Source organism: Jatropha curcas, chromosome 2 (assembly GCF_041381405.1).
Source record: "Jatropha curcas cultivar XTBG-Jc1 chromosome 2, XTBG_Jcur_1.0, whole genome shotgun sequence".
Taxonomy (NCBI): Eukaryota; Viridiplantae; Streptophyta; class Magnoliopsida; order Malpighiales; family Euphorbiaceae; genus Jatropha; species Jatropha curcas.
In genome coordinates this window covers 32,530,572-33,065,576 of record NC_143152.1, presented here as the reverse complement: position 1 = coordinate 33,065,576, position 535,005 = coordinate 32,530,572, and the positions used below count along the sequence as shown (strand labels likewise).

General features: G+C 33.9%; 100 protein-coding genes, 4 long non-coding RNA genes, 7 other non-coding genes and 4 pseudogenes across 176 annotated transcripts in view; 59 read left to right on the top strand and 56 right to left on the bottom strand.

Moving 5' to 3' along the window:
- The window catches only part of CRB (chloroplast RNA binding protein), a 3,930-nt gene extending 3,726 nt beyond the window's left edge, over nt 1-204 (bottom strand). The window contains exon 1 of the mRNA XM_089717789.1: nt 21-204. Coding sequence (XP_089573915.1) covers nt 21-125 — 105 coding nt within the window. The 5' untranslated portion in view covers nt 126-204. The remainder of the gene's footprint in view (nt 1-20) is intronic.
- Nucleotides 205-606: 402 nt separating this feature from the next.
- LOC105647402 (golgi apparatus membrane protein-like protein ECHIDNA protein) lies at nt 607-3,020 on the top strand. The gene is made up of 6 exons (XM_012233467.4): nt 607-766; nt 1,157-1,213; nt 1,295-1,498; nt 1,627-1,686; nt 1,967-2,093; nt 2,701-3,020. Exons 1-6 carry the CDS (start codon nt 752-754, stop codon nt 2,787-2,789), a joined length of 552 nt encoding a protein of 183 aa, XP_012088857.1. The 5' UTR covers nt 607-751; the 3' UTR covers nt 2,790-3,020.
- A 764-nt stretch (nt 3,021-3,784) lies between these two features.
- Nucleotides 3,785-8,561, top strand: ZIP4 (Clathrin adaptor complexes medium subunit family protein). Of its 2 annotated transcripts, XM_012233469.4 has the most exons (9): nt 3,785-3,942; nt 4,071-4,170; nt 4,368-4,478; nt 4,575-4,664; nt 4,887-5,134; nt 6,055-6,264; nt 6,430-6,637; nt 6,782-7,015; nt 8,146-8,561. In XM_012233469.4, the coding sequence occupies exons 1-9, from the start codon at nt 3,908-3,910 to the stop codon at nt 8,188-8,190; spliced, it is 1,281 nt and encodes a 426-aa protein (XP_012088859.1). In that variant the 5' UTR covers nt 3,785-3,907; the 3' UTR covers nt 8,191-8,561. The 2 variants fall into 2 exon arrangements, with proteins under 2 accessions (XP_012088859.1, XP_089574499.1); XM_089718373.1 differs by lacking the exon at nt 8,146-8,561 and having other exon boundaries at nt 6,782-7,141.
- PPD1 (Photosystem II reaction center PsbP family protein) lies at nt 7,258-8,333 on the bottom strand. 2 transcript variants are annotated; one of them, XM_012233468.4, is made up of 3 exons: nt 8,175-8,333; nt 7,645-8,088; nt 7,258-7,555 (listed from the first exon to the last, which is right to left on the bottom strand). In XM_012233468.4, exons 1-3 carry the CDS (start codon nt 8,331-8,333, stop codon nt 7,334-7,336), a joined length of 825 nt encoding a protein of 274 aa, XP_012088858.1. In that variant the 3' UTR covers nt 7,258-7,333. The 2 variants fall into 2 exon arrangements, with proteins under 2 accessions (XP_012088858.1, XP_089574500.1); XM_089718374.1 differs by having other exon boundaries at nt 7,645-8,072; nt 8,175-8,315.
- Nucleotides 8,562-12,302: 3,741 nt separating the features above from the next.
- On the top strand, nt 12,303-16,233 carry A/N-INVA (Plant neutral invertase family protein). Its single transcript, XM_089718242.1, has 6 exons — nt 12,303-13,392; nt 13,918-14,077; nt 14,191-14,402; nt 14,688-15,181; nt 15,265-15,313; nt 15,622-16,233. The coding sequence occupies exons 1-6, from the start codon at nt 12,598-12,600 to the stop codon at nt 15,946-15,948; spliced, it is 2,037 nt and encodes a 678-aa protein (XP_089574368.1). The 5' UTR covers nt 12,303-12,597; the 3' UTR covers nt 15,949-16,233.
- Nucleotides 16,234-16,376: 143 nt separating this feature from the next.
- PGN (Tetratricopeptide repeat (TPR)-like superfamily protein) lies at nt 16,377-19,208 on the top strand. Its single transcript, XM_012233471.4, has 2 exons — nt 16,377-17,212; nt 17,362-19,208. The coding sequence occupies exons 1-2, from the start codon at nt 16,601-16,603 to the stop codon at nt 18,565-18,567; spliced, it is 1,818 nt and encodes a 605-aa protein (XP_012088861.1). The 5' UTR covers nt 16,377-16,600; the 3' UTR covers nt 18,568-19,208.
- Nucleotides 18,869-21,889, bottom strand: LOC105647408 (pentatricopeptide repeat-containing protein At3g62890). Its single transcript, XM_012233473.4, has one exon. It carries the CDS (start codon nt 21,746-21,748, stop codon nt 19,301-19,303), a length of 2,448 nt encoding a protein of 815 aa, XP_012088863.2. The 5' UTR covers nt 21,749-21,889; the 3' UTR covers nt 18,869-19,300.
- A 25-nt stretch (nt 21,890-21,914) lies between these two features.
- On the top strand, nt 21,915-24,653 carry LOC105647409 (agenet domain-containing protein). The gene is made up of 3 exons (XM_012233474.4): nt 21,915-22,569; nt 23,283-23,738; nt 24,362-24,653. Exons 1-3 carry the CDS (start codon nt 22,039-22,041, stop codon nt 24,374-24,376), a joined length of 1,002 nt encoding a protein of 333 aa, XP_012088864.1. The 5' UTR covers nt 21,915-22,038; the 3' UTR covers nt 24,377-24,653.
- Nucleotides 24,654-25,599: 946 nt separating this feature from the next.
- On the bottom strand, nt 25,600-26,269 carry LOC105647410 (plant/protein (Protein of unknown function, DUF538)). The gene has a single exon (XM_012233475.4). It carries the CDS (start codon nt 26,197-26,199, stop codon nt 25,711-25,713), a length of 489 nt encoding a protein of 162 aa, XP_012088865.1. The 5' UTR covers nt 26,200-26,269; the 3' UTR covers nt 25,600-25,710.
- A 1,928-nt stretch (nt 26,270-28,197) lies between these two features.
- On the bottom strand, nt 28,198-36,103 carry LOC105647411 (Metallopeptidase M24 family protein). 3 transcript variants are annotated; one of them, XR_001047528.4, is made up of 15 exons: nt 35,578-36,090; nt 35,153-35,227; nt 34,568-34,831; nt 34,137-34,229; nt 33,515-33,721; nt 33,077-33,180; nt 32,828-32,894; nt 32,621-32,728; nt 31,780-31,872; nt 31,014-31,104; nt 30,760-30,830; nt 30,088-30,143; nt 29,370-29,430; nt 28,822-29,000; nt 28,198-28,517 (listed from the first exon to the last, which is right to left on the bottom strand). XR_001047528.4 is itself a non-coding variant. In XM_012233476.4 (14 exons), exons 1-14 carry the CDS (start codon nt 35,626-35,628, stop codon nt 28,887-28,889), a joined length of 1,455 nt encoding a protein of 484 aa, XP_012088866.1. In that variant the 5' UTR covers nt 35,629-36,089; the 3' UTR covers nt 28,519-28,886. The 3 variants fall into 3 exon arrangements, 1 of the variants encoding a protein (XP_012088866.1); XM_012233476.4 differs by lacking the exon at nt 28,198-28,517 and having other exon boundaries at nt 28,519-29,000; nt 35,578-36,089; XR_002285965.3 differs by lacking the exon at nt 28,198-28,517 and having other exon boundaries at nt 28,922-29,000; nt 30,765-30,830; nt 35,578-36,103.
- Nucleotides 36,104-36,530: 427 nt separating this feature from the next.
- LOC105647412 (rhodanese-like domain protein) lies at nt 36,531-39,953 on the bottom strand. The gene is made up of 9 exons (XM_012233477.4): nt 39,525-39,953; nt 39,271-39,432; nt 39,037-39,142; nt 38,734-38,932; nt 38,526-38,607; nt 38,336-38,418; nt 38,045-38,177; nt 37,629-37,794; nt 36,531-37,450 (listed from the first exon to the last, which is right to left on the bottom strand). The coding sequence occupies exons 1-9, from the start codon at nt 39,690-39,692 to the stop codon at nt 36,711-36,713; spliced, it is 1,839 nt and encodes a 612-aa protein (XP_012088867.1). The 5' UTR covers nt 39,693-39,953; the 3' UTR covers nt 36,531-36,710.
- Nucleotides 39,954-40,208: 255 nt separating this feature from the next.
- Nucleotides 40,209-45,170, bottom strand: LOC105647413 (importin subunit alpha-4). 2 transcript variants are annotated; one of them, XM_012233478.4, is made up of 10 exons: nt 44,695-45,170; nt 43,914-44,013; nt 43,722-43,813; nt 43,494-43,625; nt 42,926-43,111; nt 42,621-42,784; nt 42,341-42,419; nt 41,914-42,042; nt 41,210-41,337; nt 40,209-40,881 (listed from the first exon to the last, which is right to left on the bottom strand). In XM_012233478.4, the coding sequence occupies exons 1-10, from the start codon at nt 44,911-44,913 to the stop codon at nt 40,503-40,505; spliced, it is 1,608 nt and encodes a 535-aa protein (XP_012088868.1). In that variant the 5' UTR covers nt 44,914-45,170; the 3' UTR covers nt 40,209-40,502. The 2 variants fall into 2 exon arrangements, with proteins under 2 accessions (XP_012088868.1, XP_012088870.1); XM_012233480.4 differs by having other exon boundaries at nt 43,914-44,010.
- A 3,143-nt stretch (nt 45,171-48,313) lies between these two features.
- Nucleotides 48,314-49,024, top strand: LOC149498670 (uncharacterized). The gene has a single exon (XM_089718160.1). It carries the CDS (start codon nt 48,375-48,377, stop codon nt 48,669-48,671), a length of 297 nt encoding a protein of 98 aa, XP_089574286.1. The 5' UTR covers nt 48,314-48,374; the 3' UTR covers nt 48,672-49,024.
- LOC105647807 (tRNAse Z TRZ4, mitochondrial-like) lies at nt 48,984-51,683 on the bottom strand (annotated as a pseudogene). The gene is made up of 4 exons (XR_016319655.1): nt 51,353-51,683; nt 51,144-51,232; nt 49,387-51,058; nt 48,984-49,292 (listed from the first exon to the last, which is right to left on the bottom strand). The product of XR_016319655.1 is annotated as a tRNAse Z TRZ4, mitochondrial-like (transcript).
- A 188-nt stretch (nt 51,684-51,871) lies between these two features.
- LOC105647808 (putative glycerol-3-phosphate acyltransferase 3) lies at nt 51,872-55,539 on the top strand. Of its 2 annotated transcripts, XM_020684736.3 has the most exons (3): nt 53,127-54,279; nt 54,452-54,944; nt 55,185-55,539. In XM_020684736.3, the coding sequence occupies exons 1-3, from the start codon at nt 53,572-53,574 to the stop codon at nt 55,310-55,312; spliced, it is 1,329 nt and encodes a 442-aa protein (XP_020540395.1). In that variant the 5' UTR covers nt 53,127-53,571; the 3' UTR covers nt 55,313-55,539. The 2 variants fall into 2 exon arrangements, with proteins under 2 accessions (XP_012089426.1, XP_020540395.1); XM_012234036.4 differs by having other exon boundaries at nt 51,872-54,279; nt 54,452-55,539.
- A 3,340-nt stretch (nt 55,540-58,879) lies between these two features.
- CRT1A (calreticulin 1a) lies at nt 58,880-62,381 on the bottom strand. Its single transcript, XM_012233481.3, has 14 exons — nt 62,214-62,381; nt 61,254-61,361; nt 60,947-61,139; nt 60,573-60,831; nt 60,431-60,487; nt 60,304-60,351; nt 60,145-60,231; nt 60,005-60,062; nt 59,860-59,927; nt 59,684-59,779; nt 59,554-59,601; nt 59,423-59,449; nt 59,234-59,329; nt 58,880-59,146 (listed from the first exon to the last, which is right to left on the bottom strand). The coding sequence occupies exons 1-14, from the start codon at nt 62,299-62,301 to the stop codon at nt 59,135-59,137; spliced, it is 1,245 nt and encodes a 414-aa protein (XP_012088871.1). The 5' UTR covers nt 62,302-62,381; the 3' UTR covers nt 58,880-59,134.
- A 1,476-nt stretch (nt 62,382-63,857) lies between these two features.
- On the bottom strand, nt 63,858-68,686 carry LOC105647416 (pyrophosphate-energized vacuolar membrane proton pump 1). Its single transcript, XM_012233483.4, has 8 exons — nt 68,046-68,686; nt 66,419-66,993; nt 65,659-66,038; nt 65,479-65,565; nt 65,053-65,383; nt 64,500-64,910; nt 64,327-64,386; nt 63,858-64,229 (listed from the first exon to the last, which is right to left on the bottom strand). Exons 1-8 carry the CDS (start codon nt 68,266-68,268, stop codon nt 64,023-64,025), a joined length of 2,274 nt encoding a protein of 757 aa, XP_012088873.1. The 5' UTR covers nt 68,269-68,686; the 3' UTR covers nt 63,858-64,022.
- Nucleotides 68,687-69,499: 813 nt separating this feature from the next.
- On the bottom strand, nt 69,500-71,733 carry LOC105647417 (Pseudouridine synthase family protein). The gene is made up of 2 exons (XM_012233485.4): nt 71,331-71,733; nt 69,500-70,698 (listed from the first exon to the last, which is right to left on the bottom strand). The coding sequence occupies exons 1-2, from the start codon at nt 71,731-71,733 to the stop codon at nt 70,031-70,033; spliced, it is 1,071 nt and encodes a 356-aa protein (XP_012088875.1). The 3' UTR covers nt 69,500-70,030.
- A 152-nt stretch (nt 71,734-71,885) lies between these two features.
- On the top strand, nt 71,886-74,978 carry LOC105647418 (Peptide chain release factor 2). The gene is made up of 7 exons (XM_012233486.4): nt 71,886-72,475; nt 72,708-72,920; nt 73,307-73,408; nt 73,613-73,750; nt 73,979-74,283; nt 74,386-74,539; nt 74,631-74,978. Exons 1-7 carry the CDS (start codon nt 71,945-71,947, stop codon nt 74,763-74,765), a joined length of 1,578 nt encoding a protein of 525 aa, XP_012088876.1. The 5' UTR covers nt 71,886-71,944; the 3' UTR covers nt 74,766-74,978.
- A 463-nt stretch (nt 74,979-75,441) lies between these two features.
- LOC105647419 (antigenic heat-stable protein) lies at nt 75,442-77,314 on the top strand. 2 transcript variants are annotated; one of them, XM_012233487.4, is made up of 4 exons: nt 75,442-75,589; nt 75,723-75,897; nt 76,047-76,162; nt 76,700-77,314. In XM_012233487.4, exons 2-4 carry the CDS (start codon nt 75,781-75,783, stop codon nt 77,082-77,084), a joined length of 618 nt encoding a protein of 205 aa, XP_012088877.1. In that variant the 5' UTR covers nt 75,442-75,589; nt 75,723-75,780; the 3' UTR covers nt 77,085-77,314. The 2 variants fall into 2 exon arrangements, with proteins under 2 accessions (XP_012088877.1, XP_020540249.1); XM_020684590.3 differs by lacking the exon at nt 75,442-75,589 and having other exon boundaries at nt 75,717-75,847.
- A 2,393-nt stretch (nt 77,315-79,707) lies between these two features.
- LOC149498669 (uncharacterized) lies at nt 79,708-82,248 on the bottom strand. The gene is made up of 6 exons (XM_089718130.1): nt 81,991-82,248; nt 81,308-81,520; nt 81,038-81,211; nt 80,744-80,850; nt 80,382-80,662; nt 79,708-80,285 (listed from the first exon to the last, which is right to left on the bottom strand). Exons 1-6 carry the CDS (start codon nt 82,198-82,200, stop codon nt 79,879-79,881), a joined length of 1,392 nt encoding a protein of 463 aa, XP_089574256.1. The 5' UTR covers nt 82,201-82,248; the 3' UTR covers nt 79,708-79,878.
- Nucleotides 82,249-83,770: 1,522 nt separating this feature from the next.
- LOC105647811 (uncharacterized) lies at nt 83,771-86,830 on the bottom strand. The gene is made up of 6 exons (XM_012234038.4): nt 86,448-86,830; nt 85,648-85,860; nt 85,352-85,525; nt 85,068-85,174; nt 84,693-84,973; nt 83,771-84,599 (listed from the first exon to the last, which is right to left on the bottom strand). The coding sequence occupies exons 1-6, from the start codon at nt 86,655-86,657 to the stop codon at nt 84,058-84,060; spliced, it is 1,527 nt and encodes a 508-aa protein (XP_012089428.2). The 5' UTR covers nt 86,658-86,830; the 3' UTR covers nt 83,771-84,057.
- Nucleotides 86,831-93,398: 6,568 nt separating this feature from the next.
- Nucleotides 93,399-101,998, bottom strand: LON1 (lon protease 1). The gene is made up of 20 exons (XM_012233488.4): nt 101,546-101,998; nt 100,624-100,689; nt 100,052-100,243; nt 99,842-99,907; nt 99,691-99,732; nt 99,441-99,563; nt 98,754-98,852; nt 98,526-98,591; nt 98,354-98,440; nt 98,225-98,264; nt 97,821-97,992; nt 97,148-97,272; nt 96,814-96,944; nt 96,609-96,713; nt 96,323-96,436; nt 95,851-96,018; nt 95,649-95,750; nt 95,110-95,328; nt 94,328-94,846; nt 93,399-93,973 (listed from the first exon to the last, which is right to left on the bottom strand). Exons 1-20 carry the CDS (start codon nt 101,855-101,857, stop codon nt 93,788-93,790), a joined length of 2,934 nt encoding a protein of 977 aa, XP_012088878.1. The 5' UTR covers nt 101,858-101,998; the 3' UTR covers nt 93,399-93,787.
- A 202-nt stretch (nt 101,999-102,200) lies between these two features.
- LOC105647422 (Pentatricopeptide repeat (PPR-like) superfamily protein) lies at nt 102,201-106,014 on the top strand. The gene is made up of 2 exons (XM_012233490.4): nt 102,201-102,443; nt 103,284-106,014. Exon 2 carries the CDS (start codon nt 103,567-103,569, stop codon nt 105,361-105,363), a length of 1,797 nt encoding a protein of 598 aa, XP_012088880.1. The 5' UTR covers nt 102,201-102,443; nt 103,284-103,566; the 3' UTR covers nt 105,364-106,014.
- Nucleotides 106,015-106,436: 422 nt separating this feature from the next.
- On the top strand, nt 106,437-108,641 carry LOC105647421 (uncharacterized). The gene is made up of 2 exons (XM_012233489.4): nt 106,437-106,738; nt 107,717-108,641. Exons 1-2 carry the CDS (start codon nt 106,651-106,653, stop codon nt 108,484-108,486), a joined length of 858 nt encoding a protein of 285 aa, XP_012088879.1. The 5' UTR covers nt 106,437-106,650; the 3' UTR covers nt 108,487-108,641.
- A 3,893-nt stretch (nt 108,642-112,534) lies between these two features.
- On the top strand, nt 112,535-113,833 carry NAS4 (nicotianamine synthase 4). Its single transcript, XM_012233492.4, has one exon. The coding sequence runs from the start codon at nt 112,669-112,671 to the stop codon at nt 113,653-113,655; it is 987 nt and encodes a 328-aa protein (XP_012088882.1). The 5' UTR covers nt 112,535-112,668; the 3' UTR covers nt 113,656-113,833.
- Nucleotides 113,834-116,051: 2,218 nt separating this feature from the next.
- LOC105647812 (homeobox protein knotted-1-like 1) lies at nt 116,052-121,138 on the bottom strand. The gene is made up of 5 exons (XM_012234039.4): nt 120,274-121,138; nt 119,932-120,045; nt 119,449-119,593; nt 116,869-117,119; nt 116,052-116,430 (listed from the first exon to the last, which is right to left on the bottom strand). Exons 1-5 carry the CDS (start codon nt 120,550-120,552, stop codon nt 116,230-116,232), a joined length of 990 nt encoding a protein of 329 aa, XP_012089429.1. The 5' UTR covers nt 120,553-121,138; the 3' UTR covers nt 116,052-116,229.
- Nucleotides 121,139-126,117: 4,979 nt separating this feature from the next.
- Nucleotides 126,118-134,649, bottom strand: LOC149498668 (protein SEMI-ROLLED LEAF 2). Of its 5 annotated transcripts, XM_089717853.1 has the most exons (21): nt 134,467-134,648; nt 134,268-134,322; nt 133,512-133,652; nt 133,148-133,222; nt 132,960-133,075; nt 132,667-132,781; nt 131,969-132,097; nt 131,810-131,857; nt 130,613-130,803; nt 130,284-130,480; nt 129,876-130,159; nt 129,633-129,782; nt 129,001-129,408; nt 128,768-128,917; nt 128,214-128,292; nt 128,002-128,126; nt 127,556-127,747; nt 127,319-127,459; nt 127,005-127,142; nt 126,695-126,901; nt 126,118-126,424 (listed from the first exon to the last, which is right to left on the bottom strand). In XM_089717853.1, exons 3-21 carry the CDS (start codon nt 133,641-133,643, stop codon nt 126,308-126,310), a joined length of 2,994 nt encoding a protein of 997 aa, XP_089573979.1. In that variant the 5' UTR covers nt 133,644-133,652; nt 134,268-134,322; nt 134,467-134,648; the 3' UTR covers nt 126,118-126,307. The 5 variants fall into 5 exon arrangements, with proteins under 5 accessions (XP_089573979.1, XP_089573982.1, XP_089573978.1 ...); XM_089717856.1 differs by having other exon boundaries at nt 127,556-127,693; nt 134,268-134,649; XM_089717852.1 differs by having other exon boundaries at nt 134,268-134,648.
- Nucleotides 134,650-135,269: 620 nt separating this feature from the next.
- Nucleotides 135,270-140,408, bottom strand: TPR5 (Tetratricopeptide repeat (TPR)-like superfamily protein). 9 transcript variants are annotated; one of them, XM_089718472.1, is made up of 15 exons: nt 140,243-140,407; nt 139,920-140,009; nt 139,252-139,416; nt 139,041-139,165; nt 138,716-138,837; nt 138,526-138,608; nt 138,285-138,443; nt 137,761-137,904; nt 137,547-137,567; nt 137,269-137,451; nt 136,829-136,923; nt 136,636-136,733; nt 136,229-136,335; nt 136,026-136,065; nt 135,270-135,647 (listed from the first exon to the last, which is right to left on the bottom strand). In XM_089718472.1, exons 1-13 carry the CDS (start codon nt 140,405-140,407, stop codon nt 136,232-136,234), a joined length of 1,554 nt encoding a protein of 517 aa, XP_089574598.1. In that variant the 3' UTR covers nt 135,270-135,647; nt 136,026-136,065; nt 136,229-136,231. The 9 variants fall into 9 exon arrangements, with proteins under 9 accessions (XP_089574598.1, XP_089574597.1, XP_089574602.1 ...); XM_089718471.1 differs by lacking the exon at nt 136,026-136,065; XM_089718476.1 differs by lacking the exons at nt 135,270-135,647; nt 136,026-136,065 and having other exon boundaries at nt 136,067-136,335; nt 139,920-139,979; nt 140,243-140,408.
- Nucleotides 140,409-141,086: 678 nt separating this feature from the next.
- Nucleotides 141,087-145,478, bottom strand: LOC149498666 (HIT zinc finger and PAPA-1-like domain-containing protein). 6 transcript variants are annotated; one of them, XM_089718097.1, is made up of 8 exons: nt 144,957-145,478; nt 144,070-144,217; nt 143,601-143,984; nt 142,454-143,141; nt 142,258-142,358; nt 142,053-142,142; nt 141,805-141,932; nt 141,087-141,408 (listed from the first exon to the last, which is right to left on the bottom strand). In XM_089718097.1, exons 2-8 carry the CDS (start codon nt 144,211-144,213, stop codon nt 141,264-141,266), a joined length of 1,680 nt encoding a protein of 559 aa, XP_089574223.1. In that variant the 5' UTR covers nt 144,214-144,217; nt 144,957-145,478; the 3' UTR covers nt 141,087-141,263. The 6 variants fall into 6 exon arrangements, with proteins under 6 accessions (XP_089574223.1, XP_089574224.1, XP_089574221.1 ...); XM_089718098.1 differs by having other exon boundaries at nt 144,070-144,214; XM_089718095.1 differs by having other exon boundaries at nt 145,065-145,478.
- Nucleotides 145,479-147,429: 1,951 nt separating this feature from the next.
- Nucleotides 147,430-148,306, top strand: LOC105647813 (tetraspanin-8). The gene is made up of 2 exons (XM_012234040.1): nt 147,430-147,867; nt 148,037-148,306. The coding sequence occupies exons 1-2, from the start codon at nt 147,430-147,432 to the stop codon at nt 148,304-148,306; spliced, it is 708 nt and encodes a 235-aa protein (XP_012089430.1).
- A 783-nt stretch (nt 148,307-149,089) lies between these two features.
- On the bottom strand, nt 149,090-152,668 carry LOC105647428 (uncharacterized). The gene is made up of 8 exons (XM_012233510.4): nt 152,300-152,668; nt 150,987-151,514; nt 150,831-150,896; nt 150,577-150,743; nt 150,284-150,489; nt 149,787-150,202; nt 149,602-149,706; nt 149,090-149,499 (listed from the first exon to the last, which is right to left on the bottom strand). Exons 1-8 carry the CDS (start codon nt 152,429-152,431, stop codon nt 149,233-149,235), a joined length of 1,887 nt encoding a protein of 628 aa, XP_012088900.1. The 5' UTR covers nt 152,432-152,668; the 3' UTR covers nt 149,090-149,232.
- Nucleotides 152,669-154,867: 2,199 nt separating this feature from the next.
- Nucleotides 154,868-160,361, bottom strand: IREG3 (iron-regulated protein 3). 2 transcript variants are annotated; one of them, XM_012233513.3, is made up of 14 exons: nt 159,853-160,361; nt 158,937-159,147; nt 158,765-158,828; nt 158,008-158,132; nt 157,837-157,926; nt 157,575-157,751; nt 157,377-157,451; nt 157,081-157,182; nt 156,887-157,004; nt 156,666-156,812; nt 156,099-156,205; nt 155,896-156,009; nt 155,318-155,619; nt 154,868-155,126 (listed from the first exon to the last, which is right to left on the bottom strand). In XM_012233513.3, the coding sequence occupies exons 1-13, from the start codon at nt 160,005-160,007 to the stop codon at nt 155,326-155,328; spliced, it is 1,779 nt and encodes a 592-aa protein (XP_012088903.1). In that variant the 5' UTR covers nt 160,008-160,361; the 3' UTR covers nt 154,868-155,126; nt 155,318-155,325. The 2 variants fall into 2 exon arrangements, with proteins under 2 accessions (XP_012088903.1, XP_012088902.1); XM_012233512.3 differs by having other exon boundaries at nt 154,868-155,619.
- Nucleotides 160,362-161,341: 980 nt separating this feature from the next.
- On the bottom strand, nt 161,342-163,422 carry LOC105647815 (putative pectinesterase 29). Its single transcript, XM_012234042.4, has 5 exons — nt 163,182-163,422; nt 162,931-163,090; nt 162,451-162,666; nt 161,933-162,177; nt 161,342-161,684 (listed from the first exon to the last, which is right to left on the bottom strand). The coding sequence occupies exons 1-5, from the start codon at nt 163,388-163,390 to the stop codon at nt 161,477-161,479; spliced, it is 1,038 nt and encodes a 345-aa protein (XP_012089432.3). The 5' UTR covers nt 163,391-163,422; the 3' UTR covers nt 161,342-161,476.
- Nucleotides 163,423-164,440: 1,018 nt separating this feature from the next.
- LOC105647430 (pentatricopeptide repeat-containing protein At5g66520) lies at nt 164,441-166,643 on the top strand. Its single transcript, XM_012233514.4, has one exon. The coding sequence runs from the start codon at nt 164,509-164,511 to the stop codon at nt 166,510-166,512; it is 2,004 nt and encodes a 667-aa protein (XP_012088904.1). The 5' UTR covers nt 164,441-164,508; the 3' UTR covers nt 166,513-166,643.
- Nucleotides 166,644-166,790: 147 nt separating this feature from the next.
- Nucleotides 166,791-170,046, bottom strand: LOC105647816 (uncharacterized). Of its 6 annotated transcripts, none has more exons than XM_089718482.1 (5): nt 169,425-170,046; nt 169,171-169,297; nt 168,744-168,880; nt 168,619-168,669; nt 166,791-167,374 (listed from the first exon to the last, which is right to left on the bottom strand). In XM_089718482.1, the coding sequence occupies exon 5, from the start codon at nt 167,345-167,347 to the stop codon at nt 166,946-166,948; it is 402 nt and encodes a 133-aa protein (XP_089574608.1). In that variant the 5' UTR covers nt 167,348-167,374; nt 168,619-168,669; nt 168,744-168,880; nt 169,171-169,297; nt 169,425-170,046; the 3' UTR covers nt 166,791-166,945. The 6 variants fall into 6 exon arrangements, with proteins under 6 accessions (XP_089574608.1, XP_089574611.1, XP_089574609.1 ...); XM_089718485.1 differs by having other exon boundaries at nt 169,237-169,297; XM_089718483.1 differs by lacking the exon at nt 169,425-170,046 and having other exon boundaries at nt 168,619-168,694; nt 169,171-169,414.
- A 125-nt stretch (nt 170,047-170,171) lies between these two features.
- Nucleotides 170,172-184,182, top strand: LOC105647432 (haloacid dehalogenase-like hydrolase family protein). Of its 3 annotated transcripts, XM_012233515.4 has the most exons (28): nt 170,172-170,691; nt 170,806-170,906; nt 170,988-171,044; nt 171,124-171,218; nt 171,781-171,880; nt 172,502-172,560; nt 172,802-172,926; nt 173,230-173,356; nt 173,891-173,978; nt 174,376-174,454; nt 174,644-174,704; nt 174,844-174,919; nt 175,502-175,612; nt 176,253-176,348; nt 177,326-177,448; nt 178,342-178,539; nt 178,796-178,900; nt 179,075-179,139; nt 179,907-180,000; nt 180,226-180,383; nt 180,603-180,652; nt 180,759-180,880; nt 181,027-181,134; nt 181,492-181,584; nt 182,220-182,256; nt 182,591-182,838; nt 182,967-183,116; nt 183,778-184,182. In XM_012233515.4, exons 1-28 carry the CDS (start codon nt 170,313-170,315, stop codon nt 183,940-183,942), a joined length of 3,270 nt encoding a protein of 1,089 aa, XP_012088905.1. In that variant the 5' UTR covers nt 170,172-170,312; the 3' UTR covers nt 183,943-184,182. The 3 variants fall into 3 exon arrangements, 2 of the variants coding, with proteins under 2 accessions (XP_012088905.1, XP_012088907.1); XR_016319768.1 differs by lacking the exons at nt 182,967-183,116; nt 183,778-184,182 and having other exon boundaries at nt 182,220-182,364; nt 182,591-182,728; XM_012233517.4 differs by lacking the exons at nt 182,967-183,116; nt 183,778-184,182 and having other exon boundaries at nt 182,220-182,321; nt 182,591-182,728.
- A 5,187-nt stretch (nt 184,183-189,369) lies between these two features.
- LOC105647433 (transcription factor bHLH149) lies at nt 189,370-190,485 on the top strand. Its single transcript, XM_089718480.1, has 2 exons — nt 189,370-189,510; nt 189,652-190,485. The coding sequence occupies exon 2, from the start codon at nt 189,714-189,716 to the stop codon at nt 190,323-190,325; it is 612 nt and encodes a 203-aa protein (XP_089574606.1). The 5' UTR covers nt 189,370-189,510; nt 189,652-189,713; the 3' UTR covers nt 190,326-190,485.
- Nucleotides 190,486-195,537: 5,052 nt separating this feature from the next.
- Nucleotides 195,538-195,655, top strand: LOC119371128 (U5 spliceosomal RNA). The gene has a single exon (XR_005178701.1). It is a non-coding gene; the product is annotated as a U5 spliceosomal RNA (small nuclear RNA).
- An 813-nt stretch (nt 195,656-196,468) lies between these two features.
- Nucleotides 196,469-198,780, top strand: LOC105647434 (uncharacterized). Of its 3 annotated transcripts, none has more exons than XM_012233520.4 (4): nt 196,469-196,623; nt 196,954-197,774; nt 197,976-198,038; nt 198,481-198,780. In XM_012233520.4, the coding sequence occupies exons 2-3, from the start codon at nt 197,264-197,266 to the stop codon at nt 197,996-197,998; spliced, it is 534 nt and encodes a 177-aa protein (XP_012088910.1). In that variant the 5' UTR covers nt 196,469-196,623; nt 196,954-197,263; the 3' UTR covers nt 197,999-198,038; nt 198,481-198,780. The 3 variants fall into 3 exon arrangements, with proteins under 3 accessions (XP_012088910.1, XP_012088911.1, XP_012088913.1); XM_012233521.4 differs by having other exon boundaries at nt 196,470-196,623; nt 197,006-197,774; XM_012233523.4 differs by having other exon boundaries at nt 196,490-196,623; nt 197,217-197,774.
- Nucleotides 198,781-199,060: 280 nt separating this feature from the next.
- On the bottom strand, nt 199,061-200,574 carry LOC105647435 (uncharacterized). The gene is made up of 3 exons (XM_012233524.4): nt 200,356-200,574; nt 199,856-200,004; nt 199,061-199,377 (listed from the first exon to the last, which is right to left on the bottom strand). Exons 1-3 carry the CDS (start codon nt 200,459-200,461, stop codon nt 199,297-199,299), a joined length of 336 nt encoding a protein of 111 aa, XP_012088914.1. The 5' UTR covers nt 200,462-200,574; the 3' UTR covers nt 199,061-199,296.
- A 2,260-nt stretch (nt 200,575-202,834) lies between these two features.
- Nucleotides 202,835-204,715, top strand: LOC110010898 (uncharacterized). The gene is made up of 2 exons (XR_016319680.1): nt 202,835-203,902; nt 204,248-204,715. It is a non-coding gene; the product is annotated as an uncharacterized LOC110010898 (long non-coding RNA).
- Nucleotides 204,716-206,885: 2,170 nt separating this feature from the next.
- On the bottom strand, nt 206,886-211,314 carry LOC105647817 (histidine kinase CKI1). Of its 3 annotated transcripts, XM_020684779.3 has the most exons (8): nt 210,808-211,249; nt 210,470-210,691; nt 209,715-210,371; nt 209,253-209,628; nt 208,574-209,148; nt 208,163-208,472; nt 207,330-208,087; nt 206,886-207,246 (listed from the first exon to the last, which is right to left on the bottom strand). In XM_020684779.3, the coding sequence occupies exons 1-8, from the start codon at nt 210,883-210,885 to the stop codon at nt 207,040-207,042; spliced, it is 3,183 nt and encodes a 1,060-aa protein (XP_020540438.1). In that variant the 5' UTR covers nt 210,886-211,249; the 3' UTR covers nt 206,886-207,039. The 3 variants fall into 3 exon arrangements, with proteins under 3 accessions (XP_020540438.1, XP_012089434.1, XP_089574656.1); XM_012234044.4 differs by having other exon boundaries at nt 207,330-208,472; nt 210,808-211,314; XM_089718530.1 differs by lacking the exon at nt 210,808-211,249 and having other exon boundaries at nt 207,330-208,472; nt 210,466-210,644.
- Nucleotides 211,315-211,481: 167 nt separating this feature from the next.
- LOC105647436 (uncharacterized) lies at nt 211,482-212,436 on the bottom strand. Its single transcript, XM_012233525.3, has 4 exons — nt 212,177-212,436; nt 211,954-212,066; nt 211,750-211,868; nt 211,482-211,650 (listed from the first exon to the last, which is right to left on the bottom strand). Exons 1-4 carry the CDS (start codon nt 212,352-212,354, stop codon nt 211,554-211,556), a joined length of 507 nt encoding a protein of 168 aa, XP_012088915.1. The 5' UTR covers nt 212,355-212,436; the 3' UTR covers nt 211,482-211,553.
- Nucleotides 212,437-213,681: 1,245 nt separating this feature from the next.
- On the top strand, nt 213,682-215,550 carry LOC105647437 (small COPII coat GTPase SAR1A). The gene is made up of 3 exons (XM_012233526.4): nt 213,682-213,958; nt 214,196-214,327; nt 215,108-215,550. The coding sequence occupies exons 1-3, from the start codon at nt 213,830-213,832 to the stop codon at nt 215,426-215,428; spliced, it is 582 nt and encodes a 193-aa protein (XP_012088916.1). The 5' UTR covers nt 213,682-213,829; the 3' UTR covers nt 215,429-215,550.
- Nucleotides 214,687-214,808, top strand: LOC119371130 (small nucleolar RNA snoR83). Its single transcript, XR_005178703.1, has one exon. It is a non-coding gene; the product is annotated as a small nucleolar RNA snoR83 (small nucleolar RNA).
- Nucleotides 215,551-215,686: 136 nt separating the features above from the next.
- Nucleotides 215,687-216,798, top strand: LOC105647438 (uncharacterized). The gene is made up of 3 exons (XM_037640687.2): nt 215,687-216,271; nt 216,362-216,587; nt 216,661-216,798. Exons 1-3 carry the CDS (start codon nt 216,236-216,238, stop codon nt 216,762-216,764), a joined length of 366 nt encoding a protein of 121 aa, XP_037496615.1. The 5' UTR covers nt 215,687-216,235; the 3' UTR covers nt 216,765-216,798.
- Nucleotides 216,463-218,653, bottom strand: LOC105647440 (Tetratricopeptide repeat (TPR)-like superfamily protein). Its single transcript, XM_012233528.4, has one exon. It carries the CDS (start codon nt 218,571-218,573, stop codon nt 217,116-217,118), a length of 1,458 nt encoding a protein of 485 aa, XP_012088918.1. The 5' UTR covers nt 218,574-218,653; the 3' UTR covers nt 216,463-217,115.
- Nucleotides 218,654-219,066: 413 nt separating this feature from the next.
- Nucleotides 219,067-222,718, bottom strand: LOC105647441 (C2H2 and C2HC zinc fingers superfamily protein). Its single transcript, XM_012233529.4, has 10 exons — nt 222,561-222,718; nt 222,346-222,426; nt 222,214-222,241; nt 222,008-222,090; nt 220,709-220,741; nt 220,526-220,604; nt 220,391-220,443; nt 219,828-219,888; nt 219,636-219,718; nt 219,067-219,442 (listed from the first exon to the last, which is right to left on the bottom strand). Exons 1-10 carry the CDS (start codon nt 222,573-222,575, stop codon nt 219,350-219,352), a joined length of 609 nt encoding a protein of 202 aa, XP_012088919.1. The 5' UTR covers nt 222,576-222,718; the 3' UTR covers nt 219,067-219,349.
- Nucleotides 222,719-222,770: 52 nt separating this feature from the next.
- Nucleotides 222,771-222,842, top strand: TRNAP-CGG (transfer RNA proline (anticodon CGG)). Its single transcript has one exon. It is a non-coding gene; the product is annotated as a tRNA-Pro (tRNA).
- A 1,398-nt stretch (nt 222,843-224,240) lies between these two features.
- On the top strand, nt 224,241-229,346 carry LOC105647442 (putative protein disulfide-isomerase A6). The gene is made up of 11 exons (XM_012233530.4): nt 224,241-224,457; nt 225,250-225,334; nt 225,577-225,674; nt 225,875-225,930; nt 226,609-226,726; nt 227,456-227,483; nt 227,583-227,674; nt 227,790-227,946; nt 228,039-228,166; nt 228,436-228,535; nt 229,003-229,346. Exons 1-11 carry the CDS (start codon nt 224,297-224,299, stop codon nt 229,066-229,068), a joined length of 1,089 nt encoding a protein of 362 aa, XP_012088920.1. The 5' UTR covers nt 224,241-224,296; the 3' UTR covers nt 229,069-229,346.
- A 2,590-nt stretch (nt 229,347-231,936) lies between these two features.
- Nucleotides 231,937-233,530, bottom strand: LOC105647443 (stress response NST1-like protein (DUF1645)). The gene has a single exon (XM_012233532.4). The coding sequence runs from the start codon at nt 233,435-233,437 to the stop codon at nt 232,241-232,243; it is 1,197 nt and encodes a 398-aa protein (XP_012088922.1). The 5' UTR covers nt 233,438-233,530; the 3' UTR covers nt 231,937-232,240.
- A 1,770-nt stretch (nt 233,531-235,300) lies between these two features.
- LOC149498665 (uncharacterized) lies at nt 235,301-236,695 on the top strand. Its single transcript, XM_089717364.1, has 2 exons — nt 235,301-235,830; nt 235,999-236,695. Exons 1-2 carry the CDS (start codon nt 235,301-235,303, stop codon nt 236,693-236,695), a joined length of 1,227 nt encoding a protein of 408 aa, XP_089573490.1.
- A 1,797-nt stretch (nt 236,696-238,492) lies between these two features.
- Nucleotides 238,493-239,329, top strand: LOC149498664 (uncharacterized). The gene has a single exon (XM_089717363.1). It carries the CDS (start codon nt 238,493-238,495, stop codon nt 239,327-239,329), a length of 837 nt encoding a protein of 278 aa, XP_089573489.1.
- A 2,411-nt stretch (nt 239,330-241,740) lies between these two features.
- On the bottom strand, nt 241,741-247,005 carry TRM8 (GPI-anchored adhesin-like protein). 2 transcript variants are annotated; one of them, XM_012233535.4, is made up of 7 exons: nt 246,482-247,005; nt 246,295-246,372; nt 245,658-245,768; nt 245,463-245,521; nt 243,629-245,371; nt 242,961-243,096; nt 241,741-242,470 (listed from the first exon to the last, which is right to left on the bottom strand). In XM_012233535.4, the coding sequence occupies exons 3-7, from the start codon at nt 245,758-245,760 to the stop codon at nt 241,815-241,817; spliced, it is 2,697 nt and encodes an 898-aa protein (XP_012088925.1). In that variant the 5' UTR covers nt 245,761-245,768; nt 246,295-246,372; nt 246,482-247,005; the 3' UTR covers nt 241,741-241,814. The 2 variants fall into 2 exon arrangements, with proteins under 2 accessions (XP_012088925.1, XP_012088923.1); XM_012233533.4 differs by having other exon boundaries at nt 246,295-247,005.
- A 1,218-nt stretch (nt 247,006-248,223) lies between these two features.
- On the bottom strand, nt 248,224-253,318 carry RECQI1 (RECQ helicase l1). Of its 2 annotated transcripts, XM_020684580.3 has the most exons (11): nt 253,113-253,318; nt 252,551-252,909; nt 251,965-252,225; nt 251,157-251,320; nt 250,903-250,999; nt 250,767-250,810; nt 250,128-250,242; nt 249,695-250,048; nt 249,054-249,278; nt 248,817-248,923; nt 248,224-248,670 (listed from the first exon to the last, which is right to left on the bottom strand). In XM_020684580.3, exons 1-11 carry the CDS (start codon nt 253,225-253,227, stop codon nt 248,667-248,669), a joined length of 1,845 nt encoding a protein of 614 aa, XP_020540239.1. In that variant the 5' UTR covers nt 253,228-253,318; the 3' UTR covers nt 248,224-248,666. The 2 variants fall into 2 exon arrangements, with proteins under 2 accessions (XP_020540239.1, XP_089574031.1); XM_089717905.1 differs by having other exon boundaries at nt 248,224-248,923.
- A 2,310-nt stretch (nt 253,319-255,628) lies between these two features.
- On the bottom strand, nt 255,629-263,151 carry LOC105647446 (Polynucleotidyl transferase, ribonuclease H-like superfamily protein). 3 transcript variants are annotated; one of them, XM_012233538.4, is made up of 11 exons: nt 262,796-263,151; nt 261,286-261,456; nt 259,693-260,374; nt 259,472-259,556; nt 258,806-258,893; nt 257,601-257,785; nt 257,310-257,442; nt 256,928-257,064; nt 256,727-256,801; nt 255,997-256,116; nt 255,629-255,919 (listed from the first exon to the last, which is right to left on the bottom strand). In XM_012233538.4, exons 2-11 carry the CDS (start codon nt 261,431-261,433, stop codon nt 255,854-255,856), a joined length of 1,719 nt encoding a protein of 572 aa, XP_012088928.1. In that variant the 5' UTR covers nt 261,434-261,456; nt 262,796-263,151; the 3' UTR covers nt 255,629-255,853. The 3 variants fall into 3 exon arrangements, with proteins under 3 accessions (XP_012088928.1, XP_012088929.1, XP_012088930.1); XM_012233539.4 differs by lacking the exon at nt 262,796-263,151 and adding an exon at nt 261,888-262,039; XM_012233540.4 differs by lacking the exon at nt 262,796-263,151 and adding an exon at nt 261,561-261,823.
- A 1,958-nt stretch (nt 263,152-265,109) lies between these two features.
- Nucleotides 265,110-270,156, bottom strand: LOC105647448 (Ppx-GppA phosphatase). Of its 8 annotated transcripts, XM_012233544.4 has the most exons (9): nt 268,978-270,156; nt 268,400-268,573; nt 268,120-268,161; nt 267,945-268,025; nt 267,731-267,850; nt 266,720-266,809; nt 266,434-266,626; nt 266,080-266,226; nt 265,110-265,705 (listed from the first exon to the last, which is right to left on the bottom strand). In XM_012233544.4, the coding sequence occupies exons 1-7, from the start codon at nt 270,046-270,048 to the stop codon at nt 266,564-266,566; spliced, it is 1,641 nt and encodes a 546-aa protein (XP_012088934.1). In that variant the 5' UTR covers nt 270,049-270,156; the 3' UTR covers nt 265,110-265,705; nt 266,080-266,226; nt 266,434-266,563. The 8 variants fall into 8 exon arrangements, with proteins under 8 accessions (XP_012088934.1, XP_012088932.1, XP_012088933.1 ...); XM_012233542.4 differs by having other exon boundaries at nt 266,434-266,809; XM_012233543.4 differs by having other exon boundaries at nt 265,110-265,670; nt 266,434-266,809.
- A 2,488-nt stretch (nt 270,157-272,644) lies between these two features.
- CBP60G (Cam-binding protein 60-like G) lies at nt 272,645-275,604 on the top strand. Its single transcript, XM_012233548.4, has 8 exons — nt 272,645-272,991; nt 273,075-273,150; nt 273,279-273,331; nt 273,456-273,952; nt 274,051-274,211; nt 274,300-274,503; nt 274,587-274,752; nt 274,866-275,604. The coding sequence occupies exons 1-8, from the start codon at nt 272,900-272,902 to the stop codon at nt 275,345-275,347; spliced, it is 1,731 nt and encodes a 576-aa protein (XP_012088938.1). The 5' UTR covers nt 272,645-272,899; the 3' UTR covers nt 275,348-275,604.
- Nucleotides 275,605-276,598: 994 nt separating this feature from the next.
- LOC105647450 (Chaperone DnaJ-domain superfamily protein) lies at nt 276,599-278,196 on the top strand. Its single transcript, XM_012233549.4, has 5 exons — nt 276,599-276,929; nt 277,078-277,165; nt 277,276-277,346; nt 277,627-277,683; nt 277,794-278,196. Exons 1-5 carry the CDS (start codon nt 276,819-276,821, stop codon nt 277,947-277,949), a joined length of 483 nt encoding a protein of 160 aa, XP_012088939.1. The 5' UTR covers nt 276,599-276,818; the 3' UTR covers nt 277,950-278,196.
- Nucleotides 278,197-282,748: 4,552 nt separating this feature from the next.
- On the top strand, nt 282,749-287,943 carry LOC105647451 (importin subunit alpha-2). Its single transcript, XM_012233550.4, has 11 exons — nt 282,749-283,093; nt 284,647-284,743; nt 284,844-284,935; nt 285,019-285,150; nt 285,335-285,520; nt 285,719-285,882; nt 285,995-286,073; nt 286,788-286,916; nt 287,018-287,145; nt 287,240-287,617; nt 287,740-287,943. Exons 1-10 carry the CDS (start codon nt 282,890-282,892, stop codon nt 287,613-287,615), a joined length of 1,587 nt encoding a protein of 528 aa, XP_012088940.1. The 5' UTR covers nt 282,749-282,889; the 3' UTR covers nt 287,616-287,617; nt 287,740-287,943.
- Nucleotides 287,944-289,585: 1,642 nt separating this feature from the next.
- LOC105647452 (GATA transcription factor 15) lies at nt 289,586-290,851 on the top strand. Its single transcript, XM_012233551.4, has 3 exons — nt 289,586-289,754; nt 289,887-289,991; nt 290,270-290,851. The coding sequence occupies exons 1-3, from the start codon at nt 289,722-289,724 to the stop codon at nt 290,609-290,611; spliced, it is 480 nt and encodes a 159-aa protein (XP_012088941.1). The 5' UTR covers nt 289,586-289,721; the 3' UTR covers nt 290,612-290,851.
- A 1,760-nt stretch (nt 290,852-292,611) lies between these two features.
- Nucleotides 292,612-296,899, top strand: DPD1 (Polynucleotidyl transferase, ribonuclease H-like superfamily protein). Of its 2 annotated transcripts, none has more exons than XM_012233554.4 (4): nt 292,612-293,115; nt 294,192-294,859; nt 296,155-296,360; nt 296,467-296,899. In XM_012233554.4, exons 2-4 carry the CDS (start codon nt 294,264-294,266, stop codon nt 296,679-296,681), a joined length of 1,017 nt encoding a protein of 338 aa, XP_012088944.1. In that variant the 5' UTR covers nt 292,612-293,115; nt 294,192-294,263; the 3' UTR covers nt 296,682-296,899. The 2 variants fall into 2 exon arrangements, with proteins under 2 accessions (XP_012088944.1, XP_012088942.1); XM_012233552.4 differs by having other exon boundaries at nt 292,613-292,929.
- A 166-nt stretch (nt 296,900-297,065) lies between these two features.
- Nucleotides 297,066-297,139, top strand: TRNAT-AGU (transfer RNA threonine (anticodon AGU)). The gene has a single exon. It is a non-coding gene; the product is annotated as a tRNA-Thr (tRNA).
- Nucleotides 297,140-297,573: 434 nt separating this feature from the next.
- LOC105647454 (syntaxin-43) lies at nt 297,574-301,969 on the bottom strand. Of its 2 annotated transcripts, none has more exons than XR_002285968.3 (8): nt 301,515-301,969; nt 299,971-300,247; nt 299,241-299,330; nt 298,771-298,848; nt 298,527-298,604; nt 298,362-298,427; nt 298,189-298,283; nt 297,574-298,092 (listed from the first exon to the last, which is right to left on the bottom strand). XR_002285968.3 is itself a non-coding variant. In XM_012233555.4 (8 exons), the coding sequence occupies exons 1-8, from the start codon at nt 301,709-301,711 to the stop codon at nt 297,988-297,990; spliced, it is 972 nt and encodes a 323-aa protein (XP_012088945.1). In that variant the 5' UTR covers nt 301,712-301,965; the 3' UTR covers nt 297,574-297,987. The 2 variants fall into 2 exon arrangements, 1 of the variants encoding a protein (XP_012088945.1); XM_012233555.4 differs by having other exon boundaries at nt 298,189-298,269; nt 301,515-301,965.
- A 1,459-nt stretch (nt 301,970-303,428) lies between these two features.
- Nucleotides 303,429-308,184, top strand: LOC105647455 (protein DEHYDRATION-INDUCED 19 homolog 3). Its single transcript, XM_089718092.1, has 5 exons — nt 303,429-303,824; nt 304,766-304,908; nt 305,679-305,758; nt 306,290-306,544; nt 307,824-308,184. Exons 1-5 carry the CDS (start codon nt 303,749-303,751, stop codon nt 307,930-307,932), a joined length of 663 nt encoding a protein of 220 aa, XP_089574218.1. The 5' UTR covers nt 303,429-303,748; the 3' UTR covers nt 307,933-308,184.
- A 996-nt stretch (nt 308,185-309,180) lies between these two features.
- On the bottom strand, nt 309,181-312,862 carry LOC105647456 (RING/U-box protein). 3 transcript variants are annotated; one of them, XM_020684577.3, is made up of 4 exons: nt 312,780-312,862; nt 310,884-312,305; nt 309,819-310,800; nt 309,181-309,612 (listed from the first exon to the last, which is right to left on the bottom strand). In XM_020684577.3, the coding sequence occupies exons 2-4, from the start codon at nt 312,039-312,041 to the stop codon at nt 309,359-309,361; spliced, it is 2,394 nt and encodes a 797-aa protein (XP_020540236.1). In that variant the 5' UTR covers nt 312,042-312,305; nt 312,780-312,862; the 3' UTR covers nt 309,181-309,358. The 3 variants fall into 3 exon arrangements, with proteins under 3 accessions (XP_020540236.1, XP_020540235.1, XP_089574447.1); XM_020684576.2 differs by lacking the exon at nt 312,780-312,862 and adding an exon at nt 312,473-312,773; XM_089718321.1 differs by lacking the exon at nt 312,780-312,862 and having other exon boundaries at nt 310,884-312,773.
- Nucleotides 312,863-324,136: 11,274 nt separating this feature from the next.
- On the top strand, nt 324,137-330,337 carry LOC105647457 (kinesin-like protein KIN-14G). The gene is made up of 19 exons (XM_089718361.1): nt 324,137-324,578; nt 325,016-325,182; nt 325,336-325,479; nt 325,595-325,849; nt 325,936-326,007; nt 326,174-326,242; nt 326,390-326,452; nt 326,576-326,767; nt 326,851-326,932; nt 327,011-327,106; nt 327,210-327,386; nt 327,482-327,588; nt 327,693-327,873; nt 327,968-328,127; nt 328,228-328,481; nt 328,562-328,725; nt 328,928-329,107; nt 329,291-329,820; nt 329,914-330,337. Exons 1-19 carry the CDS (start codon nt 324,461-324,463, stop codon nt 330,035-330,037), a joined length of 3,135 nt encoding a protein of 1,044 aa, XP_089574487.1. The 5' UTR covers nt 324,137-324,460; the 3' UTR covers nt 330,038-330,337.
- Nucleotides 330,338-333,157: 2,820 nt separating this feature from the next.
- Nucleotides 333,158-336,980, top strand: LOC105647458 (Protein phosphatase 2C family protein). Of its 2 annotated transcripts, none has more exons than XM_012233559.4 (8): nt 333,158-333,391; nt 334,294-334,494; nt 334,853-335,024; nt 335,114-335,331; nt 335,455-335,562; nt 335,641-335,766; nt 335,849-336,081; nt 336,349-336,980. In XM_012233559.4, the coding sequence occupies exons 1-8, from the start codon at nt 333,356-333,358 to the stop codon at nt 336,566-336,568; spliced, it is 1,314 nt and encodes a 437-aa protein (XP_012088949.1). In that variant the 5' UTR covers nt 333,158-333,355; the 3' UTR covers nt 336,569-336,980. The 2 variants fall into 2 exon arrangements, with proteins under 2 accessions (XP_012088949.1, XP_012088950.1); XM_012233560.4 differs by having other exon boundaries at nt 333,160-333,391; nt 334,241-334,494.
- Nucleotides 336,981-338,088: 1,108 nt separating this feature from the next.
- On the bottom strand, nt 338,089-339,465 carry LOC119371116 (uncharacterized). The gene is made up of 2 exons (XR_005178683.2): nt 339,222-339,465; nt 338,089-338,240 (listed from the first exon to the last, which is right to left on the bottom strand). It is a non-coding gene; the product is annotated as an uncharacterized LOC119371116 (long non-coding RNA).
- Nucleotides 338,118-339,225, bottom strand: LOC149498663 (wall-associated receptor kinase-like 20 pseudogene; annotated as a pseudogene).
- A 1,782-nt stretch (nt 339,466-341,247) lies between the features above and the next one.
- On the bottom strand, nt 341,248-348,024 carry EIF3A (eukaryotic translation initiation factor 3A). The gene is made up of 14 exons (XM_012233563.4): nt 347,830-348,024; nt 347,501-347,565; nt 346,771-347,252; nt 346,361-346,576; nt 344,961-345,329; nt 344,805-344,834; nt 344,219-344,446; nt 343,966-344,127; nt 343,517-343,738; nt 343,222-343,431; nt 342,936-343,142; nt 342,696-342,776; nt 342,410-342,611; nt 341,248-342,078 (listed from the first exon to the last, which is right to left on the bottom strand). The coding sequence occupies exons 2-14, from the start codon at nt 347,544-347,546 to the stop codon at nt 341,507-341,509; spliced, it is 3,027 nt and encodes a 1,008-aa protein (XP_012088953.1). The 5' UTR covers nt 347,547-347,565; nt 347,830-348,024; the 3' UTR covers nt 341,248-341,506.
- A 772-nt stretch (nt 348,025-348,796) lies between these two features.
- LOC110010896 (hypothetical protein) lies at nt 348,797-350,036 on the top strand. Its single transcript, XM_089718340.1, has 2 exons — nt 348,797-349,404; nt 349,483-350,036. The coding sequence occupies exons 1-2, from the start codon at nt 349,099-349,101 to the stop codon at nt 349,963-349,965; spliced, it is 789 nt and encodes a 262-aa protein (XP_089574466.1). The 5' UTR covers nt 348,797-349,098; the 3' UTR covers nt 349,966-350,036.
- A 28-nt stretch (nt 350,037-350,064) lies between these two features.
- TPR3 (TOPLESS-related 3) lies at nt 350,065-359,414 on the bottom strand. Of its 2 annotated transcripts, none has more exons than XM_089718339.1 (25): nt 359,012-359,414; nt 358,120-358,299; nt 357,914-358,027; nt 357,522-357,680; nt 356,679-356,853; nt 356,455-356,584; nt 356,145-356,260; nt 355,865-356,000; nt 355,663-355,772; nt 355,386-355,455; nt 355,240-355,313; nt 355,059-355,154; nt 354,901-354,993; nt 354,294-354,421; nt 353,870-354,107; nt 353,617-353,784; nt 353,441-353,527; nt 352,799-352,951; nt 352,604-352,714; nt 352,284-352,463; nt 352,068-352,196; nt 351,880-351,975; nt 351,007-351,189; nt 350,751-350,926; nt 350,065-350,533 (listed from the first exon to the last, which is right to left on the bottom strand). In XM_089718339.1, exons 1-25 carry the CDS (start codon nt 359,089-359,091, stop codon nt 350,320-350,322), a joined length of 3,396 nt encoding a protein of 1,131 aa, XP_089574465.1. In that variant the 5' UTR covers nt 359,092-359,414; the 3' UTR covers nt 350,065-350,319. The 2 variants fall into 2 exon arrangements, with proteins under 2 accessions (XP_089574465.1, XP_089574464.1); XM_089718338.1 differs by having other exon boundaries at nt 350,065-350,536; nt 359,012-359,412.
- Nucleotides 359,415-369,426: 10,012 nt separating this feature from the next.
- Nucleotides 369,427-373,106, top strand: LOC105647464 (Protein phosphatase 2C family protein). Of its 2 annotated transcripts, none has more exons than XM_012233567.4 (6): nt 369,427-369,747; nt 370,944-371,265; nt 371,490-371,798; nt 372,056-372,173; nt 372,264-372,487; nt 372,648-373,106. In XM_012233567.4, exons 2-6 carry the CDS (start codon nt 371,023-371,025, stop codon nt 372,861-372,863), a joined length of 1,110 nt encoding a protein of 369 aa, XP_012088957.1. In that variant the 5' UTR covers nt 369,427-369,747; nt 370,944-371,022; the 3' UTR covers nt 372,864-373,106. The 2 variants fall into 2 exon arrangements, with proteins under 2 accessions (XP_012088957.1, XP_012088958.1); XM_012233568.4 differs by having other exon boundaries at nt 369,427-369,797.
- Nucleotides 373,107-373,692: 586 nt separating this feature from the next.
- Nucleotides 373,693-375,162, top strand: LOC149498662 (protein ROH1A pseudogene; annotated as a pseudogene).
- A 112-nt stretch (nt 375,163-375,274) lies between these two features.
- Nucleotides 375,275-377,381, top strand: LOC105647466 (uncharacterized). 2 transcript variants are annotated; one of them, XM_012233569.4, is made up of 2 exons: nt 375,275-375,420; nt 376,840-377,381. In XM_012233569.4, exon 2 carries the CDS (start codon nt 376,857-376,859, stop codon nt 377,202-377,204), a length of 348 nt encoding a protein of 115 aa, XP_012088959.3. In that variant the 5' UTR covers nt 375,275-375,420; nt 376,840-376,856; the 3' UTR covers nt 377,205-377,381. The 2 variants fall into 2 exon arrangements, with proteins under 2 accessions (XP_012088959.3, XP_020540356.2); XM_020684697.3 differs by having other exon boundaries at nt 375,276-375,420; nt 376,847-377,381.
- On the bottom strand, nt 377,313-384,570 carry LOC105647467 (phospholipase D zeta 1). Of its 2 annotated transcripts, XM_012233571.4 has the most exons (20): nt 384,237-384,569; nt 384,041-384,142; nt 383,565-383,683; nt 383,318-383,456; nt 382,672-382,839; nt 382,295-382,468; nt 381,931-382,173; nt 381,726-381,842; nt 380,967-381,106; nt 380,691-380,840; nt 380,381-380,537; nt 379,804-380,304; nt 379,374-379,484; nt 379,022-379,168; nt 378,748-378,945; nt 378,512-378,613; nt 378,293-378,424; nt 378,030-378,095; nt 377,852-377,913; nt 377,313-377,766 (listed from the first exon to the last, which is right to left on the bottom strand). In XM_012233571.4, the coding sequence occupies exons 1-20, from the start codon at nt 384,444-384,446 to the stop codon at nt 377,517-377,519; spliced, it is 3,288 nt and encodes a 1,095-aa protein (XP_012088961.3). In that variant the 5' UTR covers nt 384,447-384,569; the 3' UTR covers nt 377,313-377,516. The 2 variants fall into 2 exon arrangements, 1 of the variants encoding a protein (XP_012088961.3); XR_002285950.3 differs by lacking the exon at nt 377,313-377,766 and having other exon boundaries at nt 378,191-378,424; nt 384,237-384,570.
- An 858-nt stretch (nt 384,571-385,428) lies between these two features.
- Nucleotides 385,429-388,273, bottom strand: LOC105647468 (Tetratricopeptide repeat (TPR)-like superfamily protein). 2 transcript variants are annotated; one of them, XM_012233572.4, is made up of 8 exons: nt 387,886-388,273; nt 387,716-387,782; nt 387,568-387,607; nt 387,210-387,342; nt 386,838-386,909; nt 386,571-386,651; nt 385,867-385,928; nt 385,429-385,780 (listed from the first exon to the last, which is right to left on the bottom strand). In XM_012233572.4, exons 1-8 carry the CDS (start codon nt 388,171-388,173, stop codon nt 385,714-385,716), a joined length of 810 nt encoding a protein of 269 aa, XP_012088962.1. In that variant the 5' UTR covers nt 388,174-388,273; the 3' UTR covers nt 385,429-385,713. The 2 variants fall into 2 exon arrangements, with proteins under 2 accessions (XP_012088962.1, XP_012088963.1); XM_012233573.4 differs by lacking the exon at nt 386,838-386,909.
- Nucleotides 388,274-391,233: 2,960 nt separating this feature from the next.
- On the top strand, nt 391,234-392,667 carry LOC105647819 (F-box protein PP2-B15). The gene is made up of 3 exons (XM_020684644.3): nt 391,234-391,578; nt 391,772-391,890; nt 392,005-392,667. Exons 1-3 carry the CDS (start codon nt 391,312-391,314, stop codon nt 392,492-392,494), a joined length of 876 nt encoding a protein of 291 aa, XP_020540303.2. The 5' UTR covers nt 391,234-391,311; the 3' UTR covers nt 392,495-392,667.
- Nucleotides 392,668-392,949: 282 nt separating this feature from the next.
- On the top strand, nt 392,950-395,278 carry LOC119371115 (F-box protein PP2-B15). Its single transcript, XM_037640682.2, has 3 exons — nt 392,950-393,247; nt 394,014-394,132; nt 394,231-395,278. The coding sequence occupies exons 1-3, from the start codon at nt 392,993-392,995 to the stop codon at nt 394,712-394,714; spliced, it is 858 nt and encodes a 285-aa protein (XP_037496610.1). The 5' UTR covers nt 392,950-392,992; the 3' UTR covers nt 394,715-395,278.
- Nucleotides 394,918-395,013, top strand: LOC119371129 (small nucleolar RNA snoR69Y). Its single transcript, XR_005178702.1, has one exon. It is a non-coding gene; the product is annotated as a small nucleolar RNA snoR69Y (small nucleolar RNA).
- Nucleotides 395,162-395,244, top strand: LOC119371131 (small nucleolar RNA snoR53Y). Its single transcript, XR_005178704.1, has one exon. It is a non-coding gene; the product is annotated as a small nucleolar RNA snoR53Y (small nucleolar RNA).
- A 1,313-nt stretch (nt 395,279-396,591) lies between the features above and the next one.
- LOC105647469 (enolase (DUF1399)) lies at nt 396,592-400,332 on the top strand. Its single transcript, XM_012233575.4, has 8 exons — nt 396,592-397,136; nt 397,223-397,337; nt 397,609-397,992; nt 398,194-398,463; nt 398,631-399,151; nt 399,260-399,384; nt 399,484-399,647; nt 399,751-400,332. The coding sequence occupies exons 1-8, from the start codon at nt 396,952-396,954 to the stop codon at nt 400,276-400,278; spliced, it is 2,292 nt and encodes a 763-aa protein (XP_012088965.1). The 5' UTR covers nt 396,592-396,951; the 3' UTR covers nt 400,279-400,332.
- A 2,046-nt stretch (nt 400,333-402,378) lies between these two features.
- Nucleotides 402,379-406,548, top strand: LOC105647470 (F-box family protein). 2 transcript variants are annotated; one of them, XM_012233577.3, is made up of 7 exons: nt 402,381-403,369; nt 403,727-403,852; nt 403,942-404,046; nt 404,139-404,538; nt 404,652-404,781; nt 404,857-405,151; nt 406,211-406,548. In XM_012233577.3, the coding sequence occupies exons 1-7, from the start codon at nt 402,740-402,742 to the stop codon at nt 406,454-406,456; spliced, it is 1,932 nt and encodes a 643-aa protein (XP_012088967.1). In that variant the 5' UTR covers nt 402,381-402,739; the 3' UTR covers nt 406,457-406,548. The 2 variants fall into 2 exon arrangements, with proteins under 2 accessions (XP_012088969.1, XP_012088967.1); XM_012233579.3 differs by lacking the exon at nt 403,942-404,046 and having other exon boundaries at nt 402,379-403,369.
- A 325-nt stretch (nt 406,549-406,873) lies between these two features.
- LOC105647471 (Plant invertase/pectin methylesterase inhibitor superfamily) lies at nt 406,874-409,065 on the top strand. Its single transcript, XM_012233580.4, has 2 exons — nt 406,874-408,152; nt 408,240-409,065. Exons 1-2 carry the CDS (start codon nt 407,207-407,209, stop codon nt 408,908-408,910), a joined length of 1,617 nt encoding a protein of 538 aa, XP_012088970.1. The 5' UTR covers nt 406,874-407,206; the 3' UTR covers nt 408,911-409,065.
- Nucleotides 409,066-410,080: 1,015 nt separating this feature from the next.
- Nucleotides 410,081-412,125, top strand: LOC105647820 (putative pectinesterase/pectinesterase inhibitor 41). The gene has a single exon (XM_089718322.1). The coding sequence runs from the start codon at nt 410,202-410,204 to the stop codon at nt 411,291-411,293; it is 1,092 nt and encodes a 363-aa protein (XP_089574448.1). The 5' UTR covers nt 410,081-410,201; the 3' UTR covers nt 411,294-412,125.
- Nucleotides 411,432-412,037, top strand: LOC149498661 (putative pectinesterase/pectinesterase inhibitor 41 pseudogene; annotated as a pseudogene).
- A 1,922-nt stretch (nt 412,126-414,047) lies between the features above and the next one.
- On the top strand, nt 414,048-415,982 carry LOC105647822 (pectinesterase). The gene is made up of 2 exons (XM_012234048.3): nt 414,048-415,002; nt 415,291-415,982. The coding sequence occupies exons 1-2, from the start codon at nt 414,048-414,050 to the stop codon at nt 415,980-415,982; spliced, it is 1,647 nt and encodes a 548-aa protein (XP_012089438.1).
- A 7,464-nt stretch (nt 415,983-423,446) lies between these two features.
- LOC149498660 (uncharacterized) lies at nt 423,447-427,531 on the bottom strand. The gene is made up of 2 exons (XR_016319756.1): nt 427,240-427,531; nt 423,447-423,729 (listed from the first exon to the last, which is right to left on the bottom strand). It is a non-coding gene; the product is annotated as an uncharacterized LOC149498660 (long non-coding RNA).
- A 1,909-nt stretch (nt 427,532-429,440) lies between these two features.
- Nucleotides 429,441-431,963, top strand: LOC149498659 (putative pectinesterase/pectinesterase inhibitor 20). Its single transcript, XM_089718456.1, has 2 exons — nt 429,441-429,928; nt 431,194-431,963. The coding sequence occupies exons 1-2, from the start codon at nt 429,565-429,567 to the stop codon at nt 431,883-431,885; spliced, it is 1,056 nt and encodes a 351-aa protein (XP_089574582.1). The 5' UTR covers nt 429,441-429,564; the 3' UTR covers nt 431,886-431,963.
- A 6,420-nt stretch (nt 431,964-438,383) lies between these two features.
- On the top strand, nt 438,384-440,808 carry LOC149498658 (putative pectinesterase/pectinesterase inhibitor 20). Its single transcript, XM_089717442.1, has 2 exons — nt 438,384-438,843; nt 440,037-440,808. The coding sequence occupies exons 1-2, from the start codon at nt 438,480-438,482 to the stop codon at nt 440,726-440,728; spliced, it is 1,056 nt and encodes a 351-aa protein (XP_089573568.1). The 5' UTR covers nt 438,384-438,479; the 3' UTR covers nt 440,729-440,808.
- Nucleotides 440,809-441,135: 327 nt separating this feature from the next.
- On the top strand, nt 441,136-443,505 carry LOC149498657 (putative pectinesterase/pectinesterase inhibitor 21). The gene is made up of 2 exons (XM_089717459.1): nt 441,136-442,433; nt 442,525-443,505. Exons 1-2 carry the CDS (start codon nt 441,386-441,388, stop codon nt 443,220-443,222), a joined length of 1,746 nt encoding a protein of 581 aa, XP_089573585.1. The 5' UTR covers nt 441,136-441,385; the 3' UTR covers nt 443,223-443,505.
- Nucleotides 443,506-444,372: 867 nt separating this feature from the next.
- Nucleotides 444,373-447,261, top strand: LOC149498656 (uncharacterized). 2 transcript variants are annotated; one of them, XM_089718502.1, is made up of 6 exons: nt 444,373-444,692; nt 445,220-445,289; nt 445,385-445,447; nt 446,609-446,653; nt 446,727-446,783; nt 446,893-447,261. In XM_089718502.1, exons 1-6 carry the CDS (start codon nt 444,484-444,486, stop codon nt 446,983-446,985), a joined length of 537 nt encoding a protein of 178 aa, XP_089574628.1. In that variant the 5' UTR covers nt 444,373-444,483; the 3' UTR covers nt 446,986-447,261. The 2 variants fall into 2 exon arrangements, 1 of the variants encoding a protein (XP_089574628.1); XR_016319772.1 differs by having other exon boundaries at nt 444,375-444,692; nt 446,530-446,653; nt 446,893-446,975.
- A 2,140-nt stretch (nt 447,262-449,401) lies between these two features.
- LOC149498655 (uncharacterized) lies at nt 449,402-450,366 on the bottom strand. Its single transcript, XM_089717362.1, has 2 exons — nt 450,356-450,366; nt 449,402-450,269 (listed from the first exon to the last, which is right to left on the bottom strand). Exons 1-2 carry the CDS (start codon nt 450,364-450,366, stop codon nt 449,402-449,404), a joined length of 879 nt encoding a protein of 292 aa, XP_089573488.1.
- Nucleotides 450,367-450,606: 240 nt separating this feature from the next.
- Nucleotides 450,607-451,800, top strand: LOC149498654 (uncharacterized). The gene is made up of 3 exons (XR_016319709.1): nt 450,607-450,687; nt 451,216-451,285; nt 451,381-451,800. It is a non-coding gene; the product is annotated as an uncharacterized LOC149498654 (long non-coding RNA).
- An 8,083-nt stretch (nt 451,801-459,883) lies between these two features.
- Nucleotides 459,884-462,779, top strand: LOC105647476 (uncharacterized). 2 transcript variants are annotated; one of them, XR_016319769.1, is made up of 6 exons: nt 459,884-460,198; nt 460,727-460,796; nt 460,892-460,954; nt 462,018-462,159; nt 462,245-462,301; nt 462,411-462,493. XR_016319769.1 is itself a non-coding variant. In XM_089718487.1 (6 exons), the coding sequence occupies exons 1-6, from the start codon at nt 459,990-459,992 to the stop codon at nt 462,501-462,503; spliced, it is 537 nt and encodes a 178-aa protein (XP_089574613.1). In that variant the 5' UTR covers nt 459,886-459,989; the 3' UTR covers nt 462,504-462,779. The 2 variants fall into 2 exon arrangements, 1 of the variants encoding a protein (XP_089574613.1); XM_089718487.1 differs by having other exon boundaries at nt 459,886-460,198; nt 462,115-462,159; nt 462,411-462,779.
- Nucleotides 462,780-465,608: 2,829 nt separating this feature from the next.
- On the bottom strand, nt 465,609-468,054 carry LOC149498653 (putative pectinesterase/pectinesterase inhibitor 20). The gene is made up of 2 exons (XM_089717313.1): nt 467,574-468,054; nt 465,609-466,380 (listed from the first exon to the last, which is right to left on the bottom strand). Exons 1-2 carry the CDS (start codon nt 467,935-467,937, stop codon nt 465,689-465,691), a joined length of 1,056 nt encoding a protein of 351 aa, XP_089573439.1. The 5' UTR covers nt 467,938-468,054; the 3' UTR covers nt 465,609-465,688.
- Nucleotides 468,055-475,409: 7,355 nt separating this feature from the next.
- Nucleotides 475,410-476,052, bottom strand: LOC105647478 (putative invertase inhibitor). The gene has a single exon (XM_012233586.4). The coding sequence runs from the start codon at nt 476,003-476,005 to the stop codon at nt 475,505-475,507; it is 501 nt and encodes a 166-aa protein (XP_012088976.1). The 5' UTR covers nt 476,006-476,052; the 3' UTR covers nt 475,410-475,504.
- Nucleotides 476,053-477,911: 1,859 nt separating this feature from the next.
- LOC105647824 (pectinesterase inhibitor) lies at nt 477,912-478,436 on the bottom strand. The gene has a single exon (XM_012234050.4). It carries the CDS (start codon nt 478,434-478,436, stop codon nt 477,912-477,914), a length of 525 nt encoding a protein of 174 aa, XP_012089440.1.
- Nucleotides 478,437-485,402: 6,966 nt separating this feature from the next.
- LOC105647825 (putative invertase inhibitor) lies at nt 485,403-486,110 on the bottom strand. The gene has a single exon (XM_012234052.4). It carries the CDS (start codon nt 486,050-486,052, stop codon nt 485,531-485,533), a length of 522 nt encoding a protein of 173 aa, XP_012089442.1. The 5' UTR covers nt 486,053-486,110; the 3' UTR covers nt 485,403-485,530.
- Nucleotides 486,111-486,865: 755 nt separating this feature from the next.
- Nucleotides 486,866-488,338, top strand: LOC105647479 (epoxide hydrolase 2). Its single transcript, XM_012233587.4, has 3 exons — nt 486,866-487,470; nt 487,589-487,830; nt 487,919-488,338. The coding sequence occupies exons 1-3, from the start codon at nt 486,964-486,966 to the stop codon at nt 488,163-488,165; spliced, it is 996 nt and encodes a 331-aa protein (XP_012088977.1). The 5' UTR covers nt 486,866-486,963; the 3' UTR covers nt 488,166-488,338.
- Nucleotides 488,339-488,986: 648 nt separating this feature from the next.
- On the bottom strand, nt 488,987-490,913 carry LOC105647480 (large ribosomal subunit protein eL18y). The gene is made up of 5 exons (XM_012233588.4): nt 490,756-490,913; nt 490,555-490,644; nt 490,337-490,465; nt 490,055-490,237; nt 488,987-489,341 (listed from the first exon to the last, which is right to left on the bottom strand). The coding sequence occupies exons 1-5, from the start codon at nt 490,756-490,758 to the stop codon at nt 489,183-489,185; spliced, it is 564 nt and encodes a 187-aa protein (XP_012088978.1). The 5' UTR covers nt 490,759-490,913; the 3' UTR covers nt 488,987-489,182.
- On the bottom strand, nt 489,754-489,836 carry LOC119369131 (small nucleolar RNA SNORD25). Its single transcript, XR_005176818.1, has one exon. It is a non-coding gene; the product is annotated as a small nucleolar RNA SNORD25 (small nucleolar RNA).
- A 606-nt stretch (nt 490,914-491,519) lies between the features above and the next one.
- On the bottom strand, nt 491,520-494,788 carry LOC105647481 (pseudouridine synthase and archaeosine transglycosylase (PUA) domain-containing protein). Its single transcript, XM_012233589.4, has 8 exons — nt 494,610-494,788; nt 494,411-494,492; nt 494,264-494,331; nt 494,074-494,171; nt 493,212-493,348; nt 492,986-493,053; nt 492,206-492,269; nt 491,520-491,883 (listed from the first exon to the last, which is right to left on the bottom strand). Exons 1-8 carry the CDS (start codon nt 494,618-494,620, stop codon nt 491,866-491,868), a joined length of 546 nt encoding a protein of 181 aa, XP_012088979.1. The 5' UTR covers nt 494,621-494,788; the 3' UTR covers nt 491,520-491,865.
- Nucleotides 494,789-497,084: 2,296 nt separating this feature from the next.
- On the top strand, nt 497,085-498,833 carry LOC105647482 (bidirectional sugar transporter SWEET16). The gene is made up of 6 exons (XM_012233590.4): nt 497,085-497,236; nt 497,348-497,384; nt 497,555-497,765; nt 497,854-498,015; nt 498,186-498,305; nt 498,390-498,833. Exons 1-6 carry the CDS (start codon nt 497,203-497,205, stop codon nt 498,741-498,743), a joined length of 918 nt encoding a protein of 305 aa, XP_012088980.1. The 5' UTR covers nt 497,085-497,202; the 3' UTR covers nt 498,744-498,833.
- A 3,022-nt stretch (nt 498,834-501,855) lies between these two features.
- LOC105647483 (uncharacterized protein At5g01610) lies at nt 501,856-502,599 on the top strand. Its single transcript, XM_012233591.3, has one exon. The coding sequence runs from the start codon at nt 501,985-501,987 to the stop codon at nt 502,507-502,509; it is 525 nt and encodes a 174-aa protein (XP_012088981.1). The 5' UTR covers nt 501,856-501,984; the 3' UTR covers nt 502,510-502,599.
- A 1,651-nt stretch (nt 502,600-504,250) lies between these two features.
- On the top strand, nt 504,251-507,717 carry TOPP8 (Calcineurin-like metallo-phosphoesterase superfamily protein). Its single transcript, XM_012233592.4, has 4 exons — nt 504,251-504,950; nt 505,766-506,325; nt 506,909-507,094; nt 507,228-507,717. The coding sequence occupies exons 1-4, from the start codon at nt 504,755-504,757 to the stop codon at nt 507,240-507,242; spliced, it is 957 nt and encodes a 318-aa protein (XP_012088982.1). The 5' UTR covers nt 504,251-504,754; the 3' UTR covers nt 507,243-507,717.
- Nucleotides 507,718-507,908: 191 nt separating this feature from the next.
- On the bottom strand, nt 507,909-511,292 carry LOC105647486 (folate receptor family protein). 3 transcript variants are annotated; one of them, XM_012233594.4, is made up of 5 exons: nt 511,125-511,292; nt 509,908-510,266; nt 509,242-509,576; nt 508,295-508,457; nt 507,909-508,142 (listed from the first exon to the last, which is right to left on the bottom strand). In XM_012233594.4, exons 1-4 carry the CDS (start codon nt 511,192-511,194, stop codon nt 508,334-508,336), a joined length of 888 nt encoding a protein of 295 aa, XP_012088984.1. In that variant the 5' UTR covers nt 511,195-511,292; the 3' UTR covers nt 507,909-508,142; nt 508,295-508,333. The 3 variants fall into 3 exon arrangements, with proteins under 3 accessions (XP_012088984.1, XP_012088983.1, XP_089573919.1); XM_012233593.4 differs by having other exon boundaries at nt 508,295-508,460; nt 511,125-511,288; XM_089717793.1 differs by having other exon boundaries at nt 507,909-508,460; nt 511,125-511,289.
- Nucleotides 511,293-512,812: 1,520 nt separating this feature from the next.
- On the bottom strand, nt 512,813-514,867 carry LOC105647487 (Dormancy/auxin associated family protein). Of its 3 annotated transcripts, XM_089718351.1 has the most exons (4): nt 514,669-514,862; nt 514,112-514,279; nt 514,058-514,060; nt 512,813-513,176 (listed from the first exon to the last, which is right to left on the bottom strand). In XM_089718351.1, the coding sequence occupies exons 1-4, from the start codon at nt 514,850-514,852 to the stop codon at nt 513,073-513,075; spliced, it is 459 nt and encodes a 152-aa protein (XP_089574477.1). In that variant the 5' UTR covers nt 514,853-514,862; the 3' UTR covers nt 512,813-513,072. The 3 variants fall into 3 exon arrangements, with proteins under 3 accessions (XP_089574477.1, XP_012088985.1, XP_012088987.1); XM_012233595.3 differs by lacking the exon at nt 514,058-514,060 and having other exon boundaries at nt 512,813-513,183; nt 514,121-514,279; nt 514,669-514,867; XM_012233597.4 differs by lacking the exon at nt 514,058-514,060 and having other exon boundaries at nt 512,813-513,183; nt 514,137-514,279; nt 514,669-514,861.
- A 1,763-nt stretch (nt 514,868-516,630) lies between these two features.
- Nucleotides 516,631-517,991, bottom strand: LOC105647488 (uncharacterized). Its single transcript, XM_037642068.2, is given in 2 exon segments — nt 516,631-517,177; nt 517,849-517,991. Coding segments are annotated over 2 exon segments (369 nt in total). The 5' UTR covers nt 517,854-517,991; the 3' UTR covers nt 516,631-516,813.
- Nucleotides 517,992-523,052: 5,061 nt separating this feature from the next.
- On the bottom strand, nt 523,053-524,732 carry LOC105647826 (acetylajmalan esterase 2). The gene is made up of 5 exons (XM_012234053.3): nt 524,351-524,732; nt 524,052-524,264; nt 523,796-523,947; nt 523,425-523,698; nt 523,053-523,335 (listed from the first exon to the last, which is right to left on the bottom strand). The coding sequence occupies exons 1-5, from the start codon at nt 524,595-524,597 to the stop codon at nt 523,118-523,120; spliced, it is 1,104 nt and encodes a 367-aa protein (XP_012089443.1). The 5' UTR covers nt 524,598-524,732; the 3' UTR covers nt 523,053-523,117.
- A 119-nt stretch (nt 524,733-524,851) lies between these two features.
- LOC105647827 (acetylajmalan esterase 2) lies at nt 524,852-527,084 on the bottom strand. Its single transcript, XM_012234054.4, has 5 exons — nt 526,656-527,084; nt 525,825-526,019; nt 525,594-525,742; nt 525,235-525,508; nt 524,852-525,156 (listed from the first exon to the last, which is right to left on the bottom strand). The coding sequence occupies exons 1-5, from the start codon at nt 526,927-526,929 to the stop codon at nt 524,939-524,941; spliced, it is 1,110 nt and encodes a 369-aa protein (XP_012089444.1). The 5' UTR covers nt 526,930-527,084; the 3' UTR covers nt 524,852-524,938.
- Nucleotides 527,085-528,940: 1,856 nt separating this feature from the next.
- LOC105647489 (large ribosomal subunit protein eL22z) lies at nt 528,941-530,432 on the bottom strand. The gene is made up of 2 exons (XM_012233599.4): nt 530,081-530,432; nt 528,941-529,242 (listed from the first exon to the last, which is right to left on the bottom strand). Exons 1-2 carry the CDS (start codon nt 530,308-530,310, stop codon nt 529,098-529,100), a joined length of 375 nt encoding a protein of 124 aa, XP_012088989.1. The 5' UTR covers nt 530,311-530,432; the 3' UTR covers nt 528,941-529,097.
- An 839-nt stretch (nt 530,433-531,271) lies between these two features.
- Nucleotides 531,272-533,288, bottom strand: LOC105647490 (Hypoxia-responsive family protein). The gene is made up of 3 exons (XM_012233600.4): nt 533,087-533,288; nt 532,858-532,948; nt 531,272-531,603 (listed from the first exon to the last, which is right to left on the bottom strand). The coding sequence occupies exons 1-3, from the start codon at nt 533,154-533,156 to the stop codon at nt 531,477-531,479; spliced, it is 288 nt and encodes a 95-aa protein (XP_012088990.1). The 5' UTR covers nt 533,157-533,288; the 3' UTR covers nt 531,272-531,476.
- Nucleotides 533,289-535,005: the final 1,717 nt, after the last annotated feature.

The window sequence follows — 535,005 nt, the reverse complement described above, 5'->3', positions numbered from 1 at the left end:
AGCAAAATAGAAAGACAAACCTGGATTTGACTGTGAAGTCTGGTGCCGTTGAAGTCAGAAAAAGAAGAAGGAAGGAGAGAGAAAGAAGGCTGAGTCTGTTGCTGGACTGCCACCAACCTAGCCATGAGGATGCTTTTTTGCTATCCTCTTTGCTTTTGCGGTTTGTTAAAACAGAAATTTGAAAGATTATGGCTCTGCCCATCTCTCCTTTTTCTTGGCTCCCTCTCAATTTCCAACAATTATGGATAAGACAATGACCCCACTCCCCACCTCACTTTGGTTACATCCACAGCCTCTCATTCATCAACTACATTATGACCTCTTCTTCGTGTGGGCTACGTGAGAATGAGAGCCACTGCAATTTGTGGAAGCTCCCAAACTACATTGTAGAGTTGCAATGAAGATGGCCCAATCTTAGACAAGCTTAACCCAATTTCAAAATGGCCGAGGCCCATTTCTCATTGAACCAATGGCCCATTTATAGCTAAAACTAAAGAACTCTCCAAACTAGTGCAAACAATTGTTATTTCATAAAACAAAGGGGCTTTTTCATAAATATGAAAAGTCACAACATAGGATATACGAAGAATATAAAGGAGAAAACGTCTCTGCTTCTTTCTGTCCGCCAATAGCAACAGAATTGCGGGAATAAGGAGAAAAACAGAAGGAATTAGTTAGCTCATCCACATATATCACAGAAAAAGAGCCTTAAAGCTTTGATAGATTATTAAAATCTTCTTACAAGGCTAAAATGGATCTCAACCAGGTGAGAGGACTCGGCGAATTCATCTGTGTATTGAATTTCAATTGCTATGCCATTTGGTATATTTATTTGGACATATTAGATTTTGTTCAACAACGTTAAATCTATATAAGAGTGCATAACGTCATTTTTATTGGAACTGTTTCTTGTTCGAAGAATTTGAAATCTTTTCTGTTTGATTCACTGGAAATTCGAGAAAAAAAATAAGGAAAGAGAGAAGAAAGTTCCCATTATCAAGAATTGGTTGGAGATTTCCAAAGCATGGATAATATGTTAAAGTTTTTGTCTTTATTGGCCTGGTGGTGATCAAATTAAATCTAATCATTCGTGCTTGATTTTTTGAGGAGCCATATTTTGGTCAGCTAATACTCACAATTTAATAATTTCTGACAGTATCCTGGAGAGAATTATGCCAATCCAAGGACATGCTTCTTTCATGTTCTATTCAAGGTAATGCATACCCTATTGTCTTCATAAATTTACCTTTGCAAGCATAATTTAGGATTGATTCTGGGGTTCTTGTTTTGGCAGGCTTCATCTTTGGCATTTTACATACTCTCTGCCCTGTTTATTGATAATTTTGTTATCATTTTTGTGGTGACTGTTCTCCTTTCTGCTCTTGATTTTTGGGTAGTCAAGAATGTGAGTGGTCGTATCTTAGTTGGTCTTAGGTGGTGGAATGAAATAAATGATCTGGGTGAGAGCGTTTGGAAATTTGAATCCCTTGATCAAGAGGTTAGTTTAACACCACAAATTTGTCCTCCCTTCATCTGACAAGGATTGGTTTGAAGTTTGTATTCTTTTGGATTTTGCTCTTGGACTTGTATTATCTCTCACTTGTTTTGGTTGTGTTTTTGCACTAGTCATTGTCTCGACTGAACAAGAAAGATTCATGGTTATTCTGGTGGACTCTTTACCTAACGGTAAGGGAGTGGAATTTCATCATAGCATGTTAATGACTTAATCATACTGCTGGCATATAATACTTTTAGAAAAGTTGGATGTAAAATAATCTTGAGGAAATAGAGAAATGTAAATGGAAACATATGGTGAATGTGAAGTTATGGATGTAATCGTACATTGGTAGTCCTTACTCCTACTTAATTGTGGTTTTGTATACTCTTTAGTGTCTGGAATTTTGGTAAGTGAGCTTTTATGTCCATTAGTTTCTATATTTGATGTTGTTGTCTATTAACCTTACAGGCTGTTGCATGGTTTATACTTGGAATTTTCTCCCTCATAAGGTTTCAAGCGGATTACTGCCTCATTATTGGAGTTTGTTTGACTCTCAGTGTTGCAAACATCATTGGCTTTACTAAATGCCGCAAAGGTGAGAAAGCAGTTAATTTTGATTATTTGTTTGGGTATGGCCTTTAGGATTGCTTGGGTATGGATGAAGTAGGATATGTGCCATTGACTTTTTAGTCAGGACTTTGTTGGTTATGTGGTTGAATATTAAGCTTAGGCACTAAGCAAAGCGAAAAATACTCCTTAGGCCATTTGATGCTGCCTCACCTTCCATGTTATCTCACATTGACCAGTTTAATTGTTCTTACAAGGATCACACTTATGCTCAGGCGGCTTTTTCTTCTAAGTTTCTATGATATCAGTAAATTTTATTATTTGCAAAGTTCTGCCAGACAATTGCATGTTGCCCAAATAATTAGACTAGACAGAAGGTAAAACCAATTTGAAAGGGTGAGAAACTATTGTGAAATGCCATGAAACGATTGGATAAGCAATGTCCTTCAAATCAATCATTGCGATAATAGTCTGTGCTTGTTCCTGACTTCTTGGCATGGTAATGTGGAGTTATTATTGTTGTTGATTCTGCAGCTTGAGATTCTTCTAATTCCATTCCATGTTCCTTTTTTTTTTTTTTTTTTTTTTTTTTTCTTTAAAGTTGGTATTAACAATGTAGAAAACTTTCCATGTAGATGCCAAGAAGCAGATTCAACAGTTTGCATCCCAGACTATTGCATCTCAAGTCTCATCCACTCTTCAGTCAGCATTCAGTGTTGTGTGAAACCATTAGAGAAGAAGGGCATAAGGGTGCAAGATGTGCAGTTTTTGTAGGTAACATTGATAGATTGGAGGCAGCACTGTACAAATTTACAGCGTCGAGCCGGTTGATTCTTTAAACTTCTGTAGGAATTGGATACACAATAGATGCTTTTGTATGATCTTGGAGACATTTAATTGCTTGTAATTGTTTATGAGAAAAAGTTAATAGCAGAAGAATAATTTTCCCTTTTCATTATCATATACCTCAACTTCAATGTTAGTATCTCTCTCTGCACAACATCTTTAAGTGTTTCCTTTTTCTGAAAGCTCCTTACAAGAATGTAGGGTTCTGGGAGCAGTTCTTGGTATATGCAAGAATCAAGATTCCAGAATGGGAAACTGTATTAGAATAATTTTTTTAAAATGAAACCTTATTTATTTATTTATTTTTCTCTTTATTTTTCATTGGATATATTAATGGTGAATAATTCTTTAACTGACACAGCAGAATTTGAAGTATAAAATATTCATTTATAATTATAAATAATAAATTTTAGTTTAATTGTATTATATGCTATCAACATTAAATTCTTATGAAATACTATGAAAAATTAAAATTTAAGATAAAATTTATATTGAAATTCATTTGTACCATCTAGGCTTAAATGGATCAGCTATTTATATAAAAAAATATATATATTTAAAAAATAAAATAATGTCAAAACTGTAAATTTAGAAGATTATATATGTTTATCTAAGCTATATTTGTTAAATAGTTTTTGAATAATATTATAAATTTCATTTTAATTGATTATATTATAATATTTTTTATTTTATATAATAATAAATATTTTTGAAATTATTTTTCTAAAAATTTACTTTTTGTAGAAAATTAATTTTGGTAACAATATTGAATTTCGGCAACCAAATCCTCTCAGAAGTTTGTTTTTTTTTTTTTTTAAGAGAATTAGCCTAACTTACTGTTACGCTGTCGTTTCGCTGTTCTTTAACGTAGCTTTTTTAATTTCCTAAAAATATAACCATTTTCATTTTCAAGTTTCAACAACAAAGAGCTTTCATCTTGTACAGTCTGCTTCTCTTCTCCATCCCACACGCAGAGCTCGAGAGAGTTAAAGCGAGATGCTGCAGTGTATATTTCTCCTCTCAGATTCTGGGTAAGTTTCCTCTTCTTCCCTATCAATTTGAAATGAAAGAAAAATTAAAAACTCTTCTGAGGCAAAGACTATATTTCCGTCTGATCTGGTTAAACTGAAATAACTGGGTATTTGCGAAATTCTGACAGGGAGGTAATGCTCGAGAAGCAGCTAACTGGGCATCGCGTGGATAGATCGATTTGTGATTGGTTTTGGAATCAAGTGATTTCTCAAGGTGATTCCTTTAAGGTAACTATACCTTTTGGATTATGTTTTTATCTTCACTTTGTCAGCTTCTGGGTCTCATTATAATTTCACTTCTGTTTAAACTTTTGCTTGATATTTTAGTTTTCTATAAGCAACTCAAGTTGCTCTTGTTTTTTTTTTTTTTTTTTTTTTTTTTAATCTGTTGGATTTTACATTCGGTTTGATTTTTCTATCAATAGCAACAACCGGTTATTGCTTCACCTACGCATTATCTGTTCCAAATTATTCGAGAGGGAATCACTTTTTTAGCTTGTACCCAAGTTGAAATGCCACCTTTGATGGCCATTGAGGTAGTTTATTCTTGCGTTTATGTTCTTGTCATTTTCAGTGTGTTATATATTTGTACGTTGAAAAGCCTGAAATTATTGACTTGACTTGATTTTTAGTTCCTATGCAGAGTGGCCGATGTCCTCTCAGGTTACCTTGAAGGGTTGAATGAAGATTTGATAAAGGATAACTTTGTAATTGTGTACGAGGTACTTTCCTACTTAAGTATTTTCTTTGCTTATTCTAGGTTCATGCTGAGAGTTACCGGAGAATCATAATTCTTCATAAGATGGTAATACCATATTTGAGGCTGTGGATAAAATTGCATCTTTAGTTTTTGTTCATACATCTGATATAGAGATTATATGAAGGTTAAGCTCAGATTTCTGTCTTTCCCAACTTCAACTGGCATTTTTAATTGAAATTTACAGCTCTTGGATGAGATGATAGACAATGGCTTCCCTCTGACCACAGAACCTAACATCCTGAGAGAGATGATAGCTCCACCAAATATCGTTAGCAAAATGCTGAGTGTTGTGACTGGTAACAGCTCAAATGTGAGTGACACTCTTCCAGGTGCGACAGCATCTTGTGTTCCATGGAGAACAACCGACACAAAATATGCAAACAATGAAGTTTATGTTGATCTTATTGAAGAAATGGATGCAATTATAAACAGGTCTAAATCTATATTCTCAAAGTCACTTCATACTTCAATTGGTTATTTTTATTTCTCCATCAGCATCATTATACTTCAATTTGATTATTTGAAATCTTCGAATTGGTGCGATGTGACATTAGAGATAGTTACCAATACAAAGAATGTTTTCTGATACTCCTGATGGGGGGGGGGGGGGGGGGGGGGGGCATTATTTGCGATAGTAACCTTGGAAACTCTTTGTGATTGCACTTCTACATTCTCACTTTCAAATCATGGAAACTATTCAAAGAACAATTTGTCTAGTGGATGGTTGACCTGACCCCTCTGAGTTTTGATAGAGATGAAGGACAGCTAGAATGGGGCTAGGACACACAAGCCAAGACTGAGAATTCAAATGGAATTATGGAATAATGTTTCATTAAAGATATCCAGAAATGAATCCTAAAAGCATGAATGATCAAACCTAATCAAACACCTGCCAATCTTCAAACAGAATGCTGGAAGTCTAGTGGGATAGGAAAAAGTAGGGAATGCTAGCAGATACCAGAGATTTGATATCATGGATGAACTCTAAATCGCATGTCACATGAAAGATTCTACCACATACAGTTTCCATTGCGGTAGGGAGTTAGCAGATAGAAAAATGACAATGTATCTTATTTGTGATTGATACTGCTAAACCTGAAAAATGAATGAAATATATGTTCCTCAAACCTAGAGCCAGCATCCTTTTTATTCCTTAGTACTCGTTAATTATGTTAACGTGTGGCATTGGCGATTGCAGTTGACACAGGAGTTCCAAATGTGGATTTATATAGTGATTTTCATTGAGCAGAAAATTGTCTATAGTATTTGGAGCTCTACATTTTATATTTTTATGCTGCATGTTTTTGTCTTTGAAAGGCTAAGCAACCTTATGTTCTGCATGCATTGTTCAGGGATGGGATCTTGGTGAAATGTGAAATATGTGGTGAAGTTCAAGTGAACTCCCATATCACAGGTGTTCCTGATCTGACTCTTTCATTTACAAACCCATCTATACTGGATGATGTGAGATTCCATCCCTGCATTCGGTTTCGACCTTGGGAGTCACATCAGATTCTGTCATTTGTGCCTCCTGATGGACTGTTTAAGCTCATGAATTACAGGTTTGTTGATTTTGCACTAGTTTAGGTTGCTGCTAAAGGTTGTAATTTCTGTTGTGATAATTGTGTTATTGCGATTGTAGAAAGCTTAAGAGTACTTTCAGTGCCTCTGCTTTCTAGTCCAGCATGTGCTATATATTTATCTAGATCATTTGGCTTATAATACAGGGTTAAAAAATTGAAAAGCATACCAATATATGTGAAGCCACAAGTTACATCTGACGCTGGGACAGGCCGCATCAATCTTATGGTTGGAATAAAAAATGACCCTGGAAAGATGATCGACTCAATAACTGTGCAATTTCAACTGCCTCCTTGCGTAGTATCTGCTGATCTGACTTCAAATCACGGAGTAGTGAATATCCTATCTAACAAGGTACTCATCAAGCATATCTTCATAGTTAGCAGCTAATTAAAATCCTGATATCAAGGATGATCCCTATATATATATATATATATATATTTTTTTTTTTTTTCCTGCAAGAGTTTGATTATAGTTTTTGCTAACATGTCCTTGCAGATGTGCTCTTGGTCGATTGATCGAATACCAAAAGATAGGACCCCATCATTGTTTGGAACTTTAGCGCTTGAGGCAGGATTAGAGCGTCTTCATGTATTCCCAATATTTCAAGTTGGTTTTAGGATTCAGGGTGTTGCTCTCTCTGGCCTGCAAATAGATAAACTGGATCTGAAGGTTGTACCTAATCGTTTTTATAAAGGTTTTCGAGCTCAGACCAGAGCTGGACGCTATGAGGTTAGATCATAGTCCAATTTTTGTATCAATATAAATTTCCAAATTGTCTTGTTTTTTTTCTCAGAACATAGATGTTGGTTGAGTGCTGCAAAAGTTTCATCAATGCATATTTTCAGATTTCCATTCTGGACTTTGTTTACATTTTTTTGAAAGATAATTGGAATTGCAAAATAAAACATAATGGATATAGTCAAAACGATCAAATGTTTGATAGAATTGCAAAGCCAAAAAAAAAAAAAAAAAAAAGGAATGGGAAATCATAAAAATACAGAATCCTAAATTACAAAATGTGAAATGAATCTATTAGACCTCAACAAATCAACCAGCTACTTTGTTGACTCTGAATGAATCCATAACTTGACGAAGGTCATTTTCCTCTTCCACAAACACATTCTCTGGTGTTTGTAATCTCAGTTCATAAAGCCTATTATTTTCAACTCCAAGAACTGATAGGTACCTTCTATTCCATTCCAAACGAACAACTCTATCTTGTGGCATAACGGCCATCTCATTATTATTTGCATAAGACTTTATATTCACCTGACAAAAAAGGAATACCATTTCTATGATTTGAATCCATTCATTTCATGATACTTTTATATTATAGGCAATTACAATAAAAAGCTTACCTCAACTTGATAATAGAGCTTGCCATCATCAGCTACTTTAGAAGAAGTGGAGAGTATGTTTGATTCCCGCCTTACACCAAGTCTAGTAGACATGAACTCTGTCAAATACTGTTTAAGCACTTTCTTTCCAGCTTCTTGAGGAGGACCCAAGTCCTCAACACTTTTATACTTCGAAGATGAAGGAGATGACATCTCCACTGATAGATTTTCATCTAGAACAAATGGATCCCTAAAAAATATATCTGCTCCTGCACCTCTAACCTGAATCCAATTTTGTGGGTATTTGAAAGAATACCCATCAAATGTGTCTATATATTCTCTAAACCCAACTGAGGATTGAGCCAATGCGGGATCTTGGAAACCTAAACCAATTTCTGTAATTATATAACTGGAAAATATCAAACCCATTGTTGTTCTTCTACTTGCAACTGCAAAAGCTTTAGTCTGATTATGTAGGATCAAAAATTTTTTAGTGAGAAGCCATAGAAATTGTTTAATCAGGTACATTTACTAGATAATGGAGGAATTACCGGTTGGTTTTTATGAGACGTGGAGAAGCAGCGAGTGTAATCGGTGGAGAAGGGAACTGAGCAGCTGAGCCAACTCGGGAGAACGGAAGGACGAGTTGGAGAGGTGAGTTGAACCGGAAGAGGAAGTGAGTCTAGAAGTTTAGCCATTTCAGAGAGCATAAAGAAAATAAGCCAAAATGAGAATCGGGAAGAAGATAGAATAAAAGATTATAGAAGAGAGGACCAGATGGGCCTTGTTAGAGTTGGGTTGATTGGGCTTTTCTGGATATTACTATTAGGCCCAATATTAATGTATAAACATTTTCATGGGCTAAAATGATGATCCAGCTTGGGATTATAATACTCTATGCATATATGTTATACTAGTAATGTGGGATGATCCTTTAATTTTTTTTGCCTTATCTTCCTAGCTAGGTTTTGTCGAGCAAACGCTTTTAATGGAAATTTTCTTTATTTATAAAAATTAAATACTCGACTTTTTATTTAAAAGAATTTATATTTTTTTCATTCAAACCAATCCTTTGGCATGACTTTTTAGGTTCTAATATTATGATTTTGCAAAAGCCATATCACAAAAACCAAATTAGGATATGAGATTTGGGCATGAACCCTATTTTCAATATAGGAAATAAATTCCGTCTATTGTCTCAAATTAAAATGTGAATATTTACTCGCTCTAAAACGATAACCAACATAAAAAAAACAGATGAAAGAAATCGTCTATTTAGTGTCTTAGAATCTAGATCAACGCCCTAAGAGATTATTTTTAATTACAAGTTAAGAATGTAATAATTAACCTCGTCTATTGACTATTGGTGAAGGAGCATCTTCATTCCACCAAAAGCTCATGTGCTTATTTTGCATACTTGGCCAAGGTTGAGCTGCTTACGCCATTTTCAAAAATGGCTTGGACCTGGATAAACTTAAAAAGGTACCATTGGCTTTAAATTTTTTGGTAACCTTTTTTTTTTTTTTGGGAAAAACGATGTGTCGTCATCTAGACGTGAGCCAAAAGGCTGACTAAAAAGTGCAATTCATCAATTCTGCCACGTCGCTGAAATTTAATGGCTGAAACTTAGGCTATGTTCCTAGGTGGTGGATTCATAGACTAAAAGTAGTGGATACCAATTCCCTGACACGTCACCTGTACTTATCTATCCTCTTCTGGAAAAAGAAAAACATTTAAAGTAAAATGATTGATATAGAATAATTAAATAATAACTATCACATATTATTTATTTAAGGGAAAATTATTATGTAGTCCCTCCATTTTTATATAATTATCCAACTAATCTCAAATTTTACGCAAATATCTAACTAATCCCTCAGGTTTAACTCCGTCTAATTAAAAGGTCCTTCCGTTCGAAAAGTTGGTTTTTTTCCGTTAATTATAGACTAAAAGACTAAAACACTCCTCCCTAGCTGACGTGGACCATAAGAAAAAATTATTATCTAGTCCCTCAGGTTTTACATAATTATCTAACTAATCCCAAGTTTTGCACAAATATCTAACTAGTCCCTCAGGTTTAACTCCGTCTAATTGAAAGGTTCTTCCGTCCGAAAAGTTAGTTTTTTTCCGTTAATTGAAGACTAAAAGACTAAAACACCCCTCCCTAGCTGACGTGGACCAGTATGAAGCGATAAGGGAGGGAATTGTATAAACTAAAAGACGAAATAATAATTTTTCCTATAATTTTATGCACATGTAGAATTGTATAGACTAAGCTTAATTACACGAGTAGGAAAATTAGCCTTCACTAAATTTAAAAATGAAAATTGAAGAGTTTCATATAAAGTCGATGGAGACATAATCATTTTTCTCTCTTAAATGTACGGTTTAGTTTTAGATTATGAATATTTGCAAATCGAAAACCATTAAATATAATTATGTCTCTAAAAATATTACTATCTTCATTCTATAATCGTCACATTTAGAATTTCATGTCTTTTAAAAAAATTATTAAATTTGTATAAATTATAATAAATTATTGAAAAAATTTTGACAATATTACCCTTAATTTAATATTAATCTTTAAGAAAATCATTAAATTGAAGTAATAATTATTAATTATACACAAAGGGTAAATATGAAAAAAATATTTATTACTCCTTAAAACCGCAAATGTAACAAGTATTTTAGGCCAAATTAGACAAATATTTTAGAACAAACTATTTTCTTAAATCTGACAAGTATTATGGAACAAAGACAGTATTAAAAAAAGGATAAAAAAATTAATTTGATGTTCTAATTAAATATTATTAAATTTAAGTGAATCATAAAAGTAAATACCTCTTCAAAAAAGTAAATACCTCATTTTTCTTTTTACCCCAAATTATCATCATAGTTTCTTTTTTAGAAAAAAAGTAATAAACATAATTTTCTATTTTATTCATATTTAATATGCAAATTTTATCAAGAAACATTACTATTATCATTGATAAAATCTAAAAAAAAAAAATAAAGTATTCCATCTATTCATAAATACTTTTAATGTTTTTATGGTAATTAAGTAAGTAAATTTATTCTTATAAATTATAACAAAATATTAATTAATTTTATTACGTAACCTTAAGTAAGAGAGGAGATGTTATATGATTTTAGAAAATTATAAAAATAATTATTAAATTTAATATAAATAAGGATAAAATTGAAAAAAAAATAATTACTCATTAATATTCTAAAAAAAAAAAGATATTTGCGGAGAAAACATCGGCTCTAAAATAATAGTTATTTATAGATAAAAAAAGTAATTATTATTGCCACCTATATTATTATAATTTCATAACTTTGAATATGAATATTAATATTTAATGCAAGGTTATCTGTGCAAATGATAAACTAGGTATATCATTATGGCATGAAAGGAACAAAAGGGAAACAAACTAGGTATATCATTATCACTTCATACTGGTTCACGTCAGCTAGGGAGGAATGTTTTAGTCTTTTAGTCTTCAATTAACGGAAAAAAACTAACTTTTCAGACGGAAGGACCTTTCAATTAGACGGAGTTAAACCTGAGGGACTAGTTAGATATTTGCGCAAAACTTGGGATTAGTTAGCTAATTATGTAAAACCTGAGGGACTAGATACTAATTTTCCCTTATGGTCCACGTCAGTTAGGGAGGGGTGTTTTAGTCTTTTAGTCTATAATTAACGGAAAAAAACTAACTTTTCGGACGGAAGGACCTTTTAATTAGACGGAGTTAAACCTGAGGGACTAGTTAGATATTTGCGCAAAACTTGGGATTAGTTGGATAATTATGTAAAAAAGGAGGGACTAAATAATAATTTTTCCTTTATTTAATAATTTATGATATTTATTAACCGATATAATAAAAATCATTATTGATTAATATAGTTATAATCTTATAAAAAAAATAGAATTATAATTTCACACAGAACTAAATTTATATAAAATTTCTCATCCTTTTAATATTTGAGTCACCTGTATTAAATATTTAGCAAAAAAAAAAAATCTAATTATAAAAAAATAGCTAAAACTAAATATAATATCGAGTGATTTTATTTTATTTTATTTGTAACAAATCTTTTTGACATTGATATTGATTTAAATATTAACACGTTTACATATCACTTTATAAAATTATCTGAAATTTAATGTTATATTTGAAAAGTTACAATGAAAGTAATAGAAATGTAATTGAAACACAATGTAACGTAACTAAATGCTCTTGGTGTAAATTTCATACTAAAAGTACTTTTAATATATTTTATTACGGCTCACCAAACATAGCATTAGAGAGAAAAAATGATAATTAATGAAGTCATTTTAGAAGTTCTATAAAAAAAGAAAACTATTTAAAGAACATTTAAAAAAGTATTTGAAACAATGAAATGTTAATTTAAGATTTGAGAAATATATTTTTATAAATAAAAAATTAATTTAGAATGAATATGGTGATCCAATACAAATTTAGTTAGGTTAGGAAAAAACTAACTTTTGTCCCAAGCTTGGATTTTGTTTACCTTCAAAATTTTCTAACCAATGGGGAAAAAAAGAAAAAATAAAAATTGGTTTTTAGGGGCATTACTGTCATTACATAAATCTTAAAATAAACTGTCATTAACAATTATCTTATGGCCAACTGCCCAAGAAAGAAAATGGTCTTGCCCCTTTGCCTTTCTCACCGCCTCTATATAAAAGGGCACATCTCCTTTTCAATTTGAATCCTTATTTATTTTCATTTTCAGACACCATTTTCGCTCAAATTCCCCTTGTTGCAGATCGTCAATCTCCTCTCTTCTCTTATTTTTCTATGTAAGTTCTCGTTATTCCAAAGATCCAATATTTGTTCATAAGAATCCCTCAATTCATTCGATTTGTACATAGAGAAATTTCAGAACTTTTTCTTTATATCCATTTGTTTTTTTGCAAATTTTTGCTCTTTTCTTCTTGATCATATGACTACACTCGGTTTCCTTACCAATTCCACCATGAAACCGTCTTGTAGATTCCTTTTGACCCGAAAAAGCCCGGGTATTTTCAGGTATGTGAAATACCAACATACTTTAACCGCCAATTTATCAAGGAATCATTTGAATTTAGACCATAATAAACGATTTTCCACGTACCCTTCTCGAATTTTAGGATTTCGAAGCATAACCAATAATACCCAGAGATATTTTTGTATACCCGATAACAATTTTACCCAGTCCAGGCTTATATCAGGATCCGCATGTGGTCCTTGTGCAAGAAGAAGAACCAATAGAGGCATTTCTGTTATTACAAGTGTTGCATCAGAAGTGAAAAAATATTCAACTTCTGTCGAGACTAGAGTGAATGATAAGAATTTTGAAAGAATTTATGTGCAAAGTGGGATTGGTGTTAAGCCTGTGGTAGTTGAGAAGATTGATATAGACGAGAATGTTGTAGGAGAGGAAGCGTCTAGGATAGGAATTGTTGTTCCTGATGATGATGTAAATGTATTGGAGGATGTTAAAGGAGTTGAGATTGTTAGTCCTAGGAGGGAGGAGTCAGATATTGAAAAAGAGGCATGGAAGTTGTTAAATGATGCGGTTGTTACGTATTGTGGGAGTCCTGTAGGGACGGTGGCTGCCAATGATCCAGGGGATAAGCAGCCATTGAATTATGATCAGGTTTTCATACGTGATTTTGTGCCTTCAGCTCTTGCATTCTTGCTTAGAGGAGAAGGAGAGATTGTGAGGAATTTCCTGCTTCACACCTTGCAATTGCAGGTGATATTTCACATTCCTCTAATTTTTTTATTCTGTCCTTTGTTTTCTATTTTGTTTATCTGTTTTTGTATGTATATGTGTTCTACTCTGGATATTATTGAGCTATCATCCTGATTTCTATGTGACTCTCTAGTTAATAATGAAGACAGCTTTTGATTTTACATTCTCATACATAATAAGAAAACATGCAAGTATTCCTTCTTGCAGAATAAGGTTAGTTGTAGCAAGTTCTTTAAATTTTTTTATGTAAACTAGTATTCAAGTGATATCCATCAATACCAAATTGGTGATTCACATCAATTGATTTGGTTAAATGCGATCATTGTTGTGGGGGGCTCTAATTTCTCATAAGAGGAGCCACGGTGATATAAACGTTTATAGTTGAATATCAGTTATGTCATGCGGCTGTTGATGATATCCATGTTGTAGAGCGTGATATTTGTATTCATAGTCATGGGCTTGATACTTCCTATATATAATCATGGTATTCTGCAACTGAAAAATGTGTTGTTGCTTCTATCTTAGAGTTGGGAGAAAACAGTTGATTGCTATAGTCCTGGTCAGGGCTTGATGCCTGCTAGTTTTAAAGTTAGGACCGTGCCTCTTGATGACAATAAATTTGAAGAAGTTCTGGATCCAGATTTTGGTGAATCAGCTATTGGTCGTGTTGCACCTGTGGATTCTGGTTTGTTTATTGCAGCTCTAAGACTCCTGCCAAGAAAGATAGCTATTGTTCTTCCAAAATTATTGTTATTTCATTGCATCCGAATTTGCATGCTTAATCTCTTTTGATGGCAGGGTTGTGGTGGATTATCTTATTGAGGGCATATGGGAAAATAACTGGTGACTACTCATTGCAAGAGAGGGTGGATGTTCAGACGGGCATAAAACTGATATTGAACTTGTGCTTGACTGATGGATTTGATATGTTTCCTTCTCTTTTAGTCACTGATGGATCTTGCATGATAGATCGACGGATGGGTATTCATGGTCACCCCCTTGAGATCCAAGTAAGTTGATCAGTCGCTTTCTATGCTTTCTTATATGTAATGTTTTAGCAGCATGGGGATCTTTGGCTTGTCGAACATTTAAACATCTCTTTCTCAAAAAGCCTACTTTTTTCTTCCTTTTTTTTTTTTTTTTTAAATTTATGAATATTCTCTCTATGATGTGGAGTCTGGTTTATGATCTTTCCTAGTCGCCCTTATTCTGATTTTCAAATTTTAGTTTAAGTATGTGCTTGGTCGCATCATTCACTCACTTTACTCTGCTTGGTCACAAATCTGTTCCTGCAGGCCTTATTTTACTCTGCCTTGCGGTGCTCTCGTGAGATGCTGACGGTAAATGATGGATCCCGGAATTTGGTGAGGGCTATCAACAACAGGCTCAGTGCACTGTCATTCCATATTAGAGAATATTATTGGGTGGATATCAAAAAGATCAATGAGATTTACCGGTATAAAACTGAAGAGTATTCCATGGATGCTACCAACAAGTTCAATATCTATCCTGAACAAATTCCTTCTTGGCTTATGGATTGGATACCAGAGGAAGGTGGATATCTTATAGGGAATCTACAGCCAGCTCATATGGATTTTAGGTTTTTCACTCTTGGAAATCTTTGGTCTGTTATTTCATCTTTGGGCACCCCAAAACAGAATAAAGCTATTCTAAACTTGATTGAAGCCAAATGGGATGATCTTGTTGGACGCATGCCTATGAAAATATGTTATCCTGCTCTGGAACATGAAGATTGGCGTATAATCACTGGTAGTGATCCAAAGAACACGTGAGTTTTTATGCTTTATTCTGTGCAGTTTGGTTTACAGTTTCATCAGTTCTGACGTTCCTCTGTTTGTTGGACTTTTGCAGCCCATGGTCATATCATAATGGTGGATCCTGGCCAACTCTTCTTTGGCAGGTAACTAAAACATTCACTTCTCTCCCAAAGTTTTTTGTAACATAAAGATCATATAATCTGTAAACGTTCCAACTCTCACCCATTACCCATTGCCCACTTGGAAAATGCTGTCTTAACCTTCTACTGCATTATTATAAATGCACAACTAATTTACATTAGGGATTTAGAGTAGAACTAACATTTGTGAAGATGGTTTAAAGATTTTCCTCTTTATGATAGTTTACGCCTTACATGTGTCATGTTCTTCTGCCCATGACTCTTTAATTTTCTGCTGTTATCTAAATTTTCATTATATGAAATGGTTTCAGTTCACATTGGCATGCATCAAGATGGGTAGATTTGAACTAGCGCAGAAGGCAGTTGCTTTGGCTGAAGAAAGGCTCTCAGTTGACCGTTGGCCTGAGTATTATGACACACGTACAGGAAAGTTTATTGGAAAGCAATCCCGACTTCATCAAACATGGACTATTGCTGGGTTCTTGACCTCCAAAGTTCTCTTAGAGAATCCAGAGAAAGCATCATTGTTATTATGGGAGGAGGACTATGAACTTCTTGAAATCTGTGTTTGTGCACTGAGCAAGACTGGTCGCAAGAAATGCTCTCGAGGAGCTGCTAAGTCGCAAATTCTTGTGTAGGGCGATAGCCATTCTGTCAGAATCAAGAGTTTGTTTGTGATACACAGCTCCAAGTCTGGGAGAGGATAGGACTTATCAGCCTCTAGAACTGTAACGTATACTAACAAATGGTTACATCTGTAAAAAGTTTTTGTTTTACTCAATTTAATTAGCTAAGTTAATCGGTCCTGGAATTTTGAAGGACTAGTTTTTGGGGAACTTTACAAGTAGAGTTATGGTTTCTCCATCATCATTGTATGTACATTGCCAAATTCTTTATATATTGATACATCTAAGGTTCAGTTATCGTTTTGGACAGGGAGGCAGGAGGAATATTTTCCCCTGTCAAACATAGAGAAAGTTTTCCGTCCTAATTTTTTTGAAATTAACATAGTGGCCTGTCTAGTCTTAAGAAAAAATAAATAATAATAATAATAAAAAGTTAATGGCCTGTCCATTTGCCTCTTCTCCAACAATTTAAAATTGATCCAACTTACCTTCTGCAGAGTGGGTTTATTCAGGGTCTTCAAGCAAACCGATTGCAGAATTTACAATGTGTATTTATATGAAAATCGCTCCATCTCCATATCTTCTACTGCGAAATTTTCAAGCGGTAAATCTCGACCAAAGTATGGAAACACTAATTAGAGTAGCATGACCTTGTACATTAAACATGAGCTCAAGGAGACTATTAACCACCACAGGTTACCATCCGTTTCCGCCTATGATAAAACACCATCTATCATGGGCTGAAAACACTCCCATTAAATCAAAAACACCCTACATACCAAAAGCTCCTTCCTTTTTGGCCACTGACCTTATCAAATCCTACTTTGAGAAGGGGTTAGTTAGAGAAGCACGTAACTTGTTCGATGAAATGTCTGAGAGAGATGTGGTTGCATGGACGGCCATGATTGCTGGGTACGCGTCCTGCGATGAGCACGTCTATGCGTGGAGTATGTTCTGCAATATGGTAAAGAATGCATTGAACCCAAATGCATTTACAATATCAAGTGTGTTAAAGGCTTGTAAAGGCATGGAGAATCTTTCCTGTGGAGCTTTGGTGCATGGGTTTGCTATTAAGCATGGCCAACAAGGTTCTATTTATGTGGATAATGCACTAATGGATATGTATGCTACTTGCTGCGTTAGCATGAGGGACGCTTGGATGGTCTTTCATGCTATTGAAGAGAAGAATCCTGTGACATGGACTACCATGATTGCTTGTTACACTCATAGAGGTGATGGCCATTGTGGGCTCCAAATCTTCCGTCAAATGTTACTGGTAGGTGCATAAAGAACTATTGAATTCATGGCTTTTAATGGTTTTGCTCCCCTTTTTGCTGGTTCAAGAGATAGAAAAGGATTTCAATTTTCAAGAACTGTTTATTATCAATCTCTTAACTAACAACTTTTATTACATTTTCAAAACAGGAGGAAAAAGAATGTAATCCATATAGCTTCTCGATTGCTATTAGAGCTTGCGCATCGGTTGGCTCTCAGCATTATGGCAAACAAATGCATGCAGCAGCTATTAAACATGGTTGTGAATGCAGTCTTCCTGTTATGAATTCTATACTTGACATGTATTGTAGGTGTGGTTGTTTATCCGAGGCAAATCAGTATTTCCATGAGATGACTCAAAAGGATCTGATTACATGGAACACTTTAATATCAGGATATGAAAAATCAGATTCTATTAAGTCCCTTTTTATATTTTCACAAATGGAGTCAAATGGTTTTACTCCAAATTGCTTCACTTTAACTAGTGTAATAGCGGCTTGTGCTAATCTAGCAGTTTTGAGTTGTGGACAACAGGTTCATGGAGGCATTATTCGTAGAGGACTTGACAGGAACTTAGCATTGGCTAATGCGTTGATCGATATGTATGCCAAGTGTGGTAGCATAACAGATTCACATAAAACTTTCAGTGAATTATCACAAAAAAGTTTAGTTTCCTGGACTTCTATGATGATTGGATATGGTTCTCATGGATATGGAAGAGAAGCTGTTAAGTTGTTTGATGAGATGGTCGAGATGGGTATTGAACCTGATCAGATAGTGTTTATGGCAGTTTTAAGTGCTTGTAGTCATGCTGGACTAGTAGACCAAGGTTTGAGGTACTTCAATTCAATGGTGGACGATTATAAAATCAAACCAGATAATGAGATATATGGGTGTGCTGTGGATTTGCTAGGCAGAGCTGGGAGAGTTGAGGAGGCATATCGCCTGATACAGAGTATGCCATTCATACCTGATGAATCTGTTTGGTGCACACTTCTCAGTGCTTGTAAAGCCCATAGCCTTCCAAATTTGGCCAAGTTAGCAGCTCAGAAAGTATTGAATTTGAGGCCAAAATTAGTTGGGACTTACGTGGCGTTGTCAAATTTACATGCAGTTGAAGGCAAATGGGCAGAATGTGCAAGAATGAGGAAGTTGTTGAAGGGTATGGGAAGCAAAAAAGAGGCTGGAAGGAGTTGGATTGAGGTAAGAAATGAGGTTTATAGTTTTGTTGTTGAAGACGAAGTGGGTTCTCATACAAAGTTGGTATATGAAGTTTTGGAATTTCTTATTAGGCATATGAATGAAGCAGGTTATGCACATGATATAGATTTACTTGACCTAGAAGATGGTAATTGAACTGAAGTTTCAGAAAAGTGGACAAAATGAATATGAGGTCTCCCAGAGAATCAACTGCCTGTTGTTTGCATTTAATTGCTAAATAGAAGAAAAGGAAAATTTGATATTTGAAGAATGGTAAATTTTTTGCAGACAATTGACAAGCTCATCTTGTTAATCTAGGAAGAAGAAGAAGAAGACAAGGCAACTTAAGCAACTGGCATTGTTTGTGAATAACACATTCTTTTCTAGGAATACACGAATTTGGATTGATGATACATTTTGTTTTCATGTGTCCACAAATGAAAAAAGCATCAAGAGCTTAAGTAATACAGATCTCTATAAAATGTCAAGTAATACAGATCTCTATAAAATCTCACTTTGTAGTCTGACATGTACAACAGCTTCCTTCTGTGTGGCTGTATATCCGCAAATTTTCTAGCAGCCAGAGCCACAAGGATAGACCTGTTTTTCATTGTAAAGGGAATATGGCAATCTGATTTAGTACACTGTAAAAGCATATAAATATGTACGAGTCATAGCATGATGGCCACTAGAGTTTATCTATCAATCATTGCCATCTGTAGAGTGTCACCACCATTGGTTAGGTCTTATCCTCAGGTTGCCTCCTTGAAATTAATAGAAAAACTTTTTCTTTCCCAGTTCTCAAAGGTGCATTGCTCACTTTTCTAGGCAGGCAGCATACAGAAAAACAGCTGCATTTCCACTTGCTTCTGTCTTCTCTGCTATTCTATTACCAATAATCCATACATGAGCAAGAACCCTGCTTGAAATGGTGGAAGCGATGGCGATCCCTCACCACGATTTCACGGTCAAAAGCTCTAGAAATTAGCTTTGCTGCTATGTGACAATCATTGCATATTCGTAAATTCTTAATTATCCTTATTGGCGTTGGTGGTTTAATGGTTATAAGCCCAAAGGCAATTGCGAGCTTCTCGCTATGTCTAAACAAAGTAGTTTCCTTCTCTTCCTCATCGATGTCAAGGGAAACCACATGTGTTGCTGGTGCATAACCTTCCATCTTTAATTTCTTGGCCATTTGATCTAGCATATTTTCAATATCTTTAATCTGAGGGTGTGTCTTATCTCCTGCGAGAAATTCATGAACTGTTCCATTTGCTTCAATCATGCTGCACCCAGGGGTCTTCACCACCCCATGTTGTGTCATCATCCCCCTAATCTCAAGAACACTATCCCAGTTACCTTTTGAAGCATATATATTAGATAGTAATACATGGAATCCTTCATGGGCAGGCTGAAGTTCTATGAGCTTCCTTCCGATTCTTTCCCCCATTTCATTATCACCATATTTCTTACAAGCCCCAAGCAAGGCTCCCCAAGTAGAAACATCTGGTGCCATTGGCATATTCTCAATGAGTTCCTCTGCTTCTTTTAGTAGACCTGCACGGCCTAGAAGATCAACCATGCATCCATAATGTTTAACATTGGGTTCAATCCCATGCTCTTGAATCATGGAATTAAAATGGCGGTGCCCTTCATCCACTAAGCCCATGTGTCTACATGCTCCAAGAACTGCCATGAAGGTTATCTCATTAGGCACCACACCACATTCTTTCATTTCTGAATATGTATCAAGTGACTTGTCAACTAAACCATTCATTGCCAGACCAAGAATGACAGCATTCCAAGTGGAAATCCCTTTTTCCTCCATCCCATCGAAAACCTCCAAAGCATTTTCAACACAACCAAATTTCATGTACATGTCTATAAGAGTTGTGCCAAGCATGACATTAATTTTCAGATCATTCTTCCTTACATAAGCATGGATCCATTTACCTTGATCAAGGGCAGCCAAATGAGTGCAAGCTGAGATTAGACTTACCAAAGTTGTTTCATCAGGCTTGATTCCATCAAGCTGCATTTCTTGGAACAACATCAAACTCTCCGCAAATCTGCCATGTTGAGCATAACCTGATATCATTGCAGTCCATGAGACAATATCCTTCTCAGGCATGGAGTCAAATAAAGCTTTTGCCTTTTCAACTTCCCCACATTTTAAGTACCCAGAGATCATAGAATTCCAAGAAATCTGGTCCAAGCAGCAACCCCTGTCGAATAACTTTTGTGCAGCCTCTACTTCTCTGCAAGTTGAATACATGTGAATCAAAGCATTTTGAAGATTAACATAACATTCAATTCCAATTTTAACGGCCAAACTGTGGATCAATTTCCCTGTCCTAACCACCAGCAAGCGAGCACATGCTGAAAGAACGCTAACCACTACAACTTCATCCAACAAGATTCCATCAGCTTTCATTTGCTTAAACATGATTAAAGCATCCTCATGCATTTCATTCTGCTCATAGCAAGAAATCAATGCGCTCCATGATACCAAATCTCTTTTAGGCATTTCGCTGAACAGCCTATAAGCATCTGCAACGTTACCTTTCTTACCAAACAACACAATCATTGAATTTGAAGCAATGACATTCCTTTCCGGCATCCTATAGTATATACACTTAGCCTCCTCCACATCTCCTATCGAAACATACCCTGCCAAGATCGAGTTCCAAGAAACCAAGTCCAAAATAGGACTTTCGTCAAATACTTCACGTGCATCACTCAAGTTCTCGCAAACTGCGTACATATTTATCAAAGTATTCTTTACATACACATCAGAATTAAAACCCATTTTCAAAACATGACAGTGAATCAATTTCCCTTCAAACTCCGCTTGTCTAACAGAGCAAGACTGAACTAAAATCGGATACGTGTAATTATCAGATTCAACAAACTCTTGCAACATCAATTTATATATACACAGACAATAATGTGGGGAATTTCTTTGAAGACAAGCTCTCATCATGGTATTATAAATGAACCCATTTGGGCTTTCAATGCGAGTGAAGATTTGACGAGAACGGTTGAAGTCAATGAAGGGTGAATCGGTAGAGAACTTGAGAAGTCTACTTGCAGCAAACGTGTCTTTCAGGAATCCAGTGATAATCATTTGAGAAAGAATTTGATTGAAGTGCTTGGGGATTTGACATTGGTGCAACAAGGTCTCCAATATTGGAATAGTTAAAGTTGGTTTCAAGGTGGGTCTGAAACCGGAGGTTGCTAAATTCATCGATAGAATAAACAGTTGATAACCAGAGACTGAACTGCTGCGTCTCGAACTCGAATTAATGAAGAAGAAGTAAAACCTGTCAGACGACATTGCAAAATGGGCCGGCTGTGGCTCATGGGCTATAGTTTATAATGTGGGCCCACTGGGTGGAAAAAAAAAAAAATAGTAACCTCTTTTTCCGCCAATTGTCGTTCTCCTCCCTCTACTGTGGCACTGTCTCTTTCGTCTTCCTATTCAATAATTTCCCCTGCAACTGAAAACACCCCCCCCCCCACCCCCCAAACACACGCACTCTCTCTCTCTCTCTCTCTCTCTCTCTCCCTCTCTCTCTCATCAAAGTTCCGTCTAGACTTTTCCTCTCATAAACCCGAACCCTAGCGATGGCCTCCAAAGCCAACAACTCCACTCCTAAAACCCCACAAGAACCCCACTTGAAGGCCGGCTCCCGCGTCGAGATCAGCTCCGACGACGACGGCTTCCGTGGCTCCTGGTACGAGGGCACAGTCGTCCGCCGTGCTTCCTCTAAGAACGGTAACAAATACTTAGTCCAGTACGAGAAACTCTTCAGTGATGAATCCGGCAAGAAACCTTTGAGGGAGACTCTTGATTGTGTGCAGTTGAGGCCTGCAGCGCCTAGAGAAAAAAAGAGGAAGTTTAAGTTCGGCGAGAAGGTGGACGCGTACCATAATGACGGGTGGTGGGAAGGTTCCATAACCAGCGAGAGAGAAGATGGTAGGTTTGCGGTGTTTTTTAGGGGTACGAGGGAGCAGATTGTGTTTGAAGAGGAGGATTTGAGGTTGCATAGAGAGTGGGTTGATGGGGAATGGGAACCACCATTGAAAGAGGTCCAAGAGGAGAACGAAAAGGAGGAGGAACTGTTAGAGGAGAAACAGGTGGCGAATGAAAATGCGGTCAGTCTCAGTAATAGCTCGTTGATTAATTTGTTAACTTTCTGTTTCTACTATTGGATCATTAAGCATATATTCTTTTAAAGGGGTTGAACGCTGACAAAGAAAAAGAAAATGTTGGGAGGGATATTATTGTTTAAGTAATTGTAAACATCTTGAAGTAATTCTAGAGAACTCTTCAATGATGTATTGGGAAAAATTTTCGGTGGAGATTCTCGGTAACCATTTCTGATAAACTTCTACTATTTTTAATCAAGTACATCAACTAATCATAGAGGATAGGAAGCTCAAATTTGCATTTCAAGTGGAACAAGCAAATAGTAAAATTATATGCTAGTATAATGAAAAGGGATATTTTGGGATCTATGATTCTGCATTGTTTTGCATCAATATCTTCTTATCTGCATTTGATGATGATTATCGTTTCATCATTCCTTGTTTTTTTAAATTGGAAAATAACTTGTGATGCATTGTGTTAACGTGATTATCCAGTGCTTGACTCAATTTCCTTTGCCATATGCAATAACTGATCACTTCATTATATTTTGTGTGATTATTTACTGAGATGCCAAAATAGAATAGAAAGATTTTGGAAGAAGATATCTACATGGTTTTCAATTCTCTCCTATTCCATATCTTTTGTTTTTTTTTTTTTTTTTTTTTTTTGGTTATGATGCACAATTTACGTTGTCAGCTTGTTGAATCTTGGATTGCAGAAATCGCTGATTGCAACTGATGTGAGGCCTATTGAAGTAGTGTTAGAGGAGAAGTTCAACAAGGGAATGTTAGTTGAGGTTAGCAGTGATGAAGAAGGTTTTGAAGGTGCTTGGTATGCTGCAACTATTGTTGAAACGGTGGGGAATAATAAGTATCTTATTGAGTACCAGAGCTTGAGAAAAGAAGATGATAGCGATTTTCTGCAAGAGGAGATTGATGCTTCGCACATAAGGCCCTATCCACCAGAAACCATACTTATTGATCGCTTTAAATTACTAGATGAAGTTGATGCTTCATACAATGATGGTTGGTGGGTGGGTGTCATTGCCAAGGTTCATGCTGACATGAAGTATGTCGTCTACTTTAGGGACAGTGGGGAGGAAATGGTGTTTCGACACTCTGACTTAAGGTTACATCAGGATTGGATTGGTGGCCAGTGGATCATGCCTTCATCGGTATGACATGGATACTTGAAAAATTTTTGATGATGATTATGATTTTTTTTTTTAGTCCTGTGTTATCTGTATGTTTCCCCAAATTTGAGCATAGACATTTTGGAGCCAAGTCATTTTGATTGTTTTGCTGAAAATAACAAATACTGGAGTTAAGTCAATTCCTGGGAAGTCTGAATTTTATTCAACTTTTAGGTTTTGCAACAATTCAAAGTGCAAATCTGTTGGGAAGTGGAAAGTGGGAAGTGACGCATTCAAAATACATGCATCTCTGTGCATGTGTTGTGTGACTGTGAGTGAGAGGAACATGAAAATATGCTACGTCATATAGGGTAGATAATAAAGTGTACTGCTTGATCGACAGCCATATTTATGAGAATAACATGGTTCATCTATGAATTAAGGGGCAGTTGGTTGATTGGTTAGGTTATGCACATGGTCAGGAGTCGTAGACCTACATATGAGAATGACCTTGTTCATGCATTTTTAGTGATGGACTAATCAATCATGTAATTTCATGATGTAAACCAACAATTCTTTCTAAAGTTTGTTTTTGATATAGGCATAGTACAAACAAAATTATACTAGTATTTGATATGTGCTTATAATGTGAGTTTTTTTCCCAGGGTGTGAGGAAGTGACTGCTGGAGGAACTGCAATTGGGTTTTGCTACTGTTATAATGTTTTTATCTGGCTTCATACTGTATTCTATGGTAGAAGTGGAAGCCAAATTTTCCTATCTCCTTTACCTGAGAAGTTGCACATCCTTGTTACTCTGCTAATCTAGCAATAGACATGTCTAGTTTGCTTTAGGCATGGAGCTTTCTGTAATGCAGCATTGAACTGCTTCATTGTACAATCTCGTTGAAGTGAACATGAAATCTTTTGCCATGGGAAAGAATTATCTGTGTATGCTCATTCGTTCTTGTTGTGTTGCTTGTGACATGTATTAGCTTTGGGAAGTCTTGAACTTGTAGTAGTTCTTGCGATTGATAGGTTTTGAGTCTGTTAACACTTTAATATTTGTGATTTTAAAATACAAGTCAATCAAAAATCTGAAGGTTTAAAGAGAAAATTTTCATCAAAACACCATTTTCTTCTTCCTCATCCTCTCTTAAATTTGCTTTTTAGGTAAAGTCATTAATGTCATTTCATTGTAATTTAATGTTTGATAAGGCAAAAAATGGACCGTAATTTAATGTTTGATAGGATAAAAAATGGACGGAAGGAGATGGTCTAGTCTTTGATGAACAGAAAACATAAAGATAAGAGTAGGTTCTTTCTTTCTAGATAGGTAGTTGTGGTGTCCCAGTGTATTTAAAAATAAAAGAAAAAGGTAAAAATTAATTTTGACAAAACATGGGATACGATTATAATTTTACCAAATTTTTGTAAATGAACTAAAATTCTTCTAATCATATTATATGTACTAGTAGCAGGTTATGGCCTGTCAAAAATTAGAATTATTGTTATTGCTTTAAATTAGTTTTGTTTACCTTCAAAAAAAGAGTAAATGTTCCTTGCTTTCATTTCCATTTTGAACTTGCGTGTCCTCAACACAGGATAAGTATGCTTTGATTGCTAAGCAAACTTGGTTAGTGACAAAGAAGCATCATCATCTCCATTAAATTTCCAACCACCTTCTTCAACTTAATAAATTCATTGCATCTTACCTATTATAGAAGGTTGTGGGTCAAAAACACTTGTTAGTTTCTGAGTCCTAAATGTTTTTACCACACTCTGTAAAAGCCAGAAGGAAATCAATTTCATTTAAATTGATGAATGAATGATAAATACTTTCTCTCCACTATTTAGATTTCCCAGATTAGCTATCTTGTGTATAAAGTCATTAAACAAGAAACTATTTTTATAAAATTAGAAGTCATTTTATTACCAGTAAACGCCAGCTTAATACATTAAATATCATGGAGATAGCAAGAAAATGAAACTTGATAACAACTGAATAAGAACTCACTCACACATCCTTCACTTCAACAGCTGCCTTGACTTCCTTCACTTCTTCCTTAACATCTTTCTTTGGTTCTTCAACCTCAAAAGCTGAAACTGGAAAAGTCCTATAGAGCCCTGCAGGAGTTTGGAAAGTGATTTTCCCGGTAGGTGGATCATCCAAATAAATGTCACTAAGTGTGACCCAAAGCAAGAGCTCTTTGGTCTTAACCCCTGTTAATTTTTTAATCTTCCCTTTCTCCACCACTGCTGTGACCTCAGGTGCATAAGTTGTGAGCCTACCGATTTTCTCAAATTTGTGGGTTATGCTCTTCTTCTGCTTCAGCCACACAAAACCTGTCTCTCTTACAATCCCACATTCTAAAATGTCATGTAAGGGCAAAAGTCCATTAGGAAGACCAACTTCTGCGAGCAGAAGCTTTGTCTTGTCTTGGCAGATTTCATCTCCATGGTAGACCTCAGCTTTGGCCTTGATCTCTTCTGTAACAAGAGACATTTTCTTGAAACTTGGTTTTCTTTTCTTGCTTACTTGTGAGTAGAAATGTAGGATGGTGTCGTGAAAGGAAAGGTGTAGCATTTATATAGAATGTCAACCCCTGTTTTGCCCTTGTCAAATCACCAAATTGCCAAAATATCACATGGGTTGATTTGAAAAAGTTGCAAACTTTTCGGAAAAAAAAAAAAAAAATCAAAACAAAGTGTAATTTAGGTGAACAAGAAGGGTAGAAGGACAGTAGAAAAACATGTATTAATATGGGACAGTTGAATATTTATGGCAAAATTAAAGGGAAACAGGGAGGTTGGAAGCGGTGGCCAATGAGAAAGAAGAACGTGCAGTGCAGTTGAGAGAGGCAACCAATTTATGGGGAGGTTGACGTACATGATGAACCAAGGGAATGGCAGAGACTCCTACTGTAATGTGGGAATTGCAAATCTCACCTAAAAAAGAAACTGAGATGGTTGAATTTTATATTAATCAATTGCTCAAGTAAATGTGTCTCGTCAAAGTAATGCTTTGAATCTACCAAATTCTTTTGGTAAAAAGAAAATAGTAAAATTTCCTACTAGAATACTTATAATTTATCAAAGATTTTTTTAACCCATTGATAATAAATATGAAAGTTAAAAATCTTCTACTTAATCTATATATTTTAATTATTTTTTTAATTTTTATAAAAAGATTAAATATTGTTATAAAGTGGACAGAATGAGTAATGATTTTTTTTTATTTAACTAAAAAATAATATTATACTCATTTAAAAGTTTTTCTTTTAAATATGTAATTTCGATTAGATTCTGATTTAATGTTTATGGATTTCAGCTTTCATGGCAAGAGCAAAGGTTTTAAATGCAATGGTCCTATATCTGTTATGTTGTCTTTTTTTAATGAATTTTGCAGTTAATTAAATTATAAACCATCTTGCGCAAGCAGAAAATAAATTTGACCAATAGTGATCATATTTTGCGTGTAAGCATATAGCTTTCATATGTATAAGTCAATGGAATCCTAAGATACCTTATTTTTGAATTTGGCTTGCTTATAATTCTAAGAGTAGTGTAAATTATTACGAATAGTAAAATTATGCATATATCTTTTTATTTTTTTTGCTAAACCATCATATGAGACAATCCTCTCAACTCAATTTTCTCTATTCATAACATCAGGGTTCAAAATACTAGATATTATTGAGGGATCCAGCATCCCATCCCACTGGACTAACTGATAGTTGTATCTTTTTTTTTTTAGAGGAATTGGAATTTTGCATACTTCTTAATTATATGTAAGCTTGGAAAACTAAAATAATTAATAATGTCCTATGATGGATGTACGTCATTGTCGAAAACTCCAATTAATTGTAGTCACAAAATTTTAGAGGTGCATATTCTAATTAATTCATCAAAACCAAAAAATAAAAAGTATTTTTATTCCCAAAATAATAGTTTCATATCAAATTGCTATCCACATGATTCAATAACAATATTAATTAGTATATTTATGAGAAATTAATATATTAATATTTATGTTTGTATTATTATTATAAAGTAGTACAATAAAATCATCTACCCATTGGGCGGGCTTTCAATTGGTTAATGAAAAAGCACAAGCAAAGCAACAATGACATAATTCTACCAACTACTTTCACAGGTCCTGGCACTGACATATTGTTCTTGTATTGATAAAGGCTCATTGCCACTTGGTTTCAACTTTCAACTGGGATTCTCCAACCTAACCAATTAAGATTAAATCCTAACTAAAACCATTAAACTCCAACTATAGTGAAAAATGTAAATGTCCAACAATTCAAAGTATTATTCTCGATTACACTTTTTCATTCTCAAATACTCGTCGCATTTCATATTTCACGTCTCTTAAGAAAATCATTCAATTTGTCTAAATTACCATAAATTATTGAATGAATTGACTATACTACTCTTAATATATTATTTGAGTGAAATCATTCAATCACAACTGGTCGTATGCAAAGAGTAAAAATGGAAAAAATAACTTGTTATTTGTTAAATCCATATATATGACAAGTATATGAAAATATCGTATTTTCTCAAATGAGACAAAGTATTCGAAAACGGAGAGAGTGCAACATAAGTAGAAGCTTCTCAAAGTATTTAGAACTAGTTTGGTTTAGCTCACCCTTTACTTGAGTGTCATCGCATCCAATTCAACAAATCTTGACAGAAACGTGTTGCAATGAAAATTTTGAAAGATTTGATCACTTGTTACCTTCTCCACAGAATTCCAGATGGGTGGGTGGGAAATTAAAACATCATAATACAAGCTAAGAGTAAACAGTCACTCTGCGAGGAAATGTACCATCAGTGCAGAAGAAAAAAGCTTCATACTGCAATTTTAGCTATGTTAATATATTACAATACGCATCAAATATCAAAATTATGACCCAGCTCAGCTCAGGCCTAAGAAGGGGCAAATGCCCCAAACCCAAGAATAATATTGCAGTTATTTATCGTGCATTATGTTATGAAAAGAATGAAAGAACAAAAACGCGAAGATGGCAGATGGCACATTTCTAATGTGAATTTAGATAATCCGAAGCTTAGCTCTATGCTTCCAGTGTAAAATAATGTGCTTGAAGGAGAGTACCTCCGTAGTGAAATCCATAGCCAATAAGCCACTGTTCAGCCTCTTTCGACATTTTAAGGGGATAGTCAACTGGAAGCAACATGCACAATACTCGGGCTCTCCATTCCACTCCCATGACTGTAATTGTTTAGCAAGGACTCGATGTGCTTTACTTCTTTAGGCATCGAGCCAGTTAGTACCTAGTTTCATACAAGAAGGATTGTTAAGTATTTACTGCTACAATACCATTGCTCATGATGTTATTGTACCAAATATGTAAAGAACATTAATACATGAAAAAGATGGTCTCTTATTTTAGTTTTTCATATCATACAGTTTAAGTTCTACCAAAATGACATTCATTTTCTGAAGAAAAACATCTAATACTAGGGAAGAACAAAGAGATGGAAGATAGTCAATGCTTATAACTTATCAATAACCATTATATGTGTTATATGTGCTACTTCAAGTTGAAGCATGACTATACTAAGAAAAAGTAAATTAGAAGAATCACATCCCTTCTAGGAGTCAGAATGCAGTAATCACTAAAAACAGATTTTGGTTTCTACCTCATAACCCGTTTCTGTAATTAGGACCTCATCCTCGATCCTTATTCCAATGCCTCGGAACCTGAAATAAGTATCCCTGAATTATGACTGAATATCACGAGAATAATAAACATTCAATGATCATATAGAGAGATATAACTGGTGTCCTTAAATCTAAATCCGATTTACAAAAGGAGTAAAGAATCAAAAAAGGCTCTAGGGATATCACCCAACTAGGAATCTTATCAGCTTGCACATTCATAAAAAGGGCAACAGATATTAAAGAGTAATTTTTGGAAAATTCAACAATGGTATAAAATCACCAATATTCTGCCAAAAAGCAACATGTATCTTAACCACGTGCTGAGTTGAAAAGTGAAAAGTTAGCGTAACAGGCTTATCCTGTTTGTCCTTGGCACAGGATTTCCCTTATGGATGTCTTTACTTTGTAATTTATAGAGTTGCAATGAATCAGTCCAAGCTTCATTTTTTCTACTGTAAAGTTATTAATCAATTAAAATCAGGTTCAGCATTTCACTTGCCAATACAGAGTTTTATGTGTTTTGGTATTGTTAACTTTCTTCAGTTTTGATAACTTCTATGGAACCAATTTCTCGTAGGAAGTTTGCTTGAAGCTTAAAAGTAGTAGAAAGCAACTAGCTTACAAATGGCTGAAGGTGTCCAAGTGGCTATTGTATTCAACTTAAAGCAATACTTTGTCATGAGAAAGGATATGTACCTTTCTGGACCATCAAACATAGATGGAATATATACACCTGGCTCAATTGTTATCACCTGCTCATGGACAGAAAATGTACATTAAACTACATAACCTACATAAAAGCTTCAATTTAACATTTTTTTTTCCCAGAAACACAAAGGCCTTGTATTTAATAAAACTCCTCAAATATCCTTAGTAGTTTCATTGTAAAATAATAGCTTATGATTTTAATATATCCTATCCACATAGAACCTACATCAGCAAAATTTGTTAATTCTAGAAATCCCAGAATAATATTTTTATAATTACAAATTTTACCATATATAACTAAACAATTCTTCCTGAGTAATATGAATGCTTGATTTCATTCTTTTTCCCCGAAAAGTACAACAGGACATGGGAAAACCAAGTGCCAGTGTACCAAATTCTCTTATTTGAGGTTCTCCTCTACCTAAATATGCATGACATATGAAAATATGTATTACTCAAGCAATTGGAGCAAAAATGCAACTAAAATGAACCTTCAAACCAAATTACAGCAGGATAGTTCATGCTCCCTGTCAACATTAATGCATTTATATACAAATAATATCCAAGGTATCAAGCAAGGAAAATTTTGATAGATATTAAAGATGAACTCAAAGGTAGTTGAAAAGGCTAAAACATTGTTCAATCTAAGAGAGAACTTACAACACCTGGCTTCAGAGGACGATCATAGCTGACAGTAGCACTATCATGGACATCCATTCCTAGATAGTGACCTATACAACAGACAAAGGAACAAAAAGGCAATCAAAGTCAAAACCAATTTGAAGGGTTTATATGAGCTTCATTATCAAGCTAAAATGTTCACATGCATCAGCGATAACCTTGAGAAATAGCAAAAATGGGAAAATGCCAACAAGATGTGTAAGCAAGAAGAAGCTGAAAAAAAGAAAAAAAACCTATAGAAGTTGGGTTTAGTAGATGGTAGGAATTGCTTCCACTATCTCTCAAAATTCCAATCTCCTTAAGTCCTTTACGCAACATTTCAACCTATCCAGTATATAGTGATACAGCAGTATTAGAATTAAATATTGCTTACTCAAGCAAGTACTATGAGCAGATTGAGCAGAAAATAAGGTTTACCAACGAATATACAAAACAAAAAGAGTAGACACTAGGAGAGAAGCGGAAAAGATAAAGTTATAGCTGACAAATCTACACATTCTCAAATACAAGGGTAGCTAATGGTCAACCTCGCTAATTCTGAGTGCACTCTGATGGTTTTGGGTATGCTTTGAACTGAAACCCCCCCCCCCCCCCCCCCAAAAAAAAAAAAAGCCAGCTCAATCCTCTACCAAAAAAATCAAGATCATAGGTTGATAGCTATTCAGAAACCGATTTACCTTCTGAATAAATTAAAAAAAAAAAATAACACAATAGATCAAATGGCCATGAAGTTGTGAGCAGAATACGTATAAACATACTAGTTCCGGAACAATGCTAGAAAACTAACATGGACAATGGAACAGCAAACGTGGTCCTGACTTAAAAATAGATCGGACATGAAAGCTTGCAAAGGACTTACTACTACTAGGAAGGAGTTTACCTTACAACTGCTTTCATAGACTTAGCCCAATGGAATTCATAAACAAAAAAATTATATTTCTGGCATGGTGGTTCTATAAATACATTGATCAAAAGGATACATCGATTCTGAATACATACTGAATAGTTGTGTATTTGCCGAATGCTAGCACCAGGTCTGCAAAAGTGAATGCATAATTTATTCGTTTGAAGTATAAGATCATAGAGCTCTTCCTGAAAACAAAGATTTAGGTCATAAATATTGTATATTAAGATGGTTGCGCTAATGACAAAAAACGAGAATATTAACAGCTAGAAATTTAAAACTGCTGTAGGCAGACTTCAAGTAGGTACAGCAAAAAAAGAGGGTTGGAGGCTGGTGGGTCATCATGTTGGGCTCTACTTAGCTACAACACAAGCACAAAAACAAAAATATGCACCTAGACATAAGGAAACAAAAAGGACAAATATTATTATGCTTGCAAGCAAATATACAAATGTGCTGCTTAATAGTATCCCTTCAAAGGACAAGTGTTTGGACCACCAACAAACCCCTAAAGACATTACCATCTTTATTGCTTTTTAGCCATATGTATGCACCCATGTGCATCAATTTTTACTGTAGTTTAAATAAAAGTACAAGTTACAAGTTTGAGATCAAGTGTACTTTCCAGCCACAAATATAAATTAATAGTAGACTGAATACATAAATTTACTCAACTATTTAGGAAGTCTGTTACACCTTTTGATCTTAAACTTTTGTTTTTTGGACTTATTGGACACCCCTAAATTCTTCCCTTTGAACTTATACACAAATTTCCAGCTTATCAATGAATTATAGAATAAATAATAATGCATAAATTAAAATGAAGAGATATAAAATTATATTTTAAAATAATTTGACAAAAGATATTTAAATGAAACAAATTTACTAATAGCATATATGCTCCTTAGCTTTTTCCCAAATATATCAAGAGCATACCTGTGTTGAAGAAAAACTGCCACAGGGTGGCCAGGTACGAGAAAGATCACTGACATAACCATGCAACTCACATCCAACATCCATCAAAACAAGATCACCATCTCTAATCTGCAAAATAGAAGTATTGGATTATTTTCGACATGGATCATAATATCAATTAGATTTGTTATTGATGCTAAATATCAGTTTTTGAGAGAAAAAGCTTGCCTTCTGATCATTTCGGGAATAATGCACAATACTACCATTAGACCCACCACCGACCACAGGATTGAATCTGGAGAAACAGTCACCATATTAGAAAAACAATTGCAAAACAGATATGAACTACATTTAAAAGGCAGAATTCAATTACAAATTGTCCTTATTTCACTCTACATCTCTTAACAATATTTACAATATAGAAACATATAGTAAAGGTTCACTTCAGATCAGATCATAAGAAATGAAGAAGCTTACGCCATTCTCTGGGCACCTCTAATCTTGCTTTCATATTCAACCTTTGCTTCTAGCTTACCTTCATAGGGAAATGTCTTAGAATGTAACATCGTCTGCAAAAGAGCCTATCCAATACCGAAAAGAGTTACCAAGTGTAGCATCATGAAGGCAATTATCCCATTGACATCAACAAAAAGGAGAAAGGCTCAATTTTATATAGGACACAAAAGCTGTTTCAGTTCCATGAGTGAATATTACTACTGTGCAAGAGCATTACGATTCTTCTGTGTCCATTTATTTCCTTTTCATCCATCATCATATTTCTTTAGTTATTACAAATAAAAATACTATAACTTAAAAGGAGTCTAATAGGCTATTGAATAAAAAAATGTCAACAATCCAGTGGAAGTTTATTTATGAAATTCAATTGAACTGGAGACAATGTAAAATTGGAAGTACCTGACAAGCAATTGATGCAGACTCTCTCATCAATTTAACCTCTGCAGATGATTTAATCCATCGCAACTCATGGGTGAAACTGGAGAGGTCTTCCACTTTGCCGATGACAGATGCCGTTTGGAAGGCCTCCAATTCTGTATATGTTTGTGTGGCTGTCTCCATGTTGTGAAACAACTTGGAGCATCTCCTTATCATATTTGGAAGAACCTGCATGTATTAGTCAAAAAGTGACCATGAAGAAAGGACGTATAAAAAATAGAAACGAAAATGGTTGACATATCAACTAGATATTTGGCAGCATAAAGGCTGTCAATTAATATCAGTTATGGAAAGACATTTTAAAACATATTGGTTTAAATGCTACATTTATACAATTGACATGATATCCTCAAACGTCAAACTGATAACAAGCTGACTACATATCCCAGCTTATCCTTTGTCCCCCACTCAGAAAAGAATATCTTTCAGAGTGCAAATTAACATGATAGATGGAGAAAACATTTCTATAAGCAAAAAGCAACAACCACAATCTAAGATAAATGTCATATTGATGCATTGGTCTAGCTTTCAACATTTATCAATTGATGCATTTATCTAGCATTCAACATTCATCAAAACTCACATCATGTATTTTTCTCATTGGATATGCTTTCTCAGCCTTGAATATTTCTAATGCTTCATCAACTCCAGCACTTGGCCCTTGCCATATGATGTCCTGAAAACAAGATGAAAAATAAATTTAGCAACCATTCAAGTAGCTGATTATCTTTTCCCCTCGTGCCAACCCCAGTATTTAATGACATCACCCAGCTTATAATGCACATATTTTGACATAACAATCTTTTCAAATACCTTATAAACAATTTTATGATTTTATCTAACTAGCAAAAACATAATAAGAAACTATTTGGCCTGTGTTTGGTGATTTAATTAAATACTCTAAATAATGAATCTAATATGCAAAAACTAACAGCGATTGAACCCATTTCTGAGGAATTTTCATTAAACTTTACAGGCAATCTAAAAAGTTCTATCATACAAGAAAGGGCATACATGCTGTGTTGGCTCTGGCATGAACATGCATAAACCACACTCATGACCCAAAACTGCCACACCACCAGGTTGCTGGCAGCCAGTGATATATAAGTAATTAGCATCTGGTCGATAAGTATAAGGCACAACACTCGTCATCATCTTTATAGGGGCAGCTGCAATGATGGCCAAACTCTTATCAGGAAGAAGCTCCAACAACCTTTTTCGTCTTGAGATGTACTCCTCACTAGTAATACCAGGTGTAATCTGCCCTTCTTCTAGCAACTGCAAAGGCAAACAAAAATAATTTCATTAAGCAAACACAAAGGAAATAAAGCGTGATATATAGTGGGAAGCACTAACACTCAAAAGTCCATATAAATTCTAGTTAATGTAATTGTATATGTGCAATTGCATCACTTCCTCATTCTTTCTTCCAAAATAAGTGATTGCAAGTTTGAATACTTGATTTGGTAACTGATGCACCCAAACCCCAAAAAAAATAAAAAATAAAAAATAATAGCATGCAACTAGATCATGTTTCTGCAATGCCCATCCATGACAATGGCACTATGCCTTGTGTACATGTGAAATAAGCGGCATCACCTGAGGATGAGTTGCTGAAGTTGGCTGGCCAATGTCAACGACCTTGCTTGTAGAATAGCCACAACAACCAGTACCCTGAAAACAAAATCAACAAGCAAAGTTCAAGCTAGATCCAATAAGAATTACTGCAAATAATAAAAATAGTCATTTGCATCACCAGCTAGCTATAATAAATGGAACTAACAATGAGCTATATATTACTTTTCATCTAGAATAGAATATGAAACATGTTAGCAAATCAATAGCTACGAAGTTTAAATTAAAGTAACAATATTTAAGAATAATTAGAAGTTAAATTCACAAGTAGTATAACAATTTATGCCTTACTTGAGGCACGGAAACGCAAAAATCGCCAGAAAAGATAAATCACGACTGAGGGAGAGGGAAAGAGAGATTAGAAGCTTGTTTGATAGAAAGTAAATTACTTGTTTGAACGACTGTGTTCTATGTAGCAACTTGCGGAAAAGAACCTGCATTTTTGCTGCTTCTCACGAACTCTATTTCTGATATTTTCTCTGTATTTGCTGAAGCCGGAAAGTGAACGCTTTATACTTTATATTCAGTTTGAAGTGAAGCAAAATCCTGGTATCAACTCTCTTCTTCTCAATTCTAGGTAATTCTCAAATTCTCATCTTAGGGTTTAAGGTCTCTGTAGATTCTGAATTTTTCTCTGAGAGAATCTCCTGATTTTGTTACACTGACGAACGAAACGTCGTTTTCTCCTCTAACAGTAACCCGCATGTGCGAACGTCCGCCTGCAAAATTAAACGACACTCGTGTAGCAGAGCTACATAAATTTTACAATGACACGTCACACTGTATTGGTTCGTTTGAGCAATAATATTCGTTAACCGCTGTAACTGACGTCGAACGACAGCGTGAAATCTTTCACGCGTTTGGTAGTTGCACTAAAAGTCTTGCTCTTTAACACTCTGTTTGGATGGGGTGAGAGAAGGATAATTAATGGAAGGGAAGGGTAGGGGAGGGTAAGGAGTGGAAAGGGTATGGAGAACTATAATAAAATAATATTGATGCTTAAAAAGGAATGAATTAATGGAAAAGTAAAAAGAGATAATGCATATTCCGTGTTTGGAAAGAGAAGAGAGGGATAAAAAATTAAAAGTAGTACAAAAATACTTAGTTACCTCTCTCTCTCCTTGCTTACCACCCAAATTCGATATAACAAAATTTGAAAATTGAGAGGTAAATAAAGATAAAACTTACCCTTATTTATCATCTCTTTCTTGATAAGAATAAATATCTTAAATACCTCTCATTCCCCTTATGTACCTCTCGTTCACCTCCAACTAAACAGAGTGTAAAAAAAACCATTCAGCCAAAGTAGAAGCGTATTAAAACTAAAATTTAAAAAAAAAAAAAAAAAAAAAGAAAAAGTTTGCTCGTATTATGTATGAGCACCTCTATTACATCCTAGCACAACACATGCTCAGCCAACAAGTCCAAGTCTCTTGGTTATGGCTCAAGTCAGTTTACAGTTCCAATCATCATGATAGAATACATTTATCAGTTTACAATCAAACCAAAATTTCCAATTGCATCAAAGAAAACGTTGAAGAAAGCCTCTTATCCGATCAACATAAGGAGGACGAGTAGGAACTATGTGACCACAATCATGCTCGATAATAACCGATGAACCTTCATCAAACAAGGAAGCCAGGTCTCTGCTTGCTTGGTTCGCAATCTGCCTGTCCTTGCCCAAAGCACTGCCAAATATATGAAGTGAAGGGCAGTTGATTGATCCAGGCTTGACTTCTGAAAGTTTTAGAGCAAATCCAGAGCATAAAATCACAAATCTGAAATTTATTTCACCCTTCAGTCTCTGTTCTAGTGCACAGACTGAAGCAGCCATGGCTGCACCCTGTGAAAATCCTAGGATCCCATCAAAAGGCCCTTCCTGAGTGAATACAGTCCTCAAATATGATATTGATATATTGAAACCTTCAGTTTGTTGCTGGTACTGGAGAGGATCAAATGGACCATCTGCCACTGTCCAGTCAGCTTCACTCCATCCTTTGAAATCAGGTGAGACCAACCATGCAAACTTCTTCTTGCAATTTCCTTTTGGAGGAAGAATTTCTTGTGATGCATTATCATGAACTGGTTCTGTGACGCAAGGTTGGTAAATGAAAGACAGTTCATGGGGTGCATCAATGAAAACAAGCTCTGCAATATTTTTAAGTTTCTTGGCCAACGACGCAGATCTCCCTTTAAAACCAGAGGCATTCTGCCGGAACCCGTGCAAGCATAAGATTCTTAGTTTTCTTGGGAGACCATTTCCTGTGTCATTAAATGAAAACTAATGGCATTACAAGCAAGAAGCCTGTGGCAGAAAAATAGATGTAAATAAATGATAAAAATGATGCAGTTGTTTACAATTAACATGGAGAATTAGCATTATTACTTTTTAACATATTTGTAAATCTGAAAGTTAACTTATCCTAAATACAGACCTTACCCTGTCCCTGATGCTGTTGATGCAAGAGTGCAGTATTTGAGGAAATGCATTTGAGTTCATTCTCTAGCATTGTTTCTTGCAGTTTGCCATTTTCAATTGAGGGAGTTAAGCTGACGATCTTACCATGTTTCTGACATAGCTCACAAGCATAGACAGCTTTCTTTGTCTGTTCATTGACAATATAAAATTTATGAAACAAGAACCAGAAATATGGAATCCAACACATATACAGAAGCCAAAAGTTGAAAATCATTTAGAGATTAGGCAAAGATGAGGGTTGCAAGTTCAGAAACTTGATTATTGTTAGATTAATTCACTGTACATATATGAAGCTACCATATTATCATTGCATCTGATAGTCAACTTTCAACATCCAAAAGTAAAAGGATAGTAATTAACTAATAGCCAATGCATACCTGACAACTATCACAGACCAAAACAAGCATTCTGCAATAAAAGCATCTACAACGTGAAGAATAGTCATCAAAGGACACGCCACAAAGAAGGCAGGTACCCAAGATATTCACATCCGAGCTTCCAACAGAAATCCTATAATCACAATATGAAAAGATAGAAATTAGGGCATAGAAAATTCTTATATCATCAATGAAAGCTTTATGGGTTCTCTTTTTGCCCTGCCAAAAAAAAAAGAAGACTGAGACCTAATTAGCTATTAGAGAAATTAGAGAGAGGCCAAGAAATCATACCGGTGATCAAACACAAAATTCTTTCCTTTGAAAAAGCCACCATCAGGCAATTGTTCCAAATAACGTTGTATTCCACCAAATAACTGCAACAGAGCCCAAATTACCAGTCATCAAGTACTAATCTTACATCCACAAAGCCACATTATCAAACTACGATGTTACTAAATTCCACCTAATCTAAGAAGCTCACCTGAAATACATTTTCAAATCCTGCACCTTTTGACCTAATATAGGCGGATGCCATCTCACATCTGATTCCTCCAGTGCAATACCTACAAAACCACCCATCATAATAAATGAAGATCAAAATGGAACCATACATCTAAAATTTCAAGGAAGAAATTACATAAGCTTCAGGAAAACACTTAAATATGATCAATTTTCAAGTAAGAACTCACATGAGCACCTGTTTTCCTCTTAATTGTTCAGAATTATCATCAATCCAGGAGGGCAGATCACTATACTGCCTGATTCCGGGATCTAGAGTTTCCACAGTAGGCATTTCAAATTTCCCAATCCTTGTCTCATATAAATTTCTTGCATCTAACAGAACAAGTCCTCCATTGGCAGCAGAACCCTCTTTCTCAATACATTGCTCTGCACAGCATACACAGGATCAACCGACACAATTTACAATCATGTTCATTCTAAAAAGAACAGAACTAAAAAGGGTTTGAGGGGGAAAAAAAACAACTTCTTACGAGCACTCTGAAGAACAGAATGGAACTCAAGCGCAGATAGATGCCTTCCAGCATTTATAACATCTGGTGGTTTCAACAAAGGATGTGAGCTAAAAGTAACTAATTCCTGGAAACAAAGAGACATAAAACTATTAGCATGACAAGCAAAAGCCACAACATAGTCGAATCAGAAATCCAATCAATTGGTACAAACTGAACAAATTAGTTAAAAAGTAAAACAAGTAGACCGTAGACCTCGACAATCCGAATGGAGAGAGAAGTGAAACCGCACTCACGAGCAACCTTATCGTTCAAAGGATAATGAGAAGACGCGAGCTTAAAGTCTGTCCCTTCAAAGAAACTAATCGACTTTACGGCCGCTATATGCTTCTCCAGCGATAACAACGTGCCACCAACCTACAACAAACCCAAAAAGAAAAGAAACGGAATATCAAGATTGATGTTTGAGAAAGAGGGAAGTTGGTCGAGTTTAGGCTTAGATTAAATACGGTAACATTGACGCCGTGAGAGGAGAGGCGGACGCGGCCCAGAAGGGAGAGGGAGCTGCAGTTGGACTGGTAAAAAGTGAGGAGGGAATCGAGATCGGGAATTAGAGTGAATTTGTAATAGAGAAGCACGCCGTATTGATGTCCATCTTGTTTCTCGTTGTCTGCCATTGCAGTGATTTGAGCTATCGAGTGAAAGTTATAAAACAGCGAGACCAAAGTCCGTTGTCTGTCGAAAGGGCAAATAGAAAAAGGTTAAAGAAAAGATTCCCCCCGGGGCGAAAATGTTTCCGCCAAACAGAAAAACAACGGTTTAGTCCATCAATCGGGCTGGGCCTTCTCTTGCTGACTGGGTAACTTGGCCCATTCAGTCAAGCATGGTTCACTCTATTTAGCCATATCAAAGAAAATGGTGCTTTAATGTGACCAAATGTTCATCTCCCAGAATCAAAAATCGCCATTTTTACGTTTTTAAGAGCCCCCAAGGAAACAGGAAAGTGCTCGTTGTGCATTTCCGATTTAACTAAAAAAATAAAAAAAGGTCAGAGAGAAAGGAAATACGAAAATGCATTAACCCATATTAATATTTCCATTTCTATACTTATAAGCTTGAGCCCCAGATGATACATCAGAACACAAATATATCTGTATAGAAGGCTCATTATCTGAGAGAATACACAGTACTAATTTGAGCAAATGCTAATTTTCACATCACTAACTTCTCTTGAAGACAATAACAAGGACCAATTTTCCTATTAAATTTCGGAATACAAATCGAGTTGAAAACTGCAAGCTGAAGCCTTTTGACACTTGTTTTTTTAACAAACTCCACAAAAGAATAAAGGCCTGTGTGCCAGATTAAAAACCCTGACCCTTGGCAGCAAATAAAATATGTTTTTAAAAATTCCAGCCAAACACAACACCTCACCTAAAAGGCTTGATAAACCAAAAAAAAAAAAAAAAACCTTACAGCCCTCGACATCAACCAAATTTGAAGCCACCTGGAGGAGCATTAGGCTGGTTTGATCCAAAAGGAAATCCCTGCTGATTTCCATCCCCACCATCTTGGACAGTCTGTTCCTCTTCTTCCTCAGCCCAGTACCTCTCCAAAATCTTCACAGCCTTCTCGTAAATTTCATGGTTGTCATGGGTCTGCAGATTCTCAATTTTATCCAATCCATCGCATTCGTCAATCATTTGTGCATACAGATTAATTCCTCCATTGAGTCCCATTTCCTTATCAGCCTCACCCACCTTTAGAATGTTTTCCAGCCCTTCCAGGCAAACTGTCACAATCCTGGGGTCTGGACATATTAGAAGGTCGCAGAGTGGTTTAATGCAACCTTGGTTCACTAGAAATCTGCAACAAAATTAAGAAGTGCCAATGTAAGGTTTAGTCTACATGCATCAATCTGGGGATAAGGTAGTAGCTTGCTTCAGCCAATCCTATGCATTGAGCTGAACTGCAACCCTCAATTGTCAACTTCAAATTGATTTACAAGTAACCATTCCCATCACCACACAATCTATCAGTTTCAAATAGTCAAACGCCCCAACTACATGGTATAAGTGCATTAGTTCTGTTTCCCTACCGCGTTGTATAAAATCCAAGAGGTTAGAAATTGGACAAAGATGCAACACACTCTGGGCAAGAGAAATCGAACAGTAACAAGGGAAAGAAAATATACTGAATTTGTTCGTGAGATCCTCCAGAGGTCGCATTAGAGATAGCCCACGCAGCCTCCTTCTTAATGTCAAACTCAGCATGCTGAAGAAGGTGTACAAGAGAGAGTATAATGTTCGCCTCAATAACAGCCTGTTTCACAAAGTTATAACAAAAATTATCAAGTGTCTTCCAAGAAAGAAAAGCCATCTTTCACATAGCTATAGGTCCATTATCAACTAAAATATTTTTTATAGGAATCTTAGATATTTTCCCTGACTCAGCCTTTCTGAAAGTCAAGGTTTCTCATGGAAAATATTATTTTCAGCAAATTAGAATTTGTCACAATTGCTGTTTGTGGCCATTAACAATTTTTTCTCCATTGATATATCTCTTGGATGGCAGAAAAAACAAAAAATTATAGGCAATGAGAGAGTATAAATATTCAGAAAAATAAATAAAATAAAAGTGAAGTTCAACCTCTTCCAAGTAATGCAAAGGAAGGGGGTCCAACTCTGTAAGAATATTATCTATATTACCATACAAACTAGGATGAGGGGCTTTTGGCTTTTTAGTCCATTATATTATAATAAAAAGGTTCCATTTGAAACAAACTTTCCAAATTAAAGCTACGAGAGTATATACTTTTCAATACTAGAAATATAATCGGAATTTTCAAGTTATTCAAGTTTTTCATGTAACACAAAAATTAGAGCTTACAACCCATACCTGTATCTGAGTTCTATTTCCAGCTGTAATATTTGAGATTGTCCAGCAAGCTTCTTTCTTGATACTTTTTTTGTGATTTTGCATTAGGAGTTGGTACAGACATGGAAGGGCTTGATTGTCAATTACAAACTGGAAAAACATATCTAGTGGGTTACTCAACTGTTGTGGAATGGAAACAAACAGAAAAATTTTACATGAAATATATACACACATGCACATGCACATGAACGATAGAAATATATTAAATAACAACTTGTATTAGTTTAGCCATTCAAATAAATTTCACACACCAGTACTTTTATTCAAAAAATAAGATAATTTATTAATTCATTATCCCAAACTCATTTAAAAGAGTGTCAACCTCACAATAAAGAGAGGAACCTCATCAAACCACGCAAAACACCACACATACAAGTATGAGAAATACCTGAGTTTGAACATCATCACCCGTAACAATGTTTCCAACTGTTCGGAGGGCGGGTATCAAAACTGTAGGTGATGGATGACTGGCAGCAATAAACACATTTAAGTTAGTATACATATTTGGACAACTGTAAAACCAGAGTAGCACGTGCAAACAGTTGGTGAAGGAAAAAAATGTTATCATACCATCAGAAATGGTACAATGCTCTAACTGGAAAGCTACAGGGAACAAATAAACACAAGTGAAAGTTAAAATCCACAATGGAGGTGTGTATGAAACTTACAGTAGAAGTTCCACTAATCGTGGACATACATCAGCCTCAATCACAGCCTGTATTTTGTCATTTGGACCATCTGAAAGATAAGAGAGGGCCCAACAAGCATCTGTTAGAACTTCTTCATCATTCAAGTGGATTAGTTGCCTGAGAATAGGCAATGCAGGTTTCACCTGACATAAACAGCATCAAAATATCATGACCACAAACAAAATATACAGTGCTAATTATGAAAATTAGCATTTAAACATATCACATCTGGAAGGTTATTTTATGAAGCTATCAAATATCTAAAATCATCTTCCAGTTCTCACCTGATCAAATGGTGTTGGTGGCTTGCCACGGCAGAAGTTGGATAAAGTCCAGGTAGCATTCCGCAGCATTGATAGCTTTGACTTTTCATTTAACTGAGCCAGTAATGGGATCAAAGCACCATAACCAAGAACAAGATCCCTGCAACTTGGAGAATCACCTGCAACATTGCCCAAAGCCCACACCGCCTGATCAAGATACAACAAGGTTAGGGTCAAAATATATTAGTAGCCACAGATATTTCAACAGCATATGCTTGAACGAGGCTATGCAAAGAATGGAAAACTGAAATTGGCGAAGATGAAAAGATATTTGAAAAAAAAAAAAAAAAAAAAAGAATAAAGAAAAGAAAACAAACCAACAGATAATTTAACTAAGAATTTAAAATATTCTGGAGAGAGGAGAATAAATCATTTCACTAGGATGATGCAAGAGACCTATGCTTCCATATCAAGCTACCCACATGAGATATTATTGTTTTTAAGATTATCTTGATTCTTAAGAACCAAATACTGGGTTAGTAATGCCTGTAAGTTAAAAAAGTTCACAAATGAGCAGCCAAATGCCAACCTGCTCTCTGACATCATCACTTGCAGAACCAAGAAGCTGTACAAACATGGGAACTGCACCGTGCTCAATGACAACTCGTGTATGCTCTGATGTCCCAGATGCAACATTGGTCAAAGCCCATGCAGCCTCAAACTGCATACAAAGGCAAAGTTAATTCTAGCAAGATTTGTATTCCTCAAGCAAGTTATTTACCAGAAGAATGAAAAAATTAGTTAAAGCAGTTCATACTTGTAATTGGGGCAGATCATGTCTTCCAAGGAACTCCACAAACCGCGGGACGACGCCTGCTTTAATTACTTCATCAATTGGAGGACTGCGTTCTGCTCAATCATGCAGCAAAGAGATCAAACATGTCAACATCAAATAGGCAACTCTTACTTGTAAAGAATACCTTTTAACTGTAAAAATTGTGTAACATACCAATTGATAATAACTTTCTAAACTGAGTAGTTGCATCCAATTGCAAACCAGGATCATTAGACCACACCCCTTGAACCATAACAGGAATGCTCTCCAACTGCTATACGAGGCAACACATGTAGGAGCCAGACGTTAAATGTTTCATTATCTTGCAAAAATGCACCAAAAGGAAAATGCTAAAATTGCAGCAGCCATAAGATGAAAATCAAAAGGGATAATTTTTCAGCACATGAATAGCATCGGACAAATTATAATACATGACAAGAAAGTCAATATCTCCAATCTCCATAATAGGTGTTCCAAGAACAGAACCAAAAGTGGAGAGGGTGAGAGAAATATACAACAACTAATTTCCTATATTTTTGGCAAAAGATACTCCAGTGTCAATTAAAGTAATGACCAAAACTCTACTTCCTTAAACAAATCTGATCGATCAAAAATCATTACCCAAATATATAACCATAAAAAATTTTTAAACACGGACCTCCATTACTAATCAAAAAGCCCTTCTCTATTTGATCTTTCATCACTAATTCATAAGATGTGCAAAAACAAATTGATATAGAAAATCCCAAATAAAACATTTAACTTCAATTAGTTTAAATCCAGTTCTGATTCAAGCATTTCAAGCGAATTCCTACTTTCACTCGCCACATTTTCTCAGCAATCAAACAAATTACATGCATAGTCGGAAAGAATTTGACCAACCCAAACGAGATCCAGAAAATTAAGAAGAAAAAGAAAACGCCAATAAATTACTTTTAAAAAAAAAACTATGTACCCGCTTTTCAACGGCAGCTGCATTTTGAGAAGCATCGACCAAATTCTGGGACTGAAGCAAAAGTCCCTCTCTTCGCTTCTTCAAAAGATTATCTTCTCTCTTATTCTTTCTGATCTCAACGAGATTGTCCTCTCTTCTCCTTCTCGCTTCGTCCGCATCTACACCTGTCTTGTACGCTTTCTTTCTCACCTCGGTTCTGGTGCTTGGCCTCAGCGACATTTTTATTCCCTTTTCTTCTAGATTTCTCTCTTCGAGGAATAATGCGCTGTATGTGTTTGAGAAAATGTCAGACCCACGCAGGACTTTGAAATTGTGTGTTGTTGCTGCTGTTTTTGTGTGTTGACGATAATAGTTTGAGTTTGGGAAGTGGCGTGTTGCCGTGTTGGTTGGTTTTTGGCTTCTGTTTTTCTTGGCATCTAAGTTCACCGGTTTTAGTTAGCCTTTCATTTGGGAGATCCTCTTGGCACCTCCGAAAAATAAAACTCATTAAATATATTTTTTTTCCTTTCGTTTGAAGAAATAAAAAATTTAGTTTATTACTTGCTTTAATTGTAAATAAATGATGACAAGGGGTTACAAATTCAAGATTTGGCCAAACAGTTGTATATATATTAGTTTTGTCCAGCGTTTTACAATATATAAAAAAACATTTTATAAAATAATAAAATAAAAGATTTCATAACTAAATAATTTGTTAAGAAAAAATATATATAACTGTTATAAGAATTAAATTATTGTTTTAATACATCGATTATAGTTTTGATATTTCATTTTTTTATTTTTATTAAAGTGTGTCTTTTATTGTCTCCAACTTAATATAATAATCCATACTCATAAAAAATATTTAAATTAGATTTGTACATATCATTAGCTTTCTTGATTTCAATAATAAACTAATTATGTCAATTATCATAATTATACACATAACTATTATTAATAAATAGATAAGTAAAATTATTAATTATGATTTCAAAAATCATCGTTCACTTTCTTTATTTTTTTAATTTTTTAATTACTACATCTGTTTCATAATTATTACATTTAGAATTTCCCATCTTTTAAAAAAATTATTCAATTTCTCAAAATTACAATAAATTATCTAATAAATTGATTATATTATCCTTAATTTAATACTAATTTTTTAATAAAATTATTAAATTAAAGTAATAATTATTGATTATATATAAATGTTAAACACATAAAAAAATATTTATTACTTTTTAAAACCTTTAATGTGACAAATTTTTTTAAAACAAAATATTTTAAAGTATTATGAATGTCACGCCCCGACTCTAATCACCAGAGGAATTGTCCGCTTTGGTGTAGTCCACGGACGCCCTACACTGCAGTGTAGTCCCCGCACGCCCTACACTTCACGGTTTTGTCCCGCAGGTGAAATGAGAAACTTCCTAGGAGGTAACCCACCCATCCTGAGATTTCTATTAAGCGAGCACGCTTAACTCTGGAGTTCTTCCAACTCTCCAGCCATTTCATCAAAAGACGCCTCTAATGATTAGTTTCCCCATTTTCGATATATGATTCGATTCATTCCTGTGTCCCGCATTCCACTACCCTAACTAGCCTGCCATCATAAGATCGTTTTGCCGGGTCGGGACGTAACAGGATGAAACAATTGTGATAAATATTTTACCAATTTATTTTGAAAGCATTGTTCAATCCTTTAGAAGATACCACTATTACTTTTAATGTTAACTATTTCAATAATTTAACATTTAAATTCAATATTTTGTGTTTTTTTATATATATACTTTAAATAGAAATTACTGTCTAACCCTTGCCACCACCTCCTAAGTTTCTTCTCCATCTTTATGATAGTAAGTAGCAACCTACGCATTTCAATTTGAAAAATGCAGCAACTGTCAGCTAACTTCATAAAGCATTAATGGCTCTCATTGTTCGACAATAACAAGACGAATGTAATTCAATCTGTAAATAAAACTCTCCCACTGAATTTGATTAGGGTTTAACTGCTCTTCACTGAGGCCTACAAATTTCACATCCACCGGGATTGGTTCGTCATCAAAAACAAATTCAATAATTTCATCAATTTCAGCATCCAATTCCCGAAAATTCTCAAATGCATGCCTGTCCAAGGTGCATAATTCATACGTTTCCACTTCCTCTATCGGCTTGTAATAAACCGGTATAGGGCGATTATTTGCACCATTCCTCTCAATTACAGCACCTCTCTTCTGATTTGCAGCACCACCGTTCCTCCGATTTGAAGCAGCACCGTTCCTCTGATTTGCTGCAGCACCGTTCATCTGATTTGGAGCAGCACCATTCATCTGATTTGGAGCAGCACCATTCATCTGATCTGCACCAAAACAAACAATTCTGCCCTAAAATTAAAGTTTCTATTGAGAAAATCCTTAACCTAACGATCAAGAAACAGAGACGAACAAGATATAGTATCCTTCCCGCCCTTCTTCAATTTCTCCCTCTAAAATCCTGAACTACACCGTTTTGGTTGGTTTAAGACTGTAAAGAAAAGAAAAGAAAAAGTTTACTTTTGAAACAGTAGAAGTCCCTGTTTGTTACTGACTGTTACACCAACCAGATACGAGAAATAGGATGATAGCATTTATTTTGAATGAGCTCTTCATCTTCTTCTTCTGTCACAAATATGTTATTGTTGCTTTTAAGCGAAAGACGCATGATTGATTGATATAATCCCATTCATTCAGTATTTGTTGCAACACCTCCTCTCAAAATCACCTGCTTCTCGCCATTTTTCATTACCACTTCCACATGAAGTTCCATTCCATCACAATAAAATCATTTTCTAATAATTTCGGAATAAATTTATAATTTATATTATATTATTAGTTCACACTGTAAAAATACCTTATATCTTTCAAAACATCAAAAGTACTTTGGTGGGAAAACTAACTATTGCAGAATTGAAAAGTTTGGCCAGCTGTTAGTAACCAGACGTAAACGAACAATAGGCCATGTTCTTATGTTCCCTCCCTCCCTTTGAAACTCAGTTACGAGATTTGTCAGGATTATAATTCCTAATTAAACGTATTCAGAAAAAAAAAATCACTTGTCAAAAAATTTGACCAATTCATTTAAAAAAAAAAAAAATTCCCGGCCATCACTTATTTTTCTCGAGAAAATATTTTATTGAAGACAATTTATTTTCCGCAAAAACAAACAGAGATTTGTAATTGGAATGTTCAGTAATAGCCTGTCTCTTTCTATAACCAACCGCTGAAAAAAATAAGAAAAAGTGAATAAATATCTAATATAGCCACGACAAATATATAACTGGCAATGACAAGACTCCAACAAAATTGAATTTTTTGTAATTTTGTTAAGATCTCATAATTTTCCCTCCAAGGCCCAATCCAAAAATTCAAATCAACAAATCATAATTTTTGTCATTCAAAAGCCTATCCACGGACACATCACAGGTATGCGATTTCAATCACAGCCGTCCAATATCACCACATTATGATCCAACGCCAACAAATCGTCAACGTCCATTAATACTGGGCCCTATGAGCAACAATCTCAAATAGACACGCGTCCACTCTATCGCTGCTCTTTCCATCATCATCGCCCTTTTTCTTGTATAAAATCCCGTTCTCACTACTACTTACTAGAATCATTGAGACAAGAGGAGATTCTAACTTTCTAAGCAGAGAGCGAGAATGGCGGGGAGGTGGTCCACATCAGGATTCAGGTGGCTGGGGCTAGACTTAGCTTACTCTTCCCTCCGGTCTTCGATCTTCCGGTGGCCGGCGCAATTAATGTCGTCCTCGTACTTATCGCCGAGGTGGACTCCGATAGGAGTACTAAATTGGGACCCGCAGAGGTTCTTAAGGTGGCCGGAGCTGAATTTCTCAATAATCGACGATGTCATGTGGAGCTTGATTACTGCGTTTGAGTCTGTGGCTCTAGTATCGATGCTCTGCTTCTTCTTTCTCTTTTGTGGCTGCACCGTCTAATCTAAGCATACTGCGCGGCTTAGTAGCAGAAGATGTCGTGACCGGAATCTGACATCGCAGGGAAAGTTGGAGCGGAGATAACGAGGGATTGGTAACAGGAGAAGTGGACTTGATGGCAGAGGTAGATAAGCACTAGACTTCTTGTTGATTCTTGCGATTTTTACTTTGTTTGTTAAGTTTTGTATTTTAGATGTAGACTGCGTTGACCAATAGATGATGGCCACGTCAAATTTTGTAACAATACTAATATCATATCGTATTGTATGGGTTTTCTGGTGGTGTTCTTGAAGGATGTAAGACACATGTTTTCCATTATGCAGTTGCATCAATAACATCATCTGAATTTTCAATTATCATGTCCTTTCTAAAAAGCAATTCAAGATATAGAAGAATTCTAGGGAGTAGTGGCAAATCAGTAATATTGATGCTCATGAGATCAAAAGCTATGCATGTTTTCTTCAAGCCTATCTCATTCAATGCAGGAATTTTTGGGTATCTATGACTAAGGTGGGTTAGAATGACGTAATGTGCACCAGCAGAATCACCCACTTCTATGGCTTCCTTGGTTGTGCTGTGGTTTTTTGCTATAGTCTCTCCCATCATGCAATTCTCAAAATTCGCCTGCAAATCATTAACTTACAATTATAATTCTGATACATTGACCTGAAATTTTTCATGTTTACGTTTGTAAATTATGGGACTGAGGAATACTTGCCTTGTGTATGAGAATCGTCACTCCACGAGAAGCTTCTAGCAAATTCCGGGCATGGTCTGGTGTCACCAGAGTACACAACCTTCCACCCTGGTATTGTCTCTCCGATGGCATTGATTCTCTCTGCAGTACAACACCATATGCATCCAAACAATTCACAACAGGAAAACTAACCAGTCTCTCAAGCCCTGCTTCCTGAATAACTTCTTTCAATCTCTTTAGTAATGGAGGTACTTCACTCTCAACTGGAATACTAGGTTTCATTCACTTTGAACAGGGCTGCAAAAAGCTTTCCCTGGCAAATGAAGTCGTCGACTGTGTACTCTCTATATTCCTTTTGCTATATCTTCGGTATTTGTTGGAGTCTTGAAACAAACTGACCCTATTTGATTCAATATCACCTTCTAGAGCATTCCATGAAGTAACTGTAGTGTTTCTGCAATCAAGAAACTCCATATCTAAATATTTAAGTATTTGATATGCATCTAGAAAATGTTCAAGTGGCCTTGGCCCTATGACAAGTAACGCCTGATGGGCCTCTTCCTTCAATAAATCACGCCGTAAAGCAAGTATTCTTGCTATACCTGCGCGATGATCAGCATGGATATGAGAAATCCAAATGCATCTTAGATTTTTCACAGCATTGTTAGCATCCTCCTTGCCATATCTGTCAAGGTATACTAGCCGTTTTGTAAATATAATATAGAAATTATTATATACATGTAGCATGCGTTATGTAATGGTTTTACTTCTTCTCAATCGCGCCAAAGTTCCTTCCCCATAATCAAAGAGCAAACTTCCTTTAGAGAAAAGATTAATATAGATGGAACTAACATTTCGACATTTGGAATGCTGGGAAGAACCAGTGCCCAACAGAACAATTTTCAGATCATCACTTCGCATATTTTCTAGAAAACAAGGGAGAATTTCCATCCAACAATTGCTTTCCAAATCTAATTGTATTATCTTGCATAATAGTTGCACATTCTTTCATTTCTCCAGATCTGTGCCAGAATTTGCTGATGTGTTGAGCAGCATCCACAATCTCTGAAATCTCTAAGAGTAACTCTTCAATGAATTTTGAGGGAGCCGCCACACTTAGAACGTTGGATTTGTCCAATCCAAGATGAGTATGAGGTCGCAAAGTGAATTATTCAACATATTAGACAAGAAAATCTCATAATTCAACATATGGGATCTATTAAAAATGTCATAAACCAAGATGGCCAAATTCTGTGGCCTAAAAAATTAATGTTCCTAAGAAGTAGGTACAGAACTGATATTTCAGACATTAAACAAAAAGTTTTCAGAAAAAAGAATCATTTTATTACACAGAGATGGTAAAAGATTATCATACTAAGTGAGACAAATAAAAGGAAGATTTTTTCTACCTTCAGGAGATTTTCAGCAGATATGCTTTCACAGAGTTGTGTGGCTCAAAAGCAAACATAATCTTTTCATTTGCCACCAAATAATTTCAGCAAAATCATTATTCATACAAAAACGCACTTTTAAGATTGCATGACAAACCTCACTTGTAGCTATGGAGCCTGATGCTTTATCATTATGTTGCTGAAGAGTTCAAAATGCAGGAGCTGGGAAGAACGTGGGACACAAATAATTTTGTGCTCTCATTCTTGCACTGGATTTTAGAATCGGAATTTCCACATGCTTCCTATAGACAACATGAATACTGATATGGAATAGCTAACACCAAGTCCCAAAATAAAAAAATTTTATAATTGAAATTCAAGGATTACCTCTCCTGCATTGAAGATGAATCTTTGCTTGTCAAGAAGAGTAGAACTGAAGGCAACGTATCATGCGTATCCTTTCCAGTTACTAAAATCTATAGTAAAAATATCACAGCAGCCAATGCAAACAAACTCAGTAACCATTTAAATACAACTGAGTGATTGATTATCAACAACAAATAAAGAAGTCATATATCCAAACAGTATAAATAAACCTGAACATAGGCAGTGGTATTGTTAATGTTATCATCACGATCATTGAATTGAAAATTTTTTTTGGGCTCGCCACTTTTGTCCCATCCTTTTGCCCTTACTTCACTGTACTTGTAACTTTTAGGTTTTTCTACCACTGTAGAGCCAGTTTTCTTCCCCGGCTATGTTCTTTTGGCGGGAGAGGAGGAGGAGAAGCATGGTTTATGCTCTGTAGTCCTTTTATGCAAAGAGGAGAGACTGGATACAGTGGGCAGGGCAAGAAAAGGCTTTATTTTTGTAAAAGGGAAAAATGCTGATTTATTATAGAAGCCCAGTGTCAAAGGCCCAAAAGTAAAATTCAGCAAGAGCTGTAAACAAGCGGTCTTAGATCGAATTCTCGAAGCTCTTCGGTTCTCTCTAGTTGTTGCTAGGGATTTTGATAGCCAAATCATTGGACATGAGATGACAACAAAAGGCTGTCATTTTGTATTAGGTAATCTATTCAACAACTTCCCTTTTTTGAGTCTTTTTTTTTTGTTTCTACTGGAATGGATTGGAAGCATTCATGATGATTTAATTTATGCCTTGTGTTTATTTCTTTTTGACTGAATGTTTTCTGGTTTAGTTTGATTGCTTTGAAGCTTTGTTCTGCATACTGAAACTGAATGAGTAGTAGGCTAATTGTTTTCCCTGATCTTTTCTCTGTTAATTTTCTGTAAGCTTTATCAAACTAACACATTTATTAGCGTTTGTTCTTAACCTTTGCCTCACCTTTTCCTTTGAATTGACCACTCCTATAAAATATCCTAGGACTCGTATAGTTAGATTTAATAAACTTTGTGCTAAAAGTAAATCACAAGAATGTTGATCCAATTTTTGGTTTAACAGTACTTTTTTTCTTTTCTTTTCTTTTCTTTTTTTCCTTTTCAAATCATTATCTCTACCATATCAAATCTGAAAGAAACATGTATTTGTAGGGTAAACTTAACATTTAAGTTGCATAATCCTTTTTCTGAGAGAATAATTCCCATCATATGCTATTGCTACCCCCACCATGATGTGTATCATGCCTTTGAGTGGGGTTTTTGCCTTCTATAATTCCATTCTTTTTTTATTAAGGCCAAATATTATTAATTAATATGTAAGAAAACAAATAAACAAAATTTCTCCCATTTAGATGAATTAACATATTTTTAAATTCAGGAAAAATCAAAATAATGTGTCTTAAATTCATTGGTACTGCCATTGGCATTTTGTTGTGGGCGGGGCTTGCTTCTGGCAACATTGCCTAAGTTTTGCTGTAAATGCAAAATAAATATGTTAATGAAAAAAACAGTAAAGTGTTTTCTAATTTCAGTTGCTAAACTCTTAAATTAATTAGGGATTAGTTCCTTTCATGTACAGTAAGTCAAAGCTTGCGGTTTGGTGAATTCATACTTGTTTGGTAGACTTGTATTCTAATTTCCAAATGACCTTTCCTACTGCTTATTAATGAACAATTCAACATAGACTTAAGGAGTCTGTAAGTCAGTTATTACCACTCCAAGTGAATGCGAGTGGTTAAGTGAATTGGCCAAACTTGACCTGTTCAAGAGTACGACTAGTGATCCAAACTTGTTCCTAGTTTCCTTCGGAAGTACTAATCTGCCCCTTTAGCTATTGAATTTTGACCAAGTAGTTACAGTCTTGAGAAACCTAATAACTATTTGTTGATTTCAAAATTATGATCTCAATCGAAAGCAATTTGACATAAAATTGATGTCTCGAAGAAAGTCTCTTTTTTTTTTAAAAAAAAAAAAAAAAAGAAAGAAAAAGAGAACAAATTGGACGTTTGCTTATGAAATATTCACTTTCTCCTCTAATGTTATGTACATGTATGTATAGATTTTAAGAAAGGTAGTATTATGGTGGGCGTTTAATGATGTGGTGGGCGTTTAACCACTCCCCTCAACTTAAATATTCAAAACTTTATCCCCTTTAATTTAAATTATTGGCTTCCCCTCTTTATTATCACCATTTTGATCATACATATTTTTATAATAAATGAAGTTATGGAAATAAACAAAATTTAGAAGTAGCTACATACATGTGGAATCAATATATGGATTTTGTTTTAAGTGAAAGCACCATAAGCTAGTGTCATTTCTGTTATTTTTCATGTTGCTATGTCTTGTCTTATTTTCTTGTAACTATTAACTTGCCTTTATAAATCCCACCAATTTGGGAAAAATGGTGGCAAGATATGGCTAGCAATTTATTCAACTCAAAAGCTCTTTTCTGTTTTTTCAAAATCCTAATCACTAAAGCATGCAACAAGATTTATCTCCTAAGAAAGGCTAGCAATTCTTGTGCAACCCATTTAGAAATTGAGAAGTACCCTTTTCTTGCCTCAAGAGAAGAATTACTTCTAAATAAAACTTTGTTGTTTCATATGGAGGGAACACTACTAAAATCATCTTCTACGTTTCCTTACTTTATGCTTGTAGCCTTTGAAGGAGGTGGTCCTTTGAGAGCTCTTATTCTTTTGCTTTTATACCCTTTTCTTTGTTTGGTTAATGACGAAATCGGATTAAAGATTATGGTGTTTGTAAGTTTTGTTGGAATCAAAGTGGAAAGTTTTAGAATTGGAAGAACTGTCCTGCCGAAGTTCTTCTTAGAGGATGTTGGTAACGAGGGTTTTGATTTGGTGATGGCATGTGGGAGAAAGATGGGAGTTAGTGATATGCCTAGAGTAATGATTGATGGATTTTTGAGATATTATTTGGGAATTGAAGAGGTTTTTGGAAGAGAATTGAAAGTAGTTTGTGGATATTTTGTTGGGTTAATGGAAGCAAAGAAGGCAAGTAAAGCTTTTTTGGAGACTTTGGAGAAGCCAAAAATAGCAAGTGATGTTATTGGTTTTGCTTGCCAAAATAAGTCACTTGATCAGCACTTCTTCGCTCATTGTCAGGTTGGTTATTTAGACCTTAACAGTCAGAACACAATCAAGGGTGAATTTTTTTTTTTTTAATTATTGTTTTTATTTTTTAATATATAATGTCACTATATTAAATTTTATTTTATTGTGTAGTACAACTTCTGACAACTATAATTTTCAATGATTTAATTTGTTTTTCTATCAGGCAATTTACCTTGTAAGTGAAGCAGAGAAGAGGACTTGGCATATCCTACCAAGGCAAAAGTACACAAAACCATTGATTTTCCATGATGGAAGATTGGCTTTTAGGCCAACACCACTAGCCACTTTAGCCATGTTCATGTGGATTCCATTTGGGTTCATTCTCTGCCTTATTAGAGCTTTTCTTGGCCTATTATTACCTTACAAATTATCTATCCCCATCTTATATCTCACTGGCATGGGAGGAACCCTCTTTATACCAAAATCTTTTATTTCTCAACTCAACAACAAAGAAAAATCAAAAGGCATCCTCTATGTTTGCAACCATAATACACTATTTGATCCAATTTATGCTTCAATTGCTATAATGAAACCTCTCACTGCTGTCACATACAGCTTAAGCAAGGTGTCTGAATTTCTTGCACCGATCAAGACGGTCCGGTTAACCAGAAATAGAGAAAACGACTCCAAATTAATTAAAGAATTACTCAGCAAAGGTGATGTTTTAATTTGTCCAGAAGGAACTACTTGTAGAGAACCTTATTTACTGAGATTTAGTCCTTTGTTTGCTGAGACGAGTAATTATATAGTTACAGCAGCAATTAATTTTGAAGTTAGTATGTTCTATGCAAACACAGCCGGTGGCTTAAAGTGCTTAGACCCAATATTGCTATTGATGAATCCATATATTACTTCTAACATTAAAATTCTTGAGTTATTAACCTGTCAATTTGTAGGGAAATCAAAGTTTGAGGTGGCCAATTATGTACAGGCACAGATTGGTAAAGCCTTGAACTATGAATGCACCAGCTTGACAAGGAAAGATAAGTACATGTTTTTGGCAGGCAATGAAGGCATAATCTAATGCTTTGGTCGTGCAAGAAACGGATAAGCATTTATCTTCTGTTCTAGAGAGAGCCAAAACAATCATTGAAATCAATTAATCAAAGCATTTATGGTAGTTGGTTGAGATAATTTCTACTCTTGATTTAGAATTGTCTAATGTGCATGATTGATGTTACATTACTCTTAAGAGTTTGTGTTTAAATTTTGCTTATTGAATTAATAGAATTGTTCCTTTTATTATTATTATTATTATTTTTTTGTGGTGTTTATCCCTTGTTGGAGACCGTTAAAGGGATATGTGAAGCTAGGGATGTTGATTGATTGTCAAATAAGAATGAAATCCATTACGTGATGCAAGGATATAATTTTAACGTGAGCTTACAATTTTACTAGGGTAGGGTTTATGTCGTGTACAATTTTGACAATTACTATCTAATTAAGGCCAAATATTATTAATTACTAATATTTAAAAAGAAAATAAAATAACAAAGAATATGTCTTTAAAAGTGAACAAAATTTCTCCAGTATTTTATGAATTAAAATATTTTCAAAGAACAAAAAAATCGAAATAATGTAGCTAGATTCATTGCCATCTGCCATTCATAAGATGCAAATATGAAATAAGTGAATATCCTAGAACTCTGTATTCTTAATTATTATGAACTCTATTTTTTTTTTATTTGATTTGTGTAGGACTACTTATGTAATTATATACATGTGGCTTCATTAATAATATATACACTTTCGTATTCATTTTATCCTTCCTTTATTTCTCTCTCTACTTTTATATTATTTTATAACTCATTATCAACACGATTCGTTCTACCATTATAGTTTTTTTACATACTATTTGAAGTTTTCACTCCATTGATCAAATCACAAATCGCTTAAAGATTTCTCGATCAAATTGCTTAAAGAGATGATAACTTATAGTTGCGATAATCAAAGTTAAGGTTGATGTCTTTTAATTGGTTTATATCCAGAAAATAATTTATTTCTATATATATTTTTAATTATTTCAATATTATTCGTAATACCAATTATTTAAAATTGGAGTATGATGAAATTGGATATTTTACGTCTTCGTATATTGATGTGATGGTTGGCAATTAATTACTATATTGCAATTGCTTTGAATAATCACGAGATTTTTAATAGGCCATTGACATGAGTGCAATTATTGGTTGTTTAGTCAACTTATTTAGTTTGTTCACGGGTACGTTAATAATTTACTAGTGCTGTATATGTAAACTTGAAAGCAAAGTCAGTAGAAAATAGCAATTTATTTTCTTTTTCTATACTTTATTTGTTACAACGTCAAACTTTTTAATAAGTTAATAATTAAATAATGTGATTTTCATGAAGTTTGATCTTATATAAACAAATTGCCAATGTTAAAGTAATAATTTTGCAGATTAAAAAATAAAGTAAAATTAAGTGAAGAATACTGTAGGCCTTTGTCTAGGTGTGAATGAGTGGTGTTAAATAAGTGGGTTGCTTTCTTTTGGGTTTTGATTATTTTGAGCAGAAAGAAACTTAATTAGTAGTAGTGTTAAATAAGTGGGCTAGCTATATGTGGGCTGGGCTTATAAGGGCCCAAGAAAAAGATGGATTTCACCGATTTGCATTTTTTTATTTGAAATGGAAGAGATAATTAAGAGAAAGATGCTGTAAAATGGTGGTGGATCTTAAACGAAGAAGAAGAAAGACCAATTGGCTGTCCCTCCCTCATCCTTTTAAAATCCTAAACGACACCATTCGGTATAAGCTACTGATGATTTTTTAATTCAAAAATATTTTTCATAAATATATATATATATATATATAGGGAAGAATATTTTAAAGAAAAAAAATATCAAGATTAATTAGTATTTAATTATTTTATTTAATAAGAGTCATTTTTTTATTTCCACGATTTTTTTTATTATCAGTTGTTAATATTTAAGAAGAAAATACTATAATATAATAACAAAGAACAAATGTTCTTATATTTTTTAAGTTGGGAAAAATCAAAATTAGGGGTCTTAAATTCATTAATATTGTTGTTGCCGTTAGTAGGGGAGAAATTAAACTTAAATTTTCCTGCAAGTGCAAAAGAAACATCATAATGAAAAAGAGGAAATAGTTCCTTTCATGTGCTAGCAGTTACTCATGCTGTTCATGGAAAAAGATTAGATTTTTCTTTCTGCTTATGAAAGATTGTAAATATTTATTATTTTCTTGAAAAAAAAAAATCTTTAATTGGAAATGGAAGAGATAAGTAAGAGAAAGGTGTTGTAAAATGGTGGTAGATCTTAAAATGGTTTTACCTGGTGTTAGATATTATACATTAGCTATTGTAAAAATAGTGAGTTCATTATAAAAAAAATGTCAATTTATAGTATATAGTCCAATTATATAAATTAAAATTATTATCATTTCTAAAATGATAATACAATTTCCTTACATATTTATCTATTAATTCATTATTAAATTATTTTATTTAAATTTTTGTGTAAAATAATGTAATTTTTAAACATAATTGTAGACTTGCAGTGCCTTAGTAAAAGACTTTAAACTAGTTAATATAAATTAAGGATAATATAAGTTAATTAAAGATAAAGATAAGGATAATATAAATTAATTAAGGATATAATTGTCAAAAATATTCTAATCAAAAAATGGAAACAGCACATTTGATGGATTAACGTGTCTTATCTACTGACAGCTATTTTATATGTTAAGGATATAATTTAAAAAAATAGAGTCTTAACCCCCAAAATATTTTCACCCGACAAAGTCTCTATCTTCTTCAACAAACACCGTTGAAGGGAGGAAGAACTTTAATTATAATATGAACCCACATCTAAAGAATGAAGAAAGACAAAGTCTATGTAATTTTTCGTGGAATTGAAACTGGGGTTTTTGCTCATATTTAGGCAAGCCTACATATCAGATGACAGGCCATCTTCTGTAACTAACATGTTTAACCACTCTCTTTTGCTGGTTTTTTTTGCTGATGAAAGTATTAATAAACCCATTAGAGATCTAAACTTTGAGAAAATGGACTTTAAACTTTGAGAAAATGGACTTAATATAGTCTAAAAAAAAAAGTAAAAAACAAATTCAAAAACTTTGTTGAGATCCAATAATATATCAAAAATAATATAAATTTAATTAACTGACCTTCTTTCTAACTCGGTTGCCATAGTAGCATCAGTTGCAGTACAGATCCAAAAAAAAGCTAGCTGCTTTTGCGGTTTCTGATCTGGCTCTTTCATTCTACAGTTGGGTATTATAGATATGGAATTGGAACTTGATAAAAGTATTAATAGTAGGGTTGCTTTGTGTGGAAAGAGCCTCCTGGTGCAAAAAAAGGGTTGCAAATTTCTTCATGGCCGTGTAAATCTGACTTAAATTCAAAGATTTCCAAACAATTCCAAAGGTCATCATCTTGATCAAGATTCAAATGAGCAAACGAAGACGGTGGGTTATATTATTCATGATATTAGAAAAGGTAGCTTCACTGGTACTGCATCCTCTAATTAAGTCAACCACAATATATATATATCTAGAGAGAGAGAGAGAGAGAACATGTAAGCAACCATATAAAATCCAAACTATTTAATAATGTGTAGATAAAAAATATCCTCTTCGTTCTAAGGCTCGGATTGGTCTTAAATGGGTCTCAAAACAATCAGCCACGCAGTTTTGCATGCAGTCTTCCAACTCTATTTTCTTGCCTAACATAAAAATCCTACAGGCTAAGAATAAAAAAGGAAAAAGAAAAATATTTAGGAGGTCTAAAAGATGTCCACTCTCATCTCCTCCTGACAGATTCGCTTGCAAAAGTGCATCCTCTCTAGAGCTCATCCTGCAAACACAAACAAAAACAGTCCATAAGCGCACTAGTGTAGAAAGTTTATTTCTATTATGATGTTGATAAAGGAAGAACACCTACATGTACGTCATCCTTGGTGTCAGCACTGTCGTCTTCTTTTACTTCACTGTCTTCTTCTCCTTCGGTATCTTCAGACTCATCCTCATCTTCATCAGCCTGAAAAAGACCACAAATTCAGTTATGGCCAGATCGAGTAAATGTGAAAAGACAGAAAAAAACAAGGCTTTAGCAAGTAATTTGGAGGCCTACATCAGTATCAGCTGGGTCTTCCTTTTCCTGAAAGAGTCAAAAACTTTGGAGTGAGTTTTTTAGTTATACAACCCTCTGACTACTTCCACCCAAGAAATGAAATTTCTAGCACGTCAGAAAAAAAAAGGTACCTCTTCTTCTCTCTTCTTCTCGGCCTCTTCAAAAGCTGCCTTCTCAGCCTGCAAAATACACATACTCGGTCAATATCTTGTAGAAAATCTCTTCTGAAAATTGAACTTAGTCAAGAAAAAAGAAACATACATCCTTCTGCTTTCCCCAAGTATCTTCAGCAAGCTTCTTTGCATACTCAGGGTCATCGCAAAGCAAGACATTTTTAAACAATGTTCCAGATTTCACCTGACACATAAATAATCTTGGTTTGTTAGATTCCAAGCTGTGAATACAATCTAATGGAGTAAATATGATAAGACAATTACCTGCCACAATTCAATACCAACATATTTCAAGTTAGGGTAGACATATAGATGTGGGTCATCCTTGAAATCTGAAAAACGTTTGTTTGATTGTTAATATATTCCTAAAACTCAAGGACAAAAACGAACAAACTGAACCAGAACAAACCTGGGTTGTCAATCATTGGTGCCTTCCACTTGCCCTTGTAGTTGGGGTTCTTTATTTTCTGCACAGATTATGGTTCATTAAAACCATGGCTCCAAATCAATTGCCATCACAGGGTTCAAAATGATCATGAATTCACAAACCTTGGCCTTCCATGGACCCTTGTACTCAGGATTAGCAATGGTTGGAGGAGTCCATTCACCATCTTCCTCATCATCCCAATCCTCAGGCTACAATTAACAACTTCTATAAGCAATTTTTTTCCTCAAGAATAATTATGACATTGGAACATCAATATGTACCTTCTTTGCATCAGGATCTGGAATCTCCTTTGGTATGTCATCGTAGCCCTAAAAGAAATTTATAGCAAATGTTGGCCTCAGATAACACATTACAACCTTAGCACGAGAAAGTGAGGCGCATAATTACCTCAGGTTTCTTATCCTCAGGGTCAGGAATAAACTCCTTGTCATCCCAATCTTCAGGCTACAATCAAGTTATAAAAGATGAATTACCACAAAAACCTAAATACCAACAAGAAGTGATAATGATGAAGATGCTAAATATTTACTTTTTTTGCCTCTGGATCCTTGATTTTCTTTGGCGGAAGAAGATCCCAGTCAGAGTACAAACTGCCAGTCTGCTTCTCTACGTTATCAACAAGGATGCTATACGTAGCATCTGGACGGATGATGAATGTGTAAACATGACTAAGTTGGTCAGTTTCACATGGAACTTCCTTCTTGATCAAGTGGTTTGACCCATTGTAATTAAGGATAGCATGAACTTTCTTGGTGCTGTAGCCACAGATATCTGGTCCGAACATAATACTACAGCCAACCATAAAGACCAAATCAGTACACCATTAGATTTATCAGACAAAGTCAAACAATAAGTTACAGCAAGTTGCAGAACGCTTAAATCATATAGGCAACTGGTGCTAACCTGTATGGGGTATCACCACCGAACTTCTTCTGGTCAACCTCGCCACTGAGCAACTTCATGTAGCCACCACCACAGTCGAGTTTCTGTTCATGCTTGACTGAAAATTGAAATACTAGTGTCTTATCTTTGTTATTGACCTCAGGGAATTCAGCTGAAATAGCATAGAACCTGTAATCTTCACTTGTCTGGATTCCTGTATCAAGAGGTCAAAACCATCATCCATCCACCCACTCATAACAGCCTTTGAATACTACAGAATAGCATTTCCTTAATTTAGTAACTCAATTAGGATCGGCCAGAATAATACCTTTCTCATTAGCGTCTCCATACCACTTGCCAGAAGTGTAGTTCCACTGACCAGCTGTGTTTTCATCTTTCTTCCAATCAGATACAACCCACCTCTTTTCCCATCCATCTTTAAGTTCGTGCATCATGACAAAAAGGAAATTGGAAATGAGAAAATGTTACAGTCAGGCACAGAATTACCAGCTAAAATGTTAGCAGCAACTCTTTTAATGTACCGAGTATATAAAATTTACAAATGAAAAGCAAAATGGTAATAGGCACAGCTTTAAATAGTTACGATCAATGCTGCCTTTGGTTCCAGAAGTGGTAAACCTGCCTTTTGAGCAAGCCAGGGAATCGACAAATGATGTCAACTTTTGACCACTGTACAATCTTATTCATGATAATGAAACCACGTGCAGATATCCATTTTTACAAAATTTTGACATGCAATCATCATAATCAAATAAGATACAGGAACTGTTATCGACTATACAAAGCTCATTGATGCAGATCTAAACAAATGTTTCACCAGTCGAATACTCGCACATGCAATCACATAATTTTTCCAGGAAACAATCAGAAATCGCAAATTCGACAGAAATCAATCATGTTCCAAAACTCAGAATCCAGTCAAATATCATTTCGAAACGCAAAACCAGACAATACATCAACAGAATACAAAGAGGAATCTACATAATCAGATAATTAGCAGATCTAGGAGAATGTCCATATTTCTAGCCTTAATTCTGCGATTAAACAAAGCTCAGATACAGAACTACTAGATCCACTGATCCACACATTAAACTCACCAAACACTGATCCTCCACGCATCTAATCAAATTCAAGTAGTAAAAACCGTAATCGACATTACCAAATGAGAACAGTGAACGCATTTGACAGTGATCAAAAAGTGTGTATATATACCCACTCACAAATGCGTAAAATAAATGTACAAAATGAGAAGAAAAATAAGAAATACCATCGAAACGTTCCTCGAAGAAAACTTCTGCAGAGGCAATCGCTAGAACTGATAGGATAATCAGCGAGAGAGATTTAGGGTTCGCCATGGCGAGAGAGAAAGGGAGATAAAAATGAAATTGGAGCTGTATGGACTGAGAGTGACGGGGGAATTTATAGGGGGTTTTCTGTATCGATGTTAACGGTTGGTTAATCGAGTATTTCACTACAGGTAAATGTCCTAGCTGGATAGTTACGATGACTTGGACTAATAATAGACTGACATGTAAGACTACGGTGTCATTTCTTTGACATGGCAAAAAAACATTGGTAAATTACACGATTCGTAGAGAGCAAATGAAAAATGTGACACGTAAGAATTAGCAACTGGATTTAGATTTTCCTTCTATGCTTTTTCAATTTTTGAAAAAAGGGTTAGCAACTGACAAATGGCGCTTATTGAGTGGTATTTGGTTGGTGTAGACCCCACTGCAGGTTGCTTTTTTTTTTTTTTTTTTTGGCTTAAAGAGGTAAAATTATCGTATTAGAATTGGATTTGTATCAGTTTTCAAAAAAGAATTGGATTTGTATCATAAAGGAGTTGATCCACTAATACCTAAAAAAAATCAAATCATTAAATTTATGATGTATAAAACTTTTTTTAAAAAAAATCTCCAGCCAAAAATAGCTAAATTAAAAGAAAAGTCAAATTATTAAATTAGTAATTTATTCACATTATATGCCTCCGTCCCAGATGGTTTGACAAAATACGCATATTAAAAATTTAATCAATAAAAATTATTTTATCTTTTTTCCCTTAATTAATTAAGATATTAATAAAAAATTTTTCATTTAATAAATAATCATAAAAATTATTGTGAAAAAATATATTTAAATTTTAAAACTTTACAAACATATATATTGAGATATCTAAAAAATAAATAAAAAGCAAACCATCACAAAATGAGCTGACTTTTATTGGTAATAGGACAGGTAAATGCTTAAAAAAGGCTACTAAAAACCACAAAAAGTGGTGATTTATGTAGGCCATTGTTTTGTACATAGCAGGGGCCGGCTATTATTTTATTTTTTGATTTCAATGCTTACATTGGAAGACACTCAATGAGTTAATAATCAACAACCAAATACTAATTATTTAGTAATTTATAAAAAAACTACAAACTATTTATGATTATCTATTTATTTTAAAAATATTGGTCATTTAAGAAACTGTATTATCCTAATAAGTTTTTAAAACTCCAACATTATTCTTATTTTTAACTAACTCTTTAACCTTGTACCTTAATTTAATTTGATTACCATACCGTTTTACTTTGTATTTAATTTAATTACCGCACTCTATTTGAGAGAGCTAAGTAGCCAAAAAATGCAACCTCTTAATTTGGATCTTTCCATTCATTACACAATATGAAATTAATATTATATAAATTAGTTCTTTTTATCATTGTCAACTAAGTATGGTACGATCGATATTCTCAGGTGGGAGGTCTTGAATTGAAATATTCTCAAAATAAGAATTTTCACTAATACATTGGATCAAAGAGATGATTATCCCGGCCCATTAAGCCTCTTGATGAATAAAGAAATGAGAGCAAGGTAAGGACGGTTCATCATAATTCTTCAAGAAAGTAGGAAACAAGAAATATACACATGAAAACTACAAATTTATTCATGGTAAGGTAAAATTGGCAGTAGCAAAGCCTGATCGTTTATCATTTACATGTCGAAACTGTAACAGTAAGAGCTCGGAATTACAGGATAGTGCTTTACTAGTAGACATAATTTGGCCGATTTACTCGGTGGATACCATTTAGAGCAATTTGAATAACAGACCTCCATGAGCAGCAAAAAATGGAGCAAACACCAAGGACTCAACTGCCATGAGCTTGATCAAAATATTAAGTGACGGACCAGAAGTGTCCTTTAGTGGGTCTCCGATCGTGTCGCCAATCACAGCAGCTTTGTGAGGATCAGAACCTTTAGGACCAAGTGATTTAGCATGCTCAGAAGCACCAGCCTATACCACATTGTAGTGAAAAATTGCAACTCTAAAGAGATTGATATATGCTTCTTATTGTTCTTTAGCAGATTAAAAAAAAAGCTTGGAAAATTACCTCAATGTATTTCTTGGCGTTATCCCATGCCCCTCCAGTGTTAGAAGCTGATATGGCAACCTAATAAACAGGAAACAACCACAGGCATGAACTAAGAGATTTCGCATGGAATTCAAACAAGTTAGTAGTGAACCAGCATGATTTCTGTTGGGGGGAAGTAAACAATAATATACCTGGACACCAGAAACAAGTGAACCAGCAAGAACACCGGAAAGAGTTTCGACTCCGAAGAAGGTTCCAGCTACAAGTGGTGTAAGCATAACCAAAGCACCAGGTGGGATCATCTCCCTAAGTGAGGCATCTGTTGAAATTTTTACACAATTGGCATAGTCTGGTTTAGCTCTACCTTCCATAAGTCCTGGAATGGTATTGAATTGCCGACGAACCTCTTCAACCATTTTGAGAGCTGCACTTCCCACACTCTTCATTGTCATGGCAGAAAACCAGTATGGAAGCATGGCACCAACAATCAGCCCAATGAAGACCTTGGGGGTTAAGACATCAACAGTTTTGATGCCTGCTCTGCTAACGAAGGCACCAAACAAAGCGAGGGAAACAAGAGCTGCTGATCCAATAGCAAAACCCTGAATCAGGAACATAATGTCAGCTTTTCTACAAGTGATGTTGCAATTGTGATGACTACATGCGGGAGCTTGAAACTAAAATTTTGACATCAGTAGTTCCACAATTAATTTAGTGAGATATAAATGTAAGTGGAAATCCTACCTTGCCGATTGCAGCAGTGGTGTTTCCAGCAGCATCAAGAGCATCTGTTCTTTCACGTATTTTGTGGCTCATTCCAGCCATTTCAGCAATACCACCAGCATTGTCACTTATGGGTCCATAAGCATCAATTGCAAGACCAGTCGCGATAGTACTGAGCATTCCCAAAGCAGCCATGGCAATACCGTACATGGCAGCCATGCTAAAACTAACATAGATTGCAATTGCAATGGCAAATATGGGAATGATGACGGATTTGTATCCCAGAGCTAACCCAAAAATCACATTTGTTGCAGCACCAGTCCTGCAAGAATCTGCTACATCCTGCACTGGACTGCAAATTTTGAAAAGGATAATTTATCAGCACCACCATGAAATAGTGTTGAAAAGAATACTTGTTAGGTAATGAACTAATGACGAAAAGTTCACCTGTAAGCATTGCTAGTATAGTACTCAGTTGTATACCCAATAACAAGTCCAGCCCACAAGCCAATTGCAACACAAAAGAAAAGGTGCCTGCAGTAACATATAATTTATCAACACAAAGAAAACCTAAAAGTAGGAAAATTTCTAAGTAAAAAAGATTCAGGATAGCGAAAGGTATCATACCAGTTCTTTACAACCTTGTTAGTTCCAAAATCAAAGAGAGTGAACTCCGATGGTAAAGCTAAGAAGCTGACCACACCAATCCCAGCAGTCATCAAAACAGTTGAGATGAGAAGCTGTCTCTTCAATGAGGGTTCAATTTCACTTACATCCTTAATCTCAAACAAATCAGTTGCAAAAAGTGTAGTTATCAAGCAAACAATGATTCCCATTGAACTTATAATCAATGGATAAGACATGGCTGCGTAGTCATGGCTGATTCCGAACGACGAAATTGATGCGACAAAAAGTGCTGCACAAGATGACTCAGCATAAGACCCAAAAAGGTCAGAACCCATCCCAGCAATGTCTCCTACATTGTCACCCACATTATCAGCAATAACCTGCATAAGCACAGTAAATTTAAAGCAACTTATAAATCTTTAATGGCATAGAAATAAGCAGCATCTAACATTAGCAGTTTAGAACTATAACATTGTGAACATTACAGGACTTGGAAAAGCTAAGATAAAAAAGCAGAGAATAGGATCACTGATGAGTTGTAGAAATGCAAAATATTTGCAGGGGCAGGAAGGGAGGCATTATCTCCTAATCTCTTGCTGTAAATTTTGTTCAATTAAAATCCTCACATCAGTTTTGAAGAAAATGTATGATTTTAAAATTTAGCCTACATGCACATGCCACAGAAAAGGATATCTAAACAAACACAAAAATTAGGCAACCAATATCAGTTAAAAACAGTAAAAGGATTCAAGCAAATTACAGCTGGGTTTCTAGGATCATCTTCTGGGATATTTCGCTCAACTTTACCAACAAGGTCAGCACCAACATCAGCTGCTTTTGTGTATATACCTCCTCCAACTCTTCCAAAGAGTGCCATTGATGAGCCTCCAAGACCATAACCAGTAATAGACTCATAAAGTCCCTCCCAATCATCTCCATAGTAGAGTTTGAACAAGGTGATGGAGACAAAGAGCACTAAAAGCCCATTGGCAGCAAGAAGGAAACCCATCACTGCCCCAGACCGGAAAGCAGTGATGAAGGCTTTTCCAACACCCTTCCTTGCTTGTAGAGTTGTCCTGGCATTTGCATAAGTTGCAATCTTCATGCCTAGAAAACCTGAGAGAACAGAAGTGAGAGCACCAAGCAAGAAAGCAACTGTGCTGAACATGGCATTGGCCAAAGCTGGTTTACAAAGATTCCCCCTGTTGTAAGTGCAAGGCTCACTTTGGATACTAAAGCCCTTAACTGAACCAAGGAAGAGAAAGATGATTGCACCAAAAACGCCCACGAAGATACTGAGGTACTTGTACTCAGTGAAAAGGAATGAGGTTGCCCCTGGGAAAATGAAATTAAAAATTAAAAATTGAAATTCAACTTTTTTACACTAATTGAATTTCATTTTTGGCAATTATGATGCATAAGAGTATAAATAAGAATAACAGAAACGGATTAATAATGTGTATTATGGTCCTAAATTGACACAGCAGAAACAAGGGGAACGTGTATAATGTACACAACTGCACTGTAGGGAAGGTAAATGATCATCTTTACATTTCATAGAGAGGAGACTGAAATGTATCATAGAGAGGAGACTGAAATGTCTTGGAAGAATCATAATCGACAAATACAACTGCCAAACTACTCTTTCTCAGTTCAACTGCAAGTTAGAATTGCATAACTTCAAAGAAAGATTTTATTTTGAATTACTTTTCGATGTTTTCTGCTATTATTTTGTTAGGGGTAAGGTGGTTCCATGATCTTGCATTATAATTTCAATTAGATCAAGAGGAAGAAAACCACGGAAGTGAAGATGAAACTGGTTCTTAGTGTGCCACTAAAATAAAATAATTTCAATTGTTTTTCTGCTTCCTAATGCGAAGAAAAGGCCTGTTTTTAACAATTTGGATCACAAATTTGAGATGAAAGATAAATGTTGACTATAAATAAGATATATTAACTCATTGCCAGTAAAACAGAAGGGAAATATATAAAAACTATGACATAAGAATTTGTTAGAGAGGAAACAAACAAATATGTATATAAATATACAAAGAAAAAGAATTGGAAATTTAATCTAAAACCACAAAAAGGAAAAATACTACCCAAGCCAAGAATGAGAAGCTTACATCAGCAAGAATAAACCCAGAAAAAAACAGACAGGAGAAATGTTTTTCATTATTTTTCACCTTTGATAATCTTTAATATTTTGGCCTGACATACTGGAACTCATACTCCAAAATTAAAAAGCAATCATAATGCTGTGTAAATAAACAACAGTTGCTTAATGAGCCATAGCCAAATTATCCATTTTGCAAACAAACTAAGAGGCATTCAGAAACTCATATACACACATGGAGATAGGGAGAGAGAGAAAGAGAGAGACTCACCAACAGAAATAGCATTCTGGATTTCAGCACACTTGAGAGAAGCATCGAGATTATCAATTCCTTCTTCTTCCTCTCCAATCAACCTCTCACTATAACCATTAAGAGAGTCACCAGAAACCTTCACCTGTGACACCAAAAACCATTGAAGCAAAGCATACCCAATACCAACCAAGGAAGCTACAAGTATCAAAATCTGCGTAATACCCTCACTCAATACTCCCATTTCCTTAAAAAAAAAACAAAAACGCAGACACTGGATTTCTTGAACAGTCCTGAAGCTAATATAGCTAAAAGCAACAAATGGATTTTCAGTATCAGTACGGCCTATAAAAAATAGAGACTCAGAAGTTGCATTATCCAGAAACCTCTAAAAGCTTTGCATGGCTATGGGAACTCGCGAACTGGTTGGTTTGATTGATAGCTGGGGACAAAAGATCTTTTTGGGCCTTTCGATTTCGTTTAACCAGTGGGTTTGAATAGCAGTTATGAGTTATTTCACTGTCACTGTCTCTATGCTATGTGCTTCCCTATAATAAGTTGTGCTTTGTCTCCTTGTAGATAAAGATGGTGGGTCACAGGGCATAAGGATAGAACGGATAAGGATTGGGATATTTCTTTGCCTTGATTGATTGCTTGATCCTATTGTAACGAACAAAAAATGGAAGAATGGTTTGACAGTCTTAAATTTATTGGGGATAAGATAATGCAATGATCTAAGATATACTGATTACTCTGAATAATACTATTTTTACAATAATTTTTAAAGTTACCAGGAAAAAATTTCTCTCCGTTTGAATAGGGAGTTCAAATCAGAATAATTCAATGGCCAAATCCAAAATGATTCAGTTCATCACTTTTTCTCCCAAAGTAATAATTTTTTAGTTTTAGATCTTGTTAGCAATTAAGATAATGCAATGATATTTTCTACTTCTGAAAAATATGTCATTTCTCCTTCTTCATGTAAAGCTTTATTAATAGAGTTATTCTTATTCTAAATAGTTAGTAATTATGCATGTCGAACTATTAATACAATAATGTTCTTTTATCGTTTCGCGTGGTTTAAGGCTGTTGTATAGAAAGTCTTTGGTCTATTATAGATTGAACAAAAAGTTTGTCTTTTGCCTTTTGGCCTGATCTCCCATCAGCATGTAAAAGAAACGGACTCAGTTTTTTTCTTTGAAAAATAAAAGAAAAGGCTAGAAGGTGGCTTTTCTATAATTCAAAGTGGCATTGACATGTCCGCAGCAGAACTATAGATTTCTATGGAAGAACGTCATCCTTCTCAATACGGTTCACCAAAACCATCCAAACCGATCTGAAGTCATAATTTTTTTAAAATTCATTATTCAAGGACAGGATGGAACTCAAAGAAATTTTACACGAAATCGTAGCATACAAATTCTTGTAATCAAAGAAATAGAGATTTCTTGTCTCCAAATATATTAGGTAAAGACTTGATCCTCAAAACCACCTCTCACTTGCAAATATTAAAAATTACACAAAAAAGTATTCACCTGTTTACCTTTTCATTTTACATAAACTAATACTGCAGTTATTGATTTAAAAATGCCATCAAGATAAAGCTGCCACCGCATTCTTTCCCTTTACACGCTTGGATATCTGGCATATATAGCTCAAATGCCAAACCTACTGCTAATTACAACATATTTCCACTCTATCCTATCAGATTCTGACTTTCTGATATTGGTAATTCACCACCTTCCAGCCCCATACGGTTCAGCCATGCACATTACAGTTCCATCGTTAAAGCAATTTGCTGCTGTTAACCCCAACAAAGAATCGGTATTTGAGTGTCTTCAGTCTCTATATATAATGGAGAAAAGCCTAGTCAATATCCTGTCAGTGCATAAATGCCTCGCTAGTCCATCGAAGTATTAAAACATAGCAATACATCCTCTAATTGCATCGCCCGCTGACATTCCAATGCCACAGCTTCCAGAATGATAGAGGATAACAATTTAAAGTTACAATGGCTCCAATACATCTGTAGCCCATAAAGGAAGAGGTGCCCTTAACATGACAGGCAGACCAGTAACTGGATGTTCAAAGGACATGCTCTCTGCATGTAGTTCATGAGCATCAAATCTTCTACCTTTCCACTCATATACACCCTCATATTTCACATCCCCTCTAATAGAAATTCCAAGATACTGGCAATGCAATCGAATTTGATGTGTTCTTCCACTCCGAGGAAATGCTCTCACCAAAATCTCATCCTTCTTTGCAGCAGCATCTATCTCAGCTTTTTCTTCAACAACTATAACATTTTCACCTTTCTTAAATTCAGGTAACTCTTTGAAGCTCCTTTGTCCATTTACTGATAATACTTCAAACGAAGTTTCCATGTCCCTAATTATGGACCCCCCAGGTAGTGTCCGACCTACATCTGATACAGCATATATACGCCAGGCTCCAAACTTTGACCGACCATGACCAGATTTAACTGTGATCTTTTCCCATGTCGGAGCTGAACCAGTGCAGAAAGCAATATACGTTTTCTTAACCTTGTGACCTGTAAATGCCTTTACAAGCTTTGAAGCCACTTTGTGTGACTTGGTTATAACTGTTACCCCACTTGTATCACGATCAAGTCGATTAGCAAGATGGAGCTCTGGCAGGGTATCACTGGCCCCTGAAATTGAAATGTTGAAACTCAGTTTAACATTTGAGACAGATCTATGATTCAATTAGCAAGATTCTTAACTGTTTTAAAAAAAAAAAAAAGGCAAAGTACCTTAACTTTTCCAACTCATCAAATAAGATTTAATATCCAGAGTTTCTCTATTATATAATCAGATTATAACAATTAAATTAGAACCAAATTGATAACCCTGGCTACAGATTGGCTCCAACCATATGACATTGTCAAATAAAACCACTCTCTTTACACATGTATTTGAATCTGAGCCATAACATTGTCTTTCATAGTCATGCAAAAGAGAATCACGAATACAACTTCCCATGCTCAAAATAAAGTACAACAATTCAACTGTGCTAATATTTTAAACTTAGTCATAAAAATCAAAATACATTTTAAGTTATCAGAAAGAAGGGCAGAATTAGTTGGACAAATTCCATTTTTATCATAAAATCTTTGAGTCTGATAATTAATTAATAAAACTTAAACCTTTGAAAGCTATATTGCATTACAGGAAAATCCTAACCAAAGTATCAAACAAGCTTCTATTCACAATATCTTTATATCCAATCCCATTTGTTTCTAAAGAAAATGGAAAGGAAAATGCAAAAACAGAAAGCCGTTACCTTCGGTTAGATTAGTTGAGGTGGACGAGTCACAAATAACAAGAGGGACCGACTCTAGCAAAGCCTCGCAATAAACTCCCTGAGGTTTATTGACAGCAACCAGCCACTGATCTTCATATATTACATTATTTTTGGACAAAGCAAAAAGGTTCGATCTTGAAGAAGCAGACATCGCCCTGGCTAGCTCTATCTCCTTTGAGATGGAAGGAAAAGGAGGGGACAGTGGTGTAGGATAATTTTCAACGTTTAAAGGGGCATTTTGAGAAGTAGGCCGATTTACGGAAACAGTTAGGTCAGACATGGATGAGTAGCCAAAAGAGCGAGCAAAGATGGTCTTATGCCGAATGAAGATGGGTTTGGGGGCGAAGAAGAGACGTGGACAGAGAGATGATATGAAGGACATTTGTGTGCGTTCTGTTCCATGTGCCTAATGACTATCGCCTATTGGGCTTAAAAGTTAGTAAAAAACCAAGAAGACGATGTCGTTTTATGCATACAACAATATTCCTCCACTTCGAATGAGCCCTTTAACCTAGTTCACTGCTAGAACCCAGAAGCTCAAAACCCCTTTGAAAAATCACACTGATCAGATTAGAAAGGAATAGGGGAGAAAAATGCCATCTTTGATACTCAAAAGATTATGTAATAGATCCTTGCTCCTTTCCCGAAACCTTTTTACTAAAACGCAACTTGTTCCGTCCTTGTTCTCTTCTCTGTCTCGGCCAGAGGTGAAGTCTCTACACTCCGCAGATATTCACAATTCTCCATCTTTGGATCAAAATTACAAATCTCTGGTTTCTGGGTTATCTTCGTTTTTGCTTAAAACTATAGATAGACCATCTGGGCCTCATTGTAATGAGTCAAAGCATTACCGGATTGGGGTTCTGCAAAGAAATATTTCTGGGTTTGCTTCGTTTATATTTCAAAGAGTTAGAGTTCCATATGAGTCTAATAAGGATTCGGTCCATTCAAGGCCTTCTTGCTTCTTTAGTACACAGGCAGCAGTCGAGTCAACCTCTGATGGGCTAACTGTTGATAGAATTGTTGCTTATAATTGGACAATTCTTGACGAGAGTGAAAGCGATTGGAAGAGTCATGCTTCTGCTATTGCTCAATCCATTCAAGTGATCAAGAAACGTTTGCAGGTATAGTCATTGGTTAACGTTATATATTCGAACAGAATATGAGATATGAGGTATTATTTAGCTATTTTATACAGAATACTGTAACATCCAGTGAATAAAGTTTTAAATTTGTCTGTTACGAGTATATAGAGTATGATCCTTTTTTAATTTTTTGGTTGTATGTGGTTTGTTATTATCATTTTAAAAATTTTTTTTTTCATGTGAATTGTTATTTTGCTATCTATGGTGGCAGTGGAAGCAATTAATGGTTAGGTTGGATCATTTATCAGCAGAGTTGAGTGAGCAAGACCTATGGGATGATCCTGTACATGCTGGTAAGATAAGCCGTGAACATGGTTCTTTGATGGCTAAAATGAAAGAGGTCATTGCATTTGAACGGGAATTGCTTGAGCATGTTGACATGATAAAACTAGCTCGTGAAGAGGATGATGCTGAACTGGAATCGGTGGGCTCTCACTTCTTATTCTAGGCATGTATTCGTTCTGCTTCATATTTATGCTTTTTGACTTCTTTTGACTTGATCATGCATATTCTAATTGTTGCAACTGTGTTTAAATTCACTTCAGTCTAAGCCAATTTTTGTGATGTATGAAATGGAATAGTAAGTATTATTGATCTGAAATAATGTGCAGTTCTGCATTAGAGAACTGCCTTGGAGTAGTCAAACAAATCTTTGAGTTAAAACGAAGTAACAATGAACTAAAAAATTGGAAAAAACCTATAATTACTCGACTTTTTTCCTGCCCTGAACTTGCAACTATTTACCAAATGCCTTTTCACTATTCCTCTTTGCCTGTATTTATTCGTTTAAAATTTCCTGTTTTACTACAGGAATCATTGAAAGCTTTACTTCAGATGAGAAGAAATTCAAAAGAGAAAGAGCTTGAAGCTTTGTTAGCTGGCGAGCAGGATTCTTGCTCTTGTTACATAGAGGTTAATGTTACATTTTGCTGTTGCCTTCACCATAAACTTTCCTGCTTTATGATATCTTTGCTTATTTTCCAATGTCTAGCAAAAATTACAAGGAATTTGTATTGTTTGGCCACTAACTAACTCTTCATTCTTTGTCAACATATATGATGGTTGTGTAACATCTCATCAATTTATTGAACCTCGATATTTTTTATACATATACAGGTTCAAGCTGGAGCCGGTGGTACTGAGAGCATGGACTGGGCGAAAATGGTCATACAAATGTATAAGTTGTGGGCTCAACGGTGTGGTTATAAAGTAACTGTAGTGGATGAAATGCCTGGTGAGATTGCAGGAATCAAGGTTCAGTCTTTTCCACTCTCCTCTGTTATGGAAATACATGATCACATAAATGTTCTGTATTAGTTGCTCTTTTTTTAACCAAAGGAATCTACCTACTGTTTATTGTTCCACACTGTCGTATGCCAAGCTGTAAAAATTTAGCTCTATCATGTGTGCCCTTAAGCTTCCTTTTTCCGGATTTGTAAGAACAATCATTAGGTTTCTAACGCAGTTGGTTTTTCTTTTCAGCGTGCAACGATCAAGGTAGACGGTGACTATGCGTTTGGATATGCCAAAGCAGAAGTTGGGGTTCACAGGTTGGTACGTATTTCGCCTTTTGACAGTGGAAAGCGCCGGCATACTTCATTTGCTGCTGTTGCAGTAATTCCGATACTGGGTGATGGATCCACTCGTGTACAAATTAATGAGTCTGATCTCCGTATTGAGCGATTTCGTGCTGGGGGACCTGGTGGCCAGCATGCTAACACAACTGAAAGTGCTGTGAGAATAGTTCATATCCCAACGGGAGTTACTGCTACTTGTCAAAATGAAAGGTACGAAATTTTCCCTTTTTGCTAAACATAAATTTGGGAGGCATAACCTTTTATTTCATTTTTTTTTTTTTTAAATTCCAAATGATTTTCATATAACAACAGATCACAGCATATGAATAAGGCTTCAGCAATGGCAGTGCTCCAATCTCGGTTGGATCAGCTTGAGATGGCTCGCCAGGCTCAAATGAATGCACAGCATACACAATCACTCACAGAAATAAGTTGGGGCAATCAAATTCGCACTTACGTGCTACATGTATGGCGCTGTTACAATTCCATTGATTTCCTCAAGTACGATCAACAATCTAAGCTAAACAACTTCCCATTACATTTTGTTTTTGATGCAGCCTTATCGCATGGTTAAAGACCTTCGAACCAATTATGAGGTCTCAGACCCTGACTCAGTGCTTGAGGGAGAGATAGATGGCTTCATCTTGAGCTACTTATCAGCTTCTCTTGACAAAGATGAAGACTACCAATAAGCTCTTAGATTTCAAAATATTTTTACGCATTCTATATACTCAGAAAATCTTATCTGTATGTATATCGGCAGCTGGAAGAGCTCGCCTAAACTTAGGTATCACATTGAAATTTTGTCCATTTAGTGGAAGGAACGTTCAAAACAAAAAATAATTTTCTACATCGATTTTATTGGCATATTCTATGCAAGCTGAGGTAACTAATTCCTTGTATTATGAACTCTTGCCTCTAATGTTGGTCGATATATATAATGTATGAATGATAAAATTTACCTACAGTTCAAAAGATTGTCAAGACAATTTAAATTTTTTAGGATCTTGATTTACAGTAAATTTTTTTTTTTTCTGTCAAAGACTAATATATGATAAACGAAAATTAAAAAAAAAAAAAAAAAAAAAAAAAAAAAGGTAAAACCAACAAAACAAAATTAAAAGATTAGGTTGAAAATCGTGAGTTTTATATAATTTTTTTATCCATCTAAATCAAAACACAACATTTAAATTCAAGCTTGCGCAGGATGCTTTAATTATATAAGGAGTGAAGTGTTCTATGTTAAATGATACCTTTTTTTTGGTTGTCTTTGTGAAACGACAGCCACTTAATAGGATCTTTTCTTATCCTACTCGTTTTGAAAGACAACTGTCTGCCGATGAACGACAGGTCGCATTTTTTCCTGTCGTCTGCACGAATTTTGAGTTTACGGTTTATCTTGGTCGTTATGCCGAGTCAAGTCTTCATATAGTGTTAGAAAATTGCTCTTCAAAAAAGGTGTCGTTTGTGATTCAAAGAGGTCGCAATTCGCAGAGACAACCATAAGTGATTACCGGTAACTAACTCCCTCCTTTCTTTCTTTCTATTCTGCGATTGTTTTGTTTAGGTTCTGTGTCTTTTTCCTTTACCATTAAAGACCTAACTTTTTTTGATTAATTTTGAGCGTTAAAAATCGCTTCTTTTTGCAGGTAACAAAATTTGATAATTGATTTTTGAATTTCGATTCGAACAAGAGAAGAGATTACAATGGAATCATCGTCATCTTCTTCAATCATAACTCCAGAAGACGTTCTGGAATCACTCATGAATGATGGTACTATTGACGCTCTTAGATTGAAGATAATTAATCAGCTTAAAGCTAATGTATCCCTCTCTCTATTGCTCGTTTTTCGTTTTCTTTCTCAATTTTTATGAGGGTGTTTTTTGTTCTAGGGAAAAGCTGTCCATTTTTACTTGGTAAAACTTTAGTCTGATGCATGTGAAAATAATGGCTAATTTTGTTTATGTTGCAGGAAGAGCTCAAGAATACCACCATTAGAATGGCTGAACAAAGTAAGGTCTTAAATACACCTGGAGCTGAGAAGCAGACCAAAAGAGAGTTATTTGATGCACTTCGACAGGAACTTGAGTAGGTGTTGCTATTTTGTGGAAACTTCTTGTTTTATTTGCTAGAGGGTTTTAATATATTAGATGGTTGTTGTTCAATTAGTTTGTTTGCAACATGGTGGACGAATGATTCCTAAGTAATGCAATATTTATTATGAAATGCAGTAGTTTATATGAGAATTTACATGTAAATGAGCGCAAACAAGAATAGTTAGACTTCCCATAAATATCAGCATAATCTTTGGCTAAATATCTCCCAGGTGGACAAAGCATTGAAGTAGGCATTCCTCTCTCATATATGCATATAATACACTAGGAAATGTGGATTTATGTTTATCGGACCTTTATTGCTGTTTTACATGCTTAAGCTGGATTCTTTGTTGTTTTCCTTAATATTCCCGTAGAACTTCTTCTCCTTTACAAATTTGAAATAACTGTGTGGTTTTTCATATGCCGATATTATTGGATTCTTTTCCCAAAAGCATATCAGACGGGTAGCATCAGTGTTATGCTTTTATCTACAGGAGCATTTTGCAATTTGGTTGTTGTCTTCTTGCAGAACTCCAGTACTTGAGAAGGCCTCTAGATCAGTGTGGGAGTTGATCCTAGACAGCAATGGACTGGGGAAAGAAATAAGTGAAACAGTTGAAAGAGTGTTTTGTAGGTTGAGTGGCCAGGAACCTCCATTGTTTCCACCGGAAAATGCTGAAGCCCAGTCAAATAAAGAAACTGAGAACAAGGGAGGAGATGGAAAAGAAGAGGAAGGTGAAAGTCAGAAGGAGAAATCAAACTCAAATTTAAAGAAAAGGAGTTATAGCGAGATGAAAACGGAAGGAGCAGGAAATGAAGTTGCAAACCAGATAGCAAATGAAGTTGTGGGAAAACCCGTTGAACCTCTACCTAAACAAGAAAGCTCTTGTAAATCCCCTCCACCAACTTCCTAGAGTTGAGCCTGTGAGTTAAACTAGCTATATATGTGTAGCACAAGCAACTTTGAAGCCGGTGATCCTTCACTATTTTTGTTTGTCATGAGATTTTCTTGTCTTTCTAGGAATTGTTAGGAGTTCTTACAACTGAATGTAGTCACTGATGTTTGAAGTTATTTTAAGTGCTGGATCTTTCTGTTTACACATTCACATGTATGTTCATACGTTAATTTATTTTTTGTAGTTTTGTATTGCTTGAATAATCTGTAGGTAAAGTCCTTTAGCTATATGATGTAGTAATAGAGTTTGATCCACTGCTGTGGAGTCTGACCTAGGAAATCTTAAATAAAGTTTCATTGTAAAAGTGAATATGCATAGATGTTTATACATGTGTTGAGTTCAAGTAAGTTTAACGTGGGTTAAGCTCCATGGTTCTTCAGCTCTCCTCTCTCTCTCTCTCTCTCTCGTTTTTTTTTTTCTCCGAATGCCTCTTATCTTTGCGGGATTATTAGCGGTGAAGGAGAGCTATGAATTATTCACTATCATTTTCTTTTATTTAGCACAATTTATGATGCTGTGAAGTTGTTCTGTTCCTCTTAAATCTACTCTGATAGGTAAAATTATCAGACAGTAGAAACTCGAGACTGCTATGCCGTCTTTTATCTCTACTTGGAGAGTGATCAAGGTCTTCGGCTTGCCCATAATTGAGTATTTAAACGAAATAATTCACTAATGAGGTAATGAGAAAACCAAAACTGACAATCTTTTTGTTATGCAAGAAAAAAAAAATCCTTGGGGCTTGCTGAGTTGCGTTAGAATGAATATTATTGAATATTATATGCAGTCATCTCTGGCATATTTCCTTTAACTATTGATAAGATTATTGGTACTGGATAGAGCCAAAATATTCCATCCTTGGATCGTTTACAACATTAGTGTCGTTCCAAGAAACTTGATGATGCTGTTGCTGCTGGTAGACTTGAAATTGTTCATTAATACGCATTTCATGTTCATAAAATACATCGAATCCCCAAAAAAAAAAACAACTTTTGTCCTGATCGTTTTCCTGATTTACAAACTCGTATAATGGGTTCTGAAAACTCACCATTTTTATCGCTACACAAAAAGGTCCGACTAGACCCTGCTAGTTCTCGAGCCATAATAGTTTTTTAGCAAAACCCACTTCAAGATTTCCCTTAAACCCTCTCTAAAACAGAAACAAACTCTGAATATTTGTTGACCCTTTGGAATAGGATGCGAAAACCAGTGAAACAGAGCATAACAGAATGCAGAGCACAAACAGGGAAGTAAAAAAAAAAAAAAAAGTTAAAAAACATTGATAGAGAAAGAAGTAATAACGGAGCCAATAGTAATACTTCTTTAATTGTTTTTTTATAATTGGCTTGAAATACAGGATCATCTATAGCAAAATATAAATTTATAGAAAATGGGAATGAGATTAAATAGCGGAAAAAAGGATAATTTGATTTCATCTTGTTGGTCTGTTTCTTTGTCAGTTCTATAGTAGTTTGTATTCATCCCAACTTCTTAGGGATAGTTAGATTTTTTTTTTTTTCCTTTTATTATTTGCCTTCACTCCTTGTATGGGTGGATGTTGCTCTATACACAAAGGCAATGAAAAAAATTATTTAATTTTTTATTATTTTCATATCAAATTTAGTCTCCTTTTGCATTTCTTTAAATTGGTGTTCATATGACACTTAAGTATGACTGACATCTGGAGTCTTACTATATGTCATGTCAGTACTATCACACAAGTACACATGAAAAAAAATATATTTAATTTTTATTATTTTCAAAAATTATTTTAAATATTTAAATATTTAATATAAAAAATTATTCAATTTCCTATACTTAAAAATTTTAAAAATTAAAAATTATTATTATTATTTAATCTTAAAAAATAAAAAATATTCTTTTTTATATTTATTATATGAATTTAATCAATAATAAATATGAAACCTTTAGTTCAAATCAAATACAGAGTAATTATTATGGGATATTAATTTTATAATCTCAAAATTTTAATTAAATTTAAATATACAAAAATTATTATTTATAATTAAAATTCTTAAATTTTAAAAACACAAATTTTATAAAATATAAAAGCCGAAAAATTGATTTAAGATTTTGGATAAAAATTGCAAAAATCAAATTAAATGGAAGTCGAAACTCTTATGGTAGAAAAAATTAGATTTTTTTTTTATTTTGAAAATTGTTAGTTATTAAATTTTCTATTAGAATAAAAAAAATTTATACTTATAAGACTTTCAAATAATAATTTAAGTTTTTTATTTTAAATTTTTAAGTACATAAAATTAATAATTTCGTGATTTTGATTTAATACGAACCAAAAGTAGGCAAAGCTGTTTTTTAGCCCTTGCTAACCGTTTCTGCTTGAGAAATAATATTTTTGAATTCACCAAACCTGAATTATAAGTACAAAGACAAATGAATATCATTAAATGTTTGCTTCACTACCAAATCCTAACATCTATATTTCCATTGCATATCAAAAAGCAATTAAACATCTTCAAACCTAAAACTCTTTATTGAAAGATTTCCTACTCCTTGATTTTCATTTGCAATTTGCGCCTACACGATCTCATTCACTAACTAGGGTTATAAAAAAAAAAAAAAAAAAACAGCTAAATTTAGGGAAGAAAAACAGAAAATGTATGATGCTAATGCTAACATATACAGTAATATTTGGCATAGTTCCTTTAACTATCGATAAGATTGTTGGTATTTGATACGGCCAAAATTTTCCATTCTTGGATCGTTTACAACGTTAGTGTAAGGCAGGTTGTTCCAAGAAACTTGCTGCTGCTGATATGACTTGAATTTGTTCATTACTACCCATTTCATATTCATAAAATGTCTGCTGTGAACCATTCTCTTCTTCTTGCAGCTGCTGTGGGAGATTGACCAATTCATTTAGCGACTCGACTCTAGCCATATGATATTGCTCCTCATAAAAACCTTCTACTTGTCTGTCACTGAATAATTGATATCCAATGCTGGTTAACATATTTTTATTTTGACCATAATTTGATGGGTTGGCATAATTTTGGTAAGAAATTGCAGGATTAATCACTTGATGAGAGAATTGAATAGTAGGAGATGATAAGGTCATTCTTGGATCGTCAAATACTATTTTGTTGCTATTTTGCTCATCTGAATGCGAAAAATCTATAACTATGTTACAACAGAAACGACAAGAGTTAGTAAGTGTAAATTAGAAGTTAAAAGCTAAATTCATTTGGAGGAAAAAGAATAGCAATCAATTAGTACCTGAAATTGGTGATGGTGTTGCTTGAAAGGATGTTTGGGTAGCTACCAAAGGAGAAGGAATAACAGAAAAATTAAACGGCAATCTGAGATTGATATCAGGCCTATGATCTCCATGGTAATCAAAAGAAAAATCCGAAAATCTGCTAATAACTGGGTCAAAATAAGGAGATTGAAGACTTGGAAATGGTTTATGGCATAACTCGTATAATCTCTGATCACATTTTAAAAGCTTCTCATAGTGTTTGTCAAATGATCCTGGAGGAAACTGAAGGTAATGCCTCCTGTGGAATATTACAAAGAGATTGAGCTTATTAGAATGAATATATTAGTAGAAATAGTACAAGAATAGGATGCATATAAACCTGTAAGTAGAAACTTGGCCTCCAGTGAAATCATCTGCTTTTTTCCAGTCACTGTGTTTTCTTGCCTGTGGATCTTTTTCCACATGGAGCTTAGGGACCCGGTTCAACTGCACAAAGAAAATCATCACATATGTTTGGTGGGAAAATCCAGTGAAGGAAAATTGAATCTGTTTGGTGACAAGGTTGGAATATGCTTCCCAAAAAAATCATTCTTTTAGATAAAATATACACATATATATATGTGTGTGTGTGTGTGTGTGTGTGTCAAATAAAAGAACAGGAAAAGTAACGAACCTCAAGTTCAAGAATTCCTGGCTGATTTTCTTGAATGATAGCTCTCATTGCTATTATATCATTCCAGTGAATTTCAATCTTGTTTTTCAAGCCTCTTTCCAAGATTTCCCATAATAACATCCTTCTAGCATAGTAACATTTAGCTACCAAATGATCTTCATAATAAGATTCTATCTGCAAAAATTTAAATTTCCTATAACAACAGATAACGGAAATAAAAAAAAAAAAAAGAAAGAAAGAAAGGCTTGGCCTTCACATTTTTCTGTATACCTTCCAATTGCCAATTTTGAGCAATTTAGCTTTGAACTTACCAGCCTTCAACTTCTCTGAAGACCCCAAATCATCAACCTTAGGTTGATGATAACCCTTCACTGCATATTTACAGTGGTTTAGTTTTTTCTCCGCTAAATCTAAAAGACTTGGTGTAACGCTTAGCTTTAAACCTAATGGACGTAAATTCAAAAGTGTATCAGCCATCTCAACCTGCAAAACAAGTGATGATAAGAATATTATCAAAACAATTTAAAAGAAAGAAAAAATCATGTATTGGTTTAATGTCTTAAAACATGGATTACCCTCGTAACATGTAATCCGCAAATCATTTGTTATATAATACTTCTCGAATCTTAAATTTTTAAATCTTCTAATTTTAGAAATTAGTCAATTAGCATGTTTAATATGTTTTTAAATTTACTAAATAGTTAAACAATAATCCTATTTAATAAAATAAGCTTCCAATTATATTATTTCTAGTAAAAGGAGAGCAACTGATAAACAATAAATGAATGTTGTGTGTTTCAAACACTTGCAAACAATAAAAATCTATTATATAATAATAATCACATTTACATAAAACCCAAAACCATATTCATGCAATCACTAGAACTCTATCGATCACAAAAAATAAAAATTTATATTATTTTTTCAAATCAAGATTTGAGAAATCATTAAACCTGTTTGTTGTTCTGTTTTGGTGTTTCTTTAATTCTCTTATCAGCAGCTTCATTAGTGCATTGAATCCCAAAGAAAGAACTTTTGTCCTGATCGTTTCCCCGATTTGCAAACTCATATAATGTGTTTAGAAATTCCCCTGTTACACTGAACTCACCATTCTTATCGCTACACAAAAAGGTCCGACTAGACCCTGCTAGTTCTCGAGCCATAATAGGTTTTTTTAGCAAACCCAGTTCAAGATTTCTCTTAAACTCTCTTTAAAATAGAAACAAACACTGAATATATGTTGACCCTTTGGAATAGGATGCGAAAAACTGAGGTAGCTAAAACCAGGGAAAGAGAGCATAACAGAAAGCAGTAAAAAGTTTTATGAAAGAGAGAGAGAGAGAGAAATGTTTATGAATAGAGAATTAATGATGGAGCCAATGATTGGTTTTCTAGTTGTTAGCGAAGGACTCTGATGACATCAGAATCCTCTGCTCAAGTGTGTTTTTTAACTTTTTTTTTTATTATTATTTTATATTATTAAAAAGTACAAAACAGTAATTTTTTTAAAATCCTTTTTTGTTTGGTGTTATTGAAAAACTTACTTCACGAGAATACATAACTGCACTTGTGAACTAAACTAATGAAATTTTGTGAACCAAACGAACGAAATTAAGAAATTTTTTAAATTATTCCAATTTTATCTATTTTTTTAAGTATATGGTCAAAATTAGAAATATCGTTATTTTATTGGTTTGGTTCATAAATAAAGTCATGGAGCCAGTCTATATAAATTTTTTTGAGATTGTTATATGAGACTGCCTATACATGAGGTGTAGGCAAACAAAATTTTCATAAAAAAGAAAGTCATAGAAAATGAAAATGAGAGTAAATAGTGGAAAGAGGATAATATGATTTTATCTTGTTGTCTATTTCTTTGGCAGTTCAATAATAGTTTGTGTTCAACCCAACTTCTCAGGGTTTGTTAGATTTTTTATTCTCAATAGATTTTTACCCTTGCTAAAAGCCTAAAAGCCTAAAAGTTACTCATTTTTAGGCATTCAATTGTTGTTTTATGTACTTCTTCTAGAAGATTATTTATTTATTTTTTTTGTGTTTTTTCACTTTATTTTTGTTTTATATATATATATATATATATATATATATATATATATATATATATACCTTAAATAAAGCTTCAATTTTTATGTAAAGATGTTTAATATACATGTGTTTTCAGTTACTCAAGTAAGTTTAACGATATAGGTCGAGCTCCATGGATTCTTCAGCTGTCCTCATTTTCTTTTTTTTTTCATCTATAAACTAATAATAATCTCTTGTCTCTATGATGGTTCTATACACCAAACCAATTAAAAAAAGATTTTTTAAAAAATAATTAACGTTATCTTTAAATTGTTTTTTTTTTTTTTAACTTAGAGCTGGTGAGCTGGGTTGGCAACTATGCTTAGAATAATGATAAAATGACTACGGTTGAGGTGGAAAACAAGCTACTCTCAATCCTAATGACGGCTACTAGAAGCTTATGCTATGGAGTGCAATCTAATGATTATTATTTGTTTAAGGCAGCTACAATGACGCGTTTAGTGGTTATTACACATGACAATGATGACAAAGTCTTCTGATATTCATTATATTATTAAACAAATTTAACAAATTAAGCTCTTGGCGAATGGATGGGTCCATACATTAAGACAGTGGTAAGGATGAGAACTGCTAGCTTTCTTCCGGAGAAATAATATTTTTGAATCCACCAAACCTGATTAGAAATACAAAGACGAAAGAATATCATTGAATGTATTTAGCTCAGTATCAAATCCTAACGTCTAATTTTCATTTCATATCAAAAGCAACTAAAAATCTTCAAAACCAAAAATTTTTCTCTATATTAAAAGATTTCCTACTCTTTGATTGCCATTTGCAATTGGTCGGTACACCGTCTCATTCACTAACCAGGGTTAGCAAAAAAAAAAAAAAAAAGGAGCTGAATTTAGGGAAGAAAAGGAGAAAATGTAAGATGCTAATGCTAACATATACAGTCATCTTTGAAATAGTTCCTGTAACTATCGATAGGGTTGTTGGTATTGGATAGTACCAAAATTTTCCATTCTTGGATCGTTTACAACATTAGTGTAAGGCAGGTCATTCCAAGAAATTTGATGATGCTGATGCTGCTGATCATAGACTTGAAATTGTTCACTAATACCCATTTCATGTTCATAAAATGCTTGTTGTGAACCATTTTCACTTGCAAGATTCTCTTCTTGTTGCAGCTGCTGTGGGAGATTGACCAATTCATTTAGCGACTCGACTCTAGCCATATGATATTGCTCATCATAACAACCTTCCACTTGTCTGTCACTGAATAAATAATCTTCAATCCTGGTGAACATATTAGTAGTTTGACCATAATTTGATGGGTTGCCATAGTTTTGGTAAGAAATTGCAGGATTCGTCACTGGAGGAGAGAATTGAATAGTAGGAGATGATAAGGTCTCTGCTGCTGCTGCTGCTGCTGCATTTTGACCATCCCATAATTCCATTCTTGAACCGTCAAATACTATTTTGTTGCTATTTTGCTCATCTGAATGCGAAAAATCCATAACTATGTTACAACAGAAACAACAGGAGTTAATAAGTGTAAATTAAAAGTTAAAAACAAATACACTTGAGGGAAAAAATAGAAATGAAGTAGTACCTGAAATTGGTGAATGTGTTTCTTGAAAAGATGTTTGGGTAGCTACCAAAGGAGAGGGAATGCTAGAAAAATTAAACGGCAATCCAAGATTGATACCAGGCCTATGATCTCCATGGTAATGAAAAGAAAAATCTGAAAATCTGCAAATAATTGGCTCGAAGTAAGGAGATTGAAGGCTTGGAAATGGTTTATGGCATAACTGGTATAATCTCTGATCACATTGTAAAAGCTTCTCATAGTGTTTGTCAAATGATCCTGGAGGAAACTGAAGGTAATGCCTCCTGTGGAATATTACAAAAAGATTGAACTTATTAATGTGAATGTGTAAGTGGAAATAGTACAAGAATAGCATGCATTACAAAACGTAATATAAACCTGTAAGTAGAAGCTTGGCCTCCAGTGAAATCGGATGCTGGTTGCCACTTACTGTGTTTTCTTGGCTGTGGATCTTGTTCCACAAAGAAGCTAGGAGCCTGGTTCAACTGCAAGAAGAAAATCACCACATATATATATATTTGTTGTGTTATTATAGTGGCAAAATCCAGTAAAGAAAAATTGAATCTGTTAGGTGATAAGGTTGGAATATGCTTCCCAAAAATCATTCTTACATATATATATATATATATATATCAAATAAAAGGAAAGGAAAAGTAAAAAACCTCAAGTTCAAGAATTCCTGGCTGATTTTCTTGAATAAAAGCTCTCATTGCTGTTATATCATTCCATTGGATTTCAATCTTGTTTTTCAAGCCACTTTCCAAGACTTCCCATACTAACTTCCTTTTAGCATAGTAACATTTAGCTACCAAATCACTTTCATTTTTGGCTTCTCTCTGCACAAATTTATTCAAAGATTTTTTTAATAAGAAAGAAAATTTCCTATTAAATAACAGATAATAATACTCACAAAAAAAAGAAAAAAAGAACGGCTCGGCCTTCATATTTTTCTGTATACCTTCCAAGTGCCAATCTTGAGCACTTTGGCTGAGAAGTTAGCAGCCTTCAACTTCTCTGAAGACCCCAAATCATCAACCTTAGGTTGATGATTTGCCTTCACTGCATATTTGCAGTTGTTTAGTTTTTTCTCCGCTAAATCTAAAAGATTTGGTGTAACACTTAGTTTTAAACCAAATGGACGTAAATTCAAAAGTGTACCAGCCACCGCAGCCTGCAAAACAAAAACCATTTAAAAGAAAGAAAAATCATGTTTTGGTTTAAGGTCCAAATAATAATTATAGAGATGATATTATGATAGAAAAGGAAAAGGCAGCCTCAAGTCAATATCAAAAACAAAGAAAAAGAATAGAAAGGAGTCATTGTAATTAGATAAACATACACCCACCATGAAAAAAGAAAAGCAACTGATAAAACAGTACAATAAAAGAACGTAGTTTGTTTTAAACGCTTAAAAGAAATAAAAATATTTTCTCATATATAATAATAATTAATCACATTACATAAAACCCATATTTAAAAACTTATCCTTGAACGAGGAAAGTGCATAAAGATTGACAAGAACAATAAAATCAAGAAAGCCCAGTGAGCTAAGATTAGCTATCATGGCCCTTAATCCATGCACATGCCAAAGAAAAAAAAAAAAAAAAAAAAAAAAAAAAAAGAAACTTCCGATTGGCAAGTATACCAACAAATAGAAAACCATATTCATGCAATCACTAGAACTCTTCCGATCACAAAAAATGAAAATAAATATTATTTTTTCAAATCAAGATTTGAGAAACAGAGAAATCATTAAACCTGTTCCTCGTTCTTTTTTGGTGTTTCTTTAATTCTCTTATCTGCTGCTTCATCAGTGCATTGAATCCCTAAAACAGAACTTTTATCCTGATCGTTTTCCGGATTTACAAACCTAAGTAATGGGTTTTGAAATTCCCCTGTTACACTAAAACCACCATTTTTATCACTACGCAAAAAGGCCCGACTAGACCCTGCTAGTTCTCGAGCCATAACCTTTTTTAAGAAAACCCACTCCAAGATTTCTCTTGAACTCTCTTTAAAACAGAAACAAACACTAATATATCTTGACCCTTTGGAATAGGATGCGAAAAACAGGGAAGAGAAAACCAGGGAAAACAGAGGATAACGGAAAGCAGAGCACAAGCAGAGAAATAAAAAATGGTTAGAAGAAAATTGAGAGAGAGAGTTTTTATGAATAGGGAATTAATGATTAAGCCAATGATAGATTTATAGTTGTTCGCGAAGGACTCTTGGTGACATCAGAACCCTCTGCCCACGTGTGTTTAACCTTTTTTCTTCTTTAAGAAAAAAATGATTTTATAATATATAAAAAAATTATAGAAAATGAAAATGAGAGTAAACAGTGAAAAAAAGGATAATTTAGTTTTATCTTCTTGGTATTTTTCATGTCTTCTGTTCCTTTGGCAGTTAAATACTAGTTTGTGTTCAACCCAACTTCTTAGGGTTTGTTAGATTTTTACTATAAGAGAATAGATTTTCACCCTTGCTAAAGGTTACCCATTGTTAGGTATTTCCGTGTTTTTTTAATGTATTTTTAGAAGATTTAAAAAAAATTCATTAGAATGTTTAACAGATGAGACAACGCTACCGACTAGAAAATCAATTAGACCACTTCACATCTTTTTACAAAATTTGTTTTGTGTTTAATTTTGAATTGTTGACTTTATAGTAAAATTTGCTTATGTAGCTCATTTTCTCCCCTTGTTTATATATGTATGCATGTATGTATGAAAAAGAAAAAAAGAAAAAGTAAGGAGTTTTTAGGTCAAATGATGGGAATTTCCTTTAGTCCAAAGGTATTGAGCAGCCAATGAGCTGAACTATCTATTTAATTAAGTAATAGCTTATTGTAGTTTAAGTAGACATTAATTAAATATGTCCTCCAAATTTAGAAAATAAATTAAGCTCGAGTAGTAACAACGTTGTCAACTAGGTAATTTACCAAATTATAAGATTTTTTTTTATTTACCCTTCCATAATTCATATATATCATCATTTTACAAATATATAAAACAGTAGAGGGTTGTATTGGACTTTTGACCACAATCCCATTCTTAAATGAAATGCCTCACATTTATAAAATGTGTTGCTAACATCTAATATTATACTTCCTTCGTCCATAAATAAGTGTCAAATTTATATTTTTTTCATTTAAAATCATTTAATTTGTCCAATTTATAATAAATTATATTGAATAAATATCGTTATAACAGTCAATGTTCACTTGCAAACAGTAACAATGAAAAAGAAAATTTATTATTTCTTAAATTTATAAATATTACACTTATTATGGACACGTTACTTTCACAAATGTGACAATTGTTAATAGATGGGAAAAACAAGTATTACTGCGGATGAGTATAGACTTAAAAGAATATATGAAATTGTAAATTTAAATTTTACAAGTTAAATTTTATAAAATATATATATATTTTTTATACTTCCACGAGGCGACCAGGCCCGTGTTTATTTTTATGATCCATAGTAAATTTGAGTAATCTCTGCTTGTCCTTTGAAGTAAAGAAATTAGCATGGCAGGAGTTTACAATTTAAATATTTTTTGCATTAAATTGCCCATTAAAAAGTAAAGTGCTTCCAGCTTATTAATCATGAATAATTTACTCGTTACATTATTAATCAAATTTAAATTTTGAGGTGATCTAAATTATTATGAAACTAATATAAATGAATTTTGAAATAAATAAATAATAGTATATAAAAATTAGACCGTGAGTCCCTAATAGGTAATACCATCTTATTAAAAAAATAAATTTGGAATAAAAGGTCAACATTTCATATATAAATATTTTATTTGTTAATTAATTAATTTATATAAGGATTGGAAGTTTTGAGTTGTTAGAGCTTTCTTGAACATGTAATTATCAATAAATTATTGGTATAATGAGTAATTATTTTATATAATAAATAAAAGAAAATCAATCCATTATAAAAATACATAGAAAATTAGTTAAGTAAATGGAAATTTGATTAAGAAAGGGAACTAACAGAAAAATAAAAATTAGTTAGAGACCTAAAAACGGGAAAGAGAGGAGATCTCGTGTTTAATGATGCAGAACAATGTGGCAAAAGAGCATGACGTAGAACGAGTTTGCGATCCACGTGGCAATCTTTGATTTGCAAGCAGCCATCCTTACACGCATAGCAGCCCTTTGGTGTGGCATTTAAGAGCCGTCACGAATCACAATGCATACCTCCGCATTATCACTGATCCAGTTGCCGCGTCAGATTTAATTCAACCTGTATTTGGGTCCCGCCTGTTCAGATTTTTCTAACTAAAATTATCCGACAATGAAATGAACTTCGCGTGCAATGCAATATATTATGCCACCAAATAAATAATTATTTACTAATAATTATGATAAACCATCTCAAAATGATATATATATATATATATATATATATATATATATCTCTCTCTAGCAATAAATAAATCAAATTTGATTAAATAGATTGATTTTTTTGTCAAATTTGATCGAGTGAGTCGATTTCAATAATTTTGACTAAAACGAGTTTTAAGAGAATCGGCGTGTCCTTACAATCAATTTTAATTTACGAATTGAATTAGTCTAACTAACTAGAGTTTTCCATAATATTACTTAGATAAATATATTTGGAACAATTGGTGTATTTTTATAATTTATAATTTTCATTTTTCATTACTAAAAAGATTTTATATCTTGAACGAGAAAATTATTTTTTTATGATTTTTCTTTTTTTATTTATGTCGTAGGAATAAGGTTAAGTCTAGTATTGTTTGCGCTGCAATATTAGGCCTATAAGGAAAAAAAGCATCGAGCAGAAATTTATCCGAAGTACTTCAACGAAAATTTTTTAGTTCACAAAGATTGAACATTTAACCTCTTATTTAAAATATTTGAATTTTTTTTCAGTTATATCAATCCAATGGTCTTTATGATTTTTTTTTTCATTGTAAAAATTTATTTTTTTTATTTGGAGATGTCAAATAAAAAGAAATTCATAATCAATTTTTATTTTGTACTTAAAAAATAAAAATAAAAACCAAATTTCCTAAAAAAAAAATTGTACTACACCAAACACACGTGAGACGTTTAAGTTTCCTTTTGCTTTTCTTTTTGGCAAGTCCAAATGCCAAATTTTCTAATTAAAATATCGAATAGGTTCAATTTAATACTTATAATCCATATCTTATAAATATTAAATTCAAATGCTTAATCCATATGACATAAAAATTACCTTCAAAATGCCATTCAGATGTGATTTGATTGACTTTTTTATTTATAGGATGGCTCGAGTTCGAGTTATCTTAAATGTAAGAACTTTTATCAATTTGACGAGATAAAAAGAAAATTACCCTTATATAGCTTGTAATATTTTTTTGGCTTATTAAACTTCTTAATGAATAAAAAAAAAAAAGCTCCATTAATTTCAAAAATATATGCACATCTCTTTGTCACTATGTAAAAGTACTACGACGTCGTGAAGAAAATAAGATATACTAAAGTACTAATAAATGAAAAAAACATATAAATTGATTTTTTTTTTCACAAATGCATTATAGAGAGGAACACTATACAAAATCTTATTAACTAAAAACCACAATTCAAAAAAAAAAAAAAAATTCTTGATGAATAATTAATAATTGTAATCACGACCGTTGCATGATTAACGTTGGGGCTTAACTGCACACGTCCAATTACAAATGAAGGTTATATGAATTCAAAGATAATTAGGCACACCAAGGCATAACTCATTGGTAAGTGCATATGCGATCCAGCAATAGATTTGGGTTCAAATCCTTCTTTCCCCAATACCCAAAAAAAAAAAAAAAAGATAATTACACTTTGGTTAGTGGGTGATAAAATTAATGTAATAATAATTATTTTACTATTTTTAAAAATATTTCAAAAAAAATTTATTTTTTTAATTTTAAATAATTAATTAAAGAGTAATTTAATTGATCACCTTAAAAAGTAACTAATAATATTGTCATTCCATGATGATGATGTTATCATATTCATAGGTCATGTTTTTGAAGGCATCGTTCCTAAAAGAACATTGTGTATAGTTGAATGGATAAAATTGAACTACACTAAAACTTTATTTCCTTTTTTTTTTTTTTTTTTTTTTTTTTTGTTTTGGAAATGGATATGATGAATAAGACATAACCATTACTTGACAAAGAAATTTGGATTTAAAAAAGTTGAAAGCCCTTCTCCAATTATATATTAAAGTGTGTGTGGAATTTGCTTTACATTGAAAAAGACATTAAAATAATTCTTCTTCTCTTCAAAATATGCCCACATGGTCAAGAATACCTAATTAAGGCTTCAAAATCTGAAAATTTTATTTTTCTCCTCTTGAAAGAAAATTCAAAATAATGTTTGATTCAAATTTAATTCAGTTATGCGTGCGTGTATATATTAAATTAATTGTAGAGGAAGTATAGATTATATTAAAAATAGATTTAAACTCCAATTTCTTGAAACTGTATATAGTTAATTGAGAAAATATTTACTCATACTCGATATAGGATCACTCATACCACGATGGAAAAAAGATTAATTAAAGGGGATAAATAGAAAGAAAATATATATATATATATATATATATATATATATATATATATAAAAGATAATGTTCACATGATACAACCAAATCTATTTATCTCCATTGTTTGACTGTAATTGCCCCTATGACCTAATCATAGTTTGATGAATGATAGTGATGGTTACAAGTTACAACTTAGGAAATAGTTAGTCATGACTTGAAATTCCCTGTAAAGTTTCTCTTTATTTTCTTGGTGGAATTATGAGCCAACAATGGTCCCTCCAAATCTTTCTCACTCAACCCTTATCCAATTCCTTTTAGTGTTGAGGTCACTCAAATTTTGGATATATTGGGAATTTTATTTTTGCATTATAAATCACATGGGTTTTTTCCACTATTAATAAATAATTAATTTAAATAAATGTTAAGATTGATCTAATTATGAAATCTTGGTGGGGTCTTTAAAATTCTTACTCTTGAAGGTGCATGCATTGTATCTTTTTGGATCCTATTAAACTTCATGCTTAACTATAAGTATACACAATTCAGATTTTGGCTTTATCTATGTTTTTAGTGAGGGAGGCTTGAAATCTTACCAAATCTCCTTTCTCATTAATCATCCGCTTAATGATAATGATTTCTTTTTTGGTAGGTTTTTATCAACTATCAAGAGCCTGATCTATTTCATATTAGAGGGCAAGGAGTATTAGTCGGATTCACCGTGGATTGTAAAAATGGATACGAAGTCTTTTTGTTGAAGAAAAAAGTGTTAATGCAAATGATTAGTGGTAATAATTACAAGTAATAAATAGGCAGAGATTTTCAATTTAGAAAGAGGGTTCAAAGAACCAATACTGTTCTGTATTTTCTTAAACACGCATGAAAGTTGAGATTCCTTAAGCTTTAAGCACAAATGTCATTGTTGGTGCAAAACAGGGTTAGTCATTGTTCATGTGCTGCATAACATTATAAGGATATATGTACTTGGAATTGCAATTGCAAAAGCTAGAATGTGGTATTTTAATCTCCGTTTGTCACATCTCAACGTTCTTGTTGCCACATAGCTAGAGAAAGAGAATATCATTGCCTTTACATAAAATAAACTAGTTCTTTACTCTTTTTTTTTTTAAAGAAAATTGGCAATTTATGACTAAATAAATAGTAATTTTGGAACTATAAGAACAATATTTCAAGAATTTACTATTTTTCTAATTTCTGATCCAGCAATTAGCAATAATAATGCTAAACTAACAATATGTTAGGTCAAGAAACCATTAAATCATAAATAGAAATGGTGGGTCTCCCATTATGAATTGCAATACTTGAGGAGGGACTTAAAAGAAAACTTTTTGAGAGTGAAAGCTGAAAGAGAGGAGAATTTCTTCAAAATGGCACCAACCCACTCCCAACAGTTCAATGAAAGCTACAATTCTTAGGGCATTTGGAGTCTTAAGTGTCAGCCTGTGACGAAAGAATCAGATCCTCAACCAGAAAGTGTAGCTGTCATGTGGCACTCATGGCTTTAGGGCCTCACATGCTATTGCGAAGATTTAAAAAATGGATTTGGGTTTGGATTTTGAGCTTGACATTGTACATATCAAACGCAAAATTGGAAATCCCCCTTCACAAATTTGTTCTTTTTTCTCTGCAAAAATGATTGCAGTGGACCCTCTTAAGCTTTTCCTCCTTATGGTAGCCATGCGCCCAAAATCTACACCCATATCATTTACTCTAGATTTTCATACTCGAAACGTTTTTTTATTGCAAAAATTACTGTCAATTTGCTTTCATCCTTCGGTTTATTCTGGCCAATTTGATTAATTCAGTGAATAAATGTTGGATAAAGAAAAATAGATTTTCGATGATAAGTTAAATTTTTCGGTTGAAAATTAAATTAACTAAATTAATCAATTCTAAAATTTAATTAAACAGATAATAATAAATAAAAATATTTCAATTTTTATTTTAATTAAACAGTGATTAATAATTTTAACCGATTGTTCATCCCTATCAGCATGTTATATATTCTAGCTTTTATCAAACACTAGTTCATAAAAAGTTTCTTTCTTTACTGCAAATCTAATAAAATTTAAGCACACATTTAAAAAACAGCAATGAACTCAATTCAGCACAGAATATTACTCCCCACATCAGATCCACTAGGCCTGAAAGAATTACTTTTATAGTGTTGCAAAATTGCTTGCAACTCCTGAAGTTTGTGCCTCAATGCTACATCATCAGTTTTTGAAATACAACCTGAGCCTGCCAGCAAGACGAAGTACTCTTTGTATCTATCAAAACATTATTACCTAAAGAAAAATCAAAAAATAAATTACAGTTATCACAAATGGGTGGTTTCAGTTTTACATCGACAAAAACATGTAACAAACAATGGCAAATAATTTTCCACCCATATCATGAAAAAATCACAGCTCTACTTCCTTCTTCTGAGACCATCTGCATGAAAAATATTATCCTCATGGTAGAGAAGCAGGTTTAATTCCAAGTAAAAAATAAAACTGTTTCAAGAATTGACTGCCTAAGAGGGTTTATTTTTCACCATTCTGGTCATATCCAAAAGCCAGTTCAAATATCTGGCTATAATCATCAACAAAGTGGACATCAAGGCCTTCTTTTACATTAAATGCAAGCTCATCAAAGTCCCTTCTGTTAGCTGATGGGAATATGATGGTTTTCACTTCGCTCCTCCTTGCAGCGATTGTTTTCTCCTTAACCTGATAATTTAATGAGAAATAAAATGATAAGATTATATGTATAATGGGTGAACTAAAAAGCAGCTAAAATGGTAGAGACGTGCCATTTCGATAATAATTGATTGAAGAAATAACTAAGAAGTTTATACAATAGACCACAGGATTTTACAGGGTATGCTAACAAGTCATGCCGTTAATATTCCCAACAAAGAAACAGAAAAGTAAGGATAAGACCATTTTACATGAGGCAAGCATAGGTAACAACATCAAGTAGCATTGAGTATTAAAATTTCATGCAACTGAGAGAAGACTTTTATGATTTGATAAAAAGAAAGCTAGCAGCATTGAGAACATTGAGGAGTTAGTCAAACATACCCCACCAATGGGAAGAATTTTCCCTGTTAATGTAACTTCCCCAGTCATTGCTAGATCTTTCCTGACAGGCTTCTTCATGGCAAGGGACAGCAAGGAAGTGATCATGGTGCAACCAGCACTGGGCCCATCCTTTGGGGTGGCCCCTGCAGGAACATGGAGATGAAGCTTGGAATTAGCAAAGAAGGAGTTGTCTGGTTCTTTTTCATTCAATATTGATCGTGCAACTGTGTGGGCAATTTGGGCACTTTCTTTCATAACATCTCCAAGTTGACCAGTAACATGAAGAGACCCTTTTCCCTCTCCTTCCTCAATCTGAGTGGTTTCTATATACAAGGTGGAACCACCCATTGCAGTCCATGCAAGACCCATCACAACTCCAACTGGAGTCCGTCCATAGATGCGCTCGGCATGGAAAACAGGTTTGCCAACAAAATCAGGTAGGTTAGCTGTGTCAACCAACACCTTCTCAACTGCCTTGGTTACTTCACTTTCCTCAATTTTCTCAGTTTCAGTTGCTTCCTGTCATCATTAAAATCAACAAAAACATGTGAAAACGCTAATCTGGAATTCATATGGCAAACCCTAACTAGGTTGGGATTAAGGCTTAGTTGTTATTGTATTTTCCTTCCTCTCTTTATTTTCTGAAACAGATTGTAAAAGAAAATATCTTAATATGTCCAAAGTAGAGCCCAAAATTCTATACTTCTATTACAGTGTTTACATGTTTCCACTTTAGCAATCGCTTTAGTGCTGATAGTAACTGATAGTAAATGTAGTATTACCTTTGGGTTGGCAAGTTGATCTTCAGAACCCTGCATTTGGTCAGATGGCTGATCTATCACCAGAGTATCAACTTCAACTGAAGTTTCCTTGTTTTTTCCATCACTGCAACTTTCTATTGATTTAGACGAGATTTGACCACATTCTGCTTTTGCTTCTTCTAGTTCTCCAGAAACAGCAGATTCACTTAATTCTCCTTGACGTACAAGTTTGAGTGCAATCTGACACATAACACAAACTTTTGAGCAGCAAGGCTAGACAAATGTCATTATTCAAGAACGTTGCAAAATATATGCACAACTACCAAGTTAGCAAATAGGGTATGTAGATATGAGTTCTAAGCTAGCAAATAGGAAAGAAATATAATTTGAACCCAAAATATGCAAGATTTGACGCATTCAATTTTTCCTTTAAAAAAATCAAGGGCAGGGAGATGTAAGCAAGCACAGAACTACTTTAGCCACTGGCTGAATGGCTGATTGTGAATTTCTTTTTCCATTTTTTTTATAAAGTACCAAATTCTATTGAGTATTATGCAAACCTTGCGATAGATCTTTTCTATTTGCTTTTGAAGATTCCTAACCCCAGCTTCTCTGCAATAATTCTCTATCAGGGCAAGAAGAGCAGCATCAGTCACTTCAACCTGAAAATTAGTTAGTTGAATAAGTTCTATCAGTAAAATAGAGCTAACAAATATTTTCTGCACTAGGGTAACAAAAGTACACACACACGAAGATATAAACCTGTTCAGGCTTGATGCCGCATGCTTCACGTGTAGACTTCTCCAGATAATCTCTGGCAATGCGCATTTTCTCATCAGTAATATAACCAGCAATAGCAATTACCTCCATTCTGTCCAAGAGAGGGTTAGGTATCATGTCCACAACATTTGCTGTGCACACAAACAGAACCTGGAATAAGGTGTGCTCAAGGGATTACTACCAAGTTACAAGCTTATATAAGGACATACAATACAAACTACATTTTTGGACTATATAATTCCTATTAACAGATAAATAAATTGAACTCACAAAATACCACGACTTCTTCATTCATCTACAATAAAATTAACAAGGACACTTCAAATTCAAAAAATGCCAATGCTTGGGCATGGCATAATGTGGACCAGTGCATAATGTACTAAACACAGAAACACCCAATATAAGGAATGCTGCAGCATAAAGGCCATTGTCTCAAATCAATATTTTCACTAACCTTTGAAAGGTCAATTGGAACATCAAGGTAGTGGTCCAGAAAATTAGCATTTTGCTCTGGATCAAGAAGCTCCAGCAGAGCACTGGCTGGATCACCTGCATGTCCTCTTCCCAACTGCCATCATAAGCAGCAGATTTTAAAATCAAATTCATTCAAAATTCATCATCATGAAAAGAACTGGCTAGAAAATTAGAAATGATATAATATCATCATTCCGAACCACCAAAGTCCATATGAAAACCATTACTAGGAGAGAAGGGAAAAATGACACTAAATTTGAATGTACCTTGTCAATCTCATCGATTAGAACAAGAGGATTAGCAGTCCCTACACTTTTAAGACATTGCACCATCTTTCCTGGCATTGCACCAATATAGGTTCGACGGTGCCCCTGAATGTTATCTTGCGTCAGACAAGATGTGTATGCATCATAATACTATTAAATGGCCAAAGAATGCATCCATTTTTTTAACAAAAAGGATTATAACTACCTTGATTTCAGCAACATCAGATAACCCTCCTACAGAGAATCGAAAGAACTTCCGATTCAAAGCACGTGCAATTGAACGACCAATGCTAGTTTTGCCCACTCCAGGTGGGCCAGAGAGACAGATGATTTTTCCTGAGATGTATTAGCAGGAAAGGAGAAATCACATTGTTGATGCTCTAACTAGAAGATGTATCAGAGATGAATGGCATAGAAGTATATAGGCATTAAGAAAACAATAAAATTACTGAAATTCTTCTTCAGCCTTAGTACATACACACACACACACACAAAAAAAAAAAAAAAAAAAAAAAAGAAAGGAATGAATGCAAACCAACCTTGTGATATTCCTCTGAGTTTTCCAACAGCTATGAACTCCAGTATCCTTTCCTTCACATCGGTTAACCCATAATGGTCTTCATCAAGAATTTTTTGTGCCCGAAGGACATCAAAATTCTCATCACTGCATTTGAAATTATGGGAACAAATAAGACAATCACAATGCTATACTCTTAAAATATTTCCAAAACCACACTCAAAGGCTCACACTTCCTCAAAGAAGTGGGATGTGTAGAAAAAGGAATATAAAATTCATTTGCTTCAATATGAGGCATAATAGATGAAAAGTATGCAATACAAATATATAATGGACATTACTGAAAGCAGTCCAGAGTCAGTAGCTACAAAATAAACATCGCCATTATAATTAAGAATATAGTGGTTAGAAACTCAATGAAGTTTCCATTTTACACATGTAATGTGGGTGTGTGTATATATACACACCAGTAAAACTCTATTGTCAAATAAATTGTTATAGAAACCAAATTAAAATTCTGTAAGAACAGAGTGTTCCCTTTGCAATTTGTAAGGCACATAAGCACCTAAACCAGCTTGTATGCTATAAAAGCACCAATATAGGTATTCTCTAGCTTATGCAACATCAAACTTACAAAAACTCAGAATTACTTCCCTGAAGAAATTTATGAATATCGAGCAAAAGGAGAAACGAACCTGTAATTACCCCAGGGCAATGCAGTCAACCAATCCAGATAATTACGAGTAACATTAAATTCACTGGAACTGGCCTCTAATAGCTGCAGTTTTGTAAGCTCTTCTTCAATTACTTGCAAAACATGAGCTGGAATTTTCTCCTTGTTTGGGTCGAGCCTTTCTCTAAACTTTGCTGCAGCCAAAAAAAAAAAAAAAAAAAAAAATCAAATTGATATCAAAATTAAATGACCATGCGGAATAATGTTTTTGTCCATCTTTAAGGTACAAACAATAACCATCTTTTACAAAGCTAGCTTCCTCAAGCTTTAGCCTGTAATAGAATATCACGATTCCACTTTGAAATGACAAAGAACCCACCCATAATAATCTAATTGCAAGAAAAGATAATTCAAAGCAAAACTAACCAGAGAGTGCAGTTTTGTCATCTGTTTCCAATCCCAGTTCCTGCATGATGACAAGGTATATTGCAGTTATGTTGAATGCAAATGACAAATAAAAGAGCATATAAACAAGAAAACAAGCAGACCAAGTACCTTCTTTATGGCCTTAAGCTGTTCATTCAACAAATAACGACGCTGCTCACCACTTATTTTTTCTTCAATTGCTTTTGCAATTGATTCCTAATGTGATCCCAGAAAGTTAATTAGTGTGAATCAGAACACTGATGATGATGACACATAACATGAATTTTATTCTATGGCATACCTGAATCTTACTGATTTCCACTTCTTTCTTTACCAACTCCAGCGTAAGTTTCAAACGTTTATACACCTGAGGTATAAATATATTATTTAGAAAAAAATCAGAGACAGAAATATAGCATTCTCAAACTAAAAGTTTTTAAGTGGATTCATAAAAAAAATGACAAAATGTTTCAAAGTATATCAAAATTGAGCTCTTTGAGTTCATCACAAAGACATGTGTGCCACTTACATCCAACTCCTCAAGCACTTCCTGGCACTGCAATTTGTTTGCACCAGATATTGCAGCTCCAAAATCAGCCAACCTTGGAAAATTGAAGTCACCTATATGCTGCAGTCATTGCGAGTAAAAAAGGAATTCCTATGAGAAAACAATAGACCTATTGACTAATCAATCAATCTGCAGTAATTAAATATATCAACATATGGATGAAATTCTAGCACTGGCTACAGGACTAGCTGTGTTACTAGTATCACTTAAACATTGAAACACATAATAAACTACCAAAATGATTAGATTATTATCAACCAAGCATGTGGATAAAGGTATGACACACTTATGCTATCTCTTTTTTTTTTTTTTTGTCTGCTTATTCCTTCTCAATAACTCAAATTTAAGTTAAACTATATGAACAAAATTGGATAACCATAGTTTTGAATCCTACGAAGCAGAACAAAAACCAGAAATACAGAATGACAATTGGGGACTTGAGAACCAGCCATGGGACCCTTGCATAATAAGATTGTTGAATATGACTACAATAAATCCAATGAGGAAGATAATAGAATGAAAGCAGCTCTCCACTTAAAAATCACACAAAAGAAAACGAAATAGAGTTAAACAAACAATAAGCTTTTCAAAAGATCTAGTGAAAACCGTAATAGAGAAAATTCTTAAAAGTTTTGAAAGGTAATACACCTGAGTATATGTTTGAACATGATCTCTCCAAAGAGAACTAATCTTTAGAACTTCTCTCAGGGTTGAAATAACCTCAAATGACGTTGCCTTTATGACGTCGTCATCCTTATTATATGGTTTTTCCTGCAAAATGAGAAAAAAGAACCCAAAGTGGAGAAGGCACAGAAGTCATTTTTTCCACGTATAGAACATTTAATTCTACATGAGAATCAGCCATAAAAATTAGAAGTAAATAATAAATATATCATACCTTGAGATGATCAACTTTGACAGTAAGAGGATGCTCACTAACCTGTGCATAAGCCATCAAAACTTGAACAAAGAAAGCTTTGCAGCTAAAAGATTAAGAAAGACAAACATCACGTGATCATAATTTTTCTTAGAAAAATGATTATTCTTACCATCTCTGTTATTCGAAGACGTCTATGACCAATAAGGATGACCTGGTCTCCTTGGATGCTTGTAATCTGGCATAGCAAACGATACAATAAATGGCATTAACATCTCCATGCTTTTTCTTGTCATTTCTTTATTTATAAAGAAGCTTTCTCCTGAGGCAGAAGTATAAAAGAACAAAACACAACTAAGAACTTATGGAAAAAAATCAGCACCTGGGCAAGTGTCCCAACTTCATGAAGACGATTAAACAAATCCTTTCCCTTAAGATCATAAATGTTTTTCTCTGATTCAGAACCAGTTGCCACACTGGGATCAGTTCCTGGCTCATCTTTAACAAGAAAGGCACCAGCATATGGGGCTTGCCTTTTTCGGCTTTCTTGTAAAGCTGCCAACACTTTAGGATCCTACAATTAAAATAACAATAAAGAATACAACAGTCACCTGCTTGTATGCTGGCTTAAAGTTTGAGTGACCAATCATCATTAAAAGTTTAGCATGTAATGGAATCATATCAGCTGAAATATAATGTGAAAAGCAAATAAATGAGCCCTTTTTCATTTAACATTGGAACTGATAAAGGTTCATTGAACAGTTTCATCAACCTACTTCACAATTTTACTATGTTGCCATAATTTTATAAGAAGTTGCATGGCTAAAAATACAGCCAAAAGAAGAAAAAGAAAAAAAAAATAGCAAATTTATCAGACCCTGAACTCCTATGGTACAGCATATGCCAACTCCAGCGAACTTTAAAATCAATGAAATAAGATAGAACCTGCTATACCTTGACAAAAATCGGCATGTAGAAACCTGGAAACAGAGGTCTATGAGGCAAGGGTAATGCCAACACCTGCCCACAAATCATGATAGATTAATTCAGTTATAAGAAACTAACAGAAAGAAGTTCAAATTTTTCAGATAACCATTTGAGCCACTCAGCAGAAATCTGGTAGAAATTTGAAATAATAGAAAGTTAAATAAATATGGTTAACAAAATTTTTGATCAGCAATATCTGCAAGAGTTTTAAATGCATTAGAAGATTGTGGCATAAGATGTATCTACATGTGAATGCTGTGCCTTTCTTTTTTCCAAAGAATACATATAAGGACAACTACTTGACCATGTAGACATGTGCGGCAGCGACAGTCAAAAAATATTTTACACCAATACTTTGCATTGATAAGCTTCTTTCTTTAAGAATGCTAGTACAGGTTCTATAATCCAAATGGGAAGCAATTTCACATGAATTAAATTAATTCTATCACGACAAAGATATCCTCGTAGTAACTCAAAACAATTAGATAATATTTGCAGAGATGCCAAAAAGATATTGACTTTGGCAAGTTGATGCATGATTATGAACCAGACAGCGGTTGAGAAGCAAATTTTAATCAAATTCCTAGGACAGTCATTAACAGAGAAAAGTTAAATATACAAGTAACTTTTTCTGGTTACTCTCTTTGTATTCCAAAAAAAAATTCAAGAATTATTTGCAAAAAGATAAAACTTTTATATTAACTTAGGCTTGCATTAAGCAACAGAGTGCACCAGTAACTGAAAAAAAAAGCTAAACACCTAAACCGAACCCAGAATGCTCCATCTCGCTCCTCCTTCCTAATCCTCAAGTTTCTCAATAAACAAAAAATACAAAAAAAAAAAAAAAAAAATTACAAAAATACAAAAAGAAAAAAGTTATTGCACCAACCGTTAGGTAATCCTCAGGCCTAGGGCTCGTTGGCACAATTGCGTTGCTGGCGTCAAAACTTTCGGCCTCAGACTCTCCACTCTTAAGCTCCACCTCCACCACCTCGCCACTGCCATCATTAGAAGAATCCGAGCAAAAAAAAGCCCTTTGATAAAAGCTAGAGTTTCTGGATTTCCTCCGAGTCAATCCGGTGATGGAACTCAGGGCTTTGACCAACGGACTCGCCGATGACTCGGTGGTGACTCGGAGACAGGGGGAGGCCACGTGAGTGTGGATTTGGCGCGCGGAAGAGGAAGAAAGGAGCTTCAACATTGTATGTTGGTAATTTGGGAAATTGAAGGGAGAATTTGGGAACTGAAGTGTTTTGGTAAGATTAGTGTAGAAGCGCCATTGAAGGAGAATGTTGGAGAAGGGATTTGTTTTGTACTTGTAGGGTTAAGCCCTTCATAAACCCTTTCGAGCTCGAGCTGATTTAAGGTCTTTTATTTACTACCAGTTAAAAAAGATTGTAACTTTAAAAACTATTTATATAAATATATGGAAAACGGCCTGATTTAAATTAAGGGTGATTTTGGCCCACGAAATTGCATTAACTTTAGGCGGTTTATCCTTATGTTCACTGCCTCTTTGGCGGTCTGAACAGTGGACTCTCCGACCCCGAGTCATTCCCTTTCAAAGAGAAGAACTTTCGGCACAGAATCAGCAATTATATCTCATAGCCGCTGATTAACAATTAAAATCCCAAAAATTTCAGCAAATAATCATTACCCAATTTTAATAAACTTACTGTTTGTTCTCAATTCCGATACCTGAAGCCATGTGGATTTCGACTTCCAGAGGATGTGTGTTCTCATTGTCATTTTCATCGCTGGAATGGTCGCTCTCCTCGATATTATAGGTATGCACATCTGTATCTCTATCCATTTTTATTTTACTCGTTTTGGGGTTTTTTCCCGCTTTTAATCATCTTGCTTATAACCACTAATTTAGAAATTCTGAGATCAGATTAAAAACTACACCTTTGAAGTTCCTAGTAGTTATTTTCCAATTGCTGGAGTTATCGGATCTTTGGGCATGAAAAATTTGAATTATTCGTCAACTAAAGCTTCTTTCTTGGATTTGGATAGTTTTGATTCTTAATGTAATTTTGGGTTGTCTGAGTATCATGTAATGACTACTAGTACTTCCCATATTTAACTTCGATTTTGTAGTCGATGTTTGTAATAATCAATAATCAAGTTAGACACATGTTCTGGGAAAAATCTGAATGGCTGTAGGAATTTTTTTTTTTTAGGTATGATTTGTGATCTTCTGCATGTTATGGGGATTATTTTCTTATTACAAACTAAGGATCTAATTTTTGCAGCGATTAACCCATTAACCTCCCCTTTTCATTTTCTTGCTTGAATTAGAAACAGTTCATCAAATTTACTGACTACAATGTTTAAAAATGCTAAGAAAATTTATTTATAGTTGAACCTCTTGTTTCTGTTGTTATATTGTGAACCTTTGTTTTGTTTGCTCACAAGAAACTCCAATGCTTAGATGTGAATTTTGAAAACAATTATATCTAATCTAAAATCTCATCCACTATGGACATTATCTAGCTTGAGTTTTGATGAGTATATAACTAAAAGATCTTGTTCTATACCTGTGAACTTTAGTAGAAAATCAGGATACGATAGTTTATTTGGTTTGCCCACTCTGTGGATTATTTTAATTTGTTTTCCCCATTTAGGTGACAGGCTGGATTTGGATGGTTAGCAAACTGTTTAAAGATTTTTAGGCCTAAAGATTATACATTGTCCAGATCTTGGAGAGGAAAAGGGAGGATAATGAAGGTTGAATTATAGGGATTCTTCCAAGCTTGGGTGAGAAGAAGATGAACAAGTGCTTAATTTGTGTACCATGTATTATGTTTAATGTAGTTGCATTGCTATAGATTCATTGGTTAGATCACCACTATCATTACTCTGATTGCTTCAAAATCTTTTGTTTCCATTTGTGAGAGAAACTATAGTATGTACGTTAAACTCGATATCGTCCAGGGCAAATTTGCGCGCCTGATCATTTTCCCAAGAAACAAACAAGCCCTTAAGCAATTCAGTTCATCATGTACAAATATCCCCACCATTGCTGACCTTGTAGCAAAGCAACACTGGTCAGAGCTCAGAACTCGTCTGAAAAACACTAGCCCCATCACACTTCTCCACCAACTGCTCAGTTCAGAAGTTGACCCAGAGCTAACTCTTAGGTACTTAACTTGGTCCAAAAAGGAGCTTAAACTTTCACACTCTTTAGAACTCACTTTTAGAATATTGCACTCACTTGCATATACCAAAAAGTACTCAAATATTAGGTCTTTCCTGGATAATTTTGTTAAGAATGAGAATTATCCAGTTTCTTCAATTTTTCATGCAATTTCAGTGGGTGGGGACTCATTTTGCGCCAATTCAATAATTGTTGATATGTTGTTGTTGGCATATGTGAAAAATTTGAAAACCCATTTTGGATTTGAGACATTTAAGAGAGCTGGTGATTATGGGTTTAAGTTGTCAGTTATTTCCTGTAATCCACTGTTGAGTGCTTTGGTTAAGGACCGGGAAATTGGGGATATGGAGTTTGTGTATAACGAGATGATAAAAAGAAGGATTCATCCTAGTTTGATTAGTTTTAATATTGTGATTAATGGGTTGTGTAAAGCAGGGAAATTGAATAAAGCCACTGATATTATCGAGGATATGAAAGTGTGGGGGGTGTCAGCAAATGTAGTTACTTATAATACTCTCATTGATGGGTATTGCAAGATGGGTAAGATTGGGAAGATGTATAAATCCGATGCTGTTTTGAAGGAGATGGTTTCAAATGGGATTTGCCCGAATGAGGTTACTTATAATATTTTGATCAATGGATTTTGCAAGGATGGCAATGTATCAGCTGCAATGAAGATATTTGCAGAAATGCAAAGGCAGGGGTTAAAACCAACTGTGGTTACATACAATTCATTGATTAATGGGTTATGTACTGATGGGAATATTGATGAGGCTATTGCCTTGTGGGATCGGATGGTTGCTTCCGGCTTGAAGCCAAATGCCATTACTCAAAATTCACTAATAAATGGTTTTTGCAAGAATAAGATGGTGAAGAAAGCGGTTGAGTCATTCAATGATATGCCAAAACTAGGAATTGCTCCTAACGTTGTGACATACAATACAATAATTGATGCTTGTTGTAAGGCTGGGAGGATGGAGGATGCATTTGCGCTACGTGATGTAATGTTGGACAGGGGGGTTCCCCCAAATGTTTGTACATATAACTGCTTAATAGCTGGTTTATGCAAAAAGGAAGATGTAGAAGCAGCCAGGAATCTTGTGGATGAAATGGTTGGTAAGGATTTAAAAGCTGATCTTGTTACCTACAATATATTGATAGATTCATTATGCAATAAAGGGGAATCGAGAAAGGCAATGAGACTCTTGGATGAGGTGTCCCGAAAAGGATTAAACCCTAGTCATGTGACGTATAATACTTTGATGGATGGCTATTGTAAGGAAGGAAATCTTCGGGCAGCATTGAATTTGAAGACAATAATGGAGAAAGGAGTTAGATTACCAAATATTGTCACATATAATGTGCTGATAAAGGGGTTCTGTAAGAAAGGTAAGTTTGAATATGCAAATGACCTTCTTAATGAGATGCTGGAGAAGGGTTTGGTCCCAAATCGAACAACCTTTGAGATTGTTAGGGAGGAAATGATGGAGAAAGGCTTTGTTCCAGACATAGAAGGGCATATATATAATCTTTCAGTCAGCTCTTAAACTTCTAAAGTCGTCGGTCACAATGACCATCTTCTTCATTGTTTGATACAGAAAGCTGGCATTAAGGGGTCCTGCATTTGCCTTTTATCTGACAGCTTCATTCGTCTAGATGTAACTAATGCATGTGAATCTTCTTGGATCCTGCTGCTGTAATATGGCATCTCTTGCAATTTCTTCTCTGCAGCCATCTTGTCTTCAGTTTCTACTGAAGGCAGAGAACAATTTTTTAGATTGTTTATTGAGCTATACAAGATCAGGATGGACATGATACTGGTATGAGTATCAAGAAAAGACTGGTGATTCTGCAATTCAAATCCAAGCAAAGAAATAGCTAAATTGGTGGGATTGACAATGGAAATGACCGAGTTGAGGATTGAAAACAAAAATATCTGTGATATTATTCACATGAATTATTACAAGAAGTTTTCAGTAATTTGCGTATTGGCAAAAAAAAAAAAAAAAAAAAAAAAAATGGTGAAACTTGCAGGTTTTGGGTTAGCCATATCGACTTTAAATACCTGCAGACGCCTACAGCACTTATTACCTTTGGATTAGCTTATTTTATTATATTATGGCTACTTGATTTTGACATTGATAGACTGTTCTTCAAAAAATATTTTTCTTATTGCTAACAGGTTATTTTCCAGGCTATTACCGACTTCAATTCTTATTTCCAGATGTTTCATGCTTCAATTTTCTGCTTTTAATTGTAACTAGGATGTAGATTTGACTTTGCTGTGATTAATGAATTATTATTGTGTGTACAATATTATTTTCTAAAGTCAATTTAATTTTAAATTTTGTGTTCACATTTGTTTAAAAAAATTGGAAATATCAACAAAGAATTTTTTTTTTTCATGCAATCCTCTACGGTAGTAATGAAAAGTAATGAATTTGTTAATGCATTCTATAATTTTTCTTTTTAAATCACAATCATAATGAAATATTAATTATTTCAAATTCCATTAAATATTAATATAAGACCATATTGTAAAAAAATAAATAATTAATTAAATTATATATTTTCTTAATTATGGAAAGAAATGAAAGTAAGCATTACAGCAGTTCAAGGCGGGTCAACCCTGTCTGTTGGCGGTTGCGGTCTAAACAGTGGACTCGCCGAGTCATTCCCTCGGTTCAAAGAAAAGAAATTTCTTCCGCTTTGAAATTACATGACTGTTAAATCTGACAGTTTATATGTTATAACCACCAATTAACACCACAAAATCTCAAAAATTTCAGCAAACAATCATTGGAATTCGTTCTCAGTTCAGATACTAAAGCCCTATGGATTTCGATTTCGATTTCGATTTCCAAAAAAAGAGGGTTCTAATTGTCATCTTCATCGTTGGAATCATTGGTCTCGGTATTACAGGTATGTGCATCATGTAATTGCTCTTTTAAATTTTTTTCCCACTTTTAGTCACTTTGCTAGAAGCTCTTAATTTAGAAATTTTGAGATCAGCTTAAAAACTACAACTTTGAAATTGCTGGAGTTGTCGGATCTTTGCGCATGAAAATTTTGAATTATTTTGTTCAACTAAAGCTTCTTGCTTGGATTTGGATAGATTTGATATTTAGGCCATTTTGGATTGGTTGAGTATAATGCAAGAACTACTAGTAGTTCCCTTGTTTAACTTCGATTTTGTAGTTGATGATTGTAAGAATCAATAGTCAAGTTAGATACTTGTTTTGCAGAACAATCAACAATGCGAAGGGCCTTAGGTATTCTTTTTTTGTAGGTATCATTTGTGATCTTGTGTATGAAGTAATTATTTCTAATATGGATGTAGATTACAAACTAAGGATCTAAGTTTTGCAGGGATTAACCCTTTATCCCTCACTTTCTCAGCAGCTGAAATTAAATTTGTAGAATTAGAGAAAGTTATTAAATTTACTGACTTTCAATGTTCAAAAATACAGAGCAATTTTTTTTTGTAGTTGAGGTTCTCGTTTCTGTTGTTATATTGTGAGCCTTTGTTTTGTTTGCTTACAAGAAACTCCGATGCTTAGATCTGAATTTTGAAAACGATGATCTAAAATCTCATCTACTCTTGACATCACCTGGAGGACCTTGTTCTGTACCTGTGAATTTTAGTAGAAAATCAGGATACGACAGTTTATTTGGTATGCTCACTCTATAGATTTACTCTTGAATGAGTAATGAATGCTTACAAGCTCATTGGTGGCAAAAGTACATTCCACAATCCACATATGGTTCTTTCTATCTTTGTAACCCCAGTTAAAATAAATTTTTTTCTTTATCTGCCGAGCAACTGAGCCTGAAAAGGCTGTGCCTTGATTTTGTTTTGCATGGCTGATTCCTTATATCTCTACCTATTGGTTTTTATAGCTGATAAATGTCGGCAACTGGTTGGGGAAGATTATTCATCCCAGAGTGGAAAGTTTACCATCTTTAACTGCTTTGACATGAGCACTGGAACCCTGGCATGCACAGTGAAGGAAGGTGTGAAGCTTTATTTCTACAACTTGAGGACGGCTCATGTTGAGAGGGCTAGGAATCTTGCAATTGAGCGTTCATTAATTGATGCAATGGGACAGGGACTATCTGCAACTGATGCAGCAAAACAAGCACAGAAAGAAGGGGCAAAGGCTGCTAAATTGGCAAAGCGTCAAGGAAAACGTATTATAGGTCCCATTATTTCTTCAGGCTGGGACTTTTTCGAAGCTCTTTATTATGGTGGTACCATGACAGAAGGATTCCTAAGGGGCAGCGGAACATTAGTTGGTGCCTATGCTGGAGGGTATCTCGGCGAGGCAAGTCTTGGACGCTTTGGCTATCTTGTTGGAAGTCATCTGGGTAGTTGGGTTGGAGGTAGGATAGGACTAATGGTGTATGACGTGGTTAATGGAGTGGAATACCTGCTTCAAATTTACCAAGGTGGAGCTAGCGAAGTTCGTGAGAAATTTGAAAACTCTGAAGTTTCTGAAGACTTCAATGTCTACGAAACACCTGCATATACAAGCTCCAAGGTGTCCGACGACTCCAATGTGTATGAATCTCCTGCAGACAGAAGCTCCGAGGTTCCTGAAGACACTAATATTTATGAATCAACTACTTACGAAAACTCTGAATCATATGAAAATTCTGAATTTAGGTGAAAATTTGTAGTCTTTATAGTGTTATGATATTACCCAAAGCAGATGTAATGTAACTTATGTAACATATAATTAGCAACTCAGGAAGGAAATGTGCAGGAACAACAGATTGTTGGATTGTTTAATTATAAATTTATGTTTAGATTTATTTTATGTTATTAGAGAGTTCCTGATGGAGTTGGTCTGATCAAGGCAGTCAGCATTTGGGCCCTTTTGCTATTGAGAGGTTTAGCAATTGGGCTCGGAGAGGAGGAAGGTCTACTCTTTTGGGTTCAAATTTGAAAATTACAGCCCAACTTGATGAAAACTGATCTGGTTTGAGGCTTTTCACTCTTTACATAAAAAAGACCATCCAGATTGCACCATTGACTATTAGTCTTCTGCTTGGGGGCATTAATATCGAATAATAAATATTTTAAGATTGTTTCTTTGAATTTCTAGAGAAAATCGAATCTTCAACTTGATGATGGTGTTTGCAAGGACTGGAGTACAGTAAAAGAGGTCTAATCATCAAAAGAAGCCAAAAGAAATAGTGGTTTCTCGAATGTAGCACATGGAGTCGTGTGGTTGGCACACACCCTTTAGCCAAATGGCTACACCTAATTTGACTTCACTCACAACCAACCAACATGCCATTGCTCCACTATATCACTTGCTCTTTTAGAATAATTTACTTATCAAATATCACTATATCGACAATATGATTGTAGATTACTTAAAAGATAGTACAGGTGACTAAGGCTGCTATTATATTAGCCAATACCCTTTTTTTGAAAATATAACATATTTTATCTTTTTATTATAAAACATATTTTAGTTAGATTCTAAACAAATTGAATGGAAATCAATTGCTTTTTTGTTTTTTTATTTCTCATAGACCAAACCCTAAAGTGTAGTCAAGCCACTTTTTGAAAAGGATGCTCCAATTTCAACGTCGAGTAGTCGCGTAGGTCCTCTCCTGCTGAAAGTGGCCAAATTGCCAACGAAATATCGAGCTTGGTTGCTAATGCCCACTTGAATTTTGCCATCATGTCTACATTTTTCCAAATCAATCAATTGCCCATTTTGGACTCAATTGCAAATCAAAATTTAATTTGGAGGAATTGGCAGATTATAAACAAGAATAAAATAAAATAGAAAGAGATAGAGGAGATTTTGATAATTGCAAGAGAGAGAAGAGTTAAAAATGGAGGTCAAAAGTAGGATCTGTAATTGAGAGCCATGAGTTAATAATTCTCCCAAAAAGAGATGGCTAAAGGAAGAAAGATATGAGAAAAGGAAAGTAAAGAAGGAATCACCACTATCTTATCTTAGTAATTAAAATATTTGAACAAGAAAAAAGAGAAAATTCCTATGCCATGAAATGTCAACATAATAGACATCGAAAAATTGGCCATCCAATTTATGTAAGGCCAGATACTGTCTGTGTGCATTGTCCAAGAATCAAGACTTCATTTTTATTTTTTCTTTTGAAAAAAGGAAATAAATATATATATATATATTCATTTATATAGTGCCCAAAGTGATAGAAATGATGTCAAAACATCTTTTTCTGTTGCATGGTTTAACTCATTTTATATGCATCTATCAAGAAATTCTGAGGTTGGTGGGTCCCAAAAATCAAAGTTCAACACCCAACCCCTTGTTTATCGGGGTGGCCAAAGTGGAGATATTTCAGTTTAAGTTTGTGTTTTATAAAAACTTAAATAGTTTTTAGTGTTTTAATTATAATATTTAAAAAGTTATTTAGTAACATAATGTTTAAATTAACTTATAGTATTGTGGTAAAAATTTAACTTTTAACATGTCGTGAAAGTTACTAAAATAGTTAATAAATAAATGCTACTAAAACAGCTAATAGCTATCAAAATAGCAGGATTTAGCCATACAAAATAAGTTTGGTTCAGCCTTACGTTTAGCCATTAAATGTTATTTTCAAAGATGTTGGGATACCACTTGCCAATCTAATGATCATATATAATTCTAGAAAATACATAAAACAAGTGTATTTCGACCCCTCCATTTGTTTATTTGGAAGAAAGGTTCAAAACATTGATTTGAGATGTAGGATAGATAGTATTGATTTGAGATGTAGGGTAGATAATGTTTTTTGGTCATTTCATAAGTTTATTCATAAATGATTATAATATTTTTAACAACTAAAATTATAAATTCTACAATAATTACTAGCTAGGTAAAATGATTTATATGTTTTTAATGTATAATTAATTAATTAACTCACAAGAAAAGGAATTTCCCAAATTAAATACATATGATGTGTTGTTTTATAATAGAATATTCTAGTGATATTTGGACAAGGGAAGTTACCATATTTTTATATTCCAAGGTGAAATTTTACTTTGGGTGGAGCCAACTATTTGTCTCTCGTATAATAGGATAAGACACTTGATTTTCATAATAAATTAAAAAGATAATGCGAATTAAAAGGCGTTGATTGTTAACATCGATTACAAAAAACAGGCGAATTAGCAGCCGCCAAATCAGTCACTAATTTACATATAAGCGGCCATTGATTCATTTTTATTACCGTTTTGATCGTTAATCATTTATCAATTATGAGATTTACTTCATCATCGTTTAATTATAATTTTTTTTTTGGATATTATAGTGATGCTCATGAGCTAACTATGCATTTACTTGTTTGTTCTTACAAGTAATCATCCAAACTATATAGAGTAGTGTGAAACCATAAATTGAAAGAATCAATAATGTGAAAACATTAGGAAAAAGAATCTTATTATATTATTATCATTGTCAACTTCACTTATTCATCAAGATTTGTTTTGTTGTATTTTTCATTTTAATATATTTTATTTTAAAAGTGTTATTTTTCTTTCAAAAGAGGAATAAGGTAATCCTAAAAGCCCATTCTTGTATTTTAATTTTTCTATTGTTTTTTTTTTTTCTAACTTTTATGATCGAAATAATATAATAAATTATACAGCAAAAAAAAAAAAAGTGTAATTCAAACTTGAAATTTTTATAATTCTCATAACTTTAATTTTAACTATTAAACTAAGATATCATTCTCTTTTTATGATTTACATTATAAATAAATATGGGTTGGAATTCTTAATTCTTACCTTTAAAAATGTATAAATACAATAGTAATCATTTTAGCATATTGAGACAACTTTTTGTCTAATCAAAATTATCAAACTAATATTAAAGATTATGCATATATTAATAAATTAATTGATGAATTAGTGAAGTTACTGTTTTAATCTACCATATAAACATCAAAAGTTCTAAAAAGATAAAAAAAACAGAGAAGAAAAGATATGATCATTTTTTCTTACTTAGAGCCCGCAATTAAGTACTCCCTGAATATTTTTTGTTCACTCTAAAAAAATACGGAAGCTGATCCGTGGAGATTTTGCATTAAAAGAGATTTGAACTCACAAATTCATAGATTCCTTAACTCTTTTAAGTGCTTTTTATCTCTGAACTACGTGATACGTTTTCAGAGTGATAAGGATTTTAATGCGTTAATTAGACATATATTTGAATTTGAACACATTTGTAAGTAATTGTGATGTGAAACATAAATGCATGCCTCGGCATTGGAACCACAGGGTTTGATCACATCTCCCAAGAAAAACAATCTTCCACTTTTACCGTGGTCCAATGAAAACCCTACCTTCTACTTCACTCTGCTCAGATTATCTCCCTACGCAACAAATACAAGCCACTGCTACTAAATGTATATTAGGCAAAAATCTTAATTACAATTCAAACAGCAGGTTCTAAATTTGAATGTAATTCTATTACTTACTAATAGAAATTGCTGAAGAAATCCTTCAGGAAAATTGTTTATTTTAGTTAGAAGGTTTTAAATTTAAATTCTAACTAGCGATCAACTAAAATTAAAAAAAATTATAAAGTCAGAAAAATTATAAGTGTCTAATCGTATCTTTATTAATTAAAAATAATTTATTTTATTTTGCTATCGTGCAGGGATTAATAATTAAGGCCAATTCTAGTGTTAGAATGGGTCCCACAAGTGCCCATAAATAATGACCTCATTGGAGGACTCCTCCCTATCTAGTTCTCAAGCAAGAAGATAACCTAATTCTTTCTTTTGTTTTGAAAGGTTCTTTCCATTCTATAAGAGCAGTCTTAAAAAAGAAAAGGAAAAAGACACAAACCCCTCATAGTGTCGACATGGGTTGCCAAGAAGAGGTGTTGATAGAGAAAGTCTGCAATTTGTATTATGAAATCTCAAGCCTTGAGAGCCTGAAACCTTCCAAAAATGTCGACATGCTGTTCACACAGCTTGTTCTCACGTGCATACCACCAATCTCTATTGACGTTACAAAACTTCCTAACAAAATCCAAGAAATAAGGTCTAAACTCATTAGACTCTGTGGCCAAGCTGAAGGTTTTTTGGAAAATCATTTCTCAGCTATCTTAGCTTCTTATGAAAACCCACTTGACCATCTCAATATGTTCCCTTACTATTCAAACTACCTTAAACTTAGTAACCTTGAATTCACCATCCTTAACCAACATTACTCTACTGTCCCTAGCCAAATAGCTTTTGTGGGTTCTGGTCCTCTCCCTTTAACTTCAATAGTTTTAGCCTCCAATCACTTTCCTAATACCTCCTTCCATAACTATGATATTGACCCATCAGCCAATTCCAAAGCTGTTCAATTGGTCTCATCTCATCCTGACTTGTCTAAGAGAATGTTTTTTCACACAACTGATATAATGGATGTTTCTACTGAAGAACTCAAATCTTTCGATGTCGTTTTCTTGGCTGCTTTAGTTGGTATGGACAAAGAAGAGAAAGTTAGAGTTCTTGATCATTTGGCCAAAAATATGGCTCGTGGTGCTATGTTACTGCTAAGGAGCGCTAATGGAGCTAGGGCTTTTCTTTATCCTGTTGTTGATCCTTGTGATCTTCAAGGTTTCGAGGTTCTTTCTGTGTTTCATCCAACTGATGAAGTTATAAATTCTGTTATTATCGCTCGTAAACTTGATTATGGCTATAATGACCACCAAATAAAGCCTCTCCATGATCTTCAACAACAAGGTCTTGTTTCCAATTTAATATTGCCTACGAAATGCTCTGAGATCGAAGCTTTTAATCCACTTAACCATGGAAATATGGTTGAAGAATTGACTATTGAGGAGAAACTCTCTTAAAAAAAAGAAATTCTTACATCTTTCTCTATCTATCTTTCTTGATTAATATTTGTTATCTATTGTATTAGCTCTGTATTATCTATTGTAATCTCCTCTTCTATCTGTTTGTGTCGTTTTAGTGCTCCATATTGAAGTTTTGATGAATAAAGATTCCTATTTCATCTTGTGTGCTTCGAAACCACACATTTCTTTACTTTTGCCATTTTGATTACTTAGAAAAATAATCTCCATTTCTACAATTTTTGTTTTCAAAAATTTATAATATTACTGTATGATTATGATTTCAATTAATAATAACATTTCAATTCTTCGTGTCCAGTCTTTATAAAACTCATCATCATAAATTATATTTTTGTGCATAGAAATTATACTTTTATGTCATTGATTATAATATATATATACGTTCTGACCTAAAATAATCTGATTAAATTAATTATGACGTGTTCTATTTGATATATGCGACAAATATAATCAATATCACTAAAATATTTAACTTTTGTGTATAGAATTTATTTGATATATGCGACAAATACAATCAATATCACTAAAATATTTTAACTTTTGTGTATAGAATTTATGCTTCTATATTATTATTATAATGGATATATTTACCTTATGATCTAAATAATCTGATTAAATTAATTACAGCGTATTCTATTTGATATGTGCGACAAATATAATCATTTAATAACTAAAAATTTATTAGTATATTGATGGAGGAGGTCAATAACAATGTGCCACGTGGATGCCAATAGAGTGTTGGATTGGATATGAAATGTAAGAGTAGCATGAGCCAGCCTTCCACATTAGCTTGCGTATGCTTAACAAGAAACAATATATAGTATACCTTGCACGGGTATTCTATTGACTTCTATATAACTTCATTTCGTTAACAAAAAAACAATCAAAATTCTGATTTATGATGACATATATATGCATGGGTATATTATTATTATTATTTTCTATATTTTGATTATGTCACTTAATTAGGTTTTTTTTTTTTTTTTTTTTTTTAAATTTAAAAGTTTGATTGATGTTTCCTTTCTAAATAAATGAAAGAAAACCATAAATTTTATTTGTATTATTATTACCTAAAATATTTTAATACGTGAAAATGTAACTCTTAATATTTCAATTTGTATTATATAATAAAAAAATTGAATATTGATTGAAAAAAAATATATAATACTTTCTCTGTTTGAGATTTAACAAAGCCTAACATTATGTGAACATTTTAAAAATAAACATTATTTAATAATTAGACTTAAAAAAATAATGTTATTTTTTTTACAAGAAAAATAATTTTATAGTATATTTTTGAGTATATTACTATGATCATATAATAATAAAAGTAAGTTATTTTAAGAAACATAATTGTTTTGTAGTATCATAATATTATTTTATGTTCATAGTAAAATCACTTAGAAATTTATCAAAAAAAATATTTGTATTTGTATTTTTATTATTATTTTATAAGGTGATAATCATGAATAATTTTGTGTTTTCAGAAAAAAAAAATTATGAATACTTTCAGATAAAAGAATAAAGCTATCAATATCATATCGTATAATTAAAAAAAGAATACTTTTCTCTCGTCATGACTTTTTGATATTCTCTCCATTGAGGAAATTCATCGAACAGGTTCTGATCGTTGCGGGGATGAAAACGGGATAGGTCCCGCGCCCCTTGCGGCGTCTTTGTTTTTTGCTTAGAAACGGCTTGCGAGACGCGAGTCGCTAGATGGTAGAGAGTTCGCTTCTGTCGGATCCCTAGAGAGCCGAGAGATTTCGTGATAATCTTCTCACGCTCATAGGAGTATTAGCTTATAGCTATAATTACAGATTAATTTATTATTATAATAATTAATCTACAAATTAACAGGAAGATTTTGGAGCCATAAAAGACATTTGATCGGATATAAATGCTCCTCTTCTATTTTTCCTTTTCTGTAGTTCATTCACGATAGAAATGTTTCCGTTTGACAGGGAAACGTTTCCCTTGTTGGATAATAATAATAAAAAAAATTTCCCGTTTGAAACAAGTCTTCGTTGAATAAATTTTTATGATCATTATTTATATATTAATATACATTATAATTTTTAGTATTGTAACTTTATACGATATATATGTCTTGTATTCATTATTTATTAAAAAATAAATATTTAAAATGAATAATTTTCTTCAATTCTCACAAATAAAACAATGATTCGTTAAGAGTACTTTATTCCATGATAAATTGATCGAAGCAGTAGACTAAAAATCAACTATATATATATTATATATATATTCTTTTTTTATTAAATTGATCATTGTTAATTTTGTAAATCAATTTCTAAATCTTCAAATTGAACAAGTGAAATTATGCAAACACACTCTTAGTTCTAGAACATGCATGATTATATATCAAATGATTATATATAATTAACTTGAAATGTTCAACTTTACATGTATGTAAGTTCATAATCAGCTCAAAAAAAAAAAAAAAAAAAAAAAAAAAGTAACTATGCTTTAATAAATGTGAGTAGTAGAAATTAAAAGATGGTTTAGAGCAAAAGCTTCTGACAAATCAAATAGTCAGTCACCACTAACTCTACCCCCAGTATCAAAGTAGGAAGGACCTCCAATCATGCTGCTGCTAACACTAACACCTTCCATGAGAGCAAATCTCATATCTTCAGATGGTTTCCAATGCCTCTTCCGCTGGTTGATGAACCAGTTGTTGATTTGCTTTTGATCTAGTCCTGTTATCTCTGATAACTTCACCTTCTCATCTTCCTGCAACATGAACAAGTTTGTTTTTTTAATGTTTAGACATCAAAATGTCTCAATCCAACATGACCTAGGAATTAAGATCATTTTACTGATATTAGAAGTACTGATAAAACTCATGTTCCAATCCAAATTGGAAAGAACAAACTGATTCTTTTAGCAAGCTAGTTCTCGCAATTCGGACTTAATGGTAATGAAGTCTTCAAGCAAAATAATGTACTTCAATATCTTCATTTTCGGTTAATTACTAATTAACAGTTCTGGTTCAGTAGTTATGCACTTGTTCGAACAAGTAGCATCAACCCTATCTCAGTTCATCAACCTTGCTCATGGATATAGTCCTAATATAGGCGATCCATCAATCATGAAAGAACACAAATGGACTAATAAAAAATTGAATATAAAAATGGCAATAAGTGGAAGTGCATTGTAATTAGTAATCACCGTAGGATATGGCCACCGATAATGATTATTCCACCAATCCAAAAGAATCGTCCTAGCATCCTTAGGTAGTTTGCCTTTCTTTCTTTTCTTTAGAAACTCCTTTCTCAAATTGCTTAGGTAACCACTGTACTTGCGCATGAGCATTCCTTTAACATCCTGATCATTAGGACGGCCACCAGAAGATTCCTGACTTTCTGATGCTTCAATCTCACCACAGCTTAACTCCTCCTCAGAAGTTCCAGCTGCTTCATCTGCAAGAAAACGTTTAAGAGAAAAAAAAGTAAAAAATGAATTATGAGGCAGCACATAGATACTTCCACAAAGAAAATTGAATTCTTGACCTGTAAACAGATTGATATTTTCCATTTCCTGTTGAATCTGTTGAATTGAAGGAAATGAACTAACTAGGAAATAACCATTTATAACAGAACATTACAAGCATCATTCCAATGTTTGCCAACCATTCATATACCCGACTCCAACTAGTTTAGGATTAAGGCTAAGTTGTTGTTTCAAGGGATATACATTAGTGACTTTTTAAAAAGATTCAGGTTTCTCAATATTGTCAGGTCATCCTTTTATATTTTGTTTGTAAATGCACAAAATTCAGTATCAAACAGCTTGAAGAAGAATGCTTGCTATAACTTGCCAATGTGGTTCAGAATATCCAGCGCATTAATATATGATAATTACATAACCCAATTAATGGCCAAGCACAAAATGAAAAATACCTATGATTTTTAATTGTATACGACAAAACATGCATTCTATTTTCTAAAGTTCCTGCAATATAGGATCATCTTCTCCTTAGTTTAACTAGAGATTCTGAAATTAGCCAACTTCTACTCATCCTCGTCTCAAAAGGAAAAATTTTCACCAGAACATATATATATATGTGTGTGTGTGTGTGTGTGTGTGTGTGTGTGAGATCCTGTAATCTGAGTTTTAAGATCTTAACAAGTTCTTTCTTAAACTTGATCGTTAACTCCAAGCTTAGTACATAGGTAAAATTTAAGTTGAGAACAAGCGGAGGCATGAAAGCTGATAATTTTCAGATACCAAGAAGTCAAGTTAACTTGAAGAATTCAATATTATTGGAGAAATTTTAACCTTCCATTCTCAAAAAAAATGCAATATCCTTCTTCCATTGATAAGGTTCTGATTTGGTAAAGCTTCTTATGAGAACACTAATGCTGAAACTAAAAATATTTTCCAGGGCAACTAAAGTTTTTTCAAAACGTTGTTTTGCAATCTGTAATAAAACTACACTGGCGAAACTTTATATTATTAATCCAGTGTAGCATAAATTTAACCAAGTACAGCCCCTGCAAATATTTAGTACTTCCACACCAAAACTAGCTAAAACAAATACTTGGTAGTTCTGCCGTTAAAAATATTTCCCTTCTCATTTATTACTTGTACCTTTTCTGTAACGTACACTAAACATTTCTTTTTCACTTCCACATCATTCGCCTTCATCTACTAGCATGAGTGAAAAAAAGTTACAAATTGAATGCTAATACCGCCCTAACCATACTAGTGTTTTCAGCCAGAAGAATTGCAAGGAGTTATAAAGTAGTTAGGAACTTGATTAAAAGCAAAGGGGCAAATATAATATCCAAATCTAATGGTCAAATATTATTTTCAATTAACTACTCTTGACATGAATCTTCACTGATATTATCATTTCAAATCTAGTAAGAAGCAACTAAAATGCATATTGAAAGTGATATGACATGTGGAGTTATAAGGATTACTGCCTTTAAACTATATCCTAAATGCGTCAATTATTAAACAAAGAATCAAGCGGGAGTCGAAGTCTCGGAGATTTATTGCAATATATCTAATGATTCTAACACAATGCATTCCATGGCCATATACCGTTTGATGTAAATACTAATTACTTTTTAAATTCTAAGTATGATATATGATATTATTCAGAAGTAATATTTATGTGGAAGTAATTACATAGAGTTTACTAAGTTAACCTCAAAAATGCCCAAATAAGTTTTGAGTTCAACCAACGTTGAGAAAATGGAAATTTTATTTGAAATCAGTTGAAAGTTAATTACACGCTTATTCTAAAAGGAAAAACACTCCTATAGAGCTATCTAATTAGACTTTCAAATAACACCACATAAATTCCCGAAGCATATATAAGAGACTCTCCATGAACCAGAAGGTATCATATATACATTCGTCAACATTTATAAAATAAATTTGGGTTTGCATAATATTTTTGAATCAATTTGAACATGTCAACATTGGTAGAGCAATGTATAGTGACTAACAATAATGTAGAAGTTTGAAAATTATGAAAGGCAATGGTAATTGGATAAGTACAAGATATGGCGTTTAATGATTATTCAAGAGAATTCCAAATTTTCAACTCAAACATTAGAAATACTGTTCTTTTAACATGCACAGTGGCAGGAGATAATTGAGCCCCTTTACTCTCCATCAATCAAGCTGTTTCAATGCGTATAGAATATAATAATATGATCTTATTCAAAAAGTGCTACTACAGGTGCAAGTTAAACATGGAAATCAATTAGAAAATGCACAGTGCAATAACTTTACCAGAGCCATAATCAAAGGGTTTTGTCAGCGTTCCTTTACAAAGATTACTCAGTTGTGATTCTATGCTGCTCAAGAATGTAGTCGCCTCATTGAACGGCTTGGACAGCTCCTCTTTGTATCTATGGAGTATCTCACAGTATGATTCCTTCAAAAACAACAATCACATATAGTTTTCTTTAACCCATCACTGTTCCAAGAATATTACTATATATAGCTTAGACCTATTAGAACATATATATATATATATATATATATATATATATATATATATATATATATATATATATATATATATAAGCAAATTCCAGAATCTTGAAATGTAGATGAGAATGAAATGTCGATGAGAATAAGGGTTGCAAGATTCAAAGTAGATTGGTCATTTTCTCTTGCACATGTAATAATTTTCCCGAGAACCAAATGGAAAGCGAAAATTAAAAACTCGAAAAAAAAAAAAAAACTTTAGGTTTCAAAAAACACACGCACCATGAACTCATCAAGTTCTGGATCAGCTCCCATTTCACTGCTGCAATTCTTGATTGAATAACTGTCCCTGCCTATTTCTTCAAGAAGAGACGCCATTTCTGGTGGTGCACCAACCTTTCATGCCAAGCCACACAAAAACCCAAAAAATAAAATAAAAAATAAAAAAACTCAGATTTAAAACACTGTATTACTCCTGTAGGTTATTTTTTTCCTTTTTTCTTCTTTTGATAATATTTTGCATTATTTTTCAGTACCCTTCAATAGAAAAAGCAGTTCAAAAATGCTATATATGTATACATATATAAGCAGAAAGAAAGAAAGAAAGAAAGAAAGAGCGAGAACCTTTTGGCATTCTATGAAAGCAGAAACTAGGTAAGGATAACGAGGGTGATTGGCGATCTGATTCTTAATTAGATCAATCATATCTGATTCAAAAACTTGTCTATGGCCATGATTATCACCACCTTCTCCAATTAGAAGTAAATTACCCACCGAGCTATGGAATTGATGATTAGTGCTATTACTAGTAGTAGAAGCAGTGAAATTTGCAGTATAGTTTTCAACTGTAACAATATTATCTGAACAAGAGATTGTAGGATCAAGCCTATAAAAATCCTCCATGGATTTCGGCACATGCACAGATGTCTATATTTAAATTGAAATAAAAATATTAATTAGGGAAACTTATCTTCTTCTTCTAATAAGACAAGAAATATAATATATTTAATAGATAGAACTAGAAGGAAGAGAAGCACAATCAATATAGCTTGTAAACAGTAAAAAGGAAGAATAAAACGCCATTAGAGAATAGTGGAAGCCGAAGAGGAAAGAAGATGCAGAATAAAACCCGTGTGAAAGAACGAACCCATTACACGAATTCCAAGTTGAAGAATCCTAGTTACAGATAAACAACAAGAAACAGAGAGAGAGAGAGAGAGACAGAGAGAGAGAGTTGTATATGTAAAGGCGTAGTCTTTGTTTGAAGTAAACCCCCTGAACTTGAGCTAGGAAAAAGACCAGACTTTACTTTCTTTTCCAAGAAGAGATCAGATAAAGTGGGTACAGAGAAAGAGAGACTGTGAACTGAAGAGGTAACAGAAAAAACAAAATGACTGATCAAAATGAAAAAAGTTTACAACTTTACAGAGGGAGAGAGAGAGAGAGAGAGAAACAATTGCACGTTCTTACACGGTGGGTAACAGTACAATCACATAATGGCCATGGCTAGCCCCCGTATTTATAGACTACGTGTCTCTCTTTATGGTCGTCGTTTTAACTGTGACTTGACACTCTGCCACGTTTCGGTTTCTCATTGGTTATCATATTCAGAATTGTCCCTGCTTTCAGATTAACCAAACCAAATTCTTTAAAATGTAATCAAATCAAATGTAGTTTGAAGCCAAAGTCCGAAAAAACAAAATTAATTTTTAATTTCATTCTTTAAGCATATTTGACTTTATTTATTTATCGATTTTTTATTTAAAAATATATTAGTATTTGATTTTTAAGATTTATTTTATCATACTTCATAGAAATTAAAATAAATTAAATTAAATTAAGTAAAAAAAACATGAAAATTATTACATTTACCATTATTTTACCTTTATATATCTAAATATAACGTGTTTTTAATTTACTGAACTAAATCTAATTTTAAGCGCTGCAAGAAAGCAATTCTGAAGAGATTTTCTTCGTTTACTGGATCGAATATTTAATTTCTCATTTAAGAGATTTCAGTCTTTTTTTATTGAGATAAATTGATTAATATATTTACGTATCCATAAATAATTTTGCAACAGTGCAAAGCCCAGGTGAATAGTTCGCTATTGGTGTTCGAACAGTGAATGTCAGTGTCACCATCTACCATGAAATGAAAGTTTCTTTCTTTCTTTTTTTTTTTTTTCTGGTGTAAGAAATGAAAGTATATTAATGGAGATTATAATTATAATTATTAAAATTAAAATGGCAACTATTTTAGATAATAAATTGAATTGAATTGAATTAGAGCTCTTATTTTTCTGCACAGCTCCGGTGTTCCTCTCGGCTATACTTAGAGATGGCCATATTACGGTTCCGGAAATCGGAACCGTCGGTTCCAACCGGTCCAGAACCGTAATTGGAACCGATGAGAACTGGAACCGAACTGAACCGGAACCGGAATCAGAGAATTCCAGTTCGGTTCTGGTTTCAAGTTTTCTGGAACTAGAACCGGCGGTTCCAGAGAACCGGTCGGAACCGGACTGGAACCGCCGGTTCTAGCCAAACTGTCAGGTTTTTTTTTTTTTTTTAATTTTGTTGTGAAATCTCTTAATTATGTTCAAGTCTTTAAAAAAATAAATTTAATTGAAGTATTTTTTAATTTTTTAGATGTATCTTTTAATTTTTTATGTTCAAATATTTTTTTTTTAAACCGGTCTTCAAAATTTAAAATTATGTTCAAACAAAAAATAAATTCAGTTGAAAATTTTTTTAAAAAAAAATAATTATGTTCAAGTCTTTAAAAAAAATAAATTTAATTGAATTATTTTTTAATTTTTTAGGTGTATCTTTTAATTTTTTATGTTCAAATATATATATTTTTTAAAGCCGGTCTTCAGAATTTAAAATTTAAAATTATGCGATTCGCCGAAAAATCAATCGGAACCGTCGGTTTGGTCACCGTACCAGAACCGGAACTGGAACCGTTCGGTTCCAAACCGAAATCGAAACCGAAACTTTTCAGTTCGGTTCCGGTTCCAGTTTTTTTGGAACCGGAACCGTGGCCACCCCTAGCTATACTAATTGATTAATATATTCATTCTATTTATAAACAGTTCGAACTTTATGCAGTAAATTCGAATCAGATTGAATGAATTATATTGCAAATTTTACTTATTCCCGATGGTAAGAATCAATATTATAAATTTAAAGATTTTATTTTTAATATATTAAATATGGGATATTGTTCGTAAATTTTTATATATAATTCTAAAATATTATAATAAATTTGAGTGTATATTTCTATTTTTCTAAATCTAAATTTTGGGTATATTGCTAGTTAGTATCTTACATTTACTAAAATGTCCCTGACACTTCAAATGGTTTGGTCGGTCGCAGACCTTTTTTTTTTTTTTTGCGCCTTTTCTTAATTCTTAGCTACTTTCCATTATTAGTTTTCTTTTTCCAGTTGGTGTTTTGTTAGTTTTCTGTTTGCAGACAATTGAGGCTCTTTACTCTTTCTCCAATTCTGGTTTTGTCAGTTCTATTTAAGATAAGAAATGATGGGTCTTTTTCATGCTAGCTTTAACTAATATTTTCAAAATCAGACCGGAAACCTAATCAATTTATCATCAATCACTTGATAAAAGATTAATCAAAATCTTACAAATTCATTTATTATATTAAAATTTTATGAAAATTGAAGTTTTAAGGTAATAGTTGCGAAAGAAATATAATTAATTTAAACTATAGCACATGGTGCAGCCGGGAAGCCACGTTGATTTATTGGAGACCTAATGGACGGAAAGAACATCGTAGATTATATTATAAGGGTCATCTTTTTATTTTTACTCACCAAATTGGTGAGAATTCTAAGATCGAGAAGTTCATATAAGTCAAAAGATCAACCAAACCATATATGAATGACCTTTAAAATCGAAAGATTTCGAAACTAAAGTTTCTCACTTCCACATAAGTGAAAAGACTAGTTAAACAATATTCAAACGGCCTTAAAATCGAAAGATCTCGAAATTAAGACTTCTCACTTTTAAATAAATAAAAAGACCGATCAAATTACATCCGGACTTCTTATTGATACATTATTTGGTGGAAAACTCCATGTTTGTGAAATTATTTACAACTTTTTATTGTCTATTTGAAAAGTTAGGATCTAATTAAGCTGGGCAGTTATTAGTTGATAAAAGAATAAATGTAGTAATTTTAAGTTCCACGTGGCAGTAGCAATAGATTGCTGAGAAGACCTAATTTAAGCCAACACACAATTATAATTATTGCAATCTGTAAAGTAGGAAAGATTGTGAAGTAAAAATCTCTGACTCCATCGAAGTGGCTTTCTTTTTCATTGACTAGTTGCAAAGGCTTTTGATTTACATTTGAATGCTTGATTAAGCTTTTGTTTCAATTATTGTTATTAATCTTTTAAATTAATCAACTCTAATTAATTCATAGGTTAAAACCTAAATGTATTCTCAAAATCAAAGATTCCAGGCAGCTCTTATTTTAAAAAAAAATAAAAATAAAAAGATTCTGACCTGAGTGGTGGTTAAAGCACTAGCAGTTTGTTCAAAAAAGGAATTATAGTTCCCCATTTTTTTTTTGGATCTGAATTATTTGTCTTAGAGAATCTTATTCATAGGATCAAACAAAATTGGTTTAATCCAATGGAGTCAAGACACCTTAGTGTAAATAAGGAAAAGGGTTAATGAACCTGAATTATAAAATTGGGAGTCACAATTTCTATTTTTCAATGGAAAAACTAAATTAAATTATGTGTGGGTTTAAATTAAAATTACCTCACTATCGTACTTAAAACAATCTTGTAATAGTACAACCTCAATTAATCAAGAAGTCTCAAATCAAACTAAAACAGCTGATAAAAGTGTAATTTAATTGAGTGAGAGTTCTCGAATTTTAATTATTTCTACCATAAAGTTACCACCAAAAGAGATATCGAATTTAAATTCTCTCTATCATAAAATTATAATCAATTTAATAAATATTATTTAAAAGAGAAAATTATTTATACTGTATAACTCATAATATTATTATGATCGGTTCTGCTGCGACCTAAAAAAAAGGCAAACTAAAAGGGGAAAAGGCAACTAAGCAAACTCACTACAAATAAGATTCTCAAAAGGCAGCTTTTTATCAGAAGTGAAAACTACTTGTCAACTTCCAAAACACACTTGAGAAGCTGTCTGTATGAAATGTGTGTATGCCCTTTAACTTCAACCGTTCAATTATCTCATGTCTTTAAATCCAAGACCAATAAAAGTATATATTTAAATTTATTATGTAATATTATGAAAGGATCAAAATAAAGAGTCTAATAATGAATAATAAAAAAAAAAATATTTAGTACGTAATTTTCAGTTGATATATTGGTTTTTGTTGGCGCCGTCGTACTCGTTAATTATATGGACTCCCACGTAATAATCATAAATGAGTCTCTTTTGTTCATAAGTTACTTGCAGATGTTAGATTAGAAATGAGAATCTTTACGACAAGCAGATATGTTTTGATTAGTCTTCTAATAATTTCAGAGCTTGAGTGATTTTTTTTGAGAGTTTTTACCAAAAATTTAAGACATGGAATCATATAAAGCAGGGAATGAACAGAAGAAAGGAACATGGAAGAAGGAAGGGATAGGGGTGTGCCCCACCACACGTTGAAAGAGGTAGAAAGGAAAAGCAGTGGTTGGGCATGTGAATGATAAGGTACACTTTGAAGTTTGATCCAAAATACTAAAAACCAATGGAGACACGAAGAGGAAGAAGAAGAAGAAGAAAATAGTATTAGTATAGCAAGTAACTGAGACAATTCGTCAATAACCCCAAATACCAAACGTTGACCGTCTTTATGTTGTATGGGTCCCTCAAAAAATTAATTTTTTTTAAAATTAAAAAAAAAAAGGAAGAAAGAGAGAGAGAGAGAGAAGAACCCTAAACTATACTATTTTGATTTGACTATACTCTGCCTTGTGGGGTTTGCCTTTGCCTTTTTCTTTTGCACCACGACCCATGACTAAGCCATAAGTTTGATGAAGATCAAGCTACTCATACTTAATAAGCAAAAACACCAGAATTTTTTTCATATTATTTAAAAAAAAAAAAAAAAAAAAAAAGTAATGTTGTCTGAAAACAAGTGCAAGTTCAAAGGATTATTTCCACTTATTTTTCTTAAAAAAATACCCCCATTTTTTTCCATTTGGCAATACAATTTACACGTTCAATAATCAAAACACGTAAGTTCACTTGAACCCTTCTAGAAAGATCTGGAGTTATCTACATTGAAAATGGTATTTTAACTTAATTAGCTGAATTTTTTTGACAACGTAAAAGAAATGGAATTTGCAAGTTGCCAGTGGGCAAGTACCTAACCTGGAGGTTCTCAACTTAACTATGACTAAACATTAGAACCCAAAAAATTAGCATAATCTACTTAAAACATCAAGAAAAGACTGACAGATATCAGAATAATTTCATCCTATTCTGCATCAATTACAATCCAGAGTAAAAAGAGAGCATGTTAGATACAATAAATCAGTTAACTGGGCATGGAAGCCCTCAAATCATCGGAAGAGTGCCCTACAAATTCTACTTGCTACCTAAACTCTTTACAATATTGATAACTGAGCTTGCATGTTGCTCTTCTTCTTTTAACATCCAGCTGCTTTAAGAAAGTTATCAAAGGGACTAGCAGGTGGCAGCCTCATAGCCAAGGATGGGTCTATTGGCTTCAAAGCTCCTTCCATGGCACCACCATCGTGCGATACCTAAAAGATTATACAAAAAAACAGGCGTAAAACTTCTGAAATATTGTCCGCTTGATCAATTTTTACCATCCAATGAAATCAGAATTTGCATTTCTATAAGATATAATAGGGATGCCTGTGTAACTACAGCCATTTTGCTTGTTATGTAACGTCCCAGTACTTTCACAACAAGTTTACTGGAAGTAGAATAAACGAGTAACATTTTGGCATAATGGCTCTCCATGAATTGAGCTACATGTATAAGGTGATTGGTAAATTGAAAATACTAACCTTCTCTAGCGCAGGGCAGCCATGAGCAGGAAATGCTGGTAAAAATTTGCTAGCTCCTGTGCTGTAATGATTTTCTTGGACCAACCAATTGGAAAGCTTTTTCCTTGTGCCTTTTCCAAGATCTTCACACTGTTTTGCCATGGTGTCATATGGTAGAGGCGATGTAGAGACAGCTGTTCCAGCCACTTGGCCAGCTACCTCAAGGGCCTGAAAACAAGAGAAGTGTGTTATATACTTGTCAAACATGCATGGACAGATGCCACTCCACAAGTGAGCAAGGGAGATAAGGTGCTGCTAAGGATGAGATTACTGATTCCAAAAGCTGCCCGATGCTAATAATATGAGAAACAGAAGGTGATGAAGGTATTTTGGGAATGAAGCGGGACATGTCCGCTACAGATGTTTCACTTGTTGCATCATCCTCGATCAATGATGCTGCAGGAATATCCTGTAAAAGAATATGGCAAAATTCTAATGTCATCAGTATTTTGTTACCCAAACATGTGCATGAAGCTGTATTTTTGTTCTATTCTCATTTCTCACGGTATTGAAAACCCAGAAATAAGCAAACATCCTTTCTAAACCCAAAATAATGCAGGGCCATGATTATTGATAAGACCATACCTCATCAAAGGAAAGTGACTCCTTAGAATGGGAAACCATCTGGTTATGGCCCAGATCAAGTAGCATGTGTGGACCAAAGACAAATGCATCATCAGGTGTGAATGGTTCCGACAATTGTTGCACCAAGTCATCCACCTCCACCTAAGAAGCACAAGCAGACGTGAGAGAGAGAGAGAGAGAGAGAGAGAGAGAGGAAAAGAAAGGGAGTAGGAGAATAATATTAATAAATTTTTGTACCTCGGTAGCCGTAGATAGGCTCTGAATTAATATGTCCATTATGACCTTGTCACATTCATATGCTTTGTTGCGCAACTCAAGGAGCAATGATGCGGCTAGTTGATTATCAACAGCAGATCCATATTCTCTCACATCTGCCTGAGGTTTTGAATGTACTTGAAGGTCATCACTAATGCAAAGATAAGGATCAACCTGAATTGGAAGAAGATATGCTAATAACTAAATTGAACTGCTTTTACAAAAGTTAGTGCTCATCAATGAAATTAAACTGCTTTCTGGTACCTGCTGTTTTATTCATTGTCTAATAGGCCATAGATTTGCCCATAGGTAATGACTAAATACATTTTTACAAATAAAGAAAGCTTTATATTATCAAAGGTAGCAACCTTATCCTATCGTCATTTAAGAAGCCTTGCAATAGGCAAGAAAAGGAAATGCATACTCACATCATATGGAACTAACGACTTGAGTAAATCATTCAACTCAGGAATTTGATATATTTTAGCAGCAAACATCAACATGCCTGTTGATAATATAAAAATTGATCTCTGGCATGCTGGAGGTAACATCCCTGACAATACATGATAAATAAGTCAGTTTTGTATTTTCTTCTCTTGAAAAAGAAAAAAAAAAAGCTGTTTCATTAAATTACCCATACCGTTGTTAGGGTCCAAGGATAAACTTCTAAGAGAGAGGGAAAGCTGAAAGAAGCGGACCGCAAGGCTGTCACTTGGGTTCTGCAACATTACAAGTTTGATGGATGGTGATTAGCATCAATAATAAACAAGGCCACACAAGCAAGCATATGAGAATTTGAAGCATAATCAGGCACCACATGAGCATCAAACATTTCTCATGTGTTCCTACAGGTTTGGAGATATGTTTCCAAAGAGACCATTTGAAAAGTGAAGGGTACTTAGAACCAACTACCCTGAATATAAGAGAAGAAAAAGAGGAAGTTGTGCCACCTTATTTACTACTACACATCATGGATTCACCAAGCAAAGTGGATAATACCAGTAAACAAGGGGTCACAGAAGGGAAAAAAAAAGGAGACCAACCCTATCATGGAACATCCAAGGATGTTTTTATTCAATGAAAATATAACAATCTTCACTTTGAGGCCACAATGTGAAAATAAAGTACAATAGAAAAGCAATGAGGAAAAAAAACCGCAAAAAAGAACAATATATATATATTTGAAAATCCCACCTTCAATCGTGAAGCAACAAGTGTCAGCATGAAAGAATGAGCTATAGCTTCAATATTAGAGGGCAAGTTATCTGGAAGATTAGCTTGTAGCCAGAAAGCAGACAGCAATTGAGCTATTTGATCCTCACTTAATTTCATAACATAAGGCTCCTGTATGAATCATTAACCAGATCTATGGTTAGCAACTTGCTAAACTAGACTACGAGTAAACAGCCTCAAATAAATTTCCTTACTGCATCTGCCAAGTTTGTTGTCCCAGAGGTCCGGTCAATAATAGAACTTATTTTGTAAAAATTAGGAGAATTCTTTCTAGGACGGCCCTGTTTCCAGTCTTCTTCTACAAAGTCTCTTTCCTTGAAATCATCGAGAACATTATTTTTATTCTTTTCTCTGGCACCATCCTTCTCTTTCCGAAGCTTTTCAAGTAATGCTGCAATAGATGAAAATGCAGATGCAGTATTGGAATGCCATCTTCTTGGTTCACAAATATAACCAGATTGCAAAGACACGACTCCATGGCAGGGATTGTTAGAGCTCGGTATGAGAAGCACTGAAAATATCTGGTGGGCTCCAACTCGCACCTCAACATCAGGATGCAGCATTGCCTTCAAAACTTGGACGAGAAGAGCTTCTGGAAAACCCTAAATTGAAATACTTCGCAAGTTTAGTAAGGTGTATCCAAAACAAAACTTTTGGATAGCATTCCAGGTTTAATTGTCAAGAAATTATAATGTGCTCAGAGTTTACAATTAACACAAGACACAATTTTCAAGGATGTCAGACCATAGAAGGAAAACTAGCATGAGGCATTAGTTGCTAAAGATAAATATGCATAGAGATCAAAGGTACATCAAACTCCACATACCTGCTGTGAATGAGAAGTGACTGATGTTAATGAGATCATATGAGCAAGAATAATCAATGATCTGATGGTTGCCCGAGCCACGACTCCAGAATATGGAAGATTCTCCAATGTTATGGCCATCATGTCAAACAGTGGCCGAGCATCCATAATCTGATAAAACCAGTGCAAATTCAGGTAAACTAAATGCAGGTATGGTAGAAAGATACAGTTGCTTTTCATTTACAATGATCACTTCCAACTTACCCCTTTAGCAATTTCAAATAAGCAATCTTCAATGGAATTTTGGAGCAAGACATTCATATTTGACTCTTGTTGTCCCTCAGATTCAACTGTGGCCTGAAGACTTTTCCTCAAATGTCTGCATAAGTCACTGACAAATCCAATTTCGGTCAGCACGGCTTCTGATCTAATTTGCGTAGCTAATGCTGCAGCAACTTGTACGACATAAGATTTGAGTCGTGGATCATGCATAACATTTTTGTGGTCTAAATGGCGTATAACAGCAGCTAAAACCAACTGCTGATGGCCTGAAAATGAATCGAACATCAGCAAATGCACCATTGAGAAATATTTTCATACTAAGCACAAAGGCAAATGATGCACATGAGCAAGGGAAGGTGAACAGACCAAAGAAAACAACAATCAGAATACCTGAACTCTCCAGTAAGTAGCACATATCAGACAAAACTGCCATGGACAATCCTTGCCGAGGAACCCAGTGCCGTCCAGAATCAAAGTATACAAACATTGGATCCAGTACTTGGCGCATTGTTGTGCTCTCTTTTGCCAGTTCAACCATTCTTTGAATGCAAATCCGAGCCCATACATTAGGCATGTCAATCTCTTCCCTATAACAAAAAAATAAAATAAAGTAAAATAAAAGGCATGTGGAAAATGTCAAAAGAATGAAAGAAAATCTTTCATTATTTTCCACATGCAAGTTACAATCTAGCATATAGTGCAAGAAGTTCTAGCAGTACCTAGTCAAAAGAGAAGGATCTTTCTTTTCTGGGCGTGGTCTGATGCTTGTGCAGCTTGAGATAGGATCACAACTCACAAGTGCACCTCTGCCTTCAGATCTAACTACTTCATCCACCCAATTATGATGTGGTTCACCCCTTTCATCATTATGCACATCTGGCTCATAGTTATCTAAGGTGACTTGCATAATCTGCAGTTTGGATAGATTTACAACTCAATGGGCGGAAAAAAACAATATATAAATGAGAAAAAGGGCAGTGCTCCGGTTCTACCTTGATAAAGTGGTTAACTTATGAGCAGCTCAAATCAGTCAATAACCGCAACATGTTTCTTATAATTTATATGTTAATTAGAAGTCTTCATGTTGTAATGCAATGCCTAATGGAGAGCAATGCAGCACTACATTTCTTTCTATTTGCATTAGTCCAGGATTACTTTTTCTTGGTCTCAAACTCTCAATAGGCTGTATGAAAGCACTACTGACTTGCTATATAGCTACAATTCACATTAATGACTGCAACCATTAATCAACATCAGAGTTGAGCATTAGCAGCACAACCCAATGGAGAAATGATAAGATAATTTACTTCTACTTTCACATACTCAAGGGCTTAATATAATATTGCATGTTCACCTGACTGCACCTTTAAATATGATATATTTTGCACCAAAATGGATGTATAACAAGTGGAAAACATTTTAGATTTCTGTTAATTAAAAGGGATGTAGAAGGCCATCGGTGAGTGCCAATCATGCTAAAGCTAGGCTCAGTTGGGGGGAATCTCAATATTATCTTATTCTTAAACACCTTAACATGTACTGATGACTTTCAACTAATAAACTGAGCTGTAGTGCTCAGAGATTGAGAAATTTTTATTACATAGAAACTGTTGCAAAGGACATCCAACAAGATGGATCTTATTTCCAGTAAATTTTTGGGAATAGTTTCTTGCGTCCATAACAGTGTCTTTCAGTTCAGAAGAGTAGTTAATATTAAACTTTACACAAAAATATGACTTACTATTTATATTTTCACCTGTTCTATCACCCCAACTGAATAGAATGTAAAGAAAGAAGGAAATGGATCAGTTCTAACTAACAAGACATATAATTCCCCCCCAACAAGTTATGGAAACTAATAAGATGCGCATTTAAATATAAAGTAATATCAAGGAAATTTACTCAAAGGTGCTAACCTCGTCGAAAGCAGCAAAAATGTATGAGAACTGTGCCATAAACCACACCTAGGAAACAATCATAAAGCACATAGTGAAAAATGATTATCAGAAAAAAAGAAGTCAAAATATTTGATTAAATTGTGTTTCTTCCACACATTCAAAAAACAAATGAATTACCATTGCTGAAAGGCACTGCAGGCTAGACGCTCTCAACCGATTCTTTTGATGTTCATCCCCATGCTCACGTGCCAGCTTACATACTTTGTGAACAAATTTTTCAATGTTGTGTGTGTAAGTTCCATCTGTCTGTTATGGAAATATAATACTATCAAATTATAGTTTGGAACTTTCTAGAACCTGTATTGCCAATTTATCCACTAGTAAAAGGAAGAAACAAACACCCCAACCAGCCGCAATCAGTAATTCCCAAATATACAAAGGACTGCAAATGCCCATACTATACGAATTTCACAGTGCACATCACTATAACAATCTGTAATGTTTGACCATGGCATGAGAACTCAGGTCAGGACTCTGAAAATCATATGCCTGATCCATACACTCAACCATTTTTATATCTTAGTTTTACACAGTGCCAAGAAAAAATAGAAAATGATGGATAAGCATATGCAAAAATTCCTTTGCAAAGAATGAAACCACATAAAGTGTTTCAGGTATCAAAGGCAGGAAGTCTACATGTTTTCTATGTGACATCTGAATTATATAAGTTTTGGTTTTTCTCTACAGTTTTCTTGTACTTTCCTTTCCATTATTTCTGAATGCATAGAATATCGGGCCCATCATATTTAACTCATGGTTCATCAGTTTTTGTTTCCACTCTTTCAGAATAACCAGAAAGATAAGTCACAACTTACCTGACTAAAGATGAACCTCGTTAAGGTTTGGCATCCAAGAATCAGCAAAGCGTCTTGCCTAGGTTTGTCCAACAGTTCACTAACCACATTCAACAAACTAATAGCAAAGTATACCCTGCAAAATAGGATAGAATAGTCAAAATTACCAAAAATCTTGGAAAAGTGAATGTCTGAAATAAGCTATAGCATTAAGGAAAACAATATGCAAGAGAACCAGTTAGCAGAACTCCATATGCCATGCAAAAATAAAACAATTTTTGAAATAAAAAAGAAGAGAAGAAACTTCCGCTTACATCTGCTCCTTACACATGCAGAGCAACTTATCATAAGTCTCTGTGACAATATTAATGAACTTGATGTGCTCACTTCGAAGTTCCTTGTAGCACCTTTCTTCAAGATATTTTGCAATCTATTAAAAACAAACATTTCGGATGAGACCCCAACAGAGGACATGTGATTTTCAAGTAAGTAGAGTCACTACCTTTGGGATTCGAAAAGGGTTTTTTGCAGCATATTCACATAGCTTAACAATTTTTCTTTCATTTGGCGGTCCATCCTGCGTAAATTATGAAACATTGAGCTCACACCGGTCACTGACAAAAGCAGTGGAGGAGGGAAAGAAAAAGCTCATTCTAGGTACAAAAAGAATGACCGACCATCACATATTCAAATATGAACACTAAACATTTAGATAAACCCAGGCAGAGCATAAGTTGTAATATTAAAAAGATAAATATATAAAGGAATTTCACAGTCCAATTGTAAACCCCAAAGACTATTTACCAGCATCTAAAAACCAAAGAGAGGAAAAGAAGAAGAAAATTTCCAGATGGTCCAATACTCACAGACTTGGGGAAAATCTCGGCCAGCAGTTTTTTATATCGCTTGACTGGTTGTCGAGATCTGGATCTCAATGCAGGGCAGCACACACACATGCTTTCGCAAGCAGGAAATATCTTCCTGGAAATGAGACCCATTCTCGCACACTGTCATGAACAAAGAAGACGAGCGTAAATTCAGCTTGATTTTGAACTTAAATCTCAAATCAAGAAGCTGTAAGCCTAAAACAAGGAAACTAAATATCTTGAAAGAAAATGTTAAAAATGCAACACGAAGTGCTATGAAAATAGTTTTGCGTCAGGAGAAAGAGAGAAAAATTAACTCAGAAGGGAAATACAATTAAGAAAAACAAGTAGTAGGAATTTAGAATACCCAGAAACCAAAACGGTAATTTTTCTAGAAGTAAAAGGAAGCGCATGCACAGTTTTTTCTTTTGGAAGGCCAAAGAAAAGCAAACAACTCATATTCCAGTGTAGACTTCCAGAAAATTTGCATTAAAAACACTATCAAAAACAGAAACCCAAAAGTTCGCTACAGGAAGACAGAAAAGAAAGAGCCATCTAGAAAAAACAGAAATGGACACTATGACTAACTGTAGTAAGTAACAAGAATGTTCTTGTAGGCAAAAACACAAACACCCAAAGCTCTCAAAACTCCATTATTCTAACAAAAAATACCAACCCATAAAATAAAAGACTAAAACAAACCCATAAGAGATATGAGAATGAAGAATATACAGTGAAGCTGGGAATAGCACATACCTTAAGCCACAGTTGCTACAGTGCGGAGACAGATCTAGGGAGCAAAGAATCAATACTGAAAGTGAAAGAAAACAAATGCAAGAAACCAGAAGTGATCAAGAGAGAGAAAGAAAGGCGCGTGGACTTAAAGAAATTAAAGCGACCATTTTAGAGAAATAGAGAGAGAGAGACATCACGTGATGTGTGTCAGTTCTTTTACCATAACCATTAACCCATTACAGCATTACTAAATAGAGAGGGAGATGAGAGAGAGAGAGAGAGAGAGAGAGCGAGAGACGAGAGGTTTGGGTATTGGCGTCAGTACTCAGTACTCAGCAGCGAGAAAGCTTTTTTGTTCTTGTTTGAAAAGAAGGTAACAGACTAACAGGTTATCCAGGCATGGAAGGCATTTGAACTTTCAAGGCTCATACAAAATAAAATAATAATAAAATGTGTGGTCGTGACCACATTGACCATTGCTTTAATGCTTTTTGGTACAAAGACCAACCTTTATTTTGAATTTATCATCAATAATTATAATCAACAATTATTCTTGAAAATAAATTAATTACTTTTTTTTAGAAAATATGTGAATACTTACTAGAATGATTTTTTTTTATTTAGGATATTTTTTCTTAAAACTATAAATATAAAAAGTTTATGATTAATTAGCTGTATATTTTAAGATTTAATTAATAGTAACAAGGATAGATATATCCATTGATATATATATATATATATATATTAATCTCTTTTTAAAAAAGTGAAATAAGATTATAATTTGGGAAAAATGAAACATAAATTATTTTATTATGTAGACTAGACAAAAAATTATTACTGGAACGTTGAAAATTTCTGCCTTGATAGTAACACCAAATAAATGAGCTGCCTTAAGCTTCACTCTGATCTACAACTCAGGATAATGATGAACGTAGCTACTAAGGGACCTCTTATGAAAAAAACAAAACCTTCTGTCTCGATTTTAATATAAAATGATGTTATGGGTTGCGAAAACAACAATCAAAGCCATTAATGGATCAGTAATTCATTGAAAAAATCCAATACATTTACGCCACATGAGAAGGGAGAGAGAGAGAGATTAAGAATAAGCCAAATATTGTTAAACATGATTAATGTTGGCCACATGATGAAGGATAAATACAAGTGCGGAAAGTAAGTATCGTGAAACCTTTAAATCTCAGGACACCATCTTTAACCATTTGGTTAATGATTGGTAAATGTGGGGAAAAGATGCCTCGTCATGGTTATAATATTGTTACAGATTTACATTGCTCAGAACAAAAACCAAATGCAAGTTGGTGGTGATGGAGGTAGTTGAGTGGATTAAGCTTTTCAACTTCATCATGGTTCCATTATAACAAAGCCTAGCGCTAGTTCCCCCTGAAGAAAGAACAACTTGTTACTAAGATCAATCATTATCATTATTATCAGGAAAGTACAACTTGCAAAATGGCTTCAGTCATAATCCATCACTCGTCATAATCCATCACTCACTTGTCCATTTTTAGCAACAAGCATCAACTGTTTAAGTACTAGGCACCATAAATATAAATGCATAGAAGACCAGTGCATTTTGCAATTCTTTTATCATCATTCACAAAATTGTGGTGTCGATTCTCACCAACCATTTGGTACCAATTCCATATCATTCAGGTTCGTTTCTTTATCTATCGTTTTCAAACTTGACACGTCCCACATATAGGATAACATTCAATTCAAGTATTTTATGATTAAGGATTTAGCTTTCAAAGAACATACTTGATGTAAATCATGAAGCAAGTAGAATAAGTGATGGAACCTGAAGTAAAAGAACATCATTAATATCTTAAGAACTGGTTTCATCGATCTAAACAAGCAGACTGAAAGAAATTAAGAGATCCGAATATGTTGCATGAACAATTTATAATGAAAACAACACAGGGAAAAAGAAAATATGGTACAAAATATTCCCACATATACACCTGTCACCACTTGGGGCAGTATTTAGATCGCAGGTCATCAAGAATCTCTGCATGCTCAATTGGTGTTGCTTCACCACAAAACACTTCGTCCCATATCTTCGCGAGATCTGCTCAGAATGTAATCAAGTGAGTATGCTCCTAGTTCCATATTCATTGTGGAACTTGAAAAGCAAAAACATACAGTATGTACTCACTCCTGAGAGGTACATGGCAGGTGCATGGACAGACATATGAATAAGTAATGTATAGTGCATGTGTGCAGAATGGAGGGTCACATGAATGCAATCACGAATATACTTCCATCTAAGCCATCAAATTATTATGTAAATACTAAATAAGCAATGTCTATTAGAAAACTGTACAGTGGATTAGGAAAATAGTTTTGTGCCAGCAGATGTTAGACATACCAGCCTTATCTGCAGCTGAAAGGCACATGATGAGCATGTCGAATCTTGGGACTTTGGCTAAATTTTCTAGATACTTGACAGCCAAATTTGTATCATCACTGCCGTCAGATTATAACAGAAGAATTAGGCACTTCAACAAGCTTAAACAGAAAGCCACTTATCCCAATATCAACAGGAGGAAAAATTTACTTACATGAAAAAGGTGGCGACACACTTTATTATGTCAATTAGCATAGAGGCAGACAATGCATTTTTCAATATCTGTGGTAATGCACTCGGAGACATGGCCTGATGATGAAGCAAAGCAAAGTAATGTGAGTGAAATATATTAACCAACTTGTGTCAGGAAAATAGCATAAGAATCCTAGATAACAAAGCACAATTAGCAAAGACATGATTTTAATCATCTATGCCTCTGGAGACTATGCAAACAGAAAGGCATAGTTAAAACAATGATCATTACTGTGCTTGTTGACCACAAGATCTCCAATCACAAAAAGAGGTCAGTTTTTGTTTTGGTAATTGTCTTTTGCGCAACGGCATTAACAAAAAAGGATATGTAGAGCATAATCATGTTATAATTGGGTTATCTAAAACATGAATCCCTTCAAACCTCAATCACAACAACTGTACCTTCAAGAGGCGAGTCTGCAATACACGGTCACCTGAAAAGCCTCGCCAAGAAACTTCAAATTGATAAGCAGAAGTTGGAGGGGTGATGTTTTTGGCAGCTTCAGCCATGGCACGAGAAGCTGCTCGAGAAGCAAGCTCTTGTACAGAAGCTTTCAGGTCTTGCTTTCTCATTCTGTTATATCTCTGCAAAAGGTTAGTTAAACTGAGTCCTGGATAAATAACTAGGTTTAATGCTGACATACTCTACCCTTAGTTCTTCTCCCAAGTTTTGGCCCTACCAATAGTAATTTACTCTTGATCTGAAAAGAAAATAAGTGCAAAGGCAAAAAAGAAAAAGAAAAAGCAGCGATTAAAGGTGAAAAATCCTAGAAATGCAGAACAGCACAACCATTTCCAACCTTTTGCTTTAACAGCACTTGGGAAACTCAAAATCCTAAGACAAAGGTTTGCATCACTGTCGAAACAAATATAAACAAGCATCCCATGCTGCACCTGGAAACTATCTGCATTAGAACTTGGCATAGCATCAGTGTAAGAATAATTTGCTTGACCTTCGATGCTGCTTCCCACTCTCAATATTTTGTTTTCCATTTCCTCCACTGATGTAGATTTCTCAGGAACCTCTACAGCACCCTGCTGCCAGCAGAATTCAAAAGTTAACAGTTATTTGATGCAATATGAAGGTTTTAAATGTATTCTCATCAATGTGCATGAAATGCAATCACTACCCTCCATAATAAATATATATATTAAATTTAGAAAAATTTGTTAATGCACCAACATGCCGCAGCAAGCACACACAAAAATTGAAAGATGGAGTTTCTGAAAACTTTCAAGCTCGCGTTAGAGAGAAAGAGGTACATTATGGGAACTCCGACTTCAAATCTCATATATCACCCACAAAATCATAATTGAAAACAATGCACATTGTTTTCTTTAGCCTTCACTTGTAAGTTGAATCCACGCCTAGCAGCCAGTTAACAAACTGAAACAGGGGAATATCTTATTATTGTTACCTCATTCTTGCCTTTTTGACTTGTGGATACACTAGTCCTTTGAGTAATGCTTGGAACAGAATTGACCTCATATCCATTAACTTTTGTCTCTGACCTTCCTCCTTTCTGTGTTCCCTGCACAGAGCTTCTTGCTACTCCTGATGCCTTCTGGAGAATTTCCTGGAAGAATTGACAGCAATCACTTAGAAGAAATAAATTAAAGACACCAAAAACATGGGCAATGTAAAGGGAAAAGACTTGCCTTGTCATACAACATTTTGACCTCAGCATACTGTTTCTTGACTTCCTGGTTGTTAGGTTCCAACCTCAAGGCAAACTCAGAATCTGCAGTTAGCTACAATTATTATATCAGAAAGATCAAAATCATGAATTATATGCTGAAATAATACCTAGATTAACAAACAGCAAGATATGATTTGGCATTAACATACCCTCCAATGACTTTTTAAATCTTCCCAATTCCTTTCTAGCTGTTGCTCGGCGTGAGTATGCTTTTATGTAGCGGTCATCCAGATTCAAGGCCTCTGTACAGTCATCCTCGGCTTCTTGAAATCTGACATTTTTTTTTTTTTTTTTGAAATTCAGTTCGAAGTAAGGAGCTTATGATATGACAAGATACATATTAGGACAATCAGACTTTCTGGGTATGATTTATAGCAGTTGAAAGTTAACAATTTTCACAAGCAATAAGAAGCATTTCTTATACATACGTCAACTTTTCAAATGGTGCACACGTGTCCAGTGTGGAAAACTTACTTTCTGATTTTAAGATATGCCATCGCCCTATTTGCATAAGCTACTGCTGTCGGGGACAAGGCTATGCTTCTTGAATAGCATTCAATAGCTTCCTTATACTTTTTCTGCTTAAAATACTCATTACCCTGTAAGAGGAAGATTGCACTCATATCATCACCAAGAATTAAGAGTTGTGTGCAAATAATCGAATTACTTGCCTTAAAGTTCCTACCAATTCTTTCTCTGAAGTAGCATCCACTGCACTTTCTTCAGCGATGAAACTACTTGGTATACGTTCAATAGCATCAAAGTTTCTTAAATAATCGTGTTGTCCTGAACTACCTCTTGAAGAATCAATCGCTGAAGTTTTTCCTGTAGACCTTCTACTCTCACTATTCTGAGGAGGCAACAATTCAAATATGTCAATCAAACTATCACACGTCATATACTTCCTTTACAAATTTACACATAAAGCATATATGCAAACACACACAATATATGCATGTCACAGTTTCGCATGAAAATAAGACTATGAAAGCATTTAATGACTAATATCACGTCTTAAATTCCTATAATGGCAAAAAGGCTGGAAACATCCTTGTCGGTTAACATTATGGTTAGGCATGTCTTGTAGTAAGTACTCACACCTCCTAATAGGGAGTTCAATGTTAAAACTTAATATAGAGTTTAGCAAACTAAGCCCCGTGAAATTAGGGAAAAAAAAAAATAATCAGTACATTTAGAAGTCCACATTATGAGAGAGAAAATTAAAACAAAGGTTCTAGAAAGGAATTCCACTCAAATGTTCAGCTTCAATATTTTCTCCAAGCAATTTGCTTCATAATTATTCACAGAGTGGAAAGCACCAATATTTTTGAGGTTTAAAAAAAATGGAGTTACCTTATCAGAAGAGTGTGGCTTCATCTTTTTGTCTTTGTCCTTAAGCGAGAGTTCCCAATCCTGCAAGTCATTCAAAAACCCCTGGAAATCCTGGAAAAGGAGTAAGAAAGAACAATACGTAACAGCAATTAAACGGATGGAAACACTCATCATAGAAACTACTAAACCAATAAAACCCTAAATCAAACATGCAAATGCAAGTGAAGCCTTAAAAGATTAAGCATTTATCTTGAGATAAGAACCATTCCTTTCGTATTTCGCCCTTTGATCACCAACTAAACAAAGCTTCAAAAACTGAAATAGAAGTAACAAAATTAACGTACCAGAGCTTGATCACGCCCATGCTTGGTCGGAACCCTAGCCATAGGCAGGAAGGAGTGTAAAGTCCACAGCTGCAGATGTAGGCGTCGTTTTAAGATGTTTCTCGCACATAAACTGAAATCTGTGAGAGAGGGGATTATATAGCTTTTGACGATTGAGAATGGCATATGGATTCACAGTCATTAAGAATGGTCTAGTACACCAGTGTAGCAACTACACGCCATGTCGTTTAGTATGGATATAGCCGGACCCACAAAAATGACCGAACGACGGAATCACCCTTACGCAGTTTTTTTTTATAAAAAAAAAAAAAAAAAAAAAAAAATCAACTGACCAATAGTTCAAACAAACGACATCGACCTTTTTAAATGATAGCCAACCTTTTGGCTTTATAAACAATATGAACGACAGAATCACGGGACCAAGCATAATTGCTTCTTTTCAACATGTCGTTCTAAATGCAAGTATTTGGGCTTCTATAAAGGCAACCCTAAGCCCGACACGTCGAAAATAATATTTGATTTGACAACATAAAAATATTCTAATTCATTGTTCCCAATAAAAAATAGCTACGGACATAAAAATATTTCTTCAATCCGAATCCGAAATGGTAAAGTAAATTTGGTCTCTAAGATGCGTTTTGTTGGAATCTAAATTTTAAGATTAATTTCTAATCTAAGTTCAAACCTATCAAACAGTACAATTTATTTCACACGCTTGAACCAAAAAGCCAATGGCTAGATTTAAATTTTAAACGTAACTAGATTGTAAATGAACAAGGCTGCTCAAGAGTTAGCATCAGCATCAAGCTCAAGCTCAGCTTGTTTACCATCAAGCTCATTAAAATTTCAATAAAATCTATTTCCTATATTCCATTAGATGGAGCAAATGTTGATAGTATTCAATCCTATTTTTATATAAAAACAATCCAAGCACTCTCTTATTACAGAATATAATACAGTATGGTACAAGATTGTCTGCATCTATCAAGTCATGTACTGAAGCAGTTTAGCACTATCTTTCTTAACAGGCAGAAACAGCCCGCATCTTTTCCCGTATCGCCTTGTAACATTGCAGGCTACACAGTGGCAGCTTTGACTTCGAATCGCGATACTTGTATGGATTAGTACAGGATGGAGCAGCACATTTTTCTCGGGGAGGAGGGTAGCTGAAAGTTAAACACGGAAGACAAAACCATCAGCATAAACACTAGCAAACGAGTACACAAGCCTAGATAGTTTATAAATGGAGAATACGTCGAAGGGTCTAGTGCCAGCAACACTACTAATAGTTAATCAAACAATTCAGTCTGCATGTGCTTATCATGTGCGCAAGATCAAGTGAATGATGCTAAATCTAATGGTTGAAAATTTATTTACTCTGAATATATGTACAGATATAGTATAGGTAAGAAGGCTAATACAAGAAACTTTAGGAATGCATATTAAACAAGCTAGTTGGTCAACCCCTGTGAAGCGAAACTTGGGCAAAACTGTTGTATTCACAAATTAACTGAAAAGCAGCAAATAGAGAGAATATGAAACAAGAGAACAAAAATTTATACCTGCAAGGCTTGGGGTCAAATATACTAGGCAGGCCCATCTCATTAGGGAATGTTACCACTGTTCCTGAAGGACCCATGACCCATCTAACATGGTCCGATGTAAGCATCAGAGCATTTGCAGCTTTTTCCTGCATATATGGTTAAAATGCTTCATGATTTGTACATCAGGACATTCAATATCTTAAGGTGCCCAATGGAAACGGAAAATAGTGACACAAGGAAAATGCCCATCGTGCATTATATACTACCTGCGCTAATTCTTCTTGCCGTTTCTTCATTTTATCTTCTCGCTTCTTCCTACTGGAATCTTGGCCCAAAATTTTTCTGATTGCCTCAGCCTAAGATTGTCTCAAAAGTTAAGCAATAATGTCTCTCCCACAAGTGTCAAATTCATAAGGTAAGGAAAGAATATGCACAGACATACAAACAAACAGAAGCACAAAACAGATATACCTCTGATTCCCTAGCTGCCTTCTCCACTTGCATCCTACGCCTCTGAAGAGCCTCAGCTCTTTTCAGTTGCTGCTCCACTTCAGTAAGTTTCTCCTTTTGCTCTGGCACCAAGACAGTTGAGAATTTACATGCATATTAATTTCAGTACACATTCAATAGAGGAGTCAAAAAAACAAAAACAAAAGCAACTACTCACTTTTGGGAGGAGCTGGAGGCAAACCATTCGGGAACTCAATAAAACTAGCACCAAAACTTGAAGAGACATCTTTGCCAGTTTGAAGTGCACGCTGACGTGTGGTAACTGTCATTTCCTTCTTAGAGTTTCCCATTATATCAACTAATTCTTTTCTTATTTTCTTCCTCTTTGTTGTAGGCTCGCCATCTGAACCCAGTTCTTCCTCTTCCAAATAGTCAGTATCATCAGATGCTATCCCTGATTTAGACTTCTTACTCTCCTTGCCAAATCTTAATGAGCTCTGATCTCCAACATCTGCATCATATAGACCGTCAATATTTCTTTTCAACACCCTTGATATCTTCCGTTGTTTCCTACTTCTTCCTTGCTCTTCGTCTTCATTTTCTGCGCCATAATCAGTAGTGATCTTAGATGTTTTGACTTTTTCGAGGTACCGAATCTCATCATCGTCCTCACCCTCATCATCAATAACTCCATCTAACAAGCGTTTCTTTGGGACCCGTTTGCTCTTACGAACAGGTTCATAGTTATCTGTTTGTTTTGGAGAGAGATTTTCATCAGGCATCCTAACCCTTGAGACATCTGTTTTCCCAACACTTAAACCACTTCTAGAGAAATCTTTCCATGGAACTCCTCGCAAACCACTCCCCTTATCTGAAGCAAAAGAAGGATTGTCATCCACATTCTCCTGCAACAAGAATGAAATGAGCTACTAGTGTTGCCTGAATAATGTTCAGAAATTAGAAGGAAGTGCAACAGATCATAGTTAAGTGGATGATAAAGGAAGCAAACACGATTAAAAGATAAAAAAAGAAAAAGAAATTTCCAGCAGATGCATTAGATAAACATACGAATTTCAAACAATTTAGAAACTCTTATACTGTTATTGTTTTATCCAGTTTGAACATATAAAATAACAAGGAACAAGAAGTAAACATTGCAATCCTTTAATTCCTCATACATAAACATATCGAGATATACAGACTTAAAATTCTGAAGTATTCATTAATTGGCATGAGTAGTCACTGCAAACTATTTCTTCTTTAAAATTTATTCACAGCCTACTTTGCCACCCTGTGAAAGCGACAGTCAAAATATAATCCAGAAAATTAGGTCATAGATTTAGCACATTTTGAACAGTAAGTACCTCAATCGACTTCTGTTGGAAATCTTGGAAGCGAGAAGACCTGGTAGACGAAGACCCAACAGCAGAAGCACCATCAGATGCAGACTTGGCATTTATGGTTCGTGTGATGCCACCAACTTTAAGCTTGACCTTTTTCACTTTATTCTCATTTCCGACTCCATCTGAAACAGCTTTACACTGCCCCAAGTTGCTTGAGTTTTTCCAGTTAGCTGGGGCAAGAACACCTTCACTGCATCTTCTAGAATCCACTCCGCTGTGCCTCTGCTCATTGCTTCCTCGAAAAGAGCCATTGTTGGAGGCCTCATCAGATTCTGCAAATACTCCATCTTCAGGCTTCATTGTATTCTGGGCAGATTCAGAGTCCATAATTAGCAGATGAAGCTCCTGAGATGCATAGAATCAAACAAACTTCTTTCTTTTGAATAAATGAACCATAATCATTACTGTAAGTAGTTAACATTTTGCTTACGCTGTCTGAGGGTGATGTGGATGACAAGGATGAAATGTCTTGGTAATCAGAAGGTGGCTGTGACTCATTCCGAGGACGACGGAACGTTGAACTTCTCCTCTTCCGCACAGCACTGCTTGCATCACTAAACCCAAAACCCTCCATACTGCTAAAGAAGTTGAAGCAGATGAATAGTGATAGTGTTAATAACAAAAGCAAAAGTACAGACGAAGTAATTGCTCGTCGATTCTTAACGCAGCATCATTTAGTAATTCATGTCTCTTTGCACGGAAGCCAGGAAAAATAAAAACACGAAAAGAGCCAAAAGATCAATTGAGCAAGCATCAGTACAATACAGTGAACATAACTTCTAGTTTATTCCAGATTCGTTGTTCAACAATAACAGAAAAAAAAATAGCATATTCTCTATTTGATAATTTAAAAAAATGACAGAGAAAAAAAAAAAAAGAAAAAGAAAAAGACTAGATGATTTACTGACATCTATTTCCTAGGACTGAAAGTCAGCATAAACACAAATTCCTCAGGATATTATATATTTCTACTCTCCATTCTTCCTAGATTTGGATTTCCAATAAACAAATTTGGCATGAAAACCACAATCCCAGTTCATTGCAAGACTATTAAAAAAAAAAAACCACTTACAAAATCTAATAGTAATAATACTAAATGATCGAAAAATCCAAAATTCATAACACTCCAAATTGTTGCATAAAAACGGCTATCAAGACCGAATTTAAACATTAGAAATCGAAAGTATAGACTGAATCCAAAGAACATCAACCCGCATAAAACAACTGGGAACTAGATCCATATGTACGAAAATCAACCGAAAAGTAATTCCTATCAGCAAATTTGACGCCAAGCCAGAAATAGAGAAATCAAAATACCTAGATGAGAAATCCTCTCAAAAAACAGAATCCAAATGAAATACCTATATAACAAGTTCTAAAAGAAACCAAAACGAAATCAAATGGGAATAAAGAAGGGCAATTTACTTGTCTGGGTCGTAATGAAAAAAGCGTCAAATTCCTAAGTCGACCTCTACAAACAATAACCAATAAATATATACAGTGTCAGCATAAGAGGCAGAGTGATAGGGTTTAGGTTAATGGATACAGGTAAGATAATTAGCCAGGTGGCGGAGAGTGATTGGAAAGGGAAAGGAGGAGGAGGAGGAGGAGAAGGAGGAGGAGATGGTGGGTCTTTGATGAATTGATGAAATATGTTAGAGGTAGAGAAGACGAATGGTGGAAAGGATCTATTACAAGATTGAATTTCAACATCATCTTTGTAGACTCCACATCTAAAACCCACTAGTTCCCTGTACTCTTTGTTGGGTCACCACCCTCGCACCCTATCTCTCCTCTTCTGCTGTTGGGTGATGCAGCTTCTTCTGGTTTGGGTTAATTGTACCTCCCAAAGTAACGTCCAAAACGCAGGAAAGTAAGCAATTTGGTTACCCAACCATGTGGCCTGGTCCATGTCTGGTTCGGTACAGTATAAAATATTAATGAAAAATGTTAAAATTTTGTAGCATGTGTGTAACAGTTACAGTCTTCCGGTTTTTATTGTTCATCTTCCCGCCAGGAATCCGTCGCCTTTAATCCGATCCGATCCAATTGACCACTGTAAACGCTCTCGTCAAACGACAAGCGTGCTAATGCAAGGGAAAAGAGTTCTAAGTGGTCAAACGACAAGGAATGGATGAACATACTTGACTTAAACCGACCAAATTGAACCACCTTGGTTTGGTTTAATTCAGTTTTTAACACATGCAGTTTGATTTTGATTTGTGCAGAAAAGATCAAAACTTTTTTGTTCCGTTTTGACTTTCATGAAACCACAAAATAAGCCCAAAATTGTCAAAAAAAAAAAAAAAAAAAAGCTAAAACCGATTGAACCAACTAAATCGAATTAAATTCAATTTTAATTAAAAAAAAAAAAATCATTTGCTTAGTTTGCTCTGGTTCTAACCAACCTGATGCTCATCCTTACAAGCAACATAGGATAGATGCTCCTAGCATTGAATGACATGTGAGTTAATGGATTCAATTTATTTCGTTGTTAGATATAAGACTGTGGATAAATCAAGCCACTCATAAATTATATTTAAAATTCAATTCAAAAATATATTTTATTTGAATTTATTTGATAAAACTAACCAATTAGGTTCAAGTTTATTTATCGAACCTATTAATTAATAAGTAGAATTTAAATATTAGTATAAATTTCGTTAAGTGACTCGCGAACTAGTTTGATTAAATCACCTTGTCAATGAGCTGAATCCCAGCTTATAAGCAAATCATAACATATATGTTTTTATTGTACTTTAAAGTTTCTAAACTTGAGCTCAATTCTTTTCCACGAGCCAAGTTCGAATTGGCTTTTAAAGGTAGAAGAATCATGTACAGTAACTTCTATAAATGTATAAAATGCAGTTAGTGAATTAAACTGCAGTACAGGAACCACTGAACAGGATGAGTCCCGACTTTCAACCGCACAAACTGTCAGAAATATACGTTTGCCATTTATTCGTAAGGCACGGTCTGTCGTCGCGTGACAATTCATAGATTGTATGAAATTTCACGTTACATGAGTTTCTGCCTATTTAGTATAAACTAGGTGTAGACTATTTTCGAACGTCTATATTTTCAATTCAATATAGGATAAACATGATTTATTGCAAGAATACATAAGGTATGTAAATATCTCCTCCAATCAGCAATTGCATGAATGTAATATTTTTTATTTTTTATTTTTTATTTTTTACTCAAAGAAGGAAACTATTAAGTGTGTTAGTCATTTCTCTATCGGCTCGGGCTACCGTTTATGTGTTGACGTCCCAATTTAAGACACCCCATAAGGTGCATTGATAGAAGACGCTGCCCCTTCCTACAGGATTATAGCGGTCCTCATATGTAACGGGATGCTGTCGTGGATGATCGAATATGAATAATCAAGCAGAATGATCAACGTCTTTACCATCAGGCCACCACTTTAGGCGATGAATATAGTAGATTTATGGATCACTTTCTCTTTATTATTTTAATGAATTATATCACATATATCCTCAATTGAATTTTAATTACGAGATTCCCCTTCCTAGATCAAATCCCATAATTAATTTTTCCACGTTCTTACTATAAATTACACTCACCCTAATTATATATATCTCACCAGTCTTACTTATTCTCATATATCTCAACCAGTCCTCGAATTTTCACATATCTTAACCAATCTTCAAAACCCTAATTTCCATTTTCCTTTAAAGATCAGATCACCATGGAGAGGCTAGCCAATCTGAGAGGCATAATCTCAAGCGGCTGCAATATTTTCCTTGTGGTCTTCAACTTTTTGACAATGGCAGTAGCAGGCTTCATTTTGTGGGCTGGTTTTGCCCTAGCTAGTGGCAATACCTACTGTGTTCAGTCGATATCGACGCCCATGATTTCCATAGGATTTATTTTGCTAGTTGTTTCAATTCTAGGCTTAATCGGTTCTTGCTGTCGGATTAACACTCTTCTTGCCGTTTACTTGGTCATACTGTTTCTTGTTACTGTTTCACTTGTCGTTTTTACTGTATTTGCTATTGTCGTAGCCAGTAAAGGAAGTACAAGTAAAGATGGCAAGCTTAGTCTTGATAACTACTCCAACTGGCTTCAAAAGAAAGTGCAGAGCAATAAAAACTGGTTCAAAATCAAAGCTTGTTTGCAAGAATCTGAATTATGCTTAGTCCTTTCCAAGAAGTCTAATATGACTGAATATCAACTCTTTCATTCCAAATTATCTTCCATTCAGGTAAGTGCAACATTTGTCTACCGAGGTAACGACTGAGATTCTCAGGATTTACCCATGAACCAAACTAATGAAAAATACATTTTTCAAAAACGATATATGAGTCGACATATAGATCGAGTTTAGTCAAGTTTTATCCGCCTTTAATTCATTTTAAATTACTTTTGTGTAGGATGGATGTTGCAATCCATCGAAAGAGTGTGGATTCACTTATGTTCGTCCAACAATGTGGAACACCATAGATGGGAATTTTAGCAACCCAGATTGCAAAAAATGGAGCAATAATCCAAAAGAGCTATGCTATAATTGCGAGTCATGCAAGGTTGGATTCCTCAAAGACACAAGGATTAGCTGGTTAACCATTGTAAAAAGCAATGCTTTCTTCATCACTTTCCTTTTTGTTCTCTTTGTTGCTGGCTTTATTGCGTTTAAGAGGAATTAATTATGGCTATTAGTATTAACTTCGATAAATAACTATGATGTCTTTTAACTTTTGTTTTGGCTCGCTATCAAATTCTTTTGTTCAAAATGTTAGCATTTTACTGTTGAGTCGACACCTTTTGTGGATGCAATATATTAAAATTACTATTCATGTAATTAGATGGCAGCCCATAAAATGAATTATTATATTATATAAATGTTAACAAGGCCCAATGGGCTACCCAATAAGAAAGTGAACGTGGCACATGAAGCAAACAGGGAAACGAAGGTCGGGAGAGAGATGGTAAGGTGACGGGGAGGGTTACGTGGATGACGCGAACTGCGTCAGGAGAGAGGTCAAATCTGAAGAGATGGGGTGACAAATGGAAAATCTACAAATTATCAATCAACAATCAAACAGTAAGTGACGTGTTTGATTGATCAGACCACTGATGTTGACGCATTTCACCTCTCTCTTTATTTAGACAGTATCGCGCGAGAAGCGCGGGTGCTCCCTTTTCATCGCTACACGTATGGCCCACGTCAACGTTATCGCACTCAAAAATCTTAGCACTCTCCTGGGTCCCACTCCCTTAGTTTTTGTAATACAATTTTCTTTTGATAATAGTTCTTTAAAAAATTAATAAAAAATAATCTTGATTGCTGTATTCTCTAATCAAGAATAATTTTATAAGAACCAGAAAAAATATTTCTATAATTTTACCCCTCGTATATGAAAATTTTAAAAAATAAACAATATATTAAAATTTCATATTGGTCGAACCAGTAAAATGAACAGGTTAGATAGCGAAGTGAATTATATTAGCAGACCAACCTTAATTATTTATTGGTACTGAAATATCACAGCTGAAGGTTTTACCATAATATAAAATATAAAATAAAATTTAATTTGGATGTACAAGGGAAAATTAACATTACCATATTTAATTAGATTTGTCCAACATGGCCACTGTTAGGTCCTCCCAATGTTAGGACTACTCCTTGAAGATCATTTCTCTGCTTTGGTTCTTTGGCTAATGTTGGACCACCTGTTGTTACTGGATATGTTCTACTCATTTGAGTTTCCCGGAAACCCTGACCGGCCGGAAATGTCGATGACTGCCTTGAAGGCTTTAAGGTTTCAATGTGAGAAAATGGTAGACTATTGATAACTTGGTTTGCTGGAGTTGACCCTCTTGAGGGAACTTCAGGTGCCTAATAACATAAAACTTACTAATATGTTATTGCTAAGTAACTTGAAATGAAGATGCTTAAAAATGAAAGAAAACGTAAAAGTATTGAATAAAGGAAGCTTACAGGTGCAAACAAGACTCCTCGGAAGATTTTCCCATTAACAGTTGCAGTCATCAGAAGACCTGAGTCAAATGCTCCATCAACTCTGCCGCGGACCTCGGCACCAATCTTTTAAATTAAAAGCCAAATAAAAGAAAATGTTAAGCAAGAATAATGAAGAACATACACAATTGACAATCCAAACTTACCAGGTTTTGAATAGGGCCTGCAGCAATATCTTTCGGTTTTTCTTCGATAGCTGGGAAACGAAGTCCTTGTTTACCTCTACTATGAACAACATGAACACATTGTTCAGGTCTTTTGTGATGTCTTAATATTTGGAGATTGTATGGAGTGCTTGTTTGGAGTGTATTTCCAATTAATTCTTTTTGGTAATTAGTAGCATCATTAGGTTGGCAATTTCTTGGAATTTGATTTAATTTGAACAAATTAAATCCTTGAGCAGGTGTAATGGAATCTGCCGCTTTTCTAACTGGAGTCTGCTCTTGATCGGATTGCGATGGAGAAGAATGTTGAGAGAGTGAAAGAGAATGTTCTTCCTGTTCCGATTCAACCTCCCATGACTTTGAATTAGCGGTTCTTTTCCTTTTTGTATATGGAATATCTGAAATGCAAGACATAATGTTAAGAATATTTACCCTTATATATGCTAATGAAAGACGCAATCATATCATTTTAAACCAACCAGAAGTGAACCAAAAAGCTTTTTTCAATTCTGATTCCAGTCCATGAACTCCTTTCCTGACTGAGTTATTTTCAGCTCCTCCAGGAGCCTGATTCCAATGTTTTCCGAAAATTTTGTACTCGGAAATATTGTGACGACCATTAGGATGTGTTGCTCCAAGCTGCAAGATCAACAACTCGTTCAGAGGACGTTCATCCTCTCCGCATCTGCATACATGCATACAAAAACTAAGAAAATAACTTTCACTTTCAATAATTTCGTCACAATTAGTATTAGTGAAGCCAAAAGGTTACCCTCCATAGATAGCAATATCCGAGTCCGTAACAACAGCAGTATGAGAAAATCGCCCTTGAGGTTGCTGGCCACATATATCGAGTCGAGTCCACGAACAAGCAACCACATCGAGAACCCAAACATCATTGTAATAATGTTTATCTCCAACTCCACCAATGACATAAACCTGCAGAATGCATAAAAGCACATCTATGATTATGTGCTATCTTATCCAAAAACCAATTTGAAAAAGAAACACTCAAATATTACTTGCCTTGTTCCCGATATTTACAGCAGAATGACCTGCTCTGGCACGCGGCGAACATCCTTGAACGATAAGCTGTCAGGAAAAACAAAACATCAAATGTTAAGACAATTTACCATGTAAAAAAAAAAAACATCACTTGATGACTGCAAATAAGTTCAATACCTTTGTCCAAGTCATCGTATCAGTATCGAGTACATCAACATCGCCATAATACCGGTCATCGCAATCACCACCATACACAAAAAGTTCATTACCTATTGCAACAGCACTATGACTATCCCTGGGAACAGGAATATCTCCCTTAACTGCCGGACACCTCCATCGCATAGTCTTAAGGTCTAAAACATGCAAATCATTTAAATAATTTGCTTCACCTTCTCCACTACCCCCAAATATCATTATCATATCATCACCAATAAGCGTGGCAGTGTGACTCTCGCGAGGACTTGGAGGAGTTCCTTTACATTCAGGGTGAAACCATTCTTTCGTAACAAGATCTAATACATGAAGATCATTTACTTTCTTAGAGCCATTAGTACCTCCAAATACGAACATTTGACGCCCCACAACAACAGCACTATGGCTATCTCTCGGGCCCGGTCCTTGCCCAGTAGTTGCAAGAGTATCCCAAGACATAGTATCAAGATTTAGAGTTAGGACATCACCGAAATGCAAACCCCCGAAACATCCCTGAAATCAGAAAACAGAGTTAGTATATTTTGACCATGGAGGTAAAGAATGAAAACTGCTAGACAACACGTTACAAATGAGATAGTTCAAGAACCTTTTCTTTTGGTACTGTCTTCCATTTTATTTTTCCCTTTCAAGAATTAGGAAACATGATAGAATTGGCATAACCAAAATTAGAAGCAAGTTTTTCTATAATTATTATACTAAAGAGAAAAATCCGATAAGTGAAATTCATCATCTTGTCTTCGATTGAATGTTGCAAAGACAAAGAAAACAAAAAGTAAATAATCATTATGAGGAAACTATTTTCTTTTTTATTTTCTTGTTCCTGCAATTTACTATATGGAAGCATAAATATAACAATAAAATAAATAGCACAACAAATGGAAAGAAAAGGAAAGAGGCTAAGAGAGATAACCCAAAGCATGAAAAATTGCTACTATATCAAGAAAGCAGAAAGAAAATTAGCCTCCTTCCTTCCAACAAGAACTCTTCAAAAAAGTACAGAAATTATATAACCAACACCATACAGAACAATAAAAAATAGGAAAAACCTAAGATTCTTGAAGAAAGTTTAGGTTTCCTTTGCCAAATATATTACTAGACAAAGAATAAAGGGCCAAATTCTAATTATAACATGAAACAAAACTAGAGAGAAAAAAAATAAAAAAAACATCTCATGACTTAACAATAAAGAATAAAAAATAAGGTAACCAAAAAGCCAAGTTTATCAAGGTTTGCACTTCAGACCCAAAAAAATAAAGAAAGTAAATAACAAAACATACCCCAAAGACATAAACAAATCCATGAGAGTAGCAAGCAGAGTGCCCCCATCTTTGAGAAGGATTAAATCCAAGCAACTTAGGATAGAGCCACATTGCGTTTTTTGTTGCAGTTTCATCTCCAAGAGACCCCATTATAATTAATTCTCTCTCTGTCTTTCTTTCTTTCTCTGTCTGTTTGAGTGTCTGGAAGCTGGAAGTTTAGTCTACTTGTTAAACAGTATTTAGCCTTGACAAGGATAAAGAAAAGGGTGGAGGAAAAAATAGAGTAGAGAGGGTCAAAAATAGAGTAATATATCAACTATCAGTGTCAATAGACATGAAAATATGGGCGCTTTCAAGTCTCAATCACTGTGGCAACCAACATCAACAGGAGGTTGAAGTGAAAACAGCAATTTAATTGATAATATTATTTATCTTTAATTCTTTCTTGCACCTTTTAAAAGATATTCTTCATCAAAGAAAAATAAAAGAAAATTCTTTGCTGTTAGAGAATATATAAAACAATTCATGTAAAATCATAAGAACTTGACTGTTGATTGAGAAACAAAGACAGAAAGAGAGCTTTTTTTATTTTTCTTTTTTCTTTTTTTGCATTCTTTTTAATTCTAAATTTGTTTTTACAAATATAATTGTTTGGTCACTTTTCATACTTGTCTAACTGAAAATGATGGAGAGTGGGGGCATTGGGTTGTGGGAAATGATGGGAAGGTGTTTGATGAGTGTCATTTGTAAGGATTTTTTGACAGCATTATAAGTTTATTAGGAGAAGGACAGGAAGAAAGCAAGAAAAGAGCTTTTGTTTCCCTTTTCTTTTCTGCTAAACTCACATGTTGGGTTTTAATTAATTTCTTTCTTTCTTTCTTTCTTTCCTTGCTAGAATGATAATATTGGGATTGATGAAAGGAAAGTTTTCCTCTCCATACACTTTCTTTTTTTCTTTTTCTTTATTTATTTATATCCATTCACCCACCTCCCAATTTTCAAGGTGGGTTATTGATGTGGATCTAGAAAGAAATGTCTCTTCTCTAGGCTCTTTGGGAAAAGGGTGGGGCTTTGTGTTGTGCAAATTCTTTTCTAGTTTTGGAAAATGGAATGGTTTTTGTTTCTCTCAAAAGGTTTAGGTTTCTGAAAGTTCAAAAGCATATAATTAATTACTTAGTTAATTAGTAGAATACATAAGAGTTTGGCATTTTCTTTTTCTTTTTTTTAAAATTTTTCTACCTTTGTCTATACATAACATAACAAGCTTAGTTATTATGAGTTTGATATGATATATAGTATAGTGTATGCCATGAAACTTGTGCTTTAAAAAAAAAAAATGATATGACAAGTCTGTTGGGTCATGCACATGGAGACCATTTTTCCTACTGCTATGACTCCTTTTTCCATTTTCTTTTATTTCCCTTTTCTCCCTTCAAAATTACCAAAATTAAAGTTGTTCAATAATTGAGACTGTCATTTCCTTCAACAATTAAATTAAACCTGTCATATATAATTTCACCCCTTAGCTACTCAAAATTACTTATTAAAAAATAATTAAAAAAAGAAAATTGATTGGTCCTCTATGGTGAGAAGAAAGAAGCTGCAAAACAAAAACATAGTATTGGACGCACGAAACGAGGGAAGACGTAAAATACACGCGAAGAACACGGGAGATTTTTACTTTCTCGCCCTTGATAGATTCACGTGAGGGACTTGCCCTTTCTTTTCTTTGTAACTTGAAATCAAACCTTTTTTTTTTTTTCCTTCTATTCAATTATTCACTTCATTGCTTCCTTTATTTTTAATTTCTTGTAAAGGGAAAAAAATAAAAAAGACAAGACATCTGTCTTATCGAGGATGTGTTAATGTTGGTGTTTCAAACTTTTTGTACTAAACAGTAGTAAATTAATCCATTGTCATTTGATTAATTTGAATCAAATCGATTTAATCAATCATTTTTAACTATTTTTTAATGATTTTTTCAATATTTCTTTACGAAAATTGAAACTGAATTCGATTTACTAAAAATACACCAAATTAAATTAGTTATACCAGTTTAACCACGAATGCTCAATCCTCAATATACTCGAAAATAAGTCATTCTTTACCTTTTTTTATTATTATTATTATTATTTTTTATAACCTTGCATGTACAAGAATAAGAATTTCATCGAATGCATAAGAAGAGATTACACGTACAAAAGTAAAAACCAAGGAAATTAAGGCTTATTTTTATATTTTTTTTTCTTTTTCAAATTCAAGATAGAAACAGTTAATAAAAATTTGCATTTCTTGGAATATGAATGGCTCAACGTGACGGGTACGTGCAGTTGATTGATATCATATCATAACTTATAACTATTCCATTACACAAACCCACATATACTGTTCGAGATTCCCTAATAAAGAGAGAATAACCAAAAAAAGATTTTATCCTTGTAAATTCAAACTAATGGAGTGTTAAATGTGCAAATTACGAATATTTATGTTTCTTTTGCAAAATAAGGATCCGAAAACCACTTATAGGGAAAGACCATCATGAAACTCGAAGCCAGATTAAAGATTTGATTACCCACATACTAAAACTTCAACCAAAAAAATGGATTCCTTCCAAAGAATTGAATAAATCAAACGATTTACATGATTTACATAGCGTTATGGGGAATAAAACTTTGTTTCAACATTGTCACTATACATGGTGCAATATGATGTGACTGATTTTCACACCAAAGCCGTGCAATTATAGAAACAGCTACCAGTAAGTTACTAGAGAAGATGTTACCTCAGGCTTCCTGCACCAGCAGACGCTAGAACATGTGTTCTGATATTGGCATACCTTTGTCTTCTGTTATAGTTAAAATGCCTTTTACTATAGCAACTCAGAAACAGTTCAGAAAAGAAAAGCATTCTGTAACCATTTTTCTACCCAGAACGAATCAAGGATGATAATCAGATAGCGAAAAATCAAACCATGCCTTCGACATAATTTAGATTTTTTATGTCTGGAAAACATCTGGAAAACATGCATATACTTACATTAAGAATCATAATCTAGACTCGTAGGAAAAGAGATTTCTTTGTGCATCTGTTGGATTCAACAACCATTGGCAGAACATCCATGCTGCACCAACCACTGATAAAAGCGATAGTATAGCCAAAAATCCAAAATGTGAAGCATCATTAGCAACTATTGCCACTCCCAACATTACTGACTCCGCCAAACTTGCAATAGAAACCTCTGTTGCCCCTATAAGATTTGCTTTAGATGATGGGATTCCGGTTTGGAGAATCTGTGCCCCCACAACATCATATGACATGTGTCCCAATCTTGACAAAACCTATACATATCGAGTTTGGTCAAATCACCTCTGATGTCTCAAAATAATTGCAAGCAAGTGGGAGAGAAGAGTAACAGCTTGCATGCACCTACATATGATATATCTTGATACTGATATGAGATGTCTGATATAATTCCCAGAAGTATACACACCAGAGTAGTAATGGTTTTGGAGTTTATTTATCATGTTTCAAACTAAAAATTTATTTTCCAAATTATAAACTAAAAATTGATTTCGTAGTATATGTATGTAATGAGGAAAAAAAATGATTCTTACAATCAATCCCAAGAAAAAGAGAGGAGGGCTGTTCTGTGAAAGAGCTCCACTCCAATATACAGCAACAGCTAGGGTGAGAAGTGAAGCCTGAAATACCAAACCAGCAGCTCCAGCCTGCTCAAAGAGAAAAGAAATCTAAGAACCAGAACTATAACTCAGAAAATTTAACAGATCTGTAGCAACTATGTGAAGCATAAAGTAACCTTCAAAATGCCCAGCTGCCTGACCAAGGTTGCAGATAGGAATGTTGCCACAACGCCCATTGAAGCACATAATCCACTAAAACCCCCAATCATAGATGGATTTACTCCTGTTAGCAAAGGGAAGCACAGAATCCACATAATTTATATTAGCAAAGGGAATTAAATGAAGAATGTCAAAAGGTTTACCAAATTAAAGCTTATAAAAAGTAAATCCTCATCAATGGAACTTCAAAATGAAATGAAAGATGAGATCATCTTAGAACCAAATAAAAAATTGTCATCAGCTGACATATCAAAACAGGGCAATAATCAACCACACAGAGATACCTCGAGAAAAGACATACGGATATTCAATATACCAACAGCATAAGCATGTATGGTTACAGAAAGAAGAATATTGGTGATAACTTTAAGAAATCAAGTTTTGAGCAGATTTCTAAATGTGAGTTGACATTGCTTCAACCTTGAAGTCAGATACAGAAGTAAAGAACCCTGGATCTGAAATTCTTTTAACACTTGAGATCTATAAAAAGTGAATGACAATTGGGAAAAGGTTCTGAAAAGTACCACGTTGTGTTAGAAATGCTGTCATCAAACTGCCCGGAGCAAGAACAACATTAAAGTATAGAAGAACATAAGAAAGGCTTGCAGGAAGAGCTGGCTGTTGCATGTATTCCTTCCACCCAAGCTTGATGGTTTCCAGTCCTCTATCCACTGCTTAAAGGAAAAGATAAATATAGCCAGAATTTTTGAACCATTTTAGAATAATAATATCCCGTAACTTTTACCTATGCTGTCAGCATCAGCAGTAGCTCCTTCAGTTGACTGTTTGCAACATGTCTGGAAAGATCTAGTGTGGTCAAGCACCCCAGTAGACAGCTTGTTGGTCAATATTGTTAGCGCAATCTGATAAAAAGGTGTTGATAGTTACAAACAATGCAGAACCCATTATTTAGCAAGAAGATACTAAAAGAGTAATTACCATAACTGGTAATGACCATATCATTAGACCAGCAGCAATCTTCAAGCAGGTCACTGGATCATATTTGGAGAGAAGAATGCCAAACAAGGATGCTCCAGCTATCTGTAATTAGTGGTTACATGACAAGTGAAAATGATTTTACCAACAGCCTAATATATGAGGGTAAATAAGAATGAATATAAAATGCTAAGTTCACACCAATTTAACGATAGAATGCTCCCCAGTAGTTGGAAATGAAGAATCACGCATGGTATTTCTTATATAATCCATAAGTAATCTTTTGAAATTGTGAATACCTCACACAGAAGATCAATTCGACTAAGAACAGCATTAGCTTGTGCAAGTGCAATTGGCCTATTCATTCCAGCTAACTGTACACACGAGAACATTACATTAGAGCGTATATTGTGATAAACTTCCCCAAAGAAGGAGAACAAAGAAAAGGATAAACACCAAATATATAAAGTATCAATGGAAGCACAACAAGCCAGTACCAGCACAACCCAATCCCGCTCCATAGCCACCCCCAATGCTACCCCACATAGCCTCTCGATAGCCCCTGTAAAAACAAGTGCAAGAAACCATGGCCGGAGAAGAATGGATGATGCAGAAGTAGGAGAAACAGTATGTGCATGAATGATCATAGTTGCAGAAAACAACTGAGCAGCCACCTGAAAGAAGCAGATGAATGAAGAGCAAAATCAGAAGAGAATAGTCCTTATCCAACTATTTAATTTATAAAATAACAGAAGGTACCTGGACTACATTTAAACCAATTGAAGAAGGTATTCTGGGATGATAATCCATAAGTTTGCCAACCAAAGGACCACCAACAATTATTGCAAGCTGTTCAAGACAGAATTTGTCAATAAATACCTTCCACCTCTAAATGTATTGATTCAACTTAACTATTGGACAAACCACAACCTTGGTGAAGAAACCCATGACTGCCACTGGTAGAAGGCTTGGATGAATCAATGCAATTGCAGAAGGCCAAGCGAAATTCCATAGTTGTTCTACTAAATTCCCAGCCAGGAAGGTAGCATAAAGTGCTGACATACAAGTGATAAAGGTGATTTGATATCAGTTCAAGAAAATATTTAATCCTCTAACTGGTAAAGAACTGATTTTGAGGAAAGGTCAAAACCTATGTAATCACTAAAGTAAACTAGTTGGAACACTTACTGAGCCAGAAAACTACAAGTTCAAGCAAATTAAGTATCTACCACCGGTAGAGATTTTCTAACTAAAATGGATGTCAGACATCAAAAGAAATAACTTTATTATGCAACATACAACATTACCATTGGAGATGCTAGCCAAACATACCAAAGATGTCAAAGATATTGCTTAAGTTTTGAGAAAGGAGAATTTATGAATCCCTCTCACTGAAATTGACTCAATGAAGCTGATTAAAACTCATGATCAGGAGAACGAGATGTTTCTTAAACACACAAACATATTAACTTGATTTTCAATCGCAGAGACTTGGCATTTTTTACCTCTAATTACCAAAAGAGGACTTAAGTTCAGAATTTCAAAATGCACTACTTGCACATTATGGAAACTTCAGGATCCTAAATGATTAAGCTGCATATTTATATCATATGCTTGATTATAAGAAGAGATTTCTGTTTCAAACTAATAAAAGAGAGTAAGTAGACTTAAGTAGAAGACCCTTTACCATATAATCCAACTGGATGAGCTGGAGTTGCTGCAAGAGCATTTTGCTCCTCCTCTGATAAAACCTAAAAGCAAACATCAGAACGACAAAAGGATAATAAGTCGTTATGACATACAGGCACTAAGTTGAGATGACATTCAAATCAACAATAATAAATCAGAAAGGAACATACAGGCAATGAAGTCAAAAGACTATCCACAAAAGTCACTTCAGCTAGTAAACTCAGAGGTTCAGCCTCAAGGATATCAGAATTAATATGAATAATAGGGGTTGAACATTCATGCTCAACTATTGATACATTTGGAACCTCATCATCGGTGAGAACATGGCTGCACTCTAAGTCAGAGTTTGTAAATGAGCACCTTGAATTTAAATTGCTGAACCTACAACAACCGCAAAGCAAAAGGATAGTTAATTGCTACCGTAATTATCTAAGTTACCAGAAAATTCTTGACATTTGATTTTACCGCCCATATATGTATTCATTTAACTCCCACTTTATGAATTGACTCTATGCATCATTGAGAATGCAGTTTCCGCAAATGTGAATAGGATTCAAAATTTATTCACATCTATTCTTGCTAACGAGAAAATAGAAACAACAGCAGAGAAAACGAAAAATAAATCAGAATTAGATATAAGGCTTTATGTCATTATGGCCTTAAAAACAGAAACAAAAGCATTAGTTGATGGAAACGATTAAAGAATACTCCTTTGATTGCCAGAGAGTAGAGAGCAAAGAAAAAGGAAAATTGAATCCACTTGAAGGAAAGAATAACGTCAAAATAAGATAAGACTAGGCCCCACGATAAAGTTGATAAACTTCAAAGAAGCAAAGTTGCTATATTTTTCCACTTCAAAAAGTAACAGAGAGCCCCAACTTGATTCATCCACAAAAATAAGTAAATATTCAAATTTTTAGCTTAGATTGTCCTTGCATTTTCTCAGCAAGCAAAAAGACAATAAGCTTTTTATCCTGTCAATTCCAAGACTTAATAAACTAAGCTAATTACGCTGCAACCAATAAGTAGAGCTCCCAAAGACCATTAATTTACTCAAAAGTCCAAATTCCTTAACAAGCAAAATACCTGAACGAAGATGAAACAGAACTAAGGTTCAACCATCGGCGAGTAGCGATGCGATAGCGGATTCTGGAAGCATGCGGTGCCGATAAAGAAGCTTGCCGTATCGAGAAGAGATAAGAATTAAAAGAGAGAGTGTGTGAAACTGAGACCATAGCCATACTAATTTCAACTGCTTTAACTTTAACAACTTCAAGTACCCCAACTTGAAGAAGAAGGACGAATTGGTACAAAATTCCTGATTATTCATGCAGCCTCCGAGAAAGGATAGTAAAGAAAAACAACACTAAAGTGTCCTTTGGCCTAATTTCTGTGGGTACATTTCATTACAAATGGTGTCAGAGTTTTAGACGATTGTATTATGAGCAAGAAAACGTTTTTTCTTTCTGGGTCAGTTTATTTTCAGATGGGTGTAGGGGTATTACGAGCAAGAGAGGCTCATCAATGCGGTGGTGTTGTGTTATGGAGTCCGCCAGTGGGCGGACAATCCAAGTAGGAGTCTTGCAACCTGTGTGTGGCTATAAGTTTTGATGAGTCATTATTCATTAGGTTTTTTATTTTTGTAGAAAGAAATATTTGGACCAATCAGATTTTGCCATGCTGCTTTGTGAATTTCCACAAATAATTTCTAAAATTCAACCTACACACCAAACAATTTAGAAACTTCCTTATAAATGACACCTATAATCTAACCCGTTGTTTTCAAAATTATGATTTTTTAAGGGAAAGAAAAACAAATAGATGACACCTATAAATCTAACCCAATGTTTGAAAACCATGATTTTTTAAAGGAATGAAAATATGTGTAGAAAATAGAAATTAGGATAAAATTTACTTAAGACCAATGAATCAAATTGATAAAAATATATAATTTAAAAATTATTGTCACTTTATTCTTTTTCTAGAAGAATAGTCATAAATATACTCTTCATGGATTTGACTTTCTTTATTTTAAAATATGTAAGAAAATATAATTTATAATTTGCCTTAGAAAATTTTAGATAGTGTTTTGCTTGGGCTTTAAATCGATATAACTACTTTTAATTAGAAAATTATAATTCTTCCAATTAATTAAATTTTATATCAACATGTGAAAGCTTCTTTTTAAATTCTAGTTTCATCCTTCTTTTTTCATAAATAAAAAGATAAAGCTATTATTCATTATAATGAATAGCATATATATATTGAGAAAATAAAATACAATTAATAAAATATTAGAAAATAACAAGATAGACCTAAAATAACATAGATTGGTAGATCTCCCCTTTACATCTGATTTAAAATTTATAATGTCAAAATAAAAAAAAAAAATTGTAAATAGATATTCACCCTAAAAATATTACAAATAAAAATTGGAGCCTCTCTCTCCAAATAGTGTGAGTTTATTATTTTGAAAATTTATATCCTTATGATAACTTTAAATCCCTTACCTCAGAAAAACACATATACTTATTGAATTTGATTTATATTTTGCAAATAGTTTATTCTCATTTGCTCCTTTTTTTTAAAAAAAATGAAATTAAAATTACATTCGAAACAAATGACTTTTATTAAAATAGTACAGCAAATCTTAGTAAAAAAGAATAAGATACAACAAGACATTCTGTTTTTCCCCCTTTTTTTTTCTTCTTTAGGGGAAATAATCATCGGATTTGAGGTTGTTCTTGAATCCATCTACTTGAGGTTGTTGTTGAATCCATCTATCTCCATTTATGAAGTGATTAATATTAGTTAATTTCTTCAAATCGCGAGTTGATAGTGTTTTCTCCCATTTGACTCGTCGAGATTTATTTGCTCCCGGTCCAAAACAAGAAACTTCCGAGTACTTAATACCATTCCTTAATTATAAACAAAAAATTCGATTGTTAAAATTATGAAATTAACTATTAGTAGGCATTAAGATTTAAGAACATATCAAAGATATGTCAATCAATTGTAGTTTTTTTGATATATGTCAATCAATTGTAGTTTAGTAAGTCTTTTAGAAGTGGGAGATAGTGTCGAGTTCGAGTCTTTTTTATTATAATAGTTTTCACAAATTTCATGAGTAAAAAAAAAAAAAAAAGGAAAGGTGCGGAAATCTTACTCTCGACCAATAAAAAACCATGCTTCCCAACCCTCAGGCTTGACAACATCGGACAGGTAACTTGTCCTGAACACCACTGTTGAATATTGACCATATGCTCTTCCTAGATAAACAGGGCCAGTCCCATATATATAACATGACAGGAATGAAAAACCATCTTCATCGTTTGGGCTTCTCCTCCCTTGAGCTGTAATATAACCTGCTGTTCCATTTAAAATTCCAGTTTTTGCATTTATAACACATCTCTGCACCAAAAAAAAAAAAAAAAAAAAAAAAAAAAATCAACATAAAACTGGAGGACTTTTTTGTTGATTAAGGCAGTTATTTTGGTTTCCGAGAAACACACTCGCTGAAAGGATAAAAAACCTTTATGTTCTACTAGTTATTTTTATTGGTTCTTTACGGAGAAAAAGCAACGAATTCGTTGGCTAACAGCTTAAATTGTGTGGCAGGTACGCGAAAATGGTTCAACAATTTCTTCTGGTTATATGAAAAAAGAAAGATCTATATTTAATTACCTGGTATACTGATTGGCCTCTCCCCCAAATGAAATCTATTGCACCTTCAATATAGCAAAACTTAAAATAGTGACGGCCCTTGAAATCTGTTAAAGTGTCTTGCACTCCATAAAATCCACATCCATAGAAACTTGCCTTATCGGAATATATGGTTGCTGCCGGTGCCCATAAAATACTTCTTCCGGCTGCCCTTGGTATGACCAAATTATAAGTGTTCTAAGAAATAACAAAAAAATAACAATAATATATCAGCATTTGAAGGCTTCTAATATGAATATTTAGTAACCCCATCTTTATTTAAACAAATCTTTGACTTACATTTTTTTTTTTTCCAAAAAGAACAAATATAAACATTCACTAAATTTATTAATAACTTTTACGATGAATAAGGCTCGAACCCGAAACCCTTCCACCCGTTACATCCATTACAAAACGGGAAAAATTCAATAAAATCATATTTGATTGAAAAGGTTAATTCACCTTGAACGAAATATTAACCGCAACAAAATTATCTGCATTCAAAATAAATGTAGAGCTTCGGGTAGAGCTACCACAATCTCCATATTGAATCCGAGTTGTTTTCCTGCTCTCTCCTTGAAGAATAATAAACTGTTTATCTACAGGGACTTCAACTTTTTCACTAAATACATAAAAAAATATATATATTGAGCTTTAATTATTAAATTATTTTTTGGAAACTAATGAAAAAATGGGTTTCAGAATGTACTTACATGTAAATACCTGGTTTTACATGGATGAGAGTCCATTGATTGTTTTTTGAAGGCACAGAGTCAATGGCTTTTTGAATGCCAGTGAAGTGTCCTCTGCCTTTTTGATCAACTATGATAGTTTTTGCAATTGTTGCTTCTTCTTGTTCGTAGTGACTGGTTCTGGTATAGTTTGCTTTGGATATACCAAGAAAGAGGAAGAAGAACACCATTACAAAGTAGAGGTTGAAATGAAGAAGAGACATTTTTTATTTTATTTGGAAAATCATATGATGATAAAATACTTGTTGTTTATAGCTTCTTTTGTCCATTTTAAAGAATCATTTTGTTATGATGTCATAATTAATTTATTATTTTTTTTAGGTAAGTATTGAATGTAAGAAAATATTTTGCAAAAATATCTAGGATAAATAAAGAGAAATCTTCTGTTTAGATTAATTTTTGTAAGAAAATTAGTCTATACCCATCTTTTAACTTCCATAATAAACATTTTGGTGATTTTTTTTCTTTCATTCATCAATAATTTGGTGATATGGAGAATCTATATGTATTTGGTAGAATTAAATTTATCTCTTTAATAATCCATATGTCAAATAATCCAAATGTCAAATGAGTTACGTGATAAAACACGTGTTGCAAGAAAATAACGTCCGGATATAGGTAAGAAATTTTCGGATTTTGATAGTTTTATGTAATGAAATTGCAATTAATTTGTATTTAATACAAATAAGAGTTGAATAATTATATCAAATATGGGTAGGAATTAATTTTAGAGAATATAAGTTCGATTTTTCAAAAAATCACACTTGCTGAGAGTTTTAAAAAAATATTTATACTCTAGAGTCGGAATTTCCAGCTTGCTGTTCAGTTTCTTTCTATGATTTTTTTTTTACTAAATCGGTAAATTAGTAAATTTTAACAACGGGAATGGTTAAAAAATAACCGTTTCTAAAAAGTAACCGTTTATATTAATTTTAATATATTATTTTTAAGAGTATTAGCAAAGCTTTTAAGTAAGATCAATTCTCGTTTAACTTTTAATGTTTGATGATAAAATTCATAAGTTACAATCTCTATTTTTAGAAATTAATTAATTTTGTTGCTTTTCAATTAATTAGTTATTTTATTAAAATTTTGTTGTTAAATAAATTTTTTTTTTTTTTTTTTTTTTTTTTTTGCAAATTTTACTTTTGAGTTCTCTGTGTCTACTTAGTGTACGCAAGAACTTATCTAGTTTAGTGCTGAAGCTTGGCCCACCATATCTACAAAAGAAGATGTAATGTTAAGCTTTTCATGTACCTTGCTCAAATTCTTGATAGAGTAAAGAAATATGCATACAGCAATGGCAGCCAGAAATCCTCCATATCATCATTCACCAACACCAACAGAGCACATACCCACTTCGAAAATCTCCCAAAAAACAATCCTAAACCTCCTTGATACTAAATGCAAGTCTTCACTTCAATATATTTCCCAACTCCATGCTTTGATATTAAGAAGTGGCCATTTTCAAGACCATTATGTATCTGGTACCATGGTGAAATGCTATGCCAATCCCCATTTCAGTAACCTGGATTTTGCTTTCAGGGTATTTGATTATATCCCAAATCCCAATGTTTTTGTGTATAATATTATCATTAAGCGTTGCTTAGACAATAATGAACCTTTTAAGGCAATATATTTTTACTACAAAATGGTGGCTACCTCAAATTCAAGGCCTAATAAATTCACTTACCCTACTCTATTGAAGGCTTGTGGGATTACAAAAGCAGCTAAAGAAGGGTTGCAAGTACACGCTTATTTGATTAAACAAGGGCTTCATGGAGATGGGCATATCAGAAGCGCTGGGATTCAAATGTATGCTAGTTTTGGTCACATGGAGGCAGCTCAGCGAATGCTAGAAGAAGATGGTGAAACTGATGTTATTTGTTTCAATGCAATGATTGATGGGTATTTGAAGAGTGGAGATTTGGATAAAGCTAAAGAATTGTTTGAGAAAATGGAAGATAAAAATGTTGGTTCTTGGAATGTAATGGTGACTGGTTTGGCTAGGTGCGGAATGATTAAAGAAGCAAGGGAATTGTTTGATAAAATAACTGAAAGGGATGATATTTCTTGGAGCGCTATTATTGATGGTTATGTCGAAGGAGGGTATTATAAGGAAGCATTGGAAGTATTTAATGTAATGCAAAGAGAAGAAATTAGGCCAAAGAAATTCGTTTTATCAAGTGTTTTAGCTGCATGTGCTAATGTGGGAGCTCTTTATCAAGGAAGATGGATTCATGCTTATGTGAAGAAGAATCCTACTTTTTTGGATGCAGTCTTAGGTACTGCATTGGTAGACATGTATGCAAAATGTGGGCGGCTCGACATGGCTTGGGATGTATTTGAGACAATGAAAGATAAAAAGGTGTTCACTTGGAATGCTATGATTTGTGGGTTAGCAATGCACGGTAGAGCAGAAGATGCAATTGAGCTGTTCTCTAGGATGCAAAAGGAGAAGTTTAGGCCAAATGGGATTACCTTTGTCGGTATATTGAATGCTTGTGCACATAAAGGAATGGTGGATGAGGGTTTAAAAATGTTGGATTGTATGGAGAAAGTGTATGATATTAAACCTGAGATGGAGCATTATGGGTGTATAGTTGATCTCTTAGGAAGAGCAGGGCTTTTGGCAGAGGCAGAAGAGCTTATACATTCAATGCCAATGGAACCAAGTGCTGCTGTTTGGGGAGCACTATTAGGTGGTTGTAGAAAACATGGAAATGCAGAATTAGGTGAAAGAGTAGGGAAGATTTTGATCCAATTAGAGCCGCAAAATAGCGGTCGATATGCATTATTATCGAATATCTATGCAAAGGCTGGAAGATGGTATGATGTTGAAAATTTGAGGAAACTAATGAAAGAAAGAGGAGTTAAGACCACTCCTGGAACTAGCATGATTGATTTGAGTGGTGTTGTTCATGAATTCAAAATGGGGGAAGCTTCGCATCCACAGATGAAGGAAATATACCTGACGTTGAAAAAAATGATTGACAGGCTAGCATTGGAAGGCTATTCACCAGATATCTCTCAAGTTTTGTTTGACATTGAAGAGGAACAGAAGGAAACAGCACTACAGTACCATAGTGAAAAGCTTGCAATTGCTTTCGGACTGATTAACACAAAGCCAGGTACAACTATCCGTATTATGAATAGTTTAAGGATTTGTGAGGATTGTCATTCTGCTATCAAGCTTATCTCTCAAGTGTATAATAGAGAGATTATTCTGAGGGACCGTGCGCGTTACCATCATTTCAGGAATGGAACATGTTCATGCCAGGATTTTTGGTGAACTAATTTGCGAATTAATAATTGTAAATTCTAAACCTTGTTTTCAAAAGCTTTACTACTATCTATTAGCAATTGACTAATTGTTAGCAGAAATGTAAACAATGACCAATATATTTGACTGTTCATTTAAAACATTCCCCTATCATCCAAATAGCAATAGCATTACAATTCCTTTTATTTTACCTGTCATTCTTGTATTTATACACACCAAGTATACAATAGTCATGGCTTTTAGTTAACTATATTGTTTAGCTTAAGCGCAAAGAAGCCATACAACCATGACAAAAGTATCATCAAATAACAAGAGGAACATAACTACATAAGTTCTAGTTCAATACCATAAAATTTCCTAACAGTGTGGAATACACTTCTAAGTTGCACTTAACGACCAATTTTTCACGCTACATATTTACACTGCTGCTGATCAGAATCAATTAACAAACCTTCTTTGGATTGCAATCATTCGAATAAACATGATGAGTCTCTATTGATGATCCAGATGGGTTCCTATAATTCCCATAGTTGCTGTTTGGTTCATTATCATCACTAGTAGTGTTGCTATTGTCGTTATTGTTAGTCTTAGGATCAACTGTCGGCAGTGAACCTGTCACTGGATTTCTGTCTGTATTTGATTTTCCATGTTCATCATTTGGCTTAATATCATTATCAACAGCAGTAGCAGCGTTGTTAACCGCACCTGGCTCATTGGACTGGACCTGATTATCAGTTCTTTCATTTTTGACTTGCTCTAAATCTAGCCTTCTAGCTTCAACTTGAAGATGCAACAATAATGCCAATCCAAGAATAAGTAGAATTGTAATCACCTTCATTATCATCCTGTACTTTTCAACCAATAACTAGTTCTGCATGCAAGCACTTAAAGTTATAAGATTAAAAAAGCAATTTATGAATGCACTTGAAATTGAATTGACTAAGTAATGCTTCTCTACATACCTTAACCTTATCTTCCTCGTTTAAAGCAAAAAACTGATAATGAACATTACTCCAAGGAACCAAATTTATACAGGAACTTTTTATCTTAATCATGATTAGAGAGTGGGATAGGTAGGACTAAAAAAGGCGGAAATAAAAACACAATGATGTAGTGGAGTAATCACATTTTTTTAACGTTATTGGAAGGCCATTTATAGGCGTGCTTCAAAGTGGCCACCATATAGAGTAATTATCGATAAAGATGAAAATTAAATGAAAAAGAATAACAGAAAATATGTGAAAATTTTAGTTCTTTCTTTTAATTTGTTTTTCGTATTATTATTAGTGATATTTTAAGTAATTACATGAATTAGATTAAATTAAATTAGTTTCTGGTTCAGATAAAGTCATATTCATTGCCACTAGAAGATTAAAGCAAAATCTTTCTACATGCTGACCAGTCTCTAAATAAAATCATGACTAATAATAAGGATAGAAGACTCACTTACCAAATCGATGATCAAGTTTACTCTTATCTATTTTATTTTTTCTTTTCGATTTTTTGAAGCTTGATTATGTTGTCACTATATGGTTCAACAAGCGTCATCCAAAATATACAGTTTACTGCACTATGTCCTAGTTAGTTATAGCATGGTTATTGGTAGGTGGATGATAAAACTATTAGGTCATTTTTAGCAAGTGTTCTTGATAATTATCTTCATTTTGAAATCAGAAAAAATAAAGATAGGCTTGCTTGCTTCTTTACATACTAAATAAGATGAAGTGTAATAAATTAGCCATAACATAAAGGTGATTTGGTTGCCACGCTGATGCAAAATGGGTAAACATGGAGGGGATAAATAGACTTGGCACTTGCTAGGGTAGACAAAGTTGGGCTTCCAAACTGTATCAAGAGACTCTGGACCAACTTATCTTGTTTTGACATTACACAATTCAGCTATCTAGCCCCCTCTTGGTTGTAAGCCAATCTATTCAATCTCGTTGTACATTAAGCTTAGGATTTGGATCCAATCCATTACTAAAATTATCTTAATACAAAAAACGGTGATCACCAAGTGGATAAAGTACCAGACTATTCTAGGCTATGACTCTGTGCTTTTGTCCTAAACAAAAGAAAACCAACAGCAGTTCAAAAAAGTGAAAAGAAGAAAACCTGCACATTTCTTGGCCAAAGAGCACATCAGAAACAGGGTTCCAGATCTTCCTGCCCAATGTTCAAAGAAGAAAACCTTTATAATAAGAGGCGATATATTAAGAAAAAGGAAAGAAAGAACTTACTCATATGTGCAATGCGTGAGGCAGGTGGATGGAGTTCAATCCAGCTCAACTCAAGCTTGTAATGTTCCCTGCCTCTCTCTCTCCACGTCTCAATGTTATTTTTGGTGTCTGTTGTCCAATATAGCCCTCAAAGAAAGCTGTTTGCCGGCAATCATTAATGTATATAGTTACATAGTTCGTGCAGCCATCTTATGTTAATTATAGCATACTATTCTTTGGTAGATTTATGACATATCAAGTAAAAGAAAATCCACCTACTGGTCTAAAATTATTATCTCAAATGCACATTATCAAACAGAACTAGATGGAATTTCAATATTGAGTTTTGGATATAGTTTTCAGAAAAAAAAATGCAGTTCGCATATGAGAATATAATTAAAAACTTTCACAAATATATAGTTAGCAACCACGATAATGGTATTCTTACACTGGGAATTGACACAGATTATGCAGAGCTTAAAGGGAATATATCGGATTTCCGAGAAGAAATCACCTTGCCTTTAACCTGTTATCATCTCGGCTTCGGTTCATCATACAAACACTTGTGCAAAGATCTGAAATTTTTTTTATAGGATCGAGAATGATAATAAGAAGTTGTGGAGAAATTACAGCACAAATGAAAGAGAGAGAGAGAGAGAGAGAGAGAGAGAGAGAGAGAGATAATTTTCAGTTTTCACATACCCAAGTTGCGCGGCTTCATCAATAGACATTGCCAAGTCACCATGTGGCACGTAAGCAATAAGGAACACGCGGAACAACCTAATCTCGTAACATGTCTTCTTGGAAGCCATCTGGTTTACCACGTCGCATTTCCTTTATCCACGCCAGCAAGATAATGCCACGTAGGAGCAACTAAGCCACGTGAGCAACAATGGCCCACGTGGGAGAAAATTACCGAGTCAATCAAGGACACATCGCGGCAGCTAATGACACGTCAGAAACTTACTAACAGTTCATCCAATAGAAGACATCATCGTATGGTTGACACGTCGACAGGATTGCCACGTCATCAAAAGGAGACCACGTTATCTTGAGAATAGCTGTCAGTAGCCATACACAAAGACGAACCTCCGCTAGCGGCTCCCACCGCCGTCGTGGCCACAGCCTCAGGCAACTCCTGTTACGCTAATCTTCCCGTCCTCGATTGACTGAAACAACAGTAGGTCACATCCTTAAGACAAACCATGTTTCCTAATCGAAACATGATGTTGTCGATGAATTTTCTCTCTGGTCCGAGACAGGGAGTCGCAAAGAGAAGAGGCCGTTGAACAGTTAATGCAAACCCAATTTGATTAATGCAAACACATTCCTCAGCCACTTAAATTCCGGAATTTTGAAAAAAAAAAAACAAAAAGGAGTGGATAAAGTAGCAATTTATTCAATCCCTTGAGTCCTAACCAACCCATTTCTCAGCCACTAAAATGTCTAATAAAACTACGTACAATGCAAAAAGACAAATGAACCAACCCCCAACACAGATTCATTTGTGAAATTCAAGGAGAAAATTGTCCTTATATTGACTGCATATAGCCAGAAACCTGCCCGCCTCTCTGTTTAACCACCAACGCCATGAAAATGCACATGGCAATGAAACTGCTTACGCCACCCTCTTACTTATCACGCCCCACCTCTCTATCCTTCTTCTTCTTCACATCCAATCCAAAGGGACCCAAACCCATATCAACTTCGGTTCAACTCTTCCACTGGAGACCAAAAGGCGTAGCCTTTAATGCAAGGATGCTGGTAAAAGCATGTGTCAAGGTGGAGCAACAGGAGAGTGTACCTGAAGTAGAAGGGACGAGCTGGGGAAAGGTCTCTGCTGTGCTGTTTGACATGGATGGTGTCTTATGCAACAGTGAAGAGCCTTCTAGAATGGCTGCTGTGGATGTCTTCGCTGAGATGGGAGTGGAAGTCACAGCAGAGGATTTTGTGCCATTCATGGGCACAGGTAAATGTTTCCTCTACTCCAAATCTCTATTTCGATTAAATACTCTACTGATTTCATTAGCTATTGAATTTGATGCAAGGTATTTTTTCTGCTCCAATTTGATTAATGTATCAGGTGAGGCAAACTTCTTAGGAGGTGTGGCTAATGTTAAGGGAGTTAAGGGATTCAACACTGAAGAAGCAAAAAAGAGGTTCTTTGAGATATATCTAGAAAAGGTGATTATTCTAAAATGTTATCCAAATTTGTTTGGCGGCATTCATTCAGCGTAACGCCTAATATCTTTTTCCTTCTCGCAGTATGCAAAACCAAATTCGGGAATTGGATTCCCAGGTGCCCTTGAACTTATTACTCAGGTAATATAAGTCATTGGTTCATAATTCACTTAATCAATGAGACTCGACAATGTTAATAATATAATGGGGCCGTAAACAGTGCAAAGAGAAAGGACTGAAAGTTGCTGTTGCATCTAGTGCTGATCGTATCAAAGTTGATGCAAACTTAGCTGCTGCCGGTTTGCCATTGTCGATGTAAGTTCATCTAATCATGGTTTAGGCTTCTCCAGTTTCAAACCAAATAAATTTTGATAGATTTAATTCCTCTCTAGAGTTAAATTTTTGTTTGGTATGAAGCGGAAACTTTTTGGGTTTTATTTCAGTTATGCATCACCATTATAAATTACAGGGAGAAGCTTCCTCTAAATATTTATTATATTTTGAAATATTATTTTAATGCTTTTGCATTAGATTCAGTGACATAAAATATTGTGACTTTTAATTATTGCAAAAATTTCCAAACCTCAAAGGATGGTGTAAGTTGGGCACACACATGCCTATGTCTATAATTTATAATGATTGTAGCTGTACATGCATTGGTTGAATGTTGGTAAGAGTTGGAATATAATCAAGTCAAAAAGACTTGCAAGTATTGGACTTGGTGATTTTCCATGGGTATGGTCTGCATCAGATTTGTTAAGACACGGCGGTTTAAAATTTTAGTTGACTCCAAATATTTGAGGCACGCCCATCTCTCTCAGCACACTATCACAGGAGTATATCAATTTACATTAATTTTTTAATGCCCTTTTATCAGGTTTGATGCTATTGTATCAGCAGATGCTTTTGAAAATTTGAAACCAGCTCCTGACATTTTCTTGGCTGCATCAAAGATCTTAAATGTGCCGACTAGTGAGGTATAGTATTTGTTTTATGCTGTTCTTATCTGTTATAGGTTGTTAGAACTTTTGACCAAAATAGTTAATTAATTGCAAACTATTAAAATTATGAAATCAGCTCATAAAGTTGAGGGGCCCGGAGGGCTAAAAGTTGCCAATTTGCTGTTGCTATAAGGGCTGCTCGCCCTTATATTGCTTGTCATTGTTATTGCTGCCATGGATTACGATTTTTTCCCTCTCAGAAAGATATATGAATTTATAGATAATTGCAGCAAAGTATATGATTCATCGACTTCTATTAGATACATTATTTTGTGAAGAGTGAAATGTGAAATAATTCGTGTCATTGTCATTGCTTTTTGAATGTAGTACAAAAATATCCAAAGAGAATTGTTAGCATTAGTGCCATGGACTTCTTCTTGATGTTGTTGGTGTATGGTCATTTTACTTTATTTTGCCTTTGGAAGAGCATCCCTATCAATTCGTGGTCATACAGCTAGTGAATTTTGTCAGCAGAATTTCAGCTTTCGTTCTTTTTTTTTTTTTTTAAATTTCACAGAATTTATCTACAGTCAGCCAACTTTTTCCCATGCTTGATTCTTTTCACATTAATTATAATATTTTGCAAATTTTTTCCAGTGTATTGTTATTGAAGATGCACTAGCTGGAGTACAAGCTGCAAAAGCTGCAGAGATGAGGTGAATATACTGAATTACTAATAACATCTTTCTTCAGTTTTATTAGGATATCGCTAGTGACTAATTCTTTTAAACTGAACATGTTTATAAAAATGGTTTAAAAGAATGTCTCAAGTCTCAGCTCAAGGATAGAATATTAGATTTATTAATTTTCCCTCGTGGTAGTCTGCTGCATTTTTCATGCATGTCATGCTTTTGATTTCAATTGAATGCTAACCTATAGAATTCTTCACTTCTTCAGATGCATAGCTGTGAAAACTACATTGTCAGAAGAGACTCTAAGGAATGCTGCTCCATCCCTTATCAGGGATGATATTGGAAATGTTTCACTTGAGGATATTCTCAGTGGTGGATCTAATGGCTATAGTATGTAGTTCTGAAGTTGTCTCCTTGTACCATCAATAATGTGGAATAATGGAGTAATTTTTTTTTGTCAAATTTTAAGAATTCCAAAACATTTTTTGTAATGGATTTCCTCTGTATTGAAAACTTTTTCTCATCAAAACTAAGGCGATCCCTTGTACACCATCGATGAAGTTTATATTTTAGACTTTCTTAAGATGGCAAACAAGCTTACATCTTCATTGTGCTCCAAGCAGTTTTTGCCTTGGTTAGTAGTTAAGACTGTTTGTGTTCTAGGACATCTCTGATAAAGATACACTGTTGCAGATGAGATGATGCAGAGGCCTCAGGTTCTGCATAGTTCTGAACAAACTTTGGCCTCAATGCTCGAAGAAAAAAAAGATAATGGATCACTTCTTAACAACCCCAATGACAAAGTTTTTTCAGCTGGGGGGTAAGATAGGTTCCTTTTCTTAATAATTTTAATTGGCCCACAATTACTAATGAACATTTTGGAATCCAAAAATCTACAATTTATTCTAGAGTTTCTCTCTGTTATTGAGATGCTGCAGAAATGAGATAAAACTCGAGAAAAGATTGAAATATTTAGACAAGCTTCTGCTCCTTCCCACTTTTTTACCATATTTTGGGTTCTGTCAACCACAATCGATGAATCTTACAATAGTTTGAGAACTTATAATAAATGGATTAAGTAAAATCCTTTATATGTCTTATTGAAACTCTCAGATTTGGTTTTTCTCAGGACACGATAAATCTGGTACAGTACTGACCTTCTCCAAAATGATGAAAAGTGTTTCCTTATTATGCTAGCATACTATTGTCTAGCGACTATTTTCTTTGCCTCAAGAAGTATAGAAAACTGAATCTAATTTATGTAAAATAGACAATCTTGAGTGTTTTATTTTGACAAATAAAAGATAAAACCATGGTATAACTACTTCAGTTTCCAGAAATAATTTTTGGACAGGTTGCAGGCTTCTCGACGCAATATATTGAGGTATGGGAGTTTGGGGGTTGCCCTTTCTTGTCTGTATTTCACCATCACAAACTGGAAGGTAATTTTCTTAATAGGAAAGTGTAGTGGGTGCTTGCATATCAGTTGGATTAATATTTTTGCCATTATTTTCTCTCTCTGTCCAAAGATAATAGTCCAGGTTGACTTTTGCACAAAGACTAAGAAAAATCTTTTGAATGGAGTATATTTTGTTAATTTACTAGTTTTACCCTTTAGTCAAAAGGTGGCATAGAAATCAATATGAGTTATATGGAGGGTATTGTTGACAAAAAAAATTTCCGTTTGTTTTCCTTTTTGTTAGAGAGAACAAAATGTATAGTTAATTTGAGACATACCAATTTGGTAACATGGACTATTTTCTTGGGGCAGGAGTATGAAATTACTATCTCGTCTATTATTTCACATCTCCTTGTACGCGTATGTTTGTGTATTTATAGGCTATGCAATATGCTTCCCCTCAAGCTATATGGAATATGCTGTTTGGAGTTACTAGGCCAGATTTTGCGCAGAATGGGGGTATGGATATATGTCAGGCAACACATGTTGTCTGGCCATTCGCTTTTGTATTTTGCAGTTTGATTTTCTTAATATGTGCAATTCAAATTTTTTGAATTGCCCTTTTTAAGTCTATGGCCAATTAGATTCTATTTAATGAGTCGTGAATTTGTGATTATTAACGAACTCACTGGCATTTATTGTTCATAGGTAAGTCGCAGTACTCAAGAGTCGAACAGTTTGTAAAATATATATCTGATCTGGAAACCAGGTAACCAAGAATTTGTCCTTCTGACCACTGTTTATACATTTATAATCTTATTCATTTCGACTGTATTGCATTTATTAAGTGTTTTTCATGGTACTTTATTTTTTATCTGTTCTGGGTTTATCATCTTTTGTTGTCTCAGCGGAACTGCTCGCATTGTGCCAGAATTTCCAACTAAACTCGATTGGTTGAATACTGCTCCACTTCAATTTCACAGGGCAAGTTTTACTCAACGCAAAGTTCTGTTATGAAATCATAAGTAATCATTAAAATATGTTACTTATTGTCTATTTTCAGCCTTGTTAGTTGTGTCTTCAGCTTAAGTTTGGAAAAAACAGTCAATTTTTTTTTGAATTTCTTTAACTGCATTCTTCCACATTAATATGAGCCATCACAGCCTTACTGGACTCAAAAGTCCCTCCTTCGGTCGTACACATATAAAAGAAAAGGATGATACTGAAAAATTTCTGAAAAAAGTAATAATTAGAATAAACTGTTATAAGCCTCCAAGCTACAGAATATCAGTCTTACATCACCATAAAGTAGCTATTCTCAAGGCTTGGAAGTCTTCTCTTGCAATCTTCTGATGGCTTTGAATATCATGGCTTTAGATTGTTGTTGTGATAACTCGTATTACTCAAATTATACTTGGGAGTTTGGAATTTGTTCTTTTGCATATCTTTCTGATCCTAAAGTAATAGAAATTTCTTATGTGGTTTCAGAAAGTTTTCCTCATTGATGAAGTTTCTATATACCAGACTATGCTTTTAGTTTTGAACCATTTAAATTTCTTTATGCAGGAACTGAGAGGCAAAGTGGTTGTTCTGGACTTTTGGACCTACTGTTGCATAAACTGTATGCATGTGTTGCCAGATCTAGAATATCTGGAGAAAAAGTACAAAGATGCACCAGTAAACCCCTCTTCTTCCTTTTCGACTATCACAGTTCTGTTGGTCATTTCTTCCAGTCTTGGAAATCAGAAAACTCTCCTAAGTAAACTTAAAAATGATAATCTTCAGCGAGTTAAAACTTGAAAATGCTAAAAAGCCCTTAACTCACCAACTTCCAATAGTTTATAATATAGTTAGGTACTTGACCAAGAATCTCTTGTACTACTTTATGCATGCATTTTATTCAATCATTTCAACCTTCTGCTCTGGAGAGGTATTTGATGGAGAAGTTAATCTCCTGTCTAGTTATTTCATTCCATTAGTTTCTGTGTTCTTAACAAGAGTGACAGTGACTATGTTTCTATATCTGGTTGCCACAATATAATAAAGGCCAGCTAAATACATTGAATAGTTGTATTATGACATGTATACCATTCTAGAAATTAAAACCATATATGTTCCAATAACAGCTGTGACACTTAAAAGCATGAGCATAGTACCCTTTAAATAATTAATACAAAAAAGGACCGCAATTAGTGTTCAAGTTTCATGCTGATGCTTTGCCTACTCTTTCTTGTTTTTGGTATTTATTTTGACTGAGTACTGTGCATTGTGATTCCAAATGATTTTTTTTCCCTTTTATGTGGTAATATTATCACAGTTCACAGTGGTGGGGGTACATTCAGCAAAGTTTGACAATGAGAAAGATTTAGAAGCAATCCGAAATGCAGTTTTGCGCTATAACATCTCTCATCCAGTAAGTAAAATTTTTAAAAATACAAGCGTAATCTTGATCTATCATAGCATATATGGGTGTTATAAAAATAGATTTTTTAGATACTCAATGTGCATGGTTGAGGAAAAAGGAAAAAGGCTCAATCTTTTACTCAGTCAACATATAGAACCAGAGTTGAAGTGATATATATATATATTGGAAACTATCACTGGTGCATTTGAGTTTTCATGGTAATATAAGCTTAAATAAAACAATCAGCAGCTATAGACTTCTGTTGCTGTATTGATGTATCTATCTGCTTGCTGAATTTGAATTAGCTTGCTGAATTTCTGTACTCTGTCAAGCATACAAGTCTTGCTGTAAGGTTAGTGAGCCAAACAAGAATAGCCTGAAGTTATACTAATTGCAGCTTGTGTTAGGAACTGTATGCTATAATTGTAAATAATGTGTGAACTGTGAATAAGTTTTGTATTCGGGTTGATCCATGTAATCTATTACTGGAGCCCATTTAACATAAAAAGTTTTTATATGGAGAATATTGAAGTCAATCATGAATAATCATACTTCAGATATCTTTTTCCCTCTCCCTCAGTTCTAACTCTCTCTGTTTCGCTCTCTTTCCTCCATTTTCTCTCTATTTCTGACCTAACAAACATTGCTGTTACTGATTGCAAGCAATTCTGCAAGTCCTAACAACTTGTATTAGTCTCGATAAATCAAAAGAAAAAAAATTATAAACAATAACCAAGATTAGGAAAAAAGTCCTATTCTGTCAGATATTTTATCCCTTGATTCAAAATCTTGAACTAGTATGCCAAGAGCAGCTAATCTCCATCTGTTTTGAGATTTTAAGATACTTCAGTCATGCTTAACATATGTTCAAAGTAAACCTTTTTGTGCTTCTCTGCTAGTTGTTATGCATTTTAAATTGCTTCTTCTATTAAATAATCAAATATTTTCAAACTGTTTATTCTTAATCCAGCCTCTTATCAGTGTAGGTTGTCAATGATGGAGATATGTATTTGTGGCGTGAGCTAGGTATTAATTCATGGCCAACATTTGCCATTGTTGGACCCAATGGTAAGGTTCTTGCACAAATATCAGGAGAAGGCCATAGAAAGGTACCCATGAGCAGCTCTATTTTGTTTTACAATTCATGTAATTCTTGGCTAAAGCGCAAGTATGGGCATATCTGTCTAGTAAATTTCATATATGCATGCACCCATATGGTTATAGTTTATCCATCTTCACAGGTGACAGACCTGCATATGGAAATTAAGTATTATAAATTTCAGCTTTTCTAAAATGATTTGTGCTCTACAGTTGAAGTGTTATCAAGTGATTTATGAAGACTGAAATCTTTTACATTCAAGTCTTGTCTCTACTGCTTGACAACATTGATTTTCAAGAGATTTTAATTGTTAGCCTACTGTTACAGATTACTGTTAAACTGATCAAAATAACATAAGACAATGTGGAGGAAATCAGTTGAAAGGTTCAATCTACAAGAGCTCAAACCGCAAAATCAACATAATTCAAATGAAATGTCATGCAATGACACAATTGGACAGAACTGTCAACACTGAAACTGAAGAAACTGGCAATAATCTATACCATATTGGCTTGTCTGGCCAATGTTTTTGAATTTGCAATTATGAATCTCTTGCCTTGAACGCAGCTTTTGAAGAAAACTAGAACTACCAGTAAATTAGTCGAATGAGATGACTTTTACAATTTATTGCTGCCACTATTTCAGTCTGCCTAGCATTTTTAGTGGATTGCATTTTAGAAAATCACTCAATTTGAGATTATCAATTAATATGTGAAGTATGTAACATAAAAAGGGAATGGTGCAATCTAATTCTTTCCTCTGCAAGTTTTTGTTTATCTTACTGGATGGTGATTTTATGATAAATAGCATACTTTAAGCTGATCCGTGTTTGTGTTATTTCTGCATATATTATACACTTATTGTATTGTAATTACTTATTATTACTTCGCCTTCTCATTTTAGGATCTCGATGATTTGGTGGAGGCAGCTCTTCTGTTTTATGGTGGGAAGAAGCTCCTAGATAGCATGTCAATTCCCCTGAGTTTGGAGAAAGATAACGATCCTCGTTTATTTACCTCTCCTTTGAAGTTTCCTGGAAAGCTGGCAATTGATGTGCTTAACAAGCGACTGTTCATTTCAGATAGTAACCATAACCGCATAGTACATCTCTTTCTCTCTCACACGCACGCATGCAAAAACACATGTACCAAAAAAAGCGAAGAAGAAAACATTTACTAGGTTGTATTTATGCACTAGCTGCTAGTAAAAAACGCATCTATTCATTGAACATAATTTGCAGCAAGAAATTCACAGAAAATAGTATTTTAAGTCTCCCAACTTCACAATTTATAAAGATCACAGGAATGTGGATCATCCTCAATGGGCATTTAACCATCTTGTTGCTTGTCAAGTTCAGGTGGTCACTGATGTAGATGGGAACTTTATTATCCAAGTTGGGAGCACTGGAGAGGAAGGTTTACATGATGGTCCCTTTGATGAAGCAACTTTTAATCGCCCTCAGGTGAGTATTAATTACTAATTAATTTCCCCTGAAATATGTCATATGCCAAGAATTTGTTTCCTACTTCTAATTTAAACCCCCTTAAATGAATTCTGAGGAGTGCCATATCTTGTTTCAAACTTCAAATTCACTTTCAATGCATTTTGGTATCATTGCGGTTACATGTTTGTCCAGGGCCTCGCTTATAATGCGAAGAAAAATCTCCTTTATGTTGCAGATACTGAAAACCATGCTTTGAGGTATGCTGAGACTTCAGAACCATCCTTTAAATGTTTTCCTTGTGTTTTTATTCCAAGATAGTTTCAGATGCTTTCATTTATCTCTTACATAATTTCAAATCCTCTGTTTATGGCCACGCATCATGTTTTATTACAATGTGAAACAAACATATGAAAGTTGTAAGTCAAGATTAATTCTGATGAAGGGGGAATTTATGCTGCAGAATGTCTGACACTCCAAATATTCATCTGAATGTTCTGGATATCTCATTTGATAGAAATATATAGGTTCATTTGATAATAAAACAGTGGTGTGGATGTTCATTTCTCGATAATTTATCAGTATATACCTCCTGTATGCATTAGGATCAGTTTAAGTAGTGCAGCCAATGCGTCCTTATCAAAATTAGTTTCCATGAGAAGCTGTTCGATAAAATAATAACTACATAGTAACAATAAATAATTACAAATTAATGGAAGATGTATGCCAGTTGGTGCATCTTGAACTATGAAGCATGTTTATGGATGATAATTGACAATTCTTTTCGCAAAGCCACTTGTTTCTAAATTGGATGGAAAATTTGAGATGCAGATGGTCCAAGAACAAAGAAGCAGAGCACAAAAGAGGAAACTGAAAACTATAGAATGAATAACTATGTGGTAGTCAAATGTAATTGCTCATATCATTTTTAACCATTCCTCAACACCAGAATTTTACACATAATTAAATTGATAGCCTCATCTTGTAGTCAATCAATTTATAGTAATTTGACTTTTTCCTGTTACAGAGAGATTGATTTTGTCAATGAAATGGTGCGCACTCTTGCTGGAAATGGAACCAAAGGTTCTGACTATGAAGGGGGACGAAAAGGAACCAACCAGGCAAGATATTTTATGCATGACATCGGGATGCACTTTAAAAATGCATCCTTAATTTTCTATGTGAAAATTCTGGGTCTTCTTTTGATATTCTTCATAAAATTGGGAAAACTGACATTGAAGTGAAAGTGATTCAGGATTCCCCAAAAATTTTTATCATCTTTGCAATGATTATATCTCATGTATTAACCTATTTAAATTCTAAGATCTACATCCTTTGTCCTTCAGGTTCTCAACTCTCCATGGGATGTCTGCTTCGAGCCAGTCAATGAAAAAGTTTATATTGCAATGGCTGGACAGCATCAGATATGGGAGCACAATACTCTGGATGGAGTTACGAGAGCTTTCAGTGGTGATGGTTATGAAAGAAACTTGAATGGATCAAGGTATGACACTAAACAGGTTTAACTTTACCTTTATTGTTTCTGTGCACTTTCATATTGCACTATCTTCTGTGTTATTTGAGCAGGTATCACCACAGTTTATTTCTTTTGCAATTTTGTTACTTCTGTAGTTCTGTTCTTAAAGGTTGTTAAGCAATCTATTAACTGGAGACATTTTTTCATATGACATTAATAAATTTTCTTGTTTCATTATTGAAATAGCTCCACAAGTACATCATTTGCACAACCTTCTGGAATTTCACCATCTCCTGGTAACATTTTGAATTTTTTGACAGACTTTTGTTAATGACATTTATAAACCATTATTTAAATTTTCCACTATTATAATGAAAGTTTTACTTTAATGCCTATTCATAGATTTGAAGGAGCTATATGTTGTTGATAGTGAAAGTAGCTCCATTAGAGCACTTGATCTCAAAACAGGAGGATCAAGACTACTAGCTGGAGGTGATCCAATTTTCCCTGATAACTTGTTCAAGGTAATTCATTTGCATACTAATACTATTTCATCATGACTGATATTTAAAATTTCTAACAATTATACAACTAACATCGGAGATTCTCAAGTGTATTGCTTAGCAGAATCTAACCTTTTGCGCCAATAATTTTCAATTTAATATGGCAGTTTGGAGACCATGATGGAATAGGGTCTGAAGTACTTCTTCAACACCCACTGGGTGTATTATGTGCAAAAGATGGTCAAATATATATAGCTGATAGCTATAATCACAAGGTAATATTGAAGATACGAGATTTTTTATCTTCTATAACAAGATGCATGCATTAAATATTTTTCAGTTTTTTGGTGGCACCCCTACTACTAAATATTTTGGTCTTGAATACTGGCATACCATAAGCAGCTCCATGTCTATTGTAATGCTGATGGTTCATGGCATGCTATTGATTCTTTCTGCCTTCATATCCAGATTGAATTATATCATTCAATGCAACAAGTGCATAGATACTCTATGGTCCAAGAAATTTCCTTTTGGTGCAAATTTAATATTCTGTATGTCTATTGATATGATTTTGTTTTCAAATAAAGACTTGAGCATTATTGGTTGCCTGAATTTGTCCTTTCAATTTTCAGATCAAGAAGCTAGATCCAGCTACTAAAAGAGTTACTACGATAGCAGGAACTGGAAGAGCTGGTTTCAAGGATGGAAAACCACTGGCTGCTCAGGTTAGGAAATGTCTCATAAAATGCTATGCTCTTTGGATAGTAATAATACTGAAATTATGGCTTATATCCTTTTCTAGCAAGCTGAAAGGCAGTGAAAGGGTATTGAGCTACGAATGCTTATACACAGCAACTATAGGGCTTATGCCCCTTTGTATTGTCACATGAGCCAGTTATCTACCCTTAAAAGCATTAAACCATTCCTCAGCATAAAAAGAATTTTCCTACTTTTAGAAAGACAAACAGACCCAAATTATCCAACAAAATTTGCGATTTACTTCAATGGTGATATATTTGATGTTAGCATGTGATATGCTTGTTTGTTCTATGCAACACATAGCATTGTTATAGTGCATGTAGTTAAGTTTGCGAAATATTAGACTGTTGTGGTACACTGAAGGACAACGTTTGGAATTGAAATACTTGAACCAGAAAAAAGTGTAAAGTAAAAGTACTTGAAATGAATGACATGGTTTTAAAACACTAACACCAAAAGAACCACATATATTTCCAGATGCTTCTGCTTCTCTCAGACTTGAATTTTAAATGAAAATATTTGACAAGTCATTCCAGTGTTCATTACTGCTTTCACCCAGTTGTCTAAAATATCAAATCTAATGCTCTTTTATGTTTTGCAGCTTTCAGAGCCATCTGGAATCATTGAGGCTGAGAATGGTGATTCTCTTTCCTATCATATGCAAGAAATGATATAAATTTGAAATGTCCAGAAAGTCCCAAAGGTTATTAATTGACAGAGTGTAGCTATCTTACCTTCTTAATCAAGTAGGTCCATTTGAATTGTTGTCGTCAAATACAGGACTTGCTTTTTGATGTGGGTTATGCTTATAATAAATTTAATCAACATCTGCTATCTCCCGATGCATCACTAGACTAAATTTGATGATATTACATAATGCTTTTTCATGAACTTGGATCCAAGTTCTGTTCTTTAGCTTTTGCTTCTACAAATAATAAGCATACGTTGAAAGCTTTTCTTGGTTAATTGCAGGAAGACTCATCATAGCTGATACAAACAACAGTGTTATCAGGTATATAGACTTCAACAAAGAAGAAGCTGAACTTCTTACTTTAGAACTGAAAGGAGTTCAGCCTCCTGCACCAAAATCCAGATCCTTGAAACGTCTCAGGAGACGATCATCAGCTGACACACGGACAATTAAAATTGATGGTGGTTCATCTAGGGAGGGAGACCTTTGTCTCAAAATATCATTACCTGAAGAGTACCATTTCTCAAAGGTATCGCAGGGTCCAATCTTTTGTATGCTTAATCCATTCTCCTAATGTCACATAATTAGTAATCTGATCCTTTTTCATTTACTAATCATTTCATATTAATTATTTTCTCCCTGGTGATTTGAAAGCAGGAGGCACGCAGTAAATTTATAGTCGAGACTGAGCCTGAAAATGCTGTATTAGTTGATCCCTCAGATGGATATCTTAGTCCAGAAGGAACTGCAGTCCTTCATTTTAGGAGATCCTCTTCCTCAGCTTCAACAGGGAGAATAAATTGCAAGGTAAGTGTTAGAACTTGCTGTATTTAGGGTAGTTTTATTTAGCTATTTTTTATCATGTGTAGCTAACGAGGTGGAATCAGTTCCTTTATTAGAGGGTGTAGTGGGTAGTTTATAAATCTTTAGCTATGTATCCAGTTGTTTAAAAGGCTGTGCATTAATGAAAGATGTAAGTAAATTTTAAAACAAAGCTTTGAGTTCCTAAACTCAAAGATCATAAATTTCTCTCAAACAAACTCCAAGAAATCGTAGGGTTCTCTCTTAATGGACTACCTTATACATTCTGAATGAACTGTCCTCTCATCTGGTCAACATTTTATAACTTGTAATATATTCATTATTTAACCAGGGTTTTTTTTTTTTCACATTCTGTATTGACTAATGAAATATTTTTAACTGTCAGTTTTGGATTTAATCGATACTTGTATATTAAATGCATCTCTTAAATATATATCATCCTTTTGTCAACAATGATAAAATTGTCTTGCCAAAAAACATCTTCTTAGTTCACTCTCGATTAATTTTAATTATCAATTTTAGATTGAAAAACAAACATTAATATTTACCATAGAGAAACCTTTGAACAGTTGATGATGAGAGAAGTCCATAGCGAACAATTTTGAATTATTAAGAGGTAAACAATCGATTTGCTTGCTCTTTGCAGGTCTATTACTGTAAAGAAGATGAAGTCTGTTTATATGAATCGCTTCTGTTTGAAGTGCCTTTCCAACCAGAAGTTCCAGATGCTACCCCATCGAAAATCACACTTGCTTATGCTGTGAAGCCCAAAGCTTCAGCAAGTAGCTTGCAGCTACCAGTTAGCCGCTGACAGGAATATGCCACATTAATACGTTGTAAGATTCTCTACTTTTTTACTCTCTATGCCATGAAAATATAAGCTCAATTGGACGGAGCGGATAGTTGCAGCAACATCATCCAAAGAGAATATGCACTGCACACTGTATATTAGGTACTCTATTGCATAGATAAATTACATTTAAAGCAAGCATATGGCTTAGTTGGAGAATCCTATGATAATTTTAAGTTGCTTACATATTTACAATCAGAATTATCTCAACTTCTGACCTCCAGCATTAGATAATTTTTGTCTTCATATACATCTATCATCAATGTATTTAATTCAAGGAGACAGGTAACAGTCAACTGCTATATTACTTTGTTTCATAAAACACTGCAAATCTTACATCAAGCAGATAAATAACGTGTGAAGAAAATATTAAAATTATTTATTCATAGTCTCTCCAGGCATTGACATATTTTAAGAATCTGCATTTGCTTGACTGAAACAAGAAAATTAACGTATTGATTTAGGGAGACAAAGAAAAGGTCAAAATTGAAAATTCTAGTTTTGTGCAGCTTTAATTCTGTGGATCAAATCCAAGAATTGCAGTATTTTAAGGCACGCTTTTAACCATTTTCCTTCTCAATTTAGTTGTTAAATTTGTCTCTGAACTTATATTTTTTTCCCCGACACCTCCCAAGGAAAATCCCAAATTGGATCCTAAATTGACGGGTTAGTATTAACTTATCGATGCAGTTGAATTCAACGAACCTAAAGGCGCAAGGGTCATATATTCCGCGGAACGGCGTTCTTGAGGCTTAGCCTCTGAGCATAGATAAAGATTGTATTTTAGGGCTTATTTGGTGATTTTGGCTTGATGATATTAGAGTTATCTTTAATTTGAAATAAATAATTCATATAGTCGACTCCAAGTATAATCATGAGATTGCAATTAGTTTAATATGTGAAATTAGTATTGTTGGTTAGTGTTAGGGCACTTTCAATAGGTGCTGTGCTGGGCTGGCATTTAGTTAAGCAATATAATAGTAGCATTAACAATTAAATTAATTATTATGATAATATAATAATAATAATGTTTGAGATAAGCAAAGGGATTGATTGCATATCAAGGCACGCCACTCGTGTGCTGAATCGGCCTAATGATGCTGGATGGCGGTGCTCTCAATTATTTCACAAAAAAAAAAAAATTAGAAGAAGCAAGCCAAGGGGACAGATTTAGCCCCCTACATACCTAGCAATCTAATTTTTTATTATCAAGTGACTTTAGCCTCTTTCAAGCTTTTAGACCCATTATTATACAACAATTTCACAGCGTAAATTGCGTTTGGTTCCACCAAATCTCATCTTTTTATCTTTACAAAAATAATTATTGATGTAGGACTATACTGTTCCTATCCATTCCATTACGGTTGTCCATCACAAAAATAATTATTAATGTAGCAAAAAATGACAAATATTCAGGAATATGGATGTTTTTTCTAAACTCGAGTTTCACTCGTTTACTAATTTATAATTTGTCCTTAGTAAATAATTGTCCCTTCAAAAGCTTGAGCTTGACTCGTTCATTAAATAAATTCAATAAATAGATTTGAACTTATCCTTGAAAAACGTCTACAAGCGGCTTGACTTATTTATAAACCTGCAATTCATCAAATGAAGCCAGAGGTTTCAAGCCCCACGTTGAATCAAATCTATGATATTATCCTCTTAGCTTGCAAATTCAACTCTCACAATTGAATTCAAACAATGTTATAGTTAATAGGTTTTGATAGAGTCAACAACCTCCTTCGCCCGTGACAAATGAAACAAAACTTATTAATAAAAATTAAATTAAAATAGCAATGAAACAAGAAAATTATTAATTTTAATAAATTACAAATGTATATTATTTAATCGAAAAAACCCATGATAGGGAGCAAAGCCATTAGAAGTTGCTTGTCTTAAATATAAAATCACAGGAGGATTTCATAAAATCTTTTGTAGACAGCTGTTAAGGTTTCAATTAAATATCATTTTCAGTTCTTAGAGACCACCAAATGCTCCCATTGGAAGTAGTTAAGAGAAAGGATAAGTAGGAATCTTTAGTCACACAAAGTCCAATATTATTGGGTTTCATTCACTTATATTAGCTCAATAATTGAGTTTTTATCTTTTATTGTAATAACTTTGAAAAAGGACATTCATTTAGTATGTAGGAACAAAATAACCATAAACTACCACATTTAGGTAGTTGCTAACTATATAAGAGATTCATGAATATATGTCCGGTAACAGTTTTTTAAGTAACTTTTAACTTTCTGATCGATCGAAGTGCTAAACACTATTTTTTTATAATATTCGGTAACATAGCATTTGAACTATAATGTTTTATGGAAAAACTATTAAAACAGTTAACAGCTATTAAAACAGCTAATAACTATCAAAATAGTCAATTTTATTGAACAAAACTCTAGAGTTGGTGATATTTTCGATGGTGATATTTTCGATGTACACCACAAATAATATGAATTCAAATATCAAATATTGCCAAGAAATCATTTCATAAAATAATATGAATTCAAATATCAAATATTGCCAAGAAATCATTTCATAAGTAACTATTTACAGACAGTCAATATAAAAGAATAATAGAAAGATGTACATTATTGTTTGATTTACATGAAACAACTTAAAATGCACTCATTAGAACATAATTTTGCAATATATATATATATATATATATATATATATAGAGAGAGAGAGAGAGAGAGAGAGTCAAAGGTAAATTCCAGTCTTGGATGGGAAAACTTAAAAAAATATGAAAACCAACAAAGAAGCACACAGTCAAATAAATGTCTTTTAGTATAACTGACACAAATCCTAAGATTATTGAGTTTTATTTTAGTTGACAAGATAACTTAAGAGTTTGGTGAGAGACCATTACCTTGGTCTAAGGGAAATACACAGGATCCAATACTTATTGCATAAAATTTGATATTTATGACATTGAAGCTTGTCTCACTCAAGGAGGCAAACTTTCTGGTATGTCAATTGCTAATGGGGCTCAATCTGATTCTCTTCAGATTTCTTTGTTTTTTATAATAAATTTCACATTACCATTATAATACCTTCCTTTGTGATTTATTGGGTATGGGATGGATTCTAGCCTTACGATTTGTGTAAACAAGGAAATTGGGGAAGGGACTTTCAACCTTTGAGATTCTCCGACTCCATTATAATACCTTCCTTCTTTAAATGTAATTTTAGCTATTGGAAACAAACTAATTAAGCATAGTTTGGTCTAATGTTGTAATGAAATTAAGAGCAAATGAAGTTAAATTATAAGCAACGTGGATCAAACGTGGCCATGCTATAAGGTCTCAAATAAAAGGCCAAGAAGCTAATGAAAGGCCATGAAAACAGCAAATGCCTTCTCTTTTTTTTTTTTTTTTTTTCTTCTCTCTTTTTCTCTGTGTGCATCACCCACTAATCATTGCTGAGAATAAAAACAAATTCCTTTAGCCCCACATTGGAAAACCCAACAAGTGGAAGCCAAACACTTCCCTTTGTTATCCAATCTCACATTTCCACATCATCCTCCAATTTAACAATTATTAAAAAATAATAATATGATAACCACAGCAAGGCCATGTACATAGTATATCATACCGTATACCGGCCTTGCAAGAAAAGATAAGGAGACATACGCTTTTATAAATAAATAAATAAATACTCCTTTATAACAAAGTTTATATTCCATCCTAAAAGAAATTTTCTAATGGAGTAGGTCTTTTTTTTTTTTTTTTTTTAAAGAAGAAAAACTAAACAAAATTTTAAGGTGCCAGACAACATATTCCACTTATCTTGGATCTCAGATTAGAAATTTTAAGGTTTCAATGTAGATTTATTTGAATTTACTCTGTCCAACATCAATAGCTAATTTTTGAGATATGATTCTCTTAAAATCATAATAATTATTATCGATTCTCTCAGTTGTAACCCGACATAGGTGTGGACACTACAAAGCTTGACCCCAATATGAGGTTTTTATGAACTCAAACTCTCCAACCTTAACTTTCCTTTGTATAGTTTTAAATTTACTGTTTAGTATCTTTTACCTAATTCTCTTATTTTAATCCAAACTTATTATCTATCTTAATATAGAATATTTATCTTATAAACATATTGCAACATTCAAACCCTAACATTTACTCTTATATTGTATTGCATTTTAATTCTTCTATTTATTTATTTTTTTTTAAATGGAGCAGAAAATTTGACTTTCTTCGACTGAACACATGCAAAATGAGCCTTATGTTGGATTCAATGAACCAAAACTGAAAAGGTTTCACCTGCCAAAGATTGACGTACAAAGTAAAAAAACATTAAAAGTACCAAAGACTTACTACTTTGTTGAATTATTTAGATTGCACTAAAACAAGGTTTATCCATTTGGTTGACCTAATTAGTTGTAGTTTTATTTTTTATTTTTTTATTTTTTCTTCTTCTTCTTTATCTTTGTAAGCAAGTTAAGGTGATTGACACAGCACGCCATGTGGAAGTTTTGTCTTTATAGATTATGTATATATATAAGAATAATTAAAATTTAGGTGGTTTAATATGATGTTTAGATGGCTTCTAATGTTGGTTGCTTGGAGATTCAAAATCCATATCCCTTCTTTCATTTCTTTTATCACTCTAAATCTGTTTTATTTCCCTTAAGGTTGAAAATATTTGAGAAGTTATTATATATAAAAAATTACAATTTATTTTAATTGGCTAATTAATTATCCCTTATGATTCCACTTTTGTGTATGATAATTAATTAAGAAGCATCTAATTAATAATTAAGTGTTCCATTTGAAAAACCATGCTTGAGACAAGCATAATTGCCTATGTGTCCACTAAAACAGCAGCCACTATGTCCTAATGGCCTCATGCATGATGAAATCACTATGTAGTTCAGTTCAAGTGTAGGTTTCATTATCTAAATAAAACTTGATTAATTAATTTAAACATTTTTCAAGCCTTCTAGACTCCACCTAAAATTTACTTCAACTAATTTTCTCTTTTCAATGCCATTCGACTCTTAGTAAAGCCAATGTTTTTTTTTATTATTATTTACATTCTAAATTTATTTAAAATAATTAATTAACTATTTTAAATAAAATTTTTATATAATTGACTAACTGTTAATACAATACACAAAGCAAATAAAATTCATTATTACTAAATAAAATGTACCATATCAATAATAATATTATTAATAATAGAACATTGTTTCAAAAAAAAATATATAGAATATTAGAATATATTAATAGAGAACCTGAAAGCACGAAGACTAGTACTATTCAATAAATGTGATTAAGGAAACGCCGCGTGGTTTCCCGTGTACTGCTTTTAAAGTCTGCCCCCACTCCCTCTTTTTCCTCTCATTTCTCCCACGCTTCTTCTTCTCTCTCTCTCTCTTCCTCTTCCTCTATAAAAACCTTCCACCACCACGCGGCCGCCATCGACGCTGCGCCACCACTGATTAGTTGTTTTCAATTTTCCATAACTTCCATAGCCACCGCTTTAATCTCATTTCCTTCCAAGGTAAATTGCTCTGAGTTTCATTAATAACAAATTATTGATTCTTAATTAGTAGAGTTAAATTAATTAAGAAGATTCAGGAATTTTGAGTTTGTATAGCTTTATTCTCTTCTGCTACGTATCAATTTATTCTTACTGTTTCAGGGGCAAAAAAAAAAAAAAAAGAAAAAACAACGAGCAGAGAGTATATTCAAGAGAATTATATTATGGCATCCTTGATCTCAAGCCTCGAATCAAATTCAGACACGTCGCAAGAATTCAAGCAAAGGAAGAAGCGAAGAAAACTCACTCACGAAACGCAGAATCAAAGCCAAAACGGGGAGACGAACAATCGAAACATCAGCAAAACTAGGTGGAAAACTCAAGCAGAACAGCAGATCTATTCCTCCAAGCTTCTAGAAGCTCTTCGGCGATCTCGACGGACCTCCTCAATTTCTTCCAGAGGCAGAGAAATTCGCGAAACTGCTGATAAAGTCCTTGCGGGGGCTGCAAAAGGCAAGACGCGGTGGAGTCGTGCGATTCTGGCGGGAAGGCTTAGGTTGAGGAAAGTTAAAAAGGTTAGGAAAGTGAAGGTAACAGGAGAGAGACGGTTGAGGAAGAAGGAGGTTGCTAGAGAGAACAAGAGATTACCTATTTTGGAGGATAGACTGCGAGTTTTGAGCCGTCTGGTTCCCGGTTGTCGAAAGACATCGTTTACCAGTCTTTTAGAGGAAGCTACTGATTACATCGCGGCTTTGGAGATGCAGGTCAAAGCTATGACAACTCTCACAGAGATTCTCGCCGCCGGCGGTGACGCGCAGGTTAACTCCGCAAGCTGAGTGAATAGCCCAATCACAACTTGTTAGTTATGCCAGGTGTTATTAAAATTTTTTATTTTGTTTCTTGTATTTTTCTCTCTTTTATAATTTTTTTCTTCATTATTAATTCATGTACTTTATTATATACGTAACTCGCATCTTTGGAGCATTCGGACCTCAACTTTTTTTTCTCCCCTTTTTACCGGTTTTTATTACCAACAATTTGCATTTTAAGCAACGATACAAACTAATTTTAAATTGTGATAAATTTGTTTATATTTATAAATAAAAATAAAACACTACAAAATAAGAAGCTTGAAGTTTTGTGGAAAAATATTTATGAATTTTCTATATATTATCAAGATTTCAAGTTTTGTTCGCTTAGTTTTAAATCTTTCATAACTATAATTTGCAACGCCATTTAATATGTTTTTCAACAACTCATTCGAAGTATATTCAAGCTCAATCTCAAATTTATTAATTTAAATCTTAAGGGCAATTGATCTATATCCAACAGCCAGCTTGTAATAAACCTTCTATGGTGTTATTAGATATTGAATAGTCTATATAAACAATAGTATTATTCAGAATTTAAACAAAGCAACCATATTATTTATATTAATAATATTGTTGATTACAAATGAATATTATATCAATAAATTAAAAATATATATATAAAATTGCTCGAAATGGTGAAAAATTAAAATTTTTTGAGAAGCAAGGATTATAAGTTGCAAGAAAGTTAAAATTGGATACAAGCTAATGAACTAAATAAAATATGCAAATAACATCAGAATTTAAATTTGATTTAATGAAAATTTGGATAAATTAACATTAATAGGCAATGATTTTTGGATATTTGTGAGATATGAATGAGGGTAGGGATGGAATGATAAATAACCCCACAAAACCCAGAAAGTTAGTGTATAGTCCAAAAATGGTCTAGTCTGTAGTGACCAACAAAGCCTCGTGTCATGTGCCTTAATGGCCCTACACTTTCAACCGCACCGACCTCTCTCTTCCTTAGCCCTCCTTCCTTCCTTGCCTTAGCCCACGCCCTCGAATGCCTTGCATGTGATTCTCAACTCTAAACTACAATCAAACAATTAAAATCCCTCACATGCTCTTTTGTGACTTTGCTTTATAATTAATAATGACAATTGAAAATATATTAATAATTTTTTAATTTTTTGACTCCTCCAATTTTAATTTGTGTCGGTGAGATTTAAATATTACTATTCATTTTTTAAAAAATTTCATCTCTTTTGATAAGAGTTTGTTCGGTAAAATTGACTGTATTGGTAGCTGTTAATTATTTTAATAGTATTTAGTTATTAGCTGTTTGACTAATTTTTTATAAACCGAAATTAACTTTCTACAAAATGCTATTTCAACCTTTAAAAATTAATTCAAATACTATGTTGCTGAACAATATAAAAAATAGAGTTCAAACTCAAATTGATTAAATATCATTTCATCTCACATGTATGGGGTTTTGTAAATAAAACTTTAACAAATAATATATATAGATTAAATTTACTTGATAATACAACCAAACCAAGCATGCCTTTTTAGGAATTGAAATTGCAATTGATGATGTTGTAAAAGGACCAAAACATTATGGTTCTAAACAAGCATTAGACCAAACCCCACAAAGGTGGGGAGAGTGGGTGGCTATTGAGGCATTTCATTTTCTCATTGAAGAGCTAACACGTGTGCTAGAATGAAAATCCAATTGTCAATTTATGAGTGGAGACATGTGGGATGCCAAATGGCATCACTATCAAAAGGGCATTTGGAGCCAAATTAGTGATGATGAATGTTGAATTTATGGACCACATGATTTGTTGTGTATTTTTCCTATGCTACTATTGTCTAACCATTCAAACTTTTTATTTGTGTGCTCTAATTCAACTATGCATATGCCCACAAATCTCACATGCATCCATGTGCTTGCATTTAAGAAGCTAATTCTTCTTGTTCTTCTATTCTTTTGTCTTTCTTCAATTTTACAATCCATATCTACTCAACAAATTATTTCCTCAATTTGCAAAATGCAAATGACTCCCAAATCTCACTACTCATGTCCATCCTCTTCTACCACAAGGGGGAAAAAAAAAAAAAAGTCAAAGTCATAAATTCAAATCTAAAATTGTTAAACTATTTATTTATTTGTTAAAAAAAGAAAAAGATAAACTTAAAGTTTATTTATATATTTTTCTCTGTTCCTAAATACTTATCACAATTCAGAAAGTATTATATTTCTAAATACTTGTCGCATTTGTCTATTTTCAAGCACTGAAGTGTAATTTTAAATTAAATATTTGAGTATAATAATTATAAATCACAAAGCATTAATATTTAATTATTAAGGGGAAAAATGTTCTGCATCAATTAATGGAGGTAGTAACCTAGAACTTTTAGTCTATTGATAGTTGGTAGTATATATATATATATATAGATCATAGAGCATGCCTCCATGGGAGGTAATTGGAGATATTCCTAAAAATTAGTGGCTCTTATAAGTTATAACAAACAAAAAGAATTTCATCTAGAAGCAACTAATATGGAAAACATTTTAAGTAAAGTGTCAAAAGAAACACATGCAATTGAATATAAAAGGGGGAAAAAAAATGTCAATTTGCATTTCCATGTTTACATGCATGAAAGGAAATCCCTAAGGATTTTTGTGTTTGACTAAAAATGGAGAAGCACATTTACATAATATACAGCAGCATATATTGGTGGTTTGCGATTTTTATTTACCATTTAGCGATTTGATTAATTAAGATTAAAATATTATCTTTATTTACCATTTAACAGTTGGTAACTACTAGCATCACTAAAACATTTAATTGTCAAAAACAAGAAGGAGAAGTTATTAATATATCAAGAGTTAGAATGGTCATTTTATTTGTCATTTAACGGAAATAATATTGATTTTGGAAGGATGGAAGTAATTATGTGACGGACTATTAATTTAGAGAAGTGTGTATTGATTTTAGAATATAGAAGAAGGTATGTGTTATTTTTACTGTAACTTTGGGAGATAATTTTTTTTTTAAAATTATTATTCCCAATTGGATTGATGTAACAAATGTTACATAAGAAGGGAGGAGGCTAAAAATGCAAATGATATTTCAGATTTGTTTTTTGCTTGTAAAAATTTAACATGTGCAGAGGTGTCACTTTCTGAGTGGCAATCTATTTCCGACATTTTTTAAGCCACGTGGCATCTAAATCACCACAATAGCAATCAAATTGACAACTCTTCTTTGATTCTTCTATTCAGAAGAATTTCCATATTCTTTTGTATTTGGCACTATTCTTTTTCCCCTACATATATATATATATATACATTTCTAATTTGATTTTTTCCAATTAAGGTAATCTCTTCCTTTTCTTTTTTCTTTTTTTCCCCATTATTTCTTCTATTTTGTATTGAGATATGGTATTTTGGATAAATTTTATTTTGTTCCTTTTTTTAAAGCAATTATTTTCATTCTCATCAAGAGATGTTAATTAATTTTTGTTTGTAATATTGGCAAAGGTAAATTCCAATAACCGTTACTTAAATTTTTTTTTTCTTTGAAAAATTAATTTTATATTTTCTTTGAAATTTCTGACAAGAGCAATAACTTTCATACACATATATATCTTTTATAAATACCATCAATGTGCATGACTTTCAAATTGTGCCCCGCCAAAACATTGCATGTGCCCAAAATGGTTAAAAGCTAAAATTCAAGATTTGACTATATTATTCTCATTTTTCAATTTAAAATATAAAACTCATAAAGAATGGTTTAAAGTATAATTAGAAGTTCAATCTATGTAAATCAATGAAATATGGTCTGATTTATCTTGTCAGTAATACGAAAAACAAAAAAAATCGAATTTAAATTTTCTCTATTATAAAATTTTTTACAAATTTGATAAGTCACAGAAAAATGATACTTCTATTATAGGTCTATTGAGTCTTAAAAAAAAAAAAAAAAATTCTTTTTGCAATCTTATCATTAACAAAAATGGATTAAGAAAGGAAACGAGAGGAAGGAAATGGATAAAGAAAGGAAGAAAACGACAAAAGAAAGGAATCGGTAGTGAGCTGGCAGGGGAGAACCACCACCAAACACACATTGTGGGTAGATTAAGACCAGTATGAGGAAAAGGACAAAAATGTCAAACACGTTTTGGCAGTTAGTTAGCTACCTTTGTTTAATTTTGTCGTGCTATAAATTGAAAATTGAAAATTCTAATTTTTATAAATAAAACCTCCAACATCTCATTTGTTGCCCTACTGCTTTCTGTCCCCACTTCCTAACATTTGCTCATTGCACGTGCCCACACGCTGCTTCTCATTAAGGGCCCCCCACCCCCTTAAACCCCTATCCTCGCATTACCTAATAATATTCACATAAAGTTCTCTCATGCTTCGCATCTGTCTCTAACTACCCTTCGTCAAACTTTATAAAAATGTGAAAATAAATTTTTATATTTACATAATTAACTGTTTTATCTTTATATTTTAAAAATCGTACTATTTTATTATTGTAGTTTGTTTCTGTTAAATGAAATTATCTTTACGGCATTATTTGATATTTTAGCCGTTAACAAATCTAAACTACAAAAATGATACCATTTGAAATGATAAATGGAAAGATAATTTTATTTAATGGATCCAAACTATATTTATTATTCTTAATTACATTGGTGAGTGCACGCAGTAAGTGTAATTAAGAAATTTGATTATAAGACTTTCATTTAAAATTATTTACCGGTTTTTAACAATATTATAAATTATAAAGCTGGGCTATGATCATGGCCCACGAAGCCACAGGGCTACAAATTTTGAAGCCCATTAAGAAGGATAGATTAGTAGCTTACCAAAGCAAAGATCCTTTGTCTTCGTTTCCCATTCCATTCAACCAGCCATTAAAGAATCATATTCGTAGAAGAAATACAAACAATTGCAGTTTAGTTTTTTTTTTTTTTTTAATTATACTTATTATCAGGTTAAAACTGTAAGTTATTTAGAGATTTTGGCAGTCAATTTTCAATTTTAATTGCCAATCTGAAAATTCTCAAATGGGAAGGGGTGAGTTATACAAAAGCAAGCCAACTAAGAAAGCGCAAAGGGGAGAGCAAAACAATCCCACATCGCTTACACAGATGTAAAGAGATGGGACATTGCCTTATAAAAACGTAAGCCCAGGAACTTGAAAAATCACGCAGCCGCGCGGTGAGCTCAAAGCGAACTATTCTTTCGCCTTTTACTAAAGAATACCGTGTGCTCGCCGCAGATAGCGGCATACGCCAATTTTTGGAGGGCTCTCTTCCTTTGGAGGAGTGCCCACTCAAGTCTAGTTTTTGAAGATGAATTTTTTTATGTTCTTAAAATTTTTAGCTGGCGGAGTATATGGCATCAAATTCTTTTCTTACAAAATATAATGTTTATTTTAGCTCATCGACACTAGTAATTATCAATTTAAAAGTTTAAATTAACCGCTTGTCATTATTAGTTAACCACAGATAAACGACCAATAGAAATGATAATATTATCAAAAATCAAAATCTAAATTTTAAGGGTAAAAAAAAATCTTCAAAGGATGATATTAATATCTTCATAATGTTTTGTAAAGTGATTAAATTTAAAATGATCTTTGCGCCTTAAATTTTACCTTTTAACTTTATTGTGCTTTAAATTTTATTTTTTCTGCTTTTGATCTTTAAAATAATTCGATTTTTTAATTTATTGAGGTATAATATTATCACGAAAAGTGAAGTTTATATTATAAAATTAAAGGGTAAAATTTAGAATCACAAACTCATTTCTAAAATTTAAAAATGACTTTTTTTTTGTAAAGTTAAAGGTTAAATAATATATTTGGCATCACGATGTTAGAATAAACTAATAAAAATATGTCTCGTTTTTATTGTGAATCAAATTGTATAATTATTGAGTTGTAATTGTAAATTAATTTAAAAGTCGCATACTATCACATATGATCAACATTTATATATATATATATATATATATATATATATATATATATATATAGTGTCAACGACATTTGGATACTGTGATTGTTATTTTAACTTATCTTTGGACAGCTAATGTAGTTAGAAAATTTACTATTTCACAATATTTTTTTAGGCAAAATGTTCTAAACGACATAGCGTTTTTATTGCCTCAAAACCGAAAACGGTGCGATTCGGGAGGGCTCTCTTACTTTTCTCGTTTTGGCTTGGAACTTGGCCTCTCTTTCCAGATTGGAGGCCTCTCTGCATACGAAATTCTCCGCAACAATTTGAAATGGTATGTTCTGGTTTCCACAACTTACATTTTGTGATTTCATTTTTTCTCTTTCTGTTTGGTTGGTGAGAAATAATGATAGGAAATCTTTTTTTAAATCACATTTTCATGCTCCATCGATTCATCTTAAAAATTAAAATAAAAATCTCACCTTGTGTATTTGATTAGATTCATCCACGTGGATCGTTTTTCTTGCATTTTCTTGGAAACCAAAGAAAATTTTGTTTAGGCAGAACAAAGTTTCTCTATTTATAGAAGGGTTATCTTTGCATTATTTTTAGATTTCATCTTTTTAATGTAATTTTCTTTCCTTTGATTCATGTTTAATATCAGGAAGGTGAAATGGGTACATAAATTATTACTTTCTTTGTTGGTGTTCTTGTAGTAAGAACGGTTGCCCTTTTCACCTTTTATTATCAGATGGACAATGCAATTATTTTAGCATTCTTTAGCTACGATTATGGTCTATAAAGAGGGAAAGTTATAGCTACTTGTATTAATTCGGGTTTCATTGCTTGAATTCCACGAGTTATGACAACGGATTCCCGTGATTCTTTTGCCTGGAGGATTTTTATAGTTTTGCTGTAATTGTAAAGGTTTAGCTGCTTGACAATAAAAGGCAAAGGATAGAGATTGAGCATGCATGGATCATTTGGGAATAAGAAGTAATAGCTTAGTTGATTTGGAAATAGGTGGGAGTTCTAGTGCAAATGATGAGGTAAGAGGACTGGGTTCAAGTGGTCAAAAACCCAAGACTGATAGGTTAAAAAGTGGATCTCTGAGTTCCGCTCGGAAGATGAGGAGTGATGATGAAATAAGTTTAAGTGAAGGTGAATTGAGCTCTAGTGGAAATTTGGAGATATTGGTTGGTGAGAGAGGGGAAAAGGCAAAAACTAGTGTGGAGAATGGAACAGTGAAGGACAAAAGGAAGAAGAGGAGTGCTAAGCCACCATTGCCTCCTAGGGGTCCTTCACTGGATGCAGCAGATAGGAAGTTACTTAGAGAAATGTCTGAGCTTGCAAGGTTGAGGCGTACAAGGACTCAACACATAAAAGCATTGAAGAAAAAGAGGGCAGAGAAAGCATCATCTCCAAGCAGCAACATTTTCCCAATGGTTGTCACCATAGTCTTCTTTGGCGTGATAATTTTCCAAGGTAACATTGTCTTTCATTGACTATTGGATTTACAATAAAGGAAAGTTTAAAGTGAATAAAACTAAAGATGCTAAGAACCATGATAAATTTGAAAATGTCTCGATTTGCTATGCTTGTGTTGATGAATTAGAAGTCCTACTTATTTTCATTCAGACTTTTAAAATATGATCTAAATGTCTACTCTTATTGTTTAATTTTCAGGTCTCTTGGGCTCTCGTGTATGATGCCTTTGGATATGCTGATGTTTCAAATTGCACTGGGGAGGTACTATTGGTCTTTCGTATTTTTTTCTGCCCTTTTTCTTTATTTTTCAACATTTGTTAAGGACTGTTGAAAAACTTCCTTCTCGCCATTCTGCTGTATTTTGAGTTTTGTTTCTTGTGTAGGATTTATTTCTTTTTTGTTTTTTATGTGTTTATTTTAGCTTTATTGCAATATTTTGGCATATGATACTGAATATGAGCAACTGCTTCAAGTAAAACAGCGATTATTTTCTTGGGTGAAGATTACCCTCTTTGTTCTTTTATGGAAATGGAAAATCAAGTTGCAATAGCTCACCCTGGGATATTTTCTAAAACTATTGCATTAGTTGTATGGAATAAGTAAGCTGAATTTCTCAGCATAATCTCCCTGCGTCTAAATTTTATTAGTAATTGGTTGGAAGGGGATCCATAACTTACTATTTAACAACATTTTTTTAATGCAGGAGTTTGTGTTAGTTTACTTGAGATGCAGATCCGGAGTTATGAAATGATGGCAATTTCATCGCGTGGCTCGACTTGACGGGGCTCTGGTGTGCATGAGTACCGTTCTGCTGCTTCTAAAAATTCTATGATTATCACTGGCATGAACTTTTTTGGATGGAGATATTTTATGTAACTCTTTGGCAACTGAATTCTAGTGTCAAAATTTTCTTGGACTAGGTCTCTATCAGTGCGATTGGCACATTGTGTTTCGATGATCTTGATTAGTTGGAATGTAGCATTTGTTGAGTTTGGCGACTGAATGAGGGAGTTTTTTTCTGTGATGCTTTTATGTGCAAATTCCTATAAAATACTTTCTGACAGTGAATTGTGTGCAAGTTCCTCGCAAAGTTGTAACTAGCAGGATTTCTTTTACTTCGCGTTTGTCTTTTGCCATCATACTGTGTTTGCAATAAAAAAAAAAGGACACTGAATTTTTTATCATGCCAAAAAACAGAGCTTGTTTAACCCATTTGCAGGATATTGTAGTATTTGATAATTATAGATTTTGATTTTTTTTATTATTGAAAAATGGAAAGGAGATTATCACCAAATAACTCATCATGCATTGCTAAAAAAAATATAATCCTTTCTAACTGTCCAAAATTTGACAGAAGCGACAAAGCATAACTCATGCCATGGTATCTAATCTTTAGAAACCACAAAACCACTTAGCAATGTCTATCAGTTATGCATAGGTGCAAACAGAAATCTTGTGATCCTTGAAGGTGTAACAAACCCAAATCTTGTCATCCTTGAAGGCGTGACAAACCCGAAAATTATTTCACTTTCATAAGGTCAGCTCTAGGCCTCCAAAGCCCTACCCTGTACTTTTGGGAATAGCTCAGTATCAGCTTCCTCTGCAAAACCAAAATCAATGTTAAAGAGTGCTCTTTTGGTTGAGATTTAACTGATTTCAGCACAAAAATAGATGTCCGTATTGTTAAAAAATAAAATGCCTCAAATTTTGACCTAAAACGCATTCCAATTTAGAATGCTCGACACAGAACACGAAGTTTTTGAAGATTATTCATTAAAACAAATTTACCAAGTCTATAGGTGCAATAACCACTGGAAGTCCGGAATTTAATAAGGCTATTAACCCATAACAACAAAATATCAGTTGCAGCAAGAAACCAGACCTTAAGCTCTATAAAACACTAAATCGACATAGTGTTAATAGCCATGTCCCTTGCAAAGGACTTCAAAGTCATCCCAAAACATGATTAACTTCAAATCAACTGAAAAAAATTTGATAGAGCATAACGTTATGGAATGGAATCAGCAAGCTAAGCTTAGGCACATTATCTATATTCTAAAAGAATTGGGGACAATTACATGTTGACAAGGAATGCCTAGCTTCTTGAGCTTCAGGGTCCGCGTAACAAGAAGTTTATGGAAATCGCCAATCTCAGATTCTAGCTTTGCTACATGGGCTTCAACTCCTTTCCCTATTCCATTAAGGAACTCTGGAATTCCAACCTTCACTGCAATAACAAAATGCCTTCTCAATCGCATTCTAAAATTGTAATTGATTCAAAACAGCCAAAATTCTAACTTAATTGCTAGAGCTAAAGTGAGAAAGAGGCAAACTAACCAAATATTTCCAGAATACCCACCTAGCGACGAGTAAGTAAAAAAATATAAGATTCAATAAACCCTTCAATGAGGAAAGTAAACCGAAAACCTAATCCCAATGTACAAGCTATTTGTCGCCAAGTTTACAATTTTAGTAACAATCAAACCTTTAAACGAAACGATCTACAAAACCCATCAGCTATTTCAATTTCCTACGAAAATACCAAACAAAACGCAGTACAAAGCCAAGAAATTGTTACCAACGTAAGCTGGAGATTTGGAGAAGAATCTGTTAAACCCAGGTATTGAATTTGCTGGTGGGATTGAAACAGCACTTGCGTTTTTTATTGTTTGCCTAAATGCCATATTCGAGTCGAATCTCTAGGATCGCAGGACAGAGGCTGCTCATAAACACTTCTTGTTCTTGGGCTGTGCTTAGTTGAAAGCGGCTTCGGCGTTTAGCAGAAGATGGTTTTTGTTTTCGACGAAAGCAAATATTTAAAACAGTCTTTCACTGGGACTCCAAAACGCAGCGTTTCAGTCTTTTTTTTTTTCTAAAAAAAAGAATAAAAAGTCAAAATAGTTAAAAACGAAATATTCACCACACACACACACACACACACATATATATATATATATATATATATATTACCACTTCATTTCGGCTTCTTTTGGCAAACAAAAATTAAAGCCAATGATCATTACTTGGATTCGGCTTAGGAAAGATTGCTATAAACTGAATATTGATGCGTCTTTCAACAAATTTTCAGCATCCTGGGGTGCTATCCTCCGAAACAGCTATGGTAATTTTGTTGTTGCCGCTTGTTTCCCGATTGATGCTGGGACAGCTTATGATGCCGAGCTTAAAGCTTTGATTTGGGGGCTTTCTTGGAGTATTGATAAAGGTTTTTATCCCATCCAGGTGGAAATGGATTGTCTGGAACTAGTTACTCATGTTAATCGGACACAGTGGATTAGAGCAGGTCCTTCGGTTTTGCAGCGTGTTGCTGATTTGTTGCATCTTCACTCTTCTTCCATTCATCACATATGTCGTGAAGGAAATCAAGCTACACATCTTTTAGCCACTCATCATAGACTTCACCATACTTCTCTTTCTTTTACCTCTTTTAATTCTTTGACTCATTTGATTAAAGAAATTGTACTTTTAGAAGCCACAGGGACTCAATATTTGAGATATAAATAAAATAAAAAATATCTTTTGCTTAAAAAAAAAAAATAATAATAATAATAAAAAGATAACCATTCCAACATCTCTGAATTTGTTTATCCAACCATTATCTCTTAATTTTTCATTAAAATTTTTAAAATAAATTGTGATTATCCAAATTATGAAGTATTTATAATAGTAATTGATTATATTGTTATTTATAATGGTTGGCAGCTTCCACTGTAATCATGAGAAAATGATTTTATTTTATTGTGATGAAGTGGTAATGGACTGATTTTGAGATATACCAATCTTGCGTGTTTGGTTTGGAAGCAACAACAACATTTTTGTGACAGAAGAAGAAGAGCTCATTCAAAATCAATGCTTTCTTACTATTTCTCATATCTGCAGCCTTAGAAGTAACGATCTAGACTACCGCGATGGAGCATCAGATCAATGAAGCTGCTGCAACTGAGGAGAATGGTGTTGCTGCAAATCAGGGAAATGGAGGTTCTCCAAATCAAAATCAGAATATTCTTCCAGTTTATTACACGGGGAAGTCTGGTGATGGCAGATTGAGCCAATTAATTGAATATCAGTATAGTGTTGGCAGTATAGACAAAAGTGCAATGAAAGATTTGAGCCAATTTGAACATGAAGTCTTTCGAATTGCTCTAGAAGATGTTCCTGTGCTGGTAACTAACGAACATATAGGTGTGATGGAGCCAAGATATATGGGTGCCAATGGACAGCAATTATCGGCTGAAGAAATGGAGTGGTCGGATTTTATCAACCAAGTGATTTATGTTGATCTTGCTGCTGCATGAAGATCACTATTATCTTAACTGCAACCTTTTTGCTGCTCCTATAATTAGGATATGATAAATAATAATATAATTATATAGTTATTGATTAACCAGTTGTAATCTGTTCTATCTAAATAAACTATATAATTTATTGGGTTTCTTTAATTTCTTGTCAACTTTGAACTATCAACTATTTCTTGTCAGCTTGAACCACAAACAGATCGTTTTTGCAATATTGCAACTTCTGAAAATGAAAGTTTCAAGCAAGAATACGAAACTCATTGTTATATAACTGAATGTACACAAATAAAGAACAATGATTACTACAACAGCTTGGATAACATTCAAAAGTTTATCAACTTGCAAAAGGTTTAGTTAAATGGATATCGATTCCAGCATCAATACTGTTGCTTGCTTCCTCAGGCATTGCATGTGCCGCTGTTAATGCAATAACTGGAATATGAACATCATAATGTTTTTCCTCTCTCATTTTAAATAATTAATTGCTCTTTTAAAAAATCATCGCTTTTTATTATAGATTTTATATCTTTTTTTTTCTAGCAAAAATATTTATATTGGCTTAATGTATGAGTAAGACATAAACTATGAGTAGGTTAGTGTAATGACATAAAATTATTATTGTTGCTGGGTGAATGAATATAACAGTGACATATTTGTGAAGAGGAAGGTCATAAAAAACGAATGCTATCTTCCTATATTTGGTTGGATAACAAGCAACAATTACTCTTGCCTTAGGACGAAGTTGGTAGAATTAATTATTTGAAATCTGAAACTTCCTTTTGTCATTGTGCAAATCAGATGGACGGTGCTGCAAATCAGAGGAATGGTGCTCCAAACCAAAATAATAGTGGTGGTGGTGGTGCAAATCGGAGGAATGAGGTGGTACAAAGAACGGTGGTGGTGCCGTTGTATGTTACATATGATTCGTATGGTGCTTCAAATTACCATATTATGGTTTATCATGCACGGCATGAAACCAGAATAGACAGAACTACAATTTGGAATTTTGCCCATTTGGAAATGCAACTTGCTCTAATTATTATTAGATTTTTTGGTAATGTTCATCCGTCTTTTGATATTATTTATATTGGTGTCAACGGAGAGGTTTTAAATCCTAATCAAATGACGTGGCCGGAATTTATAACCAGATTGAGCTATATCACCATTGAAGAACATCTTTAAAATTGATTAGTATAATCATCAGACTGCAGAATATACAGGATCTGTTTCTTTACTTTCTTGCAAATTTGAATTGTTTCTTCTACTATGGCTGCATGAGTTATATTTCTCTTAGTTAATAATTTATTTTATTTTGTTCCTTTTTTTGAAATAATAGTTAATAATAAAAAATTTGTGGAAATAAACAAAAATATGGTTGTCTTATAAATCAAAAAAAAAAAAAAAATACTAATTAGTCTTCAGTTTGTGTCTTTAAAATATTTTTCTCTATGCATCTGAGATGAATTATAGGCAAAAGAATTTTCTCAAGGGAGATGTTTAACATTTGAATGGTGCAAATTAGTGAATTGGAGGAGGGATCTTTACCGTGCAGCCACCCACTTATTTAACACTACCAGTTTAGCTTCTAAAAGCAAAATCATCGTGAACGTTGGGTTGTGTGCTTCCACTGCCGTGAGAATATGGTTTTACTGTGATGGAAATGATGACCAACAATGGCAACAAGGACGTGATTTTGAGATATATGTATTGATCATGCGTCTTTGGTTTCGAAGCAACAGAAGAGAAGGAGAAGAAGAAGAAGAGGTCATTCAAAATCAATCCTATCCTAGCTATTTCTCATATCTGTCAGAAGTAATCTTTTCTTTATCTCTGACTCTGATTGTTTACTTCTTTTATTTTCAAGGTTTTATTATTATTATTATTATTATTATTACATATGAAGGCAATGGGTTATTTTCGAATTCAAAGAAGGAGAGAAGAAACGGTGTCGTTTAATATTCTAACAGAATAAGGCGGGCAATTGAAGGATAGCCTTTCTTCTTCACAACATCCACCCCATTTTACAAAACACCTTTCCCTTAGTTATTCTTCTCCTTATCTCTCCCATTTCCAAGTAAAGGATTTGCTAGAATTAATAGTCAACTTTAATTTTTACAGTTGAAATCTGAAATTTCTGTTTGTTATGGTGCAAATCAGATGGAGGGCGATGGTGAGGATCAGACGGATGTGGTGCTGCAAGTCACGCAAATTGCGGATATTACATATGCCAGGGTTGCTGCAAATACGTATATTCCGGTTTATCATACGGTGAACAAACGTGTATTAGACAGACGTGCATTCGAAAATTTAAACCAATTGGAAGATACAGTTGACCGAATAATTGGTGAATTTTTAGGGGATTCTCAGGACTTTGTTAGGGTTTACGTGGATGTCAATGGAGATACATTGAATCCTACTCAACTGGGGTGGCCGGATTTTATCATTAGCTTGAATTGCATTATAATTCAACAATATCATCTTCCCCAATAGATTGTTTCTGTAATTTCTTGTCAAATTTGAACTGTTTCAACTCATATATATGGTTTGTGTGTTGTCGTTTTGGAGTTATAGCCATTGACAACAATTGAAGGAATCCTTTACTGAAATAAACTCTGCAGTTTTTAATTACTCGTTTTAGAGCTTAATTAATTAATTGTGATCATTTTTATTATGATTTTGGCTATTTAACAATTTTCCATATAGCAATTCATAACGATCTCAAACAAGAACAAAAGAGTTGTAGAAAGAACCATTAAATAATTTTATTAATTAAAATCTCTCATCATCCCTAAAAACAATAGATTTCTGTTCAAATCAGTTCAATTTTGGTATCGATTTATAAGCAAGTAACCGTTGATCAGAGTTTGAGCGGTTTGAGTCCCGTTTAAAATTAAAATTTGGTTCCAAGGATCCAACTAGGCCCTCGTAGTGTTTAACAAAATCAAGGAAGTTAATAATGACAAAATCAAGAGTATGAATTATACTGTGTGTGCTTCTGCTTCCAAATGATTTTGTTGTGGTAATGGAAAATGACAAGAAGAACCTGATTTTGGCAGTAGCAAATGAATGAAAGGTATCATGCATCTTTGGTTTGGAAGCAACAATAACATATTTATGACAGAAGAAGAAGAAGAAGAAGAAGAAGAAGAAGGAGAAGAGCTCATTCAAAATGAATGCTATAATCCTATATGTGGGGTGCTCCTGAAGTCTCAGAAGTAAGGATCTAGACTAGACTAGACTAGACTAGCACGATGGAGCATCAGGTAAATGAAGGTGCTGCAAACGAGTGGAATGATGGTGCTGCAAACGAGTGGAATGATGGTGCTGCAAATGAGGAGAATGAAGCTGCTGCAAATCCGTGGAATGGAGGTTCTTCAAGTCAGGGTAGTGGAGGTGCCCCTCCAAATCGGCATATTCCGGTTTACTATACATTGCCGGAGGGGAAGTTTAGTGTAGGTCAGGTAGACAGAAGTGAAATGGGAAATTTGAGCAAACTTGAAGATGAACTCATTGGAATTGTTATAAATGATGTGCCTTTGCTGATACCTACCAAATACATAGGTGTGAGAGAGACGAGATATATAGGTGCCAAGGAAGAGCAATTATCAACTGAAGATATGGAGTGGGCAGATTTTATCAACCAGTTGAATTATGTTAATTTTGTTGGAGCTTGAAGATCAGTAAAGCTTTTAGAACTTAATTGCATCTTCCAGTAGCAGCAACTGTTAATTAGAATTTGATAAACAACATATTACTATATATAAAATAAAATAGATTATGAACTATATAATTTAATTATGTAACTAGTTGTTATTTGTTCTATCTAAAAAAACTTTTTTGTCAAATTGAAATATTAACCATTTCTTGACTGATAAACAACATTGGGATTTAGAGTTTTTGCATTGAAACTTTTGAAAATAAAAGTTCCAAGCACAAGAATGTACAAGTTCAGCTTAATGCAAGAAGTGAAACATTAATCTACTTTCAATTATCAATTATCTTTTACTTTTCCAAGTTACCTATTTACATTACAATATAAATGATTTTGTTGTGGCAACGAAAAATGGCAAGAAGAAGGTGATTTTGACAGGTGTAGAATGAGAAGATATGGATATAATGTGTGTTTGGTTTGGAAGCAAAAATAACATATTTGTGATTAGAAGAAAGAGTTCATTGAAAAAGAATGCATGCTGTTATCCTATAACTAACAAGTGCTCTTGCAGAATTAGAAGTAACAATCTAGACTAAGGAGGGAAATGGAGAATCAGATGAATGAAGCTGCTGGAAATGAAGGTGCCGTGAATCAGGCGAATGGAGGTGCTCCAAGTCAGCATATTCCCGTTTATTTGACACTGCCAGTTCCTGTTTATTCGACGCTGCCGGCGGGGGATTTGACAGTGCCGGAGGGGGAGGGAAGTGTTGTCTAGGCAATATAGAGAGGAGTGCAATAGGAAATTTGGGAAATTGTAGCCAACTGCAAGATGAAGTCATCGAACGGTTTCGTTTTAACTGTATAGCGATAGACACCTTATTTATAGGTGCCAATGGAGAGAAATTATCGGCTGAAGAGATTGGGTGGACGGATTTTACCAACAAATTGACTTATATTAATTTTATTCCCTCTTAATTAGAATATAATAAATAATATAAATAAAGTATTAACTATATAATTTTTAATTATATAGTTACTTACTAAACATTTGCAATCTGTTCTATCTAAATAGACTATATACTTTATTGGGTTCTTCTAGTTTCTTGCCAAATAGAACAATTAACTATTTCTTGTCAGCTTGACTGACAAAACATCAGGATTTACTGAGTTTTTGCAATGGCAGAAGAATACAGAAGTTCAACTCAATGCAAAGAGTGAAACATTAAAAACTCGTCCTTAGATAACTGAATGTACACAAATAAAGAACAATTTCGTTTTTTATAATCTTTTTCACTGGTTATTTATCAATAGATTGGATAACATCCAAAAGTTTATCAACTTGCAAAGGTTTAGTTAAATGGAAATCCATTCCAGCATCAATGCTCTTGCTTGCTTCCTCAGGCATTGCATGTGCTGTTAATGCAATAACTGGAATATGAACATCGTACTGTTTTTCCTCCATCCTTATCAGTCTTGTTGCTTCATATCCATTCATTACTGGCATCTGCATAACCAAACAAGACGAGCAATTACATAAACTGCAAATGATATTTTGAGTTACAAGTTTAACAAGTTTTATTTAGTTACCTCGCAGTCCATAAATATGTAATCATAAGGGGAACATTTTGAATCTCCTTCCTTCTTTTGATCGCTCAAAGCTCTGCAGACTTGATTTAAAGCCTCTTCTCCATTTGTGCATACTTCAACATTTGCTCCGAGTTTTCGAAGACTAGTAGTAATTAATCGGCGCAACAGCTCAACATCTTCAACAACTAGAACTTTCTTTCCATTCAAAGGTTTTTCTTTCTGTTTTGTATCAGGTTTATGTATCATTACGTGCTGTAGAGTGGTAGGATGTGACGTAGCAGAAATGTCGAACTCAATCATTGACGAATTTGAATCATTCGATAAATTCAAATCTACAGAACTGCGAACTTCTTGAATTGTTGACCCCATTGCTGGCCTTGTGAAGTTGCATTGGGATGCACCTTTGCGTTCAGGAAGCAGTGATAGCACTTGAATTAAACGCGAACCATGGAATGGTTTATATATCACATAATCACCTTCAAGATTTCGCTTATCCTGTTGCTCTTCATATATTGATTGTCTGATCATTTGATCATCTAACCAAACAAATTTACATGATGATTTTGGAATGTCCCTTCTGAAAGTAGCCAGAGTATAGTCAAATTCAGAGAAGTTACCAGCAGCATTATCCATCACAAATAAAATGATACCAGAAGAACTTTTGGAGTTGGTCTTTTTATATTGTGGCAAAATATGGTCAGTTCCATCTTTCATGCTCTGAGGCTTACTGCTTGCTCCTCCCGTATCTGGATTACTTGCTGCAGATGCCCTCAAGTTGTCAGATAAACTAGACTCATATTTTCCCGAGCTGAAATAAGTAATGTCTAACTTACGCTTAACTTTCTCCAGCTCCGCACGAAAATGTCTTCCACTTTTAATAATTGTCACCTTTATGTTCAAGCTCTCAATATACTTTTTCAAAACTTTCCTTCTTTCTTCACCTGCTATAAACATTACAATATGCGATCCTTCTGGTTTAGGTGAAATAAAAGTGAAGTGTTGATGAAATGCAGAAGGGCGACTTTCCTCAGTCTCGACAGATACAGGTTCAGGTATGGAGAGAAAAACATTGAACCTGAAGCAAGTTCCTCTTTCTCCAAACTCTTTCTCAACAATACTTAATTCTCCTTTCATCACACGTACCTGAAACACAAGATTTGATAAATCGGTGAGAAATGGAGCTTGAATCAGGCTGAAATAATTAATATTATTAAATAGAGTAAAATGACATTAAGGAGTTTCACCAAAGATTGAACAATGCCAAGTCCCAAGCCACAGCCTTCTTGTCCAATAGTAGTTTCCTTCACTTGAACATAGTCTTCGAAGATAGACTTTTGCTTATCTCTAGGAACTCCCTTGCCAGTGTCATCCACCTCAAATTCAATTTCCATTTCATTCGGATTTTCTTCAACGGTTTGGAGGGCATCAAGATCAGTAAAAGCATCGTCATTTCGGTGACAAAAGCGTGACAAAAACTTCAAAGCAGTTGTGCGATTGGAAGCAATGATTTCTTTCTTGAAATTGTTTTTCTTGACCACAGCACGGACCGAGATATGACCTTCTGATGTAAATTTTATGGCATTACTAAGTAAATTGCATAAGATCTGTTTAAGTTTTATTCTATCGCCTCTGACAAGAGGTAACTTAAGAATTGAGCCGTCACAAGGATCTAGCACAATGTCTACACCTTTCTTCATACCTAAAAGATAGTACATATCAACTACATCTTCCAGTAGTTGAGCCAAGTTGAAGTCTTCTCTTTCAAGTGATGCTTTCCCGGCTTCAATTTTACTCATATCCAGGATTGAGTTCAATATGCCTGAACCATTTTTTTAAATTAACAAAAAAAAAAAAAAAAAGACAAATAAACATATTCAATGAATATTCCTTGGACAAAGACAAAGTTAGACCTAGCTAACCAACCTAGGAGGTCATCCGTGCACCTTTTCAGTTGCACCAGATTTGCTGCTAACTCAGAGGCAGGCTTAGCATTTTCTTGACAGAGTTCTATCAAACCTGTAATGGCTGCCAATGAGCCACGCACATCATGGTTTGCACCAGCATAAGCCTTGGTTTTGTTCATACTCTTGCGCTCTGCTTGTTGAGTTGCTTCTGTTTGCTTAATTAGGGCAGCACATAAATACATCTCTCTTTTTGTTGCTCTTGCAGTTAAGAATATGTAGATGCAAAGTGACACAACTATAAAAACAAACAGTATAACAAGCAGAATGATTGATAACTTGCTGTTTCTATGGACAAGACTTGCCAATTCATTTTTGGGATATGCTAGTACATATACCTGCAGAAAAAGAAAAGTTAAGGACTAAAAGGATCATAAAAACCAATGCAAAACCTTCATTTTTATTCTACTAATGCGTAACATACTGATTTTACTCCTGCAATGTCAGTAGTAGAGCAGTAAAACATGTACTTGTTTCCCACGAGCTTCCCAGGAAGAGGTCCAGATTTTTTGTCATTAGAGCTGCAATATAAATCAATTTGATCTACAGGACCACCATTTCTGTTTAATACTTGCACCGTAGCTGAGGAGTTATGGACATCTATTTGGGTGTCTTCAGGATTTGTTTGCACAATCGCCTGGCCTTCTGCCGTCGCCAAGTAAAAATACCCTCCATGAAGGTCTAATGCTGCAAAATGATCAATGACTGCATCTCGCGGAAACCCCAGAGATATAACACCTCTTCCATCCATAGCAACAGCGTTAAGAAGTAAACTATCTTGATCTTCGTTCCACCCTGTACCAACTGAGGAGAAACCACTTTTGTTATTCAAGACATTTGGAATCCAACTCGTATGTGCTGCCATCAAAGATTTAGAGGAAACAGCATCTCCATATAACTTTCCGGTGTCGCGATTCACTGGATTAGCATACCGGGATGAAGAATATGAAGTGTTTGAATACACTGCAATTATTTTTTGCTTGTCTTTATAATATGAGAACATCAGACCATCATTTCCAACGTATGAAACTTGTGACATTCGTGGAATTGTTGCAAGAGATAAAAATAATATAGGCGCAACCTGGACATGAAGAACACCGACATAATCATTAATCCATGTATTGTCAGCTTCTAACATTTTAGATAATTACTATTTCTATAACTGGAAAACTTACCAACCTTTGTTTCAATTTCAAAGAATGATAGCTGAGTTCCATTTAGATATGCACTTACAGATCGTGCTACATTCCATGCTGATGAATTCAAAAAGCATAATAGTCCTGCAGTCTTCTCTACAACCGTAAAAGATTTGTTGCGAACTTTATATGATTCCAATATCACATGATTTTTGGTTTGTTTAATCATCAAACACAATTCTGAGATTATACAACATGACAGAGCCTGACAAATAGTGAAATCAAGAATGTAACTGCATGCAGCTATTACCTTTAAATAAAACTAAAAGGAAAAAATTAACCAAAAATTGAATATAGCAGTAAGGTTATGAAGGAAGCTACAAGAATGATGCAGAAGTAGACTGGCCTCAGAACTGCTTTTAGCTGCTGTAAAGTCCTGAGATTGAACTTCAATTCCATGGCTAAAACTTTGTGCTCTAGAAATGAATATTAATGGAAAACAAAAAATTAGTTAAAATTTATTGCAATTTGATTGATCATCCTGCAAATAATAGTTGCAGATAAAGAATGCATATATATATATATATATATATAAAGATAATGCAGAGTGCAAGAGTGGCAATGCAGGTGAGTAACAGGATGAAAAACAATACAACTTCTTGATGTTAATGAAAAGAAGCATATAATTTATGAGGTAATGTAGGAGTATTGGATACTTGCCTGAGTTGTAGCGATGAAATGATGAATGAGGAAATGGCAGCCATCAAATAACCTTAACACAGTGGATGATATTTCGATTGTTTTAGTTCAAGTCAAAGAGAAAGATCAGGAGTTCTAAACGGACAATATCTCCATTCGTTATAATCCAGATAACTAGTATATATATTCGTTTTATTTTTTAAAAAATAGACAATATCCCATGTAAATTATTATTATTATTTTATTTTTCCAAGAAATTAAGAATTAGAATTTCACTTCCCACAAGTAAAAAAACAAAATTTACACTTAAAATGAGTACTATTACATATTTAGTAGTAAACAAAAAAAAAGGTAAATAGATAAAATTAATTATTATTATTATACACATTAAAATGAAATTTATGTACATAATTACATATACATAAAGCCTATTTGCTTGCACCAGTTGATTTTGGTTTCTTCACAATCAATACAGGACACTTGACATTCTGTGCGCAGTGGCTGCTCACACTTCCAAGAAGAGCCCTAAAATGCCCAAAATTCAAAATATTAGTCGATTTATCGATGCGAAGAATTAAATCAATAAAATAAAATTAAACTGAGAGCTTCTTGATTAACACCAACCTCTTGATTAGACCGTAACCGTGGCTGCCCATCACAAGCACGTCGACGCAGAGTTTCTCTGCCTCCCGGCATATCACTTCCCTTGGATCACCATTCTCTACTCTCGTCTCCACCTTAACCTGCCCACACCACATACTCTAAAATTACCTCTTTACCCACATGATCTAAATAATCAAAAATTGAAAAAAAGAAAAAGAAAATTACACTGAGAGCTTCTTGTTCTTTGCACATCTTCTTGGCCTTCTCTACAATACACTCCGCCACGTCGCGACTGTACTTCTCCATCGTCGATATTATATCAGAAGAAAACAAATATCCTGAAAAAATGAAATTACAAAATCAGAATGGTTTTTCTTTTTTTTTTTTTCAAAAAAAAAAAAGAAAAAGAAAACCTTGACCTGGCAATGGAGTTGCATTTCGGTATTACCTGTTCCATCAAGAGCAGTGTAAACAGTTGTGGGAGGCCTAGCATAGAGAAGGATAATGGTATCTTCGGAATTATGAGAAACAACATTCTTCAAACACCATGAGAGAGCATATATGCTCTCTTCGCTCTGATCCACAGCCACCAGGATTTTCCGAGCTTTTGCCGCCGCGTCGGCCATTAACGATATCGTTGAAGGAAAAAAGTAGTAAGATTTTTGTGATTGACAGTATCGTCGCGTGTTTGAAGAGTGGGAAAGTGAAGGTGTATTTATAGGGGTAGTTTTGGGATGTTAATAAAAATTATAAATCTGTTGGCGGTAAGTGGATTTTGCAGAGACAATGGGTTTTGCTTCAACTGTTTCCGGGTTTGGACTTTGGAAAAAGCCCAAAAAATCCGACTGATGACGTGTTAAGCTTAGATAGATTAGCATCCACTTAATCTTAATTTCCTTAAAAAAGTATCTAATAATCCTCTTTAAGGTTAAGTTTATTAAGGTTCTTTGTCATCTATTTAAATTTTATATTATATTATGATTCCTAATCAAAAATTGACAAAAGTTAAAGGCAAAATAAATGATTCTTCGCACACAACTTCATCTTATACGAATTTATTAAAAATGATTAATATATTTTTTTAATTTAAATTTTTAATGGTAATTGAGTCCAAAACAAGTTTACATGAAATCAATTATATATAATAAAAACAAAATTTAAGTTATTTTGGAGCGTATTTGCTCTTCTCAACGTAACTTCCACATTATTGAATATTGATTGTTGCTAGTAAAGAAGAAAAGGACAAAAATTATTTATAATATAAACAAAAATAAAGATTTATTTGTCTGCAAGGTGGCTGACACAAAGCACAAAGCATCCTTATTTTAAACGGATTGATGGATAAGGTTATCACTATAAAATTGGATTGGGCATTTTTCCATATTGTGTTAGAGAGGCTAAGCACAAAGCACAACAAGATTTTATCTTTATCACAGCATGACTTGTCTATCCTTTTCTAGTGAGTTTCTTATGGGCCTAGGCCTCATGGATTGGCGGAAAAAGCGCAAGTTGAGTCCCTGTCTAGAGGGCTGGGCCTGGGAACCAGCAACTCGAAGCAACGGTGACGTGTTGAATCTTTTTAAATTTTAAGCATTGTTTTCATCGCCTCCGCCTTGCTTACTTTTGCTCGAACGCTACCGTTTTGTTTTGAAAGCGCCAGCTATAAGGAATCAACCAATTAATTACCTTCCCACCAAACCCCCACCCGAAAATACACATAAGCTGATCGACACCGTCCACTCTTCGATCGACGGCCGTTATCCACCCAATGACGCCAACAACCCCAATCGTCAATCTCTGATTGGTCAAAACAATTCAAACCCGATAACCCGATCCACTTATAGCGAATCTCAACCACGTTAGCCAATCAAGCTTTGCCAACTCACACTCACAGCATCTCCTGTACACAAATCTCACTCCGCATATATATACAAATTAATTACATAACCATAAAAAATCTCTCTGTCTCTCTCTAGATTTTTGCTTTATAGTTTCTACTTTTTACTTTTTCCCTCTCTATATCTATTTTTTTTTGAGCAATCGAGTAATAATTTTCTGGTTTTTGTTGGCTTCTAGTTCTGTTTTTCTTCTTAGTTAGATCATGTTTTTGATTGATTGGTTCTATGGAGTTCTTGCTTCACTTGGGTTGTGGCAAAAGGAAGCCAAGATCTTGTTTTTAGGGCTCGATAATGCCGGTAAAACGACGCTGCTTCATATGTTGAAGGATGAGGTACTTAATTTTTGTTTCAGGATTCTTTTTTATGGTTAACTTATTCTAGTTCTTAACAGTTAAAGAATATTGAGTATTTTCAGTTATAATTTTGTATTTTAAGAGTTGGGGATTGATTGAAAATGGTGTTCATTAATAGCAGCAATTTAGTGTATCTTAAGATAATATAATTCTATCTGAAGAAAGCACAACGTATCAAAGTATAATCCTTTTCTGTTTGTTATGGGTATTTGTCAGAGATTAGTGCAACACCAGCCTACACAGTATCCAACATCCGAGGAGTTGAGTATTGGGAAAATCAAGTTCAAGGCTTTTGATTTAGGAGGTCATCAGATTGCTCGTAGGGTTTGGAAAGACTACTATGCCAAGGTTTATATCTCTCAATTGACATGTGGATTTTGCATAAATGGGTAAATTTGTAGTTTTAACTGTTTCAGAACTCATTTTTGGCATGCCATTTCTCCATTTGAAGCATAGCGTGTACAATTTGATAATTTCTCCAACCAATTTAGCGAGTTGAATGGTGATTATATTTTTATAATTTGGGTTGGGGATTTTGGAAAGAGTTAGAAAACTGGGTCAAATAATTACCATGTGAAAATATTGCTGATATTTGCTTCCGCCTCGTACAGCCAAATGAAGTTTTTTTCCCCATTAATGGCATGTTTTGACATCACACTTGGAGTGCCCAACTGTTTGCAATTTTAAATTACATGGTGGCCTCCATAATCCCAGATGATCTTCTTTTGTGATCATCTGATTCATGGGAGGCAAATAATAATAATATGGGAGTCCGCTGATAGCACTTTCAATCTCTTGAAGTGTTTTGATAGTAGCTTACCTTACATGGATGTTTCCTTGCCATTTTTATTTGGGTATCTTGAACTTTTAAAAGCCCTAGGTTTAATATAACCTGCAGGCCTCTTCAGTTTTTGTAGCCATTGGTCATGTTTACTAGGAAGATGGCATACTGGCCTTTGATTGTGACATGTATCATATTTTTCCAAGAGAAACTATTAGTCATGTTGGTATAGCCATGAACATAATGTTTGCAGATGACATCATAACTTTGTTTGATCCTTTATTTTCAGAAGTTTTCTGCTGATATCGTACTCTGAATTTTTCTAACGTAACTCCTTTCAATTGAAGGTGGATGCGGTTGTTTACCTGGTAGATGCTTATGACAAGGAGAGATTTGCCGAATCAAAAAAAGAACTGGATGCTCTCCTCTCTGACGAAGGTTTGGCCAATGTTCCATTCCTTGTTTTGGGCAACAAAATTGATATACCATATGCTGCCTCAGAAGATGAGTTGCGTTACCATCTGGGCCTCACAAACTTCACCACTGGCAAGGGTAATGTGAACTTGGGAGACTCAAATGTTCGTCCCCTGGAGGTATTCATGTGTAGTATTGTCCGGAAGATGGGCTATGGTGAAGGTTTCAAGTGGATGTCTCAGTATATCAAGTAGTGAGGTATAGGAAATTGAGAACTATTTAGTTGATAATCACAATTGTATGTCATATTGATGAATTGGTTCTGAACATTTGTTATAGAATCACTGTTAAAAGAATTTCAGTTGTTTTGACTTCATATCTTAGTAAAGTTATATACTTGGGCCCCTTCATGCCAATGATTGTTCCTAAAAGATGCCTAATGAAAACGATATTCTTGTTTAAAGATTGTATCTTTTGATCTCTGTGAGTGACCAATTTGCATCACAACCCTTCTTCCGGGGGATGATAATGAAATGGTAATGGGAAAATTGAAGTTATTGCACTTTGGATGAACAACTGAAATTCATCCCGAAAAGAATGAGAATGGCAGTATATGGACAAATATATTAATATCCCCGTACAGGAAATGTGATTATTTCACCAGTTGTGAACGTCAACAAATCTGATAGACACTCGAACCTGATGTGTAGGTGGCCTGCTTACCTACATACTTCTTTTTTATCCATTTGTCACCAGGCTGCTCGGTGCAGACCAAACTGCCAACTTACTCTTCCTATATATTGTTGCTAAACTTAATCAATCAAAAATATAACAAGGGCAAGAAAGAAAACATAATAGACATATTGTAATGGGAATCCCAGCTTTAACGAAACAGAAATTCATCTTCATCTTCACTTTAATTTACATGGCCAAATTGCACTGTCACTCAGGTCATCAAATACCCATATTAATTCATTTAGTTCCCTAGTTTTTTTAGTGTTGACAATATTGTTTGAATTTAATTGTGATTAGCAGGATATGCAGAGGATGCGCCGGGTCAAATGGCTGAAGAGGCATTGTCCTGTTTCAATGATAAGGTTATTATGATTTTGTGAAAGATGAAAAAGCCTTAATTACTTATTTGATAATTTTTCTTCATGTGTTTTTGTTTGGCTATGTTTATGCAGATTTATAGTGGCTGCAGTGAGGCCTATAGATTAACAGAAAGTGGGAATGTTAACGTTCCACCAGAAGCAACTGACCTTTTCTGTAATGGACCCTGCTTAACTGAGACACAAGCAATCCTTTCTTGTATTAACAATATTTTGTCTGATTTCCTATTCTACAATAGAGCTACTGTAAGAGATATCAGATATGTCCTTAACGCAGGCTGCAGCTATAGCAGTCTTAGAGGTATCTCTTTTCTTCTCCATCTTGATTTTTCACTAATTCCCTTTTAACAGTTAAAATATTTTGTGCTGTATAGGAGACTTCAATGTGACAAGATACATAGAAGGTGAAACAAGCAGTGCATACAGATTGGCCTACTTCCTTGGCTTCCTTGCTTTCACTTGTGTTACTTTCTTGTAACTTTTTCAATTCACTTGGCGGTTCACATTCTCATTGGTCAGGCTGATATTTTTCAAATCCAAACCCATGAACAGGGTTTAGCTCTTGTTTCCACAAAACTCGATGAGCCACTTACTAATTGTTTCTGATATGTTGATTATAAGTGACTGATGGGTTTCATAATTTATCCACCTTATAAACAAGAGTACACGTATCTTCCTCAATATATAGTCAATCAATAGTATCTGGCTTCTTTAATCTACCAAAATCATGAGGAAAACAAAGATTAAGATGGATAGGAGAGGCTAATATCATGCATGGAGCTATGCACGGAGGTGAACGAAGGGAATAAGTTAATAAAATCAGCAAATATCAGTATCTAATTGCACTCTGCCCTGGCTCTTTCTTGACGCTCCTCTCCTTCATCAATGCTCTCACCTTCTCCACTTTGTCCCATCTCTCTTCTGCTGCATACATATTTGATAACAACACATAATTACCAGAATTCCATGGTTCTAGATTAATAAGCTCTTCTACTGCAAGTTGTGCAAGCTCCATATGACCATGAGTACGACAAGCACTAAGCAAAGAACCCCATAAAGAAGCATTTGGCTTCTCAGGCATGCTTCTAATCAAATTATAGGCCTCCCTGACCCATCCACAGCGCCCAAGGAGATCAACCATGCATCCATAATGCTCAAGTTTTGGCTCAATTTGATGATTTAAAGTCATTGAAGCAAACAAATCCATCCCTTTTTCTACTAACCTTGCATGTGCACAACAAGATAAAACCCCTATATAGGTTGCATCATTAGGGCTGATGCCTGTGGTTATCATGTCCTCAAACAAGTCTACCCCAAGTTCACCCTTGCCATTATAAGCCATAGCTGAGATCATTGCATTCCATGAAATCGCACTCTTTTGAGGCATGTCATTAAACACTCTTCTAGCAGTCTCCAAACTACCACATTTACTGTAAAAATCCACCAATGCATTGCCTACAGACACAAATTTTCGGTGAAGCCCACTTGACTCAGCATAAGACTGAATCCATTGACCCACATCAATAGCTCCTAAACGAGCACAAATAGGTAAAATTACCACCACTGTTACCTCATCTGGCTTAAAACCCTGATCCTGCATTTCATGAAAAAGTCCCAAAGCTTCTCTATCTCGTCCACTCTGCGCCAAGCATGAAATCATGGTATTCCAGGAAACAATGCTCCGCTCGCTCATCTGCCTAAACAAATGCAGACCCATATCAACATCTCCTCTTTTGCAGTAACCACTAATCATCAAATTCCAAATAATCACATCTATATCAGGCATTTTGTCAAACACGTACTCCGCATCCTCCATTATCCCACAAGACGTATACAACTCCACAACCCCAACTCGTATAGAGCTAAAACACTCAAAACCAGCAACTATAACATCCTTATGAACGCATTGGCCAAGTTTAAGGTCTAGAAGATTGGAACAAGCCTTGAGCAAAGGCGCAAAAGTATACTCATCAGGCCAAATGCCTCGATATCTCATTGCTGAAAACAAACTCAGCGACTCTTCAAAGGGTCCACACACAGAGTATCCTTTGATCATTGCATTAAAGAGGAATATATTGGGATTTTGGAACTGTGAAAAAACACGATCTGCATAGGCCATTTTGTTTTGAGACCCACAAACGGAAACGAAATGGGCAAGGACATGGTTGAGTTGGTGAAAACCCTGGCGAAGGAAATGGCCGTGGATTTGTTTGAGCTGGGTTCGGGTATTGTGGCCGTGAAGAAGGGTCAAGATCTTGCGCTCAATCTCTCTGCAAGTTCTGCTCATTTGACAAAGCAGTAAAGTTGGCTTTGGAGAAGTAGTTGGTTTTTTTTTTTTTTGTTTTTTTGTTTTTTGGGTTTTGGCGGGAGTTCATTACTTGGCGTGATAAAACCCAGTGGATGCAGTTAAGGGAGAATTACTGTTTAATCCCTATTAATTGAATAAAATTTACAAATCAGGACCTCTGTATTCACAAATCAATTAAATAGCGTCCTTGGTTTATTGTCCTGTAACTACTAACTTAATAGAGCTTCTATTAAAATTTCCGCTGAACTGTTACAAATTATTAATTTTACCCTTAACAACATTATTCGTGAATAATGCTCGCAAAAAAAGATAATTCATCCCAAGAAATATTGAGTTGTATAAAAGAGAATAATTTAGTAATGTGCTTTTTATCCATTCAAATGTTCCTCGTGTAAATAGGATTCAATCCCAATTCAATAACCTTCACCAGCTCTAAGGTTTAAAAGCATTGCTTGCAAGAACTTCCAGAAGATGCTTTTAGAATCAGGATACCTGAATTACTTTCAAGTATAATACCTCAAAAGGGAATTTAAGTACATGTATATTAGTTACAATCAATGTGAGTGACCTTGCGACTTTCTTCACCATTAATCTTGAACATTTGAACAACATAAAATTTTACTCTTCCTAAAAGGGTGACAGCAAAAATTCAAGTTGTGCTCCTGGAGGACTGTTAAATGTTGAAACGCTGCAGACATCGAATATTACATGGCGAAGCACATTTTGCTGTAGGAAAAGAGGGCCAAACATTAGGGTTACTTTTTGGATGAACGAAAACCGCCGAATCCCATCATGGCAGCAACATCAGGATCAACATTGGCTTCCTCCTCTTCTGCTGCCTTCTCTTCCTGTACCAAGATATGGATCAATAAAAGACCATTATTTACCACAGTAAACAAAGCAGTGTGTGTTTATAGGATGAATAACTATTAGGGAAAGAGATATTAACATCATAAAAGGTGAAGTCAACATTTCAGACAAACAAGCTCTACCTTAGTATTCTGCAAACAAAAGATAGGACATTCCTTCAATAGTACTAACCTTTTTCTCTTTTTTTCTTTCTCGACGTTGACGCTTCCTTTCCTCCTCTTCTTGTTGCTGTTTTAAGATCCTTTCATCAAGATCTGAAAGAAATGCTCAGAGAGCATAAATATATATTACACGATGTTTAAGATCGTTTCATCAAGATCTGAGACACAAGTACTATACTTTTCTCTCTGGATCAAGTTTTACCTTGCTCTGTGAAGCTGCCAGGGCTTTTCCTTTTCTTGAGTACTTCAAATCGCTGTTGCACCTGTATGTATTTAAGAAGGGAATAATGCTTAACATGCATCAATCCAACAATAAATATGACATGGTCATAAATTAATTATTGAGATGAATCAAAGTGACTTGGGGATTGTCATCTTATAATACATCCGCAAGATGGATTTTGTAAGCCTCTATCTTCCACAAAGTATATATTTTGGCTTTGCATAACACAATATACAAAAGCCTATCATTAATTATTTAAAATGAAACATACCAAAAGATACCCTCTAATTATAAGTGTGTTTTTATCCCATGAACTTCTACTAGTTTCCTCCAATTTTCTTCATAGTTGCATTTTTTTCCCTTTTTCAACTTGCTTCACAGAGTTTGTTAGCCTCTATGTTTTATGCATAATTATTTTTCTTGTGTATATAAACAAGTACAACTAGGCAATTCTGAATCAGTAGGAGGACACCAAAGATTTCATAATACTAGTCAATTAATTTTCATTAAAACAAGAATGGATAACCACTAAAAATATGTACCTGTTCCAGAGATGCTCGCTCTACACGCATGGACATTCCCAAAGCTCTTTGATCTGACAGACAACATGAGATATACCTAAATAAATATCATACAAAAAGATAAATCTCACAGTAGATTTGTGGATAACCACGCACGTTTCTTTCCATTGATATGATCTAAGTAATTGGCAGAATCCTTCACTACACATTCACATACTGAACAGTAGTATCCAGCCTGCAAAAGAAAGGAATAAGAAACAATTCACCAAGATATAAATATAGAGGTGCTGGCTTAAAGAATTCACCAAGAAAGGAGCACATAGTAAGGTAATCAAATACCTGCTGGCTTAAAGGTGCTATAGGAGTGACAACCTGCAAAAGGATAATAAAAAAGAGTATATAGAGTTCAAAATAGTAAAGACTTGAGCTCCATGATAGTCAATGCTAGAGATATCTCGACTTTAAATCTTAACGGGCATTCAATACAAGCATATCAGAATGGAAAATGGAAATGTTTGCTAAGGCATTGTCTTAAAGGACAAAAAGGTTTTGTTGTACGCTATAGTGCGACAATGGAAACTAGATCAGCCAGAACTCCAGATGGTGTCAAAATAGAATAGATCATATAGCTGGGCCAAAGTCCAGAAACCAGATGCAGGCTCATTGTATTCTTGCATGCCAATATAATGCACATAAAAAGCCATGTAACTTAATATAGGTCTTTTAAACAGCAAAGCAACATGATTGGTTATTTCAAATAACAAATTCTATGCTAATTTCTATCATTGACCCATATGAACTATTTAAAATATGTTTCGTTCATATTAGTGATCATTACTTCTGCGGTCTTATACCAACCAGTCATCTTCCAAAAAGGTGGGACTCTCACTACTATCCTCTATATAACATTTTAATGCGAGTTAAAAGACACTATTATGTTCTAATAATTTTTCACAATTTCCTAAGACTCTCCTTGTGGAAACTCAGTTATTCCTTCCTGTAAAATTAAGTTTAGTATTGTCAGTGCCCACTGGCATAAGATCATAAGATAGCATTTACATTATTGACAAATTAAAAATTAGATGACTCTACACCATTTTCCTGCTTGCCCTCCTCTAGCCAAAAACGGTTGACTGTTTAACATTGCTAATGAACAGCTCAACACAACAAATCAGTAAACTGTATAACTAAAAAATTAGATCAGACTCGGTCGCTATCAAAGGCAGTTCCCCAAATGATATATCAGAAACATCAAGAAACAGTCTTACCATAGAAATTTCCAGTTCACATTTAGGGTAAATGATTCATCACACTTGGAAACCAATTGAAGAAAACTACTTCAGATCTATCTTTCACACAATGCAAGCCACAACACCATGAGTAATAGACATCAACCAGTAACACAATAACCATTCACAAGCTTTATTTACTTACACACTTAAACAAAACAACGAATAAAATAAAGAAAAAGTGATTTCCCCAAAATAACTGAAATCAATCGTGTCAATAGAACTATCACCATCCCAACAATCAACAACATGAATAGCAATAAGTGCAATGCCCAAATCAAAGACACCCATTTTACCAGAATTCAAGTAGAACTACTAGCTGAAAAGCAAATAATCAAAAACAACTAACCTGAGTTTTTCCCAATCGAGATTCAAGGTCTACTTCATAATCCCGATGCTTCAAGGGCTTCCTCTGCACTGGAGGAGCTTTAGCTGCCCAAAAGCATATTGTTAAATCCTAATTCTGCAGACCCATCACTCTAAGATAGCATTACTTCACCTATATTAATTATTTCAAACAAACATCAAAAGAATGTTCAAAATGATTTAACTTACATTTGGATTTGAACCGCCCCTCAGCTTCCTAAATAAAAGCACAAAAAAAGGAGCAATTAGAAAGGTTAATTAATTACCAAAAGTTCGACAGACAGACAAAAAAAAAACGTTGAAGTTCTGAAACAATCAAACCTGCTTTTCACGCTCACGAGCGCGTTCTAAGTATTCTTCTCGGTCGAACTTCCTTCTAAATGTGTTATCAACGCCAACAGCCTACGCATAATTCCCAAAAAAGAATCAGAAACATACAATCACATGAACCAAGCTGCAGTGGATTAGAAAAATCGGAGAGAAAAAACAGCCCATACCAAAAAGAAAAAAATTGGAATTAAAAATTTGTTACTTACATTGTTATGAGCCATTTATCCAAAAATCTTGACCTGGAAACAGAATCAGAGAACTCCGAAAGATGTATATATCAAAGTAAGAAATGAACTTGAAACAGGGAATATTTAAACCCTAAGTCTGATTTGAGTACAACTTCAAAGAAAACTTTGGTGGACATAAATTAGGATTTAATCCCATTTCTTAAGCTTAACCAAATTTGAATGCGAACAGGGCGTTTGGTCTAGTGGTATGATTCTCGCTTCGGGTGCGAGAGGTCGCGAGTTCGATTCTCGCAACGCCCCGTTTAACGTTTTCGAATAGATTAGAAACTTAGTAACATTAGATAGCTCTTTTTTTTAAATGACTAATTCATTATTCATTTTTTTATAAATTATCTCACTTTTGACCAAAAAAATAAGGTAAATTTAAATTAAGTTTTTCCAAAATTTAGCATTCCCAAACGTTACAAAAGAATAAATGTTATTTACATAACTAAATATGAAAAGTAAACTAAATTTTTATTTTTATACTTCTCTCAGTTGAGTCAAATCAAATATCATCTTAATTGTTTAATTGTAAAAAAATAATTTTTTTTCCTTCTTAAAATATTCAAATGACTTATAATCCAGGATAGAACCAATACTTTACTTCTATTATTTAATTGAGTATAATTAATATAAAAATAAATGATTCATATAGTCGATCCAACTAATTTTATATTAAAATTTAATTATTTATATAATTATTAATGAATTTTTATTTGTCAAAATAAATAAATATATAAATAATAGAATTTCCATTAATTGAGATGGAATCATAAAAGCAATTAATTACTTTTTTTAAGAGAAAAGGATTTTGTGATTATTATTAAAAATAAAACAATGTTTAATTGTTTACTTTCATAATATTGGAAAAAAAAATAAACTACTATTATCATTTGGCACATCTTTGTTTTTAAATTAATAGTCTCTATATTTATAACTAAAACTCACCGTGACATTCCGACCCGGCAAAGCGATCCTAGGATGGCAGGCTAGCTAGGGTAGTGGAATGCGGGACACAGGAATGAATCGAATTATATATCAAAAAGAGGAAACTAATCATTAGAGGTGCCTTTTGGTGGAATGGCTGGAGAGTTGGAAGAATTCAAGAATTAAGCGTGCTCGCTTAACAGAAATCTCATGATGGGTGACCTCCTGAAAAGTTTTCCATTTCACCCGCGGGACAAAACCGTGCGGGTAGGGCGTCCGTGGACTACACCAAAGCGGACAATTCCTCTGGTGATTAGAGTTGGGGCGTGACATTCACTATTAAATTTTTATATATTTTCTCTTAACCAACTAAAAATAAGTTAAAAAATAATAAATATAATTAAATTACTTTTTATGTTTTTCTAAAGGAATTACTTTTTATTTATTAGTTTTGTTCTTTCTTGTTCATCTCTAAGGTTGAAAAAGTAAATAAGTTAACAAAAGAACTATATAATTGAAATGCTGTAAAATATAAGGATTGTTAAAATTAATTTTTGAAAGTAAAAATTTTTGACTGATAATTTATACCAAAAGATAAGAGTAATATTTTAAAACTTTTAACGGAAAATACTGAATTTTTTTTAAAAAAAAAAATACATACTCTGATAAAATATTCATTTATTCTGTTATTCATATTCCCTCCCTCTGTATATATAAACATCAGGATCACACCTTCAGTCTTCACAAAACAAAACAGGGGAGAAAGTCCAGCAGAGAGATAAAAAATGTCGGGCTCCAAATTTATTTTAGTAATTTCCGCAACCGTAGCTTTACTGGTATTTGCTTCATCGGTTTTTGCAGACGACGTCGTTGTCCTCACCGAGGACAACTTTGAGAAGGAGGTCGGCCAAGATCGCGGCGCGCTTGTCGAGTTCTACGCCCCCTGGTACTAGCATTTCTCTCTGTGTGTGGACGAAACGCAAAAAAATGAAATAAAATCATAATACGTGAAATTATTAACAATATCTCAATCCCATACGCGCATTATCTCAATGAATATAAGATATTGAAATTGCGCAAATGTACTGGAGTTGAATGGTACTTCGTGATCGATGAGCTAAGTGGATATCTCGATTTATATCAATATTTCTTTTGTGTTTGAATCGATCCTGATAATTCTAGTAATATATATTTGGTTAAATGTTTTACTGTTTGACGATTACGTGATCACCGTTGTATTGAAGTGTTTGGAGTCGTAGAAAGTTATATTCGGATTGGTCTATCTAAATAGTGTTTAGAATAATGTAATATCGTTATTGATTTCTAGTGGAGGCAGCTAATAATGCAATGTTGAAGTGCATATATCATAGTGTTTCCATGTTGAAAATAATTAATGCAGTTTCCAAAATTATGATATGTACAGTAGAGATCATGTAATTTTTGAAACTAGATGGCGGTACCGATTTCTGAGATTATTTAGCATTTCCGGGATGGCTTTATTGGTTATAACATGATCGGAACTGGAATAATGTATGTACATCAGGGAGGGACAGTTTATTTTGATTTGTTCTACTAGCCCCGGATGCCAAATGATTTTATAATTTTTGAAGCTAGAAGATGTAGCATTAATTTCTTAAAATGTTCCCATTTTTTGTTTTTGCGTTCTATGATCTTTGATGGGTTGCTTTTGTCAGTGATATGATCAGACCTGGAATGATGCTTTTGTTCTATGCAACAGGTGTGGGCATTGTAAAAAGCTTGCTCCAGAGTATGAACGGCTTGCCTCAAGTTTTAAGAAGACAAAATCTGTTTTGATCGGAAAGGTTAGCTGTCTACCCCCTGCTTTCGTGCTTCCCGTATTGGTTATCCTGTATTGTTGTTTTTTCAAATTTTAGGCATTTTTTTAACTTATATTATATGAGGCTCTCACATACAATGACTAATTCTCCAATCATATTGAGTTTTGGATGCTATCATTCCAAATCAATATGGATACGATGATGCTCTTTTCCTGGTCATTCATACAAATAATTTTTCTGCTTTTATCTGATATTTCTTGGTGTAGGTGGACTGTGATGAACATACAAGTATCTGCAGCAAATATGGTGTTGCTGGATACCCCGCAATTAAATGGTTTCCCAAAGGGTCCTTGGAACCCAAAAAGTGAGTGTGTTACTCAAACTCGTGTATCTTTTAAATTTCTTCTTCACAGTATAACGTCATTTAAGAAAGGACCACTCTGGACACTTTGCCTACCATACTGAAAAAGAGATTCTCATTCTCTGAATTTCGCAATGTTTTTCCCCAATCTTGTAATGAAAAAATTATGACCTGTCCTGGTGTACTGAAATGACATTTTATAGGTACGAAGGTGCACGCACTGCAGAAGAACTTACTGAGTTTGTGAATTTTGAAGGAGGTACTTTTTTTTTTCCTTTTCTGGAAGATAGGAGGTACTATTGTATACATGTAAACTTATAAAATATCTTATATGATGAAGAAACTAGTAGTGGTCATGGACTAATATTTTCTCTGTTATTCTATCTCCTCAAGCAGTACTGAGAATTCATTCACTAGAATTGTAGGAAAGTCACCTCAGTTATTTTGTATAGATTGACCCATGCTTTTACTTGCTTGTCTACTTTTCTTTGCCAACTACTGAAAATGAGAATGCCTCGTGATTTTCTGTTGCTCATGGTCAATTTAATTGCTGAGAATACATGGGATGATGATTTAAAACTGGGATTTGTTTTTAAATTAATGGATGGACTATTCTTGTAAAATTTCAACCTGTTGCTTGTGGTGCTCAAGTAGAACTTCATTGCATGGGGAAGAAAATATTAAAAAAGGTCTATCATTCTTATGTTTATCAAAGTTGGTGCGACTGGGTTGAGGTTTTGATATAGCAAGCATGAAGTTTCAGGAACTTTACTCAAATGATGCATTTTCACATCATGCTTTTCCTTTTTGATTACAATTGAGAGTTCTTCTAGTGTTTGTGATGGTTTAATTCTTAAGGTTGGTACATTGCTTTTAAAGTAGGTTCTTATAAGCTTCAGTTTGCATTCTAAAAAACATATTTTCCCTTTATATGTAGGAACCAATGTGAAGATGGCTGCAATTCCATCTAATGTTGTGGTACTAACACAGCGTAATTTTAATCAGGTCGTGCTGGACGAAACAAAAGATGTTTTAGTTGAGTTCTATGCACCATGGTTAGTATTGTGACTGTCATCCTTGATTTTGTTTGCACGTCTTTTTAGGGTTACAATTTAGCAGAGGTGAACCAAATAATGGATTGTTTGAGTTCAAGCTTGATGTTGACTTAATTATGTGAACTTCACGCACCTAGGCTTTCTCTCCTAAAATATATAAGTCACAAAGCGGATGTGAGCAAATTTGTCACAGATGTAGCAGGTGAAATACTAATACATGGACGACTCACTCCTCCAATTGCTGCTAACCAAGTTTACCTCAAAAGTGCCGAGGGGTAAAATTAGTGGTTCATAGCATTTGTCTCTTTGAATTCTTAAAAAACCCTCCTACTTTAAACAGTTTAAGAGTCATATGGCCTTTATAAGTAACCATTGCACACCAGGTCTAGTGAAGATGCTTGCAGCGAGCCAGCTCATGAACCTATGAATCAAATCCTTTGTTCAGGCTGGCCTTGGCTGGAGTATTAAGTAATTTCAACTTTATGACTTGCACTCGGATTGTTTGATTGTTGGATTGGGAATGCAAGAGTTTTAAGCCGATCTAAACCTCCGCAGTCCACAAACACATGCCTCACGAGTAGAATTATATATTTGCAACCTGCTGTATCCAAATCATTGAACTTCAGTTTCAATCAGTGTAGTTGTGAGATGGGGCTCCTCAACTACCCAATACGTTTGCAACTAAGCTTCTTTCTTTTTTTTTTTTTTTTTTTTTTCTAATAATGGCAGGTGCGGCCATTGCAAACAACTCGCTCTGGTAAGCGTATTATCTTCTCTTCTCTTTTTATTGTTGATGCAAGCCTTCTTTGCTTGAAGAAGACTAGTGCTAAGGTTGTCATCTGCTTATGTTTTGTAGACATATGAAAACGTTGCAACGGCATTTAAATTGGAGGAAGGTGTAGTTATTGCTAATCTTGATGCTGATAGATACAGAGATTTGGCTGAAAAGTGAGTCCAATGTTAATAAATTTTCAGCTTTATTCATAATGCCTTTGTTCTATCAAAGTTTATGTCTTGAATATCGTGCTGTAAAGGCCATAATCTAATGGAATTGAAATTGCAGGTATGGAGTAAATAGTTATCCAACTCTGAAATTCTTTCCAAAGAGCAACAAAGGTGGTGAAGATTATGGTGGCGGACGGGATTTGGATGACTTTGTGACTTTCATCAATGACAAATGTGGTACTAATCGTTATGGGCAAGGGAAGCTTACTTCAAAAGTTAGTGAGATACATTTATAGATATAGTGTGATTTCTTTTCAAGGATCATCTTTTCACATATAAATGCACAATATAAATATTATTGACATAGGCTGGAATAGTTGCTGCTTTGGAGAACTTGGTTAAAGAGTTTATCAGTGTCAGCAATGACGAGAAGAAAGCAGCAGTCCTTGCCCGAATGGAAGAAGAAGTAGGAAAGCTTGAGGGTGCCAATGCAAGGTTAATATTCTAGTTTTATACTTCACTGTCAAAATTTTTATAAAAAATAATTGCATTAATGCTCGTAGAGCATTATATTCATTTGTTGACGTTGAGGAGCTACCTTACGTATTCATCTTATTAAAGCAACATTGAGCATCCTTCACGATGCACAAACTTTTTGAGTGATGAATATAATGGACCCTTCTTTTTAATACAGTTTTTAGTAACTTTTGTACTTTCCTTTTCTTCACTGTTCGGGTATGTTTAATTTTTTGGTTACTCTTTAGATATGGCAAGATCTACTTGAAAGGTGCCAAGAACTGTGTGGAGAAAGGTGCGGACTATCCCAAGAAGGAAATTCAAAGGCTTGAACGTATGCTTGAAAAGGTGATAAATCTTATCTCAATATCTTTGTCTCCTTTGGTTAGTATGCATTTGTTGTTCTTAATCATATTGGCCTGTGCACCGAAGCTATCTTAAACAACTGGGGTTTTGAGATTCTTTCGATTGCGATCTATTTTATGAGTTGATCCCTACATTAAGATAATAAAATGCTTTTACATATTTAGACCAACTTGATTTGGCCTATAAAATCACCTTTAGCTAATTATAACTAAATTCTTATGATCTCTAATAGTATGTAATTTGTCATGAAGTTGATTTAGGGAGAATTGGTGATGCACTTGATTTTGATGTACTGTTATGAGAATCATTGTTGAAGCCACTTTATTTTAGATTGATTGTAAAATTCGGTTCTGAAGAACTTGCAATTTGTAGTTTTTCACTTGCAGTACTTAGAAAAACGTGTGGGCTAAGTCTGAATAGTTCTCCTTGTTTTATTTTTGTGTACACAGTCAATCAGTGAAGTAAAGGCAGATGAATTCACTCTGAAGAAGAATATCTTGTCATCCTTTGCTTGATCCATGATAGGAGATTAGAAGACACAAGTGAAATCACATCCTTATTTTGCTTGGAATTGTGGGAGCTTTTCCCGGAAAAGTGCTGTTGTGGTGGACTCATGACTCACTTTTCAGGTTTTAGCAGCTCAAGGTTTTCTCTCTCTTTTTTTTTTTTTTTTTTCTGAGGACTATCTCAAGTTAATTTTAGTAGGGAAAAAAGAGGATAAATTATGTTACAACCATTTATATTTAGCTGTGCTAAAATTTGATTCATTAGTATTAGGTTGGTTTTTGTTGTTTCTTGAATCTTGATTAACGATTTATCGTCGTCTTCCTTTTAATTGTTACTGTAAGCTTATACTCTGACCCACCCCACGAGTATTAATTACATATATGTCCTGGACTGTGCCACGTGGCCTGTTGCACAATGTGGGGCAAAGTTGACACCACCCCAGAAGGAACTTAGGATGGTAAACATAACTGTTGAAAAATATTTATTTTTCCTAAAACACTTGTTTAGACGTCGGAAGCAGTTTGTTTAGATGAAATAAATTTTAACAAGAAAGTATTTTTGATGCGAGCAGTGAGAGTATGAGAGAGAGGAGACAAAGAGCGAGTCATGTGACATTTCATAATTGGGGCTCTGCACGTTGTGAAAAGAAAAAGCGTAGCCGTAGAATTTATGTTGCAGTAAGGGAAAAGGGATTCTCTTACCGTCTGAAACTCTCACATGGACCGTGTAATACCTAACATCGTTCAATGAAAAAGACAAACGGATGCTCTCATTTTTCCTTCCATCCTCCACACAATATCTCAATCCATAGGCCATAGGATATATACTATATACCAATAAGCATATAACAAGTGTATCTATCTACATATGTGTGATAAAGTAATGGTTTTGTAAATGAAGTCAGCTGCTCGTAAATTGTCCGATACTCTGATTTCAAAAAGACTCCTTCGATAACGTTAATGAGCCATTTTGAAATATAAAAATAGGAGATTAATTATTTTTAGAATATAAAAATACTTCAGAAACATTTTTAGTATATAAATAATAATATTATTATTATTTTAAGTGTTGAGGAATGATGCAATTCTTTACCAAAACTTGTTTGAAAATTAGTGTATGGTTTCACTTTTCACTTTGCTCGCTAAAATAGTCAAATTAATACTAAAAAGTATTCTATATGAGATATTAAAATTGATCATAGATTTTTATTGTTAAAAGGAAAGAATTGAGAAAAGTGAAAGAATGCAGAAAACAGGTAGATAGCGACTGAACAATATCTGTGGAACTTTGAAAGAGACTTATTTGGTCCGACCCATTAGTTATACATCAGAATTATTCTTACCATTACATATTCATAGCCCATCGACTAAAAATGGACCTCAGGTAGAGACGAAGAGAGCCCCTAATTTGAGTATTACTAAAAATATTAAAAGTATATATCACCGGACTTGATGGAGTTTTTTTTAGACCTTATTGGGTAAAATTAACTAGTTTAAAAATTATTAACTATACGAGCTGTCAGCCGTTTTACTAAATGGTTAAAACATCAATCCTATGTTCAGCAAAACAACTTTTTAAGTAGCTTTTAACATGCTATATTTTAGAGTGTTCAGTAATATAATGTTTGAACAAGATTTTAGAAATTACGATAGCATTTTATCAAAAACTAATCAAATAGCTAGAAGCTATCAAAACAATTAATTTTGCCGAACAGAACAGAGTACTACTAAGGCTGATTAGAAACCAAATTACAAGGCTCAATAAGAGCAAAAATTACAATAACAATAATTATATGATAAATGGTGGTAAGAAGGAGAATTGAACACATGAGTTTGAATCCTCATATTTCTCTATTTCAAAATTCATTTCTTGTGCCCACATAGCCAGAAAAAAAAGGCCTGAAAAACCTCTCCTAGTTTCGAAGCCAACTTGATTTCACAAAAAAGTTTGTATTTCTCGTTTGTTTTTGGAGAATAAAGTTGGTTTTACTTTAAGTATATGAGAAAAAGGTCCATGGATAAACTCAAAAAGGTTCAACTTGATAAAGGCAGGGCAAGATAGTTGAAGTCCCCCCTCCCTTTTCTTTTAGCAAGTGCTAATTTTTGTTCCTTTCTGTTTTGGTTTTTGCTCAGTGAAATCATGGAGCGAAGTCACTGAATCACAAAAAATCAAAAGCAAAAGAAGGCCCAGAGAGAGAAGAATCCAAAAGGAGGTGGCAACAATTTGCTCGGAAGTTTTAGAATGACAACAATTATATCAAGATCAAGTCTGTCTCATCATCCCCAACTCCTTTAAGTCATTGTCTCATTATCTTCTTTATGTCAATGTCTAGGAGACATAAAAAACCCTAATTATTAAAATTTTAGACTTTGCAAGGTCCCCATTTGCAAAAATTTCGTTTACACACCTAAACAATTCCCATTGGTGGACATGCATTTTGCTAATCCTAAATTAAGATAATGAAATAGACAAGCAGATTCTTTCTGGCCCCCAAAACACTGCTGAAGCAATTAAGCAAACAGGTGGTGAGCAAATATCCTAACCACCATTTCATGTGATGCGTGCTTCAAAATGCAATATTACAAAGCTTGGTCCAGCAAGATACAACCAAAATCACATTTAAGTATCTCATGTAATTGTGGGTCAGTGACGGTATTTTTAGGGTATACTCGTGGAAACTGCTGGGTAATATGGGTCCTCCACTACCTAACAGAACAGGGTTATGTCTTTCTTGTATTATTGGTTCAATAAACCAATTAAGTCACTATTTCATTAAATCATGAAATTTTTGTAAACAGGTTTAGGGTTTTCATAATGACAGTTTTGTTTCAACTAAATCAGATTAAGGACCAAGTATTCAACCAGTCAGAGCCAAATTAACACAATAAAGAGTCCAATTAGGGCACTATATAACAAATAATGCAAGTTGTTTACTCAACCAGAAGTAATAGATTGAGCTTTTTTCTCATGGCTTACAGTTAAACAACCCTATGAGTACAAAATACATGGTGGATTAGGGACAGCTTAGCTTAGCTTACTCTTTTTAACAACAAAAAAAGAGAACACCCAACAATAAATACAGAGAGAAATTATCTTAAAAATACACTAAAAAATAAAATTAATAATAATAATAATAATAATTAAAGATCTATACAATTTCTTTAACTGGATCATAGATTTTTACCTTGAAGAAACTGGATTCAAGGCTCTAGCAAATCCATTCATGGCTCCATACCCTTTTGAACTAAACCCTAAGCATCCAAGAAGCCCTTGTCTATAAGGCAAGAAAGTCTTCTTCCTCATTTCCTCTGCCTGGGCTTTACTTGCTTTATAGTGCAATTCATGAGGTGATGTTGGTACCCTTCTTTTCCCTACTCCATTAACTGGCTTCTTCCCTTGACCATTCCCCTTGACTTTTTGGCTCTCCATTGTCAAAGTTGATGCATTGCTTGTTGTAACTTTCTCTTTTGAAGCAGGAACTTGCATGGTTGGTGTGTTGATGGGTTTCTTTTCTTTTGCTGGTGAAAAAGAAATATTAGACCAAAACTTATTATTACTTCTTCCTTCACTTTTGCTTCTGTAAAGAAAATCTTTCAAAAAAACCCATCTTTTTGAGTTCCTTCCAGCTGATGATGATCTAGAAGAAGATGCAGATACTGAAGGAGTTGTATTTTCTTCAATCTTGATACCTTCATTATTTTCTAAAGAAACCGAACTTCCTTCATTAATGGAGTCATAGATCTGGTTTGCTTTCTTGTTTTCTTCATTGTCATTACCGAACTCAAAAGGACAATTACTTCTTAACGGAGACATAGATCTGGTTCTTCTACGCAAAGATTTATCCCGCAATCTCAGATCTCTACCTCTTTTACTAATTTCTATCTCTTCTTCTTCCTCTTCCTCTTCCTCTTCATTTTCAAGATCCAACAATGGAGCCAACACTTGAGGTCTCTCCAGATGAGAAGATAGCTTCATAGGACGGATCTGTCCATTCAAGAACAACTCATCGGCAGAACTCATGGACCCTGTTTGACCTGAACCAGCTGACCCGAGTCTAGCAGAGAATTCAAACTCATACCCAATAGGCACAGAGCCACCATTATCAGGCGATGAAACAGCTGATACAGAATAAGAAGCAGTGGTAGTAATGGCGAAGTGCATTGGACTAGCAGGACAACTATAAAAGAAACCGCCATTAATGGGTCCACGGCCAGGACTAGAAGGAGCACTAACATAAGGAGTAGAACAAGTGCTGTCAAAATCTTCAGAAAAGAGTTGAGCTTGTTGGGCAGAGAGAGAATGGCCATTGTTGGGATTTTCAAGGTCTGGTTTAGGGTCTGGCGGGGAGGTTTGGCCATTTTTGTTGTTGAGCTCCATAATGTGAGAGAGAGAGAGAGAGAGAGAGAGAAGTGGAAGAAGAAGGAGGTGTCAATGACAATGGCGTTTGCGTGTAAATACTAAAAACTGAATATTACTCTAAGTTACATTTATATCGTCTTTTCTGCCATTGTCTTTTCATCCTCCGTACTATAAATTATTAATTATTATGACAAAATAACACTAATTAAAATTAATAATCTTCAATTAACTCCCTAATTACCTTACTTGGTTTTCTTACAAACAACTCCTCTAATTACCATAATACTTTTTTTTTTTTTGGCTAACTATGAAATTTTTTTTAACTTAAATTTATTTTTTTGAAAACTAAAAGAAATTAGTATAATCATTACCAAAAAAAAAAAATTAAAGTATTAATTCCTTTTTTATATGTACTCAACTACTAGGGGGTATTTTGGTAAAGTCTCCAATTGATAATTTTCCTACTCTTTCTGATTATGACATTGACTTGTACATTTGGAAAGGAAAGATTAATTTTGACAAACTGCATACATCTAACTATCAATATACCTACCAGATGACAATAAGAAGGACTTAGCACTCTCTTTCCCTTTTTTTTTTTTTTTTTTTTTTTTAATGAACTAGATTTCGTTATTGTTTAAAATAAATCTTGAGTAGGGATAAGGGTTGGATCAATTTGATTCAATCGAATCAAATCAATAAATTAAATTTTTTTATGAAAAACTCAACCGATTTAGTTTCCATGTAGTTTATTTTGAGTTAAATCGATTTGATTTTTAAAGTATTTTTTTAAGTTGGTATAATAAATAAAATTTAATTTTTTATTAATGTAAATATTAAAAATCGAACTAAATTGATTAGTTAAATTAGTTTGGTTTACTGTATTATGCTACAAATTTTCACTTTTTTTTTTTTTTTGATATTGGAAGAGGAGATTTGAACTTGAATCTATTGTCAAGTCGTATGTGTATCTACAACTAGGCTATACTTTGATGTGCCAAAAATTTAATCATTTGATAATACTTAATGTGATGACATATCTCCATGAAAAAATAAATATCGTAATTTTTAAAAAAATTATAAATAAATCCATAGATATTATTAAATTTTGAACTCATAAATTTGTTAATGGCATCATAGGCATGTTTCATGCATTAACCAATGTGATTTAATAAAAACAAAAGCATAATAAGGATTATAGATTGAATAAATTTGATGGAACAACAAGATTGAGCATTGAAGAGAAGAAGAAAATGGCAGCAAAAGAAGGAGCTGCGATTGTGATTTGCTGCGATTGGGACAGTGGATTCATCGTTCATCTTTGCATTTTCTGGCGAATCCAACGTTTCCAACAATTCCATCGAACACTGTTCTTGATTTGCTTTGTTGTTTAGTATTTCGTTTAGTGTTTCGTGCTTGCTTTCTATGTTCAGTGATGTAAGCATCGCATTGAAAAATACTGTGGCCATGCATGTAAGCTGTTTGATGAAATGTCTCAAAGAAGTGAAGCTGATTGCAGTGTTAGGTTTAGAAGCAGAACCGTAGTTTGGCTTTCGCAATCTTAAGTTTGTCGTGTTTCTTCCTTGATTTATAATCTGGCTGTGTTTCAAAAAGATCAAAATGAATACAGGAAAGAACAAGGATTGCTGTTTAAGGGTACTGCTGCAATTTTCCAGATTGGGGTTATTGGATTCTTGATTCACAACAGGATGTAATGGGTATTTTTGAGTAACCAATCATATGTGATGACAAACTTTTCTTGCGCTATGCATGTTGATTTTCTTGCAATTGCATGAGCGCAGCTGTGTCAATTTGTTTCTTTCTTGTGAATGATGAAGACCTCATTGAAGATGCTCTACAGGTGAAAGTTCGGGAGGAATCATGAATATCCTTTGTTGGAACTGTCGAGGACTTGGTCACACTCGAGCGGTTAATGCACTAAATGATCTTATTCGATGCAATAAGCCAACGGTCATTTTTTTGTCTGAAACTTTAGTTGCTTTGAATAAAATTGAGCAGCTCCGTTGTAAGCTTCATTATGATCATTGTTTTGCTATAGACGCGGTGGGACGCAGTGGTGGCTTAGCCGTTTTGTGGAATTCTCATATTAATTTAGAAATTATGCGTTATTCTTCACATTTTATTGATATGAAAATTACGGAAGCTGCAGGTTTTACTTGGCGACTCATTGGTTTTTATGGCATGCCGGAAAGACATCGTAGGCAACTTTCATGGAACGTCCTCCGATCTTTAGCTAGGCTGGCAACCCTTCCTTGGTTAATTTGTGGCAATTTTAACGATCTAATGTTCGCTGAAGAAAAGAAGGGGCGTAATCCTCATCCTCCATGTTTACTACAGGGTTTCTCGGATACTGTGGCTGACTGTGGGCTGATTGACTTGGGAATGTCGGGGTACCCTTTTACTTGGGCTCACGGCAGAGGTCAAAACCGGGTAGAGGAAAGACTGGACAGAGCTTTGGGGAATATCACTTGGCAGAATCATTTTGCTAATTATCAGGTCTAGAACTTAGTCTCAAGTAAGTCTGATCACTCTCCTCTTCTCATTCTCACTTCCCCCAGAGTTAGAAATTTGAGGCCCCAACGTTTTCGATTCGAGAATTTTTGGCTAGAGGAATCTGATGTGGATGTTGTGGTTAGAGAGAGTTGGACCAGCTATGATGGTGTTGATGTAACGGGGAGGATAAAGGTTTGTGGACAATGTCTACAGAGCTGGAGTAGGAGACTAAAGCTTCGGTTTAGGCAGGATGCAAAGCAGCTGACAGTGCAACTTGAGAATCTTCGGATTAATGGTAATATTGAACAATTTGAAGGTGTGCAGCGTAAGCTTGATGATGTTCTGTACCGCGAAGAGGTCTTCTGGTCCCAAAGAGCGAAATCCCATTGGCTGCAATCAGGGGATATGAACTCTCGGTACTTCCATGCAACTGCTAAAAAACGGAAGAAATCAAAGCAAATATTTCGGCTGAAGGATACTAATGGCGAGTGGATAAGTGATAGCAATTTGTTGACAGGTATGGTGAGCGACTACTTTGTTAATCTATTTAAGGCAGGGAATGCTGACTTAAGCCCTGTTGTGGGTTTATTCTCTCCTATGGTTTCGGATAATGATAATCTCATGCTACTTAGAGACATTTCAGTGGACGAGGTTAAATTGGTTGTGAAACAGATGCATGCGGATAAAAGCCCTGGGATAGATGGACTAAATCCTAGATTCTACCAGAGGTTTTGGGATATTGTGGGCCATGATGTAGTTTAAGGTTGTCGAGACTGGTTTAATGCAGGTGTCTTTCCGGATAATCTCAACGATACCTTAATTGTGCTGATTCCAAAAACAGAAGACCCAGAGGCAGTGAAGGACTTTCGACCTATTTCACTCTGCAACGTAGTTTACAAAGTCTTTGCTAAGATCCTGGCAAACAGGCTGAAGACCATCCTGCCTAATCTCATCTCACTATCTCAGTCAGCTTTTGTCCCGGGCCGATTGATTTCAGATAATGTGTTAGTTGCTTTTGAGTTAATCCACTCTATGAAAACACGAATGATCGATCGTCGAGGAGCTTCCGCACTGAAAGTTGATATTTCTAAAGCCTATGACAGAATTAACTGGTGCTATCTACGGGCTGTTCTGCAGGGTTTGGGTTTTCACCAGCGTTGGGTGGACTTGATCATGATGTGTGTTTCCTCTGTTAAATATTGGGTTGGAGTAAACGGGGATGATATTGGCCCAATTATTCCGGAACGTGGGTTGAGACAAGGTTGTCCATTATCTCCCTATTTATTTATACTTTGTGCTGAAGGACTATCAAAGCTGTTTAATAAGTCTGAAAATGATGGTCGCCTCAAAGGCTGTAGAGTCTCGAGAGCTGCACCCTGGTTATCTCACTTGTTGTTTGCAGATGATAGTTTGTTCTTTTTCGAGGCATCACAGGTTCAAGCTCTAGAGATAAAAAATATCTTAGTCACTTATGAAGCAGCTTCGGGTCAAACGGTAAATTGGCAAAAATCTGGCATTTTTTTTAGCTCTAACACTTCTGCAGTGGATAAGGATGCTGTGACAGGGGTCTTTGGTGTACTTGCTCCTTTGAATCACGGAAGGTATCTGGGCTTGCCCTCGTTAGTTGGTCGGGAAAAGAGGCGTATCTTTTCTTTTTTGAAGGATCGAGTGAGGAAGTTGGTTAGTGGTTGGAACCAAAAACTTTTATCAAAAGCGGGTAAAGAGGTGCTAATAAAGTCTATAGCACAAGCTATCCCTTCATTCTGTATGAGTGCTTTCCTTATACCAGTATCCCTCTTACTAGAGCTCCAGAGGTTAATGAACTCTTATTGGTGGGAAGGAAAGATGAGATGGTTGAGTTGGGAAAGGCTATGTGTAGCAAGGGAAGAAGGAGGTTTGGGTTTTAGACATTTGTGCAGTTTCAATCTAGCCATGTTAGGAAAACACTATTGGAGGCACTTACACAATACAAATTCTCTCCTTTATCGTTCTTTCAAATCTAAATATTTCCCAAGTGGGACCTTTCTTGGAGCAGGCGTTGGCCGTAATCCAAGCTTTGTCTGGAGAGGGATTTGTGCAGCTAAGGATGCCATCTGTTCAGGGTTTCGGTGGAGAATCGGAGATGGTCAGTTAGTAAATGTCTGGACCGAGCCGTGGCTACTCTGGGATAACCAGTTTCGAGTTAACTTGCCTATTCTCTCTGGTTTTGAGCATATAAAGGTTTCGGACCTTATTTTGACACAAGGGGAACGTGCTTGGAATTTGCCTCTGATACACGACCTTTTTAATCCTTCAATTGCTGAACTTATCACTTCTATTCCTTTAGCTACAACTATTCAGGAAGACACCCTCATATGGCACTGGACAGACTCAGGGATATATTCTGTGAAATCGGGATACAAAGTAGTAGCATCTCAATATGTGGATGTTGAAGATGATTTACGGTCAGGCTTTTGGAAAGCTCTGTGGTCTTTGAAAATTCCGCCGAAAGTGAGGCATTTCCTCTGGAGGTGTTGCTGAGACATTTTGCCAGTTAAAACAACTCTAGAAAGAAGGGGAATGGAACTTGACACAGGATGCGATTACTGTGGTGCTACCGAAACGTTAGCTCATGCTCTTGTTGAGTGTCCAAAAGCAAGACTTTGTTGGCAGTTTTTTGGTGTTCAACCTAATATTGGCAACTTTCCAAATTTCTTACAGATGCTCGAACATTTAAACAAGGCGTGGGAGAGCGCATTTTTTGACAGTTTTATTATGGGCTTGTGGAGTGTTTGGCTGAGCCGTAATGAGCTAAAATGGAACCATGTGGAAGAAGGACCTTATCATGTGGTTACTCGTGCTAGAAGTATGCTTGCATCTTGGAAGAAAGCCCAGCTGAAGTTGTCAGGTTCGGATACAGGCATAGGTGCTTCTGCAGGTAGTCAATGGCTTCCGCCACCTACTGGCACTTTTAAAATAAACTTTGATGTTACTCTTCTCCCCTCTGTTGGCCATGGAGCTATCGGTGCTGTAATCTCAAACTGCCATGGCGGGTTCGTATCAGCAGCAATGTCTTCTCTGCATGGTTGTTCTTCCCCAGCAGTAGCAGAAGCTCAAGCGTTAAGAAAGGTATTATCCTGGGTGCTATCAGGTCATCCTAATCTGACGATCCAAATTGAAACCGATTGCCTGCAAGTTTATCATGCTATGAAGAGTTCTGCCCACGACTGGTCTGAGTTTGGAGTTGTTATCTCTGAATGTAAACTTCTCTTAGTCCAATTGCCTAGTGTTACCTTGGCTTGGATTAGAAGACAAGCAAATGATATAGCTCATGTGTTGGCTAAATCAGTTCCTAGCGAGGCTTGTTTTCAAATTTGGGATAGTATTCCCGCTTGTATTGCTCATTTCTTTCATTAATAATATGAATCATAATTCAAATGCCAAAAAAAAAAAAAAAAAAGCATAATAAGGATTAAAATGTATTTTCTTTAGTCAATTGATATTAAAAATTAAATAATTAATATAACCCATTGGGGTAGGGTTCAATGGTTACCCACAATTTAAGGGCACATTGTACATATAATAAGTCATAAAAAGAATTAAAAAGGTGTTAGCCTTGAGAGAAGATTAGGGATCCCATTCCCATGTGGGGAAATGGGAGAAAGGGTTTTATGCCATTTATCAATATTTATGGAAGATCGATAATAAAAAGTAAGAGTGTAGTAAACTTCACAAAATAAATAAAATTTAATAATAGTCGAATTAATAAAATAAAAAAAGAAAAAGAAAAAGAAAAGCAAGCATTTACAAACTAGAGACTACATGCTAAAGTCCCTAGTCCTACAATGGGTAGGGCTTCCCTCCTGGTGATGTCACTCCCATGAAGAGTTGAAGACCATCTGGAGGTCACATGCCCTTATCTCTATGCTGTCTTCCACATCAAGGGCATATCTTATTTGCTCATCAGCCGTCAGATTTGCCTCGAGATTCATAAGTAGATTGATTAATCAGAAAACAAAAGAGAGAGTCCCTAATCTGATGATCAAGATGGAGCTTTGGATTTGGATGGACTCTAAAATTATTGGGTCATATAACACTAAATACCTTAAATCATTGACATGTTGCAATTCTGATGTTACAGATCATTTTTTTGTACTCAAATATTCCCGTTACAACGTTCACAAAAATAAATTAAAAATAATATGATATTTTTTTTAAAAGAATTCAAAAAGCATTCGAAAATTTTTTTTATGAACTGTTGTTTTTCAAGAAAATAACCATATTTATAGAAATAAATTTCATGAACTAATTAATAAATATATCAAACAAGCTAGATGAAATTATAATTATAAAAAGATTTGAGGGATTAAATAATTATTTATCCATGTATTATTGAAAAATGAAGACGAGAAGTATAAAAACAATAATAAAAGGCGTAGGTATGCTTTTGGAACAAAAAGGAGTATCTGAATATAGGATCCTAACTTTAGGCTGAGGTTCTGCATAAATAAACTCCACTCTAATTAATAATTAATCATTAATTATCTTCTTAAACAATTCATTAATCAGAATAAAGATAACATAATAATCTGTTGACATTGCAGAAATATGGTGTCTCTTTTCAGTTGTCTCTCTATCCAAGAAAGAAGAATATTGGTATCCATACACAAAAATAGCTTCAGCCAATCCATTTTTGACATCTGTGTTTCCTCACGTTGAATTTTACCCCTGCCATTTTTCTTCATTTTATAATACTTAAGAGTTACAGGGTGGTCTTCCATAAAATCAATTGTTTTTATAAGTGTTAGCTGTTGTAATAACCTTTTAGATATTTTATTTGAATAGATTTTTATAAAATGTTAAATTATAGGAATTAATTTTTTATAAAATGTTACTATAACTAAATTAGTTCAAACACACTAATTTAATGAATACATTAAAAAATAGTGCAGTCAAAAATAATAAAAACAATTTAAAAGGCTTATATATATATATATATATATATATATATATACCGAGCTAAACCATTGAATAAGTAATCTCAAATAATGGAGACAAATTGAAACCCTGCAATTGGGTTGTTAATGTCTTAATTGTTGTTTGTTAAGCTAAGTAAATGGTTCCATCTGACTTGACTGACATTTGAGAGGAAAGGAAAAAGAGAAGAAAAATTAGGGTTTTTGCAATTGGAAATGAACCAAATGATTTATTATTAAAGGTGATTCAGTTAATGGTAGCATGTGAGATGTGTTGAAAATTTGAGACACACCTTGTGGAGACCTATCTGAAAGGCATATAACCCCAAAAATGAATGTTTTGCGTACCCTAAAAGGAATTCTAAACCTCAAGTTTCATAGCTCCATCCAAAGTAAGTAGGCCAATGATGTGATAAATGATAATAAATGAAATCTTAGGGCAAGTTTCTTTGATTTTGTTTTTTTCTTCAATGGCTATTTATAGATTATTAGGGCATGACTATTAAAAATCAAGAATGGATGAACTCAGCCTAGTTGATTGTCAACCTTCTAATGAATTAAATATTAATAGAATCATTTTTCCATTCTTTATTTTCTATTGTTCAATTGGTCATTGTAGATAATAGCAGGTGGAGATTTATGATGGATGAGAGAGAATAATAGCTAATGCTAAACTGTTTGAATAGAAGTCAAACCAATTTAGATATGGAAATCTAGAGGGCACTAATATTTTATGAAGTGGGGGGCACCCTTAAACTAATTGGGATTAAAGATATGATCTTTAATGGAAAATGACAAGTGGGTCATACGTGATTATATCAATTATATACTCTCCTACACCAAAACAAAAGATTATGAGGTTAAAAACTTCCATAAATACACTAGATTTTAATTTCAATAGAAGAGAAGCCTTTCTTAGAAGGACTTTACAAGAAAAGTAAATCAGAAACTAGTTCATCAACCAAAGAAGTTAGTATTTCCCTCTCAATTTCTACACCTTCTTCAAATGCTTCGATGTTAAAGTCAAGCCATTTCCCATTTTGAGTGCTCATGTCTCTGTCTACAAGCTCATCTACCATTAAGTCTCCCATTCCTTTCCAACCTAAGATCTCTCTATGTATTTCTTCTGCCAACCACCACCCTTTTCTTTGAAACAATGTACACAATTTAGCCAATGAGTTGCAGCTCCCAACAAAAGTCTGCTTGCATATGAGATCCAAACGTTCACTAACACAATCGAACAAAATCTTTCGCTCAAGCTTGGAGTACTCTTCTTCATTTCTTTTCGTTCTATTTCTTTGATTTTCCAACAGAAAGAAAACATTCGGAGTAATGACATTTGGAGTTTGATCCAATGCGAAATCTTTCAACTTTAACTCTGTATTGTTAAGTACATCCCTCACATAATCTAGTTCCCAGTCATTTGATTCATTAAATTCAGTTGTAGTGAATGTTCCAATTATGTGCTTTCTCCCCATTTCTACTGTAGATATTGAGGAGGCTGCGTCTGATAATTCTGTCTCTCCTTCAACTTCTAAGGATTTGTTTGTTGAAAAACCATAGAGCATGTTGTCAGATTGAACTGGTGAACAAAAAAGCACATTAGTTTGTTACTATTAATGCATATTTTCATCCACAAAAAGGACAATCATGAAAAAAAAAAAAAAAAAAAAAAAAAAAAAGAGGAACAAGATCATAATATGTAATCAAGAAATTTCCAGGCTTACATGAGTTCTATAAAGGTTGTGTTGATTACAAAATATCTCACATCATATTAATAATTAACACAAATCCTAAACGTGCAAAGAATCCCAAACCAATCCAAATAATTCTGAGAGAAGAGCTTGTATACTTATTTTTTATAATGCACTGTCTTCTAAGAAAAACAAAACATAACTGCCATATGCTTGCCAAATTTCCTTATCAATTCTAGGCTGCTGATTAGTTCTTAGCTTGATATATTTGATTAAATATGGAAATATAATGCATGTGGTAATATGATTTCTGAATCACAATTATATTTAGCAAAACAGAAAAAAAAAATGTCAGTGGAATTATGCGCATGCTATTACCATTGGGAGTCGAGCAACTTCCACTCTCAAATGAAGGTTCAAGAATTGAAACTGGAGTTAGATATGGACACTCAGGGTCTTTTTCAGCTTTGCTAAAATTGCTGCTACAATTAAGCTCTTCCATTTCTTCAGATTCCTGATATGGGTAAAAAGAAATTAGTATTGGCCAAAATTGATGTCAATATAAATATATCCGTAAGTACAACTTGCTGAAACACCTTTAATCCATAACGTTAGAGAACAAGTGAAGGTTACCCAAGAAGCAGATAGTTAACACAAAACTAGAACTGAATGCTAATTTCAACAAAGAAAGGTTGTGATAGTATAGCAAAAGGCAGAAGCTAAAAGCCAAACAGACAGGATGGATAACAACACTGCAGAACCATTAACAGAAAGAATATTGCGACTGCTTCTGAGCTCACTGGTTATGAATGATGGCTCCATTTCTGGCATCTAGCGGGGAAAAAAATCAGTCACTAGAAGTTTAAGTTTCACTGTTGTAAGAGTGTATACTACTATTATTTTTCTCATTTGGAAACATTTAAGTTCTAGTTTAGGCCTTGAACATAGAAAAAAAACCCAAACATATTGAAATACCAAAGGAATAATATGGATTAGAGAAATAAAGAAAAATGCTGCTTCAAATTATAAGCGTATAGTAGACACACCTGCAAGTTTTGATTCTTGATAAGCTTCGGATCCTCCACTGGAAAGCAATCAGAGTTATCTACCTCGTCTGAGTTGTCATTTTCTTCTACAAGTTGAAACCTCCTGTCCTCTGCTGCAGGAATGGTGTTAACCACGTCGAATGTGGAAATAGAATTCTGTAAACTGGATGTAGAACTATCAGCAGTCTCTTCCCTAGCCAAATTACAATTGGATGACTTGACTTTATTTGTTAACTCTTGCAGCTTTTGTTCCAAAAGAGCACCCAAAGCATCACCAGGGATTATATTTAACCCAGGAAAAGAAGACGTGGACCTTGTCAAGTAAGTATAATTATTAATAACACAAGAATCATCGGCACAGCTGTTAGTTTTTCCCGTCATAGAGACCTGGGGATTGGGTGTGGTCCTCTTCACAGGAGATGTGAATGTAAATGAAACAACATCAATGCTATTTTTCCTGTTATCTACAGATGTCTTTGTGCTTCCATCTACTGCAAGATTACATTTTATGTACCTGTCATCTCCATTAAATGATGCATTATCAGAAACACTTCTGCCAATTTGGAGATCATCATTAACAGACTGTTTCTTCCAAGATATACTATTTGGTTTCTCCTTGTCAGAATCTATAGCCACAGAGCGCATCTTTCTGGACATAGTTTCAGGCTTTAAAACAACTTTATTCACAGTCCTGCTTTGCGCTACAGAACCATTCATGGGCTGAGTTTTGCTGCCGGGCTGGTTAGAGAACGATTTCTTCAAAGTTGAAGTCTCTTTACCAGATAGAGAATTTTGCTTCTGGCTATTCTGCCTAAGCACATTAGCAGATCTGCTTTCCGACTTTCTCTTGGTCTTCTGCGTGCTAGGCAGGCTCTTAATTGACTGATTAGACCTGATCTCTTTCTGCTTCTTTATGTTGTTATTACTTGATATGACACTCTCCCTTCTCTGAACATTGGACTTCACTTCTACTGCAAGTGAAGTTGACTTTCCTTTATTCCTTAAATTGTTTGAAGCACCTTTTTCAGCAAACGTTGAAGCATTGCGCGACTGTGCATCTTCTGAACCACTCCGTCTCCTATCACTATGCTGTCCTTTCATATGTTTGGCAGCAGACAATTCATTTGATCTTTGAGGCCTAGATACATTATGTGCTACTTCCATTTTCTGTTTCAAATCCCGAATTCTCAATGGAACTGAGGATGATGCAATTGATGGCACTTTACTATTCATAGTTACCTTAGGACTTGCATCAATTATCTTTGCAGCTGCCTCTATTATGTAAGCAGCATTCTTTGTTGGGATGAATCCAGGATTCCTGATCGGAGACAACAGCTTATGGTGCGTAACTGGAATTGGTTTAGCTGATTTTGGAGGCAATATTTCAGTTTGAAATCTCTCAATTGGCCGATTTTGCACCTTTTGTGACCTTGGTTCCAAAGAATTCCAAGAATACCCTCCCTGGTTACTGGAAATGCTGAGGTAGTCCATGGGGTTATACTCACTCCATAAATTAGGAGTACTCCTATCATGTTGAGATGCTCCAAGTGAAGAGGAAACAAAAAATGGGGTAGAGGATGCCTCCTCAACACTTGTTGTTGGCAAAGAATCCAAGCCCATAAGCCTGGCAACCACCCCAGGTGCTCTAGTTCCATAACCTTCATCACTGGTTACTGATGATGCGTAACTGAAGTCACTACTCCCTCTGTTACTTGAATTTGGTCTTCTATCATCCACCTCTATCTGAATATACAGCAAAATTTCAACATTTTGTTAAGGTTAAAAGTTAAGAAATATCAAAATTAGTATATTACAATAAAAGAGAAACTCTCACCTCATGAAGCTGTGATTTAGTAATATATCCAACATTTTCTTTTCCTTGCTTTGATCCTTCTACAATCACAATGTGGGGGGAAGTTGAATAATTGATTGACACTAGCCCATTTAAGAAATTGCGCCAAGAAGAAGCAATATAAAATCTAGAAATAACATATGCATATCCAAAATCTAGAAGGAAAAAAGATCGTACCAGCTACTTCAAAATTGTTCGAGAACAGCTTCTTACGAGACTTCCCATTCCAATCAAAAAAGTGGAAAAAGCCTCCCTTTGAACGCTTTCTCTCACCCTCCATTATCTCATCTACAAACAAAAACAACTTAACAGTGTCAATAGAAAACTTAAACGCTCAAAAGCCGGGTTAGACCACTGATTACTAAATTCATAAGCACATAAATATATTCCAGCACGAGAATGAGATACACAATTCGCATAAACCTTAACTCGTCGACATCTTATCATTTCACAAAATTAGATAACTAAATAAATATCAAACAAAATCAATTTGGACAATTTATCCTAATTTATGGACTTGAAAATTGTCAACGAAGTTCAAATCAAATAGTGGGATTAACGATTAGAAGAAACTGTGGCATGTTTTAACTCTCAAATCGCAAGCACGCCTGATATCAGCCATATTGCTCATTCAGCTAGGTAAATCAAATCGTTATAAACAATATTACCAAAATTTCAAGGACAATGGAGAAAAACGAATAATTTCTTGAAATGAGATTTAAAATGAGAAAAGGGAAAATAGAGGGAAAGAAAAAAAAAAAAAAAAAAAAACACACACACACACACACACAAACCACATCAATCGACAGCTTACCTGAGATTCTTCGAGTGCAGAACACAAAAGTTCGTCCTTTTCTTTTTGCACAAACATAAAATCAACGAAATCCCATTTCTATGGAGCCAGCAAGCAGAATGGGAGTATCCAAAAACAACTTAGATCAAATGGGTAATCTTAAAATGAATAAAAGATTAAGACTTTAAGCTATTTCAATCAATCTCACCAGATACTCAATGTACACATAGCCCATTCTTCTACAAGAAGATAAAGGAAAAGAAGAGAAGAAATCAATGCCAGTCCAAAGACATAAAATTAGGGTTGAAAAGAAAAGGCCAAAAAATAAAAATTTTAAAATGAACCCAAAAAGAGCCAAGAAATGCAGATACTGAGAGATATACAGAGATTTTGGGTACACAAGAAATAGTCCAAAAGGAATGCAGTAAGAGGAAGGATCCGCCAGTTTAAAGATATTAAAATGTGTCAGAAAATGGATGGAAGAAGAGAGATGGTGTTTGTCTGTGTGGCGTGAGCAATAAATTTTTGTAGAAGATGACACCGCTAAGATTTTAAGGCCAGAGTGACCTGAGCTTGAGGCACCTCTCTTGTCTTGTGAAATGTGAAACTGTAATTGTGAATTATTATCACCAACTACTATGAAAGTCCATTTTCACTCGTATCAGTATAGTTTGACAATCTTGCAGCGTAGTCTTTCTGCATATGCGTTTGGACATGTTTTGCCACTTGGTGAGTTCCACTCTTAATGAAGGGCTCAAAGGAGTAATTGGAAGTAGGTTTTTTTTTGTTTTCTTTCAATTAGTGCCTTTATTTTTTCCGAATTATTGGAATTAGGTTTTTTTTTTTTTTTTATCATGTTCCATTAAGCTTATATTCTTAAGTTCAATTGTTTCTCACTGCTCAATAATTAATGAACCATCAAATTTTTTTTTTTTTTTCTATTTTTAGAGAATGAAACATCAAAGATTAAAAGTTGGGGCAAGTTTTAAGTGATTACTAGAAAGTGATGCAATAAGACTAAATTGAAATTTAATCCAAATTTATATTTCTTATCTTTATGAATCCTTTTGCTTTTTAATGAATTTTATAATTGTCGTGATGAATTGTACTACTTTTAATGGACCATGGACCATATAATTTTAACCTGTTAAGTTTTATCTAACTCATCAAATTTTTTACAAATCAAATCGACACTCAAAGCTTAAGGAATAGCGGAACTAGATGATAGCAAGTGGGTGCTACTGTCCCTCATGAATTTTTTTTTTTTTTAAATCACTATATTAGTGTGATTTTTTCACTTTTACCCCATAGATTTTGAAAAATTTTTTTATTATCCCCTTAACTTTGAATCCAAGGTCTGCCATAGGACTCGATACACAATTTCGTCTACTTTTAAGATTCTGTCATCATCAAATCAAGAATATCCAAACTCAAATAATCTCAATCCGGACTTCTATATTCCCACTACCAGAAAGCCCAAACCAACAAATTTTCCGTTAGCTTTTAAGTAGAGAAAAGAAACATCTGCCTTTATTGAAATCTCAAGTTAAAGAAAATGGGTTGGTTTGATTAAGAAAGATTTGGATTTAAGCAAAGGTTCACACAGTTTTCAAATTGATATATTAACACATGACTTTATTATTGGGTAGTTAACATGTCAAAACCTGTTAATTAAATATATTATTAAGAAGGAAAACATGAAATTGAATCACAAGAACTGGATGGTAGTTGCATGTGCTCTATCAAAATATTCCTCCGAAGTCTTTTTGGGTTTGTAGATCTTAGATCTTAAATTAATTGTTGACCACAAGCCGGCAATTCAGATTAGAACGGTTGGCAAGTGATAATTAGATTGGCCTAAGTTCAATAATTAACATGCAATTTGCCACATCAATTAAGAAAGAATTTTAAGGAAACAGACAAATCAACTAAATTAGGAGCAAGTAAAGCTGCCAATTGTAACGAGATGCTTTTGGTTAGCCATCTGAGTGAAAATGAAAGATAAAAAGTAAGGAGTCATTTGCCTCAAACAAAAGCCAATGGTCATCAATAGCTCACTATCAACTATTTTAATGAAATTTTCAAGAGTAATCCAATTAAATTACTAATTCGGACAGATATAATATATGGAAAATTGACTGGTGGCATGATTTTTTTAAATTTTTTCAACACCTCTTGGCTTTACCATACTCACCTCGTCCCAAATTCTTCCATCCATCCACAGGAGCACGTGAGATCAGTTATAAATAATGCAAATTTGCAGGAAAGTCCAAATTAACAAGGAGTTCGGTCTGTAGTACCTTTAACTGACAATGACCATGTAGGCTCTGGTTACTGTATTGAGCAGAACTCAGATGAAACAAGATATATGCAATCCTCATCCTTTGAAAACATCATCTAGGTTGAAAGCATTCACCGCATAAGATGTCATCGAGCCCCACGCATGTGCACATTCACACAAAAGAAGAACAATGTGGCCACATACAGTAATGAAATGGAGCATTTTCTCAGTAACAAACGAGAAACAGGATGCATATACTCACATGGATGTCTTGAGACAGTTATCACATGGATTAGAACCATATTTGCAGTCTTTACGGTCAACAGACTCTCCAAAGTGTTCAAGTAAGGCTTGTCTTCGACATTCAGCCTAGAGATTTTTAAACAGACAGTAAAAGGGAAAAAAAGTCAGGTTACTAGTAGAGACTTTCTAAAAAAAGTTGGATATTTCCTTTGTAGTCAATGTAATATTAAGTAACTAATACTATCAGATTACTCGCCTTGAGTTCACAGTAGTGTTTCATCTTCTGAGCTTGGGTCATTGCTGTCTTAAAGCTCTCCCTTTTACGTCCTTGTCCATTCCTCAACATACAGACAACCCGACTGAAGTCCTTCTTCTGGTATAGAACAATGCATACAGCAGGGAGATTATCTCTTCCAGCCCTTCCAGATTCTTGATAGTAGCTTTCAATTGATTTGGACAAGGTATTGTGGATAACAAAGCGCTGAGTGTTTGAGAAAAGAAACTTTTAAGCTTTGTAATGCAAAGCGTTTTGTTTTTCAGAATATTAAAGAAAGGAAAGAAGTTGTATCAAAGATGCAAAACAATTTCTTGAAAAAGGGGAATAATAGCAGTAGGCTAGAGAAATTACTATGCTGTTGCTTCATGGAAATTTCTGTTTGCCTTTATATTGCTTCTCTTTCATCAGATCTCTACATGTTTTCTTTTTCCAGTATGGGTTAAGTGAGTGCATATCTAGTAAGTAACTTTATCATTTTAAAAAACGCCCCAAATCAAATTAACAGAAACATTTTTGCTTGTAGGATGAATTATGAATCTTCTCCTAGAGTGCCCAGCCTAATTATAAAAATTAGTACAAAAAAATTTAAGAAACAAAGCAAATGAGTTCAATGAACTTACAACATCTGGTTTATCAATTCCCATCCCAAAAGCAATGGTAGCACATACAATGTGGACTTCACCCATATGCCATTTCCTCTGAACTTCGACTCTTTGACGAGCGGCCAGTCCAGCATGGTAATATACCGTCTTAATCTTACATTTTTCATTCAAAAAATTTGAAACTTCAACACATTCGGTTTTTGAAAGGCAGTACACAATTCCACATTGATTCATGAAATGATCCTTTAGAAGCTGCCCGAGCTGCTTTAGTGTTTCTTTGGTCTTTCCAATCACCTCATACTTTAAATTGGGTCTATCAAAGCTTGTCTCAAGTACAAGAGCATTTGGAATTCTTAAAGCTTTTAAGATATCCTGCAAAAGAATCAGAAGAGGACATATTTTTTTATTCCAAGAAGGATAAAAAAAGAACAAAGCATTGCAAACAAATTACCTCACGAACTGACTGGGTTGCTGTGGCAGTCAAAGCCACCAATGGAACATCTGGGAAATTCTGCTTAAGCCATCCCAGTCCCCTATAATCTGGACGAAAATCATGCCCCCATTGGCTGGGAAACATCATTTGTATTAGTACAAATTGATAAGTAGCAGAAGTTACATTTGGATATCAACATTTTAAAAGACTAATTTGTTTCTAAAAGAAAATGAAAAATATCAGTTTTGAAACTAAATTTGTAACTTAGAACTGTAACTTGAGGGTCCTGCATCAGTATATATTCCCCACATGCATTATTTATTGGACTGTTAATTTTGTTTTCGCTCGAAGTTAACTGCACCAATGAAATTGGATAAATGCAGCCTAATGAACCAATAGCTGATATCCACAAAATATGTATTAACTTTAAAAATTCTGAAAATATTACCTAGAAAGACAATTCTAAGAAAATCAAGTTCCCAGCTTGAGATTGGACATATATGGATAATAAAATGATATAGTCTAGAAATAAAACCACAGAGTCGAATGCTATACATACTAGAGTCTTGAGAGAGAATAGAATGACTGATGTATAGTTAACTTGGAAAAGCTATCAATATGCACAGAGTAAAACACACCAAAAGAGAAAAAGTATACCTCACACAATGTGCTTCATCAACAACAAAACCAGCTAGTTGTCCCTGTGATACACAAAGCAATGTTAATAACCAATAAACTTATTGCTAGAAAAACATTTTTTGAACGTGGCTGAATCAGGACCCATAAAAGGTACCTTCCAATGCAGGCATTTTAATATTTCATGAAATGCCAAGTTTCCAACGATCCTTTCGGGAGTCACATATAAGAGCTTACATGATGGTTTGTCCTTCCTGGGTAAAAAAGAAGTATAGAGTGAATTTGAAAAATCGATCCATATGAAACAATGAAGCCAGAAGCCCAGATAATATATGTTAAAATCAGCAACTGTTTTGAAACAAGAATCCTATTGATGGATTGTCGTAATCTCAGCACAGGGAAGAACCTTGCCTTAGCTCTTGAAGGACAGCAGCAGCTTGAGAAGCAGTTTGCTGAGAATTCAAAAAAGTTGCTGGTATTCCATATTTGAGGTTCAAGGTGATAATTTGATCCTGAATGAGAGAAAGTAAAGGAGACACAACCACTGTAACACCTGGTTTTAGAGTTGCTGGAAGCTGCACAATATGGATAGCAATATAAGAATTAATTACTGGTAGTATCTAAGGTTTGAGATATGAAGGAAAATTCAAAATATTAATATTGCTTCGAGAGTTTCCATTAATCCTAATCCCAATAACAAAAAACTTAACGAATTTCAGCCAAATTATTTGTTGGCAATATGAATTCTGTTTAGCTTTATTATTCATCATCGCCATCAGGTGTTTAGGGTGTCAACTTGCACAACTGATTCATATAATAACTCCTCCTAGTTCTGTTATTTCTGCTATAGAATGTAATGCAACTTGACTATGCTAGTTGAAACTTCATCAATTTGAAGCAAAGTAAATTTTACCCTCATAAGGTCAGAATTAACATTGTATATCAGCAAGAATTTATTGCACCCTCATACGTGTAAAATTTACAACTCAGAAAACATTTTGGTATTAAATATGTTTTTTGCAATCTACAAGAAGAGAATTGAATCACAATTAATCAACATAAGTGACATAAAAACATCACTGGGGCAGGACATATCACAAATGATTAATTTTATTAGGGGAACTAAGTAACTGGGAAAAAGACAAGACCAATTTGCCTCAGACAACCAAATTAAATGGTATGTTCCGATAATAATAATAATAATAAAAAGAGACATCACCTGGTAACATAAACTTTTACCACCTCCAGTAGGCATTAGAACAAAACAATCTTGCTTTGCCACATACGCTTTACAAGCCTGATGCTGCAATGGACGAAATGCCATGTTACCAAATATTACAACATTTGCCAACTCAAAGTCATCCAAGGCCTGCAATTCTTCATAACTGAGAATCCGCCGTCCATCTTTTTGTATTTGATGGTGTTGCTTTTTTTGGGAAATTGATGAGACTGAACCTTGAGTGACACTACTCTTGCAATCCTTCAACAAAATCAACAATAGTTAACATAATGTAGACGAACTCATGATACTGCAAACATATGGCTCATACAAACAAGAGAGTTTGTGATTCCCCTACCATATGCCATCATAATCACTAATTTAATTGGCAAGAACAAATGATTATTTCATTATAAGACAACCATAACAAGCAGTGAACAGAATTTCCATAAAACTCCCAAGAAAATAGTAGCAAATCTCCAACACTTCTCAAATCCCGTAGAAAAGAGATGACATCAATATCCTCTTTTACAGAAAATTTATAAAAGAGATGACATCAATATCCTATTTTACAGAAAATTCTTACCATAGATCTTGACAAGCGTCTACCTGAGGTGGTAGACATAGAATCCTTTCCCTTTGTAATACTGAAGTCTGGATCCTCATTATCACTAGACGAATCCAACTCCATCCAAGTCTGCTGCTTATGAGGTTCAGGTGAATTATCAATAACATTGATGTATTCCCTTGCAGCATCATTGTTATCACCCTTAATATTATTAATAGAATTTTTCTCAAACATGTCACTTAAAGCTCCACAAGCTTCTGATTCTATAGCTTGCAAATCATCATCCCAGTCCTCACTATCTTGCATACATTCAGCTAGTGCCGCAAGAAAGTCATCACCACAGCACTCCACAGTGACAAAATCTTTGCCATCATCGCCTTCCAGAAAGGGAAAATATTAACTCAATTATGCAGAAAAAGCTGAGCTTTCAAAATGTCTCTCAAATTATTCATAAATCCAACCTTACAACTTTAACTAAAAAATAAATCGAAATTTTTATTCATTTAATTTTTTTCTCAACTAAATATAGTTGTTTCAAAGAAATTTAGGGTTTGAGGGGCGGAGATTGAGAAAAAGGTACCATAGAGAGAAATCAAACGATCCAAGCATTTCTGTGCCGATTCTACGTCGAAGCCGCAATCGAGAGCCAAGCTTAGTAATCGAGCTTTCTCCAATTCGAGGTCGTGACGCCCCATTTTTCTCTTGCGATGAGTCGAGTGGTAAGGGAACGAACAAACGATTGAAATGGAGAGAGGTACGAAATCTCCCGCGCTATTTTTCAAGACGAATGATACTATTGGCCTTGCTACTGGAAAAATATATGTACGTATGGGGATGCAAAGTGGTAAAACGACGTCGTTGGTTCTGGCGCTTAAACAGTTCATTCAACTATCACTAAAATCAATCGAAAAATTAATTCCGAAATCCCTAATTTTTTCGTCTTAATTTCATGCCCTTCCTTCCAACAAGTAAACTTTTTTCTTCAAAATTAAGAGAAAAAAGATAAATAAGTCTCCAAATTATCTCAAAATTAACATTTGATTTTCATTATTTTCAAAAAACTTACTATCACGTATCTAATTTTTGGATTGAAGTATGTTCTTAATAAATTTTCGTATGCATTTCTTCTATAAATATTTATATTCCCACCATTTTTAACTATTTTTTTCACCATTATTTGAATTTTTCTAGGAATTTATTTTCATTCACCGAAAAACATTTAGGGATGTGACAGTGATTTTTTTTTTTTTTTTTTAAAGTGAGATTTAAGTGATACTTTTAATATAATTTAGGGACCTATTTATATTATTTAGATAGAAAGACATGAAATTGTGATGGAAGCAAAAATTAGAAACCTCAGAATTAGTAATTAAAAATAGTTAAACCTATATGTTAATTTCGATATAATTTAAAACCTCAAATTCACAATAAATAAATAAAAGAAAATGAAAAACAAAAGAAGAATCCATTTATACTCATTTCAACAGTTCAACAATGTCGAATTCACAAAACATGATTGAATTGAATGGAAAACAAATTAAGGAAAAGGGATTGCAAACTTAAACATTGCGATTCACTCTCAAATCAATGAACAAAACCAACGTCGATCCCATGCATGAACCTGCATGGAAAATAAAATTCCAACAAAGAAAAGAGAGAGAGAGAGAATTAATTAATAATTTTCATAAGCCATACACAACCTCAGAGCAGGTAGTTTTTATCCAACGAAATCCTTTCTTGAAAGAAGATTTAACTGCTTCTTCAACCCCATAAAGTTTATATTTAGCAACTCTCCTTTTCCTCTTCGTCTCCGGGGCATTCCACCATGAGGAGATGGTAATTAATTGTGAATTAGAGTTCTTAGTAGTGCTAATACTAACACTATTATTAGTATTAGTATTAATATCATGGACATTTTTAGTGTTGGTGTTTTTTGGAGGAGAAGCCCTGATAGCTTTTTGCTTGGAACGATCAATGGATGAACGAGATCGGCGGCCGACGTAGAGTTTGCTCGGCGCCGGTTTGATTTCGGCATTGACCATCTCGATCACCATGATCTTGAATCCTTCACCAAGCTTGTTTGGCTATCTTTGTCTCTCTGCAACTCTGGTTTGATTTGAAAAAGGCTGGTGTTTGTAGCTTTTATTCAGGGAAAGGATAGGTTTTGTTGCTGTTTGTCAAGATTAGTCGTGACAGATATTCTTTGACTATAATATTCTTTTTTTATCTTTGATGTTATTGTTATATCTGCTTTCCGGTGTAATGTGTTATTAAGCACAAAATTACTATCACTAAATGTGTAACATTTTTTTTTCTCTAGATCGAATATGTCCCCAGTCCACTGAATTGGTTCTAATCCTACTCATATTGCATCAAACTCTTAAGAGAAAAAACTCTAGTGGAGATTCTTTCATTCAATCCAACACTCAAACCTCTTTTTTTTTTTTTTTTAGGCAAAAACTACTCTTTGCATTAAAAATAAAAAGATAATAAACAATATGAAATCGTCTCCCACGCTTAAAAGCGAGCATAAATATAGAATGCTCTAGTTAGAGAATGAGCACCTGCATTGGCTTACCTCATAATCCATCTAACCGCCACATTTGACCTAAATGCTAACATAACATAGGGAAAACATTTGTGACCATCACTCAATCTCTTGCTTAGCATGTATAATATATTTATTTAAAAAATGCATTTATTTCAAAATTAAGTATCCAAAAATATTAATTTTGGCATTTAAATTTTAGAATGCTAAAACTAGTTTAATCCAACCAAAAAAAAAAAAAAAAAGCAATTGCCTTTCAATACATATTAAGAAAAATTAATAATCATTTGGTGCTAGATCTTATTATTTTAGCTAATAGTCTTTACTCCTGTAAAAGTATTCTTTGAATTTTCTTAACGGTTAATAATTAAATATAGTTTTTCAAGAGCTTAAAAGTTAATGGCATATTTTCTCAACTTTTCAAAATGTTTCCAAGAGGTTTCAATATGTGAAATGTTTTCAACATGAAAATCTTCTTTAGAAATTTCTTTATTTTTTAGAGCAAATTCATTTATCAATCGAGTTAATTCCTTGATACTCCGTATATATAAATTAGAAAAGATCCTAATAATAGCATTAGCAATTGTAAACCTGCTTTAGTTAAGGATATAACTGTAGAAGTTTGCTTTGCTAAAAATTACTTATTTTCTATATCAATATTCAGAGAGTTTGTTACCAGTTTTAACTAGTAACTTTAAATGTGTTTTAACCTAAACACCATATATACAAACAAAGCTTGATGGTATACGGTCAATGCTTGCTGTTCTCACTTCTCACCTTCTGATGCCCTTTAAATTTAGGGGCCTTTTTGGGTTTTTTGGGATATCAATGTGAGAAACCTATACATAAAAGAAAAGAAAAGAATTAAGTATACTATAAATAATATGATAGTTTAGATTCAGGAGTTAGGACTTACAATATGGGATTTCCACTCAATTTTTTGACAACCCTCTGAGGCACCAGACTGAGGATGATTATTTCGGATGTGGTGGAATATGTGAATAAGTACAGCAGCATCAAGAGCTGCATACTCCAGCTGAACAAACATATTTGAAAGTATTAATACTAGGATGCAAGTATCAAAGAGTTCAATAGTAACAGATGGTTTTTACTCAAAAATGCCGAAGATGGGGACACATACGTAAACCAACTACGAGATTAGATGCACACACCTTAAACTTAATCTAGAACAAAAAGAATGTAGCAAATCTGATTTTCAAATTGGTGATATTGTTGGTCTTATACAAGTAAAACTCACTTTCTTTTTTCCAGAAAATACCAAAACAAGATTTGACAAACAAGCAATTATCTCATTAGATGCCCCAATCTAGCTTGAAGGAAAGTTCATGATATAAATATTAAGATGTATTCTGTTTATATTTTTATTAGCGAATGACTAGATAGTCATAGCAAAAACAAGCAAAAGAGCATGGATGCATATTGGAAAGTGCATATAAAAGACGTAGCTTTTTTTTTTTTTTTTTTTTTTTTATATATCACAATCAACCATCTCAATGACTTGCTTGTTCACAAAGCTCATTGCTTTCGGATTTGGTATAAAACATGCAGCTTATATCAAGAACTTGGAAGACTTCCATAAAACAACCTTGATTTTCTTCGCCCAAAGGCTTTGTAATAAATATTACCTGGTTCCGACTCAAAGGCCTCTGTTCCCAATTGCTATTCCGTCTTGTTTTATTCAAACCCGCTCCTAATATTTTCTGATATGGTAGAATGTAAAATAATGTATAAGAGCATGACAGAGAATCATACAGACAAGAGCTTCAATGCAATAGGGAATATGTGATGGACAGGAACTATTGGCAGTACTGCAATGTTTTGAATACCTTTGCAAGCCCAGAAAGACCACCTCGGGGTTCTCTGAACACATTTTGAATGTCCAATAACATTTCATAATGCTTGAAGCACTTCAATCCTTCATATGAATGAGTTAATTGCTTTGTATCACACTGAAAGTTATAGCCTACAAAATCACAAAGGGCATCAACACCCTCAGTGGAATAGCACTATTTCCCATTGTTTGCTGAATTAATAGTATACTTCATCATCAACAAAAATTCAAAACATAGTTTTTTGATAATGAAAAATCCCCTCTACCATCAATGATCCATTAGCCACTATAAATTGGGTGCAAGGGGTTTTAATATCCAACAGTTCATTATAACCTACAAAAAGCAAAGTAAACCAATATGTTTAGATATGCCATACCAAGTTTTAAAATTCTAGGAGACTGCAAAATCCGAGTTAGGCAGTTGTCTAAAATATCAGGTACATCTTCAAATAACTTTATCAAGTCAAAGATGAACACGATCTGATCAGAAGCAATTTGCATTATAGAAACCTGAAACATATGATATTCATTTTCATTATACAAACAAAGACCAAAAATACAAACAGGACATTAAAAGAATAAGTATTATTTTATACATAATTTTGTGAAAGGCCAAGTGAACGAAGCAAAAAAATAAAAAATAAAAAATACAAGCAGTCTGTCATTACCTTGCTTGTTTTGCAGCCCTTTTCATAGTTGGGCTTCCATTCACAATCGAGGCCCACAACCTTACTACTCTCAATGCGGCATGTTGCATCACACAAACTATCCACTTCATCAACCCAAACAATATCTTCAACCAGTAACTCATTGAGTTGCAGATATCTATCATTTGAGAAACTTGCCTCAAGTTCTAAACATCAAATATTGCAGCAGTGTAAGTGTCCTCTCATGACAAGTTGCAACATCAATAGCCACACAAAACCAATCATGATTATGCAATCTTACAGTTACACCATCAATCTACCAGTAATATTAAACTAGTTAGAAGCACAATAGAATTGATTAGCCAACTACAACACTTTCTAGTATGACACGTTTAGCCACATGTGGGCCAAAAGTAAACTAAAGCAATTGACCCACACCATGGTACCATAATTGTGGCATTAGGGCTTATAAAACCATTTATTACAGCAATTGGCCCAACTACATGTATAAAACTTGGCCTTTGTTTGTCTAAAGGGCATTTCCCCACGGGGGTCAACCCAGCTTTCTGTGCACTGTAGTCCACTTTCCAACACATAGAACAAGAGTTCACACTTTGTATTCATCTAAATTCCAGAAATCTTTGAAATAAAAATTTAATTTATGTCCACTAATATTGACCCACAAAATGGATACCTGATGACTGTGAATGCACTCGAACTACAGTGAGCTATTCCACTCACCACCAGCAAGACCCTTGCATATACATGGATGCACATTTTTGCACCTTTTTCCTTGGTCAATTCATTGTACAATCCCATTTATGAGTTAGATAAAGAAGAATCGGTCGGGGAAAAAAAAAAAAAAAAAAAAGAAGAAGAAGAAAGAAAACACTGGTTGCATATTTCATAGACCAATATAATACTTACTTAGCCTTCTTCAATATGTTTAACATAAAAGCTGCACTGGCAGTTGACATCTAAAAGTTTAATTAAACTGTACAAGTTTGTTTTGTGTCCCATTTTGGGATCAGAGATGTTCAACCAGTGCAAATTTTTCCTTGACATCTGCAAAAATTATATGAATCTAGCAATAATACAAAGGTAATTTGGCCCACTTTATTAGTTATAGATTCCTTCACAAGCATGATAGACTCAAAATAGCTGCATGATGATGTCCATGAAAGAATACATACAAAACATGCATATTAAAAGTGCAAATGGTCTACCTTTTCCTTTCAGAAAACCTTCAAGGGAATAACGATCACAGAGCTCATCAACTTTCTCAGAGTAACCAGCCTCCATTGCCAAGTAAACCTTAAAAGTAAAATTTTTAAAACAATTTAGTGAATATATCAAAATAATAGAAACCAACAGCAAATCAGAAAAATATGCCTTGCAATTATTTGTCCAAATGGTATTAAAAACAACTGAATCCCACAAAACATACAACTCTGTGTCATAGCTCATATGCTTATTCTACCCCTTTTCCATCTTGCTGAGCGACTTCCTACCCTTTTTCTATCTTGCTGAGCGACTTCATACTTCATTTCATACTATCATACAGAATACTCCTTAATTTTATTGGAGTGTGAGAATTACTCTAAGAGAACAAAGCTGTACTCAACATTTAAGACATGGAAAATCATAAACTGGGAACTGACAACTCAATAAATCATCAGAAAAGATAAAGGATGGAAAATTTTTTCTCAACAAGGAATCTGATCAGTGTATAAAATGACAAAAAAGTTTATCATGTGAGCATCAACAAAGAGGAAAAGACACCTTAATTGAAGTAGCAAAACCATAAAAAATGCACAACGAAGCCACCAGTTCCAGTTTATCAAATATCATACACATAATAAAGTACAACAATTTTACAAGCATCTGCTTACCAAATATTCAACAAGTTGCCTATTACCATGTGTCTTTATCTCTGCAATATCCCACAATGCCTTTTCTGCTAATTTCTTCAACGAGCTGCAAGTCAGTGTAATGTTTCTCGTTAGCTTACTGGCTTTAGAAGGAGATGAATCAAGTGGAAAAGAACCTGATGAAATAGAGTCTGAAAGGAAAACGCCATGGACTATGGGAAATAAAAGTCAATCCGAAATACCTTTCTTTGCATTTATGGTATACATCAGGAAATTCTTCCTTCAGGTTGTTTTTCTTTATAGTATCATAAGCATGCTTTAGCATGTTCCTATCAACATACTCCTGAACAAGTGCACATAACATTGGCTTCCCCATAAATGTTGCCCATTTTTCAGCTGCTTTAAATTGTTTATTCTGCATCATTTTAAGGAGGAAAGACTGTCCAGACTGGCGAATGGAGAAATGTTCTAACAGAGTGACAGCCATCATATATGACTGAGATTCTACCAACTTAAAAATATAATCTTCGACAAATGTTCTTGCTGTGTCAAACCTATTATCATTTCGCGCCTTTAATTGGCATACTGCTTCCTCAATGTTTGTCAACTTGACATCAAAAACTTCAAGTATCTTGACAATTATCTTCTCATCATGCTCAACTAAGCCTCCCACAATATCTATAACTAAATGGGCTGCTAGGCCTTTAGCTTGCAAGGAATCTCTTGAGGTGGGTGATAGCTTTAGAAAACGACGAAGAGAAGATACAATCAAGTGACTGAAGCCTTCAGAATGTAACCCAAAAATGGGCAGGACATGCAGGCAATGAATAATGAAAGTTGCAGGTCCTGGTTGGGCAGAATTATGAAGCGCCTGATGAACTTGTTGCTGAAGAGCTCTGAACTTTTTTGTTGCCTTACATGATCCTGTGAAATGTGACCATGAAGAATAAGGCACAATAAATTATTCAATACAAAAGCAAAAGAGCAAAACTGAACCAAAAGGGAATGGTTAAAAAAGAGACCCATGATAGAGCCTGCCAAGATGATTATGTCTTTTGTCAAACCATTGAGTCCATTTCAAACATAACATAATAGTCCTCTAAAAAAAATTCAAGTTTCAAATAGTTGTATACATTTGAGTTGGATTTAGCAGCCCAGCCAGAATTCATCTTGAAGGTTGATTTAACTCTGACAAGGAAGATTTTCTCAAAGAAAAAAAATGAAAAGGAAGTTAGGTTTAACTGAAACAATCGAGTGCTTGGAACATCAAAAGAAGAGAGGCTTAGGTACAACAAGGGAACAGGACTTGAACATGCATCTCAAGTCTTCTAGCATTTGTTAGACAGTAAATTACAAATATATAGTATGCAAATATAAAATACAAGCATGCCAATTTCCTACAAGCTGTCTGAGAATTAACCATTGAAGTGTGAATTTTTTCTTTTAAAAAACCAGCTGGCAAAAAGAGCAGGAATATAGTGTAACAGCAATAAGGGTATGAACTGTAACAAGGTTTAACAGGCATAGCAAACTGTCTCACTAAAGATTCTAAATATCTGTCACGAAGCAGCCCGTAACACAATGGGGGGGCCAAAAAGCAATGTTTAATAGTGATTGTTTGAAATCCAGACACAAACGCAGACATGGACGAGCACAAACAACAAAGAAATAAAGAATGAAATCCCCTATGATGAATGTAAAGATGTGTCTCTATGTATGACATATTATAATATTCCATTTCAAAACAACTAACAGGAACCATAAACTAGCTGTTTTTGAAGGGAAAACTTCCATACTATAACATAATCAACTCATCAACGACCAAAAGGTCTTACCATGGATATAGCATTCTTTCAGGAGGTATAAGAATACTACAGGAGAAACATAAGTCAAGTCAGAAAAGGCATGCACACAGATCTCCAATGTTTGATGAGTTTTTTCCTTTTTGTTTTGCAGCTCTAGAACTCCCTCCTCCAAGCCCATGCCAAAAGTAAATAGCAGCAATCCTAACCAACAACAGAAACTGGTGTAAGATGATCAAAAACAATAAAAAAATTGACTTATGTAAAGATAGCAATAGCATGTCATGAATCAGAGCATGATGACTTACCTGAAGAGCTCTCATTCACTAAATAACGTAGTTGCAACAAAGAACAAACAACTTAACCACAGGTTTTTCATTCATAGGCGAGTAATGGATCCAATACTAATTTAAGTAGTCAATGTCTTAATAACAATCAGTTAATAAGTTAAATTTCACAATGAGAAAGGCATGATAAAGAAAAACTAAAATAGGGCTCCAAAAGACTAGATACTCTTTTTCCCACTTCAACCCTCTTCTATAGCCTTTAAGCAACCCAAACCCTGTATTTCCCTCCCTTCCCTTGAACCACAAATGTGTCAGTTACATACGTTTGAAATTTAATGAAATACTTACAGAAATGAATAAAATAAGCTCATACTATTTTCCATCATTCGAAATTTAATGAAATACTCTACTTCTACGCTCTGCTTTCTTGCTCTTTTCTCTAGGCAACTAGATAAACAGCACAAAACAATCATTATCCGTCCTTAACAATACCATTTTATCCCTGTATTTACCACAATATATGCATTGCCCCTGCAGTTTTAGATGCCATAGTTTTGTCTCTATCTTTTCCGCTAGCTAATTACTATTCTGTCCCTGTGTTTTCTCAAAATTAACTAATATGTCCCTGTAGTTATTAACTATTTCCTTCTTATATCTTGCTAAAATTATCAAATCTGTCCCTGTATTTATACTAAAAAGTAACATGAGTATATATAAATACAACGGAGTCAAGATATAAGCACGAAATTATGCATTTCTACAAATACAAAGACAAAATATAAAATAGTAATTTCTCTAAAATAAGTCTATCACCATAAAGAAGAGTGGCGCACATGTTACACAGGAAAAATCAAATAACAATAACCGCTGAAGTAAGTAAATAGAACGAAAGATATAACTCTAAGAAAACGAGAGAAAGCAAGAAAAAAAAAAGTTCAGTTCCAACACAACGTGAAAAATCGCATTAAGAGTTTGTTTGATTGCTGACAAGATACGAGAAGTTAAAAGGTAAACAAAACAGTAAAAGAAATGCAGAGAGTGGATTAGAGAACACAAACATTTTAATAAATTTCTTCCAGAAACTCCGTGTTCTTCATTTTCTCAGAAACCAAACAAAAACAGTAAAAAAAAAATGCAGAGAGTGGACGATTTGACAACACAAACATTAATAAACTTCTTCCAGCAACTCCGTTTTCATCATTTTCTCAAAAACCAAACAAACACTGTGCACAGTAAATGAGAGCGCAAAAACTCACCGAAGCTGAACGCTATGATATTCTTCACCTATCTTCTTCTTCTCCAACCAACCTCTCTCTCGTGCAATTTTGGATCTGTTTATATATACTGACGGCCAAAATATAACCAAAAAGTAAAGATTAAACAAAAGAATGGCAGTAATACCGTGCTTGCCATCCTAGTGGATTTGACCTCCTCGTGTGGTAAAAAGAGCAAATTTGTTATTTTTGGAAGAAAAGACGTTTATACCATAAAAGGATAGTACGGTTTGGGATGGACATTATGTCTCTTTAAGGAAATTCACGGATCTGGACGAGGTAGAGCAGCAGGGGGATAAGAAAGCCCCTATCTCATGAATAAAATATATTTGATTGAGTGAAAATTAATAATTATAATATTTAGTGGATAAGGATATTAGTTAGATGTGAAATATTAAAAACAATTTAGTAGCACTGTCCCATGATGCATTATATTTAAATATTAACTCTGCAGTTTAGGAGCCACAGCCCATTTTGTTGGCTATCTTAAGGCAGACTCTATTGTAGTGGCCGAAAATCACAATGCTATAATCTTACAGAAAGAGGACTGTGTCTTCAATCAGTGTTTGGGGGTCAATATGCTCTATGTAAATGTCTTAAAAATTGAAACGTCAATACTTAACCGATAGGCCAAGTAGATGGGGCAGTGACTATACACTTAATAGTCTCTTTTTCGGTTATATATATATATATATATATATATATATATATATATAAACAAAATAAATTTTCTATGAACAGAGGAAATGCTAAAAATCTTATGGCAAAAAAGAGCATGTTTAATATGTGAAACATCAATTTGTTATGAGTTTAGATTCTGTTTGAATTAAAGTCGAAAGTATTTATGGGTACCAAAAAAACTATTTAAAAAAAATTTTAAACATGACTTTTTAAGTGAAAAATTAATTTAATTTGAATCATAATTATGGTCAGAGTGTATTTCAGTTAAAATCACCAAATTGAATCATTTCGATTTAGTCTTTAATACATACATTTCAATTTTGGGTTCTCATAGGAAAAATTTTTTTTAATTCGGTTCAATTTTTATGACAACAACAAAGAAAAAGTACAAAACCATCGAACAAACAAATAAAAATGGACCAAATGGATCAGTATTATTTGATTTTGATTTTTATATATTATTCAATGTGTTCGTTTTTCATTTTGAAAAATCTATATTATCTGATTTGATTTATATGAACCTACATCATCCATTAATTTTAAAGTTTTGAGTATAAAATATCAACTTAGCTCAAGAATTAAAAGATTATGATGTTAATTATTAATGATTGCTGTGATAAATTTTTATTCACACGCGAATGTTATTAATTTATACTTTTTCATTGATTTGAACATTGATCGAGTAAAAGAACCGGGTGGATTAGTTATTGATTTAATCGGTGAATTAGTGATTCACTTTGTGGATTATAAAATATTAATAATATATATTAATTAAATATAATAAAAAATAATTTAAAATATAAAAAATGGGTCTGCATCAATTGGATTTGGTAAATTAACCGGTTCACCCCCGGGTATGCTAATTCAATCTAATTCTCTATCCTAGATGGTCCAAAAGTAAATCTGGACCAATTCATCAGTTTTTGAAATTGACCAATTGGATTACTATACTATTTGTTTAGTTTTCTTTTTACTAATTTTTAATTTATTCTCTCTTAGTATCATCGAAAGTGTAAATTAGGAGGCCCAAAGGTCGAAGCCAGATTTGAAAGCTCAGTTTCACAATTCACCGTGATGAACTAGTGACGGGAGAAGAAAAAAGGTCAGGACAACTTATTTTTATTTTTCCTTATAAAAAAAACCCTTCCTGACAGCTATGGGCGTGTCATCCGCTATGTCCTCACTTTTCATAATACTAATAATTAAATAAGAAGGGGATAACGGTCCACATAAGATGAAAAAGATATTTCCTGATTAAAAGAAATAAAGAAAAGATTATTTTATTTGTTTAATTGGATATCATTCAATATTATTTTTAAAAAAATTTAACATTTATTTTAATTTAAAATTTTTTTATTTGCTACAAATATAAATTTCTCATATTTGAATAGTAAAAATTCTATAACAAAGATCAAATTGTTTTTTTCACAATAGCACCTAAAAGAATAGGTCTAAAGATCATAAATTTCTTATTGCAATTATCATTGCCATTATCATCTCCAAGAAAGAGAAAGACAGACACTTCTTTGACCCTATCATCTATCCATAAAACACAAAAGCAGAAAATGATCCAGTGTTTCTCGCATGGCTTATTATCCATGAAAGCAACTTGTCATAGAAACTATAGAGTTTTTTTTTTTTTATTGAATCACAACAAAAGGCAGAAACCTGATTGCCACTTTCTTTCTTATTACATTGTTCACAACAGCACAGAAACTGCAATAAAATCTTTATTTAATATTAAAACACCAACATAGACCTAGCCATTTGCCTGGTCTCTTGCCTTTGTATCTCATGAAGCGAAAGAATCAATGATAAGGTTCCATCAACTTGCTGCTTTTTCTTATAAAAAATAATCATCAACCAGGAATAGCATCAACCTCAGCAAAACTAATGCACTTGCCCAATTTTAAGCTCAGCTTTGCCTCAGCATCAGTATCTGGCATTGGCACATAGAAACTAGGCCACGTATCTCACAAAAAAAAAAAAAAAAAAAAAAATTGTTCTCTTCTATACTATTCTCCAATTAATGCCACTAGCATCGGCTAGACTGCGCTCTGCATGGCTAAGAATAATACCGGATGACGGAAACACCAGTCAATCTGAATAACAGGGAATGGAGAGTGATCCAAAGGTTTCTCAGTCGCATTTCTCACTTTGGCAGTACATAATTTCCCTGAGGACATTACGTTCATGATGTTACAATCACACCTGAAGCCGGAAAGTAAGAAAAGGCATCAAAATGAAGACAAATTAAAGAGCTGCTCCAAGTATCAGGCCAGGAAACATGTATCCATTTGTGCCAAGTTAAAAATATCAAAGAAGGTTTGTGTTTCAATAAGCCATGTATTAAGAATAACTAAAGTAAAGCTCCTTTGGGCTTTTCCTTATTTTTGGGTTTCAATATTCTAAATTATCTAATTTGCATTTGTGAAATGGTCATTCACCTCCTATACATAAGCTCAACTACCTCCCTCCCTCTAGATAAATTAGCAACAAGGATACTAAATTACTAGTGACACCAATCATATGATTTAGCAATGAAGCATATGGGTGTAAAGGTGAAAAGAGAAACCAAGTTTTACCTGACTAGTTGAAGCCAAAATGCTGGAACTATTTACTAGGGTCCATATCCAGCCAATGATTATACACGGGAAATTCTCATCTACTTATTTCTTCTGTATTTTGCTTGAAGCAACCAAGGGAATGATTTGTTCAGCAACATAACGACACTGCCACGAGAGAGAGAGAGAGAGAGAGAGAGGGCAAGACAGAGACAGAGGGAGGAAGATGGAGGAACGTAATCATTATTTTTCCATCAAGAAAAGAACAAGATGAGATATATATGCACATACAATCTTGATGAAAATGATAGAGACCAGAGCAACAAATAATATGGATATGCAATAAAATGTTTAACAAGAATGAGATAGACATACCAGGTATACTTTATTTCTGGTTCGTTCTCAAGGCAACCAACATGGGGTCAATTACTGAGGTCCAGTGTATGAGTTATGGAAGTTTCCATGGCAAACTAAGAGAGACTGATATCTGTTTGTGCAAGTATTTTCATCTCTTTGATGTTTCTAAAGAGCAAGGTAGCACCTCGACTGACAACAGCCGCTGAAATATCTGATGACATTCAAAGGAGCAAGAATTTACAATAGTAACGATATTGATTTGATAAAAAAGGAAATAATATTGGCAGTGGACTGAAAATTTTACAATCTTGAACTGTGCCAACTCTTTTTGCAGTTTTCTCTCCATGTCCCTTCCCACAGGTGAAGCAGTTCTATCACTCGCTTCCCTGAACATCTTCTCAGAAAAAACATTTAAGTCAACACTACACAAAAGTTCTTGCCCAAAGAAGCACACAAGAATTAATATGGCTGACATATGGCACCAGAATGAAATTTCAATATGAAAAGGGAATAAGTAATATGGCACTTTTTGACATTACATTCAACTAATAACTACAATACCAAAGCAAAGCATAGAAGCCATGCGAGTTCTACCAAGCAATACAAAAAGTTTCTTTGCCTTTAATATCTGTCATATCAACACAATAATTTCATATAGTTAAATTGATTCCTGGACATTCTTCAATGATATCATAATGAATTCATACTGTTGTTCACATGCTCTCTCATGCCAGAACACAGAAATTGAGTTGATCATACAAACTCAGTTACAAAAGCAAAAATGAATCAAATATTTATGGCACTTCAAAGATGCATCTTACACATTTTTTAATGCACAAGAAGTTCTGCACTACACCATGCCATAAAAATTCTAATCAGTGAGATGGTGTATGATAGTTTCTTTGAAAAGCATCATCAATAATATTCTGCAATGAACTATTCATATTTCAAGCAATTGCATCAAAACTTGATAACTGGGACAAATAGGTGTTCCCTGCAGGCATGCTGGGGGCATAATTTTTTTTTTTCCTCCACAAAATTCACTAAAATTGTGAAAATGGATAAAATTGGCCTATGTCAGAGCTGCCAAATACAAATTATCCACATTCTAACCAGAGCTTCATACAGTGCATGGATCGATCTCAGCTATATTCAACAAATATCCTCCTTGCACACATGTTCTAAGAAATGTTTGAAATCCAAAATGTGAAAAAAAAAATACAAAGGAAGAAATTAATAAATATGAATACTTCAGAGATGCATCTTAGGCATTATTTGCATACAAGCATCTTGACATTTCCTTTACAGCGCATACCAGTTTGAATCCTCCATCAGAACATAAAAATTCCATATCTTGTAAGTCCAGACAATCATTTTCTTGTAACATGACAGATATCCGTATGATGACACACAGAATTCTGAATCTCTTCTTTAACTGAAATGAACATAGAAATGCAGGTTATAGCATTCTTTTCTTTCCCCAGACAAACAAACAAAAACAGCGCGTGAAAACATAGAGCATAAGACACCTCTTCAGAAATCTCAGCAATAGTGGAATGATCAGACTTCGGAAATTTCTTCCTATGATGCCTCGTAAGTAACGCTATTAACTATAAAATGCCCAAACAATTATCAGCATGGAGCACATCTTCAGAATATTCATGTTGAAGAAAACATGTGACAATCAATATGTTTACAATGTACCTTGACTTCTTCATCACTATATCCTTGAAGGTAATCACCGCTCTGCACAAAGGTAGAGCTTTTCAGGAATAAAAATCAAAGATGGAGAGATAACAACAATACAATATGTTCAAAAGATCCATTTCCTTCATGCGTCAGCGTTCACAGAAATTTCTCCCCATGACCAGAATTCAAAATATATCCTACTTCTTCCATAGACACAGATAGCTAGATACATCACATATGCGCAACATTATTACAAACATCGGCCTTATGATCCTAAAAAGAACAGAGAACATACCGTAATAATTCGGTAAGTCTGCTTATGGTAACCCTTTTTACCGGTGAAAAGCCCTATATTGTGAAGTAAACAGGCAGCTTGAAGACATTCAAGATCTTTTTCAGCCAAGTGGGTATCAATTTTATCATGATTATCAGCAATCTCTACCCATTTTGTCAAGCCCTCAAAAACCTCCTGCGGCAATCACCAAGTCATTGGATGGCTCTAAGTAATACTTCTTATTTATTTGCAAAGAAGAACCACAGCACAGGTTATTGTTTCACATCCAGGTAAAATGCTCAAAATGGAAATCAAATTCTAATCATTAATAACAATGATACTGCATTAATTAACAACCATCATAATGCTTGTGCTTATCTTTCACAAAAAGTTTTTAAAAAAATGCCTTGTTTCATCCAACAACTTTTTGGAGTAAAACGCCAAAAGATCTGCTTCTATTCTTCAAACTTAAGCTATCATAACGTAAATTTGAGAGAATGCACAATCAAAACACAAGCATTTCATATATGCACAAGGAAATAGCTAATGTCAAAAAATAAAGAAAATAAACATAGCTAGGAAGTGCATGTTAGTGTTACTTTTGCAATTACAGAACATCGCGCAGCAGATTTAATTGTGCTCTTATCACCGAACCTTGTTGCAAGCCTTACAACAGAATGCCACCTCACATTAGCATTCAGATCATAACCCTCAAACACTTGAGTCAAAGTTTCAGCAATAACACCTTCTCCTAATGCATACTCGGAAACCTCCAGTTCGTCAATTCCAAGCACCTCAAATATCTCCTCCAATAACACTGCACCAGCAAGAATAAACTCTGATCTTCTCTTGAAAAACTCATCTCTCCTACTCTTCTCTCTCTCTCCTTCTTTGCACAACCTGTCAACAACACACCTCAATTCTCCTCTAGTAAACTTCCAATCCCTTTTACAATCCCTAAACAAAATCTCATTACCAGCAACCAAATCTTCTCCATAACTATAAAACACAGCCTTCTCGATTGCCCTGATAGTGCCTGAAGTCCCGACAACCACTTCAAAACCACACTCCTTAACTGCCTCAACTAACCCAGATTCCTTTATAACTAACCTAACAAACTCTCTCATATCCGAATTTATACCATCGGTATGGAACTTCTGAGTCAAACCGACATGTCCTAACTTGAGAGAGACTCTCAAGATAGCATTCCCTTTCTCTCCTATAACAAACTCGGTAGACCCACCTCCAATATCCACAACCAACACTCTTTTGTCAAACACAGGTAAAAATTGAAGTACACCCAAGTAAACAAACCTTGCCTCCTCTTCACCGGACAAAACGACAACATCTAAGCCAGTATTTTCATGTATTGCTTTTTGAAATTCAATTGCATTATCTGCTTCGCGCAGTGCTGCAGTGGCGACACAGCGGGTCCGATGGGGAGACACGTTGTTGTACTTGAGAATTTTACTGAATTGTTGGAGACACTCGAGAGAACGAAAATGGGATTCTATGGAGATAGAAGTGGAACTATCGCGGCCAAGGCATACAGGATTCTTGTGGCGATCAATGGTTAGGAATTTACCCGATCGGTCTGCTTGGACTATTAACATCTTGAATGAATTTGTGCCCATATCTATTGACGCAAAGAGATTACTTGATGAACCCATGGAGTTTTTTCCTGCTGGAATTTGTCCTTTAGTTGATGGAGGAAAAACAGAAACAGAGAAAAAGAAGAAAGATACAGATCAAAAGTGGGAGAAATATATATTTATATGCTATGAAATCAGAAGATATATACGGTATGTTTGATTCCAGAAAATAATTTTTTATTTTTTATTTTCTTAAAAAATAGTTTTTTTATAAAATAATTAGGAATAAATCTATATTCCTAATTACTTCGGAACTAGGTTGCACGTACCTATATAGATATATATCATAAATTTATTCCTCTCGTATTTGGTCCTGAGCCCAAGGCCCAAGCCCAAGATGTAGTCCACAAACAACGGACATAAATGTTGGCGTTAAGGAGATGATGGGCTTTGTATCGGCCTAACAAAGGAAACTTTCCCTCTTCGTTCAAGGGGCAAACTTTTCTGTCACGACAGAGAAGAAAGAAAGCATTTTGCGATCTTCCCTACTGTCTCCCCCTGCTCACTTCTTGAGCTTCCTTTTCCTTCTAAGCTCAACTAATCCTCACGTTCAGTATATACATCTCCGAATTTACTCCATTAGGTAACTAATTTCATTTTTTTTTATATTTTTTAAATGTTTAGAGTGATAAAAAGATCCATCAATGAAATATCTTTCTCTACTCAAATAGAAAAATTACGTTATTTTAAAGAAAAATAAAATTAAATTTTTGAACATTAACAAAATTAATTGTAAGAGAAGAACAAACTTCTGAATAGACATATATTCTTTTACGAGTAATCATAATTATTGACCACCATTAATAAAGACATATTTATATTTAATGAAGTTTTTATAATTCAAGATATTTTTATAAAGGTGTAAATTTTTAAAAAGATCCATCAATGAAATATCTTTCTCTACTCAAATAGAAAATTACTTTATTTTAAAGAAAAAAAAATTAAAATTTTGAAATTTATGAACATTAGCAAAATTAATTGTAAGAAAATAACAAACTTCTGAATAGACATATATTCTTTTACGAGTAATCATAATTATTGACCACCATTAATAAAGACATATTCATATTTAATGAAGTTTTTATTTTTCAAGATATTTTTATAAAGGTGTAAATTTTTAATTTGAATGTCTTTTAACTAATTTTTTAATATGTAAACTATGTGGGTTAAAAGGTATACAATGTGAAAGTGAATCGATTAAGCATTGAATGCAACTCATTACGAGCCAAGATTGAAAATGAAAGCAACTAGCTCAAAAATTAGAAAATAATCTAATAAATATGATAAAAAAATGGTGGTTCCAAGAATTTTCTTGCTCATATTTTCCTGGAAAATGCATATCAAAAAGGAATTTTCTCAGAAAAGTAAGTAAACGGAGAATGAAGAGAGCGCCATAAATTGCAAAGAATTTTTGATTCTTCACGTCTTCTCTCCAAACCAACCAATCAAATATCTTCAAAAAAAAAAAACAACCAATCAAATGTTCCAACCAACTAAAGGTCTCAGATGACTGAAATATATATATATATATATATATATATATATAAGTATTATTCTTCTTTTTTTTTTTTCCAGTTTGATTAAAGCAAAAAGTGCAAAACTCAGAGAGATGGAAACTTTACAATTACACGTGGCTGACATTGAATGAAAGCGGTGGTAATTGGTAACGCTAAGTGGAACCCGACATTGAAGCTTTACAATTCAACATCTTTTAAATGGTTCGAATTTTAAGCGTACAGATACATAAATTATTCGTGTATCTGAAGAAACGCAGGTCAACGGTATGGTAGTTTTCTAAGGCCAATTGGTATAAAAATACAAATGCAAAAGGCCTAATGTGTAAATTTCATTGTACCAGGATAATTAATGTTAAAATATTAATATTATACAATTAATTAATTAGCTTTCCATCCTTATTAGCTTTGTTTTCTAGAGAGAGAGTGTTAAACTGGTGGAAGCAGGATTCCCTTGTATTTTGAACGTAAAAAAATTGTACATAGACTTGAACAATTACAATGAAAGTTTCATTTTGAATAACACAATAATATAGTGAAAAGATTAACTTGAATACAAGTTGAATTCTATTCAAGATTCAATTGAAATTCAGGTCTAATTCAAATTCATATGTATATAAATAAATAGAATTTCTGCGTTTACTTCAATGTCCGTCACTTTTCATAACCCAAAGCGCGGCCACCCAGAAATTTTGTCTGCAACTTCTACCAACCTTCTCTATCTATCAAGGAACGCGTCTGGTAACCGTGTTTTCTCTAATTTTTCTCTGTTAAACATCTTTAATTACTACACAAATAACAAAACCATCCTTTTTTTTGTTGTTTTCACCTTTTTAATTTATACTGCTCACGTACCTTTCAATCATTACGCGGTTAGTTCGTTACCTAGAAAATCAAGACTTCAACTGCCTTTTTCTAGTATTCAAAACCAAAGTTGGTGTGTTTTATACTAAATTCCAGTTGACAGTTTCTATGTTCTTGCTCTTGATACTTTTGGAGTATCCAAGTTTATTAATAATTTACAATAAAAAATATATTCTATTTTTGGGTTTCTTGTTTTAGCTTTATTCTTGAACTTTTATTAGTATTAATAATGATAATGATATATGATTCTTGACTTTTTTGAGTCATGTTATGCTTAATAACGCGTAGATTTTGGAGTTCAGCTGAAACTTCTATGTTACTTCTGTTTTTTTCTTTTTGAGTTAAAAGTCAGTCTTTCTATCTTATATAAAGCATCCATGGCGGTTCAGTGTTAGTTGCTCTTGCTCGATTGTAATCAGAAAAAGAAAAAAAATAAAAGAAAGAAAGAAAAGGGTTTGTAAGTTTGCAAGGTACATTTTATCTCTTTTTGTATGAGTCTTGTGATGATGCCAAAAAGGCCTTTTCATGGAGATTCTGAAAGTGGGAGTGAAGCTCCAGGTCAAGATTCTAAGCGGTTTAAGAAGTAAGTTCTTAATTATGCACTTAACAAGTTTCGAAATTATTCAATATTTTCTTAATGTTCTTTTGTTTCTTTCCCTTTTGCAGTGCCATTAGAGATGTTCTTGGACTCCTTTCAATGGAGGATATGACGAATAAAATGGAACCTTTTCTTCGCCGAGTGGTAATTATATATATATATATATATATATTACTCTCTTTTCTTCTTTACAGGACCATTCATAAGAACAGCTCATTTCAGCTTGTATTTTTATATTTGAAGTTAGTTATTCTGCTTCTTTTATCGTTAAGGTGAGAGATGAGGTGGAGAGGACAGTGCAACGCTTCTTTCAACCATCCTTCAGGTTAATTCTTCTATCTACAATTATATCTCTATTCTTGATATTTGTTAATAAGGATTTCATTTCTTCTAAAAATGAACTTGAAAATTTGAAAATCTAAGAGTTTGATATTCATTTCTTGTTACAGACCGTCCTTCAATCAAGCTGAGACATCAAGAGTTGGAGGCTTCCTGTTGCGCTTTATTAACAAACCGCCTAGCACCATTTTCACTGGTAGCAAAATAGGAACCGAGGATGGTAATCCTATCAGAATTGAATTGTTGGATGCTAATAGCAATACTATTATAAGTTCTGGTTCTCTTTCTTGTATCAAGATTGAGATTCTTGTCCTCGATGCTGATTTCGGTTCTGATGAAAGAGAATATTGGAATGAGAGTGAATTCAATTCCAGTATTATCCGCGAAAGAGAGGGTAGAAGGCCCTTAGTGACAGGAGGAGATTTGATGATTACATTAAGAGCTGGTGTTGGTTTAATAAGTGATATAGTTTTCACTGATAATTCTAGCTGGCAGAGAAGTCGAAAATTTCGGTTAGGAGTTAGACCTGTGCAAAAAACTTGTGGTGAAATAAGGATTATGGAAGCTATTAGTGAAGCTTTTGTGGTAAAGGATCATCGCGGAGAGTGTAAGTTGTGTGTTGTTTTGTATTTATCATATCAGCTTTTTCTTTTCTTTTTTTTTTTCTTTTTTCTAAAGGACTAATAGTTAATTTGTTAAACTCAGTGTATAAGAAACATCACCCCCCGCGCTTCAACGATGAAATATGGCGGTTGGAAAAAATCGCGAAAGAGGGTGCATCTCATAAGAAGCTGGCTGAGAGGGGAATTGATACTGTTGGGAAGTTTCTGCAGTTTTATGCAGTTAATCCAGCTGAACTACGAAATGTAAGAGAATCCCCTTCTTTCAAATTTTCTTTTTTTCTTAGCTAAATGAACAATCATCTTAATTATGAATATCCATGTTGGCTTGCAGATGCTTGGTGGAGGAATCTCAAAGAAGACATGGGACACAATTATAGAGCATGCAAATGATTGTGTTGTTGATGATCAGTTATATGCTTACTATGAATGTGAACAAACTTTTGGACTTCTTTTCAATTCTGTCTATAAGGTTATAGGAGTAACATTTGATGGGCAGATTTATGAACCTCTAGATAAACTAGCTCCTCATCAAAAGGTAAGTAGTTAAAATTGATGGAGTTTGTACTTGTAAAATGTATGCATATATTCTGTTTATTGATCCCTCTGCTTAACTGACAGGTCCTAGTGGAAAATTTGAAGCGACAAGCTTATGCTCATGTGAATAACTTCATTCCAATTGATGATCGTGCCATTTTCGGCCCTTCAAGGCCCTTGACATACCCACAAACTGAACCATTTCAGAATCTGAATCCCGGTCTGCAACAACTTGAACAGCCACAGCAAGGTATGAAGCAAATAACATATAATCTTTTCATTATGCAATTCTTTTGTGCAAAAGTAGTTTTTTTAAGCTCATAATTCACATTTTTTCGCTAAGACAATTTGTTTTTTGTGCAGAGCAACAAGAAATGCTGCTAGATTTTAACACAATAGAGAGTGGAAGTCAATTACAATTTTCTTTAGCACAAAACAATCATCCAGGACAAGTATTATCTCAAATGTTAAGGAACAGTTTCAAATTAATGGATCCATTTTCGCCTCCTAATTATACAGGAGAAGCTATTTGCTCTACTAGTTTATCACAATGGCCACTAGTAACAAGCAATCAACAACTAATCCCTGAGGACATTTCTCAGTTTCCAACATCAACATCATCTCCTGCTAATCCAATCATTTTCGGTTCAAGTAACGAAGGAGAAGTTGATTTCTTTTCTTCTTATCCAAGATATGGTGTACATATGTCAAGAACTAGAAAACCTAAAGCAGGATGGTGCAAACTACGAGCTGCCATCAAATTTCACTCTGTCAGGCGTCGTGTTGCTGCAAAAAAGCCATGGCAAAGCTTGTGTACCAACTTCCAAGCAAGCTTCTGTATGTAGATTACTAGACTTTTAGGAATCAAAATGCTTCTCAAGGCTAAGGAGGTAAGCTTAAGCTCTCCTGAGTTCATGAGAGTTAGATAAGTAGATTTTTAGCTGGCTTTCCTGTGTTTAATTTTCTTGCAAATCTTTGCTCTCCTTTCTTGTAACAAATTGCATAAAAGGGGAATGAGAGCTAAAGTCAAAGTTTTTATTTGAAAAATCCCCAATATAAAAAAATAAAAATAAATATGAGATAGAAATAGATGGGAGTTCAATTTGGTCCTCGCACTTTTTCAATATATTAAATTAAATTAAAAAGTAATTGTCAAACCTAATTAACAAAATCTTTAGTTTTGGGCCATTTAAGTCAAATTTTTACCAAAAAATGGGCTCCATATTATAAAATTGTTTATTGACGCAGGCCGAAAAATGGTTGGGCTTTAGGTCCAATAGGCTTTGCAAATGGAATCCGGTCTTAAAATACAAGTTCATACGGATGAAAAATACAAGTTTAATCGCTAATTCTTGAAAAACACATTACTGAAAAGTCCAAAAGATTACACCTTTTATTTAAAAAAAAATTAAAACACACACACACACGCACAGAGACACATGCAACATCAATCAAAATCAATTAAAGTGAATCGCAAAGTGGATGTAATTATGTAATTTCAGTGCAAAAATAAATGGCATATCAAAGTGAATTTTATGTAATTTAAGCATGAATACTATTTTTAAATCTTACAAATTAAATTAATTATTAACTTTTAAAATTACGGTTCTAAATCAATTTGAATCGATATTAGTGGTATAATCAATATTATATTAATATTTTAAAATTGCATTAAAAAAATAGCTTTTAAATAATTTTTAGTATTAAATGCTATTTTTTATAATATTCAATAATATAACATTTTGAATAAATTTTTAGATTTTAAATTAACTTTTAATTTTTAAAAATTAATATATCATGTTATACGTGTAACCTTTTGCCTTGTATCTTTTATTATTTTATAAAAAAATATTTATATAGTTAAATATTATTAAAATAGTTAATTTTGCTAATGATTTTAACGCACGAAACGTGCGAAGACCTACACACAGGCCATGCGAGCGTAATGGCAGAACTGGTAATTAGGTGTAACTTCAGCGTCTATTAATTAAATCGCAAAGAAAATATCTTCGTTCCCGAAAGACGAAAAGGCTCATCAGGCCGAAATCTCTCGAACTTTCCTCCCACATAAATACGTTTCCCTTCTCCAAAAAGTTGCACTAGATATTTTTCTCTTTCTCCTGTGTCTCTAACCCCAAAGCAACAGCCACCACCCCTTTAATTACTGTACGAAACTAACAGAAAAACAGAGCAAGAGCCAAGAAGCCATTCTTTTTTCGGTGCTTCGCTATTGCTATGTGTGTCTCTGAACATATAGAGATCGGTGTTATTTGATTGAGGGGTTTGTGGAGATTGTGGTTTGCTGCTGGATTAGGGATGGATCGAGAAGGAGGATCCAACGGCGGATCTTGCTACTACTCTGTTCTCGGGATTCGCAGGGATGCCTCCTTCTCTGATATCCGCACTGCTTATCGCAAACTCGCCATGGTAATTGCTCTAAAACGCTGTCCTCTCTCACTCTCTCTCTCTGCAATTGTCTGTAATGCTCTCATTCTCTTTTTTTTTTTTTAATTTTCAACAATTATGGTGAAAATTGTGGTTTTGTTTGGCTGTTTTTGTTATCTGGTAATTAAAGAAATGGCATCCGGACAAGTGGACTCGGAATCCGGGTGTTGCTGGAGAAGCGAAACGGCGATTTCAGCAAATCCAAGAAGCGTACTCAGGTAACTTCAGCATATCCCATCTAAAAAATATCTTAACGTTAAAATTTACCGTTATTTCCTTTTTTTGGCGTGCAAGCTAACGGCCGTTAACTATACGTGTGGTTTTACAGTTCTATCTGACCAAAGTAAGAGGTCAATGTACGATGCTGGGCTTTATGATCCTTTAGAGGAAGAAGATGAAGTTCGTACAAATATCTTCCTTTTTTTGTTTTGCCGAGGCTAATCCTGGTTTTCAGGCAAAATAAAAGCGATGTCGTTTCTTATCAGTCCTTGAAGGGTAAAAAACGGCATCGTTTTGGTTCTTCCAAGAAATAGTTGTGGCGTAAAAGATTGCCGCAATTATATTTTAGACTAACTTCATTTTATTTTATTTTTTAAATATTAGTTGGGGCTAAATTATTCAATTTCTTTTTGATTAAATACCCATTCTAACCCTGGAAGTTGTAAAATTTTACAAACAGGATTTCCGTGACTTCATGCAAGAAATGCTATCGATGATGAATAATGTGAAAGACGAGGTATATATTACTTGTTATTATTTATTTATGTTTTATAATTAATTAAATATTACTATTTCAGTGGTTTGGGGGTATCTTAGTAATTTAAATCACTTCGGCTGTATTATTAGGGAGATAGCTTTGAAGATCTGCAAAGGATGTTCGTGGAGATGGTCGGTGGAGATGGCGCGGGCTTTGACCTCAATGAAAATCCAACGGATAAGAAGAGGGCACGAGCCAACGTATCCAAAGGTAATACGACAAAACGCAACAATTCTCGCTGCTGATGCATCGTACTGGATAAAAGCTATGGAGCCCATTGTATTTGACTTTTGTACCAATGTGTTTTTAATTTGTGATGCCCTTTTGATTTGTGAGGGTGGGAATTGGGTTCTTATTGGATAGTTTAGTTTAGAAGACAGTTTGGTGTTTTACAGTTTTAGGCTATCATTTATTTGAGTACTTTATAAAAAATATGTGGAAGCCGTGATGATAGGCATTTGGTTGGTGGAATAAAATTGCCTTTTCCTTTTATTTGTTCATTTTACCTTAAATTTATTGTTCTACATAAAATTGTAAATTTACTTTTCATGGAATTTTCTTCTCTTAATTTTTCTCTAAACAAAGGAAAATATCCGTTGTTTTCTTCTTTTTTTTTTTTTTTTCCTTTTTTTTTCTAGGAAACAAATTAATGCATTGCTCATTTTTTTCTCTAATTTTTTTTTTCTCTTATTATCTTTCTTCTTCGTTCCAATCATTGTGTGGTTAGTATATAATTTTTGAATAATAATTTTTTATATTTTTTATTACATAATAAATATTTAATCAGTCTAAATTAGCGGAATTAGAAATTGAAATTATCACAATTTTATAAAAGCATGTAAGGGTAACACTGTTTGGAAAAGGGGAGGAAGGAAAATTTGGGTAGAAAATAAGAGGGGAAAGTTACTTTCACTTGTTTGGGTAGGTGGTAGAAAATATGTAAAAAATGATTTTAATGGGTATTTTCCTTTTGGTTTCACCTGGATGTAATCATTCCAAATTGGAAGGAAAATTGGCGACAGAGGAGTGAAAATTTCACTATTCAAGGAGACATTACTTCAATACCCCCAAACTAAGTAAACTCTTCTACCAAGAAGTACCCAAACTACGACACTGCCTGGTTGGCTTGGCCGGAAACAGCACCTAGTGTTCGCCAAAAAGACAACTCGAAGTGGTTGGCGGAACTGTCGGTAGCAAGGAAGGGCCAAACTGGTTGGCCTTCAACTAGTCTTGTCGAAAAGTGGACAAGAACCACACTAGTGATGGAGAAATCGTAGCGTTTCCTTGCTACGTCGCCGAAAAAAGAAAAAGAGAGTTGCTTTCAAGCCGCGTCGTCGAAGGAGAAGGATCGTAGTCGATTGATTGCATGAAGCTCGTTGAAAAACCTGAAGGAGAGAGAGAGGAGTGAAATGTGGGTCGAAATCGCAGCTCCTCTCACTCACGACACTGAAATAGAAAGGAATGGGAGAGAGAAAGGGACTAGTAGTGTGATGGTGAGGAGGAGACGGCGACAACTGGTTCAATGCCGGTCAGCTAAGGTGGCGGCTGAGAAATTGAAGAGAGAAAGGGATTGGGGCCGCCGAGAGTGAGAGAGGAAGAAAGAAGAAGGAAAAGAAAAGAAAGAAAGAGCTTTTAGGTTATTTCTGTCCGATTCAAATTAGTTTGGTCTAATTCAATTGTCTAATTTGATTTTCATCTGATTTATAGATTTTTCATCCGATTTGAAGATTTCAAATTGATTTACAGATCTGGTTTGGCAATAATAAAATATTTTCTTATAAAATTTCATTATATAATCCCATAGGTTGAAATTAGGGATAAATTTTAAATGTAAAATATATGAAAATCAATTTTTGGGTTATTTCATGAATGATGTGATTGAATGATTTATAATTATCGGTATTCAAGCTTGAAGACTAGTAATTAAATGGATTAAGCATTAACTAATTTTGTCTAACTTTATGTTTTTATGTTATTTTCTTCCATTTTTTTAGATGTAAAATATGATGCATGCACACCTTGCAATGGTTTCACTTATAAATGGTTATTCATTATAATTAATTAAATAATTAATCAATTACAACTTAAGGATAAAATGTGTTATAATGTCTAATTTATAGATATATAAAGGGTAAAAATATAAATTTATAATAATATTATTTTCTTTCCAAACAAAAAATATATATTTTATGGGCTTTCTTTTCATTTATTTTCCTCCCTTTCCCAAATATAGGGTGAAAAGTGAGGAAGGGAAATGAATAATAAAATTAATTCTTATTTTTCTCCCTTATTTTCCTTCCCTTTATTTTCATTTCTCCCTTTCCCAAATATAGTGTAAATTTCTATGTTCGACTGATAATAAATTGAAACTTGTTGTGCATGTCAAAATAATAATTGAAAGTAAATAGTATATAATGCCACTTGACCTGCATCATTTCTGAGGTTTCATGTGCAAAATAATTATATTGAAATTGATTTATCCAAACAAACTAATTAAATTAAGTTTTTTTTTTTTTTTTTTTTGAAAGGACTAATTAAATTAAGTTGAAAATTGGAATTTTGTATGTTTAATCATGGTTTGGAATTAGAAAATATGAAATAATAATTTACTATCGTCAGTTCGTCACTATTGTGACTTTGTAGTTTGTCTTTTGTTTGGTCTGCTTTTTTTTTTTTTTAAAAAAAAGAATGTTTGTTTCGTCCGTTGGTACGGTGAATAATGTCATTCAAAGAGATTTAACTGCTGACAGTTTGCTTTCCTTGCGAAAAGAATTTCTGTTTGTCTCGCATTTGGTGTGAGCTTCGATGGGTGAGTAATTAATGGGGGGGTTAAAGTGAGAACATTTGATATGTTTCTAATTGAATTATATATTGATTGTTAATATATTCTAATATCTTTATTCATCTTTCCAGTAAAAAAAAATAATAATAATAATTTCCAATATCATTAATATGCCTCACTTAATTATGATGTGGGAAGAGAATGAAGCCATTAGATAACTCGAACTTGACTCTAAGCATATTTCGGATTGGACCGATTAAATTTAACAAACTGAATTTGTTCAATTTGATTGCTTGTAATCTATTATTATTAACCTCAAAATCAATCAATAATACCGTTGATAATAAACGAAAAAATAAAAATATATAGTACATCAAAACATAATCTAACAATAAGTATATATACAATATGGTAGTAACAATAGATTCAATTTCGTATCTTCTCATATTGAATTATATGTAATTTAACTAAATCAAATTTTACATTTATCAAATCACATAACATAAATGGGGAAGAAAATTTGAAATTTAATATTAGAACAATGTAACCTAAACTTTGCTTATTATTATGAAATCCAACTTATTTGATTGTTGAAGTATAATAAATAAAATAAATAAAAGTGGAAGATAAAAATATAATATGATTTTAAAAAATTAACTTATTAAGAATTATTTTATTATTATAGCTTATTGTTCAAAAAAATTACAATTTATTAGACAAATATAAATATCATTTTAAGATTGCATGTTTACAGAAAAAAAAAAACTACAAAATTAATTAGTATATAAAAATTAAATTAAAATCCAAAAAAACTGCAAACTTTTATTGCGTGATGGCTAAATTTAATATCAGAGAAATATAAAAGAAAAAATAATATTCAAAGGAAGATTGCTCCATGCAAAATGAGGAAGCTTTATATAACTTTATATATATATATATATATATTAAAAAAACAAAAGTGAACCCTAAGAATAAATAAGAGTAAATTTTATCGTATTTTACCAATTATCCCTATATCGAAATAATTCGCCTCTTTTAAAATATGACCTTTTTTTATATATTTCTCTTCACCTTATCTATCTATTTAAATCTATAAAGTTTCAAACATATGCGATGAGGTAGCATACCACTAGAACATTGTTTTGCTAAATTGAAATTATTTTATATTTTTAAAAATAAATATAAATTAATGAAATTAATAATGTCATTAATATTCGGAATGTTTGAATTCCTTTTAAAAAATAAGTAATTATTTTATATTTCTTCTGATAATAAGTAATAAAATTTTTCAATTTATTTTTTATTAATCAATTAATTAACAATATTGCTTTTTTTATGAATATTTATATAAATTTATTACTTCTTGAAAACTATATCATCCCACTTCTATAATTTTTTTTAGAGAAGTTTAGAAATCCTCTTATCAGCCGCAATGAATTTATTAATTTATCTTATTATTTAAACACATTTAAATTTATATTATGAAATTATTGTATTTTCTAATTGAAGAGTAATTTACTTACTAACAAATTCATTTATTTGAAAGAGTATCTTATTGACAAATTTTGAACCAAACGATGCCTCTGTGCTAGGGATGGAAGACGACGGAGCAAAATTTAAATTACTCGTATCTATATCCATTTAAAATTTTACTATCTGTATCTATTTAAAACCCGTTTAGATATCCATTTAAGCATTTGTATCCAAATCCGTTTAAATTTTTACTATTCATACCCATCCAAAATTCATTTAAAATACCTTTATACGGGTCGAATACCCACGAATTTTAACTATTTAAATCTAAATTTATTTAAAATATAATTTTTGTTAATTATAGATAGAATATATGTGGATACCTAATAGCGGGTAAGACCTATTACCCGTAACCTATTCGTATCTATTACGAACATTAATTTCACTGTATTCATCTCAAATTTATTTATAACTACTTTATTTTATTTATACGGATCGGAGTGGAATAAGTACCCTAAACTACTCGCATCGCTTCCATCTATACTCTGCGTGCGTGGGTTGCATATTTCCTACTTAATTAATTGGAAGGAAGGGAAAAGCCACAAACGACGACGTTGGGCTTATTACCGGCGGGGCAGGTCCCACCATTTGTAAAAGTCGCTTTTTTTCCTCACCTTCAAATTCAAACTCAATGGCACATCCGAAAATCAATACTCGATCCAAGCCTACTTTCATCGGAAACCCTACCCTCCAACGTATCCTATATATACAGACAACCCTGTTTCTCCTCGCTCTTCTCTCCTGAAATCAAAACCCTCAGCACTCTATTTTCTCTTCAAAACCCCTAATTCGACTGCTGTCTCTTCGTTAATCGTTTCTTAGATCCCTCGATCAATCAATAATTTGCACAATTAAACTAAGCAAGTAAAGATGTCGTTGAGGCCAAGCGCTAGGACTGAGGTACGCAGGAACAGGTATAAGGTGGCGGTGGATGCCGAAGAAGGGCGCCGGAGGCGTGAGGACAATATGGTGGAGATCCGAAAGAATCGTCGGGAGGAGAGCCTGCAGAAGAAGCGGCGTGAGGGACTGCAGCCGATGCCGGCTTCGATTCACTCATCGGCTGTTGAGAAGAAGGTCAGTTTTGCAATTCCCTCCTATCGATTGTACGGACTTCGTTGTATTTTACTTTGCTTCCCTTTTAGAGTTTGAATTTGATCGTTAGTGAGGTTTTCTCGAATATGACCCTGCCGATAATTTTTCAAAATTTCGGATAATCTCACTCGAAATTGTTCGTATTTAGGGGATGATTGAACTGGTGATATGTTGGTTTAGAAGTATGTGTTTGTTACAGGGCCGTATTGTCTGCATGAGGTCTTTTGATATTTTGGGGGATTGGTTTTTATAATTCGGACAACTTGTTAGTTCTTTTATCTTTCGTTTTGCTTGGATTGATGGAGTTCAAAATTGATGTCATACTATCTAAGTCATGTTTAATCGTGTTTTATTTTTTTTTAAAAATTACTCCTTAAAGTTCCTTTAATTCTTTTCAAGTTAGTTTTTATTCTGGTTGTTGCCTGTTTGCAGTTCATGTTGATATCTTCAGGAAGCTAATTCCATTTTATAGCTTATTTTAATTGATCTTGCATTTTATGATACCCAATTTGCATTGCTAACTATATTTCAGCTTTTTATTTCCTGATGATTTCCACTATCTGAGTCTTCCTGATTTTTCCTGCTGTTGGTTTTGATACGGTGAATAATTGGTGTCTTGGTTGGTTGTTGGCCTTTCATAGCTGGCAGCTTTTCCAAAATTAGTGATTGAATTTAATGATTGAATTTTGTAATTTGAAGTGAATCATTTTTAGTTCAATTTTGGAAACCTAAAAATGCCTAAGAAACTTATCACTATCATTGGGGCTATAATATTTGGCTCCATTCCATAAGATTGACACTTGACATTTTGATTTAGAGTGAGATTTTTATTTGTCTGTTTGAATTTTTTAAATGGGACTACTTCGTCTTCTTGAAAAATTGGAGAATCTTTTGGAAAGAGGGTTGGTCATTGTGAATTCTGTGGCTCAATTTCATTGGAGTCTTCGTATCTGAGAATTGACTTGGTTTCAGTAGATGCCTGAGGTTTTTAGGTCTTGAGTATGCTAGAATTGGAGGACGGTTGGTACCACTGCTTTTTAGTTGTTGTATTTAGTTAATGAGATTCTGTTGTTTTGTTCAGATGGGTTATCCTTGTTTAATAGTTTATACAGATTGTTGGTGTATACTGTAAGTACAGTGTTTAGCTTTCAAGCAATTTAGGATGCAGGCAACGGTAGTTCTATGTGAAATTGTTGTTTCATCATGCTGGTTATTGGAATCTTAGATGAAAAATGAAGGAAATTGGGGGAACAGTTGCTGCATTTTGTATCATTGAACTATTTGTAAATTGCTAAACAAAACTATTATGATATACCCTTTCATTCTTTATCAATGCAGCATTTATTTGAGATGTAATAGTGTTGTTTAGATCAGTAGGGACCGTTTTCGTCTTTTCCTCCTTTGGTATAAAATTCTCATACGAGTTATGTCTACCAGATTGCTATCCTTTTTGATGGATTTATACTGTGTTGGTTTTGAATTGTTTTGTGACATTTAAATATTGGCTTATTATAGAAAATTTTGATTGCGTGCAGTTGGAGCATCTACCGTCAATGGTTGCTGGTGTTTGGTCTGATGATAGTAGTTTGCAGCTCGAGGCAACCACTCAATTCAGGAAATTGCTCTCAATTGGTGAGAAAGTAGTCTGCTTAATTTTTATTAAGATTGGTGGAATTTCATTTGTTTATTTAATTTTGACATCTTTGCGGTGTCTATTTTCGTCCATTATTAGAGCGCAGCCCTCCAATTGAAGAAGTCATTCAGGCTGGTGTTGTGCCTCGCTTTGTTGAGTTTCTTATGAGGGAGGACTTTCCTCAGCTTCAGGTCTGCCAGACGCCTTCATTTATCCTTTTTTTTTATCCAATCCTTATGTAAGTTTAGAATCTAATAGGCTAAAGTTCATGTAGTTTGAAGCAGCTTGGGCTCTCACAAACATTGCTTCTGGGACATCTGAGAATACAAGGGTGGTAATTGACCATGGAGCTGTCCCCATATTTGTAAAGCTTCTCGGCTCTCCAAGCGATGATGTTCGTGAGCAGGTAGGAATTGTAGAAGATAACTGAACAATGTTATGGCTTCTCCTTTGTTATTTTGGTTTTTTGGGGCTTGTTGTTTGTAATATATTAAGGTGCTAATAAATTGAGCCCTTATTGAATTAGCAATTATGAGCTGATCTGGAGGATGATAAATTAACCAAATTCAAGTGTTGATCTGAAAATGCAGGCTGTGTGGGCATTGGGAAATGTTGCTGGTGATTCTCCTAAATGCCGTGATTTAGTCCTTGGCAATGGAGCTTTGCTTCCATTACTGGCACAATTGAATGAGCATGCTAAACTTTCTATGCTAAGAAATGCGACGTGGACACTCTCAAACTTTTGCCGGGGCAAGCCACAGCCTCCTTTTGACCAGGTTTGTTCAGCTCCTGATGCATTGCTATCTGGTATCAGTACCAGTGCTTATGAAATTTCATTTTATCAATGATGTTTAATGTCTTGAAGTGGGCATGTTTGTCTAGCATTCCCATCTTTTTTCCCCCTTTGTCATGTGCGATGTTTTGTTATTTGCCTATTACTGACAGTTCTATACTTTTTGTATTTTATTATACAGGTTAAGCCTGCACTTCCAGCTCTTGCACGTTTAATACATTCTAATGATGAGGAAGTCTTGACTGATGCATGTTGGGCACTCTCATATCTTTCTGATGGTACCAATGACAAAATTCAAGCTGTTATTGAAGCTGGAGTATGCCCTCGGCTAGTCGAGCTGTTACTGTAAGTGTCAGATTCTCCTACTCTAACCTTTTTGACTATTTTTTTTAGGTTTGTGAACTCTTTTTGATGTCGGGTGCCTGTAGTCTGATTCAGTGATTGTTTCATTTGTCAGACACCCATCTCCTTCAGTTCTCATTCCTGCGCTTCGCACTGTTGGAAATATTGTGACTGGTGATGATATGCAGACCCAGGTAGTAGTCATTCTATAATCACTTGTTTACCACATTTTCATACAGATATCTCCTCAAGTCACTATTTATGTTACTCATCAAAAGTTATTTCATTTTTCATTTAATTGTGATGCTTGTGTACTGTTCAATGTCTTTTTACTGTTCTAATCATAATGATTTTCTCTTTCCAAAAAAAAATCATAATGATTTTTACTTGTAATGGAAATTTGGAAAATAGATATGTTCCATGTTATTTATGACCTTATCTGTAAGCCTTTTTTTATGCACCTCATTAGAAGGATTTTAAACTCAGATGATTTGTTGAATGTCTTGATTCAAGTTGCATAATAATGCAATTGCATAACCCTCATTAGCAAATGTAGTTGACATCTTATTAGAGATAGATAAATTGATTGAGAGAGAATGTAATTATCTCTTTATTATTTGTAGTTGGGTTGGTAAATAAGAGTTGAAAATATTAAACAAGATAGAAAATGAAAATAATTATGCAGATTAACTGCTTAGTAATCTGGCCGAGTCTGAATTCTGAATTTCTTACTTTCCAATACGTTTGTTGATTAAGAAAGAATATATGTAAAGAATATATGTCCAATGTAATCCCCCACCCCCTACTAATTGTGCTATATGCTGTGAATTTTGCTTGGTGTGGATACATACTGTTTGAAGTGGGAGTTTGTTAGTTCCCTTATACTAATGTGGTATGCTGCCTTTTAGTGTATAATCAACCATCAAGCACTGCCTTGCCTTCTTAATTTGTTGACGAACAACTATAAAAAGAGTATCAAGAAGGAAGCTTGTTGGACTATATCTAATATAACTGCTGGCAACAAGGAGCAGATTCAGGTAACTATATATGTCCTAGTTGGTTGTGTTGATTTTGTGGCATTTTTTGGATTCTGACTCTTAAATGATTCATCACAATATCTTACCTATAAATCTTGTAGGCTGTTATCGAGGCTGGTATTATTGGTCCATTAGTCCATCTACTTCAAAATGCTGAGTTTGATATTAAGAAAGAGGCTGCTTGGGCAATCTCCAATGCTACATCTGGTGGTACTCATGAACAAATCAAGTATGATGATGGATTTTTTCTTTTTATTTCTAAAAATTATGCTAGGTGAGTCGTTATAATATAAGATGCTAATTGTTCATAAGCATGCATGCAGGTACCTGGTTAGTCAAGGATGTATCAAGCCCTTATGTGACCTTCTCATCTGCCCTGATCCAAGGATTGTGACAGTTTGTTTAGAAGGTCTTGAAAATATCTTGAAGGTAGGAGAAGCTGACAAGAATTTAGGCAATAGTGGAGGTGTAAACCTATATGCACAAATGATTGACGATTCTGATGGTTTGGAGAAAATTGAGAATTTACAGTCTCACGATAATACTGAGATTTATGAGAAGGCTGTGAAAATTCTGGAGACGTATTGGTTGGAGGAGGAGGATGAGACAATGCCACCAGGAGATGCTTCCCAATCTGGATTTCAATTTGGTGGTAGTGAGATGCCTGCTGTTCCTTCTGGTGGATTTAATTTCAGCTAAATGTAAGTATTATTTTGTATGATTCTCACTCTTTTTTGTAGTACTGCAAAATAACCTTGTGCATACAATTTTTATCTTGCATCTAATCTACATGGTTTACATTCTTGTGATTCATTACGTGCAGGCAGTTAGCATTGTTTCCGTGTCAAAGTCTTTGTGGAATGTGGTGGGGCAGTAGTCAACTTCAGGTCAGATTGGTGTTATGTTTGGGTCTAGTGGTCCAGTCTAAGGTGTGATTGGAAGTTGCTGGACTGGTTCAGGTTTTCACTATGGGAAAATTAAATTATATCTCCGAGAGAGAAGGATATTGTTCAAGTTGTTCACTTGATGAACATCGGATGCGCATATTTCTGGGGATAAGGGTTGGTCTTGGAGGTCGGGCTTTTATAGAACAAACAGAGTCTTTTTGAATGTATCTGTTGTCCTAGTTTTTTTTAGCGTCTCTGCATTTCCTTGCCACAGTTTGTCGATTTTGGCACTCCCAAAATCATTCTAGCGAAGTGCTTGTACTTACTAGGAATATTGAAATTATATATATATTTTCATGTAAGTGTCGGTTGCAGTGATTTTTCTTTTCTACAATTGACATGGTAATTGAATCTCGATTTCTTGATCTATTTTTAATGGTATATACAGCACACTGGTTTGTCCATTGAATTGTCAAGTTCCGATGTTGGTGGAAAAACTTGTCACCACGGTTTATCGCATTTCTTTGGCAAGTCTTTCAGTTCCTCTCATGTTCTGCTTAATTGACCTGGAGTTACTGGTGCCCACTTGATCATCCTAACGATTGTACGTCTGGAGTGAAAACTATAGAGTGGTGTAACGATTTTTTCTCACCAGAGAAGCGATAGGCTTTTCTATGCTCGGGAATGACTAAACAGAGAGCTCAGCAACACCAAAATCGGCTTTTCTGGTCTCAAATGGCTTCACATATCGAATCATGACGCATTATAGTTCAAGTTTAGACTTACCTAAATGCTACATTAAACGAAAATAACTCAAATACCCTTTCATGCAATGACGCATTGTAGTACCAGGGACATGTATTGTTTTATAAATTTTCTAATTGCAAACTTAATTTTTTTTAAAAGAAAATAAATCTATATTTTTGTATGATTGGCAAACATCAATATTTTATTTGGTGGCTGACAGGAGAACCATTTTTCGACCATGATTTCATGTTATCGAGGACAGGGCAAGACTCTCTCTTGTCTTCTACTTGGAGAGAGGGAGAGAGACACATATCCAAGGCTCAGCTTTTGATGAAACATAATTTAAATGCTCTAGTCTAGAGCATGGGGAAGTAAAAAGCCTAATAATAACCCAGTAAGGTCTTTGGATGAAGAGCTCCAAACCATACCAGACCTGAATCTCCTTCGGGCCCTTTTCCCTGACACGTCTTCCATTAGACCATACGAATTTGTATTCCTATTCCTGTTAGGCGTTATTCTTTCGGGCCTTATGTCGCAACATTAATTTGTATGCAGACATAAATTTCAATTTATCAAAAGTTTTCTGTTTCTCGTTCTATCTTGTTCATTCGATTTTTAGACTTTTTTTTTCTTTGAATTATAACCCTTAATTAATTTCTCTTAAAAGTGACCCCACCCAAAAATACCATTTTTACCGTAAAAAATATTTTAGAAAAAAGCTAAAGAAGTGGGACTACTTGCAGCTTCATCGTTTGCCCTGTCCACACGTAATAAACATTAAATTGAACGGAAAAAGTAGCCATTCGTGCATGTCGCCACGTGGCAAACGTCCATCTCCAAAGTTTGGCGGGTGTAGTGCCAAAACAACAAATATTTGCAACGCTTGCAGAGAGGGAAGGGGTTATTTACGTCATTTCAACTGAATCCCCCAACCCCAAAACCCAGAGGATAGGGTTTTTGTTGCCATCCGCCGAGAGAGCAGAGCATTAAGAATACGCTCTCTTTCGGTTTCTCCTCTCTCAGCATTCTCTCTGTTTTATTTCTCAATGTTTTTCTCTAACTTGCTAGCTCTCTGTTTCGTTCTCTCTCAATATCGTTAATTCTTTTGTTGTTCAAAACCCTTTAGGCTTTAGCCCCCTGTTTCTCTCTGTTCAAGCTTCAAAAAAAAGGAATGGTTTATGGTCTGATGGATCTTAGCGAAAGAGTGAGTCGACATAAATATAATCTTTCTAGTTTTAATGGGTTTGCTTTTCTTTTTTTCTTTTCAATGGGTTTTGGGTTTTGATTAAGTAGTTATATATATTTATTTTCACCTTATGGTATTATTCTGGTACAGAAATCATGGTGTGAAGAAAACGGGAGTGTTGAGATCAAGAAGTACTGTACTGATTGCAAAACCACCAAGACACCATTATGGAGAGGTGGACCTGCTGGGCCCAAGGTACACTGTGGTTCTCTGTTTTTTCTAGTTGAAAAGAAACTGCTGCTTCTCTGTTCATTTGGGATTTTCTGTTTTAATCTTCATGTTTCTTGTTTTTCACCTGAATCAGAAATTCACTAATACCCATTTGATTTGATTTTTTCTTGGGATTTTATTCTTGTGGATCTACGATCTTCGGAACCGAGCAATTTTAATTTAATTAATTCGATCAGTTGGATTTTACTGTTAGATCACTGTTTCTGTTGCGATTTTGAGTGGTGGATTGTGGTATTGTTCAGTCACTGTGCAACGCTTGTGGGATCAGATACAGAAAGAAGAGAAGAGCTATGCTGGGTTTGGAAAAAGATTCAGTGAAGAAAAAAAGAACCCATATCACCAGCCTCACAACCATCACTACTAGCTCTGCAAATACCAGCAATAACACCTCAGATTCGAATTGTAACGCTGATGAATTGAAGGAATCTTTAAAGATGAGACTAATCGTTGTGGATGGGAAAATGATGTTTCAAAGATCATCAATAGTAAAGAAACAGAGGTGTCAGAGGAGAAGAAAGCTACGAGAGGAAGAGCAGGCTGCTTTTTGTCTGATGGCTTTGTCCTGTGGCTCTATTTTTGCATGAAGCAGGAAAAAGAAAGAAGAGAAACGGATCTCAACAGTAAACTCTAACCCTACATACCTTTTGTTTGTCCTTTTAGATTAGCGTGCTTTTCTTTTTCTAGGGGAAAAAAAGAAAGAAATGAAATGCCCATGTCCTTGACCATTTTGTTTGGGCCTTTTGGCTTTCTTCTTCTTCTCTTCTCTGTTTTAAAAGGAAGAAAAAAGAAAAGAAATCAAGGGACTGAAATTCCTTGTTAATGGTGATGATACAATGTAGATAGTTTATTATCATCCATATCGTGTTCTAAACTTGGAGAGATTGTTTTTTTTTTTCTTTTTCTTTTTTCTTTTTAATTTTCCAACTATCTCAATCACCCTACGTTACATCCACTTTTAATAAGGTACAATTAGTAGTTTTATATTGAAAAAAATTAATTAATATTTCTTAATTTGTTTAAACTGAAAAATAATTTTGGAAGTGGGAAGAGAGTATTTATTTACAAATAGTAGTTTCGTTTTTAGCGGTAAAATATATATATATATATATTTCAATTCATGGATAAAAACTATAACAATTTATTACTATTTCATATATATTTTCTTTTTATCTCAGTGAAAATATATAGACACTCTCATTTGTATTGCATTGGCTTGTATGTACGTTGAGTGTCCATTTCGAACAAAAATTGTACATGGAAAGTTGGGCCCATTCAATTGCTTTCTGGTTCTTTGATCCATGGAATTGGGGCTTTGAAGCCCAACCTGCCATTCTAATTCAGGCCGAATTTGACTTTTGTGCTGCTTATTGGGTCCATGAACTTCCGTTGACCACGCCAAGTAGTATCTGCTTTGATTCATGACCACGCCATTGAGTTAGTTGTACCTTGTACGTTGTGTGTTTGGGCGGCTAACCGTTTCTTCCCCAACTCTTAACATTTTATACATGATAGAGGAGAGAGAGAGTTTCGTGTAGGAATTCACATTGAATTGCCAATTATCACAATTTCATTATCTTGGCTTGCTTTTATATATTCATTTATACAAATAAAAAAAAATTATTTTCAATATATGCTCTCTTCTTCGTTCCAAAATTATCATTTCAGTTTTTTTTTTTTCACATTGTTAAGAAGAGTTATTTAAATTAATTTAACTATATTTTTTATTTTTTATTTTTTCATGTATACTTTTAAAGATCCCTAAGATGGTATATTAATGATTTATTGAGAATTTTAAAATATGAGAAATGTTCAGCATTTCAAAATTTTAGAATTAATTATTTTAAAATACTTTTTCAAAAAATACAAATCGAATTATTATTTTAGAAAATCCATAAAGAAAACTAAAACTTTAATTTGGAGATGAGATGAAAAGAGTTAAAAAAGATTAATTTTTAATTTATTATAATTACGATGCTCATATATAAATTAATAGGTTTGCACATCAATAATAATTGGATTAAAATAATAAATTTTAGCAGTTTATTATTTAAAGAAAATGATTTGATCTTCTACTCTAAGCAAGGGTAAGTGTGATTGCAAATACAAGCATGTTTTTTTATTACGTTTATCCCTTAAATTTTATAAAATTTACATTTATTTATATATTCCTAAAATGCATTTACTTTGTAAAAAGTAAATTTTCCAAAAAATAGGTCATCTTGAATCAATTCCAGTCATTTAGGTATAATTTTATTATTAAATTTTATCCATCACTATTATCATTATTATTGTTTGCAAACTTGTCCCATTTAGAATTTTACGTCTTTAAAAAAAATTTAAATTTATCTAAATTTATAATAAATTATTGAGTAAATTGACTATATTACTCTTAATTTAATATATTAAAACATCAAAATTTTCAAAAATTGAAACGATAATTGTTGGTCATATATAAAGGGTAAACATGAAAAAAAGATTTATTATGTGATAAATATTTTTGAAAAATAAATTTTTAGGAAGGAAGAACTAATAAAAGAGAATATTTTGTTTTCAGGAAAAAAAAATCTTTTACTTAAAATGGAATTTGTAAGAAGAGAAGAGAATTAAGAGAGAGAGAGGGGGTTGTGGATAAACAAAAATTAGAGCCGAGAGAGATGGATCGTGCAGGTGCAGTAGATGCGCAAGTTATGGGGCTCATAATTTAGATCGTGCAGTAAAGTTGAATTGTATCTTCTCTCTCGCCAAATTCTCAACTCCATTGACACCCTTTCCTACCTTTTCTCCTCCACATCGCATAACTTCTCCGTCTCTTTCTCTCTCGAAACACTAATTACATCTATAAACACTCGATTTTTAACTTCACAACACGTTCCTTTCTTTTCGCATTTTGAATTACTTGCAGGCATGTCTCTCCTTCTCTTTCTCTCTCTGTCTGGTAGTTACTCTTTCGTATCTCTTTGGACTTGCTCTCCTTGTTTGGTTCCCGTGAAAATATCTTTAAATGTTTTGTTCATTATGTCTACTATCTTCAACACAATTATTGTTCAAAAAATAATTGCGCTAATGTGAATGGCGCCATTTGAATAAGGTACTTTTAGTTGTTTAAATGATCTCTGTCGATGATGAGTTCAATGCTTGAGTTATTTGAGTAAATCGGTTATTTTTGTTTTCTTTCAACTTTACTAGTTAGCTGTGGTTGGGGCAATTTTGCTATTGGTGTTATTGGTTATCAAATCCATTTTTGGATAAGAGTTGTTTTGGATTGGTATGTGATATAATTGAAGGCTAAAGTTCATTGCTTGATTGATAAATTTGTGCTGCTTTTGCATTTTACATTACTCGGTAGTCTTCCTCTGGTGTAATAATAGTGGTTATTGATTTTTGAAGATTAAGATCTGCATCTGGCATAATTTTCTTGCAGGATACAGAAATAAAATAAAATTGAAAAAAAAGCGAGAGGTTTCGTGTCTTTATGTTCATAACTTCATATTGGCTTCACAATAAATATACATCTCAGGCAGTTCAGGTGCAAGACTTAGAAAGTTTTATATGAGAGCGCTTAATACTAAATTTATAGAATGTAAGATTCACTACATCTAATTTTCTCGTTAGTTAATATTTTCAAGCATTGAAACTCAGTAAAAGAAAAATTATTCTCTGTTGACAATAAAATCGGAAACTAAGATAGATATTGTGGAGGCTTATGTAACTTTATACTTGTCATAATCTGTTAGCCTTCTTTTGGGAACATGTTTTAAGTTTGCTTCTCTGTTTCAGATGGTTTTGCTTGTGCAGTCTCTTTGTGTTGCTTTTTCAGTGAGATTTGCATTCTCAACTGTGTTTTCACATTGATCTCGATATTCATTGGGGCGCCTAAGGTGCTGCTGGGTACATGTACTCTAAGCAGGATCAGGCATATTATATAGGATAGAATGGGGCAAGGTTTAACAATTAGCTAGTAGGAACATTTTTCTAAACAAGTCAAGCACACCCAAATCAACTAATGTTAGACCAATGATTTATTTACGTCTTGTGCATGTTGAATATTCTATTAATCTACAAAATTCTATGCTCATATGCTATAGTTATAGAAACATTAACTTGAAAATGATAATATTTTTTCAGTTCTCTGATTCCCTTGATCTGTTATTTATGTATTCTCAGGTCTAATTGAATTGCTCGTCTGTGATGCAAAGTACACTTTTGAATCTTTCTCTGTTATAGTTCTTGAGTTAAATGAGGATACTCCCTATGTGCTTTTCAATCTTGCAAGTGCCCAGATGCAGAATCCACACCTTAGCTAATTTTTGGCAGGAAAGCTTCCACAGCTTGCATAGGAAATGTGGAGACTACTCTAGCTTTAGGTTGCATGGTTCCTATGGCAATGCGCTTGAAGGAGGATACAGTAGAAGATGGATTAGAAGACCTTTGAGTACAAAAACAAAAGGAACAAAAAAAATCACTCAAAACAGCGATAGCAGTAAATCAACCACTATCAGGCATGAAATTTTGGATGAAACCATTTTGAATAGTGCTACAGTGAATGCAAATAAAAAAGAAGTAATTGAATTCCAAAAAATTCAATACTGTAACATTCAACAGAAGATTGCTGAGAATAATGACTTGTCCAAGCTTGTCACAGTCATCATCTTTGATCTTGAGACTACTGGCTTTAGCAGACAGAATGAGCGAATTATTGAGATTGCACTGCAAGATCTTCAAGGAGGTGAAAACAGCACTTTCCACACCCTAGTAAATCCAGAACGTTATATTGCAAATTCAAATATTCACAAAATCACAAATCATATGGTCTCAAGACCTGGTATTCCAAGGTACTGTTAGCTTTTGATGCTTTTCACGGGGTTCCCTTCCATGATTAAGATATCATCAATGGATCTAAATTTTGCATTTTATTTGATTGGTTGTTTCTTTCCTTTTTATTTTTCTTATTTTTCATTGTTGTTCACATGCCGCATTTGCTGTAGTTGTGTTAATGAACAAGATGCCATGCTAGTCAGGTATTGGCACATAAAACTTTTGAGAACCAATCTCATTTAGCTGAATGTGATGCTCAACGGTCTTTCTATGTTCTGAAGGTTTTTATAAAACATGAGCCAGGTTGTATAAAATCATGCCACCACAATATTTCTAGTGAATTTCTTTCATCTTCATTTAATTTGGTGGAAGAGGGTGAGCCTTGGTGCAACAACAAGGTGTACCATTGAACCCAGAGTCACAGGTTCAACCATTGATTCACCCTGTATTTGGTGTAGTATGCCTCGAATAGCCTTACCAAAACCCATGATCAAATGCGATTTTTTTACCTTTTTCTCTATCTTATATTGTAACTTTTTTTTCTTTTTGGATATAGTTAAAAGAAAAATACACCAAGTAATATCCTGGAAAAGAATTAGAAGATTAGTAATATACAAGCACTGCTTCCCTTTGTGTGTGTGCATGCACATATGATTGTCAATAAGCTGAGTTTGCAAGGTTGAGGGAGGGAGGGCAAGCCCAAGCTCAACCTGACAATAAGTTGTCAAGTCTGAGCAGAATCATATTATGTTTGGGCTGCCTCTGATCCTCCCCATTGAGTCCTGCATAGAATTTTGAAGTCCATTTTCTCCGTGTCAAGGTTCTATTCTGGATTTATTTCTAGAAAATGAAAAGGATCTCTTACGGATCACAATCCTATAGTTGGACTAGGAAAAGTAACTGAAATAAGAAATGGACATTGACAGAAATGAGCATTCCTTTCATTAGCCTTCAGGTCTGACAATCACCCCATTCCTTGTTTTCTTTTCCCCCAATGTACCTCAGCTAGAGGATCCTGAATTTCACGATTGTGCACAACCTACAGATGCCCATTATTTCTTTTAATATATTATTTTTCAATTTACACCAAATTGGCATTTGCTATCTCTTTTGTTGAGGGCAGATGTTCCTAACAGACTAGGGACATGAATTGTTCTTCATTTCTGTCTTGCATGTTAGTGATGGAAACTCTCTACTTAGTTGCATTTAATTGAGCATAACAAAGCTCGCTATTGTTTAATTTTGCTCACAGTTGTTTACCATATGTATATATAGAGTTAATGTTATGTGATATTTTTTTGGAAATTTGTAGGATGGAAGAGCTGATACCTATACTACTACAGTATATCAGAAGCCGCCAAAAGCCTGGCGGCTATGTACTGTTGGTGGCTCATAATGGCCGTACTTTTGATGTACCCTTTTTGACTCAGGAATTCAATCGTCATGGTTTTGATATTCCTTCTAATTGGCTATTTTTGGACACGATGCCTTTAGTACGGGAATGGATGAAGTCTGAAGGTCTTTCCCATTCCTCTACGCATTTGTGTGCAAGCGTGTTCTTTTAATTTATCTGCATTTGCCATACAGCAAGAACTTATTTCTATTTTTTATTTTTTTTTAATAGGATTAAGTTGTTCAAGAAAACTGCAAGACATTGCTGAGAAGCTTCTGATTAAGAAGACTGGACCAGCTCATAGAGCCATGTCAGATGTGGAGCTATTATCATTAGTTTTTCAGAGGCTGACTTTCAGACTGAAACTGTCACTTGCTAACATAGTTGTGAGGTGGTCGTTCACAGCCTTGGATTTGACCAATGGAAAGAAGAAAAGTTCCGGCTAGTTCAAATTCTTATTGTTCTGTAATTTTTTAAGTTATTCTTCTCGAATATGTGCAAGCCATTTATGTTAGTCATACCTGTGTTGGGAATCCCATTTTTTGGCTGGGAAAATGCAGGAAATTTGTGATAGCTGAATAAATTTGTATTTATTTGACAAGAAAGGAAGGTGAAAGCAACATTACTGCTTGGTAAATGAAAATTTGGCAAAAGTTTACATCCATGCTTTCTATTATTTTTGTATTCAAGACCATTAATGTTAGTCATATATGTGCTGTAAATCCCAAAATTAGTTATAGCTGAATAAAGTTGTATGTGCTGTAGTGGAAAGGTGAAACCGGAGTGAAAGCTTTGGATAAATAGGTCATACCTAGTAACTTGGCCACATAGCTTTCGTAGCTCAGTTGGTTAGAGCACCCGTTTAGTAAGCGGGAGGTCTTGAGTTCGACTCTCAACGAAAGCATTAATTTTATGGTCATTTTTAGTCTTCCCTGCATATTATTATTAATTATTTTTAAATATAAAAGACTATATAACATTAGTCATTACAATATATCTTAATTAAGCACTCCCTTTTTTTGGGGTACATAATGCACAGCTGCTTTATGAACTGGCATATACACTTCATCAAAGTAGGTCATCAAAAATGCTGGTTTAAGGCTTATTATCTTGTAAACATATAACTCTCTACTTCGTCAGTGGAATTGCCCCAAATAAGAGACTGCTTGACTGTGTTTAATTTTTTCACTTTTATTATAAGGAAGCCACGAACCTAGTTAGATAGGTACGAGAAATCCACAATAACAATCGATTTAAAAGGACAATATAGTAAAATCACGGCAAGAATTCTAAATTTCAAATATATAAATAATAGGGAAAAAACACTTGCAAATGAAATGCAAAGAAACTATAATTGATTCATCTCATTTCTCATATAATTAAATTGAAAACTCGATACAAACATTCGAAATGCCTCATCTCTCTCTCTCCGTAGAGAAGTATCAGTGAAACAAGGCCACCAACCTCCACGGGAAAATCAAAAGAATCGTAAGAGGTCTGTGACAAAAGAACAGCATCCTCTATACAATTTCCAGGGCATTCATTCCCTAGTCATTAGTAAAGGCTCCTCCCCCATTACAAAATTTTGAATTAGATCAAAAAAGAAAAAGAGAATTTGATCTAAGGTATGAACTGAGGCAATTTAAAGCTTTACCATTTCGGCGACACGACTCCATTTATAAGTGTGTGAAAGTTGTAGGGGAGAGCGCTAAGAATAATTGAATTTTGGAAATTACATATGCTAACAACTCATTACAATATCTCCTTGAGGATTAGTAGGACCAACATGATAAAGCACATGATCACAAGCGTCGTCGCACACATCACCATCCCTCCGTGCTTTTGTGTTCTCTCAGCCTGCAAGACCAATTCATTTAAAGAAACATGAACATATGAGAGAAAGAGAGGCATTGGATCCTATGAGAAAATCGCTAATGAGAATAAGAAAGGCACCTTCTGCAGCTGCTTAAGTCCCTCCTCAACTGTAGTTGCAACATTCTGAATGTTGTAATCTATCCTATCAACAATAGTACCCTGCTTCGAGAAAACTATTCAATTAATGTTAAGTTGACATTAAAAAAAGTTTAGTAGACTTATTAGCACCAGAGGGTAAGGCAGTTTTTGACCTGGTCTATTACAAGTACTGACAAATCCTTCATAATCTGAGCAAGCTCATTTACTGATTCCACAACCTATAAATCATAATAGTTTGAAACAAGTAGTTTTAATTAGTAAAGAAGAGACAATAAGTTACTGTTAATATTAAAAATAATAAGAAGGTGATCACTTGCCTGTTGGATCTCTCTTTCCCTTTCTACTGTGAATGCTTCGCTTTTTTTCAGCTTGGACATTTGATACTCATTAAAGACCTAATATGTCAAATAGATACTTTTTAATATTATACCAAGGCAGGCAAGAAAAACAGACAAGCTACTATGACAATAAAATTTAACTATCAATTATTTATTATTTTGTTGAGCTAATCAGCAAATGGAGCAATAAAATTATGCAGGGCAGTGTCAAAAACTAGCATACCATGTCGTCCAAATTTTCGTCATCCATTCTAGCTCTACTACCGTTTAGGTTCATCTCTAAATCAACACCATCGTGACCCTGCATCAAGAAAGAAACAACAACGTGAGGAAATATAGGATTATATCCTTTAGTAGTGAATAAACCTAAAAGGTGAAATACATCAGTTCCTCGTATGTTAACACAAATGAAGCAGAACAAAGAAATAGAGTTTGCAGTTTTATTTTATATAAAAGCAGAAAACAATTTCAAGCACCAAATAATAAAAGAATAACTCCTGATTGATTGATCTCTCTCTGTCTCCCCCGCCCCCCCCCCCCCCCAAAAAAAAAAAAAAAAAAAAAAAAAACCAGTCACACCCAGAAGAAAAAAAAAAAATCCAGCAGGCATCACCCCTTAACAGCAATAATGATTAGCCAACTTCTTACATTTTAATTTAATAGCTGAAAAAGGAAATTGAATTCTTTCCAGACCTCTTTTTGTTGCCCAAGGCGCTTCAAGTAAGTTGACTGTTTCTTTCGAAGTTCCATCGAGAGGTTCTGAAGGTCAGTGGCAAGAGAGCGCTGCAAAAGAAAAGTACATAAACATAATTCAAAGACTAAAGAGCCATGGAAATGATGTACAAAGTCATGTGTACTCAAACGAATGTGAAGTTCAACGATGCAAATGGAATTGCTACGTTTACAACTGACCACCATATTAGGAGCAATCATTAATTTCAACCACAAGTATGAGTGCAGGGTTCGTGGAAGAAGTAATCTAATAGTCTACAAGAAGAACGAAAAGGAAGAGCAGATGCAGATGCACACTTATCTAACCAATCATCCGGGCAAGTAGAACAATATCATTTTGAATAATTAAGGCACTAAAGGTTGTAAATTGAATACATTAGGCAAAAAATGATAGTCTTGAAGGTAAACTTAGCTCAGAAACTCCTAGAGAGTGAAATGGAGATAGCAGTGAATCACTTCACATGTAATGTTTAAGCTACCATTTAGGTGTAATTCTATTTAAGTTCACCTCCAGCCAATTCTAAAATGAGTCAATTAAACTACTAAAGGTCATGCTAAGAGTCATGGCAGCATAGGCATTGATAAAGTAGTCAATCGACTGATCACAATCTTGTATAAAGATGGATATCACAATGAAAATCAGCAGAACTACAAATGCACAGAAAATATAGAAGCCATCGAAACAACATACCTGCACATTTTTTCGCACATTTGAATCCTCAGAAGGACCAGCTGCAGAAAGTCTTTGTAATTTCTTCTCTGATTTCTTTATAAGATTTGTTATCTCTTGAGTTAGAGACTCAATCATGCGTTGATCTTCCTTACCATCTCCAAATGAAGGCATCAAAGCTTTAGCATGAGCCTTGGATAACTCGGTCATTTTCGTGCGTGCACGTTGCACATTTGCAGCTATTTCTTCTGATACATCCACCCAAGCTGGTGGCAGGCCGACTGTAAGTGCACCTTTACTGCAGCAAGAAAACTAAGTTTAATCTTCCACCTATGATATTTTACAGCACAACAGAGTAGTCATGAAGTAGTATGAAGTTATAAAATTTCAAGACAGTTATGTTTGTATTTCTACTCGTATCTACCATTTAGCAAAAACTTCAAAAACAATTGTCCAAAATTAGAGTTCTACCTTCAAAAAAATGATATCACTCCTTAGTGTTGAGTTTTCCGGCTCACACTTAAAGAGGATATTGTAGATTCAAGCTCCAGGTAAAGAGACGTTAGACAATGTTTTAATGGTTTGGCACGCTTTCTACAATGGTGCTATTTTGGTCATCTTAGACTCTTATGCTTAAACAAAAACGAAAACCCAGGACTTTGTAAGGCTGTTGCAGTTTACCCCCTTGGTAGTTAAAAGGCAAAAGAAATGGCAGGTGGCTCCATGGAAATAAGCAAATTGCCAAACCTATAAAAGTTCTCTCTCAATTTGTTGCTAGAATTTCCATAAAAACCACTGTGACCAGTAAACATATCTATCAAAATCAATCCGGCATAGTTGTAGAGCCAGTATAAAACATGCCAAAGCACTCAAATCTACTCACCCTTACCAAGATCAAACTTTTATATGACCACTCTGAAGCTCTTGTTCCTCCTACTAGAGTCAACTTACTTTTTAGTCCATGAGAAGCATCAATTCCATTTCATAAAATCAAACTTTTATTCCCACATGCTTCCCCTTAATACAATGAAGCAAGTGTTCTGCAAAGACATTCACCAGAGAAAATACTGAAATCTAAGTTGTTTCCAATAATTCTGGAACATAGTGCCGTCCTAGGTCCAAAACTTACAAATGATGGGAAAAGAGGATGACTGGGGAAATATTTTGGATAAAAAACCTACAGCTTGAACTTCATTCTCAGATAAATCCGAATACGACTAAAACACTCGTGATCTTACAAATCTCTTCCAAAATGAACTCGATAAATGTACCAACTCAACATTGAACAACCATTTTCTGTACACCACAAAATTATACCTAATTGAACTGATGCTACTTATTTGAGCCACATTCTTTTAATCCTTTCTAAATTCAGATATCGAGTAACTCAGATTCAACATATATGAATTGAACCTTATTTAAATTCATTACAAAGAAAATTCACTTCAGCTTTGCTATACGATTACGTAGCAAGAAAAAAGCTGACAGATCTCAAACTTTCAGAAAGTATATCAAAACATAAAATTCGCTTGATTTAATTATATAATTATAATAAGAACACATACCTCGAATTACCAGGATCTTCGGTACTTAGTGGAGCATAAGAGCGATTTTGGAGAAGCGACGTGTTCACTAATTCGATCACCGGACCGCCACCGGAGCTTGTCGTGGCTGATTGAGTCGATAAACCCGATGGAACCCTAACGCTCTTCAACGCATCTCTATATTTCCTAAATACCAAGGTCTTATTCCTCGTCGCCATAACCAAAATCTCTCAAAACTCAAAAGATGAAATAATGCAAAAAGGTAAGATTCAAAACAAGCTATAGATCTGAAAAAATTGAAGCATATTGTCTCAATCGAGATGGACGTTGGAGGTGTCGCCGTCGGAGATCGGGGGACAAAGCGGTTGGGACGGCGGCAGACACGCGGCCGGCGAAACTGGAAATAGTAGCGTCGGTCGTGGAAGAGTCGTCAAGCTGAGGGGTTAGTTAAGGAAAAATGAAAATAAAAAGAAACCTGTTGGCTGTTGGTTTGTTGGTCCAACTGCTATGGTGGGGCCAGGATTTAGAGCGGGACCGAGGGAGGGTCCACTCCACTCCCCATGGTTGGATCGGGTTTTCGGTTGGCTATTCAAGTATCTTAGCGCCGATGCTTAACCCGACTAACAAAATAAAATGAATTTTAGTTAAAAAAGTAAAATTCCTTTTTTGTCACTTACGAATTTTTATTAATCATATGGATTTATGTTTTTATAAGTTTAATGCATAAATTGGTAACTCAAATTAAAAAAAAAAAAGGATCCTCAATTTTTACGCCCACTTAGCCTCCGTTTGTTTTTGAAAAATAGTTTATCTTTGAAATATTTTTTAAAAAAATATTTACTTTGAAAAATATTTTTCAAATGACTTATTTGTCATTATTTGGTTGAAATATTAAAAATAAGTTAAAAATATTAAAATTGTTAACTTATAAAGTTATAAAATAATAATAATAATATAAATTTCACAGTTTTAAAATTTTATTATTAAATATGAGAATAATGAAAAAAAATAGTAAATTATAAAATTTATCGGTGACCGATGGTGGTGATAAACAGTGGTAGTTGATGGTGAACGGTAAGGGGTAATAGTGACTATCGATAATTAATAAATTAAAAAAATATAGATTTATAATATCAAAATAAATTTGTCAAAGTCTGAAAAAGGTTTTACGCTCTTGAAAATAGGAAGTTATTTTCCTTAAAATGATTTAATTTTCCTTTGACCATCCGTTCACTTATTTTCCTGAACGCTCCAAACAACAGAAAATTATAAAAAATATTTTCCTGCAAGTTATTTTATGGAAATAAACAGAGTCTTAATTTTTATTTAACATCAAATCAATACTTATTTGATAATTAGAACAATTTTAGCATTCATACTATGTTGTCATTTTTTCCTAGTAAAAACACATTAATATTCTCACTTGTACTAAATATTTTGTTGTTGATTTTATCATTTATGTTTAAAAGTTTTTTTTTTTTTGAGAAAAAAAATGTTTCAAAGTTTTTTTTAGCTGATATATATGAATTTATATTTATTTGGACTTCATTCACTTTATAAAAATAATTAGTAATACATTTTATTTTTAAAAACTAATATTTTTATAATTATTTTAAATTTTTTAATTAGTATTTTTATTTATATAACACTACTCACCTTAAATGTAAATAATTATTTTTTTACAAAAAATATGTATATTTCATTTGTAAATCAGATCCATATTTATAAAAATTTTAGTTCTTTACAACTAACAATAGAGAAAATCCGATAATTTTTGGGAAGATAAAATATTAATCAATAGTGTTTCCCTAAAATTTACTATAAAACCATAATATATATTTTTGGATTAATAAATTAATTACATAAAATAAAATTCTTAATAAAGAAAAGTACTGTAAGATAGAAAACAGAGTATAAAAACAACAGCAAAACACGGAAAATACTCTCTTTCCCTTTTCACCGAAATTGACCCACCAGAGCAAGAGAGAGAGACACACACAAAAGAATAGCTCTTCGTTATCTCACTCCTTCGAAGCCCCTCCCCCAAAAACCTACCCTTATCTATATCATCATTTCCTTGGACTCCAATTCCCCATTTCTCTAATAGCACAAGGAAAATTCAAGATCACACCTTTATCAATTGATCAAATCATCACTGTTACTGTTCATTTCCGGTTTCGATTGGTTTCTGACAAGGATCGGTTGGGATTTTTGGAGCTAAAATTTTAATTATTTCATTAATTAAAGAGGCAGCTATGGATGCTGATTCGTGGAGCGCTCGTCTCTCTTCAGCTTCTAAGCGATACCAATCAGTTCTTCAATCGCGATCTGGTAGGCTGTGAAAAAGACAGTTCTTTTGATTTTGGTTACTCAGAAAATCATAGGAAACCGTAATTTGATGAATCCAAATATTAAATATCAGATTTTATTAATAATTTGAGCTCGGAGATGTTTAACCGAGGACTCATTTCTATGTTTTTCTATGCTTCGAAAAGTTACCTCTTTTCAGCTGTTTTGAGTGTTAGATTTTGAATTTTGATCGGTTGCTAAGAATTTAAGGAGAAAGAAATTGGGGTTCTAGATTTTGCTCTTTTTATTTTGGTTTAATTATATTTGCGGTTGCCTCAGCTTCAAATTTGATTGCAGTTGTTACCTTGAATATCTAAACTCGAAAGTCCTTTCTTTTACTAGGGCTTAGGATGAATATGACTCTTAGTTTTGCCTTCGTTTTCAGAGAAAATGAAGTTACAAGAGATGATTAATTCTTTATGAGTTCTAACAAGCAAAAATTTATATATGAACTGTAGTCACTGAAGCTGATATTTATTTGCTGTTGAAGTCTTGAGGTTTCATAAAACTAAGCACTCGTCTAAACTGAGATAATTAGCTTAGATTATTACATTATTGCTTGTTCTAGAAGCAAAGGACTAGGATTTAGAATCTTATTATGTGAGCTTGAAATTCTTTTCAACAGTACTTTAGATAGATCTGTTTGATTTGTGGCTTCTTTCTGTTTTTGATTTTGAGCAAATGAATAAATGGTATGCTTAAGGCTTTGACTGACATGTTTCAGATGTTTATATAAAATGCCTCTCCACTTTGGTGAGCCTTATTGAATCTCTTCCATAATATATGTTTGATCAAATATGTGGTTCTATAATAACTTTTGGGTCTGCTTGCTTTGCTTATCTAAATGGAAGCTTAGTTTCTAAGATGATTTAGGAAGTTCTCTCTAAAACTTGAACTAATTATAATTATTCTTGTGACTTCAGATATGTTTACGGGTTTTGAAGAAATTGATGGAGATGATGATATAAGGGAGGAGTTTCCATGCCCATTCTGTTCAGAATATTTTGATATTGTTGGTTTGTGCTGCCATATTGATGATGAGCATCCCGTGGAGGCAAAGAATGGGGTATCTCTTTTCATGTCTATCAATAGCTGAATGGCTTTTATTATTAGTTATTATTGGTTCAGAATTCCAATTTTTTTATGCAGCATGGTTCAGGATATCACTTCATGGTTATGATTTCAAATTTATGTGTTTGTATAAATATATGCTGAGTGTCATACTGGTACCGATTACAAAACTTTTACAAGACTACAGCTTAATTTAGTCAGCCTTGAATTCTGGCTAGCTCTGTTGAGCTCAGTCACAAAGGGAGTAACATACAAAACTGGCTTCTAGTTGAGAAAAGTTGGCCTCAATTGTAAATGCTTTGCCATGCATAGTAGCGTTCAGCTAGCTTTAATTCCTCTAGTAGATGATTGGGGCAAGTCATTCTGTTTATTTATACTCAGTTATGTTAATATCCTTAACAAAAATATAATTTTTTAATATTTTTACGAGACAAGAAACTGATTTTGCCTACTTCACTTTATCTGATAGGAATAGGCCTGACTACCTGCATAGGCACTTTGTTATTATTGACACTGTGACCCTTGAAGTGTGAGAAATATTGTTGTGGGTTGGATGGGTTAGGGATTAGGACTAGCCATCTTTCTTGAGTTCTTTGAAGCATTGGAGGTCTGTTCCTACTATATATGGATTCATTTAATGGATTTGCATATTTTATGGAAGGAGACTGTTGTTTGTTATGTAATGGATGGATGCTTGTTTCGTTCTAATGAGGAGATGTCTTGTTCAAGGTGAATTTTGATCATGAAATTTGCTGTTTATTACAGGTTTGTCCAGTTTGTGCAATGAGGGTGGGGGTTGACATGGTTGCGCACATAACCATACAACATGGAAATATATTCAAGATATCCTTTTCCCTACAATTATTGTTGGCTTTAAAAGTAGCAAATTCTGTAGAATCTTACAAATATTTAAAAGGGAATTGTTGCTAATAATGTGAATTGTTACTATTTTCCTGCTTATGTTGAAAGGGCCTTTTTCTGTGCATGATGTCTTTGCATTGGGAAGATTTAGCAAATTAAAATTATGCTATTTATCTTCCTGTCTAGATTTTTCACATTTCTGCTACTATTCTATATTTTCTAGCAAACCTGGTGTTCAATCTGGAAACATGTGAACCAAGCTTGTCTTATTTTATTGTTGGGCTTTTGCAAAGAAGTTTCCAAGAATATGTCTTGGCGTAATCCTCTTTTTTAACTTCATGTTTCACATGAACACGTGCTTTTGGTATGTCCAATAATTTTAGGTCGTTTCATACTTCAAGAAATTCTCTTAATAACCTTCTTATGATGAAGAGTTTAGTTTGGAAAAATTTCTTGTGTTAAAGTATAATACTTATAGTTACTATTGCCTTGACTTCCTTAACAAGTGGTTACATGCAGCGTAAGAGGAAATCACGTAAAGGCGGACATCATTCAACGCTTACTTTATTGAGGAAAGAGCTACGAGAAGGAAATCTACAATCTCTTTTTGGGGGTTCTTCCTGTATAGTGTCATCATCCAATGCAGCGCCTGATCCATTGTTGTCTTCGTTCATTTTGCCTATGGCTGATGATTTCACAAGTGCTCAGCCTTCTTTCTCAAATGAAACAAGTTCAGCAAAGAAAAGCTCAGATGAGAATGTTTCAGAGCGGTATGTTATCTGGTTGTACTTTTGTATCTGTATTTCATTTACTCAATCATGTGCTAGAGTGTCATATATGTACGGTAATGATATACCACAGTTGCCATCATCTTTGGTGCAGTATCATAGAGAAAAAGATAATCCAGATAAACACTTCCAAATTAATTGAATAAGAAGGGCCTGAGTGTGATATTTTTGTTATTCCTTTAATAGATGGTGGAGGAAAGGTGTTATGATGCAATCTTTATGGTTGTTTGTTTGCAAAAGTCCAACTGCTTGATGTTTTAAGCATTAAGCTCTCACCAGTAGTGCAAAATTTATGGTCCATTAATGAATATGAAAATGAGTTAGGTAGTGAAGGACATAGCTCTTAGATGGAGGATTGGTGGGAAATTTGGTGCTGGACCAGAAATGCCCCTGTGTATTTTGTGCACAATAACAAAATGGCCTGTGTTCTAAGATACATCTACCCCAGCTGTCAGTTATACCTAATTATCAAGCCATGTGCCATTGATTAACCATTTTAGATGCATTTCTACTTTCGATGTCGCAGTTCTGAATTTTTGCTTCATCAAATGACATGGCAAACAAGTACGCATACATACCCAAGCATTGAGATAAATAACTTAAAGCGTGATAATGTAATGTAAAAGAAAGGATGCTGCACCTGAGATGCTTTCTGCGCTATTTATTAGTTAATGAATTTGGTAGATCAAAATAAAGTCCAAGGGAACTATATAATCTCCTGTTTATAACTGCACTCTTGTCTAGCTCTAGGCCTGGATTGAGGGGAATGAGCAGCAGCCTAGAAGAAGGGGGAATTTGTATATTATCTTCTTTCATTAGTTAAACCTTTAATTGTTTTTATTAAAATAAAATATTCTAGTCTTCTTTGTGCTTGCTTCCGAAATCTATTTGTGTTCCCCTTTCATTCTCTTACCTTTTAGCTGTTTACCTCATGCACAAACAAGAGAATGGTCTCCCTGAGTTTCTCTTCCCTCTAACCAAATAAGTACTTTTTTCTCCTTTTCCTTCTATCACTCTCTCTTTCCCCTCCAGATTTTAACATTGTAGGTATCCGTTGCTGAGCTTGCTATGCTACTGCATCCAAAATGTAAAAGATTCCCGAAATGGCTGAGAAGAGGAAAGGCTTCATAGTGTTTCTTTGGAGTGGATGAATTTCTACACTGCATATTGTGAATTTTACAGTAGACATTTCAATAATATATGTTAAAATTTCAAAAATTTTTTGGCTTATTCATATCTAATATTTTGGTTTTGATGATAGAAATGTCAAGTCAACCCCCCTATCAATCAAGGATAAGGAAGAGAAGGCCAAAAGGAGTGAGTTTGTTAAAGGGCTGTTGTACTCTGCTATTCTTGATGACATCTTATGAAAAGGGACTCATGCTGGCAGCTAGAGCTATGAAATTCCAATTTACAATTAAGAGCCTTACAATCTATGGTTTGTTTGTAGTGAATATGCCAAAATTGCCGGTGTATTAAGGGCAAGAGTGTTGAATAAGGTGTAGGAATATGAGTGTAAGCTATGTTGCATATGAACTTTAGTTGTTGGACCTGAACAGACTTATACTTTCAGGTCTTTCATTATATGAAAAAAGAAAAGATAAATAATTTCTTTTCTAAAATGAATCTCTTCTCCAAATCCTGGAATGACTCGTCTTCCTGATACGCTGTTGCCATTTTGTAGTATAGCATTAAAAATTGGTCCAGTAAAATTGCTTGTACATTCAGAACAGGTAGAACAGATAGAGCCATAAATAAACTTCAAAAATCAGACATCAAAGGCGGTTTTGATGGCCACTCTAAGGTGGTGTTATGGGCTGCACAGCTGGGTTTGCCAAACTGGTTGGCAATGCTGGGATTAGCACCTAACTTTTAATGATCGAATTGGTTTCATTTAACACAATGTCTTAAATGCTTGATTTCAGTTGGTCCATAATTCAGTGCATAACTCAGCACTTAACGTTTTTACCCTGCCCAAAATATTGACCTGTAGTACTAGCCGTAAGGGAATAATAAAAAAGGAATAGAAAACGGTACCACCGATTTAGCTATGGCCATAGAAGGAGATGTCAGAGAGACAGGTGGGTCAAAAGGGTATGCAAGTTCCATTCCAATCATATCTCCCACATTCTCCCATACATTCTCTGTAAACATAACTGAAACCAACCGTCATTTTCCCTTTTGACAAAAGATGCTGCTGACTGCCCTTTTGACAAGGATATAATGACTTTCTGCACTTAGACAATTGAAAACTTTTTTGAGTTTTTCTCTTAATTTATTTTGCAAATCATGTGCAACCAGAATGACATTCTTGTTTTGTCTCTATTACTTGTATAGCCAGTTACCTTTTTGACGTCAGATACTAATATCCAATGATGGTTAATGCCTAATTTTTTTTACTGTTAAGTTTGAATAGCTACGTAGCAAATGCATAGACAGACATGTGAAATTATTGGATTCACACTCCAATTTCCAATCAATCTAATACACTCCTCTATAAATGTGGGAAAAGATTACTGCACCCTGAGTAGCAAATAATTTTGAGAATAAGTATTAACTATAAATCTTGCATCCCAAAGCACAAGACTCCATGAAAAAAAAAGAAGGGGGAGAATCAGTAATAACAACATTATTATGACTTCAATCTTAAAAATGAGTATCGTCATCAAATAAGAATAGAGCCTTTCAAAGCTCTCAATGTCAGTCAATTATGCCTATAAACAAGTTAACCATAAATGTTTGTCTAACTCCTAACAAAAAAGAGAGTGCAAAAGAAAACACTCCGTGTGTCAAAGACTAAAGACCTAAACTTAACCACTGAGGCAGTCTTGTATCCATGATTCTCTTCACTACGTCACGTGCAAATGAATCAAAACAAGATGAGCAAAAATCTTTCATTATACTTGTCTGTCCAGCAATCAATCTATCACCATGGATGCAGATTGATGGCGGTGGCACAGAGTGAACTTCGCTCCTCTTGTGCTCAAGGCCACAAGCAGCTAAGATGGTATGAGTAGAACTCCTTGCAATATCTTTAAAAGTATCGTGGCCTGTGTAATGTAGAGATAAAGCAATTTAGCATTTCTATTAGATAGTAAATAGAAATTCACCTAGCATAACTGCTCCGCATCCAACAACACAATGGCTGCTAAGTATTAATGCGAACTTTTCAAACACTCTCAATCATATTGATCTCAGCTTACTCGTACCTAATTCAAACTAAATGGTTGGGAAAAATATTAGCAACTTCACGTACCTAATTCAATGTCTTGAGACAAGTTTTTCAAGTGGCTTTTAACTATTGATTGCAATTGTTCCTTTACCACGTAGAATTGACTCTCTTCTCTAAGTCTGTGAGGTGATAAATTAACTTCACATGCAATGCCTGGTCTGCTGTTGCATTGATCGAATTGCTGATGGCCAGATATAGAGTTGATCCCCGTGAGCTCAGGCCATAATGTCAAATTGATAGACCTGTCGGTACTTAAAATAGTTGGATCCTGAACTACTTGAGTTCTCAATTGATTTGGTCTCAAAGAAAAAGGATCTCTATTTTGCACTGACGAAGAGGGATGATCATTAGTTTGTAATCTCACATCAAGGAATGTACTCTGTGATGCCCCCATTTCTTGTGTCCTTGAATTTTGAACAGTGGTTTCCCTACATGGATCAACTAGAGAGTTGGGAACATCACTATGAAAGTTGGCAGCTGAAACACCATCAGTTCTGTTAGCCATATTATTCATTCTGCTCATGGAAAGGATATTTTGTATATGACGGTGTATCTGGCGTCTCACTGATAGAGTTGGTGCCCCTCCTCCAGATACTGGAGAAGCTGCCTGTACATCGCCTATAGGAAATCTGGGAGAAGACAAATTCCCAAATCCTTGAGCGAATGCTAGCCGAGGTGAAGGCTCTAAAGTCAGGTCTATGCCTTCACCATTATTCACAACAGGAGATGGTCTATTAAACATGTTGTTTGCTGTCCTTTGATCAGGCAAAGTATCCTGAGGTAGGGAGCTCGAGGATCCAAGAGCAACAGGACGACAGCCATCACAATACCAATTGCCTTCAGGTACCTGCCGCCCAAGACCAACACAGTAGGTATGTGCGGGTGAATCACAGAGATCGCATAGTAACATGAGGCCATCATCCCCACCTTCATGGCATTCTGTACAAATCACATTTTCATATGGATCAATAAAGCTCCGGATTTCTTCCTCTGATGGTTGATAGACCTATATAAAGCATTAATGCAGATCAACAAAATAAGCAATAAATTTAACAAAATGGCTTAACAATATGAAGAAAGAGGAGAGACCTGATCGCGCTTGGGAACTTGTATCACCACATTTCTAAGATCCACTCCCACAGCTGCTCTTCCATTCTTGGTTATTGTATTAAACCTCTGCTTGCACAGAGGGCAACGTGACTCCACTTTTGACCACTCCATGATGCAAGTGAAGCAGAAATAGTGACTGCAGCAATTCAGTGTTCCCCTCAATCTTCTTTTATCCTCTTCTGATAGGCATATTCCACACACCTGCTTTCCCACCTCGGATTTCTCTTCCTTTACCTTCTCCTTACCTTTTCTTGCCATGGGTTTTCCATGTTGGAATATATCCCCATTCTCCTGAATTTTCTTTACAGAAGATAAGCTCCTCAAACCAGTCTTTACTTCTCCAAACAAATCACTAGCTTCTCTCATCTGTTCTCTCTCTTCCTCTGAGATGGTAAAATCATAATCAGATGATCCAGAAGAAACAAAATCTGAATCTGAATATACAGCATATCTCCTCCTCCTCACACCTGAATTTTTCCTGCTATTTTCTCGTACGACCGTATTCTCATCCATAAAATCACCATCATCTTCATCATCATACTCACACCTTTCTTTCTTTCTCAATCTACGGGTTTTTCTTCCTTTCTTAACTGAAGGCTTCTTTGAAATCTTTGTTTTCCTCCTCTTTTTTCTACCTCTTCTAGAGCCCCTTTTCTGCATGCTCCTTTTGCCTACTTTCATGTAATTACTCTTCTTTTTTTCTGTTAATTCTTCATCCTCATCCAGAAAATCATCATCTTCATCATCTGGAGAGAATTCATCATCGTCATCGTCATCATCATCATCACCATTAACATAATCCTCATCTTCTTCCTCTTCATAAGATACCCTTTTCCTTTTCCGCGAAGTTTTACCCCCAGTTTTCCCATTTGCTTTAGAACCCTTGTTATTTTTTGATCTAACAACTTCCCTAAATTCCTCTTCCTCTTCCTCTTCTTCCTCTTCGACATAACTGCCAAAACTCTCCTCTGATGCATACTCATCTAAAGAATTCCCCAAATCCTCTGAATAATCATCAGATGCATTTTCCTCAACTTCAGCCACATAATCCTCATCTGAATCATCAGAACCCTTATCTTTAGACCTATCCCTATTCTTAAAATTTCTCTCACAATTAACCCTCCCTCCCCTTCCCATCTATCTTTGCACACACAAAAAAGCCAACACCAAGAACCCAACTATTAAACCACAAGTTCCAACCCAATAAATAACATTATAAAGATTCTTCAATTCACACAGCTATATCAGATCAAATCGCATCGAAACAAATTCCAATATTCTTCAATTCGTTTTACTTTGTTTCTTGCTTAGGTTATACTCAAATGGGGTTATAAGATTAATACGCAACAGGAATCCCAGAAGGAAATTTTACCTATTTACCAATTCATTCTCGTAACCGATCTGTATTAACAGGGAAAAACCAAAAACAACCGACAACAAAATCAAAAAACAAGAAACACCCAGATCACAGAAATCAAGATGCTGAAAGTTGTTTTGTTATAAATGCTTTAAATTAATTAACCAAGAGAAAAAAATTTCTAAAAACACAAACCCACTAATTAAATTACCATCTTTATCTATCCTTCTGGAGCTATGTTAATTTGCTTCGAAGAAGAAGAGAGGGAAAAATATATAAATAATAAAATGAAAATTAATCATTCAAATCCGTCTTATTGCTAAAACCAAAGCCAAAATAAAAATTACAAAAAAAATAAAAAGTCCTAAAATTGAGGATACCCAAAATCAATTGTTTCAATAAAAAGCTCAAAATATACAAATACAATACGTATATACAAAAAAATAAAAAAAATAAAAAAAAGGAGAGAGAGAATCTAGGGGCAGAGAGTGAGGGCAGAGAAGGGGTGGGGTTGGTACCTGAAAGGAAGAAGAAACGAGTTGAAAACACAGAAAATGTTTCGCGAAATATAGAAATTGCTTTTATGCTTTTTCGTTTCGGTTGTTGCGTTTTTTGATCTTGTCGTTTTCCCAAATTTCATGTAATAAACAAATGTATAAATACGTAGGCTACTGTAATTAGTCTTTTTAGTAAATAGTTATTTACTCCATATTTTATCATAATTATAAATTTATCATTTTTTATTTGATAAATACACTGATTAATCCTTAAGATTTAATTTATTAAATTATTTAGTCTTTTATCTAAAAGTGTAATTTTTGCTATTAATTATAGTTTTACGAAGAAAAATGTCATATCTTTAACTTTGTGCGCATGTGTGTGTTAAACAGTAATTCAATATTAAAAGTAATGGACCGAATAATAATTTTCTATTAAATGTAAATGCTACATAACTAAAATATATTTAACTCTTTAAAGCATATTTAACTCCCGAAATTTTTTTTTTTTTGATGAAATGACGAAATAGCTTAATAAATAATATATTTACCAAATAAGAGAGATAAAATTGTAGTTATAATCAAAATGAAAGGTCATAGTATTTGTTCGTTTTTAATTATTGGATAATTGAAGAGGGAGGCTATTGCTTATTTTATTACTCTCTCCGTCTCAAAAAATAGTCCTTTTTTTTATTTGGCTTAAAATATAAATCGCTTTTTTTTTTTACATTATAATTAATTCATAAATTGTCTACTATATCCTTATTAAATTTTATTTTATTTTCAATAAACCTCGTTAATCTTACTTATCACATCAAAATAATAGTAATTATTCATATATTATTTAAAATGGACGTAATAAAAAAATTATATTAATAAATTTGTCTTCTAATTATAATAATTGTTATTTTTTAATATATATGAAAATTGAAAAATATATTATTTTTTTGGACGAAAAAAGTAAAATAAAAAAAAAAGAAAATTAATTGAAAATGTAAATCATATAATATCAAATAAGGATATTATTGTGAACGTTTAATAATACCAATGGCGTACGCGATTTCGCGACCTCATCGATGATTCGCTCTGAAATGACCAAAATGTCCTTTGAGATTGGGACATTGTCTCCAGCCGATTTAACTGTAATTTGACTTGCATAATGTCAAATAATTTTATTATTTCCCAAAAATAGAACGGCTTCAATGTTACTGTTAGCGCGCTTACGAGGAAAAAATAAAAGGCATCACGTAATTTATAAGGTTTTATTTTAAAACTAATAAACAGAATAAACAGAAGAAAAATAATTTACAAGAAAGGATAATCAAAAAGTTTAAAATGAGATTAAAAAAATTATCAACTGTTAAATTTAAAAAATTAACTACTATTATACATACAATTTTAAAACTAAGACTAATAATATTTATTTTTATATAAAATTAAATTTATAATACACCTTCATTTATCAAAATAATTATGTATTCATAACGGGTACCAATTCAGTGAAATTCACCTATTAACTAAATTTCTAAATTAAATCATAGTGGTCAATTAATTTTAATTAAAATAAATACTTTTCATCAATTAATTGAAGCATGTAATTTTTTTTTTTTACGTAAGCATTAGGTTCATGTCATTTTGAAGATACCTAAATTCATAGGTTAATCATTTTCCCTTTCAAATCAAAATCATTAAAGATATTTTACTTTTGAGCTTTTTTCTATCATTGGCCGTAGATTGCAAGATAGACATTTCCATAAATATCCATGTTGGCATATTTAATAATACTAGTCTTTTTTATGATGTATATTGTACGTTATAAAATGCTCGTTATATTTTCACTTTTTAAATTTTTTATTTATATAATATTAAAACATAAGTTTTTTTAGATGAAAATAAATACCATGGTTAATTTGTATTAGATTTTGTCACATAAGCTGTTTGCAATGTTATTTTTTATATACTTGATTCTATTTTTATATAGTAAAATGGTCTCAAAATAAAGTTCAATCCAATCTTAATACCTAATTCTTCAGTCATTAATTTATAAATACAAATTCTTAAAATCCTGATAAGTGCTTAAAAAGAAAACTAGGTTATCACTCAATCCTAAACCATTTGCCTTCAATCCTATATAGCTAGAATGAAAAATAATAATAAACTTTTTTTTTTACTAGTAGGTAAAAGAAAAAAAATGAGAAAATGATCTAAATTAATAATGGTAATCATTTTGGTTATCGTGACAGTACTGCTAACTCAGTACATTGCAGAAATGAATATATAAACATACGCACAAACTCTTCAAACTCAAAACAAAAATATATAGTTCTAATTTTTTTCAATTTCATAAACACTATTTTCTTTCAAGTCAAACATATTTAGGATATAAAAGAAATAATATTAAAAAAATAAAAAATGCTTAATGAGAATGTCATCTATTTATTACAAGGGAGATATAAATCTCTTACTAAATTAAAGTGATAGTAAGTACAAATTAATCCAATAACGAAAAAGAAAATAAAAATAAAACTTTTTTATTAAGAATAAAACTCTTTTAAGAATTTAACATATAACAAGAAATAAATTATATTAAAAAATTATCAATATAAATTTCAAAAATAACTCTGAAAATGCTACAATTTAATTAAATTTGATTTTGATGGAGAAAAATAAAAGTCAATCAATAAATGAAAATTACAAAGTAAATTATGATGGGATCCAATATTGGTCAGCTAATGAGTTAATTCAAGCATTTTTTTTTTTCGATTGTTCTAAGTTGTAAATTTAAAATAAATAAATAAGTTAACCAAATAATAAAAAAATATTACATAAAAAAATATTATATCCTCTCCGAATAAACCCATAATTTTTTCCTACAATCATAAAAAAAGAAGAGTATACTTTTTGTTTTTATTATATATATTTATTTATTTAAAAATTAATTTTTAGAAATTATATCCAATCAGATAATAAAATGTAATTTTTTTTTCATCTTAACCACAGGTATTTCGAGCCCACTCGGCTAGAACTAAATTCTGCTCACACAAATCGTCCCAAGAGAGATAAAGTGCTCTAAGCAAATATTTTCTCCATCCATGAGAATCGAACGCCCAACGTCATCTAAAGGAAAGAGTGTTGAACCACTCATTCAAATACTTGTTGGTAAATGTAATGTTCAAATTAGCCATGATTAAGGCTATTTTAGAATATTCTAGATTTTATTGAGGACGATATCGAAAAGCCAATTATTTATCCCTATTCTCACATTTATATATAGTATAGATAATACGATCTTCCCATCAATGTGGATTTTTTTTTTTTGTTAATTCAAAAAAATTCCTAATAAGCAATATTTCCATTTGTTTGAAAAAAAAAAAGAAAATACCGAGAACCATAATTTTTTATTTACTTATAATGCAACATTAAGAAAAAAACATTTACTTTCATATTTTAAATATAAAAATTTACTATATTTAATTTAACTTATGTATAAATTAAGAAATATAACTAATATGGTTATAGTATAACTTCTACTTTTTGTCTCTCTATGTCCTAGTAATTCTTTTTATAAACTAGTTATCTATTTTAAAATTTGAGTAAAGACGAATATTAAATATGTATATATTATTTCAGTCTAAAAGAAAAATAAAATTATAATATCAGAGAAATAAAAAGGACAGTGAGTTATTTTTATGAAACGAAAAATTCAAGTATTTTCTGACGTAGGGAATCTGAATGTCAAATTGATGAAAAAATATAAAATATAAAATAATTAAGTTTTAAGCAATAATCGATAAATTTACGCGAGAAAATCATAATTAATTTTTTATTAAAATTAAAGTATAATATAATTAATAAATAGAAACAAAAATATATTAAACAATATAAAAAAAAAAAAAAAAAAAAGAGTAAAAGGTAAAGTGTATAAAGAAATGGGAAGAGAAGCATTGAAACCATGTGTTGGACCATATTTTTATTGCCAATTACAATGATAAGGTACATTGGCAACCAGCATCAACGAAATGATGTTCTCTGTTGATCGGCCATGAGAGACATCAGAAAAATCAAATCAAGGATCTAGACCGTCCATTAGAAACCACGTGTTGTATTTTAGAGAAAGGAGCGGTGGATGTGTCGGCACACAGCACGCGGCACCGTTCACAGATTTTTCGGAATTTGTTTGTTTGTATACTGTGAAGGCCCCACATAGATGTTACTTGCCATATAAAATTTCATAATTAACAATAAGGTTTAAATTAATAAATAATAATATTTCATTTATTGTTTAAATAATATTATTTCACTAATAACATCATCAATTATTTAAATAATTATTGAAAAAAAAAATCCTCAATAAAGCTCAATACTGGTATAATGGTATTAAATATTACTATTAACTCAAATGATTATTAGAGAAAATGTTAAAATTGGATAATTTAGCATAAAAACAAAAATATTATTTTGATTTCATTATGTTCTAGAAGGCATCAACTCAAATCTTCATATTTTGACCTTTCCTCTCAAAATAGGAAAAAAAAAAAGTTCCATAAATACAAAAATCAAACCTTTTTAAAAATTTATAATTTAATAATCTAGGCCTCTAAATAGAAACATGATGTGACTTTGGAGAGATTTCCATTTCCCCTTCAAATTTTAGCACTTTCGTTAATTTAGTCTTATTGCTTTAATTTGAAATAATTAAATATTTCAATTTTTTATTTTTAGTCTATTTAAGTTTTCTTTTAAATAAATGCTGCACTGTGATAATAGTAAATACTGTAAATTATAATAAAATTATATTTTTATAACTAAAATACATATATGTAAAAGTGATAAGATGGTAACACCATCGTTGTTTACTAATGACAAAATTTATTATTTACTATTGGTATTAACCAAAAACCTAATTAATCTAACAAGAAAGGCCTACGTCTTCTCAGTGCTTATTATAGTGCTTTACTTTCTTCACTGGGCCTGTACTCTTTTTCGCTTACTAAGGCCCAATTCAATATTTTGGGCTTCATTCTCACCTCACGGATTTGTATTTTTTATAACAAACCCAAATTGGCTGTGACAGTCCCGAAATGTTGCTGTTTTGATAAAATACTTTTCTTACATCGTGTATGTATATCCATTATTCATATATATGCAAAATAATAATATATATCTTCTATGTCTGTCTTCTTTTTTTTTTTTTTTTTTACTTGCACGAGGTATCTAGACCCGTATCGTTTAACGGTCCACAAACCTGACTAATTTCCGTTTAAGTGACGGAGTCAGCGATTCAATGTAAGGAGAGTAAAAGAAATTTCAAGAATTAAGGAGGGTGAAATTGAAAATATTTATTTTTATAAAGGGTAAAATGAAAAACTTTAATATTTTATGGGTAACTCCATCATTGTCGCTCGCCCTCAGAAGCAAAAGGGCTAACCCAAAAGAAGTTTATATTGTAGAGAATTGACTCCATAACTTAAGCCATAGTAATCAATTTCACTAGCGCTCTTTGCCACGGAGCTATGCAATTCATGTTATATGTTGTATGTTTGTCAATTAACAATTAAACTAGATATATTTAACTTGGTTCGGTGGGATTAATATGATATCCAAATCAAAAACCCCAATTTCAATTTGATGGCATTGGCAAAATATTCTTTTAGCTTTGAATATATATAAATATAATTAATTAGGCTTTTAATGGAGCTAAAGTTTTCACTTAATCATGATTAGCAAACCTAGCTACAAGTAGGGAGGTTGGATTCTCAAAGTTTTTCATTTTTTTTTTCTTTTTGATTCGTTTAGAAGGCTGAAATACTATTATGGACTATACGACGGGGAATAATCAACACTTGTGACCTTCTATTTCTCACATAAGTGAAAAGACTAACCGAATCACACATGATTGACTTCTAAAAGGTTTTTTTTATTAACCATATATATATAAAAGTATGTATTTATATAATCCCAAAGCTAGAGTGTGTGTACATCGAAGAATATATTATGCATATGCATATGCTTAGTTTATACTTGGAGTATCTTTAAGGCTGGAATCACTTTTGATATAGAAGCAACTCATGGGGTTTGTTCCTTTTTTCTATCCCCACCTAAGGATTTCAATTTCAAGAGACTTGTCTAATTCAATGACTTGGAGTGTTAATGACAACCATATGCCTATTATCTCAAAGTTTCTTCATCCCTTAAAATTTGGGACCATCCTAATTTATAAAGATAAATTAGAAATTGGAAACTATTAATCAAGACATATTAAAGATAAGAGAATTCATATAATAGAATCTTTGCCTCAAAAAGAAAAACATTGTCATCCCTCTTCTTCTTTTCAATCACTTATTAATATTAGATTCAGTATAAGATTAAAGGGGTTTGGACATAATAAGTAGACAAGTCATTTGGCAAAATAAAGCTTTCTTATACTTTAATTCAATTTTTTTTTTTGGATTGATCGATTAAGCAAATTGGATTATTTGTCATAAAATTTTGGCTAATTCATATGTATTTGGATTCTAATTATAGAAAAATAAAGCAAAATAGTCAGTTCAACAATCTATTTCATCAAATGCTTGGGGGCTTCATGAGGTGACTTGGACACATGGCTTGTATTCAAAAGAATATATGATTGAACCTGATATGATTTTTTGATCAATAATATATATATATATATACACAAATGATTATCTAAGTTAAGATTATAATATAAGGACTGAAAATAAACTTTATGAACCATAATAATACAATTGAGTCTGGGACATAAGACCACAAGGAAAAGGTTCAAATTGGACCCATTCAAATGAATTGAAGCTTTTCTTTTTTCTTCTTATACCTACCTTGAAAAGGGTTACCTTCGTTTCTTTCTTTTTTTTTTTTTTTTTTTAATGTTCTAATTAAATTTTTGGGAATTTTAATAACATGAAAATGGCAATGGGTCAAAAGCTGGAACTTTTAATATTTGTATTTTAGACCACAAATTGAGTGGTTTAGGTCTTGATTTGCAATTAAAGACCGCGCCCCTTATCTTCAAGTCTAAATCATCAACCAACAGTAACTACTTTAACTTCAAAATAAAAGCCTTTAAACATTCCCATCCATTGAACTAAGATTCTGCATTATTCAATGTTAATAATAATAATAATAATAATAATAATAATAATAAAAGTAATTCCTTAATCTATGATTGCTTGTGTTTGGTTTTAAATGCAATTAACTATTTCTATGCATGTTAGAAACTTAAAAGTCCTTGGTGGATGTTATCATTTCAATTTTGTTTCTTTATGAACAATTTAACTCTCTCTCTCTTTTCTTTTTTTTTTTTTTTTTATTTCATTAAAAAAAATAAATGAAAAGATTCTTGGAAACTAGCATAAAGTTAAAAAGCTGTTGTTAGAGAATGAGCTCTTATATTAGCTTGTCTCAGAACCTAATGAATTAAAATATCAGTTTTTCGGCTGAGAATTTTCGTACAGTCATCAACAATAATGCCTAGAGGAGAATGATCATTAAGAGAGGAATATATGGCATATACAAGTTGCTGGCAATCAGAAAAAATTATTCCTTGATCTTGCATATTGGACTCCATTTAACTCTCTAATCCATACATTTAGCTCAAATAACCTCATGTAAGATAAAATATTATTTCTCCTAATTTTGAGTTTTTCAGCAATACCATAGTTAATTATTTATATTAAGTAAAAAAAAAAAAAAGAGAATATGGTAGACAACAAATTGAACCCCTGTCTTTGCGCTTAGATTCTTAAATTAAATGTTCATAGTACCATTTTCAAATAATAAATACATGTTGTTGTCTAAAGCTGCAAAAACACCCTTTTTCTTTGGAATGTTGATGTCTAAATCTAGAGGGACATAACTTTTGGTAATGCATCGCAAACACTTACATTACCCAACATTGATGCGATCCCTGATTTAGACGATTCACCCATAGCAACTACAAGAAATAAGGGGAACAAAAAGTAGTAGGGAGGTTTAAAAAAATTTATTTATTAAATATTTTCTTTCTTTTGATTAGGGTTATATGACAAATCACTCTTTAAATCATCTTACATTAATAAAATAAAGAATTTACGAATCGTATTTTCTTTGTCTTTCATATCTTTAAAAAGTATAAATTAAAATGATAAAAGCATATTTATAAATATGTATATTTGTTTATTTAATTTAAATTATAAGACATGTCGGAGTTTTAACTCTTTCTTTATCACATCTCAAAAGTTGCCGTTGAAATTGGAGAATGTAAATTTATATAAATCTTACAGTGAAATTTCATATTGTTAATATGGGATCCAAGACAATTCTCACGTCTTATCTTATAAGTAAAGTTTTATCCATTTTAATATACATTCATGGTTGGATAAATGATAATCATATTTATTAAAAAAAAAAAAAGGGTTTAATGCACATAATGCAGGCCATGATGGTATACCAACACAAGATGGTATCTATTAATTATGGATTCTTATTGGAATCTAAAAATGCAATGATAGCATGTATGAGTGAGGACATCCCATGGGTTCCACAATGCAATGATAGTATGTATGAGTGAGGACTTCCCATGGGCTCCACATAATATATACGTGGGTATTCCACCATTCTTCAAATTGATTTCATCCTTAACGCGAATAAGTAGCACAGTAATAAAGAGCATTTGCGAGATTTATCACCATGATTTAGATTATAGGTTCGATTCTTCGCAGCGAACTTCTCTCTTCTCAGCCTTTTTGCCTCTAAAGGCAAGCGAAGATTAGTTAAGTTTATAGGACGTTAAAATGGATATTGACTTAAAATACCTCGTGCAAGAAAAAAAAAATGATTTCATCATTTTTTATGGTCTAGTTGGTCTTCTCACTCACATGAGTAAGAGATTTCGAATTTGAGTATTCTCAAACATAGTTGTCTTTATCAATTTAGTGAGTTAGGAAAATGTTACTCTCCTATTATATAGTTAATAGTATTATTTTGATCCATTTGCATAGTTGTATTTAGAAAAAAATAAGAAAAGAAATTAATGACAGCTTTTTGATTTGACGATAATTTTGTTTGATCAAACATGTAAAGGGCAGGTCTTTAGCCCGGCCAATGGAGCCCATTTGTCCGCAAGGTTGAGACTGCGCCGGCAGCCTGTGCCCTTAACTAAACTATATTACATGCCGGCATGGTACTTGGGCCCCCGCTTTAGGACCATTGTTTTAAGGGTCCACTAGTTTTTATTTTTTTCTTAATATCCCTTTTGTTATGCGCTTATGCTTGTTTAATCGCTTTTGAAAATTAAATCATCCGAACCTAGCAATCAGGTTCGGATCCAAACCACATGTTTAAATACTTGCGAAGGTTGGAGGGAACTGCAGAATTTGAGCTGACGAAAAGGTCCTTCTTCTGTTGTCGTACTTATGCGAGTGAAGAACGTAGCGAAGGGTACATTAGGAAATGTATGCATGTAAATTTTTTTTTATTTATTCGGAAGTCTTATGGACATGAATGATATTGTATGTACACAAACTTAATCCTAATAATAATAATTTCACCTTAATTCGTAAAATACTCAAATTAATTAAATTTGAATTTTTTCAAAACATATATAAATAAGAAAATCATATTACCAATTTGATACTTCTTATTTATATTATTTGAGATGGTATAATGTTATTGATATATTAATTATTAGTGTTTTACATAAAAATAATAAATTACACCTATGTATTAATGAAAAGTACACATATATTAGTTGGGTATGGCATTTTTTTTTATTTTATTATAAGCAAATATTTGGATTTTTCATATTTTAATTATTAGCCATTTTAGTTAGAAGATGATGCAAATCAAAATACACATCCACATTTATTTTTTATTTTTTATTTTTTAAATCTGGTTTGCCTTATTTTTTAGGGACAAATTAGTTTGTGTCCTTTTGATAAATAAATTTGAAATTTTCATGATTTAAATTTTCATCCTTGGCTTGTTGCTTCCTAAATCTTCATCCTTTTTCACTTTTAATTAAATGCAAAATAATATTGATATATAAACATTAATATATTTAAAAAAAAAAGTAAAAAAAAAAACAATATATTTTGTTTTCTTTCTAACCATCAAGTTTCTTTTTTTTTTTTTTTTTTTTAAAGTATAACCTTTGGTTATAGAAAGAATGGAAGCTAACCAAATGGAGTTTAAAAAAATTTAGGTTCAAAAAATATATAATGAAAATCTTGTGATTTCTGAAATTAAAATTAAAATATATAATTAGGTTCAAAATATATTTTTTTATTTAAAATTAAAATTTGTGATTTCCTAAATCTTAATGAAAATTTCAACATTGTGTATATGCACCCTTTCTTATGCAATACACGACAAAAACTGTAGGTCCAACAGAGATATGAAAAAGGCAACAGAGGGCTGCCCTTTTGCCACCTGGCAAGCCATGTGAAGTCCATCTCATCATTATAGAAGATGACACGAGGGAAAGCAACATCATCATTATTATTATTTTTTTTCTTGCCCTATCAAATTTAACATGCTTTAGAGTTTAGATTAGAATTTAAAAATTCTCTTGCTTCCATTGAGTGTTGACACTTGATGGTTTCTTTTAATCTACTATCTTAAGATGATAGAGAAATTATACTTACGTAGAAAATGAAATTGCACTTCTTCTACATTTTGCATTTAAATTAAAAAAATAATAATTTATTAATTAGTGTCCGCATAATCATAATCTCTTCGTCTATTTATAAATAATAATCTTTATTTTCTGTTTCAAGGTATAAAAAAAATGTAATGTATATTTCCTTTTAAATTAATTGTCAATAATTCAAAAAAATAAAATTTTATGATTAAAAAAATTCAGAACTCAAGATCTTCACTCGTCATATTAGTTGTTTGCTTACTCCAATTAATTTTTTTATTTATAAAAGTACAAACTTAAATACCCTATATATATATATATATATATATATGTGTACACTTAGTAGGATTTGACAATATCATTAAATTTCCACCTGCCTTAATCTTTCATGTAATGATAAATTAAGTAATATAGTTATCAAAAAGAGAAAGTAAATATTTAATACATTATGCAAATCATTGTTTAGCATTGGCATGACATAAAATTCATTATGACTATTAATTGTACATTCATTTTTTTTTATTAAAATGATTTTTTAATTTCTTAAGAATAAAAATACTAAAAAAAATATATAGACTTAATAAAGATATCATTATTATTTTTCTTTTTAATAAAAAAAAACGTAAAATTAGCGGTTCAGTTGCTTTACCCGCAAAAATATAAAACTGTCTTGCTGACAAAACCGAGAGGGTCGGAACCAGGTTCGGTGACGAGCTTTTCCCCTTCAAAATTAGACAGACACAGAGAGGGAAAGAGAGAGAACTGAGAGAAAGTGAGAGAAAATCATCCCAAAAGCTCCATTTTCTTTCTTTCTCTCCTCTCTCTCTGTAACACAAACCTTCTTTCCTTGTCTATCTATACTTTCAGATAGATCTCAATACACCTATATATCTTTTTCTCTGTTTATGAGAGTACATATATTGATTAATAGATAGATATATAGATCTATACAAATCATATATACATATACTCAATTTCTTAAGCTTGAAATGGGATATATTTGAACAGGGATTTCTGAAACAGGATTTTTGGAATTTAGAGGGTGAGTTTTGTTTTGTTTGAGAAGATGACAACAGAGCAAGATTTGCCTTTCTCTGTTGTTTCTCTTGTAGAGGAAGTTCTTCAACAACATGGGAATAAACTAAGAGAGATTGATTTGGCTTCAAGAAAAGCTGATGAAGCTTGTATGTTCAAAGATAATCTTTCCCTTCATTTTTATCATATTCTTTTGCAAAATTCCACAATTTGATTGATTTTTCTTGTGATCTTTGATGATTGGAATTTGGAATAACATTAAAATCGTTTTTATTTTATTTTATTTTTTGGTTTCTTTCGATATTTAATTGTGGAATTAAGCTATTGAATTTTCTAGATTAGAGGTAGTTGGGTTTATGCACAAGTTGGCACTGAAATTTGTGGTATTTGAGTATTAGATTTTATAATGTTAAAATAATTCATTTTCCGTAGATGATTATTTAAGTTCTATGTTGGTCATCTATGGAGATTAGATTTTGGAGGAATTTCAATTATTTGGTTATATGAAATTGTTAAATTTTGGTACTATAAGAAGAAGAAGAAAGCAAAAGATATATAAATTTATGTTATGGGACTTGTTTTGCAGCCCTTAGAAGATATGAAGCAGCTGGGTGGCTTCGAAAAATGGTTGGAGTTGTTGCAGGTAAAGATTTGCCTGCAGAGCCCTCAGAAGAAGATTTCAGGCTTGGATTGCGAAGTGGGATAATTTTGTGCAATGTTCTTAACAAGGTCCAACCTGGAGCAGTCCCAAAGGTACGAGTCAACCAATAATTTACTTTTATTATTATTATTTCAGTATCCTTGAGCCAAAGTTCATAAGTATTAGGATTTTACTTTTTGTTTTTATTCGTTTGTCCATTACATACTTTCGGTGACATTTGGTGAAATTGGAATTGTTGTTGGTAGGTTGTGGAAGGCCCTTGTGATTCTGCTGGCGTTCCTGATGGGGCAGCTCTATCAGCATTTCAGTACTTTGAAAATGTGAGAAACTTCCTTGTTGCTGCGGAGGAAATGGGACTTCCAGCCTTTGAAGCCTCTGATCTGGGACAGGTGAGAATTTCACAAAGAAAGGAAAACCTTGAAAATGAAATTTCAATTTCCTCTCACATTGTGGGAACTTTCTTTCTGCTATGATACATTTGCTTACATAAATTGAATTTTTCAGGCAGGAAAATCTGCTAGGGTTGTGAACTGTGTTTTAGCACTTAAGTCATACAGTGAGTGGAAACAAAGTGGTGGAGTTGGGACATGGAAATATAGTGGAAGTTTGAAACCTTCAAATAGTGGGGTTGGGAGACCTTTCATGAGAAAAATTACAGAACATTTCATGAATTCAGTTTCACAGACCTCATCATCAGGTAGTTTGTCCAGTGGTGATCAGTCCTCTCATGATGATCTTGGCCATGACCTCAATGAAACAGTTAGTGAGCCTTGCTGTTTCTCAGTGCTTTTTGTTTAGTGATACAATAAAGCTAAAAGCTTATTTATTTGCTCTCTACTTTGCAGTATGCTTCTCGTTCCTTGCATATGTTAGTTCGCGGAGTTCTTGCCAATAAGAAGCAAGAAGAAATACCAAACGTAAGGATTCTTCTTGTGTTGGATCGTTTCCTTAATATTTTGTTAAGTGGGTATGGAACAATAGAATACATTAAGAAATCAAAAAAAAGAATTCTCTTTGCAAACCATCTGTTGCTTTAATTTGTCTATTTTTTAACTTAGCTAAGGCATCTTTTGTGAATGACAGATTGTAGAATCTATGTTGTATAAAGTCACGGAGGAGTTTGAGCGCCGGTTAGTGAGTCAACAAGAACTGGTGAGGATCTTTGTTTCCCCTAATATTATCTCTTTTTCTCTTCAGTTTCCACCTTTCAATTAGGATTTGTGTGAGGGCTTACAGAATATGTACCAGTTGTTAACTTTCCATCAATGGATATTTTTAATTATTTATGTGGTCTGATAGATAAAAACAGCAGCAAGAGATATGGTAGCATCTAGCCCTGGCATGACTTCTAGTGATACAAAGGTATGACTTTGTGTACAACATATATGCTCTAATCAAGGAATGATTTGCATAACTTGGTTATTTTTAAATGCTAGTTCTTTCTTTAATGGGGTGGTGTTTTGTTTACCTAATATAATGATTAAGATGGAAGAAGAGGAAGAAGAAGCTTCACCAATCAGAACAGAAGAAAGTTCTACTCCAACTGAAATTGAAGAAGCTTCCTCACAAATCACACGAGATGAATGTTGCAACCATATGGATAATCATGACGAGGAAAAGAAAATTCACCTTTTGAAACAGCAAATGCTGTTTGAACAGCAGCAAAGAGATATTCAGGTAAATTCATGGTATTGTAGCACTCTTAGGATCTTTTAACCTTTTGAAAAAAGATTTTATGATTAACATTTTGGGTTCTGCAGGAGTTAAAAGATACTCTTCAAGCTACAAAAGCAGGAATGAAATTTTTTCGGTTTAAGCATCAGGAGGAGTTCAACAATCTTGGTAGAATTAGCACTCTGCTGCACCTTTTTAGTTATTAAAGGAGGAATGATATATGTTATTGCTATTTCTTTGTAATAGGGAAGCATTTGCAAGGTCTAGCTCATGCTGCTTCAGGATATCAGAGAGTCCTTGAAGAAAACCGCAAATTATACAATCAAGTGCAGGACCTGAAAGGTAACCTTTGTTGTTGGTTTGGAGTTGTGATTCAATATCTTTCTCTTTCTCACCATTTTGTTTCTAAGTTTTCGGCTATGTTTTCTTTAATGTGTTTGATTAGGAAATATTAGGGTATACTGTCGAGTCAGACCTTTCTTGCCTGGGCAACCAAACCGTTTCAGTACTGTGGATCACATAGAGGAAGGAAACATTTCAATAATCACTCCTTCAAAATATGGCAAAGAGGGGCGGAAATCATTTAGTTTCAACAAAGTTTTTGGTCCTATGGCAAGTCAAGGTTTGTAAGGCTTCAATTTGCTCTTTTGTTTTTGGGTATACATCATTATTATCAACTTTGATCTTCAATTTCTTTTACCTTTTCATTCCTTGTAGAGGAAGTATTTGCAGACACTCAACCTTTGATTCGGTCAGTTCTTGATGGCTATAATGTCTGTATATTTGCATATGGACAAACAGGATCTGGGAAAACTTATACTATGGTGAGAGATGTAATTTGTGTCAATGACTTGACTTCTTAATTTTCAGTCACAGCCTTTTGATTGATCAAATAACCTCCATTTACTCTTCTCATTCAATAATCCAGACTGGTCCTAAAGAACTCACAGAAGAGAGCCTAGGAGTAAACTACAGGGCATTGAGCGATCTGTTTCTTCTCTCAGATCAAAGAAAGGAAATTATTTGCTATGAAATCTCTGTCCAAATGCTAGAGATCTACAATGAGCAAGTGAGGGATCTCCTTGCTACTGATAGCATTAATAGAAGATATCCTTAATGACACTAATTCTATTTGTTAACAGCAATATATCTTGTTCAATGCATCTTGCATTTCTACTTGTATTCTTTAACTCCTATGTACATTAGAAATTCGCAACAGTTCTCAGAATGGGATCAATGTACCTGATGCAAACTTAGTACAAGTATCATCAACTGGTGATGTCCTAAATTTGATGAACATTGGCCAGAGGAATCGTTCAGTGAGTGCTACAGCAATGAACGACCGGAGTAGTCGATCTCATAGGTGAAGCACCTAATATTCTGCTAAAAGCTTTACGTTTTAATTGTTTGGTTTAGATATATGCATTAACAAGTAGTAACCTTGAGCGGAAATATATTTGCAGCTGCCTGACAGTTCATGTTCTAGGAAGAAACCTCACGTCCGGAACTGTGCTCCGTGGTTCTATGCATCTGGTTGATTTAGCAGGAAGTGAACGAGTCGACAAATCAGAGGTCACTGGAGATAGATTAAAGGAAGCACAGCATATCAACAAATCTCTTTCTGCTTTAGGAGATGTGATTTCTTCTCTTGCTCAGAAAAGTTCTCATGTTCCATATAGAAACAGTAAACTCACACAACTACTCCAAGATTCACTTGGTAAGATCAGCCGAAGGCATTCCCTTTTCTGGTGTACTATAATATCCTTGTAATAATTTTCTGATCTCTGTTACCATCAGGAGGGCAAGCAAAGACACTTATGTTTGTCCACATAAGTCCTGAGCATGAAGCTCTTGGAGAAACGCTTAGCACACTAAAATTTGCTGAACGGGTCGCCACAGTTGAGCTTGGTGCTGCTCGAGTTAATAAAGATAGTGGTGAAGTGAAGGAGCTAAAAGAGCAGGTTCTTAATTACTCCTATATACTCTTTCATTTGCATAGATTATCATATTTGCCTTGAATAACATTTTTTCATTACATAAGAAAGTAATATGTGTCTTAGACTCGGCTAAAATCACAGCAGCTATTAGTGCCCAGCTTATTATCTCTTATTCTTTGATTGTTGCACCAGAAATATAATTACTACCTTTTTTAATCTGTTTCAGATTGCTAGTCTTAAAGCAGCCTTAGCTAGGAAGGATGGAGATTCTGAATGTTCGCAACAATCTCGATCCAGCACCCCAGAAAGATATAGAATGAAACTGGGTAGACATTCTGGTTCTCAACACAGTTGGCATGGAGATAGTAGTCGCAGGCAATCAATGGATAGTGCCGGTAATACAGAGGTAATTTATCTTTACTGGTGGAGAAACCTAATTATTTGAAATTTGGCCTTCATTGTTTATAAAGCAATCATTTGGAAAATTCAATTGGACAATAAACTACAAGTTCATTTCCAACAGTCTACCAAAGGTGCTCTTAGTTTATATTTCATGGACAGCATTTACTTATGAAATACTGGTCTACAGGATGGGAGCGACTCTTCATCTCACCTAAGAGGACGAAGCTTGGATCTCCAAGATTTGCAAATGAATTCGCCTACCTGGCCAGCTGTTTGCGGTCTTGCACAGAATGGAAAGGAGGATGATAAAGAATCAGCTTCTGGTGATTGGGTTGATAAGATTATGGTGAATAGGCATGACAATGTAAGTTCAGATGAAAACCTTCTAGGACAATGGGAACTAGACAGTAGACAATTGCCTGAGCCATTCTACGAAGGCTATATTCGAGACCCTTCAAAGATTTACCCAGAACAACCATACAGTACTAAATCTTCTCGGATAAACAATAAAGACAACCAAGAATATGATGTACAGAGTCGTAGGTCCGATGTTCTCTCTACTGATGGTTCTGAAGAACTTGAAGCTGGTACAAGTGATTCTTCTGAGCCTGACTTGCTATGGCAATCTAATCTTCCTAGAATGGGTAACCTTACCAATGCAGTGGGACCTAAGCCAAAGAAATCTAATCTTAGGCCAGTGAAGAGACAAGAAACCAAGTAAGTTTCACTGCTGATATTTTTCTCTGAGCAACAGAAATTAATAACAGAATTTATTAACTTATGTTTTCTCTTTTTCTTTTTTTGAACCAGGAGTTTAATTCCATCATTAATTCCTTCCCCATCAAAAAAACCAAATGTCAGTCCAGTCACAAACAAGCTTGGAAGACAGCTAGTTTATGCTGATGTGAAGAGGAGAACTGGCCATGCAAAGTGAGAAGTCTACTACAAGGTACTGAGGGAGGTGGCTTTATGATTATTCTTTTTTCTCTTTATGTTTTTTAAATTTTTGTGTATGTATGATAAGTTGTAGAGAGAGAAAGAGAGAGAGAGAGAGAGAGAAAAGAAAGAAAGAGAGGTTTTCACACTTTCAACAGGCAATAATTTCAGTTGCCTAGGTTTTCTGTGGTGGTGATCATGATATATGCATGGAGTCCCATCCCATCTTGATGATTTCAATTTGTCCATATATATGTATGAGTGTTCATCTTGTGAACTCTTTTCTTTTTTTGTAACATTCTCATTTGCACTTGTTAAAAGAGAACTGCATTATGTATGGAAAAGATCAAGAAAAATTGCATCATCATATATTTCTTTACTTTGGTTTCTGTGCTTTTTGCCAATATAAGGCAGGCATTAGTTTCCCTTCACTCTGCAATTTCATTTGTTTCATTTCTTCTGATTCACATGTTTACTAACTAAAATGAAGTAATTATGTGAACAAATTTTAATAAATTCCAGTAATTATATTAACACTTTTCACGGTCTCTTCAGAGGGTTTGAATATAAAACCTTTCAGGAAAGAAACGACATTAGCACTGAAACTGATAATCAAGATTTTAAGGAACTCAAGTTTGTATTGTGTTTATACATGTCCAAAAGCGCATTGATAGGGTCATTGGGTGAAAATGATTAACTCGTTTGAACTGGAAGAAAATCATATTACCGATTTTTTTTTTTATTATATGTCTCTGATTGAAAAATCTAATTAAAATGGATTTAGAAACTAAATTTTAGTGCAAATTGAGCATTATTCCAAACAGAAACGTGCAAACAGATTAGACTATTGAGAGTAAGGTGTGGGCTATAATGGGAAACCTCTTTATTAGGTATTACTGGTTTTAAAATCGCCCGGTTTCGGTTTCAAAACTGTCGATTCTGGTTATAAAAATGATGGAACCAGAACCGAATCATTTTTAGACTGTTTCTAAAACGATTTTGAAACCGCCGATTTCAGTTTTTCGATTTTGATCCGAAATTAAATAATATATTTTATACTTTTTAAAATATATTTTTAAAGATTTATAGCTTAAATAAATAATAATAATAAACATTACTATCCAAAAAACTAAATCAATTTAATAAAAATTCTTAAAAATCATTTTAAAAAACTATAATAAAATAAAAAAATAAGTTGAAAGTTCCTCCAAAAATATATTTTTCGCGGTTTTAAACTGAAATTGTCAATTTTAATTTTAAAAATTAAAGAATCAAACTTTAATTTCATAATTTGATTATGATTTTAAAACCAAAACCGTTGATTATAGTTCAACATCGATTTTTAAAACTGACCTTAGTCATCCCTACCTGCTATCGCACGTCAAACTATTTTTGGCCAACAAACTTCCACTTGAGGGAAGATATATGTCAACCTTTCCAGCTGGAGGGTCCTGACCCCACACAAATGAGTGGCTAAACCCCCTTAAAGTGGGTCCCATTAACACGTGGCCACGTCATCAATCAGCATGGAATTGGAATGTTAGCCCTTTTTTTATTTTTTTTTATTTTGCATTTCAATTTTCCATTCTCACAGGGCAACGAGATTTTCTTATATTTTAATCTCAATTATAAGAATTCTCTCTCATAATTTTATTTATTTTTTATTAAATTAGGCAATATATATATATTGTCTGTGTTCACAATTTCCTCGGCTTAGCCAAATACATGCATGATTGATGATTCTTTCTTTTTTTTTTTTTTTTAAATGTATTTAGATAAAATAATTAAGAATTAATTTAGGCAATTTAGTGAAATTAAAAAGCAGTAGCAATGAGGAAATAAAGGTGAAAAAAATATTAATAATTCCCTCAATTATTTTAAAAATATTAATATTTTTAAAAATATTTTAAAAATTAAAAAATATTAAAAAGCAGTAGCAATGGATGTATTAGTAATTGCTTAAATTAAGAGAAATTATGACATCCAAAGACAAGGAGTGCAAACCACTTATTTTGACTTTTCATAAATTATTATTATCTTATGGGATTAATAATTACATCCCCAATAAAACCAAAATTAGAATCGGTCACCTTTATCTTTCTTTGCTCAAACAATAATAATATTAAAAAAAAAAAAATATTTCTTTAAAATTAACCAAATCTAATAAATATGAAATGAATATAAATATAAATTGTATTACTGATACGAGAAGTAGTGTGTTTTTGGTTTGGAACCTCTCAACTATAAGAGTTTTTATAGATTTTATTCGTAAAATGAAGGACTATCTTAATCCATAATGTTCTATTAGCCCGATGGACCTAATAATGAATATAAAGATGCATAAAAAACAAAAAAATGAAATAGCTTAGAATGTCATTATCATGTTATGGGACTGAAATACAAAAGAATAGCTGGCTTCACTAAGTCTGCGGTGTTTGATTTTGATTATGCAATTGCTTCTCTTAATCAACTCTCCAAATAGACAATTTGGTCTTATCATATCATAACCCACCAACCTTTTGCCAACCAAACACCATTTTCTTCTTCATATCATATTTTTTTGGTAAGAATTATAAGTATTCTATTTACATATATTAATCGAAGTCAACTTCCTTCAAATGACCTTTCTAGACATTAAAATCTCAAAAGATAATAACTCACTTGTTCAATAAAATCTCTTAGCATTTGTTTGTACGAGAGTAATTTTTTTTTTTTAATAGAAGAAAATATTATAAAAAACTACTATGGAAAGTAATTTTCTTTATTTAGAAAAAGGAAAAAAAATAATAAAGAAAGTAAATTTAATTTATTTTTAACCGTGTCTGAAATTTAGAGAGATCAGTTAGTGGAATTGTTACTATTTTTATGAAATTTTCAATATTGGAGGGTCTTTTTTTGCGTTTTATTATATTCCAAAAATTTTGTTAATTTATTATAGTAGTAGTTTGTAATATAGTCGAAGAAGGGACAAAAAGGTAATTTGGAGGAAGAAAATCCAATTAGGCGTTTTCCTCTAAAACATCGAGACGGAGATTAGAAAACCTAGATTATAGATTAGGACATAAACGTCATTATCAGAACGGCATTTGTCCGAAAATCAGCTGCAAAACAACAAAAACCCGCGTCTCTCTATCTCTCCAGATTTCTCCTCCAATCAAAATCCACTTCTACACCTGTGAGTCCCTTTCTCTCTCTAACTCTAACTCTAACCCTTTTCTCTCTTCTCTAGTTTAGGGCTTTTCCTCTTGCCTCTGTTTTTAACTCAAAATCGTCTGCTAATAGTAGAAATGGAGTGGCTTTAGATTACTATTCATCAATGCTGGATCTGTTGAGGCCTCTTCATGTTTCAACTGTGAGTTTTCTGCTTTCTCTCTCCTTTCCTCTCATTCTCATATTTTTCCATTCTCTCCTTCAAGGCTTTTTTTTTTTTTTTTTTTTTTTTTAAATAGTTTGATTTTGTTCCCATTTTTATTTACTTTTAATGGATTTTTAATGATTAAATGCAAACATTGAAGATCCATCAGTTAGTTAAGATTCTTGTGATTCTGTGAAGGAGATTTACTGGGTCTGTTCTGATGGATTATTTTTTTTTTTTTGCTTGAATTACTGCCGTGCACATTTTGGATTAAATTCTTTGATTTCCTCCTCTTTTTGTTTTTCATCCTCAGAAGTACATTTTAGTCAAAATTGCCTATAATGAATTGATTTTTTTTTTTTTGGGGGGCATGGGGGTGGGGAATTAGATCAAAGCGGAGATATTTATGGTGGGTTATTGTTCTAATTTGACATGGTGAAAATGTGGGCTGGAGCTTTTTGTAAGAATCTAAAGACAGACTAGCATGAGCTATTCTAGCTTTGTTAGTTGGCTGGATTGTTTAATATTTTGCTGTGGATTTGGTTTCTAGAATTCTGATCAGTTGGCATGTTCTTTTTCTGATTCGTGTGATAAATAGATGCCATTATGTACTAAGGTCTTGGTTTCATTGATTCTTATGTTAGTGAGAATTCATAGAAATAATGATTTATCACCGGTAATTTTTACTTATTCAAATAATATATTGATTTATATTTTTTCACTGATCAGAGTGGTCACTAGTAGACTACTTGTTTTGATTCACTGGATTGAAATGTAGAGGGTTTATATGATGATGCTTTTGAGATTTGAAGATAAAAATTTTTCGTTTTTAATGAGAATGGATAGGGTTTTGGCACTTGGATTGTGGGAATGTTGACACCTAAACTGCCATGAGCCAGGCTGAAGTCTCGAGGATGAAACCTCCTCTTGTTCCACTTGGGACCTTGATCGGTCGTGAGCTTAGGAATGAGAAGGTTGAGAAACCTTTTCTGAAGTATGGACAGGCTGCTTTGGCAAAGAAGGGAGAGGATTACTTCCTGATAAAACCCGACTGCCAGAGAATTCAAGGGGATCCTTCAACATCATTTTCTGTCTTTGCGGTACTTTATTTCAATTTTTCCCCATCCTTTCTTTATTCATGTTACTCTTAGCTCCTCTAAGAGAAGATTGCTTTGTGTTTTGTTATTGACAAAATCAAAAAGAAAAGAAAATTTTGACAGCTATATGAATATTTCATTTCTAGAAAGTTATTTATATGATATATGCTTGTAATTTGAAACCCTCAAATAAGGGAAGGGGGTTGAGAGAGGGAGAGAGAGGATTGTAATTTGAATATTTGATTTTCTTTCCATTTCTCAGTTATCAGGTGGAGAACAAGGTAATATTAGAAACCCATAGGACTTCTTAACATTGGTCCAACTCATCCTTTTTAATTCATTATGGTGCTTTTTTTGACAGATTTTTGATGGACATAATGGTATATCAGCTGCCATCTTTGCTAAGGAAAACTTATTGGATAATGTTCTGAGTGCAATTCCCCAGGAAATTAGTAGGGAAGAGTGGCTTCAAGCCCTTCCTCGAGCTCTAGTTGCAGGCTTTGTGAAAACTGACATAGAATTTCAGCAAAGACGTATATACGATATCCCTTCCATAAAACTTCCACCATCCTTTTGGCATCTTTGTTAGTATGCTTACCTTAAAGTTTGACATAAATTGCAGGGGAGACTTCTGGGACAACAGTAACATTTGTCGTGATAGATGGGTGGACTGTGACTGTCGCTTCTGTGGGGGATTCACGATGCATCTTGGATACTCAGGGAGGTGTAGTTTCCCTTTTGACAGTTGATCACAGGCTAGAAGAGAATGTGGAGGAAAGGGAGCGTGTAACTGCAAGTGGGGGTGAAGTAGGAAGGCTAAATGTATTTGGGGGCAATGAGGTATCATTCGGTCATTATCTGTCACTTGCAACTTGTTTCTGGAGGAAATCTTTTGTATCCCATTCCCTTCCCCCTCCTGCGACTTCCTTTGTTTCATTGACTCAATTTCTCTATGGTTCATAGGTTGGTCCCTTGCGATGCTGGCCTGGTGGCTTGTGTCTTTCTAGGTCAATTGGAGATACGGATGTTGGAGAGTTCATTGTCCCAATACCTCATGTTAAGCAAGTGAAGGTATGGTGATTGGGAATGGTTTTGTTACTTTTCTTTTATTATTTATGAAACTCAGGGAATTCTTTTGTGGTTATCTAGCTATCAGATGCTGGGGGAAGACTAATTATTGCTTCTGATGGTATCTGGGACGCTTTATCCTCTGATATGGCTGCAAAGTCATGTCGGGGTTTACCTGCAGAGATTGCTGCCAAGTTGGTGGTTAAGGTGATGTCTTGTCACACATTACTGTAGTGTTTTGTTTGCTACTGGTTTCCTCTTAATTATACTTGTTTGTTTTACTCTCTAGGAGGCTTTAAGGTCAAGGGGACTGAAGGATGATACAACATGCCTTGTTGTTGATATTATCCCATCTGACCTTCCCGTCTTACCTCCTATACCAAGGAAGAAGCAAAATATGCTTAGTTCACTTCTGTTTGGAAAGAAATCTCTGAACTATGTGAACAAAGCAACAAATAAGCTTTCTGCTGTTGGAGTGGTGGAGGAGTTGTTTGAAGAGGGTTCTGCTATGCTTGCAGAAAGGTTTGTTGATTATCATGTTCCTCTTATACAATTCAGATGCACTGCTTTTTGTTTTTGTAAATAGTTTTTGTGAGAAATGATAAACAGCCAACTTTTTCAACGAAGGACCTGTTCTTTTTCTCCTTTCTGCTGTGTCCTTCAGATGCTCTGATTTTACTTGGATTGCAATGCTATTACCAATGTAGGAATGGTAGAATGGGAGGTTAGGAGTTTTTCTTAACTTGATATCTAGTCCATATGCCTCTAACTTTTCTGATGCAAATGCAGGCTGGGTAAAGATTTTCCTTCGAACACAAACACTGGGCTATTCAGATGTGCTGTATGCCAAGTGGATCAACCCCCTACTGATAGCTTATCAGTAAACTCAGGGTCTTTTTTCTCACCTGGATCAAAGCCATGGGAAGGCCCCTTCCTCTGCCCTAACTGTCGAAAAAAGAAAGATGCCATGGAAGGGAAAAGACCGAGCAGACCAATAGTGACTGCATAGCAAATAATCTGGTAACAGAGTAAATATATTTTTTGACTGGAAGTGTCCGCATGCTTGGTTTTTGGCTTTCTGTACTGATTATAATAGTTTTATAAGAAATGAGGTAGAAATATAGTGAGTAGGTGTTTTGTTTTTACATTTGTTTGTTTCAATTCTGGTTTGCTACAACTTTTGCTAAACTGACAGAGGACAGAGATGCCATCTGATAGATACGGTTGTGATAGTTTGATTGCTAACAGCTTGAAGTTGTAAGTAAAAAATGAAGGTCGCGTAGTGATGTTTTCACCGCAGCATCTTCATCGTTGTGTCTGTGTGGAAAGTCACCACCTTTGTGCATTTTCTTCATTGTTTACTTCCAGTTATAATGTATTAGGAAAACAATCAAGAATATATAAGAATTTGGTGTTCCCTATGTTTTGATATCCTCTAAAAGCGAGGACTTTCTCCTTTATTTTGAATTTTTATTGTTTTCCTCTTATAAAATCGATTTGAACTTGTAGTGAAACTTGCAAATTAGAATAACTCCTCAACACTTGTTATTTGGTAAGGCCAACATGTTTGCCATGATCAAATAGTTACAGTATAAACATTATATTTTGCTAAGCATTTCCTCATTTATTTTTTATTCTTATTTTTCTCAAATTTGTTTCCTGTCACTTGATAATTCTGTGAATGATAAACAGACATTAAAAATTGTATTTCATATGATTTCATGGAAGGAAATTGAATTTTTCAGAAAAGGTTCACTCCTAAAAGGCTAAATCATAACTTTGAGATGCCCCACCACATAAAAAATAAAAAATAAAAAATAAAAGAAAAACGGTTCGGGGATACGTATAAAATGTGTCTTGCCGCTTACTTTCTTTTGGACAAAAGGTGTTTAACTTTATACCTTGACTTTGTTTGGAGAGTGTAGGGAGAAAAATAATAGAGTGAAGAAAATAATGAGATATTTCAGTAGTTATTTTTTCACTTTTTTATTTGGATATAATAAAGAAAAGAAAAGAAATTATGCTTTTTTTTTTTTTTGGAAAAAGATAAATTTTAGAGAAAATACATTGAAATTTTCATTTTCTTGGCTTATTTACTTATTTAAATACAGAGAATTTAAATAGAGAATAAGTTAAATTTTAGTATTTTATATACCTAGTTTCTTTTCTTCAAAAGGATGCTCTCATATACACAAATTCTAATAGATATATATATGAAATAAAGGAAATCTTTCTAGAAATTTTATTAATTTGAATGAAGATATCGTATGTGACGAAGATAATTAGGATATATTTTCATATCTTGTAGATAAATTTAAGTCATTTATCACCAATTTGATGAATGTTATTTGGTAAATAATACATCCTTATAATATTATTCCGGTCTATTGAACCTCTCGAAAAATCATCGAGCCTTTGTTTACTTTGTTTTGTCAACCTTTATAACTTTCCCCTTCGACAGCGCTGGCTCATAACCAGAACACGACTATTTGTGGGGGATGAAAAGCAAACTTTGTCCAAAAAAAAAAAAAAAAAAAATTCAGTATCTATTTCTCCAATTGAACAATAACAACAAACATACTCATATAATGCATAACCGAAAACGTAACCTTAGCCTTCACAGAGCATTCCACATTTATCGGCATAGAAAAAAGTTGATATACGCAGCTTTAACCTTCTCCCTGTTTTTGCAGAGAGATTGTTTTAATAACATGAACTCAAAACCTTCAACTGACAAGTGCAGTAATTTTACCATTATACCAAAGCCATCTCAATACGATAAACAACTAAAGGGAAGAACGTAAAACATTAAGCACACATAAGAAGCATCAGCATCTCTTCATGAGTCACATTATTAAACCCCAATGACCCCAAAGAAAAAAGAAAGAAAGAAAGAAAGAAAAGAGAGATGTTAATATGGAGGCACCCATTGAAGCTCAATTCCATAATTCCAAGCATCAATAGGATCTATAGACTTGATATCCACAACAGAAGTATAAGCAGTGCATCCTCCAACTCTGACTCTAACCCTATGAGAAGTCATTGAAGCATCTTTCAAGAAATGACAACAGAGAGTACCTTTGCATCCACTTCCCTCTCTATTTCCTTCTTCAAACCTCCTACAATAACTGCTTGATGTGCAATTTAATGGTGATAATAAAATAGTTTCAGAACAATTAAATAACATAACAGTGTTATGAGTAGAAATATTAAAAGGCAAATTCTCATCAAGCATTAACCCTCCTACACCAAGATCAGAAGAATAACATGTGTTTTTTTGTATCAATGGAGGTTCTATAACAAGCTTATAAGAACTAGGGTTTATGCTAAGGATCTTATAGTAAAACCCTTGAGATGATAAGAATTTTAGGGCTCCATCATTGCAATAGATTCTATAATTAGGGTTCCCACAATTTTCTCCTGTGCTTAGTGGGTATGGAACTTCCATGCTCCCACATTTAGGGCAAGCATTAAAAGCTGACACTCGGGTTACTAAACCAAGCAAAAAATACACCAAAAACAACATTTTGGTTACTTAAGACACAATTAAGAAGAAAAAGGCAGTGAAAGACTCTTTCTTTGAAGCAAGAAAGCTAAGAGCTTGATGCCCTATTTATATAACAATTTGAGACCCAAGTTACCTGAGGTGAAGTTCTAATTACCTGCTAATAAGATATTATGAATTCCCGAGTGGGATTGCCTTATGATGCAACCTCTGACGCATGTCTGTGCTTAAGATAACCACCACTGCCCTTTACCAATTAGTAAAGGACAGCCAGTAGATTTATGATTCTGGCATGAACAAAGAAGCTAATTCGCCAAGTTACACTGTATGCTAACCAATTGGATCAATTTCAGGATGTAAAATCAATTAACATATTCATTCCTTTTGACGCTGGATCCTCCCTTTTCCAAAAAATAGACTTATTAAACACAATCAAACTGCTATTTAGAGTTATAATCATACTAAAGTCTGATTTAGAACTATCAGTATTAAAGTCTTGTTCAGCAATAACTTTTGAGTTAACTTTTAACATTTTCACTAAGTGAAAGCTCTATTTCTATTAATTGTATCATTTGGTAATATAATTTTTTATTAATAGCTTTTAAAGGTTAATAAAGTTATTTATGAAACATTAAGCAGACTAATGTTTAATTAAACAATTAATTTTTTTTATCATTTTAAGTTAAATAACTATTTTTACCAAATATTTCTAATTTAAACCGTCATATAAACAGCTATCGGCTAATAGCTAACAGCTTAAAGCCCGGTTACTACAACAGCTAAGCTACTGGCTAATATTGCGAACAGATCTAAGTAAAATCAAATTGACAATGCCCAATTGCCAACCTCTAAAAGGGGCAAAAGCAAACTGGCCATATCTCCAAGATTTTTGAGTTTCATCTCACTCACCCATGCATTCTGTGGCCAATAAGTTTGTACCAGGCAAGTATTCAGAAAGGTGACTGGATTCCAATTTCCTTATTCAAAAAAGCCAAGACTGAGAGGGCAATTTTCTATTTGAGGTGTTCGCACTTACCTTAAGTGGTCTGGCATTAAATTCTTAAAAATGGTTTGGGTTGACCAAAAGAGGCAAGAGGAAGAAAAGACAAACCGGCAAAGGTACTAAAGATGGAATGATTCAATTCTTAATTTATTAATTTAATTAGGCCATTACTATGATTGTGGCCATGTTATTAATCATAGAATAAGAAAACTCAAGGATCTGGCGTCCGTTAATTGCTTTGGTGACTTGAAAACTTTAAGGGCAGCAAATAGATATACAGGTTTTGGCACACAGAAAATTTCTTTAAAATTTTTTTCGTACGTTAAAAGGAATCTATAAGTTGATGCAGCTCTGGGATGGGCCAACCGTACCTTATAGTGATCATTTTAATAAGCTTTTTTAGGCTTTTCTACCACCACACAAGCTCCATTACTCAGAATTGATCATATTATTACTCACTAAATCATTGTCCATACAAAATAAATAATTGTGGTATGAAAAAGAAATCTTGTAAGATTCAAAATACCATTAATGTAGATTGCATAATGTAAATACAAGTTAAAGATAGATCTCTCTTTAAACCTCACATTAGACGAGTCATACAAGAAGCTCTATCAGGAAACCGCGGTGTAAGTCAAATCTTAAATTCGACGCTGTAAACAGAGAAATCAAGTCGCATACAGGAACAACCATGGAGACCAATTCGAGTTCTCATTTCATACTCTGTTCCAAACCGTCAAAACCAAAACCATTGAAGCCCCAATAAGTATACTACTAAAAAACCAAAACCAGTCTCCAAAAAGTTCAAAGCTGTGAGAAAACCTCGTTTAAACACAGAACAATTTGATTCTGAAGGGCAAAACGAGAATTAAAAATGTCCTACAGATAAAACATGAAACTTTCTTTTAAGTTTTAAATCCAGAAGCTGCTGCCTGATAATATTTGAGAATTTAAATGGGAAATCTAAAAAAGAGTAACAAAAATGAGATAAATTATTATAATTAATCGTAATAATCAAAACCAGTAGTATCCACCAAATCAAAATTGACATCCTCAATCCCAGATGTGAAAAAACAAGCACCTTAAACAGATTACATGGAATATGAAAAGTAACCAGGAACGAACCGACTCTGCACTGGAAAAATTCAAATAATATGGGAGGGAAGCGTAACACACAGCATTGCAAAGTGTATCCGAGAAAACATATTACTCTTTAAGTACAAAGGAATAAATAACTCCAGGTTAAAAGAACTCCAAATTACAAATAAAGTTAATCAAACTCACAATACTAGAAGGGGAAAAGGAAAGGAAACCATTCTAACTGCAGGTCTCAAAATTGAAACAATGATTATTCATTGGGGTTTCCTAGAGAAATTTCAACTCGGTTTACCAAAAAAGCCATCACCTGTTTGGCAAATTATATTCAGAAGCTCCAATGATTATCCGCGTCTAGATGATGACCAAGAGGTCTTTGAACTGCTGCCGCGCCACCTATCACCAGGTGGGTTGCGATCCTCAGGTCTTGGACCACTGCCCCATCGATCAGAGTCTGAGGGAGGAGCTTGCCTGGAGCTACCGCTGCCCCACCGTTCTGAATCTGAAGGTGGCTGCCTTACGCCACCACTCCACCGTTCCGGCTCAGAAGGAGCCTGCCTGCTGCTGCCACCACCCCACTTCTCAGAATCTGGAGGAGCCTGGCCAGTGCTTTCTCTATCCCTTCGGAACCTAGGCACATACTTCCCAGGGGTTGGAGCAGCTGCAGCAGGAGCAGAAGCAGCTGGAGTAGCAGCTGCAGCTGCAGCAGCTGGAGCAGCAGCTCCAGGTTCTTGACGGGACCCAGCAGCAAGCTCAGAAGGTCTAGTAGGCCCATCAGTTGATCTTCCCAAGAGAGCTTCCCGCCTTTGCCTTTCCTTCTTTTCTTCAAGTTCTAGTTCTCTCTGTCTCTGCTTTGCAGCAATCTCATCCAGCTTTGCCTTGCGTTCAGCTTCTTCTTTCCGTCGTCTCTCAGCCTCTGCATATTTGAAAAAAGGCTAATCAGATTGTAAAGATCACAAACTTAAATCTCTCTTCAATAAAAGAATGTTTGGTAAAATAATAATAGCGTTGACTCAGGCCATAACAAAAGAAAAGGAAAATATAGTACAGGGGGTAAAATAACAACTTGGACAAATAATGTACAAAATGTGAGGAAGTTTGCAAATAAAGAGCTGAAACCGATTGAAATGCAGTAATCAGCTTCAGTAAAATCATTCCACAAGCTCAATAAGGAAATGTATAAGCATTCTTGAAGAGCTATAAGAAAAAGAGCAATATTTATTTAAGAATTAGCATTCTCTATCTACCTTCTCGCTTGCGAGCTTCCTCCTCTTCACGCAACTTCCTCAGCCTTTCCTCTTCAGTCCTCACATAGAATATTTTCTTCCTATTAGCTTCCCTTTCTTGTTTTCGGGCCTGAATAATTTGATTGATTCTTTCTTCTCTCTCTGTTCTCAGCCGGTCAAACTCAGCTTGTCGGCGGCTCATTACTCTTTCCTGGAATATCATCTGTAAATGATAACAGAAACAAAATTAATTCCAAGCATTGATGGCAATCCTAAAAATAGCCATTAACAAAAACAGCATCCTTACTTTGTTTTCCAGCATCCGAGACAACCTATTCTTCTCCCTGAGGTCACCGTCATGGCGCTGCCTGCTAAGTTCAATCTCTAGCTGCAACATTGATAAAAATTCACACATTAAACTACATGGACAAACCATATTGGACAAGGCTAGAAGAAAATTATTCCCTTACACAGATAGATTAATGACCCTTCTATTCAGCTTTTGAAGTGCATGCGCTGCATACATAACAGGAACTTAAAAAGATACCTGCTGCTCATGTTCATTAAGAGCCTTCTCTTCCACCAGGCGTCGTTGGAAAGCAGCCTCAATCAATGGTGCTGCCTCCTCTCTCTTTGCTCTTTCCAAATAATCCATCGTTTTAGCTAGTTTTTGTAATTTCTTCTCCATTTCCTGCCTCTCCCTGAGCTGCTCGCTCAAAGCCCTTTCCATTATAGTTTGTTTCGTCACTTTCTCCTATGAAGACATGGAAGTGTCAATTTGGGAAAATTAAATCCCTACAAATGAAAGCAATGAAGTTACATCATGAACTTACTCCTTCTAAGATCGGCTTTTTTCCCCCCTTCCTTTTACTTCGCTTGTCAACATCCTCAAGCAAAGCCTGTGCTTCTTCAAGTTCTCGCTGCTCTATTTCCTGGAGGATCCTTTGGTTCTTTCGTTGCTCAATCTCAGCTGCAAGCCTCTTCTGCTCAGCCTCCTCTCTTTTCTTCTGTAGCTGCAGCCTTCTTGTCTCCTCTTCTCGTTCCTTACAAAACAGAGAGATCCAATAAGATGATAGTAGTTTATGGTTAATGATTGAACTTTATGCATAGCAGTTACCATGTGCATACCATTTCCAAAAGTTGACGTTCTTGTTCTTCCTTCCTCTTTTCAATAATTGATTTCCGAGCAAGCAGTCTTTTATGTTCCTTATCCACAATCTCCCCCAATCCAGGTAAAATCTCACCTAGTTTTGAAGATTTCTTTGCTGGAGGATATATCAAGGCCCTCACTTTATTTAAGGATTCCGCAAAAATTGCAAGATGGTCTCGCAGTCCATCAGATTCAAGACCCTTGAAAGAGACCAATCAATGAATGTAATCATACTTGAATTCAAACCAACATTCATAAAAAAAAACAAAGGCAAGACAAACCAATTGGAGGTATAAATGCAAGAACTAACCTAGCATAATAGTTTTTTCCACAGAGAAGAATGTTGTGTGCAAGGAGGCAAATGATAGATAGAAAGCAAATGATAATCTATAATATAAAAAAAACAAGCATAGATAATAGAACATACCAAATTATTAAACAATATGACGCCCTTTGTATGTTCAACTTTCATAGCTAAGAAATTATGTTTCACAGCATCAACAGAAATTTTCTCGACAACAGAAAAGTCAAGAAAGGGGATCATCTGAGATAAACTCTCAATTTTCATCATCTGATACACCTGTGACACCTGGAAAATCACGGAGAAGCATAAATGACCAAAGAAGAGGATGGAGATCTCAAAGTAAGAGACCCATAAAAAGTGGGTGAAATCTATGTACCTGCTGAAGCAGCCTTAAAGTAGCAAGCTTTTCAAGGGCAGGAACATATTGAGACAGTTGCACTTCTGGCACAGAAGAAGCTGAAGCAATTTTTCCCCCAAGTTTTGAGATCTTGGATAACAGTGGCTGTACCTTTGCTGCAAGATCTAGGGGGAGAAACTCATTCTCCAGAAGATGATAAAGATCTTTCACTTCCTGTGTAGCACAGCTCAATACCCCCTTGGAAATCTAAAATACAATCGAAATAATGAAGAATTAAGAGAATAAGTCTATATTATACTTTCACAGAAAGACAAAAAAAAAAACAAAGAATAACTTTTCAAGGACCAACATGTACAATTATGTTGCACTTAACAGTTAAGATGCAAAAGTTCATGCTGTGATTCTTGTTGGAAAGGTGAGAAAAAAGATTTGCACATATCAGATTTAACTAAGGCATTGTTACTTAAAAAAAAATAAAAAAATTTAAAAAAATTTTTAAAAAAAAACCTCAAACAGAAAGGTTTCTTTATTTGCAAACCCTCTATCAAGTGAGGCAGACAACGGAAGTAGATAGAGCAACAAAATGAAAGAAAAAATCACTTACCAGTTCTGACAGAAGGGATGGCCTTGAAAGCTGTATGAAGAACAAATAATGAGAACAAAGGAAACAATCAATTACAACAATGCAAAATTTAAACATACATACAAATAAGTACTGAAGGTTAGCCAAGAGTTAATTCAATGGAATAAATCACATTACCGCTTCTCTACTCTCAGGTTTAGGGTCTAGATTGAATCCAATGAGATTAGCCATTCTCAAGTTGCGCTCTTTTTCATTTTCAAGTTCCAGGTGTGATGCACTTCGTGTGTGGTCATAGGGAGCCACTGCCAGAGCAGCCAACACAACAGAAGAAGCTATCAACTGTAAATCCTTCTGGCTTAGGTTTTTATTGAAGCTTTTCTGAAGTGTAAAAAGTTTGAACCATGCATAAGCATGATAAAGATGACTCGATGAAATCCAGAAAATCTCAGTTAGCTTCGCATAGTAAACCACCATCAAAGATGGCTTAGGAGTCTTTTTGACCATGCACATTAATCCATGGATATCCTCAATGGACCGAAAAGCTTCCTGCACATGGGAATTGAGAAATTAATGGCAAAAAGAAAGGCAAGCTTCACAATAACAATGATACAGAAATCTCTTCATGAAATACTATGAACCCTAGGTCCTATGAACATCATACCCTTTGGGATGGTGCAACTATAGGTAGAGGAAAAGCAAAATTACCCACACTATAGAAAATTACTTCTTCTTTTTGCTTGAAAGTCATACATATATTTTATTTGGCTTATTATATTTAGATTTCACAATAGGCTCTCAAATCTTTATTTATATTTTAAATATTAAACACATTTTCATGCAAAAAGTAAAATTGACATTTAGTAATTTTTTTAGTTCTGACATTTTTACTACAAAAATCATTGAGTTGTCCTCTATAATGGTGGCATCATTATAATTTTGTACCTATAAAATACAGAATCAATTGAATAAAGTACAAAATTAACTATTTAAAAAAATTTAATAATTATGAATCTGTAAAATTGAATGACACAAGCTCATATTAGGCTTCACTTAAAGTTTTAAAAATCAAGTTCTCAATTTTCAAATGGATAAAAGTTTTAAGAAAATATGTAATAGTACCATGAAAAAGGAACCAAAGAATACTAAAAAAACAAAAAATAACGAATACGGGTAAATTATTTGAGATAACCAGAGGCCAGTAAAGTTGGTAAAATATATTTGGATTCTAGCAAGTCATTGTACTTACTAGAGTGATGCCATGCATATTACACTGCATATTATTGGGTTCTAGGCCTCCTAATTACTTGTTGAATAGTTAATGTATTAGATAATTGTCACTTATTTTATTTAAAATAACATTATATTTATTGTTAACTATACAATTGCGTGGGAATTAAATAATTATTTATTGCATAATATTTCACTTTCTATAAAAATGAATGCAGAGTAACAGAATTACACAACTCCACCAGAATTGTGCTAGATGAGGGTACCAAGGGGGATATAGTGAATTAGGTAACTATACAGCATGAACACATAATCATCAAGTCTAGACATAAATGGAGCAATTTATGTACCTGCCAGAGTTCAAGCTCAGTAGCAATTTTTAGTTGCTCAAATCGGGTATCAAGGTACAGCTGCAAGCTCTCTGGGGCTGACAGATCAGGCCGGTCCCTTTGATCTCTATATTTGTTGAGGTTTGCTAAATGGTTCCTGATAATCTCACATAGCCTTCTAAATTCAGTTGTCCTTTTGTACTGTTTGCAGAATTGGAAAGCTCGATGTGCTGTCATCTATAATTAATGACACCAGTCATAAGTTCCCATTGCCAGTTTTGTTTTAGAGACAATTTGATTTGAACATATATGCAGAGATGGAAAATAATTCACCTTAAACCTTAAGCATACATTAGTATAAAAAAAAAAAGTCTAACCATGTAAAGAAAGATGCTTAATATATCAAAAGATTTTCTAATTAAAGGGAATACCGCATATAGTGCCTCCAACTTTGAGTTGTTTCGTAAGATCTCAAGCACCGTTCTATATGTCTCCCACAAAAACTTGAACCAAGGGGTAACAAGTTCACGATCAGATCTATCCTTTCCTTTCTCTCCACTGACATAACTAAGCATCAGATCTTCTGGCCTCTTATCTGCTTCAAGGTCATCAACATCAAGAGCATCTTCTAAAGCTTGTGCCTGACTTCGTGCTTGTTCAGCTTTCTCAGTGGAGAGATGCATGAAATGCTTAATCACCTCCTCCAAAGAATTCACATTTACTTGTTGGCAGACTATACGGTACTGTATCAAACCATCCTTTGCAAATCTTCCCCTTCGCATATCAACACATAGCTCAACATATTTGAACATAATTTTTTCCAATGGCTTTTGCCATGCTCGATATCTCTTAGAAGTTATCAGATCATGCAGAGCTTGCAAAGCATCTTGCTTCTGCCCCACATTTATCAATTCTGCAACAAGCCAGTTATATTGATATCATTACTTCCTTAAACATGTTCAGCAAACCACAAACATCCCAAATCTTAAAATTACAAAAAAATAAATAAATAAATAAAGGAAACCAAAACTGAAACATATGTTACGAGAAAAGAAATTTCCACTTGAAAACAAATTCTCAACGAAACCGCGGCATATCAACCAAGCAGTGATGGAAACTATTGGACACTCGACTCAATAGAAACCAAAACTCATAACTCACCTTCCGCTCGCTTTAAAGCGTTCTCCGGTTTGGCATAAGTCGCCATCTCCAAGCAAAATTTCGAGCTGTTCAACAAAAAACACAGTAAGCAAATATCAAATTACTATTCATCACAGACATAAAAATTAAAATCGATAATTAAACGAAATCAAAAAGAAACAATAGAGGAACTAAATCAGAAAATAACAAAAACAACCTACAAACTACGAAAAAACGGGAGATTGAAAATCCAAATAAACGAAAATAAAGAGAAATACACAAAAACAAAAAAAGCACATTCAATTAATAATAAAGACTAGCGAGAAGAAGAACAACAACAAGAACATTACCGATCAGCAGAAAATCGTGTGCGCGCGCGCGCGTGCGTTTGTATGGAGAGAGAGAGAGAGAGAGGGAGGCTAAACAGGAAGAAAGTGCCGCTCTCTCTGGCCGAGAAGTTGAGAGAGCAAAGCGCAGAGTTGAGTTCTTTTTAGGGTTTGTTTCAAGCTAGACCCGGGCTATCCTAAACCTTCTCGGATTTTGTTTTGTTAGGTAACTATTTGCACTTTCTAGGGCTTTTAAAAGATTCGCTTTTATATTAACTTGTCCGGATCCGGCCCAAAATAACTAAACAAAAAGGATTTAATAACAATTTGGGCCCATGTAGAACTGAACGACATTAATTTAGATTGGGCCATTCTCATTCTGATGCTTTATTAACAATTTTTGACACCCTAAATTAGAAATAATAAATAATAAAACTCAAAAGTGGCCCATATTTATTTTCAAAACTCAACTTTATTGATTTTTTTTTTAGTGTTTCGAGGAAGTTTCGAACCTGAATCTATTGTCAGACTTTACGTACACTTACCATTAAGTTATATCTTGACGTAAATTTTATTGATTTTTTATTTACAAGTAAGGCAAGCAAATCGTTTGTTATTTTTCTTCCAAAAAAAAAAATTCTTTTAGTCTAATAAGTGTTTCACCGTCATAAAAATTGAAATTTACCATAATATTGAAATTGAAATGAGGAAAGAAGAAAAATTACATTTCCCATTAAAAAAAAAAACTCTATGATATTTTTCTTTATTAGAAAAATTTCAATAGTGATAAAGTTTGATCTCACAATTTAATTGAAATATTTATATTTTTTATTTTAATATTATTTTATGATCAAACATTTCAATAATTAATCGAGAAATACATGTTTTATTGAATATATACACCAAATAAAAATATGGATGAATAACTAGTCCATAAATAATTTTCAAAACAAGAAAAAAAGCCAGTCAAGAAGTAGATTAACTAGATGTGCTCCATTGTCCACTCCATGATGTTATCCAATTGAAGATATGGATGAAAAAGGAGTGGGGGAGTTAGTGGGAATCAAATTTTAACTGGCCTAACCTTCTATCCAATTGACTGATATACCCTTCTAGAGGATTTCATTCTCAGGTCAGGTGAATTTAAAACTCCATTTGAAAACAAGAAAATGGGATAACATGTAATCCCACATTTAAAGGAACTTATCCATCACATATTTCAGTTTCTTGATCATTTCTTCAAGCCATAAGCATCAATGGCGAATTTGCACCTATACTTCACTTAAAGAAAATATGATTGAAGAAAATCCTGACACTTGCAATAGAAACTCAAATTCCTATTTGTTTAGCATCACCATTTCTCAACCCAAGATTAGAATCAAGATTCCAAAACTGCTGGCCAAGACCATGCAAAAAAGAAGTAATGGTGCCAGTAATATTGATCATGTCAAAGAAAAGAAAAAAAAGTGGGGTAAGTTTGGCTCCATCTTCTCTAGCATCTTCAACACCAAAAAATCACCAAAGGTTCAGAGAAACGATGACGACAATATTAGTACTGATCATCAAACAGGTCCATCAGAGGCAAAAATCCTGAAAAGGGTAGATCAGTATTTTGCTGTTCTTGATGATCATGACTCTTCATCATCTACTTCATATTCATTCAACAGACTCTTGCAGATTGAAGATGAAGAAGAGGAGAAAAGATCAAACAAGGAAAAGAAAGGAAAGAGTAACAAGCAGCCAAACAAGGCAGAGAAGCATCTGAAAGTTTCACCATCCCTTTCGAGATTGTTTCGCAAGAGTACAAGCTGCAATAACTTCATCAAAAGCAAAAACCATAACATTAGTCCGACAAATGTTGGGAAAATTGCAGAAGCAGTGGTTGGAGGACAGGCAAGTAGAGTAGCATTCAATAGAAGCACCAGTGATACAATGAACCTGCAACAAGCTCCATCAAGGATATCGACAACTCACCGGAAGTTGAAGATGGCTCAGTCAAGTAGTAATCAAGAAACATCAGAAAGGGAAGATAGAGGTGGGGAGCAGCAGGAGCTTTGCAAGAAGAGGATCCTAATGGGGGAGAAGTGCAGGCCACTGAGTTATTCTGGCACCCTTCAATATGATAAAGATGGGACTTTGTTACCAGATGCCATTCCATGATACAGAAGGCGTAGTGTTTGTGTAGGCTTTATGCGTTTCATCTGATTAACATTTTCATTTCAATTTCAATACTTTGTAGACACCAAATGCAATAAAAAGGAATCACAATCACAATTGAGCTTATTTAAAGGGTAAAACAAATTATCAATACAGTAACTGTTTCAAAGAGTATATATCACTAGGGGAGTAGGGAAAAAAATCAATAACTACTTCTAACTACACATTAATATACAAGAATGAACAACTCTAATCATTAATGTCCTATCTTACCTTTGATAAGGGGCATATGGAGACTAGGAACCTAAATTCTATGTTGGGAAATTACAATGCAACCTATGTAGAGTACAAGGGATTTCATCTCTGTAACTGATCCGGCGTGTGGTTGCTTGTAGTGGATGATGATGTCGTCCTCCCATTTAGCACACCATTATCTACAGGTGGAGTTGTTCCCCATTTTCCTTCCGATTCTGTGGGTTCCATCACCTTCACTGATCCATCCGTCAACCCTATTGATAATTGGTTGGGTTCTTGCGGATGTGCAGCAACGACGAGAGGGTAGACTGATTGACTTCTACAAAACAATACAGAGAGAAACTGTTTTACAAAAGGGGGGAAAACTTAAACTTACTCCATATAACTTTGCTAAAAGCAGGCATAAAATACACACACACACGAAGCATGAAATGTCTACATCTACCAGCACATGGAAACTGGATGATTAAGAGTTGGAAAAAGTAGAAGAGTTGAGATCAAACTCAGACAAGCCAGATAGGAAACCACATTACCCATTCAGGACCGCCTGAGATAAGTATGCTGATGAAGCAATACGGCACCTTAGTCTCAGGCTATCAGCATCAAACACTCCAATGTTACCATCACAAAAGGTAGCGTAAATTAATTGGCTGTTGCAAGAGTACGCCGCATAAGATAGGGGTGCAGACAATGTATCCTGTGGTAACCACTGAAAGGGAAAAGAGTATAGGAACATCATAATCAAATCTTATAAGCAATGAATGTCAAATATTTATATCAAAATCCTACCTGTCGGACACGTTCCATCTTTGATGCATCATATATTGCCAATTGGGTCTCATGAACTACCAATAATCGGGTCTGATCAGAGTGGAACTGTACTCGGGTTTCCCCAACAGGTGCCTTCCCTACTGGAATTTGAATTGCAACTGATTTCCTTTTCTCCCATGTATCAATACTCCATACACAAAGCTGTGCCATAAAGACCAAAATTGTTTTACAAACTAATGGGTACATATGCCATTCAATGTAAGACTTCAATTTCAATTAAGACAGACATATTGCAGGAGTTAGGGAAATTTGAGTGCCACATGTAATGCTTGATTGAAATATGTTTGAATATTGCATGACTGGTATGATTCTTAGTGCCCCCAGGTGATGAGTTGGCAATTTACCATTGCCCTACAAACCAACCTCCCACTTCTCTCTCTCTCTCTCTCTTTCTCTCTCTCAACATCTTTCCTCCATCACATCAATAATATCCAGGACAATGACATTAATCTTGACTGACTGCTTATTTAAGCGAATGTAGCAAATGGACACGCAGGTGGATGTAGAGAACATATCTACAAATAGAGACAACAAAGCAGCTACAACTATGACAATATGACACAAAAACAAACCCATATATCATGTCTACATGTCATGTACTACCATAATGAGGGCCATAAATAAAATACAAAAGAAGCCATCAGAAAGCGCCCTCAGACAGTACTAGTCTGACTAAATTGCATCTGCATGTGTTAGCATATCAACAATTTTTCATTAGGAATTAGTTTTGAGTTGATATTTGCTTAGTTCTGCTAAATTCAAAGAAAAAAGTAATAAAATGGATAAGGAGAATAAGTATAAGAAAGGGCGACAGGATGCCCTCCCACTTACTTGAGCATCAGCGCCTGAAGAAACCAAGATATTAAGATTGGTGGAAAAAGCTAAACCAGTTATTCTCTTCTGATGACCCCTCAATTTTGATTTCACCTAGAACCAAAGCACATACATTAGTTCAGGTTCTAGGAGGGGTAAAAATCCTTGCAGGAAAAGATTGAATATCTTTTTGAGCTAGTAATCACCTCATCCACTCTAACATTATAAATGTGGATAGCTGAATCCTCCATTCCGATGGCAATTATATTATTATCCTGAGGATGGAATGCTAGGAAAGTTGAAGCAGGAGGAGGAGACATGAATGTTGTCATTACCTGCCAACCAGTCATTGACTGTCAACTAAATATGATGATAAGGATACTAATACTAGTAATAATTGTTGGACATGCATCAAATACTACCTTGAACGTCATCATGTTAAACAGTGAAACCTTTCCTCCAGCAGCAGACATTACATATGAGTCATTCTTTGAAAGTGCTATGCATGGGACTGCTTCTTCAAGGTTAACGCCTGCCACATCATTGGCCATAAGAAGACCACTGTTTGGTTGCCAATGCTGCGGAACAGCACTAGCAGTGGCCTTTAAACATTGACAATGTAAGCAATTTATTCAACAATGTAAGAAATTGAAACATAAAGGAAGCAAGAGAAACAGTTGAAAAGAACAAAGGGGAAAGAATGAAGCAGAAGTCGAAATACTATTCTTAATAGGCTATGTACCTTTCCTGTTGGATTCTGGTCGTTGCGTGTCCACTTCCAGAGCTTCTGAATACCATTTGACCCAAGTGCCAAAATGCCAACACCAGAATTTGTGTACAGAAGTCGAACAACCTGGACACAAAATAACATTACTTTAGCACTACCGAGTGGAAAATCATTCAATAGAACTCAAATTCAACAAGGAACTTGATAAACCTTGCTGGAAGTATCTCTGCTGTCAGGCAAGGTAACTAATCGGCACTCGCCAGAATCCAAAATTTCAGCCAACTGCCATGGCTTTGTTTTATCAATTACATCATCCACAGCTCTGGGCTTTTCCATGTTTCTATTCATGGAATCAACTCCATTCTACAAGAAAATTAAAAAAAGTTAAATCAACGGTTTGCCAATAAATGCAACCAAACAGCAGTAGTTAACAAAAAATAATCAGAAAAAAAGCAGCAAAAAAAAAAGCCCTAAACAGTATACCATGAATACATGTTTGATTTCCTTGAGATGGTATTGTTCATTTTACATGAAAAGACAAAGTCCAGATTGCATGAAATGCAGTATTAAATCATGGACTCGACATTTATCATTGACAAGTTCAGGGAGCACATTCTTTTAGGGAGAACAAGGCTAGCCCTTGTCTCCAACTTCTAGAGACAACAGTTTTTTTCAAACATGTCCAAACATTTTGTTTGCTCAGGCATTGGTTTAGCTACAAAATAAGAAGTCACAAGGCCACAATTAAATGCTTATCAAAGAAACCAATAAATGCAATTAATCTCGTGTAGTATTTCATAAAAATCAGAACCAAAACCAAAGTCCAGATTTGAAATTGTGTAGCAGGCATACAAGAATTGGAGAAGGCCTAACAGGAGAGCTTCTTTCCACTTTCAAATTGACTGGCGTGACATTTGTAACACCAGAAGCGCCAGAAACCTGATCAGTGAACAGAAACATCCGTAAGGAACTTACAATCTAAATATAATTCAGAAGAATAATCATGAAATAAAAGAAATCAGTGTAACCTTGATTGCAGCTGATTCAATAGGTGACCTCAATCCTTCAAAAGCTGGAGTTTCTACTGCTCTCAATGATCTTAGACCAGCAGTATTTGCTAGTATCTTAAAACCATTGTCTGCTGTAGTAACAGCAAGTAGATTTCCTTCCTTATTGAATCTCAAGCGAGGAAGACTCTGAACCAGTTGATACAATTAAGTGCCTAGTTTTACCAAAATGAGCATCTTGCACAAGAGCGCTAAAATTAATCAAATAACTAACCGGCAGTCCACCATCCGCATCTGTGCTTGTGAGAACATTGGTATTATCCATATCCCAAAACTTTATCTGGCTATCTTCACCTGCAGCCAAAAAGTGGTTTTGTGTGGTGTCAAACTGCACTACACCTGCAGTTGATTTCTTTCTGAACCCAACATAGTGCCTCTTTATCGCTCCTTCACTTTCGTTCCATTCAACTAGGAAAGAATCCCCCTCTTTACTTGTTCCACAAGAGAATAATCTGAAAGAAGGGAGCAGAAGTGACAAATAATTTGTTAAAAAGACAAAAATAATGAAAAAGGCTAAGTAAAATGGCACCAAAGATTTCACAACAATATGCCAAAAAAAAAGATCTAGAAACAATAAACAAATTATATTACAAGTTTAAATTAATTAAGGTTCAATTTTAATAATTCGATAATATTACCTACTACCATCAGCACTGTAAAGCATTGTAGTGCACCAGCGGCCTGGTGCATCATAATCAACTCTAGGTCCCACATTATCATATAGCCAGGCCTTTATCTTTCCATCAATAGCAGTTGCGAATATAAACTGCAAGTTCACAACTCAAAAGGTTAACGCCACTGTAACATGTCTTCTATAATTAATTTAACATGTAATTGATATTATACCACTAAAAAACCCTATTGGTAGACTGGCAGCACCACAAAGAATACGATTCTAGTGGTTGGCTTAGCTACAAAAAATATGGTGGAAGAAAAGGAGCAGGCCTAATTGGCAGAGAAGTTGGCACAGTCATTGATAAGGAATTGCAAAATATGCACCCTATAAATCAGTGGCATTACAAGTTTTAACAAATCAAGGTAATTATGGATTATTAGGGTAAAAATCTTAACAAGATTGTTATTGGTTACTACAGCTTTAGTTAGCAGAAATGGAGCCATGGATGCACAAAAATGAAGAAATATAAATGGTTGGATATGACATCCATCATAAGAAGTAGTACGCATTTCAATCGAGGTCTTAAAATAAGACAATAACTGATTAGCCCTTTCATTTTTCTGACATACCTGAATGCTTTCTTTATGGTGAGGACATATAGAATAAACTGGAGCCTCGTGACCTTCAAAATTAAATAATTTCCGTCCCCCTAAATCCCAAACCTGTTTCATGTCTTACATTAGAAACTCCAACTTTAATTATACTCCTGTGAAAATTAATGTTTTACCTTTATTAGCTTATCATCTCCACAGGTTACAACACACAGTTGTTTGTTTGGATGAGCAAAAGCCAAGTCATTAACACCCCCAACGTGAGCATCAATCTGAAATTTTTTTTTAAAAAAAAGGGCAAGTAAATCCTACAGTCACAAATTTTGCGTCACATGATTTGCAGGTATCAGAGCTCACCTCTAACTGCTGGCGTAGATCATTTGGTCCATTATAAGCATACAGGTGAACCAAATGCTTATTAAATGCAGCTCCTGTAGCATAAAAAACAATAAGATGACAAAAAAGCACCTTATGGTGCTAATTTCTTATTGAAGGGCACATACCCACAAGACTTCCATCAGAATTCCATGTTACACGGTTGACAGAAATTGGTGCATCTTTGACAAAGGACGCCTGCAAGAAACTCTCAAATATAAGGAGCAAAAATATTATTGCTTCAAATTCTAAAGTACTGCAATAGATGTATCCAATGCAACCCACAAGAGCTACCACGTGAACAATAAAGCATTCTCTTAAACTTTGTTATAAAGTCCATGCAATTCCCAAGAGAACTCAAGAAACGAATACTAGGAGAAAGTAGAGTTCCAATAAAACAAAGACCTGAAATTGCAGCGAACAGGCTGTCATTTCCCAAACTTTGAAGGGCTTTGAAACCAACCTCTCCCGAAGCCCAAGGTCCCACAGTGTAACTTCACCATTGGCAGAACCAACTGCCCAAGTGAGACAATTTGTTAGAGAGGGGGGGGGGGTGTGGGAGAAGCTAATCAAATTATAGTGCAAGTAAAAAAGATAACCATCATACCAAGAAGCAATGTATGATGAGAAGGATGGAAATCCATGCTTGTAACAGCTGAACCTTGATGCATGGTTAAAGCTACAGTCCTCGGCAGGTCATCGAGAGACCAAGATGCCTGCTGCCGAGATGTCGGATATGTGACCTGGAAGAAAGGTACAGATAGTCTACCCAACTTTAGTGGTGAAACAAAGAAATCAGACCTTAAGACAGTCCAAATGCTTAATTATGAAAATAATAATAAAAAACCATGAAATTATGCAAATGGAACAAAACCAGTTCAGACAACCTCCTCAATAGATTGGGCAGGCCGCAGACGTTTCATTAATTGTTCATGATCAGGACTTTGATAATCAACAATGCCAGGAGCTGTAGGTGGCGTTCTTGGCCTTTTCAAGACTGAAACTGAGAAATTCCAAAAGTTTGTTAAGCAAGAGTCAACTTCTTAATTAATTATTTAACAAATGAACTGTTATTTGTATAACAAAAAATCAAGTTAACTAAAACGTAGGAGTTTGAAGTTGTTTCGGCTTTTCCACATATTTCAAAGCAAAATCCACCACTCTAAATGGCAGCTTCATCGGAATTCAATAGCTAACCTTGATTTTGAGGAACAGGTATTGACGATGCTGCGACAACAGCTGCTTGAACAGATGAAGATGCAGAAGCATTTGCCATCCAACCAGCAAGTGCACCAGCATTAGCTGCTGCTGCAGTGGGTGGAAAGGGCTATACAGAAATATTGAAACAAAGTATTCAGTAATCAACTTCTGAAATTACACCTTTAGCCTGCATTAGAAAATTAAGATTTAAGATATCATACTCCATGCGCCCCAAGAGATGTATAAGCAGAAGGCTTTGCAACAGCAGCAACTGGAAGGTTGACAGGTGCAGGAGCTAGGGGACCATTTGGAGGTGTACAAGAATGATCTGTGAATAGAGTCTTAATATCTGGATTTGGTCTTGGGTTCTTGCATAACTGGTGCTGCCAGTTTAAACTGCAAATTTACAAGTAACCACATATAATAATAAAACTTCGAACAAGGCAATTATATAAATCATAGTAGCAACATGCAGGAGAAAATTATGCAAGAAAGAGTCGAATACTCTAACAAATAAAAAACATAACAGCTAAAGAGAGTGAGTAAGTGCAAACAAGATAGCTCTAAGGCTCCAAGTATCTATAAATTAAATTTATAACCATAAGGAGATGACTGATTATTAATATATTTATTGGGAAAACATATGTGCTATGAGAGTGAAATTTATTCAACTGAACCAAAAATGAAATAAATAACAATTTCATTAGAGAGAGAGAGAGAGAACAAAAAGAAGCTTCTCCTTCAAAAACATGTAAATTGTCCCAAAAAAGTGGACTCTAGCTTAGTGAATAAGATAAACTAGAATTTGCAATAAAGCCAAAAATAATAATAATAATAATAATAATAATAATAGCATATAAGCCTTAATCCAAAACTATATGGGATCGTCTATATGAGTCCTTTGCTTCCATTCCACTCTATTAATGGCTAAGTCCACACAAAACAAAGGTCAACAACAAAAAAAGTAGGTTTTCTTGCTGAAGCACAACCTAAATAAATGGTTTTATTGAAAAAAACAGAGGAAATCATGGCTGTTTATTTATCCAATGTTACATCAAACTTACCTTTGATTAATCAGCGTCCTCAATCTTGAAGGCTTCAATGTAGGAAAGGCAAGTTTATCTCGGAAAAGAGGGTTCGCTTCTATGAGCTTTTTTAGCTCTATCAACATTATGCTGCGAGCTGTTTTAGTATCACCATATTTGGACAGCTGCTCATTTTCCCTGTTATCATAACCAGGAGAAAGAGTAATATTTTAAACAAATTAAGTGGTAGTATGGCTATGGAGATTAGAACAGTTTGTTCTTTAACCAGCATAAATCATTGAATTAACTCAACAGAGATATTCATGATCCAAATGATGAGACCTCAAAACCAAACCAATTAGAAAGCACAGCAAGTTATCAAGTAACACCTGACTAGATAATCAAAATAACTTACCATGAAAGAGAATTACCTGAAGTTGCCAAGAGTTAAAAGCTGAGTGATTTCTTTGTACAATTCCTCATTAAATGTAGAGAATACTTTTAAATCATTCACCAAAATTTCTACAGCTTTTGCCTTGTCTTGCCTGTAATAGGTAATCAAAGATAACAAACTCACATTCTTTCAAAACAGACAAACTATATAGAAGTAACATAAAACAATCACAGTTCAACATACCCATCAAGTGCTTCAAGATACTTTTGCTTCCTGATTTCAAAGAATATCTTCATTGAATATCTGTTATCATCAACTTTTGTGAATCCCGATAAATATTTTTCAACTTCTTCCCATTCTCCAGCCTGAACTTTCTCTTCAAAGTACTTCATATTGAAGAAAAATCCCGATTCCTTCTCGAGTCTATGGAGAAAAAATTACTTCAGAAAATTTTCTCCAATCCATTAATTTACGAATTAAGTCACGTGGTTTAAAGTTAAACTTCCAATATTTAGATGCACAAAAATCCCTCCGCCATTCAACCATCTCCCTTAGTTTTAGAGATTTCTTATATTAAGAAACTCCTCAAACATTTGAAGTGTCCCTCATTTGGCATCATTAAAACACTTGTTAATCTGCCTCGGTCTCACTTGAAATGACACTGCCCCATTTTTTATAGAAGAGGAAAAAAAAATTCACATTCTTTTGACTGTCAGCACACCAAGAAACCCCAATTTAAGACTCCAATTCTCAGCATTTTTTATTATCCAACCCCAAGAGAACCAAAACCCCAGTACTCAGCTACAACTAATGAAACTATCTTAAACAAAACTTAAATTAGGATATAAATTTATTCATTTAACAAAAATAAACAAATTAAATACTATAGTCTTTCAAGTATTTCATAATTTCTCTCCTTACTAAACTGCACTTTCTTTCCATTAGTTTACCGCACAGCCCAAAGACACTAGTATCCAGAAAATATTTCGTAGATAACGAACAAACCATCGTTCAATTGAACCTAACACAACACCTACTTATACATATGCATAAAAAGAATAAATAAATACATATGTACACATAGATATATAAATATATGTGTAGGAGTATGTACAAGACAAAAGAAGGGGCTTACTTGTGCACAGACTCCTTGAATTTCTCTTCTTCAAGGAACTGGAGTATGAGAAATACCAATTCTCTGCTCAAAGATGACATGTTTGGAACTGCCAAATTCCAAAGCCAACCGATCCAGAAACCAGACCAGTAAAAGCGAAAAGGCAGGGAGCTTTCAAATGAAAATCCGCAGAAGCGCCAAACTCAAACAGATAATACACAAATCAGTCCCAAATTAGCAAAGCTAAGTCATGAATCTGAGCCTAATTCGACAAATTGGGGGCTTTCCTGGCTCAACTGAGCTCGAAATCCAAGGAGTTCTAGGGTTTCAAAGGCTGCTTTGGAGAGAGAGGAAATAAACAAGAGGGAGAAGAAAAGCAAAAGAAAGACTTCTTGCTATCTTCGATGCGTTGTACAGGCGTCTTCTTCTATATCCACTGACCTATCAGTGATAAGAACCATGGATTCTTGATACGTACGTGCACTTATATGAACCCACTTATCTGCTTATCATTACGTGAAGTGATAAGACGATAAAAGACGGTGTAGCGGATTCGAAACCACAAATTCAAATATAGTGAATATTCGCTACACACGTCCACTCGGTCCCCTCATCGGTACTGTCGCTTTCTCTTTTTCTTAATTTTGCATTTTATCGTCTCAAATCTCGTTTTCAATTTATGATGTTCTCGAGTTGATTGTGTAATTAGCACGCGCGCTTATATAGAGTGAGCTTTTGGCTAATTCTAGATTTTTGCAAGTGAAATTTGTTGGTGGCTGTCACAGTCATGCATGGTGTTTATGGGCGTGCGGGTTGTAATTAAATTAATGAAGCTGAATTTTGGCATCTGTTTCACTAATAATTCAAAATAATAAAAATAATTAAGTAATTCAAAATCAAAATCATAATGCTGGAGCTTATAGCCAACATGTTTCTACATGGCAATCATAAACCATTTGACATTAGTTGTCTTAAAAAACTAAGATAAACAAAGTGTTAAATTATTCTAAATCATTAAAATTAATATGAAAACTCTCATTTACTTACATTTTGACCTATCATATCTTCACGTTACTACCAGAATATAGTTTGCAATAATTTTCGATAGTCATTATGTAATTAAATTCACTAATTTCACCCGAAGATATATCTCTTTATATCTAATTCAAAGTTAGATAATTCACGTTTTGGTCATTTTTCATATGAACACTTCGCTTAAATCAAAGTTTCAACCATTCTTACTAAATAGTATTGCATTTTACTATTAATATAACTACAAGCATGCGGTATCAGGATATTGGGAGTAAAAATTAAAATTTATTTATTAATTTGAAATTTTAAAAAAATATTATCTTACATATATAATTATTTTAAAAAATATTTCTGATGATAGTTCTATTGTGTACACATCTACGTAAAATGTGTTTCGTTATAGCAAAAATAAATTCATGCAAAATGTGGGTTATCGTTAATTATGAAAGTTAAAAAGATGAATTAAAAAATAAAAACTATTTGATGTCCCTTTTGTGCAACTAATTACTTTAAACGCATAAAAAATAAATATTTAAATAATATGTATAATTATAATAAATCATTGATTGGCTGCATGTTCTAGTGTAGGAATTTTCAGAAGTTGGATGAACTAATAGCTCTATCTCTATTCTGTGCCCATACGAAATGAATACTCTCTACTTGATGAAAGTGAAGTGTCTTGAAGAAAACTGAAGTAAGTCCGATGGTGTCGTTTTGCAGCTAAGGAACACGTCTCTAAAAGACAAAATGAAAAAGAAGGATAGAAAACTCATTAATTATCATTAATTACAAAATTAGTTATTTTCTATGACTAATCTGAATAACTAAATTGAAAAATCCAACTAGATTGATTTGGTTAAATTTTTTGATTTTAAGTAAGGGTTTTTTTGGTTGCTTAGTGCCAAACTCCGACAATTGAAAGCGAAGATGACCTTAAATATCCATTTGTGGACCGCTAATCCTTAATCCACTCTTTCGGACCGAATTAACTTTCTCCAACCGTCCGCTTTTTATCTTTTCATGCGATAAATTGATACAAATATCTCACGATATTATATATTTTTTACCAATATAATACAACTTTTTAAAAGCCATTATAGGGAAACACAAAGCGGGGAAGTGTCTGGTCATGTGAGGGCCCACTTAGAAAGTACCAGTTCTAGACGCCACATGCCTCATGTACTTTGTGTTTTTTAAGTTGCCACTTGAGTTCTCGATAAGGCGCGTCAAGCCCTTGTTTGGAGTTGGAAGTTGCGGATGGTGCGTAACAATGAGGATGAAAGAAAAGCTCTCTTGTTTTTATCAAGACGATTCTGAATAAGCTCAACCCGCAGTGTTTCATCGGTGGGGAGCACGCAGTACGCTATGCAATTTCCACCGAATTCTTTTTCGGTGCCTTCCTCTGGGCCAATAAATCGCGACTTTGCATTGAATATTTATATTAACCGAGTCGAGTCTCACGTCAACTACTCAGTTCACGCTCGATTTTAAAAATATTTTATCCAACGTACCTAACCAGTTAAGCTGAACTTGTGTCTGTTTATTGAATTTATTTAATAAATAAGTGTAATAATTTTTTTTGAGCATGAAAAGATTTTAAAATATAGATCTAATGATAATACATTTACGATTATTTTACATTTGAACGTGCTTTAAACTGTGGCATAATTAATAAATATTCTGTGTTTGGTAAATTCGGTATAATTATGAGGTGTAATCTCTTTCTATAAAATATATAAATTTTTTACCCTTTTAACAAAGTGAATTTTCATGATCAAATTTATATTTTTACTCTTACGAAAAAATTAAGATGACTTATCACTAAACTAATATTTTGGTCGTTGAATACATGGTTTAGCATGACCTTTCCACATTTGCTTTAATACGAAACCGACTTCGTTGGAATAACGTAACACAATTTGATTGAATCAACTTTTTTTTTTTTTTTTTTTTTTGACTGTATCAACTTAGCCAAAGGGAACAAAACTTTTCAATTGATCCATAATAAAATAGCACGTAGATGAGAAAGAGAAATTGAATTCGAATTCCTCTTTCTTTTCAGCTATATTCGAATTTAGGGACCATCTTCTAATTTTTATCATTTGATTATAAAAATTGTCTATTTTGCCTTCCCAAAGAGACTTCTTCAGAAATATTTTCACTTTTGCAATTTTCTCATACCACGGTTGGTGATCCGTGATACACCTTACCAAACACAGTGTTAGCTTTTTTTTTTTTTTTTTTTTAGTTTAGCTGAATGGATAGATTACGATTTAAGCTAAAGTGGGCTAGGATTAGCTTTAAATTGCATGTCAGAGTTTTATTTGGGCTAGGTCCAATTTCTCTGGGTTCTGTCGCATTATTACAATACGATAAATTCCATAGCCCAATCTTGTCAACAGCGTAGAACCAATGTCCAAAGGACAAGGCCCAAGAGTGTGAAACGTGAAAATATGTGGATCCATAGTTTTGTATTTGGGTCTATTTTATTGGATTTAATATTTGAAAATGCCTAATGACAATATATATATATATATATATATATATATATATATATATATATATATATATATATATATATATATATATATATATATATATATATATATTTACATTTTTTACAAATTCTTCTAATTTTATCAAATAATAATTACAATCCAAATTAAGTTAATATAAATATTAAAACTAATGATGTCTTCTTGCATATAAGTTATAACACGTTGGCATTGACAGAAATATTTCTAAGAATATCTTCAATGCAATCGTTAATTGCACTAATTTATTTGCCACGTCTAAAAAATTAAAAGTTAAAAATAAAAATTTTCTCCAACTCTATAGTCCGTTTTGTCTGCGAGTCTGATGTGTCAAAAAAAAAAAAAAAGAGACATCGTTTATTATGCTCTCTATTTTTAAAGGATCGGTTAAACAGTGTAACTCAGCTTTTTGTTCTTTTTTTCCTTTTTTTTCTTATTTTTTTATTTTCCTTTATACTTTTCCTTTAATTACGCTTAAACTTCTTCTTGTGTTCAAATTGATTTATTCTTTATGCATTGGAGGACCATTTTTAAAATATAACATCTACAGATACACGTTCAACCACATTATTATCCACAATTTATATTTAGTAAAACACATCATTCACGATCTATGGTTGCATTGGAAATGTTATAACTACCAAATAAAAATTCTACCTCTTCTGATTGATTCGGTGTCATAGCCCTCCCCTTGGTAAGTATTGTCCGCTTTGGGGCGTTACGTATCGCCGTCCCCCTCACGGTTTTGTCCCCTCAGGCAGGCTTTGCAACCCGCCCAAAAGGCCTCAACCATGTTCTGGAACCACCCCTCTTATGTACAGGACCACCCCCTCGTACTTAACCGATGTGGGATTTGCCTAAGGTGTGCTGGCCTTGCCACATACACCCCCCCTTGGGGACTCAGCGTCCTTGGGGGACGGCGATACGTAACGCCCCAAGGGACAAAGCCGTGAGGAGGAATGTAGCTAGTAACTCTCCAAAGCGGACAATTCTAACCAAGGCAGGGCCCACACTCTGAATTGCTTAGGCGCCTCTTGGAGGAATGTAGATAAGAACTCTCCATAGAGGACAAACCCGTGAGAGGGAATGTAGTTATCAACTCCTCACAGCGGACAATACTTAAGTAAGACAGGGCCTACCAAGTGGACCACTGAATTGCTTAGCGCGCTCTTGGGGGACGGCGATACGTAACGCCCCAAGGGACAAAGCCGTGAGGAGGAATGTAGCTAGTAACTCTCCAAAGCGGACAATTCTAACCAAGGCAGGGCCCACACTCTGAATTGCTTAGCGCGCTCTTGGGGGACGGCGATACGTAACGCCCCAAGGGACAAAGCCGTGAGGAGGAATGGACAAAGCCGTGAGGAGGAATGTAGCTAGTAACTCTCCAAAGCGGACAATTCTAACCAAGGCAGGGCCCACACTCTGAATTGCTTAGCGCGCTCTTGGGGGACGGCGATACGTAACGCCCCAAGGGACAAAGCCGTGAGGAGGAATGTAGCTAGTAACTCTCCAAAGCAGACAATTCTAACCAAGGCAGGGCCCACACTCTGAATTGCTTAGCGCGCTCTTGGGGGACGGCGATACGTAACGCCCCAAGGGACAAAAACTCAAGAACACAAGCTCGAAGCATATCCTCCAATATTTGAATAATCCTCTCAGATTGACCATCTGTCTGAGGATGGAATGCAGTACTAAAATTCAATCTAGTGCCCAGGGCTTTCTGTAAACTAGCCCAAAATCTAGATGTGAATCTTGGATCTCTATCAGAAACAATGGATACTGGCACTCCATGTAGTCTAACTATTTCACCAATATACATTTCTGCCAACTTTTCTAAACTATAGTCTGATCTTACAGGTAGGAAATGAGCACTCTTCGTCAATCTATCTACAATAACCCAAACTGCATCATGTTTCTTCTGGGTAAGTGGAAGTCCCATTAGAAAATCCATAGTCACTCTTTCCCATTTCCATTCTGGAATCTGAAGTGGATGATGTAATCGTGCTGGTACTTGATGTTCTGCCTTGACTTGTTGACACGTTAGGCATTTAGCTACAAATTCAGCAATATCTTTCTTCATACCATTCCACCAATAGTTCCTCTTCAAATCCCTATACATCTTGGTCCCGCCCGGATGCATAGAAAATGGAGAATCATGTGCTTCCTTCAAGATGAGATGTCTCAAATCTAAATCTGACGGAACATATAACCGGTCCAGAAATAGTAATAACCCATCTCTACTGACAGAAAAATCTGGTCGTTTACCATCTTGTGCCTCTGAAAGATGTGGCAAGGCCAGCACACCTTAGGCAAATCCCACATCGGTTAAGTACGAGGGGGTGGTCCTGTACATAAGAGGGGTGGTTCCAGAACATGGTTGAGGCCTTTTGGGCGGGTTGCAAAGCCTGCCTGAAAACAAAACCGTGAGGGGGTACTCGTACGGGCTGGAGCCCCAAAGCGGACAATATTGACCATGGGCTGGGCCATGACAATTGGTATCAGAGCCGACCCTCGTTCCTCTGGCCGGTGGTGGGGCAAACCTCAGCGAGGACGCTGAGTCCCCAAGGGGGGGTGTATGTGGCAAGGCCAGCACACCTTAGGCAAATCCCACATCGGTTAAGTACGAGGGGGTGGTCCTGTACATAAGAGGGGTGGTTCCAGAACATGGTTGAGGCCTTTTGGGCGGGTTGCAAAGCCTGCCTGAAAACAAAACCGTGAGGGGGTACTCGTACGGGCTGGAGCCCCAAAGCGGACAATATTGACCATGGGCTGGGCCATGACATTCGGTCGGTTATATAGTGCTGAGTTTAAAATTCAATCACAAGAGATTTTAGCTGTTTTAGCTGGCTTATTAAAGAATTTCCTAGTTTGCACTAGCACATTATATATAAGAATTGTATTGATTCTAATGGTCATATTAAATAAATTTAAGATCAAAATTACATGTAACCATGAAATCAAAATATTAAGTATTTATATCAATCAACTAGTCATAGTTTGATTAGTTTTTTTTCCTTATGTGAGGAATGAGAGATTTTGAAATTGAATTTTTTTAATTATAAGTGTTTTTACCAATTTAATGAGTCTAATAAATGACTATCCTACTGTATAGCCCAGTTAAATATTTCATATTTTCACGTTTTATAAAACATTACAAGCGGTGGATGAAATTCTAAATCTAACATGGCCACCCAATTAAAATTCAAATGCTAGATTTCTCTCGATCTTATATTTAAATTAAAATAAACTTTAAATGTGTGGCGAACAATAATAATAACAGTAATAGATTAAAATTTTACTTACAAAGCAAAACTTTTAGTATACACTCCAACACCTACCAACAGAAAAGGCAAAATACCTTCTCCTCATTGACGCGTCCTTTGAAGTTTGAACACCTCGTCTCGCATGTCGTTATCCCGTGCACCGTCCCACATGTGATTGTTGGTTGCTACTTGGCGAGTTTTGATTAGTGAAAATTTAGGCGGAGATATCCCGCCTGATTACCGGGCCCATGCGATCACTTCAGCTTCTTTGCACCGACAGCGATTGCACGACGAGAAGAGGAGATCTCTTCCTTGCTTGTTGCGAATGGTAGTTCTTCCTTGCTTGTTGCGAATGGTAGTATTGGTAATTATAATATGTATTACATGCATATCGTAAAATGTATACAAGAGAGTTGAGACTTGAGAGACACACTAATATTGTGTAGCGCGTGTGTAGATTTTCAACCATCAACCAATAATGACTCATGAGTAGGAGGTACTTTCAAACTGATTTGGTCTTTTCCCTTGTTGATGTCAATCAATTAGATTTTGCAATACTTGTATTTAATATCTATTTAAAATTTTATTATCTAATACCGTTCTAAATTAATTTAAAATACTTTCAAATAAATAAAATATCCGTTCGAAATCTGTTTATAATAAATAATGAGCATAATAGTCATGATCAAACCCGTAATTTCGAATAATAATACCATCGTCTATACCATTTTCAAATCCATTTATAATTTACACAGTAATATCATTATTTATATTTATTTATAACAACATCATGCGCTCGTTAAATAGATTGGAGTGAAAATATTATAAAATATCCGTTTCGCTACCATCTCTAAACTATACATGCGATGTAGCTACGATGGAGTCATTTTCCATTATATTAAAATAGGGTTGCAAGCATTGCCGGCCCTAAAAATGCGTATATAATGTAAAGGGTTTGATAAGTGGTTTAACAACCAACATTTTTTAATACTACTTAAGTTAATACTTACATATTCTCATGCCAAAATTAAAGTTACGGACCGACCATTAATTAATGAATCTGAAATCGGTCTCGTCTTCATATTATTGGGCCCACTAGAGCAATGGTCTCTGTCTCTTTGAATCCTAAGTCTTCATTCGCGATCATCTCCAAAAAAAACCCATTATGTTGTAGGTGGACGTGGGTCCACCTGATCATTATCACTCAATATCCACAGCGCACTTTTTTTTTTAATATAATTTATTAATAATAATATCAAATATTATAAATACTATCTTAATTAATAAAGAATTTCCGGATAAAAATTTATGACCGATATAAATATTTTATTATTCGAAAAATTTACGTGATAAAAGAATACTAGTTACTGTAATTTGCTTTGTGATTCTTTTTTCATTTAAATAACTCATTAATTAATTTATTTTTTCATATGGAAACTCTATTGTTTTGTTAATTTTATTTCAGTGGATAAGATCGATGGGACAGAAAACTAAATTATCACATGGTGAAATTGAAGAGACGTAGTTAATGGATTTGTACAAAAAGGTAAAAGCCTGACCATCTTTAAATGGGTGCTCCTGTAATTCTGATCCACATGTTGCAATGTTTGGTTTAAAGATTTTTTCTGAAAGAAATCAGATGTCCATTGAACTGACTTCTGGTCCGTTATGCAATAATGCATTTGATTTTTTTTTTTTTTTTTTACAAGATTAAAAATTTATTTTCTCAATACATTAATCTATTTTCAAAAATTTAGGAATTCATCAAAATAAAATTATAATTAAAATTGTGAGTACACAATTTAAAAATTTTTTAATTAAAGTCTCAATCGGTATATTTCAATTGATTTCTCAATTTTGATAAAAATGCGATAATTGAAAGATTTTAAGCTTTAATTCTCTAATTAATAATATTATTTCGATTTATTAATTAATAACATAACAATATCATTTCTAAAAAAAAAATAATATTTCCTATTTATTATTCTTTAATGATATTCTAAATCATTCATATCACAGCAGTCATATGATACATGCAATCAATATTTATTCTTTCTAAATTTGGTTTTTAAATATTTTATTATTGTCTTATGATTATTTTTCCTCAAAGACAAATTACAAATAAGCCATAAAATAATCAAATGTATAGCTAAATCCATTATTCAAATATTATATGCATTATTGTTTAATGAATTCAAATTAGAGGCTGTCGGTCCAAAAAAGAAGCCACTGGCTGTATTGTAGCCATGTGTTAGGTTAAAAATGCCAGGAGAGAAAATTATATACATGCTCAATATTGCATTAATAAATTTAATTAAGATATTATAATGTCGTAATATATGTTGTTATTATTATTATTATTATTATTATTACTATTTTGGTTCGTTGGTTATTTATATAATAAAAGTTGTCATTTTTGGACATTCCATTTTGATCCTTTATAAAAATTAATGTTATGGTTGGTAACAATGATCACCCAATATTGTATTTCCTAATCATTTGATAATAAGTTTATTTCTACTAAATATTTATCTAATTCATGAAATATTATAGTATTCTTTAAATATAGGCAACTGTTACTAACTACCTATGTTGCCTGAAATATTTGGCATGCCAAGAGAATTAGACACATTAAAAACAATTAATTTATGACCATATGCAACCTGTAGGTTTTAATTAAAAAAATATTTAATCAATTTAATATATTAAATAAAATCGAGTGGATATGATATAATATTGTGTTAGTCAGAAAGATAAATGACATGAATCCTTGCAGTGAAAGGAACATAAAATTTTATGACAGCATGAAGAAAAATCAGTATGGATAAAAAAGTTGAAAAATACCTCTTAATTATAAAAAAAAAAGTAAAAAATACCCTCTAATTTTATAATAAAAAATGAAATGCCCTATAACAAAAGCAATTGAATGTTAATTGAATTAATATGCAATTAAGAATTTACTTTATAACATAAAAATAAGATATTTTAAAATTGATTAATTATTTTTTGATGTAAAATATTATTAGTCAACACAATTATAATATTGTATGTCAAGGTGATTGAAAGAAGAAGGTAGATTGTCTCAAGTCTTAACAATTCATTGACAGCTCAAAGCCAAGTGACCATTTGATAGGGGCAGATTGATCCTATAAGTCTAATGTTAGAAAAAAAGAACAAGTCAATATAGTACAAGTCCCTCTCAAATTTAATGAGGTAAGTACTCAGAAATTTCATTTTTATACATCTTCTTGAGAATTTTAGTTTGCAACATTTTTTCTTCAAGAAATGTTTTATTTTTAAAAAATCAATCAAGTCTACAATAAAATAGTATGTCATCTACCCTTGTACCTTATACAGTATTCGAAATTTGAAGTCTCTTGTAATTAAGAGAATTGAATTCCAACCAATTAATTAACAAAAAATAGAACTTCATAATATTGGGTAACCATACTTGACCCACAAAATAGGGTATTTTAATATATTTGTACCATAAACAGCAATATATATTATTTATCTATGAACATCCCAAGTTAAAAATTTACAGTTGCAGGGTATATAAATAGAAGAAAAGAATAGCAGAAAAGCAATACTAGAACGGTAGAACCAACCTTTTAAACCATAAAAAATAAATAAAAAGAAACACAAAAGAAAGATCGTTTTTAGTTAAAAAGATACCCCATACAAAGCAGAGAATGAGCAAGTGAGTGTGCGTACAAAAAGGCTTTTCCTTTGTTATCTTCTCCAAATGCAAGGATGAAAAAGAAAAAGATCACAACCCAACAAAAGAAAAAGAAAGAAACTTCTCTATTTCTCTTTCAATATGGATTGTGATTTATCTTCTGGTTCTCTCTCTCTCGAGTTCTCAGGTCCTCTTCTCAGGGTTCTTGCTTCATGTTCCGGCAGATGATGTCATCTTCCCGGCAAATACGTCAGATTCCTGCTCTCTGAATTTTTGTTTGTTTCTTTTTTTCCTGAAAGGTCTTCTCTTGTTCTTTAGTTGTTTTCATTATTTGAAAATTGAATTGTGGGTTATTGTTCTTGTTTTTTTCTTGACAAAATGAAGGAACAGGAACAAAGAGAGACATAATTAAGCTTTGAGTTTTTCACTTCTTTGCTTTGTGATAGATAGGTAGCTTAAATGAGCTGTTTTTGTCTCCTCTCTCTTTCTGGTAAAAGTTTCATCTGGGTTTGTTTGGTTTCTGGGAAAGTAGTGGAAACAATGAAAATGAGATCTTGAATACTAAACTCCGTTCATGTTGGATTTTACTTCATCTTAAGTAACTGATTGTTGTGTTGACACTTGAACACGAGCCATTTTTGATTGTTCGCTGTATGAGCTTTAGACAACATACATAATAAGGAAATTATGAAAGTCAAAATCTTCCACTACAATTTCTCAGCAAGAAGAGAAGTTAGTTTTTTTTTTTTTCAACTGGGAAAGAAAGGTTCGTGATTTTAGTTTGACTCCATTTCTATTACCATGTCTTGTCCAACTTCACTATTTTCCTCAATTTCTTGGCAAAAGAACAAAAAGCTCAACTCTTGATAAGTAAATGGGAGAAAAGATTGAGAAAAAACAAATGTGGAATACCTTATATTTGTGTAGATTGACAATCTTAACGTAATCCAGCCAATTGGTTGTAGTAGGTATGTTTCGGTCGGTACATTTTTAAATCTTTTCTTTGGATACAAGTGGTAAGAGGCAATTCAACTTTTACCCTCTTATCACATTTTCTCAGAAACCAAACGATAAACACTAACCGAGTGGCCAGTATAGTCTAATACCTAGGTAGGAGTTCTTTATTTCTTCTTTATTGTTGTTTTGCTCTTGGCTCTGCCACAAAATTCTGGATGCAATATTGGAATTCCATGTCAGATTGAATATTCTCTGCTTCGTTTTACAGTTTACAGTTTTGGTTTTTACTCTTTTTTTAAATTGTAAGATTCCTAGCTTTCTGAGTCAGATTATGTCTTTTGTTTCACTCACAGTATCAATTCAATGTACCTTAACCACCGTTTTCAAATAGAATTGAGTAAAAAAACTGCAACTAGGCTTCTTTTTTGATAATATTTTATCATTCTTTCACTGTGTTTATGTGGTCATTATTTATTTTAAACGTTCAGGTTTTTGAAACTACAAAAAGGTAGAACAATATCATCATATTCTGGTGCCCCGTTGATTCATTGAACTGTAAAATTGGCTATGGGGCATCTATCCTCCATGTTCAACGGGTTAGCGAGGTCGCTTTTGATAAGAAAAGGGAAGAACTATGACAGTGGGGATGGAAGAGAAGCTGCAGAAGAAATGGCGAAAGAAGCAAAAAAGAATGACTTGATATTGCGATCTTCTGGTTTCATAAATTTGGATGGTTCAAAGAATTCTGCCTCAGGTTTCTCAAAGAGAGGCGAGAAGGGAACGAACCAGGATTGCTTCATTATATGGGAGGTAAGTATACCATATTATGTGTTTCCAAGTTTGTATTCAAGTTTCCCTAATGGTCATTGCCAAGGATTATATGCTGTTACAATGAGTTTTCATGGAATTTTACAAGTTTTCTAATTCCTTTTCTATTTCTATCCTTTGTTTGACTATACATATATGTTATTTTGTATGCTAAATGTGATTTAGATGCATTTTTAGTGAATAATATTGTTCATTGTTTATATTAGGAATTCGGATGCCAAGAAGACATGATATTTTGTGGGATTTTTGATGGACACGGTCCCTGGGGCCATTATGTGGCGAAGAAAGTTCGGGAATGGATGCCATCATCTCTGTTGTGTAATTGGCAGGAGACCCTTGCTCAAACTTCGCTTGATCCAGATATCGACTTGGATTCAGATAAAAAGCATCAAAGGTTCAATATATGGAAGCATTCATATATTAAGGCTTGTGCAGCTGTTGATCAGGAGTTGGAGCAGCACCGGAAGATTGATTCATTCCACAGTGGAGCAACTGCCTTGACAATTGTCAGACAGGTAGGAGGAGCTTCTTATCTCCATTAGGTCCTTGAATGTGTTATGCTTACAAATTTTATGATTATGGAATAGGATAAGCCACAAAAGTAGGGAGAGAAGATTTTCATTTTATGCAAAATATACCTTTAGTATGCTATTATGAACATTATGCGGACTCTTAATAAAAAATTGCATAGTCTGCAATTATTGTGATCGTTTTTATGTCATGGTTGATACGCAATGTGTAGTAATTACATCTAAGTTTTTATTTTGTGTAGGGAGAACTCCTTTTTGTAGCGAATGTTGGCGACTCTCGTGCTGTATTGGCTACCACCTCAAATGATGGAAACTTGGTTCCAGTTCAGCTTACTGTTGATTTCAAGCCGAATTTACCTCGTTAGTTCCTTCCTTCCTTTCTCTTCCTATTAATGCAAGGAAAGAATTATCATTTCTTTTTGGATAACATTGACTCTCATTTTCTCTCAGAGGAGGCTGAAAGAATACATCAATGCAGGGGCCGGGTTTCCTGTTTGGACGATGAGCCCGGGGTGCACAGAATTTGGCTGCCAAACGAGGAATCGCCTGGACTAGCAATGTCTAGAGCCTTTGGAGATTATTGCATAAAGGATTTTGGACTTATTTCTGTGCCGGAAGTGACCCAAAGGAATATAACCAGCGAAGATCAATTCGTTGTGTTGGCAACTGATGGGGTATGTATGTACGTATGCATAGTAGTTCATTATAATAGTCTTATTAGTTTCCAACATCTGATATAAAACACGATTAAACTAGCTAAAGAAAATGCATTATTTTGCAAATGCTTTTGTGCTGGAAATAGATGGAAAAGATGAATTTGCATTCTTGATATAGGTGTGGGATGTGATCTCTAATCAAGAGGCAGTGCAAATTGTATCTTCAACACCGGACAGGGCGAAGGCAGCTAAACGTCTGGTTGAATCCGCGGTCCATGCATGGAAGCGAAAGAGGAAGGGAATTGCCATGGACGATATATCAGCTATTTGCCTTTTCTTCCACTCCTATCCTACTCTATCAGAGCAAGATCACCTTGTTAGTACCCCAAAATAGTGATGAGAAAATGTAAATGAACAGGGAAGTTGATCCCAACATGATTCTCAATGTAGCCATTAGAAAGGGTTCATATGATTAAAGTCCCAACATGATTCTCAATGTAGCCATTAGAAAGGGTTCATATGATTAAAGAATGGTCCAAATTTGGGCTCCGGAGATGATTAAAAATTTAAGTAGAGGATCAACACCTTGAAATAATATTGGAATCATTATAAAATTTTGAGATTAAGGGTTAATTAATCCTGATGTCTTTTTACTGTTTGAGTAGTAAAATATGGATTAAATTTATCCTATGTTAAGTGGGCACTTTGTTTTTCTTTCTTCGAGGAAATTGCACTTTTGATTACCGTTTAAAGCCATTTTTTGTCCATTTTTGTAAGGAAATGAAAGTAAATGTAAAAGACTTTTAGTTTAAAGGTAATTAGTTATGTCAATTTTAGTTTTCGTTAAGTAAATTATCTGTCTAGACTGGATTTATAGACACATTTATGGATTAAGTTAATGATTAGATACATTTATGGATTAAGCTAACGACTGTAAGAATTTTTTTGAAAAGTGTTCTTATTTTATCTTTTATTTTTCTGGTGAATGGTCAGAAATACTCTCATTTTAATAAAAACCTTTGATTTGGTTCGTAAATGTTGACTCAACTCGGATATAAAATTTTTTCTTTGAGCAGCGGGGACATATGACTGGTTGTGGTCATATTTGTATCTATATTTTTGAAGTAAAAACCAATAAATATAGCAAACTAGTATCTGAATAACAGGATTCATTACCAGCAACAAATTCCTTCCACTTTTTCCACAGTAATAAAGAAGAAATTTTCTTGCAAAGAACCGTGCATTTTGCTCGTCTCTAAGTCTTGACCTCTCCTTTCTAACCTCTCCTGTTTTATCGAAGACTTTTTCTCCATCTTCTGTCTTGTTTGTCTCGGACTTTATTAATTGCTTTCTATTTTCATTTCTTGGATTCCAAATCTTTATAAAAGAATATGTTTACAACAACAGGGGAACAACAACCTTCTTTTCTTGGCCGAATCAGCATCCGTCGAAATACCGTTATGGACGTTGCCAATGAGCAAGAAATGGGAGAACTCGAACTTTTCCAAAAACATGTCTCTGATCGCTTCGCGGATTTATTGTCTCCGCCGGAGGAAATTGCCGCCATTGAACCTCTGCTTTCTATTACTTGGTTAAGAAAACTTGTTGATGTTTTCTTATGTTGCGAAGCAGAATTCAAGGCTGTTCTTGTAATGGGTCATGATCCATCTCAAGTTTGCAAGCCGCCATTAGATCGATTAATTCCTGAGCTTTTTGATAGAGCCGTTAAAGCTCTTGATATTTGTCATGCAGTTTCTAATGGAGTTGATTCTATTCGACAATGCCATAAGTTAGCAGAAATTGTAGTCTCTGCTTTGGAGCATAAGCCAATGGCGGATGGAGAAGTGAAAAGAGCAAGAAAGGCGTTAAGTTCGTTATTAACTGCAATTGATGAGAATACGCATTGTAAAGGACCGGACAGAAGTTGGTCGTTTGGAAAGAGAGGAAATACAAATACAAAAGAAAGAACCCGTGGAAATTATCGATCTTTATCAATAGTCATCGCTAAAAATTGGTCTGCTTCGAAACAAATTCAAGCAATGTCTTCAAATCTTGTACCGCCAAGGGGTGCTGAGCCAACAGGACTTGCATCCACCATTTATGTAATGAGCTCTATTATGGTATTTGTTATGTGGGCTTTAGTGGCGGCTGTGCCATGCCAAGAAAGGAGTGGGTTGGCGACGAATATTCAGATTCCGCGACAATTGGGGTGGGCTCAGAGCATAATTGGCTTGCAAGAGAAAATTGGAGAGGAATGGAAGAAAAAGGAGAAGAAAGGGTCAGCTGGGTTACTTGAGGAAATGCAGAGGATGGAGAAATTAGCACAGAGTTTGATTGAATTTGCTAATGGGTTTCAGTTTCCGGGAGAAACAGAGAAGATGGAAGAGGTGGAACCGCAGGTGGCGGAACTGGCGGAGATTTGCGGGAAAATGGAAGTGGGATTGTCACCTTTGCAAATGCAGATTAGAGAGCTTTTTCATAGGATTGTGAGAAGCAGAGCAGAGATTCTTGAATTGGTGGAACATGCTATTAAAATTTCTCAACCTACAACATAATTTGTTAAAATTATTGATCTAAATTTTGCGTAAAATAGGTTTTTTAAATATAATTTTTTATTCTGCTTTTAAGTTCTTGATGAGTGTATGATCATTTACATGTTATAAACCTAAAATGTGAAATTTTCTTTTCACTTATATCTGAGTTAATTTCTTATCTTGCTCAGCAAATTCCGATTTTACCAGACTTTTTTACTGCTATTAAATTTTTACTGGGCCCACAATTTACAAACCGGGCCCACGAATTAACTTCGTTAATCAAAACGATGACCTCTCACAGCGTTTCAGCCGCGACAAGGCAATAACCAATAAGCCCCTCATCCTCTCCAGTCATCTGGTTGTTGTTCTTTGCTTCAGTCTTCGTCTCGGAGGAAATCAGGATAGAGAACTCTTGAGGTCAGGTTTTTTCTCCTGTTAAAATTAAAGAATCATATATTAGACATGGTTGTAAGTTTACTTGTCTTGGGAAGCATGTAAGGTGTTTTCTTATGGTACGCCACTTGTTTGATGAAATGTTTGTGAGAGAAAACTAAATTTTTTCAATAGTAAATAAGGGACGTTATTCACCATTTTTTCTCAGTAAATGTGAAATCAAGAAACAAATAAATTTATAATTTTAGTTTGTCTTTGTGGGTTGTTGAGCTTGTGAATTTATTACATGGATCCGATACTCTTAATTGATTCTGTTTTATGATCACTTTAATATTGCTGCTTATTTAAAGTATTTCCATTAGTGTAATCGGTCTGAACAAAAAATGTGACATGATTGGTGTCCATGCTGTATATATTTGTCAAATGGAGATTTCTTGCCAACATTGTTAAGATCCCTTTGTCACTTTAAAAATCTTTCTTTCCTTATGATGTTTATGGAGAGTATGCTTTTCCATTTCATTTTAACAGTTGTGGTATAAGAGGAAAAATTGTCATTAGAGATAATTATGGTTTGAATACTAATTTTGATTTTTATTGATCCCAAAAGTTATTGATTGCTTGATGGGGTTTCTGAGTGTGTATGTAGCATTCTTAGAGTCAATCTGGTATTAAGGTAAAAAAAATTTGCTTGCTGATAGCATCCGAGATGAGTGCTTAGTAGGTTTTTATTAATTCTTCTATTGGTTGGAGACTGATAGCAGTTTTCTTAGTTTATATGGTTGATGCAACTTTAAGATAATGTGTATCCTTCATGAAAGTTCATTTGGCACAATTTCTTTTCAAGTTAATAGAAAGTATTAAGATATGGAGTGAGAAATGAGGAACCTCATCTAGATGACTAGTAAGTGAACAGATTTCATGGCCAGTAAATATGTATTGACCATTTGATCCATACAGAAGCCTCAATGTACCAAGAGTTTAACTTCTAGTGCCATTCCTTTTTTTTTTTTGGGCGAGTTGGTGTAATTTAGAGCATAATAGGCATCACCTATTGCACTGATGAGGTAATTGTCAACTGAATATATATGTTTTTCCTCTATCCCAAAGAGGTTGTCGCTTTTTTTTTCCCCCACATAGTTTAAGAAAGATAATACTAGGTCGTTTTAATCACGCAATTGCAACTTTCAAAATTTTTATTTCACTCATTAGAACCATTGCATAGACAAGTCTGTGTAAACTTTTCCAGTTTGTAACTTTGTTATTTCTCTTCAAGTAAGCTAGGCAAGTTATTTTTATGGATAACCAACTTGTTTGTATATGGTTAATACAATTTTCCATTTTAACAATTGACAGGCTGAATCGGTATGTAATTTTATACTGTTGGATTTGTAGTTAATTGCTCATGAATTTCGGTTCTATACTCTTGATTCTATTGTTTATCAGTTTGCAGATAGACAGAGATGGTTATTCCACCCCCAGTTAAGTGGCCTCCTAGAGTTACAGAATATCTGAAACCCTATGTTTTGAAGATGCATTTCACAAACAAGTATGTGAGTGCCCAAGTTATCCACTCACCAACTGCAACAGTTGCATGCTCTGCAAGCTCACAAGAAAAGGCCCTGAGATCAAGCATGGAAAACACTCGAGATGTAGCCGCTGCTGCTAAAATTGGGAAAATATTGGCGGAGCGACTGCTGGTCAAGGACATTCCTGCTGTTTCTGTCTTCCTCAAGAGAGAACAGAAATATCATGGGAAAGTTAAAGCTGTCGTTGATGCTGTTAGAGATTCTGGTGTCAAGCTTCTTTAAATTGGGTCAAAGATAGTGTTGTTGCCTTGGAGTTTTGCTCTGTAAGATGTTCACTTAAGAAGATCAATGTTCAAAATACATTGTGTTTTTTATGTTGTTCTATTGTGATTGAGGTTCTATAATGGCACTTTTGACATTTTGATTGCGAGATCCAAATGAATATATTCATTTACAAAATGCATACCACTGCCTTCAATAAAAGGCAAAAGAATGTATGTACATCTAAATTTTCAAATTTTTTCTTCCTGCCTACAACAATATTTTACCTGCACAGAAATGTGGTACTCTATTGATCCTGTAAATGGAGTAATATTAATGAAATACCTGAGGCGATGCGTAAAACTCACTCTCGTTGAACACTGGTCTGAGATCTTCTTGACACATGAACTCCAATGGGAAGGAAACCAGATGACCCTTTATTGATTTTAGCTTGTCCATTGGGTTTATCACCTTGATTTCTCCACTGTCGTGATATTCAATCTTATCAGGAGCTATTCCTAAGTCAATGGTGGTGTGACTGAGTTTCTCCCTCCAATAGTTCATGCTTTGTCTCAGAGCAGCTCTGTATTCAACGGTAATGTAAAGCTATGTAAGTGAGAACATTATGCTTGAGAATTAAAGATCAGACGATCGTGATTTGAGTCTACCTTGAATGAATCAGATCATTTGGAAGACAAGCAAAGACATCTTGATAGATCTTTGTATTATCCTGTCAGAGGTATAGGTACTACAGTTAAATTTCCATAGCAGCAAAACAAAGAAAAACTGATAAAACATAATAATATATATATATATATATATATATATATATATATATGCACTCACCTTTGCAGTTGTCAACCATAAATCTTTATATGTTGTCTCCACTACAGGATCATTGATTTTATTGATCTATCGGAAGGAAAATGTAAAGAGTCATTTGCTGATTAAAAATATCGATAAGCTAAAAGAAATTGCACAGAAATAATGTGGAAAATAAGTTTCACCAAGTTTTATTTAGCTTTAAAACTAAAAGTAGCCTTATTGATGCTGAACTCTGGGAAGTTCGGGAGTCGATAAATGTTGATGAATATCATTCTTACACTGACCTCTCCTGCATTAAGACCAAGATGCTCTGACCACAGAGAACACCTCAAGCTGTGTGTAAATTTTCCAGCTTTCCAAGGTTCTCCATTCATGGATGAGTCAACAAACTCCTTATCTTCAATAACCACCCCAATCTGAAACAAAAATATTAGTACTTCTGTATAAAATTATGTATGAATAAATAAATTAATTAGAAATAGAAAGTGGAGCGCGTGGAAGACCTCTGAGTCTCTGGATCCAAGTAGACTCCTGTCATTAATATTAGATGATCCAATTAACGCAAGATGATCATCAACTATCATAACTTTGCTATGCACATACACCTGCATGAAGGTTAAGGAAAAAGAAAAACAGAAGGGCTAAGATGAGCTTATATAAATTTATTCCCGAGTGTGATTCTCAAAGTCAAGCATCCTATACATGTGTATAGCGTTGCTGATGAAATACAAGATAATACCTGACTCGTGGCCACTGGACCGTCCTTGAAAAGTCTTCCATATTTCCTCAAACCATAAAATGAAATGTAATCATGTGTTTTAGGGCCGAGATCTTCACTGAGTTTATACAATATTGAAGTCTTTTCTCTTGAAATGGTCCGATACTGCCAATGCATTATGGCTCTAACAGTTGCTGCCCCACCATCAACAAGGCCACCCTACCAATGACATTATCAACATAAGAGAAAAGGTGTACTTAAATTGGCAATTAATACAAAAGAATGAGAGTAACACCTGGAAGCCGGGTAAAAGTGGTATAACAACGATAACACGGAAACACTTCTGTTCTTTGTATGCTTGCAAAATACGCTTGTATAATGCATCCACAACACGGTTTTGTATAATCTCATCTCCACAAAGACCTGATATGAAAAATTGATTCTGGTAACAGAGTAGCAATATTAGCCTCCTAGTACACACACAAAAAAAAAGGTGTTCCAGACATCATGTTGGCAAAGTGAATTTAAATGTCAAAAAGTGTGACTATTTGCACAGCACAACAGCAAAAAATCATGATTCTGAAAAGTTTTGTAATTCAAGGCTGCATGAGGAAAAAGCCAAAATCAATTTCATTAAGTTAAGATACCTCTATGTAGATGAAATGTTGTGCTTTTTGAATGAGAGTACAGTAGGCATTATGGATGCTTTCTTCAGGTTGGCCGACTCCAGCAGACCATTGACTGACACTTCGGATAACCTATGCATCATATATATATTGTCATAATGGGGAAGAAATAAATAATACATTGACATGGAAAAAAAGGATACATGAGGGAAAAACGAAAATAATGATTATATGCATGTATTGCCTTGTCATTCTTCCTTATGAGTGAACTGTTCCCATGTAGAGAAAATATCATTATTCTGTGTCTATCCTACAAATTCCTTTTGAGTCCTTAAATTAGCTGTATGGCTGTCTACAAATGTAAATCTAGAAAAATGCATAAACACAGAAATTTATATTTCTCAAAATAATCTTCAAAGCATTTGCACTGGATGTCAAAGGTGTATCTAACCTGACAATGACATGGAATGCGTGGTCCAACTTGTCCATGTTCACCAGCAGAAACATGATGATTATCTTCTTCCAATGTTTCTGACCATTCATCTGATATCTGAGAGCTACTCTGAAGATCCAAAAAGTCAAGTTCATCCACAAGGTCCTTCACCGGTGAATCTGGAACTAAACCTTCAACTTTGGACTTCTGAAAGGAGAATATAGAACGTCCACAAAATCCAGTAGGCTGATCAAGAGTATCTTTAGTCTTGTATTCAGTGGTTAACTTTTGATCTACACTTGCAGGAACAGCGGCATCAGCTTCCTGAGGCAAAAGCAATGGGACATCTTGCAATGGGGATAGTGAAAAGCAATCCTGTCTTGCAATGTCTTTCTCGTTTTCTTCTGCATTCTTCTTTTCGATGTCCATGTCTTTACTTCTTCCCATGTAATGAGGAAGGACCATGTGGTGGTGAGGCATCAATAGTGGTATCGTTTTCTCATTTGGAGCTTTGCTTCTCTAAGAAAAAGTCAGCTGTCAGAAACTGAGTTTTTCTAAAATATATTATGCAAGATTCAGGTGACAGGAGAAAAACCTTAGCATGATTCCAACGTTGAACAAAGTGCCTGGCAACATCACGGCATGGTGGACCCCAAAGAGCACAATGGACATCATGCCATGGCATGCGTGGATATTTTTGACGATCAAGCTCATCTTTCATAGCGTCCTCCCAAGAATTTGGTTCAGATTCTCTGGACAAACAATGTTCTGTTAATATTAGCACCTGCTAAGATTTAATAATCAACCCATTTGGTTTAAGAACAAGGTGCATTTGAGTTGAATTTGCGGTTCTAATGACACATAATACTCATTTCATATTACTTTAACAAAAATCGAGAAACCACCTTGGATTATAATAGTCCTTTCCTGCCCATATATGAGGAGGACAATCACCAATTCTGTGTTCAATAGTATCATATCGACCGAAGCATAAATCTAATCCTCCAATAAAGCAAATCTGGTAGTCAACAATTACAAGTTTTTCATGGTGTGACCTGCATACAGCAGAACTAATCAATGAGCATATCCTGGAAATGAAATCTAATTAAAGAAAGCATTTGCATAACTCCATATTAAACCATGATGAAATGTTGACCATCATTAATCAACAGAATGCATACCATAGATAGATGCCCGTTGAAAAATGGTTGGGGTAGCGCAGTACCTTCACATTTTCATGAATGTTAAGAAGCCTTTTCTTACTGTATGAACTGTTAATTTTCAAGGCAATAGCAACCTCCTTGTAGAGAAGAATATAAATCTGCAGTGACAGAAAATCTAAGTCGAAGCTGATAATATTTCATTACATGAATGTACAAGAGAAGTGATAACAATAGAGCAGATAATGATTTCTTTGGGAAATTGATGTTCCTCTTTGTTTCGTTGGCATATCGTGCAGCCTGAACTTAGAGATAGAAATTCATTAATTTTAAACTTAATCTTAGTTACAAGTAATGGGAAATATAATAACAAATATTCAAGCAATATTTTGAGTCAGATCCCCCCCCCCCTCCCACAACAATGCTATCCCTTCACAAATAGCTTCGTCTAATTAGGATGAAGCTGTGACGAAAGTTTCAAGTCCAACTATCAATCCTACTTATGTGAACCAAGGAAACTGATAAACATGCAGGCTGCATCTTAAAAAAAAAAAAACATAATTACCAGCTAATGATATGAGTACAGGATGCTCAATCTAACTATCTCTGATCACCATAGGTGCCACAATATGATCCAAACATTTCCTTAATGAAGATAATAATAAACTCAGAAACTATTTTCAAACAACTAGCTCAGTGTCAAATTTTAGGCAGCGTCAAAATACCCCATATCAAAATACAATGCATTAGGAAGAATGAAGAGAACTATTTGCACGGCACCTGAACACCTTGCTTAGCTTTAGCTTCTAGCAAAGAATCAAGCCGGGAGATAGAATGACTTCGGAAAGGGCGTCTTAGATAAAGCTCAGGGCAAAGCCACCAGCCAGTAATAAATATCTGCAAACAAGTTTTGATCATAGGGTCTTAAAACTAATGTTTACTCATATGTATCTACTGGATATTGTTTGCATGGAAAGAAGTGAACCTCTGACTTTGCATTCTCTATTGCAGAAGCAATTGCTTCAAAAGCAGCTTGCCCATCAACAAACCACTGAGCTTGACTCCCATCATCAGTTAAACCTCTCAGAGGACTAAATGAACCAAAGCGGTGAGGATGACACCAACCCTCAAGCGGCCTTAAACCAGCATCATTGATTGCAGCAACCCATTCTTTCACTTTACCACTGCTGGTAGTGCGTAATTTTATGCTCTTACTTCCAGAAGAAACCTTTTCAAATTCACAAGTTTCTTTTGTAAATGGACAATTAAAAGCAATTATGAACTTGAGCCATAAATAACTACTTGCGATTATTTCTTTTTAGACAAAATAAAACAATAGAACAGCTTACCTTGAAAGAATAACGTAAAGGATTGCGTTCCTTTATCTGGTTTGCTATATATACTTGAGATCCTTTACTCCCAGTTGAGGTTGGTAAAATATCAAACACAATTATATCTAATAATTTTGTGTCAAAATGATCTTCTAGCAAGGCCAAGAACCCAGGTTTTAAAACAGCCCACACCTGCACTAATATGAAGTGGAATAGTGATGCAAACTAAAGTAGCAAGTAGAAAATTAAAGCATTTTCAAGTTGCTCACATACATAGTATTATTGCTTTAACATGAAATTCTTTACTTTGCTCTTATATGATTCTGATTAAACTCAGATTAATTTAATGACAACAAAATGAATAACCTCAGTTCCCGTTTAAAAGATGTAATTACCTTTTCCCAATTGTCACTACAACAGTCAAACAAACTGCAAGGACAGCATCTTATATCACCATTGTCGGAAATGTTTGATAGATGCTTTGCCATCACATAACCTTCTTTCAGCTTTGGACCATATTCCCGTGAAAAAGACAATTTAGAGACCTCCAGAAATTTGCAGACCTACATTAATCTATCTCGTTAAAAAATATATATATGAAAGGGGAAAAATAAGAAAACATGCAAACATAGCTCATCCACAGAGTGTTTCCTGGATTCATATTTAGTTTGGTCTTGTTTAATCCCAATTTTACTCTTCCTGATAATTTTACTATCATAAACAAATGGAATTTTTTTGACAAATGTCTAAGGCAAAAGGTGTAGCATTCTCAATCTATTCATAACCTTTCTCACTGACATCTGTTGGGATGGAGGGCATTTCATGATTGGTTCCTCTTGTGTACTTCATTGTTTATGAATCCAGAAATTTTACTTCATTGTTTAATCCCACCAGATGTCACAAAGATTAACAAATCAAATCACAATAGAACCTCGAAAGGTGAACATGCCTAATCATGTGTGGATTTAAATTCTAAAAAGCTTTTTATTGAAGAAAAGCATCAAAGAATATAAAAAAGAATTTAATTTGCTCAGTGCTTACCTCTCTAGAATTTACAATATCCATGTTTCCTAGGAAATGATTTAGATAATTCTGCATTGCTACCTTTGCTTTGTCGATGGCCTGCTGCCCTCCTAATGCTGGACGAAAAATCGGCAAAGCAGCAACAGATGGGACATTTCTACAAAACAAAGCACTTCCTTAAAACTAAAACTACAATGATTAATTTCCAGGTTTTGTTCTATCGAAAGACTCCAAATGGCATGAGATTGTGATTATAGGCAATCACCTGTTTCTAACACTTTCTTCTTGATTCAAAGGAAAACCACCATCATCAGGTTCATCTTCATCTTGTACAGCTGCTACATGATGATCTACTATTCCTAAGCTATGAAGCCATTCTTTAACCTGTCAATAAGAAATTAGATAGAAATCAATACAAACACACTTTAAACAAAGCTCCAGCCCCAGAGCATTATCATGCTATATTGAGATTTCTAGTGAAGATGATTAAGGGCTTTTCTGAATTTGTTTCTAATAGTAGCTTAAAAGCTAAAAGGAATAGTTTTTAGAAATAGCAATGGACATTTTTGCAATTTGGTTTTTCTTTTAAAGGGACAAAAAGCTGATTTGGAAATAAACTCATATATATTAGAAACTTCTGAAAATAGCTAGAATGCGAGTGATCAAGTAACCAAAGTACTTTTATGAATGGATAAAAATACCCTCAAACTTAAAAAATTTTATAGTGGAAATGGGACAAACCTGTTCTTGTTTCTCGTGAAATTCCTCAATCATTGCACGTTTTTTCAAAGCAAAATGTAAATTAAGAACTTGAGAAGCTTTCTTCACTAAACGCCAGTGGAACTGTTAACAAAGATAAAGCCATTAATCACATTCAATAATCAAAGTATTAATTCAAAATACATACATATATATGTATATTAGAAAGATGTAGCACCTGTTTAAACTGTAGTTCAATTGTATAAGAGAGGAGTATAAGACTAATATCTCCGGTATCAGGTTTCGAAACCGAAACAATTGTTGCTTTGGGCAATTCATCAAAAATCCAACACAATTGAGGAAACTGCCTCAAGGAATAAGATTGGTGGAGCATCGCAGAATCAGAACGCACGGTGTCTTCCATGAGTGGCTCTGTTGCTGTCGACATCCAAAACTTCCGTCGAGAAACTCACCGGAAAGGTTCGTTGGCATATCCTTTTCCGTTCACTATAAAAGTAAAGAAAGAAAGAAACAAAGGCTTGTAGAAGGAGGGAAATTTTAGTTTTTTATATATGGTTTGTTTCGGAAGTATATACTGGTTGTCTCCAGATTTTGTCCAACGGGTAAGAAAAGAAAGTTGGCGCTTTGTGATATGTTACTGATGGTGACATGGAATATTCGTGCAACTTCTTGTTAGAAGGCCACGTGGAATTTATGACATCAGCTAATAGGTTTTATAAACGTGGCGCTTAATGGATTCAATTTCATATCTCATTTTGTTCACTGCATAACTTCATTTATTTTAAATTTTATAGTAACAATTGAATGAAGTTAAGTTGAAATTCTGAATCATGTGAAGATTTTGATGATTGTAAAGTCAATGCTTTAATAGGATTTTGGCATTAGAAGGGACAAAATGGCAGAATTACCCTGCTAAACTATTTATGTTACTCATGTCATAATGGCATGAATGAAGTTCTTGAGGGTAATTTGGTAAAGGAGTGTAGTTGGACCCATAATTGAGTATTAAGATACGGCATCTTCTGTGGCAGAATCACTTTCAGAATATCCTCCTTTTGGTGCTTAAAACTAAGAATATGCTAAAAGGCCCTATTATTCAGACATTTGAAAACAAAAAAAAATACCCACACGTCAAAAGTTTAATTAGCTTAAACATTTCTTCAGTACTAACAACGTTTTTTCTTTTTCCTTTTTCCGAATGATCGGAATAACATTGTGAACGAAACAGTAATAATAATTCTGCTGACGGTTACATATATTTCAAATATCAGCTCATAATAATGAATGGTATTATTTGTCTTTATTGAGAGCGGATGCAAGTTCATAATACAGACAGGACATTCAAAATTAAAGCATACGAAGGCATCAACTAAAGACAAGAAGAATATTCTGATATCAGGGAAAAAAGAAAAAAGGGATTTGGCTTCTGAATCAATTATACTTCACAGCTTTATCCATGGAAGTTTAACATTAATATTTTTTCGTCTTTTTACATGTCAACCTTCAAACATCATATTACTAGTCCTAAATTCATCTTCTTTTGTGCTACAACAAAACCAATAAAACTATATTATGTCGTTCGACCTACCTCGACAATTCCTTGTCAGGATTTTTTAACATTCCGAATAGCATCCAAAATTGGGATAAGAACAAGAACTGAGAATTGTATTTTCCAAGTTTTGCTGCAAAATATTTCAGTCGATGCTCCAGTTTCGACATAGACAGTGAACCTTGGAAAGCGCTGCCATATAATCATCAGACCTGACATGAACAATGCAATACTACGTTTATAATGCTATATGTGACTGAACTAGTAGTAATAAATATAGACAAATTCTGATTCATACCTCTGTCCATAAAGAGACTTGCATGCAGCAACTATATGAAATTTGGCTGCATCCAATTTTTTCTGGAAAAAGAATTTTGGTTAAAAAATTCTCCTGTTGTCCCTATCGTTCTATTTCTGTTTTTTAAATTAACATAATGACTGGTCCACGTATTTCTTCTTAAAAAATTAAAATCCATTTTTTAGAAGTTAAAACAAATCTATTTAACACTACAAGTTAATCATTCAAATTTATGATGCGCATTTAGGGTCCAAAAACAAATTAGTTTCTCATAAGTTTGATTACTTCTGAATGAGTGGAAAGAATAAAGTTAGAAATCTACAATTATCAATACCACAATATTGTTTAAAAAATTATCTATAATAGTGCTTAATTTGGTCTGTTTTAGGTGAAACTTATAGAATAAGCAATTGAAAATCTGATTTGTTAAGCGATGAGCTAAAATTACAGGCAACAAAAATGGGATATTTTCCTAACTAGTGTTGGTAATTTGGCACAAGACTTCTTTACGTTTGTCAATTTCAATGTTTCTGTATAGCTGAAATCACAGCAACACCCGATTGCCTCTTATAATCATAGTATCTTTTCCAGATGCTTACAAATGCTTGTAAGTCATGATGAGACCAGAAATACTTTTCTCAATGCTCAAAATCGAGACAACACAAGGAAAGAATGAAAATAATATTTACAAGTTGGGGACAAACCTGAGATTCATGATATAGTCCCGCATACAAAGAAGCATAGAAATACTCATTCTCCGAGCCATTTGAAAATGCAGTAACAAGCTAGACAGAAAAAATCAATAGCATTAGCCAGATGCAATCCTTTAGACAAATGGGCGAGTGGACAGAATTGCAGACAAAAAAGTGCGTTGAACAATAATCAATAAGGAGTTTATCAAAAGTTTTAAAATTCATGTCTTTTCTCATCGACACGCCAAACATAGTCTTAAAGTTTCTAACTGTTTCAACCTTTTCTGGATCACCACCATCTTTAAACATGTTATAAGCCTCTCGCATGACGGGTCGTGGATCTCTGCCAACCTGCATTCAGCATTTTTCAGCCATAGAAAGCAACTGAATGATTTTTTTTTATCCTTTTACTTTTATAAAACACGAGAGTTAGCCAGATGCTATACAAAATCGAATGATATGCCAAGAAAACCTGTGCCTCATCTCAAACAACAAGAAGGCTATGGATGCAGCAAGTTGAAGTATAGTAGCTTTGCTTTTAGCAAGCCCATTTGCTAATAGATGGAGGAGTTATGCTGTGTTAATCATTATCTTTCTACATTCGCATAGATTCTATGATAAACAGCTATAGTTAGCGCTTGACCAACATACCTCAAGGAATCGTTTCCTTGCCTCATCAACTCCATATAACTGAGCTTCACAAAGAAAGCACCAAATTGACTCTTCTGTGTCATTTGGATTTTGTGCAACATCTAATCGAAACTGCTTTGCCCCTTCTTCAAACCTATTAATATGGTAATGTAATGCCCTCTTCAATCTCTTCAAAATTATCCCAAAATGCTTAAAGCAATAAACAATACTTTAAAGAATCACACATTCAATGGCCAGTCAGTTTCATTATAGGTTTTCCATAAATCTATCTTGCAAATTATTAGTACTTAATGCTCTTTTCTAATTTTCTCAGCAACAAAACTAGAAGGCAAAGTAACCAAAGATCAAGAATAAGTACCTGTCAAGATAGTAAAGTGATAGCCCCCTTTGCCACAGATCTAAATTCAAAACCACACAGTCTCATTATCATATTTATCTGAAAATTGAAATTCTTAATAATTAACCATAAAAGAAAAGGTAATCAAATACTTAGAAACCAAACCTACACGCCTTTTGACGAGAATCCAATTCTATTGCCTTATCAAACTCTGCCAAGGACCCCAAAACATCCCCCTTAACAAAAATTCAAAGAAAAAAAAATTCATATTATCAAACAACTCAAACAGTATTCCAATTATTTAATTACAAATTGGAAATTAATCGAATTTTATTTTACCTCCCTGAAGAGTGACATTCCACGTCTAATCTTCAAAACAGCTTGACGGGGGTTGTTGCCGCCACCTCCAGTTAAGGCATCCCAGATACCAGATACTGAAGGGAGAAAGACTCTTCTAGATAGGATTGGCAATGGACGCTGAAGATTGTGAATTGATGAAGGAATAGTACTAAAGAAACTCAAGTCTGTCTGGGTTTTTAATGAAAGTGGAAATGAAGTGTTAGGTGAGGAATTACAGGAGATGGAGGATATGAGAATTGTGGGTTTCAAGTTTTGGCTTAACGCCATTGAATTTAAAAATGGAAAATTGAAATCTGAGAATTTGAAATTTGGGAAATCGAAATGCGAAATTTCGTATTATAGTTAAGTTGCAGAGAAAGATATGGCGCCAAAAGTCTGTGGTTAGAGTTGTAGGTATAGAAAAGCTTAGGTCCACCAGCTTCAAACAGAATGGGCTTTCATGAAAATAAATATAATGGGTTGGGCCAAATACTGGGCCTGGCGGTAACCAACCGTCCAGTCGTAGAACGACCAAGTCCATCATTCGCTTCACCCATTTCTTTTTTTTATTTTTCTTTTTGTATGTGTTATTTTCTAAGAATTGCCCTCTACGTAGGCATTTGTTTAATTATTTGATTAAAAATTAAACTTCAAAGGCTTAATTGATCCAACTTATAATAAGCAAACCTGAGTTTTTTTTTTTATAAAATTTAGTGACTGAATAAGATATTTTTTAATACAGAGAAAAAAAAACTTATAATAGAAACAGTTATAAATCTGAAGCAAGTTTAATTTCATAATCGAACGGAATGTATAAAATTTTTAATATATATATATATATATATATATATATATATATATTAATTAATTAATAAATTGGGCAAAATGTGTAAGTTGCAATTAATTAATTCTAGAAAAGTAGTAGAAATGAAATGAATAATTGAGTCCATTTAATAAGGGAACATAGTTTGCAGAATGCAGACCGATGGACGCACACGGACACAAGTGGACAAGTTTCTAGTTTCACAAGATTTTAGAGTTAGTTTGACTAAATGATTTTTTTTTAGAATAAATGAATTTTATTAATAATTATAAAATGTGAAATTCATAAATGTAAAATTCATCAAATTTCATTTCCTTTTTGAAACTAATGATAGATTTTATTAATAATAATATAAGTAAAACTTAACATGTAATATCTTAAACTACGATTAATAGTTTTCCGTGTATCCTATCTAATATTTTTAAAATAAATTTATCCATTTAAATTTCAAAATAAAAAAAAAATAATAGTAATAATAGTAATTGTTCCTTTTATGGTAGTAGTAATAAGTTGGGCCAAAAATATCCGAACGCGTTTTGCAATTAATGCTAGAAAAGTACTACTCCTTCACAGTTCACGTTACGGACGAAGGATGGAATAGACACACAAGTGGACAAGTTGTTTAGTTTCACAAAAATTGAAGTGTTGCTCTGGATTCAACATACAAGGGGTATAAAATCCATGGATTTTGGACTTCACCAACGTAAATTTCATGTTTAAGGTGTTGGTATTTTGACCGGTTACAGGTTTGTGTAAACATGAACTGTAAAGAGAGTAGACTTTGCAGGGTCTATTCGACCCCAAAGCCCGGATAGGGATAACCCAAAAGGAATGCTAGTGGCTAAGAACAGTAGCTATCTCCGCGTTGTAAAAGACAAAGTCACGGTCTCACGGTCACCATCTTTAGCAGCCTACCCCAAATCGGTCAATTGAGTTATGCAGCCAACCATATTCAATTAATATCTTTTACTTAGGGATACGTTTAATATTTGAACTCATTTTAAATCTTATTATAATTAGAATCCGTTTAGCTTTAAAAATAATTTTTATTTTTCATTTTTCAAAATTAAAAAGTAAATAAAAGTTATAAAATTATTGTTTTGACTTAATAAAGAATATAATATAAATATTACGTATAAGAATTTATTATAATTGCAATGGTGTTTATATATAATTTTTTTTAAATCATACGTATTTAAATATTTATGAATATTTAGTAAATGGGTAACGAGCGGCAGGTATCCGAGTCTTTGAACCTGAACCTAAACTGAATTTGATATGGGTAATATACTATCTAAATTCGTTTCCCCGTTTATTTATTATCCAAACCTTCTAAAATCGTATCGAATTGAATCAAATTGGATTGGATACCCGTCAGATCCGGAAAATTTGCCATCCCTGCTTGTATATAATATTAAGGTGCGGCTTTATTTTAAAATTGACTAAACAACTCTAAATACTTCAATACTAATAACCTAACTTTTTGAGTTTAGTTATGAAAGATTAATACTAATAACCTAAATTTTGTAATGATTATATGTTATATGTACGATAATTTATGACAAAGCAATGGATTTCTAATTAAAATATTTTTCATAATAATTTTATAATTATTATATGTAAATATAATGCTATTTACTGCAAACTAATTTCTTAAATAGAAAAATTAGTATTCGACACATTAAAAGGAAATGTGTTTTGCAACCATCAACATTCCCTATTCCTTCCTGAATTGGTACAATAAAATTTACCTACGTTCGATATATAGGCTTATTTATATATCAGACTAATCACAATAGAAAATTTATAAAATTTTTTTCTCTTTATCTTTTTTTTTCCTAGTTAATGTTTAAAAATGCCCTTGTTTTTGAATGAGAATGAGAGTTATTATTTTTATCTAAAGAAAATGTTAATTATTTTTTTAATATTTATCAGTAATTGGTTTATTAGACCTTGAACTTGTTCATTTAAATTACAAGAAATAAACTTATTTCTATTAGCTAAACTAATAATTTATTTATTAGAATTAGTAAGTCAAATTTTTTGAATGAATTTTTTTTTGGAGATTAATTCTATAATGTATATAATTTATTGGACAAAAAAATAAAATTACACACAAATTATAAAATAATATTATACATCAGTTATTAATCATTCAACAATCAGAGATATGAGTGAGTTGGGTATTGTTATTTCTGATTGTATTTTGTTATTAGCCTCCATTCCACTAGTCAAAGTTCGTTGGATTAGAAGACACGGTAATATAAGTGTTCATTGTCTAGCTAGAGCGTCCTATCGTTTCAATCGTGTTCATGTTTGGGACTCAGCGCCAGGATGTTTAATGGATTATTTTTCATTGAGATAATATAAGTTAATTATTCTCTTTCAAAAAAAAAAAAAAAAAAATCATTCAACAATTAATTATCCAGACAATTAAAATGCAGCATAAATCATAATTCATTTGGCGGCTAATGGTCAAACCTGAGACCAAAATATACTATATTTAAACGAATTAACAGCCACCAAAGAATCACTTAACCTCGATATTAGCTCTATCTATCTCCGTCATTTTCTTTTTCGTGTCAAGATTTCGGATAACAGAAATGGAAAGTCTATTAGAGCTTAACAGATTACCAGAAGACTGTGTTTCTACAATTCTTTCCTTCACATCACCAATAGATGTATGCAGATCATCTCTGGTCTCTTCTTCATTTCAATTAGTTGCAGATTCTGATAGTGTCTGGGAAAATCTTTTGCCATCTGATTACAAAGACATTGTTTCAAGCTCCATTGTTCCTCTAAAATTTTCCTCAAAGAAAGACCTTTTTCTTTGTCTCTGCAACCCCATTTTTATAGATGATGGTAGAAAGGTATATATCCTCTAATCATTATCGTTAATTCGGTTCCGACTGGGTTTTAACTCGTACATTAACAGACCTATAGACTGACTCTAGTACAGTTGAACTTATTTGTTATAGTTAATTTTACAAAAACAAGAACAAATATTAAGAAATAAGAGATTAAGATCAATTAATTTTCTCAATTTTGTAAATTTTGATGCAGAGCTTCAAATTAGAGAAATCATCTGGCAAGAAGTCTTATATGTTATCTGCAAGGGATCTTTCTATAACATGGAGTGATGAACCAATGTATTGGAATTGGGTTTCTTCACCTGAATCAAGGTTATTAATTTTTCGTTTGAATCATCTTCTTTCTCTTTTAAAAAGAAGGACACGGAGTCGTTATATATATATATATATATGTATATGTATATGTTATAATATCCATATTTGCAGGTTTTCCGAGGTGGCTGTACTTAGAACAATATGTTGGCTAGAAATACAAGGCAAGATTACGACCAAAATGCTATCACCAAATACTACATATATAGCATATCTCGTGCTGAAAATCTCTGATCGTGCTTACGGGCTTGATTTAATACCATCTGAAGTGTCAGTTGAAGTTGGGAATCAGAAATCAAGGAATACTGTGTATTTACGCCGCAGTCAAGATAGCAAGAAGCAGCAACTGGAGAGACTGTTCTTTGCAAATCGTGTGCAGATGCTACGGTCACGAGTAACAGAAGAGGATAGTAGAGTTCCAAGTGAAAGACAAGACGGGTGGATGGAGATTGAGCTTGGAGAGTTTTTTAATGGTCAGAATGAAGAGGAAGTAGTGATAATGAGCTTTAAAGAAGTGAAAGGTCAACATTTAAAAGGAGGACTTACTGTTGAAGGCATTGAAGTTAGGCCTAAACAGAAAATAATTGGCATCAATACTTTCTAAAAAGAGAAAGATAGAGAGGGAAAAAGAAAGAAAGATATAGAGATGGAAGGATCATAGCAAAAGCTATATTCTTTTGTCACTTCATGTAATGATTTTTAGATTCTTTCTTCGTAGATAAAATGTAAAGATTTTGTCAAGTAATCGAATAAAAACCTTATCTTTCAAGGTTCTGACTTTGGCTTTGTTGGCATGATCATGACTTGGTCATAATACACATTGTTTTAATTCTTCTTCTTCTTCTTCTGTATGTGGTCCTTAAAGGACAACATCTACTTATATATAGATTCCAAAAAGGGTAATTGAGTCCTGAAATTGTGAACATAGATGTCTTTGATATGTGCTCATATGTTCACTTCGTGTCGTCATATTGACTGGAGGAGAGAAAATAGAAAATGTTGTCATAATAATAAAATTCAAATCCCAACAATGACAGTATTCTATATATATCAGATCTCTCATTTCTTATTCCTGTGTAATAAAAAATAACAAAACAAAAAAATGAAGTTGGACTTGTTGCCCGAAGATTGTTTTGCACACATTCTATCATTCACCTCGCCTAGGGATGCATGTCGTGCTTCTGTTGTTTCTTCAGCAGTCAGGTCCTCTGCTGATTTGGACTCAGTATGGGGGAATTTCTTGCCATCAGATTATGCAGATATTATTTCCAGATTAGCATCACCGATTACTTGCTCAACCAAAAAGGAGTTGTTCCTCAGGTTATGTAAACCACATTTAATTGATGAGGGGAAAAAGGTAATATGTAAAATATAATGTAGGACTAAATTTGTGTCTTAATCACATAATTCACCTTGTTTTTTGTATCATATTAATTATATTTTACCTCCCAAAGTCGCTTAATTTAGTTTTTATAATAATAATGCATAGCTTCAAAATGAAGGCCTTTGCAAGTGGTCTCCAAAATTTTTGAAAATTAATTGAAAAAAAGAAAAAAAAAAGGAAAAAAAGAAGTTTAAAATGCATGCAAAATGTGGCAACTTTTAGGCTAGAAGCATATGTATATACAGAGGGTGCATTATATACATATGTACCAATATATAATATATGTGCTTCGACTTGCCTCAAAATGTTGCAACACTTGCGTGTTATTTTGATTAGCTGTTTTAAGAATGTACTTTCATTAATTTTAATTTAAATAGATAGAAATTATATAAATGTGAGCAAGTCTTTAGCTTCCGCACTTTTATCAACCAAAAACAGAGTAAATTCATAGAAAGCATATCATTTTGTGGCAGTTTTTAAGCCTGCTGATGGATATACAGGCGGTGGAGCAAATATGAATTCCAGAGTTCATATTTGATCCATCGCATGTACATGCATAAGCAGTCTCAAACTGCTGCCTCATAGTTAGCTATAAGTGAAGTACAACAGAATAGCCATAACCCAGAAAATTTTGCCAACATTGACAATTTGAGATAAATAATTTTTTTCTTTTATAAACATAAAAAGAAATTGTCTTCTATTTCTGTTGAATTAATCACATTTTGTCTGTTATTGATAGATAATATCACTAGAGAAATCAACAGGAAAGAAATGTTACTTGTTGAGTTCAAGGGAGCTTTCAATTGCATGGGCAAGCAATCCTCTGTACTGGTCCTGGAAACCCCACCCTCAATCAAGGTCACAATTAACGTTATTCTAGTTATGTCTTAAAGGGTACCCAAAACATAAAATCTCACGGTTTTTGCTTCTCTTCTTGATCTTGATTAATTTCTCAGATTCTCAGAAGTTATTGAACTGAGAACAATTTGTTGGCTACAAATCCATGGCAACTTCAATACCCAGATTTTATCTCCAAGAACTGTTTATGGAGTCTATCTCATTATAAAATTTGCTGATCGTGCTTATGGATTGGACACCTTACCATCAGAGATATCACTTAAAGTTGGAAACTTTAAAATTCAAAGGAAAGTCTTTCTACGCCGGCAAGATAAAACTAAAGAAGCTCTAGAAAGGGTTTTATTTCTGAACAGGATTGAAAGATTAAGATCAAGAATCCATGGAAGAAACGGAAGCAGCAGTGTCGGTCCTTGCGAGCGGGAGGATGGATGGACTGAGATTGAATTAGGGAGTTTTTATAATGATGGAGAAGAAAACAAAGAAGTAGAGGTGAACTTAACGGAGATTACAGGTGAGCATTTGAAAGGTGGGCTTATTATAGAGGGGATTGAACTTAGGCCCAAAAACGAGTGGCATATCTAGAATTAAAGCGAGATTTCGGGGGCAAATTTGGAAATACAAAAGGAATAAACCCTAACCCTAGCCAGTATTTTCCCCTTTATAAACCCCATCCTCTCTCTGCAAACGTATGCTTGGCTGCTAGTTTCTCTTTTTCTGTTGGTGATCGATGCTCTCTCTTGTACTATTACTTTCAATTGTTCAGTTGATGAACCCATTTGCTTGGTTTTAGCTAGGATGATAAATGTTTTTAATCCCAGCTCATTATGAGACCTTTTGTAGGTCTGGGAATTGACATAATCCTACATTTATCTGAGCTTCCACTTTTATTCTGATGGTTCTTTCAGATTCAAACATCACTTTGTGAATTGAACTGTGATGGGTAAGTTTCTTGGTTTGAATTTCAGATTTAAAATATTAGAAATCTGTATTTTTATAGGTATTAAATTGAAATCGGTATTAGTGTTAAGTGTTCCCAGTGATGCTTCTTGATGATCCATGCTAATGCTGATGCTAGCATGACTGAAACTCTTCTCTATTTGCCTGAGGGAACTGAACAAATCAAATTATTGAGGCTTCAACCTTGTATTTCATAGCGTTTTCATTGTCGTTTTGATCAAAATAACGTTATGACTTGTGATTGTCGTTTTGATAACAAGTCCATGATTCAAAGACTCGTAAAAGAATGAATTAAATTCTTTAAAAATTAATAAATTTATACTGATTTAAAATAATCCACAAGAATTTATACCATTAAGAGCAAAATAAGTCCGCCCACGACCCGGAACATCGAGACCCCTTTGCGTCCCTAAGGGCACGCTCCCATCGCGACCCCAAGTCAGGCGGGACTATCTGCTGAGTTTAAGCATATCAATAAGCGGAGAAGACCCTGTTGAGCTTGACTCTAGTCCGACTTTGTGAAATGACTTGAGAAGTGTAGGATAAGTGGGAATCGAAAGGCGACTTTGTGAAATGACTTGAGAAGTGTAGGATAAGTGGGAATCGAAAGGCGACGGTGAAATATCACTACTTTTAACGTTATTTTACTTATTCCGCGGGGCACTATAAGAACCTTATTGAATAAAAAAAAGTTAAAATCGGTAATTAAATTAAAATTTTAAAAATTAATAAATTTTTTCTGCCAAAAATATCTTATGAAGAAAATGGATGATAGTTTACTTGACCATTAAATGTATTAAATCTGAGAACTAAAATCCATATACGTCGGGTTTTGGATTTGGATTTTTTGGGCTTAAGTTCTAAGGCCAGGCTCAAAATATTTTTCGATTGCTGATATTGGTATGGGCTTATCTGAGTGGAGGGAATTGTTAAATTGTGTAAAATTTAGGGATGGTTCGGTAATAAAGCCATAAAATAAAATAAAATTTGCTGTAAAGGTTGGCTGTCCATGTCAATCTGTGAGCCATGTTGGTGGCTGATTGGCTAAAAGTGCTCTCTTACCTCATGTTGACGTTTGGGAAAAAAAGATTCTTCTTTTGGCGTGGACGAAACCTACTGCCTCATCTGTGCAGCCACCGAGCCACATGGCGGCGTGGTCCTGTTTTTCCTCCTCCTTTCAACATGGTATCATTTTCAATTTTATCTTGTTAAACACATATCTTAAATTTACAAATAAATTTAACTCATTGGAATGCAATTATTAAAACCACCCTTTGAGCTATCTAAGGCTATGTATTAATGCAAGTTGTTTATGAACTAATAAATCAATAATTAAAGTTATGAAATTCTGCAATTAAATATAGTGAATTTATTCTACCGTCTTCGAGTTAAGTTAAATAGAATTTTATAAAGCCAACTCCCAAATTAATAAGTTGAATTTGAATATAGTTAATTTGATAAATGAATGATAAATGAACTATCGAACTTGAAGACAAACTCTTTAATAAATTTATCGAACGAGTTTGAACTGAGTTTTTATAAGGCGAATTTCAATTTCTCTTCTCATTTACAATCCTGGCTACAATATTATTTTGATATTTTGGATTTTTGGTGAATAAAAAAAAAAAAAAAAGCAGTAGAATTATCGAAGCACTTCTATAGTTCTGTTACGCTGTCCGACATATCCAGCTGAAAAGGCCCAATGAAGCTCGCCACGTGGTTTAGAATAATCGAAAATCTTAACAGCAATGTCTCTGGTCTGATGTCTCCTTCGTATTAATGTTCTCTTAGTATCACTCAACAGACGCAGACATGTGCACATCATTGGATTCACGTTAATTGACCAGACAAGACAACTAAAAATGTCCGCGACTCGCCCCGGCGCCGAAATCTCAGCAAGAACGCTCAGCGAAATATCGGAGGTTGAGACGGTACGTTTATCTTTGGATCTTGTTTCGGCTGCAAGACGAAATATCGGGTTCTTAAGAGCTGTGAATGAGTCCCAATGGCTGCACGAGGGATCAACTTTTGTTGAAGCTGTCAGAAGGTCAGCTCAAAGAGAGGTTGTTGTGTGGAAGGAAGTAACCTGATCTGACGGTGTGAACGTTGAAAGTTTTCTCTTTGCTTTTGCAGGTATGATGAGCTTTGGATGCCTTTGATTGCTGATTTAATGGTGGGGTCAACGCCTCCTATGGTGCTTCCTCCTTTTGATATTGAGTGGGTTTGGTTCTGTCACACCTTGAATCCGGTAGGTTCTGTTTGGTTACTAGGAAAGTTTAAGAAAAAGTTGAAGAATCAAAGTATACAGAATAAAATAAAAAAAAAGTCTTTTCTTTTCCTTTACTATCAATATCTTTTTTTCTTTTCACTGTTCGATCACAAGAAAGAATCAAGCTTGTATATACTGATAGCTATGCATTTACTTTCATTTTCCCAGAAAAAAACATGATTTTTTTTTTTTTTTATTGATGGAGTAAATATTATATATTTGTATAATAACATGTAGAAGTTGACTGCAGGTCAGTTACAGGCAATACTGTGAGTCAAGGTTCTCAAAACTAATAGGCAAGCCAGCGATATTTGATGAGGAAAATGAAGAATATGCATTAATGAGATGTAAAGAGCTCTGGATGCGTAGATACCCAAATGAGTGTTTTGAGAATGAAATTGATTCCAATATACAATCATACTCAATTATTAAAAATGAAAATCTATTTAATGAAGTTCAGAAGCAAACACCTGTGTATAGCAAGTTTTCATGGCCATACATGAGTGAGCTTGTGTACTTGATAGCAGCTAGACAAAGGTACAAGGGATTCTTGTATGTATTGCGGAGGTTTACAGATGGAAGTTCTCGTATAGTGCCTAGTTTGGATATCTTGCTAATGTTGATAACACATCAGGTGGGTTTAATTAATTTCCTCACCGTTATAAACACTAATTTGTTCTTTTTTTTTTTTTTTTTTTTGTTGATTAAGGTCTTGATTCTTGCCTTTTCTTTTCTGTTTAAAATTAAAGTCTTTCTTTTTTTAGTCATTCAGCTCTATATTTCCCATTATCATATTTATTTGTTTATTTATTTTGGGTGATGGGAAATATGCCAGAGTTTCCCAACTGCATATGCAGAGGATATGAAGGAAGTGGAGACTGAAATATTGGGGAAAGTTGTGGGGATTTGGGAGACTGTTAAAGAAAAAGAGGTGGACGGGACAAAGAAGGTATGGGAAAAAGCCTTTGATCAACCTTATGAGAAAGCTGGTGGAGCCATAGGTTTTAATGGGCTTGCCCCAATTAATCCACCATTTTTTTGGGAGTTCTCAGATATAGATGTTAACACCAAATACAAGTCCTTGCTACCAAGGTTTTTGTTGGAGGCAAGTTCACTACTTTATATCTCTTCTTTGATGCAAGTTAGACGAAAATTATTGTGCAGATTTATGTGATGACTTAAACTGATAGTAGAAAACAGCAGCAGCTAATTTTATCCTTCCAATTACTTCTTGAATGCCTTGTGTATTGAATGTGCGACTTTACAATTCAGGTTTGTGTTTTTGTGAAACTGAACACTAGAATGAATACAATTCAACATGATAAAAAACTCAACTTTCTGCGCCTTCGAGTGATAAGATGCCATAGGGAGCTGAAGATTGATAAACATGTTTCCAGTTTTTCAATGGATTCATGGGAAAAGTTTTCTCATCTCTATTGTGAGTTTGGCACCAAAGGACTAATGCTTGATCTTCGTAAACTCGGCGGTGGGTGCTTTAGAACAAGCAAATTAGAACACACTGCAACTTTTCTTTGGAATGATTTACTAAGAGCACACTCTCTTACCGTGGAAAGAGATATTGATAAGCAGGTGAGGGTTATGGCTTCAATAACCCCACCAGTTCAAGCACCATACTTGTTGAAATGTGTTCCAGACAGAGTCACAGATGATTCAGGGGCTATGATATCAGATGTGATTTTGAGAATGAACCATTACAAGCCTCAAGAGGGTCGGTGGCTGTCTCGCACTGTTCTTGATCATGCAGGGAGGGAGTGTTTTGCAGTTCGAATGAGGTGATCTTGAATAATTCTGAAGAACAATTTTCTAGTGTTTTGATTGATTAGGCTTATTTGATAGTTCTTATCATCACCTTGATAATACAAATTTGGATTGCAATGTAGGGTGGGAGGGGGGTTTTGGAGGAGAGGAGGTGAAACCCCATCAACTGTGAAATGGGAGGATAGGATCATAGAGGTACGTGAAGGTTCTTGGTCATATGTGGCTGGTTCAATTGGTAGAGCACCTGGTATGTTGTTTAAAATTGTCATGTTGTCATAAGTATTTGTTTGAGAAATAGCTTTAGTGATTTTAACATTTTTGCTGCTGCTGTTGCCATCTAGTACAGAGAAAGTAGTGAGAACAGCAATACCAAAAGATCCTCCAGAAAATTGGCAAGCTTGCTGGTGTTTCTCAACAGGAGAAGAATTGTTAATAAGTTGGCAATCATCATCTACATCATCATGTGACCTGAGGTTGAGTTTAACAAGTCAACAATCTCAAGATTCAACGGTATGTTGGAGAAATGTCCTCTCCTCTTTTTAGAACTGAGGGAACCAAATAAAAACTGCTAAATGTTTTTATTCCTAACTAGTCCGCCTTTCATAATTTGCAGGTGAAGTTGTTGAAAGGGCGAAAAATGCAATATCAAGCCCGGAAAATTAGTTCACAAAGAAAAGAACTAGAGGAACAGAACAATGATGAAGATGAAGATGAGGCAGGGTTCTTGACACTTGTTCGATTCACCGAAGACAACCCAACTGGAAGAGCAACAGCTCTTCTTAATTGGAAGCTATTGATAGTTGAAGCATTGCCTGAAGAGGATACAGTTTTGGCGATTTTGCTATGCATTTCAATACTGAGAAGTGTATCAGAAATGAGAAAAGAAGATGTGGGAAGCTTATTGATTAGGAGGAGACTAAAAGAAGCAAAACTTGGAGCTAGAGATTGGGGTTCTGTTATACTTCATTCTTGTTCATCTTCATCAGAAATTTCTTCACCTCATGTTGAGCCATGGTATTGGAATCCTAAAGCTGTGGTTGCATCAGATGGAAGGCCTAATGTAACCGGGCAACCTGCCAATACTAATTATTCACAAGTAGAAGGTGGCGATAAGTTGTACAAGCGAGGGATTATCGCTTGACCAACACAGTATATAACATTTCTGTATTCAGTATTTTTTTTTCCTATACAGAAATGCAGCAAGTACACACAATTTGCATTAAAGAAAAAAATAAATAAAATGTTCATGTGCATAATGCATCTTTATTTGGTATCATGTTGGTATTGCCATATGATTCCGTGTGCTCATAGATTAAAACACATGCAGAGTTTTTTTTTTTTCCTTTTTAATTTAAATTTCTATCTGCATTACTAGATTACTCCCACTATTACTCGGTAAAAGCTTGTTTAATGGTTTCCAATGTATAATAAAACTAGGTAAACGCCTTTATTTACGGGATTTGAAAAAAGAAAAGAAAAGAAAACATGCAAGTTGAAGAATATTCCACACAAGTAGACCAAAAATGGTTTGAATAATGCGTTGGACTCTTCCCTCTCTATCCTAACTATCATCTTCTTTAATGGCATACATATGCAACAAACTTATTAGATTGATTCAACCCAATTCCATAGTTTGGAGATGGCCTCTTTCTATATATACGGCACAAAAAGAAGGAAATAAGAACTGGCTAGGAATAATTCGGGTATATCCATCAAGGAGTGATACTCGCCGGAGGATCCATGCGAACTTGAATTCCAGAGGAGAGAGCTGAAGCAAACTTTTAAAATCCAGAATACTGAGAAATTTGCTTCTCTGAAGATATGGGGGATTTTGAATCTGAGTGATGTATTATTATAGGTATTACTTGATGTTTAACTTAATAATAACGATAATAATAATACGTCTCTTTGTTTTAAAACAAATTTAAATTATTTTTCTTAATTCTAGTGGTGTAATTGCCTTCACCGAGTCATCTCATGAATATAATAAGCGAAATATTTTAAATTTGAGTTTTCATATCGAGTCATCTCGACTTGTTAAGTTAAATATTTTTTATTAAAAAAAAATTAAACAATTTTAAAGGGAAAAGACTTAGATACATATTTTTTTAGATATTAATAAATTAATTACAATTTTATAAATATATAATAATTATATTAATTTATTGAGCATTAGTAATTTATTATTAATTACTACTAATTATTCTAGATCGTCCGCCGTTGTTATAGAAGGTTAGCCATCAATATCAATCACCCACAACTATATAATTTATTATTTTTATATTTTTTTGTAATTAACAATAGATTTTAAAAATATGAAATGTTTTTAATATTGCAATCAACAGAAATAATTTAAAGAAAATATTTTTCCAAAATTAGGTTATTTGGGAGCCTAAAATTGTTATTTTATATTTTATAAGTAGGTTAAATTGTACGGTTGATAAAATGAATAGTATTTTTTAAACAGAAGTGGTTAGTGAATTAGTTAGGTAGTTTGACCAATTTGGATTTAACAAATAATTAAATCAAAATAATTAAACACCATATCTTACTAATCTATAAAAGGAAATCAAAAAAATAAAAAGAAAGTATTCAACTTACCATAGTGACATTCCATATTTTAACCTGTGGGCCAGATAAACATTTTAGATTAGATGCTTAATTTTAAATTAATTAGTAATTATCAGGTGCTGTTGTGGGGTCCAGTTGCCTTCAACCAATTCACTACCACGTCAACTTTTTCGAACGGAGATAGGTACGGTACTTTGCACGTCACTGGGTCCCACCAATAAACGCACCGTACACATAAAGTAATGTGATATCCTACGGCTTTCGTAGCAGGTGCGGTACAGGCGTACGCTCGCCTGACCTTATCCGCCAAAAAGTATCACCTGCACTTTTCAGATCAAATTAGTAATTATCTCTACACTCGCCACGTGTCCCATCTCATCCAATCAGTTCATTTTACCTAATCGCCAGGTCATCCTACGGCTAAGGATCTGTGCCTTTGATAGTTCATTACATTTAATATTAGGGCTTTTTAACCCGATCCAGATTCTTGAATTCCTAAAATGCCCTTCATTTGTCTGCATTCTCATGGTCAAGTTCGAGGACACTCTGGAAATTTCCATGACAAGAGCAACCGATATTTAGATTGTTTTTTTCAGCAGAACTCCGCGAGTAGTGTTTTGCCACGTAGCGAAAAAAGTCAATCATTAATCATGTGAAGAATTCCCTATTGTGGTCATGTATCTACTGTATACTTGCTCTATCCGCTCCCTCTCCTTCTTTCTTTCGTTCTTTCCTTTCTTTTACTTAAGCATAACCTTTCTGCAACTGTATCACCTAACGAGTTCCTGTTTTCTTTTGTGGTAAACCGTTGTCAGAAACAATGAATGGTATCCATAAGACCCGTCTCGGGCTGACTCGGATTCTGTCAAAACGGATCCATCATCCTCTCCTCCACCTTCGCCTTCTGTTCTTGTTTGTACCTACCTGAACAGGAAAAAGAAGAAAAGCCTAAAGTTCTTAATTTCTGCAAATAAAACAAACGACAACTTTAGTTTTGGTTAATCATTCAAAAACAGAGAAAAAAAATTTCAATGTCGTCTGAATCTGTATTCTCGGTCTTAACGGAGGATTTACTTGTTCGAGTCAATGACAAACTCAAGGACGTGTCAGATCGCAAAACGTGGCGACTCGTTTGCAAAGAATTCCTCCGAGTCGAATTGCTAACTCGTAAAATTCTTCGTGTCCTTCGTGTTGAGTTTCTACTCTCTCTTCTCCAGAAGTACAAAAATATTGATACCTTGGACCTCTCTGTTTGTCCACGTATTGATGATGGAATGCTGGCACTGCTGCTGAGTCATGACTCGAAAGAATGGACGCGGAAGCTGAAATCTTTGAACCTGAGCAGGGCTACAGGACTGAGATTCTCAGGGCTGGAGTTGCTGGTACAGGCGTGTCCATTTCTGGAGCGGGTCGACGTGTCCTACTGTTGCGGATTTGGGGATAGGGAGGCGGCTGCGATATCGTGTGCTAGTGGATTGAGAGAACTGGCGATGGATAAATGCTTGGGAGTGAGTGATGTTGGGCTGGCGAAGATAGCTGTGGGGTGCGGGAGATTGGAGAGGCTAAGCTTGAAATGGTGTATGGAGATATCTGATCTGGGTGTTGATCTTTTGTGCAAGAAATGCCTCGACTTGAAGTATCTTGATATGTCTTATCTCAAGGTTTGTGGATTATTTATTTATTTTGTTTATCTGCTCCTTAAGCAATGCTAGATTTGTTTGCTGTCTTCTGTTGGGTTTTGTTGAAAGAGAAGAAAAGGATGATAAATCCTGGGGTTTTGTTTTTTTGTTTTTGGGAATTAAGGAAAGCAATTTGAGTTTTTGAATGATTCTTGAAGGTCCTCGTGGACAATCGAAAGAATAAAATGGAAGAAGAAATTTTCACATTATCCATTTTGGGAGGCAAATATGCTGGATTTTGGACACGTTTTCTTTCCCATGAAATTCTATAGTAATTAATTGATCATATATGTGTCAATGCTTGTAATGAAATGTGATACGTGTTTGGGATGGCTTCAGGTGACAAGTGAATCACTCCGTTCTGTTGCTTCTTTGCCAAAGCTGGAAGTTTTGGCTATAGTAGGGTGTTCTTTAGTGGATGATATCGGGCTGCAGTTTCTTGAAAATGCCTGTCCGTCACTACAGGTATGATATTTTGTTTTTTGCCTCTATTTGGGTGACAGTGGAACATCAGGTTTATATAGCTATTTAGTTTACTTGCTTTATTACTGTAGGAAATTGATGTATCAAGATGTGATTGCTTGAGTTCGTCCAGCTTGATTTCCATAATTAGAGGACATAGTGGACTTAGGCGGATATGGGCTGCATACTGTTTTTCAGTAAGCAGATAAAGGCAATCTGGTTGATTTTTTGGATATAATTGTCTTTTTATGGTTAATGAACTAAGTTTGATCATTGGCCTTGCCTATAGGAACTTCCCCCAAGCGTTCTTCATCACATGAAGGACTTGAAGAATCTGAGCTCAATTATAATTAATGGGACTCGAGTTTCAAACAATATTTTCCAGACCATGAGCAACAATTGCAGGTCTTTAACTGAAATTGGGTTGAGCAAGTGCATAGGGGTGACAAATATGGGTATTATGCAGCTTGTCTCTGGCTGTGTCAATTTGAAGATCCTCAATTTAACTTGTTGCCATTCCATAACAGACGCTGCAATTTCTGCTATAGCAAACTCTTGTAGGAATCTTGTGTGCCTGAAGTTAGAGTCCTGCAATATGATCACTGAGAAGGGTCTTGAACAGATTGGGTTGCATTGCTGGCTTCTTGAGGAGCTTGATCTCACGGACTGTTGTGGCATAAATGATAAAGGTAGGGTATCACAACTTGGGGGATTACTCCTGGTCGACTTGACCCTTATCTTCATGTTCTTGTATTATTCTCTTAGTCAATTTGACTTGGTTAACAAGCTCTTTTTCTTGCAGGAATTGAATGCATCTCTAGATGTTCACGACTTCTATGCCTGAAATTAGGACTTTGCAATAATGTTTCAAACAAAGGACTGTTTTATGTTGGTTCTAATTGTTCAAAGCTACTTGAACTGGATCTGTACCGGTAATCAATTTGCTATGGTTTTCAATATTCTTGGCTGGGAGAAACACTAATTCATTCTTTGTTTTGTTGATCCAGCTGTACTGGTATTGGAGATGATGGTTTAGCTGCTTTATCAAATGGTTGCAAGAAGTTGAAAAAGCTCAACTTGTCATACTGCAATAATATCACTGACGGAGGGATGAAATTTCTCGGCTATATGGAGGAGCTCTCTGACCTGGAACTGCGAGGACTTGATAAAATCACAGGTGTAGGTTTGACAGCATTAGCAGCCAAGTGCAAATCACTGGCAGATCTGGACTTAAAACATTGTGAGAACATTGATGATTTGGGATACTGGGCACTTGCCTATTACTCAAGGAACTTGCGTCAGGTATTGAATCGGATTAGTTGAATTCTGTTTCTTCTAAAATGATATAATATGCTAAACTTTGTCACTGGCAATAGAACTGCAGAATCTTGTTTAGATATCACATCTATGTTGTAACATGAAATAAGAATGATACTTAGGAGAAACTTTCACCCCTATCCCGCTACTGAAACTTTTGATGCTTCTACAAAGATTTCACCTGGCTACTGAATTGACAGAGCCTGATATATCAAGATCATAACTAGACTAATTGCAATCATCTGTCGTGCACCAAATTCAACATCCTTAGCATCTGTATATCCAGCATGGATACCCTTTGACAAGAATGAAAGTAGTAGGATTAGACATTAAAACAAAAAATGAAAGTGACAAAGTTATTCATAATGGAAAGTATTGATAGTTTGATATGTTCCTTTTGATTTATATATATTGCTTTTTTCCCTCAATCATTTTCTAATTATCCTCCCTTTTTCTTTTGTGAAAAACGAAAGTACAAGTGAACTTTAAAAAGAGATACAACAATGACAAGATATTTCTTACACTGGATCCAGGAAACATTATCCAACTCTTATCCAACAAAAAAATAGGCTAGTGCATCTGCCTTTTCATATTGTTTGTAAGAGTTGAGCTCTCTTTAAATCTTTTTTTGCTTTATCTATTCCTTTTAGGATCCCTTTTCCGTATTAAATCAAATTGAGAACTTATGCTATCCTGTTTCCTATACACAATATAGAAATTTTTACTGCTTCTCTTGGGCCAAAACTATCGTACCCTCTTCTAGACTTAGAGTTGACACGTTTACCATAATATGTCATTCATGGTTCCTCACTAGGGAGTACGTAACAGTTCCTGATTCAACTTGAATGACCATTGGGGTGAATTTGAAATTGTTAGGTTTTAGGATAAATGGTTCTGTGTCCTTAATGGTGAACATGAGAAATGCTATAATAATGGAGATCTGTTTAGTTTTATATGTATTTCTACTGTATTGTTTCATTTTCTGTAAATATGTGTTAGTAGGAGTTTTTGGATAGTGACTCCATGAATTCTTGATGGTGGCAGATAAATTTGAGCTACTGCACTGTATCAGACATGGCATTATGCATGGTGATGGGAAATCTGACACGCTTGCAAGAAGCAAAATTAGTGCACCTGAAAAATGTAACTGTTGTAGGAGTTGAGCTTGCGCTTAGAGCTTGCTGTGTCCGGATAAAAAAGGTTAAGTTGGTTGCTGCTTTTAGGTTCTTTCTTTCCATGGAAATACTTGAGATTTTGCATACCAGGGGTTGCATAATTAGATGGGACTAGAATTGTATGTATTGGGAGATAATGGACACAACAATAGCTTTGTACTTCCTTTAATATCGAAGTAATGTGTAAAATAAGCCTCTCTCTCTCTCTCTCTCTCTCTCTCTCTCTCTCTCTCTCTCCCATATATATATATATATATATATATATATATATATATATATATATATATATTGTTCTCAATGAAGTTTTGAATTATTCTTAGTATAAAGAACAAGTTGGCATAGAATTGATTAGTGGGTAATTGTCTGGGCTATATATGCTACCCACCAAAGTGGAAGCACCCAGGGCTTCATCTGGGCAATTTTGGGCTTTGGGTGCCTGATGTTCTTATCGAGTAGTACAGTACATAAGCCTGATTGAGCACTTCCCACTGTAGATTTTGAATCATGAATTAGCCAGAACGGAATCACAACTGGTGTGTTATACTAAGCTAATTTTCCTCCAAATAAGCTTTGGTTTAGTACTGTGAAGCAAATAGTGGAGAATCCACTTACCCAACAAGCTGTAAAGGAAATGCCACAGAATATCAGACGCCTTGCCCTTGGAAGAAAGCATAACTTTAGCTTTGACGAAGGAAAACGCACAAGCGAATGCATGATTCTTCGTTCTGACTCAGGAAAAAAGAAAGGTCATTCCTTTGTAAACAAACAATTCTTGCATTCCCTTGATATAAAATACTCTTCTTCTTTTGAAATTGGAAAAGACCTTTAAAACATCTTCTTTCTCTCTTTACCCATCATTGCGAAGATGCCTTTTCTTAATTTTCTGTTTCTTCTAATCCTACTCTTGCCTTCTTCTCTGAAAGGCTTTCCCAATGTAATCCCATCAACTGAACAACCCACACACACGCAATCTTTGATCATGAAAGCTTGCACCGGCGTCGAAAACCAGGATTCATGCATGTTGAGTATGCAAGTTGAGCTCGAAAAGGCAGGTTCCCCTTCTGGTCATTCAGTTTTGAGTGCTGCCTTGCGGGCTTCCCTAAGTGAAGCAAGGTTAGCCGTTGATACGATCACAAAATTCAACTCCTTGTCTATCAGCTATCGCGAACAAGTAGCCATTGAAGATTGCAAAGAGCTTCTTGATTTCTCAGTCTCTGAGTTGGCTTGGTCATTGGAAGAGATGGAGAAAATTCGAGCAGGTGATATGAATGTTCGCTATGAAGGGAATCTAAAAGCTTGGCTGAGTGCTGCACTAAGTAACCAAGATACATGCCTCGAAGGCTTCGAAGGCACGGACCGACGTTTGGAGAACTTCATGAGAGGAAGCCTGAACCAGGTTACGCAGCTAATCGGTAATGTATTAGCTCTGTATACTCAGCTGCACAGCATGCCTTTTAAACCGTCACGAAATGGCACTGTCACCAACAGAAGTCCAGAATTCCCAGAATGGATGACAGAAGGTGATCAAGAACTTTTAAAAGCCAGTTCTGTTGGTATTCATATAGATGCTATTGTGTCCTTGGATGGGAGTGGCCATTACCGTACAATTACGGAGGCGATTAACGAAGCTCCAAGCCACAGTAATAGGAGGTATATCATATATGTGAAGCAAGGAGTTTACAGAGAAAACATTGATATGAAGAAGAAAAAAACCAATATTATGTTAGTAGGCGATGGTATTGGTAAGACTGTGGTGACAGGGAACCGCAATTTTTTGCAGGGATGGACTACATTTAGAACTGCAACTGTGGGTAAGTACTTAAAAAATGATCCTATAAAATTAAGATAAAGTTGATACATTTGTTTATATTTTCATTTTTTTATTTTTTATTTTGTAGCTGTTTCTGGAAGAGGATTCATAGCAAGAGACATGACCTTTCGCAATACGGCTGGGCCACAGAACCATCAAGCCGTGGCACTCCGTGTCGATTCAGACCAATCAGCCTTTTACCGGTGCAGCATGGAAGGTTATCAAGACACCCTATATGCTCACTCTCTCCGGCAATTTTACCGGGAATGCAACATTTACGGCACCATAGATTACATATTTGGAAATGGAGCGGCAGTTTTCCAGAAATGTAAGATATTCACTAGAGTCCCATTGCCCTTACAGAAGGTCACAATAACAGCCCAGGGAAGAAAAAACCCACATCAAAGCACTGGATTTTCAATCCAAGATAGCTACATTTTGGCCACACAACCCACTTATTTAGGCAGGCCATGGAAACAGTTTTCCAGGACTGTTTTTCTGAACACTTACATGGGCGGTTTGGTCCAGCCCAGAGGGTGGCTCGAGTGGTATGGTAATTTTGCTCTGAGTACACTGTGGTATGGTGAGTATAAGAATTATGGTCCTGGTGCCCCAGTCTCAGGCCGGGTGAAATGGCCCGGTTACCACATTATCCAAGATGCTTCCACCGCCAAGTTCTTCACCGCCAGGGAGTTCATCGACGGCATGTCGTGGCTGCCGTCAACCGGTGTTAAGTTCACGGCAGGTTTAAGCAATTAAGTCAAAGTTATATCTTAAAGATTAGTTTTGGAATCATCTTATTGATTTATTGGTTCCAATAATAATGTAGTCATCAGCCAAAACCCTTATTCATGATTCATGTGTTGTGTATAATTTTTATATTATAATTTAACAAATAGAAGTAGTTGGTGTTAGTTTGTAGTTATTCTGCGATCTAATTAAGAAATATATTATCAATTTCACTCAAATGATATATTTTCAACAACTAAAATACTACTATCAATTTATAAAGACAACTTGTTTTTCCAATTTTGACCAATTTATGGTTAATTATATAATTTTAATTCAAGTTTTATGAGTCAGCCTTCACCAAATGAGTTTAAGACACAATGCTGAAGTAGCCTGAGTTGTCAAGTGCCAACCAGAAATATGTTGGCAATTTAGACTTTTGTCTTTGTCAAATCTTTCTTGTTCTTATCCAATAATAGAAGCTTTTAAGGTGTTCTTCAATTTTTTATTTTTCAAGAACATAATAACATGGGATTGTCAGCTTTTTTTTTTTTTTTTTTAAAATCTATTTTCTCTTTTTAGGTTTTAGATTTGGTATTTAATGTCAACTGGTTTAGTTCTTGATCATGCATCATGCAGGGATAATTTGAAATTTGTTTAGATATAAATCAAATTGAAACCGAATAGTGTATATAATTAAATTGACCGATTTAATTTAATTTCAAGTATTTTAATAACTTTGAGTTTATTTTATAGATGTAATAAAAATTAAATATGAAATTTTAATTTTTTTTCTCTATTTAATTTGAATAAAACCAACTATATGAAATATTAAGTAAAACCATAATTCAATTTCCAAACTTAATAGCAAATTTATTATGTTTTAGTCTCCTTTATTCCTTTTCTTTCTTTTTTAAAAGGAAATTAGAAAACGACACGTCGTAAGAAACCGACCGAATGTATTCAGTTTTGGCCGTGTTTCATGATAGAGACAAGGAAAGATTCATGTTCTTCGTCGTTTATATTATTATACATCAATCTTCCTGCTATCTTTTCTTTGAATTTGCTGCGGAATTTTTCGAAATTCCACCTATTTTCATATATTAAATTCATTTTCTTTCCGTTTCAATTTAAAATTTATAAGCTCTCAATCACTAGCATCTCATCTGTATCTCCCTTATGCATTAAACTAAGCAACAACTTGCTTCACTTCCTCCATTCTCGTGACTGTGCAGTTCAGACTACAGAATCAACGCGTTTTGGATCAGTCTCCATATATGAAACCTTATACATTGCTTTACAGTGCCATTAATTAGTGAAAATGGCTTCCCATCTGTCTACTTTCTGCAAATTTCCATTCCTTTTTTTGCTCTTTTCTCCATCTCTTGCAAATTTCTTGACCTCAACCTCAACCCCAACCGGCACGACAGAGTCATTTTGCAACTCTACGCCATACCCATACTTCTGCAAATCTTTCTTATTACCCTTTAACAAGTCCGGCAATATCCATGATTATAGCAGAATCTCCATTCGTCAAACTTTATCACATGGAAGAAAATTTCTTTCTTTAGTCAAGTATTTGCTTAAGCTTAACCCAACTTCTTTTTCATCCACTACTGTTCTTGCTCTTCAAGATTGCCAATTTCTAGCTCAACTAAACGTAGATTCTTTGTCATACACATTGGGGTTAATTAATTCTACGAACACACTTCCAAGCTTACAAGCAGTTGACTTGCAAACCCTGCTTAGCGCAACTTTGACTAACTTACAGACTTGTTTAGATGGTGTTCAAGCCTCAAAATCAGGATCAACAAGCTTGTCCAGCTTGCTAGCTCCTATTTCTAATGGGACTAAGCATTGTAGTGTCTCTCTTGCATTTTTCACACACGGTTGGATTAATTCTGGTAAGAAGAAAGGAAGAATTCTATCAGAAAGAAAGCATGTATTTTCTGATATCAAGAATGGTATTAAAGATGGTTTGCCTTTGAAGATGTCAAATAAAGATCAAGAAATTTACGAGTCTTTTAACAAAAGAAAGCTCCTTCAAACAACTGGGATTACTAGTGTAAAGCTCCTTCAAACAACTGGGATTACTAGTGTATTGGTTAATCAAATGGTGGTCGTGAGCAAGAAATTAGGAATTGGGAACTTCACAAGTATTAATGATGCAGTTTCTGCTGCACCAAATAATACTGCTAATACTGGAAGTGGCTACTTTGTAATTTATGTAGTGAAAGGAGTTTACCAAGAATATGTTTCTATTCCTTCAAACAAGCAAAATATAATGATAATTGGAGATGGCATTGGCAAGACTGTCATTACTGGTAATCGCAGCGTAATTGATGGCTGGACTACTTTCAATTCAGCAACATTTGGTAAGCTAAATCGAAGTTTGATAGTGTTTTTATTCTAATTTCTTGATCGATGAACATTTTGTTTTTTCTCCTTTTCAGCTGTTGTTGGCCAAGGATTTGTTGCTGTGAACATAACATTTCGCAACACAGCCGGAGCCATTAAACATCAAGCAGTAGCAGTTAGAAATGGAGCAGACATGTCTGCATTTTATAGATGTAGTTTTGAAGGGTATCAAGACACACTATATGCACATTCTTTAAGGCAATTCTATAGAGATTGTGAAATATATGGCACCATCGATTACATATTTGGTAACGCTGCAGTTGTTTTTCAAAACTGCAAAATTAGTTCAAGACTTCCATTAAATTTTCAGTATAATACTATAACTGCACAAGGTAGAACTGATCCTAATCAAAACACAGGCATTTCAATACAAAACTGCAGTATAAAAGCAGCTAAGGACTTGGCTACTAGTAATGTTACTATTAGAACATACTTAGGCAGGCCATGGAAGGAATATTCAAGAACTATTTTTATGGAATCATATATTGCTAGCTTAATTGATCCTACTGGATGGGCTCCATGGTCTGGAGATTTTGCACTTTCTACACTTTATTATGCAGAATTTAATAATTCTGGCGTAGGTTCAAAAACTGCGAATAGAGTCACATGGTCTGGCTATCACTTGATTAATGCAACTGAAGCAGCTAACTTTACTGTGTCCAACTTTACTCAAGGAGATGTGTGGTTGCCGGCGACCGGAATATCTTTCACTGGTGGTTTACTGTCAACGATTTCATGATTAGTCTCGTTGCAAATTTGGTTTATTATAATTATTTTTTTCATTATTGCTTGTAATTTCTTTACGATAGTAATTTAATAAATGTGATGATTTGGGAATAATTAGGTAGCATAATTACGAGAGATTTTATTTTATTTTTTTTGAAAATTACGAGAGAATTATTTGTTAATGCCAAACAATAAATTTATTTAAATGATAAACTGAAGGTTTTGCCTTTTGATTTTGATTAATTAAACAGTATTATCTGGCAAAAATAAAATGACCAAAAAACCTATCCTCTCCCGTATCTCTCTCTCTCACTTCATTTGAACCTCAACAAACACACAAAAAAAAAAAAAAAACTCAGTTATGCAGCCAGTCACAATGGGCTCAGTACTGAAGGCCTAGATCAAATTCTAGGCCCATGGGTTTTGTATTTGTGGTCAATGGGCTTTTTACAGAAGTAGCCTCAAACCCTCAACAATTAAGGTGGTGTTTGACAGTCTGCTTTTTGGCTTTTTGGAAGATATTTCTCCTTGTATTTATTGTTATTAGATATTACATTACAAAATAGATCATTAACAAGTTCTTCAAAATCATGAAACATAAATTTTATGGGTGTTTGGGTGTTTACAATTGCTTTAATTCTTAAATGAATTATAGTAATTATTATTTTTTATTAATTGTGAGACTCAATTTACCGGAATGATACTATAGGCTATATAATAAGAATAACTCTCTTTTTGGCTCATTAAATTGGTGAAAACTCTTTAATTAACAATTCTTGAAAGTCAACAAATCCCTAATTAAAATTCTTTTTAACTCTTTCGACTCGTCACTTTTCGAAGAATTTTATTTGAATATCACTTTGATTTTAATGTGATTAATCTCCATATATACAAAAAGATCATAATTTTTTATATTTTAATCCACATATTTATATCAATTTGAATTTATTCTATTAAATTTTTATTCTTTGCCTCGATTGAATTATTATTTTTATACACTAGTTAAATTTTCTGGATCCACCCCTCATTTTTTTTTAATATATTTTTCTCTTAGCAACACCAAAGCTGAAACTTTGACTGAACAAAATTTTTAACACACGTTCAACCATTTTGCCTCTTTCATCTTTGTATAATATTTTTTTTAATGAACTTTTATAGTAATTGACAGCCCCTTCATTCTAAACCCTAGCTCCCTCCATGCTTATGTTGCTGCACATTTTAAGCTTTGTGAATTGAAAACTTTAAAAAGAAAAGTTTGATTGCCTGAAACTCACGATGCCTATTTAGTATTTCTCAAACCTTTTACCAATTGGTTTAAACAGGAAGACATCTGCTGCGTGGCTAGTTGAAGTTTTGAAAATAAATAAATATATATAAAGTCAAATAACAGAATAATACTACCCTAGTTATATATTGATTTAGAACTCAAGCCAATTAAGTGACGTTATTTCTTTTTTTTATTATTATTTTTATTTTTCCTTTCCAGAAAGTGATTGAAACACAAGAAATGTCCACGTCATAAATTATTATTTAAAGGTCCATTAGTTCCTTAATGCGACCCACGTTTAATTATTTGTCATTTCAATAATTTATTTATCAGTTGTCGATGACTTGAGATACAGAAATTGACTTTTTTTTTTTTTTCAAATATTATTCTTCACAGCCTAAGCAAAATTTATCAATGAAATTCCTAAATCAGTTAGAAGATGTCTAATTAGATATATATAATCCCATTTTAATAATATATATATACTTTCTCTATACACCAAATTAATTAATAATATCTTAGAAATTCTGCACCCACAGATTCATCCTCCTTCCTCTGCACATACAGAATTTAAAGGGAAAAAAAAAGAAGAAAAAAGAAGACAACGGACTTAGTGGTGAAGATATATATTAGGACTAAACACGTTTTAGGTTTATGGGTTCCCTCTCTCTCTCTCTCTATATATATATAAACCTAGCAACCCACAGTTCCTATTAATAAAAAAAAATCTTTCTTCTTAGCTACATTGTCAAGATCATGGCTTTGGCTTTGAAGCTATCTTCCTTAAGCTCGATTTGCTTCCTTTCTGTTCTCTTCTTTTTCTCTCTTGCAAATTCCTTACCAATTTATAATACACCAGAAACCCTCTGCAACTCTTCACCTTTCCCTGATTTTTGCGAGTCATCTTTACCGTATGACAAGCCTGGAACCGCACAAGACTATGCAAAGATTTCCATTTCTCAGTCTTTATCAAATGCGAGAAACTTTCTTTCACTTGTCCAACATTATTTGAGTCTTCCTTCTACATCCTATGAATCTACGATTAGAGCCCTCGAAGATTGCCAGTTTTTAGCTCAACTAAATATAGATTCTTTATCATATGCACTTGAAAACATAAATAATTATAATAATAGTTCAACTGATAATCTTCTTCCAAGTTTGCTAACCGATGATTTACTAACTTTGTTTAGTGCAACTTTGACTAATCAGGAGACTTGCCTTGAAGGGCTTCAAATTACAGAATCAGCTTCTTCAAGTATCTTGAATGGCTTATCAACTACCCTTTCTAATGGAAGCAAGAGTTTTAGTACTTCACTTGCTCTTTATAGCAATGGTTGGATTCCCAAAACAAAGAGTGGTAGATCATCGTCAACAAGAAGAAACTTGCCTGCAATTGGAAAAAGATTGCTTGCTAGTCAAAGTAACTCATTTCTTGATAGTGTTAATGTTAGAAAAATGGTGTTAGTTAATCCTAATGGGACAGGGGATTTTCCTACCATTAGCGATGCTGTGAACGCTGCACCTAATGACACAACTAGCGAAAATGGATATTTTGTTATTTATGTTGTTGCTGGTGTTTATAATGAGTATGTTTCTATACCCAAGAACAAGAAATATTTAATGATGATCGGAGACGGTATAAACCAAACTATCATTACGGGCAATCGAAGCGTAGTTGATGGCTGGACGACATTCAATTCTGCAACATTTGGTAACTTAATTTATACCTTACAATATACACACACACGCGTTAACAAATGTGTTTTTGTTTCATCATGCATGTGATCTTATTGGCAATAAGGTCAACCCCTTATTTAATTATTTTGGTTACGTCAGAAATTAGTTTTAAATGGTACTATATAAAATTAGGGATTTAAAACCATAATAATTCTACTACTATTATGAATATCAGAAGTTTTTTGCACTGGGAGACATGAAAGTATCAATTTAATAGAATTCTTTTTTTTATATATATAACAATAAATAATTTTTTATGCAGTGGTAGTTGCGCAAGGATTTGTTGCAGTGAACATAACATTTCAAAATACAGCAGGAGCAGTTAAGCATCAAGCAGTTGCAGTTAGAAATGGAGCAGACATGTCTACATTTTACAACTGCAGTTTCGAAGGGTATCAAGACACATTATATACACATTCCCTCAGACAATTCTACAGAGACTGTGACATATATGGCACGATAGATTATATATTTGGCAACGCAGCGGTTGTTTTGCAGAACTGTAATATTTATTCAAGACTACCCTTACCCGGCCAGTATAATACAATTACTGCACAAGGTAGAACTGACATTAATCAAAATACAGGTACTTCAATACAAAATTGTAGTATAGTAGCAGCTGCTGATTTGGCTACAAGTAATGGCACTACAAAAAGTTATTTAGGTAGGCCATGGAAAGAATATTCAAGAACAATTGTTATGCAATCTTTTATTGATAGCTTAATTGATCCTACTGGATGGGCTCCATGGTCAGGAGATTTTGCACTTGCTACACTTTATTATGCAGAATATGATAATAATGGTCCTGGATCAAATACTAGCAGTAGAGTTACATGGCCTGGTTATCATGTTATTAATGCCACAGATGCTGCTAACTTTACTGTCACCAACTTTACTCAAGGAGACTTCTGGTTGAACACGACAGGAGTACCTTATTTCAGTGGTTTATTGTAAATTAGTTTTTCAGCATCATAAATAATTCTCTGGTCTATTGTAATTTTCTTTTCTTAATATGTTTTGAACATCATTAAGGTTATGGAAAATAACTTTGTTAAATTTATGGATCGACAAAACTATCATTAAGGTTCTTAATTTTATTGGTTGAAAAATAAATGTAGCTTAATTTTTATTGGTTATGTTAGAAAGTTTAATTTAATTCTAAATAGAAAATTATCCAGTTTAGTCTAATTCTAATTTGGATAAAAAAAATATTATTATTTTAAAATTTTAATTTAATTGGTTAGCTAAATTTTCTATTATATAACAATTGCTATATGTAAGGGAAAAAAAAAACTAACGATTGCTATATAATGTTACATATAGAAAATTATTATTTGAAATTTTTATATTAATCCTATTATGCTACTTATGTAAGGAAAAAAAAATCTACTTTCTATACGTAGGTAAATATGTATATATTATTTATTATTTATTAATATAAATATAAATATTATTTTTAAGTATTTTGTAGAACTAACAATTGCTATAATGTTATACGTAGAAAATTATTATTTAAAAATTGTATATTAATCCTATTATACTACTTTCTATATGTAAGGAAAAAAAAATAACTACCTACTTCTAGGTAATATATATTATTCATTAATTATCAATATAAATAATATATTATTATTATTATAAACATGTTCTTTCCTTAATAATTTTAATCAATGAATTTTTATTTTATAATTTCATAAATTATTTATTTTCTATTTTTTAAATGCTTTTTTTAAATAATATAAATTTTTCATAATACTATAATTTACAATAAATAAATCAGTAAAAAATTATATATATATAAATTAATTAAAAATTATATATAAATTAAATTTCATTTACTTATAACAAATAAAAATCAATGGGTACAAATGACGTGAAATGCACATTTGTGAAAATTAATATATATATATATATATATATATATATATATATATATATATATATATATATATATATATATTTATTTATTTTTGAATAAATGAAGCAAACAAAGAAACAGAATATTAAGCAACAACGAGATTAGGATAGTTCACACCACAGATATCATGAAGAAATTTCCATCCAAAGTTGATTGATTTTACAGCGTAGACTCTTGTCAGAATATTATTCCACAGGCTTACTATACTTGATCTTTGACAGGCTTTATATTCCATATACAACATCAGTTAACATTTATAAGTTCAAACCTTGATCTTTTATTCTGTGTCCATTTATTTTCTTTTTATTTCTAGCCAAAAATAGAAAATACCTAAAAATACGTATAATATCTGAACCTAATTTCAATTTTAATGGTAACTTATTTAATGTTTTCCTGTTTATGGTAAATTTTAATTAACGTTATACATTTTTATGGTAAATACGATATACACTAGCTGATTTTATTCATTCACATATTGATTTATTCCTTTTATGTATAGTTACATACTTATATATACAATGGAAAAAATAAAAAAGTGTCAAGAGAAAAAAAAATCCATTGAAACATCATGTCTTCAAAAATATTTTTCTTCGCCCTATTTCTTTGTATAATTTCCATAAGTCATCAAGCCTCACAATTCATAACTCAATCATGTGAGAAAACCCCATTTAAAGATTTATGTATATCAATTTTAGGATCGTCGAAAGCTGTCGATCTGCTAAGTTTGATAAAAGAAGCACTAGAAATTACATTATCGTATGGAAATGGTGTACTCACATCGATTCCTGAATTGCAAAACAAGGCAACAAATCCACATACTAAAGTCGCCTTGAAATACTGTGAAGAGGTTTATGGCAACTCGGTTTCTTACTTGAACGAGTCAAGGAAAGCCATTGAAGATAAAGCTTACTACGATTTAATTGCATGGGTTACTGGTGATATATCTGATGCAGTATCTTGCGAGGATGCGTTGACGGACTATCCAGGTACATTATCTCCGATGACTGCTGTTAACACAAAATTTCAACAGTATAGTGCTATTATACTAGAATTTTTGTATCTCTTGCAAAAACAAAATTATTGATGCATTATTGTAAGATGTGATTTGCAATAAGTAATAAATGGAAATAAATCCATACCAGCATTGATATTTTTATTTTTCATTATATAGTTATGATTTATAAAACAAATCAAAATGATATCTGATCAACCTCAATTTCAACGATGATAATTATTTTTACATGGGTAACTGCTGGTATAGATTGTAGTGAATTTTGCTGAGGATGGTTTGACAGAATATCCAAGTACATTATCGATGATGACTATTAAATTTAATCAATTTTTCCATACCATATTATTATTTTTAAATATATTGGCAAAAAAAAAAAAAAAATTACTGATGCATTATTGTAACTATTCAAACACCGCCAAACAGGAAAGCAGAGAAGATTGTAAAATTTTGAACTCGCATTCAGAGTTGGCTTAAACTTGCATTCTGAGTTAAGAGTGTAAAAAACACAAATTAATTTACAACTACTCACTGCAAGGCATAAAATAAAAATGGTGTTCCTGCTTTTTAGTTTCAGTGGATGCCATCACTTGCTAATCATAAAAATTGAAGTTTTCAAGCTTACGTTGCATGACCATAGCAATTTATATAATATAAGCCATGAATTTTATCAAATGAAATGTTTACACAGGCACCAACTTGATACAACCCAAACCAACCAATGTCCAAAAGTTTTCTAATTCTCATGGTAAACGTTCTGCTTAGGACTCCAATTTAATAATGTTTCCATTAGAGAAACCCTTGTAATAGGAATCTGCTTCTGGACAACCTTGCTCCTGTTGTCTAGCGACAAACATTTCAACCTTTCACATAAAAAGTTAATTCATCCGTTGTCTCACTGGTGGACATCAGCTCTGATAGCAGTTGTTGGAAATTAGCTTTGACACACAAAAATTTACGTGGTTCACTCTCAACTGTTTAGGGCTACGTCCACGGGACAAACTCCGAATCATTCTTTCACTATTAAAAATAGTAAGTACACAAAGAGAATAATACAAAAATAGTGGCACTCAAAGTGTTTCCCCAAAACACCCATAATAATTTTCTCACTATTTTTCTCTCCCCTAATTTTAAGAAACCCTTCCTAAAACTAGATATATATCTCTCTCTCTTTTTACATTTTTTTTTCTTCGTCTTTTTGTTGTGTGTTTTGTGAGCTGCAATACATTCTATTTATAGGAGAGGAGGACGCGTTAATAACGCGCCCACCGATTCTTTTCAAAGAAAACGTGTGTACTGTACACATGTTTTCCTCTTTCTCTTTTTTTTTTCTTTTCAAATGTCTGTGGGTCCCACTTGAGTGGGCACCGACACAATAAATCTCCCCCTACACATTTAAGTGGGGATGTTAGCTATCACCATCCCTGCAGCTAACTGACAGTATTCCAACTTCTCCTTTGAAAGAATCTTCTTTGAAATGACTGATTCATTTTCTTCTGTATGGATCTTTTCAAGTTATAACAGCTTCATCTCCAACACATCCCTAATATTAATGTGTTTTTATCTTAAATGGAAGGAGGAATTCTTTCCAAGGTGAATTGCGCTTTGACTGTCACAAAATATCTGATATCATTCTTGATGAATTGCGAGTTCATTCAAGAATTTCTTCATCCATAGTAACTCCTTGCACGCTTCAGTAATCTTGACTATCACAACACGACCCCCCTGCAAATGTGATTGGATATTCTGAAAATCCATTTCACTGCAGTCCAATGTTCCTTTCTAAGATTTGAAAAAAACCGACTCACTACTCCAACTGAGTGAGCAATATCTGGCCGTGTGCAAACCATGACATACATCAAGCTTCCAACCGCTGAACTTATGAACTACAATTAGTCCCGTTCTGAAATATTTTAAAAGGCGACAAAGAGAAGGTTGTTGTGTTACACAAGTTTTACATAACCCAATTGATTTTAGGTTAAACAATTGGAAATTTGATAAGGATTTGAAGAAAAAAAATAATTCATCAAATAATTCAATTAAAAGTATTTTTGAGGGAGAGATTGGTGATGAAATACTTATTAATTTTAAGCAAGTAGTTTCTAATTTAATAAAATAGAAAATAGCCACTTATTTAATATTTAAATAAAATTTAGATATTTATGCAAAAAATACTCGGTAATTTTGTTAGTTCAAACCTTGACACATTTCTTTTATTCTGTGTCAGTTTATTTTCTTTTTATTTCTATCCAAAAATAGAAAATAGCTACAAAAAATTATAATATCTAAGCCTGATAATTTCAATTTTAATGGTAACTTATTCAATGTTTACTCTTTTATGGTAAATTTTAATTAATGCTATACAATTTTTATGGTAAATATTAATTTTAGATTTTTATGTGAAAAATAATTTGAAATTTTATCAATTATATTATAAAATAAATCATAAAAGGTAATTAATTAATAAAACAATCAATAGGGTATGTCTTGCATATTTTAATTTTTAATATTTGGCATCATTCATCAATGTATCAACAATGATATAGTTTATAAAATTAAACATTCGTTGTTTCAAATAAAATCATATAGTTGAGATTTATTAAGAAAAGCAAATGTATTACCCTACCTATTACACCTTCGAGCCGCCACCGGTGGCAGAAGAGAAGTTTCCGCATAGGCGAATCTGTATGACCAAAATGATGATACTGCCCTTTCCTTTTTTCTTGGTTGAATGGGTATAGTTCTAGTTCAATCTGATTTGGGTTAGAGTTTTGAAGAAAATGTGTTTGGGGGTAATAAATTGGAGTAAAAGGGTCTTTTCATTAATTTTACCACGCTGTCAGTCTACATAGAAAAAATGTTAGTCCACGTAAGCGAACACGTATGTATTTGTGGATTTCACTTAGTCCCACTATATATTTCGGTTGTCTATGTCATCCAAAGACATCACATTAAAATAATGTAAATTGAAACACTTAAGGTTTTTCAGCCCTTCCCTGTAAGTGTGTTTAATGGGGATCAAATCCAAGAGTTCTTTCTATATGTCTAACCTGCATTGTCAACTGAGCCACAAGCCGTAGTTAAAATATTTATTAATTTTAAGCAATTTACTAATTGAAACTGCATATATTTTATCATACAAATAATTATAGCAATAATTTAAAATATCCTCTTTAAAATAGATGTCGTAGTAACTCTTTTGCATCTCCAATAATTCATTTCTAAAAATAGCAACTTATTTAATGTTTAAATAAAAATTTAGATATTTAAGCAAAAAAGTACTCAGTAATTTTGTTAGTTCAAACCTTGACACATATCTTTTATTCTGTGTCCATTTATTTTCTTTTTATTTCTATCCAAAAATAGAAAATACCTAAAAATACGTATAATATCTAAACCTAATTTCAATTTTAATGGTAACTTATTTAATGTTTTCCTGTTTATGGTAAATTTTAATCAACGTAATACACTTTTATGGTAATATATGATTTCAATTTTAATAGTAACGTTATACACTAGCTGATTTTATTCATTCACATATTGATTTGTTCCTTTTATATATAGTTACACACTTATATATACAATGGAAAAAATAAAAAAGTGTCAAGAGAAAAAAAAAATCCATTGAAACATCATGTCTTCAAAAATGTTTTTCTTCGTCCTATTTCTTTGTATGATTTCCATAAGTCATCAAGCCTCAGAATTCATAACCCAATCATGTGAGAAAACCTCATTTAAAGATTTATGCATATCAATTTTAGAATCGTCAAAAGCTGTTGATCTGCTAAATTTGACAAAAGAAGCACTCGAAATTGCATTATCGAATGCAAATGGTGTAGCCAAATCGATTCCTGAATTGCAAAACAAGGCAACAAATCCACATACTAAAGTCGCTTTGAAATTATGTGAAGAGTTTTATGAGAACTCGATTTCTTACTTGAACGATTCAATGAAAGCCATTGAAGATAAAGCTTACTACGATTTAATTGCATGGGTTACTGGTGATATATCTAATGCAGCACATTGCGAGGATGCGTTGACGGAATATCCAGGTACATCATCTCCGATGACTGCTATTAACACAAAATTTCAACAGTATAATGTTATTATACTAGAATTTTTATATCTCTTGCAAAAACAAAATTATTGATGCATTATTGTAAGATGTGATTTGCAATAAGTAATAAATGGAAATAAATCCATACCAGCGTTGATATTTTTATTTTTCATTATATAGTTATGGTTTATAAAACAAATCAAAATGATATCTGATCAACCTCAATTTCAACGATGATAATTTTTACATGGGTAACTGCTGGTGTAGATTGTGGGTTTGACAGAATATCCAAGTACATTATCGCAGATGACTATTAAATTTAATCAATTTTCCCATACCATATTATTATTTTTAAATATATTGGCAAAAAAAAAAAAAAAAAAATACTGATGCATTATTGTAACTATTCAAACACCGCCAAACAGGAAAGCAGAGAAGATTGTAAAATTTTGAACTCGCATTCAGAGTTGGCTTAAACTTGCATTCTGAGTTAAGAGTGTAAAAAACACACATTAATTTACAACTACTCACTGCAGGGCATAAAATAAAATAAATAATTCATCAAATAATTCAATTCAAAGTATTTTTGAGGGAGAGATTGGTGATGAAATACTTATTACTTTTAAGCAAGTATTTTCTCATTTAATAAAATAGAAAATAATAACTTATTTAATATTTAAATAAAATTTAGATATTTATGCAAAAAATACTCGGTAATTTTGTTAGTTCAAACCTTGACACGTTTCTTTTATTCTGTGTCCATTTATTTTCTTTTTATTTCTACCCAAAAATAGAAAATACCTAAAAATAAGTATAATATCTAAACATAATTTACTTATTTATTGTTTACTATTTTATGGTAATTTTTAATTAATGTTATACTAAATATAACTTTAGACCTTTATGTGAAAAATAAGCCGATGATTTTGTTATTCACATATTGATTTGTTCCTTTTATATGTAGTTACATACTTATATATACAAGGGGGACCGGTCTAAGTTTGGAGTTATCATCTCTAAATATAAACTACTAGTAATCCAATTGCCTAATGTCACATTGGCTTGGATTAGAAGACAAGCAAATGATATAGCTCATTTGTTGGCTAAATCAGTCCCTAGTAGGGCTTGTTTTCCAACTTGGGATAGTGCTCCCGCTTGTATTGCTCGTTTCTTCTCTTAATAATATGAACCATAATTCAAAAGTAAAAAAAAAGGGGGGGGGGGGGGATAAAAAGTGTCGAAGAGAAAAGAAAAATCCAGTGAAACATCATGTCTTCAAAAATGTTTTTCTTCGTCCTATTTGTTTGTATGATTTCCATACGTCACTAAATCTCAGAATTCATAACCCAATCATGTGAAATCATGTAAGAAAACCTCATTTAAAGATTTATGTATATCAATTCTAGGATCATCCAAAGCTGGACATCTGCTGAGTTTGATAAAAGAAGCACTCGAAATTGTATTATCGAATGCAAATGATATAGTCACATCGATTCCAGAATTGCAAAACAAGGAAACAAATCCACATACTAAAGTCGCCTTGAAAAACTGTGAAGAGCTTTATGACAATTCATTTATCACTTGAACAAGTGAAGCAAAGCCATTGATAATAAAGCTTACAACGATTTAATTACATGGGTTACTGCTGATATATCTAATGCAGTATCTTGCGAGGATGGGTTGACGGAATATCCAGGTACATCATCTCCGATGATTGCTGTCAACATAAAATTTCAACAGTTTAATGGTATTATCCTAAATTTTTTACGTCTCTTGGAAAAACAAAATTATTGATGCATTATTGTATGATGTGAAGTAATAAATGGAAATAAATTCGTACCAGCATTGAGATTTTTTATTTTTCATTGTATAGTTATGATTTATAAAACAAATCAAAATGTATGATATCTGATTAACCTCAATTTCAACATACTCTCTTTTATCAATCTCTAAAAGTTGTGCTACGTTGTGTTAAGACTTCTGATGAATTTTGAAGGAGAGAAACCTCCTTCGCTGTAATAATGAAATAAAAAAAAAACAAAACAATTGAAAGGCTAGTGTAAATTTGGGAAATATGATAAGTAGATTTCTAATTTCTAAATTTATTTGAAAGTAAATATGATGTCACGCCTTAATTCAATTTTACTAATTCGGATTCGCATCGGACATGGTCCACAAAGAGGATAAAAGCATTTTCTCTCGAGTGTTAAAACGGACTTTATAGTCAAAAGATGAATTTAAGACCTCTAATTAAGGGAAAAACGTTCTCTGTTATCTTATCTCACTCGTTGGGGTACTGTCACGACCCATTTCCATGGGCCGGACCGGCACTAGGGCCCAGGTAAGCTTAAAGCCCCCGAGGCCCGTAGCAAGCCTGAAACACTACAAATTTGCTATCTCAATAAAATTTTAAACATTTACAAATTTCCCTACTTACAATACACTATAGTTATAATACAGGCTCACAGAATTATTCCATCTATAATAATACACAACTTAAAAGTATACAAGTTCTATAACTGCGGAGTTTACTGACGGATGTATACATATAAGTCTTCGGACATTTATCTATTTAATTGATCAATACTAAAATTAGCGAATTTCTTTTTAACGGTGAAGAGCAGAGTTATAGGTGGGATTTAGAAAATGCTACTTCCTAAAAGATTTGAACAAAAGAGATGTGAGTTTATTAATGAATAATAATTATTGCACAACACATGCATTCACACAATTGTATAAATATATCAACCTAGTCATCCGACTAGGTATATGCTCACACAGCCAGTTACACAAATGGCATATCACCAGCACTCACAATTATTAACATCTTCATATAATCACATCACGTGGAAATTAGTCAGTGGAGTTACCGAACCCCCGATGAGCCGTCCTCCCACATGGCTCATCCTCTCACATGTGCACCAGGGAGCCGATCCCCCATACTAGCCGACCGGTCTAATCCTCACTTGACCAGCCCTCTCATTATTTTTCCATTCTCTCTTTTCTTTTCCATACCAACAGGAGGCAACCCGGTCGTCTCCATCAAATCTAGATCATCAGGCGCTCACAACAGGAGGCCACCCTGCGGGCTGCGATCAAATCTAGATTATCCGGTGCGCCCAATAAAAAAGCCAACCTGTGGTTAACAGTAACGGTAACGGTAGGTGCACACGGGGGCGCCGATCTCCCATTTACCCGGCTAACAGAAACAGAATCAGGATCCATATAACAGAATCAGAATATAACAGAATCAGAATCAGGATCCGTATAACAGAAACAGTCTCACAAACCCATGGTGACCCACTTCATCCCAATTCCACACAAACAAAGCAAGGCGTTGTCACATCACAACTAATCAAGCATTGCAATTAATTGTAGAATTATTGCAAAGTTAAGCATCGGAATGCAATGCACAATTAGACATTCATACTCAAATGCAAATAAATAAATAATATTAATAATAAACAACAATGATAGAATAAATAATAATAATGAAAATAAACAATAACAATGAAAATAAATAAGTAATTGAATAATTAAGTAAATAGTGATGATAGTAAAATAATTAGAATACTTTATTTATTATGTATTAAGTTATAGAATTATTCTAAATAAACTTATTACTTTATATTGTTAACTAAAACTAGTCTAAGTTCTATCGAAATTTCGCCAGCACCTCCCCTAAAAATTGGGCTATTTACCTACTCAAATATCACAATAATATATATATTAATCATTCAATGCACACAGCCCATCCGTCGGGCGATCAAACAGTTAAATTTCCCTTCAAACGTGTTCCAATAATATTACTGAACATTCTTTGCTTCACATAAATATAATCAGCTTCTTTAGCTAATTGACAAATAAATAAAATCTTTTATATATCTATATGCATATAAGAACACCATTACAGATATTACAAATTTTATGTTCTAGTTACAATGCTACTTGCTGAAATAATATTGAAATCTTTTAAAGACCAGCTTATAAACTATCCTATAGTTCAAACAAATGGTACACTATCTTAAATGCAATTGTCGTATTTTCCCAGTTGAAGTTATGTGTTTAAGATTTCTCGATCAATGTTTGAATTCTAACTTATAATCTATTTGATTTATTAGTAGAATAATTATTCATCTTATCTTAGTATAATTATTAGCATTTACTAAGTTTTTGTACTACACTTATTTGCACCCATAAATTTAATCAATAGTAACTCGTATCCTATTATAACTCTATTAGTCAACTAATGATTTCTAATAATACACTTGGCCTATTAGCTTTTAAATATTCCGCCGAACACCCGACAGCATCTCTCCTTAATCATACTCAACATCTAGTTTAAATTACCGTAAAACGATCGGCAGCCCATCCACCAGGTAAAGAACTTTAAATAAAATCCCCATCCTCCTATCATTATCAACCCACCATTCTTCGTTATACAGTAATTATAAAATCAATATCTTGAATCCATAATTTACTATGAATTACTTAATAAGTAAAAACAAAATAATTTCTTAAATTGAATCAATAAGTCTTATTTATATGCATACCCATCATTGATTTTCACCTTTCAAATTTAATCACAATCAAATAAATGGTTTGTTTGACTGCACCTATTTATATTTCATGACCTATAACCAATTATATACAACACTAAATCCTAGATTTTCCTTTAATAAGCCAAGTATAACTTCGATTTAATCTCAAGTCATGCTAACAAAATAAGCTAACAACCAATTTATTCATGTGATTAGAATACCCAATAACTTAGCTACTGCATTTCTACCAACCCCTCCTTAATTTAACTTTCTGTGATATTTACGGCTTAGAAGCCTAATTTTCGATTTCTGTCGTCTAATGATTCGAACACTATACAATATCAAAGTGCAAAAACTAATTGCAAAACTAGATTCTATGTAAAAAAAAAATTGGAATATACTGCCTATGAGGAAATCTGGTCACCGAATCCACCGCTGTCGCCGCCGTCTATGGTGGCCGGAGGTACCTTGGTTCCTAAATCTTGCAATTCTTACGCCAAGACGCAGCAAATTTCATATAGAACTCAGTTCTATAGCCAACTACTACAATTTATGTCAATATCTAACAAAATCCCAATTTTTATTTCTTAAATCCCTAAGTCCCATTTTGATCAATTCCTGCGTTAAATCGCCTAATCTATGCAAATGATTTCTAAAGGAGTGAAATGGGAGGACAATCAACTTACCTCGTCGGAGAGTATAGTCGGAGTTGCTCGGAGGGAAGGACGGAGACGCGACTGTCTCGATCGCGCTAAGGTCCCCAGCTTCGCTGTGACTCTTGCGCTCACCAGAAACGGAAACGGAGAGAAGGGAAGGAAGGCGGGCTGCTGCGGCGAGGAGTCGACGGCGAGGAGGCGCTGGTTCTGGTGGTCGGAAAACCAGAGAGGAGAGGCAGTGAGGTCGCGCGCTGTCACTGGCGCAAGGAAGGAGAAGGGGAAAGAAAGAAAAAAAAGAAAAAGAAAAAGAAAAGAAAGAAAAATCTTGGGCTTCTAGACCATTCCGGTTCGATTCGAACCGGTTTGGTCTAATTCTATGATTTGGCTCAATTAGCTTGGTTTTCGAAAAAAATCGAATTGGTTTACGGGTCTAGTTTAGCAATAATAAAATACTAGCTGGTGTAATCTTATTGGTTGAAATAAAAATTTTATTTTTTTAAATGAAAATTCTACGAAATTAAATTTTCGGGTCATTTCAGGTACCATAACTCAATTTTACATTTAATTTAAATAAACAAATTCATTTTGTATTTAAAAAAAAATACAATTTTACCATTACTGATTTATTTATATAATTCTAAATAAGAAACTTTTAACTTAAACGATTGGGAGTTTGATGAGATGAATGACACAACAAACAATTCAATCCAAAGTATTGATTGAGGGAGAAATTGATAATGAAATATTGATTATTAAAGCAAGTCGTGTCTTGTTATAAAATAATAAGAAAAGAAAATTTTATGATGAGTTATACAATTAAGAGCATACCCTAATAACTTAAAAGAATTGTATTTAATCATAACCTTATTATACTAATAATTACTATAATAACTTTGTAATATCCTCCTTATACTAATTATCGTAATAATGTTTCCGTATCTCCAATAATTCATTTCTAATATATCCTCCTTAAAATAGAAACTTATTTAACGTTTGAACTAAATTTTTGATTTTTATGCAAAAAATTACTATATAATTTTGTTAATTCAAACCTTTACACGTTTCTTTTATTATGTGTCCATTTATTTTCTTTTTATTTCTACCCAAAAATAGAAAATAGCTACAAAAAAATTATAATATCTAAATTTTGTTAATCGCATGCATTAGCCTGTAAAATAGTTGATTAATTCTGCTAAATTTTATTTCATTTTTACTAATTCATTACCACTATAATGTAACACATTTGAATGTGATTTTTTTTTTTTTTGATAAAAAAGTTGATTTACTAATTTTTATTTCTACTGCTCTAGCTAGCCAAGTAAGTTACTCTTTTCTAATTTTTATTTTTTCCTTCTAGAAAGTGATTAAAACAGAATAGCTGTTCATTGTATGAGATATTTAAGATTAATTTGAAAAACGAATATTAACTTTTTTTTTTTTTTTGGTACTGAATATAATAATCTTGATGATGAAGACATATTTCATTAAATTAACATAATATCAATTCAAATGAAAACGATTATAATTGGGTATTTAGAAAATGAAATGATTTTTTTTTTATTGAATGTTCATGATACTCTATGAAAATGGAAAGATTTCGTAAAAACTTGAAAAATGACTTAAATCAATGTATTACAATATTAAGTGGGTGACAAGGTCGGTTAACTGTGCTTGATCTTTGAAAATGAAAATGAAAATGACTTCTCTTTTTTTGGTTCATAGTGCTAGATGTAATTAAAATTTATGAATATGAATGGAGGGGAGTAGCCTACCTATTGCCTGCCATTATATTTATTATTTTAATTTTTCTTTTTTTAAAAAAAAAAAGAAAAAGACAATTTGAAGATTTACCATTTTCAGTCAAGAAAATTAGTAGAAGGAATGGTTTTTTATGGTACTGAGGGAAAAATTTCCTGTGCAATCTTTGCCTACTTGTAGGTGGAGCATCATGAGAACATGCACGTTAACATCTATAAGGTCCAAAAGCTTTCTTATTAATTCTTAAGAAAAGACTTTCCTTCCTAAAATAATAAAAAGGAAAGGAATAAAAAGTCGAAGAAGCAAGAACCCTAATTCAAGAGATAATATGTTCAGAAGGGCATCACTACTGCAGCAAGACATGTTATATTTGACTATGTAATTAAATTCAATATGACATTACGTACATAGTAGTATAAATGTTATCATTATAAATGTAATCACCCCTTTTCTTCTTCTTCTTCATCAAAGCTTCTTCAACCTTCTTTTAAGTGCTATTGTTGATTTAAACTGTCACTAGTTTGCTTTAAGTTTAGCTCAGTTAGCTCTCCTTCTTACCAAAGCTTTTTCCACATTTCTATCGCTCTTCACTTGTTAATGGCTACAATAACCTTCTTTCTACTCGTAATCATGTCCACAGTTGGATTTCACCACCTTTTTGCTAATGAAATTGAGTTATTTCTTAATAATGTTAAAGTTAGCAAAAAGGTGGTGGTTAATCCTGATAAAACTGGGGACTATTCTACTATTAGTGATGCAGTGCTTGCTGCACCTAATAACGCTCTTGTGGGGGATGGATATTTCGTTATCCATATCGTTGCTGGAGTTTACCACGAGTATATTTCCATACCCACTCACAAGAAATACTTGATGATGATTGGTGATGGTATCGGAAAAACTATCATCACTGGCAATCGGAGTAGCAGTGATGGTTGGGGTTCATCCGGTTCTGCAACTTTTGGTAATGTTATTTTTTCATTTGGCAAGTCTGTCCTCTTCTCTTTTTTTTTTTCTTTCCTTCAAGGATTATCAGGATTTATTTCTGAGACAGTAATTATTCTGCCCTCGTGGATTATGAGGATTATTTTTTAAAAAATTTTTTTAAAAAATTAGCAGGATGAGTGCGTAGTGATGCCATGGGCCCACCTAACTTTGAAGAGTCAGGATTTCCCTACAAACCCCTAAGTCCAACCATCTTGACCATCAAATTATTGATTTTCGGTAATTTTTAGATGAGGGTTCTGGGCCGTTATTTTATTTTATTATTTTTTTTACAGGAACTGGTCTGTTCTTTGAAATGCAGTTAAATAAAACTATTGGAAAATTTTCCTAAGGGGGTCTGTTTTTAAGTGGGTGTAAGTGAAAGCAAACGACTTTCTAGTTTCTACGACTTAGAGGCTCTGTCTCTCAACCTTCTTAATTTACTGCCATTGACGATCTCGTTATCTAAGGAAATCTCTGTTGATGGCTTTAGTTTCAAGAGCCATCTATCTCTTCTTTTAGTCTTTCTAATTTGCTTATAGTAGCGAGCTCACTAGCTAGTACATTGTAGCACTCTCCCCAAATCTCTGTTATGTTTTTGAGAATATAGTCTGATCAATCTTTGAAATTGTAAATGAGGGAGGAAGGCGGTGGTTGTGGGTGGTGGAGATGGATCAGAGATGGTAGGGGAGATGAACGAAGAAACTAGGTAGGGTAACAAGCTTCTTCCAATCTTTTTTTATTAAGTCAGGTCTGTTTGATTTCCGTCAAGTACACTTTCAAATGATAGAGAGCAAAAATTTTCTGCACTACGAGACAATAAATTGCTTTGCTTTGTGAATTTCCTTGTAATTTTGATTCTCTGTTTTTAATACGGTGCCGTGCTATTTAATAGAGCAGCGTCGTATTACAAAGCGTATGAGAGTGCCGTGTCATTCAATGGAGCGGCGTCGTATTTGGGAAGTGTATGAGATTGCCGTGTCATTTAATAGAGCGGCGTCGTATTGAGTGTGTTGGTTAGTCTGTCGGAATGACCGGAGGCAGTTAGAGCTGATTAAAAGAGCAGCCACTGTAATCGTGAAGTTGTTGTGCAATTTACCAGAATCTTCTGTGTTCTCTCTTCTTCTTCTTCTTCTAAGTTTCTCTCTCTCTTCTTCTCGTTTCTTGATTCTTGTTCAAGTATCAATTCTTGAAATTATAAATTCGTTTTACTAATACTAAAGTGTACAAATTTTTTGGTTGCAGGTGTGGCTGGAGACGGATTTGTTGCCATCCAGATTACGTTTCAGAACACAGCAGGACCAATTAAAAATCAGTCTGTTGCACTTAGAAATGAAGCAGATATGTCTGCTTTTTACAGGTGTAATTTTGAGGGGTATCAAGACACGTTACTTGCAGATGCCAAAAGACAATTTTACAGGGAGTGTGATATCTATGGCACTATAGACTTTATATGGGGTGATGCAACAGTTGTCTTACAGAATTGTAATATTTATTTTAGATTGCCATTAGAGGGTCAGTTTAATGTCATAACTGCACAAGGAAAAAATGCATCTTGGTCACACACTGGAATTTCAATACAGAATTGTACTATATTGGCAGCGGATGACTTGGCTAGGAGTAGTCGCACTGTAAAAAGCTATTTCGGTAGACCGTGGAGAGAATATGCAACAACGGTTGTCATGCAATCACTTATTAGTAGCGTAATTGACCCTGCTGGATGGGCACCATGGTCAAATGATTTTGCGCTTTCTACCCTCTATTATGCTGAATATGATAACCGTGGTCCTGGATCAAATACCAACAATAGAGTTACTTGGCTCGGTTACCACATTATTAGTGCTAAAGAAGCTGTTAATTTTACTGTCAAACACTTTATCCAAGGAGATTTTTGGTTGAGTAGGACTGGAGTCCCTTATTATGGTGGTCTAATGTAAATTACGTTTGAAATTTATTGTTTTATTTGTAATAATGTGTTCAATATCAATATATTAACGAAGTTATATTATTGAATTTATTATGGTTTTATTAAATTTTCATTTAAGAATTATCAGATGAAGTCAAATTAAATCTAGAAGGCTTTTTGACTAAAAAGAAGAAGAAAGTTTAAATTAGTATTCAATGTGAAAAATAGCAAGACAAATTCTTCTCGTGAGTAAAGCTTCATTGTAGGAAAACAATGGCAATCAATAGCCATGGTTTTACCATCCCTCATTCCAAGCCTCATGTTTCCTATAACATAATTAACTAAATATAGTACCTGTTAAAAAAATAAAAACTAAATTTAGCATTATTTTCTCTTTGCTAAAACTCTGTTTCTGTCTTAATAGCCACAACTCAGGGAGGTGTTCCATAAATTCCAAGCGAAAGGCCAATCAGGCTTTTCAGACATTTCTCTCTCCCTCGAGCCGCAGCTGGCTTTTGCGTTCTAGGGAGAATTCTGTAAAAAAAAGAAAAAAAAAAAAAAACATACCAGAAATATTTAGATATATATATTAGAAAAGAAAAAAGAAATTTTAGAGAAACAAAGAAAGTGGAGTTAATTCCCATTTTTCTTTTTCCCTCCCTTTTGGTTTGATATATTGAAAAGAAAAATGGCAGACGATGCAAACAACAAGAGATTAGCCATAATTGGCATATCTTCTATTCTCCTGGTGGCTATGGTAGTTGCTGTAACTATTGGCGTTGGCTTCAGCGAAAATGGCGAAAGTGAGGATATTACAGGCAAAAGCCACAAAAGCACTGGTGAAATATCTGCTTCTATGAAAGCCATCAAATCCATTTGCCAACCTGCTGATTATAAAAAAACATGCGAAAAAAGCCTTGAAAAATCTGCAGGAAACACTACAGACCCTAAAGAACTTATCAAGGCAGCTTTCAAGATTGCACAGGAAAAATTTGCTATAGACGAATGTAGAATGGTATTTAAAAAAAAAAAAAAATACCATTCTACATTCGTCTATAGCAAATTCTACATAATAAGAAACTTTTTTAGTTTAAACAATTGGGAATTTGATAAGGATTTGAAGAAGATAAATAATTCATCAAACAATTCAATCCAAAGTATTTTTAGGTAGAGATTGGTAATAAAATGCTTATTTTTTGACAATTAAGGCTTTCGGCCCTTTTCTATAGGTGTGTTTAATGGGGATCAAACCCAAGAGCTCTTTCTATATGTCTAACCTGCATTGTCAACTGAGCCACAAGCCGTAGTTGAAATATTTATTAATTTTAAGCAATTTACTAATTGAAACTGCATATATTTTATCATACAAATAATTATAGCAATAATTTAAAATATCCTCTTTAAAATAGATGTCGTAGTAACTCTTTTGTATCTCTAATAATTCATTTCTAAAAATAGCAACTTATTTAATGTTTAAATAAAAATTTAGATACTTAAGCAAAAAAGTACTCGGTAATTTTATTAGTTCAAACCTTGACACATATCTTTTATTCTGTGTCCATTTATTTTCTTTTTATTTCTAGCCAAAAATAGAAAATACCTACAAATACGTATAATATCTAAACCTAATTTCAATTTTAATGGTAACTTATTTAAAGTTTTCCTGTTTATGGTAAATTTTAATTAACGTTATACACTTTTATGGTAATATATGATTTCAATTTTAATAGTAACGTTATACACTAGCTGATTTTATTCATTCACATATTGATTTGTTCCTTTTATATATAGTTACACACTTGTATATACAATGGAAAAAATAAAAAAGTGTCAAGAGAAAAAAAAATCCATTGAAACATCATGTCTTCAAAAATGTTTTTCTTCGTCCTATTTCTTTGTATGATTTCCATAAGTCATCAAGCCTCACAATTCATAATCCAATCATGTGAGAAAACCTCATTTAAAGATTTATGTATATCAATTTTAGGATCGTCGAAAGCTGTCGATCTGCTAAGTTTGACAAAAGAAGCACTCGAAATTGCATTATCGAATGCAAATGGTGTAGTCAAATCGATTCCTGAATTGCAAAACAAGGCAACAAATCCACATACTAAAGTCGCCTTAAAATTATGTGAAGAGTTTTATGACGACTCGATTTCTTACTTGAACGATTCAAAGAAAGCCATTGAAGATAAAGCTTACTACGATTTAATTGCATGGGTTACTAGTGATATATCTAATGCAGCACATTGCGAGGATGCGTTGACGGAATATCCAGGTACATCATCTCCAATGACTGCTATTAACACAAAATTTCAACAGTATAATGTTATTATACTAGAATTTTTACATCTCTTGCAAAAACAAAATTATTGATGCATTATTGTAAGATGTGATTTGCAATAAGTAATAAATGGAAATAAATCCATACCAGCGTTGATATTTTTATTTTTCATTATATAGTTATGATTTATAAAACAAATCAAAATGATACCTGATCAACCTCAATTTCAACGATGATAATTTTTACATGGGTAATTGCCGGTGTAGATTATGGTAAATTTTGCTGAGGATGGTTTGACAGAATATCCAAATACATTATCGCTGATGACTATTAAATTTAATCAATTTTCCCATACCATATTATTATTTTTAAATATATTGGCAAAAAAAAAAAAAAAAATACTGATGCGTTATTGTAACTATTCAAACACCGCCAAACAGGAAAGCAGAGAAGATTGTAAAATTTTGACTCGCATTCAGAGTTGGCTTAAACTTGCATTCTGAGTTAAGAGTGTAAAAAAACACGTTAATTTACAACTACTCACTGCAGGGCATAAAATAAAATAAATAATTCATCAAATAATTCAATTCAAAGTATTTTTGAGGGAGAGATTGGTGATGAAATACTTATTAATTTTAAGCAAGTATTTTCTCATTTAATAAAATAGAAAATAGCAACTTATTTAATATTTAAATAAAATTTAGATATTTATGCAAAAAATACTCGGTGATTTTGTTAGTTCAAACCTTGACACATTTCTTTTATTCTGTGTCCATTTATTTTCTTTTTATTTCTAGCCAAAAATAGAAAATAACTAAAAATAAGTATAATATCTAAACATAATTTACTTATTTATTGTTTACTGTTTTATGGTAATTTTTAATTAATGTTATACTAAATATAACTTTAGACCTTTAGGTGAAAAATAAGCTGATGATTTTGTTATTCACATATTGATTTGTTCCTTTTATATGTAATTACATACTTATATATATGGGAGAGTTTTGTCCATGACTGGTCTAAGTTTGGAGTTGTCATCTCTGAATGTAAGCTACTCTTAGTCCAATTGTCTAATGTCACCTTGGCTTAGATTAGAAGACAAGCAAATGATGTAGCTTATTTGTTGGCTAAATCAGTCCATAGTAGGGCTTGTTTTCAAACTTGAGATAGTGCTTACGCTTGTATTGCTCGTTTCTTCACTTAATAATATGAACCATAATTCAAAAGTAAAAAAAAAGGGGGGGAAAAATAAAAAGTGTCAAGAGAAAAGTAAAATCCAGTAAAACATCATGTCTTCAAAAATATTTTTCTTCGTCCTATTTGTTTGTATGATTTCCATAAGTCACCAAACTTCAGAATTCATAACCTAATCATGTGAGAAAACCTCGTTTAAAAATTTATGTATATCAATTCTAGAATCATCCAAAGCTGTTCACCTGCTGAGTTTGACAAAAAAAGCACTCGAAATTGTATTATCGAATGCAAATGATATAGTCACATCGATTCCTGAATTGCAAAACAAGGCAAAAAATCCACATACTAAAGTCGCCTTGAAAAACTGTGAAGAGCTTTATGACAATTCAATTTATCACTTGAACAAGTCAAGCAAAGCCATTGTTGTGAGGATGGGTTGACGGAATATCCAGGTACATTATTTCCGATGACTGCTGTCAACATAAAATTTCAATAGTTTAATGGTATTATCCTAGATTTTTTACGTCTCTTGGAAAAACAAAATTATTGATGTATTATTGTAAGATGTGATTTACAATAAGTAATAAATGGAAATAAATTCGTACCAGCATTGAGATTTTTTTTTTTCATTATATAGTTATGATTTATAAAACAAATCAAAATGATATCTGATTAACTTCAATTTCAACATAATCTCTTTTTTCAATCTCTAAAAGTTGTGCTATGTTTTATTAAGACTTCGATTAATTTTGAAGGAGAGAAACCTCCTTCACTGTAATAATGAAATTAAAAAAAACAAAACAATTGAAAGGCTAGTGTAAATTTTGGAAATATGATAAGTAGATTTCTAATTTCTAAATTTATTTGAAAGTAAAATGATGTCACGTCTTAATTTAATTTTACTAATTTGGATTTGCATCGGACATGGATTACAAAAAGGATGAAAGCGCTTTCTCTCAAGTGTTAAAACGGACTTTACAATCAAAAGACGAATTTAATACCTCTAATTAAAGGAAAAACATTCTCTGTCATTCTATCTCATTCGCCGGGGTACCATAACTCAATTTTACATTTAATTTAAATAAACAAATTCATTTTGTATTTAAAAAAAAAAAATTTTACCATTACAGATTTATTTATATAATTCTAAATAAGAAACTTTTAACTTAAACGATTGGGAGTTTGATAAGGATTTAAAGCAAATGAATGATACAACAAACAATTCAATCCAAAGTATTGATTGAGGGAGAAATTGATAATGAAATATTGATTATTAAAGCAAGTACTGTCTTGTTATAAAATAATAAAAAAAAATTTATGATAAGTTATACAATTAAGAGCATACCCTAATAACTTAAAAGAATTGTATTTAATCATAACCTTATTATGCTAATAATTACTATAATAAATTTATAATATCCTCCTTATAATAATTATCGTAATAATGTTTCCGTATCTCCAATAATTCATTTCTAAAATATCCTCCTTAAAATAGAAACTTATTTAACGTTTGAATTAAATTTTTGATTTTTATGCAAAAAATTACTAGATAATTTTGTTAATTCAAACCTTTACACGTTTCTTTTATTATGTGTCCATTTATTTTCTTTTTATTTCTACCCAAAAATAGAAAATAGCTACAAAAAGAATTATAATATCTAAAATTTGTTAATCGCATGCATTAGCCTGTAAAATACTTGATTAATTCTGCTAAATTTTATTTCATTTTTACTAATTCATTCCCACCATAATGTAACACATTTGAATGTGATTTTTTTTTAATAAAAAAGTTGATTTACTAATTCATTTTCAAATGTAAGCAATTTTTTTTTTTTTTGAAAAACATGTAAGTAATTATTGGTTGAGCCCTTAATTATTTGAAAGTTGGATAATTATTCATATAATTAAAACTTTAATTATTATTTAAATTTTAAATAAATCATAAGAAATATAATTCGTTTATAAATATAAATTATTCGTAATTTAAAATATAAAAAATATAAGCCAAATGTAAAAGTGATACATTTTTTACACATAAAATGTCATAAATTCTTTGGACTACTTAATTCTAAATAAAAATAAAAACTTAAGAGTCACAATATTTCTACTGCTCTAACTAGCCAAATTAGTTACTCTTTTCTAATTTTTATTTTTTCCTTCTAGAAAGTGATTAAAACACAGTAGCTGTTCATTGTATGAGATATTTAAGATTAATTTGAAAAACGAATATTAACTCTTTTTTTTTTTTTTTGGTACTGAATATAATAATCTTGATGATGAAGACATATTTCATTAAATTAACATAATATCAATTCAAATGAAAACGATTATAATTGGGTATTTAGAAAATGAAATGATTTTTTTTTATTGAATATATGTTCATGATACTCTATGAAAATGGAAAGATTTCGTAAAAACTTGAAAAATGACTTAAATCAACGTATTACAAAATTAAATGGGTGACAAGGTCGGTTAACTGTGCTTGATCTTTGAAAATGAAAATGAAAATGACTTCTCTTTTTTCGGTTCATAGTGCTAGATGTAATTAAAATTTATGAATATGAATGGAGGGGAGTAGCCTACCTATTGCCTGCCATTATATTTATTATTTTAATTTTTCTTTTTTTTTTAAAAAAAGAAAAAGACAATTTGAAGATTTACCATTTTCAGTCAAGAAAATTAGTAGAAGGAATGGTTTTTTATGGTACTGAGGGAAAAATTTCCTGTGCAATCTTTGCCTACTTGTAGGTGGAGCATCATGAGAACATGCACGTTAACATCTATAAGGTCCAAAAGCTTTCTTATTAATTCTTAAGAAAAGACTTTCCTTCCTAAAATAATAAAAAGGAAAGGAATAAAAAGTCGAAGAAGCAAGAACCCTAATTCAAGAGATAATATGTTCAGAAGGGCATCACTACTGCAGCAAGACATGTTATATTTGACTATGTAATTAAATTCAATATGACATTACGTACATAGTAGTATAAATGTTATCATTATAAATGTAATCACCCCTTTTCTTCTTCTTCTTCATCAAAGCTTCTTCAACCTTCTTTTAAACTGTCACTAGTTTGCTTTAAGTTTAGCTCAGTTAGTTCTCCTTCTTACCAAAGCTTTTTCCACATTTCTATCGCTCTTCACTTGTTAATGGCTACAACAACCTTCTTTCTACTCGTAATCATGTCCACAGTTGGATTTCACCACCTTTTTGCTAATGAAATTGAGTTATTTCTTAATAATGTTAAAGTTAGCAAAAAGGTGGTGGTTAATCCTGATAAAACTGGGGACTATTCTACTATTAGTGATGCAGTGCTTGCTGCACCTAATAACGCTCTTGTGGGGGATGGATATTTCGTTATCCATATCGTTGCTGGAGTTTACCACGAGTATATTTCCATACCCACTCACAAGAAATACTTGATGATGATTGGTGATGGTATCGGAAAAACTATCATCACCGGCAATCGGAGTAGCGGTGATGGTTGGGGTTCATCCGGTTCTGCAACTTTTGGTAATCTTATTTTTTCATTTGGCAATTCTGTCTTCTTCTCCTTTTTTTTTTTTTTTTTTCCTTCAAGGATTATCAGGATTTATTTCTGAGACAGCAATTATTCTGCCCTCGTGGATTATGAGGATTATTTTTTAAGAGACAGGATTTCCCTACGAACCCCTCAGTCCAACCATCTTGACCATCAAATTATTGATTTTCGGTAATTTTTAGATGAGGGTTCTGGGCCGTTATTTTATTTTATTATTTTTTTTACAGGAACTGGGCTGTTCTTTGAAATGCAGTTAAATAAAACTATTGGAAAATTTTCCTAAGGGGGTCTGTTTTTAAGTGGGTGTAAGTGAAAGCAAACGACTTTCTAGTTTCTACGACTTAGAGGCTCTGTCTCTCAACCTTCTTAATTTACTGCCATTGACGATCTCGTTATCTAAGGAAATCTCTGTTGATGGCTTTAGTTTCAAGAGCCATCTATCTCTTCTTTTAGTCTTTCTAATTTGCTTATAGTAGCGAGCTCACTAGCTAGTACATTGTAGCACTCTCCCCAAATCTCTGTTATGTTTTTGAGAATATAGTCTGATCAATCTTTGAAATTGTAAATGAGGGAGGAAGGCGGTGGTTGTGGGTGGTGGAGATGGATCAGAGATGGTAGGGGAGATGAACGAAGAAACTAGGTAGGGTAACAAGCTTCTTCCAATCTTTTTTTATTAAGTCAGGTCTGTTTGATTTCCGTCGAGTACACTTTCAAATGATAGAGAGCAAAAATTTTCTGCAGTACGAGACAATAAATTGCTTTGCTTCGTGAATTTCCTTGTAATTGTGATTCTCTGTTATTAATACGGTGCCGTGCTATTTAATAGAGCAGCGTCGTATTGCAAAGCGTATGAGAGTGCCGTGTCATTCAATGAAGCGGCGTCGTATTTGAGAAGCGTATGAGATTGCCGTGTCATTTAATAGAGCGGCGTCGTATTGAGTGTGTTAGTTAGTTTGTCGGAATGACCGGAGGCAGTTAGAGCTGAGCGGCCACTGTAATCGTGAAGTTGTTGTGCAATTTATCAGAATCTTCTGTGTTCTCTCTTCTTCTTCTTCGAAGTTTCTCTCTCTCTTCTTCTCGTTTCTTGATTCTTGTTCAAGTATCAATTCTTGAAATTATAAATTCGTTTTGCTCATACTAAAGTGTATAAATTTTTTGGTTGCAGCTGTGCATGGAAAAGGATTTGTTGCCATTCAGATTACGTTTCAGAACACAGCAGGACCAATTAAAAATCAGTCTGTTGCACTTAGAAATGAAGCAGATATGTCTGCTTTTTACAGGTGTAATTTTGAGGGGTATCAAGACACGTTACTTACAGATGGCAATAGGCAATTTTACAGGGAGTGTGATATCTATGGCACTATAGACTTTATATGGGGTGATGCAACAGTTGTCTTACAGAATTGTAATATTTATTTTAGATTGCCATTAGAGGGTCAGTTTAATGTCATAACTGCACAAGGAAAAACTGCATCTTCGTCAGAAACTGGAATTTCAATACAGAATTGTACTATATTGGCAGCGGATGACTTGGCTAGGAGTAGTCGCACTGTAAAAAGCTATTTCGGTAGACCGTGGAGAGAATATGCAACAACGGTTGTCATGCAATCACTTATTAGTAGCGTAATTGACCCTGCTGGATGGGCACCATGGTCAAATGATTTTGCGCTTTCTACCCTCTATTATGCTGAATATGATAACCGTGGTCCTGGATCAAATACCAACAATAGAGTTACTTGGCTCGGTTACCACATTATTAGTGCTAAAGAAGCTGTTAATTTTACTGTCAAACACTTTATCGAAGGAGATTTTTGGTTGAGTAGGACTGGAGTCCCTTATTATGGTGGTCTAATGTAAATTACGTTTGAAATTTATTGTTTTATTTGTAATAATGTGTTCAATATCAATATATTAACGAAGTTATATTATTGAATTTATTATGGTTTTATTAAATTTTCATTTAAGAATTATCAGATGAAGTCAAATTAAATCTAGAAGGCTTTTTGACTAAAAAGAAGAAGAAAGTTTAAATTAGTATTCAATGTGAAAAATAGCAAGACAAATTCTTCTCGTGAGTAAAGCTTCATTGTAGGAAAACAATGGCAATCAATAGCCATGGTTTTACCATCCCTCATTCCAAGCCTCATGTTTCCTATAACATAATTAACTAAATATAGTACCTGTTAAAAAAATAAAAACTAAATTTAGCATTATTTTCTCTTTGCTAAAACTCTGTTTCTGTCTTAATAGCCACAACTCAGGGAGGTGTTCCATAAATTCCAAGCGAAAGGCCAATCAGGCTTTTCAGACATTTCTCTCTCCCTCGAGCCGCAGCTGGCTTTTGCGTTCTAGGGAGAATTCTGTAAAAAAAAGAAAAAAAAAAAAAAACATACCAGAAATATTTAGATATATATATTAGAAAAGAAAAAAGAAATTTTAGAGAAACAAAGAAAGTGGAGTTAATTCCCATTTTTCTTTTTCCCTCCCTTTTGGTTTGATATATTGAAAAGAAAAATGGCAGACGATGCAAACAACAAGAGATTAGCCATAATTGGCATATCTTCTATTCTCCTGGTGGCTATGGTAGTTGCTGTAACTATTGGCGTTGGCTTCAGCGAAAATGGCGAAAGTGAGGATATTACAGGCAAAAGCCACAAAAGCACTGGTGAAATATCTGCTTCTATGAAAGCCATCAAATCCATTTGCCAACCTGCTGATTATAAAAAAACATGCGAAAAAAGCCTTGAAAAATCTGCAGGAAACACTACAGACCCTAAAGAACTTATCAAGGCAGCTTTCAAGATTGCACAGAAAAAAATTAGAGAAGCTGCCAAGAAATCAGCTACTTTGGAAGAGCTGGAGAAGGATCCGAGAACCCGCGATGCTCTTCAGAGTTGCAAAGAGCTAATGGACATGTCAATTAGTGAACTTCAAAACTCTTTTGACAAAGTTGCAGATTTTGATATTACCATGTTAGATGATTTTATGGCAGATTTAAGGACTTGGCTTAGTGCTGTAATCACTTATGAAGGAACTTGTTTAGATGGGTTTGAAAATACAACTTCTGATGCTGGAGAGAAAATGAAGAAGGCAATGAAGGCAGCAATAGAAATGAGTACCAATGGTCTTGATATTATTGATGGACTATCTTCTGCTCTTGCTGATTTACAAATTACAGGCGTTAATCGCCGCCTTCTTCAGGAGGATGAGGTTCTAGGCCATGATGATGTTCCCTCAAAGTTTCCTTCCTGGGTTGATGCGGGCACTCGTAGACTTCTCGCTGCACCCCCTTCCAAGATCAAACCGAATCTTACTGTCGCTAAAGATGGAAGTGGAGATTTCAAAACTATTCGCGGTGCATTGGATAGCATCCCCAAACCCAAAAAGGGTTCCACCCAGACATTTGTGTTGTATATCAAGGCAGGAGTTTACCAAGAGTATGTTGAGTTTACTAAGTCCATGGACTACTTAATGGTGATAGGAGATGGACCAGAAAAAACTCGAATTACCGGAAACAAGAATTTCGTCGATGGAGTTAACACTTACCACACCGCAACAGTTGGTATATTTATATATATGCTAATAACACTTGAATTAATTTCCATGTGTTAGCTCTTAATTATACTGAATTTGATTAATATTGATGCATGCAGTTGTTCTTGGAGACAACTTTATAGCAAAGAACATTGGATTTGAGAATAGCGCAGGCGCAATTAAACATCAAGCAGTTGCATTGAGAGTTTCTGCAGATTTTGCTGTGTTTTACAATTGCGCAATGGATGGTTATCAAGACACACTTTACACACATGCGAAGCGACAATTCTATAGAGAGTGTTCCATCTCTGGAACTATTGATTTCGTGTTTGGTGATGCACCTGTGGTGTTCCAGAATTGCAAATTCTTGGTCCGTAAGCCCTTGGAAAATCAACAATGTATTGTTACAGCACAAGGCAGGAAGCAAAGGCGACAGCCATCTGGGATTATCATTCAAAATGGAACCTTCACTGCTCATCCTGAATTGGTACCTGTAAAGAAACAGTATAAATCATACCTAGGACGCCCATGGAAACAGTTCTCAAGAACAATTATAATGGAATCTTATATTGATGATATTATTGAACCAGAAGGATGGTTACCTTGGTTCGGTACTTTTGGACTCAAGACTTGTTGGTACACCGAATTTAATAACTACGGTCCTGGTTCAGACAAGAAAGCTCGTGTCAAATGGAATGGGATCAAGACTATTGATCGCCAACACGCCCTGGATTTTACACCAGGGAGGTTTCTCCGTGGCGATACCTGGATTAAGCCTACTGGAATACCTTACTCACCCTTCTTGACAAGACCTTGAAGGAGATTCTCCTTTTTTTTTTTTTAATTTTTTTTTTTTTTTTTTTTAAAATTTAAATTTTTTCCCTTAGTCTGTCTATATCTGTGAGTTGTACTGGCAATTGACGACTAGAATTTTTCACATTACTGAAACCCGGAAAAACCCGTAAAGATTATGTTTTTCTGTTCTTTGATTGTTAGTGAACAGCATTTTCCATACTTCCATATAGAATCATCTATATATTTTTGTCTATATGGTAATTGTATTATTTTGTATTAATAAACTGTATTTTTGTGGTTTAACATTTTAATTTTTGCACTATTCCTGTGTGTTTATATATTCTCAAATTAGTTATTGGCCATGGATCTTTATATTATCAACAATTATAGCATATATAATGTTAATTTCCATCCTTGAGCAATTCATTCCCAATAAATATGAAAATGTGTAAATATGTAATATGCTTAATGATTTAATTTATTGCATCTCTCTATTTTTTTTTTCAAACTTTGTGATTGAAAATTACATAAATGAAAAATATATTTAACGCAATTCGGATCTGACATGATTTTCATTGTAATAGGTTGAAATGTTCAATTGTCTCGTGTATATAGTGAGCAAAATCTGCCACATTAAATCTATTGAGAAACTTATGAATATTTCAACCCAACACAGTGAAAATTGTCGCAGACCTAAATTGGCGCTGTCCGATAGCAGTACTCTCACTAATGGATCAAACCAATGAAATTAATAATCTTTATTGAAATAATGATATTTTTGACTATACACTTGGATAAAAAAAAAAATCGAAATAGTTTTTAGAAAATTTTTAGTTTCAATTGTTTGATTACCATATACCCAGTTTAGGAAAGTTTTTTTCCTTACTAATTTTTATTAAAACGCCCTGCATTTTCTGTAAATAATGTTAATAATTAAAATGCAGTAATAGAATTAGAAATTTCGGAAAAAAAAATGATGGGCTTTCTCCGTTTTTAGAATAAAACTGATGAGCCATTGGGCCTTTAAGGGAAAAAAAAGGTTAAAGAGAGATTATTATGATTATTACATTAATAAACACTCTTCAACAAAATGCAAAAAGAAAGAAAAGCACTTTTCTTTTTTTTTTTTTTTTTTAATTAGAAAGCACTCGTTTTTAGACAAAAAAAAAAAAAAAAAAAAAAAAAAAAATGCCCCACGCGATGATTCGGACTTGTTTCATCGAAGCTCCCAAATTTTGAACCAAAACCCTTGTGCTTCACCTCTTCTCTCCTCGTCTCTAACCATGGCCCCCTCGTCGTCTTCAGTCTCTTCCCACACATTCGATTCTTCCTCATCGTCGGACTTATCCTCCCCTCGTCACCGTCGCCGCCACCGTAACTGCAGAGATAGGGAGGCTCTTAAGATCCGGAAGAAGAGTAATAAGTCCCGCAGCAAACGACGCCGTAAACACCACCACCGCTTGTCAGATTCCTCTGATTCTTACTCCTCCAGGTTCCTCCTAGCAAACTCAAAATCTCTGAGCTTTCTCTCTAGCATGTTTTATTTACCGTTGCAATGTTTTATCAATTAAATGCATGTAAATTATGGATTTGGAGATTTTAGTTAGATGGAAAATCCTAGTTAATTTGATTCCACTTTACTCTGATTTATTTTATTTTATTTTTCCATACTTACAATTTATATACAATCCTATGTGTTAAAGGAATGGTTATCTGCCTCCCATAGACTTCGCACTGAAAATTTTTCTATTAATAATACAATCTTATTAGCGGGACTGCATATGTGGGTATCAATCTTTGATCTAAAGATGCTATTGGAGGAAAAATGGAGCTTCCTATGGCCTGGATTTTCTGAAAATTACAGGTTTAATTGAATATCCTTTAGTTTTGCTAGAATTTGGTTTTACATGGAATCTGGCATAGAGGCTTATATTATATAGCAGACAGTGTCATTAATATGCAGAAATTGTTATTATGCATAAATACGTATGAGGCTTACATCTCTTGTATGCGTTACAGTTCATCGGACAGTGAGCATCAAACATCTAATCCTTCAAAGAGGCACAAGAAAAATGACAGAACAAAAAAGGTAGTTATTCAATACTAGTTCTCTAACTTCTCATGCTTGCATTCCCTATTTGTTTATTACTAGTAGTTGCTTATCATGTATAATTTGTTCTCTAGAGCAAGGAAAAGGGGCGAAGCAAGAGTCATCACCATAAACGCCAGAAGCACAAAGTTAAAGAGGTAGGCCGCTGTTATTCATATAGCTTTATTTTCACAAGATTGTTAGATTAAAATAACTCTTTTAGGGGGAAAACTTTCAATGTTTCAATACATGCATGCCTCAAAGAGTAAACAATTAAAAACCTGTTCTTGTCATATGAAATGACTTTTTTTTTTGGGTCTATTTGTCCCTCTTTTTACCTGCTTTAGAAGGTTCATTTGTTTTAGGGCTAATATAGGAAGCACAAACTAAAACAAAAAATAACAATCAAATTGAGGAAATGTGAATGGTGATGGCATCACAAATAGGACAATTACCACGACGTTTACCAGCAATCCACTCTGTCATGCCTGGATAATCACCTTCGAGATTACCTGGTTCTACCTGAACGAAGCAATTAAATTGCATTTTCATATTCAAATTGCTCTCTTTGATGTTGAAAGTTGAAATCTTTTAAGGTTAACAAAGATCAAAGAGACGGTGATTTAAGTAACAGCAATCTGAATAGATACAGCTTAAATTTTTTAGTAGCCTAAGCAATACAATCCAGAGCTATACACATCTGATTCTTTAGTTAATTCTCTTGTAAGTATCTGGCTGTACATAAAATACCAATTTCAGAGATGGTGATACAAAATTCTATCCCTTTCAGCTACATAAAAAATGTATCAGAAAAATTTTGGATATGCAATGGTGGATTTGGGGTTGAGAGAGAAGTTGGGGCATTTATGTTATTTGTGGTCAATACTTCTGGAGAACCTTATGCTAGGTAACAAAAAGAATTCTCAAAACAAAAGGTAAACTGGCTTGCTTTTGTTAGTCCCAAGATTGTTTTATCCTACAGTTGATAATCAAAGATTCTAATCCAATGGGTTTTAATATAAAGTTTTAACTGTTTATTCTTTATAGCACATCCATGTTTTGAAACATTGAAGTCAATCCCCTTTTATAGTCCTTCTATCTTAAAATAATCAATTTCATGTGCTATTTCGCACTTCATCATATTGGTTTGATAAATTGTACATATCTGAGGTACTTATAATACATTCTGCCTATTTTATGGTTGGCTCTTTGAAAATTGGAGCTGGGGTCTGTGACATAGTGCTGGATGGTTGCTTGGTTGACTTGCCTGGTTTTTATTTCTGGCTTGGGTATGTCTTGGCAATCGGAGCTTTATATAGAAGCAGCAGGATGAACGAAGTAGTAGTCCTGTACAGCTCTCCAAGGTATATATATTCTGTTAATAAGTTTCTGCTCGCTTTTACCTTTCAATGACCTTTACTGTTTGACTTCTCACAGTTCTTAGGGCGCGAAAAGGATGATGGTGTTCGCCGTAGTGCAGTTTCTGGAAAAAAGGTGAGGATATTCTTTTTCGGCCCTGTATTATTTGTTGAATTTCCTTTGACAGATGTTATAGGTACTTGTGAGCAGCAGTTCTTCAGTCTGAAATTTTTTGAACTTGTAGATCTTACTGAAACTGGAGAAGTCAAAGGAGGATAAGGAGGCAGAAAATAAGAGAAATGAATTGCTGAAATTCTTGAATGCCAGTTTTGATTGATCATTTGATTTATGGCTGCTGTGAGACAACAGATGAATTAACTTTTTATGTGAAAGGTTGAAATTTTTGTCGCTAGACAACAGGAGCAAAGTTGTCCAGCAGCAGATTCCTATTACGAGGGTTTCTCTAATGGAAACATTATTAAATTGGAGTCCTAAGCAGAACGTTTACCATGAGAATTAGAAAACTTTTGGACATTGGTTGGTTTGGGTTGTATCAAGTTGGTGCCTGTGTAAACATTTCATTTGATAAAATTCATGGCTTATATTATATAAATTGCTATGGTCATGCAACGTAAGCTTGAAAACTTCAATTTTTATGATTAGCAAGTGATGGCATCCACTGGAACTAAAAAGCAGGAACACCATTTTTATTTTATGCCCTGCAGTGAGTAGTTGTAAATTAATGTGTGTTTTTTACACTCTTAACTCAGAATGCAAGTTTAAGCCAACTCTGAATGCGAGTTCAAAATTTTACAATCTTCTCTGCTTTCCTGTTTGGCGGTGTTTGAATAGTTACAATAATGCATCAGTATTTTTTTTTTTTTTTTTTGCCAATATATTTAAAAATAATAATATGGTATGGGAAAATTGATTAAATTTAATAGTCATCAGCGATAATGTACTTGGATATTGAGGTTGATTAGATATCATTTTGATTTGTTTTATGAATCATAACTATATAATGAAAAATAAAAATATCAGCGCCGGTACGGATTTATTTCCATTTATTACTTATTGTAAATCACATCTTACAATAATGCATCAATAATTTTGTTTTTGCAAGAGATATAAAAAATGTAGTATAATAGCATTAAACTGTTGAAATTTTGTGTTAATTGCAGTCATCGGAGATGATGTACCTGGATATTCCGTCAACGCATCCTCACAATGTACTGCATTAGATACATCACCAGTAACCCATGCAATTAAATCGTAGTAAGCTTTATCTTCAATGGCTTTCCTTGACTCATTCAAGTGATAAACCGAGTTGTCATAAAGCTCTTCACAGTATTTCAAGGCGAGTTTAGTATGTGGATTTGTTGCCTTGTTTTGCAATTCAGGAATCGATGTGAGTACACCATTTCCATATGATAATGTAATTTCGAGTGCTTCTTCTGTCAAACTTAGCAGATTGACAGCTTTCGACGATCCTAAAATTGATATACATAAATCTTTAAATGGAGTTTTCTCACATGATTGGGTTATGAATTGTGAGGCTTGATGACTTATGGAAATCATACAAAAAAATAGGACGAAGAAAAACATTTTTGAAGACATGATATTTCAATGGATTTTTTTTTCTCTTGACACTTTTTTATTTTTTCCATTGTATATATAAGTATGTAACTATATATAAAAGGAACAAATCAATATGTGAATGAATAAAATCAGCTAGTGTATATCGTTACTATTAAAATTGAAATCATATATTACCATAAAAGTGTATAACGTTAATTAAAATTTACCATAAACAGGAAAACATTAAATAAGTTACCATTAAAATTGAAATTAGGTTTAGATATTATACGTATTTTTAGGTATTTTCTATTTTTGGGTAGAAATAAAAAGAAAATAAATGGACACAGTATAAAAGATATGTGTCAAGGTTTGAACTAACAAAATTACCGAGTACTTTTTTGCTTAAATATCTAAATTTTTATTTAAACATTAAATAAGTTGCTATTTTTAGAAATGAATTATTGGAGATACAAAAGAGTTACTACGACATCTATTTTAAAGAGGATATTTTAAATTATTGCTGTAATTATTTGTATGATAAAATATATGCAGTTTCAATTAGTAATGGGAAACTACTTGCTTAAAATTAATAAATATTTCAACTACGACTTGTGGCTCAGTTGGCAATGCAGGTTAGACATATAGGAAGAGTTTTTATGTTTGATCCCCATTAAAAACGTCTATAGGGAAGGGCCGAAAACCTTAATTATCAAAAAATAAGCGTATTTTATTACCAATCTCTCGCTCAAAAATATTTTGGATTGAATTGTTTGATGAATTATTTATCTTCTTCAAATCCTTATCAAATTCCCAATTGTTTAAACTAAAAACGTTTTTTTTTTTTTTTTTTTTTTTTTGACATTGAAATATTGTTCATATATTATTAAGAGAAGAAACGAGCAATACAAGCGGGAATAATATCCCAAGTTCGAAAACAAGCCCACTAGGAACTGATTTAGCCAAAACATGAGCTATATCATTTGCTTGTCTTCTAATCCAAGCCAACGTGACATTAGGCATTTGGACTAAGAGGAACTTACATTCAGAGATAACAACTCCAAACTCAGATAAGTCTTGGACAGAACTCCTCATAGCATAGTAAACTTGCAAGCAATCAGTTTCAATCTGAAACGGCAAACTAGAGTAGTCCGACAGCAACCAGGACAAAACATGTCTTAGCGCTTGAGCTTCTGAGAAGAACAACCCTGTAATGATGATGCTGCTGCTGATACAAATCTGCCATGACAGTTTGAAATTACGGCACCAAAAGCTCCATGGCCAACAGAGGGGAGGAGTACTGCATCAAAATTTATTTTAAAGGTGCCAGCAGGTGACGGGAGCCATAGATTACCTGCAAAAACACCTATACCTGAATCAGATGACTGCAGCTGGGCTTTCTTCCAAGAGGCTAGCATGCTTCTAGCTCGAGTAATCACATGATAAGGTCCTTCTGCTACTTGGTTCCATTTCACCTCATTACGGCTCAACCAAACACTCCAAAGTCCCATAAGAAAACTCTCAAAGAACTCAATCTCCCACACCTTGTGGAAATGTTCCAACATCTGTATGAAAGTTGGAAAAATTCCAATATTGAGTTGAACACCAAAAAACTGCCAACAAAAGCTTGCTCTTGGACACTCAACAAGGGCATGGGCTAATGTTTCAGCAGCACCACAGTAATCACATCCTATATCAAGCTCCAATCCCCTTCTCTCCAGAGTTGCTTTAACTGGCAGAATGTCTCTACAACACCTCCAGAGGAAATGCCTCACTTTCATCGGAACTTTCAGTGACCAAAGAGCTTTCCAAAAACCTGACCTCCAAACCTCTTCAGGTTGCACATAATGAGATGCTATTAACCTGTATCCGGATTTCACGGAATATATCCCCGAGTCTGTCCAATGCCATATACGGATGTCGTCCTGAACGGTTGTAGCTAAAGGAATAGAGGTAATGGCTTCAGCAATTGAAGGGTTGAAAAGACCATTTATCAGTGGCAAATTCCAAGCACGATCCCCTTGTGCCAAGATAAGATCTGAAACCCTTATATGTTCAAAACCAGGAAGGATAGGCAAGTTAACCCGAAACTGATTATCCCTCAGTAGCCACGGTTCAGTCCAGACATTAACTGATTGGCCATCTCCAATGTAGAGTGGTATTTTTTTTAAAATACAAAATGAATTTGTGCATTTAAATTGAATGTAAAATTGGGTTATGTAACACTTGTGTAACGCAACAACCTTCTTTTTGTTGCCTTTTAAAATATTTCAGAACGGGACTAATTGTAGTTCATAAATTCAGAACAAGGGAACAAAAAAAGCCCAACAAAGCACAACAACCCAGGCCCAAAAAATAAAGCCCATCCAAACTATCCGATACTGACCTGTGATAAGTCCCGCAGCAAACGACGCCGTAAACACCACCACCGCTTGTCAGATTCCTCTGATTCTTACTCCTCCAGGTTCCTCCTAGCAAACTCAAAATCTCTGAGCTTTCTCTCTAGCATGTTTTATTTACCGTTGCAATGTTTTATCAATTAAATGCATGTAAATTATGGATTTGGAGATTTTAGTTAGATGGAAAATCCTAGTTAATTTGATTCCACTTTACTCTGATTTATTTTATTTTATTTTTCCATACTTACAATTTATATACAATCCTATGTGTTAAAGGAATGGTTATCTGCCTCCCATAGACTTCGCACTGAAAATTTTTCTATTAATAATACAATCTTATTAGCGGGACTGCATATGTGGGTATCAATCTTTGATCTAAAGATGCTATTGGAGGAAAAATGGAGCTTCCTATGGCCTGGATTTTCTAAAAATTACAGGCTTAATTGAATATCCTTTAGTTTTTGCTAGAATTTGGTTTTACATGGAATCTGGCATAGAGGCTTATATTATATAGCAGACAGTGTCATTAATATGCGGAAATTGTTATTATGCATAAATACGTATGAGGCTTACATCTCTTGTATGCGTTACAGTTCATCGGACAGTGAGCATCAAACATCTAATCCTTCAAAGAGGCACAAGAAAAATGACAGAACAAAGAAGGTAGTTATTCAATACTAGTTCTCTAACTTCTCATGCTCGCATTCCCTACTTGTTTATTACTAGTAGTTGCTTATCATGTATAATTTGTTCTCTAGAGCAAGGAAAAGGGACGAAGCAAGAGTCATCACCATAAACGCCAGAAGCACAAAGTTAAAGAGGTAGGCCGCTGTTATTCATATAGCTTTATTTTCACAAGATTGTTAGATTAAAATAACTCTTTTAGGGGGAAAACTTTCAATGTTTCAATACATGCATGCCTCAAAGAGTAAACAATTAAAAACCTGCTCTTGTCATATGAAATGACTTTTTTTTTTCGGTCTATTTGTCCCTCTTTTTACCTGCTTTAGAAGGTTCATTTGTTTTAGGGCTAATATAGGAAGCACAAACTAAAACAAAAAAATAACAATCAAATTGAGGAAATGTGAATGGTGATGGCATCACAAATAGGACAATTACCACGACGTTTACCAGCAATCCACTCTATCATGCCTAGATAATCACCTTCGAGATTACCCGGTTCTACGTAAAGGGCGAAGAGCGTTATCCGTTACTGACCTATGAGGTAAGGGCAGTATCGTCACTTCGGTGATTCAGATTCGTCTGTATAGTCGGTTGTTTGAGGAGTCATCGAATCATATTAGGGTTTAAAAGAGTATTTGAGACTTGAGAGGCGGAAAGTTCTCCCGTCACTGGTGGCGGCTCGGAGGCGAAATCGGTAGAGGAATATTGGATTTTAGCTGTGCGTATAGCGAAGAAGCCTTTCTGCTTGAGTCTTCTCCTTGTTTCTATCTTCATGGAGATGAACTCCAATGATATTGGATTACATTTGTCTTTCTTGTTAAATCTGAACTCTGTATTTTCATAAAATGGAGGTGGACTATTGTGAACCCTCCCCCGAAGGCAAAATTATGCTTGAATGAGGTATGCTCACGTGTGTGTTTTATGAAGTCGCCACCTAATTTATTTTTATAAGGGAAAACTAAGAAAGAACCCTAAATGACTCCAATTTTAATTAACCCAAGTCTAGATTAATTACCCCAAAGTTTAAGGCACAATCTACGAACCCGAGGTGGATCCCGAGACTATGTCATGCTGATTAACTAACTTAAGTGTAAATGCCTTGCAAGATAAATTGATACAATTGGACCAGTAAAGTGTTTTGGTGATTTCGACTTGCCGCTCGGGGTTGAATCCCGAATGTGCCTACGTACTCTCGTTTGAATGAGAGATCAAAGCCGACGTAGTTTGATAAAGCCTATTCAAAGGCATTTTGAAGGGGTATGCTTCATGCATGAGTGTGTGCATGCTTCGTGCATTTTTTTTTAGGCATTTTTGCCAAAGTTTGATTGATTTGTTGTTTGAGGCATTTGTTGCCAAAAGGTGTTTGATTGGGCAATTTATTGCCAAAAAAATGATGTTTGGGCTATTTGTCGGCACAATGGTTGACTAAGATATTTGTGCCAAAAGATGATATGTAATTTAGGCAATTTATTGCCAAAGAAAAAAGTGATATTTGGGTGATTTGTCGCCAAAAAAAATTGATTGATTAGTTGAGGCAATTTATTACCAAAACGTCGATTCAAGCAATTTGTCGCTAAAAAGTGGTTATTTGAGTTATAGGCAATTTGTTGCCAAAAGCGATTGATTAAACCGTAGGCAATTTGTTGCCAAAACGTGATTGATTAAACTGTAGGCAATTTGTTGCCAAAAACGTGATTGATTAAGGCTTTTAGCCACAATTATTGATTAATTGGACTTTTAGCCGAACTGTTCGAAATAAAGGCAATTACACCGTAGTTATTAATTAACTAGGCACTTTAGCCAATATGTTCGGAGTTAAGCATTAATACTACGATTATTGATTAACCGGGCATTTTAGCCTAAACTTATTTACTTAAGGCAGTTTGCTACCAAAATGACGATGGTGTGAATGCAGTTATTTAATTATTTAATTAGAATTTAGAGTAGAAGAGAATATGCACAAAATGCTGAAATTAAATGGGCAGAGTTTCGTTATTGCCTGAGTTAATCGGCGGCCGCTTCTTAGCTTCAGTTTGAAAATTCCAGATTAAGCTCCTCGTTTGGGGAATATTAATTAAAATCAATTCAATTAAGTGACCAAATATCACAACAGCAAAGTAATAAAAGCCTGAATTAAATGCAGAAAAGCAGTAGAAGAACCGCAAGGAGCGTAGGAGAGAAGAGAGCGTCCGTCAGCACAGACCGAGTGAGTAAAACTGTCAATTCGGGGCTGTATTTATAGGGAAAAATAAGGCTGGAGGGCGGCTGCTGCCACCGTGGACGGCAGTTACTACCACCCTATCCTGTCTACTCGCTAGTTTTTCGTTCCAAAGGCTTTTTCGGAAGTTCCGTACCTCCAAAAAAATATTCCGGGATCAGTTCCGCGATCCTCGTAATTTTCCGTACGTTTCAAGTACCATATTGGCATACTTTCGGTGAACTTTCCGAATGGCCTCCGGTCCGCCCGGACTGTTTGCAGTCCGGGGAAACAGGCTTTTTGAGCCTCAAAATTTGAGTATTCACAGTTGCCCCCTACCGGCAACTATAAAAATGATTTATGAGAGTCGGTGGTTGTCTGAAAAAATAAATTTTGAAGGCGAAAATTGGATGCGTCCAGAAGACCCGCCTTTTGGCTATTTTCCTTATAACTAACTGAAGTTTCACTTTTACATTCATTTTTAACTTTCAAACTCAAAGATTTCTCTCAAATCCTTTCAACTTCCTCATCATTTTCTTCAATGGCTTCTTAGGGTCACAGCAGCGACGAGGATTTTCTGGAGTCTTTGGGAATTTCTCTAGGCACCGATCTTACAGCGGACGCAGACACCCACGCTTCCGTGATTGGTATCTATGCCCGGGTAAGTTTACTTTTCTCTTTTATTTTTTTTTTTATTATTATTATTATTATTATTTTATTTATTTTTTTGATTATCTTTCTGCATTTTACTGTTTTATTAGTATGCATGCTATGGTAGAACTAAGATATTATCCTTAGTAAGGAATCAAGGAATAACTCTTAGATTGTTTTACCTCTTAGGACCCCTATATTAAATTGGATGTGGGCGAGATCTCCGTGGCCGAAATTCCGGTCGAGATATTCAACCACGACAACCCAGTTGGAGCGATTATTAGCCCGTCCCATCTGGACTACCTGAGGAATTTTGACGTGGGTCGGAGCAACCACATAGAATTACTGGGTGCTTTGGCCGAGAGATGGTGGGACACCACCAATACCTTCCACTTTTCTTGGGGCGAGTTCACAATGACCCCCACAGACTTCTCTGTGATCTCCGGGATCCCCTTTGGCATTCGGGCGATCGAGTTATATAATGACTGGAGGACAGAGATCTCCCCGGACCGGATGGTGGAGCTGATCGGGATAGACCTGCCTCGGATTGTCGGGTCAAGTTCTTCCACACCAGTTTTGAGTGTTTCCAGACGTTGGCTGTCCCTCCAAGCCCCTGATATATATGCTAGATTCAGACAGGGAGACCTGACGGCTACCCAGGTGGCCAGATTCACATTGCTGCTACTTTTTGCTTCGACCTTCTGGTCTAACAGGAAGGAAAAATTCAACCCTTCCATTTTGAAAAGCTTGGAAGATCTGGCCCACCTTCAGGAGTATGACTGGGCCGGGGCTATTTTGAGCCGCATGTATGACGACATGTGCGATCTGAGCCGGCACCACTGTAAAGTCAGTAGGACTTACTACTTTTGGGAGGTAATGTAAAGAACATTCCCCTTTTTGTGTCTTTCTGTTTGTTATTCTTGATTTTTTCATCGCTGATTCTTGTTTCTTTTTTACAGACTTGGGCATTCGAGTACTTCCCATATACTCGCCCGGAGCTCATTCGTGCTGATCTTGGACTGGGACTGGTGCCTTTGGCTTGGAGGTGGTACCGATCAAACCTTCATACCATTCAGCGGCAAAAATCGCTGAGGGATCTAAGGACCTTTTTTTATACTTGCACTCTGGTGCAGGTAAGTGCTTAGTAATTCTTAAATATGTTAAATAAAAAGGATTTATTAACACATTTGCATCTTTCATAGGTTGAGTTGGGGGCGATGACTACCCGTCTACAGAGTTGGATTCAGGCCGATTCCCACTTCCAGCGATCGGATGCCTTGTCTCGGCGGAGAGTTGTCCTGTCGCACCCCGTCTTGAGACGATATTACTTGGGCGAGAGAGTAGACCTTCAGATAAGAGGCTGCCGTTCTGTCCCTTATCCCCCTCCCGAGGACATGCGAGCGGGCAAGCAGATGACGCTCACCGATGCTCATACTGAGGGTGTTCCACATATGGAGTTCAACCTGGAGGGAGATTATGAAGAGTTCTGCAGAATCTCTTTGATGCAGCCAATTGGATTTCGGCTCGACAGTGTTCAGAGATCGGCACCTTCCCAGCCCCTTAACACCAATTCTTCTCGGGCTTCGGGTCCCTCAACTAGGACTCCAAGGAGGAGGCCTCCGACCGATCCTTCTTCTTCCACTCCGGTTGAGGGTCCATCTCAGGCTGGGCCTAGCCGTTCGACAGGTCCTTCCAGGGCTCCCCGTGCCATCACAGATGCTACTGGGCCTCTTCACCCAGATCTGGCCAACTTACGTCTTCCGTACAACATCTCTTATCATAACCCGGACGGTACCTTAGCTTTTCGGGAGGTTTCCCTGGCTAATGTGAATCATTGGAATCTCCCTTCCGACTCCATTAATGAGGTAATGGCTGATAAATCTTTCACAAAAAGGATTCGTAAAAGATTAATATTGACTTGTGTTTCCTGCATAATTTTCCAGGTTCCTGACGGCTTGGTTAGTCAGATGATGGAGTTGATTCTCGGGATGGAGCAGGAGCTTTCTTCGGCCTGGACTTTGAGGGCCTTTGATGATCAGAGGAGGAGGAGACCCCATCGTTGATGCCGTTGTTGCCAGATTTTTCTCCCGTTGTTGTTTGTACTTTTTCCTTGCCTGTATTTCTGTACTGTACTTTGACTGTATCTACACTTGGTTAGTACTGAAAATTTTATATGTATGCATGATTATCCACTTTGATTTGTAAAAAAAACGGGATTTTTTTTTTCAAATTTTTTTTCAATTTCAATTTTCAATTTTTTCAATTTCTGATCCTTTTTTTTCTGATTTTTTCCTTTATTTTTCCTATTTTTTTCTTGAATATTATTTTTTATACTTTAATCAAAAAATGCTCGAGAAACTACAGAAAAATGTTTAAAAAAAATAGCAGGATGAGCAGCAGCCGGAGCTACCAAGGGGGGCAGCAAGCGCCTCCTACGGCGGGAGCAGGTGCCTTCAGCGGCGGGAGCAGCCTCCTCCGACGGCGGGCGTAGCCGCCTCCGATGGCGGGAGGAGCCGCCTCCGACGGCTGGAGCAGGTGCCTTCAGCGGCGGGAGCAGCCGCCTCCGAGCGCGTTTTTCTATAAAAACGCCGTCTTTCCAGACTCCACTCATTCCCTCTCGAAATTTGAGCCAAAAAAGCAGTTTTCTCTAGGAAATCAATCAGTTTCTTCTTCTTCTTTTTTCCAAAAATGAATCCCTTTTATAATCACAGCATGTATAATTGGACTAAGAGTCTCTCCAAGGTAGAAAAGATCAATTTGGGGAGGTACAGTCTATCTCCTATTGCTACCCTTAGGGGAGTAGTTATAGACTGGGATTTTTTACAGGCCTGCATCAGATTTTGGGACCCGGAGGCCCACGTTTTTCGATTCGGTGCTATGATGGAGGAAATGTGTCCTCTCTTTGAGGAATTCTGCATAATTATAGGATGCGATCCCAATGCCCCTTTGGTTAGACATGAGGTCAAAATTGGGTATATGCGGTCGTTTGAAAAGCTATTCCAGTTCAGCCGGCCACAGGCTAGGGCCATGGTTGTGGATGACCAGAAGGCAATTCTGCTACCACTGATTGATGAATTTTCAGAGACTCGACCAGATGACCCAGACTGGATGAGGCTGAGGATGCGGGCTTTTGTTTTCTGCTTATTGGCGGGTTTCTTGTTTAATAAGGACCCAGGCTTTGGAGATTTACGACTCTGTCCGATGATTCGTCAGATGGAGGACATGGGCTGCATCGGCGGTATTGTGCTAGCCGATACTATCCGAAGTCTTGACAGAGCCGCCTTGGGTTTTGACAATTGGACTGTCTCTCCGATCATTCTCCAGGTATTTTCCCTTCTCCTTTTCCTTATTGTCTCTTCTTTCTTTTGGTTCATTCCTTCGTAATAGAAAGGATCTATACTCTGGTTTGGTTAAAGGACCACCTCCAAGTGGTTGCTGCTCCTACTTTCTTGCCTTATAACCCCTCTCAGTATCGTATGCGGAGGATCCTGATCACTCATCCGTCTATTGATGCATGGACCTCATGGCTGATTGAGTTGGGTCCAAATGAGGTACTATGGTACATTTCCTGGTATGACATCACCTGCTTTATCCAGGTTAGCTTCCGCCATACCCGAGTTTACCTTCTAGGCCTTACACATTGCACGTGGTACTGCGCTTCGCGCGTTTTAAGGCAGATGGGGATAGACCAGACTGTTCCTATTGTGGATGGCACTTCTGTTGATTCAGTTATTACTTCGGGTGTTACCCGAGCCATCTTTAAGGCCTCGGTCAAAGATCATCACATGGTTAGGCCCCTACCTAATCCTGCCGGTGTTCATACTTCTCCAAAGTACCGAACCTGGTTCATTGCTGCTGTTTGGCCGATTGAGAGGCCAAGGAGGAACGCACTGCTGAGTGCACTGGAGGATTGGGCTCAGGTTGGCGCCAATGATGCAGACGGGACTGATGAGGAGATTGTGATGGTTCCTCGGACAGGCGAGGTTGGAGAGGGTTTAACACCTAAAGACGACATTGAGGATGTTGCCCCACGTAGGCGACGAGACACTTAGATTTTTTTGGACTTTTGTTTTTTTTCTTTTGCTATTTTGACTTTTGACTTTATTTGGAATTCGACTTTGGATTTATCTTTTGGCTTTGAATGTATGTTTTTTTTTGGACTTAGACTTTTATTTTATTTATTTTTGAACTTTATGGACTCTTTTGCTTGACTTTTGGGCTTTCCAAGCATTTCCCAATTTATTTATTCAAGTTCTAACTTTTGCCTAAGTCGCCCTTTCGGGTTTTCAGCCTAGCGAGCTAGGACGCCGATGGAAACAGTTCTCAAGAACAATTATAATGGAATCTTATATTGATGATATTATTGAACCAGAAGGATGGTTACCTTGGTTCGGTACTTTTGGACTCAAGACATGTTGGTACACCGAATTTAATAACTACGGTCCTGGTTCAGACAAGAAAGCTCGTGTCAAATGGAATGGGATCAAGACTATTGATCGCCAACACGCCTTGGATTTTACACCAGGGAGGTTTCTCCGCGGCGATACCTGGATTAAGCCTACTGGAATACCTTACACACCCTTCTTGATAAGACCTTGAAGGAGATTCTCCTTTTTTTTTATTTTTGTAATTTAAAATTTTTTCCCTTAGTATGTCTATATCTGTGAGTTGTACTGGCAATTGACGACTAGAATTTTTTACATTACTGAAACCTGGAAAAACCCGTAAAGATTATGTTTTTCTGTTCTTTGATTGTTAGTGAACAGCATTTTCCATACTTCTATAGAATCATCTATATATTTTTGTCTATATGGTAATTGTATTATTTTGTATTAATAAACTGTATTTTTGTGGTTTAACATTTTAATTTTTGCACTATTCCTGTGTGTTTATATATTCTCAAATTAGTTATTGGCCATGGATCTTTATATTATCAACAATTATAGCATATATAATGTTAATTTCCATCCTTGAGCAATTCATTCCCAATAAATATGAAAATGTGTAAATATGTAATATGCTTAATGATTTAATTTATTGCATCTCTCTATTTTTTTTTTCAAACTTTGTGATTGAAAATTACATAAATGAAAAATATATTTAACACAATTCGGATATGACATAATTTTCATTGTAGTAGGTTGAAATGTTCAATTGTCTCATGTATATAGTGAGCAAAATCTGCCACATTAAACCTATTAAAAAATTTATGAATATTTCAACCCAACACAGTGAAAATTGTCGCAGGCTTAAATTGGAGCTGTCCGATAGCAGTACTCTCACTTATGGATCAAACCAATGAAATTAATAATCTTTATTGAAATAATGATATTTTTGACTATACACTTGGATAAAAAAAAAATTGAAATAGATTTTAGAAAATTTTTAGTTTCAATTGTTTGGTTACCATATATCCAGTTTAGGAAAGTTTTTTTCCTTACTAATTTTTATTAAAACGCCCTGCATTTTCTGTAAATAATGTTAATAATTAAAATGCAGTAATAGAATTAGAAATTTCGGAAAAAAAAATGATGGGCTTTCTCCGTTTTTAGAATAAAACTGATGAGCCATTGGGCCTTTAAGGGAAAAAAAAGGTTAAAGAGAGATTATTATGATTATTACATTAATAAACACTCTTCAACAAAATGCAAAAAGAAAGAAAAGCACTTTTCTTTTTTTTTTTTTTTTTTAATTAGAAAGCACTCGTTTTTAGACAAAAAAAAAAAAAAAAAAAAAAAAAATGCCCCACGCGATGATTCGGACTTGTTTCATCGAAGCTCCCAAATTTTGAACCAAAACCCTTGTGCTTCACCTCTTCTCTCCTCGTCTCTAACCATGGCCCCCTCGTCGTCTTCAGTCTCTTCCCACACATTCGATTCTTCCTCATCGTCGGACTTATCCTCCCCTCGTCACCGTCGCCGCCACCGTAACTGCAGAGATAGGGAGGCTCTTAAGATCCGGAAGAAGAGTAATAAGTCCCGCAGCAAACGACGCCGTAAACACCACCACCGCTTGTCAGATTCCTCTGATTCTTACTCCTCCAGGTTCCTCCTAGCAAACTCAAAATCTCTGAGCTTTCTCTCTAGCATGTTTTATTTACCGTTGCAATGTTTTATCAATTAAATGCATGTAAATTATGGATTTGGAGATTTTAGTTAGATGGAAAATCCTAGTTAATTTGATTCCACTTTACTCTGATTTATTTTATTTTATTTTTCCATACTTACAATTTATATACAATCCTATGTGTTAAAGGAATGGTTATCTGCCTCCCATAGACTTCGCACTGAAAATTTTTCTATTAATAATACAATCTTATTAGCGGGACTGCATATGTGGGTATCAATCTTTGATCTAAAGATGCTATTGGAGGAAAAATGGAGCTTCCTATGGCCTGGATTTTCTGAAAATTACAGGCTTAATTGAATATCCTTTAGTTTTTGCTAGAATTTGGTTTTACATGGAATCTGGCATAGAGGCTTATATTATATAGCAGACAGTGTCATTAATATGCGGAAATTGTTATTATGCATAAATACGTATGAGGCTTACATCTCTTGTATGCGTTACAGTTCATCGGACAGTGAGCATCAAACATCTAATCCTTCAAAGAGGCACAAGAAAAATGACAGAACAAAGAAGGTAGTTATTCAATACTAGTTCTCTAACTTCTCATGCTCGCATTCCCTACTTGTTTATTACTAGTAGTTGCTTATCATGTATAATTTGTTCTCTAGAGCAAGGAAAAGGGACGAAGCAAGAGTCATCACCATAAACGCCAGAAGCACAAAGTTAAAGAGGTAGGCCGCTGTTATTCATATAGCTTTATTTTCACAAGATTGTTAGATTAAAATAACTCTTTTAGGGGGAAAACTTTCAATGTTTCAATACATGCATGCCTCAAAGAGTAAACAATTAAAAACCTGCTCTTGTCATATGAAATGACTTTTTTTTTTGGGTCTATTTGTCCCTCTTTTTACCTGCTTTAGAAGGTTCATTTGTTTTGGGGCTAATATAGGAAGCACAAACTAAAACAAAAAATAACAATCAAATTGAGGAAATGTGAATGGTGATGGCATCACAAATAGGACAATTACCACGACGTTTACCAGCAATCCACTCTGTCATGCCTGGATAATCACCTTCGAGATTACCTGGTTCTACCTGAACGAAGCAATTAAATTGCATTTTCATATTCAAATTGCTCTCTTTGATGTTGAAAGTTGAAATCTTTTAAGGTTAACAAAGATCAAAGAGACGGTGATTTAAGTAACAGCAATCTGAATAGATACAGCTTAAATTTTTTAGTAGCCTAAGCAATACAATCCAGAGCTATACACATCTGATTCTTTAGTTAATTCTCTTGTAAGTATCTGGCTGTACATAAAATACCAATTTCAGAGATGGTGATACAAAATTCTATCCCTTTCAGTTACATAAAAAATGTATCAGAAAAATTTTGGATATGCAATGGTGGATTTGGGGTTGAGAGAGAAGTTGGGGCATTTATGTTATTTGTGGTCAATACTTCTGGAGAACCTTATGCTAGGTAACAAAAAGAATTCTCAAAACAAAAGGTAAACTGGCTTGCTTTTGTTAGTCCCAAGATTTTTTATCCTACAGTTGATAATCAAAGATTCTAATCCAATGGGTTTTAATATAAAGTTTTAACTGTTTATTCTTTATAGCACATCCATGTTTTGAAACATTGAAGTCAATCCCCTTTTATAGTCCTTCTATCTTAAAATAATCAATTTCATGTGCTATTTCGCACTTCATCATATTGGTTTGATAAATTGTACATATCTGAGGTACTTATAATACATTCTGCCTATTTTATGGTTGGCTCTTTGAAAATTGGAGCTGGGGTCTGTGACATGGTGCTGGATGGTTGCTTGGTTGACTTGCCTGGTTTTTATTTCTGGCTTGGGTATGTCTTGGCAATCGGAGCTTTATATAGAAGCAGCAGGATGAACGAAGTAGTAGTCCTGTACAGCTCTCCAAGGTATATATATTCCGTTAATAATTTTCTGCTCCTTCTGCTTTGTGCTTTTACCTTTCAATGACCTTTACTGTTTGACTTCTCACAGTTCTTAGGGCGCGAAAAGGATGATGGTGTTCGCCGTAGTGCAGTTTCTGGAAAAAAGGTGAGGATATTCTTTTTCGGCCCTATATTATTTGTTGAATTTCCTTTGACAGATGTTATAGGTACTTGTAAGCAGCAGTTCTTCAGTCTGAAATTTTTTGAATTTGTAGATCTTACTGAAACTGGAGAAATCAAAGGAGGATAAGGAGGCAGAAAATAAGAGAAATGAATTGCTGAAATTCTTGAATGCCAGTTTTGATTGATCATTTGATTTATGGCTGCTGTGAGACAATGGATGAATTAACTTTTTATGTGAAAGGTTGAAATGTTTGTCGCTAGACAACAGGAGCAAGGTTGTCCAGCAGCAGATTCCTATTACGAGGGTTTCTCTAATGGAAACATTATTAAATTGGAGTCCTAAGCAGAACGTTTACCATGAGAATTAGAAAACTTTTGGACATTGGTTGGTTTGGGTTGTATGAAGTTGGTGCCTGTGTAAACATTTCATTTGATAAAATTCATGGCTTATATTATATAAATTGCTATGGTCATGCAACGTAAGCTTGAAAACTTCAATTTTTATGATTAGCAAGTGATGGCATCCACTGGAACTAAAAAGCAGGAACACCATTTTTATTTTATGCCCTGCAGTGAGTAGTTGTAAATTAATTTGTGTTTTTTACACTCTTAATTCAGATTGCAAGTTTAAGCCAACTCTGAATGCGAGTTCAAAATTTTACAATCTTCTCTGCTTTCCTGTTTGGTGGTGTTTCAATATTTACAATAATGCATCAGTAATTTTTTTTTTTTTTTTTGCTTATATATTTAAAAATAATAATATGGTGTGGGAAAATTGATTAAATTTAATAGTCATCAGCGATAATGTACTTGGATATTCTGTCAAACCATCCTCAGCAAAATTCACCACAATCTACACCAGCAGTTACCCATGTAAAAATTATCATGTTGAAATTGAGGTTTATCAGATATCATTTTGATTTGTTTTATAAATCATAACTATATAATGAAAAATAAAAATATCAACGCTGGTATGGATTTATTTCCATTTATTACTTATTGCAAATCACATCTTACAATAATGCATCAATAATTTTGTTTTTGCAAGAGATATAAAAATTCTAGTATAATAACATTATACTGTTGAAATTTTGTGTTAATAGCAGTCATCGGAGATGATGTACCTGGATATTCCGTCAACGCATCCTCGCAATGTGCTGCATTAGATATATCACCAGTAACCCATGCAATTAAATCATAGTAAGCTTTATCTTCAATGGCTTTCTATGAATCGTTCAAGTCAGAAATCGAGTTGTCATAAAGCTCTTCACACAATTTCAAGGCGAGTTTAGTATGTGGATTTGTTGCCTTGTTTTGCAATTCAGGAATCGATGTGACTACACCATTTGCATTTGATAATGCAATTTCGAGTGCTTCTTTTGTCAAACTTAGCAGATCGACAGCTTTCGACGATCTTAAAATTGATATACATAAATCTTTAAATGGAGTTTTCTCACATGATTGAGTTATGAATTGTGAGGCTTGATGACTTATGGAAATCATACAAAAAAATAGGACGAAGAAAAACATTTTTGAAGACATGATGTTTCAATGGATTTTTTTTTTCTCTTGACACTTTTTTATTTTTTCCATTGTATATATAAGTATGTAACTATATATAAAAAGAACAAATCAATATGTGAATGAATAAAATCAGCTAGTGTATAACGTTACTATTAAAATTGAAATCATATATTACCATAAAAGTGTATAACGTTAATTAAAATTTACCATAAACAGGAAAACATTAAATAAGTTACCATTAAAATTGAAATTAGGTTTAGATATTATACGTATTTTTAGGTATTTTCTATTTTTGGCTAGAAATAAAAAGAAAATAAATGGACACAGAATAAAAGATATGTGGTAAGGTTTGAACTAACAAAATTACCGAGTACTTTTTTGCTTAAATATCTAAATTTTTATTTAAACATTAAATAAGTTGCTATTTTTAGAATGAATTATTTGAGATACAAAAGAGTTACTATGACATCTATTTTAAAGAGGATATTTTAAATTATTGCTATAATTATTTGTATGATAAAATATATGCAGTTTCAATTAGTAAATTGCTTAAAATTAATAAATACTTCAACTACGGCTTGTGGCTCAGTTGACAATGCAGGTTAGACATATAGGAAGAGCTCTTGGGTTTGATCCCCATTAAACACACCTATAGGAAAGGGCCGAAAGCCTTAATTGTCAAAAAATAAGCATTTTATTACCAATCTCTACCTAAAAATACTTTGGATTGAATTGTTTGATGAATTATTTATCTTCTTCAAGTCCTTATCAAATTCCCAATTGTTTAAACTAAAAAAGTTTCTTATTATGTAGAATTTGCTATAGACGAATGTAGAATGGTATTTTTTTTTTTTTTTAAATACCATTCTACATTCGTGTATAGCAAATTTTTTCTGTGCAATCTTGAAAGCTGCCTTGATAAGTTCTTTAGGGTCTGTAGTGTTTCCTGCAGATTTTTCAAGGCTTTTTTCGCATGTTTTTTTATAATCAGCAGGTTGGCAAATGGATTTGATGGCTTTCATAGAAGCAGATATTTCACCAGTGCTTTTGTGGCTTTTGCCTGTAATATCCTCACTTTCGCCATTTTCGCTGAAGCCAACGCCAATAGTTACAGCAACTACCATAGCCACCAGGAGAATAGAAGATATGCCAATTATGGCTAATCTCTTGTTGTTTGCATCGTCTGCCATTTTTCTTTTCAATATATCAAACCAAAAGGGAGGGAAAAAGAAAAATGGGAATTAACTCCACTTTCTTTGTTTCTCTAAAATTTCTTTTTTCTTTTCTAATATATATATCTAAATATTTCTGGTATGTTTTTTTTTTTTTTTCTTTTTTTTACAGAATTCTCCCTAGAACGCAAAAGCCAGCTGCGGCTCGAGGGAGAGAGAAATGTCTGAAAAGCCTATTGGCCTTTCGCTTGGAATTTATGGAACACCTCCCTGAGTTGTGGCTATTAAGACAGAAACAGAGTTTTAGCAAAGAGAAAATAATGCTAAATTTAGTTTTTATTTTTTTAACAGGTACTATATTTAGTTAATTATGTTATAGGAAACATGAGGCTTGGAATGAGGAATGGTAAAACCATGGCTATTGATTGCTATTGTTTTCCTACAATGAAGCTTTACTCACAAGAAGAATTTGTCTTGCTATTTTTCACATTGAATACTAATTTAAACTTTCTTCTTCTTTTTAGTCAAGAAGCCTTCTAGATTTAATTTGACTTCATCTGATAATTCTTAAATGAAAATTTAATAAAACCATAATAAATTCAATAATATAACTTCGTTAATATATTGATATTGAACACATTATTACAAATAAAACAATAAATTTCAAACGTAATTTACATTAGACCACCATAATAAGGGACTCCAGTCCTACTCAACCAAAAATCTCCTTCGATAAAGTGTTTGACAGTAAAATTAACAGCTTCTTTAGCACTAATAATGTGATAACCGAGCCAAGTAACTCTATTGTTGGTATTTGATCCAGGACCACGGTTATCATATTCAGCATAATAGAGGGTAGAAAGCGCAAAATCATTTGACCATGGTGCCCATCCAGCAGGGTCAATTACGCTACTAATAAGTGATTGCATGACAACCGTTGTTGCATATTCTCTCCACGGTCTACCGAAATAGCTTTTTACAGTGCGACTACTCCTAGCCAAGTCATCCGCTGCCAATATAGTACAATTCTGTATTGAAATTCCAGTGTGTGACGAAGATGCAGTTTTTCCTTGTGCAGTTATGACATTAAACTGACCCTCTAATGGCAATCTAAAATAAATATTACAATTCTGTAAGACAACTGTTGCATCACCCCATATAAAGTCTATAGTGCCATAGATATCACACTCCCTGTAAAATTGCCTATTGCCATCTGTAAGTAACGTGTCTTGATACCCCTCAAAATTACACCTGTAAAAAGCAGACATATCTGCTTCATTTCTAAGTGCAACAGACTGATTTTTAATTGGTCCTGCTGTGTTCTGAAACGTAATCTGGATGGCAACAAATCCGTCTCCAGCCACACCTGCAACCAAGAAATTTGTACACTTTATTATTAGCAAAACGAATTTATAATTTCAAGAATTGATACTTGAACAAGAATCAAGAAACGAGAAGAATAGAGAGAGAAACTTAGAAGAAGAAGAAGAGAGAACACAGAAGATTCTGGTAAATTGCACAACAACTTCACGATTACAGTGGCTGCTCTTTTAATCAGCTCTAACTGCCTCCACTAACTAACACACTCAATACGACGCCGCTCTATTAAATGACACGGCAATCTCATACACTTCCCAAATACGACGCCGCTCCATTGAATGATACGGCACTCTCATACGCTTTGTAATACGACGCTGCTCTATTAAATAGCACGGCACCGTATTAAAAACAGAGAATCAAAATTACAAGAAATTCACAAAGCAAAGCAATTTATTGTCTCGTAGTGCAGAAAATTTTTGCTCTCTATCATTTGAAAGTGTACTTGACGGAAATCAAACAGACCTGACTTGATAAAAAAAGATTGGAAGAAGCTTGTTACCCTACCTAGTTTCTTCGTTCATCTCCCCTACCATCTCTGATCCATCTCCACCACCCACAACCACCGCCTTCCTCCCTCATTTACAATTTCAAAGATTGATCAGACTATATTCTCAAAAACATAACAGAGATTTGGGGAGAGTGCTACAATGTACTAGCTAGTGAGCTCGCTACTATAAGCAAATTAGAAAGACTAAAAGAAGAGATAGATGGCTCTTGAAACTAAAGGCATCAACAGAGATTTCCTTAGATAACGAGATCGTCAATGGCAGTAAATTAAGAAGGTTGAGAGACAGAGCCTCTAAGTCGTAGAAACTAGAAAATCGTATGCTTTCACTTACACCCACTTAAAAACAGACCCCCTTAGGAAAATTTTCCAATAGTTTTATTTAACTGCATTTCAAAGAACAGACCAGTTCCTGTAAAAAAAAATAATAAAATAAAATAACGGCCCAGAACCCTCATCTAAAAATTATCGAAAATCAATTATTTGATGGTCAAGATGGTTGGACTGAGGGGTTCGTAGGGAAATCCTGACTCTTAAAAAATAATCCTCATAATCCACGAGGGCAGAATAATTGCTGTCTCAGAAATAAATCCTGATAATCCTTGAAGGAAAGAAAAAAAAGAAAAAAAAAAAAGAGAAGAAGACAGAATTGCCAAATGAAGAAATAAGATTACCAAAAGTTGCAGAACCGGATGAACCCCAACCATCACTGCTACTCCGATTGCCGGTGATGATAGTTTTTCCGATACCATCACCAATCATCATCAAGTATTTCTTGTGAGTGGGTATGGAAATATACTCGTGGTAAACTCCAGCAACGATATGGATAACGAAATATCCATCCCCCACAAGAGCGTTATTAGGTGCAGCAAGCACTGCATCACTAATAGTAGAATAGTCTCCGGTTTTATCAGGATTAACCACCACCTTTTTGCTAACTTTAACATTATTAAGAAATAACTCAATTTCATTAGCAAAAAGGTGGTGAAATCCAACTGTGGACATGATTACGAGTAGAAAGAAGGTTGTTGTAGCCATTAACAAGTGAAGAGCGATAGAAATGTGGAAAAAGCTTTGGTAAGAAGGAGAGCTAACTGAGCTAAACTTAAAGCAAACTAGTGACAGTTTAAATCAACAATAGCACTTAAAAGAAGGTTGAAGAAGCTTTGATGAAGAAAAGAAGAAAAAGGGGTGATTACATTTATAATGATAACATTTATACTACTATGTACGTAATGTCATATTGAATTTAATTACATAGTCAAATATAACATGTCTTGCTGCAGTAGTGATGCCCTTCTGAACATATTATCTCTTGAATTAGGGTTCTCGCTTCTTCGACTTTTTATTCCTTTCCTTTTTATTATTTTAGGAAGGAAAGTCTGTTCTTAAGAATTAATAAGAAAGCTTTTGCACCTTATAGATGTTAACGTGCATGTTCTCATGATGCTCCACCTACAAGTAGGCAAAGATTGCACAGGAAATTTTTCCCTCAGTACCATAAAAAACCATTCCTTCTACTAATTTTCTTGACTGAAAATGGTAAATCTTCAAATTGTCTTTTTCTTTTTTTTTTAAAAAAAGAAAAATTAAAATAATAAATATAATGGCAGGCAATAGGTAGGCTACTCCCCTCCATTCATATTCATAAATTTTAATTACATCTAGCGCTATGAACCGAAAAAAGAGAAGTCATTTTCATTTTCATTTTCAAAGATCAAGCACAGTTAACCGACCTTGTCACTCACTTAATTTTGTAATACGTTGATTTAAGTCATTTTTCAAGTTTTTACGAAATCTTTCCATTTTCATAGAGTATCATGAACATATATTCAATAAAAAAAAATCATTTCATTTTCTAAATACCCAATTATAATCGTTTTCATTTGAATTGATATTATGTTAATTTAATGAAATATGTCTTCATCATCAAGATTATTATATTCAGTACCAAAAAAAAAAAAAAAAAAGTTAATATTCGTTTTTCAAATTAATCTTAAATATCTCATACAATGAACAGCTACTGTGTTTTAATCACTTTCTAGAAGGAAAAAATAAAAATTAGAAAAGAGTAACTAATTTGGCTAGTTAGAGCAGTAGAAATATTGTGACTCTTAAGTTTTTATTTTTATTTAGAATTAAGTAGTCCAAAGAATTTATGACATTTTATGTGTAAAAAATGTATCACTTTTACATTTGGCTTATATTTTTTATATTTTAAATTACGAATAATTTATATTTATAAACGAATTATATTTCTTATTATTTATTTAAATTTTAAATAATAATTAAAGTTTTAATTATATGAATAATTATCCTAGTTTCAAATAATTAAGGGCTCAACCAATAATTACTTATATGTTTTTCTAAAAAAAAAAAAAAATTGCTTACATGTGAAAATGAATTAGCAAATCAACTTTTTTATGTAAAAAAAAAAAAAATCACATTCAAATGTGTTACATTATAGTAGGAATGAATTAGTAAAAATGAAATAAAATTTAGCAGAATTAATCAAGTATTTTACAGGCTAATGCATGCGATTAACAAAATTTAGATATTATAATTTTTTTGTAGCTATTTTCTATTTTTGGATAGAAATAAAAAGAAAATAAAGGACACATAATCAAAGAAACGTGTCCAGATTTGAATTAACAAAAAACAAAAAATTTAATTCAAACGTTAAATAAGTTTCTATTTTAAGGAGGATATATTAGAAATGAATTATTGGAGATACGGAAACATTATTACGATAATTATTATAAGGAGGATATTATAAAGTTATTATAGTAATTATTAGTATAATAAGGTTATGATTAAATACAATTCTTTTAAGTTATTAGGGTATGCTCTTAATTGTATAACTCATCATAAAATTTTCTTTTCTTATTATTTTATAACAAGACACGACTTGCTTTAATAATCAATATTTCATTATCAATTTCTCCCTCAATCAATACTTTGGATTGAATTGTTTGTTGTGTCATTCATCTCATCAAACTCCCAATCGTTTAAGTTAAAAGTTTCTTATTTAGAATTATATAAATAAATCTGTAATGGTAAAATTGTTTTTTTTTTTTAAATACAAAATGAATTTGTTTATTTAAATTAAATGTAAAATTGAGTTATGGTACCCCGGCGAGTGACATAGAATGACAGATAATGTTTTTCTCTTAATTAGAGGCCTTAAATTCGTCTTTTGATTGTAAAGTCCGTTTTAACACTTGAGAGAAAGCGCTTTTATCCTCTTTGTAATCCATGTCCGATGCGAATCCAAATTAGTAAAATTAAATTAAGACGTGACATCATTTTTACTTTCAAATAAATTTAGAAATTAGAAATCTACTTATCATATTTCCAAAATTTACACTAGCCTTTCAATTGTTTTGTTTTTTTTAATTTCATTATTACAGTGAAGGAGGTTTCTCTCCTTCAAAATTAATCGAAGTCTTAATAAAACATAGCACAACTTTTAGAGATTGAAAAAAGAGATTATGTTGAAATTGAAGTTAATCAGATATCATTTTGATTTGTTTTATAAATCATAACTATATAATGAAAAAAAAAAAATCTCAATGCTGGTACGAATTTATTTCCATTTATTACTTATTGTAAATCACATCTTACAATAATGCATCAATAATTTTGTTTTTCCAAGAGACGTAAAAAATCTAGGATAATACCATTAAACTATTGAAATTTTATGTTGACAGCAGTCATCGGAAATGATGTACCTGGATATTCCGTCAACCCATCCTCACAACAATGGCTTTGCTTGACTTGTTCAAGTGATAAATTGAATTGTCATAAAGCTCTTCACAGTTTTTCAAGGCGACTTTAGTATGTGGATTTTTTGCCTTGTTTTGCAATTCAGGAATCGATGTGACTATATCATTTGCATTCGATAATACAGTTTCGAGTGCTTTTTTTGTCAAACTCAGCAGATGAACAGCTTTGGATGATTCTAGAATTGATATACATAAATTTTTAAACGAGGTTTTCTCACATGATTAGGTTATGAATTCTGAAGTTTGGTGACTTATGGAAATCATACAAACAAATAGGACGAAGAAAAACATTTTTGAAGACATGATGTTTTACTGGATTTTACTTTTCTCTTGACACTTTTTATTTCCCCCCCCCCCCCCCTTTTTTTTTTTACTTTTGAATTATGGTTCATATTATTAAGTGAAGAAACGAGCAATACAAGCGTAAGCACTATCTCAAGTTTGAAAACAAGCCCTACTATGGACTGATTTAGCCAACAAATAAGCTATATCATTTGCTTGTCTTCTAATCTAAGCCAAGGTGACATTAGACAATTGGACTAAGAGTAGCTTACATTCAGAGATGACAACTCCAAACTTAGACTAGTCATGGACAAAACTCTCCCATATATATAAGTATGTAATTACATATAAAAGGAACAAATCAATATGTGAATAACAAAATCATCAGCTTATTTTTCACCTAAAGGTCTAAAGTTATATTTAGTATAACATTAATTAAAAATTACCATAAAATAGTAAACAATAAATAAGTAAATTATGTTTAGATATTATACTTATTTTTAGGTATTTTCTATTTTTGGGTAGAAATAAAAAGAAAATAAATGGACACAGAATAAAAGAAATGTGCCAAGGTTTGAACTAACAAAATTACGGAGTATTTTTGCATAAATATCTAAATTTTATTTAAATATTAAATAAGTTGCTATTTTCTATTTTATTAAATGAGAAAATACTTGATTAAAAGTAATAAGTATTTCATCACCAATCTCTCCCTCAAAAATACTTTGAATTGAATTATTTATTTTATTTTATGCCTTGCAGTGAGTAGTTGTAAATTAATGTGTGTTTTTTACACTCTTAACTCAGAATGCAAGTTTAAGCCAACTCTGAATGCGAGTTCAAAATTTTACAATCTTCTCTGCTTTCCTGTTTGGCGGTGTTTGAATAGTTACAATAATGCATCAGTATTTTTTTTTTTTTTTTGCCAATATATTTAAAAATAATAATATGGTATGGGAAAATTGATTAAATTTAATAGTCATCAGCGATAATGTATTTGGATATTCTGTCAAACCATCCTCAGCAAAATTCACCATAATCTACACCGGCAGTTACCCATGTAAAAATTATCATCGTTGAAATTGAGGTTGATCAGGTATCATTTTGATTTGTTTTATAAATCATAACTATATAATGAAAAATAAAAATATCAACGGTGGTATGGATTTATTTCCATTTATTACTTATTGCAAATCACATCTTACAATAATGCATCAATAATTTTGTTTTTGCAAGAGATGTAAAAATTCTAGTATAATAACATTATACTGATGAAATTTTGTGTTAATAGCAGTCATCGGAGATGATGTACCTGGATATTCCGTTAACGCATCCTCGCAAGATACTGCTTCAGATATATCACCAGTAACCCATGCAATTAAATCGTAGTAAGCTTTATCTTCAATGGCTTTCCTTGACTCGTTCAAGTGATAAACCGAGTTGCCATAATCCTCTTCACAGTATTTCAAGGCGACTTTAGTATGTGGATTTGTTGCCTTGTTTTGCAATTCAGGAATCGATGTGAGTACATAATTTCCATACGATAATGTAATTTCTAGTGCTTCTTTTGTCAAACTTAGCAGATCGACAGCTTTCGACGATCCTAAAATTGATATACATAAATCTTTAAACGGGGTTTTCTCACATGATTGGGTTATGAATTGTGAGGCTTGATGACTTATGGAAATCATACAAAAAAATAGGACGAAGAAAAACATTTTTGAAGACATGATGTTTCAATGGATTTTTTTTTTTTCTCTTTACACTTTTTTATTTTTTCCATTGTATATATAAGTATGTAACTATATATAAAAGGAACAAATCAATATGTGAATGAATAAAATCAGCTAGTGTATATCGTTACTATTAAAATTGAAATCATATATTACCATAAAAGTGTATAACGTTAATTAAAATTTACCATAAACAGTAAAACATTAAATAAGTTACCATTAAAATTGAAATTAGGTTCAGATATTATACGTATTTTTAGGTATTTTCTATTTTTGGCCAGAAATAAAAAGAAAATAAATGGACACAGAATAAAAGAAATGTGTCAAGGTTTGAACTAACAAAATTACCGAGTACTTTTTTGCTTAAATATCTAAATTTTTATTTAAACATTAAATAAGTTGCTATTTTCAGAAATGAATTATTGGAGATACAAAAGACTTACTACGACATCTATTTTAAAGAGTATATTTTAAATTATTGCTATAATTATTTGTATGATAAAATATATGCAGTTTCAATTAGTAAATTGCTTAAAATTAATAAATATTTCAACTACGGTTTGTGGTTCAGTTGGCAATACAGATTAGACATATAGGAAGAGCTATTGGGTTTAATCCCTATTAAATACATCCATAAGGAAGGGCCGAAAGCCTTAATTGTCAAAAAAACAAGCATTCTATTATCAATCTCTCCCTCAAAAATACTTTGGATTGAATTGTTTGATGAATTATTTATCTTCTTCAAATCCTCATCAAATTCCCAATTGTTTAAACTAAAAAAGTTTCTTATTATGTAGAATATGCTATAGACGAATGTAGAATGGTATTTAAAAAAAAAAAAATACAAAATGAATTTGTTTATTTAAATCGAATCTAAAATCGGGCTATAGTGTCCCAAATTTTTACTTTCAAATAAATTAGAAATCTACTTTTCAGATTTTTCAAATTTACAATTGTTTTGCTTTTTATTTGGATATTATTATAGTGAAGAAGGTTTCTCTTTTCCAAAAGCAATCAAAGTCTTAACACTTATTCAACGCAACAACCTTATCTTTTTTGCCTTTTAAATTTCGGATAATGTTAATTTTGGTGTCTATACTTGTCACGTTTTTATTTTAATGTCTGAACAAAAAATTGTGACAATTAAGTGTTTAAATTTGTATTTTTTTAATATGATGTCTTTGGATGATATGGACAACCGAAATGTATAGTGGGACTAAATAAAATCTACAAATGCATACGTATCCGCTTATATGGACTGACATTTTTTCCACACATTTTCCACATAGACTAACACCGTGATAAAATTAATTATGTAACACAACAACCTTCTCTTTGTTGCCTTTTAAAATATTTCAGAACGGGACTAATTGTAGTTCATAAGTTCAGAACAAGGGAACAAAAAAAGCCCAACGAAGCACAACAACCCAAGCCCAAAAAAAAGCCCATCCAAACTATCCGATACTGACCTGTGAGGTAAGGGCAGCATCGTCACTTCGGTCATTCAGATTCGTCTATATAGTCGGCTGTTTGAGGAGTCATTGAATCATATTAGGGTTTGAAAGAGTATTTGAGACTTGAGAGGCGGAGTGTTCTCCCGTCACTGGTGGCGGCTCGGAGGCGAAATCGGTAGAGGAATATTTCAGCTTGAGATGATATGTCAGATTAAATGTCGCACATAGTTCTTCTTGGGAACTTGTGAACGTAGTTTCCAGGATTTTATCTGTGCGTATAGTGAAGAATCCTTTCTGCTTGAGTCTTCTCCTTGTTTCTATCTTCATGGAGATGAACTCCAATGATATTGGATTACACTTGTCTTTCTTGTTAAATCTCAACTCTGTATTTTTAAAATGGAGGTGGACTATTTACCATTTTGATTTGCTTAATGAATCATGAAAATGAAAAGCAAAATGAGAAATATCAATGTTCGTATGGATTCATTTCCATGGAATTTAAAATTCATGAATTAAAAATTAGAAATTAGAAATCTACTTCTTACATTTTCTAAATTTTCAGTAGCTTTAGAAAATTCATTGCATTATTACTGTAAAAGAGGTTTGAGGCTGCTCTCTTCCAAGAGAAATCTAATTTTTTTGTTTGGGCCTTCTAAAATGTTCTCAAGCTGGGAATGGAGCAGAAAAGCCCAAGAATGCACCAAACACATAAAATCAAAGCCCAGAATAAGAATTAAATAAGAGATTGGGGAAAATACAATTTCTTGAGATAAAAACCAATTTAAATTTGTAATATGATAAGATTATAATTAAATACAATTTCTTGAGACTATTATGGTAGGTTCTTAATTTTTCAACTCTTTCATAAAATAATTTCTTTTCTTATTGTTATTAATAAAAATTAAATAGAATTTGAAATAGTTTTATATTGTGACGAGGCAGATGTTTTTTCAACTAGTAATAGAAAAAAAAAACCCTATTATAGAATTGAATTGTTAGACCTTGTTGTATTATTCATTTTCTTCAATTCCTTACCAACTTCCAATCTTTTAAATTGAATCCAAAATTCAGTTCAAAACAACTCAAAATTTTAAATTTAAAATTAAAATAAATGTAGTAGTAAAAATAATTAATTATGAGTAGATACATACCATTTTTTTCCCTTAAAATTAATATGAAATAAATTGCTAACTATAAAATTAATATGAATTTTGAAGTCGTTCATATAATAATAATAATAATAATAATAATAATAATAAAACAGGAAAAGAGGATTATTTTTTCCATTTACTTCATACGAGTAAATCTCATCTTACAATCACGCATAAATAAATAACATTTTTATTTTTTTTCACAAGAGATTGGTAAATGTTAAAATAATACTGCAAAGCTGGTTAAATTCTGTATTGACAGTAGTTAATGGAGATTTAAGTCCAGGCTTTTCTTTAAATCCATCCTCGCAGGATCCAGAATAAGTCATGGCAGCACTAACCCATGTTTTAACATCACCATAGGATTTAGCTTCAATAGCACGAAGTGAATCCTTAATTTCATCCAATGCGTTATCGTAATCCTCGGAGCAATCTGTCAGGGCTGACTTCAAAACTGGGTCTGAACTTTTCTTGATCAAATCGGCGGTGAGCTTCAATATGCCAGTGCCCTTCGATGATTCTATGTTCAGTGCAGCTTTTGTCAAGCTTTGAAGATCAGTTGCCTGGACTGATCCCAGAGCTGACAGGCAAAAGTCCTTATATAAGGTTTTTTGACAGGATTGGGTTACTAATACTGAAGCTTGGTGACTAGAAGAAACCATGGCCAGGAAGAAAGCAAAGAAAAATATTTTGGGAGACATTGTGTTTTTTACAGGGATTTTTTTGGGCGAATTGCTCTTTCGTTTTCTTCTTGTGTATATATTGATACAAGTGAACTTATATTTGGTAATTTTCAGGCGTTTTTTTTTTTTAATTACTTACCTATTTATGGGTAGGCAATTAAGGAAATAAAGTAACGTATCAAGTTATGAAATTGCCATTTATATTATCATTATGATGTATTATTTTTGTTTATACTAAATTTGGGCATTTTGCAATGTAAGAAATTAATTGGTCAGTAGAGAAAAAATGAAGATTTGTTTATTATTTTTCATATATAAATGGCGGAGTTTAGATTATATTTTACCAAAGAAGAAATTAATTTAGGATCTAATTTATATGAATTGAAATTAAACTCAAATTTTTTTAGGCTATATGCAGTATAAAGTAAGGAATGGAATAGAAAATAGAATTCTTATTCTGTGTTTAATATAATAAGACTTCAGATTCTATTCATGTGTTTGGTTAATAGGATAATGGAAAGAATTAGATGGAAAAATAAAATAATAATGATAAAATTATTGAAATAGATAGAGAGATAGTATATAGAAACCTAAACTATGTAATAAGGATCGGGGAAATAAGTATCTTTATTGCTTATTTTATTACGAAACACATTAGTTTAGTGAAACGAAGGAAGATTAGATAACCACTTTGATTTGTTTTATAAATCATAAATATGAAATGAGAGATTATAAAAATTAGTTTTAGTATGGATTCATTTCCATTTATTATTTATGTAAATCCCATCTCACAATAATACATCAATGAACTCAGAAATGAACATAAAAGGATAATTAATGTTTTGCCAAGAGATTGGAAAATTTTAATATGATACCACAAACTTGGTTAAATTGTGTGTTGAAAGTAGTCAATGGAGATGCACTTTTCGTAAAACCTTCTTCGCACGTCTGAGAATAAGTCATAGCAGCACTAACCCACGTATTTAAATCGTTATAAGATCTGTTTTGGACAGCACGAACTGAGTCGTTAATTTGACCAATCGCATCACTATAAACCTCTTGACATTGTGCCAAGGCTTGCTTAACAATCGGATTTGAAGGTTTTTTCTGCAATTGAGAAATGACATTGAGTATTTTGCTTCCATATGATGATGCAAAGTGGAGTGCATCTATAGTCAAGCTCGGCAGATTAGTAGCTCTGGATGTTCCTAGAACTGACATGCATACGGTTCTATACGAAGTTTTTGCACATGATTGGGAAACAAATGGAGAGGCTTGGTAACTTTTGGAAATCATAGTGAGAAAGACGACAAAGAAAAATATTTTTGAAGACATGATGTTTCACGAAGATTTTCTTTTTTCTCTTGGTAATCTTTAATTTTTCTCTTTTATTTTTCTCTTGGTGATTTTTTCTCTCCTATTCTTCTTGTATATATACTAAACAAAATGAATTTAGGTTTGGAAATTTTATGTTGTTTTTAATTATATTTCTATTTTTGGGTAATTTTTTCAAGGAATGAAAAAAAAAAAAATAAAAGCTAGAAGTTCTATACAAAAAGAACAAATCAAAATATCAATTAACAGAATCATTTACAACTCGAATACGAGGAGAAAAGGGCCAAAAATAATCAAACAGTAACTAAGTTCTGATTATGGCTGGAAGAACTAATAATTTTAATTTCTTTTTCCTCTCTATTTTTCACATATTTGTTCTGTTTTGAAGATCTTATGAGCATTTATTTGAGATCTAACAAAATCTCTCTTCCATATCTAATACAATTTCAAGAAATTTATTTGAAATCTAACAAAATCTCACTTCCAGATATTCTGCAGTTTCCTATTCTAATCTCTTATTTTCCTTGCATGTCAAATCTTACGTTATATTTTTATTTCTCAACAAAATCTTGAGGGGATTTTTAATGGCTTACTCCTTAGGAGGTAAGACCAAAAGCTTGCAAAATGTTAAAAGAACACTACATAACTGGCTAAACCTCGTATTCTCAGCCGTTAATGGAGATTGTGTTGCTGGTGTTTCCTTAAAACCCTCCTCGCACCATTCTGCGGCATTCATGGCAGCAGCCACACGTGTATGAACATCATTATAAGATTCAGTATCAGCAGCGACACGTGACTCCTTAAGTTCATCGATCTCTGTCTGATATGTCTGAGAACAATCTGTCAACTTTTGTTTCACTTTCTGATCAGAAGCTGTTTTCAGCAATTCGTTGCACCGTTGGAGCAGTTCAGCTCCCTCCGAGGAGACCAGATCGAGTCCATAATTTGTTAAGCTTTGCAAATCTTTAGTAGTTGCCGGGGCTGATCCTAAGGCCGATATGCATAGATCTTTATATAAAGTTTTCTCGCACGATTGGATTACAAATTCTGAGGCTTGCTTACTTTTAGAAATCATGCCAAGAACTACTACAAAGAAAATGATTTTGGAAGCCATGATGATAATTTTTCTTTAGGTGATTTTGTTTTGTTTTCTTTTCTTGTATATGTATGGTCAAATTAGGTTATTGGTAGTTTAAGGTTTTCTTAACTGCTTTCTTTTTTTAGATAGGCAGTTAAAAAGAAATGATGGAGGAATATGGAGAATAGGTAATAGAATCGTTTAGTGGTTTTCTTTTCAATTAAAAAGTCAAAATGTTTGTGGGAAGAAATTCAGATTATTTAGCTTAATTAATATTATTGATTATGATTAAGTTTAATATGAATATTACTAATTAAATGAGTTATAATAAAAAGAAAATTAAAGATTTTTACTTATCATTTAATTACTTTATTTATGAAATGAAAAATATTTATGTCTTTTAATTTTATAATATTTTCATAAATTGATAGAGTTTTTCTTAATGTCCTTTCTCCTATAAGATATTGATTTTATAGGGATTTAATTAATTTAATCTATCAATGATGTGATTCATAATTGGAAAAATAAATGATATATTCAGTTTCAATATATATAATATCCGAAATTAAATAAATTTTCAATTCATTTTCTATCTTCAGTTCAACATATGATAACGTCGTGAATTAAGTTTTAAAATTTTTCCTTTTAGTTATAGGATTGAGATTTTATATATATATTGTTGAAATTTTGGAAGGAAAAATAGAAATGTACAAGATGATTAATAATGTTTTGCACTTCATTAAATTAATAAAAGAATGTGCCATTTATAGGCTTATAAATGAATCAAATAAGACCTAAAAATACTCCTAAAAATCATTAATCCCAATAACAAAAATATCAAATTCTATGCAGAAAATCTGCACTAAATAAAATTAAAATCTCAAAATATTTTTAATAATATTGTTTTGAATTAATCCTAACATTCTCTCTTAATTCAAACATAATATTTTTATTACAATAATTAACAATTAAAAAATTATAATGTCGGAAATTAAATAAATTTTCAATTCATTTTCTATTTTCAGTTCAACATATGATAACGTCGTGAATTAAGTTTTACAATTTTTCTTTTAAGTTTTAGGAATTGAGATTCTATGTATATATAGTGAATGCAGGAATTAATTTTTATTTGTTATTCTTTTATTAATTAAAGATTAATTACTTTTGAATATCATGAAAAATTAAAATTGAGCATAAATTTGAGGTTTCTATTCTCCCTTGCCAATACTAAAAAATAATAATAATAACTTTCGGAAAAGCCAGAAAAAAAATAAATAATTAAATAATTATTGTCGAATATTTATAAAATATTACAATAAAAAATTAATAGAAATAATGGTTGAGCTTTGGCTTATCAATAGTATTAACTTATTAATGTTGCACTATTTAATATGTCTCTTCTTTGAGGAGTATTTTGTCCCTATTGTATGTAGGGTTTGTCCTTCTGCCATGGATGATGATAATATTTCTGTAGAAATGGCCAACTTGAATGTTGGCGAAGTGGAAGAGGAGGATCTCGTGTTTGAAGAGGATGTGGTTGCTCCCGCTGAAGATCCAAAATTCTGTTTGGTTGGACGTTTCCTCACAGAACGTTCGATCAATTTTCAGGCAATGCGACAGACAATTGCCTCACTTTGGCGTCCTCTCATGGGAATGCAGGTCAGAGAGGTTAATGGGGTGCTGTATCTTTTCCAACTTTTTCATGAAGTTGATGTGCACCGTATTCTGGATATGTCCCCTTGGACATTTGATAATCAACTCCTACTCCTGGATCGATTGGGCGATCACCCTTCTCCCTTGAACGTTCCTCTGTTTTATTTTCCTCTATGGGTGCATGTTACGGGTTTGATGCCAGGGTACCGATCTGAGCATATTCTCAAGAATATAGGGAACCGCCTCGGGGAGTTTATTGAGGCTGACCCTACTAATTTTTCATCCTCTGCTTGGGATTCCTATTTTCGCATTAGGGTGAAATGGGATGTCCGCCGTCCGATTCGTGACAGCCTCACTCTAAGGTTTGGACAAAAAGTTTGTTTTACAGTGAACTTTTGCTATGAGCGACTGCCCTCTCTGTGTTTCATATGTGGTTTCTTTGGTCACACTGAGAAGTTCTGCCCAAAGCTTCTAGATTTTGAGCCTGGAAAAGCAGTTAGAAGGTTCAGTTCGTCTCTTCGAGCCCCCTCTCGACGTGCTCAAAAGAATGTCGGGGAAAAATGGCTCCGGCCAATGGAGGTTTCCGGTGAGGCTTCATGGCAACAATCAGATAAGGATAGGGAAGCTAATCCCGAAAATCAAGGATTGGATGGCGCAGTTCAAAATTCTACTGAGAACGTGTCTGGAAAGAATTCTGATGAGGAAGGAGTGTCAACCAACATTTACTGCAACCCTTTGGCAGTAAATCATAATACCCTTCCTAATGTTTTGGAGTTGACTGAGGAAGATTCGGATTCCCTTAATGAGGTCATAGTGGGGGAACCGAAAAGGAAAAGAGTGGGCTTGGATCTTCCCAACTTGGGGGCCCTGGGTTTTGTTCCTAAACCGAGCATGCCTATTGATCCCAAAACCAGTGTATCGGCCGGTTCGACTCGAACCCGCCGCACGAAATGAGTTGCTTAAGTTGGAATTGCCGCGGGTTGGGCAACTCGCGGGCTCTACAACATTTACAGTTTCTTGTCTCTGAAAAGAATCCTGTATTTGTTTTTTTAATTGAAACTATTTGTTTGTCTTCTAAAATTAATGAAATAAAAGAGCTTTTGGGTTATGATGATTTTTTAGCTGTGGATTGTTCTGGTCACAGCGGTGGTTTAGCTTTACTATGGAAATCTGTTGACTCAGTTACCCCTCTTAATCTCTCTAAAAGATGTATTGATGTTGAAGTTACTATGAACTTATTTGGCTCGTGGAGGTTTACAGGTTTTTATGGCCATCCGGATAGAACTAGAAGAAGTGAGTCTTGGGTCCTACTCAAAAACTTAGCAGATTGTAGCTCTCTCCCTTGGGTCTGTATGGGGGATTTCAATGATATTTTGAGTCAGAATGAGAAAAAAGGAGGTCGTCGTCAACCTCAGAATCTTATTGATGGCTTTAGGGACTCTGTGTTGACCGCAGGCCTTAATGATTTTACAATGGGAGGGTATCCCTATACTTGGGAGCATGGAAGAGAGTCGGGTTGCCTTATTGAATCTAAGTTAGACCGGGTTCTTATTACTGATTCGTGGAGAGCTCTCTTTCCTTTAGCTAGAGCTTATACTCTAGACAGTACCTCTTCTGATCATCTCCCTATTTTCCTTGAGATTCGTAAATTAATCTCTCGATCTTCTGCAATTCATTTTAGATTTGAAAACTGGTGGCTGCGCAACCCCGAATGTAAAGCTCTGGTTCAAGCTGATTGGGATCTTTCGAATGGGCAAGATATTCTTAACCGGTTAAGCTCATGTGGCTCTACTTTGTTAAATTGGGGCCAGCGATTGCGAAATAAACATAAGGTGGAGCTTGATGTTTGCCGGAGAACAATGAAGCAGCTTCGGGGTATTCGTAATCTTAGTGCTACCAATAGATTTATTGAGGCTCGGAATCGATTTAATGAACTTTTAGATGAACATGAAGTTCGATGGAAGCAGAGGGCAAAGGTATTTTGGTTACGTGAAGGGGATCGCAATACCAAGTTTTTCCACGCTGCTGCTACGGCAAGGAAAAAGAAGAACCTTATCTCTCGTTTAATGAATGCCAATGGAGAATGGATTGAGGATAGAGATGCTTTGGGTTCACTGCTTACAGATTACTTCTCGGGTATGTTCTCATCTTCTCCTGGTATTACGGACTCGGTTGTGGATGTTATGCCAGCTTGCATTACAGATGAAATGAACAATGAGTTGTTGGCTCCTTATTCGAATGATGAGATTAAATCTGCTGTGTTCAGTATGCAACCTGATAAAGCCCCAGGTTTAGACGGCTTCAATCCGGCATTCTACCAGAATCATTGGGATATTGTTGGTCCTGCTATCTGTGCTGCATGCATTTATTTTCTTGAGCAACGTTGTTTCCCTGCAAATTTGAATAATACTTTGCTTGTGTTGATTCCTAAGAAAGGTGTGCCGGAAACAACAGGGGATTTAAGACCCATCGCTCTTTGTAATGTTCTTTACAAGATTATGAGTAAAGCTATTGCTAATCGATTAAGGAGAATATTGCCTCTGATTATTTCTCCTTCGCAAAGTGCCTTTGTTGTGGGTCGAAGTATCCAGGACAATAGCATCATAGCTTATGAATTGATGCATTTTTTCTTAAATAGAAGAAGAGGTAAAGAGGGCTTTGTGACTTTAAAGATGGACATTTCGAAGGCGTATGATAAACTTGAATGGTCCTACATTACTGCTGTCCTTCTAAAGATGGGTTTTCATCCGCTTTGGGTGAATTTAATTCAGAACTGTATTTCCTCTGTTAAATACTGGATTTCATATGAAGGCACTCCCTTGGGTCCGATTATTCCATCAAGAGGCATACGGCAGGGCGATCCCATATCGCCATACCTCTTTATCCTTTGTGCAGAAGGTTTGAGCCGGTTAATACAAGCTCAAGTTGATAAGAATGTTTGGCATGGCTGTTCTTTAGCCCGTGGTGCTCCGATGATTCATCATCTCTTCTTCGCAGATGATAGCTTGTTAGTTTTTCGGGCTGATGTAATGGAGGCTTCTATGGTTAAACAAGTTATTGCTACTTATGCTCAAGCTTCGGGCCAACATATCAACTTGAGGAAGTCTTCTGCTTGTTTCTCCAAGAATGTGTCTGCTGATTTGCGGGGTGAATTGTGTTCTGTATTGGGTGTTGAGGAGAAACCTGACTTGGGTATTTATCTAGGTCTTCCCACTAGGGTGGGTATTAACAAAAAAGAAGTCTTTGCTTTCTTGAAAGACCGTGTGTGGAAGAAGCTCAATTCATGGAAACGTCGTTGTTTATCTAAGGCCGGCAAAGAAGTCATGTTAAAGACTGTATTACAAGCACTCCCAAATTATGTGATGAACTTATTTGTACTACCTAAGACTTTTTGCCATGAATTGCAGCGAATGTTGAGTAACTTTTGGTGGGGTAAAGGTAAAAATCACGATAAAGGTTTGTGTTGGGTGAGCTGGGATAGAATGAGTAGACCAAAGTGCTTTGGGGGTCTTGGTTTTAAAAAGCTTCATGAGTTTAATATTTCTATGGTGGGCAGAAATGCATGGAAGCTTCTATCTGCACCAAATTCTTTTGTTGCTCGCCTTCTCAAGGCTAAGTATTTTCCCAATACGGACTTTTTGAATGCTCAATTGGGATACAACCCGAGCTTTGTTTGGCGTAGTCTTCATGACTGTCAAGAGCTGATTCGTAAGGGGGCTTGTAAGAGAATTGGCAGAGGATCCTCTACATCAATTTGGAATGATCCTTGGCTTTACATGACCGAATCTTTGAGGGTTACTACTCCTATGCCTGTGGATACAGATTTGTCTATTGTAGCAGATTTAATAAGTAATGGCTCTTGGAGGTCTGATGTTCTGCTTCATCAATTTTGTGAGGCAGACAGGGAGGCAATTCTTTCAATTCCAATCAGCTCTCGTTTCCATGAGGATAGTTGGTTCTGGAAATTTGAAAAGAAAGGCCTATATACTGTTAAGAGCTCCTATAAAATATTGACTCCTGTAAGTCCTTCTTTTGCTGCCTCTGATTTTTCTTCTATGTGGCGTAAGCTGTGGAATTTGCAAATACCTCCTAAGTGTCGAAACTTCTTATGGCGTCTGTGTTTGAACGCCCTGCCCACTGTACCAGCACTCCAACATCGAAAGATTCCAGTTTTTGCTTCCTGTTATTTGTGTGGGAATCATGAGGAAACGCTAGTGCATCTTTTTGTGGACTGCCCTTTTGCACGCTCCTGCTGGTCTGTTTCATCTATTGGCCACCGTATTGCCTCATCTGGAAATTTCATTGATTGGTTTAGTTCTTTATTGGGGCAGCTGAACAATGATTTATCTAAGGAGTTTGCAATGATTCTTTGGTCTTTGTGGGAGGCTCGAAACGCAGCTGTTTGGAAAGGGGTATTTCAAGACCAATGGCACGTTAAGCGTAAAGCGGGTTCTGTGTTAACTGACTGGGAAAGAGCTCAAACTGTGGTACAAAGAACACATCAGCCTGCACAGCTGGTGCAATGGTCACAGCCACCAGAGGGGACCTTGAAGATTAATGTGGATGGTGCTTGCTTCTCAACTGGTTATGCAGGTGTGGGTTGTGTGGCTCGTGATTGCAATGGTGCTTTTATTGGTGCTTTTCAAAAATCTTTCAGCGGTGCTCTTGAACCCAGGTTTGTGGAATTGTTGGCTATTCATGAGGCTTTATCTTGGATCAAAAGAGAAGGCTGGCATCTAGTTATGGTGGAATCAGATGCTCTTGATTGTGTCCGTGCAGTCCTGGATTCGAATTATGTTGATGATTCTAGTTTTGGTTTGTTTGTTATTGATTGTAAATCTCTGCTTAGTGAGCTTAGAGATGTCAATCTTTCTTATGTTCGTAGATCTGCTAATGATACAGCTCATAGGTTGGCTAGAGCTTGTCTCATGGAGACAGATCCTGTGGTTTGGGTTGTCTCCCCTCCACCTTGTATTTCGGATTCTTTCTTGATGTTTTAATATCATCTACCACATTTCCTCAAAAAAAAAAAATAGTATTAACTTATTAAGTGTCTAATTTTTTCTTTAAGCAAAAACTGGTTTTTTTTTTTTTTTTTTTTTGGGAGAAAAAATGGTATTAAAGTTAAAACTACGTGATTTGAACCTTTAAAGAACCCATAAAACGATCTTTGTTATTTTTCTAATAACCCATAAACAAAGTTGCTACTCCTGATACTTTGCTAATCCAACTTAATTATTGGAAGAAACTAAATTTATTTTTTCATTTTGGCATTTTTTTTATACATGCTTACATAAAAAATTCATATCCTTTGTAAGAAAAAACAGAAAGTAATCACTAGCACCAATGTTAATATATATAGATTCATCTCCATTAGAAATTTCGAATCATTACATATAGATTGTCCCTCTTTGATGCTAATCTCTCATCACAAAATAAAATAATGCATAAACGAAAGAGATTACACTAGAAAGAGTCTACTGTTGGGCCAAGAGATTTGAAAGTGACAAGGCAATACTACAAAGTTGGCTAAACACTGCATTATCCTGAGACAGAGGAGAGGTAAATCCTTGTTTCTCCTTAAACCCATCCTCACAAGACTGTGTGTCAGTTACAGCAGCAGTAACCCATGTAGTAACATCGTCATAAACTTTAGAATCAATGGCTACCATCGAGTCCTCAAGTTGATCAATCGCATCCTGATAGACCTCAGAACAATCTGTCAAGCATTGCTTCACAAATTCATCTGAACTTGTTTGATACAATTCTGCAGTTTTCTTGTAGAGTTCAGTTCCATTTAAGGACGCCATTTTCAGAGCAAATTTTGTTAGCCCTGGTAGATCATGCACATCACTTTCCGGAGCAGAACCTAAAGCTGATAAACACAGGTCCTTATGTGGGATTTTTTCACATGACTGGGTTACTATTTCTGATGCTTGGTGACTAGTGGAGATAATACTAGCAAGAGAGAGTATAAAGAAAATGATTTTAGAAGACATGATGAAAAGTTTTCTCTTGGCAAGTTTTTTCCTTTCTTTTCGTTATTGTATTTATTTTGATATATACGATTGAGTGAGATAAAGGTTTGGCATTTTTAGATGTTTTTAACTACTTTCTGTTTTTGGGTAGGTAATTCAGAAATTTAAGCTTGACCTTTCATTTCAATTGGTTCTTACATGACCAAGGAAAAGGTTGTAACTTTAGATATTGATCTTTTTTTATCAACCAAAAGTTTCTAAATGCAAATCTGTCCTCTTCCCTCTTGTTAGGTGGAGAACATGACAATTCAGTTTGAAGAATTTAAATTTCCCTTCTCTCAAATGACTGTGTCATGTCATGGAATCAACAAAGAAGTAATTTTGTATTTGCTTTCATCTATGATGTTATAATATTAATAACACACATCATTTTCATTTTCAATTGTGATATTTTAACATGTTTAAATGCTTATAATTTCATGAAGTAAATCTAAATTTACAAAGCAAATGAATGACAAAGGTAATGTCTTGACACTTAAATTTTTACATTTTTAACCATTTAATTTACATAATATGCTATGGAAGAATTTTTTTTTTTCAATTTGAGATTTGAGATCAGACTGCAAACATTTATGATTCATCAACTAATTCCTAATTTTAGTGGTACAATAAAAGAAAAATAAAATCTTTCCTGACTTACCAAAATGAATACAAGCAAACCCTAAATTAATTCAATATTGTTGAGAATAATAAAAAAAAAATGTCCATCTGCCATTTGCATTTATTTTCTTTGGCTTTACCCTGCAATGGCCAACTGTACATCGTAAAAAAGCAAATGCACTATTCTAGAGAGTAACATTAAAGTGCTGAAAAAAAGTCAGTTCCTCATTTTCTATCATTACTCCAAAAAACGTTATAACTTTGCTCTGTATATGAAGCAAAGCTTGCTAAGGAGAGCTCAAGAAGAGATAAAAATGGAGGAGATAAATCACAGAGTAGTGAATGTAAATGGAATAAACATGCACATAGCGGAGAAAGGAGAAGGTCCAATGATATTATTTCTCCATGGATTTCCAGAACTCTGGTATACATGGCGCCATCAGATTCTTTCATTAAGCTCGCTTGGATTCCATGCTGTTGCTCCAGATCTTAGAGGCTATGGTGATACTGAAGCTCCAGCTTTAAGCAGTAGCTATACGTGTCACCATATTGTTGGTGATCTGATAGCTCTTATTGATCATCTTGGAGCAGAGAAAGTTTTTCTTGTAGGACATGATTGGGGTGCCATTATTGGATGGTATTTGTGCTTGTTTAGGCCTGATAAAGTCAAGGCTTTTGTTTGCCTTAGCGTTCCTTTCAAGCCAAGACATCCAAATATAAAGACTGTAGAAAGCATGCGCCTTCTCTTTGGAGATGAGTACTACATCTGCAGATTTCAGGTTCTCTTTCAACTACCTTCTTCTTTATCTTCATGTCCTTTGGGATTTTTGTTTTTTTTTTTTTTTTTTTTTTTTTTTTTGTCATCTAATGCAACAGAAAAAAAACATTAATATGTAGAAACCAGGGGAAATTGAAGAAGAAATAGCACGGGTTGGCACAGAAGAGGTTCTAAAGAAAATATTTACAGATCGAAAACCAGGTCCACCTTGCCTGCCTAAAGAAAATGCATTTGGAAGTTGTAAAGAGAATCCAGTTACATTACCCTCTTGGCTCACAGAAGAAGATCTTGCTTACTATGTAACCAAATTTAACCAGAAAGGCTTCACTGGAGGATTGAACTACTACAGAGCTTTGGATTTGTATATTTTTTAACTTGAAATGCTATGGAGAATCATATTTTGATTAACTTTCTTGTGTTAATAATTAATTACAATATGGTTATTGCAGGAATTGGGAGCTCACAGCCCAATGGACAGGAGTAGCGATTAAAGTGCCAGTGAAATTTGTGGTTGGAGATGCTGATATGGTGTATACAACACCAGGAATGAAGGAATATGTACAGGGAAGTGGATTCAGCCATTATGTGCCATTTTTGGAGGATGTTGTTGTCATGGAAGGAGTTGGTCATTTTATCAGCCAGGAAAGACCTAAGGAGATCAGCAACCTTATCTATGACTTTATCACCCAATATTGATACTATTTTCTAGATTTTTATTTCAAGCACTCCACTATTTTCTGTAACAGGATCTATGTTTTTTACCCATTTGTAAGAGAACATTTGCTTTAGTTGCCGGGATATTCACCAATATCTTGCTGGCAATTCCTTTGGAAATCAGGCTATTAATAAAGCAAACGGCTTGTCAGCTACTCGGCAGTTGGATAAAAAGCTTGCTTAAATACACAGCTTGTTCAGTAAATTTAACCAAAAAAACAAGCTGCCGATCACATGCTGCCTCACCATATCGAATGAGCTGTAAGCTAGTTCAACCTCGTTCAATTCTGAATTTTCTTTACTTCGAAATTATAAACTGTAAACTAACTCGAGTTCGAGTTCAAATTTGCAAAGTTAATTATTAACTGTAAACAAAAGCAGCACAATTTCAACTATTTCAAGGAAGCTAAGCTCAAACTCAATTTTTTTAAAGTTCAGCGAGCCTAACTCAAATTTCACAAAATTCAATCTCAGCTTGTCTCACTTGCGACTAATTGAAATTAGTACGATTGTTCCAGTCACAAACCTAGTCGGACATTAGCAAATTCTAGTTCATGATCTAGACTACCAAACAGCATTATCTAGTAACTGTCGATTGATAGCATACAGAAGATATTAATATTCAAACCAAATTGTGCACCAAAGTTTTATCAAGCAACAGCGGACACCTTAAGGAGCATTCTAGTTTACCAAATTTGCACAAACCAATCTCGTGATAAAATTTTGGTTTACAAACATTGTCAAAAATCTAAACACTTGAATCAAAATACATGTAATCATTTAATAAAGTCGGCATAAAAAACTTAATGTAAAACTCAAAATTTAATTAAAGCATTACCAATTTTGTAAGAGTGAAATATGATTCCCAAGCATAAAACAATTCAGACTGATAATTGATAACCGAGAAGAATAACATAAACAAGTTCCAAAGGAACCTAAAGTCTAACAAAATTTGGGAAAAGTAAAACAAGTGCCTCACAATTTAGAACTAAAAACACGTCAAACCCTAAATCCCCTGCTGTTCCTCCTTCCTCTAGCTCTCTCAAACTTCCTACCCTTTGATCGAACATATGGTTTGGTATGGCTGTGTGGCACACCAGGAGCTGGGCCAAAGTGTTTCACAGCTTCACGAGCATTCTTAGGACCTCTTAAGAGAACCTGAACAAATAATTGCATCAATAAGCCACAAGAAAAATACAACAAACCTGGTACTAATACTCATGATACATAGTAATTCATAGCAAACACGGTAAAGTTGTGCAAAAAATAAAAGCATGAAAGCAAAGTTCATTAAACACAATAAGAACTGCAATATCAAATTCAGATTCCATTGTTGATTGTAGACAGCACAATCACCCAAATAAACATCCTAAGGAAATTCCTGATCATATAGCACAGAACAATATTCAATAATCAGATAGAAATTTATAAACTTTTGCATAAGCACATCCATCTTGATATGGAACTTAATCAACACCAATCCTGATCCTAAAATTAAAAGGCAATTATTCAAAGCCATACTACCAAGACATTAGCACACTAGTAAAAATAAAGAATGGGCGCACTATTAGAGAACTCAGTCCCTTAGATGTTCTAAAGAGTTGCGATCATCATCGCAAATCATTACAGGTCTGTAGGCTCATCACTGTTCCAATATAGCTTCCCATTCGTGTCAACCATTCCGAAACCCATACAGACATATTGTATTCTTCAAGCACATTTCATAATGTTTCGTGGCATTATGAAAAGCAGCAACTTATCTCTCAAGACAATCTAAGATCTATACCATATAAATCACTCAAAAATAAATTTAACACCACAAAGGATACACCATTTCAAAACATATGAACAACTAAGGAAAGAGTACATACTGTGTTCTGCCCCAAAGGAGCTCTCAGAGCAAGCTGGTCAAATGTCAAACACTCTCCCCCAGCCTTCTCGATTCTGGCTCTTGCTGTCTCTGTAAACCTCAAGGCAGTAACCTTCAATGCCGGAACCTCATAAACCCTAATGTCATCGGTAACTGTGCCCACAACCACTGCAATCTTACTCTCCTGTACACATCACAAGAAAGCTACACCATATAAGCCCTAAAACATAAACACCTATCAGATCTAAAAACTAAGAGTATATTACATAAAGAGAGAGCTAACCTTTCCCTTCATGAACCTGATGAGCCTAGAGAGAGAGAGCGGGGTTTTGTTGACCTTGCTCATGAACAGCCTCTTCAATATCACCGCATTGAACTTGCTACCGGTTCTCCTTACCAGAAATCGGTATAGCTAATCAAAATTCGTACAATCAATCAGTTTACCAATCACGTATAAGAGATAAAACACATGATTATTCCATATTTACTGAAAATGCGCACCTTAACAAGTAGCTTGAGATAGATATCATCAGATTTAGGAGCTGTGCGCTTGGTCTTTTTGCTCTTACCTCCTGCTTTCAAATCGATCCCCTGGGAAATGAAAACGACAATTCATATCAAATTAGAAAAGAGAAAGATATAAAACGACAGGCACAACACAACGATAAGATGCGAGAACAAGGAGAGGAAGAAGAGATTAACCATTAGAGCTTTAGCGTGTTGGACCTCCGAGGCTGCACGCCGCTAATACAGCTGCTGGTTGGAGCTTGAGACGGGAACTAAAATGAAGCTAGGGTTTTAAAGGGCTTTTATAGGTGGAATTGAGAGTGTGGTGAGGTCTATCGATCTTAATGGTGATTCATCTCCTACCGTAAACGTGTCGACCAAAGTGGGTTGCACCAGGTAAATTCCAAATGATCTTGGGCCTGGGATTTGAGCCCAAAGGCAAGCCCTTAAGATTTTCATCCTCCATTCTATCTGTAGCCCAGTAGGCCATTAAGTAATCCACAGTTGAAAATGAGAGGAAACCTTTCCTCTGCTTCTACAGGGACAATATAACTTTTTGTTTCAAAATGAAGCTTATAATTCAAGTAATAACATACCTAAAATCTTTTACGCAAAAGAAATTTTAGGTTTCGGTTTTTCTTACTGTAGGCATTATGGTGGAGGCTTCACATGATGTAGCGTTTCAAGTCTTTACAACCTTTGTCATAATCTATTGCCTGCCTGAATTAACAAACTACGCAAGTTTTCAGAGTAATGTTCTCATACATGCACAACATATATGAATATAACTTCCAACCATCTGATCAATCTTCCAAAATTTGTGCTTGGGGTCAAACAGACTTGCAGCAAGCACAAACTCCTCCTTTGCATATACATTTTAGACTTTGGATTGTCATGCCTTTTGTCTGTTTAGCATCTTTTAACAAAGCAATCCTCAGTTCTTATATCAAGCAACGGACTTCGGAAAGTGTGAAATCAATTCATCAATTTAAGCCAATCAAATAAGTTAATTGGACGAACATGGGGCATTACAGCTTCAATATTTGCAGAACACCCACTAAAATGGGAGTCTTAACGAATTACATGAAGATGCACGATAATCTGATTAAGTGATTGATCTTTTGAGGTAAAATAAGTATCTGTACTGTTTATGGGACAAAAAGAAAACAACAGTGGAGAAAAATTTACACAACTCCTTTTCATAAGATCTAGACAAAAGGATAGCTGCATTGCAAAGATGATGCCCATGATGCGAACCCTCTGTCCTGTATTGTAAATGGTACTGCAGTTGCTCTCGGCAAATCACTAATCTAGGCGCTCCATCTGCAACATATAAGAAGTTAGTTCCACATTCATATTATCCCCAACTACATCGTGTTAAATAAATAAATGAACAAATAAGAGCAGTTTGAACAAGAAAACACAATATATATATGCCAATTAAAAGGTAGAATCATGCAAACCATAGCCATGTGAAATAACTAAATACTAACAAATGTGACATGAAGAATATGGAAGGCCTAATTTAAGCACAATAAGTATTACAGGATACTGAAAATATGTTCTTAAATCTATGTTATTGAATTCAATAACATTAAATAGTAACATCACAAGACGCACGGATAAAAATTTGACAATTGCCTACCTTCCAAAGACCATCATTCAAATAATGCATGTTGTCCACCCCAATTCCCTTGTTGATTGCCTTTCTGTAAACCAGACCAATATTCTGCTTAGTTATACCTCACCAATCACAAAATAAAGGAAACTGAAATGATAATTGATGAGCTTATCGCTGCCTGTCCCTTCTACCCATGTTTTATCGTGTGAACATCAGCAACAATAACCTCAATATGCAGCTCTGAGATATAAAGACCAAAATGTCCAAAAGTTCCTCCCAAATATTTATACTATAAGCAAATCATATAATATTGTACTGCAAAGGTTCAACACCTTCACCATTTGGACTTTAACAAGGTCAACTCTGGTTCAACAATCAGAAAGTAAAGGTTCAACGGGAAGTAGAGAACTATTGCTGTGATATGCTGCTCTTACATACAGCAATCTACATCGGAAAACTAAGCCTTAATAGTTATGCACTGGTCAAGGCAAGTGCGCAAGGGCAATGATCTTAAACGAAATGGCATTTTCTGTGCCTTATGATGAAAGGAAATATATTACTGATACTTCAGAAGTGACAATAGACAGCTATATGGGTTGCAGAGTGACTAGAAAAACTCTGATCCCCTCTTATTCATATATTTTAGGTCATTGCTAAACAATTAATCCATGATCATGTAACGCTTCATCACTCTTCTAGGGGTAAGTGGAAAAAACAACTTTTCCACGATTAATTCCATCCAAAAGTTTGGCACCCTACTTAAATTGAAAATATCATGATTCAAAAAGTTAGAAAATAACTCACATGTCCTTCGCTGACATTTTTGTAAAGCCAATCGCAAGAGCATGTTGCTTTCCTTCAGCCATTATGGCCTAAGAGCATCCAAAGTCAGAAATTAACATAAATAAAATAGAGAAAAGCCAAAAAGCTCTTAGTCAGCCTATAAAAATGGAAAATCAAACATTCTTAAGAAAAGAAAACAATTCCTCAGGCATGGAACACCCCAAGCACAACAGAATACAATTCATACCACAGGGGTTTCTGCTTCCACTTCTTCATCCAAAGCACCACCTGGGGATGTAAGTCCAGGACACATTATGTTGGCACCAGCAAGGACATATTTTATTGCACCTCTGTCCACTTGTAACTTCTTCATTATGTTTGGATCTGCAAAACCAGCAAAAACATTAAGAAGAGTATAATAACCAACCAAAGAGAACAACACTGAAGAGTTGTTTACATTTAATAATAATAGATTGAGAAATATAGAGCAAAGAATCTGCAGTAGTTTTGCATATTAAGGAATCCTATAAAGCCCAGATCCGAGCAAGAAATCTGTAGTAGCTTTTGCATGATCTTAAGGAGTCCTATAACACTCCAAACCCTAGTTCCAGAGGCTAATGATAGAGTTGGAAAACTCAAAGTTATATATAACTTCAAGAGTGATACGCCACCATAATTTCATTTTCCAACATTGTTCATTAGAAAATTATAACCGATACAAGAAGCTAAATTCCTAGCAGCAAATTCCTAGTAAAATGTAAGGCTTCAAGAAAATTTGTCAGGATTTTGCACAAGATGGAACCCATGTTTAGAGCACAATAGAAATGTACAAAGAAAACATGGAATGGAAGCCTAATTAAAGCATACTCACTGCAACTAGCAATAAAAAATAGTCATTTTTCAGAGCATTATGTGTTACACATGTTCTTTGCCCATATCCCAGAACATAATATAAGAGTCATTCCGTATAGGAATTTCATGAGAAAATTTAAAGCGTCCCAGTTACAAGCATTATCTCACAACAAAAAAACAAGCATAGCACCTAACTGAGAAGGGATAAAATAATTTTCTAAACAAAAAATACAATAATAAGACATATAAACTTTTACATTGATGGAGAAGTCGTAGGGTAGGCATATAAGGCCCATCACGGACATTGAAAAAAAGGGGGACATTGTTCACCATAACCAGATTCAGATGATTTTGACTGCAACAAAACAAGAACAATATAAATACACAAATAAATACCCATTTCACATATAGTAAAGGAGAACGAACGAGAGAAAAAATTAAACAGACCATTTGGCAATAATTAAAGGCGACTTCTTGGGGAGCAAATCGTCCATAACAGGTTCAAGTCCTGGATACTGCACTAGAAGTGAAAATTCTTGCATCAATTTAAATGTAACCTTTTTGAAATGAAGAATGAGGCTGGAAAATCCTAACCTCATCTGCAATACTTTGTCGAATTTTTCGCTGCACTGATGCCTTGACTTGGTTCTGTGAAGATACATCTTCAGATGAAAACCTAATAAGCACTAAATAGTTAAACTATGCACAGAAAATACTCATTTCCGGACAACAGCAACACAAATCGAAATCAAAAACGAAAATCATATGTCTAGATTCTGAACAGACAACTTACTTTTTGAACATTTTAGAAGTGAAGAGATTGAAACCGATAGATCTTTAATCTTTAATAACAAGAATTTAGGGTTTTGAGGGGTTTAGATCGATCTATAAACCTTTGTTCCAAGAGAGTAACTTCAAGTTGCTCTTCAGTTCTTCTTGAAACCATTAAAATTCGAAGGTACCTCAGCGGCGCATTTTAGCTGTGCGTGCATATTAGGCCACTCACCTTTGCGTTTAATTTTGGGCCCAGCTCACAAACATGGACAGACTTTGCATTAGAGTCCTGGTTTAATTGTGAAAAATGGGCCTAATTTGGACATTATTAAGGTCGCTCTAGCACGAAAGAATTTTTATTTTATCACGAGATTTTTTCCCTATTTTTTAATTTGTCATGAGATTTTTCTTTCTTTTCTCATGCACATATAATTCTACAGTCAAATCATCGTGATATTTAGATATAAAATACTGTCAACAGTGATAATTTTAACACCCTCACCTTTTATAAAATACTATAGATAAAATATTTTTAAAGATATAATAAATTTTATTTATAAACGAGCCACATTTTTTAAATAAAAATAATAAATAAATCGAGTTCAAAATTATTTATAATCCAAATAACACAAGATTGAGTTAAATTGGAACATGATTGTTTTTAAATGAGTACTATTTTACTATACTTTGCTAATTAATAAATTGCACATCTTATTAAATATATATTTTGAGATTTTGGAATAAATTAAATATTCTATTTATGAAAAATTAAATCCCACTACTAAATATTAAATTTTCTAAAAAATTAAATAGAACACTATTATAATCTTGTTTATTTTGTTTGCAATAATATAATTCTACATGTCTGTCAAATGTTCATTTGTAATAAACTAGATGCTTGTTCATAACGAAAACTTATAATGCTGTGATGGGCTTTATAGACAAGTAAATGATACTCTATTGGGTTTCGTAGCTAGGCAGTAATGGCTAAAATCAATGAAATTGTAAATGGTACATAATGTGATTTTATAAATGGAGGATATATTGGCAATGATTGAACGCCGTGCAGATCATGGCCGTTTATTTATACCTGATGTAAAGTCCTTAATGATTCAGTTCAACTACTATTTCTAACTACATAAATTATTTGTCTCTAATATAATAATTTTAAAGAATTTAAATTTTATTAATTGAGAAAATAAAAGTAATTTTATTTTATTTGATTATACTACATGGTAAGAATGTAATATTATTAGTTATTATTTTTAATAAAATTTTAATTTGATTGGTTATAAACTTTAGCAAAAAGTAAAAAGAAAAAAAAAAAAAAAAAACCAAAACTACATATGATAATAGCAATGGATTTATAATATATAATATCTTTAATATAAATTCAAAACATAATACGCTAATTCAAGCTAATCCTAACTTTTAGATAATTTTCTAATGTGATATTTTATTTTCAGTTTATTTTATTTGTTTATTTAATGTACTTTATTTTCAATTTTATTTACTTTATTGCTTTATACCTTTAAATAACACTATTTTGAAAATTAATTCTTTTTTTTTTTTTTGTGTTGTTATTTTCTTAATGGAGTAAGATAAGAACATAAATTTCTCAATATACATGATGCATTAGGAAGGAGCATGTTCTTCATACTTTTATAAATGGGAAACTCATTGGTATATAATTACATATTTGTTTTCAAATTTTTCAAACCAATGCAACATAAAAATTTATTATTTCAATTCACAAAATATGAAAGCTAATAATTATTTTCCATATTTTAGTAATATAAATAATTTATGTTATAATACTATATATGAAAAAATTAATTTAACTAAATTTAAATCATTTAATTGATAAATAATTTTATTTTCATCAAAATTTAGTTGTTAAATTATAATAATATTTATAAAATCAAACCGAATTGAACTTTTTTTCTTAATCTTTTTTATAGAAAAGAAACCTAGTAATTTAATAAAATGCCATATTTTGAGTAAAAGAAAATGACCTTGCTTGATTGTCGGCAAGGTACCATAAATTATAAATTAAAATTTAAAAGTAATATTAATCAATCCAACGCTGTGACACGTGTATTGGACTACTATAACACGGCTTACTCTATCCATACATTATTGTATTACAAATTTACAATGCAGAGAAATGAACTCCGTAACGTTTCACGATATAGTAAGAGTAGATAATAACAGTTCACAGACCAAATTGTGTTAGTTATATAGCAGTTCTGTATGAATTCAAAGAAGACCAAACTTTATACTCCATTATCACCTCTGCAAAACCTAACACCAAAGACAAAAAAAATATCTCTGTTGAACTCAGAAACAAAAGCATAAAACGACACCAAAAATGCGTCAAAAATGAAAGAATCTTGGCCCAGTTTCCATTTTTAACAGTACTATTTGCGAAGAATTGGATTGAGTGAAAACGTGTCAAACGTTTAGACATTGCTATGTAGACCAAAAGGTCGATTGATATATATATATATATCAACCCTTTAATCATCAACCACACATCTTACTTCTTCTTTTTGTACAGTTTTCTCTGCATTTTTGTGTTTCTCTTCACTTACCCAACTATTGCAATATTCATGGCTAGCTTAAGCTTCATTGTTGGAATTATTGGTTAGTTCTTCTTTTCTCTTTATTGGGTTTTTCTTTTTTTTCTTTCTATTTGTAGATTCAATTGTTTATATCAGGGTTAATGATTTTCTTTGTTGTAATATGTTCTTGCAGGTAATATCATTTCTATACTGGTTTTTGCTTCTCCCATGTAAGTATTGAATTTTCCCAAGTCTGCATGTTTGCCATGTACAAATTAAATTATGAAATAGAAGTTCACTTCTACTCAAAGAAAGTATTAAACTAGTTTATCAAAACAATTTTCTTTTCTTTATTTTTTTCTGAGATGATTGAAGGAATGATTTTAAATTGACTCTGCAGAAAAACCTTTTGGACAGTGGTGAAGAAGAAATCAACAGAAAATTACAAAGGAGTTCCATATATAACTACATTATTAAGCACGAGTTTATGGACTTTTTATGGAATTCTTAATCCAGATGGTTTACTTGTCGTGACCGTCAATGGAACCGGCACCGTCTTCCAATTCGTTTATGTCACTCTCTTCTTGATATACGCTCCAAAAGATAAAATGGTAAAAAAGTTTGAGTAAGAAATGATACCAATTCGAGCTTATTAGTCTTAATTACATCTTAATCAATTGATCCTTTTGTTAATTTCAGATTAAGACGGCAAAGTTGGTGGCACTACTAAATGTAGTTTTTCTTGGAGCAGTAATAGCAGTGACTCTTCTAGCCCTCCATGGAAATATAAGGCTCACCTTTGTTGGAATTTTATGTGCTGCATTAACTATAGGCATGTATGCAGCACCTCTATCAGCCATGGTAATTTTTTCACGAGTCTTATAAATTTAAGAATAGTAATTCAATAATCGAGTGCCTGTTTTATAAATATATAACGAGATCTCTAATCCATTTTAAAATTTCTAATATAGGAAATGGAATATCAAATGAAAGTTGTTAATTGATTCAAATTTTATTTTAATGTGTAATAGAGAACGGTGATAAAGACCAAAAGCGTGGAATACATGCCTTTCTTGCTCTCGTTTTTCCTGTTTCTCAATGGAGGCGTTTGGTCTGTTTATGCATTGCTTGTCAAAGACTTTTACATTGGAGTAAGTTCTTTAATTACCTTCTTCAATTTATAATTTAGAAATTAATAATGCATATTTTATTAATTATGGCTAAATTGATTTTAGGTGCCAAATGCAACGGGGTTCGTGTTAGGGTCAGCCCAATTGATACTTTATGCAATGTACAAGAACAAGACAGTTTCACCCAAATCAACTGAAGCCATTGAAGAAGAAGGTTCAACCCATCTAGTGAAAGGAGGAATTGAGATGGGTGCGTATAACAATGAGGACGATGAAGGTGATGTGAAGAATCGAAGCCTGGATAAAGGAAAAAGTCTACCAAAGCCGGCAATTAATCGACAAAATAGCTTGCAGAAAATTTTGAGAACACTTTCTCTGAATGCTTATGATTTGCAGTCAGGTTGGGTTAATCAGACTGATATAGAAAATGGAGTTAGAAAAGTTGATAATGATCTTTAATTGGCAAATTTACATTGTTTTTCTTTAATCTTGTGTGAATGTTATTACAAAATATCTTTGAATACTATTTCGGCTTGTTGAACCTTTCAATGAACTTAATATATATATATTATATATTGATCTTGTTATCCATTAATAATGTAAAAAAAAATTTATTTAAATAAAATTGAGTCTGAAGTCACATTTATCCCAAACTCAAAACTGAACCAATTAAATTTATTTAGTAAAAAATATTTATAGTTTTCTAATTTTAATATTAATAATTATAATTACTAGATGATGATATTGTAGAATTGCATATATATGGCTTAAATACCCTGATTTTAAAATTTCAAAAGTTTTTCCTATTAAATTCCATAATTTAAATTTAATAACATCATTTTATTGCAATAAATATAAATTTATGAGAATAAGGAAAATCAAACCGCTAACCAGGCAGATCGAACCAAGCATAAACCATTGAAACCCGTTAAAGTTTTGAAGTTTCCGTTTGAATTGAATTGAACCAGTGAATTGTGCCAAACTAGATAGACCAATTAAAACAGGAGAGAGAAACAACCAAAAAGGGGACAGTAGCCCAAACCTCCTTTCCCGATCGCAGCACCGCGATCTCCTTTCCTTCCCCTCCCTGATCAGTGTTTCGGCCACCGGTCGACGCTCCGAGCGACGGCAAACTTGACTTCGGCCACCCCTTCAACGACCGAAGCCTGCTCCACGCGAAACAACTTTAAGTATGCTGTAGTTAGAATTCCATTTATACATTTCCGTGACCACAATCTCTACAATGACCTTAAAGTTGAGATTACTTCTGATTCTGGTGTTTGGATTGAAAAAAAGTTTAGTTGTAGGACTAAAATCTTTGGATTTCCTGTTTTCAACTGTAATGGCATTCCGTATAAAGGAATGTGCTTTTGGATTAGTTCTATGGATGTATTGATCGGTGTAGATCCATTTAATGAAGTTGAATCCCTTCGTTTAATTGATCTCCCACCTAGAGCATCCTCACAGAAATACAATACTCGTGTTGCTGTCTTTAGGGAAATGTTAAGACTTTTTGAGATTGAAAACAATTCCAAGAAAGATGTTCTATCCTTTCATATATAGGATTTCAAGGATTATGAAGGAGTTGAATGGAGTTTGGAGCATGGCATCAGTTTCTTTGGGTTGCAATCCAAGAATACTACTTGGTTTAAGGACACGTGCTCCGTTGAACCGCTTGCTTGTGATCCCAACAATGGTGACATTGTGTATATTAAGATGGGTCTCAGCACAATTGTATCATGCAACTTGCGTAGGATATGATATGTGACAATATCATACTGGGGATTTTTGATAAGGCCTTCGTATATGTGCGTCCTTGGCAGCCGACTTCCGTCCCTAATTCTCTCCCATTGCAGAACACGACTGATGATATTTATGGAAGTAATGCAAGTTCTAGTTTTTTATGACCAAATTTAAGTTTAATTTATGAAGTGAGCTTATGATGTTCATGCACCTTTTGTTTTGTGCCTTTGTGGGTAGGGAGAGCTTGTTTTGCTTCACTATCTTTTGACCAGAATATTACCTGCGATGAATATATGTAGTTGGTACTACGTTTGTCTTGCAGGTGCTTGATAAGAGTGTAAATATGTGTTCTGAAATTGGATGAAAATTTTAAATATTTGGAGATTTTAATGCCTCATTTGTTTGATGTTAGTGTTTCTGTTATTATTATTAGTGTTTTTGTTCGATGAATATATGTGGGTGTTTCTGTCAATTAAATTATGATCTCGTTTAGAATATTTTGCTGTTATGGTAGCTCTTTCTGGGATTGGTTCTCTATTTTCGTCAGCGTCTTTCAGCATTTCTGCAGATATATGCAATATCATAGCAATAGCTCTCCTTTATAAGCTTGATACCTTACATGCTTTAGCTGCGTCTACAAATAGCAAATTAGTTATTGCCTTTCCTCTTCCTTTTTTTAGATTTATTTAGCAATCTAGTACTGTTGACATGATAGAGCCAGCTTTAGAATTTGGAACCAATTCTTTATACCATTTGCTTTGTATTGTACTAATATATGCTTGCTTACCTGTCTGCTTTGTCCTTTTCTTCGCTATCACAATCTGAAACTGAAGTCATTAAGAAATTAATTTATTTTTATATTTATTATGCCAAAAATTAACGGTCTCAGCAGAAGAGAGACAAGAATCAGAGTGTACCCAGTTGTTTTTGTACCGCCCCGAGCGATTCGAAAAACGTTTCTTTTTGCTTTTGATTTGGAAAATGATCTTATTTTGAACAGTGGTGACAAAAATATTTCATTGGATACGAGGTCGATAAATCGATCTTATAAAACATTTTTGAGTCGCCATCCATTATTTCGGCAATGGGATCGCTTTCAATTTTATTTTATAAAATTTACCTACTTGCAATCTGCCAATTTGGTGTGATTTGATCCAACTCCTAGCGTTTATAATTTATGTTGATGCACCACTTGTTTTGATTCACTATCTTTTGATCAGAATATTAAATTTATAAAATATAATTTAATTTAATTTAAAATTTATTTATAAACTAATCATTTTTTTTTTCATAAAAATAATAAAATGGATTTGTTTTCATAACCTATTGATTTAGGCTAAGCAGAATAAAATGAAATATATACATTGTGAGTTTGATTTAGGGGGAAAAAAAAAAGGAAAGTGATGTTAAATTAGATTAAGCCATCTATTTAATCAAATCAGAATAGTCTAAAAAGAGTGTGAGACGTACATTGTAGAGTTGATATTATTTTATTTGAATAATTTTGTATAGATAGCGAATAATAATAATCTACAGTCCAAACATTCAAATTATTTACCATGATTACCCTTTGGAATAGAATAACTCTTGACATGAACATGCCATTTTACAAAATTACCAAATTAAAGTCGTGAATTACTCAAGTTTATTTGGTAATTAATAACTTTAATTACCTACTAATTACCCCTGAGCCAGCCCATGCGTTTCTGCCAACAAACAATCAAAGCCCAAAATAACAGTAATAATATATTATAGCCTAAGCCCATTTAATTTGCCTAAGCCCAACATAAGATTTAACTAGCGAAGAGTCTTCCTTACCTGTGCTTCAACAACTGCAAGCTCAACTACCTACCAATTTTCTTTTCTTCTCTGCTATTGCAAATATACAGAATCTCAGACCACATACAGAAAAACAGAAATAAAAGAAAAATAAAAAGAATCAAAAACGCAAAGAGAAATGTCTTTACTGATCTACTCCAAAAGCTACAAATCTCTATCTGCAATTATTTGTCTGATTCTCATATTTTCATCATCAAAAGTGACCAAATCTCAAAACCGTCCAACACCCTATGAAATTCTCAGTAGCTACAATCTCCCAGTTGGGTTGCTTCCTAGAGGAGCAATTGGATATGATCTTGACTCTACAACGGGTAAATTTTCTGCATTCTTTAATGGTACTTGTAGTTTTTCTCTTGAAGGATCTTATCAGCTTAGGTATAAGTCAACCATCAAAGGTTACATATCCAGAGGGAAACTCGCAAGCTTAGGAGGTGTTAGTGTAAAATTGTTGTTTATGTGGGTTGATATTGTTGAGGTTTCAAGAAATGGAGATGATCTTCAATTTTCTGTTGGAATTGCTGGTGCTGGATTTCCTATTGATAATTTTGAGGAGTGTCCTCAATGTGGGTGCGGCTTGAATTGTGGAGATCAAAGGAGTGTAGTTCCCAAATTTAGATCAAATCGTTTTGTATCTTCCTTATAGGCAAGTTGGATTTTTTTGTTTTAATTTTGATTGTTGTTTGATTGGTAATTACTTGAATTGGGTTGTGTTTGTTTGTTTGATTGCCTTTAATTTGTGTCTCCAACATTATTCTATTACTGAAATGAAAAATTCTGACCTGTGCCTGTGACTAAAAAAATGAAGCCTTTGATCAAGTTGTCCTGAGATTAGCTGTATTGAGTATTTACTATTATTGGCCAAATCAAAGCAGAAACTAATGTTCATTGGGTTCCCTAGATCATGCATTTCTTCTATTAACCAAATCAAGGTTAATAAAAACCCATTGTGGAACCCAAATATACTGAATTTTTTTTTTTTTTTTTTTTTACTGTTCTTATCAATGGTCTAAAATGTGCATAATTTGGATTCTGTTCATCTGTGATTTATCTTTTTTCTTTAAGCAAAAGGAATTCTGTTTTCTTTTTTGCTTTCCATTTGAAGGGTTTATAGTTGAACCCCTGTTTAATGCTTGAAGCCTTGAAGAGAATGTGGGACAATCCAAAAAGATCATCTGCTGCAACTTCAATTTTCAATCTCTGTACTTATCTATATATTTCAAAACAACTACAGCAAATTGATGAGCGGAGTGAGAATCAGAAGCTTCTATGGTTACTTAGTGCGAGGGGTAATTTTTCAGTGCCTGTTGTGTCTGTCTGGTTGCACGCAACAGACATAATAGGTGCAATAATGGCTGTTGAGACTGAAAATGGGTGGAAATTTCCTTCCATAAAAGGTAGATGGGCCAAACAAACCCATTTAACATACAAAAAGTAAGGGCAAACTCAAGTAAGCTCAAACGACACATCTTTTAACCAAATAATTATCTCCACGACAATTGACATTCTATTTTACTACGGCCCAAAGTTAATCAGGCCCGGCCCAAAGCAGCAGAAGCATAATTTCTTTGAAGTCTTTTATGCGAAGGTGAGCTTTTACTGATTGGAGATTTGAATTGGAGCTTGTTTACAGGCTTATTAGCTTGATAGCAAATATTCACAGTCCAACTCTCAGGCCTCATTTCGAGGTTCGGGCTAAGCTCACTTATTAAATGAATTGTAGAAATATACTTAGAGTTTGATTTGTTAAATTTATCAAATAAAATTGAATGTATTTTTTTTTTCTGTCAAGCCTCGAGTAGTTTACGAGTGATCCGGATAAAAAATAAAAATGATAATGAATGTTTGACCATAAATAATATTATCTCCGTCCCACTTTATTTGCATGATTTGATAAAACACGCGTATTGAGAATTTAGTCAATAAAAATTACTTTACCTTTCTTTACTCTTAATAACTCATTAAGATATTAATAAAAAATTTTCATTTAATGAATAATTATAAAGATTATTATGAAAAAATTAATTATTTATATATATAAATTTAAAAAATTTATAAATATTTTGAGACATATAACAAATAAATGGAACGGACCGTTGACACAAGGAAAGGAATTTAGAAAATGCAAATAAAACCATCACAGGAGAGAAATATTTGGTTTCATGTCACCACTACAGTGCTAAAATAAGCAAAAACGTGGCGTAGCATCAAGGTTCAGAAATGTTGACGTGGCATATTATGTTTGGCTTTCAGCAAAAAAGTAAAATATGATAAGGATGACAGGTATATATTGCAATAAATCAGTTGCAGTACACGTATTAACTGACTTTTCAAAATACGCGGTTTTATACTCTCTACTCCTTCAGCACTTTAGCACTCTCTCTGTCTGTACCTTACGTTTGAAGGTTTCAACCTGCCAAATTGAATCTTCTTGGCAGTTGGTGGCGCTTAAAAAAAAAAAAAACAAAAAGAAAGAAAAGGCAAAAAAATAAGATTTGTTGTTTTTAGAGAGAATAGAATATAGACCTTAGAGAGAGAAAGATTCATAAAGGAAATGACAAGCCATATCCATTATTTTTTTCTCTTCTCTTGATCCATATCTCTCTCTTCTCCATCGGATCATCCTCTCTTTCTGTTGTATCTCAAATTTCCAACTATAAATTCTGAGCTTTTCTTCTTCAAACATTTTTTTTCCACTTTTCTTTTGTTTTTCTTGGGTTTTTAATCAATTTAGCACATACCCTTTTCTCTTTCTGTACAAATTCTTCAATTGATTCGTTATTTCTCAGTTTTTTTGCACAATTATTTCTGGGTTTCTCTGTTGCGAAGAATCTTTCTCTCTCTTTCTTTTTCCTCATTAGCAATTAATCTTTTTGGATTTGGAGATTAAGATGATGATGATGACAATGGAAGGGATGATGGATAAGGGAGTCTTGGATGATATTATTAGGAGGCTATTGGAAGGGAAAGGAGGCAAACAGGTGCAGCTATCTGAAGGAGAGATCCGGCAATTGTGTGTTAACGCACGCCAAATCTTTCTCTCTCAACCTAATCTGCTTCAGATAAAAGCTCCGGTTCGCGTTTGTGGTTAGCACTCTCTTTTCTTTTCTTCTATAATGTTATCGTTAACTATTTGGGGATTTTTCTTTTTAAGTTTGCTTGATAAGGATTAAAGAACATGAGAATTTTAATCTAGATTTTTTGAATTGTTCATTGGAAGCATTGGATATTGCTAGGCAAGATGCCTATTTAATGATCTTGCAATTGCAATTTGATTGTGGATGGGATTGTGATTTTGATGGTAGTTGTTGGTGAAACGGTTGATATATCGGTAACTGTGTACTGTTTGATAATTGATAATTTGATGGGCAAGATTGGTTGGTAATCATATTTAGTACTTGATAATGACCAATGTATCTCTCTCTTTTCTTTTTCTCCCTAATCTGGATTTGCTTTTGTGGAAGCAAATGCGTAGAGCCAACAATGGCCAGAGAATGCCTATTATTGTTGAGCCTCATTCTTTTTCCCTCAAAAAAGATGCCATTATTGAACAGATTCAAAAATGCAAAAGGAAAGTAAGGTAATTAGATAACACATTAAGTATATAGATAACAATATGCATTTGAAGCAAAATAAAGAACTTGTCTTTTTCCGAGCTATTCTCTGTTTCTCAAAAAAATATTTTCATTGTTGAAGAATTTAGATTATTTATCTCTTATTTTCAAGGAAATTACTTCTTTATTAGTTTGATATGAATCTCACTGTTCTTTGTGCAAGCCAACAGGGACAAACCGTACTTAATGTGCTAAAAGGAAAAGGAGAGAGAAAGTAGTAGCATATTTATCTGTTTATCTCCTTAGACCGTGTGTGACCCTATCGCTGATATTACTGGCTCGTTACAGGTGATATACATGGACAATATCAAGACCTACTGAGGCTATTTGAGTATGGTGGCTACCCTCCTTCTTGCAACTACCTCTTTCTTGGAGACTATGTTGATCGAGGGAAGCAAAGTTTGGAGACTATATGTCTGCTTTTGGCCTATAAAATCAGATATCCTGACAAAGTTTTTCTCTTGAGGGGAAATCATGAGGATGCAAAGATCAATCGGATATATGGATTTTATGATGAGTGTAAAAGGAGATTCAATGTTAGGCTTTGGAAAATATTTACTGACTGCTTTAATTGCTTGCCTGTGGCTGCACTAATTGATGAGAAGATACTGTGCATGCATGGCGGCCTCTCCCCTGAGTTGGAGAACGTGAACCAAATAAAGGATATTCAGAGGCCTACTGAAATTCCTGATAGTGGTCTTCTTTGTGATCTGCTTTGGTCTGATCCTGATGGCAAAATTGAGGGCTGGTCAGATAGCGATCGTGGTGTTTCATGTACCTTTGGAGCTGATCGGGTTGCCGAATTTTTGGATAAGAATGACCTTGATCTCATTTGCCGAGGGCATCAGGTAATCCAATTCTTTTTAAGCGAGGATACTGAGAATTAGACATGCATCGTTGTATTTCAACTTCAGTAAATAGAACATATTCTTAGCATCCATGCAGTTTTCTTTTTTCCTTTCAATTCCCTGTTAGAATCTCTTAGATTTAGAGTATGATGGTACTCCAAGGAGGCCTTACAGGTGGAATGTTTTAGATCATGATGGGAGATATCTCTGACAAAATGGATCCAGTAGATGATCTGAAACCACCCACTATGGGGGGACCCCTCCTATGATTTTGCTTTCTATTGATTAAATTTTCTAATTTAGGAAGATTATCTTTCAATCTAATAAAAGATTCATCTATGATAGAGTTTTCAAAAGTGAAAATGTACCAAATTGTAATAACCCTTTACCTTACTAAACCATAAAAAATATTGTGACTGATGTTCCCTTCTATCAATAGTGGCTGGTAATTAGGACCCACTGCAATCCTTTTGCATGTGATAGACAACCAGAAAAACTTCAAGTACAATACATGTAGAATCAGGAACATAATAATAATTATGAATCCAGCATTCCGGATTAAGATTTTTTTGTTATGTGGCAGGTGGTAGAGGATGGATATGAATTTTTTGCTAATCGAAAATTAGTCACAATATTTTCAGCTCCAAACTATGGAGGGGAGTTTGACAATGCAGGTGCCTTATTGAGTGTCGATGAAGCTCTAGTATGTTCCTTTGAGATATTGAAGCCACCTCCATCAGCAAGCACTTCTAAGTTGCCCCTTAAGAAGGTTATCCAGAAATCTATATAACATTTTTTTTTTCCTTTAAACTTGTTTAATATAGGATTGCTGACCGTTCCTCCCTTTACGAGGCTACAATAGTAGAAACCATCTGACCTTTTTCTTGTCTTGGTGTAAACAGCCTCCTAAAATATAGGACAAGTGCATTTGGAGATTCATCGGTTTTTGATAGGAGATAGAGCAAGCTCCCTCATGCTACTCAGTTACTGTGCAGTCTTACAAGATAAGAAATGCTTTTTTCCTGTTTGAAATATAGCAGATGATTCAATTTTCAATGCAGATTACTAGAGAGAAATTCTGTAGATCAACTGTATCTTCTGGCGTGGAGCTGAAAAGTTCAAATTTAACACCGTTTGATAACATCCTTATTCCACTGATTAGCATTTGCAATCTACAGAGAGAGAATAGTCTGCTTTGATTTTTTGTTGAGTTTGTAACAGTACCAACTGTGGTTTGCTCATTTCACCCTCTTGTTCACATATTACCCATCAAATATAATTCCTTACAGCCAGCATGGATTGTATCAGATTGTACCTTTCAAGCAACTTGCTTTTGATTCAAGTTTTTTCACTCAAAATATATAAATAATGTTATTGTTCCATTTTTTTTAATCATTCAGAGCAACTAGGATGTGGTTGAGACTCGAAAGAAAAATTATAAATGAAACAAAATTGCTTACTTAAACAGTGACGATGAGTCCAAACAAACATCTAAGGATTGCAACCGTAACAAAACTTTACATGAAAAATTAAAACTTTAAGTAGCATTGGAAAAAGTTGTGTAATTAAACAAACTATGCAAATTATTCAAAAGGGAGGTTAAGATCTCCTTTATATCAAATCAAGAAAATTCCTTGATTCGAAATGCTATTAAGTTTGACATAAGAGTAATTGTACAAACAATTTAATGCACACAACCCTTTCTTTCTCTTTTCCATGTCAATAAGCATAGGCTGACTGAGGGCAAACAAAATCCAGCATTAGAGAAATTTGTCAGACACTGCCTAGATATGAGAGCTGCCCATTTTGAACTGGAGCTGCAAAACATGTAAGAGAGGAGGAAAATTTTGATAATTGAAACTGACTCCGACTACTTGAATAAACTAATAAATCTAGTTTTCTTCAATAGAGAAGAAAATGGAAAGAATAATAAACTATTTCAAATCCTTGTGGCAGTTTTATCATTCACCTTTATACTAACACATTATCAAGCTTATGTTCAGGGCATTCATCTTCGGTTTCCTTTCCTATTCCCTTGAATATTGGGGGATTTCTCATTGCCCTTGCCTTCCAGTTTCCTTGCTGTTCGTTGTATAGCAGCTAGCCTCTGGCGCTGGCTGTAACTCTTCCTTCTGCTGCATTGTCATCAAATATATCAATATGAAATATTATCTCATTAAGCATCCCTTTTGAACAATTAGACCACCAAAAAGTTAAAACAGAATAACAAACTATGAAGAGAAGTCCTTTAAGATAAATGTATGTAAACCATTACTGATATATTCTACCAACAATGTATTGCCTTCTCCAACTTAATGACTTGACTTCATAAGGAAACAAAATTGGCATCTGGCATCCTATTTCTTGCTCACAGGGAAAGAGGAAAGGAGTCACCTATTCTGATCTTCAACTTTAGGCATAGAAACTAGTTTAGCCCCATTCTACCACCAGATTGCTATGCTATGATGAACCTGTCACCAGATTCTATCATTCAATAGCTGGGATCAACTTTTCTCAGTGATTGAGAAGGATAATGATTCCCTGAGCTCCTAGAGGCTAGTGGCCCTCATTGTCAGATAACAAAAGCTGCCACTAGTCTCACCAAATCTTTCATTTTCCAGACAAATTTCAACACAATTTTGAGCATTGAAGTTTGATACAGGTATAAACTGTCAAGAAACTAATGCAGCACTCTGGTGGACAAATTTCATTGAAAAATTAGAGCAAAAATCCTAATTAAACCACCTGGATCCATTAGTGCTAGATATATAGAAGGTGCTTTGAAGAATATTTCTAATTTTTTGGATACTCTTTAAGGATTAACATTTAACAAACTTAATAAAAAAAAGAAAAGGAGCCAATGAACACATATGAAATTCTGATAACATGTAGAAAGCAAACAAAAAGTATTCCAACCTTAAAAACAACAACCCTGCAGTAAGAACCATCCCTCCTACTGCCCAAGAAACCTTTTCACTAAAAGGCATTTCCTGCACCCACTGCTGGAAATCTTCCAAAATCCCTAAGTTTCCAGGTTTCTGAGGCAACTCGGAATGCGAAGCCTTCCATGATTCAGCAATAGAATCAAGGCTGGCTTTACCACCATAGCAAGATGCTTCTTCTGTGTCAATATGCACATAATCAGACAATTTAACAGCAAAACCGGCAGTGCGACAGAGCTCTGTGCCATTGGAGACCCATTCAGCAGCCTTCCCACAAACATAGTCATTTACTCCGCATGGTGCTAGAACCTGACAGGTAAACCTATTCAGGATACTGATTTATGCCAAGCATTGAAAAATGGGAAAATAGAATTTTAAATCTGGCCAACTATATTTCCTCGCACTCATTAATTGAACTCAGAAGAACTCAGACCTTAACCATAAAGTTCACTAGTGTAAGCTTGATAGATTCTGTCATGAATAGTAAATTTCATTTCAAATAACTGACAGTGAAACACAAATAAATACAAAAACTAAGAAAGAGATCCTAGACCATTATGCATCAGAAAGTATTTAGCAGAGTATATGCATAACTCTTGATGAATTTCCCAATATAGAAGCCAAGCAATTGAGCACCCACCTGTTTGTTTGAGTCCATAGAGAAGTAGGCATTAGCGCAAGCTTGATAGACTCTGTCACAAAAAGAAGAGCATATAAGAGGAGGTCCAGGCTGAACACCAATCTGGGGATCACAAATGGAACATTCCAGCAATTCCCATAAGTGCAAGCACTCTTGGCTGGCCTCCCCAGTTGAAGCAAGTCTCCTAATGGACAGCAAAGCAGGATACGTCTGAGCTACATCACAGCAAGTCTTTCTGCGAAACACCCTGCAAAGAGTTAAATCTTTGGAACCCCTGCTTACCTTTTTTGGAGGTTTCCCTTCAGATGAGAAGGGTGGAAACCGACCACCTTTGGAAACACAAACCCCACTAAGTTTTCCTGCAAAGACAAAAGGCAGGGGTTTAATATGATGCTCTTAGTATGATGGATGCATAAATAGGATATTTCCAAAGAGACAAGTAAGCTGATACTCCATAGAACAAATATAAATTTATCACAATAGTCGTTGGCACCTGAGGAATTGGCTCTTAAAACTTGAAGAACAAAAAATTACTGACTCAATTACGTTACCATCACAAGTTATTCACGCATAAGATTCAACATTATACAGCAATTGGAATACCAACTTGGTTACAAGCTACTGCTAACGAAGCATTAGTACTTAGGACACAAACCTATGCAAAGAGAATACAGCATAAACAATAAAAAATAACAAAAATTAGAAGGGACTGCAAATCAGCAAACGTTGCTGATTCAGAAAGATTAATTTACTTGGCGAGTTTATTCTATCCAAAATTCCAAATTTCTAATTTGTGCATAGAATTTGGGATATGATATGTGATCGCAAGGAAGCTTAACCGAAGCCAAAGCAGCAGACAGAAAATTGCATGTCATCTCAATTTTCACTTTCCTTGTATGTTCAACCAATTACATACAAAAGAACCCTAAAAAATTTTAAACTTTCAGCAAAACTAAGCATCAAGAGGGAAAAGAAATAGTGAAAAAAACAGTAGATAAATTCAGAAATATCATTAAATTTATAATTCTGATACACAGACCAGAACACGACAAAATATCTGTCTTCCTAACCAGTAACATGAATTTCCTCACTAATTTCAATAAAGTAGAATTGGGTTCAACAAAAATAAACGCAGGGAACAAAAAGGAGTAGGCGAGTGGTCAAATTGAAAACCATTGAGTAGCCCTAACAGAGAAATGGAAAGAAAGAACCTTTACCATAAGAAAACCAGATTTGCAAATGAAAAAGGAACAGCAAAATCAAAAACCCAAAAACCCTTGTTTTCATTTTAGTATTTTCTAAGCCTTCTTGTTGGGTAAAGCTGCCAACTCCATCTGCCACTATAACTGATACATTCAAGTTCAGTTTAACGAGACGAACTTGAATGAATCCGACGGGTTACCCGATTGACTAATGACTCTGAATGGATCCGACGGGTTGGACTTGATTAAGATATTAGATTGGGCTTAGGCCCTCCGCCCATGCAAAAACTCCCTAATTGAAAGCCCAATCCAGAGTTTCGATTCATTCATGAACAAGGCAAACCTTCTTCTAGGCACTTGTCATTTTTCTTCTTCTACCAATTTTTTTTTCCAATCAATTTTTTCTTCTGCCGCTTTCAAATTGAAAAGAAAAGGGAAGTAACATATAATTCGAAAACAAAAGGCAAATTTTATAAATAAAGATTATTTTTATACAAAAATTAATTATTCTTATATAGTTGTTTTTCGTCAATATATTTGAATTGTATTATTGCTTATATAATATAAAATTTCATTTGTTCAACTTTATATAATATCCATAGCCAAACATGGAACTATTAGAGATGAGCGTAGTGTGGTTCAATTCAATTTCTTAAAGAAAGTAAAATTAAATTGAAGTCTTTTTTTATTTTTAAAAAAATAAAATCAAAATTAAAAGTTCGATGAATCAAATTGAATCGAAATGGATTAGAAGTTTTATTCTTTAATTCTTTGGTTCCTATTATTTTTCTATTTTAATTGAATTATATCAATTTTATCTCTATTCCAATTCAACTAATTTGAAATATTATATAGATTCTATGTTAGTAAAAAGCTACACAAAATATTATAATAATGTTATAAAGTCCCAATTCTTTTCCAATCCCTAATAAATTGGGTACAATTATTGGGTTTGATTGCGTACCATGAACAATGCAAAATGGTACAATCTCCATCTCTAATAAACTAGAAAACAAGATTGTACTATATAGTACCTCAAATATTCGGCATCCATAAAATTAATGAACCAAAGCACATGTCCAGCTTACTGTAAGCTTCGAGCGATCCATTATCTAAACATGGAAGTCTGAGAACTTGACAGATGGAGGAAGCACAGAGGTAATATTTTCTCCTTTTTTTTTTTCGTAATTCTTATTCATATGTTTTACGATAAATTTTTACCTAATATTCCAAAAATTTATCACAATTGGAGTAGATGATTCAAAATACTATTTGGAAAGTTATAACACTATCTATAGTGTTATTTTTGTGACCAAATAACAATTTTTTAATTCCTGTATTATCATTATTATTAAATGACGCTAATTAGGTGAGGAAAAACAAATAAAAACAGATGAAACAGAAGTGTTAAACGTCGCACTCAATATTACAGATTTACTAGTATATTTTTGGAATTGGAGCATTTTTAAAACCTTGGCAACCAAAAAGAACAATCACAGTATGGCGCAAAATTCAACCCAATTCCCATCTTGGTCTCAAATTTCAAAAACTTTTACGAAAAAATGAAATTGAGAGCCCACCAACCATAACTCCATCATACCAACCCCATCCAGATTCTTTAAATCAGACCCTCTTGTTTTTTCTTTAGCAAACACCATACTCGACTTCAATATTTCAGCTACCCATATAATATATATAAACGATAAGGCGAAAAGCATAAGAAACCATATATAACAGAAAACAACTAACAACAGAAAAGCTATTTACAGATACCATATAACTACATACCCATCTCAAAGATCATCATCGCTAGAGCTACAGATCCGAAACATGGAATGTCTACACCAGAAAACACACAAACGGACGTGCTGTCTAGGCACGCATTACTGCACTACCATCCAAAACATGTCTTCCTACAGCTGAAACATTACAATAGCCGGCTAAAGATGGATCAGATCCAGTCTCATATTTCACACGTCGTAAGGAGGAGGAGGACTCCTGGGTCCAACCTCGCTTGCCTTTTCGTATGCATCCGACGTCGACCTTCTTCGAAACCGAAACGACTCTCTGCCTCCTTCAACACCACAAATATTGCATAGTTAATAACATTTATCATCATCCCAATTCCAAAAGAATTAGAATTTCATTTTAGCATATTGACACAAAATCAAACCAACCATGAAATAAACAAAACTTGGCTTTCAATTTTAACAGAATCATATCGCCATATAAATTAAACCGCGAGTTTCAATCTAATTGAACCTAATTAACCTGAAAAAACAAAAACATAGCTTCTTATGTATATCCCATATATAGATATATATATCTGTGTGTGTGTGTGCCTGACAGATCCTGGCTAAATTCTATCAGGCCAACGTTTGAATACTGGCAAGTTTGAGCTCGGCTCAGCTGGTTTACACCTCCAGCACATCATACATACATATAACAGTTCGATCGGAATTATCTTATGGCAATTCAGCACAAAACAAAATGCTGGGTACTCTCCTGGATTCACATAACTACAAGAGGGAGTGAGCTCTTCACAGCAACAATTAAGCATATGTATATGAAATGACCACCACCACAAAAAAGCAAGCACTTGTACCGACGCGTGGCCGGATTTAATTTGAGCTATCAGTGAGTGGCAGTGAGACTCCGTATCCAGTAGGGCAACAGCAATTCATGAGTTAATTGCAAGTAACCGCGCTTGGCTGGTAAGTAAGGCTAACCTGAGTTGGTTAACTTACGTCAACAGCGAGCGGAAAATTTATTATCTGAACCAATAATACACACCTAAATTGAATTGTCATTATCCACTTGACCATACAGAGACAAATATCTTTAATGACAAAATTACCACCCAACCAACCTAATTCATGAATTTTCTAGATGACCCCATGATCCAGTTTCTCTGGAGAGGCCATCTTTGGCTGTTACTGAATACTGACCTACTGCTAAGTGAAAAGACAGGGACATATTTGTCATTCGATAAGAACGAGGACAAAGCTTACCAGAGAAAGGAGATACCGGAGGAGTAGAGCCGGCCGGTGAAACCGGAGGAGAACCGTTCTGGTAACCAGGTGGTTTTACTATCATGATACTGCGCGTAACTTTGGTCACCTCCTCAGGTGCATCGTCAGTGTAAGATCTCGTGTTTCGACCATCGGATTCTGGTCCACAACGAAAGGAAAAGTTAGAATCTAGGCTGACGATCGAGAGACAGACAAATCGTACGCCGTTTTGATCAAAATGATCCATTTACATTGCTTTGCATGCGATCTGGTAATATCAGATATTAACTAAAACAATCAGATTTAAAATAATAATCAACCAAAAATTAGTCGCAGCTATTGTTTATGAGAAGTTAATGGGTTACGGAAGAAATCCTCAAAGGAATATTTCAAGCTCGATGAACCTGATCCATCCAATTAAGGTTAGTTCAAGTTTATTGATTTTAATGAATAGTTCTATACAATTTTTCTTCTTTGTAGATTCAACGTTCCGAATATCATCCGCTAATATGCGCCATGGGTATAAGGAAGCAAAAAAGCTTGCATACCCTTGGCGGAACTTGACCGGAAACTGAAGGTGGAATGCTTCCTGAGCTTTCCGAGGCCGTTGTCTGGTGGAGGCCCCGCCACGGTGTCATCCCACAGCTGGTCTAGAAGGCCCATGGCGCGATGGCGTAATCTGCTACTGATTTGCAGATGACAAACACAGTTTAAAACCTCAATATCCAGCATACAGGAAGCGAACGGGGGGCGGTGAAGTTATTTAACGAAGACTGAGGCGTTAAAGGTCGAACAAGTGTCTTGTGAACTGTATATCTGGTCCGTTGATCGAGATCTGGTGATTTGTAGTGACGTGACAAGTGGATCGATGACCATGTATATTGGGATAAGATCGATGTGAAATGTCGGGTCCAACAGGCCGTGAGATCGAAAGAGAAAAATAGCACGTGGCAGTTAAAAGATTGAAGAGAGCCTGTCACGTGATAGGTGAATATTGAAGTTTTTTATGTAAGTACTAAAATGCCCCGAACTTTATCAAATGATTACAAAATGGGCTTGATGTTGCAAAGGTATTACAAGATTGACCGAGTCTGAAACCCTGGCCGCCTTTTGATATTTTCAATTTGTCGGATTTTATCGTAAAAAGAAACATTTCTGTAGTACCGAGTGCCAGCATGCGTCAATTTCAGCTTTTTTTTTTTTTTTTTTTTTTTTTTTATAACTTACAACTTTAGGAGAAATTAGTAAATCAGAACCTTATGAAATGTTCTTTTCTCAGGAAAAAATAAATCGTTTTTAATTTTTTTTCCACGGAATAATATATCAAATGATATTACAATTATAATTATTTAATTGAATAAGAATAGAAATAAATAATTATATTTTTTTATTCATAAAAAAATCTAATTAGCCGAAATAAAATTACAAAGCCACGGTAATTATCTCCTAAGCGCTTCTAAAATAAAGTTAAATATCGTGAGAAATCGCATAGTCAATGAAAGGGGATATTGTTAAGGTGTTTTCTCCAGCCAAAGAAGAAGATCACTTCACTTCACTTCACAGTCAAAAGCTACACTATAGGAACGTGACCCCACCTGCTTTTAAGTGCCGTGTTTTACTATTTTTAGTATTGTTATTGATGAGTAACTATCAAGGTTTTCATTTGTGTCGATCAGGGAAGATAGTAAAATTAAGGCTCAACAGTAAAAAAAACGAAATTGAATCGAAATTTTTAATTAAAAATTATATGAGAATTTTTAGATTAATAATCTGTATTAAATAAATTACGTCGTATAATCATAATAAAAGAATAATTTGCTTAACATAAAAATAATTTAAAAATTATCACATCTAAAATTATATATACAATTGTAAAAAAAAAAAAAGTAAGAAAATTATATACTGTAAATATTCGATTTTGCTGAGAAATATGCCAAACCTAGATGAATGATCGGGTGCAAGATTTAGTCTTGGTGTAGAAAAACTGATTGGACTAAAATTAATATTACAAAACTGCTTCTTTTGCGTTAAATTTTACAATTTTTGACTCTTTTTTTTTTTTTCATTTAGAGGACACTCATAAAAAGTCAAAATAGCATTAATTATTTTATTCAACTTTATCTTTGTCTAAATATCTATATAAAATTATCTCTATTGATAAATATCAATTAAAGCATAATTTAATCGATTATTTTTTTTTTAAAAAATTAAAGTAATTCAATTATTGTTATAATTGTAGTGAGAAATACAAAAAATTGTCAATTTAATATCATGGTGGGAGTAGTAAAATTAGCCTTTCCTTGTCGCCATCACATAAGCCAAAAAAGTCAAAGACTGCTTTGTTTAATTTATCATAAGCAAACCTAATTATTATACCAACTAACTAATAAAAAAAAAGTGTAATATCCAAGAAAGTGAAATTTTTTCTTTTCTTTCCATTAATAATTATTTTCTGCCTGGCTTTAGAACTTCCAAAACTCAAAAAAAAAATATATATATATATATATATATATTAAACTTATGTATAGTAGGTATTCAATTTCTGGCTTCCAGCCCATGAATGACCTAAAGAAGAACATTTGTTTATTAAAATTGGATAGCAGCTTCTAGAAAGTACATTGCATATACCTAAAAAAGTTAAAACACACCATAATGGACCTATAGTGAAAACAGTAATACCTTCCTAGGCAATTTTAGAGAAGCTTGACACCAGATTCTCTAACAGAATCTATGACAGCTTTAACTTTTCCGTGATATTTCTGTTCTCTTCTCAGGAAAACAGAAATGGCAGGAATGTTCTTGAGCAGGAGTCTGTCCCCCTATATTTTCCCAATTTTGGCAGCAGTAGCTACATCTCGAGTGTTTTCGATGCTTGACCTCAGGGCCTTCTCTTGTGAACTTGCAGAACATGAAACTGTAGCAGTTGGCGAGTGGATAACTTGGGCGCTCACATACTTGTTTGTGAAGTGCATCTTCAAAATATAAGGTTTCAGAAATTCTCTAACCCTAGGTGGCCACTTAACTGGGGGTGGAATAACCATCTCTGCCGCCTGCAAACTAAAAACAGTAGAATCAAGAATATAGTATTGAAATTCATGAATAAATTCAGCCTGCCAATGATTAAAATGGCAAACTGTATTAATCAAATGCAAAGAAGTTGGTAAAACATATTATCGTCCAAAAAATTACTTGCGTAGCTTAACTGCAGATAAATGCCAAAAATTTCAAATTGGAAAGGAAATCGACTAAGTTTTACGTAAACTTGCCTAGATGCAATGGTCCAAGTGGTATATTTTAAACTCATTTGGAAAGGTGCATAATGATTCAAACTACAGAAAGCCCATAAAGTGAAAAAGAAATGTTGGTATCAAACCAAAGTTCTCCACATCCTTTTTGTCCTACATGCAGATGCATTTTATCAGTCCCCCATTGGTCTAGCACCTCAATTGCCCATTTGCATTAGCTAAACATTAACAGGATAATATTAATACATACATAGTTTTAAGTACAAGTCTTAAGTTAGGCTTAAAAGTCTTAAGTTAGGCTTTAGGGGCACTAAAACACAAAACACAATTAAAAACAGTATTGCCAGACTGAGAGGAATCCAAATCTGGAATAGGAAATAGAAAATGCTGGAATGTGTTCAAATAATAATTATTGGAAGTTGCAACTGTGTGATTAAAGAAACAATTGTATCTTAATTACATATATATTTAGATGAAACTTACCTCATTTGTGGGACAGGCGATGTACTATGCTCCAAAATACATCAACACACAAAAACAAAGATGAATAGCACTAGAAGTTAAACACTCCATCACAGCAAGGCTTACAGTGGACCAAATAATCAATGCATGCTTAATTGGCTAGGAAATCTATTCACTTACTAGTCATTCAGATGAGGCTCTTCCCTTCTGTCTCTCACACATTGCTTTCTGTTAAATCGAAAAGAAAGTATGCAAAAAGACACACAAGTTTGTGTATCAAAAACTGATTACAAGGAAAGTGATATGCTACACTGTTTAAAAAATTTAAAGGATACACATTATCTGAAAGTTGACTACATAAAATTAGAAAAGCACTATCAGTCTCCAATCACAATCTATTAGAAGAGTTAAAAACTTAGTATTCAACTCGGGCACTATCAGCTAGCAGTTTCTTTTTATCTTAATGCCAACTTGAGTCTAAAATATTGTGTACAAGCTCAGAAAACTCATCAAGCAAAGTTAATAACTTTAATAATCATCCAAACCATAATTATCTCTAAAGATATTTTTCTTTCCCCTCTTGTATCCCTCCATAAACAGGATAAGGAAAGAAAGGCCATAACTCTATAAAAGTGACAAAAGGACAGCTTAACAATCTTATCAAGAAATATCCACTTTACAAAGATATACAGCACTGACACTTAATTATTCACATTTTGATCAGACAATGAGACAAATAACATTTATAGAAACAAATTACATAAAGAACAATATTAGAGTGATCATGAACAGGATCCATTAATAGCATCAAGTCCATTCGAAAGAAGCTCAATAATCGACAAAGAAAAACTAGATGATTAATTTCTTTGTTTTTGTCACATTTTCTCAGCGGCTAACAGTAAAGAAAATCCTATACTTTAAAAAAAAAAACAAACATTTCATCAAACAAGTGGTGTGGCACACTAAAAAAAATCGTAACTTGTTAAGACGCGTAATTATAACGAGATTTATTATATTGTGTTAATAGAAAGAAAAGAAAAAAGCTGACCTTAAGAGTTCGCTATCCTGTTTCTGAGACGGAGACCGGGAAAAATAACAACGACCGCACGAACGTTGGGGGTGAGAGTGAGTTATTGCTTCGTCGCAGCCGAAACGGTTTAAGAGGTCGTCGTTTCGACTAGCGAACCTAATTTGTGGGCCTGTTTTGTAAATTAGGGGCCTAGCCTTATCAGGTCTTTACAGCTAAGCATACCCCGGGCCCGGAGTGCATTATGAACCCAGCCGTGTCTAGCATTTAAAATCTGACATGTTTTCAAATTTCAAATATAACGCAAGGCGGAAAATTTTCCTTCAAGCCTTCATCCAAAGTTGTTATCACATTTCAGTTTTCACAATAAAAAAATCATATTTTATTAATTATTAATTACAGGGAAAATTACACAATTCAGCTTTTTTTTTTTAATAGCATTCAATATTTTGACCAAATCAAAAATATTATTTTATTATTTAAAGTATTCAGTAACACAGTATTTATATTAATATTTAAAATTTAAAAAAACGAATTATAAAATGTTACTGGTGAAAAAACCGATGGGTACCGGTACAACTAACAATAATTTTGCGGAAAAACAAATCTTGGAAAATGATTATGGCTTAGGGGAGTTTTGTAATCAAGAAGACATGAGGTATATATACTCTGGCAAATGACATAATGATATATAGGATTGAAAGCAAGTTTTTCAAGTCCTAGAGATTCGTGCATTGCGTGTCCACAGTTTCACTCCCGCAGATATATTCCTTTCCTTACCTCTTTCTTTCTCTCAATACACTGTCATCTTCACTTCACCATTGCTTGCATTTTAAGGATCTTCAATTCACCACTGTCCTTGTCTCCCTCCCCTCTCTCTACTTATATCTATCTATTCCCATTTCAATTTCCAACACCTCAATTGCCCTATCAAAGTTTTTCTAATTTTCAAACATAAATTCAGTTGAATTCTTTTTTCAATTAGTTCAAATTAATAAAATATTACATAAAATTAGTTTTTAATACCAACTCGTACCTCTAAAATGTGTTAATTCAATAAAAAAAAAAATTAAATTTAATTTAACTTGTAAGTTTGGTGCTGACAAAAATGGGGAAGAAGAAAGGGCTCTTGGTACTAGTATTGCTTTGCTTAAAGAAAAGAAACAAACCCCCCACTTTCTAAGGCAAAGTGAAGGAGAGTACTGACACTTGCTTATCTCTTTTTTGACTGCCAAATCTAGCTTCATCTACAACACTTACGCCATCTATTTCTGCTATCCTTGCTCCTGCCACTTGGGACAGCCTTTGCTTTCTTCTCACAGTTATTATACATGATCAAAGCATATCAGAGGTAAATGTTAGACAAGTACAGTTATTTCTATCATCTGAATTTATCAATTTGAAAATTCAATCCATGCCATTTCTCTAATATAAGAAAAAAGTGTGTTCTAATTTTATATTATATGCAGTAGCTATCAGTTTCGTAAAATTGTCAAGTACTGAAAATGATATTACAATAAAAGAGAAATGATTCTTAATTTAAAATCTCAACAAAAATAATACTTTTCCTATAAAGGCAAAAGAAAAAAAGAATTGAAAAAAGAATAAATTGAAAGCAAAATAAATTGAAGGGGGAAACTATCACTTGGATTCGCAATTTTAAATATCTTACTTACAGATTGTTAATTAGATGGACATAATTTCAATTACGCAACTAAATACTTATCGGTACAAGTGTAAGAAAATAACTATAATTTGTTTTCTTATCATACATTTCGTCAATAAGTGATCATTGTTTAAAAAATGGTCGCTTCTTTTTTTTTTTTTTTTTTTTTTTTTTTTTTTTGTGTGTGTATATACGTTTTTGTGACCGTTCTCTTTATTAATGTCTTTTCCAAAAAAAAAAAAATAAAAAATAAAAAATAAATCAAGAAATTTAACATTTAATAAATGTCTAGTAAATACTGAAATGCATTACAAAATCTTTTATTTCCACTTCAAAAAATTGGAAATATATTAAAGAGAAGATCATATTTCTGAATTTGACTTTCATAAAAAATTTGAGCAAGCTACATGTTAATATATATTTGTATAGCCATACAAAGAGTTAAGGAGCTGCTGTGGTCCTTGAGCACTGTAATTTTTGAAATTGCTGTAGCCCGGCCGTACCACCTCTACCTTCTCTTATCTTCTCCTGAATAGTCCATGCACTTGCCACCAAAGGTTTCTTTTCAAAAGGAAAATAGCATTCTCAAAAACAACGCAACTTGCCATTTTTACTGCTGTAAAGTTTTCACACCACTGCAAATAGTAGGTAATATCTCATATCTTATAATTTATATACCTACCAAAGAGAAAGTAACCATTTTGCATGAGAAAACTAAACAAGGATATCACTTACAAGTTTACCAGTTCTAACCGTATTTAGAGCTAAATTAACCCAAAAATACATGATAAATGTAAGATATATATCTATAAGAAGAAATATAATAAACCTAGTTCATTAGAGAAAAGGGAGGAGATGGAGGAAGGGTGAGAAACCCATGTTGGAGAAGGGGAGCACGTGCAATGTCAAGATCAAGAAAGAACGACAGTGATTGCACGTGCCCTGCTTCTCCAGCAAGAGCTACTCACCCATGCATGCCCTTTTCTTCTTCTTCTTCTTCTTCTTCTTCTTCTTCTTCAGTATTTACAGTGGAGGAGCAAAGTAGCTGACTTGCTCATGCATTTATATACTAGCGTTTGATGGAGAGAGAGACAGAGAGAGAGAGAGAGGGAGAGAGAAAGAAGTGCTTTAAAGAGATTGAGTCTTGAAATGGGCATTCTTTAAAGAGACCCATAAGAGAGAAAGCAATCTAACAACGCATTTCTAGTGCTGCTCTGTAGAAAAAGCCATGCCCGATGTTAATGCATCATCAAATTTCAAAAAAAAAAAAAAAAAAAAACTCTAAATAACTGGAGCCTGTATTTACAATCACTCACGCATGGAGTATGCGAACTGCACGAACCAATTAACCAGGGAAAACAACCAGATTTCACATCGCGTGTAGATGACGTGGAAGAGGAAAAGTGGTGATTGGAATTTTGAAGGAAAATAAGATTTGACCTTGAGTTTGACACACAATAAATCAGATAGACAGGGGCAGTGAATCTTATTCTTACCGGTTTGATCAACTGTATTGATTACGGCCAATATGTTGTTACGTGTATATTGGGTCAGTTTGTGGGTTGCTTTCTGCCGCCAAATAGAGCTAAACCCCTTTTTTATTATTTTTTATATTCTAAATTACTGCTACTGTAGCTCCAAAAAATGCCTTCGAACCCAGAAAATTCTCTCGGTTTTCTATTTGGCAACACATAGTGTATGGACCAAATCAATAGTCGATTGTGGTTTGGAAAAGTTGTTACTCCATAATTTTTTTTCTAATTTATTTCTTTTTTTTTCTCAGAGTGAATTATTAATAATACCCTCAGTTCCATTAAATATCTTATAAACTTAATTTTATAGATTTAATTTGATGTCTGTATACGTAGGTAAGTCATTTTTAATTATAATATTTATTAATTATCTTAAATTCTTGAAGTAAAGGCAAAATAACGGAAATGGAAATTAAGTAGTTGACCTAAAAGGAGAATTTATTTACCCATGAAGGGAGAAAAAAGAAAAGGTTAACTGTGGTTTTATCTCATCAAAATGGTGAAATTTCAAACTGGCAGAACACTTAGTAAATAAATAAATAAATAGGGTGGGTGAAGTGATAGTATTTGACCAAGAATTGATTGAATGGTAAGAAGGGGAAGAGGAAAGAAAGATTGGAAGAGGAGGAAGATAACGATGACGATGATGATAAATGATGGTGGGGGCAGAAATTGCACGTTGGCGTTGCGTGTTGGACGCAAGTTTTTGATTAAACAGAGGAAGAGAAAGAGAGAGAGAGAGAGAGAGAGGCGGGGGGAATTGGAGTGTTTCTAGAGAAGTTTTGTTGGGTTTGGGGAGAGCAGGGAGAGAGTCCCTATGTAGATATGATTCTCCATCTTTAGTAGTTTTTCACCGCCTCAATACGCTGGCACCTAAATTTTTTATATAAAAAACACTATTCATTCTAAACTAATTCATTAAGTTTTTTAATTTATAAAAACTATATAGGAAATGATAGTTTTCTGAACCTGAAAACGAGATTAGTCTTTCATCAATAGGTATATTAAATACTCGTGAATAAATAAAAATAACGGAGTAATTAAAAAAATACATACAGAATTTTATTACATTATGCATTGAAGTTTTGGCAAAATATCTTTCACAAGCCACTCTGTTAAATATTTATTGGCTTGCTGGGAAAAATGCCATTCATCCCAAAAAACATGCTCTTCAGGATTTGCACAAACAGGGACACCAGGAGCTCCACACATGGTCTTAAATCCAGGAGTAAAATTATATTTACCTCCCATTCCACAGCAAGTTTCTTTTAATACTTTAAGTCCTACGCAAAATGGAAAAAACAAAATTATTACAACATGTATGATTAAGTTTCACTAATCATGATTAGATTAGATTAATCAACATTCTTACCAAGATTTGAATGATTATCTATAATCCATTGGTGTCCATTAAAAAGATCACCATATACAATATGTACATTAGGGTTTTCCTTTCTCAGTTCTTCAAGTCCTAATTGGAGACGATCATTATGGTTTGCAAAGAAGTCATCATAATCCTTTAAGCAACAGATTGTGTCATATGTAGTTGAGGTGTTTGATGAAAGTTCTGTGAGCAAAGCTGCTGTGCAACCAAATTTAGAAATTCCAGGAACAACCACTCTAACAGCACCATAATCTATGACTTTCTTTAACCAATTAATTAAACAAGAACAGTTAATAAATTTTTGCCTAAGAGAAAAAAGTTATTTAACAGAATATAAATTTAGCACTTCATTAACTTACTTTTACACCATCTTTAATGGCTTGCACAACTGGAGGTACCATGACATTCTTTACCTCCTCAATGCTTTTATTTTGGAAAAACCCAGCATTATAATCATTAACACCAATTTCTCCCATCATAAAAAGAGCTGGTTTCAATTTTTCTTGACAATCTATTAGGAAGAGATAAATGAAACTGATGAATTACTAACTACATATTAATGATTAATGAAAGTATAATCTATGTGTTTCAACGAAATGTGTGTGTATATATAACCTTTAGTCTCATTGCAAATAGTTTTCAAGTATTTATCAAACCATTGAAGTTGTATGTTGAGAGAACTATTTATGATTCTTGGTGGGATTTTGAAATTTGCTAGAGTTTCCATAGGCAAAGCAGTAACTCCAGCAACTGCAAAATTAACTCCTTGACTGAAAGTTGAATTTGGTTTTTCAAATGGTTCAACCAATGGCAGACCTGCTGATTGTGCTGCAAAAATTATGATTATATCACCATTTTAGTATCTAATTGCTTTTTAGCTCATTTTCTTGAAAAGAAAACTCCAATTGGCTCACCAAGATAATCAACTATTAATAGCCCATCAGAAGATCTTCCAGTGGCTTTTCCCATTTTTTTGCCATAAGGAAGTTGTGCATGATATGCACTAGGATATTCAATAATAGAATTGCCTGTGTCGGATATTGAATCTCCAAATTGATATATTGCATTAAATTGACAAACCTTGAGGTCTTGTGCTTTACATGAATATGAAATAAGTTGTAAAATAAAATTAATTATAAGCAGGGAGAAAACTATTTTCATACTTCCCCTCAGTCGATCTTCTTAATTTCTGTTTTTTTGGTACAAAGGCGAGCCAAAACTCAGATTACGAAACTTAAATCACGCAATTTCTGTTCAAAGGGTTTAATTCTCTTCTTCTACAATATTGAGGGAAGTGATAATTTAAATTAACAGAGACCAATGAATTGCTAAATTTGGACCAATACATAAATAGTGTTTGTTGCTGGCAAAACAGCTTAGGGCCTCACATCACATATCTGAATATGATAATGATAGAAAAAAGTTGGCAAGATAATATCTGCCAATAAAATTATTATTATTATTATTATTATTATTCAAAATAAGCTAAATTAAGTCAATAATTAATAATAACTACATTGACCCTTTATTTTCATGTCTTGAATAAGCTTTATTGCAATATGCTTATATGCTTCTTGTGTCAAATTTATTCCATCCCAACTGATGAATTTTTGCGGTTCAGCACAAGCTGTTACATCACGAGCTCCACACATCTTCTGTGGATTAAAATTATAATCGCCTCCAACTCCGCAACAAGCTTTTTGTAAAGATTTTACATAACCTGCTTATAAAATAATTAATTAAGCTTAACAAAATTTCTTAATTACTTTTACGTATACGATTCAAATATATTACTTACCAAGAGATGAAGCATGGGTCAAAATCCATTGATATGAACCATAGTAATCCCCATATTCTATAGATATATTAGAGTATTCTTTCTTCAACCCTTCGATGGTTTGTTGGAGCACTTGATTGTGATAAATTGAAAGGTTGTTGAATTTTTTCAGACATTGAAATTCATCATAAGCTGTAGTATCATTGGTTTTGAATCCCGTAAGATAGATTGGTAAACAGCCTATCGGAAAATGTCCAGGAACAAGAACTCGTCTAGCTCCATATTCAATTACTCTCTGCAAGGAAAAAAGATTTAAAATTTTTAAGACTTTTAAAACAAATACATGTATAGATTATTGTTTTTATTAAATAAGAACAGACCTTAATTGCGTTGCTTATGGCTTGGACAACATCAGGTACCATTGCCTTTACCTCCTCAACGGTTTTACCTTGAAATAATGCGTAGTTATAGTCACTGCTTCCAATCTCTCCAACAATGAAGAGAGATGCTTTAAGTTTATTAGCACAGTCTGTGAACACAGTAATTACCGGTTAATTATTTGAAATCTTTTTGGATATATATTATCTTGTTTTTATATATTTAACACTGACCTTGAGGATCGAAACATATTCCATTAAAATATGAGAACATCCAGTCTAGCTGTGTACTTAGAGAACTATTTGTGATTGAACCAGGTACAGGCAAAGCAGTTGAACCAGCAACTGCAAAATTTACTCCACGACCGCGGGTGAATGTAGCATTTGGATTTTTATAAGCATCAAGAAGAGGAACACCAGTTGAAAGTGCTGTAAGAATTTGCAAATTTAACAAAATTATCAAATAAAAGCTAGCAGCAAGTATGGTCAAGTATATTAATGGTCATCAATTATTTCCCTTTTCTTTAACTTTCATGGCCTTATCTCATTTGATTGTGCTTTTCAATTGGATTACACCTTTTTGTTAATGAATCATAATTTTTGACCAGCAAAAGGAATCACAATGTTGTGAAGATCATATCAGCACTGTGCACAGTGATCATCATCATTGCATGAAGCAAATTAAAATAAAGAAACCAAATATTTTATGCTTATCCATAGACCTTGACCAAAACTAAAAATAATTTAAGTAAAGAGAGAAAAAGAATTTTCTTTTCTAATCGAATAAGTTATAAACAAAAACCGTAGAAAACAACTTAAACATGTTTTCTAAATCTTAAAAAGACATAAAAGCAAAAACTCATTTTCCAGCTTTCTTGGGAAGTTTTTTTAAAAGGATATTTCATTTGTTTTTTCTTACAGGGTCCTTCTGTTTTTCTTTCTCCCGCTCCGAACTACCATGGTTCAAAGATCAAGAAACCTTGAGTTTCTTTATTCTCATATAATCAATAATTTTTTAAAAAATAAAATAAAGTGAAGAAAAAACAGAGACATTAACTAACTTACCAATATAATCAACGATCAACAAACCATCTGAGCATCGCCCTGTTGGCTTCTTGAAATACGTTTTGCCATAAGGAAACTGAGCAAACAACGATGATGGGTTCTCTTGAATCAAATTGCCTGTGTCTGATATTGAATCACCTAACTGGTAAATTCCATCAAACACACATTTAGATTGGTTTCCCTTAAGGGAGCTTGCATTAAATGCTCTAGGAAGAATTAGAAGATGAAACAAAAAGAAGAAAACCACAGCGAAATTGAGTTCGACAGAAGCCATAGTAAGCTAAGCTAGTTGAAGAGAATGATACTGCAAACTCTGTAAATATATCAGAGGCTTTAAAAAGAAAAGGATGGTAGAAGTAGTTTTATGATGAAATCATTGCATCGATTATACTCTCGTGCTTGTGTCATTTTAATTAAATTAGCAATTGTGATTTGCTGTTCCAATAACAGTCAATTTACTGTGGTACCTTTTTAATGATTTTGGAAACCTTACATCACAAAAAAATCCGCAAATAGCGACCTTCAATAATACAAGTGCTCCTTCACCTATTAAAATGCAAAAAATATCTTCCTAAAAATATTATTAAAGGCTTTAAAAATAGTTTAATTTTAATTGATTATATTAATTTTTTATTTGAATTTAAATTATATTAGTAAGTTTAATTTAATTCTAAATAGGAAGTTTATTGGATTATAAATTTAATGATAAATATATAAAAATAAGGATGGTTTAATTTTTGATTGGTTACGTGATTTTTCTATTTAAGTTTTAAATTTTATTATGAAGTTTAATCTAATTCTAAATAGGAAATTATTGAAAATAAATATCTATTTGAAAATTTTATTGCTTGAAAAAGAAAGATAGTTTAATTTTGATTAGTTATATTAATTTTATATTTGGATCTAAATTCTATTAGGAACTCTAATCTAATTCTAAATAGGAAATTATCCAATTTAATTCCATTTTAATTATAAAAATTTAATTTTATTGGTTCATTAAAATTATATTTTAATTTTATTGATTGATTAAAAATATTATTCAGGATAATTTAGTCTTATTATAATTAAAAAACTTTTAAATTTATTGATTAATTAGAATTATATAATATTATATTTCTATTTTATATATAATAAACCAAAGCTATAATTGGTATATAATTATTCTTATTCGATATAAATAAAAAATGAGCAAGTACAAACAACACGTAACTTATGTTTAAAACAGATGGAGAGAGGAAACATTGGGATAACTGAAAATATCAGACTAAGTCTATGGAATGATAAATATATTATTAAAAATTTGAATTTTATTTTTTGAAAAATAAAAATAATTTAATTTTAACTGATCATATAAATTCTCTATTTAAATCTAAATCTATGGGATAAAATAAACAATTGTATTATATACTTATATAATAAATATGTAAGACTATAATGTCATCAAAGACTTTAGTGGTAATATAATTTTGATGGTTACATAATTTCCTATTTAGATCTAAATTTAATGGTAATATAATTTTGATGGTTACATAATTTCCTATTTAGATCTAAATTTAATGGTAATATAATTTTGATGGTTACATAATTTCCTATTTAGATCTAAATTTAATGGTAATATAATTTTGATGGTTACATAATTTCCTATTTAAATCTAAATTTTATCATATAAACTAAGAAATTATGTATATGGTAATAACATAATGTTTTAAAATCATAATTTTGTGCTTATCATTTTTTATGAAATATCTTGAATTAAAGTAATTTTCTCCTAATAAAATTTATATTTTTTCAAATTGATCTTTCAAAATATCAATTATTATAACTTGTAGTTATAATTTTATTTTATAAAATATCTTGATTAAATTAATTTTTTCTTAAACATAAAAAACCAGTAATCTGAAATGTATCAAATATTGAGTCCATTGAAGTCCATAAATATTCAGAAACGTTCGAAATATATCTATTTTCAGTGATTTTTCTTTTTTATTTTTTTGTTTCTATAGTGAATTAATATGCTCTCTTTTTTCTTTTCTTTTTTTCTATTATTAAAAAGATCACATCCAATCAACCAAGACAAAAAAGAAAGATATTATTATATATTCCCTTTCATCCAATAAAAATAAGTTTGCTCAACCTTTTCATTTAGCTTCAATTATAGTTCAATTTCTCTTTTTAAAGTCATCTAATCTTTATAATTTTATATTCATTAATTGAATATCTCTATCAAAAAATGTATACTTTTAGAAAGAAAAAAAAAAAGTATATCATTAATTCAAGAACAAAGATTATAGAAATAGCATAATACTAAAACCATTAATTCAAGAACCAAAATTATAGAACAACATTTCTGTTGATAAATGTAGCATATCATTCAACAAAACAATAAACAAGAGAAGTTCAAAATAGGCAAAAACTAAGACAGGTACATTGAGTTGCAAATAGTTAGTCTTCCTCCTCCCCCTCATTCTCAGCAATGTTGAAGTACCTTAATTCGTATATACTTCTATCTTTGTTTGATGCAATCACTCTCAACCAATCCCTCACATTGTGTTTCTTCAAGTACTTTTTGGTTAAGTACTTCAGATACCTGTACCAGGCAATCAAACAGGAGACCATGTGAACTTAATAGGCCAGGATAGAAGATTGCAGGCTTTCAAACTCATAATGAACAAGTTAACCCCACATCAACATCTCAACAGTAAAGCAAATTCTGCATAATAATTACTTGAGTTGAGCAATTGCAATGAGATTAATGAAGGTAAAGCCATTTTCAGAAAACTATTGAGGGAACAAACTATTTTCCCTGTTCAAGTTGATACTGAAATGAACAGCAGAGTGACAATTTTACCTACACAGCAAGCATATGGAATCATGTTTCATATTATAGAAAATCAAATATAGAAACATGTTCAAGTTGGTGATTTTAGTTGGCTGAAACATCTTTTGCACCACGAAAAGGGAGCTTCCATAGTTTCCAAGTCGGGATACCTAGCCCCTAAAGCATCTCAGACAATAAATAAGTGACAGGCCACTCTAGAAGAGAAACACAAGCTAGTTTAAGCATACAGAAATTTGTCATAGCAACGTCAACTACTTCATGTTAGAAAATCGAAAATCGAATTCAGCAGAAGTAGTCTGCCATGGCAATTTGACCAAACTGAAGCAATTGGGTTTAATCAAGTGTAGTCCATCATTTCAATTGATTAATCCAAATCAAATCAAAACAATCCAACTTAAGGACTGAAAAAGCCTAAAAGGCATTGTCTTCGATTTATTAAAAATCAATTGAAACCCAATAATGCTCAACTCTAATGAGACCATGTTCAAATAATTTACAATCACAATAAGTTTTAATTCTCACAGTGAAGCATCAAACAACTCAAATAATAAAGCAAATATAACAGAGAAAAATTGAGAGTTTTTACCTCTTGGAGAAGTTGCTTTCGGAAGTGACGGTGATTTTGCTCTTTTCACGAGTAACGGTAACAGTATCGCCAAGTGCACCAGCCTTGCCTCCAACCTTGATTCTCTCCTGGAGAAACTTCTCGAGAGAGGCAATGTCCATGATCTTATCCTCTACCGGCTTTGAACAATCGACAGTAAATGTAGCTCCTTTCTTCTTCCCCTTGGTTCCAGTAGCAGTCCCTCGACTCATCTTTGGTTGTCCTTAGAAAAACCAGCAAATGATGCGGAGAACGTAGTAAACGAAGAGATGAGCGGCGTTGTGCGTATGAAAGAAGTAAAGAGTCTGGCTATGTTAGGGTTTTGGTTTATAAGAGCCAATTTTTAATTTTCGGTGTTTTAGGGACAGTGACCAGAAATGTTAAAGGGCTGGGCCGGGCAGGACACAGCACTGCATTTGGAATTTTCATCTGTTTCTTTCAGAAAAACAAAAAGGATAGAGTTAGAAAATATCAATTAAAAAAATATTATTAGGGGTCCTTAGTTCACGTAAAAAATAATGTACCTTCACCGTATGAATTGAATTAGATTAGATGCAGTCGATAATATTTTGTAAGAAGTGAAATCACTAATGATGATGAAACAAGTGTGCTCTAGCTAGTTTTCTCTTCTCATTTTATGTATGAAATGAGATATCTTATTTTATATTGTTATGTTTTTTTTTTTTTTTGAAGGAATTTATATTGTTATGTTGGAAATAGAAAGTCTTATTTATTTTATGTTATGTTGGAAATAAAAGGTCTCATTTTATGTAAAGAGTATCAGATTTCATGTTTGAACCACCCCACCACAAACAAAAAGTTTTTCAGATTTATTAATAAGTAAATGGAAAATATAGAAAATCCACTTTTCTTTAGTAAACAAGATTTTTGGTGTGAAAATGTAAAATTACCATCAATTTATAGTTCGATACTTCACTAATTGAGTTATTATAGGCTGCGATTTCTTAAAATGAAATTCATAATCTGAATGTTGGTTAATTCAATTCATAATAATCTTCTGATTTCAAACAATTGAACTTCAAATTCATGTTAAAATACAATCATCTCAACTGTATACACCACATTTAATTCTATTCTTCCAACTCACACCAAACATCTAATTTCACTTTTTTTTCTTCCAAAAAACATAATTCTGTCACAAATATGCATAGCTGAAAAAAGAATTTGGTTTCTTAATTTCATTTCCTCACAATTGAGTGTGCTAAATGCTAGTACTTAAGAAAACAATGTAAATTACAGGGGAAAAAATATTTTAAGGGGTCAAAACTCTTGCCCCCAACATACATATGCCTTATTGGATCCATTTATCACATCATTGTAGACGTTTTTAGCCTAACTAAATGCAGTCTCTTGTTGATCATTTGCTGTCCTTGTGGGGGATGTAGGCTGCATACCGATCAGCCTTTACTCCACTCTTATGATCATAATACTCAACCACTGCAGCACCAGCCAATGCAGCCAGAGTAAGTGCCTGGGCGTGCAACCTGGATTGACATAAAGAAACATTAGCAATGACAGACAAGCTTTATGACCTAATGATACAGAAAAATGGTGACAATGAGCAAAAGGAGGCAAGAAGATGCATAGCATAAGAGATGAATTAAACAAGAAAAGAAATGCATGTCATATGCATTCATAAAATCAATAAAAATGGATCATTTAAGAATGACAGAACCAACATCTGCAATCAGCAATAACAAGAGACATGAAATTATCCTTTGGCTTCATCATTAGTGTGAAGATCAAACCACCTGTAACATTCTACCCAATCACTCCAATTGACTGCCATGCCCATCATTATGCAAAGAAAGTATAAGTCTGAAGCCATTCCTAGACAGCAGATCAACTTTATGAAATAAAAATCTATATTAACCTATAGAGGGTTGGGAATCCTTGCACACTTGAAGCTTACGTATGGCAAGAATGAAAGGTAAATCTGGAGGCGTAACAAGAAGCCTTGTAGCATTGACAAGAGTCAAACAAGGAGACTAATGTGCTTTCCCACGTTGCCATTCAAAAAGGCCCAGATTTTTCCCAAATTACCAAATTCAAATATGATATGAAGGTCTCTTAATTCTTGCCTTCACTTGACTATTTAGAGTTGAAAATTTTTGCATAAATTCACAGATTAATAAAGAGCCATCTTCTGGTGAAATGGTAAGAAGTCTGAGACTTCTAAAACATTTTCATGGTATTAGAATGGCATTGTTCCACAATTCCATTTGCCACCACCAGATTCTTCCCAAGTAACTTTTTTTCCCCCTTTCTAAATATATCAATACAGATATTTTGGCGCACCAGCTTCTCAAATTCTCTCAAGATGGCAAGTGAGGAATCATCAAAGACCCCATTAGCATGGCATTTACACCCAACAATGAAGATGATACAGAAAACTAGATAGCCTAAGGTTATGTTCAATGTAATGTAATCGAGGGAATTTAAAGTGAAAACATTACGAGTACACCAAAACATAACCTAAATATATACAATTCAAACAAATAAATTGCAAAGCACGATTCCAAATGTGCTTATCACAAAGCAAATTTACGAATTTGCAAAAGAATTTAAAAAATCCAAACTGAATTTTTTCTAATTAACTCAGAAATTAGCAATGTAACCAGAATGCAAATCCATCCATTTTTAACATATCAATACTTAGATTAGGTCATATGCGTTAACAAAGACAAAATAAAAGAAAAATATGAACAAAAGATTCTAATAAAATAAGTGAAGATTACCTAGCGTGAATGATCCTGACGCTGGTTTTCATATTGGGTTGAGACCAATTATATGCGATTGAACCCGCAATACCGCTAAGCCATAGACACCCTTTTCCAATACAGAAAAAGAAACATAAAAAATTCAAGACCCAAATCAAATCGTCATATAATATTCAAGAAAAGAAAAAAAAAACATCTGATCCATAAAAGTATAAAGAAGAACGGAAAAAAAAAATACGATAATTACCAACGGTTCTAAGCTTGTGCTCTGCAACCCATTCTCTAACAGATTCAAATTTGGTCTTAGCATCAGCCATTTTCACAAGAGAATTACGTTTTCAGATAGAGGAGGCGATTTATGAGCAATATTAGGCGTGTTGAGTTGGCTTTTTGAAGGCGACAACAGAGATATGAGAGAGAAGAAAGCGAAGGCAAAATTGGCGACCTCGTGAGACGGTGGGAGAGACGAGGGAAGCTATGCCGTGTGCTTAATTATATGCCAGTCGTATACATTTTCAAATAACAAATTGACATCTGGCAAAGGGAATAAAAACAATTCGGAGATGTACATGAATTGGACGGTACATGATTAGATTAAAAGTAGTGTAAGGCACTGAGAAAGAATCCTGTTGGCGTTGTAACTTGTAAGATGGGTGGTTTTACTTTTGTTTTGCAAATTTCTTTCTTCGATTCCACCAACTTAGACAATTTCTGGTCAACTATTGGTGGGCGGGGTCAAAGTCCAACGCCAACGCCATATATATACCACGGGATAAATTTGGAAAATACAACTTCTCTGCTCTTCATAAAAAAAAAAAAAAAAAAAAAAAAAAAGACTTTTAAGTCCTAGCTAAAGAGAAAAAGTCATCTAAGTGATCTAATAATTTTTTAAAAATATATCATGACCCTTTCTCAGGAAAATTTGATGTATTGATTGGAAAAATATAATAAATTTTTCAAAACTCAAAACACAATATAACATAAAAAAATTATTAATGAAAATTGTAAATGAATGTTATAACACAAGCAACCGAGTGTCCAAGAAAACCTAATTTCATACGTCAAACTATTAATTTTAAAATTGAGCTGCAATTTTTTTTTTTGAAACTTTATATTTTTAGTAATAATAATCACGAGAAATTTAATAAGAAGTTCCAACTAACCGAGACGATGGATAGGTCTACCCCATACATCTAGAGCTTAATATCTTAATATTAAGTGAAAAAAACTTGAAAAATGAACAACAAAATTCATTACAAATAAAAGAAATTGAGGAAAATCCCTCCAAATAGTAGAACAAGCATAGAAAATAGACACTCAAGCAAGAAAATGAGCTGCCATATTTGCTTGTTGGGCGATCTACTTGCCCTGAAAATCTTCGGCTTGACCAATGAGAAATTTGAAATTGAGCTACATTTAGTTTAACTATTTCATGCACTTTATAGTTAATTTGTACCTAATAGTTAAGTTAGGTTGAGCCCAACTCAGGTTCAACCTAATTCAGACTTAACTTTAGTTCAATTTGGGTTCAGCGTTAATTTTATTCAATTTCAATTTCAATTTAGTTTAAACTTAAATTTTAGTATGAATTATGGATGACAGCGATTAGATATCCGCATAAAATTCATTATCTAAATCTCATTATGAATTAGGTAATCGAACTCGTTTAGAAATTTACTTTTTTGTACATGAATCTGTTTTGAACCCCATTGTAATTACTCATTTTAGATACTTGAACCAAAATGGGTCGACTCGATTTTCAGTTCGATGTGCTTGAATGTTTTGCACACTCCTAAATGAACATGTCCTAGCTTCTTTATCTGAACCTATCAAAATTGGATCAGGTAACCACCGGATCGGATAAAATTGCAATCCTAGCTCGAATGAGGCCCAACTTTCAAACCTAGTTTTATCTCAATTAGCTAATCTGGACCCAAATGTAGCCTAATTTGAGCCCATTTGTTTTCTCAATTTGGGATAATTCAAGCCCAATTAAGGCCCAGCTACAATCCAATTTGAGCCCGAATGAAAAATTTCAGCTTAATTTTGACCCAACTCTAACATAATTTTTTAATCCAATCCAACTTTCATCCCCAAATCATCATAAAATAAACATTTTAAAAAAGTTTGGTCGACGTGCAGGAAGTAGCGTAAAAGATGAGATTC

What these genes read in the sequence shown, in the direction of transcription:
- LOC105647402 (XM_012233467.4), top strand. An exon ending in TCTTTCATGTTCTATTCAAG is followed by an intron (nt 1,214 to 1,294) that starts GTAATGCATACC and finishes TTGTTTTGGCAG; the next exon opens with GCTTCATCTTTGGCATTTTA. An exon ending in TTGAATCCCTTGATCAAGAG is followed by an intron (nt 1,499 to 1,626) that starts GTTAGTTTAACA and finishes TTTTTGCACTAG; the next exon opens with TCATTGTCTCGACTGAACAA.
- ZIP4 (XM_012233469.4), top strand. Translation starts at nt 3,908, where the DNA reads ATGCTGCAGTGTATATTTCTCCTCTCAGATTCTGG. An exon ending in CACCTTTGATGGCCATTGAG is followed by an intron (nt 4,479 to 4,574) that starts GTAGTTTATTCT and finishes CTTGATTTTTAG; the next exon opens with TTCCTATGCAGAGTGGCCGA. An exon ending in CCAGAGCTGGACGCTATGAG is followed by an intron (nt 7,016 to 8,145) that starts GTTAGATCATAG and finishes TTGTTTAATCAG; the next exon opens with GTACATTTACTAGATAATGG.
- PPD1 (XM_012233468.4), bottom strand. Translation starts at nt 8,333, where the DNA reads ATGCTCTCTGAAATGGCTAAACTTCTAGACTCACTTCCTCTTCCGGTT. An exon ending in CGTCTCATAAAAACCAACCG is followed by an intron (nt 8,089 to 8,174) that starts GTAATTCCTCCA and finishes CTACATAATCAG; the next exon opens with ACTAAAGCTTTTGCAGTTGC. An exon ending in AGCTCTATTATCAAGTTGAG is followed by an intron (nt 7,556 to 7,644) that starts GTAAGCTTTTTA and finishes CTTTTTTGTCAG; the next exon opens with GTGAATATAAAGTCTTATGC.
- A/N-INVA (XM_089718242.1), top strand. Translation starts at nt 12,598, where the DNA reads ATGACTACACTCGGTTTCCTTACCAATTCCACCATGAAACCGTCTTGT. An exon ending in TTCACACCTTGCAATTGCAG is followed by an intron (nt 13,393 to 13,917) that starts GTGATATTTCAC and finishes CTTCTATCTTAG; the next exon opens with AGTTGGGAGAAAACAGTTGA. An exon ending in TGTTGCACCTGTGGATTCTG is followed by an intron (nt 14,078 to 14,190) that starts GTTTGTTTATTG and finishes TTTTGATGGCAG; the next exon opens with GGTTGTGGTGGATTATCTTA.
- PGN (XM_012233471.4), top strand. Translation starts at nt 16,601, where the DNA reads ATGAGCTCAAGGAGACTATTAACCACCACAGGTTACCATCCGTTTCCG. An exon ending in TCTTCCGTCAAATGTTACTG is followed by an intron (nt 17,213 to 17,361) that starts GTAGGTGCATAA and finishes TTTTCAAAACAG; the next exon opens with GAGGAAAAAGAATGTAATCC.
- LOC105647408 (XM_012233473.4), bottom strand. Translation starts at nt 21,748, where the DNA reads ATGTCGTCTGACAGGTTTTACTTCTTCTTCATTAATTCGAGTTCGAGA.
- LOC105647409 (XM_012233474.4), top strand. Translation starts at nt 22,039, where the DNA reads ATGGCCTCCAAAGCCAACAACTCCACTCCTAAAACCCCACAAGAACCC. An exon ending in AGGTGGCGAATGAAAATGCG is followed by an intron (nt 22,570 to 23,282) that starts GTCAGTCTCAGT and finishes CTTGGATTGCAG; the next exon opens with AAATCGCTGATTGCAACTGA.
- LOC105647410 (XM_012233475.4), bottom strand. Translation starts at nt 26,199, where the DNA reads ATGTCTCTTGTTACAGAAGAGATCAAGGCCAAAGCTGAGGTCTACCAT.
- LOC105647411 (XM_012233476.4), bottom strand. Translation starts at nt 35,628, where the DNA reads ATGCAGGTTCTTTTCCGCAAGTTGCTACATAGAACACAGTCGTTCAAA. An exon ending in CAATGAGAAAAATACATGAT is followed by an intron (nt 33,722 to 34,136) that starts GTGAGTTTTGAT and finishes TAATACATGCAG; the next exon opens with GTTCTTCCAAATATGATAAG. An exon ending in GGCAAATACACAACTATTCA is followed by an intron (nt 31,105 to 31,779) that starts GTATGTATTCAG and finishes TATACTGGATAG; the next exon opens with GTTGAAATGTTGCGTAAAGG.
- LOC105647412 (XM_012233477.4), bottom strand. Translation starts at nt 39,692, where the DNA reads ATGGCAGACAACGAGAAACAAGATGGACATCAATACGGCGTGCTTCTC. An exon ending in AGAGGAAAACAGGTGCTCAT is followed by an intron (nt 38,608 to 38,733) that starts GTGAGTTCTTAC and finishes GTGGTTTTGTAG; the next exon opens with GTATTGCACTGGAGGAATCA. An exon ending in AATTTTGTGTTTGATCACCG is followed by an intron (nt 38,178 to 38,335) that starts GTATGATTTCTT and finishes TTGTGATTATAG; the next exon opens with GATTTCTGTTGGAAGCTCGG.
- LOC105647413 (XM_012233478.4), bottom strand. Translation starts at nt 44,913, where the DNA reads ATGTCGCTGAGGCCAAGCACCAGAACCGAGGTGAGAAAGAAAGCGTAC. An exon ending in CAGCTGCCGTTGAAAAGCGG is followed by an intron (nt 44,014 to 44,694) that starts GTACATAGTTTT and finishes TGCCTCGTATAG; the next exon opens with CAGTTGGAGAGCATTCCTGT. An exon ending in ATGATCTGCCCCAATTACAA is followed by an intron (nt 43,626 to 43,721) that starts GTATGAACTGCT and finishes CTTTGTATGCAG; the next exon opens with TTTGAGGCTGCATGGGCTTT.
- LOC149498670 (XM_089718160.1), top strand. Translation starts at nt 48,375, where the DNA reads ATGGCGGGGAGGTGGTCCACATCAGGATTCAGGTGGCTGGGGCTAGAC.
- LOC105647808 (XM_012234036.4), top strand. Translation starts at nt 53,572, where the DNA reads ATGGCTAGCAATTTATTCAACTCAAAAGCTCTTTTCTGTTTTTTCAAA. An exon ending in ACTTCTTCGCTCATTGTCAG is followed by an intron (nt 54,280 to 54,451) that starts GTTGGTTATTTA and finishes TTTTTCTATCAG; the next exon opens with GCAATTTACCTTGTAAGTGA.
- CRT1A (XM_012233481.3), bottom strand. Translation starts at nt 62,301, where the DNA reads ATGGCGAACCCTAAATCTCTCTCGCTGATTATCCTATCAGTTCTAGCG. An exon ending in ACCAATGATTGACAACCCAG is followed by an intron (nt 59,928 to 60,004) that starts GTTTGTTCTGGT and finishes AACGTTTTTCAG; the next exon opens with ATTTCAAGGATGACCCACAT. An exon ending in AAGACCCAGCTGATACTGAT is followed by an intron (nt 59,330 to 59,422) that starts GTAGGCCTCCAA and finishes GGTCTTTTTCAG; the next exon opens with GCTGATGAAGATGAGGATGA.
- LOC105647416 (XM_012233483.4), bottom strand. Translation starts at nt 68,268, where the DNA reads ATGGGAGTATTGAGTGAGGGTATTACGCAGATTTTGATACTTGTAGCT. An exon ending in CCAGAATGCTATTTCTGTTG is followed by an intron (nt 66,994 to 68,045) that starts GTGAGTCTCTCT and finishes TCATTTTCCCAG; the next exon opens with GGGCAACCTCATTCCTTTTC. An exon ending in TATACTAGCAATGCTTACAG is followed by an intron (nt 65,384 to 65,478) that starts GTGAACTTTTCG and finishes CAAAATTTGCAG; the next exon opens with TCCAGTGCAGGATGTAGCAG.
- LOC105647417 (XM_012233485.4), bottom strand. Translation starts at nt 71,733, where the DNA reads ATGTCCTTCATATCATCTCTCTGTCCACGTCTCTTCTTCGCCCCCAAA. An exon ending in CTCAACTAATCTAACCGAAG is followed by an intron (nt 70,699 to 71,330) that starts GTAACGGCTTTC and finishes TTTCAATTTCAG; the next exon opens with GGGCCAGTGATACCCTGCCA.
- LOC105647418 (XM_012233486.4), top strand. Translation starts at nt 71,945, where the DNA reads ATGCCATCTTTGATACTCAAAAGATTATGTAATAGATCCTTGCTCCTT. An exon ending in ATGATGCTGAACTGGAATCG is followed by an intron (nt 72,921 to 73,306) that starts GTGGGCTCTCAC and finishes GTTTTACTACAG; the next exon opens with GAATCATTGAAAGCTTTACT. An exon ending in GTGAGATTGCAGGAATCAAG is followed by an intron (nt 73,751 to 73,978) that starts GTTCAGTCTTTT and finishes TTTTCTTTTCAG; the next exon opens with CGTGCAACGATCAAGGTAGA.
- LOC105647419 (XM_012233487.4), top strand. Translation starts at nt 75,781, where the DNA reads ATGGAATCATCGTCATCTTCTTCAATCATAACTCCAGAAGACGTTCTG. An exon ending in TTAATCAGCTTAAAGCTAAT is followed by an intron (nt 75,898 to 76,046) that starts GTATCCCTCTCT and finishes TTTATGTTGCAG; the next exon opens with GAAGAGCTCAAGAATACCAC. An exon ending in GCACTTCGACAGGAACTTGA is followed by an intron (nt 76,163 to 76,699) that starts GTAGGTGTTGCT and finishes GTCTTCTTGCAG; the next exon opens with AACTCCAGTACTTGAGAAGG.
- LOC149498669 (XM_089718130.1), bottom strand. Translation starts at nt 82,200, where the DNA reads ATGGCTCGAGAACTAGCAGGGTCTAGTCGGACCTTTTTGTGTAGCGAT. An exon ending in TCAAAATTGGCAATTGGAAG is followed by an intron (nt 81,212 to 81,307) that starts GTATACAGAAAA and finishes AAATTTTTGCAG; the next exon opens with ATAGAATCTTATTATGAAGA. An exon ending in CAGGAATTCTTGAACTTGAG is followed by an intron (nt 80,851 to 81,037) that starts GTTCGTTACTTT and finishes TTCTTTGTGCAG; the next exon opens with TTGAACCGGGTCCCTAAGCT.
- LOC105647811 (XM_012234038.4), bottom strand. Translation starts at nt 86,657, where the DNA reads ATGGCTCGAGAACTAGCAGGGTCTAGTCGGGCCTTTTTGCGTAGTGAT. An exon ending in TCAAGATTGGCACTTGGAAG is followed by an intron (nt 85,526 to 85,647) that starts GTATACAGAAAA and finishes AAATTTGTGCAG; the next exon opens with AGAGAAGCCAAAAATGAAAG. An exon ending in CAGGAATTCTTGAACTTGAG is followed by an intron (nt 85,175 to 85,351) that starts GTTTTTTACTTT and finishes TTCTTCTTGCAG; the next exon opens with TTGAACCAGGCTCCTAGCTT.
- LON1 (XM_012233488.4), bottom strand. Translation starts at nt 101,857, where the DNA reads ATGTTGAAGCTCCTTTCTTCCTCTTCCGCGCGCCAAATCCACACTCAC. An exon ending in GGCCTGAGGATTACCTAACG is followed by an intron (nt 100,690 to 101,545) that starts GTTGGTGCAATA and finishes ATTTGTGGGCAG; the next exon opens with GTGTTGGCATTACCCTTGCC. An exon ending in ATCAACTTGCCAACCCAAAG is followed by an intron (nt 94,847 to 95,109) that starts GTAATACTACAT and finishes TAATGATGACAG; the next exon opens with GAAGCAACTGAAACTGAGAA.
- LOC105647422 (XM_012233490.4), top strand. Translation starts at nt 103,567, where the DNA reads ATGTACGTTAAACTCGATATCGTCCAGGGCAAATTTGCGCGCCTGATC.
- LOC105647421 (XM_012233489.4), top strand. Translation starts at nt 106,651, where the DNA reads ATGGATTTCGATTTCGATTTCGATTTCCAAAAAAAGAGGGTTCTAATT. An exon ending in CATTGGTCTCGGTATTACAG is followed by an intron (nt 106,739 to 107,716) that starts GTATGTGCATCA and finishes TGGTTTTTATAG; the next exon opens with CTGATAAATGTCGGCAACTG.
- NAS4 (XM_012233492.4), top strand. Translation starts at nt 112,669, where the DNA reads ATGGGTTGCCAAGAAGAGGTGTTGATAGAGAAAGTCTGCAATTTGTAT.
- LOC105647812 (XM_012234039.4), bottom strand. Translation starts at nt 120,552, where the DNA reads ATGGAGGATTTTTATAGGCTTGATCCTACAATCTCTTGTTCAGATAAT. An exon ending in CTTTCATAGAATGCCAAAAG is followed by an intron (nt 120,046 to 120,273) that starts GTTCTCGCTCTT and finishes TTGGCATGAAAG; the next exon opens with GTTGGTGCACCACCAGAAAT. An exon ending in ATCGGTGGCCATATCCTACG is followed by an intron (nt 116,431 to 116,868) that starts GTGATTACTAAT and finishes TTCATGTTGCAG; the next exon opens with GAAGATGAGAAGGTGAAGTT.
- LOC149498668 (XM_089717852.1), bottom strand. Translation starts at nt 133,643, where the DNA reads ATGGGTCTCATTTCCAGGAAGATATTTCCTGCTTGCGAAAGCATGTGT. An exon ending in CTACTTACTGGAGAGTTCAG is followed by an intron (nt 130,160 to 130,283) that starts GTATTCTGATTG and finishes ATTCATTTTCAG; the next exon opens with GCCATCAGCAGTTGGTTTTA. An exon ending in GCCTATCTACGGCTACCGAG is followed by an intron (nt 127,460 to 127,555) that starts GTACAAAAATTT and finishes TGTGCTTCTTAG; the next exon opens with GTGGAGGTGGATGACTTGGT.
- TPR5 (XM_089718472.1), bottom strand. Translation starts at nt 140,407, where the DNA reads ATGCCATTCTCAATCGTCAAAAGCTATATAATCCCCTCTCTCACAGAT. An exon ending in GTCAAAAAGGCAAGAATGAG is followed by an intron (nt 137,905 to 138,284) that starts GTAACAATAATA and finishes TTCTGCTGGCAG; the next exon opens with CAGGGTGCTGTAGAGGTTCC. An exon ending in TGTGTCGCCACCTTTTTCAT is followed by an intron (nt 136,734 to 136,828) that starts GTAAGTAAATTT and finishes ATCTGACGGCAG; the next exon opens with TGATGATACAAATTTGGCTG.
- LOC149498666 (XM_089718097.1), bottom strand. Translation starts at nt 144,213, where the DNA reads ATGGAGGGTTTTGGGTTTAGTGATGCAAGCAGTGCTGTGCGGAAGAGG. An exon ending in AGGCAGCTAGGGAATCAGAG is followed by an intron (nt 142,143 to 142,257) that starts GTATATCTGTTT and finishes AGACAATCTTAG; the next exon opens with GCTGAGGCAATCAGAAAAAT. An exon ending in GGCAAGAAGAATTAGCGCAG is followed by an intron (nt 141,933 to 142,052) that starts GTAGTATATAAT and finishes CCATATATGCAG; the next exon opens with GAAAAAGCTGCAAATGCTCT.
- LOC105647813 (XM_012234040.1), top strand. Translation starts at nt 147,430, where the DNA reads ATGGCAGTAGCAGGCTTCATTTTGTGGGCTGGTTTTGCCCTAGCTAGT. An exon ending in CCAAATTATCTTCCATTCAG is followed by an intron (nt 147,868 to 148,036) that starts GTAAGTGCAACA and finishes ACTTTTGTGTAG; the next exon opens with GATGGATGTTGCAATCCATC.
- LOC105647428 (XM_012233510.4), bottom strand. Translation starts at nt 152,431, where the DNA reads ATGGGGTCTCTTGGAGATGAAACTGCAACAAAAAACGCAATGTGGCTC. An exon ending in GATTTGTTTATGTCTTTGGG is followed by an intron (nt 151,515 to 152,299) that starts GTATGTTTTGTT and finishes TTCTGATTTCAG; the next exon opens with GGATGTTTCGGGGGTTTGCA. An exon ending in GAGGAGTCTTGTTTGCACCT is followed by an intron (nt 149,500 to 149,601) that starts GTAAGCTTCCTT and finishes TTATGTTATTAG; the next exon opens with GCACCTGAAGTTCCCTCAAG.
- IREG3 (XM_012233512.3), bottom strand. Translation starts at nt 160,007, where the DNA reads ATGGCTATGGTCTCAGTTTCACACACTCTCTCTTTTAATTCTTATCTC. An exon ending in TTGGTTTAAATGTAGTCCAG is followed by an intron (nt 157,752 to 157,836) that starts GTACCTTCTGTT and finishes TGCTTCTTTCAG; the next exon opens with GTGGCTGCTCAGTTGTTTTC. An exon ending in GAATTGATCTTCTGTGTGAG is followed by an intron (nt 157,183 to 157,376) that starts GTATTCACAATT and finishes CACTAATTACAG; the next exon opens with ATAGCTGGAGCATCCTTGTT.
- LOC105647815 (XM_012234042.4), bottom strand. Translation starts at nt 163,390, where the DNA reads ATGGTGTTCTTCTTCCTCTTTCTTGGTATATCCAAAGCAAACTATACC. An exon ending in GTAAAACCAGGTATTTACAT is followed by an intron (nt 163,091 to 163,181) that starts GTAAGTACATTC and finishes TTATGTATTTAG; the next exon opens with TGAAAAAGTTGAAGTCCCTG. An exon ending in GAGGCCAATCAGTATACCAG is followed by an intron (nt 162,178 to 162,450) that starts GTAATTAAATAT and finishes TTTTTGGTGCAG; the next exon opens with AGATGTGTTATAAATGCAAA.
- LOC105647430 (XM_012233514.4), top strand. Translation starts at nt 164,509, where the DNA reads ATGCATACAGCAATGGCAGCCAGAAATCCTCCATATCATCATTCACCA.
- LOC105647816 (XM_089718482.1), bottom strand. Translation starts at nt 167,347, where the DNA reads ATGATAATGAAGGTGATTACAATTCTACTTATTCTTGGATTGGCATTA.
- LOC105647432 (XM_012233515.4), top strand. Translation starts at nt 170,313, where the DNA reads ATGAAAATGCACATGGCAATGAAACTGCTTACGCCACCCTCTTACTTA. An exon ending in ATATCTGATCTGGAAACCAG is followed by an intron (nt 174,705 to 174,843) that starts GTAACCAAGAAT and finishes TTGTTGTCTCAG; the next exon opens with CGGAACTGCTCGCATTGTGC. An exon ending in TGGAATTTCACCATCTCCTG is followed by an intron (nt 180,653 to 180,758) that starts GTAACATTTTGA and finishes GCCTATTCATAG; the next exon opens with ATTTGAAGGAGCTATATGTT.
- LOC105647433 (XM_089718480.1), top strand. Translation starts at nt 189,714, where the DNA reads ATGGCATCCTTGATCTCAAGCCTCGAATCAAATTCAGACACGTCGCAA.
- LOC105647434 (XM_012233520.4), top strand. Translation starts at nt 197,264, where the DNA reads ATGGATCATTTGGGAATAAGAAGTAATAGCTTAGTTGATTTGGAAATA. An exon ending in TGGCGTGATAATTTTCCAAG is followed by an intron (nt 197,775 to 197,975) that starts GTAACATTGTCT and finishes TTTAATTTTCAG; the next exon opens with GTCTCTTGGGCTCTCGTGTA.
- LOC105647435 (XM_012233524.4), bottom strand. Translation starts at nt 200,461, where the DNA reads ATGGCATTTAGGCAAACAATAAAAAACGCAAGTGCTGTTTCAATCCCA. An exon ending in CAAATCTCCAGCTTACGTTG is followed by an intron (nt 200,005 to 200,355) that starts GTAACAATTTCT and finishes TTGTTATTGCAG; the next exon opens with TGAAGGTTGGAATTCCAGAG. An exon ending in TAGGCATTCCTTGTCAACAT is followed by an intron (nt 199,378 to 199,855) that starts GTAATTGTCCCC and finishes TTGGTTTTGCAG; the next exon opens with AGGAAGCTGATACTGAGCTA.
- LOC105647817 (XM_012234044.4), bottom strand. Translation starts at nt 210,885, where the DNA reads ATGGAATTGAAGTTCAATCTCAGGACTTTACAGCAGCTAAAAGCAGTT. An exon ending in TCTTTGAAATTGAAACAAAG is followed by an intron (nt 210,372 to 210,469) that starts GTTGGTAAGTTT and finishes CTTCATGTCCAG; the next exon opens with GTTGCGCCTATATTATTTTT. An exon ending in GTGCACGGATGACCTCCTAG is followed by an intron (nt 209,149 to 209,252) that starts GTTGGTTAGCTA and finishes AAAATGGTTCAG; the next exon opens with GCATATTGAACTCAATCCTG.
- LOC105647436 (XM_012233525.3), bottom strand. Translation starts at nt 212,354, where the DNA reads ATGGCCGACGCGGCGGCAAAAGCTCGGAAAATCCTGGTGGCTGTGGAT. An exon ending in CACTGCTCTTGATGGAACAG is followed by an intron (nt 212,067 to 212,176) that starts GTAATACCGAAA and finishes TCATTTTTTCAG; the next exon opens with GATATTTGTTTTCTTCTGAT. An exon ending in GGTTACGGTCTAATCAAGAG is followed by an intron (nt 211,651 to 211,749) that starts GTTGGTGTTAAT and finishes TGGGCATTTTAG; the next exon opens with GGCTCTTCTTGGAAGTGTGA.
- LOC105647437 (XM_012233526.4), top strand. Translation starts at nt 213,830, where the DNA reads ATGTTTTTGATTGATTGGTTCTATGGAGTTCTTGCTTCACTTGGGTTG. An exon ending in TTCATATGTTGAAGGATGAG is followed by an intron (nt 213,959 to 214,195) that starts GTACTTAATTTT and finishes GGTATTTGTCAG; the next exon opens with AGATTAGTGCAACACCAGCC. An exon ending in GGAAAGACTACTATGCCAAG is followed by an intron (nt 214,328 to 215,107) that starts GTTTATATCTCT and finishes TTTCAATTGAAG; the next exon opens with GTGGATGCGGTTGTTTACCT.
- LOC105647438 (XM_037640687.2), top strand. Translation starts at nt 216,236, where the DNA reads ATGGCTGAAGAGGCATTGTCCTGTTTCAATGATAAG. An exon ending in TGTCCTGTTTCAATGATAAG is followed by an intron (nt 216,272 to 216,361) that starts GTTATTATGATT and finishes ATGTTTATGCAG; the next exon opens with ATTTATAGTGGCTGCAGTGA. An exon ending in CAGCTATAGCAGTCTTAGAG is followed by an intron (nt 216,588 to 216,660) that starts GTATCTCTTTTC and finishes TGTGCTGTATAG; the next exon opens with GAGACTTCAATGTGACAAGA.
- LOC105647440 (XM_012233528.4), bottom strand. Translation starts at nt 218,573, where the DNA reads ATGAGCAGAACTTGCAGAGAGATTGAGCGCAAGATCTTGACCCTTCTT.
- LOC105647441 (XM_012233529.4), bottom strand. An exon ending in GGGGCGGTTCAAATCCAAAT is followed by an intron (nt 222,091 to 222,213) that starts GTAAGTTAAATC and finishes GCTTTTGGGCAG; the next exon opens with CTAAAGCTCCTCCAGTGCAG. An exon ending in AAAGAAAAAAAGAGAAAAAG is followed by an intron (nt 219,443 to 219,635) that starts GTTAGTACTATT and finishes ATCTTGGTACAG; the next exon opens with GAAGAGAAGGCAGCAGAAGA.
- LOC105647442 (XM_012233530.4), top strand. Translation starts at nt 224,297, where the DNA reads ATGTCGGGCTCCAAATTTATTTTAGTAATTTCCGCAACCGTAGCTTTA. An exon ending in GGGTCCTTGGAACCCAAAAA is followed by an intron (nt 225,675 to 225,874) that starts GTGAGTGTGTTA and finishes GACATTTTATAG; the next exon opens with GTACGAAGGTGCACGCACTG. An exon ending in ATTGCAAACAACTCGCTCTG is followed by an intron (nt 227,484 to 227,582) that starts GTAAGCGTATTA and finishes TATGTTTTGTAG; the next exon opens with ACATATGAAAACGTTGCAAC.
- LOC105647443 (XM_012233532.4), bottom strand. Translation starts at nt 233,437, where the DNA reads ATGGAGCTCAACAACAAAAATGGCCAAACCTCCCCGCCAGACCCTAAA.
- LOC149498665 (XM_089717364.1), top strand. Translation starts at nt 235,301, where the DNA reads ATGAATATCCTTTGTTGGAACTGTCGAGGACTTGGTCACACTCGAGCG. An exon ending in ATTGACTTGGGAATGTCGGG is followed by an intron (nt 235,831 to 235,998) that starts GTACCCTTTTAC and finishes CACTTCCCCCAG; the next exon opens with AGTTAGAAATTTGAGGCCCC.
- LOC149498664 (XM_089717363.1), top strand. Translation starts at nt 238,493, where the DNA reads ATGGAACTTGACACAGGATGCGATTACTGTGGTGCTACCGAAACGTTA.
- TRM8 (XM_012233533.4), bottom strand. Translation starts at nt 245,760, where the DNA reads ATGGAGGGTGAGAGAAAGCGTTCAAAGGGAGGCTTTTTCCACTTTTTT. An exon ending in GAACAATTTTGAAGTAGCTG is followed by an intron (nt 245,522 to 245,657) that starts GTACGATCTTTT and finishes TTGTGATTGTAG; the next exon opens with AAGGATCAAAGCAAGGAAAA. An exon ending in CTAAATCACAGCTTCATGAG is followed by an intron (nt 245,372 to 245,462) that starts GTGAGAGTTTCT and finishes CTGTATATTCAG; the next exon opens with ATAGAGGTGGATGATAGAAG.
- RECQI1 (XM_089717905.1), bottom strand. Translation starts at nt 253,227, where the DNA reads ATGGGGCGTCACGACCTCGAATTGGAGAAAGCTCGATTACTAAGCTTG. An exon ending in GACGCTTGTCAAGATCTATG is followed by an intron (nt 252,226 to 252,550) that starts GTAAGAATTTTC and finishes ATTTTGTTGAAG; the next exon opens with GATTGCAAGAGTAGTGTCAC. An exon ending in GTAAAAGTTTATGTTACCAG is followed by an intron (nt 251,321 to 251,964) that starts GTGATGTCTCTT and finishes CATATTGTGCAG; the next exon opens with CTTCCAGCAACTCTAAAACC.
- LOC105647446 (XM_012233538.4), bottom strand. Translation starts at nt 261,433, where the DNA reads ATGGGCTTGGAGGAGGGAGTTCTAGAGCTGCAAAACAAAAAGGAAAAA. An exon ending in AGGGCTGCAAAACAAGCAAG is followed by an intron (nt 257,443 to 257,600) that starts GTAATGACAGAC and finishes CATATGTTTCAG; the next exon opens with GTTTCTATAATGCAAATTGC. An exon ending in GTCTTTCTGGGCTTGCAAAG is followed by an intron (nt 256,802 to 256,927) that starts GTATTCAAAACA and finishes CTACCATATCAG; the next exon opens with AAAATATTAGGAGCGGGTTT.
- LOC105647448 (XM_012233542.4), bottom strand. Translation starts at nt 270,048, where the DNA reads ATGGGTTCATCAAGTAATCTCTTTGCGTCAATAGATATGGGCACAAAT. An exon ending in AGACTTACCGAATTATTACG is followed by an intron (nt 268,162 to 268,399) that starts GTATGTTCTCTG and finishes ACCTTTGTGCAG; the next exon opens with AGCGGTGATTACCTTCAAGG. An exon ending in TTGCTGAGATTTCTGAAGAG is followed by an intron (nt 267,851 to 267,944) that starts GTGTCTTATGCT and finishes TGTTCATTTCAG; the next exon opens with TTAAAGAAGAGATTCAGAAT.
- CBP60G (XM_012233548.4), top strand. Translation starts at nt 272,900, where the DNA reads ATGAGTCTTGTGATGATGCCAAAAAGGCCTTTTCATGGAGATTCTGAA. An exon ending in AACCTTTTCTTCGCCGAGTG is followed by an intron (nt 273,151 to 273,278) that starts GTAATTATATAT and finishes TTTATCGTTAAG; the next exon opens with GTGAGAGATGAGGTGGAGAG. An exon ending in AAAGGATCATCGCGGAGAGT is followed by an intron (nt 273,953 to 274,050) that starts GTAAGTTGTGTG and finishes TGTTAAACTCAG; the next exon opens with TGTATAAGAAACATCACCCC.
- LOC105647450 (XM_012233549.4), top strand. Translation starts at nt 276,819, where the DNA reads ATGGATCGAGAAGGAGGATCCAACGGCGGATCTTGCTACTACTCTGTT. An exon ending in CTTATCGCAAACTCGCCATG is followed by an intron (nt 276,930 to 277,077) that starts GTAATTGCTCTA and finishes TGGTAATTAAAG; the next exon opens with AAATGGCATCCGGACAAGTG. An exon ending in CTTTAGAGGAAGAAGATGAA is followed by an intron (nt 277,347 to 277,626) that starts GTTCGTACAAAT and finishes TTTTACAAACAG; the next exon opens with GATTTCCGTGACTTCATGCA.
- LOC105647451 (XM_012233550.4), top strand. Translation starts at nt 282,890, where the DNA reads ATGTCGTTGAGGCCAAGCGCTAGGACTGAGGTACGCAGGAACAGGTAT. An exon ending in CATCGGCTGTTGAGAAGAAG is followed by an intron (nt 283,094 to 284,646) that starts GTCAGTTTTGCA and finishes GATTGCGTGCAG; the next exon opens with TTGGAGCATCTACCGTCAAT. An exon ending in GCGATGATGTTCGTGAGCAG is followed by an intron (nt 285,151 to 285,334) that starts GTAGGAATTGTA and finishes CTGAAAATGCAG; the next exon opens with GCTGTGTGGGCATTGGGAAA.
- LOC105647452 (XM_012233551.4), top strand. Translation starts at nt 289,722, where the DNA reads ATGGTTTATGGTCTGATGGATCTTAGCGAAAGA. An exon ending in TGATGGATCTTAGCGAAAGA is followed by an intron (nt 289,755 to 289,886) that starts GTGAGTCGACAT and finishes ATTCTGGTACAG; the next exon opens with AAATCATGGTGTGAAGAAAA. An exon ending in GTGGACCTGCTGGGCCCAAG is followed by an intron (nt 289,992 to 290,269) that starts GTACACTGTGGT and finishes GGTATTGTTCAG; the next exon opens with TCACTGTGCAACGCTTGTGG.
- DPD1 (XM_012233554.4), top strand. Translation starts at nt 294,264, where the DNA reads ATGAGGATACTCCCTATGTGCTTTTCAATCTTGCAAGTGCCCAGATGC. An exon ending in TCAAGACCTGGTATTCCAAG is followed by an intron (nt 294,860 to 296,154) that starts GTACTGTTAGCT and finishes GGAAATTTGTAG; the next exon opens with GATGGAAGAGCTGATACCTA. An exon ending in GGAATGGATGAAGTCTGAAG is followed by an intron (nt 296,361 to 296,466) that starts GTCTTTCCCATT and finishes TTTTTTTAATAG; the next exon opens with GATTAAGTTGTTCAAGAAAA.
- LOC105647454 (XM_012233555.4), bottom strand. Translation starts at nt 301,711, where the DNA reads ATGGCGACGAGGAATAAGACCTTGGTATTTAGGAAATATAGAGATGCG. An exon ending in GGGAAAGAGAGATCCAACAG is followed by an intron (nt 298,428 to 298,526) that starts GCAAGTGATCAC and finishes TATGATTTATAG; the next exon opens with GTTGTGGAATCAGTAAATGA. An exon ending in CAGTACTTGTAATAGACCAG is followed by an intron (nt 298,270 to 298,361) that starts GTCAAAAACTGC and finishes TTCTCGAAGCAG; the next exon opens with GGTACTATTGTTGATAGGAT.
- LOC105647455 (XM_089718092.1), top strand. Translation starts at nt 303,749, where the DNA reads ATGGATGCTGATTCGTGGAGCGCTCGTCTCTCTTCAGCTTCTAAGCGA. An exon ending in AGTTCTTCAATCGCGATCTG is followed by an intron (nt 303,825 to 304,765) that starts GTAGGCTGTGAA and finishes TTGTGACTTCAG; the next exon opens with ATATGTTTACGGGTTTTGAA. An exon ending in CATGGAAATATATTCAAGAT is followed by an intron (nt 305,759 to 306,289) that starts ATCCTTTTCCCT and finishes AAGTGGTTACAT; the next exon opens with GCAGCGTAAGAGGAAATCAC.
- LOC105647456 (XM_020684577.3), bottom strand. Translation starts at nt 312,041, where the DNA reads ATGGGAAGGGGAGGGAGGGTTAATTGTGAGAGAAATTTTAAGAATAGG. An exon ending in AAGTTCCCAAGCGCGATCAG is followed by an intron (nt 310,801 to 310,883) that starts GTCTCTCCTCTT and finishes TGCTTTATATAG; the next exon opens with GTCTATCAACCATCAGAGGA. An exon ending in GTCTCAAGACATTGAATTAG is followed by an intron (nt 309,613 to 309,818) that starts GTACGTGAAGTT and finishes TACATTACACAG; the next exon opens with GCCACGATACTTTTAAAGAT.
- LOC105647457 (XM_089718361.1), top strand. Translation starts at nt 324,461, where the DNA reads ATGACAACAGAGCAAGATTTGCCTTTCTCTGTTGTTTCTCTTGTAGAG. An exon ending in AACCTGGAGCAGTCCCAAAG is followed by an intron (nt 325,183 to 325,335) that starts GTACGAGTCAAC and finishes TGTTGTTGGTAG; the next exon opens with GTTGTGGAAGGCCCTTGTGA. An exon ending in GTGAAGAGACAAGAAACCAA is followed by an intron (nt 329,821 to 329,913) that starts GTAAGTTTCACT and finishes TTTTTGAACCAG; the next exon opens with GAGTTTAATTCCATCATTAA.
- LOC105647458 (XM_012233559.4), top strand. Translation starts at nt 333,356, where the DNA reads ATGCTGGATCTGTTGAGGCCTCTTCATGTTTCAACT. An exon ending in ATGTATTTGGGGGCAATGAG is followed by an intron (nt 335,332 to 335,454) that starts GTATCATTCGGT and finishes TATGGTTCATAG; the next exon opens with GTTGGTCCCTTGCGATGCTG. An exon ending in CTGCCAAGTTGGTGGTTAAG is followed by an intron (nt 335,767 to 335,848) that starts GTGATGTCTTGT and finishes TTTACTCTCTAG; the next exon opens with GAGGCTTTAAGGTCAAGGGG.
- EIF3A (XM_012233563.4), bottom strand. Translation starts at nt 347,546, where the DNA reads ATGGCGACTTATGCCAAACCGGAGAACGCTTTAAAGCGAGCGGAAG. An exon ending in CTTTAAGGCTGCTTCAGCAG is followed by an intron (nt 344,128 to 344,218) that starts GTACATAGATTT and finishes GTGATTTTCCAG; the next exon opens with GTGTCACAGGTGTATCAGAT. An exon ending in AAAAGCCGATCTTAGAAGGA is followed by an intron (nt 343,143 to 343,221) that starts GTAAGTTCATGA and finishes ATGTCTTCATAG; the next exon opens with GAGAAAGTGACGAAACAAAC.
- LOC110010896 (XM_089718340.1), top strand. Translation starts at nt 349,099, where the DNA reads ATGATTGAAGAAAATCCTGACACTTGCAATAGAAACTCAAATTCCTAT. An exon ending in AGGCAAAAATCCTGAAAAGG is followed by an intron (nt 349,405 to 349,482) that starts GTAGATCAGTAT and finishes AGACTCTTGCAG; the next exon opens with ATTGAAGATGAAGAAGAGGA.
- TPR3 (XM_089718338.1), bottom strand. Translation starts at nt 359,091, where the DNA reads ATGTCATCTTTGAGCAGAGAATTGGTATTTCTCATACTCCAGTTCCTT. An exon ending in TTCAAGGAGTCTGTGCACAA is followed by an intron (nt 358,300 to 359,011) that starts GTAAGCCCCTTC and finishes TTTTCTCCATAG; the next exon opens with ACTCGAGAAGGAATCGGGAT. An exon ending in ACCATAAAGAAAGCATTCAG is followed by an intron (nt 354,422 to 354,900) that starts GTATGTCAGAAA and finishes GTGAACTTGCAG; the next exon opens with TTTATATTCGCAACTGCTAT.
- LOC105647464 (XM_012233567.4), top strand. Translation starts at nt 371,023, where the DNA reads ATGGGGCATCTATCCTCCATGTTCAACGGGTTAGCGAGGTCGCTTTTG. An exon ending in ATTGCTTCATTATATGGGAG is followed by an intron (nt 371,266 to 371,489) that starts GTAAGTATACCA and finishes TGTTTATATTAG; the next exon opens with GAATTCGGATGCCAAGAAGA. An exon ending in TTTCAAGCCGAATTTACCTC is followed by an intron (nt 372,174 to 372,263) that starts GTTAGTTCCTTC and finishes ATTTTCTCTCAG; the next exon opens with AGGAGGCTGAAAGAATACAT.
- LOC105647466 (XM_012233569.4), top strand. Translation starts at nt 376,857, where the DNA reads ATGGTTATTCCACCCCCAGTTAAGTGGCCTCCTAGAGTTACAGAATAT.
- LOC105647467 (XM_012233571.4), bottom strand. Translation starts at nt 384,446, where the DNA reads ATGTCGACAGCAACAGAGCCACTCATGGAAGACACCGTGCGTTCTGAT. An exon ending in CACTTTTACCCGGCTTCCAG is followed by an intron (nt 378,946 to 379,021) that starts GTGTTACTCTCA and finishes TGTCATTGGTAG; the next exon opens with GGTGGCCTTGTTGATGGTGG. An exon ending in AATGATCTGATTCATTCAAG is followed by an intron (nt 377,767 to 377,851) that starts GTAGACTCAAAT and finishes CGTTGAATACAG; the next exon opens with AGCTGCTCTGAGACAAAGCA.
- LOC105647468 (XM_012233572.4), bottom strand. Translation starts at nt 388,173, where the DNA reads ATGGCGTTAAGCCAAAACTTGAAACCCACAATTCTCATATCCTCCATC. An exon ending in TCACTTTACTATCTTGACAG is followed by an intron (nt 387,343 to 387,567) that starts GTACTTATTCTT and finishes CCATATTAATAG; the next exon opens with GTTTGAAGAAGGGGCAAAGC. An exon ending in AAGTCTCTTTATGGACAGAG is followed by an intron (nt 385,781 to 385,866) that starts GTATGAATCAGA and finishes TGTTCATGTCAG; the next exon opens with GTCTGATGATTATATGGCAG.
- LOC105647819 (XM_020684644.3), top strand. Translation starts at nt 391,312, where the DNA reads ATGGAAAGTCTATTAGAGCTTAACAGATTACCAGAAGACTGTGTTTCT. An exon ending in TTATAGATGATGGTAGAAAG is followed by an intron (nt 391,579 to 391,771) that starts GTATATATCCTC and finishes ATTTTGATGCAG; the next exon opens with AGCTTCAAATTAGAGAAATC. An exon ending in GTTTCTTCACCTGAATCAAG is followed by an intron (nt 391,891 to 392,004) that starts GTTATTAATTTT and finishes CCATATTTGCAG; the next exon opens with GTTTTCCGAGGTGGCTGTAC.
- LOC119371115 (XM_037640682.2), top strand. Translation starts at nt 392,993, where the DNA reads ATGAAGTTGGACTTGTTGCCCGAAGATTGTTTTGCACACATTCTATCA. An exon ending in TAATTGATGAGGGGAAAAAG is followed by an intron (nt 393,248 to 394,013) that starts GTAATATGTAAA and finishes TGTTATTGATAG; the next exon opens with ATAATATCACTAGAGAAATC. An exon ending in AAACCCCACCCTCAATCAAG is followed by an intron (nt 394,133 to 394,230) that starts GTCACAATTAAC and finishes TTAATTTCTCAG; the next exon opens with ATTCTCAGAAGTTATTGAAC.
- LOC105647469 (XM_012233575.4), top strand. Translation starts at nt 396,952, where the DNA reads ATGTCCGCGACTCGCCCCGGCGCCGAAATCTCAGCAAGAACGCTCAGC. An exon ending in TCTGTCACACCTTGAATCCG is followed by an intron (nt 397,338 to 397,608) that starts GTAGGTTCTGTT and finishes AGTTGACTGCAG; the next exon opens with GTCAGTTACAGGCAATACTG. An exon ending in TACCAAGGTTTTTGTTGGAG is followed by an intron (nt 398,464 to 398,630) that starts GCAAGTTCACTA and finishes TTTACAATTCAG; the next exon opens with GTTTGTGTTTTTGTGAAACT.
- LOC105647470 (XM_012233577.3), top strand. Translation starts at nt 402,740, where the DNA reads ATGTCGTCTGAATCTGTATTCTCGGTCTTAACGGAGGATTTACTTGTT. An exon ending in TTGATATGTCTTATCTCAAG is followed by an intron (nt 403,370 to 403,726) that starts GTTTGTGGATTA and finishes GGATGGCTTCAG; the next exon opens with GTGACAAGTGAATCACTCCG. An exon ending in ATGCCTGTCCGTCACTACAG is followed by an intron (nt 403,853 to 403,941) that starts GTATGATATTTT and finishes TTATTACTGTAG; the next exon opens with GAAATTGATGTATCAAGATG.
- LOC105647471 (XM_012233580.4), top strand. Translation starts at nt 407,207, where the DNA reads ATGCCTTTTCTTAATTTTCTGTTTCTTCTAATCCTACTCTTGCCTTCT. An exon ending in ATTTAGAACTGCAACTGTGG is followed by an intron (nt 408,153 to 408,239) that starts GTAAGTACTTAA and finishes TTTATTTTGTAG; the next exon opens with CTGTTTCTGGAAGAGGATTC.
- LOC105647820 (XM_089718322.1), top strand. Translation starts at nt 410,202, where the DNA reads ATGGCTTCCCATCTGTCTACTTTCTGCAAATTTCCATTCCTTTTTTTG.
- LOC105647822 (XM_012234048.3), top strand. Translation starts at nt 414,048, where the DNA reads ATGGCTTTGGCTTTGAAGCTATCTTCCTTAAGCTCGATTTGCTTCCTT. An exon ending in ATTCAATTCTGCAACATTTG is followed by an intron (nt 415,003 to 415,290) that starts GTAACTTAATTT and finishes TTTTTTATGCAG; the next exon opens with TGGTAGTTGCGCAAGGATTT.
- LOC149498659 (XM_089718456.1), top strand. Translation starts at nt 429,565, where the DNA reads ATGGCTACAATAACCTTCTTTCTACTCGTAATCATGTCCACAGTTGGA. An exon ending in ATCCGGTTCTGCAACTTTTG is followed by an intron (nt 429,929 to 431,193) that starts GTAATGTTATTT and finishes TTTTGGTTGCAG; the next exon opens with GTGTGGCTGGAGACGGATTT.
- LOC149498658 (XM_089717442.1), top strand. Translation starts at nt 438,480, where the DNA reads ATGGCTACAACAACCTTCTTTCTACTCGTAATCATGTCCACAGTTGGA. An exon ending in ATCCGGTTCTGCAACTTTTG is followed by an intron (nt 438,844 to 440,036) that starts GTAATCTTATTT and finishes TTTTGGTTGCAG; the next exon opens with CTGTGCATGGAAAAGGATTT.
- LOC149498657 (XM_089717459.1), top strand. Translation starts at nt 441,386, where the DNA reads ATGGCAGACGATGCAAACAACAAGAGATTAGCCATAATTGGCATATCT. An exon ending in TTACCACACCGCAACAGTTG is followed by an intron (nt 442,434 to 442,524) that starts GTATATTTATAT and finishes TGATGCATGCAG; the next exon opens with TTGTTCTTGGAGACAACTTT.
- LOC149498656 (XM_089718502.1), top strand. Translation starts at nt 444,484, where the DNA reads ATGGCCCCCTCGTCGTCTTCAGTCTCTTCCCACACATTCGATTCTTCC. An exon ending in AAAATGACAGAACAAAAAAG is followed by an intron (nt 445,290 to 445,384) that starts GTAGTTATTCAA and finishes TTTGTTCTCTAG; the next exon opens with AGCAAGGAAAAGGGGCGAAG. An exon ending in GTGCAGTTTCTGGAAAAAAG is followed by an intron (nt 446,784 to 446,892) that starts GTGAGGATATTC and finishes TTGAACTTGTAG; the next exon opens with ATCTTACTGAAACTGGAGAA.
- LOC105647476 (XM_089718487.1), top strand. Translation starts at nt 459,990, where the DNA reads ATGGCCCCCTCGTCGTCTTCAGTCTCTTCCCACACATTCGATTCTTCC. An exon ending in TCTGATTCTTACTCCTCCAG is followed by an intron (nt 460,199 to 460,726) that starts GTTCCTCCTAGC and finishes TATGCGTTACAG; the next exon opens with TTCATCGGACAGTGAGCATC. An exon ending in GTCCTGTACAGCTCTCCAAG is followed by an intron (nt 462,160 to 462,244) that starts GTATATATATTC and finishes GACTTCTCACAG; the next exon opens with TTCTTAGGGCGCGAAAAGGA.
- LOC149498653 (XM_089717313.1), bottom strand. Translation starts at nt 467,937, where the DNA reads ATGGCTACAACAACCTTCTTTCTACTCGTAATCATGTCCACAGTTGGA. An exon ending in ATCCGGTTCTGCAACTTTTG is followed by an intron (nt 466,381 to 467,573) that starts GTAATCTTATTT and finishes TCTTGGTTGCAG; the next exon opens with GTGTGGCTGGAGACGGATTT.
- LOC105647478 (XM_012233586.4), bottom strand. Translation starts at nt 476,005, where the DNA reads ATGTCTCCCAAAATATTTTTCTTTGCTTTCTTCCTGGCCATGGTTTCT.
- LOC105647824 (XM_012234050.4), bottom strand. Translation starts at nt 478,436, where the DNA reads ATGGCTTCCAAAATCATTTTCTTTGTAGTAGTTCTTGGCATGATTTCT.
- LOC105647825 (XM_012234052.4), bottom strand. Translation starts at nt 486,052, where the DNA reads ATGTCTTCTAAAATCATTTTCTTTATACTCTCTCTTGCTAGTATTATC.
- LOC105647479 (XM_012233587.4), top strand. Translation starts at nt 486,964, where the DNA reads ATGAAGCAAAGCTTGCTAAGGAGAGCTCAAGAAGAGATAAAAATGGAG. An exon ending in ACTACATCTGCAGATTTCAG is followed by an intron (nt 487,471 to 487,588) that starts GTTCTCTTTCAA and finishes ATTAATATGTAG; the next exon opens with AAACCAGGGGAAATTGAAGA. An exon ending in TACTACAGAGCTTTGGATTT is followed by an intron (nt 487,831 to 487,918) that starts GTATATTTTTTA and finishes TGGTTATTGCAG; the next exon opens with GAATTGGGAGCTCACAGCCC.
- LOC105647480 (XM_012233588.4), bottom strand. An exon ending in TCAGGTTCATGAAGGGAAAG is followed by an intron (nt 490,238 to 490,336) that starts GTTAGCTCTCTC and finishes TGATGTGTACAG; the next exon opens with GAGAGTAAGATTGCAGTGGT. An exon ending in CTCCTTTGGGGCAGAACACA is followed by an intron (nt 489,342 to 490,054) that starts GTATGTACTCTT and finishes TTATTTGTTCAG; the next exon opens with GTTCTCTTAAGAGGTCCTAA.
- LOC105647481 (XM_012233589.4), bottom strand. An exon ending in CCTACGACTTCTCCATCAAT is followed by an intron (nt 493,349 to 494,073) that starts GTAAAAGTTTAT and finishes CTGGTTTTGCAG; the next exon opens with ATCCAAACATAATGAAGAAG. An exon ending in AAAATGTCAGCGAAGGACAT is followed by an intron (nt 492,270 to 492,985) that starts GTGAGTTATTTT and finishes TCTGGTTTACAG; the next exon opens with AAAGGCAATCAACAAGGGAA.
- LOC105647482 (XM_012233590.4), top strand. Translation starts at nt 497,203, where the DNA reads ATGGCTAGCTTAAGCTTCATTGTTGGAATTATTG. An exon ending in CTTCATTGTTGGAATTATTG is followed by an intron (nt 497,237 to 497,347) that starts GTTAGTTCTTCT and finishes ATGTTCTTGCAG; the next exon opens with GTAATATCATTTCTATACTG. An exon ending in CAGCACCTCTATCAGCCATG is followed by an intron (nt 498,016 to 498,185) that starts GTAATTTTTTCA and finishes AATGTGTAATAG; the next exon opens with AGAACGGTGATAAAGACCAA.
- LOC105647483 (XM_012233591.3), top strand. Translation starts at nt 501,985, where the DNA reads ATGTCTTTACTGATCTACTCCAAAAGCTACAAATCTCTATCTGCAATT.
- TOPP8 (XM_012233592.4), top strand. Translation starts at nt 504,755, where the DNA reads ATGATGATGATGACAATGGAAGGGATGATGGATAAGGGAGTCTTGGAT. An exon ending in AGCTCCGGTTCGCGTTTGTG is followed by an intron (nt 504,951 to 505,765) that starts GTTAGCACTCTC and finishes GGCTCGTTACAG; the next exon opens with GTGATATACATGGACAATAT. An exon ending in TCATTTGCCGAGGGCATCAG is followed by an intron (nt 506,326 to 506,908) that starts GTAATCCAATTC and finishes GTTATGTGGCAG; the next exon opens with GTGGTAGAGGATGGATATGA.
- LOC105647486 (XM_089717793.1), bottom strand. Translation starts at nt 511,194, where the DNA reads ATGAAAACAAGGGTTTTTGGGTTTTTGATTTTGCTGTTCCTTTTTCAT. An exon ending in GCAAATCTGGTTTTCTTATG is followed by an intron (nt 510,267 to 511,124) that starts GTAAAGGTTCTT and finishes TTGTCTTTGCAG; the next exon opens with GAAAACTTAGTGGGGTTTGT. An exon ending in GCAGGGTTGTTGTTTTTAAG is followed by an intron (nt 508,461 to 509,241) that starts GTTGGAATACTT and finishes ATGACAATGCAG; the next exon opens with CAGAAGGAAGAGTTACAGCC.
- LOC105647487 (XM_089718351.1), bottom strand. Translation starts at nt 514,852, where the DNA reads ATGCTGGATATTGAGGTTTTAAACTGTGTTTGTCATCTGCAAATCAGT. An exon ending in CCGGTCAAGTTCCGCCAAGG is followed by an intron (nt 514,280 to 514,668) that starts GTATGCAAGCTT and finishes GTTGTGGACCAG; the next exon opens with AATCCGATGGTCGAAACACG.
- LOC105647826 (XM_012234053.3), bottom strand. Translation starts at nt 524,597, where the DNA reads ATGAAAATAGTTTTCTCCCTGCTTATAATTAATTTTATTTTACAACTT. An exon ending in ATTAATAGTTGATTATCTTG is followed by an intron (nt 524,265 to 524,350) that starts GTGAGCCAATTG and finishes TAATTTTTGCAG; the next exon opens with CACAATCAGCAGGTCTGCCA. An exon ending in AGATAATCATTCAAATCTTG is followed by an intron (nt 523,336 to 523,424) that starts GTAAGAATGTTG and finishes CATTTTGCGTAG; the next exon opens with GACTTAAAGTATTAAAAGAA.
- LOC105647827 (XM_012234054.4), bottom strand. Translation starts at nt 526,929, where the DNA reads ATGGCTTCTGTCGAACTCAATTTCGCTGTGGTTTTCTTCTTTTTGTTT. An exon ending in GTTGATCGTTGATTATATTG is followed by an intron (nt 526,020 to 526,655) that starts GTAAGTTAGTTA and finishes AAATTCTTACAG; the next exon opens with CACTTTCAACTGGTGTTCCT. An exon ending in CCATAAGCAACGCAATTAAG is followed by an intron (nt 525,509 to 525,593) that starts GTCTGTTCTTAT and finishes TTTTCCTTGCAG; the next exon opens with AGAGTAATTGAATATGGAGC.
- LOC105647489 (XM_012233599.4), bottom strand. Translation starts at nt 530,310, where the DNA reads ATGAGTCGAGGGACTGCTACTGGAACCAAGGGGAAGAAGAAAGGAGCT. An exon ending in GAAAGCAACTTCTCCAAGAG is followed by an intron (nt 529,243 to 530,080) that starts GTAAAAACTCTC and finishes TGCCTGGTACAG; the next exon opens with GTATCTGAAGTACTTAACCA.
- LOC105647490 (XM_012233600.4), bottom strand. Translation starts at nt 533,156, where the DNA reads ATGGCTGATGCTAAGACCAAATTTGAATCTGTTAGAGAATGGGTTGCA. An exon ending in GCACAAGCTTAGAACCGTTG is followed by an intron (nt 532,949 to 533,086) that starts GTAATTATCGTA and finishes GTATTGGAAAAG; the next exon opens with GGTGTCTATGGCTTAGCGGT. An exon ending in GTCAGGATCATTCACGCTAG is followed by an intron (nt 531,604 to 532,857) that starts GTAATCTTCACT and finishes ATGTCAATCCAG; the next exon opens with GTTGCACGCCCAGGCACTTA.